Source organism: Canis lupus, chromosome 12 (assembly GCF_003254725.2).
Source record: "Canis lupus dingo isolate Sandy chromosome 12, ASM325472v2, whole genome shotgun sequence".
In the NCBI taxonomy this organism is placed as follows: domain Eukaryota; kingdom Metazoa; phylum Chordata; class Mammalia; order Carnivora; family Canidae; genus Canis; species Canis lupus.
The window spans coordinates 36,830,072-37,333,014 of NC_064254.1; the positions used below are offsets into that span (position 1 = coordinate 36,830,072).

The 502,943-nt window shown below is 37.7% G+C and overlaps 5 protein-coding genes, 1 long non-coding RNA gene and 1 other non-coding gene across 10 annotated transcripts; 2 read left to right on the plus strand and 5 right to left on the minus strand.

Moving 5' to 3' along the window:
- Positions 1-48,449: 48,449 nt before the first annotated feature.
- On the minus strand, positions 48,450-165,944 carry COL12A1 (collagen type XII alpha 1 chain). Its single transcript, XM_049092254.1, has 67 exons — positions 165,707-165,944; positions 162,561-162,674; positions 155,794-155,910; positions 153,619-153,762; positions 153,119-153,178; positions 150,177-150,440; positions 149,856-150,020; positions 149,024-149,197; positions 146,370-146,660; positions 145,384-145,986; positions 143,968-144,240; positions 139,678-139,950; positions 137,775-138,047; positions 128,390-128,662; positions 122,129-122,395; positions 121,471-121,663; positions 120,238-120,359; positions 118,301-118,450; positions 118,100-118,219; positions 117,836-118,000; positions 116,976-117,122; positions 115,271-115,410; positions 114,602-114,731; positions 108,217-108,359; positions 107,633-107,762; positions 105,526-105,662; positions 104,272-104,401; positions 101,578-101,717; positions 101,034-101,166; positions 100,902-100,928; positions 100,016-100,158; positions 97,646-97,775; positions 97,075-97,214; positions 96,522-96,651; positions 95,132-95,274; positions 93,937-94,066; positions 93,133-93,275; positions 91,287-91,416; positions 89,327-89,446; positions 88,058-88,204; positions 87,215-87,331; positions 86,824-86,970; positions 86,228-86,302; positions 84,197-84,336; positions 82,731-82,854; positions 82,412-82,555; positions 80,757-80,921; positions 79,426-79,464; positions 79,190-79,328; positions 76,939-77,081; positions 76,543-76,652; positions 75,128-75,134; positions 72,577-72,719; positions 70,845-70,922; positions 69,503-69,589; positions 68,005-68,058; positions 66,831-66,926; positions 65,579-65,632; positions 64,969-65,022; positions 60,680-60,733; positions 58,987-59,058; positions 55,679-55,714; positions 55,505-55,571; positions 53,968-54,156; positions 52,932-53,000; positions 51,723-51,893; positions 48,450-49,505 (listed from the first exon to the last, which is right to left on the minus strand). Exons 2-67 carry the CDS (start codon positions 162,631-162,633, stop codon positions 49,324-49,326), a joined length of 9,369 nt encoding a protein of 3,122 aa, XP_048948211.1. The 5' UTR covers positions 162,634-162,674; positions 165,707-165,944; the 3' UTR covers positions 48,450-49,323.
- Positions 165,945-197,048: 31,104 nt separating this feature from the next.
- On the minus strand, positions 197,049-197,210 carry LOC112658785 (U1 spliceosomal RNA). The gene has a single exon (XR_003135962.3). It is a non-coding gene; the product is annotated as a U1 spliceosomal RNA (small nuclear RNA).
- Positions 197,211-208,432: 11,222 nt separating this feature from the next.
- On the plus strand, positions 208,433-208,839 carry LOC112658409 (protein transport protein Sec61 subunit gamma-like). The gene has a single exon (XM_035698038.2). The coding sequence runs from the start codon at positions 208,469-208,471 to the stop codon at positions 208,673-208,675; it is 207 nt and encodes a 68-aa protein (XP_035553931.1). The 5' UTR covers positions 208,433-208,468; the 3' UTR covers positions 208,676-208,839.
- Positions 208,840-209,225: 386 nt separating this feature from the next.
- LOC112658567 (cytochrome c oxidase subunit 7A2, mitochondrial) lies at positions 209,226-214,626 on the minus strand. 2 transcript variants are annotated; one of them, XM_049092257.1, is made up of 4 exons: positions 214,468-214,626; positions 212,961-213,050; positions 210,423-210,504; positions 209,226-209,406 (listed from the first exon to the last, which is right to left on the minus strand). In XM_049092257.1, exons 1-4 carry the CDS (start codon positions 214,483-214,485, stop codon positions 209,348-209,350), a joined length of 249 nt encoding a protein of 82 aa, XP_048948214.1. In that variant the 5' UTR covers positions 214,486-214,626; the 3' UTR covers positions 209,226-209,347. The 2 variants fall into 2 exon arrangements, with proteins under 2 accessions (XP_048948214.1, XP_025300578.2); XM_025444793.3 differs by having other exon boundaries at positions 210,420-210,504.
- A 10,434-nt stretch (positions 214,627-225,060) lies between these two features.
- TMEM30A (transmembrane protein 30A) lies at positions 225,061-261,373 on the minus strand. Its single transcript, XM_025444792.3, has 7 exons — positions 260,848-261,373; positions 238,230-238,337; positions 235,840-235,947; positions 233,233-233,320; positions 231,259-231,402; positions 230,416-230,622; positions 225,061-227,752 (listed from the first exon to the last, which is right to left on the minus strand). The coding sequence occupies exons 1-7, from the start codon at positions 261,082-261,084 to the stop codon at positions 227,559-227,561; spliced, it is 1,086 nt and encodes a 361-aa protein (XP_025300577.2). The 5' UTR covers positions 261,085-261,373; the 3' UTR covers positions 225,061-227,558.
- Positions 260,787-270,327, plus strand: LOC112658569 (uncharacterized). The gene is made up of 3 exons (XR_003135795.3): positions 260,787-260,926; positions 265,125-265,178; positions 270,160-270,327. It is a non-coding gene; the product is annotated as an uncharacterized LOC112658569 (long non-coding RNA).
- FILIP1 (filamin A interacting protein 1) lies at positions 268,567-475,524 on the minus strand. Of its 3 annotated transcripts, XM_025444791.3 has the most exons (7): positions 475,405-475,523; positions 372,813-373,094; positions 335,747-335,920; positions 329,425-329,603; positions 288,576-291,381; positions 285,458-285,515; positions 268,567-272,289 (listed from the first exon to the last, which is right to left on the minus strand). In XM_025444791.3, the coding sequence occupies exons 1-7, from the start codon at positions 475,441-475,443 to the stop codon at positions 272,249-272,251; spliced, it is 3,579 nt and encodes a 1,192-aa protein (XP_025300576.3). In that variant the 5' UTR covers positions 475,444-475,523; the 3' UTR covers positions 268,567-272,248. The 3 variants fall into 3 exon arrangements, with proteins under 3 accessions (XP_025300576.3, XP_048948212.1, XP_048948213.1); XM_049092255.1 differs by lacking the exon at positions 268,567-272,289 and having other exon boundaries at positions 284,681-285,515; positions 475,405-475,524; XM_049092256.1 differs by lacking the exons at positions 268,567-272,289; positions 329,425-329,603; positions 335,747-335,920; positions 372,813-373,094; positions 475,405-475,523 and adding an exon at positions 293,016-293,092 and having other exon boundaries at positions 284,681-285,515.
- Between the last annotated feature and the right edge of the window lie 27,419 nt (positions 475,525-502,943).

Here is a 502,943-nt window from a genome sequence, read left to right on the forward strand (position 1 = left end):
GAGTTATGGCAAATGTATCCAAGAGTGGATTTTAATGATAGACTTTGTTTGCAAGAATTCAGACCAAATCACTATTTTTTTTCCTCCATCTGTCTTAGTTCCACTGGTTTGTAGAACAGTTTTGAGCAAAAACTTCTTTGCCCTGTATTTTAGAATAGTTTTCACTGCTTTAAACTTTTGAGTTTGCAGTAAGTTTCTTTTAATTCAATGACATGTTTTAGATTATATTTTATAAAGAGTCCACTACCATCCACTCACATTTCTCAATGTTCAAATGACAGCAAGTAGATATATTGAGATGGAATTAAGAGGTAGAGAAAAGCTTGAGTATTTTCCCTTCTACCAAAGATTATAATGGTTTGGGCCATTTTCATTTCTACAAAAACATGGATTCTAACCTCTCTGCAGTTTATAGTGGCACATCACTAAGTGGGAACTTAGAGAAGAGAACTAGATGAGTCTTCAAGCACTTTCCAAGACACATGACTTGATTTTAAAATAATTTTGTCATCACATCTTCTCCAAACCTCCTAAGAAATAGGTCACCCCAAGAATCAAACTGGGAATGAAATGAAATATGACTTTAATAAGTACATTTTGTTAGTCTCCTCTTTGTGATTATATTTAATTCTATGTCATGTCAGTTTAAAGATCATATGCTTACTCATTTGCTATCACTTATAATTTCAAAAGTGTTATTTTTAGTTGAATTTGTGAATTATTTACTCACATGAACATGCAGAGGTGATCATTTCCAATTTGTATGGTAATCATTAGGACTGCAAATGGAATTCATTTCTTCGTGTTAGCAATGTGGGATTCATACCAAGTAAACCTGAAACACCTCCAGATGTTAAATAAAAAATACTAACCAACATACATTTGTTATGCTGTTAGAATTTCTAGCATAAAACAGTACCATCTACAAAGATCTACATGCTAGTTAAGAAAACAACATTCACATAAACAACATATCCAGAGTTCAGTAGGACATCTGCCCATGAACTCAATGAAACAGATGTGAAATGTCTAGGAAATCAGAAGAAGTAAGACCACCATGGCTAAAACTATAAAGAAGACTATGTGGAAAAGAACACATGGTTTGACCAGGGTCTTAGATAAGTTATAAAATTTAAGAATGAAAAAAAGAATGAGAGACACAGTGTTAGGAAAAGAATACATGTGTGAACAACGTGGTATATACAGATCACTGTGACTACCCCAGCCTGAACAAAATACTGTTCACAACCAGCATTTCCTAAAGTATCTTCCATTGAATGTTAGATCCCAGGAAGGATCTAAGGATAGGTTAGTGAAACAGTCAATCATGTGGTCACCAGAGACCAAATAATTGGTTGTCAATCTTAACCCTCTACCCTCTACTTCTGGAGTATGTAACCTTGAACAAGTTACTTAACTTCCCTTGTAAAATAGGGATACCAAGGTAAATTGGCATGGAATAAGCTAACTATTCAATTAGTATGTTTTCCATAAAACATTGTGTGATCAAATATGCTTAGGAAGAAGTGAGCTATGTAAAAGTTCACAAGTTTATTTAATGCCTGATTTTTCCAGAGACCTTAATATAATAATGTTTCTTGTGAGTCTCAAAACATGCAACGTTTCCAAAATTTATTAGGCTATAGACCCTTTTGATGTGGAACATAATTAAGCTGTATAAGATTTTAGGGAATACTATCTTATCTTGCATAAGGGAAATATACGTTAAATATACACCGACCTTGCACCCTTAGAGTCTGCAGTAACATTACTGACATATGAAACAATTTTTGATTACTATTAACAATAATAACTAATATCTACTGAGCACCATATTTATAATCATCCCAGCAGAAGCTTAATGAAATACACTCTTATTAATGACTCCTTTTTCCACTCAAGGAAACAGACTCAGGAGAGTGACATTATCAGATTCACAGACTTCATAAGTTAACAGAACTCAGATTCATATCAAAGTTCACAGACTTGACCAACCAATGATCATACTGTGCTGAACAGAACAGTTCTGTGCTTCTTTGATTTTATATAGTCTCACCTTCAACTCCCAGGTGGCTTATCGAGAACTTTCTTCCAAAAAACACAAAAAGCAGTCTGGTTGACTATGATTTTATCCATCTCCTTATAGGAATAAGGCCCTTAAGAAATCATATTTCAATACATATACTGCAGTTTTTTGGTGAGTTCACTGTTGGCTTTAGGTCAGCCTTCAAACATCCCATAAGCTCTTGGTTATCCAGCTTATCTTGGAACTTTGAGAAGTGACTACATTTCAGAGCCACGTATATTATGCTCTTTCCTTTTCCTTTTCATTAATTTTATTCTGTTGATAATGTTCTGCTCCACACCATGAAGAATTTCTTTTCTGGGAAATTGTAAATACTGATGGGCAATAATATCAGGGACAGCTCTCAAAGCATGGTCCACCACTGTCCAGTGTATCCCTGAACTTCCCTCTCCAATCCACACTAGGATTAATGAACGACTTGATATGGGCATTTGTAAACTTTTAGAGCAAAAGTTGACAGAGCGGTGTTATGTTTAAATTTAATATTAAGTTTGGGGACTATGCTTTTGTTTTTATTTTTGTTATTAGTTTTATTGACTTTTACAAAGATACCAGTCTGCCAAGATGGGGGAAAAACTAGTCCTCAATCACAAGTAGTTTGAGAACTACCAATTCAGGAGGTGGGAAATAACTTTAGGCAGCAGATTCTTGCCCACACCAGACATCTCACCACAGTATAGCATTCCCCTAAAATGTCAATTTCAGATTTTCTATCTGAAATTAACTACCAAAAAAAAAAATCCACTTTAACTCTAGAATTCTGAACTGAAAATGGGACGTAAAAAGAAACTAAATTTTTTTCTATGTTGTCCTTATTTTCTTTGCACTTTATGTAGCTTACCTACATAGTTTCTATCAAGCCATGTATACTATAGTAATAAGGAATAACATTGAAAACCAAGATAGCTTAGGAAACTTTGTTTTGAAGGTTAAATTTCTTGCCTTATAATGTTGATGTCATGAAGGGATGTCTGACTTTCCCTTTGATGCTGCTGACAAAAATAATATTTTAAATTGATTGAATGATGGAACTACCAGAATGACAGAACCAGTGTGACATTTATTATTTTTCATATCTCTCACTGATGCAGAAGGAAGGGACAGAAGAAGGATGTGGCTGGCAGGTGGTAAAAGAGGGTGTCACTCAAAAGAAGTAGGCTCTGTGAGGAGAGACAATTTGTCACATCACATATAGTTATCACTCAAAAGTGTGCATCAAAGGAACCATAGCCAGAGCAAGCAGATGAAACCAGTCTGGAGAAAGGACAGTCAGAAGTAGTCACCAAGAATATTACATTACCTGTTCCAAGGGGGAAAAAATGCAGTAAAATGTCTAAAGAAATCCCTTCAGGAAAAAAAAAAAAAAATCCCTTCAGGGCAGCTGGGGTGGCTCAGCAGTTTAGCGCCGCCTTCGGCCCAGGGCGTGATCCTGAAGACCCGGAATCGAGTCCCACGTCGGGTTCCCTGCATGGAGCCTGCTTCTCCCTCTGCCTCTCATTCTTTCTCTCTCTCTCTCTCTCTCTCTCTGTGTGTGTGTGTGTGTGTCTCATGAATAAATGAATAAATTCTTAAAAAAAAAAAAAAAAGAAATCCCTTCAGAGTTACCTATGTAAACTCACTGTTCATCACCCCATTTTATTTGAGAATTCAGTGTCCCTCAAGAATGAAAAGACTGTGAACCAAAAAGGCTCCTCCTGTGTTGTTGCAGAAAGATGCTGGAAGCTGAAAGGATTTGAAGAAAGTTATTACTTGCATTTCAGTATTAAAAAATGAAACCTGTTTCTTATTGTTTGATTTTAAAATCTGCTCAACTTTTATTAGGCTGTGAGTGACAGCCTAATAGGTTGCTACTTCATTGCCATGAAAGGGATTGTGTGTGTGTGTGTGTGTATGTGTGTGTGTGTGTGTGTCTGCACATATAATATACATCCTTATGCACAATCCTGTGTATCATCTATGTCTCTACTTTCTCCTATTAGTTTATATGATGATCACGTTACTCTGAGGTAACCACATCCTAAAAATAGCATTCTGGTTTCCTCCCAGTCTAAAACAAAACAAAGGCCACAATCCAGATCTCCAATAAAAAAATAAAATAAATTTTAAAAAGACCCTATGTAAACGATTTCAAATTACGAAGGAATTATAGTTACATTGTATTCATCGGCCAAAAATATATCAAAAGTTTAACCTACATCAGACTTTTCCTTCCTTTTTTTTCATACTTTTCCTTCCTATAGCAGTTGTACATTATACTACTCATTCCAGGAGGTAGTTTTACTTTGAGTCCCCCTGCTCTCTGACAGCTGTGTTTATACAGTGGATGTCTTTGCCAAATTATTTGTTGCCTTTTGCTGTTTAATGTTGCTTTCTTCTTACATGGCATGCACCGAATTAGTCTTATTCATTCCTTTGCTTCTCCCTGTAGCCTGATTTCCCTCACATTTCTGCTTTTTTATTTTTTTGCCATTCTGGTAAGATTTCAAGGGTTGTAAAACAAATAAAATCTACAGTTTAACTCTATGTCACCACATTCTTTCTTTAAGCAAAATCATGCTTGTTAAATGCAAGGAGACATGGATTGGGACATTTAAACCCTACCTTGTTCATGCCTGTATTATTACAGCCCATCCTGGCTCTTCTCCATTGGGTCTACCTGAAGCCTACTACCAAAATGCTCTTTGAAGCATTTCTGTCTACTATGTCACTTTTCCGTGGGGAAATCTATGCTTGCTGACTTTTCCTTCCATTTCTCTAAATTTCTACATTTTTCTGCCTTACCATAACGTCTAGTATAATCTTCTCCTACCCTGCCAGTCCAGCACTGTTTCTACTCCATTGTCCACCATGTGTTTTCCACTTTAGGCAAGCATATCTTGCTGTTAAGCAAATTTGGCAGCAGCATCCTTGCCTCTGGGAGGTTGTTTGTGTTGTTCTCTTGCTGTGGAATGTTCTTTGACTTCCTTATAGTTCAAGAACTGTCTTCCCCTTGAGAATCTTTTGTACTGCCTTAACGCTTAATTTTTCTCTTGTTTACATATTCTCTTAAATCATCAGTCATTTCAAGTACATTTGTCATATCTCCTTAATTAAACTTTAACCCATCAATTTAGCAAAAGGAATTTAGAAAAGGGAAAAAGAAAGGTTGCATAGTGCTCACAAAGATGCCTGTTAACTGAGCAATTTGATTTTTGCTGGTGGAAATCTAAATTGCAACAATGTCAAAGGAAGGTAACTCGGTGAAAACTATTCAAAATTTAAAACCACCTATTGTTTGACACAACAATCCCACTTCTGTATGTCACTTAAAAGAATAAAGTTCTAATATAGAAAGATGCATGTACAGGAATATTCATTGTTGCTCTGTTTTCTGTGACAGAAGCCTATAAACATTCTCAATATCTATAGTAGGAGATTGATTAAATGCACTGTAGTATATTCATGCTATATTATGTACAATCAAATTACATCAAAATAATCTGACCTTAGAAAATATAGTATATTGCTAAGTAAGAAAAACAAGTTAGGGTCAATGGATGCATTTTTATAAAGACAAAGAATAGAAAAACATTCACTAAATTAACTTGGTTTGGAAGGTAGATGGTCACTCATTCTGCTCCCTGATACCTGGTTCTCTCACCCTTTGCACACATGGATGACTGAGTTTCCCAGTATTCTTTTTTTCCCCAGAGGTAGAATTTAGTGATTGATCAGTTGCATATAATACCCAGTGCTCAGTACATCACATGCCCTCCTTAATGCCCATCACCCAGTTACCCCATCCTCCCACTCAGCCCCCTCCAGCAACCTCAGTTCGTTCCCTATAGTTAAGAGTCTCTTATGGTTTGCCTCCCTCTATGTTTTGTCTTATTTTTCCCTTCTTTCTCCTATGTTCATCTGTTTTGTTTCTTAAATTCAACATATGAGTGTTTCTTAAATTCAACCTATGGTATTGACTTTTCTCTGACTGACTTATTTCATGTAGCATAATACCCTCTAGTTCTATCCACATCATTGCAAATGGCAAAATTTCATTCTTTTTGATGGCTGAGTGATATTGCATTGTATCTATATACCACATTCTTTATCCATTCATCTGTCGATAGACATCTGGGCTTTTCCATAGCTTGGCTATTGCGGACTCTGCTGCTATAAACATTGGAGTGCATGTGCCCCTTTGAATCACTATTTTTGTATCCTTTGGATAAGTACCTAGTGGGGCAATTGCTGGGTCATAGAGTAGCTCTATTTTTAACTTTTTGAGGAACCTCTATACTGTTTTTCAGGTGGTGGCACCAGTTTGCATTTCCACCAACAGTGTAAGAGGGTTCCCCTTTCTCACCATCCTCGCCAACATCTATTGTTTCCCAAGTTGTTCATTTTAGCCATTCTGAGAGGTGGGAGGTGGTATCTCATAATGGTTTTGATTTATATTTCCCTGATGCTGAGTGATAGTGAGCATTTTTCACGTGTTTGTTGGCCATTTGCAGAATGGCATTCTTTGGAGAAATGTCTGGTCATATCTTCTGCCCATTTCTTGACTGGATTTTTGGGGTTTGGGGTGTAAATTTCCTAGTATTCTTAAGCTGGCTGTGACCATGTGACTAGCTCTGACCAGTAAATTGTGAGCAGAAGTAAAGAGTTGCATTTCTGGCCAGAGCACTCAATTGCCAGTTAGAAACCTCCATAGCTTCCTTGCATTGCTGCAATGATTATGAAAATACAGTTGACACAAAACCTCCATCCCTTGGTTCTTGAGTGACTACAGAAGTGGAAGTCCAAGACTTTCCCTAACTCATGTTGGACAAAAGGCATATACATAACTTTTCCTGCAGTAAGCTACTGAAATTTTGAAGTTGTTTATACTACAGCATAACCTAATTTATCCTGATTGATAAAACAAGAAAACATTACATGCTTTTTTAATGTTTGTTTTTATGCCATTCAGGTACATAGTTAAAAAAAATTCTAACAGCACTAAAAAGCCATGAAGAAAGACAACTTGCCTAACCTTTACCAAAACTGGGTTCATTCCCCCAGAGGCAACTAATTTCACACTTGTAGCAAATCTTACAGTTGTCAGCTCTGTAACATTAAATAATGTGCTTCTACTGCTATTCCTTGATTTATCCATTTTAAGCATTATTTCCTATTATGGTTAAGTCAGGATTCTTGTATCTTACACTGTACTCCCCACTCCCAACACCACCATTGATGATAAACTTACTTCACCTCTCCCTATTCTCATAATTACATCAAATTTTTGGTTAAAATAATAATCAGTGTTTACAATATTATGACTATGTAAATAACTATTAATAGGAATAACTCAGACTTCCCTTGGTCACTATCCTGAAAACCCTTTCTCTTGTGTTTCCTGGGTCCCCTACTTCTATGTCTTACAAACTTCAGTAGTTTTTAAAGAAAGAAACCAGGACAAAATCTTTTTTGAAAACTTGAACAGTCCAGTACTACAATTTCCAGAGAGGATATAAGTTACCCCCATAATTTTGAAAACAGTAGCTCACAGTTTCTTTGAGCAGTTTATGCATTCTTAGCCCTCGATTGACAAAATGACATTTTATCAACCTAGATTTTTCAACCAGAATCTTCGCTCTTTTTCCTAATACATCTTAATGTGGGTCTTTTGTTTATTCTGTTATTTGATAGGCCCTCTAATCTGAACATTTAGATTTCTTCCAATTTTCTGGTCCTCCATTCTCTTAAGTGAATGTTGTCCTCTAAAGACCTCTTAGAACCTAGATTGAATCTCAATTTTTTCATACCTCTTTATCCCCTCTTTCTGTGTGCCATTCTGCTTTCTAAGACATTTCTTGCTTCTCAATGTTACTCTTCACAGCATCCTATTCTAATACTATGGATGCAGTGGGTTTTCTTGTTTGTTTGATTTTTTATTTATTTATTTATTTATTTATTTATTTATTTATTTATTTATTTATTTATTTATAGACCGAGAGAAAAAGAGAGATGGGGGAAGAGGGAGAGAGAGGGCTCTACATCCAGCATGGATCCCTGCTCAGGGGCATGATCTCATGATCCTGAGATCATGACCTGAGCTGAAATCAAGAATCCCTCACTCAGCTGTCTGAGCCACCCAGACATCCCTACATGCAGTGATTTTTATCTCTCTGAAAATATTAAACTGTACGGTTTGGGTTGTTTTTAATTTTTTCTATTCCTTTCTTTGCATTTACTTTCTTTTTTTTTTTTTTAAGATTGATTGATGATAGACACACAGAGAGAGAGAGACAGAGAGAGAGACAGAGAGGCAGAGACACAAGCAGAGGGAGAAGCAGGCTCCATGCAGGGAGCCCGATGTGGGACTCGATTCCTGGACTCCAGGATCACGCCCGGGGCCAAAGGCAGGCGCCAAACCGCTGAGCCACCCAGGGATTCCTCCCCACCTTTTTTTTATACTGTTCGTTTATTATAGTTTCTATTCAACAAAAGAGACTTTTATTGAATACTTCTTGGTAATCCTTGGATATTAGTTCATGTTTAAGAAAGGCTAATCAAGAATAACTGTATGTTCTCCATTCAGAGGGAGGAGAAGGGAAGGGAATATGAAGGGCGGAGGAAGGGACTGTCAAGGGGTGGGCTTCACCAGGATGGATTTCTAACGAAGTTTCTCCAAATATCAGAAGCCAGAATCCTTTCCGTTTCTTCCGATTCTCCCATGGCCTGCCTGGGAAGTGATTGCCTGAGAACCAGCAGCCAGTTGGGGGCAGCGTGGCTCACCATCCAGTCTATACTGGGCTATAGACTTCACTGGATTCCCAATTGCTATAGACTTCTTCACTGGATTCCCAATTTCAACCCCGCTGCTCACTCCTGCTCATTATCTCCCTAAGTCAAGAACCAATCTGGCCTAATGACTCCAAAGAAATAAATCTTCAGGCCTTGGTATTGGTAGAGAAGGGGCTCAGCAGTGCTCCAGGAGGGAACCAGGATCCGGGAGTTTGCTTCCTGTACAAACTTTCATAGAGCCCTCCTGGTTTTAGCCCCTTTGCAGTACTTGATGCCTCCATCTTCTGACCCGATGCTAAATTCTACGGAGAAACCCAGCTTGCTTTCCTGGCTATCCTTCCCATAGACCCTTCCAGCTGCATCTAACCTTTAAATCCGTTACAAATCTCTAACTTCCAGCTTCCAAAGACTTGTCATCTCCCACCTGCTGTTATCTCCTCCCTCTCTCTCTTCATGCTTTTGGTATTCTATTTTATTCCCTTACCATTCCTTTAGTAGAATCTGGAAGGGGAGCAGATACAAACACTTGTGTGGTTTCTGCTGTATATATCCAGAAGAGAAATATAAAATTTTAAATAAAATGATTAAAAGGAAAATTGTAAGTTGTCTGAGGACAGGCTTCACCCTCCAGGTGACCCACAACACATTTGCCATCGGGGTAGTTACTCCATAAGAACTTCATTATATTGAGAGCAGCTCAGAGATTAAATATTCACCAAAAGTGTACTGGTTTTTCAAACCTGAGAACAAAGGACTTCTCACTTACTGTGATAGGGCCTATTTCCAGAGGCCTTTACAGTAAATTTGACCAGATCTTTCTGCCATTCGTTTTTCTATTTGTTTTCATTTAGGATAAAAAAAGAACATTTTGTTTAGTCTTTTTCTTCTGCAGACATGTGTATGGGTGGGAAATGGAAAAGGGGTTTGGTTACCATTACTCACGTGGGTTTAAGTAGCCTGGGAATCCATGCACATGTCCTGCCAAACCACAGCCTATGACCCACAGAACACAATGCTGACTTTTTTCCATGTATCCAATACCAGATAAGTGTATGATATGTTAAAGATGTTCAAGCTAAACTGTTCTAAAGAACAGCAGTGGAAGGAGAAGGGCACATTTTTTCAACAATCTGTTGTTTGCCCTTTTTACCACGAGCTTGGCCTCTTTAAAGCCTGACACTGAGGAACTCAACAGAGGAATGTGGTTTTAAGTTTGCTGAGTTAATTGTACTATTCTCTACTCACAGTCCTCAGATTTAGATATCAGAGATGCCTGAACCCTTCATCTACATAAACAGACCCAGTTACTGCTTAAGAAGCATATCTGAAAGATGTCTAAGAAGTAGATCTTTCCTCTATATGCCGATTTCACCACAAAATCCTATATATATGATTCTCTTCTTAATGTTCACTAGGAGTTTGTAATTCCTCATTTAAGAAACAGTAGACAACGATCTTTTCAAGAAAATTTATAACAAAGTTCAATCAAAGGAGCATTCTTGGATTTATAATTAAAATTCCAAGAAGAACCACAAATTCAACTGTTTCTGCCCCAGCCCCAATCCCACCCCATCCTATCATAAAAACATCACCATTGAGCAGTAGCAGAGAGAAAGGAAAGGAGAGAAAAAAATTAGACAAGTTTCTATGCTTCGGGTAACTATTTTCTGTTTTCTTTACAATAATCTTAAAGAATATGGAGAATGAGTAAGCTATTTGCTATTAATTGTTTTAACTAGGTTTTATAAAGATCGTATGGAAGGAGAAGGTTTTTTCCATAAAATTTTTTAACTCTTTTGCATTAGGGAAAGTGGAAGCATCTGGCATTTGTTTACTATCTACTTTGTACCAGGTACCTCGCTGCTCATTTATATAGATTATCTCATTTATTCTTTTTTTAAGATTTTTATTTATTTATTTGAGAGGGAGAGTGAAAGAGTACAAGATGGGGGAGGGGCAGAGGGAGAGGGAGAAGCAGACTCCCCACTAAGCAGGGAACCCAGGACCCAAGGAGCCCAGAACACTGGGGCTTGATCCCAGGACTCTGAGATCATCATCATACAAGCCAAAGGCAATTGCTTAACTGCCTGAGCCTCCCAGGTGTTCCTGTCTAACTTATTCTTAACAACAACTGAGTAGGGTTTCCAGGATTACTCAACTGATACAAGCGCTAGGCAAGATTTGAACCCAAGTCTTGTTGGATTTGAATTATGTGGGAGATGGCATTGTATGCAATAAAAACCACAGATTCTAGAACAAAATTGCCTGCATTTGAATCCTGACTTTATGCATTCCTTCCAAATGACCTTAGGTGAATTGTTTCAGTTCTCTGGGCTTTAGCTTCCCATCAATTAAAGGGAGATGACACATTAATAATCTCAGAATGACATTGTGAAAATTAATGAAGATCTGCAAAGTCCTTAAGAACTGTACTTTGCAAATAGTAAGCTTTCACTATATATTAACTATTATTATTATTGCAATATCTTAACCTTCATGAAAATATTTTTCTTATTATTCCTTACATCAATAAAACTAAAATTTCATAAATAATAGAACCAATAAGAGGATATTTTCATGTCCCAAAATTTTACTTCATACATAATAGGAATTGAATTTGCCTAGACATCCAACCAAACTGGAAGTTACAAATAAACTTAGTCATCCTGTTCACTTACACATCCCTGAGGACTTCCAATATCTCTTTCCTAAAATTTCAAGTGTTTTTATTGGATCTTCACACACATATTTTGATATTTTAATATTTGAGGCATAAGAACTAGTTAGGAAGCAGGGTTGGCTGACAGTATGGGTAGAAAGCACTTTTACTTATCCATATTAAGAAAAAAAAAGCTAAATTCTCAAGTATTGAATCTTAGATTTGAGTAAGACCATGGCAGACAAAACAATACAGTGAAGTTAAGCTCATGTTCTTAAATACTCCTTTTTGCTGAATGCTTGACACATTCAAAGTATTTTCCCACACACATTTCAAGAGAATTTTTATATTCCTGACATCATTGTCTGTTATCTGTTTGAATACATCTGGTGTTGGGGAGCTCATAGCTTTGTGGAGGGGAGAATTAAAGAAATTAATATTTGAAATTTGCCACATCAGGTTAAAATCTACAGAGGATTTTCAAGAAAATAAATGTTATGAATTTTGCCCCTCTCTGTGGGTTCTAGCTTTCTTAGAATTGATTAAGTTACTAACCATTTATAGACTTCAGGCTATAAATGGTTTTTCCAACCCATAGAATGAATCTGTTCATAAAGCTCAGGGTCCCATAAGCATTCAGCATAGGCTGTTTTGATGAAATCTCCAGGTTAGTTAGCATGCAGAGAATGGAACAATGTAATCGATGGCATGAAAACTGGGAAAAACAATAGCACTGGTTTTTAAAGGATTTTTTTGTACCAACAAAAAATGTGCTTAGATTTGCATTTATTTCTTAGATTAAAGTAAATAAGATGTGCTGTTACAAAACATCAGATCAAGTATGTTCTGTTCCTTTATTAAGTGGTTTATGTTTTAGGAAAACAGGACAAAACAACATACTACTCAATTGTCATTTTATTTTCATAAATATCTTTTTTGAAGTTTAGAAAAAATATAAAAAATGTATATTATATATGCTTCCTGATAGACTCTGTGTGTGTGTGTGTGTGTGTGTGTGTGTGTGTGTCCAGAAATTGATGTGCCAGCTGGAGGAAGATAAATGTGAACCCAGGGTAGAAAGAGGTTAGACAACAAGTGGAAGTGAATTAGAAAGAGTCAGGGAGTGACTCCTAGCAGTCTCAGTCCGTTAAGCTTCCAACTCTTGATTTTGGCTCAGGTCATGATCTCAGGGTTGTGGAATTGAGCCCCCAGTAGAGCTCCACACTCGGTGCGGAGTCTGCTTGGCATTCTCTCCCTCTCCTCTGCCTCTTCCCCTGCATCCACTCTCTCTCTCTCTCAAATAAATAAATAAATCTTTAAAGGAAAGAGAGAAAGAAAGAAAAAGAAAGAAAGAAAGAAAGAAAGAAAGAAAGAAAGAAAGAAAGAAAAAAAAGAAAGAAAGAAGAAAGGAAGGAAGGAAGGAAGGAAGGAAGGAAGGAAGGAAGGAAGGAAGGAAGAAGAAAGAAAGAAAGAAAGAAAGAAAGAAAGAAAGAAAGAAAGAAAGAAAGTCAGGGATGGTGAATCCTCAAAAAAGATATCATCATTAGAGGCAAATTTGTAAATGGATCCAATATTAAACTCAAATATTATTTGCCCAGGCATCACATCTCCCAAAACAGTACCTCTGAAGAAACCCAGGCCTCAGAAAGATCCTCATGTTCTCTTGCAGTAATATATTCCAAATGCAAATGGGCAACAAAGTCTAGAATTATACTTTGCCTGGGAGAGCGCAAAAGACCCTAGGTAGTTCTGTTGGGTGAAGTTCCCACATTCACATAGTTAAAAAATAGAAAATCATTGTCGAAGCAATTAAATGCTAATCGGTTTAATCTAAAGTATAATCTGTTTCAGATACTTTGTTATAAGCGTATGTAAACAAACTTTGGTAATATAGGCTCAATCATTCATAAATTAGGCATACAATGTTTCTAAGGGGAAAACTTCCCAGCCCGATGCCCAAAATGAATTCTTATTTATCATAAAGCTGTTATATCCAACTGGTAAGGAGAATCAGAAGTATACCATGTACAAATTAGAACTCTAAAGCTTACCCACTTCTTTGTAGTGTATAATTTTAGAATCAGTAATTATGATATTAGTGTGTGTACACACACACACACACACATTTGTTTGTCTCCTACCTGTTCTAAAACAGAAATTACATTATACAAAGTTATATAAAATGAAGAAATATATCTTAAATCATAAATAAATGAGAAAGAAAAAATAGACAAATGAAGCAAAAAGAAAAATTCATGTCACAAATTTCTATGCACTGCTACAAATGGATAACAAAAGTGCATCCAAGATTTCTAGCAAATGATACAATAGTCTTATATCTATAGTATTTTTATGTAGATGATCTCACAATTAGCACTAGGCCTACAATGTAGGTGAGGTAATCCATTACTCCAATGAATATTCTAACAGGCAGGACATCATGGAACATAAAGCATTAAGCCTCACAAAATATAACGTATGCCATGAACAACCCTCAGACTTTTCTGGAAGAGTACAATAGAAGTATCATGCTTTAGGAACCATATGGAATATATGTAAGAACAAAATGATTTGTCAAATGCCTGCTGTATTCTGGGCCTTTTATCTAAATAATTTATTACTGATGAGACTCTACACTGGTCATCACAAGCCTTATTTGGACTATGAAGTAACTAAAGACCTGAGAAATGAAAAAACTGACACAAGATTGCATAGATAGGAAGAATTAGCACTAGGGCATATAATCCAACCTTTGGGCCCAATGCCAGTATTTTTTCCACTGCTGTATCAATCCCTAAATGGTCACCTTCATGACTTGTTTTAGACTTAGGGTCATCATGAACTACTAATAATCCAAAGTGTAAATTGAAAAAGAGCTATAAATTAAATATAAATTCCCTTAGAGTTGTTTTTATTATTCAGATACAATGGATTATCTAGTCTAAGCTTATTTTACACTTGGGATTTAACTTTAATCTAATTATTTTAGTGAAGTTAATAAACATTTGACTTGAAAGACTTGAAATAAATGTTTATAATAAAAATAATAATAACTGTAGTTTAGATCTCTTGCCAAATAGGACATTATATAATTATATGGTCCTGAATATTATACATCAGTTTACATGGATCTCAGCATGATTCTAAGGTTAGATTTTGTACATTTCATACAAATTTTTGATAGTTAAAAAAATAACTAAGTGAGGTTCTTCACTAATGAATTCAGTCTCCTGATGTTCATTTGCCTGACAACAAAGGAAATATGAATTTCAAAAGTAAAGGCTTTGTAATTCACATCAAAATAACTCCAAAACTAAAACATATTTCCTCTACCTCACTAACCAGAGCCATTCAACATATAATAAACACGCAACCATTAACAGATATTATTATTGGCAAAATAACTAAAAAGAATTTAGGGAAGGTTTAGGTTTTGTTGATAGGTTTTCAAAATTCCATCAGTAAAAAATGTAATGAAAGTAATCAAATAAGTCAAAAATGTAAGTAAATATATTGAGACAGATGAAAGTAAATAGCATGTCAAAAACATAGTACAGACTATTCTAAGGGAAAAAAATAATTGCTATGCAGACTACAAAGGCAAAACTGCTGATGGGATAAAAATAAGGAAAAGATACATTATCAAAGAATTTGTATTCCATAATGAAAAGTTGTGGGATCAATTAATGCTACTCTACAATAACTGTAAAATAAATAATATTCTGCTGAAAACTAAACTGGAAGTTTGGGGTTCTTGATTTGATCTACTCTCTCTCACATCTTAAACAGTCCTCAGATGTTACTCCTCATAGAGGAATCATAAAAATTAGGATATAACATTTCCTTCTGACAAATATTTTTAAATGCCCATCTCTCACCAAAGACGCAAAACTACATTTGAAAATTAAGTATGAGACATAGTACTGTTCCTCATGGAACCTTCCATCAAACTACTTCCTGGTGGATGGGGCCATAGATAGAGTGCCCCATTAATGGTGACCCCCTGCATGGAGCAGGCACTTAGAGAAATCATGAAAAGCCTGCACTAAAATGAACTAGAGGTTTTCTTACTCCAAAGCCCTTCTGGTAGGATTGAGGAAACGGGAGCCGAAGTGTTTCAGTGACTCACTGCAGGTTACATAATTACCAAGCACAGAGCCTGAACTTAAACCCATATATCTCAGTTTCTGACCTGGTCTTCTTTCCACTCTAACCTTCTGAGTTCTGGTTCAGTGGAAAAAGCTCTAGATTACAAAACACAAAAAGTTGCCAACTATACTTTGATCATCAGGAATCTAGACTGTAATTCTAGAGACAAGTGAAAGGCCGCAGTGCTCATAGTCATGTATACCATAGTGGTTTTCTATTCCTGCCATAAGAAATTAGCACAAATTTAGTGGCTTAACACAATTTATTATGTATAGTTCTGTAGGTTAGAAGTCCAACACAGGTCTCACTGGGCTAAAATCAAGATGCAAACAGAGCTGCATTACTTCCTGGAAGCTCTGGGAGAAAATCTGTTTCCTTGACTTTTCCAGCCCTAAAGATAGCGTCCATTTCTTGGTTTTTAGTCCTCTTCTCCACTTTTGGTCCCCCAACATTGCATCTCTCTGGCCATTCTTCCATAGTGACATCTCCCTCGTATTCTGACTAGAGCATGGAAAGATTCTCTGCTTTTAACAATTCTTGTGATTCACTGGTCCATCTGGATAATGCAGGATAATCCGCTGAAAGGGGGGGAGAACTTGCTATTAGTCCATCACCAGAGAGCTTTTTAATTTTGTTAGAAGTCTTGAACGAGAGACTCTGGCATCTAGAGACCAGTGCTTACCATCACTCATGGAATTGAAGGTAAAAATCTGAGCTGGGTACGGGGAAAGAAGGATGGGATGACGTGGGGAATAGAGGGAGATGAAGAGCAGTGAGAGAACCCTCCAGCATGCCTGTAAGCATCCTTAAATCCTATTCTATCTCCATAAGGCCATTTTAGCCAAAACTCATCAGATAAAGTCTCCACTCCCCTTTCAGCTATTTTACAGACAGGAAAAGAGTTAATCGTCCATTATTGTTAGAGAACTCGGGATCCCTGGGTGGTGCAGCAGTTTAGCGCCTGCCTTTGGCCCAGGGTGTGATCCTGGAGACCCGGGATCCAGTCCCACGTCTGGCTCCCTGCATGGAGCCTGCTTCTCCCTCTACCTGTGTCTCTGCCTCTTTCTCTATGTGTATCATGAATAAATAAATAAAATCTTAAAAAAAAAAAAAACATATTGTTAGAGAACTCTACCCTGAGTAGAAATTTTCTAATCCCAGAAAAGGGGCTTCTACAATGGGTGACTGAAGCATACAGGAACTTCATTTCTTATCCCAGCCTGTCTCTCCTCTGAGTTGGTACCAATATAAAAAAGAAAGGGACACTCTTTAGTTTTGTCAGATGACCATGTATTTCACATGCCAAAATTGACTGAGGGTCCACAGAGCTACGGCTAAGAAGCCTCTACTCCTGGGCCTCCGTGATTCCCTGACTTTTTTTTTTTTTTTTTTAATTTTTATTTGTTTATGAAAGTCACAGAGAGAGAGAGAGGCAGAGACACAGGCAGAGGGAGAAGCAGGCTCCATGCACCGGGAGCCCAACGTGGGATTCGATCCAGGGTCTCCCAGATCGCGCCCTGGGCCAAAGGCAGGCGCCAAACCGCTGCGCCACCCAGGGATCCCTGATTCCCTGACTTTTATGTTTCTCTCTACTTTCCAGAACTTGCAGAACCCAGATAGCTATACTCACTTGAAATTTCACAAAATGGATAGATTCCAAGCACATTGAAATTTGAGGGCAATTCACAGGTAGGGCAATTCAATCCTCTTTCTCCTCTCTCATTTTGTAGGTAAACAAACTGTAACCCAGAAATTTAAAGTTCGTTCTAGGAGCTGCTCTGCTGTTGGCAAGAGTGCCAGAGCTTGTACTCAAGTATGGGACCAGTGTTCTTTCTAAAGCATAATGCTCTTATGGGCCCACTTCCAAATCTTGGGGATTTTATAATAATGTCTTTATCTTTGTTTCAGTTGAGACTCTTTTGGCTTCAAGAAACAGAAATTGCTCAAACTAAGTCAAGTTGAAAGGCTGAGGGCTCTCACAAATGCGGGGACGGCAGACACTTCCAGGCACCAAAAGAACTTGGGAATAAGGACCTAAAGCCTCGTGCACCCTCATGGGGCCAGTTGTCCCTCCCAATCTAAGCCCCCGTAATACACCCCTACATCCCCTTCCCTCACTTACTCATGCTCTAGGTAAGCACACGGTTTAACAACGTGACCAGCTCCAATGCTTCCCCTGTGATCTCCTCAATGCCAACTGTCTGCTTTTTTTATGTGTCCCTTTTTTCTAAGTTTTACAAAATGAAATCTGGTCAGACAAGATGAGTTATGTATGTGCACAACTCTTTGCTCTAGGAACACACATGATTCAGGTGTTTGCTTTTGGTTCCATCAGTGACTACATCTGAACTAGATCTCTCCTGGCTTGGTGGATGATGACTTGAGCTACAGGGGAAAGAAGAATAAAACAGGAATATTGAATTACATGTCTAGGACAACTTTTACTTGACATATTTTCCACTTGTAGATATGGAGACCAAGTCTTCTTTAAAAATTAGCTTTTGGGGGAATGCCAGGGTGGCTTGACGGTTGAGCATCTGCCTTTGGCTCAGGATGTGATCCCCGGGGGTCCAGGATGGAGTCCAGCATCAGGCTTCTTGCGGGGAGCCTGCTTCTCCCTCTTCCTGTGTCTCTGCCTCTCTCTGTGTGTCTCGCATGAATAAACAAACAAAATTGTTAAAAAATTAATAAATAAAGATTAGCTTTTAGGGACACCTGGGTGGTACAGCTGGTTAAGTGTCGGACTCTTGGTTTCAGCTCAAGTCATGATTTCATGAGTGGTGAGATTGAACTCGCACCCCCAGCCCCCCAGCCCCACCCCTGCAGGCTCCGAGGTCAGTGGGGAGTCTACTTGAGATCCTCTCTCTCCTCCCTCTGCCCCTCCTCCTGTGCTCTCTCTCTCTCTCTCATATATAAAAATAAATCTTTAAAAAAGAAAAGATAAAGATTAGCTTTTGCATTTGCCCAAGTTTATGTTTGTATGCTGAAAGACTGAGTGGGCTTGACTCACGACAGCCTGGTAAGTCCAGACCCCTGGTCAGATACTAGGAACTAGTGGGTTTTATCTGGTCCTCAGGGCCAGAAGAGACATGAGGGTACCCTGAGAAAGCTAAACATTTAGTCCCTCTTTGAACCATGAATATATACATTTCTTTTAAGCCTTTGTTTTGTCCGATGAGAATTGGAGAGTTCTACTAATAAGAAATATATGTTCTCTGCTCATGTTCAAAGTAAGGGATTTGTCACATGCATTTATTTTGTGTGCTTCTGGGCCAGTCAGCATATTGGGAGGCATACGAAAGGGTTTCACTTCAGATAATAAAACAAGTCCATCATCTTGGGAAATAGCTTTATGTCATGTTATTTGGTTTCAGACTAGCAGCTGACAACTTCAGAAGAGGGAAGCTCTCTTGTCTCTTGGTGAAGTGGCTTGGAATTATACCATGAAGTTTGCACAAATTCTTGACAGAGTTGGATAGGCACTGGGAAAACTATTTAAATTTCTACTAGGGCACTGTCTCTATCCACTAGATCAAGACAATTGATATTTCTTTCATCAATTATACAAGTTATTGGAAACCTGAGCTAACTGGTGCCACATTTTTAACTTATTTTAGTGACTTTTAAAAACATCTCCTAATCTGAATCTTGTTCATTGCTGATGACTTGAGTCTATGAAATCTGTTTCCTAACTATAATCAGACCCAAATACTTTTCTTAAATACTATTTGATAAAAAAATACAAGACATACTTTTCATAAAGCACTTGTCTATGAAAAACAGCCTTGGTGCTTCAATTCATGCACATCATTAATTTTTAAAAGATAAATACTCTCCCCCCAAGAAAATGGGAACAAATGTCTTAAGCTGGTTTTTGCCTTGCACGAATCTACAAAGAATCACTTAAGGACTCCAGACAACGGTTTAAGTTGTCAGTCTCATAAAACAACTATTTTAATTAAATACAAAGATTCTCTTTAATCCAACTTCAATCCTCAATTACTTAAGACTTTTTTTTTAAAGGCACTAAAATGGTATTAATAAAGATGTTGACAAACTCATGACCATGGAGAGCAGAAATTAGTTTTCAATGAAAGTGATGGTTACTGTTGCTAATATAATAAATGAGGTCCTATAATTAGTAAGGTCTGGACACTTCCCTCATGTTGTTTAGATTAATTCATAAAGCTCTGCATATGTGGCTTGTTCCACACACACACACCTCAAAAGAATCTGACTGCAGAAGGCAACAAAAAGCATAGAATGATGTCATCAAGATGGCAACATAAGTTGTTTCTGATTTCACTCTCCCTCACAAGAGGAACAAACAACTATACAAGAACAAAACACCACTGAGCAATCCTAGAATACAGGGTGTCTAAAGTGCCCCCTGTACCACAGATGCTGAAACAGACTGTATTAAAAGGGTAAAAGAAATGGCTACAGGTTGACTATTTTGCCTGCCTGCAAAAAAGCTCAGCACCACACAAAGAGGTCTCCCCTGAGCTTCTGATTCCTTCAGTGGAAAAAGGGAACATGGGGAGGATACCCAGCCACCACAGCATTATAGGTTGCTTTGCTGGAGCCCCTACTCTGATCTCATACCACAGGGATTGCACAGGAACTGGTAGGGCTCAATCACTGGGAATCTGACTGGCAGAGGAACAGGAGGAAATTCTGACAACCAGCACAGACAGGTTGGCAGACTGAGTTCATACCTGCAGTGCTCAAGGACTAATCCCAACCAGCAGCTTTGTTCATCGGCAGAATCAGAACAGGGGTTAACTCTGACTGTGGAACTTGACAAGTTACCCATCTGCCTGATTCAGGTCCTCAAATGAGGAACTTTGCTGGCCCTACAGCCCACTTTGCCCATGCTCACGCAAGGAGACAAATCAGCCCCATTCACTACCAAAGAGTGTCTTCCTGCCCCATCTGACCAGAAGAGCCAGTAACAACTCCTAGAACCTCTGTAATTAAGCAGTGCTCAAACCAAGAGGTAAGTGAACAGGGCTGATGGCCTCCAGAGCAAAGCCAGCATCAGGCATGGAGTATTCCCACAGGGAGAGGAGTTCATGAATAGCAAAGTTGAAGACAGCTCCCAGTTTCTCCCAACCAGAGAAATTGGGGACTTAAGAGTAGCATGGAGTGGCCCAGCCCCCTCCCACCCAAGGAAGAAAGCTACAACATAACCCCACGTATTGCAGGATCTGATTTTACATATAAATTTATACACACACACACACACACACACACACACAGGGGATGTGTAGACCTCCATTAGAAAGACAAAAAAGCCTGAATTCTCAAAAGAGAAGAGAAGCTTGGTAAATTTTACTTCATTCAAATGTAAAATGTTTCTGCTATAAAGGGTACACTTTTTCACTGGGAGAAAAATATTTGCAACCCTTATGACCAACCACCAGAAAATATGTATAAATACAAATTGCCAATTAAAAAGGTGAAAGAATAAGTAACAATACAGAAGAGCACATAAGAGTAGCGAATGAGCATATAAAAAGTGCTCGGAAAAAAAAGTGCTCGAGTTCAAAGAAAAAAAGAAAAGACAGCAAGATGCCATTTTTTACTCACCAGAGGAGCAAAAATTAGAATATGATAATCCCCAGTACCAGCAGGGGTTCTCACATAGTGGTAATGAGAATACAAGGTGACATATTTATTGAAAGGGACTTGACATATATAGCAAAACTACAAACGTGTAACTTTTGAGTCAGCAATTCCATATCTAAACTTCTATCCACAGAAGTAAGATGACCAATATTTAAAGGTGAATGTTTATTAATGCTTTCTGCAGCACTATAGTAGTAAAAGCTGTTAACTCGCATCCTGTCAGAAGAGGAGCTGAATAAACTGTCACAAGATCACACTAGAGAATCTGTGGAATACTGTACAACTATTGAAAAGAACATATTTAATCAATAGATAGTGCACTGAAAAGAGATTCATTATATACTCTTCACATAAAAAAGAGAACCAAGTAATGTGTGTAGTATAATATTAAAATGAAGGAAATGATTCATGTCTAAGTCCATTTGTAGCTAAGCAGAAGAAAACATGGGATACACCAAATGACTAACATTAATTTCAAAAAGTTAATTTTTGAGAGGATCTATAGATCAGAAAGAGAAAGGAGATGGCTAATATTTGATTTGCTGTATCATTACTTTAGGAATTTAAAAATACAAATGTATGCTAAAGGCAATATAATGCCATTTTTCGCTGATTTTTTTTAACCTAAAACTTTACCTGCACCTTTGCCTACATATGTCCTGATCATTGTCAGCTGGCCCCTCAAACCAAGTCAGTAATAGGAAAACTGACTGATCTGAGACATGGTGTGATTCAAAGCATTTTACTTTCCAAAACATTGCCCAAGTGTGACCTAACAGAAGCTCTTTGATAATTAAAAGCAAAGAGGAAATTTCAACCAAAATTTCCCTGTGAGTATTTAACAAAGAGAGGAAGAATTGTAACACAGACCCCTTATAGCCTAGCTCTCAGGAACTGTGAAAAGCAATCCATGATCTGAGCTTTCTATTCATTGCAAAAATTGGGGCCTAGGAGCAAGGTATCTCAAACCAGATAGAGATATAGTAAGAATTAGAGAGCCTCCAAAAACTTACAAAACAGAGTCTTGGAGCAACAAGCTTTAACCAGCTTGTATTCAATTAACCTTGCAGATACACAAAACTAACTTGCCTACTGGAAATACAAGGTTGACTTTCCAGTTTTTTTATTGCCCACAGGAATTTTTTGATGAGTTGATTTCAATCTATGGGAACCAAGCTAAGAAGTATTATGGCATGACATCAGAGAAATAAAAAAGATTTAAGATCTGTTGTATTGATCCTTCCGTATCAGTCTAGATACCCACTGGAAAAAGATGGTATGCTCAAATAAAGAAAATATGAGGATGTTAAGAAAGGACTACTTGCAGAGATATGGGCAGAGTATAAGGAAACCACAAGATCCTCTGGGCTAGTCATTCCAGTTACAACTTCTATGCCTGAAGGGGAAGGGGAGGCAGAGGTTATCAAGAGAGATAGCTATGTGGAAGAGAGCAGCTTACAGGAGCTGTGACTCTCAACAGAAGGACATAACTGGACAGTTGAGAATCTAGAAGGAGGGATTCCTCCCCATTGGCCAAATCCAGCTCAAAATCAGAGAGCCAGATGGTCTATAAATGTAATCCCCAAAATCAGCCTGCTCTCTATAGAGCAGGGTGGAGGATGAGGGGCAGTGGCCCTAAAGAGACAAAGGGAAATGCCCAGGACAGCTTACCAGTATGCCTTACCACTCAAGTGTCTGTAGTGGGCCAAGCTCATAATGCTTTAAGGAAGCACGTGGCATCCTCTGCCAACCTCTGTGGAATAGAAACATCTTGTTCAGATGGCAAACCAAATGACACAAACATGCCTTTGGCAGTGAGGTCAAGGACTCAGAGGGATTCATTCTCTGCTAGGGACTGTATCTTTTCCAAGAACAAAAAGGTCATTAACTTTAGACTTAGCTTCTCCTAATTTCCTTGTAGGACCCAATATACTACAGACATATGCATTATCAGGGTCCATATAAATGAGTAAGCCCATTCTCTTGGCTGCTTTCATTACAGCACCTGATATAGAGACAATTAACTGGGAAGGGACACAGAGTTAGGAAAATGGAAGTTCTTAAGATTATTATAGGCCAGGAGAGCATATTTTAAGCATTATTTATTTCCAGTAGGTCAAAGTTGTGTTGCTGGCTGCATGTGAGTAAGTGTTGTGCTGGTCTCCACCTGGGCCTGTAATCAACCCATGTGACTGTGCACACTATTGGCAAATGATCAGCATTATATAAGGGACCTAGACTTCCTGGCCTCTCACTGGAATATTTCAGGAGTAATATCACCTGACATCAGGACTTGTGGCTGTGAGATGATGTATCACTATAAGATTTCAACACACGGTGAGTTCAGGTGCTAACCTGAGAGTGTCACATATATCACTACCTCTGTCATGAAAATTATGCTAGAATTTCTTTTATATTGTCTGCTTGCTAGGGTTTACATCTTCAGATAGATGATAGATTTTTAAAATAGATTGATATACGGATGGATTCTTAACTCCTTTCTGACATTTTCTTCAATTTAGGAAAATAAAAGTTGGCTTATTTTATACTCTAAATAGGTCACACTTTCATCTAAGAATTTCAGGGGAAAATGGGCACTGTATCCTTGCCAAAAAAAGTATTTTGGTAATCAGTTACTTGGTTTAAAAAAAAAAAAAGGTGATCAGAGAAGGATTCACTATTGTGCTTTCACCAAGCAGCATTCCTGCTTATTATGAAATGAGCTCCTGGCCTCCACAGCCCAGTTTGTGAAAATAGACTTCAGACTCAGATGGTTTCACTGGTGAATTCTACGAAAAATTTAAGACAGAAATGATACCAATTCTGCAGTCTTTTCCAGAACATAACAGAAAAAACTTATTAACTCATTTCATAAAGCCAACCTTGTCCTGACACCAAAATATCAAAATATACAGAAATATTAAAGAAAACTAGTGACCAGAACTACAGGTCTCATGGACATAGACCAAGGATCAACCAACTACAGTCTATGAGCTAGCTCTCTGTAAGTAAAGTTTTATTGGAACTTAACTGCATTTATTCATTTGCTATGGCAGAGCCAAACAGTTGAAGATACAACAGAACATACATGGTTCACAAATCAAGAATATTTGCCATATGGCCCCTTACAAAGTTTGTCAGCTCTTGACATAGATTAAAAATTCCTTAACAAAACAACAACAAAGTTGAGTCAACCAATATGTAAATGCATAAACCACATAGTGTCTAAGTCCACACAGGGGGAGATGTAGTAGGGGGTGGATGCCAGAGCCAAAGTCAGGTCAGGAGGGCATCTATGCCTGGAGATAGGGGCTAAAGTTAAAGCAGACAAAGAGAGGGACTGCTCAGAGCTGTGGTGCCTTGCAGTGGGCTGTGGGGACCCAAATATAATGAGGAGGGCATCCACCTCATAGGCAGCAATGGCAATGAGAGAATAGTAACCTACACAGGGGGTGGAAATAATACATAAACATCTAGCAACTTAACTTCTGGTAACAAAAGGTAACTAAACATCCTAAAGGAATGTTCTAAAAAAATTATGAGGCTATGTCAAAAGGTAACAGATCCCGGCTTGAAGGGCTCCTCACTGGCCAAATTGTGGATGATGGAAGCATCAAAATAAATTGTGATATTAATGGATTATAACCTATTGAATAAAAATAGCTATCAATGAGTCCATACATACATACATACATACAAACAAATGAATAAGCTGTTCTTTAAGGTGAAAAGGCCAACTAATAAGTGTAGCAGGAACAACTGAGCTATAAAAATTACCATCTGGCAGCCATCGTAGTAATAATTAATTAATCCAAAAATCATCAGTGGTTATTCAGACTAGAGGCATCAACAAGCTGGAGTTAATTGTTAAATCTTCAGGGTGCAAGTTTTAATTGCACATTCATATAATTTAAATTATATTTATAGAGGTAACAAATACTCAAACTTCACCACTTGGGCTCAAAAGCCTCTCTCGAAGCCACTGCAGTCCTGAGCACACACTCATTTGCTTTAGCTCTGACACCCTGACCCAAACGGATGCTGTTTGTCTCCCTGCACGGATGTCCTCTTCACCTTACTCACCCCAGCCTGCCTCTCTTCCTCCTATGTGGATGCTGACATCATTTCCTTTTGTTGAGATAAAAATGCCACCTGCAATTGTAACTAGACTTGTATTTTTAAGAAGTTAACTTTGCCAAAAACAAAGAAAGCTTTCTTTCCCTATAGTTCCAGCAAATGTTCCGAGGCTGTCTCTGATTGACTCAATTTGGGTCATACAATCTTCCCTTAACCAATCACTGTGGTAGCAAAGAGGCGAGGAATGGGATGGGACATGCTGATTGTAGAGGCCAGGGCCAGGTGCTGACCCCTAGTGCCAGGTTGCTGGGTCAGCCCCTCTGACACTGAATGGACTGAAGATGACATAGAAGTTGATTCTCTTTAGGAAAACCAAGGTGCTAGAACCAGCAGAAGGAAAAATCGAAACAAGGCAAGTAAAAAAAAAACAAAAACAAAAAACCCTGCAGGTGCCCATATATTCAGGAAATAAAGGGAAGTGGACCCACCAGGCAAGTGAGAGCAGCCATTCAGATAACAGAATTAGAACAAGCTAATATCATGGGAAACAAGGAAAGAGAAGTTTCAAGAAAGGAGGAGGCCAAAAGTGTCTTATGCAGCAAACAACAATGAGAATAGTATAAAAAGAAAAAAAGGCCTTTGTATACAACCATCTTCAATGGCCCTGCAAGAGGCACTTGAGCTGAGTCATGGGAATGCAGGCCATGTTCCATGGAATTATGGCTGAAATTGATGGTGAGAAGATGAAAGCAAAGATGTTTTTCAAGAAGTTTGACAGTGAAAGGAAAGAATGAGATAAAGTCTCTAAAATGTGACTTTCTTAAGGGAGAAACCTGAATATATTTATAGGCAGACAGGAAGGAACCACATTTGAGAACCCTGGAAATTTATTCAGATAAAGAGCTTAGAGAGCTAATTGGCTACCATTTGACCTGTCATCCGAATGATGTTACTTTGATATTTTCTAAGACATTATCCTCTGCTATAAACTAAGAATTTGTGAGGGACAGAGGGCATCTTACTTCATCAGTTTACCAAAAAGAGCTGCCATAATAAATTAATTAATAATAAAGAACATATTTTAAGTGTGCTCTATTGAAATAGAAGGCTCAAGATTGACGAACCGCACTTGGAAAGCCTCAGATTTCAAATCTTCACTATCAAGCAAACAGAAGCAGGCAAAACAAACAAAATCTGGCCAAAGCTGTGAAAATCCCACAGAGGGACATGTCCAAATAGTTTAGTCTTTATACTGGAACACCATATGTTTATGAGATAAGCCCTTTAATTCCAGTGAGGATATTTGCTCAATCATTTATTCAAAACATATTTCAGTGCCTACTATGTTTTAACAAAAACACGTGTCTATAATACAGGTTTCCATTAGTGTGGATTAAGAAGCTCTCTTGTTTAATTACTTTTCAGATAACTTCTTTGATTATAAGTATAATCTAAAAATATCAATACTGGCACAGTAATTCAGTTTGGAAATCTTAAATCATTCTCAAGTGAGAACACACTGTGCTTGGGGCAGAAACTGAATCTCCTTGACTCCTATTTTCTCCCTTTTCCTTCCTTGAGGATAAGACTGGTTTGGGAAGATGATTGCCCATCAGAGCAGTGAACATAGCTGTACACTCAAGAGACTTCTTACAAGTCTCCACCTATATAATCCTAATGAAAAGTGAGAATGAGGAACAAGTAAAGAAAAGTCCCTTCATAACAATGTAATACCTCTGTTCGGATTTGTAGGATTTGAGCTTCCATTTAATCAGAACAGGCTAGGAAATTTAAATATGTCTTAAATGCAGCAAAGGACACAAAAATAGAAGCATAATGAGGATAAGCTACTACTGTTCATCTGGTCTACTGACTCTATACAAATATATTGACAAGTCACCTAAAAGAGACTTTATAAGCAAATTCAGTTTCCCCTGTAAACTCAGCAAAGTAGCCATCCCACAAGCAAGAAAGGAACTCTTTAAAAAACAGTCTCATTCTCTCTGCTCCAGTTCATAGCCTCCTCTGTTTCCCAGGCAGTGACTGGGGGAAAGAAATTCCACAGTGTCTGTAAGACCCAGCTATTCCCTGGGGAAAACCAGGGTTGGATAAATGGGCACTTCTGATCATGTCACATTCGGAGTAATGTCTCCCTCATCCTCTCTCCATCACCTTCATGATCATCCTTAAGACAGAAGTTCAGTTTCTCACATTGCCTGCAGGACTCTATCTCCACGATCTGGTTCTTGTTTCCCTCTCCCCACCCAGTCGGGTGCCTTCCCAGTCTTCTCTTCCCTCACTTTATGTTCCTTCACATATTTTTACAAGGGGCTCCATCTGCTAGGAATGACTTTCCTCTAGGAACCTCAAATTGTTTAGTTAGGTTGCAATGTTCTTACCTGAGAAAATAGTAAAATCCCAAAGGTAGTGAATCATTGGTATATCTTGCCACCCACAAAATGAGCTTAAGTTTTAGTTTAGTTTTACTTTGGGGGCATCCCTGATGGCCCAGTGGTTTGGCGCCGCCTTCAGCCCGGGGTGTGATCCTGGAGACCTGGGATGGAGTCCCACGTCAGGATCCCTGCATGGAGCCTGCTTCCCCTCTGCCTGTGTCTCTGCTTCTCTCTTTCTCTGTGTCCGTCATGAATAAATAAATAAAATCTTTAAAAAAATAAAGCTTTACTTTTTGTCTTGTTTAGGGAAGTCTAAACTCTACCATTAGAATCTACTTTGAACTGATAAATCATTAGAATTCACATGAAAACAGGAATAACACCAATGAGACACCAAAAGAAATATTCAACATCATACATATGATGAGTGCAATGTGACTTCCAGCTTAACTGCATTGGGCTATAGTACATATTATATTTGAAGCCACTCTTGCTACCTACCTTTGCTTTCTTACAGCTGACATGCTGAAGGACTTATCAACATCAATGGCTGTCATCAAAAATTTTTAAGTGAAAAGCCCTTTGAAAATCATTACTAAAGCTCATCATTTAAAAGATTGTTGGAAACTATAAATTAAGCTTTTTGAGGCTCTTGGGTATTCAAGAAGTTCACTTCAAATTAACCTCCAAGGTTTTTACCTATAATTTCTATAAAGACTGCAATAGCATCAGAATAACCAGAAATTATTTATAGTTTCCAATTTTATAAACCCATTTACTCTAGTGTTTTATGGAAATAATCATGAGAAGTTCCTTATAATCTATGATAAATATCAAGAGAGAATAATATTTTTAAACTTTTTAAAATTTAAATTCAATTAATTAATATATAATGTATTATTAGTTTCAGAGATAGTGTTCAGTAATTCATCGGACTTATATAATACCCAGTGTTCATTATATCATGTGCTCTCCTTAATGTCCATCATCTAGTTACCCTATCCCTTCACTCTCCTCCCCTCCATCAACCCTCAGTTTGTTTCCTATGATTGAGTCTCTTACAGTTTGTTTCTCTCTCTGATTTCATTTTGTTTTATTTTTTCCTCTCTTCCCCTATGATCCTCTGTTTTGTTTCTTAAATTCCACATATGAGATCTTATGATAATTGTCTTTCTCTGATTGACTTATTTCACTTACCCTAATACCCCTGGTTCCACCCACATCATTGCAAATAGCAAGAATTCTTTTTTTTTCATGGCTAAAGTAGTATTCCAAACAGAATAATATTTTAATCACATCCACAAGAAGAATTGATCCACCAATTCCTTGGAACCTTATGTGCAGATGATGCTGGTTAGGAAAAAAAATACCCCAAATAAAATGAAACATAACTGATAAAAGCTGGAAGAACTTCAAAAAGAAATACATATAGCATTTGGTATAGTAGGGAGCATTCCTTATCTTTGGAGCTGAGGAGACTGATACCTAGAGAAGCTATTTCAATTACAAACATCAATTAAATGATTATTCTCACTTTATTAGAATGCCTATGCTCATCTCGATTCACCTCTTTCCCTTCTCATGATGAATGGATAACAATGAGCAAAATCAAGTGGTGGATAGTATTCCATTTGTTCGTATTTTCAATATTTACCAAATTTGTTAGACACAACCCTTGAGTCTTATAAATGTGTTTATCCAGTGTTTATATGAATATCATATATTTGTGACTCATCATGTTCAATATTTCTTTTGGAGATTTTATTTCCAAATTAAATATTCAATGTAAAGTTCTCAAAATATCACTGCGATAGTTTTCCTTTCTTCTACAGTTTAGTCAATAAGCCAATAAACTATAGCCATCATTCCTCTTTTCGTTGTTGAGCAAAATTTAGCTCTCGATCTCTGTGTGTGTGTCTCTCCAAATATATTCCTTCTCTTCACAATTTCTTCATTTGTTTTTATTCTGCTAACTTTCCCTCCATACTCTCTCATTCATCCCCACATCTGACATTTTGGCAGCTGGCCTTCTGAAAATGTTCTAAGTAGCACATTAGAGCCCTCCAGAAAAGAAGAACTCTGTAAGCCTAATGAATAAATCTGGTTTTATTGAAAATTCTGTCTGCATTTTTAAGATTTTATTTATTTATTCATGAGAGACACAGAGAGAGAGAGAGAGAGAGAGAGAGACAGGCAGAGGGAGAAGCAGGCTCCATGCAGGGAGCCCGATGTGGGACTCCATCCGGGACTCCAGGATCACGCCCTGGGCCAAAGGCAAGCACTAAACCGCTGAGCCACCCAGGGATCCCTGAGCCAGCCAGGAATCCCCTTGTCTGCATTTTAATAAAACTGAAAATAATAGTTATTTTTAAGCTACCTATTTTTGTACTTTCTGAGGACTAGGAATGGAAAGGTAAGATTAAGAGAAGAGTTTCTTAGGGGCATGCAAGTAGAATATGATAAAGTCTAAGAACTGAATGAAGACTGGACCCAGAGTGTGCCTGGAGCCTTCTAAAGCTAGAGTCCACAGGGACGCCGAGACTTTGTGGCTACAATCTTGAGCACATGACGTTAAGCAATGATGGCAACTCGCTGATATCTTGTCAGTGAGTTAATTCTCCTGAATGATAGCATTTGGGAATCAGGGAAAAGCCCACCTTTTCCTACATGACCTCCTCAAAATTCCAGGTCTCCCCAACTCGCTGTGCCAATGGATCAGTTTTTCTTATCTGAAGGAAATCCAGCCTTAGATTATGTGTGGCTTGAGACTGAATTTTCTCTTAGTGTTCCTCCTTTACAAAATAAAATTTCCCCACAGCACCTGATTTCTGTCTGTTTGTTCTTGTATCTGTTTCCACTAACTAAAATTGATGAGGCTTGTCATCTAATCCATCCTGCCACTTTCTCTTTCAGCCATTTATGCTGTGTTTGGTTTAGAGTCAGAGGATAATTTCCTGCTCTTTTTACAGGAGGTGAAATAGAAGCTCAGAAATGCTAAAGCATTGTCCCCAAGGACCACTGAGTCAGTTCACTCATCGCCAACCCACTTCTAATTCCAATCTGGTGTTTTTTTCTTAAATTTTGACACCTTGTGTATCAGTCAGAGTCTTAGAAAAAGAAATTTCCCCGAAAGGGTGCAAAGGATAAGGCTTTAATAAAGCGAAGGTTTACAAAGCTGTGAGAAAGTTAAGAAAATAAACTAAGAATGGTAGAGCAATGGAACTTGCAATAGGGAGGCATTACCACCCCCAGCGATGAAGACATCTGGGGACAAAACATGGATGTTGTTGTCAGAGCTCACTGAGACTTGGGATGAGGAGAGGAAGACTCCCAGCAAGAGGTACCATGTAGTAGGACATAGTTACTGCCAGAGAGGAGACACCAAAATAAGTTGTCTCTCCCTCCCTCTGATTTCCTGCTGGTGCTTCTCATTGCCTAAACCCAAACCTTTAGGCAGCCAGGAAAAGATCTCATGTGATTTCTTCCAAAGGTGTCAGATTCCAGAGGCCAGGATCACAGGATAGATCTAGGGGCTACAGCTGAAGGGTAAGAAAAAGAATAACTTTTTAGGCATATTTGTGAATTGGTAATTCTGATTTTGAAGGTATAATTAATTCATCCCACTAGAGACATGAATCATTCCCATTAGAAAAGTTAGCTTAGTATTTAACTTGAAATTTTATGCTTGTGCAATCTCACTTATAAAAAGAGCACATGATCTCAAACATCCCTAAAAATTGTAAGGCTCTTGTTTTCTGGCCCATCATCCAGAATCAGTAATTCCAGTTGATAAGCATGTGCTTTCTGAAGTGCAGCATGAGCCTCCCTAAGAGAGTCTATGTGGGCCACACGAAAAATTTTAATGCTCTTTCTCACGAGAGGCTGCGTGGAGAAAAGCTAGAGGGAGGTCTGAACATTAACACAAGACATCCCAATTGGCAAACTCACACTTTACCTCAGCATTCAGTCACTGAATCAAATGCAGCCCTGGCTGCACTCTTCCAAGTACTAAAAGCACCATTGCATCTCATCAAAGAGGAATATCCTTTGTTCTTAACTTCTCTACATCCTGTTGGTCTACCACATTCTCTGTCCCATGTCTCTAACAGTGCTTTCTCATTTTTCTACTGCATATATCCCCTAACCAAAAGGACTAAGGAGCTTAATTGTCTGTAATTTGTGTTACTAACAGAATAAGTGTATTGTACTTGTCTCTTCAAATATCCACAAATCTCAGATTCTGATATGATCTTCAACCATTCCCAGGAATAATGTTCCCCCCAGTAATTGAAAATCATGAAACTAGAGTTCTTGGGCCAAACAGGGGAAAGCATTCAGACTGAAGATATCTGGATTATATGTTGATAGCCCAACATTCTCCTCAAGTATTTCCAACAAACCAGACAGAGAAGTTTCCCCTAGTTTTCCATGATTTGATCTAGATTAAGCCTGTCACACATATATCACTGGTAGAGCTATTGGCCTCAATAGTCTTCATAAAAGTAAGACAAAGTGTCTCTTGGCCAGTCCCATCTATACAGAATGGAACCTTTATCTGTAGAATTCAACCCTACAAGAATGTGACAATTCAAGTAGAGCTCTCAGTTGAGCTGTAATCTTAATAAGGCAGGCTTCTGGTTCTTTCAAGATTGCTTTTTTCAGCTTTTTGCAATTCTCATCACCTTCTTTCCATGATGATATCTGGTGCCTTGGGAGGTTCTTCCCCATTTTCCTGATTAAACTTTTTTCCAAAATTGATTTGCCCTAGAATACAGATCACTAATAACAACTTAAAGTGTTCCCCTATGGCAGTCATCCCATATACACATACATACATACACAAAGTAAGATTTGAATATAAGCAATGATCAGGTCGGACATGCAAGGAGCAAGCCAAACACCTGTGGAGACTGAGATAGATCTCCAAAAGAAAAAAGTGTTTGACATCAAATTCCCTAAGTTTCCAACCACCACTCAGCCCTGACCCAACTTTTGGTTACCCATCCTAAAATTCTGAGATCCTCCTGTACCTCTACAAGATCCAGATGCTGGCCTCCTTTTTATTTTTTTTTTACTAGCACAGCTTTATTGAGACACAATTCACCCATTTAAAATGTTTAGTTCCATGGTTTTTACTATATTTAGTAATATTGTCCTTGTGTATGGTGTGGTATATTTTTTGGTATATTCTCAAAAAAGTTGCATCATATTCTCATCATCCAGTGTGTGATGGTTCTGATCTCTCCACATGCCTCCTAACATTTGTTTATCTCTTTCTAATTATAATCATCTTAATGAGTGTAAAGTGATATCCCATTGTGGTTTTGATGTGCATTTCCCTGATGAGTAATGATGTTGAGCACTATTTCATTTGCTTATTGACCATTTTTATACCTTCTTTGGTAAAATGTCTACTGCGATTTTATGCCCATTCTTTAATGGAGTTATATGTCTTTTCATTACTCAGATGTAAGAGTTCTTCCATATACATATATAAGTCCCTTTACTAAATATGTGATCTGCAAATATTTTCTCCAATACTATAGGCTGTCTCCTTGCTTTCTTGATATACCCTTTAAAGCACAAGTTTTAATTTTGATGAACTCCAACATATCTATTTATTTTGTTGCTTTTGTTCACTTCTAAGAAGGTTTTATCTAAAGCAGTATCACAGTGATTTAGTCCAATACTTACTTCAAAAAGGTTTATAATTTTACCTCTTACATTTAGTTCCTATGATCTATTTTGAGTTAATTTTTGTGTATGGTATGAGAAAGGAAACTATTTGCATGTGGATATCCAGGAGTCTCAACACCATTTATTGAAAAGACTGTTCTTTCCCTATTAAATTGTCTTAGTACCCTTGTAGCTTTGTAGTAAGTTTTGAAATCAGGAAGTTTTGGTCCTCCAACTTTATGATTTTTTTTTCAAGATTATTTTCTCTGTTCTAGGTTCCTTGAACTTCATATTAATTTTAGGAGCATCTTGTCAATTTTGTAAAGAAGTCATCTGCAGATTTTGATAAAGATTGTATCTATATCTGATTTTGATAAAGATTGTGTTTAATTTGTAGATCTGAAGAGAATTCCCATCTTAACAATATTAAGTTTTCAAATCCATGAGTATGAGATGTCTCTACTTAATTAGGACTTCTCTAATTTCTCTCAATATTTTCTTTTGCTTTCAGGGTATAAATTTCATATTTCTTTTGTCAAAGTTTTTCCCATTTTATTCTTTTTTGATGCTGTTATCAATGGATTTCTTTTTCATTTTAGTTTTCAGGTTGCTCATTACTAGTATACAAAAACTCAGTTGATTATCATATATTGATCCTGCATCTTGCAAACTTACTCATCTCATTTACCAGATCTCAGAGTTTATAGTAGATTTCTTAGGATTTTCTATGTATAACATCATGCATCTGCAAATAGATAAAATTTTACTTCTTCTTTTCTAATTTGGAAATCTTTTATTTCTTTTTCTTTCCTAAATCCTTTGCCTAAGATCTCTAAAATAATGTGAAGAAAAATGGCAAGAGAGATCATCTTGGGCAGCCCAGGTGGCTCAATGGTTTAGCGCCTCCTTCAGCCCAGGGCCTGATCCTGGGGACCCAGGATGGAGTCCCACGTCGGGCTACTTGCATGGAGCCTGCTTCTCCCTCTGCCTGTGTCTCTGCCTCTCTCTCTCTCTCTCTCTGTCTCTCATAAATAAATAAATAAAATCTTAAAAAAAAAAAAAAGAGTGATCATCTTTGTCTTGTTCCTGATCTTAGGAAACAGATAGATTAAATTCACCACCATTAAGTTTGATTTTAGCTGTGAGGTTTTTGTAAATTCCTTTGTCAAATTGAGGAAGTTTCCTTCTATTCCAAGCTTATTGAGTATCTATATCCTGAAGTAATACTGGGTTTTGTCAAATGCTTTTTCTGGGTCTATGGAAGTGATTGTGTGGTTTGGGGTTCTTTATTCTGTTGATGTGGTTTATTATATCAATTGATTTTCAACTGTTAAACCAAAACTGCATTCCTGAGATAAATCCTTCTTGGTCAAGGCATATAATTCTTTTTATATGCTACTGAATTTGGTTTGCCTGTATTTTGTTAGAGATTTTGGCTTGTATATTCATAAAAAATATTGGTTTACAGTGTTTTGTTTTCCTTTGATATCTTTGTCTGGTTTTGTTATCAGTGTAATACCAGACTCATATAATAAATTGGGGATGTTCTCTTCTATTATTTGGAAGATTTTGTTAAAATTGATATTGGTTTTTCTTTAAATGTTTGGTAGATTTTTCTAGTGAAGACATCTGTGAGTGGGACTTCCTTTGTGGGTAATTTTTTATTATTAATTCAATATCTTCACTTGGGGGCAGCCCGGGTGGCTCAGCGGTTTAGCGCCACCTTCAGTCCAGGGCGTGATCCTGGAGACCCGGGACCAAGTCCCACCGCGGGCTCCCTGAGTGGAGCCTGCTTCTCCCTCTGCCTGTCTGTGCCTCTCTCTCTCTCTCTCTCTGTCTTTCATGAATAAAAAAATAACATCTTTAAAAATATATATGTATATCTTCACTTGGTATAGGTCTATTCAAATTCTTTCTTGAGTCAGTTTGGATAGTTTATATCCTCAAAATTTGTCCATTTCATCTAAATTATCTAATTTGCTGGCATGCAGTTGTTCATATTATTTCTTTTTTTTTTTTTTTAAGATCTTATTTATTTGAGAGAGCGCAAGCAAGAATGCACAAGCTGGGGAAGGGGCAGAGGGAGAGGGAGAAGGAGAGAATCCCAAGCAGACTCTATGCTGAGCTCAAAGCCCAATATGGGGCTTGAGCCCACAACCCTGAGATCACGACCTGAGCCAAAATCAAGACAGCTCCATCCATGTGCCCTATTCTCTATTTTAATGCCTTTACTAATATTTATTATTTTATTTCTTATGCTTGTTTTGGGTTTATTTTGTTTTTCTTTATCTAGTGTTATAAGGTGGAAGATTAGAATATTGATTTGAGATCTTTCCTTTTTTTTTAACATGAGCATCTACAGTTATAGGTTTAGTTTTACCCACATCTCAAATTTTGGCATGTTTTGTCTTCATTAATCTCAAATATTTTCTGATTTCCCTTGTGATTTATTCTTTGGCCAATTGATTATCTATATGTGTTTGATTCCTACATGTTTGTGGATTTCAAAGAATTTTAGTTTACTGGGAATGGGTTTGGGAGTGAGTATTCCAGGTACCTTCTTAGATCCCCAGGAGTGAACTAGTCCCAGCCTAGAAGAATATCTAAAGAGAAGTCTTCTATCTCTTCAAGATAAATCTGGCATTCATGGTTCCATCTCAGGGCACCCCCAATTTCCAGGAGAGTGAGGACTGTGGTTTTCAAAACAGATTTTTTCTTGGGATGCCTGGGTGGTTCAGTTGGTTAAGAATCTGCCTTCAGCTCAGGTCATGATCCCAGGGTCCTGGGATCAAGTCTATAGGACTCCCTGTTCGAGCCTGCTCCTCCCTCTGCCTGAAGATCCCCCTGCTTGTGCTCTCTCTCTCTCTGAAAAATAAATAAGTAAAATCTTTAAAACAAACCAAAAAAAAAAAAAAACCCAGATTTTCTTTCTCTGTATTTTTTTCTTTCAGAATGAATTTCTTTCCTGAGACTTCCTGAGTATATCATAGGAGCTGAAAGAGATAGGAATGAAAGAAACAAAAACAATTGGAAGAAAGAAGAGAGAGCAAATAAACAAGCAAAAGCAAAACCAAGATTTTCTATTTTGCTCGAGTTTGATAAATGTGGCTGATTGGCAAATTACTTTATGCATATCTAGTGACAGAAGACAAAACCCATATAAATTCCCAGTATAATCTAGGGACTACATGATTTGCTTCTTACATCAATACAATCTCATTTTTCATGTACAGTGAAACTTTGTTTTCACCAGCATTATCAGATTCCTGATATATCTGTTCCCTCCTGTTTATGCATATCTGCTTTATCTCCATATATTTTTAAATCCCACTAATTTATAAATCGTTTTTCTTTACAACATACAACATGTTATCAGGGCTTTAAAAAATTGACTGGCAATAGCGTATGTTAAAGTAACATGTATGAGCTCATGTTCTCCATCATTACTTACTATAAATTTAGTTTGTAGGTTGTTAGAAAATAATTTTAATAAACTGGAGAGTATATCATAATGATTCAGAGTTTGGGCTCTGAATCAGATATTCCTGAATTCCAGTCCCAAATTTGTTGTTTACTAGCTCTGTGAACCTGAGTATATTACTTAATATGTTCAAATTTCTGTACATATATCCATTATATCATAGGTTACATATAGCAGTAGATTTGGAATAATAATAGTTGCTAAAAATATTCTTGAGCATTCAGTATGTGGCATGAACTGATCTAAGTGCTCTCCATGTATTAATTCATTTAATGCCTATTGTATGTTTGGCACCATAGTAATACATGATAAAACACCTGCTAAATATTTGCTATTATTAATCATGTTAGTGAATCGATTTAATAATGTTAAATGTTGACAACTATTAAAAATCAGAATTAAAACAAGGGTCTATCACTTTCTATCACAATAAAGACTCCTTTAGCCTTTATAGAATGAAGTCTTTCTACGTCCTATTTGTCTTCCATTGACAAATGGTATAATGAGGCTACATTTTACAAAAGGTATTTGAATTTGCACCATGCCCAACAGTGATAAAAGAGAAGTTTTATTCTCTTTTTTGACTTAGCTCAAGGATAACCTTCTTCAAGAAAATCCCCCAACTGCCCCTCACCCACCCTGCCAATCTGGTTTGGCTGTTATCAAGTTCTCACACTCAATTTTAATAATTTCTTAAATAGATTTCACTGAAGAGTTAGTATACTGGTGCCTAGTCATTTTCAGTGCACTAGTGACCAAAGATTTATTGAGAAGTTGGGCCACCTTTTTAGGAAGTTTCTCCCTATCCACAAGTTCCAGGAAGAGACTTTGGATTTCACATGGAAAGTACTCAGTGGTTATGGCTGCCTGCCTGCAAGAATCAAAACCCCAAACAAAATCCATATGAAGCTTCTGTGTCCAGGATGTCTGAGTGCCCCCTGCCCCTCCCAGCTGCATGCCACAGTATATCAAAGGGTATTTTGACTCCTGGTTGACATATGTTATTATTTTTTATTCAGTTCTAAAAGAGTGGAATGTTGTCAGTATTTGAGGAGATGGCCAAGAGGCATTCATTCTGTTCACAAATAAATTATTAAGCTCTAAATTTGTTGATTTTCTGGACATACATTTTATTCATCTGCAGATCAGAATATTTACACATTGGTTATGTTGGAAGTCCAAGGAATAATTCAATCAACAATTCATTTAATGGCCAGCCCAATTTGAGCAAGCTCTCAAAATATTCAAGAAAAAGTCACCGTAAACAATTAGATTACATTCAGTTTGGATAGTAAATGTAATTAAACCCCTGGTGCCATTGTCTGAATTGATAGGTCTTCTAAGGTATTTCCACTAGTAACAATATCTATCATTTCTTGAACATGTGCTTCACTAACATGATAGTATCTTATTCTTATATCAATTCTAAAGATAGTAATTATCTTCACTTACAGTTCTTTAAATTTAAGATAGATTTCTGCTGAGAAATACGCCATGACAAAGATAATTCTGCTAAGTAGCTGATTAACTTGAGGACAGAAGAGGAATTTCCAGTCAGCCCCAGGTTAGACATAGTGTAAAGAATGCTTTTGAGAAAAGCTACATTTTTTTCTGATACATTCCCTCTGTTATAACAGCTTGCTGGTATCCCACTCATTATAATGAATGACAGAACATCCACATGGAAGTAATCCCTGTATCAAATATTGAAAAAACAATTCTACCCATTTGAGAATTTCCACTAGATTAAAAGTAAATTAGTACATATCATGTGTTTATACATGTGGTATCTCTAATACATCACAAGGGAGATACACTCATTTTATAGATTAGAAAAGTAAAGTTCAGAAAATTTGAGTTACTTTCCCAAAGCAGCTAGTAAATGGCAAAGTCCAGACTCACATCCAGGTCTTCCTAGCTCCAGAGCCTTTCTTTTTCCATGACTGCATTGCCAAGCCCTGGGTGAGTTGCTTTCCCTTCCTATTTTATTCTTAAAATGTAACTCTTGGCTCTACAGCCCAAGAACACAATGTTATTTAAGAAAGACATAATTCCAATACCTTAAAAAATTGTGAAACTCTCCTCATTAACAAATTCTGATAGAGATTAAAAAAAAAAATTGTTCCCAGAGTCTCCCTGTTTCATGCCGCCCTCCTATTTTCCTCCTCCACATTCTTCCATCTGGTTAGGTCAAGGCAGGGAGTGTTAAATTCCTGTGGTGTAAGATCTTTACTAAAACCTTTTACAATAGTTTTCACCATGATCCCTAAGCAGCACCAAGAAATGCAATCACTACATTAAGACCGATTTACTTGGTAGCCAGAGTGGGGAGAAAGACAGCATTTATTTTTAGTGGCCAATGTGCTAGGCATGTTCACATAATTCTCTCCTCTCACTAGATTGAGAAGAATATTGAAAATAAGGACCATAAGTTGTAAAAATGTAAAAGGAGAAATAGGTGTTGAAACTTCAAATAATGGAATGGAAACTGAAAGGAAAAAGAACTTTCATTTGGAAAGTGAGCTGAACAACTCTTGCATGAGCTGGGATAACTACTGGGGAACTCTCTAGTACCTTCTCACAGGATTTGTGTCTGGCCTAACTTTTTTATTTTTTAAAGAAATATTATTTATTTATTTATTTATTTATTTGATAGAGGGTGTGTGAGAGAGAGAGTGTGCGCACAAGTGGGAGATGGAGAAGCAGAGGGAGAAGCAGGCTCCCCACTGAGCAGAGAGCCTGATGCAGGACTCGATCCCAGGATCTGGGATCATGATCTGATCCAAAGGCAGACACTCAACCGACTGAGCCACCCAGGTGCCCCTGGCCTATTTTTCTAATATGGTCAGAAATATAACAAATATTGGTATCAATGTTCCCATAACTCTAGAGGTAGGCATAAGGCCCAAGTTTTCAGAACCCTGGAATCAGAGAGGTAAACCAACTTCTTCAGATAACGTGCAAGAAAGTACCCACACGATACTCAAACCCAGGTCTATCTGAGAGCAAAGTCTGCATTCTTAAATACATCCTGACTTATAGACAGAACTGTGCCAATACCACCACAGGTAAGGACAGTGTAGCATAGGAGAAAGGCATAGAGTGGATGCCTCCTCTCTTTTCTAAATGTATGACTCTTGGCAGTGGTTGAATTTTCTGAAAGTTTTTTCTCATTTGTACAATGGGAATGGTAATACTTTCAAGAGTGCCTAAGTGGAGGCACTTAGCATCATGCCAGACACAGAAGAGCTTACACGTCTGTCTTATTTCCTGTCTTTAAAACATCCATGGAAAATATTTTATAACTTTATTAGAAGTTCTCTTAAAATTAACTTAATATGTCCTTGCACCAATTACATTTTGGGTTCTGTTCTAAGATTAATATTGCTAGTTGAGAAACTAAGGAATGAGAGGCTGAGAAAAACAAAATATACATTATAAGAAAATGTAAAGGTAAATCAAAGCAAAATGTGTAAATTCTCTTTGTTAGTTGACCCTTAAACAAAATGGTTCAGTAGCTTTTGCTTTGAGGTATATAAACAGAAGAAATTTAAATTGATAACTATCTCATATTTGCTTTGATTTGGCAACCCTGGGAAATGTTCTGATTACAGTTATTTCCCACTTTACATGCTTGGTTCATCCCACTTGGGGTAACTTTAGCTACAGTAAAGAGCTCCAATGACTGACAGCAGTTCTCTCAACAAAACATCAATTCTATAACAAACACCATTGTCTAACTATCCTATGAGGTACTGGTCCTCAAGGGAGTGGTTTGGACAAAAGAGTTCTGTTTAATGAAAGAAGATAAAACATCCTTTCTTCTCTGTGGTATTTCCTGAGGACCTGAGGCTTTTTGCATCAATAACTCAGTGAGATTTTGGAACTACCTCTATTTCTCATTTCCAGTTGTCAACCTTGAAGAAAAAGAGAATATGAAATGTTTTCTACAATCTAACCGATTATCTACTCTTTATTATTCACATTGCCTCTAATTCACAAGTATAGGTGTTGGTTCAAAACATCAGGAGCTTCCCGGGTAAAATCTTAAGCTGACCTCTATGCACAGAGGTCGAGGATAGCTAGCAAAGGAGACAGGCAGATCACTCCTGATTGGTAGGCAGCAGATTTCATAAGCAAGGGAACTTATTTCTAAGGTTTGTCTCAGGCAGCCCCAAAACAGGTAGATTTTTGCATTTTAGCATATGTTAAGTCCAGGACAATGTGGTTCACTCCTAGGACCATGGCCAAGGTATCTAAGATGGCGTCAATATTGGGCATAGCTACATGGATGGAGACTAACGCTTGGTGAATTCTTAGAGGTCCACAGTCTTCTGCCATGAGCCATCTGGTTTTTTACCAGCAATGCCAGGCTGTTGAAAGCACAATGGGCAGGGAGGGCAATACCCACTTGGTTCAGTTCTCCTATTTCCTTCTGCCCCCTGGGCAATTTATAGTATTCGATGGTTACTATTCTTACTGGTCCCAAGTTGGCATTTCTCCTTAACACTGGTTTGATTACTATAACCCAGAGGTAGAATTCACCTATACAGGTGTTTAAAGTTTGACCTTGTAAAATATCCATTCCCAATGTTTTCTCTGGTACTGAAGAATAAAAGCCTTATGTTGTTATGGAAGGGAATGTCCAAATTGCATTGTCAAAGGGATCTTCCTAACCATAATTGTAACCGTCGATGGTACGAAGAGGGCCAAAAATCTTCTGAGGGTGACCACGAATTAGAATATATTCAGCTCTAGTATCAATGAGAGCCATCACCTTTTGTTTCTCTGTGGGGTACCAGTGAATAGTGAGCTCATAGTGAAGCCTCTGATTGCCCTGACAGCCCTCGCAGGCAGGCAGTCTTAGCCTGCATCCCGCCCCCGGGGTCTGGGTGACACCCACCACTGATAGGACTGCATCCCTAAGGCCTCTGCTGGAGCTGATGGGGCATAAGGGATAGTAGGGACAGGTGGGACAGGTCTGAACCATTGTTCATTTTCAAAACTTTCCATAGGCTGGCCAAGACATTATTAGGTTCTCAGTCTGTCTTTTCATGTGAGATCTCAGCAGCAATGAGGTCAAGCCACATTTGCTTCTGGGTTACTTTTACCAGATCTTTTACAATTGATAAACTTTTGGCTTTTCAAGCTCCCTCCCTGTCTTGGGATTTTCCCACAGCCATACTGATTCCCAGATTTGTCAGTTTCCTCCAGATAAGCAGTGAATGGCTCAAATCATAAATGTCTTATCCCACAACAAGGCTCAGCATAGATATCAGCATCCATACCAGGTAAGGGGGCCACTGGAGTATCATGCCTTTCATTCCTACAGTGAATGTGACCCAATCAGGGCCTTCAAAGCCAGGGACACAAATGATCTGTCTCACTCCCTAATCCTTAAGAATTTATTGTACCTCCTCTAGAGATTTTCGGGTTCACACATGCCCAGGGAGAAGAGAAACCCCCTTCACTGAGCCGAGCCTCCCTGCAGATTAGAATAATCCAATCTATAAGGTACCGAATGCCTTGAACACCCTAAGCACAGGTACTGTTGGAGGGCATGGTGTGTTGTAAGATTGCTCATTTTCTTTGCTTCCTGCCAAGTCAGAAAAATGCCACTGTCTCCCCTTACACTCCCACCACTCCACCCCGCCCCCAACTGCTACTCCCCACTTCATAGCCACATTATGTCTGGATACTTTCCCCAGCATTTTGCTGGAACTTGGCAGCTGTATCAATAAGCTCAGTGGGAGTGTATTCTCTCACCATGAATGGTTCCTGAACTGAGGGCTGTCCTGCTGACTGGAGTTGTTATTGCCGTGCTTTTGCTTTCTTTTGTACCGGGAGTCATACACCATGGGCTGTTCATCCATTTCACTGTCAATCACTACAACATCCTCCTTTTTGTTCTCAATTTCCCAGGGATTCCACCTCTTTATGTCTCAATCAAGCTCTGTCACCAGTGTTCCACCTTCATCCACAGCACCCTACAACCTCTTAGTTTTGCAGAATGACATGCTAAGGTCGCCAACTTATTATCCTACTCTCTCACTTCATCTGTTAGCCCCCAAACCAACAGAATTGTAAATAACCTCACATCCTCTGATCTCAGCTCTTCTTCCAACTTTCTAGCTCAAGCTTTGGCTCTAACTGGGTATGAGTGTGTAACCGAACTGCCCGTAGTAGAGCCCAGCCACCTATGGAAGCCATGTGTTTTTCTGCTGTAGTTCCCCACCCCCACCACGCACAGTTCTTCCAACAAGTGCATTACACCAGCCAGCATTTACGGAGTATCCCTGCAGTCTCACACTACTGGCCACAACTATTTAACATATGGGCCATCCTTCCCCACATAGAGGTCAATGGTCAACACAGGATTTCCCTCATGGATGCCTCGTTCCCAACACCCATCTGTCCTGGCTGACTCACCAACTGTTGGTTCAAAACCTTGGGAGCTTCCCTGCTGAAATCTGAAACTGTCCCCTATACAAAGAGGACAAGGAGAAAACAAAGAGAGAGGCAGACCACTCCAGATTGGTAGGCGGCAGTTTTAATGAGCAAGAGAACTTACAAGGCTTGTGTTGGTTGTCTACAAGACAAATAGATAATCTAATTCATCCTTTAGAATCTTTAAAAAGTAGGTCTTAACTGGTTTCAGTCATGTGTTCAGTCCAGATATTCCCAACCACACCTTACTCTCTCAAGGCTGTGCCCTTAAAACAACTCCTAGTGTGCAAATGGTGGGTGGAATGTACATTCCAAGGGCAGAGATGGGGAGAGCCTCCAACTGTCCAGGTCCATCCAGCTCCTTGGCCAATGGTGGTCATGTTCTCTTGATGTCCTCCTCCAACAGTAGGATAGTACCATGAAAAGAAGGATAACTATATAACAGCCCAAAGTAAGGAATAATCAAGACTTTTTTTCAATGGTGGCTCCTACAAAGGGGGGTGGGAATCTACTGCCCTGCAACAAAGTAGACATGAAGAAGTTCAATTACACATGAATTATTTGATCTACATACAGTATTTTGATGTTTCCAATAAAATCTAGTGTGTCAAGGAAAATAGTTTCTTCCACCTGTAGTTATTCATTCAATAAATGTTTGTTGAATGCCACCTACATACTAGCACTTTGGTGGCTGCTAGAAACACAAGAGTGAACAAAACAAACATGGTGTCTGCCACACTGCAGGGATCTTGAACTTTGGAAGTGATAAGATAGTTATCCCAAAGTGATTATTTCAGCATCAAATTAAAGGATTAATGGGGGGGAGGGGCCACCTGGGTAGCTCAGTGGTTGAGTGTCTGCCTTTGGCTCAGGTTGTGTTCCCAGGGTCCTAGGATTGAGTCCCACCTCAGGTTCCCTTTGCCTATGTCTCTGCCTCTCTCTGTGTGTCTCTCATGAATAAATAAATAAAATCTTTCTTTTTAAAAAGAAAGGATTAATAGGATGTGACCAAATGAAGATAGCATGTTCCACAAAAGGAAATAACACCTGCAAAGGCTCAAAATACTGGAGGGGCAGAGCAGGAAGTCCAGTATAAATTGGAAAAACTCTAATGAGATAAATGAGGTATCATGATGTCAAAAAGTAGGAAGAGCCAAGTCCTTGATGACTAATGAGTATTGATAAGGTTTCTGAACTAGACACCACTAAAAGATTTTAAGAAATGTAGTGATATGACCAGACTTGTATTTTTAACAATCATTTTGGCTGCTAAGCTGCAAGAAAAATGATTTGGAGGGCAAGAAGAGTGGCTAGAATGAGACCACATAGATTCTAGGGAATCCGGACAAGTCAATGGGGCCTAGAGGGAGAGAATGGCAGTGGGCACACAGAGAGGTGAACTGTTGAAAGATGCTTAGGAGATAGAATCAAAAGGATTTAGTGATTGATGGGATGTACGATGTGAGGGAAAGAAAAGGCAGGTTATTATTGAGTTTCTGAGTTAAGCAGAGAGAGTGTGAGAGAGTATCACTCACAAAGACAAGAAACTTGTAGAAAAAAACTGGTGTGGAAAAAGGGGTGAGGGATTTCACTTTGTTCATACTGAATTCAAAATGCCTGTAAAATGTCCAACTGGAGATGTACCAAGGCAGTTGGATGTATATGCCTAAAGGATCAAAAGAAAGGACTAGGCTAGAAAATACAGTTTTGGCATAAAAAGTATATCCAAAGCCAAAGACAGAAAGTCTAAAAATTTCCCATTCTGGCTGATCATTATGACTAACCTGAAGAATATATTTAAAATATATATATTCTTGGGTCTCCATTTCCAACATGCTGAATCACTCTGGAATCCGAAGACCTATTTGAGGGGGGTCAAGCCTACAGAAAAAGACACCCTTCCAGAGACCATTCTAAATCCCCAAGGGTCTAAAATTGAGTAGTAACAATTGAGTAGTAAGGATGACTCAGATATACGTAGAAGTTCAATCCCCTAGTCCTCACTGATTAGACGTGAGAAGTGAAGGAAGAGGAGTTTAAGGTCATTTTCAAATTTCTAGCCCAAGGAGCTTGATGGTAGGAGGGTGGAGAGACAATGAAGGAAATCAGATTTGGAGATTGTGTCAAAGACTGAGGCCTTAAGTTGACCGCCAGTCAACTAAAGAGTCCTTTCCCCTCTTACATAGCAATAGAGTAGCTGATTTTAGTTTGGCACATGGCCACCCAAAATAAAGGTAGCATTTCACACTTACAGCTAGATATAGCCAAGTGACTAAGTTCTGGATAATTATATGTAATATAAATTTATTGTAAGATATGTTTGCAACTTCTAGAAAGTATATTTAAATGGAAGGGTGGGGTGGTTGCTTGTTTTGTTTTGTTTTGTTTTGTCCTTTCTCCTTCCTGCAGGGGATGAGAGTCAGAGCTCTACTAACAATCTTGGATCACCAGTTTAACTGGGCTGTGGAAACCACAATTAGAAGAGCCACAATGTAGAAAGAGCCTGGGTCTTTGGCTTTTTAAAAATGAGAAATAAAGAAATTGCTAGTTGTTTAGCCTACTGTGATTTTGTGACTTTCTGTTAGTCACAGCTGAATTCTAATCATAATTATATCAAATGCTAATTTTGAGTTGTCTGTAGAACTTCAAGGAGGGATATACTATTGGATGTACTGATACAGAACCAGGTAAGACATCAGCATTGGAGACAGAGTCTGTAAGTGACCACATGTAGGTCATTCCCTGAAAGCAAGTCCATGTGATTTTTTTCCAATAGCCTTCAGCAGCCAAATCTAAGAGTGAAAAAGTTAATAAATGTTCATTTAGACATTCACATTTAAATTCATTTTCTAACCACAACTATAGAGTGATTTGGGGATCAAAGTTACCTTCTATTTAAAAGATTGCCTTTGAAAATAAAAGATTTACCACAACTATTCTTTATATAATTGGCTACTACACTTTATAAGGCACTCAGACCATAACAGGTTAGTATAATCAAAACCCCTTTTATCATGGAGAAATTATGACTAGAACCAAATGAGGATGTAACCTAATGTGCCAAATACAGTACAACATACATAAAAAATAAACACTTAGGAACAATTATATTTACCTTATTTTTACAAAAACTAAATGCAAGCTTGAGCAACCCCATAGGCAGCATAATTCTTAACAGATTCAAAAATAGATGCTCAAAATCTGAGAAAATATACATGTAGCCACCTGTTAAACTTACTAAAAATTGTTAATCCCACTGTACAAAATATTCTAATAAGAATACTCAGAGATTAGTAATCTATGTATGTGCTGTTTTTAAATTTTGAAACATTTCCCATGGTAGACTTCATTAGAAGATGCAATCCCTTCCCACTTTTCAGACTAGTTTTATAAGAGCCCTAGCTTCAAATATAAATTATAGAAAATGAATTTCTTATAACACTTCCAAATTTAAAGAGCTAGAAAGTGTTTTAGGTCGTGCTATGTTTCCTCCAAAGTAAGTCTGAATAAATAAACCAGCACGCACATGTCTTATTCTGTGAGGTTTTACCATTAGCTTTTAAACCTAGGCTACTTTGCCTCTTCTCCCTATCACTTGTCAGTTTTCTCTCAATTGAGTACTACAAAAATAATTTTAACATAAGATTCACCAAACTGAAGGAGACAATACACTATGAAAATAAAAATTACAACATATATCGCAGCTGGATATTAATTTGGTGTTATCTCCCCTGGTTAGAACTGCCTTGGCCACTCCCCCCATCCCTGCAGACTAGAAGGTAGTTAAATCAGTACATCGCCAATTTCAAGAATCCAACAGGCATCTAACCAGTGAGAGAAGATGAATTCCTTTGTGGCTTGAATTCATGTGGTCTTGGGCCTTAGCTGGGTCAGTGACAAGGAATCGAACCTGTCTTCAATCTCCTGATACAGAAGCTCTTCATTAAGGAGCATCAGAAACCCAAATGAATCAGAAACTTAATCAGAATAAACTCCTAGAACTGTAAGGTTTGAAAGCTCCTACTCAGAGAGTAAGCATTCCCAGAAGGGGAGGAGGGAGATCCGGTAATAAAACTGGGTTAAGAACCACAAGACCTAGAGTTTTAGTCTTGTTCTGATACTAATTAGCTAAGTCTGTGTCCTTCTCCCTAAAGCAAAGGATTAAACTGGGATGATCTCAGTGGTCTCTTCTAACTTTAAAAATGTAAGTCCTGGGGATTACAGAATGCTATGACTTTAGCACTATTTGCTTGCAAACTCCTGAGCACAATGCACTCCTTCATTGTCCTTTCCTTTTGATCTTGGCCTACAGGAAGCTTCTTTTTTAAGATTTTACTTATTTATTTAACAGAGAGGGAGAGAGCACAAGCAGGGTGACAGGCAGAAGCAGGCTCCCCACTGAGCCTGACCAGAAGCTCCATCCCAGGACCCTGGGATCATGACCTGAGCCGAAGGCGGATGCTTAACCAACTGCACCACTCAGGTGCCCCTCTGGGAAGTATCTAACTCAGATGGGGTTTTTTTTTTTTTTGCTCTGTAGCAAATTGTTTCTCATTACCTCTCTCCTTCTATTGATATTGGTTCTTTCAGACCAATATTTACCTTGTTTTCTTCGCTATTTAGAATGGAGTTACCGAAGTCATCAATGTGCAAAAGGAAATTTTTACCTTTACGAACTTTTAGGAAATTTTTAAAACTAAATGTAAAAATTTCCATTAAGGAACTTTCCTTTTCGCATCACACATGTTACTGGGTAAAATATGGTATAGGAAAGTGATTAAATCAAAATCATGTGGGTTGTTAAAGATTATTTGGTTGTTTGGGGTCTCCTTGGATACCTCCTTGTTTTTCCACCAACCCACACATCCTCTACATTCCAAATAAAGCCTTTGGAATCTGCTGAGCTTTTTTAAGGCTCTCAACATTCTCTATGACTTCACCATATCATTAAAAATCTAAAGTTATTTAGCATAATTTAATAGTATTAGCAAGATTTGTAACCGTATCCAAGGATATAAACTTGTTTGTTGTGACAACCACCCAAACACTCCTAAAGGCCATTCAAAGAAAAAGCATACCATGTCAAATTTTCAGTAGTTTTATTGAAAAATGCCTCTTTTGTTTCAGAAATAAATAATATAAGGCAGTGAAATTCACAATCTGCAGTTAAAATATAAAAGCAGCAATTCTATGTTCATAGTCTTGCAAACATTTTCCAACTGCTTTTGATAACTAAGAAACATTATGTTCTGAAAAAAGTTCATACTAAATATACAACACAAACATGCAATTCCATCGCTGCAGAATAATCTGCAATTTGGCATAAATGTTAGTGTGTCTAAAACAAGGAGGTTTAAGGCAATATGGAACTGTATCCAGTTGATACAATAATTTCAGCTACATGGCTTAAGGTTTGTGGTTGTTAAAGGAGATGTAAAGAGCATTCTATGCCCTAATGTATAACAGAAGATAGAAGAGGAGGATAAACCATTGCAATGGAGTTGGTTTTATTCCCTCCTTTTCTGTTTGAGGAGGGGAATTACTTGAATCGTGGTGTAACTGAATCCCAAACAAGTATTGGAAAAGATGAACCGCCCTCTCGAAATAGACAGTAGTTCGGGCTTCCAGGACTTACTGCTTAACCTAAGAGTTTCACTGAGGCTGCCCTTTGTGCTAAGGAAAGGCACAAGGCACGTTCTCTCCTTGCAGCTTTTGCGAGCAAAGGATTTTGCAAGCATTTCAAGGGCAAAGGCAAAAAAAAAAAAAAAAAAAAAGTCTACAAGACTGCGTGCAGCGAGCTAGGTTTCCTGCAGAAACAAGGTTCTCTACAGCCAGAAAGCGTACTCTTGGATGAAGCAACGCCGGAAGAAACATCGCAGATGAGACGTGCACCGCTCCGTCTGACCTGTAAAGGAAAATCCCAACACCTCCCCCAGCGTGGCCGCGCTGCGCGGTCTCAGGTTCGCTGCCCGGGGCCGCGGGGCAGGGCGCGCCGCCAGCGCGCGTGGGGAGGGTGCTCGTCGCCAGGCTCGTCGGCGCCGTAGTCCTCGTACTCGTCGGGCGTCCGCTCGGGCTCCACCGGCACGATGAAGGGCTCGCGCTCGGGCAGGTAGGCCCCGCCCTCGGGCACGTACGGCTCTGTCCGATTCAACATTACAGTTATGGCATGATTTGGAAGGCACACAAACAGCAAAAGCTAAATCATCACCCGAGGTGATGGCACTCCAGTCTTAATCTCATCGCTATAAATAGATAAGTTACAATGTTCTGATTACGTCCGTTTGCAGAGAGAATTTGGTGATGATCAAATAATGGAATGACACTTTTTTTTTTTTAACCTTCGCGGATCCAGCAGTAAATACAACCATTGCACAAATATACCTGGGAAGGGTCAGAGGCTGCGCCAAAGAACTGTAAAGGCAGAAACCTAGGCAGGATTTTCGCAAATTCCCAAGTAACTGTTCATGAGTTCACACTCCTCAATTCAAAGAACAATTTGGAAAGATGAGGAGGAAAGGGGAAGTTTTATTGGCTCCTAGAAACTGAACTGTGGAGGTGAGAATCAACTATCACCAGGTGATATACAGTACATGACATTTTCTGTGGCTGACTCTCCCACAGACTGAGTTACAGTCGGTGGGTAAGGAACACCAGTGACTACAGCGAAACAGGAAGGAAAAAAGTGATTATAAAACTTTGGTGTGAAAATTGCAATTACAAAACCCAAATGAGAGTACATGTACAAAAAATAATAATAATAAGACACATGCCCTGAATCAGACACATCGCTAACAAGCAAGAGATGAGGAGATTCCATTCGGTGTTATTCCGGCATAGAGCAAGCAGCAGGCTTTGATGCAGAAGCTTATTGTAGAATTGTTAAGTGATTTTAGTGGATAGGATCACATACAAATCATTTACAAGCCACAATTAGTTTATTATTTACATAAGACATTTCTCTTTAACCAGGTTAATTGTTTTTCTCAAAATGGCATAATCTCCGCTGGTTAGTAGTTTTATTATGTGCCTCTTTCAGAACTGAGGCTCATCATGGTTGTGGGTTTGAACTTTTTTTTAAATAATAGTTTTCTACATTATTACTGAAATGCATCAGGCTTATAAACTAACACCACTGCTTTTGTCTCATTCAAGTTAGTATAAAGAGTCTCCACCCTCCTTTATGATGTCCACCCGGTTCTTTAACCATATCTGTGGTGAAATTTCCATACAGACTCATTTCCTAATAAGCACGTGCGCAAACATCTCAGAAACAGGATTTTCATGTATTCAAACTGTAAGCAGCACTGGCGACTTAGAAAATTTGTTAGCCGGAACCTGAAACAGGTCAAAGATGATAGTTTTTAAAAGTTGAATTACTATGCAAAAAATATATATACACATCCATCTAAGTATGTAATGGTTAAAATATATATATATATATCCATATATTTCCAGTTATTCACACATACCATAAGGCAGAGGTATTTAAAATTTATCTTATAAAGAATTAAATTGTAATTTTGTGAATGAGTTGCATGAGAAATTTGCATTAAAATTCATTATTACTTTTGGTCATATGTAAGTATACACATAAATATATAGATATATAGATATTTAGATATTCAACTACTCATGCACTATTTGCTAGTAGCCAACCATATCAAACAGCAGTATCATTTTTAAAACTTGCAAGATGCTTGAGGGTGCGCTGATGAAAAGGTCACCACTGACCACAGCATGAGTTTCTTATTTCCAGATCAACGTATCTCCCCTGTTCCCACATTCCTCAAAGGCGGGCATAAGAGACCTGGCCTCTATAATTGTCAAACACTAGATGTGCACTACCAATTCTTTGAAAAAATCAAGTCCCAGATTTTATGACCATTAATACTATGGACAGTGTGAGCCAGTAAATTATTTTCAGTTGTCTGCACCATGTTATCAAGTAGTTTGCCTGAACATTAGATTCCCAAAACAATTTTTAGTATGGATTCTTGACATTCTACAATTATATTCAACAAATCCCTGTTTCCAATCTTTAGGTTTAAGGAAAAAAAAAAGCATTTGATAGCATTCTCTGAACTCCCAAAAGAAATTAAGAAGAGGTTTATGATGCGATTTGGCAAATGTAGACATACAGGAAGGAAGAGCAAATAATTACTCACTCCTAACAATGAAGTAATGTTTTACGCTTTGAGAGAAAACAATGTGACTACATAATCGAAACACGTAACTGAAAGAGTCGATATCTTCAAGAAATCCTCAAATCAACCTTCCTTCAATCCTAAGGAACTTCATTTCCATAAAGGTTCTTAATTCAGGTCAATTGGGGTTCCTACACTGGCAACAACATACCTGGATAGCCTTGCCCATTGTATGGGATGCTGGCACACTGGGATGAGTCACAGTATCCAGGAGGACCTGGGGGGCCTCGGATACCTGAGTTTCCAGGACGACCCGGGGGGCCAGGGGGACCTCTTGAACCTGTGGACCCTGGTGGACCCGTTCTGGATTCTCCTTGAGGACCTAGTATGGGGTTAAAACAAAGATTTTCCCTTTTGTTAAATATATCTCCTGAGGCAATCAACAATTCTCAAGACTAGACGATTCACTAGGGTATGGTAAGAAAATATTTCCTTAAAAGATCACTGGTATGAAGCAGTGTGGAACTTTCTTACCAGTCATCATCCATCAAGAGTTAATGATAGATATACAACGACTTTAACGATTTTATCCAAAGAAAATTGGACTTGCCAAGAATTAAGCCAAACTAAAGATATCAATGAGTTCCCTGGATAGCTCCCACTCTTACAGAGATAAAGCTATCTGAAGGAAATGGCTATATTAACCACATGAGACTGCCAGGAAAACATGGGAGTGCCTGCTCCACACCTCCAGACTACGTGAAGTAATATTATTTCTGGATCAAGTTATACTTATTTATGGTTAACATAAATGTAAAGATTTAACCATACTTATTTATGGTTAACATAAATGTAAAGATTTAACCACGAAGGCTGACCTTGGTTACCAGGGTCTCGTGGATCTTAAAATGAAGAAAAACAAAAATCCATTTTCAATCTAGTAAATGAAATGCATAAAACAACTAGATGACTATTATTTCTCTACAAAACATCAATAAAGAAACTATGAATGAAATCTTGCAACATGTCAGGCTTTTAGCGAGGATATATTTTCTGTCTGCTAGCAACTTCTTGAAGAATATGAGAAGAAACAGGAAATAACACCATCTTTAAAGTCTATGTGGCCAAACAAAACAAAGAGGAATTCCATTAAAACAAAAACAGCAACCCTCTGTGTAACTAAAACTCCTACCCTCATATATTAAAGTTCTAGTAACTGCTTAATAGAACGTATTCAAACAGTTTTTTGAACAAAGAGAACATAAAAATGAGGAGGTTATACAAGCTGAACTTCTTGCTAAAATATATTCATGATGGCAGGCATGCCTGGAGCTAACAGGATGAGATGGTGAATCTCTTGAGGTTGTATCCTCTCTCAGTACTTGTGCTGTTTACTTATTTGATGTCCTGGCAAACATACCTGGGGGGCCAGGCAGCCCTCGAGGTCCTGGTGACCCAATACCCCTTTCGCCTTTCTCTCCTGGCAAACCTAAGCAAGGACAAAAAGAGAAAGCACAGGGAGAAAATGATCTGGACACACGTAGTTTTCATCTTAACTGGTAATGCTTAACTCAAGTAATCCACTTCTTTTAGTGAAAGCAGAACCTAATTTTTCACAGAAGTTCACTCCTGAAGCCAAATTCTTTCTAGACATTTGGGTAATTCCAGATTCATAGCCAAGAAACAAATCTGGCTACAAGTCAGGGGAAAAATTATTTGAAGAAAACAAACATGTCTAATATATATATATTTTAGAAACAGTAATTAAGAACAGGATCTTGAATAAATAGTTACAACTCATTGAGAAACATCTTAAAGGTATCTTATCTTTGGTAGCCCCATCATTGCATAGCATCCAAACCATCAGAATTACAGAAGCATCTAAGCCTTCTCCGGAACATGAACTGCTGCTTTAACAAAAGCAAACACCCAGAGTCCTGACACATCTGGAATCAAATAATCTTATTTTTCTTCTTTTCCTACAATGACACTTATCTACCATGAAATTAAAGCCAAACAAACACGTAAAACCAATGCCAGGCCCTGAATAAAGGAACCAAAAGAATTCGGAGCTAAAACTGTAGGGCTCTTTAGTACATTCAGTTGGTGCCCAACTCTTGCCAGTCACAATAATTAATCAGATTTTAACATCTGAGTGATTTTGCCAAAATACAGTTTCTTCCATCAACAATGACAGCAACAATCAGAACATAGCATTATCTTTACTGAGATCTCCTGACAAAATCTTCCTGTGTTCTGTGATATGGATCTTGATGGCCTGGGGCTGCCTAAATAAAAAGACAGGTTCATGGACACACAGCTCTTCTGGGGCTGTCCAAACAAGAATAGTTAAAGCAGTTTGCCAAGTTCAGTCTTCCATGTGCTTTTCAACCTGTCCCAAATCCCACACTTGCAAACTCCTTCCTTTTCCCTGCATAGCAGCCGGAGACACCCACCTCGTTCACCTGGGGGTCCCTGCATCCCTGGAGTGCCGGGGAAGCCTGGTCGCCCCCCAGGTCCTGGTTCTCCTCTGGCTCCTGCGCTGCCAGGGGGGCCTGGGGGGCCTGGTGGGCCTGGTTGGTTGCGACTGGAGTGATAATCATTCGGAATCTGATTCAGCATCTGATTGAATCTGCTCATCTGACCTACAAACAGAAATAAGACTTGTTAATGAGAAACCCAGTAGGAAGGGATGAGATGGTGAAATCTTTTCTCTTAGTGCCTAGTGAAATCCATCTCTATTCCTCCCCCTCCAGGACACATTCTAATTAGAAGCCTAAAAATAAAATAAAACACTCCAGCTGTGCAGGACAAAATGATCCCTGATAAACAGTTGTCTCCACAAAATACTGACCAATAATACTGACAACATTACTATAAACCATAAAAGAGTTGTAAAAGTTTAATATGGCTCTGATATAAAGCCCTGTGGTTTGCCAGAAGATGTCACTCAAAAGAGAACCTTTCTCAAATTAAGGAATTATACCATTTTTGTGTGTACCTAAGAATGATAATCAGGCTGTAGTATAAATTGGAATCGCCTGTGGGAGCCATTGAAAAATACCGATTTCTGGGCCTCATCTCCAAAGATAATGATTCAACAATATGCTTAAGGTGTGGCCCAGGAACCCTCGTTTTCAACAAGTTGATTCTATTGCAGGTGTTCCTCAGGATCACACTTGAAGAAACACTATTAAGACTTCTGAAAGAGGGAAACTCAAGTTTAAGGCCATACTCAGTTCATGGGCACTGAGCTTTATTACATGGTAGGCTTCATTGAATAAGAAGGAAGAATATGTGAAAAATAAGAAGGCAATAAGAAGGTCCCCATTAAAATGTACTTTCTGTGATCAAATTAATCTTGATGGGCTTCCTTCCTTAAAGTCATAGAATAACTTAAAGTTTATAACTTTAAAAATCCAATGTTTGCTGCTTCTACATATACCCAGATGACGATCACTGAAAATCCTAATAAGGAAATTCGAAAGCCCTTTCAAAATATGATTTTGTATCAGATTTAGTATAGGAAAACAGACTATTATTTTACTTTGGATTCTTACTTTATCTAATGATGGTCATTAAAATATCAGTAGTTTTATTGAACCAGATACAAAACTCATAATATATAAAAATACAAAATGAAATGAAATGAAATGAAATGAAATGAAATGAAATGAAATGAAATGAAATAGAAGCATATATCTTAGGGACGCCTAGGTGACTCAGCGGTTAAGTGGCTGCTTTCAGCTCAGGGTGAAGACCTGGGATCGAGTCCCACATCGGGGTCCCTGCATGGAGCCTGCTTCTCCCTCTGCCTGTGTGTGTCTCTGCCTCTCTCTCTGTGTCTCTCATGAATAAATAAATAAAATCTTAAAAAATAAAATAAATTTTAAAAAAGAACCATATATCTTAGAAACTTTATGACTCAAACTCTGCATTTTCCTGCAATAAATTTAAAAACCATTCATACATTAAAAATAAAAGAAATTTTACCACTTATCAATTGTTCACAGACTTGTCTTGCAACTGCTCGCATCATGTTCTGGGAAGCAATGTCTCCCTTGTTAATTAAATCAATGAGAATCATTAGCATATTATTTCTATAGTTTCAGACTTCAATGTTTAACACACAAAATAAATGTGAATCAGATTTTAAGAAATACATACTCTATCGCCTTTCTCTCCTTTCAATCCAGATGGACCCTGAAATGTAGGAATTTCATAGATGAGAAACTGACAAACATGATCTAAAATGATTCATGAAGGCAGGTGACAATGAAAGAGAGCAAGTTCTGCTTTCTAACAGATTAACAAAATGACACAACATATTTATATCCAGGTTACTCACATTTTGCTTGTCTGTAAAAGGGAATCTTTCTGCCTTTTTCTGTCTCTCTCTGTCTCAGAAGCAAATATCCTCCAAATTAGTACTGAGATGTAAATTTTATGATCACACATTTATAAATTATGTACTCTGCAGACATTTATGATGCTGTTCACAATTTAAGCCTGGAACTAAAATATGGATGAGAAATTGCCCTTGATACCTTTCCTTTACATCACCGTGGCTGGGTAGCTCAGCTTCTTATTGTACATCATCCATGAGGTTAATCTTGCTTCAGTTCTAATAAGAACCAGTGGGCTTTTGGTCAGTTTCCTAACTAAATATGTATCTCTAACTTCTTCCAATTAGTGTGTGTGTGTGTGTGTGTGTGTGTGTACATTGAGTATAAAAGGAATCGTGTCTCTCTTACTAAATAATTCAATCCAAATTGAGGTCCCACATCTAAACACAGCCACAGAATATTTGTCCCTACTCTGTCAAGCCTCTCACTGGCCATGAGAGGATCTCGAAAAAGTCTTTTTTTTTTTTTTTTTCTAAAAAAGTCTTCTATAGTGCAAGTTTTTGTCCTTCCATAATGTGTTTCTGGACGGCCAACTGCTATGATGGAAGGAACATCTAAACCATTGACAAACCCGATGCTCAGGTAATACCCCAAACCAAACCACTTTTTACAGTCTCCAGAATTTTGACTGAACTCCAGTATCTTCCTCACTGGTCTTCTTGTTTTCCCATTTTGCCCCTAGGGAGTCTATTTTCCACCCAGAAGCCAGAGTGATATTTTTTAAAGGGAAATGAGATTCCGTCACTCCTTAGCCTCTAAGGGCTTCCCATAACACTTAGTATAAAATAAGAATTCCCTATCATCGGCTAGGTGGTCTACATGATCACCTTGCCCAGCTGTCTGACCTTGTCTATTAGCCCTCTCCCCCTCAACTCGCTCCACTTAGGTATGCCGGCCTCTCTGCTGTTCCTTCACAAACCAGACTCATTCCTCACTAGAGGCTTTTGTTCCTACCTGGAATCTTCTCCCCACAGATCTTCAGACAGCTTCCTCCCTCACTTCACTACAGTGTCAGCTCCTCAGATGCGCTCCCTGACTACCAGGTCTAAAATAGTCACCTTCTCACTATCACAATTATTCCCCAACCCCTGACTCTGTTTCCTTTTTCTTCTTATCACTCAACACCACCAAAAACTGTATTGTTTATTTACACATTTTTGGTTTACATCCCCCAGAATCTCCATGAGGACCAAGACTTTGTCTTGTTCACACAAACTTTTTGTATCCCCAGACCCTGGAACACGGATTAGCACATTTAGGCACTAAACAAGCAGGTGTTGAGTAAATGGTCAGGAACATTCCACAAGCAGTTCCTTAAAACATCACCATACAACATCGTGTATTACAAGTTAACAAGATACCAATTGGTTACAATAGCTAATGACATGAGCTAACAGTGGGAGCCCAGCTCTTTGCTAAGACCGTTACACGCCCATCTGCTAGTTTTAGTTTTAGAAATTAAAGGTAAGACAAGACAAGAAAAGAAGGAGCAATTTTCCACCTTAGAAGGAGGAGGAAAATAAAGGGAGCAAGAGGGTAGGTAAAATCCAAATCAACGTTACCAAATTGTAATAAGAAACTGAAGTTTGGTGCTCCCTTTGCCAAAAATACTAGATTCTTATCAAAACACTATTATTATTTATTTGGAGCCTTCTGTAAGTTGCAATGAATTTTTTCTCCTACATTTATTGCTACTTTGAGATTGTCCCTGGTGTGTGTGTGTGTGTGTGTGTGTGTGTGTGTTTTAATTTACTGCCACTCTGAGATTGTCGTAGTATAGATGATTTATAGAAACCATCTTTACTGCCAGTATCTAGAGATCACATTTCAAGTCAAAGAACCAGAAGTTTCTTTTAGGTTTCTAGCTCCAGTCATCAACTACATCAGGCATATTCTTATGTGGGACTCCATTTCAGTCAGACTCCAATGAAACAGAATTGTGAATGGGTAGAAAAGCTTCATGTGCTTTTAACTGCTCTTGTGAAGTTTCTGCCATGATTCATTGAGGAAAAGAGTAATAAATTCATGTGCTAGAGCACACACAGATTGTAAAGTATATCAGGAATCCTTTCATCTTTATGCTGCTTGCTTAATTTTATGTAAACATAGAAGGCAGGCCATGTCACATAAAGATTCGACCCTAAGTTTCTTTGACATGAAACAGCTTTTAAGCTTGGGTTTATATAACTTGGACAATACTTTAAAAAAAAAAAAAAAAAAAGAGGTCTGTCCAGAGAACAGCCCTGATGGATCTGTGTCATTGCTAATGTTTGGGCTTCATTATCTTCAAGGTAAATTTTTATCTTTTAGAATTCAACTCGGACAAATAAACTGCTGAAAATACTTTCACACTTCATCCGCAAATGAGAAAAAGGCTGTAAAGAAGAATATGATGCTCAACAGTCATTATAAATACTTCTGGATCTGTAATTTTTGGAACTTCAACTTCAGTTTTGGAGAGACTAACCTTAAAACCCCACACGCACATAATGCCATATAACTATTACTCTAACCAAACCATCTGACTGAAAGAAGTTAAACTGTATGTAAGTTGGAGCAGGGGAGTATAAAAAAGTTAAGTAGTGGATTAGAAAAATCCTTTCAATACTAGGACTACTATTCTAGCATCCTCAATGAAAGAGAAATAAGTGAATGTGTGGCTGGCTGACCTTCAGGAAGGTTAGCATCTGCAAACTATGGCCGGAGGCGCCATGCACCACCATCATGTATTTTTTCTATCTTAAGCAGCATACCACTCCTAAATAAAAAGAATCATTCTGCTGACCCAGCCTTGAGTGTTTATACAGTGCAGAAATATGTGTCTTGGCTCAAAATCCCATTCTCCTTTTAAAGAAACCCTATGACCACAATTTTCAACCCAGAATATTATAACTCAGAGAGAAAAACTTTAGAACCAGTACCAAGTTAAATCCGTGGGTTTAGCATAGTTTCAACAAACGCTTCAAACCCATTACGGCAGAGATAACATAAATCGGCCAAAGCCTTGCAGCACCCTCGTTATTTATGACCACAGGAAAATGACTTTCCACACGCAATCTGTCCACTTACTGGTCTGCCATGGTCTCCGGGTTTTCCTGGTTTCCCACTTGGTCCTGTGACTCCTGGGGAGCCTGGGCTTCCCTGCAACACACAAGCCAGGCTGAGAAAGGGAATGAACAATGAAAAAAAAATCCCATCTAAAGTAAACTAACAAACGTGGCCAGCTTTAAAAGCCTTTCACAGAAGCAGCATATGATAGGGAAGAGCAAAACCAAATTTTAAGACAGCATGAAGAAAAAATACCTCAAAAATTCTTACTCTTATGGGGTGTCTAGTTCTAAAATATATTTTAAGACCGTTTGAAAAGAATCTATACATAGGATCAGTTTCACAATTCACAGACTTCGAGTCTAGCAAATTGGTTACAAAATGAATTTGCAGAAAGGAATCCCTGTTTTTTTAGTTTACTTCTATTACAAAACCAGAAAACCCATCCAAAGACAGGAGTGAAAACTTTGGTTGCGGAGTAGCTGGGTTTCTGCTGAATCGGGAGCCACTGTGGCAGTCTTCGCTTGTTTCGGGGAGTCCCTCTCACAGCCTAGAAATTCACTTTTTCTTTGGTGCTTTCTCTACATTTCCACTTTGTTCTATCATGTCAGCACTCTTCATCCCATCCAAACCAAAAGAATTTCTCCCTGTTGCTTTTAACACAGCTTTAAAAATCTCACCCATATTTTTCATAGAATATTTATAATAGCTACTAACCAATATTTTATGTTCTAAAGCCTAAAATTTCCTTAAAATGGAATCATCAAATTTTGTTATACAGTTAATCCTTTACTTTGTCAATTATACAAATATTAAGTAGGCTCTGTGGTAAATAGAGCTTTAAAATGCAGGTTTACTATGCACATAACTTCTCCTCTACCTGAGAACATATCTATTGAGCATAAATAATAAAATTATTTTAACACATGCTCTCAAGTCTTCCTATTCTACCACAAGACATGAAGAGCATCCATCACCTCAAACAAGTTCATTATTATCTCACCTCAGATGCAAGTATATTGATGCCACTTTCCAAATCATTGGCTGAGTATTTTCCCCAAAGATCTTAATTAGAAGATCTACTTAGGGGATCCCTGGGTGGCACAGCAGTTTAGCGCCTGCCTTTGGCCCAGGGCGCGATCCTGGAGACCCGGGATCGAATCCCCTGTTGGGCTCCTGGTGCTTGGAGCCTGCTTCTCCCTCTGCCTATGTCTCTGCCTCTCTCTCTCTCTCTGTGACTATCATAAATAAATACAAATTTAAAAAAAAAAAAACTTTAAAAAAATTTTAAAAAAATAGAAGATCTACTTAGGTGATGACTGATAGTGCTCAGTAATAAATATCCTTAAAATTGAAATATCACAAACCACCGATTCTTAAAATTTTAGAACAGAAAGTAACAAGTAGGTCTTAAAACCCTACCACTCAATGTGGTGTTGAAAGGATGGAGCACCTAACCAGCTAATGGTCAACTCAGTCAGGGATGTTTTTCTGTTTTTCAAATATAATTTGATGAAAAAGAAAGATTCTGCATTCTAACACAACAGTTTTCTGTAGCTCATTTTGATTTTGGAAAATAAAACACTCCCTGGACAGTGTACCCCACAGCACTGATGGAATGTCTCCCAAAGGCCAGGCTACTGGGCTTTTCCCTAGCAGATGGGGGAAGGGTTTGGGTGGGGGGAGACAACAATGGAACTCATTCATTTCTTACCGGTGGCCCAGGGGGGCCCCTGGGTCCCATTGCACCATCTTTTCCAGTAAAGCCCTATTGTAAACATAAAATTAATTATGGATTAGTGAAATAACAACTGAGTGAAAAGGAAAGACGCAAAAGATCTTGCTCAGAGTGAAGGGTCAAGTACACACTTGCAAGTAACCTTCCAATACGAAGACCAATATACCCCCCCCAAAAAAATGCTTTCCAATTTACTTTATGCCTTTTAATGAATAATTTCCATACTTATTCATCTATATAGCTATATAGTAATAAATAAAGTCATTTTAAAAGTCAAACTAATCTTCTCCTAAGATGGTAGACTCCTCTATAAAGATGCTCGCTTTTGCTTTTGTACGAGTGTGAGGAAGCCTAGAGCAAGGCGAACCCTTTCTACTGAAAAGTCAATGTCCACAAACTAGCCCCAAAAGCATCAAAGTGGCAGGAAAAGAAATGTTGCTGACCAGAGCTCATGTATCATATTAGATGAAGGAGAGGCCAACTACCTGATTAAAAACTCCCTCGCTTCCTAAGCAATGGCCAGATAGCCAAGGGCAGGACTACTGGTGTCTCCACTCCTGGGGCATTTCTTCCCACATTCCAACCCCAGAAAAGTGGAAGTTCTCTTAAGTGCCTTCCACTCAAAAGAAAATCCTCAAATCCTCAGCTAATTGTTTTCAGTGTTTATCTTTCCTCATCTCACATGAAAGGTCAGATCCGCATGGGTGTCAGGTTGACTAGGAAGAGAGATGTGCCCCAGGAACACCATGCTTGGCTGTGTGGCCTTGCTCTGTGGCTCTCACGACCTACGTCTGTACGGTGCCAAATGACCTCTAACTAGAATGAGTCACTCTGCTACCCAGTTAGCACTCATTCCAACAGAGAGATCTCTGAAATTCAGCAGAGGATTTCTGAGTCAGGTCTTTTTTATAGTTCTTGCATTCCTCTGTCAAAGGAGATTTTTGTCTCAGTTTCTACAGGGAATAGGAGTGATAATTTCATCCATATTCTTGGATTCTAGCAAAAATCAAGAGCATTTGGATAACTGCCTGCATTAAATATCCATGGTTCCATTGATTTTACAACAGAGGAAGTTTAAATTATTTCTTTAAAATAGTGTTAGAAATATTCCACGGCCACCACCCCCCATTTTTTTTCCAGACACTTAAACAGATAAAGACTGTTTCTGGGAGATCCAGGCCTGCTTAACAAAAAACAGACTCCAAGTTCATCTGATGTTACATCAACACCGCTTCTGAGAGCCACTTGAGAAGCAAAAATGATCTTGGTAGAATTGCTTAGACAGCTTGAATTTCATTTCTTCCACCTAAATTTCTCCAATGTCTATATAGGTCACTCTTTGTTTATTTGTTAGTTTAGGTAAGCATTATATTTCTGAATAATCCTCCTTCAGTCAGCTTAAGAACTTTCTGATCAATCACTTTCTTTCCCCTCCCCCAGCTTTATTGAAGTATAATTGACAAATAAAAGCTGTATATACTTATGGTGCACAACATGGTGTTTTGATATACGTAGAGTCTGTGAAATGATTACCACAACCAAGATAATTGACATATGCATTGCCTCATATAGTTATCATTTTTGAATGCAGTGAGAACATTTAAAGATCTACTCTATTGGCAAATTCCAAGTGTACTATATAGTATTATTAACTACAGTCGTCACGCTATGCATTAGATCTCCCAGGCTCATTCATCCTACATAACAACTGGAACTTTACACCTTTAACCATCTCTCTGTATCCCCCTCATCTCTGCCCATGGCAACCACCATTCTACTTTTTGTCTCCATGAGTTCAACTTTTCTTAGATCCCATACATAAGTGAGATCATGCAATATTTCTCTTTCAGAGCTTGGCTTATTTCACTTACTATAATGTCACCCAGGTTCAAGCTTAATCCATGCTGTTGTGAATGACAGGATTTCCTTCTTTTTTAGAGATTTCCTTCTTTTTTAATGTTTTATATATAAAAATTGTCCATCCATGAACATTTAGGTCTGGTCAACCATTTTATTTTAGAAGAAACATACATCTGAGTTGGGGTGAAGAGGATTTTATTCTGATGTCCACAGAAGGTCTGCCCACCGAGCTATCTGCAGAACTTTCTGCTATAATTTTATTTTATTCTCCTTTATCAAAGCTGGAGTGGTTATTGCTGCTTCCCCCTATGTGAGGCTGGCTGAGAAGACCTATGGTTGTTTTCAAAGATACACATGTATTCAATACCTATAGGTGCAGTTCTTTTGTTTTTTTCTAAAGGTCGCCAAAGCCGTGCCTCATTTTGAAAATCATCTATGCTAAAAACAACCCATGCATCCAATTCCTACCAACTCCATCTTGGTAACAAGTCTTCTTCTTTCCTCACTGTGGTCCTTAGGCTTGGTCTCCTAAGTTTTCTTCTCTTCTCTTCTACCACAGAGTTCAAGTTTCTTTCTTTCCTTTTTTTTTTATTCTAGCCAAGATGCCTATACCAAAGTCTATCTAACTTGACAAAGTTGTTTATGTTCTATCAGCTGTGCACCCTATTTCAGCATTAATGGTAGGAAACAAAGTGGTAGGTAGGTGGATAAGGCTGGGTGGGCTGGGCAGCCTGGGTGGCTCAGTAGTTTGGCGCCTGCCTTAGGCCCAGGGTGTGATCCTAGAGACCCAGGATCAAGTCCCACATCGGGCTCCCTGCATGGAGCCTGCTTCTCCCTTTGCCTCTCTCTCTCTCTCTCTCTCTCTCTCTCTCTCTCATGAATAAATAAACAAAATCTTAAAAAAAAAAAAAAAAAAAAAAAAAGACTAGGTGGGAAACAGCGGAATGATTTCCTGAGAAGTTTTCTCACTCTCAGTCAGGGAGATCTGGGCGGCCTCACCACAAAGTTGGATTCACGGATTAGAGTTTGAGAGCAAAAAAGCAAAAAAGCATAGAACCTTCCCGTTCTGTCATTTTTCAGAGAAGCAGTGATGATGCCAATGGTTGCCTGACCACTTCAGGGAGTGCCTGTTGATGGGACATCACTAGTGACCTACTGTATCTGCAGAAAGCCCACACTGGCTGGACATGATGAGTCCAACAAGACTTCCATAACAAGAACACCAAGTGCATCAGCCCATCATCACTTCTTGATTGCAGTGCCTTTGGTTTTGTTTGCTCACTGAAGAGACTGACTTGTTACCTCTGCAATCTTACTATTGTCTTTTATTGTAAAATAAGAATTCAAAAAAACTGAAGTGCCAGTCTCAAAAGAGTCAGAAGAATGTATTATATAAGTACCCCCTCCAAGTCATAGATTTCTAAAGATCACAGTTTTCTCTCTGACTTCTCTCTCCCCCAAACTCAGAAGTAGGCAAACAAAGTTCACTGGCATATCATCCACCATTTGGTATTATCTGGGCAGATATTTGCTCCAACTGAATTACCTTCCTCTTCTGCCCAATGTCTCAGAGGTATTTAAGTAAGCAAATGAGTGTCTTAGTGACAGCTATTCCAGTGCTAGCTCTCTCAGATCCTGCTGCTAATCACAAGGTTTAACTTGATTAGTCAGAATATAGACTACTCTTGGGCTGTTGTCTGAACCCTAAGATACTGAAAAGTCAATGACACTAACATCTCTTATTAAAGTATTCGTCATTTCCTATGAAACCAAATGTTTCTGTAAGGTAGAATAGAACACAGAAATTATGTTCACTGTGCTTCTCATTACTTATCCTAGAAAAGATAAGGTTTCCTGCACTGATCCCATCATAAATCAAGAGGGACCTGAAAGCTGCCACAAATGAGCAAAATTCCTATTAAGCGCCAGTTGTCTAGCCCATCCTCAAGGTGTAAAAGTGGAATTTGAATTCTACATGTGTTAGGAAAGATGTTCTGACCTCATAGAAAATGCCATGGAAATTTTGACTACTCTCAGAGTTACATAAAAGCTGCCTTATAAAAAAATTTATCTTAGAATTTAAAAGAATTTGTTCGGATTCTTGAATCTCTTTGCAATCAGCTAAAACTCCTCTTAAGAACTTTTTTCTAATAGGATATATTTTTTTTAATTCCCAAAATGAAAATTTCAAGGACCTGCCGAAAGTCCCACCATTTTGTTTCATAGACCTTGAGATTGATCTTGTGTTAGGGGGTCCACTGATACTAGTTTTTCAGCAAACTCCCACAAGATCTGTGAATCCTAAATTTCCAGCCATGCAAACTGAATTGTGGAGGGTTCTTAATTAATAGGCAATAATGTGGTATCATATCCAACATCAATAGAGTCTGCCCCAGAAAACTTACTCTATCTCCTGGAGGTCCCATTGGTCCTGGTGGGCCAGGTAATCCTGGGGTTCCCTACACAAAAGGAAGCAAACAAATGAAAAGCTGTAATATAGTTCCTATATGAGAAAAGATACATCTTATTCTCCCAAATGTTTGAAAAAGTTTTCAAGGGTGGGGGCACCTGGGTGCCTCAGTCAGTTATGATCCCAGAGTCCCCAAGTAGAGCCCCACATGGGGCTCCCTGCTCAGCAGGGAGCCTGCGCCTCTCCCTTCACTCCTCCTCCTGCTTGTGCATTCATGCATGCTCTGGCTCTCTCTCTCTCTCTCAAATAAATTAATAAAGTGTTTTAAAAAATATATCAGGGAGCTCTGAAAAGAAACAGAAACTAGAACAAAGTACAGTGCCAGCCATATAGTACAATCATGATTGTCAATAAGCTGACACCTGAATTGAACAGCACAAACGTGACAACTATAATCACAGAATGAAGTGGTCATTCATGGGAAGCACATAGGCTGGCTTCTGCTTTGCTGCTTCGCCTGGGTTCACCTTTTGGGGCACTTGGGGGACAACTTTTCAAATAGTCCTTGACAAGTGAAAGAAAAGACAACTTCAAGAACAACTCACTGTTCGGCCGGGAAGCCCTGGCTCTCCAGCATCACCTTTCATCCCCTGGCGACCCTAGGGCAGCAATGGGAAAACAGTCCTCAGGCATTTTACAGAGATTAAGTGAAAAGGGAAGACATGAGTCACTTCTGAAATCTCCATCACTTCATAAATCCAATGTAAACACGTTTTGGAAGGTAGATGAATAAATCATTTTTTGGATTGATGCTCACTTTTTAAACTATAAGTGCTGTGTTCTTAAAATATTATAGGATAATTTTACATAATTATGGAATGGTATACCTACTTTAAAAGAACATAGTTTAACATAAGGGATTTTCATGGAAATAAAATTTGAAGGGAAAAAACTATTCTTTTTATTTAATATATTTAATTAGGTGCTAATTTTAATAGAAAGATTGTCAATGCACATTATGTTGTAACATAATTTTGGTTTTTATAACTACGTGCTAGAAGACATTTGTTACAAAGGCAAAGTTGAATTAATTAAAACTGATAAATTTAATTTAATAATAGTAATAAGATAGGTAAAAGCTCCCAAACTCCTTTTGGACATAAGCAGCTAAAAGTAGATTCAGTCAAGCCTTTTGAGCGAGAAAGCCCTATCCCTCCACATGTCTCATTTCTAGCTATATCTGATATCTATTGTTTTCCTCTAAGCGTCAAAAAAATTTTATCTGTCCTCTATTAAGGTATCTTAGACGGGAGTTTAGACTTGATTTTAAGACTATGCAGGTATCAAATTCTTATTTATATACTATATTTTTTTGTTTATTTTAAGGTATAGAAAAAATAGTAGTAGTTAAATAAAATATCAGTCTTAAAGGGTAAAACACCTTTTATAACTTCAGATTCGCATTTGGAACAAAAGGTCAACATTTTATTTAAAAGGTTTTTTTAAGGACGTAATGACCTAGATAAACAATGCAAGCTTGCCTCAAGATTATCAATATTAGCCAAGGCCTACCAAGTCTGAAAGTAATTTCAAAGTTTACAGGATGCTGGAGGATATATGCATTACCTATGACTTTTTAAAGGTCAAGTTAGTGGCAATAATTTTATCTACACATTTATAAGTTATTATATACACTATTTACATATCTGAAATTATAGCCATGGGAAGTTATCTCAACAAAAACCTTATTGAATTCTCAGAAAACATTTGAGTTTGGCAAAATGCAGTAAAATATTCCAGTTTAACTTAATATTAATTCACCATCCTCACTGAAATACAGAAAGCCTTTGAGCTTACTTGTTCTCCAGGAATAGAGAGTCCGTTGGGTCCCTGGGGGCCTGGGGGTCCCTGAGGGCCTGGAGGACCTGTATCTCCACGAGGGCCAGGAGGCCCCTAAAACACATAAGAGAGAAACAACCACAAAGTCATGTAATGACCATCCAGTGCTAATAATACCCAATTAGAAGCCTATCATCATAACTTTAAGACATCAATCACTTCTGTATGCATTTTAGAAATCTACATACCTATAAAAGCACTTATTAATGCCATTCCTTTCCTCCTTCTATTACTCACTAAAGAACATTTGAAAAGGGCAATAAATTCTCAAAAGCACTTAAATTTCAAAAGTCCCATTAGAAGTAGATTCTTAAGAGAAGTAAAACACACTGAATATGATATATTCATGTATTTATATTCATGAATTCATATGAGATCAAAGCTTGAATTTCAGTGGATTTGACTTAGTGTAAGCTAGTCTTGATTTCTCTTTGACTTGGGCTTATTTCTGGGACTAATGCATTTATAAATGAAGCAAGAAAACAGATATTCACTAAGAAGATGCTCTGTGCTGGAACTAGAGCTTCTTTGCAACATATCCAGGTGGAAAATGTGCATACTTGAGAGTCAGGGACCTGAGATAGCATCCCAGCCTCACCCTTTCCTAAGTGGGTTAGCTTATCATTAGTAATATTATGACCAAAAGTACACATTATCTTCATAATAGACCTCCCTAATTAAACTTGAGTTGTTTTATGGAAGACCAGTATGGACCTGGTAGAAAGGTGGCATACGTGGCCACTCAGCTCTTTCTCTGAGACAGGTGAAAAAAAAGCAGCACAACTGCTCCTGAAGCTCTCCAGCTTTCCAGCAAGACTCAGCTCCCTGTGGGTCTTCCAACTGATGTCTGAGTTATGCTCTGTGGCTCCATGTTGCAGCAGAACCCTTAGGTTCTTGGGCAGATTTCCTACATTGTAATTCCTACAGGAGTGAGCTGCCTTGGACAATTCTTTCTCTGGCTGGTCTAATCCATCATTTTGACAACCAGAGACAAGACGTAAGTATTTATATTCCTAAAGCACACTACACTTGCACTAATTTGCTCAAGCTCACATATCCCATTAGTGGAAATTTTAACAATCAGACTTCAACATATACATGGAATTTTAAATGCACTCTAAAATATACTTACAACTGCCCCGCTGATTCCTCTTTCACCTCTGGGACCTTTAGCACCAGGTCCTCCCTAAAATACATAGTAACAACACATTTCAGGGTAAAAATAAGGAAAGTAGGGAGACATTGATTTATAGAAATTACTTCAAGAAGCAGTGTATTCTCCAGGCAATCAATACTTCTTTAGTTACTTACAAAATATTCAAGTGAATATTACATGTCATACAAATATGGGGAAAGAGAATTTTGAACCCTAGTACATTTTAAGTATCTCACTTTTACATTCTGAACTTTTCTTAATCATTAGCAAGTTTTGAAGTCTATTTGAAATTGAGCTTTAACGGAAAAAACAAGCATTACTTAAATACAGTAAGGAGAAAATTCTGTTTTGGAATTATACGAACGCATTCTTCAGAGAAAATAACATGCAAAAAGTAGAGTATCTTGATTCTCTCAGAATTTCAGAATGTATACTTTAATAACAGGAATTCAGAGTTCACTGAACAAAAAGGAAATAAATATGACAGTGACATCCAATAATATTACCTTATAATTAGAGGGGGAAAAATCCTTACTTCTCAAAAACATCTAAGTCATACCCAGGATATAATTTTATGATTACAAATATAAATAAGGTAAGTCACTGTTAATAAAAAATAAATAAATAAATGAAGGTAATTCCAGTGACATTTGATTCTGTACATGAGGAGCTAATTTGTAATTAACCTAAAATCAATTTACATTATTTGCTATGATACAAGTATGATAAAATTTGGTGTTCTGAGAATCTCTGAGCGTTTCCTACATTAATTAGCCATTTTCTTGAAGGAGGCTAGTAGACCTTAGAGGTACCCTTCCACTCCACAAAACCACCAGGTTAGATGCTAGATTGACACAATCAAGGGGTTCCACGCTGATAAATGAAGTCTATCACTGCAATCTACAATGGTGTGCCTTGCGCTTTCTTGGTCTCCCCCTCCCCCATGAATAGACCTGGTCATAGACTTCTTCCTCAAATTATTCCAAACCCCTATATTTTCACCCAGAGTTTATAATATCATCACATATATAAATTTCCCTTCTTGCATGTTATTCTTATGATATGTCTACTATATAAGGTCTATATATCCTAGATTCTAAATAAGTTGTTCTGTATCAGCCTCTCAACCATGGCTCCATTACATACATACAAGAAGCTTTTAGGAGGTGTAAGAAATTTTCAAAATCATATGATTATAGATGGAAACCCAGATTCACATCTGTAAGAGCAAAGCTCCTGAATACTAGCCAGTATCATTCATTCCTACATGAAATGTGTTCAAATGTGTTTAAATTTTATTCTTGGTTTATTCCATTTTTTTGATCTTGAAACATACCATAAAAAAATGGTCTGCAATTTAGCTTGTTCTGTCCTAGAAAATACTGATGGCTGGAAACATTTTATCCACTATATATTGGCAAAACGATCCCTCCAGAGACCTATGGAAAAACTAGGACTATTGCAGTTCCCTTACCGCAGGGCCCGGTGGACCTGGAGGTCCAACGCTGTCCTGTGTACATGTGCAAGCATTTGGAAGAGCAGGGCATTTTGCTTCATCTCTCTGAAATTTTGAAAAAGAATATTTACCTATGAGTTGAGAGCAAAATGACTTCCAATCCTTCACCCCCCACTTACCTTACATACACAAGGAAATCTATTTCTCAACCTGAAGAAATAATTTGTATTTATTATTACAAATAGTCTTATGTTGAATCCTGTTAGAGAAACACTGAGTATTTCAGGTATCAATACCATTTCATTCGGAGTAAAATCTAAAATCCTTTCCATGGGCTACAAGGCCGTACATGTTCTGCAAATTAGCACCACCTTGTCCATCTCACTGCCTACCACTGCCACTCCCATTCATGTTGCTCCAGTCCCACTGACCTACTGAATATTTCTCAGATACTTAGGGCACTTTGTGACCTTAGGGCCTTTGCATGTACAGTCAGTCCCCTCTGACTGGAATGCTGTTTCTCTCTTATCCACATTGTCTGCACCTTCACTTCATCAGGCCTCGCTTACCCCACCTTATCCCTGAGGGCTGATGGGATTTACCTGGTTCTCTATCTCTTCACCCGGATTAGTTCTGCATCATAGAGCTTTCTACTTTGTATTGTAGTATGTATCTACTTGTTAATTCTTTTCTCCGCCACAACACACACACATACACACACACACACAACTTCCACTAAAATATTCACTTTTCACTTCTATAACCCAAACACATAAAATTCTATCTGGCTTATAATAAAGGTGCTCAATAAGGTGCTCATTTATTTGTTGAATAAATAACATACATTCATCATGGATGCATGCAGCTCATTGCTTGCCCAAAGCATCCAATCCATCATCACATTCAACTTTGTAACTATTACCACTTAAATAGATACAATGAGGGAAAACTATCATCTCACAAAGTAATATAGTTATGTCTACCATAAGCCCTAGGTATCCAGGAAAGTAATGGTTTTTATTCTGTACAATCCCGATATTTTACAAGCAGTAGGAGGGCTCTGTAATAAGTAGATCTATCAAACATGCTGACTCAGCAGGACTTTTCTAACTACACACAACCACTCTGGCCGTTAGGGAGAATTTCCAGATGTGGTTTTGTGTATTCCTGGCTTTCGAAGGTAGGGTCACTGGCCTGAGCTGTGGTAGCAGATGAGCATGTGCATAATGTGTGTCCCTTAGCTCCATCCTGGAGACTCAGTTGTTGAGTGATACTTCCTCTCCTTGACCATCTGCAACCACATCCCTTATTCTGGGAGGACTATTATGGCCACGACACAATTCCATTCCCTTTTACTTACCCTAGAGGGAATATCACAGCATCTGTCTCTACTGGTCCACACCGGACTGCAAACAATATCGAAACTCTGGATTTGGAACTGCAAACAACCAACAGCAAAATCAGCTAAAGACGCACGAAAAACATTTTATATTAACCTTTCCACATTTTAACCTTTGTCAATTTCTCACAAAGACTCTCTCAAGGGTTCAGACCCTTGAGAACAACGTGATCCTTACTTCATAAGGAAAGAATATAAAAACCTATGCCTAAGGGAAAGAGAAGTTAAAGCAAAATGCATATGTGAAATTCCCACATCTGATTCACTTCCGTAGCTAAAATAAAATGCTTGATTAGAGCTGTGGTTTTTTTAAAGAGAATATTAATTTCTTTAATTTAGGATTAAGACTTAATTTAATTAAGAATTTGAGGACTATACACATTTAAATCACCTTTTTATAGTCCATCCTTGCAGAAAAATGCTTTAGAAATTCCTTATTTATTCTAAAGCTGATGCTTTTCTTTTCATAAATTCTTACCCGAGGGCTGGTTAGTAATTTTTATGATTACTCTCAGTTTAACTATTTCAATATAGTATATACTATCTTTCTACATTTTAAAAACAAAGCTCCTTTGATGAAAAGGAAAAGATTGCTTGAATATACCCATCATTTTATAAACCTATTATAATTATTCTTTAAAGAGCAAATGCAATCTTCAATAAAAAGTCTATGCATAAGCTTATTGAATCACTGTTGTACACCTAAAAGTAACATAACATTATGTGTTACCTATACTTCAATAAACAAAAAGGAACATGCAAAGTGCTGATAAATCTTAGTAATCATTATCATCACTATTAATTTATAGGATTAAACATACTAACTATTCTATTAATCTCTAAAAAAATTTTAAAAATTAATTAAATTAAAATTCCAGGTGTTAATCACAATTTTAAAGTTTGCAGTAATTATTTCTACATTGTGGAATAAAAATTTCACTTGTGAATCTAAGAGAAGAAAATCCTGTCCAGGGAAGAAAGGAAAATTAAATAAATGCAATTAAAAAATAATAATAATAGAAGCCAAAGATGTTAATCTTGCTTTTAGAACAATATTATGATTGATTGATATTTAATAAGAACTTAATTAGCTTGATAAAGTGAAAATTCTACATTAAAATTTTTCTTACTACATAGCATTGTAAATATGGTTGGCATGCTCCTGCCTCAAGCTTGAGCTACTGCAAATTATGAGTAATATGGTCAGTCAGCTGGCTATCCCACTACACTGATCTTCCTTCTGAGGCAGACTCTTCTGTGAGAGAGCATAGGCTCTAGGACAACAGCCCGTGTCTGTGTCATTAGGTAATAAATGCTTAATGTCTTGATCGCAAAAATTTGTATTAACAATTGCTATCTTTGAAGAACAGAAAATGAGCAATTTTAGATTTCACTGATTATCCTGGCAATTATTTGTGTTGTACTCTCCAACTTGATCCTGTTTCAAGATGACTAAATGATGTTCTCTGGTGCTTTGACATCTTATTTTGTTTCTAGCAGTCAAGCACATTATTATGTTCTGTCAGTAGCATATTTCCTCAATGTAACTTTTTCAATGTTTCAGTCTAAGAAATTTGACAATTTAAAACTCACTGAGAATAACAAAAAAAAAAAAACAACAACTCATTGGTTATTTTTGAAATGCTATTTCAATCTTAACCCCAAGTATCAAGGAAAAAAATATGTTACTTACTGTGGCTGATTTTCTTTCCCCTTTAAGAAGTTTTCCAAGAATTTCATAACCATCAGTTGTAATATTTCCAGCTTCCTTGATATCTTTTTCTATAATTTCATAGCAGTCGATGTAAATCTTAACACTTTTTGAGGTCACTACGACTATGAACCTAAAAAGATCATTTGTTCCCATTACAAAATTTCTACCCAGAAAAAATTTGGCTACCTTCTGCATATGTCAAATCACAGGTTAAAAAATATGTTCTTTATGTTACTCTTAACCCAAATCAAGTCCTAGACTAAAAGTCCAAGCATTAGGCTGCAACATCAATGTCATTTATTAACAGCATCAAATTAAATGAGTCTTCATCCACATATACATGCATAATTTCCTATTTTCCCATGGGTACTCTTCCTGAGATGACTAAAGATGAGTAGTAGATGTGATGACTCCATTAACTATAAAGAACTATTCATATACAAGTTAAGAAATTATCAATATATTATACTCAGTAGAAAGAAGCCTCAAATGTTTTCCACTGATTTTGCTAAATTCCATTTTTAATTTGCTATTCCCTAATCTCAGTCAAAAAGAACTTGCACAGGGATGCCTGAGTGGCTCAGCAGTTGAGCATCTGCCTTTGGCTCAGGGCATGATCCCTGATTCCCGGCGTCGAGTCCCACATTGTGCTCCTTGCATGGAGCCTGCTTCTCCTACCACTGCCTGTGTCTCGGCCTCTCTTTCTGTGTCGCTCATGAATAAATTAATAAAATCTTAAAAAAAAAAAAAAGAACTTGCACATCATACAGATTCCTAACATAGTAAAGAATTAGCACACATCTTCTACAGAGATTCAGTTCTCGTAATCAATAGATACAAGATTCTATTTCCTTATAAGGAAAGAATCTTATGTTGATTTATTTCTTATCTGATATTGAGGACACTCAGCAATTTAAATCTATTAGATAGATGGTTAACAAAACATTTGTATTTCAACAATGTAAGGAATGGCTGCAGGTAATCTTTGAGTTATAGTCATGACATCGTTTCCACTTATCACAGCACAAATACTCAAGTAAGTACTTGATGATTACTATGAAAAGTTTGGCTCTAAGTTAAAAGGAACAGAAATTCTCTTAAACGTTTTGAGTCAATAAGGATAAAGATAATCTCTGGAAATGTCTTTAAACAGTAAATATTTTTCCCATATACAATCACCAGCAAAATGCTAATTTGGTACATCTCTAAGTTGTAAGTCTGAATTACATATGGATTGCTTTTATATAAAAATGATCATAGTTTACTAAAAATAAATTTTAAATTTTTCCAGAACAATCTTCTAATACTGAGTTCAAGAACATTACATATGCATTCCCAAGATATTTATTATCTAATAAGAACTAAAACTTGGGGGGCTTGGGTCACTCAATTGGTTAAGCATCCACTCTCTATCTCAGCTCAGGTCTTAATCTCAGGGTCTTGAGTTCAAGTCCTACATTGGGCTCCACATCCAGCTAAAAATAAAATAACTATTTGTTGGCTCCTGTATGAACAATCTCAGGGCCAAAAATTCACAAAGTATTTGAAAAATCATAGTACCTCCCAAAATTATTTCAAAATCAAAAAGTTTAATTTGTAACAAAACTATTGCAAATGTCAGTCAATAGTACCCATAAAGAAACTCATGCTAAAAACATAGTTTGCTACAATCTCTTCAATATGTTTCATCAATTTCAAAATCATGTATAAAACATTCAGAGTGGACTGTTCCAAGTACTTAGGGCCTATTTTCCAGCTGTGAAACATTTTTGGTCACAGAAAAGTACTAAACAATAGGAACACTCTTATCAACTCATCTCCCTTCCCAAGCTCTGCCATTCCCTAAATCTTTATTTTTCATCTAATCCATTTTTGCTTCTTCTTATAAACTTCTCACTTGGAACAGAAATGGAACAGAGACACAAAAGTTTGTCCTTAAGAGAATCTTTAAGGAGCAACAGCTGTCTTCTATTCCCTATTTAAGTTCTTTTAACCTATCCACCCTCTCTCCCAAGAGCCCCCTGCATGTCATTTTCATTAATTTCCTGCTATCAGGGTACCACTCCATCTTATCCAAAAGACTAAAGAAGTTTAGTTCCCAAATTAGATGGAAAATGAAAGAAAAGTGTTTGAATCTTTGGATCAGTAAAGAATGTAAAAAGACAATAGTGCCTGAACTTGGTTCTTGAACTGATGAGATCAATGAGAATAGGTTAAAAGAATGGGGTAGAGAAATGGAAGACGAAAAAGAGCATAGTGAAAAAGTAGAGGAGAAACTAAAAAAAGAAAGGTCTGATGAAAAAAGAAGGTAGAACTTTGAGGAAACAGAGCTTATCTGAAGGAAAAAGAAGAGGCATTACATAAAACCTAAAAACTTGTGTTCTATTTCTGGTGAGAAGTCCTTATTAATTGATTAATCAATTATGTTTTATCCAACAGAGATCTACATCCAAAGGGACTCCCTTCTTCAAGGCAAGCAAAGAAGGAAATGTCAAACAAATTGTCATGATTTGTAATTAATGACTGTCACTATAGACCTCTGCAAAATACTGCCTTTTTTCCCTTAAGTAAAATGAAGTATTTGATGAAAGTTGAAAATTTAAAAATAATAGTTTTTAAGTGGTTATCAGTTGGTTCACAGAAGACTTAGTCTCTAATATATTCAATGGTATAGAAGGAAAAATAAAATAGTTCTTTTTAGCAAGTACTCAAATATAAGTTTAATGGGTATATCAATGAGCCAAAAAAGTTCATGAGAATTTAGCCAAATTCAACATCTATTATCAGATAAGAAGCAGTTGAGGCTAATATTTGTCAAACTAGAATTTGCTTTCCCAGTGAGGCATTTATTTTACTGTACTTCATCATGGAAATCTGTAAACTGTTAAGTAGATATGCCATTATACTCAGAGACATTTGTTTTTCCTTCATTGTTTTTTTTTTTTTTCTTCTCATTAATGTTCACATTGAAGCCGCTTTGAGCTCCATGAGGAGAGAGTCCCTTGCGATCCTTAGGAAGAATGATTGATCAATAAGAAAAACATTCTGGAAAGAAACCAAGATTCTCAGGAATAGAATCTACAAGAAATCTAGCTAAACTACTCAAGCACAGGAAAGTCTGATTTTCACTTGAGAATCAGACTGAACTGGAAATATTTGTCTTCTGTGCACAGGGACTAATTTTCTGAGTGCCATACTGTTACCCAAATGGTATTCCTCCTGTTAATTCAATCCAATGGATGAAGGAATACCATTAGAAAGTCCATTCCTGAACTAGACAGTTCTTTTCATTTCTAAGCTCTCAACTTTAGTGCTTGTCAGTTAATCATTCTTTAGAAATGTGATATAAAGTTTGTGTTATCCTCCGATGTTGATTATACAAAAAATTAATGAAGATCAACAAGAATAAACAATCCCCTAAGAATGCATCTTAGAACTCCTAATAATTTTAGAGAATTTATGTGTGTTCATTGAAAAGTTAATCTTATAAATATTTATACTAATTATTAATAATCATAACTTTTGGACTAGCATGTTTGTAACTTGTCAACGAATAAGCAAGCAGAAGCAGCTTACTGTGCTCTGTAAAAGAATAATTTTATCAAATAAAATACAATCCACAAAAATTAAGCTTTTGAAATGAAAGGACATAAAGAAAATAAAATGGTAGGTAGAAAAAATAAGCATACAATACTATATATACTACATGACTCACATTTTGAAAAAATATAAGCATTGAAAATGTTGGTACCATTTATCTCTTTATTAGAATTATTGTTTTATTTTAAATATCTTGAAATTAATCAAATTCTCTAAAATAAGATTGTTTTTAAAAGACAGCTATGTTTCTACCAATTTAACATGACATTTTAACAAATAACAAATTGGTTTAAATTTTTAAGTCATATTTTTTCTATAAATAACCAGATAATTTTATGTTTTTACCTTGTGAAAACTTCCATAGAATAATGTCTTCACTTCATCTGTGTCAAATGTAACAGTTTGCACCTCACCTCTTATATCCTTGTTAAAGAATGACAATGTCTTGCTAGAAGCTGTAACCAACACATAATTGTTACTAAATCACAAGCATGGTATGCTTTATGTTGAAAGTATTAACAAATAATTCTTGTTAGAGAGATTTCTAAAATAGTCAATCATTTAGGTTGAGATAAAATGTAATTAGGATATTTACTGATATATTTTTAAAATTTTAAACACAAAAGTATATATCAAGTAAATATATATGTATATAGTCAGAAGGTTATTAAAAAGAAGTAAAGAGAAAACATAATCAAAAATATGTATGCATGTGCCTTAAAATAAGATAACAATCCTTACGATCTGCAATCACTCCAACTTGTGGTTTGTAGTCCCTATCTGTGATTTGCCAAATTGCAAAAGGGTCAGTGGGAGTTTCTGGGAGAAGTCTGAACAATAATATAATCGTGTATGAAGAAGGGAGTCCATTTGGATGTAGATCCCTGTTGGATAAAACATAATTGATTAATTAATTAATTAATAAGGACTTCTCACCAGAAATAGAGAATATTTTAAATCTTTGTACAATAATCTCATTATCAGTAGTATTAGAATCCATTCATAATAATCTGGCTGCATATGAGAAGAGAAAAAATTTGGGAAACATCAAAAGAACAAACACGAGATATCCATTATGTAAGTCCTTAACAGATTATTTACAATCTGCTAAGGGCACAAAAGTCTGAGAAATTGCCCAATGGTCTTTCATCCCATACTGTTAATAACTGTTAATATCCTAATTTTTTCTAAACACAAAGATGATTATAAAATTACATAATTTTATAGAGTGATAAACATTGTATCTATGAATGTAATTTAAAGAGAATGAATCTTACTAAATATACTTCATTTCCAATGTCAGGGGTATGAAATCATAAGTCATATGGTTTAAGGTTTTAATTTCTCCTTCCCTACTTCTAATAGTTTTTACACTTCCAAATTCCTCCCCTGAAATCAAATAAATCACATAATCTCCAGAAGCTTACATGTTCCCCCAAAATAAAACCAGTAATAAATGTTAAGGCCATGTACATGTGCAATCGTTTAGTGATGATAAAGGATGTGATTCAATTAAAAGGAAGTGTTTCTTGGCTCTGAGACTATTAGACTAAAAATGTGATCCCGTGTGTTCTTCCCGAGTTGAGTCAGTCATTGTTTTGGGGGAACCTTTGAAGCAGGATTAATGGTTTGCTGTCTGAGACCATTTAACAATACTTCATTCCTGAAGGTAGCGAAAAGGCTTTAATTATCAACTCTTGGACAGAAAAGAAGTTATTCCTCCACAAATTTTGACAGAAGGCACAGAATGTCTCTTGAGGTTTCACTTCTTGGTAGCACACCACTAGTGCATCTGGAATACAATGCTGCCCTGCTTCTTGCAACATATGTCTGGGCAAGCTGATGTGATGCCTTTTGTACTTGCAAAAACCTACTATTTTCATAATATTCCATGTTAAAAATGATATCTCCTCCATATTAATTCATCTCTCGCCCAGTCCGTTTCCCTCTTTCCTCAGTTAATGAGTGCTTATGAAAAAAAATTTAATTGTACCCATGCTTTTCTTTTAGCTTCTTTCAGCCACAAGTTCTGACTCTTAAGAACACAATAGGCTGTCATAAGTTAAAATGTAGGAATTCTATCTGGTGGTGACTGGAAGTTAAACACTGGGAATTAAGGTTCACTGACAAACCTAAAGCTGCGAACCAACATGGTTAACCATAAAAGAGTTAGGAACTTACAATGTGGTCAAACTACAACAGTATGATCTGTGCTTTCTTAAAAGAAATTAGCTTTGGTTTCAGTCTGGATTTTCCATCAGCTTTCCCAGAGCATTTCAAATTTCAGACATCATTTTCTGACCCTGCCCTAAGTTTCTAAAGGCTTTATTTCTTCTTGTTCTTTTTTCTCTATAAGCTGCCAAACACATATTTTCAACAGTAAAGTGTTTTAATTCTAATGAATTCAAAAATACATATTTTAGTTATGATACCCAGGTGCAAACTTTCATGAAGTAAAATAACAACAGCTAGAGCTGCCCAACAGATTGCCGGAACATTGGCCAATAAAAACTAACCACTGCCTGTCTGATCTTGGACAAGCAAAATGGCCACAATATTTCATCTTCTGGAGATCTGAAACACTAAAAAGAATGCTGACTCTCATTCTACCCTTACTCCATTCAGTCCTTTTGCACCACAGGGAGAAATGTGCAGAATAATTCATTTCCTGTTTAAATAGCCTCCTTTCGAAGAACCCTTAAATCTACAATCCTAGCCTTAAATACTACAAGGTCTATAATCCGTAATACTACAGAACCAAGATAAGATTCTTGGGTCTGAGAATAGCAAGGCTTGAGTCCTAGTCCCTTGTGTGACCTGATGGAGGACATTTAACCCAGCTGTATTTAAGGAAACGAAACTAAATCATCGATAGGAGACCTCTGACAATTGTAAAGTTTCTACATTTTAAGAAGTGGGCAAAAATTCTAAGAACCTCAAAAAAGTGTCAGGTCCATTATAAGAGAAGGAACCTCCTAGTTGTCACACTTACGCTGTAGGCTGGTTCACAAAAGCATTCTTCTGAAGCTTGTAAGCTGAGTAGCTGGGGAAAGACCCTGACTCCAAAGAGACTCCTGGTACAGAAGCAAAATTCTTTTCTGTCAGGTTGTATGCTTCAAGCATCTTAAAACCTTTATATAAAAAAAGGCAAATATTAAAATGAGGTCATTTTAATAATTTTATTGCTTAAATCCTGAAATAAATGTGTCCAAGGGTATAAATGCTTACCTGGTGAGGTGTAGCCATCCAAATAAATGAGAGGACAACCTGCAATGTACAGTGTTCTTTAAGTATCATCAACATGATATACAAATATTATATACACACAAGAGCCAGTCATATCTGGGTGATGGACACTGAAGGGGGCACTTGACGGGATGAGCATTGGATATTATGCTATATGTTGGCAAATTGAACTCCAATAAAAAAAATTTTTTTAAAGAAGCCAGTCATGTACATATATCAAGTAATTTTTCATTCATTTATAAAAAATAACGCCAATCTAACCTTTTATAAGTTATTCTTTGTACACTTCCTTTGTGTAGGAGAAATTCTAAGACTGACTAGTATAATCAATGTTTTCTGAAATTTCTCCAGTACTAGTGGGAATTTTGCAATGTCCTTATGAATAGCAAAGTAGAATTAAAGGATTTTAATAAAGAATTTAATAAATCAAAATAGAATTTAAAAGAATTAAATATTCAGATGTTCTTCAATAGATTAAAGAAATTTTCTCCCAAGGGATTTTAAATTTATACAAAGGCATAATTTGCCAAGTCCAACAGTACTTCCAGACCCATGTCCACCAGCACAGCTCCATTCTGAGCTTTAGCTGTAAGTTCTCAGAGTAAACCACTGATATTTGTTTACTACTGCCACCTCTAACCACAGCTCTGAGTTTTTAGTAATGTTTAATAGGGGGAAACTATAACACTTGTAAAGCATAGCCCTCCATAGGATCGGGGGTCTATACTAGCCACAAAACTGTCTCCATAATATCCCAGGAATCGGCAGAAATGGATGGAGAAGAGGATACACTGATTTGAATAATTAATCTTTGGTCCTTCACTGTATTTTAAAAGCTGAAGTCTTGGCAAAAACAAAAATCTACACCCAAAAAGGCAAATGAGAACCAAATGGAGTGCACACGCAAAAGTCAGTGTTTTCATTGCTTCCTTGAAGCACGGATGTTGACAGAACAAATACCAATTGATTACTAATAGGGAAAACCTTCATCTCACAGAAGTACTTCTATAAATGCATTTCTAAGCTGAAGATTAATTTACTCAAATGTCATAGCATTGGGATGGTGGGAAAAGGATACATTAAAACATTTCATTTCCATACAAGGAATATTACATCATCAAAGCTAAAAGCAGACCTCTGACAAACACACATTTAGCATGATATCAATAGGAACAATGATTCATCAGGTTCCCAAGTGATTTCCCAGAATCTATTTATGCACAGACTTGATCCCATATAGGACAGACAGTTGTCCACTAAGTAGTTATCTTCCAAAACAGGGAAATTCTGGATCCATTTGGACCAGGACTTACTTGAAGTAGCAGTTTCACAGACAAATGTAATGAGGTTGTCCTCAATCTTCTCAAAAGATTCAAAGTCATCAACAATGAACACGTGCCGTTCGCTTGGTTTGCTGGCAATATTGGCAAGCTCATTGTAGTCAACGTCAGCCACTCCAACTACAAAGACACTGAACCCTGCAAAGCAGTGTTAGAGAGCAAATTACAGATCCCCTGTTCCATCCTTTATTGGGTAAGCAATTCAAAATAAAATCCTTTCAGAAATGATGCTATATTTTCTTAGTAGAGTATATGCGGCAAGCCCTTTCCATTGACATAAACTCTCTTTAATAAATATGTACTTTTTCCAGGTCTTCCTGTTTTCTGGCCTAGAAAACTCAATTAATTGGGGTTCCTAAAATAAAATCCTAACAATTAAGAGAAGCACATTTTAACAGCAGAAAGACTTAATGTGGTGCAAGTTTCCTTCCAGAGATCCACAGGCCTGATATGCCCACCCATTCTACAGCTCTCTTGGGCACCATTAACATTTTAAACGTATGCAATTCAGAAACAACTCATTTAAAATTTGAGTTCTTGAAACCAATATTCTTAACAAACTCAGGCTCAAAGGCAGCACTCTGGCCAATTTTAAAATGGAATCAACAATTCCCACTGGCAATAAACTTTCATTTATTTAGGCTAATACAAATAAACAAAGACTTCACTCCAAAAGCTTAATTTGAAAGTAGAAAAAATAGACTATATAAGAAATTAGTTCTCTAATGAGATACGCATAAGGTAACTTGAACAAGTATTGATAACTCCAAACTTAAATCAGCCAAAAGCCCAAAATATGTAGGTGTCTGCTTAAAGTGTATAACATAAAGGCAAAATTTTATTTAAAAAAAAAACAGTGCAGAGAACAATCTGTATTGAGAGAAGACAATATGACTTAGCACTAATCATGACTCATACTTTGGCCAAAGAATCAGTATGTGCAGATGACAAATTCCATATAACAAAGTATTTTGTAATTGAGTGCAGTAGATCATGCACAAAATAGAATTCTCTCCAAAATATGTTAACCTTGGACTCTGCCTGGCAGTTGGGATTCAGGAGTGTAGAGGGTGTGAATGCAAGTCAACTCTACTTCCCTCTCTAGTAATCCTAGAAAATGAACCCAAAGGACAGTGTTGCCAGGAGGTTCTGGAGATATTTGATTTTCGAGGTCTACCCCCAAAGATGTCTTTCTGAGGCCTCACTACACCTCCCTTCAGCAATGTACACTGGATCTGCACTGTCAAAGGACATGCTAAAGTTAAAGTCTTCCCTATGTTTCTCCTTGCACAGGGACTCAGCATCAAAATTCAGGAAGGAAGCCTGCTCTAGGCCCACTCTATTACTGCATTCTGTAGCCTTTCAGCCACTATGGGAAAATGCAGTTTGCTCTTTTATCTACCCCAAGCCACATCTTCAACAAAGATATACACCATGTCCTTTTTGAGTGATTGCTAAACTATCCATGATTAAACATAAACTAACATTTCAGGGGTATGGAGTACAGAGTAAAACAGGAACAATAAAGCCAAATCAGAAGTTGCATCTTTTGCCATCATTCCTGAACATGTAAAATTGTTAAGAAAGGGAGTGTAATCACTAGACTTTAAACTCATGCCTGTGCTTACCTGACTGCTGGATGACCAAAGCTGCCTTCTTGACCTCATCCTGTGACCGGCCATCTGTGACCACAACCAGCACCTTGGGGACATTCTTCCTCATGCCGCTCTCCCAGGTCAAGACCTTCTCCTTGATAAATGTGAGAGCCTTGCCTAGAGAGTGTTGCATGGAACATTTTAGTATCAGTTCAGTGAAAACTACCCAAATGTCATTAGTCACACTCAACAGACAAGAATCTGAATATGAAAATATGATAATACACTCAGTTCCACCTCAGTACAAACGCTTTGGGGAGTGAAGATCTACGTACACTTTGATTAACCGTACCTGTTCTTGTGTTTCCTCCTCTGTATCTAATATTCTGGAGGGCCCCCAGGGCTTGGGCCTTGTCGTTATATGTGTTCAACTTGAACTCAGACTTGACCTCATCACTGTACTGCACAAACGAGACCTGAAAGGAAACATGATTGGTGGTGAGGTTATCACGCCTCTTTTTATATTTTAATTTCCCAGTGGCTCCTCCTGCTGTTTAATGGGGAAAAGAAGTGTCTTGGATCTCACAGACTATTATAAACTCTTTATAGCTAGTATTATAGCACTGACTACTGTCATCTCATTCAATTCTCTCATTTCTAATCTTCAGTGAAATTGTCATTACTATCAACATTGTAAAAATGCTGTGTTCCAATGGTATTGGAAAATACCTAAATCCTTTTTCTAGGATTTAGGAAGGGTTGAGTAAAGCTAGGGAAGAATGAGGTCCCAGGATTAGAAATGAGAACACACCATCTTGAACTCAAATGCTGGCTAAGCAACTGGTTCTCAGCCAACTACTTCTCACTAACTGCATCCACTCTTCATGGTAATATTAAAGCGCTACGTATGTGATAATAATCATCACTCACCACAAAATTAGTAACAGTATGATTTACTGGAAAGAGTACAGGCTTCATAGTAAGAATTCAAGGGGTTCAAATCCTGGCTCTGCCAATTAGAATCTATGTGACACAGGACAAGTTCTCCACATCTCTGGGATTTTGTTTCCATATCAGTAAAATGGAGATGATTATACTTACTTTATAGAGTTGTTTTGAGGGCTGACAATCATGTATATAAAATAGCTGGCACATAGAAGTTAATAAAATACAGTACTTATTTTTTACTTTTTATTAGAAATCTCAATTTCTAAAATGATGAAAAATGGCTTAGCTACTAACAGATTAAATTAAGACTAATTAGCTTCACTTTTTTACTTTTCTCGGGCTGGAAAAGTGTTCACAGGATTATTTGGGGATTTGAAACTTAGTACATTCTATAAAAGAAGTGATTCGCTTATGAAATTATTTGTGGCTTATGTCAAAATCTCTTATTTTCATAATCTAAGATGCCACAATGGCCAAGTATGAAATGCCACACACCCACTCCAGTCACTATTCATCACTTAGTCCTCTAACTTAACAGGGTATGACAATCACAATCCAATGTTCTGTTTCCAGAACATTAGATGACCTTTTATGGAAATGTATCATTGTCGGAAGTCTTAAGCAGGAAGTCAGAGTAGGAATGCCCCAACGTCTCCAAAAAGAGTATCATCTAGGCAAGAGAATACCTAGAGGAGGTTTATTTCTCTATTTGTCATTTACACCCAACTCCTTCACACAAGTGAAAGAAAATAGTAAATAACAGAACTCAAAACATAGTTTATACTGAAAAGCTTTTCTACTCGAAAACAAATATTCAAAGGAAATAGCAAGACACTACGAATGAATAGCCACCTATGAAACAGTACCCACCTGAATTCCAGCAGGGCTAATTTCATCAAAGGCTCCCACAGTATTGAAGATGAATTTTACAACTTTGTTAAAATTATCATCCCCGATACTCCAGGAGGCATCAGTCAAGAATACAATATCTGCCTTGGCCCCTTTGCATACTGGGGGAAAAAAACAAAGAAACCCCAACTCTCGTGAATTTTTTCATTCAAATGAAATTACAAAACTGAGAAATGTAGCCTAACACCCCACTACTCAAAGTGTAGTTCAGCAGCAGCAGCATCTCCTGGGAGCTTCTTAGAAATGCAGAATCCTGGGCACTACCCCAGACCTCCTGAATCAGATTAGCAACAACAAGATACCCAGACAAATTACATGCAAAACAAAGTTTGAGAAGCACTAGTCTAACTGTCCCTCAATTTCTGCTCTAAAATTACTCCATCTAAGCTTAGATCCATAATCCAAACATATGCTCTTTCCTCATGGAACTGTTTTGAGTGGCTTCAAGTAATAGATGAGGATGAAATCAAATGAAAACTAACGATGTTCAGAATTTAAGAAAAGCCATCAAAAAAAAAAAAGCCATCAGTGGATCTGGAGATTTTGTATATAATTATCAACGATTTGGTGCAAATAAGGTGTCTTTTCATTTTAAATTAGGCCACTAGAATTATACAGATGGAGGAAAGGGAAGGAATAATGTCTTTGATTTGAATTTTCACACTTGGAGGGTTAAAAATAATTAAAGTTTTAGTATATAAAAACTTAACATGCGAAATAAACAGCACCAACAGTGAACTGTTATGTCAACTGTGGACTGTGGATGAAAATGATCTGTCAATATAGGCTCATGAACTGTAGGAAATGCACCACTCTGGTGCTGGATATTGATGCTGGAGCAGGCTGTGGGGTAGGTTATATACGGTACTCCATGTATTTTCAGTTCAATTTTGCTGTGAGCCCAAGACTGCTTTAAAAAGTAGAATCTATTAAGAACAAATATTTAACATTTTTAAGCCAAGTTTATTTAACGAATTTCTTTCAATAGTCTAATTTAAAGAAATCCATGATTATTTTACCTTGTAATAATACTATTTGCCCTGCATAATATTATTTTGTCCTATAAGAATACAATTTGTATCTTTAATTTTATTTCATAAGTTTAATAAAGTTGTAGCATTCTAGAACTTCTAAGACAAAAGAAAAATAATTTTAAAATCTGAAATTCTAATTAAATTTAAATTTTAAAATGTTTTTTAGGGATCCCTGGGTGGCACAGCGGTTTAGCGCCTGCCTTTGGCCCAGGGCGCGATCCTGGAGACCCGGGATCGAATCCCACGTCGGGCTCCCGGTGCATGGAGCCTGCTTCTCCCTCTGCCTGTGTCTCTGCCTCTCTCTCTCTCTCTCTCTCTCTCTCTCTCTGTGACTATCATAAATATAAAAAAATAATAATAAATAAAATGTTTTTTAAAAAAAGAAAAAATCTGAAATTCTTTTAGTTAAATGCTGGAAACAGAATGTGAAGAAAGACTAAAACAGTAGCTAATTATCTGATAAAACACTGAAAATTGCCCCAGATTACTGAGAGACCTGTCCCATTAGCTCAGTATATCTTTTTGCCAGTTCACTACAAGTGACAATTATGTCTCAAACTTCAGTGAATGGACATTTTTTAGCTTCGTGCAATGCAGGGCAGAAGCCAGGAATTCCAAAGCCAAAGGCCCCAGGGGTAAGTTGAAGATACAGCCAAAATGGTACACAGTGCCTTTTGAGGCTAGCACCCAGGAGACAGAAGTGCCCACCATGTGACTATGGAATACGGAGAGTATCACTAAACATTAATCTGCAAAATTGAGGAAGCAGAGTTCCAAACAAAGAACTATTGTTTATGACTGATTTCATACACGCCAAATATGCCAAAACAATTACTGGCAATCTTTTTTGTTTTTTTAATCGAAAAACTCTTCAGCAAGAAGAGTACATCAAAAACACCCTGTATTAATTGGCAATAGTGTAGAGGCTCCATAAATCCCTATCAGCAGCTGCACTTACCATCCCGGGCTGGTGGGATTGTAGGAGGGGGAGGAGGTGTGGGTGGCTCCGTAGGGGCTTCTGTTGGTTTTACAGCTAGAATTTAAAAAATGGTAATTAGAAGAATATAACCTGTGCAAATTTCATATCATGGGAAGTACATTTTAAGAGCAATTTCAGTCCTAGATATCAAATCAAGTATCATTGGCCCTCATAGATTATATTATCCAAATTTGGTATCATTACTAATCATTCAAACATGGACTACAGCTGTGAAAAGCAAAACCACGATTCAAAGGATGGATGAAAGGCCTTCAAATAGGATCAAATGAGTAAAAGTCAACAGCGTGCATATTCACCTGCTTACTGCCAGCTAGAACCGTGTCTCCCTCCTGCACCTCTTTCCTTAAAAATAACACCAACTCTGTAACAGGGCCAGCATGGACTTGCCGTAGAAAAAGGTCCTGAACCAACCACAGGCTCCTTCTTCATGAATCTGCCATCATTATAATCATTACTGTGGAGAAGTGCCTACACAGGAGACACTTACATCTCCCACACCTAGAACATTCTATCCTGAAGCTTTACAGAGACTTTCAGATTACTCAAAAACTTACTGGTATGTTCCTTGACAGAGACTCCTGGTCCCTCGAGATTTGGTGTCTGCACAAAAACGGTGACGCCATAATCAGCGTCTGGTGAAAGACCAGTGAAGCAGTGACTGGTTTCTGATCCACGCACTGTAATTTCTTGTCCTCTGGTTCCTGATTATGACAACAAAGGAAAAGGCCAGTGTTACCATCAATTATACTTAAAGATATTTTTATATATCATTTCGTAGAGAGAAGGCATCTCCTTTACTGAAGTTTAAAATGTTGCTACTATGTGCTTCAGTTCTTACTATTTTTCATTTTTTAGGTTTTTTGTTTGTTTTTGTTTTTTGTTTTGTTTTGTTTTTTTGGGGTTTTTTTTTTTTTTTTTTTTTTTTTTTTTTTTTGGCACACATACCATCTGCGGGGCTTAGTTTTAGCCTGTAGGAGGTGGCTGCCCGGTGAGCTGACCATCTAACACAGAATGTATCCCACCCAATCTGGTAGGTTTTCAGATCTGTCACATTTAAATACACTACAAAATAAAGAAAAAAAGAAATAGATTTACTTCACAAATAAAGACAAAAAAGCATACTTTTAATCATAACACAAAACTGAAACTTCCACTGTGGCTGAAAATAAAAGCCTAAATTTTTAGTATGTCTCCTTGTAAGAAACACACAGGAAAGATACATGGAAATGTAGTACAGCTAAAACAGACCCCTTTGCTATCACTAATTTTCAAGGGAAAGAAATTCCACATAGTCCCACTGGACACTACAAATAACAAAGATGTCTCATGTAAAATTTTTCTAAAGCACTATCTTCTAAGTCCTTAAATAGCAATTCGGCACTTGGTGACAACAAAATCTATCTTTGGGCTGAGTCAATAATCATGGCATTTCTGTGAAAACTTTCAATTAAGTCAATGCACTTAGGTAATATATGTTTTAAGATCCTTTATCAAAGAAACTACACAGCATTCCAAAACTAATTTTACAGATAATTCATGGATAAAATCACACTTTTTATCTTTCAAAATTCAAACTATATTTTATGAGAAATAAAAATATCACATATATTTTTGTATACTCAGTTATATTACTTATATGTTTGTTTGGCTGAACAAGAAGAAAGAGCCACTTACTTAATGCTGAGGAAACATGCAAATGTTAAGAAGAAATAAAATTAAAACTGGTTGACTGACCTGGCAATTTGTACTACACTTTTTCTTACAACCATGAAAAGATATGTGACTCACATGTAGTGCCTTGATCCGTCAGGGGGACACTGAGTCCAGAATCATACTGAGCATAAACATTTACATCATAGGTGGTGCTAGGATTGAGATTGTGTAATGTATATGATGTCATTTCTCCAACAAAAGCTTCCATGGGCTCATTGGAACCTTTAATAACAATCACAAGAGAACATAGAAATATTCCACCACTGGTCTCAAATTTTCCTTAAAATCGAGTAACTTACACTCAAATGATAGTATGAACACCACTAATTCCACGGCCTATTATGTACTTGCTCACTGTAGCACATGTTCCACTATATGGCGAATACAAAACTATAAGCAGAGCCTGAATTCCTCAACTCTAATTTGCAAAGTATACATAGCACAGTACCTAGAATGCAGTAGATATGTAATCAATGTTCCTTTAATGAATAAATTCAATCACACAATCAACTACCCTAAACCCTCAAGCCTCTTCTCTAAGTCCCACTTTGGCAGCATGGTGCTTTACACATAGTAGGTACTCAATTAACATTTTTCCAATTTGTTGTAGAGATGACTTAAGAATTTCTGTCTTGGTCCTCATTCCATGAGTTCAGTTACTGAAGGTCCTCAGTTGCCAACACCTTCTTCTCCTTTCAGTTATCTCTCTTAAGGCCCATGTTTCCTTTCTCTTGTCCTCTCTCCCTTATCTTTTCCTAGCTCACACCCTTTTTGGGTGCATGGAAGATACCCTGGCACATTTGATACAAAGAATATTGTTCTTCCATTTTGCTAAGCATACAGACAGAACATAGAAACAAAGATAGCAAATCAGTTAATCAAGGTGATATCCATTTAGGTGTAAATGTCAATGGGAAGTTGAAAACAAGCCTGGCAAGGAATAAACTAACAAGGAATAAACTAAAATGCATATGCCCAAAATGGAATAACACCTTGACATAATGGGAAAATATAGAAATTTATATTGAGTAAATATGCATTATTTCACAATCATAGTAATATACAGAATGTCTGGACACAGATTCCATTTGTGTAATTTTATGAGGCGGGCCAAACTTTTTAATCATGCAATTTAATGAGTCTCATCTACACCCATAGTAACAATGACACTTCAGATTATTGGCTGAGAACATTATTTCCAAGAATATTGCCTCTAGTGAGAGGGGCTTCAACGTGACAACTGAACTACCAAGAGAATCTAATAATGGGGCATGCAATAAAGAGCTCCCTCACAAACAAATAACTCTCTAATGCATTTTTATGACAATAAAGATGTTTCCTTACCCACTGGCTTATACACAATTTTATATCCAAGAACCGGAGAAGGTGAAGGATCCCAGGATACCCTGAATCTTGTATACCATTCATCAGAGATGTGTATGTTTTGAGGTGGAAGCAGTCCCACTGCAAACAAATATTGGCACAGGTTGCTGATCTTTCATTGACACCAAGGAGAGCACAGAATTCTGTGAGTATACTGATACTGTGGTCCCATGAGAACAATTTAATAAAATCCTAAAATGCCCTCATCCAGAAAATAATTTAAGAGTTTTGAAAAGTTCAGCAGAAAGCTTAGTGGTTTTCCAAATTCAAAGAGCAACTCAAGTTGGACTTAGGAACTGATGAATCCCAGGGTTTAAAATGCAGAATTACAGAAACTATAAGAGATCTCATACCATTTTTAGCATGTTATAGATTACAGATGGTTAGAGCCAAAAAGCAATTTAGAAACTGTCTAGTCTAACCACCTTATCACATAAAGAAGATTTGATTTGCCCAAGACCACATAGCTACTTAGTGACTAAAATGATGTTCATTCCCAGCACCCTGTTGTCCTCCCCCAGCATAACTTAGAGCAAATCTTCACGGCTCCAGAGGTACTGCCTCCACCTCCCTTCCCTGTAAACCAATGCTATTAGACAGCATGCTGAGTAGTCACTGAGTTAATATATATATATATATATATATATATATATATATACATATATATATATGAATTCAACTTAAAAACTTTTTTGCAAAAAATAAATAAATAAATAAATAAATAAATAATAATAAAAACTTTTTTGCAAGAGAAACTACAAAAGGCTTTGGCATATCCTGGAAATTTCAAGTCTGGTAAAGATCTTTTATGTATTATTTATATATTATATATTTTGATAAGCACAAAATTCTGAAACATGCTATTTCCCCCAGAAAAGTACCAAAATATATTCTAAAACCCAAGGGAATGTGAAAAATTAAAAGTTGTTAAATTTAAATCATCTTGAATCACTAAATTGAGTCTCCATTGACTCAGTCTTGTAGATAAAGAGTATCAGTAAATATGTAAATTCTTGGCCTGGAGAGACCGCTAAAACAACTCTCGTCATGCTTTTCTCTTGAGAGCTTTCAAATGTCACCTTTCCCATATTTTGTAATGTCAAGATTGTTTAAGCACCAAAAGTTTGGGGAACCGAATGTAGCCAGGAACCTGACATCATTTACATAAGTGGATTTTTGCAAAATGAAGTGGAAAGAGGAATGCCAGTATTGGCCAGTAACAGAACTCAGACCTATAGCCCAGCCTGACTTTCTGCTAAACCATTGGCTTTCAATCTCGGCTGTACACTAGAACATAAGTGGATCCAGGCTATATCTCAGACCAGTTCCACTAGTATCTCTGAGGGTGGTACCCCAGCATAAATACGTTTCAAAGCTCTTCAGATTATTTCAATGAGCAAAAAACTTGGAGAACTTTTGCTCTAAACAATAAGAAATTGACACCAGTGTAAGGTAGAAAGGTGCCCGAACACTGATAATTTTCTGTAAATTACTTGGTACACTAGAAAAAAATGGATAAATTTGTAAAGACAGAAGATGATTGATAATCATCTTGCTTCTTTATTTATGACTTGAGATTCTTTCAGGATAGTGGTTTTTACTGATACTACGTTGACTGAGTTAGCAACTACATCGTTTACTGATACCACACAAAACTGAACCATTATTCAGAGAATATGCAATGGTTTTCCAAAGGAGAAACAAAAATCATCTCAAGCAAAGCAAAATATGCAGATTTTTGTCCCCTTTCTCTCCTTTCAGTGGATGTTTGGAAAGTTAAAATACAAATTCTTTTCCCATATCATTTCGCCAAAATTCAAAATTCAATGTTTAATGTAAATGTTAATGCAGTATTGATATAGTATTTGGGATGCGTTGGTAAACGCAAAACTTAAAGATTATAAAAGGGAAAGATATTTACCGGTTCTTCCATTCCCTATAAGATGGCCTCCATCTCCATCTTCATAAACAGCAATAACAGTAATCTTATATGGAGTATCAGGTTGCAGGGGCTGCAGCATCACATTATTCCTTCTGCCTGGGACCGTGGTCTGTAGGGAAATTACAAATTACCGATCAGCTAGAGAGCTTCCAGATCAAAAGACAACATTGTTTTATATATTTTTATAAACAGACAACATTGTTTTATATATTTCTATAAACAGCAATGGTTTCTTAATGTTTTGTTTCTGGTGCACAATGCTCATGTCAAGGTCTACACTGCCTCTGTGTAGCACAGGAGAATGGTTTGAGAGTCAGAGAGATCTGAGCTTGAATCCTGGTCAGCCATCTACCACCTTTGTGACTTAGTGTCTCTGGAGGAAACTGTGAGGATGACAGCTAAGAACATGCCTGACACCTCGGTGCACATTACTGATTACTGCAGCATGCAGCCCTATGTTTTTCTCCATCTCCCATTTATGTGTTACATTTTCATGCATCCCTGCAAAAAAATGTGCACCATGCAAGCCACTGTGGGCCAGGCATGGTGATAGCTGCTGGGAATGCACTGGTGAGCAAACATGGACTCCGAGCCTACTCTCAGGAATAACAGCCTGGCTAATGCTACTAGGTCGAAAAGATGAAAAACAGGAAATGGGAAATACAGTCAACTACCTCCATGAAGAGGAAGTAAACCAGATAAATCTCTCAATCTCTCTTCCAACCCTATGCTTTACTTCTACAAACGATGTACCTCACTTGTGCCAGTGATTTCCAGCATAAAGTCCCCTGACTACAAATGGTGAACCGGGGGAAGAAATTATATTTTTAATGTTTTCAGAAAATGGGAGGATATTGAGTACTCATTCGTGGAAAGGCTGAATAAACTCTAAGCATGAGCTTCTTTGCTTTGGCAAACTAAATGTGGTAATATTGCTTATCTCATTTTGATGAGAAACTCTAAATGACAATTACATGTGTTTCTGATGAACAGGAAATAGGAGTTTGAATTAGAGTTTAACATATCAAGTTCAAATAGATTAAATATAACATGAGGATAACAAAGGGGGAATGATCCAAGAGGGTTTGTGACAAAATGGTTGTAAACCACAGACCTTAACTGCTTTACCATCAACATTTTGTGTAACATTCTACTGACCTATCACTTCAATTAATCACTATACTTTTTAAAGAGTGGTGAGTTTTTCCATCCATAACAAATGGATATGCCTGGTGAGGGCTATTAGGAAGCTACAAGAAACCTAACTCTGATTCTGGAGAGATAGTGTGACACACAAAAAGTTTGAAGCTAATATGAGACTATGTATATTCCAATACCAAAGTGTAATGAAAAATGTTAAATTTAAAGAAAAGAAACATCAGTTAGCACTTGAATACTTAAGGGGTATCTTGTAGAGAAATTAGATTTAAAGAAAGGATAGGATTTGGATGGTCACATCTTTTGAACATTAGTTTAAGTGGCTCAGAATATTATCATGTCTCACTACGCTTAGTTCCTATGAATAGAATTAGGTGGCTTGAAATATGCATTTCATGCAATAAGACAATTTTTCAATCTGTCTTTAGAACGGAAATGACCCTAAAGACATTGATTCTCTGTAACGTGGGAGGCCACATCAGATACACCTGGATGGTCACAATATCCTGTCAGAGGATGTCATATAAAATGTGACTGTCACACAAGAATCAAGGACTCAACTGTAATCACAGTACACTCCCAAAGAAAAAAGCTAAAAAAGCTTAATTTCATCTTCCAACCAGGTAAGAGATTACAAAACGTCCAACTAGATGAGAACCGGACTCACATATTCATCAATTGGATCGCCAACAGTGGGAGAATAAATGATCCTGTATTGCTGAACCGGCCCATCAGCATGATCCCAGGCTACAGAGAGGCTGTTGGTTGTTTCCCCAAAGACTCTTATATTTCTTGGTCCACTTCGTGGCACTAAATACATCAAAACACAATAAAGTTAGTTGCCAGCCTGTGAGCATGGTGGACATGGGGGAAGCGGGAAGGGCATAAAAGAATTTTACTTGGGTCAGAATAAGGAAGTTACTTGTGGGAGTTTCACATTCGCTAGGATGTTTACTCCCTTATGGTAAAATAAACACTTCCTATGGTTTTAATGTGAAACCATAAATAGTAGAAAGTGCTACACTTTTGGAGCTACGATTACGTGCTAAATTTTCAGTGACATGGAGCTAGGTTTGAACCTAAATATACAGTCTGGGAGAGAAAGGGATTATTTTAAAGTACAATAACCACCTCCGGTTTAATGAAACCTAGAGGCCGAGCCCTCACATTTCTAAAGTGCCCAGTTGGTACAGGGCAGAAGAAGAGAAAAACCCCTCCTTACGTCTCAGGTGAGAAAATGGCTGAATGAAGATCATTCGGCAGAGATGGCAGTCATGGGCCTTTCGCCTGGAATCCAACCGTGGGGATGCCCAGGCAAAAACCCCACGCCCGGACCTACCCTCGCCTGTGCAGAGGTGGAGAAAGCTCTCACCACCTCACTCACCACCCATCTCCCACTTCTCCCTGGCTCAGAGAAGCCCTGCCAAAGGAGTTACAAGGGAATGGGGTGGAGAAAGGATTTCTGCCTCACGCGTTCGGCCCTGGCCAGGGCTGGGATTCCCCTCTCCATCCGAGTAGAGAGCTACGATGTTCACAGAGTAGGGTGTGTCGGGAATCAGCCGCTCCAGGTGCACTGTGCGCGTGTTTCCTGGCACCACAATCTGGAGGGGAAGAAATGCCAGATTCTGCTTGACAACAACTCAAATGCTTATCAAGTCTTTTATTAGTCAACATAGTGACATTTATAATAAAAAGCTGAGCCCGGGCACGTCAGAAGCCAACTACTCTGCTTCCTCATGAGATCTGACAAAGTCATACTGTTAGATGCAATTTATCCTCAGAAATTCCCCCTCCAAAAAAAAGTTAGTTCATACTCACTAAGCTGATCAACATACTAAGCTATCCTTAGTAGCTTCACTTATCTCTCATTTATGTTTACTGTAAGGATTCTCAAATACAACATCCAGGGTTCATGATAGACACACATAAGAGAAGGGATCCCCCATATATGCTAGTAGGGAAGAGATATTGTGTTAAAATAGAGAACCACTCCATAAATGAGGAAGGGTAACATTGTCTGAGTAAATCCTACCACACACAGGGATACACAAATCATTTGTTTATCTTTGTTCACCACCATTGTCCATTTTTATAAAGACATAAATCAGCCTATCAATTTACTTTCCCTTAGATGTTCTGATTCTGATACTATTCTTATTCAAATGAGCAATTTCTGATTCTTACATTATCAATCTACCTATAAAATTGGATGATACTATGAATTGAAAATAAATTGGACTATTTGTAAGAGCCAGTGAAGGCAAACGTTATAGTTTCATAACGAAGACATTTCTATGTTACAACAAAGCTCATATCAACAAGGTTTATCAATAATTTGCATTTACTACTAGGGTTTCTTAACTCAAATAGCTAATTTAGATTTTCCCAAAACTCACTTTTGCTAACTAACCCTATAGGTAGTATATCTGCCTTAAATCATCAGGAGCAACCATTTAAACATTATTCATTGTCATGTTTGCAGGTGGCATTATCACAGGTCAGAAACGAGACACAAACACAAGACGGTGTTCATCAGGAAAGGAAGTTTCCATGAGACTCAGGGCCACACTGACAACTGACTTATTCTGGCCCAGCAGCCATGGCAAGAGATGCAGGGGAATCTATACAATTCTTTCACTGAACTCTAAGAGGACAAAATTGCTTACAGATTCCGAAGGTCTTGTGCCAGCCACAGGAGAATACACGATCCGATACTGCTGCACAGGCCCAGGCGCAGGGTCCCAGCGGACATCTAGGCTATTTGGCGTCGGATTGTACACTTGGACATTCCTTGCCAGCCCTCTCACCACTGAGGAAAGAAAAGCCAATACATATTTTCTTAAATCTTTTTATATATGTCTAGCTTTCGTTATCACTTCCCTAGGACTTACATTCTGTAACAGGATAAAATACTGTCCTCCTTCATTTTTCTAATTATCTACACACAAAAACAGATTAAAACCCTCTAACTCCAAATTTAGTCTAAGTTAGCCAATTATGGCCTTTGTCTATATGGGAGCAAAGTTGTTGCCAATAAAAATAAGCTAGTAAAAGAAGTAGTACTGGGTTGGCCATAAAAAGGACAAGGGATAAGGGACAAGAAACTGGAAAAGAAGCTTTGGTTTTCCAACATAGATAATGGAGAGATAGAGAAAAGTAATTTTATAGTGTCTGCCTTCTAAGTGCAAACTGACAACAGTTATGAAGCCCATTTAATCCAGTCAGCTGGTTTCAATCATTCATTCTTTCATTCATTCCTTCTTCATTCAAGAAATAGCTACTGATGTGTTCTGTGATTAAAAGAAAAGGCAAAAGGAGGGAAAAATAGAAGACATATTCAGTTCTCAATTAACTGCCCCAAATGGGACTTAGAAAAATATACAAATTAAATCCACGTATTAACCCGAAAGTCTACTTGAGCCAATAACATCATCTTTCTAGAGCATTAATCTTTTACCAAAAGAAGCCACCCATACTTGCTTTCTTTTAGCCATCAACAAGTATATCTTTAAAGCCAAAGAAATTATTTATTAGCATGCACAAAAGCCTGTAAGCAATACTACAAAGGACAGTAAAACCACTATAAACTGGTTTCTCTAGATGTTAACAGCAAATGAAAGCACACGGAATTTTGATGGTCAAAAGCACTTCATCAGCAAACCAGAGAAATGTGCAATCAAGTAATGTGATAAACAATTCACACTATGAAAGCCAATTACAAAGCACTGCTTCACACAAATTTATAAAGCACAAAGCAAAGCAAAATGAACTTTTGTCAGAGAAAGAGAATGACTGAAATAGCATACTGATGATCATATGCACATTCATAAATCCTGATGGTATCATTTCAGAAGAAGAATGCCATCATAAATTTGTTACGTCCTACACCAAAATGTTACCAGTTGGTGGTGTTTGGAAGATAAACCATGGGTAATTGTTATATATTTAGTTTATCATTCTGAAATTCCCAAATTCTCTTAATGGGCCTATGTAGCCTTTATAATGAAAAGCAAAATTCATAAAGAAAAGCTATATTTTTCTTCCTTCTCAACTTACATGTCCTTCCAGTATCTGATGTGCGTCCTCCATCACCTTCAGTATAAACAGGAACTACTGTAACGGTGTACGGGGTATCTGGCTGCAGATTCCTAAGAATGGCATAATTGGTATTCCCAGGGATTGGTACCTAAAGATTTTAATAAGCATAAAACACTCAATTGGAACAAATTATAAAAGAAATCATACCTCAAACAATATAAAACTCAAAATATTAACTCAAGACCAAGTCCAGAAGCAAGTTCTGTAATATTGGGGTATAAAGATGTGCTCCATACACACTGTTAGAAGAGGTTATAAAGACTTCTCTAGACCCCTACACTCACTCTAGGATCTCCCTTTGGAACTTCCCGAAATGATTACTTCCCCCCAGCTCAATCCCCAACACACCCAGGCACTAAGGCAACAATATTTTACCCTTTATCAAGTTCTAGTAAATGAATACGAACTTCTTCAGCCCTAAAGCAAATCAGCTAGCATTTTTATCTCGACTTTTAAATCATTCAGCTATAGTTTAAGTAAACATGCATTTTTCACTACAGGACATAATTACCAGTTCCTCTGGACCACCTGCTGTTGGTGCATAGAAGAGCTTGTACTGACGAGGGTTTCCCTCTGCATGGTCCCAGCGAACATTCAAGGTGCTGGTAGAAGGGTCATACACTCTGAGGTTCCTCACAGTATTCAGAGGTTCTGCAATGCACAGAAGGCCACATGACAGTGTGATCATGACAATCCAGCACACTCAAAATGCAAGTTCCTTGATATTTCTCAGGCACCTCGAACATGGCAGGGACCCCATAATGGGCACCCTACAAATATTTGTTGAAGTAGTGAATAAATCAAAGAATGCCTATGGTAATCTGGTACACATATCTCCTCTCCACAAGGTATTTTGGCCACAGAGTTGGGTTTTTTTTTTTTCTTTTTTCATGCTGGAAAGTAAGAACTGTCTTTCTCCATAAACAGAGACAGATAACTCCAAGTAAAGATATGAAGAGCAATTAATATCATTTTTAGATGCATTAAAATTTGATTAGCACAACCATGTCACCCCATTGTTTCCAGGAACAGATGTGATTCTGTGGTAGCTACTAAAGAAGCTAAAGGAGCCTGGTACTTACTGGTCTTGCCTCTTCCTGTCATCCGACCTCCTTCACCATCAGGATACAGGGAGGACACAGTGATCGTGTAAGGGGTGTCGGGCTTCAGTTTCTGTAGGACAACACTGTTCTGCCTTCCCCCTATTGTGGTCTTGAGGAAAACAGGAATAAATGTTAGCCTTGTTCTCTGCATCTCACTGATCTGTTAGAGAAAGCTCTTTCTACAAGGGAGCTGAGACCCTGGCCAAAATCTGGAAACATATACCACAGTGAAGGTTCAAAATATATCTTATGGTATAATTTTAAATGCAAAATATGCACCTTAAATCATAAAAAGCATTCTAAGCCTTAAACCGGTGACCTCAAGAAGATACTTCAACTTGCTTGCCACCAGCACAGCAAAATTTCATCCAAAACACACTTCACAGATCTCTTCCCCAAAAAGGCATTCATCATAAATGAGCTATGAAGGAGCTCTGAGATAGCAAAGAATTGCCTAATATTACAAGCTCTACATCATTTGCTATTATTTTTGCTTTTTTACAGAGGTTTTTGTTTGCTTTAGAAATAACCTTAAAATGACTCAGCAAAAGATCTAAAACTTTGATGTTTCCCTCCCCCCCAAAACTGCCATCCTAACAACTTTAGCTGTGCAAACTATATGACTGGACCCTTTGCCAGACCACACTCAGGCTGGGGTTCCCAGCCATCTCTGTGATACCAGCCTTGTGGTATGAAGCTTTTCAATTTTCTCCAATTACATAGAGTTTGAATTTTTTTATTCATTGCTTATGGCCCTCTAGCTATCTTGTTGAAAGAAAAACTTGTATGATTTGTTAACAATCTACCGAATTCAAATACTTACGTGATACTAATTAAAATCGCATGAAAATGGCCCACTGCCCACAGAGTGCACATCTGGATGGCTGGATGAGTTAGTACAGTCCAGATGTTTCCAGCTTACCGCACATCAATTCTTTGAGTTCCAGAGAAAGCTTCAGTGAAACACTGTACTGATCCTCAATATGAGCAAATTTAAATACAGTGGCTAATTTTACTTAATTGAATATTTGACATTATGAAAGAAGAGTATCAATATCCATATGGGCTATTTAATATTTAACAAATCTGAAGGCTTCCACTTAGCAGAACAAGTCCTATGAGTAAGCAAAGGGGTGTCCACCTACTTCTCCTGTCCAACTCTCCAAATAATTCTAGTATCAGTGATTCATTACTTTATTTCATGGACTAGCAGAAAAATGCAAACATCCCTAAAAATAACAGACCTCGAGGGATTTTCAGCTAATACTTTCCAGAGGGTGAGTTTGTGAGACTCTCAAATTATAACAAACCTCTACGAGACAAGTAAAGAGACTGCAGATGGCAGCTGGAGAGTCACTATCACCAAGAAGGGAAACAAGAAGGACAAGCTTCACCTGCTTTATGGCTTTACCTATATCTGGTCTGGCATAGACAAAAGAAGTTCTGTTTCTGACATGAAAATATCAGTTCCTCAAATGTCTTATTTCCTACAAAAGCCAGTTGACTACAGTTGGTTCTTAGTGTATTATTGATAATCTATTTAATTAGACAAAATTTCTACCCAAAAATACTACCTAAGACGAATTGTATGGAAACCTCAAAAGATGAACTCGAAAGTCAATCAGCTCTTGAGAAGGGAAAGTTTCCAAGTCAGCTAAACCCACTTACTATACAATCAGAAACCTAATAACCACTGCCAGCATCCACCTCTGCTAATATCCCTAGACTAAAACCCATTTGCTGGAGCTCGGCAAGTCAGGTGACTAATTGATAATGATTCATCTCTCTCTTTCTGAGGGTATGTGAGGAAATATTATGGCCCAAAGAATGTCAACAAAATAGTGGACAGGCTATTTATAGTCATACCATCTTTCTCAGAAATCTCCATTTGGAGAAATATAAAAATGATAAAGAGTATGAAATAGGTGAACAGCCACCTAGATCTGGAAACTCCAGATATAAGAGATACCTTACAACATGCAAAAACTGGAAAATTATAATAACAGAAATTTGGCAAACTTTCAGTATTTGATTAAATTAGGGTGAGATGGATTAAAAAATCTAAAGACTAAAAAAACATCTAGAGATCTTCATAGATAATCCACCTTTAAGAGTTTTTAAGGGAAATGTGCATGCATGAGGCACATGCCTGAAGCTGTGGGGCTACCCTACTATGAGAAGCAACTTTCATCTCCCGTGAGTTTCCATAAGGAATGGAGTCAAATAACTCCATTCAGTGTGGTAAATTTTGCATCACTCAAAATAGCATGACTAACTACACATTGGGGGTGAAAGGAATTTGAAGAAATAAGGTAGAATTTGTCCAGGTTTTTTTTTCAACAAAATTACCGTTTGCTCATTGCCTTCTCCTGTTGAAGGCTGGTAAGTGATTCTGTATTTCTGCACACGACCACTGGCGGGATCCCACTTAACAGTCAAGCTGTTAGAAGTTGCGTTGTACACCTGAAGGTTTCGTGGGCCACTTTTTGGAGCTGAAAAAGATTGTTGAGAAACAGGGTAAGGTCATAGAATGAGGCCTCCTCCCAAAATAAGTAAACAGAAAAAAAAAAAAAGAAAAAAAATCAGTAAACTTTTAGGTTTAGGACTAAATTTGACCTTATGATAAATGATGGTCATGGACTCTTAAATGACTCTTTAACAAATGGCAGTAAAGCAAGGTTTTTCAGGGAAGGTTTTTAAAAAAGGTCCCAATAGATGCCTTATAATTTAAAAGCAGAAAACCACTGACTGAAGTAAGTCAATCGGAGAAGGACAAACAGTGTATGTTCTCATTCATTTGGGGAATATAAATAATAGTGAAAGGGAATATAAGGGAAGGGAGAAGAAATGTGTGGGAAATATCAGAAAGGGAGACAGAACATAAAGACTCCTAACTCTGGGAAATGAACTAGGGGTGTTGGGAGGGGAGGAGGGCGGGGGGTGGGGGTGAATGGGTGACGGCACTGAGGGGGACACTTGACGGGATGAGCACTGGGTGTTATTCTGTATGTTAGTAAATTGAACACCACTAAAAAGTTAATTTATTAAAAAAAATAAAATAAAAAAATAAACAGTTCATTTCCTGATTTTCCCCAAAAAAATAAATAAATAAAAGCAGAAAACCTGTTTGCAATGGATTTTGTGGTATTTTACATTCACTCATTTGTTCATTCATTCATTCACTCATTCATTCATTATTTGGTTATTCATACAATTCAGCAAATTTAACTCTTACCTTGTGTTGTTAAGGGTATCAAACGAGCTAAAATTAAAAAAAAAACAGAATTGGGGGAATATTACTAATATAGCTCTATTTTTTAAATTAACTTTAAAATTACAATGTCCTATTTGAAAGTGGAACACCTACGTGTGCGCTCACTGCCAGTCAGGTCATCGCTTTCTGACTCATCAGGATAAATGGCAGTAACAGAAACTTCATAGAGTGTGTTCGGGTTCAGGTTTTCAAACACCAAAGTATTTTCATCTCCATTTAAGATGGTCTGAGTGAAAGAGAAAAAAGAAAAAAATCCACACAAAATTAAGTCACTATGTATACCACACTCTCAATGGCAGTTTATTGATATTATTTAGCCTGATGTTCTTCTAGCTTTGATGCATGCCAGGAGGTCAGATGTCACTATAGGAAAGGATGCTTTTCAGGCAACAGAGGTAATACATATTTCAAACAAAATTTCTTATAATGAAATAAGATGTTTAAAAAAAGAAATAAAGGAAGGAGGGAAGGAGGAAGGGAAGGGGGAAGGGAGGGAAAGAAGGGAGGGAGAGAGGGAGGAAGGGAAGGAAGGGAGGGAGGGAGGGAGGGAGGGAGGGAGGAAGGAAGGAAGGAAGGAAGGAAGGAAGGAAGGAAGGAAGGAAGGAAGGGAGGGAGGGAGGGAGGGAATTAATACTACCTCCATCTTATCTGAGCTTCCATATGGTGCCCAAGTTATTCTGTAGAGGGACACATCTGAAGCTCCATGATCCCAAGTCCCTCGGAAACTCTCTGGTGTTACTTCAGTTATCTTCAGGTTTGTTGGGGCTGGCACAGTGCCTATCATTAGATAAAGCAGGACTAAGTTTCTGAATGTAATCTACAAACAATACAATAAAACCACCCTGTTTTATTTTCATGGACATGAGGAATCAGGCTGAAAACATTGTTTAGAACCAAGTATTTTACCAATTCAGTTCACTTGGAAGATAAGTATAAGAGAAAGCTCCAAAAACTACAAACACTGTATGGATATAATGAGTTACTATTTGCATTCCATGAAAATGGTGATTTTTTTTAAAAAGTACCTCTTAGCAAGACTCTTCTAACCCAGTGGTTCTTAATCACCCTGTGTCTTGAACTTTTTTTTTCAATGTCATATTTGAAAGCTGAACATCTACATGTGAAAACCATGGACTTGTTCACACAACAATACACATAAGCACAAACTTTGGTATTAATTATTAGAGAGTGCATGGGTCATCATGGTCTATGAAATATGATCTAAGTAATCCATGCGTGAGGTTTTCCTATAGAACATTAATGTTAAACACAAGTGAAGCAGGCTGCACTGTGCCCTAGAGTGCTGATGACTGCTGAAACCCAATTAAAAGCCCCTCCATTGGCCAGACACTCTAGTTAATTTGCAGCACAAGGAATCTGGAATGTCTGCCACCCCCTGCCCCCTGGTTCTGAGCTTTCATTGTCAATTATTTCTCTACCCACTACTGACCAAAGCCAACTACACAAAATCCAGAGCCATCAAAAATGTATTTCTAGTAATTACAATGAAAAGGCCCATTGAGATAAAATGAGTACCAACCACTAAGGATGCAATTTGGCTATACCTGAAAGTTATTAGGAAATCTTGAGGATTAAAAACACATATTGAAAGTATTGATTTAGTATACTAAATTAGCTGCTTTCACTAGTCTTTTTTCCTGACTTTTTTTCTCTACTACACCTGTTATGCTTGTGCAAAACTGTATCAATTTTCACGTCCAACACTACCCTTACCAGTAAGAACTGATGCCAAGAAGGGAAGAGGGATCACATGGTAAGAAAGTACCAGATGTAGATTCTGTCCTATGTTAAGGAGCAGGCTGTCACATTTGGCAAGAGGCCCTGATCATGTATAAACAGCTAGGTATGAAAGGAGAAGCTTTTGAGCCTCTAGTGAGGGAGTTACAGGACAGGAAGTAAAAATTCCAGATTTGTATTGATCCCACCAATGGCTTATTAGATGAGGTGGGGCAAGTCATTTAAATTCTCTAGATCTGTGCTGTCTACTCTCAGAGTCACTAGCCATATACAGCCACTGAGTACTTGAAATGTGGTTCGTCCAAATTGAGATATGCCATAAGTATAAAGTTAACACACATTGGATTTCAAATAAATATTATGGAAAAAATCATGTGAAATATCCTAATAATTATTCTACTGATATATGTTGAAATGATAATATTTTTGACATAATGGATTGAATATAATACATTATTAAAATTAGTTTCACCTCCTTTTACTTTTTCAAATGTGGCTACTAGAAAATTTTGAATTATGTAAGTAGCTCCCATTATATTTCTTCGGAACACTGTTGGCTCCAGACCTCAACTTCTTAACCACTATTTGATTAGGAAATTATGTGCTGAGCACTGTGCCAGGCACTGGAGATGCAAAGCTGTGTACAAAGTAAGTGTGTCTCTGCCTTCATCTGGGGTGGGGGGAGCAAAGGGAATGCAGAATAGATAGGAAAAAAACAAGAGGTAATCATAATTGAGTTAAATACTATGCAAGTAAAAAAAAAAAATACTATGCAAGTACCACAAGAAGGAAAGAAACAGACATTTTGTAAGCAGCAACAAGATAGAATGGATGAGGAGGAGCCTAGGTAGGGGGTTGTGCTCCCCTGCCTTTCCACCGTGTAAGCTTCCCCTTCATCTGAAATCTGACAGTGTATAATCTGAGTTTCACTCACCTCACCTTCCCTACACAATCCCATGTATTGTCAATTAAATTAATTTTTATTATTTCTACAGTGAAATCATGAACTAGTAAGAGCAAAGATACTTTTTTTGTTACCTCTGATAGCACTTTACATATAGTAAGATCTAAAAAATATTTGATAAGCAATACAACTTTCCCAGAAAAAATGTCCAACATACATCAGGAATATACTTCCTCCTCATCCTCCCACACACACTCACATGCATGTGCACACCCACACACACACAAAACATACACATACACACACCAGTTAAGTATCTGGAAGATGAATTAATGACAGTGGCTGAAAGAATAACAGTAGGATAAGAATTATCATAAAAGGAATAGACATGTTCAATCACTATATTGTATACCTGAAACTAATGTAACACCATATGTTAACTATACTGGAATCAGAATAAAAAACTTAATTGAAAAATAAAAAAATAAGTAAATAAAAAGAATGGATATGAAGGTAGAAGAGGGAAGAAAATAAGTGAAAAGCAATCTGTGAGCTCAAACATTAAATACTCAAAAAAATAGCACCAAGAAACAAAATGACCAAATAAGTTCAGCTATACAGTCATGTAATGTCATTTCTCAATTATCAGGAAGCATAATCACAACTTACGGGTAGTTTCTTGAGCAGTCACTGGGGGAGACTCCCCCTCATCATATATGGCAGAAACGTCTACTGTGTACAGGGTTTGTGAGAAGAGGTCTCTGAGAGGGGTGCTGGTCCGCGACCTGTCTACCTCCACCTGTAATAGAGCAGTGGAACAATTTTTACAAAGGGTCTGGTTTTAATATCACTGTTGTTTACTGTACCTCTTAGCACAAGAGTGTAAGAATTGTGTTAGAAAAAAATAACAATGTTTTCCAATATGCAGAAGAATCCGGGAACTAGAGATAATTTAAATGCTTCCAAAGTGGAAAATGTATTACTAAAGCTGTATCTGAGCACTGAGGTTCAGTAATTAATGGTTGCCTACAGATTCAAACCACCTAATCATTTTTCACCAAGTCTCTCTGTTTCCCTTTGTATTACTGCCTTATTTCTCTCAGAAATGTTCTCCTGTGCATTATCTCATCTGCTGTGTGCAAGAACCCTGTGAGACCTGCTGGTCACTGTGCCTCTTCTGAAATTGAAACCCAGGATGAAACGAATGTGTGCATATGTATAAATTAGCTTTAGTATAATCCAAACAACCAGCAGAGTCAAGAACTAGGGTCTTGCCAAAACTATTTCTATCTGCCAAAACTGTCTCTGAGATTTTGACATTAATGAGCCCCTAAGCACACATAAGTTTTAAACCTATTCTGTAGTATGAAAGCCCTCAATTTGCTCCCATTTTGAATTAGGTTGTCATGGAAACAGATCTCTGCCTGAACATCATCTCAAAAACACTTGCAACCAATGGCACACTCCTCTAAGAATCTGTTTACCCTTTCTCTCAGTCCTACTCCATTGTCCTACCTTCCTATTATCTGACAAACTCCCCTCTTCTTTCCTGGACCCCTGACTAGCTTTTATTTTTAGACACATTATCATATTTTTTTTAGTAATTCATAGACTGCCAAGCACCATAAAAGACATCTGGACAAGAAGAAAGTACCATCTACATTCTCTAACTCTTTGTCCATGACTTTGGGACGATGACTTTGAGATTCATATCACAGAAGAAAAAATTTCTAAACTAAATACAACACAATCCATTATATTATCAATATTCAAAAATTGCTCTACTAATATAACAAGTCTTCAACCCCATGTTAATACAGTGACAAGTATGCAAAACAGGCTTTTCTCTGTACTTGTTTGGGTACTTTTGTTAAACTTACTAGAAAACAAATATTCCCAACTCCATTCTAACCTTCAACCTACCTCTTTGACATCCTCTTCTGGTGTTTTGTAGCGAACGATGTATTTACGCACTTTTCCAGGTGCAGGTTCCCATAAAACGTTCATGGTACTGTGAGTCACATCTCTGAGTCTCAGATCTCGAGGTTTGGGTAAAGGCACTGGAGATGCATGAGAAATGAGGTCCAGATGTGGCTCTCAACCACAAAGCTCTCAAGCATTCACATAAGCTTTCAAGGTGTTTTGAAGAAAATTTAACAGTGCGCAGCAAAATAACCTTAAACAAATATCCTGATGATCAAAGTACTGTGATTGTACCAGATAGCACTCAATTCCTCTTAAGAAGGATTTTTTCAAATATGATAAGTTGACATTTTTATTACAATTCTAATTTCTCTTTTATACATAAACTTCTTTCTACTCTATTTTCATAAGCTCTTACTCAGCTACAGTAAATCATAATTCACCACCAATGTATAGCTCACGTTTTTTTCTCAGATATTTAAATCAGTTAAGACAGAAAATAAATCGAGGGCAGCCCAGGTGGCTCAGCAGTTTAGCACCACCATCAGGCTCCCTGCATGAAGCCTGCTTCTCCCTCTGCCTGTGTCTCTGCCCCCCCCCTCTCTGTTTCTCATGAATAAATAAATAAAATCTTTTAAAAAAAAGAAAGAAAATAAAATCGAAAGAGTTATGCTCTCTTAAGAATAAAAAATGGGGACACCTGGGTGGCTCAGTGGTTGAGCATCTGCCTTCAGTTTAGGGCGTGATCTCAGGGTCCTGGGATCAAGTCTCACATCAGGCTCCCTGGTGCGGGGGGGCGGGGGCTGCTTCTCCCTCTGCCTATGTCTCTGATTCTCTGTCTCTCATGAATAAGGAAATAAAATTTTTTTAAAGAATAGAAAATTATAGAAAAATAAATGGTTATGAGAGTGAAGAATGAAGATGGGCCAAAATTAAGCACCCAATAAGCTTATAAGAAAATCCACAGAGGCCTAAACGGTTACAAGAAAATCCAAATGAGGGGTGCCTGGGTGGCTCAGTGTGATTGAGCATCTGCCTGTGGCTCAGTCTGTGATCTCGGGGTCCTGGGATCAAGTCCTGCATTGCCCTCACCGCAGGGAGCCTGCTTCTCCCTCTGCCTATATCTCTGCCTCTCTCTCTTTATCTCTCATGAATAAATAAATAAAATCTTTTTTTAAAAAAGGTGATTATTTGTTGTCAATGAATTTATACTGTCCCACTATTCAGGGGCTCCTTCTCTCTTCTGCCTTACCATGTTTTTCAGTCCCTCTTCTCCCTTAAAAATTCCCTCCATCCTCTTAATTTCCTTAGAAATGTGGGCTAACCTCAAATTTAAGCCAATTCATCTATTGCATCATGACCTCAACAAGCCTGAAACAAAAGTTTCAGCCAGAAAAGGCAAAGGCCCTGAGTGTAATCCTTGTCACTTTTCAAGAAAAAGCTCCTAAATGCTAGTAAAACAAACCAAAAACACAGGACTGATCAACAAGCAGGAGAAGTGCAAATCACAAAGTAGTCCACAGGTTCTATGCTGCCTGATATCACCTGGTGGTACATTCCCAATACCGAGCATAGGGCCTGAAGCATAACAGATGATCAATATGTTTTTGGATTGAGTAAACTGATTAACTCACTTAATTGAGACAGACTTTTCTATATGTGCCATTAAGTTCTTACTTCAGTAAGAACTTGGAACATCTTAATATTAAATCTAGTGTCTTCCTCCAAAATTGCACTCACCAACACTCCCTTCTCACCAGCTCTGTACCCTACTTAGTGGATCTACAACATCAGCTTTAAGATGCACCATTATTTTATGTTCTATGCCCTGCTTGACACTTGGCCAAAAGTACATGTAAGACCCCATTGATGGTAAGAAACATTTCAATATCAGCTATATTAAACATGAAAAAAGTACATCCTAGAATCAGTTTAAAATGCTGCTATAAGTCTAGAATTAATTTTAATTCTCAAATTTGACTGCCATAGGAATAACCCTATAACTTATGCATAAATTATCAAATTATTGATAGCATCATTGAGTGAAAGAAAATTGAACATTATGTTTAGAGCAATAAGGAAAGAAGGAACACTGGCAATATCTTACATGTAACTTCCCGAGCCGTGACAGGTTCACTGGTGAGGTCATGCAAAGCAGCCTGGACTGTGACTGCATATTCCGTGTTGGGGGAAAGATCAGTCAGCTGCACGTCATTCACTGTCGGCCCCACACGCATCTGCACATGGACACACCAAAATGAAATAAGACATTCAAATCAAATGTTCTCACTTACTGGGGATAGACAATTACCCCTATTTGTAACTGCTAGGTTATAATACAACTTTTCTTTTTTGTCTCTCCAAAATGAATTTCCTTCTTCATGTTAATATTTTTTTAAATGTGTCATGGGCCTTGAGTCTAATTTTCTATTTTTCTGTTTCACATATAAACTTATAAATGAATTCATAAGTAACTTCAGTTTAATGCGGACTCTTAAAAAGTCTCAGGAAGATGGGGCATTTGGGTGGCTTAAGTCCCGCATCAGGCTCCCCACAGGGAGCCTGCTTCTCTCTCTGTCTATGTCTCTGCCTCTCTCTCTCTGTCTCTCATGAATAAATAAATAAAATCTTAAAAAAAAAAAAAAAACGGTCTCAGGATGACCTAATGATAAAGAAACAAATGTCTCCCACCTCTTTGGGCTTTGTTGGTTCTGTGCCATTGATGGGTTCATAGGACAAGGTATAGCCAGTAGCTCCTCCCACCGGCTGCCACTGCACATGCATGGTGGTAGGGCTAATATCATAAATATTCATGCTGACCACAGGGACCGGTACTGTTGGAATGTAAAGGCAGATATCAGTCTAATTCTTGTCATTCTACTCATTTCTTAATTGTTGTTTCCTACTTAATAACTGATATTTATATATGCCAAATAGAGAATGGGTAAGAAGTCAGTGAGAGTCAATGGAATCTTTCTTCTCTCCTGCAAAATACAATCTCATTGTTCATTGCCATCTCATACTCAGGACTGCAAGTTACAACTATTTCATAGAGGAAGAAAGTTTAAATTTCAACTGGCATTCCAATGAATCTATATGGAAGCCAAAATTCCTGAGATTTCAATCTCTTTTTCTGGAACATCTTTAAGTTGACTCTTTTCAGTCTTCAATCATAGATTTCATACAGAAGTAACCAGCACAGTATTTTAATTAAAAAACAAAATTAAGTTCCAGTTCCCTGGAACTCAGGGGATTCGTGAGCTTTTTGAAGACAGGCTCATGAGGCACAGTAAAAGATTTACAGTCTCTCTTCATTTAATTCCCATATAGCTTTATCCAAAGATTGAGTTTAAAGTTTTAAGGAATTATCAGATTAATCCTGCCTATTATGAAATACATTATTTCCTACTTCTTGTGGTGTAATATGAAGAGCAGTAAGAGAAAGGATGGAGGATGGCTTCAAGATCGCAGCATAAGACTGAAATCATCTCCTCCCATGAATACAATAAGTTTATAGCCACATATAAAATAACATCCTCTGAAGAGGACCTAAGAACTAGATGAGTCGTGCCTCCATAACAAAGATGAAAGAGCTATATCAAGCAGGTAGGAGAGGCAGAAACTCAGCCTTGCCCAGGACCCCACCCCAAGCATGGCAACCCACAACTGGGAAATTTTCAGCAGAAATTTTACAGGCCAGAAGGGAGGATTGTGCATATTCAAAGTGCTGAAAGGAAAAATTTTCTAACCAAGAATTCTCTATCCAGAAAGATTATCATTCAGGATTAAAGGAGAGATTAAAATTTTTCCAGATAAGCAAAAGCTAACGTAGTTAGCTAAACTGACCTTACAAGAAATGTTAAAGGGATTTCTCTACACCAAAAAGAAAAGACAATAATTAATAAGACAAAAATATATGAAAGTAATAATCTCACTGGAAAGGAACAGATAGTAAAAGCAGTAGATCAATCACTGATGATGCAAGTATGAAGGTCAAAAGACAAAAATAGTAAAATTAACTAAAAGAATAATAATTAGCTAAAGGACACACACATAAAAAGACATAAAATATGTCAACAAAAATATAAAACATGGGGATAAAAATGTAAAGGCTTGGAATGTGTTCCAATGTAAGTTGCTATCAACTTAGAAGAGACTGTTATATACATAGGATGCTACATGTGAACCTCACAGTAACTGCAAAGAAAAGCTTATACTAAATATATTTTTTAAAACAATAAGAAAGAATCTAAGCATAACACTAAATAAAACCAACAAACCACAAGGGAAGAGAGAAAGAGGGGAGGAAAGGACAGAGAAGAATTTCAAAACAGCCAGAAAACAACAAAATGGAAATAAGTACATACCTATTGATAATTGCTTCAAATATACATGAACTAAATGTACCAATCAAAAGCCACAGTGTGGCTAAATAGATTTTAAAAAGAAGAACTGTCCATATGTTACCTAACAAAAGACTCACTTCAGAAGTAAGTACCCATACAGACTGTGAAAGGATGGGAAAATTTATTCTATGCACATGGAAATGAAAAGAAACCTGGCCTAACTATACTCATATCTGAAAAAATACACTTTAAGACAAACACTATACTAAAAGACAAAAAAGAGCACCACATAACAATAATGGGATCAATCCAGCCAGAAGATACATTTATAAATAAGTGTTTACTTATAAACACCCAACAAAAGAGCACTAAAATATATAAAACAAATATTTGAAAACCTAAAAATAAATTGAAAACAAAATAAAAATAGTAGGGCACCTTAACACCTCACTTACAGCAATGAGTAGATCATGAGACAGAATATCATTAAGGAAATATTGGCCTCAATTGACACATTAGATCACATGGACATAATGGATATATACGTAATAGATATATACAGAACATTCCATCCAAAAGCCACAGAATGTACATTCTTCTCAAGTGCACATGGATCATTCTCCAAGATAGATTACATGTTGGGCCACAAAATAAGTCTCAATAAATTCAAGAAGATTTAAATCATATCAAGCATCTTCTCTGACAACAATAGCAAGAAATTAGAAATCAATTAAAATAACAAAACTGGAAAAATACAAAAACATGAAAATCAAACAACATACAACTAAACAACCATGGAGCCATTGAAGAAATCAAAGGAGAAGTCAGGAAATACCTAGAGAAAACTGAAAGAAATATAGCATGCCAAAAATCTATGAGATGCAGCAAAAGCAGTTCTCAGATGGAAGTTCATAGCAATATAGGCCTACCTCAAGACTAGCAAGGTCTCAAATAAACAATCTAACCTGAAGAAACTAGAAAAAGAAAAACAAATGAAGCCCAAAGTTAGTAGAAGGAAGGAAATAATAAACATCAGTGGCAGATATGTTAGAGACTAAAATGAAAATAGAAAAGATAAATGAAATGAACAGCTCATTCTTCCAAAAGATAAACAAAATTAATTAAATCTTTAGCTAAAAAAAAGACCCAATAAATAAAACCAGAAATGAAAGAAAAGTTACAACTGACACCACAGAAATACAAAGGATAAGACACTACTACAAACCATAATATACCAACAAACTAGACAACCTAAAAGAAAAGGGTAAATTCTTAGAAATATACGATATTTCAAGACGAATCAGGAAGAAATAGAAAACCTGAATAGACTGATTACTAGCAAGAAGATTGAATCAGTAATCAAAAATCTCCCAATAAACAGAAGTTTAGGACCAAACAGCTTCATTGGTGAACTCTTCCAAACAGCCAATAAGATTTAATACCTATCCTTCTCAAACTATTCCAAAAATTAAAGAGGAGGGAATGCTTCCAAATACATTTTAGAAGGCCAACACTACCCTGATACTAAAACCAAATAAGGATGACACAAAAAGAAAATTATGGGTCAATATCCTTGACAAACATAGATGTAAAAATCCTCAACAAAATATCAGCAAACCAAATTCAACAACACATTAAAAACATCATACATTATGATCAAGTGGGATTTATTCCAGAGATGCAAGAATGGCTCAAATTCACAAATCAATGTGATACATAATAATATTAACAAAATGAAGGATAAAAATCTCCTATCATCTCAATAGATGCAGAAAAAACACTCAATAAAATTCAACGTCCATTTAGATAAAACTCTTAACAAAATGGCTATAGAGGAAATGTACCTCATATAAAGAGGCCATATATGACAAACCCAGATAACATCACTTTCAGTAGGAAAAGGCTATAAGTTCAAAACAAGACAAGGATGCCCACTTTCACCACATATATTCAACATAGTATTGAAAGTCCTAAACATGGCAACTAGGCAAGAAAGAAAAGGTATTCAAATCAGAAAGGAAGAAGTAAAAACTGTCACTATTTGCAAATGATGATACTATATATAGAAAACAGAAAACCCTAAAGACTCCACAAAAAAACTGCTAGACCTAATAAATGAATTCAGCAAAATCACAGGATATAAAATCAATATACAGAGACTTATGGTGTTTCCAAATGCTAATAACAAACTATCAAAAAGACAAATTAAGAAAACAATTTCATTTATGATTGCATCAAAAAGTATAAAATATCTAGAAATTAATTTAACCAAGGAGGTGAAAGATCTGTATTCTGAAAACAATACAACGCTGATAAAAGAAATAGAAGATATTTAAGATACACAAATACATGGAAAGATACACTGTGCTCATAGATCGGAAAAATTAATATTGTTAAAATATCCATAGTATCCACAGAAATCTACAGATTCAATACAATTCTTGTCAAAATTACAATGGCATATTTCACAAAATTAAAACAAATAATGCAAAAATGTGTATGAAACCACAAAAGATCCTAAATAGCCAAAATAATCACAGGGAAAGAACAAAGTTGAAGGTATTACATAACCTGATTTCAAAGTATACTACAAAGATATGTTAATCAAAACAGTATGGCACCAGCACAAGAACACACACACATATCAATGGAACAGAATTGAGAGTCCAGAAATAAACCCACACATATAAGGACAATTAATTTATGACAGAGAAGCCAAGAACATGCAATGGAATAAAAACAGTCTCTTCAATTAGTGGTATTGGGAAACTGGTTGGCCACAGACAAAAGAATGAAACTGGGCCACTATCTTACACCACACACAAAAATTAATTCAAAATGGGTTAAAGACATAAATGTAAGACCCAAAACTGCAAAACTCCTAACATCAAAACATAAATGGTAAGCTCCATGATATCAGTCTTGGTGATGTTTTTGTGGCTCAGACTCCAAAAGCAAGGAAAACAAGAGTAAAAACAGATAAAAGAGACCACATCAAACTACAGAACTTCTACACAGCAAGGGAAACCATGATCAAAACAAAAAGGAAAAAAAAAAAAAAAAAGGCAACCTACTGAATGGGAGAAGATATTTGCAAATCATAACTCCAATAAGGAGTTAATATAGAAAATGTATAAAGAACTGATACAATTTAACAGCAACAAGAACAACAAAACAACTCAGTTAAAAAATGGGCAGAAGATGTAAATAAACATTTTGCCAAAGAATACATACAGATGGCTAACAGGTATATGCAAAGGTTCAACATCACGAATTACTAGGGAAATGCAAATCAAAACTACAATTAGATATCACCTCATACATGTTAGAATGATTCTTATCAAAAAGACTTTAATAAGTGCTGGCAAGGATGTGGAGAAAAGAGAACTGTCACACACTATTGGTAAGGTTGCAAATTGGTGCAGCCACTATAGAAAATGGAGATTCTGCAAAAAAAGATTAAGAATAGCACTATCATATGACTCAGCTATTCTACTACTGGTTATTTATTCAAACACAAAACCACTAATTCAAACATATATGCACCTCTATGTTCATTTCAGCATTATTACAATAGCCAAGATATGGAAATGACCTGCATGTGCATTAATGGATAAATGGATAAAGAAAGGGTGAAATATACACACACGCAATATGAATATAATGAAATATATGTAAAATGGAATACTTCTCAGCCATAAAAAAGAATGAAATCTTGCTATTTGTGATGGGCCTTCGGGGTATCATGCTAAGTGAAATAAGCCAAGAGAAAGACAAAAAAGCATCTGATTTCACTTATATGTGGAGTCTAAAAACAAACAAACAAAAACCAAACAAACGACCAAACGAAACCAAACTCATAGATAGAGAGACCAAATCGGTGGTTACCAGAGAGGATCAGGGTTGGAGGGTGGGTGAAAGGGGTAGAGGATCAAGTGTAGAATGATGGATGGTAATAGACTTGGGGGGGTGATTACTTTGTAGTGTATACTGATGTTGACTTACAATGTTCTAAACCTAAAACGTATATAGTAAAGAGAGAGAGAAGAAATAAAGACTTATGGAACTGAAGAGTAAATATAGTCAACTCTTGCCTTGGAGAGATCAAGCCCACTCCTTTGTCTTATTAATGGCCTCCCTGCCCCTGGAGTCCAGCCAAGAAGATGGGAGAAGGAAAGCATATTTTCGTATGGCCTCAGGAACTTTACCAGGCCTCAGAAACTCTACCAAGAATAGGAGCAAGGAACTTCTCTGCCAAAAGCTCTACTCAAAGTCAAAGCCATTAGAGCTCCTCTAGTAAAGGTCAAGAGGCAAAGGCCAGAAGAAAGGGGTAATCTCATTGACAGCAGGAAGATCTGGTCACCTGCAAAACTGAAATAAGTCACCTCTGCACAGCTGCTCTTCCTAATCTGAGTCCCATTCCCCACATAATATCTTTCTTAAGAAGTGAATAATTCTTATGAAAGGTAAATTATCCCTCTAAGTTATCTATGCCCATGACTACCCATTCCTCCAGTGGCATCTCCTGATGGTAAGAACAGCCAGTAAGAGCAGTCGAGTATTTATTGAGCACCTTTTTCAAAAACACATTCAGTAAATATTTGTTGAATGGTTACTTCATAAAGGAATGATTTGGAAGGCTGCCAAAAATCCCACACAGAATGCCACCTGATTATCTTTAAAAAAAACACAACAGGGAGGAGGTTTTTTTTTTTTTTAATCTGACTTACAGGTTTTTTCTGTGCCCTTCAGAGGTTCACTATATTCATCTTCCACCACAGAATACACATTAACAACATACTCAGTTTCAGGCTTCAGATCTTTCAGTACTGTACTACTTTCCAGTCGGCTCACATAAAACTAGGGGAAAAAAATTTTTTTAATAATTTAAGTTGTAATCGCTTCCCTCTTTTCAACTATAATTACAAAGTAGTAAACTGCCATGAGGTTAGAAATTACATTTCAATGAAGCCATTGTCTTTTGATTTCGGAAATTACCAGATTAATATGAGATATTAGATAATTCATATAATTTGTTCTCCCAGCTGTTGTTTCCTTATTTGTAAAATGAGTGGGTAAAACTAGATCATCTTTAATGTTTCCTTCCAACTCCATGACTTTAGTGTAAGTTCACAAATAAATCAAACAGCTTTTAATTAAAAATCATACTGATGGTCTGCAATTCATAGAAACCATAAGAATTTACACAAAGCTCCTTTCCTTTAATTAAGCTCAAATGGAAGTACTTGCCCAGCAAGGACTAGAAAGCACCACTGCTGACTTAGTTCTGCCCCACTCTCCATCCTTTTTGCTTCATACCCAGCATTTTTCTGAGCCTTAATGCATAGGACTCAATCTCACTATCAAGAAGAAGTGGGTTGGAGGTATTGCCTACTCACTTCTTGACGTTTCCCTCCAGAAACTGGGTAGTATTCCACCTTATACCTATCCACACTGTCAGAAGGAGGTGTCCAGCTCACTCTGAGAGAACGATGGGTTCGTTCAGAAATAACTAAGTTGGAAGGTGCTTCCAAGTCACCTGCACACAGAAATAAAATACATACACTTTTTTCATTATGACAGCAAGGTGATGAAATCTGAAATTAGAATGAAATAGTATTACTTCTCATATTTCAAACTTGTACACACATCCTGATATACTGATATACAGCTTTTCAGTCCAGAGTCTCATTGCTAGTAAGACCTCCCTGAATAGGTTGGGAAAGGATTCTTCTGTCCCAGAAAAGTCAAGCCTGGGCTCATTGTCTTTCATTAAAACTTGATCTCACTCTTCCTTGTGGCATCACCAGTTTACCAGTCTCCTACCTCAAAAACCTCTGAGTCATTCTTGAATACTTCCTTCTTTCTCTAACCTTATACATATAATTAACGAAGAAGGATTTGGGTTCTGACAATTCCATTGTTTCTATTACTGTTGGTACCACCCAAGTTCATCATTCTCGTTATCATTTGATTATTTATATTCATATCTTATCTTCTTCTCTATAGGTTATGCTCTGTGAGGACAGAATTGGTTTCTTATTTATGTTTAGTTCCCCTACTTCAGTAGTAAGTAGGACCTACTTCAGTAGTAAGAGAAGCTAACCACATTCCTCAAGAAAAAAGAAAAACAACCAAGTCTTTTAAACTTTAGGGATACCCTACTGCCTGTGAGTGTGCTCTCTGTGGGTAGATAAAGTGAAATAACCAATGAACAACAGAATGACTACAGAATGGTATCTAGAATTAACATCAATGAAAATAGAAATATTAAGCTCACTATGACCATTAGAAAGATGTCTCCAATAATAATTTAAAGATAATTAATCCAATGACTTCACTGGCATGGCAATCATTCTCATAGAAACTCTTTCAACTGTCTTTGTAAAGCTGGGGAAAGCATTTCCATTCTTAGTACTCTAACCTTTATTATAGTTGGGTCATAACCAAGCCTACAAAATTATCAAGCAATTTTACTGTCTGGGAAATTAGAATGAATACAACTATTACATAGTTGATAAAAAAAATTAAGGAAAATAGATAAAAGATGTTTTCATCCCCACTCAAAGTCCTCTCCAACTAAATAAAACTACAACTCTCTCAGCAAATCCAGAGCCAGAAGCCTACAAATTCTGGCTTCCTGGCTGATCTATTTCTCCAGGGAAAAGGTCAGTCTGTTGTTCAAAATCCAAAAAGAAAATCTGTAAATGTTTGGAGAGAAAAAATTCAAGAATAAAAAGTCAAATAAATGTATCCTCAATACCCAAAGTATATGAACCATTTCTACCACATTATTTATCTTCAAATAAGCTACAGGTCATTTCTAGTTTGCTGCCATCAGAAACAAATTAGAGAAAAAATCAGGAACTAAACTAATGATTCTCAACTAAAGGCATTATTTTCCCCAGCAAACATTTGGCAACTTTAAAGATATTTTTAGTTGTCACAACTCAGGGGATGCTACTGGCATCCAGTGGGCAGAGCCAAGGGATGCTGCTAAACACCTCCCAATACACAAAAGGGTCCCTTTCCTCCATCCCAAAAACAATTATCTGCCCCAAATATCAAGGGCGCTAAGGGTGAGAAACCCTGGGCTAATCTTACCTGGACCTTTGACACTATTACATAAGTTAATAGTGAGGTCATCTACAATCTTAGAGAGTGACTCAAAATCTGCCACGTTGTATGCATGGGTATCATCAGGATCTGTTGCAATCATCTTTAATTCATCCTCATCAGCATTTTTAATACCTTGAGGAAAAAGGATATATTCAAATTAAAAGCATTGGTATTTTCAATGTTAAGTAGAACATATATGTGATTTTCTGCAATAATAAAATGATAATAGTTACAAAATAGAAACAAATAAAAAATATAAACTAGAAACTATTCTGAATTAGCTTCTTCTAAATGCTTCTAACACCAATTTCCCACCAAAAACAGTGTCTCTTGAATGTTTTTTCTGGAAAGTAAAATAATGGCTATCAAAAATAAACATGGCACTGTGGAAAACCAAACAGGAATTTTCCTGAATCCTATTAATAGTACATTTGTCCTCTTAATCATTACTTTCTGCCAAGAAGCCATGTAGATCTATCTCATTACAAGGGGAAAAGAAGAAAATGAGTTAACTTCTTGGCATATCATTTTGATAAGTTATGTGATTGGGAAAATATGTTTGTTTTCTTGTGCTTCAAAAATATTTTTAACTACAAAAATATCCTCTGTTTTTGTTTTTGTTTTTAAGATTTTATTTATTTATTCAAGAGACAGAGAGAGAGAGGCAGAGACATAGGCAGAAGGAGAAGCAGGCTCCCTGCGGGGTGACTGATGCAGGACTCGATCTCAGGACCCCACAATCATGACCTGAGCCAAAGGTAGACACTCAACCACTGAACCACCCAGGTGACCCTATCCTTCACTTTTGTAACCCTAGAGGCACTGCTAGCCCTTTGAGTGCTTACCAATAGCAAACAGCTCCACGCCTTCATCCTTGAGTTTCTTTGAAGGTGCCTCAACATCATCTTGTGATTTTCCATCAGTGATGAGAACACCAATTTTTCGAGCTCGAGGCCTCATGCCAGCTTGGGTTCTGAAGTTTTGTTGCCGAATGAAATTCAAAGCCATGCCTAGTGGGATTTTTAAAAGAGAATCAGTCACATCATTACTCAGTCACAAGTCGTGAGTAAAAGCAAGAGCTAAAAGCACACAACTCCATCTTTACTCACCTGTGAGAGTATTGCCTCCTTTGTATGGTAAGTTTGCCACAGCTTGCAACAAGCTCTTCTTGTCTCTGTGAGCATTTAGCTGCCACTCTGTTCTGGGGTCCCCACTATACTGAGCAAGGGCTAAAAGAACACCATCAGCATTAGCATCTATAAAAGAGCATGATGAAGATGTCTAAAGGTCTTCAAGATTGCCAGACCTACCAATCTGTACTCTTTTGGGACCAATCTCAAAGACTTCCACAATGCGAGAGATGAAACTCCTCACGGTCCTAAAGTTCGCCCGGCCAATGCTCCATGATCCATCCACCAGCAACACAATATCTGCTTCTGCTCTGGTGAGACACTCCATCCCTGACATGGCAATCATGAGACAGTACAGGGTAAGGAGCAAATTCTTATCAGGGTTACTTCCTAGCCATGCGTCTGCCATCCCTGGATGCTCAATATTGCCTAGCTGCTTCATTTCTGTAGTTTAGCTTTGTGATTTGGAGGTCAACTCTGAACATATGTCTGTATGATTTATTAACTTCAAATGACATTCATAAGAATCACCAATTCCTCCAATGATTCTTTCAATGACAAATCTTTTCTTCATCTTTGACTATGTTTCCTGGCCACGGTCATAGACCCTGGAGACTGAAATTAAACCATCAATTGTGTAAACGTGAATGGGCTTACAAGCCCAAGAGCTAAAATAAATGAATGAAAATGTATAGCCATCTAACTATAAGGCATTAATAATTTTAACAAAATTTCAATGTGATCTAAAGATTAGATGCTGCATTTTTCTATAAGATGTAATGGTCATTAGCAGACAAGTATGAAATGAACTAGTAAAATGTGTGAGCTAAGAAAGGTTTTAGTGAGCTAAAAACTTCTTTTAAAATAATTAAGCTTCCGGGTAATTATTACATATCTTACAAAGGATTGGACACATTATTCTTAAAATCAAACCTTTTTGAAGTAAAAATATCTTGTTTTGAAATCTGATAGCTATTGTATTATTGAGTTATTGGCTGCCTAACTTTATCATCTAATAAGTATAACAATCAGGTAAACACAGATGGTGAAGTCTGCACATTTAAAAAACCAAGAAAGAAGGAAGACAATTTAGAAAAAGTATGCAAACAAATATACAAATTGAGAGCTGTAGAGACAATAAGCACAAACACTGATACAAAGCTAGGGTGCTTTGGAAAGAGAGAAAAATCCCAATATCCTCAGTGCACAAGCTACAAAATAAAAATATAAGTCAGTTAATATCATCATAACAAAAACAATAGAACATTCATGCAAAACAGCAGGATTTGACACTTTCATTTATTTTATCCACACCTTATTTTTTAAATGTCCTCTTTCCTAGGAGGTTACATTACCAACTATGACTTTTCCAACTTCTTGCCATGTTAGCATCTGAACTTTATATTGTTTTAAAAAGCTCATTGAAAAAAATTAAATGATGCTCACCACACTATAAAGCTCTCCTTCGCATATAGTACCGTCTATCAAGATTGAGGTCTCCCAGACACCACCTTAAACATCTAAGCCTGTGCAAGCCTTCCCCTACCCTGCCCAGATCTACTCTTTTTTTATCAAATATTGGAAAAATATTTGAAAGTAAATTCTACCCACTACTTCCACCTCAAAGAATGTTCAAAGCTAACTTCACGCATATCAAGGCTATAATTGTGGCAGCAGCAGAAAAATCTAAAGGGTTTAAATTACCATGCTGCTTCCCAAGTCATGCTTGTCCACCTAGTTATATAACCCAATTCTTTTGCTTGCTCGGCCCAGATAAATCATTTCTGCAACTACATTAACACAATAAATTTGCATCTTAGTCTCTAAAAAGAGAGAAAATGTATGTTACCTACCCATTACAAAACCTCATCTTTAAATAATACAGCACTATGTAACCAATGCAATGCTGACAAGACAGGCCTTAAAAAATACTGTCAAAGATATGTTTAGCTGGGTGTTTGAAGATATGTTTTTTAGCATGTAAATTTTTTAAATATATTGTAGTATAAAATGTTTATAGTTGTTTTTCTCTGTGTGATTAACCAAATAGTTCACATTTGAAATAGTTTCATAATATTAAGTTTTCCTAGGGAAATGTAATGAGTTGCATTTCTTACCAGAGGATAAAATTGGCATTACAGTTGTGTCAGAAAGGGTTGTCATTTCTTGTCCAACGAGTGGCGAACTTTCTCCTCCATCAAACATTCCAAAAACATTTACTTTATAGGTGGTACCTGCCCTGAAATGTTAAAATATATAGTCTATATGTATATTGGCTCAAGTGGTAGCATATTTGGCTTTATTAAAGACATTCATCTTGATTTACAAACATTCACTTAAAGCAAGTTATAATGTACTGCTTCCAAGCAATGGGCTTTAAGAAAATAATTTAAATGTTTTATCTTGCAAGGTAACAGAAAGCGTCTGGCACATAGTGGGCTCAGTAAATTTCATCCTCTCTACACTGATAAAAGTTAAGAGTGAGCATTTATATAGATTTCAATATTGTTAAATGAATGATTGAGATAAACAAACTTTCCAAAAGCCAGCACACAGTAGTCCATTCTTCCTACTGTAATGAATGTAGGGTGCTGTTCAAACTCAAACTTCCTTGTTTTCCACTGCACAGCCTGAAGCAAGACCTTTAATCAGCCCACCCTTTCCCAATGCTGCCAGCTGGCACCCACCACAAAGTCCTGTTTCTCTCTCCCATGGCCCACCCTGGAAGAGGATTCATACTCAGCGTCTCAGCGTGAGTCACCTGGACCTTTCCAGAAAGCACAAGAAGCCTCACATCTCCACAGGCCTGGCTAGGGACCAGCTGCTTTTGGTGAAATTGTATAATATGGACATGAATTTTTAAAAAGTAGACTTTATTGGAAAAAATGCCATTCCTGATCACTTAATAACAAAAATCATCAAAACATTATAAAAACTTCTGCTTGGGATCCCTGGGTGGCGCAGCGGTTTGGTGCCTGCCTTTGGCCCAGGGCGCGATCCTGGAAATCCAGGATCGAGTCCCACGTCGGGCTCCCGGTGCATGGAGCCTGCTTCTCCCTCTGCCTGTGTCTCTGCCTCTCTCTCTCTCTCTGTGTGACTATCATAAATAAATAAAAATTAAAAAAAAAAACAAATAAAAAAAAAAAAAAAAAAAAAAAAAAAATAAAAACTTCTGCTAGCCTCTGAATCCTAACCTCAACTTCAGCAAGTCCAAGAATGAGAAGGCAACTTCCACTGATTTTAAACACCTCACTAGCAAACAGACATATAAGTGATTATCTGGGTAAGGCCTACTAATTTACGTAAATTATTCAACCTTCTAACAAAAACTGAATATAGTTCATTCCTACCTAAGTTCCTCCAAAACAACTGTATTGTCATATGGTCCAACCACTAACTCCCCCAGCCTTCTGTCGTCCCCTGTAGGGTGGAAGGTGACTTTATAACCCTTTACTTCCCCAGGGGCAGGCTCCCAGGTCACTCGGAAACTTGACATGGTTGGGTCAGATGTTTTGAGATTTCTGGGTGACTTAAATCGAGAAGCTGTAAAGATAAAAAGATTTTAAAATATTACTCATAAGAGTAAGCTTTGGGTTTTTTATTCCCCTTGCAATAAGAAGTTGAATTAGAAATATCTAAGTGATATTATATATCACTTGTATAGAAATCATCACATACTTAACACTTGAAATTGTATATTCATAAAAATGGTTAAGTCTGGTAGCACAGAATTTACTACCCAATAAAAATCCTGATAATGAAGTGCTACCCAAGTGGACATATAAATAATTCTCACAATTCAGAAGATTAGAATAACGTTAGAACATTACTATGTAGAATCATTTTACCAAGAGCTAGAGTGGTAAAAATAGAATGTTAATTAGGCATCCTTTCAAATTATTCTAACGTATTATAGAATTAGTTTTAGACATTTACAAATCAAGTAGATGTATTAAAGCCTTCCTTTAAAATATTACACCTTCCCCCCGCAAAAAAATTATTTTATACCTGTTGTTCCCGATCCTTGCCTAAGCTTTCCTTCTCCTGTCTTATACATTGGGAGAACTGTAATGTCATATGTAGTCTGGGGTTGAAGTCGCTTTAACACTGTTGAGGTGACTGTGGGTGGCACTTTGGCCACCATTTGTCTCCCACCCCCACGGGGGCGATACACAACCCGGTAGTTGATGACTTTCCCGGGTGCTGGTTTCCAGGTAACTCGCATTGTGTTTTCTGTTTCTTCATCCACTTTCAAGGTTTTTGAATCTTGGGATACTGTGAGATAAAAGGAAAATTACAATGTATACTATATTGAAAGAAAATACACATGTCTACTTTCCTATTTACGTGAAAAGAAATTGTGGTTTGTTACGTAAGTACACGGGGCTCTTGCTTAGCACTATGATCTCTCATAAACTTATGATGGCGTGTGAGCCTAATCTCAGTGAGACCATGGTAAGATGTTTTCTCTTTATCTAGCTAATAACTAAAAAATGGGAGTTCTTATTGCACGGATTTCCTTTTGCATTCTAGAGACTTTAGTAAAGAAAACATCCATTTCCGGAGATGAGCTTTTAGAATTTTTATTGTACTTCCATCTGTAAATAATTCTTGTGGCAATCATGCTGTGGGGGATACTAAAAATTAGTATTGGGGGTCAGATATATTATTTGGGTCTTTTCAGAAAAAGGTACAGTCCATAAATGACCAGCCAGAGTTGACTATCGTTAACACTATTCTTTGTGATTGCCACAGACATGCAAAACTATGAACACAAAAGAAGAGGAAACTCTAACACATAAAAATATCTCAAGGGCTCTAAAGATAAATTGACATACACTGAGTGTTTTAGAAAAAACTATATATAAAAAGTGTTTCATAAATATATAATCAATATTATATACTAAATAATCTTTTACTAACATTTCATAATTATTAATAGCTGAATTAGAAACAGATCACCCAACATCCACAAACAGCGAACATACATCTCTTTTCTTTTACATGATTAGAGTTTATAAGCAAGATCATTTCACTAAGCTAAATAATCTTAGCATTTTCAACACAAAGACACTAAACTGAAGGAAACATTGCAAAGACTCTTGATCTTATGAAAAATTTTCATGTTCATATAGGCAAGGACCACTTGAAATAATTAGAAAATCTGAATAAACTAAGTATGTATATTGAGCAACATTTTTCAAACATTGGACATCAGGCAATGTAGGACAGTGATCCCTGAGAGATAGAAAGAAATGAAAGTGATTGTCCTGGCTTATTGCTTAGAGAGAATTCCCAGCCCCAGTTCAGGAAGAGAGAAACCAGATGGAGCCTGATGATCTCACTTAATTGAGGAGATGGTTTTGTGCATCAGGGGAGTCCAAGGCATCTAGAATTGCAGAGCAGAGTACTGAAGAGGAGATGGTGTAACAGAGGGAAAAGCTCCAAAAATCTGCAAAAGGTCCTCCTGGAGTCTTCAGCTCAGTACTAATCAGTGCATGTGTATGAGGAAACCACCCAAAACTAGGGAAAGAACCACCCAAAAGGAGCAGATGGAACAATTAATTCCTAGAGTTCATGCAGGTCCCCAGTAATGCCCCAGTAATGGGGCAAAGTTATCCCTAAACTAAAGGATCTGCTGGTCTAGTTCTAACACAACTTAAATGAAAGCTTGAGAAAAATTAAACTACTTCCAAGTAACTTGCTTGGAAGTAACTTTGCTTTCCAGAGCAAAGCTTAAGGATATTTATAAGAATGTAAAAATATCTGGCACTCGACAAAGTAAAATTCTCTAAGTCTGGCATCTAATAAATATTACCAAGCATGCAAAGAAGGAAAAAAATACGACTTATGTTATAGACTGAATGATTGTGTCTCCTCAAAATTCACTTGTTAAAGCCTTAACCTCTGTGATAGTATTTGGAGATGGGACCTTGGAGAAGAAACCAGGACTAAATGAGGTCATAAGAGCAGGGTACTAATCTGATGGGAATGAAATCCTTATAAAATGAAGAGGAGACACCAGAGTGTGCTCTCACCACCCCCTCCAGCCCCCCACATGCAGAGAAGAGGAAAGGCCATGTGAGGACATAGTAAGAAGATGGCCTCTGCTAGTCAGGAGCAGAGTTCTCACCAGAAATCAAATTCTGTGAGAACTTTGCTCTTGGACTTCCAGCCTCTAGAAAATAAATTTCTGTTGCTTAAGCCATGAGTTCATGACATTTTGTTATGACTGTTGGAGCTAAGACAACCCGTAAGAAGAAGAAAATTCATATATATAGAAACATAACCAGAAATGGCATATATGACATAATTATTCAAAAGGTGTGAAACTCCAGTGATAATGGTGAAAATTAACAAGACCGGAAACAACAAATGTTGGAGAGGATGTGGAGAAAAGGAAATCCTCTTGCACTGTTGGTGGGAATGTGAGCTGATGCAGCCACTCTGGAAAACTGTGTGGAGGTTCCTCAAAGAGGTAAAAATAGACCTGCCCTACGACCCAGCAATTGCACTGCTGGGGATTTACCCCAAAGATACAGATGCAGTGAAATGGCAGGACACCTGCACCCCAATGTTTATAGCAGCAATGTCCACAATAGCCAAACTATGGAAGGAGCCTCAGTGTCCATCGAAAGATGAATGGATAAAGAAGCTGTGGTCTATGTATACAATGGAATATTCCTCAGCCATTAGAAATGACAAATACCCACCATTTGCTTTGACGTGGATGAAACTGAAGGGTATTATGCTGAGTGAAATAAGTAAATCAGAGAAGGACAATCATCATATGGTCTCATTCATTTGGGGAACATAAAAAATAGTGAAAGGGAATAAAGGGGAAAGGAGAGAAAATGAGCGGGAAATATCAGTGCGGGTGACAGACATGAGAGACTTCTAACTGGGAAACCAACAAGGGGTAGTGGAAAGGGAAGTGGGCGGGGGTTTGGGGTGACTGGGTGACGGGCACCGAGGGGGACACTTGACAGGATGAGCACTGGGTGTTATGCTATATGTTAGTAAATTGAATTCCAATAAAAATATATACAAAAAAATAGGTGTGAAACAACTATGACAACTATATGCCAGAGGCTAGTCATGGTAGAAGAAATATTAGGCATGTTACCTAAAGACACAGAACATACAAGAGACTCTAACAGAACTTCTAGAGATGAAAGATACAATGTCTTAGATGAAAGATACATAAGATGGTATTGACAGCAGATTTGAAATTGCAGAAGGAAAATTAGTGAACCTGTTGATATGATAATATAAACTATCTGAAATTAAACATTGGGAAAAAAGATTGAAAAACTGAACAGCACAATTAGTCTGTTTGAAGTAAGTGTGATAACTTCAAACAGACTAATACATGTACAATTGGCACACTTAAAGAGAGTGGGGTGTGATAAAGTATTTTAAAAAATACAATGGTCTAAATATTTTCAATTTTTTTAAAACTATAAACTCACAGATCCAAGAAACTCAATGAATCCTACGCACAAGAAGCATGAATAAAACTATATCACGACACATCAGCAGCAAACTGCTTCAAATCAGTGATAAAAAGAAAAGCTTAAAAGCAGCTGTGTAAGTTAAAGATGTATTATATAGAGAGGACAAAGATAAAAATGACAAAATAGATAAAGAAATTCAATATACAGTTATGAATTATGTTTCTGGGAGATGCAAAAGTATACGTTAAACTAAGAGTAAATTGGTTGCAATTTTTTATCTTAGGGTTTAAAGACACTAAGAATTCTCGGCAAAGTCCATTACTTTCTATAAATATTAAAATTTATTTAGATTAATTCTCAATTCCCTATTACTATTCTCCAAGTAAGCAAACTATTTTGCTTCTCCTCTTTTTTTTTTTTTAGTCCTCCACATTCCCCTCTTTAATATGGCATTTTTCACTATATACATTAATGAAAATTTGAAACAAACAAAAAGAACTTTAGTCAAACTTCCCTTCCTCCTCCAGCTTTATTGGATAGTTTTAAATTACATTTCTATTTTCTAGGACTTCAGTTGCTTTTTCCATCTGACTTTTAAAAACTGATTACAGCAAATGAAACACAGTTGTCTAAGTGATATAGTATACAAAAATAACATCTTGATTTCTGTGAAAATGCATTTCTCCACAATTCCTGAATAACTCCAAATTATGCTAACTCTGAGCATAGATGTTTACTCTGGGTTTTAGATTTAGACTTTGAAAAAAATGTGTTCTAAACCTTTGCCATCACCTTATGCATATCTAGCATCAACGCTGTGATGAAGTTGTTCCTGTTTAGGCCTTAGCAAACTATTTTGCTTTCCTGGAGAATAGTAATAGAGAATTGAGAATTAATCTAAATAAATGAATATATATACACACACACACACACACACACACACAAAGCATTTTGAAAATAGTATGGGAGAGAATATTATATAGAATAACAATGTGTTTGGATCATTATTACTATCAATTGTCATGAATATTTAATAAGTTTATATGTGTCTAACACTTTCCTAGAAAGGGCTGTGCTAAAATGTTTTCTGACTTCTTGTTTCTACAGCTTAAATTTTTATTCAGCATAACAAGGCATCTCTTGCAGAAAATTTCCAGACCAATTTCTTACAACTCAGAATTGAGAAAAATCAACAGTTAAATCTTACAAGTATTGGTCTAGAAAGAAACCTATGTTTCCCAAAAAATGAGATCCTAAACTTTAAAACAGCCTCAAATTTAAATATGCTAATAACAGTCTAATATTGTATGTCATACCCTTGAAATGCTTCAAGGATCTCAATTATATTCCTGTCTTTTAATTAATTCTTTAGAATAAAAGAATTGAGGTGAAATAAGGTACAACATATCTTACCCTAGTCTTAATGGAAAACTTTGGATTTTAGGGAGAAAAAAATAACATGAGATTTCATTTACTACGATGGAAACCAATCGTGTATATCTGAGAAATATGCCTTATCACATATTTAAATTTCCAATAAGGAGGTTTTTTTAATCTGGTTAATTTTAATGCAAATTTAAACGTAGACACATCCTACTGAGTTTGCCAGTGATTAAAAAAGAGAGAAATGAGTTCTTCAGACTACTCAGATCAAAAGAGTCTAATTTTTTTTAAATTTTTATTTACTTATGATAGGCACACAGTGAGAGAGAGAGAGGCAGAGACACAGGCAGAGGGAGAAGCAGGCTCCATGCACCAGGAGCCCGACGTGGGACTCGATCCCGGGTCCCCAGGATCGCGCCCTGGGCCAAAGGCAGGCGCTAAACCGCTACGCCACCCAGGGATCCCAAAAGAGTCTAATTTAAGGACTACTTAAAATCAGGATATGGGACTTATCTCAGATAAGTGCTAATCACTTCGTTTTCCCCTCCTTTACCAAAAAAATCCCTCAACTTCTCCACTTCTTTCTAAGAAAAGGAAATGCAAAAATGTCCCATTCTTTCCCCTTTTCCTAAAATCTTCCCAGAATAAAGGGAATAAACTTTTCTCCTGTAAATTCTTAGAAATGCCTATGTTTAACACATGGCTTCTTAGGGAAGAGAATTAAGGAATGTTGGCACACTTTTCAACTAGCTGATAATAAATGATGATAGGTCATTCAAAATTATTCACCAGAAAGAATATTAATAACATTAAGATAAATCTGACCCACCAGAAAATTGAGTGGACTTTTGATTTAACCTTACCAAATGCAAGAGGGAGAAAGTAAAGACTCTAGGATTAGTCTTGGGGACATAATAATCATAGCCTCAACAGCCATTCTCATACTCATATATCAATCATCTCTAAGTGCCTAGGCACTATGCTTGGTGCTTTGCACGTTGCTATTTCATTTAATCCTCAAGACAACTCTGAGAGACTGTAATCTATAGACTAAAAGACTCAAGAAGGTTAAGTAATTTGCCCAAAGTCATATAGCTATAAATGTGCCTGCATTCTGTGTCTCCATAGCTCCTGATCTTTTCACTAGTTGAGTTTCTTATCTAGTTGACCATCCTATCAGGAAAAAAAAAAGACAGAGAGTGACAAAGATAGATAGTTGACAGGATTCAATATTTCAAAATGTAATATAATTTTCATACTAGGTGAACTAAACAAACCTGAATTTAAACCACAGTCTTTAAAGGTCTTAATTTTTCATCCCCATTTATCATATAATGAAATATAAAGGCAAGTGGCTAAACTGCCACTTGAGCTAATAGCTATTAGGAAGCATCAACCAACACCCAAACACACTCATGATGTTACTTACATTCAGTTGTGGCTTCTCCGTTCAAAGGTTCTCCTTCTCCACTGCTGTAAACTGCAAAGACTGAAACCTTATATTTGGTCTCTGGCTGAAGATTTTCTATCACGGTATGAATTGCATCTCTGGGAAGACTTTTCTCTCCAGTCTCAATATCATCATAAAGTGATTTCCATGAGACCCTGTAACCTCGAACCATTCCTGGAGCTGATGTCCAATAAGCCCCAATTGATGTGTCTGTGATATCTTTAGTAACCAAATCCTTGGGTGAACCACGTTCTAGAATAGAAATCAAAGGAGAATCATTTTTTAATGTCAACTAGATATGTAAATATTCCTTCAACAGGTGGACATCCAAACTTGCTGGACTCAAACTCAGTTTGTCTAAAGTTGCCCATTTCTTCTTTCTGAGCTGTCTGTCCTATTCTGTCAGTGGAGCAGATTGATGGAATAAAACTTTAGAATATTATCTGATTCCGAACTATCACCTTGGTCCCCAAATGCTCAGTTGGATCATGAGGCCCTTCAGGATAAGGATGACATCCAAATATGAAAGAGTACGCACCTAAAAGAATTTTTCTCCAAGGGAAAAAAATGCATTGAAATCCCCAAATTTTACTCCTTTGCAGTCTACTTTATGACATAGCCAATTGTTCACAATGATCTTTCTTTCTTTACCATCATTTTTTCTCTGTGATGTAATTTAAATAAGTGCAGTTCCAATGTCTGACTTATAATAATTTCAACAATTTCGTATAGCTTGCAAATATTAATTCCAGCAATCATTTTTTGGTGAAAACTCTCTTTGTTCATACAATTTAAAAGTAGAAGTGTAAACTCCAATATAGCTTAACTCTAATGAAACTAAAAACCACCAATTCTTCTGGAAAACTTTAAAGTGATTAGTCATCAAAATAAAACACTTGTTCTAGCTGATCAAAAATATCTGCTACCAAATTTTGGCTCTTTCAATTCAAAAAAGAAAAAAAGTACAACCCAAATGGAAAAATATGGAAACCTCAACTTAATAGGAGGCACAGATGTCTTAAAATAAAACCCTCACTTTCCATAATTTAAATGTAAGATAAATATACAGATCACTTTATATTGGCTACCTTTACTAGGGTTTATGCCACAGCATGACATAAATATAAAACTATCTGCTTCTACAGCATACATTTCACTAGTAATTGTTGTATATTCAAGCAAATGATATATAATACTATTACAAGAATTTTGAAGACTATTGCTTTACTTGAATCAAAGAGTAAAAATGAGTATCTTAAAAATGCTCATAATTAAACAACTAAATTTCAACACAAAGAGTAAAGATAACAATAAGGAAAAGAAGAAATCTGGGTAGACAGGAACTTATCATACTGTAGAATTTAGAGGGAAAAATAAATACAACAGGAGCTGGGCATCCTACCAGACCCCAAGCACAAATGGAAAATTCTAACTTCATTATGAATAACTTTAACTGCTGACAGGACATCTCATCTCTGGAGGGAAATTAGTTACATATTTCACTAAAACCAAGAATACTTATTTTCAAGAACATATTGACTTTTCTCCCTCAGTACTTGAGGCTAATTCTCACTCGAAGGCCTTCTTTCACTGCATGGGCTAATTCTTAAATGGCCATGTATCTTTATATTTTCTCTACTTACGGGAATATAAACAAAATGTTCCTTTGATTTAGTTTGGTTGTTGTTTTTTATGTTTTATTTTGTTTTGATCATTGATATCTCAGCAACTGGTCCCTAAGTTTTAAATGTGCAACAATGTTTCCTTTGCTTGATATACACCTTTTTTTTCACATGTGCCTCTTCTATTTTTTTTTTTTTTTTTTTTTTTTTTTTTTTACATGTGCCTCTTCTAAATTGCCTAAGTTGTGGTTAGGAATTGCAGCCACTGTAAAATCGTTGTACTTAAAAGTGACTGAACTTGAATCCACTAAAAATGGCATTAATGACATTCCAAAAAAGTAGAAGACAAATAAGTTAGCTAGAATGAAGGAATTATCTTCCAAATTAACACTGGAGTAGTTTACAAACAATCATTTCAGCTTCTCGTCTGCTCCAAGGTTGTGTTTCTCAGCCTGTTTTCCTCCCTACTTTGTATAGCACTGAGTTTGTGACATTATTTACTTCCATGACAACAAATATCAATCTCACAAACACAGGCTAATGATTTCACTGTGAGAAAATAATAGGAAAAGAATTGTGGTTGAAGCAAAAATACATTCACAAGGATATTTCTGGGCTACAAACAAAAGGAGCCTAGTTCACTAGACATGCATTCCCATGGATTTTAATCAACTGTTGTAACACTCTCAGAACTTTGTAAAGCTGGAACAAAATACAAGTGAAATTGCAATAAAGACCTTTGCAATGTTTATCGGGGTCCTGAAAAGAGTCTATAAAAGCACTTTTTTTGAAAAATACAAATGAAATATTAACTAAAAAACATTCTCAAGTTGTAACTAATGGCATGACAACACTAATTTCACTGAGCACTGTGTAAATTCTCAATTACAGTAAACAATCCACAAAAAAACTATAGTATCTGCCTGTGACTCCCAAAGGCATTATATACAGACACTGGCATCACAACATGTCACGTCAGTAACAAAGAAATACGGAATCCAAAGAAAGAAGAAAGACACATCAGTCCAGAAGCCAAAATTGAACAGATAAACTGCTTCAACAGGCTTCTCATATGTCATCAGTTTGATAAGAATATTCCTAAGTATTAAATTTATACTGTTGCCAAACATATTGATAAACTTTTTTTCTAATAAAAAAAGTGAGAGGGTTGAGTATCCTAGCTACTGCATTATACCCAAGAATTTTGAGAATATGATGTACTCATGACAAGTATATTTTATCAGACCTATAACCTTTCAAAAATATTTTTTACATGGAATCTTGGCTTAGACAAATATTGGATTAAAAAAAATGAAGCAATTGAGTTTTACCCTGTGATACAATTGGCAGGCTGTCAAGTGGCCAAGCTGGTCTTTTTTTTTTTTTTTTTTTTTTTTTTATTTATGATAGTCACACAGAGAGAGCGAGAGAGGCAGAGACACAGGCAGAGGGAGAAGCAGGCTCCATGCACCGGGAGCCCAATGTGGGATTCGATCCCGGGTCTCCAGGATCGCGCCCTGGGCCAAAGGCAGGCGCTAAACCGCTGCGCCACCCAGGGATCCCCAAGCTGGTCTTAAGACCTAATGTACAACCAGCTGAAAAGGCCACCAGCAGGCTATGTCACTTCCTGGGGCCTGGAGCAAAATAAATAGACCAGATTTGATAGGATACATAGAATCACCTGGGATGCCAAAGAGTGGGCCATGCCAAAATCAATTAAATTGGAATATCTAGAGATATCCCTAAGCACTGATACTTCCTTTAAAAACCTTTTAAATATTATTCTTATTCCCCTACAATTCTTTATTCTTTTCTCATTTCTTTCTTTCCTCTTCTTTCTGCTATTCCTCTCTGAGACCTAAGGAGACATTTATTTGGAAGATGTGATTGGTCAGTGCAGGAAGAAACCTTCACACCTGCTTTCACTCTGAAATGAGCCTCCTTCAAAATAGACAGGCGTGGTAAGGGCAAAATTCATCAAAATTGTTGGGCCCCGTGATGCAGTACAGGGTTGTTCAATGGTTTATACATTGTGTGGACTTATGACCACACACAGCAAATTGCCCTTTAGGTAGTAGAATCTCTCAAGGCTGACCCTTAGAGAACTGAGAAGCTGACGGGATCTTCTCATCACATCCTTTCCACCCCATGACACACATGGGATGTTCACTGCTCTCTCCTCCCCTTCATTCTGATTCCAAAGGAAATGGCTCTCAAGACATGCTTCTTATTCAAGCATTGATCACATTTTCCTGTGAACAAGATTTAATTTAAGCCAGGCATTTACTTTGGTTTAAAATACTGAATTGTAGGTTTTGTCCTCAATCTAAGGAACTTTGGACATCAATAACTACTGGAAGAGATTATTTCGCTTGGTTTGGTTAGAGTGGGTTTGGGAGTCTCTTTTTTAGAAAACATGGGAAGGAAAAGGAAAGAGAGAGGAATAAGAAAGGAAAGATGTCAGAAGACCAGACTCTAGCCTTTCTGCAGGAGGCATTACTGTATGTCAACAGGAGAAGCCATAGAAAGGTCCAGTAAATAGGAACCAAATCTAGTAGTCTTGCCCCTTTGTCATTATGCTTCTCAGAACCTGGATCCAGTTCTGCTCCAGCAAAGGTTCCCTACTTCCTCAAGTTTTCTCTTTTTGCTCTTCCCTAAGACTTACAAATATTTGTTTTATGTGTTTTAGTTTGTTCAGGATTTCACATATGTGGCATTGTTTCCAATAATATTTAGTCTCATGGTACCTGCCATTCTGGTGTATGTGCCTATGCTTTGTATATTACTTTTATTTCTGGTAATAGAATTTCTGGTAGTTGTTTCAAATAAATCCTCTCCTATAATGATGGTAGGCCTTCAACTTTATCCTTCTCAGTAGTTATCCCAGCTACTCTCTTCTCCCCTGTACAGTACCAGTATAAGTTATAAGGAATAACATGTTTTTCTGTCATACATTTAAACACGTAAAATTTATCAATTTTTTGAAATTCTGATACTCAGCATTTCTGCTCTGACTACAAACATATTTAGATATATTCAAAAGACATTTTTTCTCATGCCTACTCGCATGTGTCTCCAACCTACTACTGTGGGAAGTAATTTAGACAGGTGCATTTCTCATGATCCGAACATCCACAAGGGGTTGATTCCTACTTTTTTCCACACATAAGGCCAAAGAACTAATGCCTCATTTAAGTAACTTTCCTACATTCCCTTAGCCCTTTTCCATTTGCTTTCTGAAAAGCAAATCACCATCCAATTCAAATATAATTATAACACAAATTAGCCAATGATGATAACTGAAAAATTAATCATAATGAAATGAAACTGTATAAATTGTTCCAGTCAGCTTTCATTGAGTTTCACATACCACTTTCAAAAATAGAAGTTAAATTGAAAATGTAATGTAAATCCCCTTCTAAATCAATTTGTCTTTTCCGTTAGCGCTCAACTCAAAAGTCATCCAACTTTCCACAGCAGAATACAGAAAACCTGCTTCCACGTTTATGTGGAAACACACTTGATTTACAACCTCAGTGAATTAGAGCCACCATTCTAAAGTACAAAGTTCACTATTGATAAGCTAACAGCTACATTAAGCAATACATAGTTCTTGAAAACCTCTTAACACTTAAATCACCCTTCAACCTCAAAACTTATCTGAGATTTCTTCCATAAATGTTATGTCTCCAATGTGATTTATTTTTTTTTATTTTTTATTTTTTATTTTTTTTTAATTTATTTTTTATTGGTGTTCAATTTACTAACATACAGAATAACACCCAGTGCCCGTCACCCATTCACTCCCACCCCCCGCCCTCCTCCCCTTCTACCACCCCTAGTTCGTTTCCCAGAGTTAGCAGTCTTTACGTTCTGTCTCCCTTTCTGATATTTCCCACACATTTCTTCTCCCTTCCCTTATATTCCCTTTCACTATTATTTATATTCCCCAAATGAATGAGAACATATAATGTTTGTCCTTCTCCGACTGACTTACTTCACTCAGCATAATACCCTCCAGTTCCATCCACGTTGAAGCAAATGGTGGGTATTTGTCATTTCTAATATCCAATGTGATTTAGATATTTCTCTGATGTGCCATTAGTGTGCAGGAAAGGAAATACAAATTGCTGTTTGGTTATTGTGCTAAAGTTCCCTGGAACCCCCAGCATTATTATACCCAGAATACATGATTTTTCAAATTATGAGATAGCAGTAAATCTAGGGAAATATAGAGGTCCTATTTAGTCCGTCTTGGAGAGAGGCCCCATGTTACTCAACATCAAGCGGAGGAGTTCCTATGATGTGCTAAAAACCTCCTTGTAACAAAATGTCAGCTGAGTGAGCTTGGTTTGATATACAGGAAGCTGTCCATGTCTAGGGCATTGGCAGGTTGCTATAGCAACTAAAACAAAGGAAATTTTGAAAAGTCATCTTTTCCATAGCCAAAAACCAACACTCAAAAACAAAAAGAACCGTATTATTCCTAAACTGAAACTTTCATTCATTTGTAGTAAATCTCTGAATTAAAATGAGCATTATTCATTTCAAGTTTATAAGAGCAGATTTTCCTCTCTCTACACATTAACAATGAGAACTGAAAGTTCTAGCAATGCACATTTACTTGTACAACAGTGCTGTAGTAATTACATTAAATCTACTTTAACAACAACAGGTGGGAAAAAAAACAACATAAATCAAGCCTAATAGTTTGTTCTCAGATTCCTCTAAAGTTTGGATCTGAAATAGTAATAAACACTGCCTTTGTGATTCCATTTCATACAGTACTAGAGCAAACCATGAACTTCCCCGATGCCAATGTTAATAAATCTCTCTTCCAGGGACAGGGGAATTTTCTGATCATTGGCTACATTTCAACAAACTAGGAAACAGATTCAAGTTAGGGACAGTTGTAGACCACACTAGATATTTTTTAAATATTTTTTGAATTGAATAGAATTCACTTCAAGCAATCTATAAAATTTCCAACCTACAGAATGCTCTTGCCGGCCGAGCCATGCCTCTGGATGGAAGAAACATTCCTCCAAGGTCTGCTCTTACCACCTTCTCTCCCAAGAGAAAAACAGATTAGAAAAACAGTGGCCCTCAAAAGCAGTTGCCTGGCTCTGTTTCTGGCTTTCCATTCCCTGCATTTACCATCATATCCTATTCCTGTATATGGTATGTGGATTTGGCTGAGTTAATACAATAAAATGAAATGGAATAACCAGGGGCAAAAATCTTCTACTATTTTAATTTAGTCACAACTATGCTTTCACATATTTGTCAAGTTTACCACACATAATGCAATGGGATAAATATGTTCATAAAATCAGGCTGGCAATATTTTATGTAATCCTTCACTGTAGTAAAGAGCTTTGGCGTAAATGGAAAAAATGTATTATTACAACTTAGTTATCAATTAACTATAGTTAATCATCTCACTTCCCTCCTCAAGAAATGGAAAATACTAATTTTTAAGATTTATTTTACTACCCGTGTATCACCCTTAGAGGTAACTTCTGATCAAATAAGTGGGGGGGGGGGGGCACATACTCACACATGCATACCAGTTGGTAGATTTTCTATACTACTTTTACAAAGCTATAAAATCATAAACAATTCTGCTATACACCTGACCCAGGAAAATCACAGCCTAATAGAATGTATGCTGTTAAATTAAAATGTGTACTTTGCTTTCTAAAGATTGTTAATATATTTTCTTAGCAAAAATGCCCAATTTTTAACTCCCAGAATATCTTGACTGAGTATGAATACATTGTTTTAAAATAAGAAAATGCAGAAGAATATCAGAAGGTTAAATGGTACAAGAAGAATAAAACTATTAAAGTATTTCCAAAATATTCCTTATAAGGGAGAAACTTCCACAAACATGGATAATCTACAATCATTCTGGAAAAAACAAAAGCTCAAAAGTTTATCCTTTGAAAAGTCCTATAAACAATCTATGTTGAAAGCCTTTGGGAAGCACATGAGAAAGAGAACTTCAGAAGATCAAAACAGAAAAACAAACTTGTCAGAAATTCTGGATGTTGCTCCAGATACAAAGATCACATGCTTTACTATTTCGGTTAAGTCTCTGTAATTAAGGCAATTTCCATTTTCTACCTCTTACTATTTTCAAAACTTTAGTGTAGCTAATCAATATCTCTGAAATACATACAAAAGCTGTATTTTTAGATATCATCTAAAGTGAATATCATTTCCTCCTGATGATTATACATATACAATTCATGCCTACTCGCATGCATCTCCAACCTACTACTGTGGGAAGTAATTTAGACAGGTGCATTTCTCATAATCCGAACATCAACGAGGAGTTGATTCCTACTTTTTTTCCACACACAAGGCCAAAGAACTAATGCCTCATTTCAGTAACTTTCCTACATTCCCTTAGCCCTTTTCCGTTTCCATATATATATATGATATTTTACAGTTCCCCAGAAGTTTCACTTAGAGTCTCCCATTTGATCTCCACAGTAAATCTGGGATGCAGGGGGACTGATGAGTAAACTGAGGCTCAGAAGGGTTAAGGGACCATTTCAAGGTTACATGATTGAGTACCCAAACCAGGACTCTTCTGGTAATCAGTATTTTACACACTGGTATTTAATCTTTCATTTAAATTCTTTTTTAAAAATAAATTTCATGGACTATTAAAATTAGGCTCTTGATTACTACTAGAGATAGAATTGATTAGAATATTTTTTGTTTATTTTTAATTCTTGACTAAATCTTGTAGTTTTAATGAATATTGCCTAATGTGGGCTTTGTCCTGTTAATTATAATATCTACAATCCCCCAAACTACTGGATCCCCCAAATTTGACAGATATTTTACCAAAAGTCACCGTGACTTCACATCACAAAAGACGCTTTAGATTCATTTTCTTCCTATAATTATGTTAAGTGAAGCATATAAAAGATGGTGATGACAAGAAAGAATCAAGGGCCTGACTTCTCACTTAGGCCCCCAACTATGGTACTGACTCATTATTGTAACCATCCATTGATAATTCTTTTGAACATCAAAACATTCTTACTGCGGTTAGGTTAAATTTGTATTTTCTCTCTCTTACCCAACTTACGTTGCAGTTGTGGTGAGTTAAATGTAAGCCACCATTATATTTCAAAGGATTCTAAGAAATATGAAGCCCTCTGACAATGAGGTCTAGAAACCAAGGACATACCTCCAGTTCTGTTAACTTCAAACTTCTACACAGAACTGAATTTTAGAGGTCATTTAGAAAACAAAGCAGAAACCTGGATCCTCATATTTCTCAAGCTAAATGCTTTTTTACATAATGAATGAGAAGAGACTCAGAGTCTGCAAAGGGTTCCTGTCTGCTCTTAAATAATGAAAGTGGTTTCATTACCCAAATCCTTTTTCATCCCACAGATGTTTGCCAACGTCCTTTGTCACTCTGAATATCACACACCTTTTCTCCACTTACCCAGCCCATGGCATTAAGAACATAGTTGTATGCCCTTATACACTCAGCTCCCCGTACACCTTTTCCTGATCAAATTTCGTTTTTTTTACAGTTGCTTATATTCTACATTTCTGAATAAGAGGCACTTCTTTAGTTACTTACTTTTCAGTACAAGTTTCTTTTAGGAGGAAGGATAGCACATTTCTAGATTTGATTCTCTGCAAACATCTTCATCTTCCTAAATGCAATCACAAACTTAGGGATTTCTAGAAAACATGACAGTAATTACCTTCGAGGGTCATTCCTTCGCCATAAAGGGCATCTCCAGCCCCGGATGCATACAAGGCCGTCACAGATAAGGCGTATTGTGTCCCTTCATTTAATCCTCTCAGCACAGTACTGGTTGTATCTCCTCTCACAGTGACCTCTTGAGTTTCACCCCCTGCCGCTGGTATGTATGTGACGAGATACTGTTTCACTTTCCCTGGTGCTCGAGTCCAAGATAATTTCATAGTTGATGTTGTAGGGTCAGAAACTCTTAAGTCTCTTGGGGTCCCTCTAACTTCATTAAAAAAACAATAACATCAAAATTCATTATTTAATAAAATAATTTGAAAAACATTTTACTGCTTTTCAGTGTGTGTGTGTGTGGATATGTGTGTATGCATGCTGCATCAAATTAATATCCTGAGTGATATTACAGCAATTGTAGACAAGCCAACAGAGCTTCAGCATTTCTAAACTAAGCCTCATGTGTTAGTAGAAACAAAGCAAAAGGTACTCAATTCCTCTTCAGTGTTTACACAGTATCTTCCGTGTTACTATCTTTGACATTAAAAACTATAATCTTCTCCGAAAGTGGAACAAAGCACGATGAATTGAAAATATGCTGATCAGTATCACAATGTAGGTTTTAATACCTCTGAGAAATGAAAAGAAATCCTCAATAAAAAGGATTTGTTGGCCTAATGCTATGAAGTTCTAAATGTAATAGCCAGGAAATACACTGATGTGATAAAAGTGATAAATGATCAAATGCTATCCCTAGAAAAAAGCTTAAGAGAGGAAACAACACTAATGAGGCCTTGTCTTGGGTGAAACTCAGGGGCTATCTATCCCTTTGCAACTATGATGTTTAGCATTTCATAACTTCCCTGGTAGAATGGTCATGTCATGTCTGGGGTGGGGAGGGTCCCAAGGCACCTAAACCTGCGATACTCTCCACTGGACACACAACAGCTAGCCACTTTTACTCTAGAAAACAGAAAGATGAAGAGCCCCTGAAAAGAGTCTTTTTATGGAACAAAAGGCCCTAGACCCCCAACTAGAAAGAGAAAGAGGAAGGCAGTGATTTCCCAAAGAGCAGAGAGGAGGAATAAAGCAGATGGAAAGAGAAAGGGTCTCCGCAGGAAAGGCTATTTAGCTAGGTTCCCCTGGGAGGGTCATAGTGATGCAGGTGGAGCTGGGATGGATATTCCTTATGAGTGTCTGCCTCAGATTCAGCAACATGACTTGGAGCTATTAATGAGGTGAATGACTCATTGATTTCCTTATAAAGAGGGATAATAATATTAACAATTCCCTTGAATCTATGCATGGATTAAATGAGATAAGCTCTTTGAACAAACCTGACAGAAATAAGTCCTCGATAATTGTTCATTATTGCTAATATGTTGCTGTGGTTGTTGTTGTTTTTATTTTTTTTTAACTTACAAGATAGGGAGTAAAATTAAAATTAGGAATGCCTTAGTTTTTCTCAATGAAATAAATATTAAACATTAGTAATTTGCAACAAATATCGGAATGTATCCTGGGAGCCTAACCATCCCACATAAATAAAAAAAGGTTAATATTTTAAAATCTTCCTGAAGTAATAATTAATCTGTTTCAATGGTGCATAGCAGTTTGATTTTTAATCCCTAGTCTTCCTTCAATTTATATGAGAGCATTTAATAATATTATTTTAAAAGAATATTTAGACCGTATAACAGCATTTGAGTTCTATTGACACAAATGCTATCATAAGCAAGTTAAAAATTTGAGTAACTCAAGTCTAAAAGGACTATAATCTAAGATACTCAGATAATTGGGACTAAGTGTCTCATGGCCTGTAGTGTCTGGATAGCTGACTACAGTATCCCTTGAGGTCTAAGATTTGGGTTGTTACCATATGGTCAGCATATTTCCTCTACCTTCTTCAGTGGCTGCATTTCCAGTCAACGGGGAGCCAGGTCCTGAGAAATATTCAGGAATTACAGATACTTCATATTTTGTGTCTGGAGTCAGGTTCTCGAGCGTTATCCTCCTCTGATTGGCAGGGGTGGTAACTTCTTTGCTTTCTCCACTAGCAACTGGTTTATATATAATTCGGTACCTTAAAACTCTCCCTGGAGCTTGAGTCCAGGTGATTTTAAAGCTGTCTGTAGTTTCATCTGTCACTTTTAGGTTTCGAGGTGCTCCTTTTACTGAAATTTTTTTAAAAAAGGTTAATTTTACATTTAAAAAGGCAAAACTAAGCTTTTGATCACTAAATTATAGCATTTCTCTAAACAAATTCAAAAGCAGTTGTTTGTCAAACATCCTGGTACAGTATTCTCTCAGCCAGATATTAACTAGATGCTGCAACAACAAATAGTCCACCAATGTACAGAAAGAAACTATGTATGGTTAATTTTTTAATCAAGTAAAGAGGCACATAATAGTAAACTTTTAAGATCATAAATACCCTATTAAATGGTAAATTCATACTGACATAAAATTCAAGAATAAAAATAATTCATTTCTCGAAATATAGGTAGCCAAAGTTTTCTCTCTAACTAGATTTTCTCAGGAAAGCAGGAAAATAATACCCAGTTCTACCATATTTACCCACTTGAATGAACTGTTTTATCCAGTCAGCTCCATGTTTAACTTTTCTATCTATGTAGTCATTTGACTTGGAAAATAATTAGACCATACATGTGTTGGACCAAATACATCATATTTAATGAATGCTAGCTGGATCTAAATCTTGAGGTCAAATTGCAATGTGGGTAATGTCCATAGACTCACAATCTTAAATGGGATTTTCATTAAGCCTATATGAGAATGTCATTTGGCTTTATAGTTAATAAACATGTTTAAATTACTTATTCATTTAAGGGGCAAATTGTCTGTTTGGCCTACACATTCAAGAAAGATGAGCTAACGGTCTTTTCAATCCACTGGAGTGAAAGCACTGTGCAGTTCATCTGCACTTATCTCACATATAATTAGAAGTTTATCTAAATGGCCAACACATCAGTAGATCACTTCAGGGAGAAGGAAACTGTATCCCTTAAGGCAAGCAATGGGAGTTGGCGGACTGACACTCATGACTCATTTTAGATGGCAAGAAAAAAGACAAAACTAGCCAGAACAAATGAGGCAGATAAACTGATGAGTTTGAATACGGTAGTTCCCTCCAGCCCCCACCCCTGTGTATCCACAGGGGTTACATTCCAGGATGTCCAGAGGATGCCTGAAACCATGAATAGCACTGACCCTGAAATACACTATGTTTTTCCTATACATACCTATAAAGAAGCCTAATTGATAAATTAAACTTATTAAGAGATTAACAACAATACCTAATAAAAATAGAATAATTATAACAATATACTATAACAAACAAACATTATGTGAATATGGTCTCTCTCTTTCTCTCTCTCTCAAAATATTTTATTGTACTGTACTCACCTTTCTCATTATGATGTAATATGATACAATGCCTATGTGATGAGATAAAATGAGGTGAATGACATGGGCATCATAAGCTTTGCGTTAGGCTACCATTGACCTTCTAACAATAGTCAGAAGGAAAACCATCTGCTCCTGGACTGTGGTTGATGGTGGGCAATGGAAACCATGGAAAGTGGCAAATCAAAGGGATCTACTATACTTGTTTTGAAGCTGCATGTGTAATTTTGAGCCTCAGATTACCCAACAGAAAAAAAAATTACAATCTGTAGGATTATTGAGGTTGTTAAAAAAAGATAATCCATGGAAAACAATTACCATAGTACCTGACAAATAAGCTAGAGCTCAGTAATTAGTAGTTTTTGTTTTGTTTTTAGATTTTATTTATTTATCCATGACAGACAGAGAGAAAGGCAGAGGGAGAAGCAGGCTCCACACAAAGAGCCGAATATGGGACTCAATCTCAGGACAACGGGATCATGCCCTGAGCCAAAGTCTGACGCTCAACCGCTGAGCCACCCAGGTGTCCCAGTAATTGGTAGTTTAACAAAGGTACTGAAATCCGAAACATCCTTATTGACTAAAGAAAGTTTAGGTCTCAGATTTCACTCAGACAATAGAATTGGAAATGTATTAGCAAATTTTGTTGTTGAAATGCAATGAGCAAAAACTAGAGCACATATGAATGCAGTTGGCTCTACTCAAAAACCCTCTGGACTTAAATTTCTTCTTGAAACATATATCCATCTGCCATCCCAAAGCGCTGAAGGAATAGGGCCAGGCTCATTAGGCAACAATAGGGGCATGATAGAGAAAGCTTCAGGAAATCAGAAATACTGGGGCGCCTGAGTGGCTCAGTCAGTTAAGCATCTGACTCTTGGTTTCCGCTCAGGTCTGATCTCAGGGGCTTGAGATCAAGCCCTTCATTGGGCTCTGCACTCAGCTGGGAGTCTGCTTGAAGATTCTCTACCTCTGTCCCACCTTCCACTCAAATAGATAAATAAATCTCTCAAATAAATAAATAAATCTTTAAAAAAAAGAAAAAAATCAGAAATATCAAAGTATGGACTTCTAAGTTATTCAACACAAAAATTCTAAGAAAAGAAGTCAACTTAGGCCATTATTTTATTTGCTGGCCTTCAGGTAGAAATATACCCAAACCATGCACAAAAAGAAAAGATCCATCTTACTTAAAAACTTTTTCAGAGAAAAAAAGATTCTCTAGCTTTTATGACCAAGATATACCAATATATGCCTTCTCTGTTAACAAATACTTCTTTGTAACTATCTTAATTTCCTAGTGCATCTGTTTCAGCTTCTTCACCTATCCCCTGTAAAAATAGGAAACAACTGACATGTCTTTTACTATTTGCGATATTTATCTTGAAGAGTAATTGCCTTCTCATAATCAAGTTCCTTGGTATCCTTTTTTTTTTTTAAGATTTTTATTTATTTGTTCATGAGAGACACAGAGAGAGGCAGAGACACAGGCAGAGGGAGAAGCAGGCTCCATGCAAGGAGCCCAATGTGGGACTTGATCCCGGAACTCCAGGATCACGCCCTGAGATAAAGGTAGACGCTCAATGGCTGAGCCACCCAGGCATCCCTCCTTGGTACGCTTTAAATGTCAAATGTATTGAAATGTATCAGAAAATACTCCATTCTATCCGGTAAAGAGGACATATCTAAAAAATTCTGTTTAAAACATTTGGCAAAATTTGTATACTCATGTTCTCAACAGCATTATTTATAATAGCAAAGAGGTGGAAGCAACCTAAGTGTCTGTCCATGGGTGAGTGGATAATCAAAATATGGCATATACATGTAATGGAATATCTTTCAGCCATAAGGAAAAAGGATATTCTGACACATGCTACAACATGAATGAACCTTGAGGACATTATGCTAAGTGAAATAAGCCAGATACAAAAGGTCAAATACAATATGATTCTACTTCTATGAGGTGCCTAGAGTAGTCAAATTCATAGACACAGAAAATAGAATGGTGGCTACCAGGAGCAGTAGGGAGAGTAATAGAAAGTTATTCTTAATGAGTATAGTTTCAGTTTCGCAAGATGAAAAAAGTTTTGGAGACAGATGGTGTAAATGGTAGCATAATAATATGAATGTATTAAATGCCACTGAAATGTATACTTAAAATGGTTGAAATGGTAATTTTATGTTATGTGTTTTTTACTACAATTTTTAAAAAGAAATACATTATGGTACGCCTGAGTGGCTCAGCAGTTGAGCATCTGCCTTCAGTTCAGGGCATGATCCTGGAGTTCCAGGATTGAGTTCCACATCAGGCTCTCTGCATGGAGCCTGCTTCTCCCTCTGCCTATGTTTCTGCCTCTCTCTTTCTGTCTCTCGCATGAATAAATAAATAAAATATTTTAAAATTTTTGATAATATATTTGCCATCAAATCCGTAGATAAAGTAAACAAAGTTCAGAAGTATCTGAACATAACACTGCTGAAATATGGGACAGAAAAATCTGGTTAAGCAGTATTCCGAGTTAATTCCATAATTATTAACAGTTCTTTTATCTCTAAATCTCACATTCATCAAAATAAACCCAAGGTTTTTTGTATAAAAGTTTTTTCACTCTTTAAAAAGATGTATGAATAGCTGTAATTTATAGGTGCTGAATCTTACAAAGGTATTTACCATCTCTATAGAAGAGATGGTTATTTCAAACTGTTACTTGTTTCTACAATTAATTTCCAGTTTTTAGAAAACAGGGTCAGAAACCCCATCTCACCTTCCACAGTGGTCTCCTCTCCAGTTAAGGGAACACTGAAGCCATCCTCATACTCTGCAGTCACATTAACTAAGTACAGGGTCTCTGGCTTCAGGTTGTTGAGAACAACACTGGTACTTGACGCTGGCTCTACCACCGTGACCTCATCATCTCCAGTAGCTTCCTTGTAGGTGATGTGGTATGAGAAAACATTTTCTCCAGCAGGAGACCAGTTAGCTTTGAAACTGTAAGAAGTTGTCTCAGAAAAACTAAGATCCTTTGGAGGCACATAAGCTATTTAAAAAAAAAAAAAGGATAGAGTTAAAAATTGTTAAATCTATAAAGCAAAAATGGACCTAATGACCACGTTTCTGAAATGGCTTATGTTCACTGGGGGAATAGTTAATGAGACAAATACACTGAGCAAGTATTCCACACATGACCACTGAGAGAAGGCCTCTCACCTCCGAGGAGGTCCTGATCATTTGGCTTGACCATTCATAATACTGTTACACTGTTTAAATTACTAATTAAAATGAATTTGAATTGGGTTTCTAAACAAAAAGCAGTAATGGAATGGTCCTGCCCACAACTGGAATATTTAAACAGTAACAGAACTAAAATGAACAGCAATATAATCCTTAGCAATCAGATATTAATTTTTGGTGGTAGACAGATATTTCAAAGTAATGATTAAGGAATTCTTCCTAACAAAAGAATATTCACTAGCTGAATCATAGGAAGAAGCAATGTTCAAGGCACACTGCTCTTCTCAATGAACAAATGATCAAATTGGAAAGACAAGAGTGTAACATTATTAACAAACTAGAGTGGTACCTATGAACTCCAGACAACTAGAAGTGATAGTAAGTGTTATGGCACTAGAACAGTTAAAGAAGACTTGGGTGAAAGAGATAGGACTTTTAACTGAATGTTGACAAATAGAATTTGAACAAATGAAGAAAAGAGTTAGGTAAGGAATTCTAGCTGTGAGGAATGATACCCAAAATTGGTCCAGGGAAGGGAATGCATAAGAAGAATTCAATGGTCTAGGACTATGTTCTCATCACCTTCAATTCAAAGGACTTAGCTCACCATCTAGCACATAGTAAACACTCAACTAGAGGTCACTGAATTGAATACAACAAATAGGTGTGATAAAGCTGGTGCTCAGCCCTGCTTAAGGATCTAGGATCAAAAACATCTCATGACTCATGGTGAATAGCTTTTTCACCAATAAATACATGACCCATACCCAGGAGAAAGTCATATCTCAGAGCTAAATAAACCAAGCTCAATAGATTTCTATAAGACAGAAAAACTGCTTTTTCCTGTATGCAAAAAAGAATTGGAAAAGCATGTTATCCACAATTTTAGAACCAAAATTGAACACTTTGTTCATTAAGAGATCATTTTGGCTCTACAAAGTCTACTAACCTTTTTTCTTTATAGCTGCCAATTCTTGCTCAATTCTAAGGCAGATAGACTGTGTGAGTTCAAAAGATATTCTCTGAAAAGCATCAAAATCTTCCACTGTGAACACATGGGTCTCAGCAGGAGGAGAGGCAATAGCTTCTAACTCTGAGCGAACAGCATCCTTCACACCAACTGCAAAGATTTCCACATCTGAATTCCTTAGTTTTATAGCAGGATCTCTGAAAGCATCTGAAGATTTCCCGTCAGTGATAAGAATCATGACCTTTGGTACGTTGCCTCTTGAACCCTTGCTAGGCACAAATATTTTCTCTCTGACATAAGTCATTGCTTTCCCAGTGTTTGTAGATCCTCCTCTGTAGGGGAAGGTGTTTATTGCTTCAATTATATCTTCCACTTTGGTGAATTTTTTCAAAGTGAACTCAGTATGAGGATCCCGGCTGTACTGGACAAGACTTATCTGTACCCTATTTGGTGAAATCTCAAAACTTTTTACGAGAACTTCCAGAAAGGCTCTAACTTTAACAAAGTTTGCAATCCCGATGCTATAGGAACCATCAACCAAAAACACAATATCGGCTTTTATATCCACACCACGTGAGCATTCTGTTAAAAGAAGAAAAGCCCATTAAAGTTCAACAAATATAAATTAATCATTAAAATACAGATATCTGGTTTTCTTAGTAAGCATGCTTATTTAAAAGAAAACTAATCCAAATATTTTGTTTATTTTTTTTTAAGATTTTATTTATTTATTCATGATAGACATAGAGAGAGAGAGATAGAGAGGCAGAGACACAGGCAGAGGGAGAAGCAGGCACCATGCCTGGATGGAGCCTGACGTGGGACTTGATCCGGGGACTCCAGGATCACGCCCTGGGCCAAAGGCAGGCGCCAAACCACCCAGGGATCCCCCAAATATTTTGTTTAAAACTAAACCTGAACCAGTGAGGCATACTGTCAAATGGATAGACCTATTATTTACTTACCCACTTGAACTTTCATGGGCTGAGTCTTCTCCATTATTGAAACAGGTTCACTGGATGTGAGTCCCTTCATAGCAGAAATACTGATCTGGTATTCTGTGTCTGCTGAGAGGTCACGAACACTGAGTGTGGTGGTCTGAGGCCCCACACTAAGAGCATGCTGTCGGCTTCCAGCGGTCATTGGTGTAAGGAGGACTTTATAACCAGTTACTGAGCTAGGAGATGGACTCCAACTTAGCTTAATATATTTTGATGAGACTTCCGTAGCAACCAAATTTGAAGGAGGTTCAATAACTACAAAGTAACAGCAGAACAGTGATTAAAAACAATGAGATGCAGGGGTGCCTGGCCAGCTCAGTTGGAGGAGCATGTGACTCTTGATCTCAGGGTCATGTTCCAGCCCCACATTGGGTGTAGGTATTAAATAAATAATAAATAAATAATAAATAAATAAATAAACTATTAAAAAAAAACCAGTGAGATGCAACCCTTAGGTTTGGACATTCAATTTTCCTCAAATTAATCATAAATTAATCAAGAAGAGTTGCCTAATCCTAGCTCTCCACTTCTACCCTTACCTATCCAAAACCAAAGAGACTCAGTGCCTGATTTTTAGGCAGGGAGCTGAGAAAATTAGGGGAAATTAAAGTCATTGGAAGAAATTAATAATAAGATGTCTAATGCCTAATTCTCTGAGACCAAGATTTTCATTCTGGTTTGGTATTTTACTCATTGTCTTTATTCTCAGGTACCAAAGTAGGCACTTGATAAATGTTTGTTAAACCAATGACTTACTCAATTCTTTTTCTCTTTTAATATTATGAAGACTAAAATATAATTTTTAAAGGACCCTTTATAATGCATAAAGAAAGATAAAGGATTCAGCAGTTCTTAACAATTCTTATAATTTTAGACGATCTTATTCCTACTTATTTCAAGCCAAGAAAAAAATTTTCAACTATGTTCATAATGCCACCAGGAGTGACACAATGTTTTACAACATGTATACTGGCATGGAAATATCGATCATCTAAAACATTTCTGGTTTTTTTTTTAAGATTTTATTTACTTATTCATGATAGAGAAGAGAGGGAGAGAGAGAGAGAGAGGCAGAGACACAGGCAGAGGGAGAAGCAGGCTCCATGCTGGGAGTCTAACGTGGGACTCAATCCCGGGACTCCAGGACTATGCCCCAGGCCAAAGGCAGGTGCCAAACCGCTGAGCCACCCAGGGATCCCCAACATTTCTATTCTTACGCAATGTAGAATATAATCATGTACTTATCAGAAAACATAAAGTATTTTAAGATATTTCAGATCAAATTTTCACACTTTAACATTTGTCAGTGGGATCAACTTCCCAGAATAAAAAGTTCCATTTTATTTTAATCTCATCCTGCAAGAAGTGGATGATAAAACAGGCACAAGTTTCCTCATGGCCTCCTCAAAAAGGCAATCATATATAGTGCATAAAAATGATGTCTAAAAGTAAGAAGTAGTGGGGGACAGGGGGAAGCAACACATGTACCAACTGGATCTTTGGTCAAACTTTTGAGTGATGCAAAGACACTACAGAGACTACCAATCCCAGGCTGTGCCAGTAAGAAAGAGAGGCCCTGAGAAACAGCATGAACACCTGCAATGCAGCCCCGAGCATCATACAAACAGAGTTCACACAGTGGCAGGACGGACGTTTGGTCTCCCCTCACATGTGCACCAGGGAAGACAGGTAAGCATTAGAAACTTTAAAAGACTAAGTAATGAGAGGTTAATCAGGGAAAGGTGGGGTAAGGAGATCAATTTTGTAATAACACAGAGCAAAAGAATCAGACATTAGGCAGTAAAACAAAGAGAAAACCTTGGAGCCCATGAAGTAATGAGAAGGGGTTCTGAAACAGAATCAGAGCCAGTGAACATTGCCAAAATACTTGGGGTTTGGAGATTAAAGAGTTTATATGACTGAAGATGCAGCTATTTAGAACTTATCTTTAATCACTCGTCAAATCTCAGACTAAGAGGAGAACAACCATGGAAATTGTGACTTCTTAATACCCAAAAGGATGTTTATGAAATGTTTTCTGAAATGTCTTTTCCTTCTTCCAAGTATTTAGAAGCAATAATTGATAAAAATGGGAAAATTTTCCAGATGTGGAAGGATCAAACTGTCTGATCTTGGAAATATTCTTTAAAGTTTTGAGGACATGCAGAGAATGATGATAGAAAACCCTTTTGCTTCACCATTTAATAGAAGTAGTGTTCTTACTAGTTTACGTGGCCGAATGCTAGAAGACATGTCTCCCCAGCCTATCAGTGTTTACATTGGAGTGTAAGATCATCAAAGCCAGTGCCTGAGTAGCCTAATTATGGACACTCAACAGGCATAAGATGGTCATAGAGAGAAAGAACAAGTCAAACTTCCCCCATAGAAGATTTTTAAGAAATATACAATGATATAAATATTTTCCTTCATGTTCCTCTGGGGGAGGGGGAACCATACAAATGGCACCAACCAGTTGAGTTACTGAAAATATGCAACTGCAGAACCACTGGAAGATGTGTTTGAGTAAATACATCTACTCTTAGAGTTCCTGTAAAGCTTTAAGTGCTATCAAATAATGGAAAAGCCTAACACAGGGAAACGCTGAACAATTCCCTCACCTTCTTCTCCACTAACCAATTCACCCAGTTGTTCATCTACACCGGAGCACACCTGGGAGATTATCTCATTCTGAATATCCACAATTGCATCAAAGTTGGCCACATTGAAGACATGGTTTAATGAAGGTGTGGAGGCAATTTGTTTGAGTTCTTTTGCATCTGCAGCTTTAATGCCTTAAAAAACAAAAGGACAGATATATTGAAAAGAAAAATGTGCTGAATTAGAGAAGTTCTTTGTTTTCTCAATCTTCAAAGTGAAGACATTGGTAAATCCCTATTTAGTTATTATCCGGAATTGCTTTGCTTCATAACGAATGTGCGACTGTTCAAATGACAAAGGCATTTTATAATTTCACAGAAAGTGGCCAGCCAAAAAGGAAAATGAATGGTTAGTAAAACAGAGCGGGCTCTCATCCCAACCAGTGCCATCATTTGTCCCTGCCATCTGTAAAGATAATACTTTTTTCTTCCAGAGTCCTGAATGAGCTGGAACCCTCCGAATTCTTCAAGTATTACATAATATAGGAAACACATAAAAAAAAAACTTAATGATAATACAAGGAGGATCTTTATTAGAATCATTGGCCTAGCATTTTTGAAAAGTAGAGGGCTGGCAAAAATATGAATACCACCTCACAACGCATAGGCTAAGGGAGTTAGAGAGATACATAAGCAGAATTTAACTTGAAGATGACATGGTTTAACACTACACTATAAAATGCACCAAACACTTGTAATAGCATCCTTCCTTAAAGAATTCACTTTTCCTCTTTCTAAACATTAAGTATTGAAGGAAGTCTAAAGTGAGAATACTTAACTAAATGTGACCTACCCAAAGAGAAAACTTCAACCCCTATATTTCGAAGCTCTCTTGCTGGAATTTCCACTTCATCCTGGGATTTGCCATCAGTAATAATAATTGCCACTTTAGGAAAGCCAACTCTTGCTCCAGCAGATTCCGTGAAAGTATTTTTAATTAAGTAATCAATGGCATCCCCTGAAGTGAAAAAGAAACATGTTCATTCACTCCTTACCCCACAACTTTGCCAAAATCAAAAACTTTTTGATTAATTTCAAAATTATTTAACATAAGAAAATTGTGCAAACAGGTATTTCATTCATTTTCAACAAGAACAAAACTTGTAAAACATACCCGTCATTGTGTTGCCACCTTTGTATGGAATTTTTTTAATTGCAGCAAGAAGCTCATCTGTTCGGTAGTACTGATTTAAGTTAAATTCGGTCCTGGTATCAGAGCTGTACTGAACAACTCCAACCCTTGTCTTTTCTTCTCCAATGTCAAAAGCAGACACAAGAGCACCAATAAAGTCTAAAATATACTTAAAATTATTTCTTCCCACACTCCATGAGCCATCCACGAGAAACACTAGATCAGTCCAGGCACTGACAGAGCATTCTGAAATACATTTGATATATTTTTAAATGATGTATTCTTAACTCTACCCATCCTTAAAGAACAAATTAACATTGCAAAACTTAAAGAATACAAATTAACATTGTAACAACATTAAGTTCTCTACTTAAGTCATTTTGTTGATCAGAATATATTCACATTGTTCACCTACAACTGACATGCACAAAAGAACATTTTATTAATATACACAGAAGCACTTTCGGTGACTTTATTAAGATGCATTTATGGAACTATATGGCTCTAAATTACTATATACGACATTGAGCAAGAGAGATAAATAGATACATGACCTACTCTCCAAGAGCATATGACCAAAATATTCATGCTATTAACCTATTTTTATAAACGACATCCTTCCTCTTTTCTCCAAGTACAAATTACACAAAACATCTGGGAAACACAAAATGAGTGTGAGCAGTGTCTTCATTACTTGGTATCTTGCAATAAATACAAAACAATTGCTGTCCTATTCAAGCAGATGTAATTAAGTGGAAGAAAAGAGAAAATCTTTTAAAATTCTCCTGCATTTTACAATGTAATTGTCTAAAGTTTGCAGTTGGTTAGTCTAGAGGGTTAATAGAGTCTAACAGAAGCATAGGGGCACCTGGGTGGCTCAGTCGGTTAAGGTTAAGTGTCTGCCTTTGGCTCAGGTCATGATTTGGGGTTCCTAGGATCAAGCGCTGCATTGGGCTCCCTACTCAGCCAGAACCCTGCTTCCCCCTCCCCCTCTGCCCCTCTCCAAATCCACCCCCGCCCCTGCTGAGCTCTCTCTCTCTCTCAAATAAATAAATAAAATCTTTTTTTTAAAAAGAAGCATAAATATGATGCAAGATAGTCAAAATATTTTATTGTCCTAATTATCAGTGTATTTAAGTTTGACAATTTATTTTTTTTTAATTTTTATTTATTTATTATAGTCACAGAGAGAGAGAGAGAGAGAGAGAGAGAGAGGCAGAGACATAGACAGAGGGAGAAGCAGGCTCCATGCACCGGGAGCCCGATGTGGGATTCGATCCCGGGTCTCCAGGATCGCGCCCTGGGCCAAAGGCAGGCGCTAAACCGCTGCGCCACCCAGGGATCCCAAGTTTGACAATTTAAAACCCACTTTTACAAAACAAGGAGTAGAAAAACATTTCAATTCAAATGTAAATAATGCACATTATACCCTTAAATTTTTGAAATATAATGATTGGCTTTTATAAATGAACATCATATCTTTCCTTTTCTCTGCAGTCAGAAGGAAAACAGGCTGATTTTCACGAAAATCTGTATTCAAAAGACAACACTAAGTGAATTTTTTGAAGATGTTTTTATCCTTATAAGTCAGTTGGTGAATAATAAAAGAAGTATTTGGCTAGGAAGAGAAGGAAAGGGTCCTGGAAAATTTTGCAAGCTAAGTATAAGTTGCATGTCTAAATAATTTTTGCACACCATTTAATGGGCCCATTTAAGTCTATTGACTAGTCAATATTTGGTATAATGCTTTGACTTAGAATAAATATCGATGGTTCAAGGAAAATATTAGCATTATAATTGCATACTATAAAGTTCATTTCAGATTATTAGACATTAGAAAGAATGATAAACAGGCATTTGTAGAGGAAAACTCCTGATAAAAGACAGTTTGTATTCAAATCCTTTTATAGTCATCCTGGGTCACAAATCCAACTTTTATAAGGTGGCAAATTAAAATCCAAGAATCCCTGTAAGTGTCCACCCCATAAGTCAGACCAAGCAATAGAAGACATAGGAGGCTAGAAATTACAAAACCTAGTCTGAATAAAATTCCTTTTGTTTGGTTACAAGTGCATCAAGGATCATTGTGTAACTTATTTTGTTTGGGGTTGGGTTCTTACTTACATATTATAAAGAACTTGGTAAACAGTGTTTTTCATACCTTTTTTCTTTTCTAATTTGCCTCTATGACTGTGGGGATGGAATAATAATAGAGGTAGTGCGAGAATGTATTAGAATGACCAGGGACATCGTTTCAAACTGCATAAGACTCCACTCCCATCTCTCATCCCACTGATTCACAGTCGCCACCTCCCAAACATCATCCTTGGAAAATGTGTACTATTCTTTAGATGTGTTAAGACCAACTTATTACCAGAGATGTCTTAAACAGACACTGAAAATGGTGACACTGCCATCAATGAAAGGTATATAAATACCCAGAGATGGGCATAATTAACATATCCATAGATTTAGAAATAGATTTTTATGGCAAGAGTTTCTTCAAGCACAAGGAGTTTCTTCAAACACAAGGAGGGCATCTCTCTTGTGTTCCAGCTTTATATCCCTCATATACCCCTATTTCTATTGGTCTTTGAGAAATGAGTTAAGTCTAGAGATGAGCTGTTTTTCACCTACTCCCAAAATCTTGCAAAAAAAAAAAAAGTGGACACACACCAATTCAGTTTACTCCCAGTAAAATGAATATTTAGTAAATAGAATGAAAAATTGACTAGAAACCCAGAATGTAGGTAGTATAACTGTTTAGTCATATATTACTATTATTTTTCTATATTCCTTCTAGACAACACCTATAGAAATTAACAGGGAATAAAGTCAAAGTATGCGTATAGTTGGAACATTTCCTTTATATTACATTTATGAGTTTTATAAAGCCAAGCAAAAATATTAAGAGAAATACTTACTTTGTATCTCTGGTTTTCCAGGTTTCTTCTCCCCTGGCTTTGTGGGACCACCTGTTTGAACTGAGTCAAAACCCTATTATTACAAAAATAAATGAACTCATACAAATACTTCTTTAAAAAAAATATATATATATATTGTTTTCCACCACTGTCTTTCAAATGTATGATCCATGCCCAGCTGCTCAGAGAATACTTCCAAATAATCAATGCCTTGCAAATAAATTATTGTTAATGATATTTTAGATATATTTCAAAAAGACATTGACATTGTTGCTTAGTAAAGTTTAATATTTTTGATAGTTTTCACTCATAACTTTCCTGCTGCTTCCAGAGACTACGGTTATAAATCGAGAATGAATTAACATCCACTAATGACTAGGATCATAGGAAGGAATAGTTTATACTGATACAAAGTAACTCTGCATAACAGATTAAATCTGAAAGTTGGAGAAATCTTCTGCGAAATAAAAGGCAGAAAAGTACTTTATATGTGTGCTTACTTGTTAATTGTCCTATAACTGGAACACTCTCTTCTACTTCATCATATGAAGTGATTGTTACCACATACTCTATTTCAGGTATAAGGTCTGATAATAAAGTTTCAGTGGTACTAGCTGCAAGGGTAAATTCTTTAGTGGGCCCATCTGGAAATATAGAAAGGAAAATATGAATGCAATAAAATATCTTTCACATATAACGTAACACATTATAATGAAATTCCCAGATATACTCAAAATCTAAAAAATTAAATATATATACATTTCTACAGAACATCTAAACATTATCTTCTTTTATCTTCTAAAACCAAAACTTTGAAATGCAGTAAGTGGACTGGCATAACCTTTACTTATGATAATAATATTCAATATTTGTTCCAGGACTCAAGGATTCCTCTGGAATAAAGATACACCAGAATATCAAGCCCAAATCTCCCATTGTTTCTCAAGGTGAATGGTAGATAGCAAAATTATTTCACAAATAAGACTTAAAACAGAAAATAATTTAACTTTAAATTATGTGCTGGAGGAGAGCGAAGAAAGGGAGGATGAAAATCAACTCAAGAACAAACACCATAGGTTAAAGTTAAGCTATAGTGGGAAGCGGTCTGTGTGGAAGCAATGCATTTTCCATTCTCAAATGGTGGCATACAGTAATGGGTAATCATAGTCCTCTGACATGACTTAACTAGATACCAAGTATTTCAAAACACACTGTCCTGAGTATATACTTATATATTGACAGTTATGTACTCCCTTCTAGATTATGTTCATTAATTCAATTAGGAAACAATAGTTCCTAGGGAGTAAGTGCCTGCTAGGATTTTTAATTATACTAAATTTTCATCAAAACAGAAATAATCAGGAAAGATAACAGGTAGTAAAATAGAACCCTGAGAAACATTCCCAGTTTTTGTGTGGAGCATGCAGAATCAACAAAGGCCCCCACAGGACAAGACACCAGGGCTTTATTGGGTACCAGTTTGGGGAGTACAGGAGTCAGGAATTCCAACATATGGAAACTGATAGAACTATTTTCCAACAGCTTCTTTGCTTTGTGATGAATGAATTAGTTAACTGCAAGTACATTTGGGGAGAAAAGATTCAAAGAAGAAAAAGTAAATTCTTGACCCTTAAGTTCCCAGATCATACTGAAAAATTTCTTCCCAACTCCTTGAGAAATTAGTATTTAAAATCATTAGTATTTTTGGAGGCTATAAATATTTAAACAGAGCTGTAGTGGAAAATTATATTGACATCATCCCTCTCTACTATCGGCCAGATGAGATATCTTCCTACCACCTGACCAGTGCTAGTAGAAATGGTAATTTTCCCATTCCATGTTAAAACTAAAAGTTAATCAACAGAGATTAGTTCTCCACACTTGAGCAACTACATAAACACCAAAGATAACTCCTGAGAACAACCAAAACAAGATGGGGTTTTGTGTTGTGTTTCAAAGATTCTTAGCCTAGGATCTGTGGAATCACCTAGCCAAAGTAAATTCTTGTCTTCCACCATGGCAGCTCACCATTATTCCAGAATAATGCTTCCTGAGTACTGAAATGTGTAGGACATTGGGTAAGGCATAACAACTCACTTCGTCACCTGACACTTTATTTTTTTTTTAATTTTTATTTATTTATGATAGTCACGGGGGGGGGGGGGGGCAGAGACACAGGCAGAGGGAGAAGCAGGCTCCATGCACCGGGAGCCCGATGTGGGATTCGATCCCGGGTCTCCAGGATCGCGCCCTGGGCCAAAGGCAGGCGCCAAACCGCTGCGCCACCCAGGGATCCCACCTGACACTTTAAATATTAAAAAGAATAGAATTCTTTTTAATTCAAGAATATCAAGAAGCGAGAATATCAAGAAGCGAGAATTCTATCTTGTAAAATCAAAGATTACCAGCAATATTCTGATCAGACAAAAAAAAGTCCACTTTTAATAGCACCAGCTTAGCACAGCAAACCATTTTAATAAAGTTCAATACTACAAAAATAGTGAGTACTAGGCTGCAAATCTGGAGACCTGCATTCACCAAATATCTGACAACATCGTCTAAATTCCTAAGGTTTTCTAAATTTCAGCTTTCTCATAATGAAATGGGAGGAGAGAACACTGAGTTCTATCATCTTTGGTGTCTCCATTTTAAAACCCCAACATCTCAAAACTTACCTGTTGTAGGGTCCACTGTTATTCTGTAACCCACAATTGGATCAGCTGGTCTTGCCCATGACATATGAACAGTATTTTCATCTATTATTTTAAAATTCAAGTCTGAAGGTGGGTCAACTGCAAAAGAGAGAGTTGATATCAATTACATTTTCCGATGTCACAAAATGGTCAATTTAATCAATAAAGAATTGTGTTGAGCAAAGCTTACTAAAATTGTCTTTGCATAAATTTGTTTCCAACAAATATAGAAGATATCTTGTTGGATAAGAATAAAATTAAAAGCTGACAAGATATGACAAAACATTAGAGAGTATACATATTACAGAGGACAGCACAAAACACTTTTGATTCTTGAGTTGCTAGGTCATCCAAGAATGGCCAGCAAAATCAAGCATAATAGAAACATATTTGGATACAAATACATACAAATACAATGAAATCACAGATAATAACCACATATGCAAACAATTCACATAACAATTAAAGGGATCGCAATACATGCTGAGAGCATTTTGAATAAGCATGCCAAATCACAACCTGCTTATAACCATAGAAGTTAATTTAGAACATTGACATAGTACTTTTTTTCCCATCATGCAGAAAAGAATCAATGATATTTTTGGTTCATTCTCTGCATCATTGTCTTGCTATTAATTTTTGTTTGATAAATCTCAATCTGTGCAGAGATGAAATACGAAAGTTAATGAAAGGGAGAAATCATGGGAAATTTAGCACTGTTACGTTGCACAAGGAAATATACATTTAAATGTATATTCACATTGACATAGACAATATTCAAAAATAGTAATAGGGGATGTTATAATAATTTATAAATATATAAAAAATATATCCCAGATGTTTATAAAACTATTATTCCGCCTGTTTACACCAATATGCTGTATGTTTGCAAGGTGTAAACCAACACTATTATTTTCTCCTTTGCAGCAGGTATACTCCATACTAGAAGTGGCATTTTAAACTAAAATGCCAGTATGGTCCTTTACAAAACAATGGTTAATTATGAAAAGACAACATCAAACCATATATTCATGGACATTTATTTACAGAACTTAAAGAAAACAGCGAAGAAGGATCAGCGATCTGAAGACATGACTGTGCATAAAAACTTGGAGAAGTCAATGACAGGAATAATTGAAAAGTACAGAAAGAAATAGTTTACATACAAAACTATACAGCTTCATGCATGTGTCAATGAAATGTTGACTTGTTTTTAGTTTCCCACAATGAACGAAAGCCTCCATGTACAATAGTCATTACACAAAGACGTTTCAGAAATATTTTATAATGATATTCTCTCTGCAATGTTCATGCCTCATCATGCAGCATTGTACTGACTCACTGTCAGTGCATGGTCAATGCATTATAAATCACTACACTTGAAGTAGGTCAACAAAGCAAGATGACTTTCAGCCATACTCTCTCTTAATAGAGTATTTAAGTCTGAAAGTATTCCTTGTGAGTCAGATTCTTTGCATCTCTTTTGAGGGATTACAATCTTCTTTTAGGTTTTCACAGAGGTCAATTGAAATACAGTAGTAGCTTTGAAACATGAGTCACACAATTTAACTGGGGTTAGGGATTGATGTAATATTAACAGCACATTTTAATGAAAATAAAACAAATTAAGCAAACATTTGCTTTGATGAACTGCTGCTTCCAACTATAGGAGATGGCTTTTTATTTTCATTGGATATACTAGCAGAGGAATGAATGTTATTTTCTTACTATCCATACACAGGCAGTGAGATTAGACTATTAATCTACATGCATAGCTTAATTATTCCACATTCTGCTGTCTGTAATCATATTGCAATGTTTAGCTGTAGTCATCACTTAGTATAACAAGCATGCAACAAATGTTAATAGAACAAGAGGTATTAAGAATATCATTATAAAATATTGTTCTAGTAGCAATGGCTCAGGACAAATTTAATGCAAAGGCAGACGCAACTGGCCTGAGCATGCTTTTAAAAAAAAAAATCAGTACATGGAAAAACAGTACCACCAACCTTGCAAGGAAATTGACCTGAAGCAGCAGACATTAGGTTAAAACTGCTGAAGGGCAGCAGCGGCCCACCTTGTTGGTTTCCAAATGACCAGGATTCCAGAAAAACTGAAAAATTGACTGTTGGGAAAAGTCTTTAACATTTCAGAGGATTTTAAGGTGTTCATAGAAACTCAGATGTGGTACTTGGGAATCAAAAGAAGGAAAGAATGGCCAACTAGCATGTGTACAACAGAGAGCCCACTCCACTTTTCTTCCTGCCACTTATAGCGTATGTCAAATCTTTCAGGCTGGCCACTCCATGTATAGCATTTTTGTTTGTTTGTTTCATGAAAAAGATAACAAAGCAGGAGTGAGTATGGACCCATGTCAACTTGAATCGATGCAAAACGTAATTCTCATTAATTTTGAAAATCTTTTCTTTTGTATAAAAATCATTCACAACTGCCATTGCATTGTCACAAGCAGTGTCTATGTTCCCTGAAACAATTAAGATGCCAGAATATTTCAATATGACCTATCTATAATGGATTATAATTGCAAGGAGCCATAGTTGCATAGAATGAGAATCTGAACCAAGAGAAGTAGAACTCAAATTATAAAGAAATAATAAAACAATCAGATATATATTCAAAAAACCTGAACCTGAATACTGAAAATGAAATGACTAAAATTTTAAGCACTCATAACTCTAGTAGTTTTAATTTCCCACTTAGGAATAATGCTTTTTCTTGTCAATAAGCTATGCTATGCTATGAAAACTGCATTCTGGTGATACTTTTGTCACATAAATTGGCAGGATCTGGGACTTTCTGAAATGATAATTACAGCTAGCATTTTCTGAGTGTCTACTATACAATAGGCAGAGTACGAGTCACTTTATATAATCTCTTTTTCTTCTCGTAACAATCCCGCATAATGTACCCTGTTACCCCTGTTCCACACATGAGTCAATGAAATTCAGAGTGGTTACCACAGAAAATAAGCATCAAAACTTTGATCCCATAGTCAGACTCCAGAGCATACAATGTAAAGAAGAAACATCTGAGTGAATGACTAACTTTAGAAAGCAATATTTGTACATAAGTGTCTATTAATATATACCTATATATTTTCTACTCTATAAAAAAACATTATTTGATGCCTGTTAAATAATAAATACATGGTATTCAGATATTTCCAGTTCAGATACAGATAGAATTTAACAAATTAACTTTACATGCTTTGTTTAAAACTAAAGTATCTATCTTGGTATATATTTTGTAAAACAATTTTTTTCATTATGGCAACCAAAAGCAAGTCTGCCAACTGTGCAGAGATAATGGATGGATGAAAAGATGGACATATGGGAGAATAGTCTAATAAGTTTTGGTAACTTATAAACTATGTTAAAGATAAAGCAAAACATACTACCAAAATACCATCTTGATGAACTAGTAAGATCTTTTAGTCTGATCTCTGTGATAACAACACTGAAAAGGATACTACTCTAACATCAGAAACTTATAAAAGTATGCAAAGAGTGGTTTTATTCTATGCAATTGGTATTCATTTATATCTTACATCCAAAGCTAGTGTAAGTTGAATGATCTTTGCCATGACATATTCATTTCATTTGTGTTTGCAAGATACCAAAAATAAATAGTGGAAACAAGTAATGGATCAATGTGTTCTTTCATGGTTGACCAGTTTTCAAGCAAGAAAGAAGCACAGTGTAGGTAAACTACCACTAAATCAGGACAAGAAAACCTGGGTTTCATCTGTAACTTGTTCTGAAGTAATCACATTAGTTGACTGAGTTATTCAGGCTATCTTCCTCATTTTCCCATTTGGAAATGAGAAAATCAGAATAGATGATCCACAAGTTTCCCTATAGTCCAAAATTTCTATTATGACACAGTATTAACAGGTAAACATAGACACTGAATTAAAATTAAAACCCTGTTTTTCACAAGACATGTTCATCTTGAATTCTAGAATTTCTATGCTATGGCTAAAAATTACAAACACTGAAGGCAAAAAAAATCATTTCACCCTAATTTCCATAAGACAAAAATACTATATTATAAAAAATAAAGTTCCTTGTCTAAGCAGATAAAAGGAAAATCACAGGAAAGGAAAATCACAAGATGAGGGTGGTACCACTGTAAAAAAAAAAAATGAAGATGCAAAAAGTGTATGCCAAATCCTTTTAATTAGTATCATAAAAGGTACTGTTTTCAACATATAAAAATTAAGTAAATAGAAATTGGTTGGAAAACAGTATAAATATAAGAGTTCAAGCATGATGTTGTAAAAGGGAAAGAGAAGTAACTATTACCATTTTACAACTAAGTTCCAAATGACATAGCAGGAAACAAGGGTGACTGTGGAAAGATTGAAATGCCCCCCAAAATTTCCAAGAAAACTTCTTTCTAGCCATTGTCCCCAGGAAGGTCTTGGCCACAAATTTTGTTAGCCCTTCACAAGTTCTTGGGACCGCTTAGTTGGTAGTTAACACCCAAGCTGTGCCGTCCAATACAGGAGCCACCAGTCACAGGTGGCTCTCAAGCACTTCAAATGGGGCCAGTTCAAAATACACTGCAAGTGGAAAATACATACCCAGTTTCAAAGACTTAGTACAGAATTGTAAAATAGCTCACTAAAAAAATTTTATATTGATTACATGTTGAGGTGATAATACTGTGGATATAGTAGGCTAAGTTAAATATACTATAAAGAATAATTTCTCCTGTTTCTTTTTCCTTTTTTAATGTGGCAACCAGAAAATTTTAAGTTACACATGTGGCTTGCTTTTGTGGCTTATAATATATTTCTACTCGACAGTACCAAACTAGAGAGCTAAGCCCCCCAAAAATGAATCCCATTAAAATAAAATTATTAAATGCTGACCTAAGGAGGTGGGAGACAAGAAAGTCACAGTTTAAGAAAGCCAGAGTAAGAACTATACCAGACTGAAAAGATAAAATGTGAGAAATACGGAAATAATCAATAATATAGACAGTAAAATGTTCTCTCTTTTTTTATTATTTCTGTATAGTTGACACACCATGTTAAAATGTTCTTTTTAAGAGCACTTTGCTAACCAGCCCATTATCCAATTGAGAATTGATTTTTTCCACTTACATCATTTCCAACCTAATTCTTTTCCTAAGAATTCTCAAATCTTTCTGATTTTCAAATAACTATTTTCTTAACGAGCAATAAATGGGCCACTTCAGTGAATTATCTAAAAATATCTTTGGTAGGGCTTCCAGAAGTTCCTCAAATAAAATTCCTTCCTACCAACGACATAGAATTAAAGGCAACCTCATCTGAGTATTACTTCACAGAGGTCACTCTGAAAAGCCTCTACATTCACACAGTATTGCTCAGATAAGAAGAGCAGGAAATTTCTAACTTTTCTAAGCAGGCCACACATTTTGGAACTTCTGTGTTTTCTCCTAATCTGAATTTTTTTTTTTTTTGTACCTGCAGTTCTGAAATGGAAAATCAAACACAACAGAAAGTTTTAAAAAATCTCAATGTTGTCATGAGACAACTCTACTTTCCCACAGCCTCTAAAAAAGTGCGACCCACCCTGGAACTCCCACAGCTGCCCCATGCCTTTCTTTTCTCCCTTAACTCCATCAGGAGCATTTTTTATTGAAGAAAAAAAAAATTTAAGATGTCTGTTATGGTATTACCTGATTTACCTTGCAGAACAATAATTCTAGTTTGTCAGGTCTCTAATGATACTGGAAGCCACACGGCAGCTCTCACTAGGTTACTACACAGAAATAACTTTTTAAATAAACACTGAAGAATTAGGGCATCAAGTGCACACAACAAAAAGGATATAAAGTGAGGTTGAAAATCTAGCAAAGATCCTTCATTTTCTCCAGGTCAGAGTCGTTTTTGCAGACCTGGGGACCACAACACCATGTCCCTGCCCCTGAAGGCCTCCACTCGGGTCCTATGCATAGAGGTAAGAGGGGAGGCCCGGAGACCCTGGCTTGCCCGGCGCCCCTTTGCTTCCTGGGTTGGAAACTTTGGCGCAGACGCACGCAACCTGTCTGCACGGGGCTGGGTCTGAGCCACGTTCCTCTGAGCCCCGCAAACCAAACAGGGACAGCAGCAGTGACCCTGGGCCAGGAGAACACATTCTGGGTCCGGATCTCTGCCTGCCACCCACCCCCTTGGCGGCCTGGCTGCCACCTCATTTGCCTGCACCGTCCGCCTCAACTGCTGAGTCCCCCCACAAAACACACAGAGGCGCAGAGCCGGCACTGTGGCAGTCCTTTATTTCATGCTGTCACCGAGGTCGCAGCCCCGAGCCAGGTGGTGGGGACACCCACGCGAGCGAGCGCGCCCGCGCTCCGGGGCTCCAGGGTAGCAGCACCACGAGGCGGGAGTCCCGTGCGCAGAGCCGGGTGCAGCTGTCGCCCCCTCCCGGACGGCAGGTCCTCTCGGAAGGCAGAGGGGTAGGTGGCAGTGTGGACAGCACACCGCAGGGACAAGCGCAAGGAGACCACACAGCACTGCACGGGATGGATTAAGCAGAATACGAAAGAGCTGGACCTGAGAGCCGGACCACGGACAGACCTCGGAAGGGGGCGTTTCTCGTAGAGGAGAGAAACATCCGGAGAAAACACGAAGTACAGGGAAAACAGAACAAGCAATAGTGGCAAGATTTTTTTTTTTTTTTCCTTTCTAGAATGCTGCATTGTCGCTGAGGGAGGGGGAAGGAGGAGCATTTTACCTTCTGCCTCGATGGAAGACAGGAGCAGGGCCGCGCCCAGGGCGGCAAGCGCTGGGGGAAGCCCGGTCCGCATGCTCGGCCTCCGGCCTCCGGCTCACAGCCGCATGAAGGGATCTGCGGGAGGAAGCGATGACGGTGTCAGAACCGGGTCCGGGCAGGCCTGGGACCAGGTTAGGACTGGAGCCTGGGCCCGGGCCAGGACCCGAGCAGATCTGCCTTAATAACCGCAGGGCCCGGCCTCGCATATAATGGGCCTATTGTGGAGCTGTGGAAGTCAAGTTCATCCACTGCAGTTCAATCATGGCACTAAGAGGGATTTCAAGTTTAAAGAGGGTCCTGTTTTCCCCGAGGTTGGTCCTGCTTAGCATCCCCGGGTGACGGCCTCACTAGGCCCCACATGACTTCATCCTGCCTTGGTGATGGCTAATTCAGAGGTCATTTTATCCCTGACTCAACTAAATGTCTCTTCCAGCTGGGGATTTTATTTGGCCGGCAGCTTTTTCCTAGCTGCTGAACTCTTTAGGTAACTGTACTTTAGTGGTCTCGGGGTAATTTGGAAAAGTATAATAAACCTCTTTTACTCTTTTTTTTTTTTCATTTTGTTCTGCCTACAAATATGCAGCTCTTTAAGGTCTGAAATGGATTATACAGAAATATGTAAGGCCCAAATGAAACCTGATCCTACTGCTAGCAGCTTTCTCCTCACATCTGATAAATCCTTTATCCAAGATGAGGGGAAAACAACTCTAAAATACCTAACAAAAAAAAAAAAAAAAGGACAAGCAATAGAAGAGACAAGACACTCATGTCTGTTTTCCCAAGATATTTTTTTATAAAAATTCTCGGTAATAATTAATATTTTCATTTAACTTATTTTCACTTCACTTATTCCAGAAGATTATAGGTATATATGCTCCATAGGAGAATTGTTCCGTTCTGATTTTTCCTGATTCTGTAACTAGGTTATTAATTCCCTAAAGACAAAGAGTCTTATTCATCTTTTGCGACTCCCAGCACACAGTAGGTGCTTAATCTATGTTAGCAGAAGGGAATCTTCTAAAACATTCTAAGGTCCAATCCAGAGACAAAAGCTACTAGCAATGAACTGAACTGGGAAGCCTGCCAGAGGCAAAACATAAAAAGAGAGTTGACTGTGAAGTACATAAATTATTGTAAGGCAACAGACGAAGCCGCTTGAAAAACGAAGTCCTGCTTGGGAATCCAAAAATGAGCCAAAGGTCGAGCCCTCTTTGAGAAAAGAAACTGACAAGCTCCAACCATGCCCTTCCAAATTATTGGCACAATGTATTAGGGCATCTTTCCTCGGCCTGAGTGTAAATTGCATTTTAAATGTCTGATGAGCAGGCGTGCCAAATTGCCCGGAGCTCCTTTTTATGAAGCCAAGATTAAAATGTTGGCGCTGCTCTGAAGATTCAAGGGCTCCAGCGATTTCTTTCTTCCTAATTAACAGCTGTTTGACATTTCTAACCCTCTTCCACCATCGGTGAAAAGCAGGAGGTGAGACTGGCCCATTGTTCCCATCAGCTGGCCTTAACTTTGCTACAATAATTTCCAAGTCAGTTGGCAGTCGTGCTCGCGAAAAGTTAAAGGCTGACAATCGACCCATCAAAATGCTGCGTGCAGACTTTTTTTTTTTTTTTTTTTGTAAAACTCTGAACTCTTCACAAAAACCTTAACAGCGCAACTGCTTTTGTCTGGGTCTAGAGCGCCACCTATTGGCTGCCTGACTCAGCGGCACGGATGAATCCCGATGCGCCCGGAGCATCGGAACGTAGTTCTCTACCAGCCTGCCAGTCATTCCCTCCATATGTTTCATTAAAAAAAAAAAAGTTTTCTCTCCTTTTAGCCAAACCATTTATGTGAATGCTTAGATCAGTGCTTCATTGAGCATTCTCAGACATAAATGTCTGAAAGCGGCCACCCCTACATGTCCGCAAGGATTTCCTTACATCACCCTCGTGAATGAAGTGAGCCAGTTGCGGGGGGAGGTCTTAAGGGACGGGTCTCCTTCCACCAACGTGCCTCCTCCCCCTCCCCGCTGGAAAAGACCAATTCTTTAACTCCTGGGTCCAGTTAAAAAATAAAATGACACCTCCTCCCACCCCGCGGGGTTCCTCTAGATCCCGAGCGCATCACCTAACCTCCTCTTTTACCCACTGCGACCTTGACCTTACGTAGCCAAGGGCGAGTTTGGCGCTCATTTCCTTTCCTGCACGGTGCCTCCCCAGTACTCCACATATGTGACAGTGGGGTCACAAAGTCCAGGCTGAGGCAGAAGCAGGGGGGAGGGAGGGGGCTCTGGGACGCCTCGAAAGGGTCACCTTTCCCTAAGGACACTCGGTTTGAGGTACCTCTTTTGCTCCCTGGCTTCGCGGCTCGCTCCATAAATGATCCCGGCGCCCCCTGATCTTTATACTATGTAGGATTTGGGATGGAAACTACTTTCAGGGTCCCACGGACCCGGAGTAGAGAGAGCCCCGACCAATGCACTCGGGACGAGGTCGGGAGGGGGGAGCTTTCTCCAGAAGTTGGGAAAGTCGGCCAAGGCTGAGTCCCCGGAGAGCTGGATTCACCCACCATCTCAGATGTTTTGAAAAGCAAAGGAGCCAGAACAGTCGACTAGGAATCTGCCTCAAGATGCCACACACACCCGCGCAGCTCCGATGAGCCGCAGAGCGCTCGGCCGTTCCTCCAAAGAATTCCGCACCCTGCGTCACTAACATACCTTCCCAGCGCCGGGGCTGCACTACAGCACCCCGGGGAAGCTGCGGCCAAGAGACGACGAGGTGGCCGCAGAACCCGGGCACCCTTCGCTGAAATCCGCGGCATCTATGGATGAAGGTCCCCTCCCACCCTGAACAGGGTGCTTCACGCACCCCCAGCCGCCCTGACGTCCGCCGGTCTGAAAAGCTATAGTTCTTTCTCCCCCAAAGACACAATGAATCCCAGAACCCCCAGGACACCCGGCAAATCTCGGGCACGGCTCCACTCTTGCGAGTCCAAACGGTTCTGGCCCGCGATCTTTGAAAGGGCTTGGGGCGAAGCAGGGAACGGACTAGGTGCACGTTCCCCTGGTTACCTCGGCGAGGTGTGCGGAGAGGCACAGGGCTAGAAGCCGGACCAACCTGAGGCGGTGGGCACCGAGGCAGCGGCGGCGGCAGCGGCTTCCCGGCGTCGACCCCCGCCCCGCGCACGCCCGGCGGTCGGCCGCCGCGCTCCTGCAGCACCTGGCGGCGGCCGGGAGGTGCGCGGCCGCAGGGCCGCCCGGGAGGCGCAGAGGCTGGGGATCCCGGGACGAGCGGCGGAGGCTGCCCGCGCGCGGACGCGTCTGCGACGGCTCGCCTGGGCCGAGTGGGAAGAGGCTCCGCGCCGCGGGCTACTTAATAGAGGGCTGTTCCCCGCTCTCAGTTTACTCGGTTACGAAACGCCTGAGAAGGTGGACGGCTGCCACGGGGTGATGTATGCTCCTCCGGCGGTGAAGGAGGTCTACTTTTGGGAACGTGTGCATACTTCCAGCATTCCTTCGGCGTGAGGTGGCGAGCCCCGTAGTAGCAGTGCCCCGCCGGGGAGGGGGAGGGGGAGGGGGGACGGGGACGGGGAGGGGGCGGGGAGGGATGCAGCGACGGGGAGGAGGAAGCGAGGAGGGGGACAGCCGCGGTCGGGTTCGCTGCCAGGGGAAGCCGCGCGCTCCTCTGCTTGGGGCGGGCTGGGGAGCTCGGGTTTCCCTATCCTTGAGATTTTCTTTAATGAATTTATTTTTTTTCTAAATTAAGAACAGTAGGAGGGAGGGAAGCGACTCTTCTATTCAGAACTGCAAAAATGTGTGACCGACCCCCACCCACCCTTGCCCCATCCCCCATCATCACCACCTACACTTCCCTCCGCCACCCCACCCCCCGCTCCCTCTCCGTCCTGGGTGCACTTAAAACCGATTTACAGGGTTTCCATTAACTAACTGTCTGTGCACGCGGCGCGCCTTCTGTCTTTTTCAATCTCGGAGCGGCGATTGGAAACCCGAAGAGCAGCCCGCGCGGGCGCCGCGACCGGATGGCTTTCCCAGTCCTGTCTCGCTTCTCTGATGCTTTGGGACGGAACTGGGAGGCTTAATCTGAGCCAAGAGAGAGGGCGAGGGACGCAGGGAAACAGACCTAGGGATCTTCAGAACAAGAAGCCGCTCGAAACCAAGTTGCAATCACCGTGGAGACCCTGAGCATAACCGGGCCCCCCCGGGGGGGGGGGAGCTTGGACCAAAATCTTTGCCCTTAAAACCCCGCGGGGTCAAGGAGAAGAATGAAGCTAAGTTTCCCCCAACTGCCGAAGAGATGGAGGCTAAATGCGGGCAGACATTCCGCCAGCATCTTCTCCTGCCTACCGCCCCCCCACCGGCTCCACCCCGTTGGCCCCGAGCTGGGAGCCTGGCACTCGGGGTTGCCAAACGGTGCTGGGCGCACGGGAGGAAGCGCGGGGCTCCTACACGGTGGCGTCGGGAAAGCGCCCCGGGAGAGGTTCCGATTCCCCACGTCGGCGCCCTCGGCGCAAGCGCTGCACTTTTGGCCTCTAGACGTGCAGAGGTTAACCCTGCGAGGCTGTGCAACCCGGATGGAGGCGGGGGCTCGCGGGCGAACGCAGGAGCTAGGCTGGAATTGACCTCCCCGAAATAGTAAAAGCAGAGATTTTGTCACTAATGTGAATCTCTCTCCCTATTTGATCTGACGTCTGCAAATCTGGCCTTCCCTCCAACAGGCGCGATACCCTCTGAACTTGCCTTGAGACCGACAAGAACTTGCTGAGCGCCCTCGCTCCCGCCCCACCCCACACCCCCCCCCCGCCACCCCTGCCCCACTCACTGCTGCCTCCAGCGAAAGCCAGAGAAGACTGGGGTGGGGGGGAGAATGGGGGGGATGGGAATCTCCACCTCTGCACATTCCCTGAGTACACACGACCCACTCGAAGTCCAGCTGGGCTGCTCTCACAAAGAGCCCACACACGCGCACAGGGCGCAGCCTCTTCCCCCTTCAAACTCTCACAACCCGGGTTTCTGGCACAAGCCCCCAAGGCGGGAGCGCATCCCGGGCGTGCATAACCCGACGTGCACGACGCAGAGCGAGGTCACGAGCCCTTAACCCCAACCCGGGGAGAGCCGGCCTTCCCGCGGGCCAGCCCTCTACCCGCACCCTCACTCAGATTCCTTCCAACGGACGCCCGTGGGCTGGTGGCGGGCTCAGAGCCGAGGGGCAGAGATGTCCCGGCAGCCGCCCGCTGGACACCGGGTCGCGCTGAGACGCGCCCCGCAGACGCCCTGGCCTGCTAAGTGGCCTGGAGCCGCCAGGGACGCCCTTTGGGAAGCCGCCCCCCACTGTCTAGAAAAAGGAAAATTGCTGCCTTGCACGCCAGCCAAGGTTGCCTGGGGTTTGCATTTCGCCCAGGTGGTGTGTGTGTGTGTGTGTGCGCGCGCGCGCGCCTATGCTTTTCTTTATGTACTTTTGTTGTTTTTAATTTGTGATGGCAAAGTTGTTGAGTGGGGAGCAATGTAACCTGGGCGTTGTTATTACATGTTTTAAAAGAGTTCTCTCCTGTCGCTTTCACTCAGAGCTGCACTTGTATTTCTTAGCGGTCAGTCTCCCGCCAGGGAGCCATGGGGGTACCTCTTTCCTGTTTCTATGGCTTTATGGAGTGGGGAGGGGGCCTCCAAGAGCGCTCACTTTGGGCCACTCTCCAGCCCAGACTGGCGTCCAGAGGACCCCCGTGGCCATCCTCTATTAAGGCATTCTCTTGCTCAAAGACAGATTAAATGCATTAAAATAGTTGCTGCAAAGGTCTGTAACAAAACCACTGGCCTCAAAACACCCTCTGTCCCTCCAAAAAAGGATCTCTGGGCAATGCTTCCAAAGTAGGATGAGAGGAAGAGGCAGAGACACATCCACAAGCTAATCCAAGCACACCCATTCCCAAGGGACAGAAGAGCAACTCAAGGGTGTCCTAAGGGGTTCCTCAGGGGCCTTCCAGTGCGATGTCTGCACGGTTTGCCCGCCCCCCCCACACACACACACACACACGGGGGGCCCTTGTGCAAGCTAGCCTTCTACCATGGTTAAGTGAACAAATGGGTTAAAACACACACACTCACACGCCAAAAAAAAAAAACATGTAAACCCTCTTCCAATCTGCCCCCTTTTGTAGAGCGTCCAGTTCTTGACACCCCTTGGAATCCGTTAATGTTTGCAACAAACTGATATTTATACATTGAGTCAGAGCTGGTTGAATTTATTCAGTTTGGTTGTTTCTATGGCTTTTAGCCCCGAGGCTATCCCCGGGGGTCTCCCTCTCCTCACTCTCCCAGTGTTCTGCTCCCACCTCTTCTCCCTCCGACTCCTGGGTTCCCGGCGGGTCCCGAGCTTCAGATTCCTTGTCCGACAGCGCGATCTAGCGGTCAGCGCGAGCGCCGGCGCCGGAGGGCAAAGGCCCACACTGTAGCGCCACAGAGTTTTAAGTGAGTTTTTGAAAAATGTGTCATTCATCTGATTCCCAGGAATGGCTGAGAGCCGACAAGACTGCAGAACAACTTAGGAGGTGGCGTAAACTTTCTTTGTGGTTAACTAACCGCCTGTGGAAATTCTTGCCTGAAGCCTGCAGCAAGGTTTGGGTCAGGGGTGAACAAAGGAAGAGGTGCTACTTTCAGGAAGGAGTTCAGATTACAGGGTCATCCCTAGTTTATAAAAAGGCAAAAGCGGCCTCCTCGTTGGCTTGCTTGGGGTTAACCTAGCAAGCTTTCCTGGAGCGGGTGAGGGTGCTTCCCCCACAAGTTCTTGCTGAGAGATCTAGTGGGGAAGAGAAGGGGGCCCCAGGCTGAATGTGCATTGTTTGTCCAGTTCTGGGGGCTGTGTGTGGGCTGTACCCGGAGTGGACTCTAAGGGTCCTTGGTAAAGAATGTGTTCACAAGGTAAGAGTGTGAAGAGAAGAGGCAGTACTCTATCTACACTGATTCTCCGGGGTAGAGAGGCAGTGTATCTGAAGAGTCAAGAAGTCACATCAAAAATGGTGTATCTGAATCCTCTCCTTTAGAACCCTGTGCACTAAGTCAAAATGCACTTACTGTGCACCTTCCATGTGCCTGTACAATGACAAGCTCTGAGCTTGTCATTAAGATAATTAAGAGGAAAAAAAAAAGATAATTAAGAGGAGGCCTTGCCCTGGAAATTGTGCCAAAGAAGATCTGGGCCACTTGACACAACTTCACTGGCCCCCTCACAGCTCTGAAGAGTTTATGGCTTCAGAATGGATTAACATTAAAAATGAGAAGCAGTGGACAACTGCCCTCTGTGCTAGCAAAGCTGAAGAATCCAGAGACCAAAGCCATCGCTCAAGGAAGGAGGAGAGAAGGTACTGCACTCCTGCCTTCTTGACAGGTTCTGCTGCTTCAACAAAGAACTATTTCTGTGAAGTCTACAGGCTTTGTGCACACCTCATCCAGACCTCTCACTTGTCCTGAAACAATCTCTCCCTGTCAGAGTGTCAGCAACTTAGAGCAGAAAATGATAACTACATCATATGTATCCTCCTCCCCACGGTGGCTAGCTCAAAGCTCATGTGACCTCAAAAAGTGGTGGTTGCATGGAAAGCTATGAAGCCTAAAAAACAAAATAAAAAAACATCTGCATCCTAATACAGTATTTTCTTAGGATGAACCATTCAAATTTAATACAAGTCCAGTGATGATGGGAACTGATTATTCAGTTGGCTCTGACCTCCTTGAACAAACTGAAAGATACAAGGAAATAAATTCACTTAAGAATTAAGAAAGCAACCCTTTGTTACTTCATTTCCATCAGCTTCAATACTGGTCGAGTCATCCTTACCACCTCGGGGCTTGGAATCTATTTATTTTATAACCATCAAAGTAGCACAAGGTCCGGGATCAGTGAAGACCGCTGCTCTGTGTGTGGACAGTTGGTATGTCCGAACTGATATAAACTTTCAGGTTGCTGGAAACTACAAAAAAATCATAGGAAGTAATCTTTTAAGAATTGGTATTGGCCTTCAAATTCCCTATTAGGAAAGTGAAATTCGACAGTGATGAAATCACAGAAATTTCATTGGCCCCAGTTGGAGCTCCTGTGTAGGATAAAGTGTAACCAGACTAAGGCTTCATTGAGAAAGCATTTTTATACACTTTCTCCTTCATTCAGCTACATTTATGAAGCACAGTCACCCAGGTACTCAAAGCAGACTCAATCCCTGTCTTTGAAATGTTCTTAAATCCAACATGAAATGGGATGCGCCCTCTGGTGGAAAAGAGGGAAAGGATGGCCCTTATCTGATAGACTCCTTTAATCATTGGTCTTTTGAGCGTTCATTCAGCAAACGCTGTTACTCTAATCATGGTCGCTAGAAACTGCTGGGAATTTTTTTTAAGGCAGATCAAAAGAGGTCCTATCCATAAAAAACATAAATGTAGTAACAAAGGCCAGAAATAAACATAAAAGTCCAATGATTCAAGAGAGGTCTGGAGACAGTGTGTAATTGGAAGCTGACAGACCAACATGAAAAGTAATTTGGGGGGAAATCATGGTATACAGAAACAAGACAAATGACATCGCAGGAAGCAATCAACTCAACTCGTGATTCAGAACATTCTGCAGAAAAAAGCAATTTCTCCACAAACCAGTTGCTCTATAAATCAGTCTCTCCCAAACCCATGACAAGAAAAAAAGAGAGGAAAGAGTAGATTGTTACGAAAAAAAATATTTAGGAACCATAGCAACCAAATAATAACAATAATAGTTGTCAAGAACTATTCTAGGATCGGAAATTATATCTTACTTGCAAGCTAACAAGTTAACATACTACAGTTTCACACATGCTGGGAGAACACACAAGGAACCAGACCCAAAGGACTGTGTGGCTGACGGCAAGACCAGCAGCCAGCGTATCATCGTTTGTACGGGTTTTCCAGACCCCAGTTCCCGCAGGCTAGTGCAAAGAAGGCCCGGTGACCCTTCCATACACAGTGGGTTGCATTACGGGAAGAGGACCGGGCTTGGGGACACCATGCCTTTTCTGAGGGCAGTAAGCCTGCCTGACTTTTGCCCTGAAAGGAGGCATTATCTTTGTTACACTAGACAGTAAACAAACTTGCCCTTTGCTCTGCACAGAGAAATTACCTCTGAATTCTCAGGCCGCTGGAAGTGATCCTCAGCAAGTGCCCTGCTCCAAAGACATGCAGAAGCATGAGGGACCCCACGGAGAGATAAGGCAAGGCAGACCTGACAATAAGAACTGCTGCAAGTTCATGGAGGGGAGAAAGCAGGGTATGCCAAAGTGGTCCCTGAAGAATTTCTGGAGGAGGAGGACTTTAAAGGACTAGCAGTTAACATTCCGAGCACAAGATTCAAAACGAGATGTTGAAAAAATAGCAAAGGGACAGGAAATGTCTTGGGCAATAAATAAAGCAGAGCTGTTCTAGCAGAAAGTTTGTGAGCACGATGGAATAGCATTGGATCTTGGAAGTGGCTGAGGTTCTGGAATTTACTCCTTTAAAAATAATAATAACTGAGCAAATAATTGACAGGGTGTATTCCAGACACTGCACGAAACATTTTACATATAGTCAGTCCATGATACTTAATTCTAATCTCTATGCTATAGATAAGGAATTAATGCTCCGAGGACTCAAGTTACTTACTAGTTAATTTTGGAACTCACATCTGTGCTCAGCTCTCTGATATCTGAATTCATGGTCTTTTTTGGTATATTAAAATGAATGCATGTTACACAAAAGAATGATAAAAATCTTGTGTAAAAATGAATTTGGCAGTGGGGTTCACAGTGACTTGCTGAGAAAACAGCCAGCAGGCAAGGTGGGGGCAGCATCCAGGTAAGAGACTCAGAGGGTCCTGTGCTCAGAGCAGTGGCGTGCAAAGAGGAAGCTGACTGGTGTTAGGAAGTCAGGATGGGAAAATGTCTTCAAATGACAGAGCAAAGGGACGCCTTGGTGGCTCAGTGGTTGAGCGTCTGCCTTCAGCTCAGGTCGAGGTCCTGGAATCGAGTTCCACATGAGGCTCACTGCGAAGAGTCTGCTTCTCCCTCTGCCTAGTCTCTGCCTCTCTCTGTGTGGCTCTCATGAATAAATAAATAAAAATCTTTAAAAAAGAAAGGGGGGGTGGTACTGAGCAAAGTCAGATGACTGAAAGAATGATGCGCCATGGGAGAAATTAAGGAAATGCAACAGGCAAGCTAGTTTTAAGAGATGACAAAATGGCCTTACATATGACCAAAATCCTTAGAGGTTTGTTTTCCCCCCTAACCAAGAAAGTGTGGGGGAACTTTCTACTACATTTTATTAATATGTTTATATAAAATATAAATAATATCTCAGATTTCAATACAGATTTTTCTAAAAAGAGAAATCCTTCTCTATTTTTTGCCAGAATTTTGCAAAGTGTGAAAAACTACTGAAGAGTCACATTTGCACTCTGTGTGACAGGCAGTTGGTTATTCAAAGGGAAAACGATGGCATTGTTGTTCCTTGGCTCTCCTGCAAGCACGTTCATGGGTGGCTGAATACATAACACTGCATGTGATGCAAAAAGCATCTGGGAAATGCTTAAACAATTTTCTCCATCCTCCCCCTGTCTATGCTGCCCAAGTGCTAGACTCATCAGGCTGAAAGTACATAAAGTCCTCGCTCATTGTTTAAATTGAGAAAATCATTTCAAACTTTCACACATGGTCTAGGTTTTTTTTAAGTGTACTTTTATTTATTGAATGGCTTCTTTTCTTATATGTTTGGGTTTTTTCTGGGAGGCAATAACTTTGAGCAGAACCACTAACTACCCCCAAAATAAAATATTCTGATCTCCAATGTTAGGAACATTTAAGGCTGTGCTCACAACACAGAAGTAGGAAACTAAGTATTGAGATTATGTTTTCATTGGCACTCTCGAAATGAAGTCTTGTGCCTTTACTATTTTTATTGCTACCTACAAAGATGAAGTTGAAAGGTCTGGTCTTGCATTTTCTAATGGTGGTTGATGCTCATTCCCATTTGTCCACTGGAGCTAAGGTGAAGGTGAAGATTTCAGCAAATAATGGACTTTCACAATATGGCTATTGTGTGGGCTTTGTGATTGGAAATTCCTCCCCCTTTTGCCCCACTGCTCTACCATGGGGCTTGAGGTGACTATAGGAGATCTAAGCCAATGGATCTCAAGCCTACCTTCACAAAATAATCACTCAAGGAGTCTAAAAAAACTCCTGTACTGATGTCTGAGCATCACCCTTGGACCAATGAAATCTGTTCTTCATGGTAGGGCCTGGGCATCTGTACATTTTTGAAGCTGTCAGATAATTCTGATGGCCTGTGAGACTTGACACATGCCTATATAAGACAAGCCCCCTTTGCTATTCATGAAGTCGGTGCTAAAGCAGGCCGAGACCCCAACTACTATTTGGAAGATTAAGGGGAATCATCTAGTACCTGCAGGTCAGGATTGCCAATCACCTGTAGTGCTGGTCCCCAAATCAGTGCTCCAAGGAAGTGTTTAAATTTGGGTTCAGTGTTGCCAGCAGAAGTTAGAAAATTATTTTGACAAAACCAGCAAAATGAGGGACAGTTGACTGGCCAGGGTCATAGGGCTGGTGGTGCCACGGCCAGAACCAAACCCATCCCCACTTGCTTCCCAAGCCTCCACAACTCCTCTTTCATGTGACACTTGGAGAGAATCTGCTTCATTGTTGTCATTGGTTTTAAAGATTAAATCAGGCAAAAACATGGTCCAGTTTCATTTGCCAAAGGACACTCAAAATGATATTTATTTCTTGTTCTTACTAATGTAAAACCAAAGATGAGGAAAAATTTGGTTTATTTCCTCCATTTCCAATGAAAAGACTATAATGTATTTTACTGTATGTGTATTAAACAGGTGAGTTGAATACTTTTAGAGATAGAAATAAAATTGTACGGTAGGCCTCATCTATCTAATGATGTTAGAAATTATCAGAATGATAACAGAACTCTGATGATCTATTATAATGGAAGAAAGAGCAAAGGGGATAATGAGGAAAAACCAGCAGAATGTAAGAGCAATAGGGGTCTTAGAGTCATGTAACCTGCTGTGCCATTTCACATTTACAAAACCTGAGAGCAGAGCAGTTCAGTAGCTTGCTCGATGTCATGTTTCTATCATTGGTGCCAGGACTAGAATCCAGGTGCCAACTGCCTGGTTGGTCTTCTTTCCATTATTCTGCGTACCCTATTCTTGGGCATGTCATTAATTTTGCAAAACATGTTGGAACTCATTGCCTCACTACCTCAAGAACAGCGTTGGACTAGAGCAGTGGAAGCCTGCCACCTGTCACAGTATCTGTGCATCTGAAATCTTTTAAAGTTAAAGCAAAACAAAATTACCACCAATAAGCAGTGATATATGCATCTAGATATGCCTGGCCCACCCAGCACTTACCAGAACAGTAGGCAGAGCTGCTAATAAGGAGACCAGGTGCCTCGGAGCTGTGAGTTCCTGCTCCAGAGCAGGCAAGAAGGGAGGTAGCTTCGGTGCCTACTTGCTGCAGATATTGAAGCAGCACCAGAACAGTTGCACTGTGTTGGACTCGTGTCCTATGACAGGCAGTGTCTGCTTCCTTCCTGAGACCACCTTTGGGAATCCATGAGAACATTGGCACACCCACTTTTAATCTCTCCTCTCCTCTCCTCAAAGTGTCCACAGTTGGAGTTCTATTGCAACCAGAAGGGTTCTAATAGGGTGCCTGGGTGGCGCCGTCAGTTGAGCATCATGGCCATGATCCCAGGGTCCTGGGATTGCGCCCGGCATTGGCCTTCCTGCTCAGTGAAGAGCCTGCTTCGCCCTCTCCCTCTGCTGCTCCTCCTGCTTATGCTCTCTCTGTCAAATAAATGAATAAAATCTGAAGAAAAAGATGAAGGAGGAGGAGGAGGAGGAAGGTTCTGCTGCTAGCAACAGGGGACAGAAACTAAAACAGTCATGGAAGTCAAGAGATGGGCAGTCCACAGCTCAGACCATCACTTGGTCCATGAAGTCCTCAGACATGCAGGTTCTATCATTTTAATACTCCACGGATGAGGCTTTTATTTCAAGGTACTACATGGTCCATGTTCTGATTTAAGGTATGTCATACAAATTTTAGGCAAACGGAAAAAAGAAAAAGCAAAGGACAAAAAGAAAAATGGGGAGCAGGGGTCACACAGTAATCTTTATTGTCTTCGGAGAAAGATTCCCACAAGCTGCTCTTTGATGATTGTGATTATATTTCTTTGGTCAGAACTTAGTCACATGGCCACATCTAGCTGCAAAGGAGGCTTGACAACATAGTTTATTCTGGCCACCCAGGTACCCATCTAAAATTCAGAGGTTCCATTATTATAGAAGAAAGAGAGAAGGGAAAATAGGAAATGATCAGTAGACTCTACCACTCATAATAGCAATGCGGTGGTAAATACCCACTTCTGCAGACATCTGAGCTGGGCTGGGCACTTGGTAGCTAAAAAGTCAGCTCAGCCAATCCCTATCCAAGGTGCCAAATAGTCCTGGTTACTGACATCAGATTTAATAAAACCTTAATCAGAATTTTGACTCCTTCCACTCAGTCTGGAGAAATAGCTGCCAAGAACAGAGGAATCTTCTTTGCACTATTGTCTTCAGAAATTCCTTAACTCCTATTTACTTCTGGCCCTCACACTTAGCCTAATTTTGAGGTTGGCTTTACTTGAAAGCAAAACCATCCTGTGAGCTAGACGGCCTATGGAAACAGCAGGTCCCCAGAGAACAAAGGGGCCATGGAATCATCAGTGATGACATCATGGCATAGACGTGTTTTCCCTAGCGAGTCATTTACTCCATTAAAACTTCATTTCATCTTTCCTATCATAGAGGGCATTGCAAGGATTACATGACATCTTTTTTATAAACAAACATTATGCTGGAACACAAAAAAAGGCAAAACAAATGTAGTTATAAATAGAAAGGGAATATAGGAGAATTTCCAGGAAAATGTAGGCGTTTTATAAATGACTATGTCTGAACTTCTCCTGTGAAAAGATGGTGGAAGAGTCACAGAAGGATCTCTACACCCCCTCAAATGCTGAGAAGGCTCCTAGCATCTCAGATTGATTTGAATTCTACTTCAAGTCCATGGCAAGGTAATTTGAGTAGGCTTTGACATCTCACACAATCACATCTAAATACAATTTTGTCCTCTGGGTCTGAGACAGACTGTGGTAGGAAGAAATTTATGAAAGTACCACAGACTACTATTCTAAAGCATGTAGGGTGTCCTCAAGGAGCAGGAACAGAGATTAAATGAATTTGAGAAAGAGGACCATTGGCAGGGTCATTATAGAGTGAAAGCCAAAAGAAGGTTCAACAGATGAGAATTTTTAGGAGGGAAAGCAGTTTTTTAAAGTAACCAGTTAAAAGACACTCATGAAGCATATGTTGCACTTACCGGCTCATCTCAGTACAATGCCCACAACAATTATTTGAGGCACTATAATTTCCTCAGATCTCAGATGGAAGAGAAAAAAAAAATCTGACATGTAATAAAGGTTACAGGATTTGCTAAAGCCATGTGACTAGAAAGTGGCACAACTTGTTCTCAAACCCCAATCTGCCGCCACAGCTAGCACAGCAGTAGAACAGCTGGCCAGCTCCAGTCTCCTTCCAGCCTGGTTGTTGGCCATTTGCTGTGTGTCTCTTCATCCTGGAACTCTGCTCTTCTAGTCTTTGGCTCGTCCCCAGATTCTCCGTACTCGGAATGGCTCTCCCACTCGACTCGTATCATCCTGATAAATCTTAATGAAGTGATCCTATCAGATCAGCTTCCTGAGGACTTTGAGTTCTAACAAAGTTTTGGGGGGACATGACATGGCAAGGAAGGAATTTCAAGTATTGCTAATTAAAACAGCAGAGGAATTATTTGGGAGGAATGGGTCTTATTCAACATTTTTCTACTCTGGCAACCAGAAAAAGCTAGACATCAGTACATTTATCCATTTATTTTTACACATTTTTAGTAACCTGGTAATATCTGACAACTATAAAACCAGAAAGATACTCATTTTAAAAGCACTTATGAGGAGCACCTGGGTTAAGCATCTGCCTTTCTCTCAGGGTGTGATCCCGGTGTCCTGGGATCAAGCCCCACATTGGGCTCCCTGATCAGCAGAGAGTCTGCTTCTCCCTCTTCCCCTGCCTCTCCCCCTGCTAGTGCTCATGTTCTCTCTCTCTCGCTCTCTCTATATATAAATAAAATCTTTTAAAGGAAATTTTAAAAAATAAAATCGCTGTTAACTGAAAGCCGCAAATACTACTGATAGAAGTAAAAATTGGTACGATTGCTTTGTAGGCTAGTATTTTATTATGAACTTAAACACACACTTACCATACAACCCAGAAATCCCAAACTTATATATTTATCCAAGAGAAATGAAAACCTATATCCATATAAATATCTACATGTGATTTTTTAGCACTGTTATCCCTAATAGTAAAAAAACTGGAAACAATTATAGCATCAAGTGGATAAACATATTTAGACGATGCATAAGATGGGTACTGCTTAGACATGGAAAGGAATAAACTGCTGATAGAGATAACATGGGTGGATCGCACAGGTCATGTCCAGTGAAAAAAGTCAAACACAGAGGAATGCAGACAGACACACACTGGAGATGTTATGGGTTTGGTTCTAGACCAACCACAATCAAGTGAATATTGCAATATAGTGAGTCAACTGAATTTTTTGGTTTCCCAGCATGTATAAAAGTTATCTTTACACTAAACTGTAGTCTATTAAGTGTGCAATAGCATTATGTCTAAAACAACAATGTACGTACCCTAATTTAAAAACTTTATTGCTAAAAATGCTAACCATCATTTGAGCTTTCTGCAAGTCATAATCTTTTTGCTGGTGGAAGGTCTTGCCTTAGTTTTAATGACTGCTGACTGATCGTTGTGGTGGTTGCTGAAGGTGGGAGGAGCTGTGGCAATTTCTTAAAATAAGACAACAACGAAGGTTGCCACCTCTATTAACCTTTCCTTTCATTTGAACACTTTCAGGCCATCATAAGGTTATTAATGGGCCTAATTTCAATATTGTTGTGTCTCAGGGAGTAGGAGGCCTGACAAGAGATAGAGACGGGCAACGGGAAGAAGACACACAATATTTATCAAGTAAGTTCATTGTCTAATGGGGCACAATTTGTGGCACCCTGAAACAAATACAATAGTAACATCAAAGATCACCGACCACAGATCACCTATAACAAATATAATAATAATAGTAAAGTCTGAAATATTGCAGAATCACCAAAATGTGACACAGAGTCATACATGAGCAAATGCTGTGGAAAAATGGTACCAATGGACTTGCTTAACACAGGGTTGCCACAAATCTTCAATTTGTAAAAGCACAATATTTGTGAAGTACAATAAATCAAGTGCAATAAAATGTATGCCCACACATGCTGCATATCATCCTATTTTATTTGTTAATATAGCACTAGCAAAACTGTGGAGACAGAAGTCAAAGCAGTGGTTTCCAAGGGCAGGAGATGCGATAGAGGATTGACTACAGAGGAGCAAATGGAACTTTTAGAGGTGGTGGAAATGGTCTAAATCACAGTTGTGGTGTGGTTACAAGATCATATACATTTGGCAAAGTTCATCAACCTGTACAATTTTAAATGTGAATTTTATTGTATGTGAATTACTCCTCAATAAATTTAACTTTTAAAGTGTATTAAAGAAAAACATGTTTGAGATATTTGGAATCTCAGAGCTAAGAAAAAAAATTTTAGAGAAGAATTTGTTGTAGATTTGCTATAAGACAAGCACTTTACTGAGATCTAGGAATACAGAGATGAAAGACAGTCCATTATTTTAAGGAGTTTATAGTCCAGTGGAGAAGAAGAAGAGCAAACAAAGCTACAACATTGAGTACTAACTGCATTGGTGGAGATAGGCTAGGTGGGCCGGAGCACACAGTGGGGTACCTACACCAGGTTTCTAGAAACAAAGGACTCCCTAAAGAGAGATGATGCTTGAGCTTGAGCCAGGATGCTGTAGGAGTTAGTCAGCCAGATAAGAAAAGGATGTCCTTAACAAAGGAAGTATAAAGTACAAAAACAGAGAGAGAGAGAGAGAGAGAGAGAGAGAGAGATGAGGTTTTCATGGATCAGCTCTAGTCTCGAAAATTTCCAAAATGAAGAAGGTAATGAATGAGTAGGAGAAAAGTTAGACATGTCAGAAAGTATGTTCCATGCAGTGAGATGTATTAAAATGTGAGCTGTTCTTTCCCAAGTAAGTAGTAGATGATCTGGAGAATCCTGAAAACCAAGTCCATAAGATAAAACGAGACGTTATATGCTAAGAACAAGATCTCTTTGCTTTAGCATGGTGACCTATTAATTCTTCAGTGACTCAAGGATCAACACAGACTTTACTGGTCTGTTCCATTTCTAACATTTACTACTTTGTGTCCTATCTACTTACAAAAGAAATTAATGTAATAGCTTGACTTTCAATTTTGTTCTTCGTACAGTTTCATCTTTTAAAAAAAAGGCCTAGCACACAAAAATCTGGCTGGCTGCCATGCTGTATCATCGCAAGACATCCAGAAATCATTTAGCCTGATCTGTTACTTCATGGTACGAAAGTCCCTTCCCAAAGAGGCAGCAAAAACAGTACAATATGATGAGCCACCTAAAGCATACACATAGTCTCATAAAAGAGGTTCCTGCATGTTCCCTCACAATGCTTCTATTTCTGTTCTGTTGGCCAGACCTTAGTCATGAGCCATACCTAACTGGAAGGGAACAAGAAGCACACAGTCTTTATTCCAGTTGGTCATGTGCTAGCTGCTAGAAATGGGAAGAATGGGTAGTGTAGGATAAGCAGGAGTCTCTGAATCAAGGATGAGGTTTCCCTTATCCTTCTGAATACTGGGGCTGTAGAGATCATGCATTTTCTTTTTAAACCATAACCTCGAGAATTTTATTGTCAAAATTTTCCTCAAATTTGGAGCTATTTGTTTTTTCATTCTGTGTAACCCTGGAGCCTCACAGGTTACTTTACTAAGGACAGTGGCTGGCTATAGGGTAAGTGCTAGAGAAATACTATCATCGGTCATTGCCTCTTTACCGTGAAGCCATAGAACTTAGAGCTCCAAAAAAGAAAATTTAGTCTAATCTCTGCCCCCTCTTCCACTCCTCACTCAGATGTTCATTTATGGTCCTGGTAACCTTCCTAAAATAAGGGGATGAATTTGGTAGAATAGTGCCATACAAAAGCAAATAGCATTTAGTAATATATTTATAAAATGAAAAAAAAGTCTTACAGAATTGTGTCTTCTTTTTTTTTTATGATTTTCTTTATTTTTCATGACACACACACACACACAGAGACAGAGAGAGAGAGAGAGATTGGCAGAAGCAGTCCCGATTCAGGGAGCCTGATGTGGGACTCGATCCAGGGACTCCAGGATCATGCCCTGGGCTGAAGGCAGGCGCTAAACCGCTGAGCCACCCAGGGACCACCCCCACCCCCCACCCCCCCCCGCCTTGTGTCTTCTTTTAAAAAGATTTTTTTACTGCATCAAATTCCATCTCTATAGGCCTTCCTTAAAGCTTCCATGGCATGGGATCCCTGGGTGGCGCAGCGGTTTGGCGCCTGCCTTTGGCCCAGGGCGCGATCCTGGAGACCTGGGATCGAGTCCCACGTCGGGCTCCCGGTGCATGGAGCCTGCTTCTCCCTCTGCCTGTGTCTCTGCCTCTCTCTCTCTCTCTCTCTCTCTGTGTGACTATCATAAATAAATAAAAAATTAAAAAAAAAAAAAAAAAAAAAGCTTCCATGGCAGGTAGCTTGTCAAAGATGCCTAGTTGGTCCTGCCCCAATTAACAGCAACTGTTAGTGTGAATTCTTTTCTCACTATGAAGAGCAAAATTTGTGTTCCTGTAGATGATAGTGCCAAAACTTTCCAAACAAAAGGTTCCATTCGTATATATTTATTTTTTTAGTTATTGATTATTGACTTATGATAATCAGTCACCTTTTCTAACAAATCGACATTCTTAGTAACAAAAGTGAACAAAATTACAGTTGCCTTTTCCAGTTTTTATTCCATAGCCATTGAGGACCTTTCTCAAATTTGCACATCAGTATATCAAAGAGAATTGGCTTCTTTTTTATAAGTCAGGCTTTTATTTCCAACAATGTCACTGAAAACTGGGCAAGAGAATATTAAAATTTTTCAGCTCTCTTGTATCTTTTGCTGTGAGCCACAGTTCAAGAAATAACCATTTTGTCATATATACTAGTGTTATATTTTGGTAGATATTTTCCTGATGGCTAAATTTGCAAGACAGACCTGAAAAAACCTAGATAAGATTGTCGATCTATTACTTTTATTTTATTAGAAAGCATCCTGGGTAATTTCCATAGCATCAAAATGACCTGCGGGAAAAAGAGCAATAACTATCTTTTCCCATTAATTGCAGTATAATAACAAATAAATACTAGTGAGGACATTTCCATTAGATTTTCTTTTTTAGAAAATTAAATAAAAACAGCGTTGCAATTTACTTAGGAACAAACTGTTTTGAGAACTGAATTTATAAATAGGCCAAAAGACTAATCACATGAATTATTACACAAAGGAAACAAATTTGCCTCCAAACAACCTTATATAAAGAAGTCAGTTGAAGAGATCTCAGATCTTATTCTTTAGGAAACTAATTCATCCTTTGAGAATTCTGAGCAAAAATAAAATATTTTAAATGTTTCCTTATCCACTAATAAGTGTAAAATATTAATAATGTCTCTAACATTTTTGTCTCATAGCTATCCAGTGAGTCAAATCAATGAGTCAAATTTTATTCCCTCTTTTCCTTCATATACACCTCATTGTCAAAAGAAGTGGCTCCAAGTCCTTTATTCTTTCGAGGTTAGATTCAGACCAGTGAGCAAACTTGACAGCCTGATGATTTAATGTCACCTTCAAACCAGAATCCGTGAGGCATCTGGGTAGTTCAGTGGTTGGGTGTCTGCCTTTGGCTCAGGTCGTGATCCCAGGGTCCTGGGATCAAGTCCCACATCAGGCTTCCCTCAGAAAGCCTGCTTCTCCCTCTGCCTTGTCTCTGTGTCTTTCATGAATAAATGAATAAAGTCTTTAAAAAAAAGAACCAGAATCCGTAAACATTTACTCAACATACAGTGCAGGTGGGATGAAACTGATTACGTATTAATAAAAATTGTATGCCCCTTCCAAAGAAGTGGCGCTGGATATACTTTTGTATTTTGACCTATTTGCAAATGTCTCTTGCAGTTTTTCATCCCTTCCCTTATGAGTGATGAAATGAAGGGACGAAAACTGTACCCTTCATCACCATAAGTCAAATGGCATATGTCTGTCGCATTCAATCACTAGGGCTTTCATAACAAAATACCGCAGGCTGGTGGCTTAAATAATAGAAATGTATTTTCTCATTATTCTAGAGGCTGTAAGTCCAAGATCAAAGTAGTGACAGGCTTGATTTCTCCTGAGGCCTCTCTCTTTGGCTGCACCCAGCTGCCCTCCCGCTGTGTGTTCACATGTGCTTCACCTGGTACAGCGTGTGGCTGCTTCCTCTGCACTGATCTCCTCTTCTTACAAGGACATCAGGCATATTGGGTTAGGGGCTCAGCCTAACAAGCCCACTTTAACTTACTTACCTCTTTAAAGCCCTATTTCCAAAAGAAGGTCACATTCTGCGATTCCTGGGAGGCCTTAAATAGATGAATTTGGGGAAGATGTAACTCAGCCTGTAACAGCTGGCCATCCTAGAATGTTAAAATCAGACAGGGAAGGACTTTATTTCAACCCCTGACAGCCTATGATTACAAAATCCTAAGACGTACTATCTTACAAGGCATTCCACATTTCACTTTGGGATTCCAAATCATTTTCTACACAAGAAAATTTGCAGAAACAGAAGAAATAAAAACAGATTCATGTCCTAACTTCCTTCTACTTGCTAAAGGAGGGTTGGCATTCTGAAAGGGGAAGAAAACAGCAAAATTGTCCCTGTTTTTATTACGTGCAAATTCTCTCTTCAGCTTCCTTTTGTGACTTTTGAAGCTGGAAAACCTCTTGGAAGATATACTAAAAGATTTAAAATTTAGAAGTTTTTTTTAGAAAGATTATTTTATTTATTTGAGAAAGAGAGTGCGAGTGCAAGTGAGGCAGGGAGGATAGGGAGAAGGAGAATCTCAAGCAGACTCCCTGCTGAGCAGGAAACCCACTTGGGGCTTGATCCCAGGACACCTAGATCCTGACCTGAGCAGAAATCAAGAGTCAGACGCTTAACCAACTGAGCCACCCAGGCTCCACTCGAACTTTTTTTTTAATTACTCATTCCTGGGAAGCCACATCATTTCAAATATATATTATGTTTTGAACCACAAATAATAGGATATCATTTTATCAGAAGGGCAATTATTTTCTAACAGTGGCCAGCAGTTCAGGTTGGCAAGTTCAGCACCAAAATGAAGATGAAACTGCAGGGTCCTTGTTCCCCCACCCCTAGGCTTGAGGCCTGGAAGGGAAGTCTTCATCCTCTTGAATCTCTTTTATCCAGGAAGAAAGCTTTGCCCAGAAGAGAAGCAGAATATGCCACCCCAAAATATGATTGTAGGAGTCTAGGACATACCACTTCCAAATATGCCACTTTGGTACATTGATTGTTTAGAGCTGTAGGCACTTTAAAAACAGGGGATGCAGGGAGATGCTTTCTCTGAACTCCCTTTTTTGCCCTAGGGACACATGGTCCAAAAGGAACTCAATTGTCATAAATCTTCTCCTTGGGAGTATCCACAACCAGGGAAGACTGATAAAATTGGACACTACACCCAGACAGACTTTGTTACAAACTATCATACCTCCCCTCTATTCTTCAAAGTGCCCATTAATCTTTCCTAGAAATGATTTCCTCTCCCTCAAGAGGCCTGCATTCCTCCTCTTTCTCTATTAAAATGGTATTTAAGCCTGAATCCTAAACCACCTCAGGGAGTTACTCATTTTTCCCTAGGTATTTTCCATATGCACATGAGGTATACATGTTAATCAACTTCTGTATGTTTTTCTCTGTCATTTATTACAGGGATCTCAGCCAAGAACTCAGAAGGGTGGAGGAAAATGATTTTTCCTCCCCTTTAGTCCCAACCTCCCCTAAGCCATCCCTCATACAGAGAAGTGGAATTTACTCCATTGCTTTTCACACAAATACACAACAGAGATGAGCACAAGCTGGAGAGAAGTGCTTTTTTAACCAATTTTCTCTCAAGGGCAACATCCATTTCAGCAGAAGTGGAGTCTACTTGCATTTCACCAGAATTTTTGAGAACTTAAGTTTATCAGCATTTTTCTGTTTTAGTGCCTTGCTTCAATGATCTATGCTACATTAAAAGTTACCCCCACACATGGCTTAAACATAATATTAATTTATTTTGCTCACTGATTTTGGGCTGAGTGGACTCAGCTAAGCAGTTCTCACTCAATTCTCTGTGCAGGTACCATCAGACAGTGAGGGCTTAGGATCATCATCCTGAAGGCTTCTTCATGCATGACTGACACCTTGGGCCAAAGCCACTCAAACAGCTATAGGCTAGCACAGTTGGGGCTCCTTCTCCATCTTCCTCCCTGGGAAGCCTTCCCCCATGGTGACCTCATGGACATTTCACATGGCAGTGGAGGCTGCATAAGTGAGCATCCTGAGAGAAACTATCAGAAAGCTGTGTGGACTTTTTTAATTGAGCTTTGGAAGTCACACAGTGTCATTTCAGCCACATTGATTCATCAAGGCAGCCACAAACCACCCAGGTTCAAGGGGAGGGAATAGAGACTCTATGTCTTGAAAGGAGAAGACGCAAGAATTGGTGGACATATTTTATTTTATTTTTTTAAGATTTTTATTTATTTATTAATGAGAGACAGACAGAGAGAGAGAGGGGCAGCGACACAGGTAGAGGGAGAAGCAGGTTCCATGCAGGGAGCCTGACTTGGGACTCGATCCTGGGTCTCCAGGATGCGCCCTGGGCGAAGGCGTCACTAAACCGCTGAGCCACCCAGGCTGCCCAGTGGACATATTTTAAATACCTCCACACACCCCTTAAAGTAGACCTTTTGTCATCTACTCAGCTGGACCACCCTTAGTTCTACCTCTGAGTCCACAGAACCTACTTTCATTTACACTTCTACACCTCATTTCTCATCACTCTCCTTGGAGATAATTCCCACTTTCACTCCACATACCCCCTTTCCCAGGATAGACTGTTTAGAAAGAGAGAGTACATGGTCTTTGTGAAAAGGGACCAGGACTTCTGGTTAAGCCCCAGTTATTTTGATAAAACCAAAATCAACCTAAGACAAAGACTCTCATAACCACTGTTTCAAAGTAATAAATTTTAGGCCTTATTTCCTTTCATGATGTTTGGTCTCCAAGGAAGAAACAAAATATACAGATAGCCAACCAGCAGTAGGGAAGGTTCTCCTACACCAGCTGGGCCCAAGACTACCGGCTGTCCAATGGACATAAGCAGAGAAACACAAAGCAGCAGGCCAGTGCAGATGCCTGCCTGCCTGCCCTCCTACCCCTCTGAAGGTGGACTGCTTGTATTTTGCCCACTGAAGCAGAAAGGATGAACATCTGGGATCTCAGCTCCTTCTCCCTTGAAGGATTCTCTGCTCGGTCTCAATCAAGCTGACCCACCTTTCCTTGAAAAAAAAAAAAATTCAAGTGAGAGCCTGGAGTAATGAGTATTCCTCAAAAACAATTTCATCAAGAAAAATTAGATGAAATTTCTGGTGACAGTTTAACCATTTAGAAAGGAAAAGAACCTTATAATTTACACATATTGGTAAGAGCAAAGGAAAGGAATTCAGTGATGCTCAATGTAGGACAGGGAGTTCACTGTGTGGAAATAAATTACTCAAGATGCCAAATATCTTTGATTCAGTTTTAATTTATATTAAAGTTATCATGTTTGTTCATTTGCTTGTTTGCTTTGTTTTAAGCAGGAAACACTGAGGGAAATGTTAGGAAGCTGTTTCTATGAGCACATTTGAGAATGCAAACCACAAGGTTTACAACAGGCTTTGTTTGGATAAAATAGAACTGAGCATATATACATACAGGTTACCATAAAATATAAGTAAAATTTATACTTGTTCTGTATTTTGTCATCACAAAATTGAGTTTCTGCGTAACTCTATGACTAAGATAAGGAAAGAGTTTCCTTATAATCTTCAAAAATTTATCTTACTAGTTTTTAGGACTTCTACTTGTAACCTTGATGTTATAAATATTTGTTTTAGAAACTACGTTTATTAAAGTGTTGCAGGAAACTGTTCACGGAGAGTTACAAACTCTGTTTGCCAAGGAAGGTTGATTTTATCCACCAACCTTGAGCAACTGGTCCACTGATTTCTGACCTTGCTCAGTAGTTTAAAGTGCACACACACACACACACACACACACAAACACACGTCAAAACCCAAACAAACAAAACACACTATGAACAGTTTCTTAAAATTAGGAACACCGCCAAAAGCATTCTTACTTGAAAAGTGTATTATAAAAAAAAAAAGTGTATTATACAAAATAACTTTAACGAGCCAACTTTAAAACACAATGTAGAATCTTGATTTGTGATAACCTTAGCATGGAGCCCTAGTAGAATGCCCTGCCTCTTTGATTTTCTGACATTCCACCTGATAGATGTCAAATTCTGAATAAGGAGCACATTTGGAGGATTTTTGGAGGATCAATCTCAAAGGGAAAAATTGTGCATGAAAACCTCAGAAACATGATAATATAGGGAGTGAAATATGTCACAATTCTATTTTTTGTGTATGTGACAGCATAAAATTTACATCAATATTAAAACTGAATACAAAGGAAATCATGTCTCATGAAGATTCCTAACACCACCCTGGCAGAGGGTGCTCCCCACTTCTAACCCCAAGCACCATAGTTACAATGAAGTTCCAGTTTATGGGTGTTAGGAATATTTGATAAAACAACTGACCTAATGTCTTCACAGATTGAAGAAAAAAGTAAAGAGGAATGTCATTCTGACTTATAAGAGCCTTAGGACATAACGAAAAAATACAGTATATGATCTTTGATAAAAGCCTGACTTGAAAAAAACATATAAAGGACACTTTGGGGTCAGTTGAGGCAAATGAATATAGTCAATATATTAGGAAATAATCATCCATTCATTAGGAGTGATAATGGTACCATGTGATATAAGATTATATGCTGACATATTTTGGACTGAAACTTCATATAGTCTACTATTTTAAATGGTTTAGTGAAAAAACACATAGATGAAGTATGCTTGGCAAGATAACAATTGAGTATAGAAGTGTTGAGTACACTCTTTCTAATTTTCTATATGTCTGAAAATTTTTCAAAATAAAAGTTTTTAAAAGTATGTGGATATTATTCCTATCCCCAAGTTTTTAAAATTCTTAATATAAGAAGGAAAGGTATGTTAAAGTTGGTTTAAGGAGTTGCGACCTGTTAAGTTCAAAAGACAACTAGCAAATATAGACAGAGGGCCCTTCTTCAGTTGTTAAGGCCCTTATTATTGAAACGAAATGGATCTAGAAATTTTGAATCACCCTTAGATTTCTTGTTGGACAGTGCTACGACAACTGTGCTTCCCTCATGAATATCAGACTAAAAAGCAAAGTGTGGTTACCCCAGCAGCCAACCAAGTCTACCAGCAGTCAACACTGTTGGATTCTTAACATGGATGGAGCTAGAAGGTATTATACTAAATGAAATAAGTCAATCAGACAAAGACAAATATATGACTTCACTCATATGTGGAATTGAAGAATTTAAACAAATGAATAAAGGGGATAAAAAAGAGAGAGGCAAACCAAGAAATATACTCTTAACCTTCAGAGAAGAAACAGATGGTTACCAGAGGGAAGGTGAGCAGGTGGGATGGGGAAAATAGGGGATGGGGATCAGAGAGTACGCTTACCATGATGAGCACTGGGTAATGTATGGAATTGTTGAAGCACATATCATTCACCTGAGACTAATAGAACACTGTATGCTAACCATAACTAAAATTAAAAATAAATAAATAAGAAAAAAATCTATCTAAACAAATAAGTGCTGTACTCTCTTTAATGGTATCAGTGTTTCTGTCTCCAAAACTACCTGAAACAATTGGTCAGAATAAGCCTCTGTGTCATGATGTAGCGATAATAACAATGAGTAACCCCATCAATAGTACTAATACTGCCTAACAATTTATCAAGTGCTCAGTGAAAGGCATGATAGATTGGTTTGGAGATTAGACACGATGCTTCAATATGATGACAGATAAGATGTGTCACACACACTGAGCCATGTGATCATCATGAATAGTCTTCCCTTAGGCCAGGTGTTCCACAGAAATTATTAAGTCTTTCCTAGCACTGAATGGGGCAAACTCTCAAGGTTAAGCACTATTAACTAAGTGTACAGGAGCTACACGGGCAGCTGGGACACTCCGCCCTCCTCATGCCTTTTTCTTCCCTAACTCCTGCCTGTCTTGTCTTCATCCTCTGCCTTCCAGAAGAACTTGCTCCAACCCATGCTGGCTGAAGCTGCCTACATGCTCCTTTACTCCAGTTGTGGTATTATACATACCTGTGAGCCTCCACACTGTTCAGGACCAACATGTTGGTATCTCTATTAATTTTTTCACATCTCTACTGATTCTTCAACTTATCCCTCCTGCCTTCACTGGCCTGAGTAGCCAGAAATACTGTGTCATCCTTTTGGTCACCTCCTTTATGCCAAAATGCTCAGGAACAAAAGGGATAAACACAGGCTGAAGAAAGGAGTAGGGTGTCTTCAATCCAGACTCCCCATCCAAATACAAGATTGGGTGAGTCCCTGAGCACCGTGACTTCTCGTAGACACCTGGAGTCACTCAGTTCAGCTCCCAGGGTTATTATGAGGTGGGAACACTCTGCAGAGAAATAACCATGGCTCTGGTAGTTGTGAAATAACCCAGTGTGGGGTTTGTTATGTCTTCCTTATTTAATACTTTGAACTCTACATCAAAACTTTAAAATTGTATTTTTTTAAATATTGTTTCAATGGTTAAGAGCTCAGCATGTACTCAGAGGGTGCTCATAAAAGATTCATTTATTCAACAGATGCTATGTAATAGACTAAAGAAGCATAAGACAGTCAGTCATCTTCAAGGAACTTACAACTGAATAGAGAAAATAATGAATGCAGGGGTGCCTGGGTGGCTCAATTGGTTGAGGCATCAATTCTTAGTTTCAGGTCAGGTCGTAATCTCAAGGTCATGAAATTGAGCCCTGCCAAAGGCTCCATACTCAGAGTGGAGTCTGCCTAATACTCACTCTCCATCTGTTTTTTTCTCTATAGGTTGAGTATATTCTTCTCTATAGGTTAACAGTGTATTTCTTGGTTTGTCTCTCTCTTTTTTACCCCCTTTATTCATTTGTTTTAATTCTTCAATTCCACATATGAGTGAAATCATATATTTGTCTTTGTCTGACTGACTTATTTCACTTAGTATTTCACTCTCCTGGGGCACCTGGGTGGCTCAATCCCTTACGTGGCTGATTTCAGTTCAGCTCATGACCATCCTGGGATGGGGCCCTGCATAGGACTCCTTGCTTGGTGAGGAGTCTGCTTCTCCCTCTCCTTCTGCTCCTCCCTCCCACTCGCACTCTCTCTCTTTCTCTCTCTCAAATAAAAAAAATACATCTTAAAAAAAAGAAAGAAAGAAAAGAATGGATGAATGCAAAGCATACTTGCTATGACATGTACGTGTAGGCAGTGCCACTGGCGTGCAGAAAAGCAGATGACTTCTGACTGGCAAGAGTCTGCTATTTTAAATTTAGGTTTACTAAAATGTTACTTCAGTAGTTTAGTGCAACCTTCAGCCCAGGGGGTGATCCTGAAGACCCGGGATCGAGTCCCCATCAGGTTCCCTGCATGGAGCCTGCTTCTCCCTCTGCTTGTGTCTCTGCCCCCACCCCCTCCCCCCACTCTGTTTCTCATGAATAAATAAAATCTTTAAAAAAAAATTAAAATGTTACTTCATTCTATAGGGATAGGATGAAGTTTTCCTTTTTCTTCCTATCCAATACTGCCACCTGGTGGTGCCATGGCCCCTTTGCAGTGCCTCTCAACTGCCCCCCTCCCACCCTCAAAGGGATACAGAAAAGGAAACAGAAACGTGGCATCAACAAATTGCTATAGAAACTGAATTGATTTGTGAACATTACTTAAGTTGAGCCATTTTAAATGAAGCCCTCATTTCCTTGGTTTTCCTTTCCAGGAAAACTGTGTCCTACCATAAGAGTGTCAAGTACTACGGGTCTTAGCATTTTATCACAGGCTGCACTAGGAAAAGACAATGACCTCCCACCCACCCCACCCCACACCCCACCCCCACCCCCGCACCCCTCACAAAAGGTTATAAAAGAGAAAAGTAGAGATCTTCCACGGACCTCGTGAAAGGACCTATTCCTGTTTCCAGGTTGCAGCTGAGAGCAGCCTCCTTCCAGGGAGAAGAGGAAGCTCACAGTTCCCTGAGTTTGAATCTAATTGGAACATGGTCCCGAAAACATTGAAACCTTGATGCATGTATCAAAAGCTAAAAATCCTGTCATGTCAAAAGTGGAGCTGTTTTCTGTTTTGCAAGAGAAGACAACTTAGGTGCTCTTTTGGGGCAGGCTACTACTTGTTCTGCAGTGACCCCCACGATAGGCCCAGTGACTACTCAAGGAAAAGTAGTGGCTCTAGAATAATGTGAAAGGTTGTCATTGCAGCACACAGAATTAAAGCTTTGAATATTTCTGTCCCATCCACAAAACAAAAATGTCCATTTTTGCTTCCTAAATATGGATTGGGACATTGTGCCTAAAAATCGTTGCTCTTTTTGAGGCACACAAGGGTTTTATTAGGGAGGTGTTAACAGGAGCCTGAAGCTGGCACAGCCATCTTCACCAGAAACTTTGCAAGACTTGGCCTCCAGAAGACCTGCCTCAAGGCCTCACTGAGGAAGTAAGGCCCAGAATACACCTGAGAGCAGGAATTTTGTTTCATGGATGTACTCCCCACAACTTAGAACCTTGTCAGCTTCACAGTTGACATTTCAATGTTTGTCAAAGGAGTATAGGAAGGAAAAGTGCTCCCCATTTCCCCATGCAGACCAGTTCTGCCCTGGGAACAGGGAAGGGCAGGGAATGAAAGACATTAATCTGGGCAGAGCAGTGCCTGGCAGAGGTGATTTCTACTGGTGTTGTTGAAGGAGTTAGACAGGAAGGGCAGGAGGGAGGAATATGGAAAATCATGTTCCTGGTCATATGTGAGGGGCTGAGGACTCAAAAAATAAACTAGGCCACCTTGAGAAATAGCAAGCAGTGCTTCTGTGTGAATAGGCGGGAGCTCAGAATTTTGGTTATTTGGTCATTCTTGTGAACGTGACCTCCACGGGCTCCCAAGCTGGTGTGACCTTTGGCATCATTAGCACAACACAGCACTGGCCACTTCATGGCTCCTGAGCAGCTCTCTTCTGGTCTACGGTTCCCATATTTTAAAATTTGCATAGATATTGGGTTCCATTTTTGAAGGAAAATGCTGCAACTGTACATTATAATCTCTGGTCCTCGATCATCTCCACTGTCAGCTTTCCCATTTCCTCTGATTATTGAAGGTAGAAATCTAAGAATAATGTTGCTGGTCCTCTTTACAAATTCACTCATTCTTCTCTTCCTCTGCTGTCTTCATCCAAAACGTAACTTGTAAGACTTCAGATTATTGTTAATATCTTTACAACACCTCCTGCCACCCTCACCTTACTCTCACCCAACGTGACAATCATTTCCCTCAACATTTTTAAATCTTGCTTAGTCTTACTAGTCTACTAGGATATCCTCCTCATTAGCCATTCTGTCTCAGCTCTGGTTCATCTTCAGTACTATTGCCTAAATCTTCTGAATTTCTCCAATTGTATCTCCTCCTGCCCTCAGGAGAGCCTTCTCAAAAAAAAAAAAAAAAAAAAGTCAAGAAACTCGCAGTGGATTTGGGGATGTCAAAATATCATAAGTTTCAGAATTTCTTTTTTCCTGCCACAAAAATCTTGAGCAGAATATTCTGCATTTCTAGAACTAGCTTATTTTCTCAAACCAAGATATTTTTCATCTTTCTGTTGCTCTAGGAACATTAACAGGAGCTCTTGAAAGAAAAAAAGAACTATACTCTTTTAAGTATGCTTACCCCCGACTCACCCTTAATTGAACACACTAGGTGTACACAGTGTCAAATCTATAATTCTGGAGCACATTTGCCTTCGGCTCAGGGCATGATCCTGGGGTCCTGGGATCGAGACCCACATTGAGCTTCCTGCAGGGAACCTGCTTCTCCCTCTGCCTGTCTCTGCCTCTCTCTTTGTGTCTCTCATGAATAAATAAATAAATTTTTTAAAAAATCTGTATATAATTCTGTATGTTTTTAATACTATGTTTAATTCATGAGAAACTCTTCAGAGTATTAGCTATTTAAACTGAAGCTATTGATTGGCAAGGAGTGAGCCCCAAAGCAAATAGGGTCAATTACGGTGCCTTTCAGATGACACATCCTGGACTAGTCAGAGCCCTTTCTTGAAAATTTTGAACATGGGACAGAAATCATTCTCATTTTCTTTCAGATGTGTTTCTCAAACTTCGTACGTTTAAGACCTAACCCTCAACATGACTGTTTGAAGAGAGGGTCTTTATGGAGGTAACTGAAATTAAATGAAATCATAAAAGCTGGGCCCTGACCCAACAGTACTGATATCCTTACAAGAGGAAGAGACACCGAGTTCTCTGTCTCCAGGCCACGCGTGAGGACACAGGCTACAAAGTGACCATCTACAGGCCAGGGAGGGAGCTTTCACCAGGAGCTGACTTGACCTTCACCTTGACCTGGAACTCCTAGGCTCCAGAACTGTAAGAAAATAAATTTCTGTTGTTTCAGCCACCTAGTCTGTGGTATTTTTCTGTGGCAGCCTGAGCAGGCTAAAACAGGTGGTGACGCTGGAAAGTCCGGATTCACAGAGGACACATTCCTGCCATGCTGAAGAAGGCATTCCAAAAGCATGGATGGAGGGAGTCCTATAAGCACTACTGTGCTCCAGTTATTTACACATAGAGCAAAGATTAGAACATTAACAGAAGCATTTTTCTTTACTCTTTTTTTGTACTTACTATACAAGAATTGGTTTTATACAAAAAAAAAAAATGTTTCCTGAAATGGTATTTTAGAAAATAAATGGTATCTTATTACGTGTTTTATACATATCCATTTTTTCCTTTCTTGGCAGCATGCTTAATAATCATCTATAATAAAAAAAATCTACCAGCAAAAAGCTTGATTTAGAAAACAATGACTGGGATCCCTGGGTGGCGCAGCGGTTTAGCGCCTGCCTTTGGCCCAGGGCGCGATCCTGGAGACCCGGGATCGAGTCCCACATCGGGCTCCCGGTGCATGGGGCCTGCTTCTCCCTCGGCCTCTGTCTCTGCCTCTCTCTCTGTGTGACTATCATAAATAAATTAAAAAAAATTTTTTAAAAAGAATAGATTTAAAAAAAAAAAACAATGATCACAATTGTATTATTTAAGTGAGGCTGCCACCACTTTGAGAAATGAGGCTAGGGTATCTTTTAAGATTTGAGAAACTGACATTTTAAATTGCTCCTGAGAAATGTATCACTTTGTTTTGTTTCATTTGCTTTCACATCTTTCAATCCTTTGAAGGGACGCTGTTCGTTGCTCTTTGTAGAGATCTTTATTGATAAATACAGACAGAGATAAACCAAAAAGACACTCCTAGCTTCTCATCCTTGACAGGGATTTCTGGTCTATTTTTTCTTAGCATGTTCCAACTAAAGTGGAAAGAACCTTTTTAAAAAAATTATTCTTGGGGTGCAATCAGTTTAGGCATCTGACTCTTGGTTTCGGCTCTAACTCATGAGATCGAGCCCTGTGTCAGGCCCCATGCTCAGCTCCGAGTCTGTTCCACACTTTCTCTCCCTTTTCCTCTGCTCCTCTCCCTGCTCAGGCTTGCTCTCTCTCTCTCTCTCTCAAATAAATAAATAAATAACTTTAAAAAATCATTCTGATGATTGTTAGGATAGAATCAAGGTGGAAAAAAATGAGTGTTGTAGGTGCCATGAGTGTTGTAGTCAAGTGCACTAGTTCAGGTAAAATGGCCTAGAGAGATGTGACAAGGCCAGGCAAGAACATCAGCCTTTAGTTAGCCGGAATAATGCCAAGAGAATATTTTTAGCAACCTCCCAGAAGGAAGATGATGGCCTCCCACAAGAGGTCAGTAAAAATCTGCCATAATCTCAGGGATGCCTGAGTGGCTCAGTGGGTTATGCAGCTGCCTTCAGCTCAGGTCATGATACTGGAGGCCTTGGCATTGAGCCCTTTCCCCTTCCCCCTTCCCTCATACTCATTCACTCTCATGTGTTCTCCCTCCCCCCCTCAAATAAACAAATAAAATCTTGAAAAAAAAAAAAAAAAAAAAAAGACCTGACATAATCTCCATAATCTCAGAATTCAAGGAAATAGCCCTCCTTTCAATTCATATTAATAAGACATTTATAATTGGAAACCACTAACCAAATCCAAATTTATTTACACACACACATTATATTGTAGCAGTAAGGCTCAAAAATCCAGTATTATGAGTTCTTCTTCATGTAGCAGACTTCATATATGCTTCAAAATAACCATTTCAATAGTTTTCTATTTTCCAAGCAATCTAATTGTAAACATTTATTTTTTTTTCCTCTGGTGTATCACACTAGGATACAAATTTGGAAACCATCTTGGGTTTTGATTGGTTTTCCTCACTAATGAGATGAATCCTGCAAAATATCCTTGACTTTAAAAGTTTCTGGGTGTTATACTATATGTTGAAATAGAACTTCAATAAAAAATACATATATTTTTAAAAAGTAAGTAGCAGCTATGAAACTATAATTTCAGTAGAGGTAGGTAACTGGAACAGATACGTGGCTAGATTCATGGAAATAGGAGAGAAAAGAGAGAGAATAAAAAGTTACACATCATTAAAATGCAGATTTATCAACCATAACCTAATATTGCTTCAGTGATGCAACAGTGTTCAAAGACAATAAAGTCTGTGGAGGGGAAAAACGAGTAGAGTTGTCCTAGGTATTTTTCTTTCTTCTTTCCTTATCTAGAAAGCAGTATGGTACATAAAGAATCGATTTTGGAATAAGACAGATCTAGATTTAAAGTTGAGTTCATGAGTAATTGCTCTGTGTTTGATTTATTGCTAACTGTACTTCCTCAGCTTCTCATTCTTGCTGATAGTAGTAACAATAACTAGCTGGGATTGGATGCCCATATGTCCATTTATTTTTTAAACTTCTTTTTAGGGTTAGACCAGGTGGCTCAGCGGTTTAGCGCCACCTTTGGCCCAAGGGTGTGATCCTGGGGTCTCTGGTTCGAGTCCCATGTCCTCCCTGCGTGGAGCCTGCTTCTCCCTCTGCCTGTGTCTCTGCCTTTCTCTGTGTGTCTCTTGTGAATAAATAAAATCTTTTTAAAAAATAAAAAACTTCTTTTTAAATCAGTGCTATGGCTATCAGATTATGTTGCATAAGATGAAAACAAAAAAGATCAATCTAGAGACTGTGTGTAGAGACATGGCCATTTGTTGTTAGTCACTGGGGAGGAGATCACAATTGCTGCATTCTCCAGCTTCCTATGTTCCAACAACCTTGGTCTTCTTTTGGCAATTCAACCATGCAAAGGAATTTCCTTTCCCCTGGAATGCCTTTCTCCTGACATTTATCACAGCTGGCTCATTTTTTTTTTTTTTTTTTTTTTTCTGGTCTCAGTTCAATTGAGGCCTTTGCTAGCTCCCACTCCATTTTTCCTAAGAGATCGCACTGTTGATTCCTTTATGGCGCTTCCCCCTATAGACCATTATCAGGTTTATGAATGGGTTCAGTTGTCTATCTCCACTGACTAGAACAAAGGCTTTCGACAAGCAATTGCCGGATGGCTAGACAGCTGGCCAGATGGCTGATGCCAAAAGGGGGTTTAGAGCACAGAAGCAGACGTAGCAGATTGACCTAAAGCGACTTTGCTTGCGTATCACTAGGCGGCTCTTTTCCAAGACACCGAGAACGCTAGAAAAAAAAAAAAAAACAAAAAAAGAAAAGAAAGAAAAAAAGAAACCCTTCCCCATAAAACAAAATATGCGGCGCGGGGATACAGTGAGCGTGGGTTACACGCATGCACATAAACACAAGCACGCACACGTAAAGAAAAACTTCGATCGTAAGCCCTAGAATCGAGAAGTCTTCCTTTGGCCACCGCGTTGCCAGGGGAGAGCGCGAACGCAGTCCCCACTACCACAAATTATGCAGTCGAGTTTCCCACATTTGGGGAAATCGCAGGGGTCAGCGCATCCGGAGTGCAATGGACAAGCCTCGCCCTGGGAAAACCACCTTCGTGATCATGGTGTTTCCCCTGCCAGGTAAGTATGAGTTGCTCGGCCCGCTGCGACCTGCACCCTAGCGCGCGCCTCGCTCCTTACACACGGTCACTTCCTGCCCGCCGCCTCCGCACGGCGGCTCCCCGCGCCGCCCCGGCCGCGACCTCGCCCACCCGCAACACGCCCTGGGGCGCCTTTCCCTGGCCCCACGCGGGACGATTGGGCTCGGGCCGTGGGGACCCGGCAGCCTCTGCGCGCCTGCTCATCTACATACGCCACGCCCCCGGGACGTTACCTCCACCCCCACCCCAGGTCCGTCCCCGGCTCTGGGAACCGGCGGTACCAGTCCGGGGCGGAGACTGGATGCCTGGAGGGCTGGATGGAGGGGTGGGGGGCGAGGACTTGGGACTTGGACGGGGGGCCTAGAAGCCGGGTCTCCGACCTCTGAGCGGTTTAGGGCCTCACTGGAGGGTGGGTGGGGCCGGGGTTTGATCCCCCGTTTCCCTGAGCAAAAAGGAAGTTTCAGTGTGTTTTGTTTTAGCCGGCTCATCCTCACTGGACAGATTATTATGACATTTCGCCGTCCTGAAAGTGTGTCCCGTAGGATTAATGAGGTTGAACCTTGCATAAAATTTAGTTTTTCAGAGAACAGTTTTCCCCTAATCAGGTATTGTGTCTTTTTTTTTTTTTTTCCAAGATTTTATTTATTTGACAGACAGCAAGCACATTGAGGAGAGGGCTAGGGGGAGAGGGAGAAGCAGGCCCCCCACTAAGCAGGGAGCCTGATGTGGGCCTGTATCCAGGAGTCCGGAATCATGACCCCAGCCCAAGGCAGACACTTAACCCACTGAGCCACCCAGGTGCCCCTATTGTGTCTTTCCTGACCCCACTAGTAAATTTTCTAGGTGTCTCTACAGAAGCCTGTATTCAAGGTCAATTAATATGGTTCTCTAGCCTCCTACCTATATTCCTAATGCAAGGTAACCAACCCAAGATCTCATCCAGTTTATACCCGCTCTTGGAGCATGCCCAGAGCCCCTTCTCCTTGTCCTAAGGTAACTTGATGTGAGGGGCTGAATTTTGCTTTTATCTGGTGTTAAGTCTCCACTCAAAGTGAACATGAGAAGTATGTTACATATACACTTGAGCCACACACATGCTCCATCTTTCCTCATGAATAGTCCTGTTTCTCTGCTTTTTTCTTTTTTTTTTCTGCTTTTTTTCATCAGTATGTATGTATGCAGCCTCTATGAGTATAAGAAACTTGTTTTCTCCTCCAGATTTGTGACTTGCTCTCCAGTCTCCTCCTCTGCCTCTCAAATAAGCCCTTTCCTTGCTGCTTACCTGTCTCAGTGATTGGCTCTGTGTGCATCAGGCAGACAGACTTGGGTTCAGTTATACCCCTGCCTTAAGCACTTAAGTACTAAGATTTCCCCAACCAATTTAACAAGGATCACTTTTTCATGGCATCTTCCTGAGTAAGCCTGTCATAAACTACTTCAACATACATGAATAAGGGGATCCCTACTTGGCTTAGTCGGTTAAGTGTCTGCCTTCGGCTCAGGTCTCAATCTCAGGGTACTGGACGTCCGCTTGTCTCTTTCCCTCTCTTTCTGCCCCTCCCTTTTCCCCCCTCCCCATGCTTGTGCCCTCCTTCTCTCAAATAAATAAAATTAAACAAACAAACAGGGACACCTGGGTGGCTCAGTGGTTGAGTGTCTGCCTTCACACTCAGGGTGTGATGCTGGGTCCTGGGATGGAGTCCCACATGGGGCTCCCTGTGGGAAGCCTGCTTCTGCCTCTGCCTGTGTCTCTGCCTCTCTCTCTCTCTCTCTGTCTCTCATGAATAAATAAAATCTTAAAAAAAATACACAAGTAAGCCTAGTAAAACCTAAAGGAGGAGTGCCTATGTGGCTCAGTCAGTTAAGCTGACTCTTGATTTTGGCTCAGGTCATGATCTCAGTGTGGTGGACTCTAGTGCCAAGTTTGATGTGCCCTGGGTATGAAGCTTACTTGAGATTCTGTCTACCTTTCCCTCCGCCCCTCCCTACTTTTCTAAAAAAAAAAAAAAAAAAAAAAAAACCCTAAAACACCCTAAAAGAAAAAAAAAAAGTCAAGATTCTGTTTCTTGAAAACAGAAAACCAGGGCAAAGTGCAAACTTTGTTCACTTAGCAAATTATGCAGTGGTCAAGTACATAATACTGGTAAAACAAAGTATTTTTAGATACTTGAAAAAATATAAGTATACTATTATGTTTTATAGTCGATTCACAATATCTAAAACATTGGGTTTAGTCTGTTCAACTCTTTTTTTTTTTTTTTTTTTTTTTTCTGTTAGTAGGCTCCACACCCAGGATGGAGCCTCATACTAGGCCTGAACTCAGGACTCTGAGATCAGTACCTGAGCTGAGATCAACAGTTGGAAGCCTAAGTAACAGAGGTGCCCCGCTCTCATTTTGCTTTTAGAAAGTGAGCCAAACACAATTTTCTTTAGACTGTAAACTGAGAACTTTTATATCTCTGCTGCTCTGTCCATTGAGAGGTGGAGTCTATTCCTTCCCTTGGAATCTGGATCTAGTGACTAGCTTGACTGGTAGAATGAGGCAGATGTAATGTTCAGGGAATTCTGAGGCTAGGTCAGAAGAAGCTTTACAGCTTCCATCTGGATCTCTGGGAACCCTGTCTGGGAGACTTGAGATACCACGTAAGAAGGCTAATTACTTTGAGGCTGCCATGTTGTGCAGAAGCCCAAGGCTTTGAGGGTAAAGATGCATAGAAAGAGTGCTGCTAGTTCCCAGCTGTTTCAGTCTCAAACTGGGGCCCCAGACACCAGGGAGCAGAGTAATGCCTGCCAAAATTGCATATTTGTGATCAAAATAGAGGACTCTTTTTGTTTCATGGCTCCCAAGTTTTGGGGTGGTGTTTTTGTGCAGCAATAGAAAATGGAATGGGGAGACAGAAACAAGCAAACAAGTAATATGAAGTGGAAGAAAAAAGTGGGTTAAGGAATGGAGAGAAGGGGTTGGGGTTGGGGGGGCTTAAAGTTTTTGATAAGGGAGGCAAGGTAACCTCTCTACTACATAGTCCTGCTTTTCTTTGCTTGCTCATCATCAGCACACAAAACTCCCCAACAGCCACCCCAAAATGGCAGTCTAATTTGGCAATTCCCTGAGTTTATTTGTCCTGTTATAAGTCCTAGGACCACAGCCAACTCCTTAGAACCTCTAATTCTTGGTTTTAAGTTTGTGAGAATCAGTAAATAATGACCGAGCTTTTGTGGAGCAGAATGAACTTGCTATTAGGGGCATATCCCAGAGGAGGGCCATGAGTCCCAGAAAAGAGAAAATGGATTCCCCAACAGATATCTCCTTGACATCACTGTGACTCAGGGAGAGTGCACTACTTCTCAAAAAAGTTGGGTGGAACAATTGAAAACCAGAAAAATCCATGGCATGTGGGTGGTACATTATCCCATAAGAGTTCAAAACAGAGAAATATCCCATGCCGAAGGAGAATCTGAAAAGGCACTGAAAAAAAAAGGTGCAGAGTTGGGGATCCCTGGGTGGCGCAGCGGTTTGGCGCCTGCCTTTGGCCCAGGGCGCGATCCTGGAGACCCGGGATCGAGTCCCACATCGGGCTCCCGGTGCATGGGGCCTGCTTCTCCCTCTGCCTGTGTCTCTGCCTCTTTCTCTCTCTCTCTGTGACTATCATAAATAAATAAAAATCAAAAATAAAAATAAAAAGAAAAGGTGCAGAGTGACTTCTCATTGCTGCAGCGTCTCGTGGCTGAGAGATACCCTAAAAGGTCATTCTGTCTGGTTATTGACTCATCTATTGCTTGCAAATGGATCTTGAAGGATAGGTAGGGTTTGGATAATGGAATTAAAAGTAGGAGAGGGTGCTCCAGGGAACAGCATAAACAGAAGCATGATGGAAGGCATGACACATATTCTTTTTTTTTTTTTCTTCTGGAACATATTCTTGAATCAGGAAATTCGGTTGGGTATGTGTAGGCATATCAGTTTGGCATGATGTATTGAAGCATTGTGGAAGGCCAAGAAATACTGGAAGATAAGGTGAACAGATGAGCAGATCAAGGTGAACTATTAGAACTTTTTAGGTAGGAAATTGTCCAGACTGGAAAGGGTTACTCTGGCAGTAGAGAGTGGCATAAAGGGAGCCAAAGGAAACAAGGCTGTCAAGTAGGAGCCTGTATCCCCAGTAGTTGAGATGAAAGGTGGGGGAGATGGGTGTGCATGAAAGAGGCACTACTAACTGATCCATAGGATTGGGAATTGAGGGCTCCTGGATGCATCCTGCAGGGACAGAGGAAGGGGTCAACCAAGATTCAAGCCTATAGTAGTTATAAGGATGGAGGAAGTGACATGAGCAGAAATCAAGAGTCAACATACCTATTGGCTGAGATATAGAAATGGGGTGGAAGACGCTGACTTGGGTTTGGGCTGTACTGATTTGAACTGCCAGTGGCGCAGCAGTGGAGACTATCTGCCTGGGCAATTGGAAGCCCATTATAGCCCCCAAGGAGAGGGCAAGGACCGGGTTAAACAGGTGGTTATCTGAATGGGATCAGGAAGAGAGACAGGAGCTTGCGAACAGGCCAGTACCGATACAGGGCAGCAAACAGTGTCACAATCAAAAGGCCTCATCTCAAGTTATCATCTACCTCACCTCAAGCATTGGGCGGAGGTGGACAAAGGCAGTCAAAAGCTGGGACTGAGAGGAGGCCAAGAAAAGGTCATTAGGAATTAAGTGGTGACAGCCTAGCAACTCTTCAGTAGACAGGCTGGAGTCAGATCGGGGAGTGAGTAGTGGTGACGGTGAGGCAGCAGGCGGTGAAAAGAAGGTAGAAGGTCTTGAGGCTTGACCGTTGGAGGGACGTCAGGTGCTAGAGTCTGGGGACCTACTGGCCCAGACTGCTGGCTGCAGGTCCCCTCAGCATCTAGATTTCTGCTTCTTCACGTCACAACGTGAGACCCCGCACATAGAGCGCTCCTCTCCAAGACTGCTACTTAGGAGGCTGCTGATTACTATTTTCGGTAATTAGGCAGCTGTTTCCCGGTAAGCAGAAGCCACGCACCAGCGCCCCAAGACGCTAGGAACCCCCCCCCTCAATGGGATGGAGGGAGGGAGGGAGGGAGGGAGGAAGGACGTGGTCTGATAAAACTCCTTCTCTATTCATAATCCAGTCACTCTGATGACCTCTATGACCAACGCCTGCACGCGGCCTCCAACACTTCCCAACTGTGTTGCTGCAGGGGGCCTAATGGTCTGCCTGCTTCTATCCTGGGTCCCCCAAGGCCTATTTCAACACCACAGTCAAGCTAATCCCCTTAAAAACATGTAGATCTGTCTTCTGGAAAACAAAACAAAGCAAACCGCAATGGCTTCCCATTTCCCTCAGAGTAAAAGCCAAAGTCCTTACACCAGCCCCAAGTCCTTACACAGTGTCATCCCTCCTTCCTTACCTCTCTGACTTCCTCTTCACTCTTCAGTGCTAACTGCTATTGCCTTTCCGTTCCTTGAACACGCCTGGCACTTAAGGCATTTGCTCTAGACTGTTCCCTCTTCCTATGCTTTTCCCCCATATATCTGAGTGACTAACTCCCTCATCTTCTAGTCTTTACTTAATATGACCTTCCCAGAAATGCCTGGGTGGCTCGGTGGTTGAGACCTTTGGCTCAGGTCATGATCCTGGCGTCCTGGGATCAGTCCCACAATCGGCTCACCGCAGGGAGCCTACTTCTCCCTCTGCCTATGTCTCTGCCTCTCTCTGTGTCTCTTGTGAATAAATAAAATCTTTTTTTAAAAAATGACCTTCCCATTGAAGTTGATCCTCACATCTTATTTACTACTGCAACCAATCACTCCCCCTCATGCCAGCTCTCCCTGTTGGCCTTTTTCCCATAGACCTTACTACCTTCTAACATATTTTACAATTTATTGTTACATTTTATTAGTCATCTTCTCTGCCACCTCTCACTATAATGTTAATTCTGTTCACCCAGGATTCCCAGGCACATACCATAGTGACTGGCGCATAGGAGGCACTCAGTATCTGTTGACTTGAATTATTAGTCTTGATGTATATATAGAAGAAGGGTCCTGGGTTACAAGTGGATTACAAGATGTTGCTCTCCACCAGGATGCATCCAGCACCCAAGAGGAGGGAGCTAAAGCTAGATGCCCGTGGAATTGTCAGCTGGGGAACTTAGGCAAAAACGATCTCAAAGAGCAGCAAGAGGTTTCTGCAAACCCTGAACTAAACTGCCTATAACAGCATCATAATTCTTGTTCCTATCATTCTTGTATTCTCCATATTCCTGTACATTTGTGTTCCCTCGGGAAATCTTTTTGAAACATTCCCGTTCCCAATAAGAGACCAGTGATGACCATCATTCTTTAATCATCTAAGTACTGTTTGGAGTAAACGGTAGAGATGTGGTTCCATTAGGTGATCCAATAGGCAGGAAAGTCAGGAAACCCTGCCTTGGTCGGTTCCCTGCCGAGAAACCTACCTGAAGTAATTTAAGCAAAAATGGGAAAGTTCAAAAATGGAATGCAGCGGAGCCTAAGAACAGGCTTGGATATGGTTGTGGGCATCAGAAATTAGAACTAGGAACCGAGCTGCTTCCAGCTCTTCTCCTTCGGCGTTGACTTTACCTTTTCAGACAACAGATTGGAAGCGGCGACCCCACGAGTCGGAGCCGGCGCGGGAGCAGGAGTCGGGCGGGAGCAGGCCTGGCGCCGCCGGCCGCAGTGGACAAGCCTCCGCCGAGGGAGCCGCCGCGCGCCTACAGCCTGGAGGCGGGCCTGGGCCACTTGGCGGGCGGGGCCCCGCCGCTACAGGGACACAGGGACACCCTCCCACCTCCCCAGGGTGTGCAACAGCCACCGCCCAAGTATCACCAGGTGCCCTGCCAGTTCCATTGTTGTCGTTGGAGGCTGCCCGGTCTGCAGTCAGGCTTGGCAGGACTCCTTCACCTCCCCGGGCATCTTCGGGGCCATCATCTGGTTCCTACTGGGGTTCATCTGCTGTTTTGCCTTGAGGAGCGAAGATGCCCCAACTGTGTAGCAAACGTTACTCAAAGACAACAACACACCTGGTTTTCCTACGTCCAGCTATCTTTTTCTTTTCTTTTTAAGATTTATTTTATTCATGAGAGAAACAGAGATAGAAATGTAAATGTTGTATAGCATAGCTTTCTTTGAGTTTTCAGGACTGTTGTAAAGTGAGGTGGGAGAGATTTGGTGTGTGTGAGCTGAGATTTTGGGGGCTCAGGGGTCACAGCGTGGAGACGCAGCAGCACTGCTCCCAGGGTTAATGACAACACAGTAAAGCATTGCTTTTACTTTTTGCAGTCTTCACTTTGAGAATGGTAAGAAATAATGTTTTGAAAAACATTATTCATACCACTGTAAAAAAAAAAAACCAAAATACCAGGGAACTGTTAGTTGCCAACTCAATACTGTTTCCCCTACTTATTATATAGAATTCCAATTGCATTTGGCAATCTGTAAAGCTGAGACATTTCCTGGCCTCTCTGAAACCAGGCATGATCATGGGACAAAGCTCTAGCCAAAGACATCTAAGCTGAGGTCTTTGGAGTTTCTAAAGCTCTTTTTAAAGAGCTCACCTATTAGTGTGCTCTTTCACCAACCCTTCTTCTAACAGGGCAACAAAGAAAATGGGCTGGAGCTGCAGCAGTCATCTCACTGGAATGAAAACCACACCCTAAGGAGAACTGAAAGACAGAAGCACCTACCCTGCAGAGCAAATCATGAGCCTGCCCTACCAGCCCTGACCGGCTCATAGTCCCTGCTGTGTCAAGTTGAAGGGATAGGAAATGAAGACATAGCTCCTTTTCCCAGAGAGCTAACAATAGAAGCAGCTAACTTTTATTGCACACTTGGTATGTATTAGAAATCATTCTTAGTGCTTTCCATGCATTAGGATAAAAACATGTGCATGGAGTATTATTCCATTTACACGGAGGAGGATACATGTTTAGCAAGGTTAGCTACCCACGGTAATCCAAGGCTTGAAGCTGGGCCTTCTATCATTTGTATGATTAACTACAATGCTATACTGGTTCCCAGTCTTATCGGTTATAATTCAAATTTGAATTCAAATTCAAAGGGATGAAACTCTTGATGAAGAGAACATAGGGAGCAAAGGGGAGAATGTCAGTTTCCAGCAGAATTTTGGGCACTTATCAGCAGTGTCAAAAATGAGGATGAATGCGCCAAGAAGCAGAGCAATATGGTGGTTGATTAGAATGCTGAGCTGGGATCTCGGCATTAAGTGGAAGAAACAGATGTTAAATAGGTAGGTAGATTATGAATTATAGCAATCAATGTGAAACTGAGTAATGGAACTGGAGACTATACTCATTACTCTTCCAATAAGCTTAACTGTCCAGGGGAGATGGAAGTCTGTAGAGGATTCATATTTGCATATGTTGCTATTAATAGTGTAGTGAAGCTATCCCAGTCAACACTTAATCAAACAACAGAAGTATACTGGAAAGACCAGATAAAACTGGATTTGAAACCTTGTCCTGTCACTTATTTGTAGCTTTGTGTAAATTGCATGCCTTCTTTGAGCTTGTTCCTTCATCTGTAGTTTACATACAACAGCTACAGACTACAAGTGTAATTTTGAGCATAGTACTAATTATAACATTTCCACTTAGATATATCTCCTACGGTATTTATATTAATGGGATAACACATCATCACAGAATTCCTTCTATTTAGTAACAAATACTAATCTCCAAGAGATCATATTGCATGATAAAGAAGATTTGAATGCAGGTTTTGTTTTCTGACCACATTTTCAACACTTTTTATGGACTCTGTTCTATGGACTTTTGGTTAGTCTTTGAAATGCATCAGTAATTATAACAGCTTTCTCACTAAATGCTAAGTATAGGAGATATTTTCACAGGACTGGTCCAGCAACCCTTACTCTGGGATCTTGCCCCATGACCCCTCCCTATCTCCACCCTTGGTTGCAGTAGACTTTTAAAGGGCAAATACTTAAACTCAGTATTTATTTTTAAAAATTTTCAAGTATCTTGCTGAGTGAAGTCAGTCGGAGAAGGACAAACATTATATGTTCTCATCCATGTGGGGAATATAAATAATAGTGAAAGGGAATAGAGGGGAAGGGAGAAGAAATGTGTGGGAAATATCAGAAAGGGAGACAGAACATAAAGACTGCTAACTCTGGGAAATGAACTAGGGATGGTAGAAGGGGAGGAGGGCGGGGGGTGGGAGTGATTAGGTGACGGGCACTGGGGGTTATTCTGTATGTTGGTAAATTGAACACCAATAAAAAAAACAAAATAAAATAAAGACACAGGGAGAGAATGGCCATCTACAAGTCAAGGAGAGAGGCTTGGAGTAGAACCTTGCCTCATAGCCCTCCAGAGAAGCCAAACCTACAGGCACCATGATCAAACATCTGGACTCCAGAACTGTGAGAAAGTCATTTCTCTGTATTAGCCATCCAGCTTGTGGTAGCTTTTTTGGGCAGCCCTAGCAAACTAAACCAGACCTTCATGGGCTCAGGAGGTTCTGACAGGAAGAGAAAATGAAAGTGTTTCTGGATGGAAGTCAGTGTATTCAGTTCATGACTTCTGGACAGAAATAAAAATTAGGACCAAAAGAGAAATATTCATTCAAAAAGTGGAAATTCAAGAAAAAAAAATGGGCAGAACAACAGTGTCAGTATGCCAAGGCTGTTGGGCAGGCCTCTTTCCAACCCTCCTGTGGGGTGTCTCTGAACCCTCAACAAGCACCTGCCATTATTTGGGCACAGCTAACCTAGAAAATTTCAGCAATCTCCATAAAATTAAGACTAAGAAAAGCTGCTTCTTGACACTTATCTGGCCTTCTTAAATAAGAGTCATTAGGACCCAAATAGATTAGCTTTGAACAATGGTAAGGTATTTTTTAATGGGTTTTTCTTTTTCTCCTTGAGTAAAAAGAATGACTGGGTTTTTCAAAAAAATAAAAAATAAAAAAAAATAAAGTATAAAAAAAATTTTTCAAGTATCTTAAGGATTTAATCTTTTACTTTACCCAATCTTACCATGATACCCTAGCGTAAACAGAACATTTCACATGGAAAAATGTTTAATAAATTGTCAGAAATAGTAAAGCACCTCTCACAATATTGAGATGAAGGTTATCAGAGGTATCAGGTTTTTTTTTTTTTTTTTTTTTTTTACTACACAAGTCTCTTTCACATCATGTCATAAAAGCATTTCAAATCACATTTAGGAAAGCTAAATTCTTTGTAAAATGTTGACATATATAGCTTTTTTTCAAAATATAACCAGCAATTGTTTTTTTAGCTCTAAATCACCAAATTGAACCAAATTCCAGCCCAACTTAAGAACTTTCTCAGCATTTAGAAATGTCTGATACTTTACTCCCTTCCAAAGCAGTGTTCTTGGCTGCTATTAGTAGGAAGATTCAGAAGTTGGGCAGATTCCTGCATTTGGTGGCAGGTTAGATAATGTAGCTACCAAGATCCTTTCCCACCTTTGAGATTCAAGGCTGAGACATCTTTTATTAGGTACCTTTTGTGATAGATTTATACTAGAAGTCTCAGTGTTTCAACATGAAGACTATTGGCTTTTTCTAAGTTTATTAATCTGACAGAGAGCAAGCACAAGCAGGGATAGTGGCAGAGGGAGAAGCAGGCTCCCAACCAAAATGGGAGCTGGATGTGGGGCTCAACCCCAGGACCCTGGGATCATGACCTGAGCTGAAGGCAGACACAACTGACTGAGCCACCCAGGCGCCCCGAGAGAAAGAATCATAAGCAGCCTCCATGTCCAGCGCAGAACCCCATGCAGGGCTCAATCTCACAAACCTGAGATCGTGACCTGAGCCGAAATCAAAAGTCAGACACATAACCAACTAAGCCACCCAGGCACCCACAGAAAGTTTATAAACCTCGACTCATCGATTTCCCTTAGAACAAATTCACCTAGACTCTAAATTTCAGTGTTACAAATGTACACCTAACAGAGGAGATGACTAATAAGTTTGACTCCTTAAATTCCTGCAGAAGATAGTTTTCAGAAATGAACTAAGTATTTTAAGGAAAGTTACCCTTTATGTTATAAAGTAATAGAAACCCATTGTTAGTGTGAAAGAACGAGTCCTAAATTATTTTATAGCTTCTCTACTAAAGCCTAATCCTAAACTGTGAAACACATCCAATATTTAAACATATGCTAACCCCAACTGAGAAAGGCGGTGGCAGGCATCATGGATCAGGTAATACAGTTCGTTGAGCGAAGCCGGCAGTTTGTGAAGGACTCCATTCGGCTGGTTAAAAGATGCACTAAACCTGATCGAAAAGAATTCCAGAAGATTGCCATGGCAACAGCAATAGGATTTGCTATAATGGGATTCATTGGCTTTTTTGTGAAATTGATCCATATCCCTATTAATAACATCATTGTTGGAGGCTGAATACCTTTTTAAAAGAGTCTTTCATCTTGGGGATTAGTGAATAATTGATACGGGAAGCTCATGAAGTAAAAATGTGCCTAATATGTTTCGTGTTTTTCTTTGATGTTTTTTTTTTGTCTTCCAAGATGTTTTGTATTTGTAAATTAAAATAATTTCAAAATAAACTTTTTTCCATCATAAAAAAAAAACAAAAACATATGCTAACACAACTGAGAAAGGGGGAAAAAAGAAACTTGAACCCCCAGAGCCAAAAATGACCTGCTTCCACTAACCTCAGGTTCTAGCATATCCCAGGATATAGCACAACAGGGAGGGGAAGGAGTCAAAGAAATATGCTTTCAAGTGTCACATCATTTAAGACTGAAGACCATCCACTGTATAATTCTGATCTGCTCTATTAATTTATTTACAAAATAAAATTTCACAAATATCACAATGGTATTTTATACAACCCTAATGACAAAAGAACCATTTTTTTGCTCCCTACCTAAGATTTACAAGGCTGATCAAAAACTGAAATTATTAGTATAAAATAATAAAATGAGACAAATCATGGTAAAGACTGCTTTATTGGTGGCAGTTAGTATTAAGTCAATAAATATTGAATTTATCGATTACTGGTCCATAGAGAGCTGAATGAAACAACCAACTGCCTGCTGAGATGAATTGAAGTTAATCCTGCTTCTTGGGAAAAGAAGCCACAGCTAGCTGATACATGGCATATGCTGTTCCTGAAAAATAAAAAGAAACAAAAAAAAAAACTTATAAGAAATTCTGATATTTATACGTATAAAACTTGTAAGAGAAGGGAGAAGCAAGTCTGGCATTACGATTACCTTTATGTGAACATAAAAAAGCATTTTGACAGGTGCTGGCAAAATTTAAAATAAATATAGTTTTTAAACACATTTAATCTAGTTTTACTATCAGTTAACTTCTACAGAAAGTGTTAGATATAGCACAATAATGTAGTTGTCAACTTAATAAGATGTAAGAAATTTTTAAATAAAATACTTAAAAATATATATAAAGGTTATTTCCATACCAACCTAAAACTGCATGTGAAATGCTAAGAATGATTCAAATACTGAAAAAGAGGTCAAGAAATGCAAGCACTCCCTTAAGTATATCATCAATGTAAAACCAAGGAAGAGTGATACATTTAAATTATCAAATTTAATGTAATAGCTAATTAAGTGAAAATTTACTAAAACTCATTACCAGAATACCTAGGAAATAGTCATACCAATCAACACAAATTTAGATCTTATGAGAGCCCAAAGGTCACTAGTTAGTTGTCTTCATCCATAAATGCCCCTTCACTGTATACAATCCAAACCAAAAAGGCACTTTGGCATGAGCAGGAGGACTTCGTAATCAGGATTCAAACTGCAGCTTTTCCACATAGAGGCAATATTATCTTTAATTAACATAATTTCTTCATCTTTAAAATAAGGACACATACAGACTTAATAAAAGGGTTACAGAAATCCCTTTATGTAGCATTCTCATCAATAGGACAAGCACACAGTAATCACTCAAATATTGTTTCTCTTCCTCCCCCAGAGAGCAATGATTAAAATTCTTAACTCTGTTCCTAGTATACCAATTTATGATATTCCATTGCTAACACTGAACAATGGACCTGCCCAATTCACAGAAAAAACATCAAAGCACTCTGGGTACAGTAATGAGTGTTGCTCTATGCAGGTTGTGTATAAGTGAAGCACTCCAAATATCCTACCACCAACTGTAAGCATCATAGTGGCTCTATACAGGAGGGCATCAGCTACTCCACCCTTTAGATGCACTGGAATTCCATTATCCTCCTAGATTAAAAAAATAATAATAATTAATACAAGTGTGATTTGTTTTCAACTAAGTTCAAAAGGCTAATCCACTTATATAAAATTAAGTGCCTCCTTAAACTCCTGGAATTAAAATATTGTAAACACCAAAATTTAAAGACTACAATTTTCCTGATTCTGTCTCTACTTCCACTGAAGTATTAAAATAAGAACTCCTAGAAGTCAATATTCTTTCTCTTAAAATTTAATGAGATCCAATACAGATATTCTTTCCAAGGAATATACAAATGTTAAAGCTGTGAAAATACACTGATGGAGCTCATCTCATCAACTAAATTATTAAAAAGATCAGTAATCATCACACCTTAGATCTAATCATAAGAAAGATTAATTTTTTTCCTTAAAGAAAAAAGGGAGAAGGGGTTTTGTTTGTAACCTTAAATTAACTTTAACCTTTAGCCTAGCACGTGGCATATGGTATTTAATACATTTGTTAAATGTATTTCATTTTTACATGTCATACAAACAGCCCCTGACTTAACGGTGGTTCAACTTACGATTTCTCAACTTTACAATGGTGTGAAAGCAATATACATTCAGTAAAAACTGTCCTTTGAATTTTGAATTTCACCTTTTCCCAGGCTAGCAATATGCAGTACAAAGCTCTCTCATGATGCTGGGCAGTGGCAGACAACCACAACTCTCCGTCAGCCACACAATCATGAAGTTAAATAACCAATGAATTACCACCATTCTGTAGCCATAAAACCATTGTTTTTCACTTTCAGTACAATAGTCAAGAATTATGTAAGATATTCAGCATTATAAAATAGGCTTTGTATAAGATGATTTTGCCCAACTGTAAGTTAATGTATGTGTCCTGAGCATATATAAGGTAGGCTAAGCTACATTTAATAGGCTAAGTATATTAAATGAATCTTCAACTTAACAGGTTTTCAACTTATGATGGGTTATTGTTTATGACACAATGATACAACTCAATCGTAAGTCAAGGAAGATCTGTCGTTTTAATCACTTAAAATTTTATTTGGGAAAAACCAGAGATCACCCCAGGAAAATTTAAAAAATCACTAAAAATCGAACTACTTATAAAGGTCAACTACTTTATCCCACCATCCTTTCTTATGTGAAAACCAATATTAACAGTGTAGTACATATCTATAAATACTTTAAAGATTTATTTATTTATTTTAGAGACCGCAAGCACAGCAGGAGGGTAGGGTAAGAGGGAGAGGGAGAGAATCCCAAGCAGACTCCCTGCTGAGCACAGAGCCCTGAGGTCTGACACTAGCTCACTACCCAGGGATCATGACCTGAGCTAAAATCAGTAGTGAGATGCTCAACCCACTGAGCCACCCAGGCATCCCAATACCTGTAGATATTTTTAATGCCTACATTATCTTAACTTCTAATTTATACACACACCTGTTTAATATACAAAATGAGACCCTTATGACATATAAGGGTCTGCTATATATTGTTTTTCACTTAATGCTATCTTAAAAACCATGGTTAGTCCCTTTAACCCCAACTTGTTCCTTTTAATGGCCACACAGCATTCCACTGTGCGAAAATATTCTAAGTGAATTAGCCAGTCTCCTAATAATGGGTATTTAGGTTGTTGGGGGGCTTTTTGTATTAGAATCCTATAATGAGGGATCCCTGGGTGGCACAGCGGTTTAGCACCTGCCTTTGGCCCAGGGTTTGATCCTAGAGTCCTGGATCGAGTCCCATATCAGGCTCCCTGCATGGAGCCTGCTTCTCCCTCTGCCTGTGTCTCTGCCTCTCTCTCTGTGTGTGTCTCTCATGAATAAGTAAATAAAATCTTAAAAAAAAAAATAAATAAATAAATAAAATGAAATCCTATAATGAATGACTTCTTTGCTTTTTTAATATTCTTACGCTACTATTTGTGCAGAAAAGACTTTTTTTTTTCCCCAGAAAAGACTTTTTAAAAGATATCTTTATTTTAGAGAGGGAGAGAGCGTGCTCCCCTCTATATAATTTTCATTTGTCAATCATACCTCCAAACTGGAAAAATATATTTTCTTCTAGTATGTTTTACAGGAGAAGCATTTATACTCTTCCAATACCAATTTACTGTATCCTTTCCCCACTGATACGGAATAGCACCTTTAACATATATTAAATTTCTGCATATATAATTTTTCTTTTTCTGGGCCCTTTCTCTGGTCTATTTATCTATTCTTGTGCAACTACCTCAAAGAGTGCCAACCCAAAGTAACTTCTCCAAAGTATCTTTGACTATACCCTTCCGCTTCCCCAAGGTCCTCTTGTATATAGCAAATGCACAATTAGCTATCAATAGTTTCTTATTCTTTTGCTAATATAGCAGGATCAGTAACAATCAAGCATCTCCAAATGTACTTCTTATCTCCACCTTTTGGTAATTACTATTATTACAATTCATAATTGCCTATGAAATATTTCAGTACCTGAAATAGCTTTTGTTTCTCTGGAACTTTATTTTCAAACTGCCTGCGTGAAGCAGTACTTATGGTCCTCTGGGCAATCTGGCGAAGAGCCTGAAATGAAAAATCCATATATATTAGGCAGTTTTAGGTTTTAATAAAGAAACCTTCAAAACCAACTACTTTCAATCTTTAATATTACAAAAGAGAGAAATTGACAGTTAAAACATATCCGGTTTGTCAGTTAAGAGTCCTAAACCAGCAGCAGGTTTTCCAATTGGTTGTCCATCCTCTACTCCTTATATTAAAATTCTGCAGTATCCAAAGACCATATTCAAGTAGCAATTCGTGCAGATGCTGAGCAAAAAAAAACAAACCCTCATCTGTACCTGAATTGAATGAGTAGCATTATATAATCCTTGAGTAAAACACTGGCATACATATATTACAAAAATAATTACAAAATACACTAAGTTCAAATATTTTCATTTAATACTCTACCAAATTATCAAAAATCTATTAATTGATACCAAAATAAAATAGCATGACTCCTACTTAGTTAAAATGCTTTCTTTATTAGTTTTCCTTAAAAAAAAAAATCTTTAGTAGGGCATAATTCTTTTTTTTTTTTTTTTTAATTTATTTATTTATGATAGTCACACAGAGAGAGAGAGAGAGAGAGGCAGAGACACAGGCAGAGGAAGAAGCAGGCTCCATGCACCGGGAGCCTGACGTGGGATTCGATCCTGGGTCTCCAGGATCGCGCCCTGGGCCAAAGGCAGGCGCCAAACCGCTGCGCCACCCAGGGATCCCATAATTCTTTTTTATCTATCCAAATGAATTAAATAATGAAACAAATATGCACTCAATATTCCAAAATAAATGATACACTGAGAGCCTAAGTAAAACCTTACTGAATAATTACAAAAGAGAACGGTTAGTTACAGTTACATTTTCCTTCTCTTTTTCGAAATTTTGAGAAAGTATTTCACACGCTCAAAGCCGGTGGAGGGGTGAAGGACACTGCAGAACGGCCTGACTGAAGTAACGCTGCACTTCTGCCACGAGTGCTCCTAAAGTCCCATCCAAAAGTGAATGACTTGCTTTTTAAACCGCGTTCTGATGCTCACAAAGCTCAGAAACGTTGAAACTTCTCTCAAATCTTTCTGCCTTAAACTTCCGTGTATCAGAAACCTCCCATTTGAACCTTAGTTTTACTCCTAGCAGACAGAGCTACCGACTTCATCAATGACCGAGAGGTTTAGGGGTGGCCACTGAGAACCCAAGGCTGTCTAACCCACTTCCGGGCACCTTCCCGGCCCCTCCATTCCATCTACCCAGCCTAGCCTGGGGCGGAAGGAACAGATGGAAGGGAGAGTAACGTCTGGCCAACAGGACACGGATCAAGGTGACTTGGGAAGTCGCCTTCTTCCCCTTCTTCCCTCCCAGGAGAAGCTGCTCACTCAAGGCTCTCGGGCCTCCGCTCTCCATCCTCCCGCTGCATATTAACGCAAGCCGAGAAGCTCCTCACCAGCAGATTCCGCAGCATCTTGGCTCAGTTACTACCCACCAACTGCAACAACTGACCACCAAGAACGAAAGTCCCCGCACCGGAACCGGAAATACCTCTGGCCCTCGCGCCAGCGTCAGGGGACAGAAACATTTCCGGGCGGAGGAGGGGCTTGAGCTTCTAACCATAGAGAGCGCAAGATAAGCGAGAGCGGCCTTACAGCCGTGGCCGCTCTAGGAGACTGGGCGCTTCTGTCCCTTCATCTCGTTCCTAACCTGGCCGATGCCTTTCAGGTGGCTGGTCCCTGAAGCTGAGGCCGGGAGAAGCAAACGACTTGTGAGACCAGAGAGGCGAGGAATGACGTGTTATATGTACTTTTTTAGTTAGCTTGGATGAAATTAACGCGAGACCAAGCTATCGTAGAAAATTAGTGTATTTGGAACGAGGAGGCGTTTTTACAACTTAGCCAACTTTGAGCCATTGTTTAGACGTTGGTTGGCCTAAGTTGTGAAGCTGCGTGACATACAGAACAAAAAGGATGACTCCTCTTACGCGATGCAGTTTTGTTCCGCGGATGAGACTGAGGGCGTTATTGTTCCTTGTGCTGAGAATGTGCTGCAGGCCGCGGCGCTCGGATACCAGTTTTTATCTTCTGGTGCCTTTGGATGCTGCAGAACTCCCCATGCAAGAAACTCTACCACGGTGTCCGGCAATTGTGGAAGCTCTTCGCTCGTTCCTCCGTGTCTGGGAAAGTGCTGAAAAGAGGGGGGGAAATGCAACTGTGGGGCAAGAAATGGGATGGCAAACCTGGACTCTGAATTAAGTCTTACTGGCTGAGGCTCAGCGGGGCACTTTCCATGACTGGAGTGGCTAGGCAGAGCCAATTATTGTACAGGTGGCCTGTCAGGGTATCTTTTATCAGGCTTGCCTAAATGTTACGTTCTCTCTCTATTCTCTGTGCCCACCAAGTGTGTATAAATTATAGACATAAAACTATTTACCCCATACTAAATCTTGTCACCTTTTCATGAAGTCTTCTAATCCACTGAGATTTCAAATAGAAAGTGATGATAAGATATATGGGTTCAGCATAGGTGAAATGTGTAGGTAAAAACTAGTAAAGTCAAAATTACTATTCTTGCTGATAGTTTGGGTTAGATCCACCAAGTTATCTGTCCCCAGTTCAGGTTCTCTTCCTCGCCAAGGTTTATAAACAGCCAATTCATCTCTTCCCTAGATAAGGACTGAATGGATCTAGCTTATTCCCCTCTCTGTATTACACACTGTGATCAAATCCTTGAGACAGTTACCAGGTACTGACAGCTGAAGCCTACAAATTTTTAAAAATTAGATAGTCTAAAATATGAACTTGTTAAAGTAGTATGTGCTGTCTTACATTTTCTCCATCTAGACTAGATTGTAAACTGAAGAACAGAGATTATTATTATTTTTTTTACCGATCCCCTAGTACTGCTTAACGGGTTAAAGGTTAGCCAGCAGATGAATTAATGATATATACTGGATAATAAATCTATATACTGAATGAAGGACACTCACTGTTCTGTCCAAAAAGAACCAAAGATTTACATAAAATAGATCCTTAGATGCAGATCCTTATTTGCATGTCACTTAGTACAATTTCCCTCTTTACTAGATCATTCCATCAGCCTATAAGCTTATTCCCATATTAAACAAACAAGCATTTAAGTTACCATCCCATTTCTCTTCAAAATAAAACACAGATCTCTTTATACTTGTATTCTCTTCCTCTCCTAATCTTTTAAATCCCATTTTGGGCCGGCTTTTAGTGTTTTTCCTAGGATCCCTAATGGCTTTTACATTGTTAAACTGTCAATATCAATTTTCATCTTTTCCATCTATCAGCAACATTTAACATAACTGATCACTCCTTCACAATATACTTTAACTTGGAAATAAGCCATAAATACCATACGGTATAACATACAACATATATGTAAAGTTTCAAACGGTCTTAACGGGCTTCCTCTATACTCTAGTCTTTTGATGGTTCTTTCTATTTCAGCAATGTTTTTGGTTTCCTGAAACCTCATCCTCTTAATCTCTAAATCTCAGAGTACCACCCCCTCTTTTTTTTAAACATTCATCCCTCTTGTGATTTCATCCAATGTCATGAAATACCATTTATGTGCCGGCACTCTCCAGCACATAAACTTTCTCTTTAACCCCAGACATCTCTACTTAGATGTCTGACAGGCATCTCAAAATTATGACCAAAACTGAATTCTACTCTCCACTCTTTATTTCCAAGGTTTCTCCTCTGCAATTTCCTTCATTTCAAGCCTCAAACTCTGTTTTGCATCATACCATATAAACTAACCCATTAGAAAAATCTGTTGAATACATACACCTTGAAAATATAATCTGACTCTGACCACTTCTCATTACTGCTACCACCACTGTAGGCCAACCCACCATCTCTTGCTTCCATGACTGCAAAAGCCCTTTTAACTGGCTTCCCTACTTGTACTTTTACACTCAAGTCTATTTTCACATAGCAATGACCCTTTTAAAGATTTAAGTTAGATAATGACTGTTTACAACTGTTTTCTTCACTGCTATAGTTGCAGCATCCGGAACAGTAACTGGTACATAGAAAATGCTCAGCAACTAAGTGGTTAAGTGAATAGCATGTAGCATGAAAGAACTTACTGAGAATAAAAACTCAAAAAACTTTGCTATTCATTGTACTACTTTCAAACATTTTTCAGCCTTGGGATTCCTCACTTATTGTTTCCTTGCTCTTGTTTTGTAAATTGTGATTACCCTGACAGAAAAATATACCTGGAATTTGCCTGGGTGCCTATCAAACTTTATTGGATCTTCTCAATCACACTTGAAATTTGTTTCTAGATCTGTAAATTCATCCTCTGTAGCAAAGTAGTTATTTTCAAAAAATTCCTTTCCAAAACATGTTTGAGGTTCTTTTGTAATAGTGGAAAATTATTATTAGATTACTAGAAATAATTAGAAAGTATTTCATTCAGAGAGTTTTTGAACATTATAACTGGACTGGCAGTATGCTATTTAGATATATGCAAAATGTGTGGTAGGTAATGGTTAATTTAAGCCTTGCAACATAAGTTTGTGTGAAAATACTAAGTAAAAATACTTCACAATTAGGGATGCAAAGTTACCAAATCAGTTATTCAATCTTTCCTTTTAAAAAAACAAACAAGATTACAATCCTCACTTTGATCCTGCCTATAGCATCTATAAATAAAAAGAGGAAAGCCAGAATAGAGTTTTGTGTGATTGGGATATGTGTTTTAATTCTGGAACCATGCTTAATCCACTTCCAGTTTTACAAAAACAATATAGTAAACAGCCTCATGTGAAGTTTAATACACAAAAACTACTAGAGAAAAGATAGCACTTCAATATAGTTTCTTTTTTAAAAAAAGATTTATTTATTTGTTCATGATAGACATAGAGAGAGAGAGAGAGAGAGAGACAGAGACACAGGCAGAGGGAGAAGTGAGCAGGCTCCATGCCGGGTGCCCGACGCGGGACTCAACCCCGGGACTCAACCCTGGGACTCCAGGATGGCGCCCTGGGCCAAAGGCAGGCGCTAAACCGCTGAGCCACCCAGGGATCTCCCTTCAATATAGTTTCTTATTTTGAGTATAACAGTTTGGAATCAAGGAACATTTGGTTATCTCTAAACTGCTCTATTATTAAATAATTTATCAACTGCAAGCCTCAGTCTTTTCCTCATTAAAGTGAAGGAATGGCTTTGGATTAATAATCTTTATCTCTAGCTCTAAAATCCTTGTGGGTGAAAAATAATATATAAAGTATATGAGTGAAAACAAAAACAAAAAATATATGAATTCACCCCTTGTTGAACAATAATTTATTGACTACCTAATATGAATCTAACATTTTATAATATATTAAAAAAACTTTTAAAATCCCTGACCTGTCAAATTAGGAAGGTAATAAACACATACTAGTAAATTATAATGTGGCCATGAATTAATATCAGGTAACTGGTTTAGTAAAACTTGCTCATGGAAAATACAAGGAAGATAGCTGTCATTAGGAAGGTTTTCAAAAGACTAAATCAGTAGAGTCTGGCAGAATTAGAATAAACGAAGTAGTGAGTTTTAGCAGGGTCCAAGAGAATAAATGGAATAAAGATTAAAAGGCATTCTCGATTTAAAGCAAGAACATGACTAACATGGACCTAGAATCAAGCACGATCTACTGCAGGAACTTTAAAACAGATACCTAGGTGTAGTGAAAAGAGAAAAAATATTGTAATTAGCAACTTGAAGTTAGATTCTGAATCTGTCACTTAATAGTGATTATGACTAAAGGCAAGTTTCTTTTTTTTTTTTTTAAAGATTTTATTTATTTATTCATAGAGACACAGAGAGAGAGGCAGAGGGAGAAGCAGGCTCCATGCAGAGAGCCTGACGTGGGACTCGATCCAGGGTCTCCAGGATCATGCCCTGGGCTGCAGGCGGTGCTAAACTGCTGCGCCACCAGGGCTGCCCTAAAGGCAAGTTTCATAATCTATACTTCAGCTCATCTGTAAAATGGAGATAAAAGTATCCAACATCTTTGGGTGGCTGTGAAGATGAAATGATATAATTCAATAAATGTTAATTTTTAAAAGATTTTATTTATTTAAGAAAGAGAGAGCACACATGTTCAGGGGCGGGGAGGGGTACAAGCAGATTCCATGCTGAGTGCGGAACCCCCGCAGAGATCATGATCTAAGCCTAAATCAAGAGTCCACAACTTAACCTACTGAGCCACCCAGGTGCCCCTATAAATGTCAACTTTTATTATGGAAGAACAAGTTGGATAAAGAGAAACAGATCAACAAAATCCAGGCAGATGTGAATGAGGGCCATTTAAAAATTTATGGAGTCAACGGTCCAAATAAGATCTACTTCAAGATCATTCTGGTAGCAGTGAAAGGCTTGACTGAACATAAATCACAAAGGTCTGAAAAGTCCATTAGAAGGCTCTAATAATAATACAAGGAAGAAAGAAAAACCTGATGGTTAGCAACAGAGATATACATACAGGAATGTAGACAGGGAGATGGGTCAGAGAGCCAACTATAAGGAATTGCCTTCAAAAATCAAAGTATAGTGATTTTATTGGATTGGGAAGCTGAAGAAGATATCGAGGTTTCTGACTTAACTGATAAGGTGTTTGATCATACCATTCACTATATCAAGGAACATAAGAGAAACCCAGGTTAGTATGAGATAATTCTTGTTTTGGCCTTCTTAAGCTTGAGAAATCCAAAGACAATCCAAGAAAAGATCTATACTGAACAATCTAGAGCTCAGAAGAGATGTCAAGGCACAAGAAAAGATAAATCAATGTAAAGATGGTAGTAGAAGTGATTAGAACTTTATGATTGCTCAGTGAGCATATGTAAAGTGAGAAAAGGGCCTGGAACATAACCTTAAAGAGTTCTCAATATTTTATGTGGTGAGCATAACCAAGGAATATAAAAGGGAGACAAAGAACAGATAAGTAAGAAGAAAATCAGAAGAATTATTTAAAAAGCCATATGAGTGCTAAGAATGAAAAGGGAAGGAAGATGCCTAACAGAGCAAAACGTTCAAGGGTGAGTTTACTTCTTATGACAAAAAGGAGTGGGAATTGTCATTTTTCTATACTTTCTGCTAAATGTCTGTCATCTATCACCTCCCTTATGCCTCAGAACAAAAATCTGTCAAGTGGGTATTAAAACTCCCACGTTACTACCAGGAAATGGTAAATGATTTAGGAGATAAAATAATGTGAAGGTAGTTTATATAATATAAAAGCCAGGTCAGCCTGCTCCTAAATCCCATACTCTACCTACTGCCCTACTGCCCTACTGCCATCTTTAAGACACAGATGATAGAAAACAGTACAGTGGAATTGTGAGGTGAAATCCTAGCTAAAGCTAAAGATGACAATAAAATGTTATTTTTTTAAGATTTTATTTATTCATGAGACACAAACACACACACACAGGCAGAGGGAGAAGCAAGCTCCATGCAGGGAGCCCGACGCGGGACACGATCCCAGGTCTCCAGGATCACGCCCCTGGCTGCAGGCGGCGCTAAACCGCTGCGCCACCCGGGCTGCCCAAATAGAAGTTATTGTTTTACAAGATTTGTTGTGAAAAGGAAAGACGACACATTCCAGGGATTACTTTAGACTACTAATTCAACTGCAATTTAATAGGTATTTTTTAATTTTTTTTTTTTATTTATTTATGATAGTCACACAGAGAGAAAGAGAGAGAGGCAGAGACACAGGCAGAGGGAGAAGCAGGCTCCGTGCACCAGGAGCCCGACGTGGGATTCGATCCCGGGTCTCCAGGATCGCGCCCTGGGCCAAAGGCAGGCGCCAAACCGCTGCGCCACCCAGGGATCCCTAATAGGTATTTTTTAATAGGTATTTTTAAAGCTATTTTTTCTGTATTTCTGGTTCTTGAAACAAAGTGGCATACAAATCTTGACAGTGAAAAGTTGTACGGTGAATTCAATCTTCTTCAACATTACCCTGGATAAAAAAGTTTGGTCACACACCAACAGAAGAGCTCCCATTAATATCACGGACAGCACGTTTCTTTAAAAATGTTATAAAAGGACGAAAAGGGGGCAGCCTGGGTGGCTCAGCGGTTTAGCGCCGCCTTCAGCCCATGGTGTGATCCTGGAGACATGGGATCGAGTCCCACATCAGGCACCCTGCATGGAGCCTGCTTCTCCCTCTGCCTGTGTCTCTGCCTCTCTCTCTCACGGTCTCTCATAAATCAATTATTAAAAAAAAAAAAAAAAAGGACAGAAAGGGAATGCCTGGGTGGCTGAGCGGATGAGCGTCTGCCCTTGGCTCAGGGTGTGATCCTGGGGTTCCGGGATCGAGTCACACTTGGGGCTTCCTGCATGGAGCCTGCTTCTCCCTCTGCCTGTGTCTCTGCCTCTCTCTCTCTTTGTGTCTCTCATGAATAAATCAATAAAATCTAAAGAAATGGTTTTTTTAGAAAATTTTTTTTAAAAAGCACAAAAAGTTACTTTAAGGCATTTTTTTTGGTTTAAAAAAGTGAATTGGCCCCAAGTTTATCTATTCTCCCTCTCACCTCAGTAAAATGAAAAAGGAATTGAAAAAGTAGGAGGTACTGATAGGCATCATTACCTTAGATGAATCTCAAAGGCATGTTCAATGAAAGAAGTCAGTTTCAAAAGGTTACATATGGTATAATTCCATTTATGACATTCTAGAAGATGAACTATGGGTTTGGAAAAGAAATCAGCAGTTGACAGGGAGTTTGGGTAGGGGAAATGAGTACAAAGGAATGGGACAAGGGAGTTTTGGGGGCTGGTGGTACTGTTCTGCATCCTATGATGATTCCATGAATCTATACATAAGTTAAATGCACAGAAATATACACTACAAGAAAAAAAGTAAAACTTACTGCATGATCATCAGAAACAATTTTTTAAAGACAGGAGCCCAAAAGGATAGAGTTGAGTGGAAAAAAAAACCCAAAAGTGCTTTCAGCAGATTTCTAGAGAACAGCAAATGGGACATGTCCTGTCTGAGCAAGACTGAGGAAGCTGCAACCCAAAGACGCTAAAAGGGGGACACCAGTGAGAAGCATGCTAATTGGTCCATAGCCCCTGAGAAGTTCAGACTTGGATGTTATAGTTACAATAAGCCTGAAAATGACTAATTGGAAATTATATACAACAGAATGATCATCAGATCCTACGACTTCTGCCCTACCCTTCTCATCCAAAAACAATCTCTCACACCTCCCTCATTGTCTCCCACAGGTAGGAGATAATTTTTATCTGGAGAAAGTAATGGAAGACAACCAGGTAGAAGGGATATGCAGAGGAACAGGTATATGGGAATATGTATAAAGTGGAAAATAGAAGGTGAGGTGGAGGACAAGGCAGAAGCAGAGTTAAAAGGCAGGAAAAAACTAGACCCTCCTTGGACTCCTTCATACTGCAAAGACCAAAGAATTCCCTAGAGAAACTGAACAGCCCCAAAGAAAAGGCCTCCAGCCAAATGACTGGCTCCCTGACAATCATTCTCTAATGCAGCACCTCTCAAAACTTGGTCCACCTACAATTGCTGACCGACCAACTCTTACTTGTCTAAGCTTTTTCATCATGAACAAATAATTTGCCAAGTGGCATTTCTGAGTAGCACTGTGTTACTAAAGCCTATCAGTTGTCAAGCACTGGCCAAAGAGCTTTCAATTAGTCTTTTGGGGACCATTCATATATGACAGATTGTCAAGACTACCCAGAAATAGAAAGTCACTTACATGAGCAAAACAAAAAACAACTAAAAATTAAAATAACAGCAACAAAAATCAATGCTGAGTAGGAAAGAAAAGCATATATACCCTCAGAAAAATATTTCACCTGTGAACTGAGATAAATGTATTTCAGAAATAGAATAGAAATAAAGGAAGTCCTAGAAATTAAAATACTTTTTAAATATACAAAAAATCCTACAGAAGATAATGTTGGAAGATCGAAATGAAGAAATCTTCTAAAAAGCACAAAGACAATAGTGTCTAAACAACTAAAAATTAAGTCCAATATCTGATTAAGAATCAGATTTCTCAAAAGCAACAATGAAACCTAGAAGAGGGTGGAGCAATTGCTTCAAAACCCAGAGGGAAAATTATTTTAAACTTAAAATTGTATATGTAGTCAAACTATTAATGAAATGTGAGAATGGAATAAAGGCCTTTTAGACATGTAAGGACTCAGAAGATTTGCCTCTCATATACCACCTCTTGGAAAGCTTTAGGTACTTTAGGGACTGCTCCAGTAAACTAGAGAATAAACCAGAAAACAGATCCAACATAGAAAGGTTACAGGAGGAGGTCATGGATAATGGCTGCGTAACTGGCCAAGAAAACAACCAGAATAGATTGGCATGGAAGGACAGATAGAGAATAGACCTCCCTAATAAAAACAGGGAATCAGATTATCTGATATTTAGGGACAAAAACCCTTCAAGACTATTGATGAGAACATGATGGACTGGACAGAAAAACTGGAGAAAGTTTAAGTTTCCAGAAAGTTATGTGTGAAAAATGAGGCAATTATTAATTCTAGGAAAAATAAAATGATGCAAAATGTAATCATGGTGCATTACTTTGCTCTACAGTCATAACTAAACAATAGCTACTGTATTTACTAAATATAACTATAATAATGGAGAAGAGAAGTTGGTGTGTTAAAAAACTAAATCCTCAGGTAAACATTATCAAGAAGATGATAATTCCTAAAACTGGGGAACCTCGGTGGCTCAGTGGTTAAGCGTCTGCCTTCAGTTCAGGTCATGATCTCAGGGTCTTGGGATCAAGCCCTGAATCTGTCTCTCTGCTCATCAAGGAGCCTGCTTCTCCCTCTCCCCACCACTCCTCCTGCTTGTACTCTCTATCAAATAAATAAAATCTTTTAAAAATACCTAAAACTTAAATCAAGCAATAGTAGAAGAGTCATTTTATTATTAAGATACACTAAAACAAATACTAAAGAAAAGCCAGGAAAAAGCTAAAGTGGGCAGCCCAGGTGGCTCAGTGGTTTAGCACCACCTTCAGCCCAGGGCCTGATCCTGAGACCCAGGATCGAGTCCCATTCTAGGGCTCCCTGCATGGAGCCTGCTTCTCCCTCTGCGTCTCTGTCTCTTTCTCTATGTGTCCCTCATGAATAAATAAATAAAATCTTCAAAAAAAAAAAAAAAAAAAAGGAAAAAGCTAAAGAAAGGACAGGGAAAAAATTTTTTTAAGTGTATACACGTTCTTCTGACAAAACGTAAATTTATACATTTACAAATATATAAAATCAAACAAGGTCACCATGGTCTTGAGTTTAGACATGATATTTATTTTGAAATTTCAAATGACATTAGAGGAAATAGGATTTTTATGTTTACTGAATGGGGCATGGGCTAGAAAAAAAAAAAGAGCTCTAAAAATCTCTTTACTAGGTCATCTAAACTCTACAACCAACATTTATGCATCAAAATTTTTCTTGAAAAAGTACTCCTCACTCCCTCCACCCTCCCTTCAAAATAACCCTGTTCACAAAGAACAAAACTTTTCATCCTAAACAACAAAGGACCATACAACAAATCTAAGAGGCAGTGTTTCCATGAAGACAGGAAGTGAGCAAGGTAACAGTATTGACTAACCCTAGGTCAGCGGTTCTTTCCGGGCCTGGCTTTTCATTTCCTGTATGCCCCACCCTCTTCAATATTTTCATTATCCTTGCTTCTCTACCAGTTCTTCCCTTTCTATTTACTAGATTTGTCCTTGGTCTAATACCAAATTTAGCCTATCTGGCTATAATTCAGGTGACAATCTGAGCACCTCCTGGTAAGAAGAGATGTTTCCCAGTAAAATAGACAGATCTTGCAGTTAATGCTGATCAAGTGATTAAAATATACACATAAAAGCTTTCAAATCTGGCATGAAAATGTTAAAACTCAGGACTTACTGACCTTGAGCTAAAATTTAGTGCTCAACATTAGCAAAGACACTGGGGCATTATTACTTTAGCAAGACACTTAAACATAGCAAGATTAATTTTGTTCATTTTTATTAATACAGAACATACTAACAGAACATTATCTTTGAATATATTCAGGATTACAAATACTGTTACTAACCAATAAACAAAAAATATTCACTTGACTCTCCTCTTGGTTGAGTAATTCTCCATTAGTACAGTTATTTTTCCCATTTTATTTTTAACTGCCTTATGATTTTAATGAAATTTCTTAGCTTTTACTTATTAAATAATTCCTTCAATTGGAAAACTTCATATATCAAAATACTTCCTGAAAGTCAATGCATTCTTCAATGCCTTCTACTTAACCTAAATGCAATAAAACGCAGTATGATTCTCTGAAAGTTGAATATGACATCAATATTTCCAAAAGATAAGCATAAAACCCCTAAGAAACAAATGCCCCCCCCCCCCCACCATGCTTCAGAGGCCTTATGAATGTTCCACATTCTTAATTAGTAACAGGAATCCCTCAGAGCTCAAATGGCAGGGAACTGGAAGGAAATTGGGCCATCAATGAACTTGTAAGATAGATAAAACTCCAAATATATTTTAAGATTCTGTCTTCACCACAGATGAGAAAGTGCTGGAAAGATCTTCAACTTTTCTTTAGCGGCACCTTTGGTCCCCTAATTAGAAAAAGAGATGCAGGATGGCAGTCCTTCTTTACATAAACTCGATCTGGGAAGACTGGCAAAAACCTTTTCCCCTAATGACGTATCCCAGAAAATAAAATGCTATACGCAGGAGGGTCAAATATCAGAATAAATGACATTCTGAAGGACTAACAAAACAAAGGATATTTTTAGACAAAGAATACTCTATGCACTCAGCAATTTCAGAATAATCATACAGAAAGTACCTCATGCAATAATACTCTACCAGTTAAAAGTCATTATGAACTACAAGTTCTTTTAACTGAATTTCATGTTATACAAAACTTATGAAGCATGGCACATTTCTATTAATCATTACATTATTTTTTGTTTTTTTTAAAAAAACATATATTAATCAAAATTGATACATTACCCAGACCTTTTGATTTACAATATAACTGAAGGAAATCATTACAAACTGAATAAACAGCCATTCTTCTTTACAAACATACGAGTCACTTTAGTTAAAAAAAAAAAAAAGCAATTTCAATGCAATTAAGTCATCTCTGATTAAGACATACATTTTCATGCATGTGAAAAAATAGGTTTACATTCAAAATAAGTTCCATAGCAAACAAATTACAGCATTTATTCAATAAGGAATATTAAAATAATTCCAGTTAATAGAAAATAAAATAACTTCAACCATATATATTATAATTTATCATGTGCGTACTGTAAAATCTCCAGAATTTAATTAGAAAATTTAAAGAATTTATTTTTAAAGTATGTTTTAGGAAACAACAACCAAAATAATTGGTACCTTAACTAAAGAGAATGTGCATACACATCCACATTTGACCTATATACAAAAATTGAATGAAATATAGAAGAAATGAAGGTTACTATTTTCTAAAATTTCTGCAATGTAACATTAGTACTTAAATCAAAACTTACCTGCAAAATAAAAACAGCTTGAGGTATTTCCAATGCTGAAGCAAATTTCTGAATGCTAAATACCACAAGAATGAAAACAGTCTCCTTTCAACATTTATATCTGGTTTATAGTTGAGGCAGAAGATGAAGGTCTGCCAAGGAGTTTTCCCATCTCACCTATATTTCTGTATCCCTTAGGAAGTGTAAGCTTCAAGGGAAATGATCACATGTAAAAACATATCAAGTGAGTTGGGGTTCCTGACTGCAACATCTCAACCAAATGGAAAAAGAATTTTAAATTTTCCCACCTGAGGCCCATCTGACCTCTTCAGACATGACCATTAATTACTATGCTAGACAAGGTAAGCATTTTCTTGTCCTTTGAAAATAAAGCTAAACTTGTCAAAGAACTGTACTGAATAAATTGAATACATGAACCACCTCCAAAAAGATGGTACTTTAAGCCTTTACACACGACACATGAAAATGATGAAGTGTTTTATTTAAATTTGGTCTTTCTTCATCGTTTTGTAACTCTAAATCCTGCAAGGTTAGAAAGTCATTATATTCATACATCTTGTAATCCCTTTCTTCACACAATAGGCACACGTATACAGCATCATATGTCAATATAATATTATCAGCACAGCATAAACATTTAAGCAATAGATGCATTTCACATGAAAGAGGCTCTATGCATCATATGGCCTGACCCAACAAAAAGCAAACATTAGAATGCCATTTCAGAAGTTACAGTGTTGATATGATCAATATAGTTAATTTGTTTCATACCCGTCATATATTTCCATAAGACATCCATAAAGAAGAAGCAAAGGACAAAAACTGCTTTAAAAAAAAAAAAAAAAGTTATGTGCCAACTTCAAAAATGACATACTAACCAGACATCAGCATTCGAAAGCTAAGTTGAATAGGACTGGCCTTGATGCACATGCAGTAAATTTGTTTTCAGAATATAAAATTAAATAGTAATGTCAGCAGTATTACTACTGTTTCTATATTTATGATTAATTACTAGCAGTACAACTCCGAGAAGGAAGGAGATGGATCCAATAGCGATGTAAGCAATCCCCAAAAATGGATTTTTTCCTCCCATCCATGAAATAGTGCTTAAGATCATCCGTTTTCGTCCATCAAAAGAATGTACGGGGTAATCTGAAGAGTGTATAGGAAGACTTTTCTATGTCTAGGTACTTGATTTTTAAAATATAACTTAAAAATTAGGCATTTAATTGCTTATAATTCATTGGTATAATTCTATGATACACAGGCACCTTACATTTTCTGAGTCACAAAATATATAATTACCTTGAAGCACTGATTTAGCAAATTAAACGTTAGTAGTAAAAACCAATAATAGTTTACAAGCTAAAGCAGCCAAATTTAAATTAAGGGTTATATGGTTTCTCAGGTACTTGTACTCTCATTACATAGAAGGGGCAAAAGGCCACAAAGAAATGCAATGTGAAACAAATATTTCAGATGAACAGCAATAAAACCCATAGAGAAAGAGGAGATCGACGGACCAGAAGAAAAAGGAAGAATGAAGAGATTGGAAGGTCTCTGTGAGCTCAAAGAGCATGAACAAAGAGTAATTATGAGAATATGAGAGGATTCTGAGCACAAGGTCAAAGGGTATGATACTGAAGTTTTAACTTGCTAATTTGGAGCAATGATAAAACTCATGGTGTGACACAGAGTTGATGGCTGAAACAGAATAGAAGTGAAGGGTGGTCTATTAGAGACTTAATCAATGGAATATTAGTATACTGAATAAACTATTTACATGAACCAATTCTAAGATTTTGGGGAGAATTGGGGCAGAGAAGATAGAACTAAATCCCTACGTGAAAGGTTTGCAACCTTTTCCAAAGCATCTTTTGAATCAAATTTAGGCCCCATCTGTTTCTCTAGCTTCTGCAATTTTCCATCCCTACAGATGGACCCTATTATTCCAAAGGTCTCTCAAATCAATCCTAACCTGAAGCAGGAATGACTGCAGTAAGATTTCCAACTAATAAAAACACTCTGGGGGGACAAAATATCAAATTACCCGTCTAGCCTTTCTCTGTATTCCAACCCCCCAAAATGGGCTTCTGTCTTAATTCTAATATCTAATATCTAGGTTCCAACCTTATACGTAATTTTTGTAATTACCCTTAATACTTTACAGACCCAAATTTCCGTCTTGACAATCTTTAAGAGCCTACATTCCTCCTCACAGTTTTCTTCACAATGCCTAGGATGCAAATACTCTGTCAACTAAGACAAAGTGCTGAGTACTCCAAAAACTTTCCTTTATTATGCTCTAGGCTACAGGCTTGTCTATGTTCTTATATCTTACTAGATCTCCTGGATATTGTGACAGAGTTGCTTTCTACTTTGGCAATAGTCTTAGGATAATGTTCTTTCTAACAGCACCTCAACTGGGTCTGTCTGTCCAAAATTGCTCCCATGTGGGCCTAGTTTCTAAAACTTGGCTACTTTTACCCTGTCACTATCAGGTCATATTCAGTTGCATACTCAGATGCAAAATCAAGAGACTAAGGATCCAAAAAGATATTTCTCTTGAAATTAGGTCATTAATTAATGCATTATTAAACTGAAACTATACACTTATGGCTAATTTGGATTATGAAAACTCAAAACTGCAAAGATCATTAGCAAACATTTGAGAAAATTTTCATTCATGATATATGTAAGCAATGGGCTACAGGTTAAAAAATATAAGGACTTTTTTTTAGAATAAAAGGTAGTGCCCAATATTTCCAGCTAAGGAAGACTTTGTATCCAGGCCAATATGGCTTGGTCTGACTACTTGAGTGAACTAGCTAGGGATGCAGCCTGTAGTAGTGGCTGATGGTAAAGTCATGGCCTTTCAAGTCAATACCTTGATTATAAATCCCAACTCTTCTATTTATTACCTGAACAACCTTGGGAAAGTTACTTAAATGCTCTATGTGCCTGTTTATTGTCTATGACATGGAAATGATACCCATCTCATAATGCTTTAACTAAATAAAACAATGAATGGACAGTACTTAGTATAATGTTGACATACAATTAGAATGAAATAAATGATAGTTATCAGCACTTAAGAGTATACCTGAATTGTTAATGTGGAATAATATAGCTAATGATAAAATGTTTTGGTACTATGAGTGAAACCATTATATTGATGTGAACTAATATCCACTGATTTTTTTTTCCACTGATTTTTAATATCTAAAAATATATATTAAAATAGCCCAGTACTACCAATGCCTATTTAGCATGAGTTATGCTCATTGGCCTTTGAATTATTATTATTATTTTTTAAGATTTTATTTATTTATTCATGAGAGTCACAGAGAGAGAGAGAGAGAGAGAGAGAGAGAGAGAGAGGCAGAGACACAGGCAGAGGGAGAAGCAGGCTCCATGCAGGGAGCCCGATGTGGGACTCGATCCCCAGCCTCCAGGATCACGCCCTGGGCTGAAGGTGGCACTAAGCCACTGAGCCACTCAGGCTGCCCTGGCCTTTGAATTAAACTCAATTACAATCTCCACTGTAGAAATATTTAGCTTCTTAATATACCTAGCACCAACATCTTAAATAATTCTACCAAATAATATGCTTGAATCCTAGTATAAAATATATCAAAATTTAAGACTTCCAGAAGATAAAAATGGAAAAATACTTTCTCACATATACACACATTCTCTTATAAAAATGCAGAGATCAAAACTAAAACAGAGTAGCATATCACATAACTGAGATAAGGGTGAACCACACTCCTTTCAAAGTCTATGAATCTGTGCACAGGGCCAAAAAAGGATACTGTATGTGATATTCAAATAGTATCGTCCAGCTGGTAATGTTGGATGTAAATCACTTTTCCGCTCTATAAGACGATATAACTTACGAAAAGTAGGTAATGCTGCAGTACGCATCCAAACAATAAAATCCTCATTTATGAACCCATTATTATCTGGTTCAGAATCCAGCATGTACACTGGCTTAACCCAGTTTACTGGATTTGTTGTACCTTAAAAAAGAAGGGTAAAAGGAGGGGACAAAATATTCAATTAAGAGTTACACTTAAAATTCACACTCAAAGATACAGAATACACAATCTGAGTATTTTTCCTATTTTCAAAGGTACAAATGCTAAGAAAGTCTTAAAATCTAGAGACGAATCCATTTCTCATCTAACAACAAATAACTACAAAGATTTGATGGCCATCCTCATTAAGAAAATACTAAAAGTATGCTATTGCATATATGCCAAAAAGCAGATGATTTAATGCAAAGATATAATGGTAAAAAACATTACATTGTGAATTTAAGGAGGCACAGAATCAAACTAAATTTTAACTTATAAGTATAATAAAAAATTGGGCCTATTTAAAAGAAGGTTGGCTGCAGGTTTAAAATACAATGCCTGAAATGCTTAAGAGAAAATACTGGAAAAATTCAAAATTAAAAGTACATCTACATTTTCTTTAGAATTTCAGTACATTAGAACATATTTTGCCTAACTTAATATGAAGTTAAGAAAAGTTGCTGTTTTCGTAAAACAAAAGCATAAACATTTTTAAGATTCTAAAGATAGAAAATTTTAGGTACTTCATTAAAACTCCTAGTCTCTATCATTTTTTAAAGAAATATTAGTAAATTTTACCTTTGAATCGTTCTTCTAGACTTTGGTCTCCAGGGGGATTTCTGAATTTTACATTTTTATCAGTCCACCAAGCAATACCTTTCTTTTTCAAAGGAATAGGTGTAGGATAAGATTCATTGCCAACAAGAAACAATTCTAATGTATCTAAACAGAAAAAAGAAGGTATTGTTAAATAGCATCTACTATATTCTATGAGAAATGAGGATTTGGTATCTGCTCCCAAAAGTGGTTATAACAGAGTAGGCAGGCATACATTTGGTCTTGATTTACTTATATGTGATAACTTTGTAATCCTAGGTGGAATTCTCTTTGCTCAATATAGTTAGAGGTCACTTCTCATGTATGGCTAGCTGATACATAATAAGGTCAAATGTTTTAATATTAACCCAAATAAAATAATTTGCAGAATAAACCCGCTTCTCCTCCTATCCTCTAAACACATTCCTGAATAGTTTCTGGCTTATCCACTTCTCTATCTGTACGTCCAATATAGCTACTGTAGGCATTAGCTACATAGCTATAGAGCCACTGAAATTATGGCTGGTCCAAATGAGTATGTTTTGTAAGTATATATTTCAGAAATAAAAAACTCAGTACAAAAAAACAGGATATAAAATATTTCATTCATAAATCTTATACAATGAATATCATTTATATGCTAAAAAGGTAATATCTGGGGCATATTGGGTTCAATAAAATATTAATTTCACTTGTTTCTATTTATTGTTTTTATTTATTTTTTAAAACATTTTTAATTTTTTTTTTCTTAAAATTTTATTTATTTATCCATAGAGGGAAAGAGAGAGGCAGAGACACAGGCAGAGAGAGAAGCAGGCTCCATGCAGGGAGCCTGACGTGGGACTTGATCCAGGGTCTCCAGGATCACACCCCAGGCTGCAGGCGGCGCTAAACTGCTGTGCCACCGGGGCTGCCCTATTTATTATTTTTAATGTGACTATTTGAAAATTTTAACCGTCTCATACTGATAGTTTACATTATATTAATATCAGACAGTGCTGGTCTAAATGACCAAATATATAGCTCCTTTGTATTGGGATAAATATTCAGAATTTGTGAAAAACGCAGTCTGACTTTTATTTTATCATATATGAAATATGAAGGCTAGCACAATGTCTCTGCTTCTTTCCTCCCAGAGAGAGATTCATTCTTAAAATATAATTCTCGGGGCGACTGGGTGGCTCAGTTGGCTTGGCTAAGTATTTGACTTTGGCTCAGGTCATGATCTCAGGGTCCTGGGATCAAGCCCCATGTTGGGCTCCCCATTCAGTGGGGAGTCTGCTTGCCCCCCTCCCTTTCTCTCTGCCCCTCACCCCTACTCATGCTCTTTCTGACTCTCTGGCTGTCTCTCAAATAAATGAATAAAATTTAAAAAAAAATCTCTAAAAATGTCACAAAACATTATAACATCCCATTAAATAACTAATTGATATATTTATTTTAAAACTGCTTGGGGCACCTGGGTGGCTCAGCTGGTTAAGTGTCTGACTCTTGGTTTTGGCTCAGATTATCAGACTGAGCCCAGAGTGGAGCTCTGTGCTTAGCGGGGAGTCTGCTTGAAGATTCTCTCCATCTATCCCTCCCTCTACTTGCATATGCACATGTGTGCACTCTCTTCTCAAATAAATACAACTTTTTAAAAGATTTTATTTATTTATTCATGAGAGATACACAGAGGCAGAAACATAGGCAGAGGAAGAAGCAGGGTCCCTGCAGGGAGCCCAACTGGGACTCAATCCCTGGACTCTGGGATCACAACCTGAGCCAAAGGCAGATGTTCAACCACTGAGCCACCCAGGCATCCCCAATAAATCTTTAAAAATAAAATAAATAAAGTTGCTCAATTTCTCAATTTCATTCATGTTTACTAGACATCAAATTAGAATCAATAAATTATACAAATTTTCCTATTTATGTGTTTATAATCCATGTTTTTGTTTAGTATCTATATCATACCATTAAACATGCTGTTGGCAATAGCTCCACAAGGAGCAATTGGTTTGTCTTCATTTCTTCGATAAGGCTCACATTCCTTACTGGGATTCTGATATTTAGAAGGAAAAGAAGAGACAAATTATTATATGAGCCTCTGGGATAACTACAAGCCAGCCATAATCACTGATTAAAAATTCAATCCCCACATGTACCTCACTTACAATGCATACAGATTAAGTCTGTATTGCAAAGACTATGAATAACAACACATTTAAATACTCAAATTATTTAATGTTACTGTATTACCTTTTTATGTAATCCTTCCTTGCAAATATTTTGTCATATAGGCATATATCGAATTGACTGTTTTATTTTCATATCAACACACAAAAATCATACCACAAAGAGTTTTCTACCCAAGAAAAATTAAGCATTCTATTGTCAATCCAGTTGTGATGTAATAAAAGGAATCTTCAATTTAAAGTAGATTGGAGGCTCTACTTCTACCGATGTACTAAGTAACTTTGATAGTAGATTGTGAAGGATCTTACACACAATGTTTTAAGTAATTTGGACTTAAATCTGTCCATTCTTAAAATCTTTAAAATTTCTGAAAGCCACCTGGTCTTAAAATCATCTATTTTGATCTAGCTCAGGGATCAATAAATGACATACTACAGGCCAAATCCAGCCCACCACCTGTTTTTATAAATAAAATTTTATTGGAACATAGTTACACTACACCCACTCATAAGTACTGTCTATGGGCTACTTTCATTCTACAGTGGTAGAGGGGAGTAGCTGTGTCAGAGACCATATGACCTGCAAAACTGAAGATGATATTTCCTGTCTGGCCTCTATGGAAACAAAATCATCAATTCCTAGTTTAGGCTAAAAGCTCTGCCTACAGCCTGTAAGAAAAGAATCAATCTCTGCTTCTTTTGCCTTTAGCAAAGAGAGGATATATCTAAATAAAAGAATTGTAAATCAACTACCATTTTCCAGGTCTCTGAACATGCCGCATCTATAATCCCAATAAACAAGTTGATAAAGGTCTAAGAATTCTATGTGTCTCACAGGACAGCACCTTCTCTGGATTTGAGTCCCCACATGAACTGCAAAATACTGCAGATCTAACCAGATTAAAAATAGACTTATTAATTTCCTAAGATCCCAAACATTAGGAACTAGCAATAAAATAAGTAGGGACAACCTAGAGCAGATATATGCTTACCAGGAGCATTCTGGTCACAATATAGTCTTAAATGGCATTATAAGAGATTCATTGTTTCTAAGAAATTCTAAATAGCTCCGACTCTGAAGGTTTGTGGCACTGGCAGCAGTAACATAAAAGACCATCAACCACTACTATGAAAAGCTGAATAATAGTCAGGAAACTAAGATCCTCTATCCCAAATCCAGCTGGGCATCAGAAGGGGAGCTTGTTTAAAATAGGTATTTTAGAGCTCCATCCCTGCAGACAGACATGAATTTTTTACACTTAGAAGTCTGGAATCTGGGCAGCCCCGGTGGCACAGCGGTTTAGCGCCGCCTGCAGCCTGGAATGTGGTCCTGGAGACCCAGGATTAAGTCCTGCATCGGGCTTCCTGTGTGGAGCCTGCTTCTCCCTCTGCCTGTGTCTCTGCCTCTCTCTCTCTCTCTGAATAAATAAATAAATAAATCTTAAAAAAAAAAAAAAAAAAAAGAAGTCTGGAATCTGTATTTTCAAAAAGTTCTTCAAACGATTTTTCAGTAACCAATCCTTTGAACTTTATACTTAGGCTTCCCACAAGTTAAAAAATAGACAGCATGTTCAATTCTAAAACACAACCTCAGAAATTAAAAGTAGTTTATTTACATATTCCTACCTGGTATAATAATGAACAAATCCAAACAGACCAATTATATATCCAGGATGCTAGACTCATCAAAATCCGATTACAGATTAATAAAGCAAAAATCTAACGGCACTATAAGAAAGAAGCAGATAGTAGGGCACCTGGGTGGTTCAGTTGGTTAAACGTCTGCCTTCAGCTCAGGTTGTGATCTCAGGGTCCTGAGATAGAGCCCTGAGTTGGGGCCCCTACTCAGTAAGGAGTCTGCTTTTCCCTCTGCCCCTCTCCCCTGCTGATGCTCTCTCTTCTCTCTCAAATAAATAAATAAAATCTTAAAAAAAAAAAAAAAGCAGGTAGTAATAGTAATGTATCCTCTGACTGGAAGAAATCATTCATCTGTGCGAATTCCAGGGGGGGAATTTAACCAAAAATCCTCATTAAATAAACTATAGATGACAAGTAACACTTTAATTTCATCCTAACATTATTAAATTTAACATTTCTTTTTGTCTATTTTTTAAGACTTTATTTGTTTGAGAGAAGAGAGAGAGAGAGAGAGAGAGAGAGAGGAGCACACAAGCTGGTGGGGGAGAAACAGAGGGAGAAGCAGACTCCCACTGAGCAGGGAGCCCGATGCAGGGCTTGATCTCAGGATCCTGAGATCAAAAGCAGCCAAAGCAGATGCTTAACTGACTGACCACCCAGGCAACCCTAAATTTAACATTTCTAACTAAATTATTACCATATATTATTTATATCTACCACATTTTCATATTCCCACCATTTTACTTACAAGTAAAGCACCAGAATCTCCATTTAGCTGACTATCATCTCGAGACTTCACATAACGACGATGGTTTTGATAGAAATTAGACAGTCCATAATACATAAACACATTGCCCTAGAGAAAGAGAAGGGAAACAATTTTCATATGAAACTATTAAGTATGAACTTGTTTTATGCATACACAAAAGCTATGTTAACTTAAAACAAATACTGGAGTGAATCCTACCAATCCTTAACAATCTCAAACAGTACAAATTGCAAATAAGGTTTAAGAAGGTATGTTACAAAAGTCTAAGAATAAACTTAGAAAATATCCTTAAAAACTTCAAAGAAGTACTATCTTCATGAAAAAAAAAAAAAAACCCTCAAGGTATCTATTACCCTATTTTGATCTATTTTCAACTTCAGATGTTCTCCATTCAGATTGGTCTCCACCCAGTCAATTTTTCAATAAGATAATAGTCAAATTTTCATTTATTGCCCAAGTAAATTCTGAACTTGAATTGAGACAATAAATTTCTCAACAGATACTATATTAGTAGTTAATGAGTTAATAATTAGTAAAGTAAGATGAGTCAATATAGAACAATTAAGAAAAATATTTTAACATAGTTGAAGGAGCCAATGTGGAATAACTTGGGAAAGAAGAGTAACCTATATACATTATAATTATTTAGAAGACACCACAAACCCATCTTGTATGACTTAGAGTTTAAGAGGTAGCAAAAACATTAATCTATTTTCTCCTTTCTGGTAGCTACCTCTATAGTCTACAATCATCAATACTCAATAAAAAAAATTCAGTAACATTTTAAGTAGGCTTTATTTAATTTGGTATTTTCACATACACAATTATTTATTTAAAATTTGATTTTCAGGGATGCCTGGGTGGCTCAGTGGTTGAGCATCTGCCTTTGGCTCAAAGCAAGATCCTAGGATTCAGGATCAAGTCCTGCATTGGGCTCCCTGCAGGAAGCCTGATTCTCCCTCTGCCTATGTCTCTGCCTCCCTCTCTGTATCTCTCATGAGTAAATAAATAAATTTGCAGCATAATGCAAATCTTTAAAATAAATGAATGAATGAATGAATAAAATTTGATTTTCAAATGTCAAACTATGCAAACGTTCCTATTCCATATAAAGAAAATGTTTATATAAAAACTAGTTTTGGTATCAAGATATCACAGAAACAAAGAATATGCTAAAAAAAAGAGTATCATCTCAATTAAGAAGCAGTACAGTAAATTTAACTTATAAACTTTAAAAGAAATCCCGTCAATAAATAGAGACAAAAAACTCTGAAAGGGCTGTTAGTCTAATCCAAAGTTTGGTCTTGTGAAGGAACGCAGAGCCCACAAAAGAATACGCCTTTCAGGAAGAGAAGTTCTGAAATAGGTGTTTTTGGATGGAGAATGAAACTACTGAAGCTTCTAATAATTACAAGTCTGTTTTATCTCAATTCTGCCTGCTTTTACAAAAGCAGAACTTAATGCATCTACCTTTACAGTTTTCTTCCTCACCTTGAAAAAGAATGACATTTTTAATGATTTTTTAAATTTATGTGTTATTTCTGCTGAAACAAAGTAAAATAATTAAACTCCTGTCTTCTCCCAAAGTTATATTCATGTTTTTTACAATATTATTCTTTCATCTCAGTACAAGAGCATCTACAACCACTAGATGGCAAACACCTACCAGGGACTACAAAAGCCATAGGGCCTTTAAGAAAATTTTAAGTGTAGAAAAATCTAAGAAGTTCACAAGTATAAAGTAGTTTTGTTTCGTGAAGAATAAAACAATTTTTTAAGCTCAATTTTTAGGTAAAGGAAAGCACAAATTGGTCTTGTCATGACTATTCTGAATCTTTATGTCCTTTAGGAGCTGCTCAATTTCCAGTGACAGCTAAAGATGAACGCAAAAAGACACACAGACAACATACACACACACACACACACAGTGTTCTAACTGCTTATCAAGACATAAAAGATTAATAAGTTTTCACTACATGTTTACATTTACGGTAATTCATATCTGATAGAGAAATAATACAATTAAATAATAAATGACCTAGTAAATTTTCTAAAGTAAACTTACTTTAGTGTTAAAAGTAGGCAAAACTATTTGATATAAATATGATACAACATTGATTTGTACAGTAATAAAATTTTCCAGTGAAAAGATAAAACATTTTAGCTTATAAAATACTAAACTATTAAAATAAATAGATGTATTTAATTACCAGACAGCATAATGCAAAGGCCAAAACAATCTTCTTCAGAAGGATATGGACTTCAATAAATTAAAGTGACTTCTCTACAAAAATGAAATAACTAGAAAAAAATTGTAATAAAATATCAGTATTTTTTAAAGCAGGGCTTATCACATTAGGAATACAAACCTCAAATGACTGTTCCAGGGTGAAGTTAATGGTACAAATACAAGGTGTCACATTTGGAGACAAACATTTATTGCAGGGACTGGAAGGGTCTGTTCCGGTATAATCAATCTGTAAGAGAAAAATGTAATAAGCACTTCCTTGGAGAAAGTGATACAATACACTGTGAAATAACTTGCTATTTAAAGAAAAAAATGAGTCCAATGAAGCAACCCATAGCCCAGAAAAAAAAAAGTTGTTTTTAAGGTAATCTGTTTTGACAATGTAAGGTAATAAAAACTGAAAAGGAGTCCTATGCTATTCTACTGGCTTATCTTTCCAAGTAAATTCCTCTTTCCTTTTTACCAAGAGAAATATATTTATACATAAAATCAGGTATAAAATTCTAACTGCGTGATGTATAAAGATTTAAAGAGCTATATCAAGTCTAAATAATTAAAATACCAACTTGATTCAGAGATCAGTAAATCAGTTATTGCTCTGAAATCTTCCAACCTTTAATACCTTTCAGTCACCTCAGCTTTCCATGGTACATTCTGAAATTAAAAACAAACAAAAACTAGTAGGTATCTCAAGAGCCACCATTTTCTTAAAAACTTGGTGTTACAAAATAAAGAATCTTTCTTGTCTTTGTCCTGATTTCCTGGCAGAGAGCTTCTTAAACTCTTGGAATTTCCCCAATGACAAGAGTGTATTTGTTTTTGATAAGCCCCTTGATTCATACACTAGAGTTTTCGCTAAAGAGAATGCCCAGGATGGGGGCTGGTCACCAGAAAGACTATATGTCACTTAGGCCTTTAGCCCAGCCCAAGGCTCTGGGAAGAGTGGAAAGGCTGGAAATTTAGGTCAAACAAATGGGCCAATATTTCAATCATACCTATGTCAAGAAATGTCAATAAAAACTCTGGAAACGGGATCCCTGGGTGGCGCAGCGGTTTGGCGCCTGTCTTTGGCCCAGGGCGCGATCCTGGAGACCCGGGATCGAGTCCCGTGTCGGGCTCCCGGTGCATGGAGCCTGCTTCTCCCTCTGCCCCCCCCCCCTCTCTCTCTCTCTGATGTGACTATCATAAATAAATAAAAATTAAAAAAAAAAAAACTCTGGAAACAAAAGCACAAGGGTGCTTCCTGGGTGGTTGACCCACTGATGTGCCAGGAAGGTGATGTGCCCTGATTCTACAGGGAGAAGGCACAAAGTTCTATGATCAGGACCCTTCCAGATCTCCATGTGTGTTACAATAAAACTGTAAGCACTAAGCACTTTCTTGAGTCATTCTAGCAAATTATTGAAACTGAGAAGGATCACAAGAATCTCAGATATATAGCCAATTGGTCAGAAGTGCAGATGACCTGGAGACCTCTAAACTTGCAACTGGCATCGGACAGGCAATCTTGACTGTGTGTGGAGGGAAGGGAAGGGGCTTTAGGAAAACCCCGGATTTAGAGCTAGTTGACCAGAAGTGTGGGTAGCCTGGGGACCTAATTTGCAGCTGGTGTCTAAAGTGGTGGCAGTCTTGTTGGGAACCATGTCTTTATGGCTGTAGAATCTGATGCTATTTCAGGGTGATCAGTGTTAGAACTGAATTGCAATACACCAGCTGGCATCAGAAGACCTGGCCTGAGAGCTAATATGAGAGCCTTTATTTTCCATTATAAGAAATTTTTTAAATAGATTTTTATTTTTTTAGAGGTTTTAGGCTCACAACAAAATTGAGTGGAAAAGTACAGAGTTCCCATATACTTCCTGCCCCTCTACATATACAATCTTACCAATTATCAGTATCTCCCCTCTAAGTGGTAGATTTGTTACAACTGATGATCCTACCTGACACTTGAGCATCCAAAGGCCAGAGGTTACAATATGATTCACTCCTGATGTACATTCCATCATTGTATTATACAGGAATTATTTCATTATCTTAAAAGTCCTCTGTACTCTACCTATTCATCCCTCTCTCCCCTAACCACTGGCAACCACTGATCTTTTTACTCTCTCCACAGTTCTGCCTTTGCCAGAATGTTGTATAATTGGAATCACACAGCATGTAACCTTTTCAGATTGGCCTCTTTCACTTAATAATATGCATTTAAGGTTACTCCATGTCTTTTCATGGATGGATAGCACATTTCTTTTTAGCGTTGAACATTATTCCATTTTCTGGATGCAACACAGATTATTTATCCATTCATGTACTAAAGCACATCTTGGTTGCTTCCAAGCTTGGGCAATTATGAGTAAAACTATAAACATCCATGTGCAAGTTTTGTGTGAACCTAAGTTTTCAGCCCATTTGAGTAAATTACAAGGAGCAAGAATGCTGGATTGTATGGTAAGAGGCTGCCAAACTATCTGTACTATTTTGCATTCTCTCCAGCTGTGAATGAGTCCCTGTTGCTCCACATCCTCACCAGCAGGTGCTACTCTTAGTTTTTTGGATTTTCTCCATTCTAATAGGTGTACAGTAGTATCTCATTTTAATTTACAATTCCCTAATGATTTATGTTAAACATCTTTCACATACTACTTGCCATCTGTGTATTAGGGACTAAATGTATCCTCCCAAAACTCAGTGTTGAAGCATTAGTTTTCAATGTGACTATATTTGAAGGTAGGGCCATTGAAGGTAATTAGGTTTACTTTTTTTTAAACCTTTTTTTTCTTTTTAAAGATTTTATTTATTTATTCATAGAGACACAGAGAGAGGCAGAGACACAGGCAGAGGGAGAAGCAGGCTCCATGCAGAGAGCCTGACGTGGGACTTGATCCCAGGTCTCCAGGATCACGCCCTGGGCTGCAGGCGGCGCTAAACCGCTGCGCCACCAGGGCTGCCCGGTAATTAGGTTTAGATGAGGTCATGAAGGTAGTAGCGTCCCCATGATGGGATTAGTGTCCTTCTGAGCAGAGCTCTCTCAACCTGTCAAGAGCTCTGTCTCAACCCAAGAGAACAAAGTGAGAAGGTGGCATTTGCAAGTCCGAAATTGGGTCCTCACCAGGAACTGAATCTACCAGCCCCTTGATCTTAGACTACCCAGACTCCAAAACCATAAGAAATAAATGCCTGTTGTTTAAGCCACTCAGTCTGTGTTTTTTGTTCTGGGTTTTGTTTTATTTTGTTTTGTAGCAGGCCGAGCTAAAACAGAGTTTGGTACTGAAAAGTGGGGTGTTGCTGTAACAAATACCTATGAAGATAGAAGTAGCTTTGGAACTGTGGAAGGGGTAGAGGCTGGAAGAGATAGGAGATAAATGCTAAAAATAATAGACATTAAGGGTAATTTTGGTGAGACCTCAGAAAGAAATGTGGAGTTAGAAAGTTACCATCCTCTTAGAGAATGCATAAATAATCATTAACAGAATACTGGCAGAAATAATAAGATGGTAAAGGCCATTCTGATGAGGTCTTAGGCAGAAATGAGGAACATTTTATTTGGCAATGGAAAAAAAAGTGATCCTTTTATGAAGTGCCAAAGAACTTGGCTAAATGTGTTCTGGCATTTATAGAAGGATGTTTTGTAAGAGATATAATTGGATATTTAGTTAGATTTCAAAGCAAAGTGTTGAAGGAGTGGCCTGGTTCCACCTGACTGCTTATAATAAAATGCAAGGGAAAAATGAATAAAAACAGAAATAATATTAAGCAAAAAGGGACCAAAACTTAAAAGATTTGGGAAACTCAAGTCTATCCATACTGCAAAAAATGAGAAATCTTGCACTAAAGAGATTACTAAGGGTGTGGCTGAACAACCATGAGATAAAGCGATTAGTAGGGATGTGAACCATGCACCTAATAAACAGCCATCCCAGCAGAAATGTTGCCAGTCTAAACTAAAGAGGGAAGAGTTAGGACAAACTGAAGAGGGCTGTGGGACTTCTTAGATCCTACTGACCCATAGAGCAAATTCGCTGCAAATATGTGCTATTCTTCAAGACAAGGGAAGAACCACCCTAAAGATGTTTCAGAGGCCATCAGGGTTACATCCTCAGTTCAAAGATGAGGAAGGGCTCAACAGACCAGATGGCAGCAGCCAAGAAAGAGCCTTGGGGCAAGGCTGTCAGTCCAGTGGGTCCTGAAAGGCAGAGGAGCATCAAACCAAAGAGAGTATACTTTGATGTTCTCCATCAAAGCTTATTTGTTTACTAATGAAACTTTGTTTAGAGAAAATTTTTATTCACTGCAAGTATCTAGAAGTTAGGCACATAACTAAAACAAGCTAAAAAACACAGGTCTGCTAAATGAAGAGAAGCAAAGCATATATAATTTATCACTAGACCTACTGGGCCACAACTTTCCACTCAGGGCCTTATCCCACTTAAAAGCCAAGTTTTACAATTCTGAAGAGATGAAAGACCATTTAGAAGATAGAACTAATTTTAAAATCTATATATTAAACTGTATTAAAATTTTTTTCAATTTTTTCTTTTTTTTTTTTAAATCTCTGCACATTTTCTCTAAGACTAATTTAAGGGACACCTGGGTGGCTCAGTGGGTTAAGTCTGCCTTCAGCTCAGAATCCCGCATTGGGCTCAGGGCTCAGTTGAGGACCCTGCTTCTCCCTCTCCCCTTGCTCTTTCCCCTGCTCATACTCTCTCTCTGTCAGATAAATAAATAAAATCTAAAAAAAAAAAAGACTAATTTAAGGATAAAAAATAAAAGTTGCCAGCTGTGCCTATTACCATATTATATGCCTCTGAACAAAATCCTCTCGAATCACACTCTTTCAAATTAGTTTCTAGGGCAAAGCAGGAAACAAAGATCATTAATTGTGATTAAGCAAGGATATATATTATTTATTTGAACAAAAATAATTAATATGATGGAATGTAAAATCTAATAAATTATACTACAGTGTATTAAAACTGAAAATTTTGGGCAGCCTGGGTGGCTCAGCAGTTTAGCGTCTGCCTTCAGCCCAGGGCATGATCCTGGAGTCCCGAGATCGAGTTCTGCGTTGGGCTCCCGGCATGGAGCCTGTTTCTCCCTCTGCCTGTGTCTCTGCCTCTCTCTCTCTCTCTATGTCTATCATGAATAAATAAATAAAATCTTAAAAAAAAACTGAAAATTTTATTGGAGCCAAGAATAATTGCTGAATATTAAATTACACTTCAATAAAGTCAAAGGATAGCTATAACATTTTCATTACAATCTTTTGATTATAATTTTCAAAATGAACAAAAAATTGCATGTCATTTAATTTCAGGAAAATTTGAGATTTAAAAAATATCATTATTATTAACATATTAAGCCTTAACTACATGCAAGGCATAACATACCGTACAAAAAAAAAAATACAAAAGCAATGATACCTGAACTGTTTACATGTTCCTTTCTATTATACCCATACTGTATTTCATCTGATCCTCACCAAAATCCTATATAGTTATCTCCACTGTATACAAAAAGAACACATTCAGATACCTGCCCACAATCACACTAATAGCAATAACTTGCACTAGGGCTAGAACCAAAAATGTCTGACTTCAAGCCCATGTTCCATCTATTGAACTGCTTTTTTCCCAAGAATCAGCAGTCCCCTTCACCTCTAGAAGACTACTTTATGAAAGATATCACATGAATATAAAGAAAACTACTATAAATGCTAAGTGCCAAACTCAGTGGTAAAGAGGATAGTAAGCACAAGCTAAGCCAATACTTTCTTACTGAGAAGAAAAGAAATTTGAAATGAGCCATTAAAAATAAGAAAAAAGATGAATACAAGTGAAAAAGGAAGCATATAGAGGAGCAAGAAGGTAGAAAGCACAGGTACATTTCAGCACAATGAGCGTGAACATTTTGGATTTATGGACAGTTTTCATGTTGGAAGGAAATAAGGCTAAGGAAGGTAAAATGGAGCCATAACGATACACTGTGTTTTACTGGCTACTGTTTATTGAATGTATACCAAGTGCCAGACATAGTAAGCACTTAATACACATCCTCTCATTAAAAAGTATAATAATCCTGCAAAGTCTGTTTTTTGTTTTCCTTATTTTAACCTAGAAAACTGCTATTTAGGAAAGCTTAGTAATTTTCTCAAGATTACCTGTTAGTAATTATGAGCAAGAATCTGAACCAAGCTCTGCTTTTCTCCAAAATCTATATTCTTTTCACACTACTAGGAAAGAAAGTGGGTACGGATTGTGTTGAGAGAGAAGTAACAGAGGTACAACAAGGCAGCAGGGTATCCTAGAGTACTGAATAATATACTTTAAAGTATTAAAATGCTTTTTGTAAATTAACAGGTAATATATCACTGTAGAAAAATTCCTCTCGAAAATGCTCACCAGATATATGGAGTGAAGGGAAGAAATAAACATCCGTATTTAAATTACAGCTTCTTAAAAGCTGTTGATTGAATTTTAGATTCGGTCACTCTATTTTAAATCTTTTTTGAAGATTAGTTTTTAAAAAATCAAAATTCTAAACTGATAGCTACAGAACACATTTAATCCTTTATATCCTAACCAAATTCTATAGGTCATATGAAATCTGTTGTTCATTTCTATAAATTAGAGAGTCTGAGTGTAACAATAAACAAGAATTTTACTTTTTAAGATTTTATTTATTTGATAGAGCAAGCACGAGAAGGGGATGGGGCAGGGGGAGAGGGACAAGTGGACTCTCCACTCCCCACAACAACGTGGGGCTCAGGGCTCAATCCCAGGACCTGAGATCAGGACGTTAAGCAGAAGTCAGCTGTTCAACCGACTGAATCACCCAGGCACTTCAAGGATTTTACTTTTAATTCAATCAGTTTCAAACTCACATTTGGAAGTGATAAATTAATTAGGTAATAAATAATATAAATTATCTTTATTTTTTTAAAAGATTTTATTTATTTATATATGAGAGACCAGAGAGAGAGAGAGAGAGAGAGAGAGGCAGAGATACAGGCAGAGGGAGAAGGAGGCTCCATGCAGAGAGCCCGACATGGGACTTGATCCCGGGTCTCCAGGATCACACCCTGGGCTGAAGGCGGTGCTAAACTGCTGAGCCACCCGGGCTGCCTATATAAATTATCTTTAAAGAAAGGACGGCAATAGCAAAACTAGCTGCTATTTCCCAAATATCTTCTCCATGCCAGAACTGCTCTTAACCTTTTACAGAGAGGAAACTGAGATTCAGAGGTTAAATGCCCAAACCAAACAGCTGGTATGTGGCCTTATTAGTTTCATGGGGCTGCTATAACAAATCATCATAAACTGGGTGTCTTACAACAGGAGAAATTTAGGGGTGCCTGGGTGGCTCAGTCAGTTATGCGGCTGCCTTCAGTCAGCTCAGGTGGTGATCTCAGGTCCTGGGATGGAGCCCTGTGTCAGGCTTGCTGCTCAGTGGGGAACCTGTTCTCCCTCTCCCCCTCTGTCTGCTGCTCCCTCTGCCACCTCCCTACTGTGCTCTCTCACTCTCAGGCTCTCAAATAAATAAAAATCTTAAAAAAAAAAAATTATTCCTTCACAATTCTGGAGGCTCTATAGAAGTCTGAATTTAAGGTGTCAGCAGGGCTATTCTCCTTCTGAGACTGTGGGTAGATCGCTTCCTTGCCTCCTTCTAACTTCTGGTGTGGCCATCATTCCTTCATGTTCTTTGCTTTCCAGCTGCATCACTCCACCTCTACCTCTATTGCTACATGATTTTCCCTCTGTCTCTGTCTTGACATCACCTTCCTTCTGTGCATGTCTGTCTCTTACAAGGACACTAGTCATATTAGACAGGAACCAACCCAAAAGACCTCATCTTAACTTGATTACATCTTACTCTATTTCCAAATGGAGTCACATTCATAAGTACTAGGAGTAGGATTTCAACACATCTTTTTGGAGAGACAATTCAATCCATACCAGTGATAGAATCATATTTGTCCAACTTCAAAGATGCTGTTCTTTCTATTAGACTGCACTGCTGCTTCTTATGAATAGCATGCATCATATGATAATTTAGAAATAAGGAAGTCAATTTAAAAGCCATTATGTTTTGGGGTTCCCGGATGGCTCAACTGGCTAAGCATCCAACTCTTGATTTCAGATTAAGTCAGGATCTCAGGAGTCCTGAGACTGAGCCAGGCTTCTGGCTCAGCACTCAGCAAAGAGTTTGCTTGTCCCTCTCCTGCTCCTCCCTTGTTCACTCTCTCTAATAAATTAATAAACTTTTTTTTTAAAAAAGCCATTATATTTTAAAATAAAATTGGTGTCAATTGTGAATATTCTGATGTTTTAAATGGTACCAAATCTTCATATTTTTCAACTAAAAGATAGATTAAAATGATTTTGTTACAATAAGTAGATATCATTATGGTCAAAGGCAAGCAGCCCCAAGATGGGCCACTTTGGTATTAACATTATTTTGAGTTAAAAGCAATCAAAACCCAGCAGATTGAGGAAATGCTCTTTGCCTCCCCATCAATTGCCTGTTTTTACCAGGAAGAGCGCTATTAACATTATTTTGAGTTAAAAGCAATCAAAACCCAGCAGATTGAGGAAATGCTCTTTGCCTCCCCGTCAATTGCCTGTTTTTACCAGGAAGAGCGCTATTAACAGAGATTACTCTTTACCTAATTAACTTACCTACATAACAGGGCAACCTTTTCTAAACACCATCATTTACTTATCTGCTAATGGTCTTTTTTCTCCTTTTTATCCTTAGACCCCTACTCCTTTCCTTAGCTCATATATAAGCATCAGGTTGCCTGCCTGGGATTTTTGTGCCTGTGTGGGTTTCCACATTATCAGGTTTGATTTTCTCCTGCTAATCTGTCTCATGTCAATTTGATTCCTAGTTCATCTAGAAGGACCTTGAAAGGTAGCAGAAATTCCTCCTCTCTGATAATATCGTCTCAGGACTATCTTCGTTTTTAGCGTATGAAATGGAATTTATAATATAAATTTTCATACACAAAATTTTATATATGGCATTTAACCCATGTCTACAAACAAAAAAATAAGGTCCAACATAAAGTTTTAGTTTATTCCTTAAAAGTCTTACTAAGGTTATCAAGTTATAAAAATTGCCTACAATAGAACCCATGAAAGCGGTTTTGCTAATTATGCTCCAATCTATATAACAGGTTAGATCAAAGGAAGAGATAAATGAGTAAAGCAGAGCTTTCTATTTTGAGGAAATACATGGTCATTCTACATAGAACACTGTTTTTGTATAGTCCAACTGATATTCAAATATTAGTGGTTTTTATCTTTGTCTCCAATGCCATTTTCTGACAATAACTTCATGCTGCCTCATATCACGTGGCATCCATTATACTGTCCTTCCTAAATCATTGGTCTTGTCTCCACCCCATAGTCCCATGTTTATATTCGTAGATGTTTTCACTTGATTGCATTTCTTCCTTCCTACTTGGTACTCTTACCATCTCTATTTCAAATCTGTAGTGATCTTTTCAAAATTCATCTATACGTATATGATTTTTAAATATTTTTTTGTTGTGCCTCTCTAAAAACTTGACTTTAAAAAAAAACAATAATGATAGTTCATTGAATCTCTTAATCTCACACCCAACTGTTGTCTTTTGAAACCTGTAAAGGTACTGAAGGAGGATTTCAACTACCTCCATTATGACCTCAGTCTATACTTTCTAATTGATTAAGTTCTTTCCAGCTTATCTCTTAACTCAAGCAAAAGACCCTACCCAACCCTATCCTACTCTATGGGCAAAGCATCCCCATGATGGGAACCAAAACTACCCCCTCAAGCAATAAGGACTGCCTGAGTCAGCAAGACCAGCAGGACTGACTCCAAAACAATGACTGACCTTCATTGCCCACCTGCAGGTACCCATTGCCCTTTGTCCCACATTTTCCTTATATAAACCTAAAAGTATTTTCAACACTTTGGAGAGAGCCTTTGGGAAACCAGTCCACTATCTTCCCCGTGTTGGCCACACTAAAATAAATTCTTGTTTCACCACCACTCATCTTTCTGTCTTTGGATTTTTCAGTAGTAACTGGCTGAATGTGACCTATTTAGGACCCCTGGAGCCAGGTGCTCTTGCAGCCCTGTGCCTTAACTACAGTATCACCATTGTCCCAAGCATCCAAGCTCAAAATCCTGACATCAACTTTGGCATTAGTTCCCAAGTTCCTCTAATTCTTCCTTAGCAATATACTTAGTATCCTTGAATTTGACTCCCATTGCTTCCACTACAGATCAAACTTTGAGACCTCATGCTAATTTTTTTAAGTGTGTGTGTGGGGCATATCATATCTTTTTAAAAATTAAGTAAAAAGGGGATCCCTGGGTGGCGCAGCGGTTTGGCGCCTGCCTTTGGCCCAGGGCGCGATCCTGGAGACCCGGGATCGAATCCCACATCGGGCTCCCGGTGCATGGGGCCTGCTTCTCCCTCTGCCTATGTCTCTGCCTCTCTCTCTCTCTCTCTGTGACTATCATAAAAAAAAAAAAAAAAAAAAAAAAAAAAAAAAAAATTAAGTAAAAAAATAAGCTATAAAATTTTTTCAAAACTAAACATAATTGTACATAATGTGAGACCTGAGAACCTAGAAAAACAGCCAACTTAGCATATTGAAGAACAATGTTATTAGATGCTATGATGTCATATAATCATCCTTAAATAAATTTCAATTAGTTTTACAAATTAAACTACAAATCCATGTAACTGGTGGTTGGTCTATAGATTCCAATTTTTCAGAACTGATATGTATACCAGCACTTAAAAAAAAAAATAAACCTCAAAAAAAAAATCTGTTTGTGTGCAGGAGTGGATGATGTATTTTATGCCATATTTTAAATCATGCACCCGCTTTTCCTTTGCTGTAACATTTGCCAATCAACCCGTTTGCTAAATTTTCAGCACTCTGTAAAATACTGTTCAACAGGCAAATTTATTTTGCCTTTAGACATGGACCGATTTCACATACTAATACAAGTTTTCTCTTGTATTCAGATAATCAATAAACCTTCAATAAACTACTTTAAAATTTCTTGATTGTACTCACTCAGTTTAATTAATGTGTTCATTAAAACATCTTAGCCCCTACTAAATACCAAACATTGTGCTATAGGATGGGAATACATTAATAAAAAAATACATTATTCAGGGGATCCCTGGGTGGCTCAGCGGTTTAGCGCCTGCCTTTGGCCCAGGGCGTGATCCTGGAGTCCCGGGATCGAGTCCCGCATTGGGCTCCCTGCATGGAGCCTGCTTCTCCCTCTGCCTGTGTCTCTGCCTCTCTCTCTCTCACTCTCTGTGTGTCTTTCATGAATGAATGAATGAATAGAATCTTAAAAAAAATACATTATTCATACTACAAAAGCATTTACAGACTAGTGAAATAGAAAGTCATGTTAATAATTACAGGTTATAGCATGGTAATGTTATGACAGGCCATAAGCTAGTACTTATGGAACTTGAGAAGCATTTCTATCAGGCAGGCAAAGGGAGGAATCAGGGAACATTTCTCATAGTGTTGACAGTAATGAAATTTGAAACAAATGGCAGAATAAGAAAAGGGACATTTCAGATAGATCTGAATGCATGCCACATTCCAGAAACTCCAGTAGTTTGCTATGGCTAGAGCAAAGGGTAGAAGGGAGTGGTACGAGGTGAGGCCAAAGAAGCAGAAAAGTAGCCTACTGTGAAGAAAATTATATTCCATATGAAGAAAGTTATATTCCACGTGAAGAAAATTACATTTCACATTAAATGTCTGAACATTTCCCTGGATACGGAACGGAACCATAGGAGAAATTTTTAGCAAGAAAATGAAAACATTCAGAGTAGCCTTAGGAAAAAAACAAAAAACCCTGTCAGTAATGTGCAGAAAGACTAAAGAAGATACCAGACTAGAAGCAAAGAAAATAGAATGCTACCTCAATAATTCAAGTAGGAAATGTTGAGAATACAAACTAAGGAAAAGGGCAGGAGAAATGGGGGAAAGATAGATTCAAAAAATATAAAGTAGAATCTAATGAACTTAGTGCCTAGAGATGGTATGATGATAAGTTTAGTTTGACTACCAGGATTTCTGGCGTGACAAAACATGTGGATGATGATGGCATTCACTGTAGGGCAGGTTCATCACTGCTTTTCATGCTGCTAAGGTCAGCTCTCAGTCCTTCCTTTCCGTGAACTATCAGCAGGAGCAAGGGCACTATTGTTCACACACTTTTCCTTAAAACTGGTTTCCAGGATGTCACACTTACCTTGTTTTTCTCCTACTTCACTGGCTGCTCCTTTCCAATCCCCTATGCTGTTTCTCCTTCTCCCCAACTTCCACAAACACTGGAGTGACTCTGGGCTGTCTACATGTTCTTATTTTTCTTTGAACTATACTCTCTTGACTTCATTCCATCTTATGTTTTTATAGATAATCTATGCTGATTAAGCCTCAAAATTTGTAACCCAAGTCTCAACGTTCCCCTCCCAGACTAATATATTGGTGCTTACTCATTATTTCCAACTTGGATGTCTAAAAGACATCTCATCCCAACAAGTCAAAAACAGAACTCCTTTTTCAGCTTCTCACCCCCAAACCCCCACTACTACATCACAACTACTTCTGTAGTCTTTCCCCATCTCGATAAATTATAACTCCAACCTTCCAATGCGGGTCAAAATATATTTTTTTTTCTTAAAAGACTTTATTTATTCATAAGAGACACCCCCCCACACACACACAGAGGCAGAGACATAGACAGAGGGAGAAACAGGCTCCATGCAGGGAGCCCAATGCGAGACTCAATCCTGGGACTCTGGGATCATGCCCTGAGCTGAAGGCAGACACTAAACTGCTAAGCCATCTAGGCATTCCAGGTCAAAGTATCTTAAAGTTAACTTTGATTCTGCAATTTCTCTCTTCCCCCACATGTCCACTACCTGAGAAAATTCTATTACCTCTACTTTCATAATATATTCTAAATCTAACTGCTTTTTACTATAACCATTTTACTGTGGCCACCATCATCTCCTGCTTGACTTATTGCAATAGACAATTATCTGATTTCCCTGTGTATGGGCCAAGGACTAGCTGCTCCATAATGGGCCACTATGGTATTTATATTATTTTGAGTTAAAAAGCCATCAAAACCCAGTAGATTCAGGAAAAGGTCTTTACCTCCCCCATAACTGCCTAAAAATAATTAGGACAGAGGACGTGCTCCAGGAAGAAAGCTATCACCATAGATAACTAATAATACTATGAACTAGATATGGTAGACAGGGAAGAAGTAGCAAGGCCTGTTTGATCAGTCTTCTATGTCCCAGTGTTTCTGAGTGGCCCAGCAAACACTTGTTTACCAAACAAGTACTTACCTTCCTGTGAACTACAGTCCTTCCCTTTTAAGTTCCAGACCCCTATTCTTCTCCTTAATTCATTATGAGTATATACCTAATTTTGTCTGTTTTTGGAACTTTCATGTCTGTGTGGATTTCTCATACGTACGCCATTAAGTTTCTCATGTTAACCTGTCTCAATTCAATTCGATTCTTAGTCCAGCTAGAAGGAATCTGAAGAAGATAGGACTTTCTTGCTTCCCCACACCTGCTTCTACTTTTATCCCCAGGTAATATTCTCCTTATCATGGCCAGGGTGACTCTTATCCATAGGTAAGATCATGTCACCTGTGTGAAACTTTTCAGTGGCCCCCTTAGAATGTCCCAAGTGGGGATACCTGAGTGGCTCAGCAGTTGAGTGTCTGCCTTTGGCTCAGGGCATAATCCCGGGATCTGGGATCCAGTCCCACATTGGGCTCCTTGAGGGAAGCCTGCTTCTCCCTCTGTGTCTCTGCCTCTCTCTCTACCCATGTCTCTCATGAATAAATAAAATCTTAAAAAAAAAAAGGCCCATGTGAAATGCACCCCACTACTTTGCCACTCTAACCTCAGCTTCTACTACTCTTCTCCACTTCTCACTCTACTCCAGCCACACTAACCTCTTTGCTGATCCTCAAACATCCTACTAAATGGACTCTTCAGGACTCTCTTACTCTTTCTTCTGCCTAGAACATCCTTCCTTCAGTTATCAATATGGCTCATCCCCTGACTTCTTTTAGATCTTTATTTAAATACCACTGTATTGAAGCCTTCCCTAACTATTCTACTTAAAACCGTCAACCATTCTTCAACCTTCCTATTCCCTTTCTTTCATTTTTCTTAATAGCACTTTTCACTACTCAACATACTTCAGATATAGTGAATTAAAAAGCAAGTTAATGAAAGATGAGAATGTGTATTATCAACAAGTGTGAACTCTTCAAACAGACTGTGTGGAAAAAGAGAATACACACCAGCACCTACAGGAATCAAAACAAGAGAGAAGAGTGCTAGGATTTGAATTCTAGCTATATGACTAAGCAAACGACTTAATCTGATTCAACATTCCCTTCAAAAAATAAAAAATAAAAACATTACCATTGCGTCAGTATTAAAATTCTTATCACTTAACAGAATTAAGACTTCTCATTTTTGAAGAGGTAAAACTAGAACACACTTATATGCTGAACAGAGAAGGAAAAAAGAGGCTGAAGAAAATAAGAGGAAGGTGATAATATTCAAAATTCTTTCTATTAACCTATTTTTTAAAAAACTTATCAGCAAAGTGATACACCTGGATCTGCTTTTCACAATACAAAACACATAATGTCTTTTACTATGAAATCAAGTTCAACTCAATACTATAATCAATATAAAAATGCAATCTGTTTTTCAGTGTCTAAATTACTAGACTCACGTCTAGATGATTTAGCCCCCATCCAGACAACATATTACTACCAGACAAATCTTTCTATATATAGCCTTATTTTGCAGAGATTCCTCATATCCTCCAATCTCAATTTCTGTGCTACCTTTCTTCCATAGTTTAAAACTCAATTACTAACTACAGATTACCAGAGGTGGAGTAGGCAGGGGGGATGGGTGAAATAGGGGATGGGGATTAAAGAGGAGACTTACCATGATGAACATTGAGTAATGTACAGAATTGTTGAATCACTGTATTGTACTTTCGAAACTACTATAACACTGTATGTTAACTACACTGAAATTCAAATAAAAACCTTAATTTTAAAAAACCTTAATTACCAGCTAAAAATCTTGTTATCAAACTAAAGTCCACATTTCTAGCCTCTAGCCTCTTACAACTGGTGTGGCTTTGATACTAAGTGGGGGTAGTATGTGGCACCTTCCTCAAACCTTCTTTAAAAGGCCTATCTCTTTGTTCTTTATCTCTTCTTTCACACTGCTGCCTGGAAAAGGATGTGACAACAAAACTCTATGCTCCACTCTGGACTATTAGCAACAGATGCAAAACCTAAGAATGGCACAGCAGTAAACTAGATAGAGGGAGGACTCGGTCAAACAGTACCTCCACACTAGCCAGAGACTGTGTTTCTAAGGGATTTTTACATGAGAATGAAAATCTTAATTCCTCATTGTTAAACCCAATCCTAATGGATACACATTGTATCAATCACAGCACTTCCCCAGTTTAATATACTCATTATCAAACACTAAATCGAAACAAGAGATAAGAGTGCTAGGATTTGAATTCTAGTTATGTAGCTAGATTTGAATCTTTGCCCTTACTCTTATTTCTTCTATACACCTTTTGAGTTCCTGTCACTGTATCTTTGCTCTTATTAATCACCTTTCTTGGAATCCATCCAACCTCCCATTTAGAAGTGTTATTCTTCCAGTTTCAGCTCAAAGCCCACTTCCACCACAAAGCTTTCCATGGTTATTAAAGACAAATGTGATCTTATCTTCCTTTGAACTATTAAAGCATATTCTGCTTGTGCCACTCACCTAGCAATGCTTAATTTTCCTTTTAGATATATAATCTCATCTCCCCCCCCCCAAAAAAGATTCTGGGTCCTTAAGGACTCTCCACTTGAGAAAAAAAAAGTTTCTTAAAAAGGCCCTGTCCAGAAACATTTTTCTAACATTCATTATGTCCAGAGCAGCACTTGGCATACAGAATGTATGTGCTCAATGTTAATCAAAACTCTTGATAAATTGGGACGCCTGCGTGGCTGAGCGTCTGCCTTCAGCTCAAGGTGATCCCCGGGGTCCTGGGATGGAGTCCCACATCAGGCTCCCTATGGGGAGCCTGCTTCTCCCTCTGTCTGTGTCTCTACCTCTCTCTCCGTGTCTCTCACGAATAAATAAATAAACTCTTAAAAAAAGGGGGGGGGGGGACGTGCCTGGGTGGTAGTTGAACATCCGCCTTTGACTCAGATTGTGAGTCCCATATCGGGCTCCCTGGGGGGGGCCTGCTTTTCCCTCTGCCTGTGTCTCTGCCTCTCTCTCTCTGTGTGTGTCTATTATAGAGGCAGAGACATAGGCAGAGAGAGAAGCAGGCTCCTTGCAGGGAGCCTGATGTGGGTCTTGATCCTAGGTCTCCAGGATCCTGCCCTGGGCTGAAGGAGGCGCTAAACCGCTGAGCCACCCAGGCTGCCCAAAGAAAACAACTTCTTGATAAATTTAATTCAGTCTGAGTTTTTACCACCAAAACCCACTAAATTCTTTATCAGCTAAAATTCAAGTGTTGCCTGACCTAATGTCCAGATTGTAATAAAATCTATTGGATATAAACACAAAGTTTGTGAACAGGGGAGTGCAGATAACTCTCTCAGATACTAATTTCATATCCTTTGGATATATACCAGTATGGCGCTGTGGGATTGTATGTAGTTCCTTTTTTAATTTTTTGAGGATCTCCATAATAGTTATATCAATTTACATTCCACTAGAGTTCCCTTTTCTCATCCTCACCAGCACTTGTTATCTCTTATCTTTTTGTTAAGAGTGTACCTTATAAGTATTCTCACCAAAGTGTTTATACCAAAAAAATCTTTCTAAAAAAGGTAACTGTGGTGGGTGATGGATGTGTTAATCAGCTTGACTATGGTGATCATTTCACATTGTATACTTACATATATCAAACCATCACACACTGAACACCTTAAAATATACAATTTTTACTTGTCGATTATACACCTCAGTAAAGGTAGGAAAAAAAACTTCATACTAACGATAACAGTCCATAATTTATCCTAGAAAGAAAGAGGTTACTAGGGGGAAGAGGAACTACAGTTCTCTTATTTTTAAAAATTAATGCTTATTTAATGTCAAAGGCATACAAGGCACAGTACAGAATACAATGGTAAACTGCGAACCTGCCCATTACCTTAAATACAAAACACAAAGAACCAGAGGTAAAGCAGAACAGCAGATGTAGATGACTAGATTAGTTTAAAAGTGATATATTTCTCAGCTTTGTTTTGCTACCATTATAACTGTTCCTCTAAAACTGTCATTTCTCCTTAGTACTTCTAAAAATATAATCTATTCCTCAGAAACGAACTGAATTTAATGTACTGGGAAAAGAGGAATTTGAAGGACATGCAGTTTTCACACTGTATAAGAAGGACTGGAAAACTTCCATTTTTGAATGTAAATCTGTCTTAAAGGAAATCAATAGAAGACCTAAACAGGTCACCCAACAAAATGCTGAGTAATAAGGTAAATCATTTTAAGTATTAATTAGATTAAGTTTTTAAAATGGCATTTTAAGTACCCCCTTTGAACTAACAATTCCACACTAAAGAATTTATCTGGAATCCTTTCACCAAAGTAAAAATTTCAAAAGCAATTTTTTAAAGGTTGTTTGAACTTTATCTGGCTCTGACAAAGAAATGAAGAATGGTATCATCTGAGCCAAGAGTAATATAAGTTTAGCTAAGGTATTTTATATTTAATTAAATGTATACAAAGAAGATCAACACAAGCAATTATCAGGGATCATTAAACCTACCTTGAAAGATTATTGAGGATTAGAATGTATAAATTAAAACCTGCTATTTTCGTAACAAATGCTAAATTTGTTAGCATATTTCTTTAAAACTCTAACTCAAGGGCAGGAAATTCTTTTCTGTACAGGGCCAGAAAGTAAACACTCAAGGCTTTGCAAACCAAGAAGCAAACAGATATTATGTTGGTTCTTTATATAACAAGAGAAAACAACTTTACACAAATGTTTATTGATGAAATTCAAAATATAATAATAACACTCACATACAATTTTCTGGTAACACAGGTCTACTAATAAAAATGGAATTATCTTGGGGGGAATAACATTTCACATAATTGGGGTCCAAAGTTAGTGTTCTCTATTATCAAATCAATTTCAAATGTTCATCTATAGAACTATTGCCAGTTCCTGAGCTTTACAACATGGTTTGAGCCAGCCATATTTACTTTGTCATGCCTTGCTCTAAGTACTAAAGTTGCTTGAGAAACAAATTAAAACACACCACGAACCTCTTAATTTCCAACAGTCAGCTTCTAAGCCACCATAATTCATTCGAATATTAAAAATTTAAATTTCTTAACATAAAGTGCCTTATCTTTAACAATCATTTCTACACAGCAATATATTCTTCCTTGACTCTTTGCTATAGTCTAAGTATAAACAAAGAATAATACTAAATGCAGGAGAGATCTAAACCTCTTAAAAATCTTATTATGGGGACGCCTGGTTGGCTCAGGGTTCAGCATCTGCCTTTGGCTCAGGGCATGATCCCAGGTCCTGGGATCGAGTTGCACATCAGGATCCTGGCGGGGAGCATGCTTCTCCTTCTGCCTATGTCTCTGCCAGTCTCTCTCTCTCTCTGTGTGTCTCTCATGAATAAATAAATAATTTTTTTTAAAAAAATGTTTTTTATCAGAAATTAGTGAAACAAAATAATCAGGATTAAATAAGTGAGGGCAGTAAATGACAGTTAAGATAAAAGCAGAGGAGAGTTGGGATTTCTCTATCAAACGTGTTGGGAGGGGGTGTCCTAGTCCACTAAAATTTAATAAAAATGTTTCTTGAACACTTTTCGCGATATTAATTTTTTTTTTTAATTTTTATTTATTTATGATAGTCACACACAGAGAGAGAGAGAGAGAGAGAGAGGCAGAGACACAGGCAGAGGGAGAAGCAGGCTCCATGCACCGGGAGCCCAATGTGGGATTCGATCCCGGGTCTCCAGGATCGCGCCCTGGGCCAAAGGCAGGCGCCTAACCGCTGCGCCACCCAGGGATCCCGCGATATTAATTTGAAGCAAATATTTAGTTTTTAAATTTACTCTGAATATTACTTTGAAAAATGTCCTCATCTGATTCAAACCGTTAATTTAAAACCACATAATTTCACACTGATAAATGCCTTTACAAAAGTTAAGAATACCCTATCACCTTTTCCAAGTTAGCTCTATTCAGGTAATATCTCAGCCTCACTAACAAGGACCCTAGACCAGAAAATCATTATTTTTGTCATAAAAGGATGCGCCACACTCCTACAACTGCCAAGTTAAAGGAAATTCCTTGCTGCTAATATTAATGAAGATATTAAACCTTAGTGTTAAGTGACATATTAAGTATTTAAAATACTTTCTTATGAATGAGAAAATTAACAACTTTAGTTTTCTAATAACTTCACCGAATTAGATGGTGGAAAAATCTAAAAACCAACTAAACAAGATATACACACATAACAGGATAGAGCTGAGGAGATAAATCCTGCCAAATATAAGCATTAAAATGTAAAATTATCTTTTTTATACCTTTTTCAAGAGAGTCCAATGCTCTTTATAAGAGTAATTTTTTAATATAACATTTCTGGGAGAAGGGTAAAGACCCACTGATCTTTCTGTGTCTAAAAACTTTGGATTTCTGATATTAGTACCCTAAGCTATATTACAAAAGCATTCTTATTTGACAAGTCTCCTCTAGCTAGTAATTTGATGTAATACTGGCAATTAAAGTTCTTAAAATTTTCAAAATTGAGGAAAAAAGCTGAAGAGCTGTGAGCAAATTACAGTGTAAAAGTTGGCAAGCACTTCTCATTACCCACTTATTTTTAATAATCCTCAACATATTTTTTTAATTGATTCACTTGAGAGAGAGAGAGCACGCCAGTGAGAGCATGAGCAGGGGGCAGGGTCAGGGGGAGAGGGAGAATCCGATTCCCTGCTAAGCAGGGAGCCCCATGAAGGACTGGAACCTAGGACCCCGGGATCATGAGCCAAAGGCATCCACTTAACAGACTGAGCCACCCAGGGGCCCCAACAGTCAATAGATTTTAACCTCAAGTGGCTAACATAGGGTGGAGAGCTGGCAGAAACAAGCATGTGTGTTTTGGGAAAGTTCTCTAGGTTTTTCTAATATTCCACACCCAACCCAAAACCAATTTTCTACATATTTAACAGCCAAATTTTAAAAAACTGTGACTCTATTTACACAACTGTATTGTCAAGGTTGGTACAAAATTCCTAATAATTCCTAACTTTCATTTCCTCTGGTTCTAAAGGTGATCCAATTCAAATATGCAGCATTTTTTAAAACCCCCATTAAAGATGGAAGTCATAGATTTTTAGAGTTGAACAGCACTTCAGAGATCATCTAGACTGAATTTTTTGATTCTTCTGGGAAAAGAAACTAAAACTCAAAAACATGCCCACGACCACAAACTAGAGAGTAACAGAGTGGAGACCTCAACTCTACTGCCTTGACTCTTCAGTGCCCTTTTAACCAGACCAAGGTGAGGAGACTTCTCAGGCACATGAAATCAGAATTACATACATGAGAACTAGTCAAGAAATTTCCATTTTAACAACTACCTAGTGTGAAGAATCTTATTTATCTCTGAACCCAAAAGTTTTAAAGAAAGTAAATACTTATTTTTATAGTATAATAAATATTAACAAAGTTGAGTTCTGATAATTCAGTAAATTCCCATTATGTAAATTCCAAATTATTGCTACTTTTATCTTAATATCTCAGGCTGAGGTAAAATTATCAAATTTCTAACGTTAAATTATTTTCTTCTACTTAACTACTCACACTGCAGTTAGGATTCCAGTATAGTGTAAGACTGGGAATCAAAACATCTAAGTTTCTGCCTCAATTTTACAATACTCTGCTAGCTTAGTAACAAAATATCAACCTCTCTGACTCCATTTCTCATCTTCTGATCAGTGATTATCACATTGACAGTAACTATTATAAAAACTTCATACCAGTAATCTTACCTATATTGTTTCAAATTCTCACATTTTTGCCTATTATACAGGTGAGGAAACTTAGACATGGAGAGATTAAGTTTTCCAAGACAGTGAGCTAGTTAGTTAGTAGCTGAGCTGGAATTTAACACCAGCTCTGCCTAACACTAACCTAGAGCCCACAGGTCTTTGTGTTACATTATTTTGTTCTTACATGTGTGATCCTAGTGCGGTTGAGTGAGCAAGTACCATATTTGCAGGACTATTCGGGAGATACAAATCATAAAACAAATAAAAACACATGCTGAAGAAACATACTTTAGTACTTTCTCCAGCTATTAAACCAAAAATGAATTTTTAGTAAAAGACTTAAAAACTATGCTATTGATACTATTCTTATTACTATTAACATAAAAGAGCATTGTACAATTAAAAGATATATTGATTTCGGTCTTAGGAGCAATATCATAGATTATACTGTAAAAGAGGTATCTTCATGCCTATTCCAGTAGTTGAAATAAAATTACTCTGAAAGTCCCATTAAATCACATACACACATTTAAAGTATTTAATAAAATTCGGGAAAAACAAAAACAAAAACAGCATAACCTGATAGAACAGAAGAACTCAAGAGAGCCTGATACCAGTTCCTGCCCTTCCAAACACATAAAAATACCCTGTGACGTACAAGAAAAGAAGATGAGCAGATTTTAATACTGGACATCTCTATGAAGTATTTACATTCTAGTATCACCCTACCTTCACCTGTACCTTCAGTACAAATAGATGAAGGTGCTATGATCGCTGCTCCGACACTCAAGATGCTTCTCTAAGTCTGTCATGTCTTCTATCAGCAAAATGTTCAGTAGACAGTGTACAACTAATTCGATGTGTAGTTCTTGTCTCTCTCTTTTTTTTAAATTTAAATTCTAGGAGGGGGGAAACAAAATAAAGCACCTAGGGCGAATGTAGGGCATGATTATTAAACGCAGCCTAAAAGTAACATCAGAATTGAAGATTCTGGTTACCTTTCACTTACTTATCATGCCTTACGACTACAAGTATTTATTAGCCCCAAATGAAAGATACCGTGTACACTTCGGTTATACGTCCTACTATGTGACTTGGTGACACAACTGCTTTACATAAAAATCCACGCCTCTATGACCCAGGCTCCTTTCCCTAACAATGGCCAACGCGTTAATCTCTGTAATCCCCACACGAGTAACGACACTCTGATCAAGTCAATTGTCACGGAGTTACAACCAGACATAGCTTCTGTCTTTTTCACAGTTTTCCCCTCCTCCGTTGGAGGCAACAACCCCGACAGAAGCACAGGAACCGTGCATTAAAGGGGCGTTCTTCACCTGACCCACCCCCTGCACGAAACATTCATTCCATCTGAAACCCTGTAAATCGCAAGAGGAAGCTCAGACAGAACTGCAAAATTCCGGAAACACACAGAAAGAAAAAAGGAGAAACAGAGGAAGAGAGGAAAGAGGCGGGGGAGGGCAGAGCCCGCCGGTCAGCCTCCAGGGAGCTGAGGCTGGACTGGAGCCGACGGAGGACCCCGCTCCCGGGCAGCGCCAACTCCCAACGCCGCTCCCTCCCCTCACCTCGATCTCGCGGATGTTGTTGGAGGTGACGAAGATGCCGATGCCAATGGGGATGAAGATGAGGCCGATGATGAAGAAGGTAGGTAGCACCGTGCCAGCCGTAAGGATGGGCTGCCAAGCCGGCAACCGTTGCTGTTTGAAGGCCGTGTTATCCGGCCTCCGGTTCTTAGCGGTGGCCCCAGGAGCACACGGGGGCCCACCATCCACTTCATCCTTCGCATTATAGTTCATCGCCATCGACCCCCACGGCGCGGCTCCCCTACGCGCAGGTGGACCACCCGGGGGACCCGCCGGCCGACCCTGACAGAAGATGCGCAGGCGCCGCGGCCGCCGCCACCTCCGCTGTAAAGGCGGAAGAGGCGGGACACCCTTCCGCAGACGGCCGCCGACCGGAAGCGGGAGTCGGCTGGGGACGCCAGAGGGAGGGAGAGAGGAAGGAGGGAGAAAACTGAGGGACAGGGGGAGGGGGAAAGGGAGGAGGATGGAAGGGGGAGGGAAGAGGCGGACGCACCCTGATCATCTCCCCTGTGACGACAGAGTGAGGGCCTCAGCCCCTCCCCCGCGCAGAGCGTGGAGCTGCGTTGCGCCTGCGCGTCCCTGGGAGCGTAGAGGTTTCGACGCCTACGCGATAGGTGTGCGTGCTCCAGCCCCGGAAGCTTCGGTTCGCCGTCTCCTGCCTCCTGCTGGGGTCATCATGGCGGCGGCGGTGCTGGGCCGCGGGTCCGGCCGCCTGGCCCAAATCACCCTGGAGCTGCTAGCAGAGAGGTCTTTCTGGGCCTTCGGCGCCAGACAGGTTTTTGCCTTCCCTCGAAGCCCTCTCTGAAGGGAATCGGAGCATTTAAAAGACCACACCAAGGCAGCTTGAGCCTGGTGGGATGGCAGTGCTTGCTTGGGTTATAAAACCGCCACTTTTGGGATCCCTGGGTGGCGCAGCGGTTTGGCGCCTGCCTTTGGCCCAGGGCGCGATCCTGGAGACCCGGGATCGAATCCCGCGTTGGGCTCCCGGTGCATGGAGCCTGCTTCTCCCTCTGCCTGTGTCTCTGCCTCTCTCTCTCTCTGTGACTATCATAAATAAATAAAAATTAAAAAAAAACCGCCACTTTTCTCTAAAAATCAATAAACCTCCACTCAAGGTGGAAAGGTAAACGTTAAGTGAGATGCGTGGTAGGTGACACTTGGGTACTAAAATCAAGAATGAATCGTGCCCATTGGTTAGCCCTATTACCTTTTCCTCAATTAATGGTCATCGTGTTACTTTTTACCTTATTTTCTGTGTCCACGTTTCTCTTTGCACGTTGATTTGAGGAGCCAGTTGTAAGAAGCTGTAGCTCTTTACTACTGTTGATCAAATGCAACAACTTACGGCATCGCTATAAAATGAGATACCATGTGAACACGTAGTATTTGACGACCCAAGGAAATACTACTGATACCTAAAAAGTGGCTAAATGATACCAAAGTGGTCTAGGTACAGAGCGTAAAGCCCACCTGAAAGTAGTAATCTCCATTGACCGGATGGAGGATGATTATTCTCTATTTTTGCGCTTTTACGTATTTTTTCAAAATTTCTGCAATAAGCATATATTTGTAAATTTTTTTTTTTTAATTATGTACCATTCACATTATATTTGGCATCTTTGAAGTCTAGACCAGAGAGTAAATCACATTATCTGAAAACATACCCAAGTTTTCTTTCAGACTTTTGTATTTATGCCTTTTGAAGGTAAACCAAGGAACAGGAAAGGAAAAGAATGTTTGGGCCTCAGATTTAAATTTAAATATATTTTAAAAATGACAAGTCTCAACATGTGAGCCAATTGAATATCTGGCAGACAACTGGCCTGCTTGGTTTTGCTCTTATATGACATCCAGTATCTCTCAAATTCTTAGCATTGTTAACATAGGTGAGTATTTTTTGTTTTGATCTATGCCAAGTTCAACCTAGGGCTCAAATGGAAAACGTTTGTCTATCACAGTTGATGGAGAAGGCGTGGAATAGTTTAGTTTTGCTAAGTTCTGTTAGTAAAAAATGTCTTTAACAATATTGGATATAACGCAAAAATATAAAGCATAAGGCAAGTTTTTTCCTCCTCATTTCTACCTATATTATCACATCCACTAAATGTTACAATTCCTTAAAAGAATATTTCAGGGCAGCCCCGGTGGCCCAGCGGTTTAGCGCTGCCTTGGGCCCAGGGTGTGATCCTGGAGACCCGGGATCAAGTCCCACGTCAGGCTCCCCGCATGGAGCCTGCTTCTCCCTCTGCCTGTGTCCCTGCCTCTCTCTGTGTGTGTGTCTTTCATAAATAAATAAAATCTTTAAAAAAAAAAAAAAAGGTTATTTCAGCATTCTGAATAACTGGTCAGTTATTTTGCCCTCAGATTTTTTTTTTTTTTTTTTTTTTTTTTTTAGTAATCTAAGGGATGGCAATAAGTTTATCTGCTTTTTCTTTAGTTTTTTTTTCTGTTCATAAGAAAGATTAACTTATTGTCTCTTTTTTTGTTACTAGAAACTCCATTTTGACCAGAACAGAGTTGTAGAACTGAAAGCTTCCTTAGATTCTTGTCTAAAACTTACATTTTCAGATGAGAGCCAAATAGATTAAATGACCTTCAGTCTCTTGATGATATCCTTACAGTTCCTTTTCCTCTCTGTACTGTGCCATCATGATATGCTGCTTTTCTGAGCTAATATTTTTTTTCACATCAACATCATTATCTCAAGGGACTCATTATTTTATGATTGTCCTTACCAGGTAGTTGTGGTTTTTTGTTTTTGTTTTCATTTTCATTTAATATGATGAAGTACAAATTCTTCAAAGAAAATGTTGCTCAACATTTCTGGGATAACAAAAGAGAGTCGTTGTTCTCACAACGCATTACCAGTTTATCCACTGGTCATACATTTTTCACTGTTGTTTCCTAGGAGTAACTGGTGTTTGTGTGTATTAATGATACATATAGGTAACATTTATATTGTTCAAATGATTGTTCATTTGCTGATTCCTGATAAAAGAATATATTTGGCTAAATGATATTGATTAATGCCAACTACCAGGTCAACACATAAGTGTGCAGTGAATGCCTGAGCCCAAATATAAAAGTAGATCCAAAATGATAAAGCAGATGCAAATCCCATGATCTGAAGAGATGTATATAAATAACTTTGGGAAAGTAGTTTTATACTGTTTTTTTATTTTGTAGCTCAGTTGTATTCAAGCCACCAAACTAGGTAACCAAAAACATTAAAGAAAAAATATTGAATAACTATTGAGTAGCTTAAAGAATTAAGAAGAGGAAACTGAAACTCATTTTTTTTTAACTGTTTAGCCTTAGTGCCACACATATTTGCTTGTTAGACTCCTTTGAGTATTTGGTGCTGATTAACTTCTCTAGCTTCTAGCCATATTCAAGCCATTTATTCACATGTGTAGCATAACAATATTTAGGAAAGTTGAAGAGACCTAAAAATTGTACCATAGTTTTTACCAGCATGAATTTCAGAAAAAGGTCTTAGGGACTGGAAATGGTTTGAGTTGTATTCAGTGACTTGGTAGTATTTTTGCTTGTTTATTTTTGAAGGAAAAAATTTTTCTATTCAGTTAGGCATGGTAGCTTACTTTAGAGATCTTTGGTAGGATTAAATCATATTCATGTTTAATTATCTAAGAAGATTTTTAGGAAAAGAATGATAGAGAATTTGTATAATAAATTTAATTTGTTATATTTATGGCATCAGAGATTGGTTCCAACTGACTGAAAAATTACTGCGTTTAGAGTTGACTTTTTCCTTTTTTTTATGTTGTGTATTTATTAAACTTTTTCAATTAGGCATGTAAGAAAATCCTTTTGTTCTCACATTGAGAGATTGTCTGATTAGCCTGAGTACATTGGTGTTGTGATGAAAGGTTTTATAAGTTCATAAATAGTAATCATAGTCAGTAGTCAGAAATAACAAGTCAAACAACATATTTTAATGTTTAGTCTCATTAGAGGAAAGAGTAGACAGCCTAAGAATCTTATTTTGGGAAGGAAATAAGGTTTCTTTCATCTTAATTCCATGCTCTCTTTAAACGAAAAAATAGAATTCTAATAAGATTTCAGACTTCATGACTCCCCTGTATAGACTCTCTCAGTAGATTATGTCCCATGTTATATATTTTTCCAATAGGTGCTATCAATTATAGATAAGATCTTGCTTTCAAATATGATGTTGCCATCTCTAAGTTGACATCCAACATTTATTGTATGTATAATAGTGAAATTATTTTTTAAAGGGGACAGGCAGAGGAAGGAAGAAACTTATTACTCCATCTCCAAAATAGATATGGGTAAGTAGATCTTTAAAAATGTTTAACCAGGGTGCATGGTGGCTCAGTCAGTTAAGTATCCAACTCTTGATCTTAGCTCAAGTCTTGATCTCAGGGTCATGAGTTCAAACCCTGCATTGGGCTCCATGCTGGGCATGGAATCTACTTTTTTTTTTTTTTTTTTTTAAATGTTTAACCACTTATAATCATTTGGACTATTTTTATACATGTCTTTTTCTGTTTCTGCAAGTTTTAAATTACAGGAAGTCTGAGGTGTGGCAGGCATTTCATTATTATTTGTTTTTGAAACAGGTCACTACTACCAATGAAGTTATTATTTCTTTAAAATAGCTCTAATGTATTATTGAAGGATGATTTTCACTAAATGAACTTAAATGTGAAAGTCAACGTCTACTGAGCCTGAGGAAGGAAACACTTTTTTTGTCAATGGAACTAAATGTTTATGACAACAAATAACCAAGACTTCCTAGACTTCCCTCTGACCAGTGCTTGGTGAGGGACAAAGCAGGGGTTCAGCAAACTATTCCACAACACTTTTACTTTCACTGAATCTTCTGAGAAGAATAATCTGCATTCACTGTCTTCAATTCCTAACCCATCCAACAACATACTGCTCCCCCACTTCAGACCCCACTTCCACTGAAACTGCCTTGCTAATTCTCATCCTTCAAGATGCAAGACAGTAGCCAATTTGAGGAATCTTTCTTTGTCCTCAGGCTGTGCTAAGAGTTTCTCTCTGAGTTCAAGGCAACTTATGCATACCTCTATCCTTTTTTTTTTTTTTTTAAAGATTTATTTATTTATTCAGAGAGAGCGAGAGAGAGGCAGAGACACAGGCAGAGGGAGAAGCAGGCTCCATGCAGGAAGCCCGATGTGGGACTTGATCCTAGGTCTCCAGGATCATACCCCGGGCTGCAGGCAGCGCTAAACCTCTGCGCCACCAGGGCTACCCTGCATACCTCTATCCTTGCACTTACCATAGTACTGAGAAATATGTTTATGTCTGTCTTTCCTACTAGATGTAAGCTTATCAGGGTCAGAGACTATTTTTGTTTGTCTCTATATTTATAACACCTGGAAAAATGCCAAGGTCTTAAAGATATCTTAGTTGAACTAACCAGACCTACTCTCAACTCACATTTTAGTGGAAGGGACAACTTGCCAACAAACAATTGAGTATAATGAGGTCAGGAACATGTGTGCACAAGGGGTTATAGGAGATGCCACACCTCATCCTCTTTATGATGTCAAAAACTAAACTATGGGGAAATGGGTCCTAGGGTCTGAGTGATATTATGATTCAACATGCAGGAAAGAATAAGATCAAAAATGAAAGAATATGGAGAAAGTTGAACCATTTACAACACTCATTATTAATGATTTGCAAGGCTCCATACCCTGGCTGATCATGTTCTTTTTGTCAAGATCTTATGTTGTTTTCCTGAAAATTAAGATCTCTGATACTCCCCATTCTTGGGGAGATATTTTGTTAGCTCATGTAGTCCATTTGGCCCACTTGTCTACTTACAGCAATGCTGCATGTGGGAACTAGTGCTTGACCTCTTTGTGAAGTGTGAAAATGACTGAACGCACTTTTCTTGTTAAAGTGGTGTAAGCCATCTAGTGGTCTGATAAGATGAGGGACCTCTGTCTGTAGAGTCTGTTTGCCCTTAAGATCCGTGATTATTGAGAGTCTTCCTGTTTAATCCAGATACCCTGCACCTAAAATCTTCAGTGGGCACAGAGGTTTCTACAAGGGAAGGATAAGAAACCAGAACAATTTGATAAGGAAGCTCTGGCATTGAATACCCTAAGATATTCCTCTTAGAGGAGCAACCCTTTGGGGTAAGGAGTCAGTAATTGGGTTCCTACAAAACACCCTGCTGCTTTGACTAAACATATGTCTTGCTGTCAAAGAGGAGAAAGAAATGTGCTCTCTGAGCTGGAAAAGCCAAAAATGAAAACGTGATTATGGTCATGGAAAAAGTCTGTGAAGATTGGTGGAAATGAGATAGGGCAGCTAGAAGGAGAGTGCAAAAAGGCCTCTCCATAGAAGGAATTACATTGCCCTTTGCAAACATTTATCCAGTATCCTATATTCACTCTGAGGAATATGCAAATCCTGTCTTCAAGAAGCTTACAGTCAAACTGGAGAGATAACTTTGTATACCAATGCCCATCAAAATAGGCAGAAAGGGAAAATAGACTCCTGAAGAGAAAGAAAACATAGTTTCTCCTTAAAGACGCTTATCTCAAAGGAATGCTGAAAATAATGACAGTGGAAACTAAAAGAGGACTGATTTAAAAACAAACCAAAACTTACCTGGGAACTTTAGGGAACTGGGTTTCCAACCATTATCTGTGGATCAGGTCGCTATGCCTGGAACCATGCAGTTAGTGAGGGTTGCCTCAGTTGAAGGGAGGCCTCAAAGTCTGACATCTTTTATATGTTCTTTGGGATATCATGAAACAAATTTCAAAAGTAAGTTTTAATATTTTAAAAAAAATGGTGCAGTGTGCCCTATTGCCAACATGCATGGAGCCCAGAGAACTTGCTTCATTTTTTCTGCACACGTAAATAGCCTGGTGCTCATTAAAAGTGAAGCTAGTCCAGGGCTCAAGGGAACAAATCCAAATACAGAAAGCCTGATTCCTTCTCCTGGGAAGTCATGAAATAAACAATGACTTTTGGCCAGTGCTCTTAAACCATGTGAACCCAAGGGGCTCCACTCCAAAGAGAGGCCTCAGAACTGCCTTGTAGGCAAGACCCCTAACATCTACAACCTTCCTGTAGAAAGCATCTGTGTTTAGATATCATCCTTGCCTGCTTTTTTTGATATGTGGATCTTTAGACAATAAACAGGAAAAAGCCATTCCTTTGTCACAAATAAGGCAAAGACAAGTAGAGATTGGCTGTAGATCACCAAATCTGGCACAAAGCTGATAAATAAAAGGCATCAGAGAATAGCCCCACTGTCATCTCTATCCCATTTTGCTGAAAGCATTACCCTAACTGCCTCTCTAGAAGCTGGGCTGTGGCCTGCTGGAAAACCTCAGGAGCATTTGCTCTACTGAGTAACCTACCTTTAGATTGACAGCAGAAAGCAGTAAAGTGATATCTAAATATAGACTGACAATGCATTTGGTGAAGATAAAGGGCTGAGGGAAACCCTATAACCAGTTCTATCTCTTGGTGTTTTGCAGTTTTCATCTTAATAAGGAATCAGACTAGGATGTAACTCGGGAAAAGTAGCTCTCATTTTTCCAGATCTGCTGTACCATTTCTGCTCATTCACAGTGAAGAACACCATATTTTTAAGAAAATAGGAAATGCCGAAATGAAAACTATTTTAAAGCAAACAATTTTAAATAAAAGATGAAAGTTGAATACTTATTTTAAATGATTTTAATTTTATGAATATTATGTTCCAACTCAAAAAAATATTGCACAATGTTTTTATATCACAATTGTTATTTTTCTCACTCTCTAGTGAGATTTTTGATGAACATGGTTGACTTTGGAAATAACACAAAGAGAATGTCTTAATTGGCTAAATAATTTCAATAACCTGTGAAGAACTGAAAGCAAGATATTACATTCATATAAAAGACAAGTAGATACCCATAAATTCCATTGGCTGTAGTGAAAAATAATAAACTTCTCGTACTTAATAAAACTTATGAATGTTGTGAAAATATAATGTAACTCCACAATTTTTCAATGCACTCTTTTGCTTTTGAAAATCCATTAGACTGCAGGACTTCTAAGAATATCTTGATCACACTGTAAGTCTCATATTGGAGAAGCTGACATCTGATATTTTTAAACAAAATCTAAATAAATACAATCAGCACTGTTAAAAGTAACAAAAATCTGTGGATGGTAAGGTAAAATTACCCAAATAATAAAAATGAAAAAACAACAACAAAAAATAAATGTATTATGTCATGGCACCTTAAACACTTAATAATCTGCATTTTGTATTTTTCCTATGTAACAAACAGTTGTTATCGTATAGTTATGGAGTAAATGTTGAAAATTTAAGACACAAAATAAAATATTAGTGTTCACTAAGCAGTTAATTCCGTGAAACTCTCCCAATTTTTATGAATTTATTACAATAGCTTTTATTGTTTTTCCTCTTCACTTTCAATTAGTAATTTTAGCAGGGGGATAGCACTGGAGTCCAAAGGGGATATATGCCTCAGGTGCCAGTTGCGTTTTTTTTAACTTCCACTTTGCATTTTTGTTATTTTTAGAATTGTTGCTCATCAAATTCATGAACATGCCCAATTTTTATTATGTTTTTTATTCATTTCCAGGAAAATTCAACTACAGCATAAAGAGAAAGGACATAAATACATTACATTGTCTGATCCAACATTTATTTACTCTTGCTTTGCAGCTGCTTTTTAGAACCTGTGAATTATATCAATAGTGCTGGTGTCTTTTGTAATGCTTAAGCTAGATGTTCCATGTCATGAATTTTTTTTATGGTTTTCCTAAGAGACAATTAATTCTTCACATTTTGTGAACATTCTAGGCATCTAAAATCTGGAAAATTTATTCACTGTCTTCATCAAACCTTAATATTTTACGAAATACTTGAAAAAAAATCTCTGCAGAGGATACCTCAAAAATATTTATCAAAAAGAAAAGGGTAAAATAATGGATTAGTTCAACTGTTGTACCTTAAACTGGAATCATTTCAGAAAACTATTCAAAACTGATTCCCTTTCATATTGATGATTGGAGATCTAATAAAAGATACATAAATTTTATGAGTCTAGAATGGTGCACATGGAGGCAGTTTTTTTCAACTGGTTATGGATATTGGGATAGAACTGTTTCTGATTTTGTATATCATTAGATAAGGATGTAGCTATTTGGTGTTTTGACTTTTCTGTTAATTTTTAATATTCTTTTATTTCAGAACAATTTATTAATTTTTAAAATTAAGTTTACTTATCTGTCACTCAGGTTCCATTTGGGTTTAAACAGAAGACTTAATCCCAGGATGAGCAGAAAAAAGCTCAACATCCATCTAAGTGACTCTGATTGCACCACCATCCTTACTCTGCATTGCAAGTACCAAATTTCATGATAAATTCAAGAGAAATAAAAACTTCAGATCCAAATATACATAAATCACTTGTAATATTTTAAAGTCAAGAAGTAAAGTCTTATCCTCTAGATTTTTCACTATTCATATAATTTTCCACAAGTTGAGAAAAAGCTATTTGCTTCAAATGCTAATTTGTGATAAATCAGAAGTATAAATGTTCGCAAATAGGGAACTTAACTGTGTGCCAAAAAAGGTAACAATAGAAAATAAAACCCTTTTTACTTGAAAATGTCATTACAGTTCAAAAACATTTTCAGAAAACAGAAAACTCATAGCAACAATTTTTTAAATCTTCACACATACACACTCTAGGTTTCTCAGTCATTAATCAAAAGCCCTGAAGGATATGTGATACATTCACAATCATTCAAACTAGGACAAGCCTACTATAGAATTTCTTTTACTTAAAAAAAAAAAAATCAAGCTAATTTTCCATAAAATATAGTTATTTAATTTATAATACCTACTGAAGATGATTGCTAATTCCACAAAGTATAACTTAAAACCTTCCAAAGTTACATAAGGGAGGAAATCCAATTAATTTTTCTATTCCAGAGACTCGGTGTAGACTCGCTTTTTTACGGGTTTATAACCTGGATACAAGCTGTCAACTGGAGAAATAGGCCAACGGTGTTACTTTTGTGGTTTTTAGTTATCTGTGTGACACTGAGAAGCATTTTCTTTAATACCAGTAAAGTTCCATGATATGTGATTTTTGCATTCAGAAACTGATATGTCAAATCTTCATTTATTTTTGAAGTTATTTTTTTAAAGACCTTGTTGAAAACATGTCCACATTAGCAAAGTCTTTTTAAAAAGCTGTATTATTAGGGTTTCAGTAGACTTTAGATGTACATTTTCATATAAACCTAAATTCCACAGCAGCTCTGACATTGAGATTTGAGTAATGCATGTTGTGCTTTTATCTTTAAAGAATATATTCTGCAACCTACATGCCATTATGAAAATCTATCCAAATCCTGTCTATCAAGAAGAAACATCATTTCTTATGGGATTTCTCTTACCATTTTTTTTTAAGATGCAGATATTACCTTGGGTCAGTTTTTATTTTGGGGGCTTTCATTTGGGCAGATTGTGAGAAATACCTTGTTATCACAGTCCTTATAAGTCTCATATATATAAGCAAATAATGCAAACAAATATAATTGAACTATCAGTTGATGTAGTCCCATATCCTTACTGGTTAAACTTATATATCTTCTTTTATTAATTTGTTCCATATGAAATTCAATTTATCCAGGGGTTTTGGCACAGAACACTAAAAAGGGCAACTTTTAAAATTGGCTTTACATATTTAAAATTAAAGTCTTTAAATCAACGTTATTTTATTACTGTTGAACTATGATCAGAATCACAGCATTGTATAAGCAATAATAAAACCTCCTCTAGAATCTCCTGCTTCTGTTTTATTTCTTGAATTTACCCCAGGAAATATGTAGAGTGTTGTACTTTCTTTTCCTTCAGAAATAAAAGGTTGATGAAGGAAAATAGTGATAGTTTCCTGTTTTGAATGCACCAGTACCAATACTTTGAAGAACTGACAGTGTACTCTACAGATATATGTGCCATAGACTACGAAAAAGGAAACACTTTAGGAAAAAAAATCACATTACAAAGTGTATTATAAAAATAAATTACATAGCATGTGCCCGTGGACCTGAAAGCTTTGCAGAAAGGAAATTTATTTTGACACAAAGATTGAATCGCTCTTGCTACCTATTTTCATATTATCAGCAATGCCATTTTCAGCTTTTACATTATTATATCCTCAAAAAAAAAAAATCACTGGAAGTAGAAAATTATTTCCAGTAGTGATCAGTAGCATGGAGGACCTTAGTGATGATGGAGGGCTGCAGAAATACTACTCATTCAACACGGATTCAGAGGAAGTACACGCACCCCATATGTGCTTGGTTTACCATTTCATCTGGAGTTCATACGTAACTGGTGAATGACGATGCTTTCTATAAAGAAAAGAAAGATACAGCATTTTCAATTAAACTGAAAAATCAGTAGTTTATGAGAGGATCAATACCACATCATTTCACTCAAAGACTGTAGATGTTAAACAACAAAACAAACAAAAAACACATACATGAGCCCAATAGCTTCTCCTGCAATTCTTTACTATTGTTGGGTAATGTCTTAAATTGGCGTATGTGCTTTATCTCTAAAATTTTTAAGTCTTTTAGAAACTATGTTTAATATTCTAATCATATTAGGTAGATTTTACCCAAGCAAAGAACTGAACATAAAAATATTAATTACTACATATATGCCCTGTACTGGAAAACCAGACTATTTCCTAGAAGTAACACTATTTTTCCAGTCATACTCTTTCTAATCTAAACAATATTCGCATATTTTTTATTTCTTTTTTTATGTGTGTGGATTTGAGTTTTAATAAGGAAATATTCAATATCTATTCTTAAGAAGTCACAACACAGATGACTTCACATTTGTCTTGGACTGCTTCTTCTTGCAAAGTTATGTATATGCTTTTAAATCTAAATTCATTCTTATGAAAGTAAAATAAAAAAGATTGGGATAGTACCAACCATGTTATGGGTGTGTGATATTTGTATTTATTTGATTGATTTCACTTTTACCTTAACCTTTATGCCTCTATGGAAATGGATAATTTTGTTTCATTCTCTCAACCAAGGACTACTTATTGAGGCTCTAGAACGTGCCCATCACTGTGCTAGACAGGGAACTATGTGATTAAAATAATAAGAAAGAGTGCTGCCACTGTTGAGATTATAAAGAACAGAGCAAAGAAATAAGCTTCAAATGGTTTCTTCACCAGAAAGATGTATTATGTCCCTGTCAATATATGGCAGTGTTGTGAGTGCAGAAACTAGTATCAGGGTTTATCAATAACATGAAATTTCCGCCTATTATTTTCACTTTAATTTCAATTAACTAGTATTTATATTTTATTTTCAGTTAAGTAGTTAACATATAAGTAAACATTATATAAGCATATTATAGACCTATAGATTTGTGCTAATTATGTACAGTGGACCATCTTTTGTCAGTTTTCTTAATTTGGTTTTATTAACTTTACTTCATGCTGACCACTAGGTGGAGATATTTCCATTCCTTCCCTCGACCTTTTGATTTGAATTTGGGATAAGCAGATAGGAAAGCTAAGTAAAATGAAACACATAAAGGTTTTATATACTTAATAAAATTTAGCTATGAAGGTTTTGTAATGCTTCTAAGACATACATATGATTTTTGACAATACTACAAACCCTTAACATCTCATTTTTCTCATTGGAAAATTGTTACAGCTCTAAATTTTTCAGTGCCTAAAAATGTATCAAAATCTTCAGGCAGAAATTAAAATCACTAATTAAAATATTGTGTAGTTAAAAATCAGGATCTAAGATTCAAATGCCGTTTCCCACTCAACACTTTTTAAAAATTTCTGTAAAGACATAGATCTCAAGTCTCCCTACTAGTTTAAGTATCTTTCCCATTTTCCTCCCTTAAGAAAGCATAGAGAACTTAAATTTAAAAGAGTGAATTCATGGGGTGCCTCAGTGGCTCATTTGGCTACTGTCTGACTCTTAATCTCAGAGTTGTGAGTTCAAGCCCTGTGTTGGGATCCTACTAAAAAAAAAAAAAAAAAAAAAGAGGAAAGAAGGAGTGAAATCCAGAATTGTTCTTATCCTAGATGTAATTCAGAATGGGCATGTATTTGTTTTCCTCACCACAAAATGAGGGTATTAGAGATCATCTCTAAAGTGCCTTGCAGTGCTAACATTTTGTGTTACTACTCTCACCTTGAATGTACAAACCTCTGAATTCCTAGAGTAATTGGGTCTATACATAGAAGAAACAATGTCTTGGTTGAATCATTACATTTTATAATTATAATATGTAAGTTAGCAAACTGATCATCCTACATGATATATATATAGATATATCCTAAATGATATCATATATATATAAATGCTATTAACCAGATTGCATCATTTCTTAAAATTTTTAAAAAGATTTTATTATTTGAGAGAGAGAAGGTGCACAAGCTGAGGGAGGGCATAGGGAGAAGGACAAGCAGACTCTGCTGAGCATGGAGCCTGACATGGGGCTGGATTCCAGGACCCTGAGGTCATGACCAGAGCCGAAGTCAGACGCTTAACTGACTAAGCTACCCAGGTACCCCTAGTCAGATTGGATTATTAAAAAGACTGTCTAAAAAATACTTGACAATGCTAACAGTTTATTTTATTCTACTTTAATAATAAAAGAGGGTGTTTCATATTTATATAAATAAACTTTATTTAAAGGAATACAACTAAGCCCAAGTTGTTTTATAAACGTGGAGACACAGTTCATCTTGTTTCTAGGGATAGTGAGAAAAGATTTATATAATAGAAGATCTATTTTAATTGAAACTTATTAAGCATACTTACTAAATCTATGTTTGCTTATTATCTATGTTTTCTCCAAATCTGTAGACTGACTCAGAAGATAATCACCCCAACAAAACACAAAACCGTGACAGATTAAAAAAATGTTGCTTTAAGCTATTAGATTTTGAAGTGACTCATTATATAGCAAAACTATCTGATGCATACAGAGTTGGTTGTCAGAAAAAAAAAAAAGCTTCAGGAATTATGCCATTACTTATGGTTCTTAAAAAAGGGCAGAGTCGGGGTCCCTGGGTGGCGCAGCGGTTTAGCGCCTGCCTTTGGCCCAGGGCGCGATCCTGGAGAGCTGGGATCGAATCCCACGTCGGGCTCCCGGTGCATGGAGCCTGCTTCTCCTTCTGCCTATGTCTCTGCCTCTCTCTCTCTGTGTGTGTGACTATCATAAATAAATAAAAATTTAAAAAAAAAAAAAGGGCAGAGTCTCCAAGTTTCTCTCAGGCTTTTTTTTTTTTTTTTTTTTTTTTTTTATGGCTGAATACAATGAAATAATGTTATAACTTTTAATGAAGTTACAAAGTCAAAGTAAATCTTATCCCATTTTTTACTCTTTATTTCACCTCAGAATAAGACTCAAATATATGTCATTTGAGGCCTCTAAAGTAACCTGAGGAAAATCAGGTACAATTCTGTAATAACTTTTCTCTTTTTGCAGTTACCATTTTTCTGACATTAGTAATTTGTGGAGTATATAATAGGCAGGTTGAAACCAAGGCCATAATTAATTTCCACCTCTATCAGCAAATTCAAAATAGCAAAGCACTTAAATTTAGAGCCTTCTAATGTGCAAACATTTAATAATATCATTTCTTTTTTCCTAATTGGAAAAAGGAAAAAACTCTAAATCTTAATCAGCATACATACATGGGGACATGGGATTTTCATGTATTTTTTACATTAACAGTTTATCAAAAGCACTTAAACTTTCCTGTATGTTACTCTCAAGTGTTATCTTGATGTTTTCTCCTGAAGAAACTTCAGGTAACACATTAATACATTATTTGTGATCATTATATTATTGAGAAATGATGTTTCACAATAATATGAATTCATTCTTTTAGTACACCAGCTATTAGATAATGTCCACAGAAAGGAAATTTAACATATTATCAATTCCTAATGACACTTGACTTCTGACCTCACTATTCTTTCTCCTTGGGTGGTAATCCAAAACTACTGGCCAGCTAAATGACTTGAGATCCAAAGTTGTATATGCAAGATAGGATTTGGGGGGAAATTTGGGGGAGACTCTCTCAAGTGCTAGAGTGTGGCAACAAATTGAGTCTGATTCCTCCCAGGAGGGCTCCTTGACTGTGGAGTAGGAAAGATGTACTCCCTGGAAAGTCAGTGCCTTCCTCCTAAGCAATACATATGTTTATACTCTGCCAAACTCTCTGCAAAGGACACTTGAGCTCTGAATTTTAAAAATCTATTCTAGTAAATGAGACAAAATCACTCTAATATCCTCTTAAGTTCACACACCGAAGACTAAAAGAGTAGAAGTTCAGTTTATAGTAGGTCTTTGCCTCTGTAAAGTCAGACTGCTTCATTCACAGGAAACTGCATACTAAATTACTATAGAAAACATTTCCTCTTGGATTTTGCATCAGTTTGGCTGGCTTATGACCTGCTTCCCATGTTCCATGGCTCCCTACTCCCCATGGGCCCTGCCTGAAGGGCAATGCACAGGCCTAGGGCTGTGCCGTTCTTCCTCTCCACTAGCTACTAAACCCCAGCTTTAATATGTTGTCCACAGAGTGATTTATTTACCTGCAAAAATGTCCTAGACCTTTTAGAGAGAAGTAGGAATGCCTAGATGTTGTTTACTTTTAAGGTTCTCATTTTAATAAACTGCTTTGGTATTCAGTCCTGTTATTATCACTTTCAGAAATTAATCAGAGTCCTGATAAAACATCTGTTTTAAATAGGAAGTCAAATAAACTTCCTCTGTTGACTTGGACTTGTATTCTTTCTTTTGGATTCAGCTCAGCTAATTAAAAATACTTCCGCTAATCAGTTCTGTCATTTGCTTCAGGAAACTTTTGAACCAGATGATATATACTCTCTTGGGGTTTCTCAACCATTTAATAGTTTATTTGCTTCCTTCCAAAACATTTCCCACTCCATCATCAGCCCAAATCATCCCCTTACCTCTCCAGATTCTAGGAATTACCAATAATCAGTTATGACTGGTAACTTCTTTTTTTAGGCAAGTTAATCCTTATCTCTTAAATACTTTACCATTTCCAGATACAAGCAAATTGGAACTAATTATCCCACATATAACATTAACTATGAATAATTCAATGGTAGAAAAATAGTAAAGTATTTGAGCCAAGATTGCTCGGGTTCTACCTTTTTGGACACAGATGCTAAATGCCTAGGGTTGATCTCAGTCTATGGCTGGTCAAAGAATTGCACGGAAAATAACATTGTATCGAAAGTTGGGAAGGGCCTTGTGCTTTTTAGATAAGGACAACAATATTCATCAAAGTACTGTTATGAAAACCTTAACACACATAGTTTCTATGAGATATCTTGATATCTTCAAATCCTTTGGCAGTATTATTTTGGCTCAGTGTGTGTGGGTGTTTTAGTCTATATATAAATACATACTTTGCTCACCTGAAGCCATTTCCTCATATGAAATAATGAGTAATATACTGAAAACCTGGCATCATCATTAATATGGTGGTTAGACATCTCTAAGCCTCGGGGTTTTCATGTCTTGTTCTTGGTGTTGTTTTTGTTTTCATCTTTAATAATGGGGATAATTATCTTCTTGACCTCTGGTTCAGCTATTACCAGCCCTTGATTTTGCAGTTCTGTCCATCATACATACATAGCAGAAACACAAGTAGAAAGGCCAAAACTACATTTACGAGCTAAGCAATTATTTACTAGTTCATAGGAAAAGTGTTAGGATAGAATGTTTTAAGTTGCTTGCTGAATAGTGAAGCCTATATATCTGAGTCTAAAGAGGAATGCCAGAATCATAAAAGGTTATACAGCTAAATGCTAAACCATAAGCCAAAGTAAGGTGATTTGCCAAAGGTCACACAACTTTGCTCTGGTCTTCTGCTCTTCAGTTCTAGCTCAGGTATCTAGTCCATTGTTCAGCAATTTACTTTCTGTGGATGTTCACTTGAATATCTGTCCTAAATCTGAAACCTGCTTTTTGGTGGTGGTGTTTTAAAACAAGAGCCTCTCCTGACCAATTTGTAAAGATTTTGTTTATTTGGGAGAGACACCATGTGAGCAGGGTAGGAGGGTGCAGAGACACAGCCCAATGCAGGGCTTGATCCAACAACTCTGAGATCATGACTTGAGTCAAAACCAAGAGTTGGATGCTTAACCAACTGAGCCACCTGGGCGCCCCCTGCCCTATTTTAGAAGGTCCTTTATGAACTTGAAGAGCATGATAAATCACTTGAAATTTTCTCTTTACAGAAGTATCTTTCATATTCTTCTGGGAGAGTTAGTGAGGGTGAGGAAAGAGCAATTCATAATTCATTCAAGTATGTTTGTATGTCACAGAAAGCTCTCAGTACCCCTTGGTTCTCCACATATGTGATGGCTTCAGAGATGACAACTCCCTAGTCCAGGATCTCTGGCTGTTCTGCATCCATTGTGGGCCTATAGTGTTTTTGAAGGGAAAGATGTAACTTACACTATCCAGAATGGTGGTATGTGAATTTCCTCTCATTTTACCATCTCTTTATTTCCACATTCCCACACATTAGCTGTCAGGACCCTTCACATCATTCTCAAAGGCTTGCATTGCAGACAAAATGGAGGAAGCAAGAATTGAGAACACCTCCTTCTCCCCCAGCTTCCAGCCATCCTTCAGCTTCTGGTTTTCTTCTACAGTAAGAGCCAAGTTTGTTTTTTACAGTAGCAGATAGGCTTTGAACCTCAGATTAGATTCTGAAATAATGTCTTCTAGTAGAGGCAAGGTTTTTAAAAGAAATTTTGAACAGAGATGGACACAACCACCTGAAGGGAAAGTAGGGAGAAGGGACAAGGTGAAAAAGTCAAGGAAAGGTGGCCTGGCCTGGTATGCAAGGCATTCTGTCTGCCTGTGGGGCAGAAGTCAAGGCAAGGAAGAGGGAAGGGGAGGGATGCTCAAAGAACAAGGATGGAGAGAGCCCAGTCATGAACCATATGGAGGAGTTGGTGCCACGTTCTGTAGGTAATGAGGAACCTTTGGAAGGTTTTCAAATAGAGTAGTGATAGGATCAACTTGAACTTTGGAAAACAAAATGAAAAATGAATCAGAGTTTTGAGGCTAGAAATCTTAAGACCAGTTAGGGGCATATGGGAGTAACCCAGATGAGAAGTAATTAAATCCTCAACTCAGGCAGTAGCAAGGGAAATGGAGATGTGTGTTTAGCTGATAGAGGCATTAGAGGGTTAGACTGAGAGACTTCCTCAATGAGTTGACAGGTGAGGGAGCAGGAGAAGCCTAAAATGGCTACCAGGCTTCTTGCCTGGGTGATTGGGTACATCAGGATACCCCTGCTGAGATGCAAAATAGTAAGAGGAGGAAAAGACTTGAAGAGGGTTGGAGGCAGTGTTGAGAGATATATAGTACAAAGTTGGATATGCATTTGGAGATAGAGGGTTGGTAGCCATCAACATATGGATGATAATCAAAGCCATGGGAGAGCATAAAGTAACCAGAATGAGCATGTAGTATAGGCAACTGGTAGAGAGAGGGGAACAGCCATAGACTGCATGCATAAAATAAGGAGTCATTGAGGGAGACTGATGTAGAGCTGTCAGAGAGGTCAAAGGAAAACCAAAAGAGATGTTTTAGTCCCCCTTATCAGAGATCCAAGCTTTATTTTCTTGGGCGGGCAGTGCGGGAGGCTGGGGGTGGGGTGGGGACTGGCTTAAGCAGTTCTAGGCTTATGCATATGAATGGGCAGCACAGACTAAATGCAGGGCAATAAAAATGTTTGCAGGGGATCCCTGGGTGGCGCAGTGGTTTAGCGCCTGCCTTTGGCCCAGGGTGCGATCCTGGAGACCTGGGATCGAGTCCCACGTCGGGCTCCTGGTGCATGGAGCATGCTTCTCCCTCTGCCTATGTCTCTGTCTCTCTCTCTCTCTCTGTGTGTGTGACTATCATAAATAAATAAAAATTTTTTTAAAAGTTTGCATATTTTACTGTAAGATTCTCCATCTCAATTCCCCTGATCTACTCCCAGAATACAGATAGCCACTCCAAGATGGTTACTGAAGAATTTTTTTCTTTAGAAACTACTGAAAGATAATACAGTTGGCCTTTGATTGATATAAATTTGAACTGTGCAGGTCCACTTATATGTGGATTTTTTTTTCAATAAATACAATCCAGTACAATAAATGTACTTTTATCTGCCTTGTGATTATCTTAATATTTTCTTGTCTCTAACTTACTTTACTATAAGAATACAATATGCAATACATGTAATGTATGAAATATATGTTAATTGACTGTTTATGCAATTAGTAAGGCTGCCAGTCAATTTTAGGCTATTAGTAGTTAAGTTTTGAGGGAGTCAAAAGCTATACTGCACTGGGGGTCAGCGCCATCAACTCCCATGTTGTTCAAGGGTCAAATGAACTTCAATAGATAGATAGATAGACAGACAGGCATATAAGCAAAAGAAGTAGAAGAAATCAAGGAAACAGAGGATTCAACTTAGGCAAAAAAACAATAGGACAATAGCCTTAGCTAGCCTAGAGCATGACCAGTCTTGACTGAGTAGGGAAGCAGAGGGCTAAACAAGGAAAGCCTCCAGGTAAAAATATGAAACTGTTGGGTTTAAGTGTTTGGATAGGTGTTGGCAGATCTATTGGAGCATTTGGAAAAAATAAAGATAGATACATAGAAAACCAAGCAGATGAAAAGTTAAAATATTTATTCTGTTGAAGGGTGCAAAGCAGTATGAGGAAGGAAACACAAACATGGTATACTATTTGGCTCAGAAGAAATTACTATTTTTTTAAATTTTTTTACAATGTGGGTCTCGAACCCACAACCCCAAGACCAAGAGTTGTGAGCTCCACTGACTGAGCCAGCCAGGCACCCTAACAGGGAACAATATTTAAATTTACACTGTAAACATATAAACATATAAATGCTGGCTGATGATTTATCAAAAATTTGTGTTGTAGGGATCCCTGGGTGGCGCAGCGGTTTGGCGCCTGCCTTTGGCCCAGGGTGCGATCCTGGAGACCCGGGATCGAATCCCACGTCGGGCTCCCGGTGCATGGAGCCTGCTTCTCCCTCTGCCTGTGTCTCTGCCTCTCTCTCTCTCTCTCTGTGACTATCATGAATAAATAAATAAAATCTTAAAAAAAAAAAATTTGTGTTGTAATCATACTGAGAGGGTGGGGGAAAGGGAAAGAGGGGACATATGAGACTGCTACATCCTTAACCATCAAAAAATAATGGGAAGGGGCACCTGGGTGACTCCGTTAAGCAACTGCCTTCAGCTCAGGTCATGATCTCATGGTCCTGGGATTGGGCCCCATGGATAGAGCCCCAGGTCAGACTCCCCATTCAGCACAGAGTCCGCTTGTCCCTCTCTCTCCACAACCCCACTATTGCTCTCTCTCTCAAATAAATCTTTTAAAAAATAATGAGAAGACAAAAAATAATTATCTAAAATTGATAAATAAAGAGTGGAGCAAGTATATTATTTAGAAATATGAGGACAAATACCAAGAAACAGCTAAGGGTTAGGAATGATTTTCTCCAGGGAGTCAAACAGAGGGAAAAGGGGTGAGATCAGGGAACAGCTGTTTCCATTTTCTTTTAGTGCTGGCTGATAGTTTAACTCCGTATATGAATGACTTTAATAAAAATTTTAAAAGTAAGTTAAAGAATAAATGGAAATGTGGAAGTGGAGGCAGAAAAGGTCGAGTTTTCTGTCCGTGGCTTAACCAGGCAGGAAGGAGACAGGGCAGCACCTAGAGAGGGCTGCACAGCTAAGGGAGGAATTATGCTCGAATGGAAGAGTCCAGAGCATATTTATATCCTGTGTGCAAGTAGCAGGTAGAAAGGAGAAATTGAAACAGCTGAAGACGGGGACATCAGCAATCATGAGACCCTGGAGAAGGAGGTAGGAGGGAAACACTGACCCTCATCTGGGCTGGGGAAATTTTGGAATGGTGTTCCTGGTTACTGGGAAGCCCCCTCTGTGCCTGTCTCGTTACCTCTTCTTTTCTCTCTGCCCTTCAGCCTCCCACGTAAGTGCGTTCTTCTTATCTAATAACCTTGGGGCTTTTCTGATGATGGAAGTCTCATGCTTTCCTCAGTGTTCCAAATCTATGAGGCAATGAGAAATTCAAATCCTTGTACATCTTATACTCTTGGACATGTTTTTATTTCCCTGGAGCTGCACTCTTCCCACATTACACATCAGAGCCATTCCTTCACTTCTTCCTAGAAGACCTTCAAGTAAGAGATTGAGTAGGACCTACCCTTAATGAATACACTAACATCTCTAGTCTAGTTGCCACCCATTAACTTGCCTTCGTGGAAAACATAATAAAAATGCCAATAGAAACTGAATGACTGTTTAGGCAAGTGACCTAGACCGGAAGGTCATTTTCAAGAAATGATACATACCCTTAGGGTCATGTGCCATGCAGGAACATCTCTCATACCATGTGTGCTGAATGGCCACCTCAGAGTGGGCTGAAATAATCCACCCGTGAAAATTATTCTCTGCAGGGAAGGACCAAGGCCTCCTCTGTAGCTGTGCAGATTATACCCTGCACATCCCCAGGGGGGAGCCCTCACATTGAAATCTGTGGCTTTGGCACTCCCTCCCTCCCTAGGGTGGGACCTGAGCATCAGCTGGACACAGCAGTCTTGGTGAGCGCCCTTTGACTACACAGTACCGTGTTCCAGGACAGGGGAAAGACTCTCACCTTTTAATCCCTTTCACTCTTATAAAAGCACATTAAGCTGCATCGAGAAAACATTATCCTCACAAATAGAAGCTGGAATTGTATGGCATTTACTCCTCTACTTCCTATCCCCAGTGGATTTCACTTCTAATACGTGGTTTAAAACAAAGCTATCCAATACATATAGAGTTGGTTCTAAAATTACAAAGAAAAACTGCCATGGCTGCTCTTTACCATTTCTGAAAAGTGAATATGTGTTGTTCTGCCAAGTTTTCTTAGCAGTTGTACTTTGTAGGTGGCTCTCTTCCAGCATCCAGATGTATAAACATCCTGTACATGCACCGTTCAGCCCCTCGGAGCACTCTCCCTGCAGATGGTATGGACTTCCAGGCAGAAATGACCTAAGCATCGTGTGAGCGGGTAAGAGCAAAAGACAGAAGCAGTGACCAGAGACTATGATAAAAGTTACTGGAGAATGACAAGCAAAGTCAGAAGGAACACGGCATCTCGTTCTTTTGACACTGTGTGTTCACATAGAGTATGTTACACCACAGTAACACTAAATACTCTAAATGCCAAGGAGGCATTTGGAAAAACAGCCAATGTCTTTGTTTTTCAAAGGGATGGATGTGTACTTTACAAAAGGGGAAAATGTCCTTTTAAAAATATACAAGTCGGTGCAGCCTGGGTGGCTCAGCAGTTTAGCACCACCTTCAGCCCTGGGCCTGATCCTGGAGACCCGGGATCAAGTCTCACATTGGACTTCCTGCATGGAGCCTGCTTCTCCCTCTGCCTGTGTCTCTGCCTCTCTCTCTCTCTCACTCATGAATAACAAAAATCTTTAAAAAAAAAAAAAAAAGTAAAAATATACAAGTCAGTATTGGAAAAGAAAGATCTCTTGTTTAAACTTGCTCAAAATCACATTTTATAAAATCTTTTTTTCTCAGTCTCTTTCCTCTACCTTGAAATCCCATTATTATGGCATATCTACTATGGTTATTCAACATCTTTTAATATGTATGCTGAGAACTGATGAGCTATAGGCAATAGAGACCCGATTAAAAAGAATAGGAATTCTGCAAGGCTTCTACCACCATCCAATACAATTGAAGTCCAAGTTCTACAAGAGGTAGGAAATCCGGTGTGGAAAGAACTCAGAGAAGAGCCTCTTTATCATGAAGCCTGATGATTTGATGATAAAAGCTAATCATATATCTTTTAAAAAAGCTATCTTTCCCCGAATATCAAAGACGGGGACTATCCACATAATTTCGGAACCCTCACAATTCAGAAGTGGAAAAAAAAAAACCCTGTAACTTTGTAGTTACCATATTTTTATAAAGTTCACTCAATTGGTTTAAAAATTTAGACAAAGGTGCTGCCTACATGAGACCTCAGATGCTAAGCTGCGGATTATTAGCCTTGAGCTCATTTGTGGTTATTTGACCAGGAAGCTCAATGTCCACTTTAATAACATGGTTACTCTTCTCACAAAGACACCTGGCATTTTGCATTCACAGTTTCATGCTTATTAAAACATGCTTGAAATTAATGAAAACGATATAAATATAAGTAAAACTGACAAGAATAATAATTCACTTCACCACACCACCACACACACACACACACACACACACACACACACACACAGTCATGAGCTGGTTCTATATTTGCAAGTAAAGTCCACACTCAACTGAGGAAAATATTTGAATTCAATTAAGCTATGCATGATGTCATTTTTTTCTTGGCATTAATGTATCACAATTACTTTCTTCTATTTTCTATCCATCCCAACTTCTATTGAGGCTGTAATGGATAGAAGGGCCATTTGGCAGCTCTATTCAAACTGCTCCACAATTTAAATCAATTGCACACTTGAATAGAGCATGAGTTTGACATTAATGGTTCTAAAATTATTGTCTATAAAATTCTGGGAATGTTTTGGAGATGGCCAAACCTCTATAATACACACAGACACACACAAATAAGTAAAACTCTGTTTTTAGGATTCCATATTTCATTTCCATTTTATTTCACATTCAAATTATTTCCTGAAATCATCCCAGAGGCTTTTGTTTTTGCAAAAACTTTTAAGGTCCAGGCCCTGTGATAGCCAGGAGATGATTTTCCTAGCACATGAAGCAAATTCGGGATTTAATAGAAGTAAATGACAACTGTTAGACTATTTCCTATTTCATAATAGAATTTCTGAAAAATCAATTATTGTGGAACAAGGCCTATAAAATTTGATTTACAATTAGAAAATATGAGATCTGGCTTTGAAGAGGATGAGATCCAGTCCCCATATCTTACTGGCAACAAGACTGAAGCTCAGACAGGTTTACCGATGGGTCCACTTTCTAGAAGCAAAAACTGGACTAGAAGTCAGGCCCTGCCTCAGGCCCACCATCCTAAACAAAGCACCCGGCAGGCAGTAGTTCTGCTAGTCAGTTCTTTTCTCTAGCATCAAAACAAACTTACAAAATAGGAAAGACATATGGCTATTAGTTGATTATTTTATAAACAAGATATTTAAAACTTAAGTTAGTACATGTAAAGAGTTGGCACAAACAGAGGAAGGTCCGTTTTCACGGCAGCAGTAGCATCTGCACAACATACCCCCTCAGCCACTGCCCTCAGCCCTTCCCCCCTCCAAGAGAGGTAGCGCTGCCGGCTGCAGATTTCTTCAGCTCTATTTTCATAGACTGAGTCTCAGCTCGAGGCTCGAATTTGGTCAGATTTCCTGCTCCTGGGGCTGCCACTACTGGCTTTCCTGCTTTCATACCTTTTGACATAGGAATGCGGGTGGGTGTAGGTCGCTGAGATGACCCGTCTTGTCCTGACTGTAAGAGAATACAGAGACACAAGAGAGATGTTGGTGAGTTTCTGCCCAGATTTGTCGTCAAGGTGAACATCAGCAGGACAGGAATGTGCACAGAGGACACCTCCCCAGATAAAACTGTAAGAAACTTGGAGTCAGGACCTCACCCACTCTGCCTGCCTCTTCTTTCCTGTCCTGAAACATCTACACCAAACTGCCTTCTCAAGCCCCTGACCTATTTCCTCTGCCCTTCCTGAAGTCACCTCAACTCCGATTTCACAGAGAAAATTCAGCCACCTGGCAGAAACTGAGGCAACTTGACTCCCACCGTCCCCCAAATTATCTCTACTTTCTTTAGATGAAGCTTTACCTTTTAATGATACCAAATTCTTCTCATTTTTCCCTGTCACTGCTGACCATACCTTTTTTCTTGAAGTTCTCCTAAAACTTTCTCGCCATGATACCTTCCTACTGGAGGCTCACCCACTTGCCTCCTGTCTCTGATGACTTTTATCCAATGTCTTGTTGGCTCCTTGTCCTTGTGTGCCTTTCTTCTGTCACCATGCTCCATTCTCAGCTCTCTTTTAATTTCTCACGTTCACCCTGAGAATCATCTCAGTTGTCATCCCATGTGTTGATGAGTCCCAGGACCTTGAGCCTTCAAATGATCTTCTGGAATACACATCTACATTCCCAACTACTTGCCAGACATTTCCACTGTCTCTCAGGCTTCTCAGATATAAACGACTTATCTTCTCACCCTTATAGTAGTCCTCCCATGTTTCTCATCTATCTACCCATAGAGCCACAACAGAAACCCCAGAGCCACCTTCTATACTCAGGTGGTCATGAGATCTTTGACCCTGTCTTCAATATATCTCTGTCCTCATTTTCACTACCAAAGTTCCAGCCTCCCTCTCTACCCTAGAGAATTGCAATAGTATCCCTGCCCTCAGCCTCTGTGCCCTCCAATTTATGCTTTAAACTGTTTTATAAACATATGTTTCTTTTTTTAAAGATCTTATTTATTTATTCATGAGAAACACAGAGAGGCAGAGACCTAGGTAGAGGGAGAAGCAGACTCCCTGTGGGGAGCCCAATGCAGGACTCCATCGTAGGACCCTGGGACCATGACCTAAACCAAAGGCAGACGCTCAACCACTCAGTCATCCAGGTGCCTCTAAACATGTTTCTAACACATAAATAATGTCATTCTTCTATCATAAGTGCTCTTTCAATGGTTCCCTTTGTCTCTTCCAGGAGATTAATTATCAATTTCATAATAAGCCATGCACCTCTCTTCAATAGCTGACCCCAGTTTGCCTCTCTATTTTCTGCTTTTGCATTTTGTCTGGGCACCCAGTGGCTGCAGCACAACGGGAATGTTCACTGTTCCCCAGACAAACATGGCAGGCTCCTTCACCTCGCCATACCTTTGCACGGACTGTTTTCTTTACAGTCCTTCCCTTTTCCTTCTTAAAAAAAAAAAAAAATCTCTCCTTATCCGTGAAAACTTCCTCCTCTAGGAAGCCTTCTCTGGTGGGTTCCTTGGTACATGCCTCTATCATAGAACCACTTAGGAGGTTCCAATCCTGCCTCTCCCACCAAGCAGGGAACTTTTTAAAGTCCTCTTTGCTGCTGGCACTGGGTTTGGTGCAGAGTGTTGCTAAACACTCAAGAAATATTGAATGAACTAGCCTCACTATTCAGTTTCTAAGAGAGGTGTCCTAAACTTTTTGCCATTCTTAACTTTATGGAATCCAATATATCTGAAGTAAGTGGGTCATCCTTTAGGCCTTGTAAATCTTATTTGAAATCTTCTTTGTGTATGGGGCTTAATCAGTAGTCAAAAATGTTGCTAAAGAAAGTAAAGCTATTTTGATCTGCCCCTTAAAATGGGAATAACATGTTTCAGCAAAAAATCTGTTCTAAATTACAACAACTTACACCTCCACCATCTTTTTATAAAAATCATTAGAGAGAAGTAACCATGCACATCACACTATGCTGTGTATTGCTTAAAAAGCAATATTATATTGAACCATTTGAGAAGCTTGAGCAATTCTGAATGCTATTCAGCTCCTTTGAGCCAATAATGAAAAAATTTACTAGTAAAGCAATTAGTAATTCACACCTTTTAAGTCTGTCTTGTGTCTATGTCGGTGCACAGAAAATTTAAACAAATCATATTGAGGATATGGGAAAATGAGCCACAGTTTCTATACTGAAATAAGCATCCTGTATTTAAAAGTGTCTGATACATGCTATAGAATTTGTTCAGAGTCTAAGAATCATAATTTCTAATCTACGGTTTAAATTAAAATCTAAACAGTACATATTCTTCTATAATTTAATTTACCAATTTGTCCAAGTAAATGACAATCACTGGAGGCATTTTTTAAAATAGAATTTATTCATAAGCTCTGGCTTTTATACCTCGGACACACTTTTTGAAAATCATTCATTTAGCCTTCTAGCTGGTTATTAAATAAATATTTATCAAGCTCTTGCTCTCTACAAGGTATTATTAATAAGATATAGTGTTTAGACATATAAACTCATTTTTTTTTACTTTTAAAGAAGTTTTTAATATTAAAATATTTTAATCTTATTTTTGGGATAAAATATTTTGGAATAAAATATGACAGTGGCCATACACAACCACATATTGAGTATTTTAGGGTGTAGTTACATAAGCCAGAAGGCAGTTTTAATTATTCCTGTATATTGGCCATTTCTCTTGGTTTCCATTTTTAAAAACATTTTAAATAAAAAAATTGAACTTTAAACCTAATTATTACCATATGCTGACACTATGAAGAGACTGTCTTTGCCAGAATTTGGGGGGCCTCCATAACTTACATGAAGAAAAGAAAATTTCCCCCCAAATTAGTTCAATTTATTAAAATATTAAGTCACTTTTATTTTCATTTCTTGGTACAGCTTATCCTCTAGGAAACATCCGCCAGTGGACTCAGCTGACCTAAGAGGCATGTGCTTTTGTTTCATTTCAGGCACTGGGTTATTCCCACAACTCACATGGCCCTCCCTTAGCCTACACTTTATAGCGTCTTCTACTCACCACTGACTGGGTTCCTCGAGTAGATGAAGTTGTGACCGGTGTTATGGTGATAGTGCTGGTCACTTTGCTCGCGCCAGGTCTTGACGAGAGATGGTTCCTAGGAGAGCGAAGGACAGTGCCAGTGGAAACCTCTTTTTCAGCTGTCACATTGACAGGTCGGACAGTAATAACTGGACTTGCTCCTTCAGCTGAAGTCCCAGGGGATCGTTTAAACTGAGAACCTAAATGAATGTGAATTTTATTGTCTTCCGTGGTTATGATATTGGCATTGGCATTATATTTCCGTAGTGGAGTTGGAACAGTCTGTTTTTCTGGGGTGACTTTGAGGACAGTCCTTCCCATGGGCATTTCCTGGGATTCTGGAGAGACTCCGATCTCAGCGGGTGCTGCAGATGTAGACACTGTCATTATCTGAATGGGGGATGTGGGCCTGTCGGCAAACATACCTCTTCCACTTTCTGGGGTCTTCTCTCTAGAAAATGTGGTAATCGTGACTGGAGACATGGCTCGTTCTGTGCCAAGAGTAGCATCTCCACTTTTTGATTTTTGAGACATAACATTTGGTGATGGAATAATGGTTATCCTTGGTTTCTGATTCCCTAAGGTAGGAATGACAGTGGTACTAGAAAAAAATTCTTCAGATGTTGGGCTTGTTATTTCCAAAGTTGCCGTACTATTCTCATGGTCTGGTGTCACTCGAATATGCAGAGGCTGGCCTTGTTTTGGTGAAAGGACCAGCTCTCCTGGGTGCCCCGGACTGGAATTTGTCCGAGGCCCTTTCTCTTGAGTGATTGGGGGCCCATTTTCCCTTTTTCTCATCCATGGAATCCAAGACTTTCTCATAGTGAGCTCATTTGCTGCTGGAGGATACCTGTCTAGAACAGAGGATCGTTCCATAGGTTTTTTCAATCCCACCTGTCGAAGATTACTCATGATGTGGTTTTCTTCTTGAAAGGATTTCCGTATAAATACTGCTGGTGTTTCTTCCTCTGCTGCCTCACTGCTGACAGCATCCGTCTGCACTCCAGTCGATGTCACTGGAATATCCACCATTCTTCTTCCATTCACACTGGGTCTAAGAGCTCGGCTATACCGCTTAGAAAGCTCCAACTCTTTGGTCAGATTGAGGACCTCCTGCCCCATGTTTTTGTTCTTATTTTCTTCTTCCAGAAATCTCTGTTGAAGGACAGAATAATCCACTTGGAGTTGAGAAAGCTGATCTTCTTTGTTCATTAATTCATGGATCTTCTCTTTCAGAGCTTGGACTTCGGCTTTCAGGTCTCGACTTTTAGCTTCTTCTAACCGAAACCGGTGTCTCAGCTCCGCTTCCTGACTCACAGCCTCACCTTTCTCGATTGCCTTGTTCTTGGCAATCTGGTGCTTTATCTCCTCCAGTTGTTGAGAGAGAAAATTCGCCTTGTCCTGCTCGGTTCTAAATTTCTGCTCCAGCTGATCATACTCATCCTCCGTCTTCATCAAATCCCCCTCAACCACCTCCAATTGTTGAAGGCGTTTCTTCAGTCTCTCGATTTCAAGTGTTAGTTCCTTAATCTTGTTGTCTTCTGGGCAGGTGAGTTCAGACCCTTTCCGAGACCTCCCTCTGGTTATTTCTCTTTCTACTTCCTCCATCCCGTCAAGTCTCTTCTTTAATAGGTCAACACTGCAGCTTAACTCAGAGGATTTTTCTTCTTCACTTTTCAGTTTACCTATTAACTCATCTCTTTCTTTTGTCAAGTTGTATACCTTTTCCTCCATTTCTGATTTCAGTTTTAAAAGCTTCTTGCTTTCTTCGATTAGTTTTTCGGTGACATCCATAACCTTTCCTTGTTCTACCTTAAAATTTTTGTTGAGTCCATCCACTTTTCTCTCCTCTTGCTTTATTTTTTCCATCATGTTTTTCCTTTCATCAACCAGCATCACAGTAAATGACTTCAACTTTGTGAGGTCATCTTTTAGACTTAATTCGGCCTTTTCCAATCGACTTTCAGAACATTCCAGTTCTTTAACCCTACTCTTGACCACCTCTAGTTCATTCAACAGGTCTTTGGTTAAGTTCTTTTCCTTCTCCAGATTTAAATGTAGCTGGGTACACTCAGATTTACTCTTGCTGAATGCTTCTTCCAATTTCTCCAGTTCGGACATTCTCTTCTGTAACTTCTCGACTTCAAGTTTGAGCTCCCGGCTGTGGTGTTCCTCCTCTTGGAGCTTCTTCCGCAATTCTCTGCACTGGGATTCAGTTTTGGTGATCTCCTCATCTTTACCCTCCATTTCAAGCACACGCTTCCGGAGATTTTCCACTTCTGCCATAAGGCTGGAGTTGCCACATTCCCCTTTGGCAATTTTATCTCTTAACTCCTGCAGTTCTTCCTCTGCCTTTTGGAGGTTTTTGTTGGTCTCCTCCAGCTCCTCAATTCTCTGAGTTAAGCCAACCAGCTTGAGCCTGAGTTGCCTGTTGTGAGACTCTTGGTTAGCCAACTTGGCATTCATCTCTTCATGCTCCTGGGAAAACCTTGAAGCCTTGTGTTCAAAATCCACTTCTAACTTGAGCAGTTTCTGCCTGTCTTCTTTGGATTTGGAAGTGATGGCTTTGAGCTTTTCTTCTTCTTCTCTCAGTTTCTGAGTAAGATCCTGGACTTTCTGGCTTTGCAGGCCAAGTTGCTCAATATGCATTTGCCTTTCATCCACCAGCATGAGTGCAAAGGACTTGAGTTTCACAAGCTCATCTCTTAGTTTATTGAGCCGCTTAGCATTTTCCTTTTCTTTTCGGGCTTGGTAAGCCTTTTCTTGTTCAAGGAGCTTTTTCAACCTAGGAAACAAAATATATTAAAATATTATATTTTACTACTATATTATGTATCATATATGTATATGTATTTATTTTTATACATAAGATTCATCAACAAGTAGGTTTGTCTCAGATATTAAATAAAAATGAAATGCTATTATAATAAATACCTATCAACTGCTGCAATATCGAGGGTTAGCAGTTATTCATGAAACTAATTAGAAGCCAGGATATTGGTTACCCTTAGGGAGGGGTGGTAACCAGAAGTGGGAATGAAGAGGATCAGTTCCTGTACTTTTCAGTACTAGTTTCTGTTTCACGATTTATGTGCTGGTTACAAAGGATTGGTCAGCCTGTTACATTTCAGTAAGCTGAACACTTATGAGTGCCTTTCTGCAGCTATGTTATGCTGCAGTAACATAATCATTGAGTAACACTTAGTAATAATAATGACTATTTAAGTAGCTTTTTCTGTATTCCAGGCATTTATTTTATGTTCATAGCAACCCTATGAGACGTGTACTGCTACTGTCATCCTGATAAGGAATGTGGTGTTCCCCCTGCCCGGGGCCCACAGTAGCTAAGTGGCAGTGCTGGCATTCAAACTCAGGCAGTAGGGCTCTGGAATCCTTGCTCCTCACCTCGGCTAAATCAATGCAATAACTGAATTTTGGGAGAATGCAGAGAATGGGCTGTGTATTGCTGTTAGATCCACTTTAACTAAGAGATGAGAACAATTTAAGAAGTGATAGAAGATTGAAGGAGAGAACTTAATGGGGCAAAGGAGAGAGAGCACGTATGAGAGAGAGACAGAGAGGAATAATCATAGCTAGGAGGACCTGAAAAATGTGATTTCTTGGAAGCCAAATTCCTACCATGGTCATGCTCTAGCTCACAGGATTTAGCTGAGGGTTAGATACAGAACTACTGTAAAACTGTGTGACTCAGTCAAGACAGCCTGCTCATAGCCTTCCATGCAAGCAGACTTGCATTTAAATTTCTACAGGGGGCAGCCCAGGTGGCTCGGTGGTTTAACACAGTCTTCGGCCCGGGGGTGTGATCCTGGAGACCCAGGATCGAGTCCCACGTCAGGCTCCCTGCATGGGGCCTGCTTCTCCCTCTGCCTGTGTCTCTGCCTCTCTCTCTCTCTGTCTCTCATGAATAAATAAATAAAATCTTTAAAAACAAACAAACAAACAAACAAATAAATAAATAAATAAATTTGTCCAGGGAGGTCATTGGGGATGGGAAGAATGGGATGAATTGTAAAGACTTTGCAAAAGATAACTGGCATGGTCTCTGTGACTATTCACTCACTAGCAAAAAGGGAAAGAGAAATAGAAAAAAAAACTACTCTGATGCTTTCAATCTGCATAATTACAAACAATACCTTTAACAGGAATAGGAAAAACTGGTAGAAAAGAGTTTTGGTAGAAAATTGAGGTAACAGCAAGATAGTCAAGTTGAAAAGTGTACCAGGCATAGTTAACAATACTGTACTGTACACTTAAAAAATTTTAAAGATCTAATGTTAAGTGTTCTTTCCATCATGAGATAATTTTTAAGCATACCAGTTAGAAATGTAATACTTTTGATGTAAATCCTAAAATTTTATAGCTCATACATATCTTAATGCTATTACCCTAATGACTCACTGTTATTTACTCCCGTCCAAGCCCTGAGCATCTTTTGCTGATAATTCTGCAACAGCTTCCTAATGAGTCTCCTCAGAAGTTCTGCCACCTGTGAGCTGTATGATCTTGGACAAGATATAAAATATGAGATATCAGTATGTCTCACTTTTTTCACTTACAAATTATCAAAATAATTGATAGGGTTTGTGTGAGATGCATATTAGCTAATATATGGAAAGCCCTTACAACAGTGCCTGGCCCATACTAAGTGTAGTTTTAGCTATTTTTATGTTATAATAATTATTATTTATCTCACCTAAATTCGAATATAATCACAGGTTGTAATGGAACCCTGACCTCCATGCCTTCTTGTTGCTCTAAGAACAGAGGTGAAAAATCCATTACATGGCCTTGCATGATCGGGTTCCTGTGCACCTTGGCAGGTTCATCTGAAGTCAGTCTTTCCCTGTGATCTAAGCTGCTAACATTCCTTGGATATGCTGTGCCTTCTGCCACTATTTCCTCCCTGTTCCTCCTTTCACTCTGGCACACACACCTGAACATATCTAGCTGATTTTTATCCTTCAGGTTTCACTTAAATGTCACTTCCTCCAGAAACCTTCCTGACCAACCTGATTAAGTTAGATCCTCTTATAGACTCTCATCATAATACCTTAAAATCTTCCTTTATGACACTAATCAACTTAAAAGTTTTTTAAAAAATTTTATTTTTAAGTAATCTCTACATCCAATATGGGGCTTGAACTCACAACTCCAAGGTCAAGTCATATGCTCTTCTAACTGAGCCAGCTAGCTGCCCCTCAACTTACAATTTTGTAATACCTGCCTTCCTTTGTTAATACAACTTGCATGAAGATATGTGCCATGTCTGTCTTGTTTGTCCCCTTACACAATGCCTGACACATAGAAAGTGCTCAAAATATAGTGACTGAACAGATAAAGGAAAGAACAAATAAAGCTTGAGCTAGAAATATAGCTCAAGTCATCTTATATAGAGATATGTGAACTGAAGTCTCTCACAATGCTGAATATGAATTTTTGTTGAATGGATATTGTGGTTGTTACAAGGCCAGTAATTTGATATTGACAGTGGCCATTAGACAACAAGTGGCTCTGATTTAGTGAACAGTGGCCTCTCTTGAAGACTGTGGTCATTCTAGTCAATGGTCTCCTAAAGAAGAGGTGTATCTCCTAAGTAGAAACCAGAATGGAGAGAGGGAGCCCTCTCTATGTGGACTGGGAAGGTCTCCCTTCCTATACGTCTATCTTTAGTACTGGATGATCAATAACCTCTAGATATCCTATGAAGTTCCTCTGGGAATATTAGAACCCTAAGTAATATTTTGTAGACCTAAAGTTTTTGTTCTCTCATAGGTTTCAGTGTTCTTTTAGTATGTTTTGTTTGCTTGCTTAATTCTTTTTTAGAAAAGTTTCCAATCTCTGCTACAGAAAAACAAGAGAAAGTATTTTACCCACAGTTGGATCAGAACTCTAATGTTGGGGTAGTGTACATCTGGGGTCTAGTGGGAGGAACAGTAGTAATTAAAGTGAGAGAAGTCTCAAGAAGAAAGAAAGTTATAGGAGATCTTGGGGCTATTTTGTCAACCATCCCTCCTCTCTATACAGAAACTCTTACCATGCTAAAGCTTGGTAATTCTTGGATTTTCATTTCAATAAGGGGGGGCATACCAATCTCCAAAAGAGAAACTACGTAGAGAGAGGAAAAGGAAAGGATGGAGAAAAGACTGTGGGAACCCAGAAATAAGGGGTAAAAATAATGAGGAGAAACTAATGAAGACCTGGCAAGACAGATAAAAGGAGAGAGATATACTAGGAGAGTTCCATGGAGCAACACTGGAGCACCAAAGGAAGGGGGGCATTTGTCTCCATTTGTCTACATCCTTCCCTCCCTAGTCACTTTATCCTTCAACTTTAGGTGGGCTCTTTTCCCTTCTCTTTTATCCTCTAGAAATCCTCATTTTTATATCAAACAAGCATTCAGAAGTATTACCATGTAACTATCCACAATACATAATGACTATGGCATATTACATCTCCTTTTTCAAATAATTTCTCAATAGTTACAATTTCACTTTGTGCTTTAAACAATTAATTTGCTCTACATTACTAGGTCCTGTTGCCATGTAATTATGCTATTTAAGGAGCAGAATAAAAGGGTGTTGGTGCTGTTTGTGCCAACTGGTCTCATCATCTCCTTCCTCTCTTGCCATTCTGCAACCATGCCCTGATTCTAAGCAGATTAGCATAAAAAGGAAACAAACCAGAAGACCAAGACTAAGAAGATGAATCAGTACCTTGATTCTCATCAACAGTTACAGGCAAAGCCCTAAATATCCTGAAATCAAATTTATTCTTGGCAAGTTCTTAATTTTCAACAAGCATTTTATCTTATTTAAAGGATAAAAGGAAGACAAGTAAATGATCTAATAGATTTTCAGAATTCTATTGCCTTTCTTAATAATTATTCTTAAGTATATTCCTCATTTCTCTTTTCATACTGAATAAAATTATATTTTTAATTGCAAATTTATCATTTACAAATGTTCAGAAATTCAATTATTTTAAATCAGAAGACTCTAAAAGCATAGGCCCAAATGTTCTGTGAAATATATATATTTACTTATTTAAAAATGTAGTGATAGAAAGATTATAAACAGTGGCTCAGTCGGTTAAGTGTTTGCCTTCGGCTCAGGTCATGATCCCAGGGTCCTGGGATTGAGCCCCTCATTGGGCTCCCTGCTCAGTGAGGAGCCTGCTTCTCCCTCCCCTTCTGTTTCTCCTCATTACTCCCCCCACTCCCTTCATTCTCATGCTCTCTCTCTCTCCACCAAATAAATAAATAAAATCTTTAATAAATAAAATTACATAAGTAAATAAATAAAAGGCCCTAGAAAGTATTCCGAATGTAGGAGTTATAAACAAATATTATAGGAGAGTGACTTAAAATATAATAGAAAATATAAGATAGATTATTAATCTTAAGGCAGAAAGGTGTGTGAGTAGAGGTAGGAAAGCTAAAGAGAAGAGGGCTAACATTTTCAGCTGCAGTTGGGGAAGCTGGTAGGAAAACATGGTCTGGGGAAGACATGTTTCAAGTACTAGAAAACTTCTAATATCATTTCAAGACGTTCCTAAAAGTCCACTCCAATTATCAATTTTTACTAATCCCTAATTTAAAAAAATAAAGGCTAGAAGGGCCTTCAGTAAAAACAACAACAACAACAACAACAACAAAAACAACTTATTTACCAACTACCTATTGCATCCTAGGCACTGTTAAGTACTTTATTTCATCCCATTTTCACAACACTTTGAGTAAGGCATTAGTGTACCATTTTATAAACAACAAAAGTTATTTGACTAATCAAAGGGACAGAATTGAGAAGGGGTAGGTTTAGATTTTGAACCAGATCTGTTTGACCACAAACAAAATGCTTTTAACAACAATGTCATTCCTCAAATACATACTACTTGAACAGATCAAATTTGCAAGTGTTTTTGTTTGGGTTAACTTCATCTTGCTTGGTTTGGCCTATCCTTCTGCAATTGTCAAGATCTTCCTTGGATTTTGGTTTGTTACCTAGCTGATACAACTTATACCTAGCATTGTGTCAAAGGCAAAATGACTCCAAACATTAATAAAAAGACAAGTCAATTTGCACAGAGTTCTTTATACACTCTCAATATCTCCCTCCTGTTGACATCAATCCATTCAGTAGCATGGACATTGTCATTCACTTAGCTCTAAGCCTACTGGGCTGTATTTCTCTTTCTCTTCTGAGCTCCCAGTCCTCTCCTATGAACCTGTTCCAAGGACATCTTCCCCATGTCAGTCAACTACAACTAAATTCTTATAGATGCTTAGGCCCCAGATCTAGAGTCATCCTTTAGTCCTTTCTTTATCCCACATCTCCATAATTCTTCAGCAAACTTGTCAATTCTACCTTCAAAATAGATGCCAATCCAATTACTTCTCACTTCTATTGCTATCACCCTGGCCCATGACAATAATCATCTCTTATCTGGATTATTGAAATGGCCACCAAGTCTGACTCCCAGCTTTTACCCTCGCTCACCTTCAATCTGTTTTTTGCCCAGAAGTCAGTGTGATTCTTTAAATAAATGGTAAATCAGATCATGTCACTCTTCTGCTCCAAGCCTTCCAATAGTTTCCCATTTGACTGAGTGAAGCCAAATCACTGCAATGACCTAAAAGACCCTACATTATCACCCCCTTTCCCTTACCTCTGTAACTTTACCTTTGAAAACTCTTTCTCTGGGATCCCTGGGTGGCGCAGCGGTTTGGCGCCTGCCTTTGGCCCAGGGCGCGATCCTGGAGACCCGGGATCGAATCCCACATCGGGCTCCCAGTGCATGGAGCCTGCTTCTCCCTCTGCCTGTGTCTCTCTGCCTCTCTCTCTCTCTGTGACTATCATGAATAAATAAATAAAATCTTTAAAAAAAAAAAAAAAAAAAAAAAAAAAAAAGAAAACTCTTTCTCTCATCCTTCACATATTCTAATAGATCCTTCCCTCATATCCTTCAGGACTTTGTACAATTATCACTTTCCCAGGGAAATCTTCTTTGTCCAACTTATTAACTTGTGCATTTCATGACAGAACTTTCTTTTTCCTTTTCCTGCATTTTTTTCTCCAGAGTACTTGTTACCATCTAATACACTATACATTTTATTTATTTTTTAAATTGACTAGATCTCTTCTCTAAGTACCTTGAAAGGAGGATTTTGTGTATTTTATTCACTGCTGTGGCCCTGTAACCAGAACATAGTCCATGATGAGTTCTTTACATACATGTTGAAGATGATCACAGAAGGCCATCCCTTGCTGAAATTCAAATGCACTTGGCCAATTCCTTAACTTCTTTGTGCCTCAGCTTTCTCATCTATAAAATGGAGGGATTGAAAGTACCTCCTTCTTGGGACTGTTGTGAAGACAAAACGAAGTGAAAATGATACCTATAAAGTGCTTAGACAGTGACTATGCCATGGAATGCACTCAATAAATGCTAGCTGTCAGCACTATCAGCAGCACTGAGTAGGGCACTTCTTGTTGACTCATTTAGCAATCATTGACTGAACATTATTAGCTATGTGCTAGGCACTCTGCTGAGAATTTAGAGAAAAAAAAAAAAAAAAACACAGTTCTTGTCCCTAAGACATTTATTTAGTCTCTAAAGAAGAGGGCAATTAAACCAACAACTATAAAAACATGCAAAAGAAGCATACACCTTTGTGAGAACACAGAGAAAAGGCAGTGAAGTTGTACCAGGGGAAGGGAGTCAGGGAGGCTTCCAGGGGTATATGACTCTTGAATCTTAAAGGTTAAATAGGAACTTGGTAAATAGAGAAGGCAATGAAAGGGCCCTCTGCAGCAGAGGTTAGCAAACTATTGTCTGTAGGCCAAATCCAATCAAGGCTGGTATTTTGTACAGCTCTCAAGCTAAGAATGGTTCTTACATTTTTAAAAGGTTGTGAAACATAACAAAGAAGAATATGTAGCAGACACTGTATGTGGTCTGCACAGCCTAAAATCGCAATCTAGTGGAAACAGTATGTAAAACCACAGCATTGAAAATTAGGAGATATTTTCTAGGCACAGCAGGTAGCTCAACTGAAATGAAGGACACCTGTGGGGACACTGGGGACAGAATGAGGCTAGAAGGGAAGGACAAACCAAACAGCACCCCATGGGTGAAGAGGATGAATCTGAACTTTGGATTCAGAATATGAGGAAATTTGACAGCTTTGTAGAGGATTGGAGGAATGTGTCCAGGAAGCCAGAGCTCATTTAGGAAGCTACAAAAGCAGGAGATAAGAAATATCATGGAGTCTAAACTAAGATCATGCAATTGAAAAAAGAATGGAGGAGTTGCCCTGGGTGATTTTTTTAGGATTTGGTGACAGACTGAGTGAAGATGGAAAGGGAGAAATTTGGACAGACTTTCCAGTTTCTAGTCCAGGTTATTATTTTGATATCCATGCTTATCATATTTATCACATATGGGGTAACATAAGAGAAACAGACCTGGAGAGGAAGATCATGATGTTGCAAAAAGACAAACTGACTTTGAGTTTGCTGAGAACTTACAAGATCAATGCTTATTGGTAGGCCTGGAGTTCCTAGAGTTGAATCTAGGCCAGAGATACAGACTGAGAGTCTCCAGTGACTGGTACAACCTAAGAGAGGTAAGTAGGAGGTGTGTAGACCTGAGAAAAAGGAGTAAGGACAGAAAAAAGGCACTGAGATGAGAAAATATAAATGACTTAATGCAAGCACCTGAGCAGGAGAGCCAGAGAAACAAAGGAATCCAGGAAATAGTACATTCCCAGACACCAAAAGGGCAGAGAGAAGCATAAGAAACAGGACATGTCTGCAATGCCAAATACTCTGGAGAGATCAAGTAAGAAAACAGGAAAATGTCCATTGTTTTCATTTAAACTTAAAAAGCTTTTCCCGTTGGATATGTCAATATCCAGTACTTCATTTAAGCAGTTTTAGTGGAGTTTCAGAATAAAATACAGATTAAAGCTTGGCTGAAGAAAAACCAGGAAGAAGAAGAAAAAAAGAAAACACATAGAGACAAATATCTGAGACTAATTACTCGAAATCTTGATTGTAAAAAAGAAGGAGAAACAGGAAAATGTACCCAGGAATCAGGGCAAGATCAACATTTTAACCCTTAAATATATATATGAGATTAGCATGTTCTCACTTAACTTTAAAGCTGTTTTTCCTTATGGAAATAATATTCCAGTTAATAATAATAGAATGCCATTATTAATAAATAAAGAAGTAATTATAAAAAAACACTTCTACAATGCCCAATGAAATAATGGATATAGGCAACATTCATCAATGTCTCCCAAGAGAGATAGCCAACCATTGTATACATATGTAACATACTTCCACCCAAGAAATATTCCTACAAAAAAAAAATGAACCTAAATAATATCAGGCCCCTATAACTACTTACTAGTTTACAGGAAAGACAGGGGCAAGAAACATACAACACAGTGTGACACTGTGATGATGCAATCAGGAAAACCCAAAATGTAAGGGACTACACAGGATAAAATACCATTAAATAAATAAATTGTAAGCAGGAAAAAGAGGGGGAGGAGGGGTTGGTTAAAAGAAATTTAGATGACATATCAACCAATTTTAATATATTTAGATGCTTATTCAAGCTATTTTTAAAATAAGATGATTGGAAAAATTATGTTGTTAAGGAATTCTTACTAAATTTAGGTAGCTTAAGGATAGTTTTAAGAGAATTCATATCCTTTAGAAATATACATTGAAATGTTGATGAATGAAACTATATGTCTGGAAGTTTTATAAAAAACAATCCAGAGCAAAGGAAAAAAAATAATCTGGGGTAGGGGGAGAGAAAAATCCAGAGCAATGGGAATAGATGAAATCAGACTGGTCATGAGTTGATTAAATGTTGAAGCTAAGTGATAGGTATATGGGGATTCTTTACACTATTCTTTTATTCTTATAAATGTTTGAAATTTTCCATAATAAAGGAAATTTGTGATCTTTGTGATCTTTAGCTCCCTCTCACCCCCAAGTCTCAGCTCCTTTGGTATATACGGTCATATTTTTAATTTTCTTTACAGTACCATATATTTCTCATATTTGTCTATGATTATGGGGATTCTTTCATTCATTTCTATATTTATAAAATTAAGCATATTAAAGACTTACTTTTCTTCCTCATTGGGATCTATGTGTGATGCTGAGTCAAACTTATGCTAAAAAAAAGCATCCTCACGCTTTTTGGAATCATGTGGAAATTCTGTTCCACAGATATTTATGAATTTATCTTTCCTTTAAAAGCATAATTTTTGTTGTTATTGGGGGAAAGGGAAAGTGAGAGTTTTTTAACCTTATCCTGGTTATCCCTCCTTAGATAAACAAACACCTTCCCTGGAACAGTTGTCAATCTGTACTCCTAAAGACCCAGGGCCACACCTGACTATAACCATTCTCACTTTTTATCCTTGGAAAGTAAAGCATGTAAGATTTCACAGGTTCTTTTTCCCAAATTTCTTGACACTCTCACTTCTATCATTTTCCAAATTTATCAGCATTAGCCCCTGAGCTGCAATTTTCTCTTTCCTTCCTTTAGATGTAGTCACTTTCCATCATCTTAATCCATTGGACCCCATTTTGAAACACTGATGTCATTTTATTTTATTTATTTATTTTTTTATTTTTATTTTTTATTTTTTTCACTGATGTCATTTTAAAAGTTAATTTCATTTGTTTCTCAGCTGGACCATGCTAATTTCCCATCTCACTATTTCTCTTCCCTTTCACAATTTTTATTCTTTTATTTTTCTTCAATTCTCCCTGTATGTATGCCTTGCTCTCTTTCAAGAGAAAAGGCAGGTTAAAACTAGCAAGGGCATGATAGTAATTAAAGATGAATGAACCTCAAAAGACTCAAGCTTGCATGCAGTTCGAAGTCTTTAATCACATGCATTTTTTCCCAGCTAGAGCATAGAACAGAGCTAAGCAGCTTGGCAACATGATAGGACTGGTTTTACCAAATGACTCAGGAAGAAGTGTCACTTTTTCATAAATTGTTTCAGTTCCTCAAGATGATGTCTATTATAATAATTATGCAACATTAATCTAACTTCCCAATATACTACACAGGGCTTAGATTAGGGTGAGGTGAATAAGGCTGGGCAGTGCAGCTGCAGCCAGATCTCATCCTCATTTGAAATTTTATTCATCATCGTTTTTTTGCATTGATTTTTATTTTAAAAAGTAATGCATTAAAACTATTGTATATTTTGCTTACTGAGTTTTTGGGCATCCTCTTAAATTTTGCACCAAGGTGACACCTTCATTAGCTTCACCCTAGGCCCAGCTCTGAGCTCTGAGTGCTAGATAATCATTTATATATGAATAAATGATTCATAAATGGTAGGACAAAAATTTCTGAGCTTTGTTTTTCTTTTGTGTTTCTTAGTAGTGGGGATGAATCTACAAAAGCCTTCATACATTTTTTCTTTTTTCCTTGTTGTGAAAATCAGAAGTATTGTGGAACATCTGATCTCAAACCTTTTGACCCTGGTCCAGTGTAGTGGGACAGAGACCTTTCTAACCGGCTCACAATAAAAAAGAAATTGGTGATAAAAAATGGAAAAAAAAAAGAAAATCAGTAAACTTTTTGCTAGCAGCTTTCATGAGCTGCTTTTATTTTGTAAGAGAAGACCCTAAAGATATATACATGATCTTATGTTATAAAACCATATTGTATAAACTTTAACATAATCTAGTAATCTCATTACATTTACTTTGATATTATAATCCAAGTAATGCAAACATCATACATACTCCAGACAAGTTATCACAAATGAAGTTTTACTCTTCATCAGGAGGGATTAGGTATAATCTTGCTCTTGAATGGGCACATTGATGACATGCCTTGAAGTCTAGCTTCTGAAAATTATAAACCATGGATATGCATTATGAACCCTCTGTGGGTTAGCCTGACAACCCACAACAAACTAAATTATGAAGTTTAACCAATAACAATTTACCTTTAAAAGGCACAGATGGTAGCAACTAAGAACCATGAAAAGCTCATGGTGGATAACAAATTACTCTTCTTGAAGATTATGGGATTTCCTATTACCAGGTGAACACACGGTTCAGTGTGTTTGCCAGCATTTGGTTGTAGCCAGACTGCAGTGGAAAACACCCTTTTTGTCTTTACGAAAATCTAATAACATGCTAATTTAAATTTATAAATGCCATATTTTAAAATAAGCCCTCCAGTATATTACTAGTAAATTCCTCTTTTTTTTTTTTTAAGATTGTATTTTCTTTTATTTTAAAAGATTGTATTTATTTATTCATGAGAGTCACAGAGAGAGAGACGCAGAGACCCAGGCAGAGGGAGAAGCAGGCTCCATGCAAGGAGCCTGACCTGGGACTCGATCCTGGGACTCCAGGATCACACCCTTTGCTGAAGGCAGCGCTAAACTGCTGAGCCACCTGGGCTGCCCCTAAATTCATCTTAATCACAGTAGAAATTAAAGCCTAGGGAATTATTTGTCATTTGCCCATAAAAACATAGAAATACCTGTTTTCTTCTGATAGTTTACTGCTTGTCAGGAGGCCCATATTTGGGACTCACTACCTGAGAAGGAGCTCCTTGATCATATTCTAGTATGAATCATATAAGCATGATTCATTAATTCACTTAGTATTTCAACAAAGATGCAAAGATGGGTTATATGCCCCACCATTGTCAGACAGTATATTAGATACTTGAAATAAAAAAATAAGTTGCAATGCTATGTAAAAAGTACCATTTATCTTTAAATATAGGCTACTAAGGGACACCTAAGGGTGGGGATGTGACTGGAGGAAGTAGTTCCCAGTATCATTCCTCTCCTTTCAGGGGTGCAGCCCATATGACTACTTTGGGAGAACTAGAGAAGGGTCCCCCTGCTCTCTACAGAACAAATCTCATGCTGGGGTGTCTAGCTTGGTGCTCTGAAAACTGGATTTCAGTCCCCATTCTGTCATTAGTCAGTTGCCCCAGCAAGCTACAATCTGCACAACCACACACAATAGTTCTATGGGCTCTTCTTTTTCATCTTTCAGGTTTCATTCAGTGCACGTCTCCCCCCAAGAGATGCATTCTCTGACCAGCTTATTGCAAATAGTTTCCCCAGCCACTCTTCATCATATCACCCTATTAATTTCTTTCATTGCACTTTTACTATCTGAAATCATCTTATTCATTTGTTTGTTTACTTCAATACTGTCCGTCTGCTCACCTCTCCACAGAGCAAAAGCTCCATAAGAGCAAGGTCCATGGTTGAACACCAGCCCCCTAGCAAAGTGGTGTTCACTTTTGAGTAGGTACACAATCAATACTTGGTCAATGAATGAATAAACAAAGGTTATCTAGATGAAGAATGGGGAAATAGTGTGCCACGTAAAGGGGAAAGTGCACACAAGTGCAAGAAACAGAATCTCACTCAGAACAGCACAGGGTCATTGTTAGAGAACACAGTAGCAGGTAGGAAAATGTCAAGAGGTAAGACTCTAGTAGAAGGCGGAGGTCAGATCATGAAGCAATTTGTATGATATCCTAAGAAGTTGGGTTCCATACTGAGGGTTATATAAAGTTCTGCAAGGACTTCAAGAATAGTGATAATATTAAATTTGTATATTACAATATTCTGATAACAATGTGATTGTATGGATTACAGAGGAGACAAGAGGCAAGGAGATTAGTTATGAAAGTGTTGAGATTTTCCACCCCCCCCCCCCAAAGACTATACTAAGATTACAATTGTAATACAAGAAAAGGAGATTTTAAGAGTAAGTAGGATGTAGAAATATCAGTTTTTCATGCCTGAATATGAAGGTTATGTAGAAAGAATTATGTAAGATTATTTCTGCATTTTGACATGGGTTGACCACATGAATGGCACACTCCTTGGCCATAATGGCCCCATTAGCATCACAATCTAACAACAATTGATCTAAGTGGTACTACATGGAATCTTAGTGAAATAGTTATGATGTACCAATTGCCCAATTTTTCCTCAAGACGACTCACTTTAGCAAAGGGCAAAGCTATCTTTTTAAAAAAAAACGCATCTCACCTGATTCAGCATAAGCAAGATAAATCTCTAGGTCTTTTCTACAATGTAGATTTTTTGAAATGTGGTCTTCTACATCTCAATTTTATTCATCTTTGGAAAATAAATATAATTGTCTAACAAACTTGTGAGAGATGCAAATCAGGGCTTGAACCTCTTGGTAGGGAGTGTTTTTGAATAGGGACATGGACTCACTTTATGGAATCAATGTTATATATAGCTATAGAAAAAATTGTTATTGAAGCTACTAAATTACCAAGCTATTTATTTGTATATAGTGTTATTTAATAACACAAAGTTCTATATATTTTTTTTAAGTTCTATATTTCTAATTGTTATCCTTTGTACTGCCTGTTGTCATTTACTTCTCCAGTTCCACTCTCCACAATTCTCAACTCTGTGAGGCAGATCTAGAGCCATTTTAGTGACAACCCCCTTTTAGCTTCAATTTTGGTTCCATTGATTCTCCTATCACTCCCACTCATGGGAGATTGGAGAATGAGATATTCCTTCCCTCCAGAGTCTTGGATATTTGGCTTCATTCTTCTACTGAGGGCCACAGTCCCTTTGGCAGCCCTCTCTGATACAGTTACTCCTGAGGGTTCTGGGAACTACTCCCTCCCCATAAGTTAGCATAGTAAGAGATACACACTCCTACACTCCAAATGCACCCCCCCCCCCACCAGATACTAGCCCTAGGACCTGGAGTGTCCCTTACTAGCTTCCCACCCACATGTATACAATGTGAAGTTACCCCATTTGATTCATCTGGGTTTTTTGCTGTAACCCTAACCGGATCATACAAAATGTCAATGTTAGGGCTCAGGATCATATCCCTTCTCTACACCTAATGCATTCTTTATAGGACAAATCTGTAGCTTTGGACAGTTCTGTCCTATTATCCCAAGCTACGGATTTTTCCTATAAGGTATGTTTTAGTTGTAGTCCTCCTCTCCCTCAGACCAGAGATGGAGGGGTCTTATCTGCCCCTGTTTTAAAGCTGAACAGCAGGAAGGGCCTTGCGTTGGATTCCAGGATAACAATCCTAAAGCCTAGCTCTCTACCTGTGTCATTTATACTCTAAGGTCTTTAGAGGTAGAAATTTTCTGGTTAGTAAAAGAGAAAGACCACAAATACTGAAACTGAACGAGAATATTTAGGAGAAAAAAAATGATTAACTCCTGACAAAGGACCAAATATGAAGTCACATGGAGAAATCTGTGTAGAAAACTAATCTCTATGTAATTCAATCATGCCAATAATTTTCACTGGCTGAAAACATACATATTTTTTTGAAATTTGTCATTTCAAAGTTAACCCTCAGTGCTCATGGTAGTAGTTCAGAGTATGTACTCTAGAGCCAGACAATCTGGTTTAAACCTAATTCTCCCCCTACCATCTTGGACAAATTTCTTAATTTAGCTCTTTCTCAGTTTCCTTCCTTATAAAAGTGAGATAATAATAGTACCTATTCACAGAAACATTGTCAGAATCACATGAATTATTATATGTAAAAGGCTAAGTTCTCGATAAATGTTAGCTACTATTAATAATAATGCTAAATTGGAGCTTACTGCCAATTTCTATCTTTGCCTTCCAATGAGAATTAATTCTTCAAAGACAATGAGAAGGGAGATGCATTTATGAATGCCATGTAAACATAATCTCATTCTTGAAGTTGATATTGTTGTTGTTTATCTTGTGGGCATGGATGAGTAGTTTCTACCCACAATAATATGCCTTTTATTGTGTTTTCACCTAAGCTGTTCAAAGTACTTCCCAAACACCCTCAAATTGATCAGATGAAATATTTTAAACAGTAGAAAGATGTTATAGAAAGATGTTATGCTTTCTTTTTGATGTTTCTCTTTTTTTCTTTTTAACGATTTTATTTATTTGAGGGAGCAGACCGAGTGAGAGAGCACAAGCAAAGGGAGGGGTGGAGGGAAAGGGAGAAGCAGACTCTATCGGGGCTCCATCCCAGGACCCTGGGATGATGACCTGAGCCAAACAGAAGGCAGACACTTAAACACTTAACTGACTGAGCTACCCAGGTGCCCTCATTGATGTAGTTTTGAAACAATCAGCCAGGTGAATAAATTTACTGAATGATTTTCATAAGGAATGGAAAATGGCATGATCCAAGGAATTTTTATCACCCAAATATGTGGCCTTGGGCTCTTTCTTCCCAGTGGCCCCCTCACCTTCCCCTACTCTAACCCAAAGAGACCTTTCTTATCCCATTTCCAAAGAATGTGTCACCAAGTTTCATCATACCTAATTGTCAGATGCTCATCTAGGCAACACTTGTGCATTATCACAAGCAACTCTCTCCCTCAGAAAGTAAGCTAAATGGGGTGGGGGTGGAGGTGGGGAGGAGAGTCACTTGGGAAGCCAGAGAGTGGGAGGATATTTTGAGGCAGGTGGGTTTTTAGGTCCCTGTAATCACAATGTGAGAGTATCTTCCCTCTTGCTTAAGTAGAGAGGCCTCTTCTCTGTGGGCTGCTCTTGTGGTCACACGGAACTTGAGGGGAGGAGCTGAGAGCATGAGTCAGATTCCCTAAGACTATTCAAACAAATTGAAGACAGTTCACAAAGGTACAAATATACCTCAAATTACTCTATACATGCATTTATAGAGTACTGGACATATTTTAAGTCATATTTTAAGTTTATATATTAGGCTGTTAAGCTTATACATTATGAGAACTCACGATATAAAAACATACCCTTTCATAAAGCCCTTTACTAAGATACTATTAAGCTAATTTGTCTCTTGGGTAAATTTATTTTCATTACCAAGATGAGCTTAAAGTAATATAGACATGAAATAAGTAATAAATTAACATAAGTACATAAATCACCGATAGTACATTCCCATGCATTTTATTTACTCAGAAAAATAACTCTCTCCCTCTTTAAAATGGCATTAGAATTTATTGCCATTGTATCTAAAGGTCTTTTAAAGAGCTCTTAAATATAAATATACATGAAATTTCACTAAATGCTTTTTAAAGTATTATGTCAACATTATTTTATCCAGTTTTGGAACAACTTTAAAGCTAATGCAAAAAATAAGAAGTCAAAACAATAAACAAAACTCCAAAGCCCCACAGCTTAATTTGTATTGATCCTAACTATTGTTAATCTAGAGAAAAAGAAATGTGAGTGCCTTTCTGTTGTGGAAAGGATATTTAGTTTTACAAGTAAACAGAAGTTCATCCATCACATGGAATTAAGAACCCGGGCAGATCAATGTAATGAACCCAAGATTTTCATCTCAGTTGAACTCAAGATTTTCATCACTTTAAACACAGACAAAACATTATTAACAATCAATGTTACACAAAATTAAATCTACAGAAATGAAAACCATACCATCTGCCCTCGTTCAAATTTCTATAAAACGGGTCATGTGAATCTGAAATCATGCTATAAAAATTTGGTTTTGGCCAAGTGAAGTTCTTTTGTGAAATATTCCCACTACCCTCCAGCCCTACTGAGCGCTAAATGAAAGCTATTTATTTTGATACACTCTGCTGAGCTCAGACAATGTTTTTTTGGCGTTTTGAAAAATTACTAAAAGTTGAACTTTTTACACAATTGTTTAACATAGCTCAAACTTTAATCCTATTCCCACTTTGAAATAGAACCTCCTATTTTCTTTATTATCCTTGTTATCACGGCCACACTGTTTCAGAACAAACACGGCTTTCTTTGGATCACTATGCATTCTAATTCATTGCCAACTTTTACAAGCCTTCCCCACATATGCAAAGAGATCTGCAGAAAATCCACATAACAACGACAAATTTTGAAAATCATATTTTTACCTTCAATTAACTTTTGCTCACCAAGCAATTATTCCTTAGAAGATACATTTACAGCACATGGAAAGGCTGTTCTGTTAAAAGCCTTCAAAACACATTAGTACTACTGATGGCAGCAAGATATAAGATTTTTCCATTCTTATACAAACTCCCCAAGTTTCTGTAGGATGAGATTGCTTTTCCCTCTATAGAAAAACAGGAGCATGCCTCATACCACACGGTGCATCCTGGCAGTTCCAGTCAAGGATTCTGAGGTACCAAGGAAAGTCACAATAAGCTGGTCATTTTTAAGGATTGTCACCGTCCACCCTCTGTAAAACCTATAGCGGAGAGCTGAAAGGTTGTCGAGTTTCTACAGCCCTTGTCAGATTAGACAGGCTGTACAAATGTCCAAACCCAGCTTCTGAGATGCTCTTTGCAACAACACTTAGAAATGAGTTGACTGCCACGTAAGCCTATTAACAAATGAAATGCGCCTGGACGAAAGTAACAACTAACGTTGCTTAAATCAAAACAGATTTTGACTTCCTTACCTTAATAGTAGGAAGCATAGTAGCTTTTGTTTTTGTTTTTGTTTTTTACAAGGGGTTACTGAAGTTTGTTCAACAGCAGCAGGCCCTGCTCAACCCCCTACTCCACAGGGAATTAACCGTCACATTCCAGCCCTGTCATCAGAACAATGAAAGGTGAATGTTGTGCAAAACAGCTTGGGACCACTAACTGATGATGTCATTCCTCCCTTATATGGTTCATTATTGTGCAGATTTACTTTGGTCTGTGAAAAGGGGTGGAGCTGCCCAGGACTGGAAGGGGAGGCAGATCTGAAGAAGCCAAGCAAGTGAACAAGATTATGCTCTACCCTGAGGAAAAGGCATGGGGCTGGGGATGAAGTTGGGGAGGAAGAGAAAATATATCTATAAAATGTCAAATGGGCCTCACTCCTAATTTTTCAAACTAGCTAAAGTCTACACAGTTTTGTTCAGCACACACTGGAATTTAAATAAGGATCCCTCTAGAGCCCCGCCAGTGATTCAGCCAATGGAAGGGGATTCACCTTCAACCAAATTGCAGTTAATTTATGTGTCTCTAAACGAAAACACTGTGGTGTGGGCTGCAGAATGCCAAGTAACCTTTAGTTTAAGGGTCATTGTGACTTTAAAAAATGATTTTTTTTTTTTACCTGAATTTATTTCTTCCCTTAAAGTGTTTTCAAGTGGCAAAAAAGTACCCAAAGAAATGGGTAAACAGAGTCAGCCAAATTTCAAGATAAGTCTATATCATCATTCATACAGATATTCTCAAAATCCTCTATCACCTTCAATTAGTTTCCCTTTTCTTTATTTTCCTTGTTTCCTTCCTGAGTTTGTAAGTAATAATTCGGTCAAAAAACCATTAGGTAACAAAAATTCCAGTATAAGTTTTGGTAATATATATGTATAGAATTTGTATATCATCTATGTTAAGAAATTCCATTTTGATTACAGAATAAAAGCATAATATCAGATAGATTAGTCAAATTAACAAGTTAACTTTAAAGTTAGCAGAATTAAATATTTGGAGAGCATTTTTAAGTCCTCAGATATCTTTCACATTATACAAATATAAGCCTTTATGTTATGGCATAGAAAAGAGTATGAAGGAAAAATAAGTTAAAGATAACTGCTTTTCTACAATTCAATCATGTAGATTGATTCGATCTGTCTTTTGTTTGACAATCATGTTCAATCATGTCTTTTGTTTTATGACAAATGTTCAATCATGTCTTTTGTTTTATGAACATGTCTGTCATTATCTTAACAAAGATTTTATTTATTTATTCATGAGAGACACAGAGAAAGAGGCAGAGACATAGGCAGAGGGAGAAGCAGGCTCCCTGTAGGAAGCTCAATGTGAGACTCGATCCCAGGACCCTAGGATCATACCCTGAGTGGAAGGGAGACACTCAACCACTGAGCCACCCCGGTGTCCCTGTCTTCTATCTTATTTAAACTTAGGACAGTGATTAGTGCATGTTTCAAGGTTGCAGCTTTGAATATAGTGTTTTGATTATTGAGTTACTTTGGGGTTTTTTTGCTTGTTTTTTAAGATTTTATTTATTTATTTGAGAGAGAGAGAGAGAGAGAGCATGAGCTAGAGAAGGGACAGATGGAGAGAATCAGACTCCCCATTGAGCAGAGACCCCCTACACGGGGCTCTCCATCCCAGGACCCCTGGGATCATGACCTGAGTCAAAGGCAGATGATTAACTGACTGAGCCACCCAGGTACCCCTCTTGAGTTACTTTGGTAAAAGTTACATAAAACAACATTTATGGTTAAGGTAAAATTACAGATATTGAACCAATTAATTGATGGTTTTGTGTTTTGAGGAGGGAGGAGTTTTTCCAACTATTTTAATATGATTGGGAAAAACCCAAATTGAGGAAGAAACTGCTGCCACCCATGTGTTACGTGCAAGGCCACACTAGTATCGGGGCAGGGGGCTTCTTGGCAATTGAGAGACCCAAGATTGAATCTTGTCTTGGCACCTACTGGGTAGATAACCAGGAGGATGTTTTATAACTCCTCTGGCTTCAGTTTATTCAGCTGTCTAGTAGGATATGGATTTTTTAACTTGCAGGATTATCATGAGAATTAAGTAAGACAACATGAGTCAGGGCCACAGAGTATGCACACAGTGGGCCCACAATAAATACTTTTCTTTTAAAGATTTTATTTATTTATTCATGAGAGACAGAGAGAGGCAGACACATACGCAGAGGGAGAAGCAGGCTTCCTGTGGGGAGCCTGATGCTCATGCCTTGAGCCAAAGGCAAATGCTCAACCACTGAGCCACCCAGGTGTCCCCCAAGATAAATACTTAATGATCTGTTTATGTACAGTTTATTCATCTTGATAATGGTAGGCATCTTGCAAAGCTACAACTTTGTAGTCTAGTTTTGATACAGACAATATAAATTCATGTTTAAAAAAGACAATCCAGGGGTCAGGGCTGGTTATATTAGTCAAGGGGCATCATTAGTCTGCTTCTGGTGATTCGACCTTGAGGTATACCGTCCCAGGAAGCATAGCAAGTCACTATTTAGAGACAAACAATAATAGCAAGAAGAATGTTTTAGTTATGTTTGAAAAATCTTTAAAACAAATAAAATAAAGGTCTATCACAGGTGTGTTTTTCTCTTCCCTGTTTAATATTACTAAATTGCTACATCACAATCAATTTAAAGGGCAGCCTGCGTGGCTCAGCGGTTTAGCGCCGCCTTCAGCCCAGGGTGTGAACCTGGAAAACCTAGGAAGAGTCCCATGTCGGGTTCCCTACATGGAACCTGCTTCTCCCTCTGCCTGTACCTGTGTCTCTTTCTCTCTGTGTCTCTCATGAATAAATAAATAAAATCTTTTTTTAAAAAAATCAATTTAAAGCCCTACTATTAAGACTCACTTAAAATAGCTGATGTTTTAGGGGCACCTGGGTGGCTTAGTCAGTTAAACAGTTGCCTTCTCTGCCTTTGGCTCAGGGCATGATCTCAGGGTCCTGGAATGGACCCCAGGGTAAGGCTCCCTGCTCCCTCTGTCCCCTCCCCCTACTAGTGCTCTCCTCTCTCTCTTTCTATCAAATAAATAAATAAATAAAATCTTTTTTAAAAAAGGAAAAAAAATAGCTGACATTTTCATAATTAGTTAAGATTCCCTGGCTAAATGACATCACTTATTAGGAGCCTCTTGGAACCCAGAAGAGATGATTAAATGGGTCATAGAGCCCTTCTTAGAGTCAAAATAGAAATGTCCTACTATTATATCCTGAAGCACAGGGCACAGGGACCACATCTTTCTGGGTCTTTCTATATTCGAGAAGTATCTTGTATTCTCTTTTTTTAATTTCAGATTTATTGAGATATAAGTGACAAGACAATATGATACTTAAAGTGTCACATCGTTATCTTTTTTTTTTTTTTAGTAGAACCTTGAAGTTCTACTCTCAGTAAATTTCAATTATACAATAGTGTTAACAACTATAGTGGCTATGTATCACATCATTTCCTCAGACCTTTTCATCTTTTCGTTGAGAGTTTGTACCACTTTTCCAGTCTTTCCCTATTTCCCCCACCCCTCTTGCCCCTAGTAACCACTTTCCTATTCTATTAGTTTGACTTTTTTTTTTTTTTTTAAGATTCCACATATAAGTGATACCAAGCAGTATTTGTCTTTCTTTGTCTTTCATTTAGCATAATGCCCTCAAGGTCTATCTGTGTTGTTGCAAATGACAGGCTTTCCTTCTTTCTTATAGTTGAATAGTATTCCAGTGTATATATTTATACCACGAATTTGTTATCCATTCATCCATTGATGGGCATTTAGGTTGTTTCTATATCTTCATTATTCTAAATAATGCTGAAGTGAATATGGGAGCACAGATATCTCTTCAATGTCCTGTTTTATTTTCCTTTGGCTATATACCCAGAAGTAGGATTGCTGTTATATTTTTAATTTTCTAAGGAACTTCCATACTGTTTTTCATAGAGGCTGAACCATTTTACATTTGTACCACACAAGGGTACAAGGGTTCCCTTGTGGCACACAAGGGTTCCCTTCTCTCCATATCCCACCAATAGTTATTATCATGTATCTTTTTTATAACAGCCATTCTAACAGGTGTGAACTGATATCTCATTGTGGTTTTGATCTGCATTTCCTTGCTAATTACTGTATTCATCCATTCTTAATTGGCTGCCCATCAGGGACCAGGCATTGTATTAGATCCTGAGAATGTGGTATAAACAAGATCCCTATTCTGGTGGAGGTCACACTAAAATGATACATACCCTGAGGAAAGGGAGTAGAGTGTTTTCAAAGGAGGTGACTGAGGGCACAGACCTGCTCAATCAAGACCTTCTCTAAGGCATTGACATTTGAAGCTGAAGAATCAAAGGAAACATCCATGCAAAGAACAGAGGCAGCAAGCACAAAGGCCTAAAGTGGACATGAGTGTGGGAGATTCTGGACACAGAAAGAAGGCCAGTGTGACCAAAGCATGGAGAGCAAAAGAAGAGAGTTACAAGGTCCACCTGAATCTGGAATATGTGTTCCAGAGAGAGCTCCGATAGGATACAAGGGCTTCAAAGTGTACCACTATGTCCTTCCTCTACTTGGCATAAGAAAAGTGAAGAATCATTGTTTAATTGGTGAAATTGATACGGAAATGTTGGGGTTCAGGGTGAACAGTCAAGAAAGAATTCTTGAGAAGTCCTTGAGGCAAAAAGGTGGTTTTATTAAAGCCCAGGGACAGGACTTCTGGGTAGAAAGAGCAGCCCTGGGGTCATGAGGAGTGGCCCATTACATACTTTCACATTGGGAAGGGGGTAGGAATAGCGGAAGTCTCTAAGGAATTTTGGAAGCAAGGTTTCCAGGACCTTGAGGGGCTAGCTCTGGTGAGGAAAGGTCATTTAATATTGTCTAATAAAACCCAGTCATGAGACCCTTCAAATATGTATCAGTGGGCCATATGCTTGGAGAATGACTGTTAACATATATCTTGGAAGGATTGAGATAAAGAAAGTTTTCAAAGGAATTTTTATATGTTAAAGAAGACTTACAGGATCCTGGAGGTTGAGATAATGTTAAGCTAAGATTGCCTTTTGCTCTTAGCAAAGTATTAAAATCAAGGCAGCGGAGTTCCTAGAGGAAGGTCACTCTGCCTATTTCAAGGTCATTGCCTATTTCAAGACTTTTAAGCAGTAAGGAAATTTGATTTTTTCTTTTGCTTTTGTTTTCCACATCAAAATGAGTAGTTGAAGATGCAAGGGGGCTTCCATCCTTGTATGGATAGATGTAAGGAACTAGTGAACCCAGTAGCTCAAGGTCTTCAGGAATGTTGCTCGAGACACAGTCCTTCATCTGGTTCCTCAAACTTAGCAGAGGATTCTATCACCTGATTTAACCAGAAATTTAGTTGATCCTGCAGCTAAAATATTGCTGCATTTGCCAAATTGAACCTTTCATGCAGGGAACTTGTCAGTATGTCTATAGGTCAGAGGGCTGAAACTTTACCAAACTTACAAGTAGTGCTTACTAATAACTATATTTGTGGTGAAATTTGTTTGGAGACTTGCTTTCATTGTGATATATCATTTGTCATTAGTTACCAAGATCTTCCAATAAGATCTGACAATTGGAAAAAAGCAAGCTGACCTGGCCCAATTTGCCACAGCATGGTAAGGAGTTGAATTTTATTCTGAAGCATCTGATTTATATGACTAATATGTAGAGAATGAACTTGAGCACAGGGAGAGCAAGAGTGGAAAGAAGATGTCTAAAGGATGCTATTGTGGTAGCCCAGACAAGCAGGGGATGGTGGCTTAGATACAACTTTATGTTGGACTAGGGCAGTGGCAATGGTTCTCAGAAAAAAAATGGACAAATTCCAGATATAATTTGGAAGCAAAATCAATATGACTTACTGGTGGTTATGTTTGGAAGGTTAAGAGAAAGAGAAGGATTAGGATGATTGCTTGCATTTTAGCTTGAATAATTAGATGAAAGTACTGTTAACTGAGATAAGCATAAGAGGAAGAGATTTCACCAGGAGTTCCATTTTAGACACTTTCAGTTTGAGAAGTCTACTAAACATATAAATGGGCTGGTCAAGTATGGACATTCACTCAATTATTATTTACTCAATGAATTAAATAAACATTTTTGTTTAAAGAGGATTAGTAATTTTCTTTGCTATGAATGACATTCAGTCAAACGGAGGCTCTTCCTTTCTCAAACTTTGTAGCATGTGTTAACTAAAATGTATACTCTAATTTAATTTAATGCATGTGGAAAGTATTATTGTGTTTACGAGTTCATAGGCCAAGTCCTAAATTCACTGAATGGGGATCTTCTAAGACAATCAGAACTTCTTAGAGTGCTAGAACCCAGAGACAGTGTCCAGGTTCCCATCATCCTTTGAGCATCTGGTTGCCCCTGAGCAACATGACCTGAGCAAGTGGCTCTGAAAATCAAATCTTCTCACCATTGCTCCTTCTTCAAATTGATCCGGAAAAGAAGAGATAGAACCTGTTTCCCACACATTTTGATAAAGATCTAGTTTAGCATATGGTAAGTGGGAGGTTTCTCAAGTATGGGCGATTACTGGTCTTGCCAATTCAATATGCTTTTATCTCAGGAGGCATTTTTTGCTGCAGAGGAGGTTGTGCTCCAGAACTGTAAGAAGTGAATGCACTGGTAAGCCGGAGTGGGCAAGCAAGGAGAAATCATAGGATATGATAAAAGCACTGCACTGGCATTCCTTGGTTGGGGGGGTGAGGAGAAGAGAACATTCTTCCATGATCTCTCCCTGGAGGTTTAGTAATGGTGTATTAAGACTGGGCAGTAGCTCTGTATACAATTGTGCCTCCTTCCTTGGGAGAAATAAAATCCCAAACTTCTCAAATGTTACAGATTCCAGAAGTCAGACAAATCTGTGAGCCTTAGAGAGCTGAGTAAATCAGAGAATATTGGAGGAAGGATGGTAGGTGTAAATAAGTGGGTAAAGTAAGAACATGTCTATAATTAGAATACAAGATTTGCTGAAATTGTAACAGATGAGAAAGACTGGGTAGACCAAAGCATTGCTCCCTTGTAACAGCACACAGGATGCAGAGCGGCCATAGTCCACCATTTCCAGTTCCCTTCACATTTCAGATCAGATACATGTACTTTCTTGAGCATTTAAGAATAAAATAAATAGAAACTTCTATAGGAAGTAAACTTTTATAGGAAATTGAGAGCTATGCAGAAAATATAAAACACATTCTTGGGGATCCCTGGGTGGCGCAGCGGTTTGGCGCCTGCCTTTGGCCCAGGGCTCGATCCTGGACACGCGGGATCGAATCCCACGTCGGGCTCCCTGGTGCATGGAGCCTGCTTCTCCCTCTGCCTGTGTCTCTGCCTCTCTCTCTCTCTCTCTGTGACTATCGTAAATAAATAAAAATTTAAAAAAATAAATAAATAAAAAATAAAAAAATAAAACACATTCTTAAGGCACAGTGTTTCTGAGCTTAAGAGGAATGGATTGAGATTAAATAAAGTTGACTCTAGTGTGTTTGCAATTGAAGCTCACATTCAGCCCCTGAATAATTTGAATAGTTCCTTGGCTAAGAGTTCACATCCAAGAGCTGAATATGTTATGCACGGAGCATAAAAGACCCAACCTTTGATTAATCTTTTCTGTTCAAACTTTTCACCACCACAAAGTACTTTCCAAACACAAGCATTCTTGGAAAAAGAGTGCATACTCCGTCAAGGAGCCAGAAAGAAGCAATCTCCAAACACTGAAAACACCACCTTCCCAAGTTCCAACTCCCTCTCTGGAGTCCAGGATTTGTAATGCTAATCTGAGTACCTTCTTCCATCCTGGAAAAAAGGGGAAAATATCAAAGTGATGGAGTTGAATATTCACTGTGGTGCTAAGAGAACATATTTTTCCAGCACTTTCCTTTCTTAACTCTTTCTTGGTATACAAATTTGTATGAATTTGCCGGGTATTTAGCATGATGACAAATGCTGCCAATTTCAGGCAACATTCCCAAGGGTTTTCATTCCGGGAGAAAAATCTCACTTATTACTTTACAATACCTGATTTTGTCCACGATACTGTAATAAATTACCAGCTTAGTTAAAAACTCAATCCAAATAGTTTGGATTTTGGGGGTCAAAACACCCAACCATTTGTTAGAAAATTTCACTTTGAATCCAGTTGCTTTTGCAAACTAGATGCAGTTGTTTTTCTCTGGAAACTACACATCTCACTAATGATTCAGTTAGTTCAAAAAAGATCTGAAAGAGACTTGGGTGTTGTGTTTCCAACTTACAGAATGCCTATCAGACTTGATCAATTACCTGGCATTACAATTACCTGATTTACAGTTGATAGTATCAGTGTACTGATCAGAAAAAAATATATTTTTTTAATCTGTCACTATAAAGCACTAGTTATTTACTATACTTTTGCCACTCAGGTAGACTCTGAAGCTGTAATAACTGACCAAAAATTTGCCTGTTAGTACCATTGTAGCTAGCCTAACTATTTGCTATTTCCTAATGATTTTCATTGTGTATTTCTTTTTTTTCTCCTCAAGATTTTATTTAATTATTTGAGGAAGAGAGTGTGAAAGAGACAAGGCTGGGTAGGGAAGCAGGAGGGTTAGAGGGAGAAGTGGACTCTGGGCTGAGCAGGGATCCCTACCCATTTTCCATCCCAGGACCCTGAGCTGAAGGCAGCTGCTTAACCAACTGAACTACCCAGGCTCCCCTTCATGGTTTCTTAGAACTTCCCATCTTCTATACTTCCTGAGGGCTCTCTGATTAATACTGAAAATAGGCATACATTATTTTTCTTTGTTTGTGTATATATGTCAACTTTTTAAATCCAAAAGTTATAAGGTAAATCTGGGTTAGACTTTCTAAATAAGTGAATTTGTGGGTGCCTGGGTGGCTCAGTCAGATAAGCATCTGCCTTTGGCTCAGGTCATGATCCCAGGGTCCTGGGATGGAGCCCCACATTGGGCTCCTTGCTAAGCAGGGAGTCTGCTTCTCCCTCTTCCTCTGCCCCTCCCCCTTGCTCATGTTCTCTCTTTCTAATAGATAAATAAAATCTTTTTTAGAAAATAAAGTCCGTTTTCTCCCATGTTTATGAAAGATAACCTGTACTGCACATAAAAATGACTATAATAAGTATTTTTAGGGGTCCCAACTTTTTCCAACTGATTTGGAATGCCATCTTTAACATATATTAAATTTAAAATTAAATTTCCATATCTACTATAATCTATTACCAAAATTTCTATCCTTCTCATTGATCTATTATTGTACCAATACAATACTATTTTACTTACTGTAATTTTAAAATGAGTGTTTGGTTCTAGAAGGAAACTTTTCTACTACTTTTCATTTTCAAAATTTGTCTATTCTTGCTTGCATATTTTTTACATGAACTTTAGAATCACTTCATTTATTTTTTTAAGATTTTATTTATGTATTCATGAGAGACAGAGAGAGAGAGAGAGAGAGGCAGAGACACAGGTGGAGGGGGGAGAAGCAGGGTCCATGCAGGGAGCCCGACGTGGGACTTGATCCCAGGTCTCCAGGATCACGCCCTGGGCGCAACACAGGTGCTAAACTGCTGAGCCACCTGGGCTGCCCGAATCACTTAATTTAGTTCCCATACTTTAAGAAAAATCTTGATTATATTTGTATTGGGATCACATTAAATTCATGGATTAAAATAAGGAGATATTTGTATGATGTTGGGTCCCCAGTTCTAGAATATAATAAAGTCTTTCCATTGGTCCTAGCCTTTTTCATATCTCCGGGTAGCATTTAAATTTTTTATGTAGATCTTTCACATTCTTTTTTTAAAAAATATTTTATTTATTTATTCATGAGAGACAGAGAAAGAGAGGCAGAGACATAGGCAGAGGGAAAATCAGGCTCCACGCAGGGAGCCTGAAGTGGGACTGGATCCAGGGACCCCGGGATCCTGAGCCACCCAGGTGTCCTGATCTTTCACATTCTTTAAACAGTTTTTTTTTTATTTTTTTTAAATTTATTTATGATAGTCACACACAGAGAGAGAGAGGCAGAGACATAGGCAGGGAGAGAAGCAGGCTCCACGCACCGGGAGCCCGACGTGGGATTCGATCCCAGGTCTCCAGGATCACGCCCTGGGCCAAAGGCAGGCGCTAAACCGCTGCGCCACCCAGGGATCCCGATCTTTCACATTCTTAAGTTTATTTCTAGATAGTTTCTATTTAATGTAGTTTATTTTGTCATTTGGAAATAGGAAAACTATTGATTTTTATGCTATACTTTGTGGTAAGGGCTTTATATTCACTATCTCATGAACTTAAACAACTCTATGAGATAGGTACTCAGTTACATCCACTCTGTAGATGAAAAAAAAAACAAGAATCAGAGGGATTAGTTAACTTGTCCAAGTTTACAGACCAGAAAGTGGCAGAGTGAGAATTTGAAATCAGAGCTATTTGGCTCCAAATAAAATGCAGGAGACTGAGAAAACAACTGTCTCTAGGTCCAGATTTTTGAGGGGCTCTAGCACCCTGTAGCTAGAGTAACCCAGGGAGGAGTTAACCATAATTAAAGAGGTTTGACTTAGATCAGATGATCCTCTGAAGGACACAAACCATTTGCACTCTGGAACCACCACAGTGCCACATGATTTCTCCTTAGCACATGTATGGATTCTTTTACTAATAAAGGAGGTACTAATTGCAAGCCTCAAACTTATTTGTGCAAGAAATACAATTATTTTCATTTTTATGTATCTCTTGTAATCTCTGCTATGGGCTCCCATTACACTTTATCCTAGTTTATTCTGTGTAGGCTCAGCTGAATCTGGTTTCCCTTAAAACATTTAAAGATTCCTCAGGCACATCATGATCTACTGAATTAATTCTACGGCTTCAGGACCCCATTTCCAGAATTGTTATTAAGTTCTATCACTATTAAGAAGTGGGTAAAAGGTCATCTAGTCATCATCCTTCCATATTGGCATTCTCTGAGATGCACACTATGGTCTTTTGTCTCAGGTGTCAATCTGTTCAGATTGCTGATCTAAATGAGTCACAGTTCTACCCTCATGGCCAGCCATCCTTCATCTATTCACATGGCCTTTCAGGAACATAGGGGAAAATCTAGATATTCTATTAGGGTTGCATATCAGACGCCAATATTTACTCCATTTCTCCTACATTATTTATTAGAGGGAGAGCCACAAGTTTTGCCATGCTTTTTGCTATGAACTGAATTGTATCTCCCTAAATTTCATATATTGAAGTCTTACCTCCCAATATGACTATATTTGGAGATGCAGCTTTGGGGAGTTAATGAAGGTTAATAAGTCATAAGGGTAAGGTTCTAATCTAATAGGATTAGAGGCCTTATAAGAAGATCGATCTCTCGGGCAGCCCAGGTGGCTCAGCGGTTTAGTACTGCCTTTGGCCCCGGGTGTGATCCTGGAGACCCGGATCCAGTCCCACATCGGGCTCCCTGAATGGGCCTGCTTCTCTCTCTACCTGTGTCTCTGCCTCTTTCTCTCTGTGGGTCTCTCATGAATAAATAAATAAAATCTTAAAAAAAAAAATTCTCTCTCTTTCCAGGCACATGCACAGAGGAAAGGCCACATGAGCATACAGTGGGAAGGTGGCCATCTACAAGCCAGGAAGGGAGACCTCACCAGAACCCAACCATTCTGGCACCCTATCTCAAATTTCAAATTTTCAGCCTCTAGAACTGTGAGAAAATAGATTCCTATTGTTTAAGCCACCTAGTCTATTAGTTATGACAGCCTCAGCAAACTAAGACACCCTTGGACTCCAATTAGTAATATCCTTACTCTCAAATTATCCATATAACATCTATCTGTGGTTTATATTACTCTTCACCTTCCCTCTCTCCACCCTCTACTCCCCAAAAAAGCTCAGAACAGAGCCTCTTTTGCACTATCTCCTCCCACAAACAACATAGATGGCTTTTGCTTTTTTGCTTCTCCAAGAATCTTATCTAACAGAAAAGAAGAGGGGTGATAAAAACTGGAACCACTTGATGACATATTATTTCTAAGGCTATACCTAGATCTTTGCTTCTGAAATCTAAAGACAAGATTCGCTTTCAGCAGCAGCAACTTTTCTTCAAGACAGTTGTTGCTTGTGGCTGGTTATTCAAATAAGGACAGGAGATAGGATAACAGAAAATATTAGGTTAAAAATCTAATTATCATATTGTAGTAAGTTTTTAAAAAAGATTTTATTTATTTATTCATGAGAGACACACAGAGAGAGACAGAGATGCAGAGATAAAGGCAGAGGGAGCCTGATGTGGGATTCGATCCTTGGACTCCAAGATGACACCCTGAGCCGAAGGCAGACGCTTAGCCGCTGAGCCACCCAGGTTTTTATATCTGAGCATAGGTGAATGAAAGTGTCAAAGCTGTAACAATATTATAATTGAATTACTTGGTCTTTGAGGTTGTAAGGGACACCTCACCCAGACTACCTAGGATGATGGGAGTTATTAGTGAGAATACCCCAAAATAAATTAATGCAGAAAACTCTCTTCACAGCCAAACAGACTTAGACAGAAGTAAAATATTATAATTCATTTTGTGCATATACCTAAAGTTCTAGCAACCCAACAGAAATGAGTGTGACACAATGCTTGTCATCATCTCAAAAGCAGGTGTCCACTGAAACCCCAGTCCTGTGAAATGGCTATTCTTTACTCTTAGAATTTCTCTATCTCTGCTTATTTTTCTTGGCTTCCTCTGTCTTAATGTTCTTCTGTTTCATATGCCTCAAGAAAGTGTTTCAATGGGTTAGTTGGTCCTATTTGATGAGGATCAAATAGAACCCACCATTTGGCAGTGTTCTCATGCCAGCTTACCTTATAGGCTTCAGCCTTCCTAATGTTTAGGCTATCAAATGTTGCAAACCAGCCACATTGGAGAATAAATAGACAAAAGATGAATTTTGCTCACTGCACATTGTTTTATGAATTTGAGTCAACATTGAAAAACTAGAAGATTTTACAAAAATCAGAGTTCTGTCTTTTCCTAAAGAATCAAAATTGGCAACAATGTGGCAAGTGAATTCACAACCTAAAATTGAGTCAATCAGCCTGAGCTGAATTGTGACTTTTCCTGGTAGTCAGAGCATGCTATCTCCAGCCTAGCAGTCCCCACCACTCATGCAATATGTGCTGAAGGGCTGGATCTGCTTCTTTCAGTTACTGTCTGGCATAGGAGGTGTCTGAGTCTGAGACTTTTGTGACCTCTGTCCAGGAGAGTTGATTCTGGTCTAAGTGGTTGTGACCAGCATTGACAGAGTCATGGGACACAAAAGAAAGAATGACAATTATGTGAAAGGAGTTGCCTCTATTTCTCTCAGAAAAGGCCTCTTCAGTGAATCAAGTACTTAAGAGTTTCAGAAACCGGCAATTTCCTGAAAACTTTCTGAAAGAGAACAGTGCAATGATCGTTCAGGCCTAGAGAGACTCTGACAACCTGATCAGCTCCCATTACTGAGCTCCCACTTTTTATTTCTCATATTTAAAATCTAAGTACTGTCCTTCATTCTTTCTTCTCTTAGGACTTTTCTAGAATAAGGGATATCAAATACCAGCACTGAGGCATTCTTATGTGTTAAAAGTCTTGAAAGAGTAAAGTGTGTTTCTTGTGTATTGTTTCTCAAGCCCTCCCTTTGAATGCTTTTCCTTTCTAGTGGTCAGTTTTCTAGTGGCCACCCCTTTATATAATATTAGAATCCTTCCTGGGGTGCCTGCCTGGCTCAGTCGGTCGAGCATGTGACTCTTAATCTCAGGGGTTGTGAGTTCAAGCCCCACATTGGATATAGAGATTACTTAAAAATAAAATCTTTAAAACACACACACACACACACACACACACACACACACGCATATATGAATCTAATTAACTAAATCTCTCAGCTTGCCAGGTTTAGCCCTCAGATCTTGAAAATATTTTCACCATCCTTACCTATAGTAAAATGCAACAGTAATTAACATTCAGATTTAAATATAATCTAATAGGCTTTGAGATTGTACAGAGCCACCCAGATAGCAGCACTATAAGATCCTGAATCATCAAATATGATTTTGTGATATATTTGAACATTTCTAAAGGAAAGTAAAATGCATTTGAGAATATTTTCCATAACAGGAAAAGTAAGTAAATTTACATCCTAATCTTTGATTAATCAGAAAATTTTGTTGACCAGATAACACATTTTCCTAGGTATGTCTGTTAAATTTACATTACTAAGATTAAAAGTCTTAGATCAGAAGCTGCTAACTCAATGACTTTGAGAATGAGGATGCCATGAAGCTTGGGAAGATCACATCTACCTAAGACCTAGCATTTTTTATAGTGGGATCTGGTGAAATGAATCCCAAGAGTATTTTTAATGAGCCTAAGCATACTTAATCCAGGGAGTGCCTACTTCAGGATGAGTGACATGCTCCTGCTTCTACAGGGATGAAAGTAGGTATGTTACTATCCTGGATCTATTAACCTCTTAATAGTTAACCTCCATTAACCTCAACTCTTCTTCTAACTCTAAACTTCCAACCTAGGAAATTGTCTTTTTGAGTTGCCAATTGCCTGGTCTCTTTAAGATGTAACATCACAAAAAACAAAAAAAAGTAATATCACTTCCTTTACACCATTCCAACTTATTCCTATCCTCCAACACAAATACTCAGCTGTGAGCTAGGAGCTAGCTAGCCCCTTTCCTTTCAATTACGTTTGTCCATAGGAAGTAGGATTTGCATATTACAAGGATAAGAGGAATTGGAAGGAGTTTGATCCTGACATTCTTCCAGAAAATCAACTGTAAAACATATTCCTTCTGTGATTGAGTCTCTGAATTCTAATTCTTCTCATTTCTTAAAATGTATTTATTCCCAGAAATTTTTTTTGGCCAGGAGAACACTGATATAGGTGGCATCTGAATCTGCAACAGAATGGATGTGTAGTCCACAAAGTCACTGGCCAACTTTCTAAGTCATCTTTTCCTCCTTCATGCACTGGGGAAATGAAGCATTTACTTTAATCACAAGGTAGGAACTTGGAAGTAGAAAGGTTATTATATTTTACTATAAACTCAGTTCAAACATTGATTCTTCCAGTTAACTGTTAGTAGTAACCTTGGTAGAAGGAATTTATCCTTTCTGCTTCCCCATGTGCCAAAGAGGGATAGTAATTACACATCATATAGTTTTACAAGGATTAAACAGGATGTATATGTGTCCAGCATATTGGGGGAGTCAGTGAAAACTAACTCTACTATCCAACAGCATCTAGCAGGGTGCTAAGCACAGAGAAGGGAGCTCAGTTGTTTTTTGTTAATATGTTCCATCTATTCTCTATGTCTCTCATGAATAAATATATAAAATCTTTAAAAAAAAACCCACCAAAAAAAATGTTACATCTATTGATTACTTTCTGCTTGACTTGATCTTTTTACACATCATCGCAATCTTTTTCTACAAAGTGTTTTATTAGGACTCTCTAAGCTACCAGCGAGGAAAGTCCAATTTATTGCCATATTTTAGAGATAAGGCATTTAAATCTAAAAAAGAAGACTTAATGGGTATTATGCCAGGGAACCAAGTGTGAATTTTTTCCTATAAAGTGGGCTAGGATTATTTCCCAAGACTCCAGGCCACTAGAGAAGCTTTTTGAAAACTTGCCCTGCCTGGTCATTTCCCAGCATAGGCAAGTATAATAGTGCAGCCTGTCCCACAAGCCACCAGGCAAAGCCCATTCCTCTCCATGTTGATCAAAATAGGGCTTGAAAGCTTCCCTTCCATTCAAGCCCCTCTTCCTGCATTCTCTGCTTTGTAAGTTAAGAGATTTCTCTTGAGATGCTGATTTGTACTTAAAAAAAAAAATGAACTTATGCTTGGAAGGCTTGCTGCAATATTATATGATGATGTAATTATTTATGTAGTCGTGGCTGAGCCTATAGAAGCCAAAAGCTTTAAAATCTATATCTGCAGTTATAGATTTAGACAGCACTCCCCCACGTCATTTACACACACAAACACACATACCTCTCAAATATTCTCTTTAAGCTTCAGACCACTTTTTGATGTAATTGTGTTCTATTTTGACATTCTTGAAGCAGCCCGAGTGAAGCTTAAGATTAAAATCACAAGTCTTGCAGTTCAGACAGAGAATAAAGTATAAATGCTGAAGGTGATCTCATGTGCTCAGAATTAAGCCTTTAAAGGTCAAGTTGACTTAAAATATGGACCAAACAATGTAGCATTTAGAAAAGGAGCTTTCTTTACCCATTTTTAACTAACGCAATGAACGATATTTCCAGCTTTATTATTAACAATGCTGGTTAAGCAATGCATTTTTTCCATGCCATTTCCTCTTTTTAATTTGGGAATATGACTATTTGTAAAAATAAATATGCAGTAAATGATGGTAATAAATTATGATCACAGTCTGCTGACTTAGAATAAAGGAAGCCGAGAACAGTATATTGACCATTTCAGGTTCTTAATTTGTGGAATTTTTATGTAAGATGAATTTAACAACTCCTTAAAAGTTAAAAATAATTTCTGCTTCTATTATTTTTATACTTGCAGGGTCTAGGTCAGTGGCAATAACAAGGAGGTAGTTTGGAGGGGGGCTTTAATTAGCCCCTCATAACCATCATCAGTCTCCCATCATAACTGCCTGAAACAGAATCCAACCAAGGTAGAGCATTGTGTATACTATTCAAACTTAGCTCCAAACAAGTCCCCAGGCTGCTTTTTCCAATAGATCCTATCTTGACAGTCTAGAGACACCACTGGTCTGAATATCTCTATTTATATCCTTCCAATAACCATCATTCTGCCTTCTAAGAGTTTATGTCATAGTTTGGCCCTAAGAGCAGGGAGGTGGGGAGCCCACACACAGAGAGAGAAAACAAAAGAGCCATTTTGCACAAGGGACTCATTTGCACAAAAGTGTTAGACCACTGTGCACCATGATCTGAGTTGAGCTACATAATTCTTCTGGGCCTCAATTTCACTACCCATAGAATGCAGGACTTAAAGGGACTGATCTCATAAATCCTTTGCAGTGCTCTGAGCCTCAGATTCCTAGTCTCGAGTATCTGAATTTGGATTGCTTAGCAACTCCTGCTCCTGTATACCTGGGTCCCTTTTGTTATCTTTAACCATTTCTCCACAGGAAATGAAAAACTCTAGCAGGATAATTACAAAGAACCACGCCTAGATGCTACCCCGGTGGGGAAAGTCAGAAAGCCACCTAGCTGGCACCCCTCCATCACCCCACCACCACCAGATGAAAAGCTATCTGGAGTGGAGACCGCCTGAAGAGTTGCACGTTCAGCAGGAGAAGTTGGGTAAGATCGTAGGAAGCAAACCACTCGGCTTATCTTAAGTCTCACTTTCTTCCTTCCTTTACTCATGGTCAACAGTAGAAACAAAGGGAACTGTTTCCGAAGTAAAGTTCTTGGCTTTTTGTTTTCCCCTCACCAAAGGGACTTTTCTGGAGAAGGAGAAGGGAGTGCAAAACAAAGAAGGAAACAAAGGACTTGAACTGGCTTACAGAAGGACTCCCACTCAGGCTTAGAAATGTGGGTTCTGTATACGCAACCCAGCATCCCCTGCAGGAGCCTGAGGTGGTGGTGCTCCCAGGCGACTGGGGGAGGGGAAAGTAAGCCTGGGGGTCAACAAACTGCCAGCTCCCTTAAGTAGATCTAATTATGACTGCTTACTTCAAAAAGAGGATTTAACCCAAAGCAGATTTAGCAGGGTAGTTTCCAAAGGGCAGCAGGAATCCCTGGCCTGACCTTTGAGAAAATCCTCTAGGCTTCACCGCCCTGGGGAACTCAGCAAGCCAGTCATGGTGGACTCCTCAGGTCACAGAGAAATTCAAGGATTCCAACTTAAGTTATCAGGATCAGGGTCCTAGTGGGGGTGTTTGATTTAGTATAAGGGATGTCTGACAGGGCGTGCCCACCGCAGACTGTGCACTGGTGGTCAATCAGAGGACTGATAGGGGAAAAACATTTAAGACAAAAAATATAAAGCACTAAGGCATAACCTGTTAAGTCAAAAATATGATTTCAAAACCTTAAGGGGGTTTGGTATGTAAGTGAGTATCAAAGGTCTCTTAGTGAATTCTTATCTAAGACATGAAAGTTTGCTGAAGCATCCCAGTAGTGCTACAGATCAAAGTATCAAAAGCATGTTAAGATAATTTAAAAAAAATATTTACTTCAATTTTGAGAACCCTCCACACAGTGCTTTGCTCAGGAGAAACGGTTGCTGGAGTTGTTTTAGTAAAATCAGACACTCCAAAAGGGTACAGAGGATTGGAAGTGTTCATCTAGATAGAGTTGATCAACCTGAAGTTAGTAAATAAACACATCTGGAGTAGGCTCATTGTATAATATAAAAGTACTTTGTGAACTATAAAGCTCTTCATCGTGTGTTATGATTTCAATTACTCACACAGAACACAAAAATTAGCAATACAGAAAAAGAAAGAAAAGGAAACAGCGTGGATCTGGATAATACAGTTTCTCCATCTATGCACTTCATGCAACTAATGAATCACTGAACTCTACCTCTGAAACTGATAATACACTATATGTTAATTAATTGAATTTAAATAAAATTTCTTTAAAAATAAAAATAAATAAGCTAACAACTCTGTACGTGAACTAGTGCCACCTTGGGCATTTAGCTTACATGGGAAACTGTAGAAAAGACAAGTGTGTCTGGTTCTATATCAAATAATTTACAACATGATTGGAAAACAATCCACACAGGTGTTCTTCAAAATTATTTGATTTCAGATCTTTTAAGAAGTCACTATCAAACAAGCTATGCTCCTTTACCTGACCACATGCCAACACAGAACACCTAACCAGAGGGCTGTTGTAAATATTCATAATTTACACTGTCAATCAAACTTTGTTTTCAAGATCTGTGCTTGAGGGTGGAAAGTTCATAGAGACTGAGGAAGTGGAGTTTATTCTCACTGCGTGGTTACCCAAAAAATGTCAAATTAGACCATTCATTTGTTCAAACATGAAGCTGATAAACCTGAGTTTACGGGAACAGAAGACAGGTTTAAAGAATTTGAAAGTATTGTACATGACACTCCAGGAAAGAGAACTTTGTTCTCTTTTCCAGAAACTTCTTCTTCCCCAAGGGATGTGCCAAATCCAATAAGTAAAAATTACCAATAGTTTTTAAAATTACCAATATTTTAAAAAATTGAACAAAAACCTGTTCTGCTTCATGCTTTTATTTACTCTTACTATGACAGCTTTTTCTTATAAACAAACTAATCCTGGAAAACCAGATCTCTTTTTTGTAACTATAAATATACAATAAAGCTAGGATTAGTAAAGCTGTTCCCAGGTGGCTCTTAATTTGCAAGTCCTAAACACAGAAGCAGACACACTTGGTAACTCAAAGCATCAGGATTGAATGTCACTGGTTTCAAAGATTGTGGAATACACAGACATAACCATTCAGCTGAGGAAAGAAAAGGGAAAGAACAAGAAAAAAGAAGATGCTGAAAAAACTGGAGTGCATAGAAGAGTTAATTACACAGCTTCTCACGATGGAGTCTACTTCAAATGCGGTGATCCCCAGTCTGAGAGACCCACCTGCCAGGACAGATAACAATGCTCAACATGCAGAGCTTTTTAAAATTTTGTGTTGGTTCTGTTTTTGTTTCTTTTTCACTGAATTTACGTGATCCTTAGAAAGCAGATAGTTCTAGTCATTGAGCAATTTATACAAACCAAATAAACTAAATATCAATTTATACAAGTTTATACGAGCCAAAGATTTTCTGTTGTGAAATTGTGATATTACGAAGGAATAGGATTCATTTTAAATGTTTAAGCTTAATAATTTGTCTTCCTGAATCAGTGGATTTCAACCACTTACTCAGGAAGTAGAAGTAGATTACTTCCCATAGAAGGACATGAGTAGAGAGGCTTTGCAAATGTAGATGCTTCACTGATCATATAGAAGCTCCCTGGGTTGGTTTCCAGCTGTACAGTTACAGTTATTTGGCTTTGAACATCCTACAGGGAATCTGGTGTCCCACTCCTGTGCACCCCCTAAACCTGTTCCCATGGATAATTCCAGGTGAAAGTCTGTCTCACTTTCTACAAGCTGCTGAGATCACAAGCCCCGCGAAAATCAGAGTTGGAACCTGGGCACCTGTCTGCGATGTCGCTGGATGCTAGGTTGATTCTTGACAAGAGGCGCAGAGGCAAAAGGACTGCAGGCATCTCAGTGTGCCTGGTGGCATGTGTGCACATTACCTCTCCCGCTCCTGCTCCAGCAGGTTGGTGAAGTCGTCGCTCTTGTTCATGTAGTCAGTGTGCTTGTGCTTCTCGCTCTCTAACTCGTACACCGTGCGCCTGTGGCACTTCTCTGCCAGCAGCAGCTGCTCTAGCATGCGCCGGTACGTCTCTTTTTGTTTCTCCTCCAGTCTGTCCAGCTGAGTAAACAAACATGAGAGCAAGCTTAATATTTTATTTGATTTGCATATGACTCCAAATATTATATTGGTCTACTGATTTATTATCTGAAGGAGAGAACATTGAGTCTGGTGTTCTCTGTCATCTTCCCCGTTCCATCATTTTGTCTAGGCCAGCTGGCTTTGTAAACTAACCCAAATAAGGCTGTGGTAACTTCTGGCCTTCTAGCCCTTTTTCTGTGAACAGATGGTACAGCTTCTAAACTTTTGAGAGAACAAACTCTTTCACCATTTCCGTGAGATGGCACAAAACCCTATGCTTAGGAAGAAAGAGGATAATAGCCTTCCTGCTCTCAGAAAAATTAAGAGCTCAGCATGTACCTGTACCAAACTTCTCCCCTGAGAAGTCATTACCATCAACACAATCTTTTTTTTTTAAGATTTGCAGTTACATGCACTTCTAGGAAAACTATAGGAGGGATCTACAGTCCTCTCTCTTCAAGATATGCTAAGTTTTAGGGGGATTTCAGAGCTTAACAGGGAACGTGTATCTCAGACTAAAAGAGATGCTGTCAAATATTATTACAGGACCTTTAAAAAATATCTATCTATCTATCTATCTATCTATCTATCTATCTATCTATCTATTTATTTATGAGAGCATGTGAGCATGAGCCCGGCAGTGGGGGTGGGGAGTGGGTGGGGAGAGGAGGGAATGTCAAGCAGTCTCCCTGCTGAGTGTGAAGACTGTCACAGGTCTGGGTCTCACAACCCAGAGATCATGACCTGAGCCCAAAATCAGGAGTCTGATGCTTAACCGACTGAGCCACTCAGTTGCTCCTATTACAGGACTTTTTGTGGTATCTCTCTGGCCAGGTTCTAAGATCTTTAAGGGGTGCCTTGATTATGTGTTTAGTTCCTACTGCCAAGCACAGAACCTGGAACAAAGTAAGTGTTCAGTAAATGTTTGTTAAATTGGACCAAATCTTGCAATATTGACAGTTCCCCATCCTACTCTCCTCTTCAAACTATAGTTTAGGGTTTCTCAACTTCAGTACTATTGACATTTCAGGCCAAATAATTCTTTATTTTGAGTGGCTATTTTGTGTACTGGAAGGTATATAGTAGCATCCTTGGCCTTTGCCCCATAGGTGCCAGTGGTACCACCTTCAACTGTGACAAACCTATTATCAGATGCTGCCAAATGTCCCTTGGAGGGCAAATCACCTCTACCATCACCCCTTGAGAACCTTGTTTTAGTTGAAACGGACATATTTAAAATTCATTCTCAATCCACAACCTATTCCCTGAAATCTAACACAGTAATTCCATGTGGTATCAGCATCAGAGTTTTTCCCCTGGTTCTCCATATTTGTCCCTTAGTCAGATGGATGATCTGAGGTTCCCTCTGTAGTTGTATGGGATCTCCATTGTGAATGGAGGCCCCAAATAAAAGAGATACCATCACCCACATAATCCTCAGCATTTCTGACCAGATCTCCATCCCTTTGTGTAAGAGCTGGTGACCAGACAGACTGGTAGAGAACACCAGGTTAATTGGTGGCTAATAATATTTGATACCATTAGGAATTGACAAATTGTACTTTTATGTGTTCTGATAAATTTCTATAATCTTAAAGGGACAGTTTGTACAAAAGATTTCCTTCATGGGAATATCTTCCTATTATAAAATATTCTCTCCAGGAACTTTCCCATCTTCCTACTATGTGATTTTCATCATATATTATAGAATTTGTCAAGTATTTCTAAAATATCATCATCATCATCAATGTAGAAAGAGCAACTCTTTCCCTTTTTTGATCCTTTCTACTTTATCATGAATGAAGTAGGACCCACTTTCTTTTTGAAAGTATTTGAAAGAGTAGCTTCTGCCTGCTTCTTTTTTTTTTTTTTTAAGATTTTATTTATTTATTCATGATAGTCACACAGAGAGAGACAGAAAGGCAGAGACACAGGCAGAGAGAGAAGCAGGCTCCATGCAGGGAGCCCGACGTGGGATTCGATTCCGGGTCTCCAGGATCGCGCCCCGGGCCAAAGGCAGGCGCCAAACCGCTGCGCCACCCAGGGATTCCTGCCTGCTTCTTCATACCCTCCCCCATTCTTCCCTAAGGAAGGAGGGGTGACTTATTTGAAAGTTGTAACCCAGCAATTGCAGTACTAGGTATTGACCCAAAGCACATGCAAATACTGATTTGAAGGAGCACATGCATCCCAATGTTTATAGCAGCATTATTAACAATAGCCAAACTATGGAAAGAGCCCAAGTGTCCATCAACTATTGAATGGATAAAGATATGGTATATACATACAAAGGAATATTACTCAGTCATCAAAAAGAATGAAATCTTGCCATTTGCAACAATGTAGAGAGAGCTAAAGAATAAAATGGTAAGTGAAATAAGTCAGTCAGAGAAAGACAAAGACCATATGATTTCACTCATATGTAGAATTTAAGAAGCAAAACAAGGGAAAGGAGAAAAAAAAAAAGATAGTTGTATTTGGGATAGGGAACTAATAAGCAGCTCAGCATTTTCATTTCTTAGTTTTTGCTCTGCCTGCCATAAAATGGTCCATTGTGCTCTGAAGGCTCAAACTCCCCTCAAGTGGTTTCTCCAAAGTCTAGAAGGGAAAGCAATAGAAAGCCCGGTGGTATTCATCTATCTATTCAGATCAATAATAAAGCTAATTATTTAACTCATCTATCCAACTCCTGTAGTTACCCCTCAATCTCTTTGAAGAACGCTGGAGAGAAAGATGGGGACATTATTCATAGAGTAGCTAAGATACTCAGAAAAATAGACACTGTGAGGGCATCTGGAGAAATACAGCTTATGTTGATAGTGAGTATTCTAAGGGAGCCCATGGAGAAGGGAGACCTTAGCTTTAGTACGTCCTGTCCATGTGGGGCTTTGGGACTGGTTTGTTCTCAGCAGCTACAGTCCTGAGGCTGGCTCACTGGAGCAGTTGCTGGGGTCTCAGTAAGCAATGTTCCCCTCAACTACACTAGTACAGCTTGACCCCAGCACTGATCACATAATCAGGAAAACAGTCTTTTCTCTCTTAATGCACTGAAAGGATGCTGCTCCACTGGCATGCCACTGTTTTTCACACTAAACTGCAGACCCAGACTTGTGACTGCAGAGGTCACAAATTCCTCTTTAGCAATAAAGTATTAGAGTGTGAGGATTTAGCTTTCAATTTTAAATTTTAGATGTAAAAACCAACATAGGTAGCAAGAAATCAGCTGTATGATACTCTTTTTCTTGTTATTTTGTTTGGAACTACATAGAGCTTCCAGGAGAGAACTTAGGTGGGCTAACCTCTTTCTTGGATCTATGTGGCTTGTCTAGAGGCTCTGAAGACCATCTCCATAACTATGGGCTCTGTAGATTCATTAATCCTGTACACTGTGTCCATGACTTTTGGTTTTTAGGATCCAAACTGTGGTTCAACCATAGAGGAATGGTTGCTTTTATTAATGAATGGTGAAAGTGAAATGGGAACCTACTACTTTAGAAATACAGCTCCCACTTGAACAGAGGTAGAAGGAAAATTAAATGAGATCATCATCTTGCTAAGAGTAACATGGGCGTGGACTATATTGGGTCATTTTGCTTGAGATAAATTGACTGTGGAACCAAAGATTTTCTTGTATTTTTAATATTTAGGCATGTGAGGTTGGTATCATGATAATTGCATGTGTTCTAATAATTCTTTAGACTCTTTGATAAAAGGGGGTCAGGGGGACTTTAGGATGTAGTAGTTAAACTTTGAAAATGCTTAAGATTAAGGTCCCTCTGGCTAAGGCTAAGTAGAATAAAAACTGGGAAGGAAAGAAACTGAAACCTTGATTTCTTAGGAATTTTGCATAAGAATTTTGAACTTTGATAAACTGGACTTTAATTCATAAAGAAGCTCAGGGGGATTTAATATATGCTGCTTGATTTTTCCCCAGATTTTGGAAAGGCAGGGAGTCCACCACATGGGGTTCATTGCTTAACCTCTGGTGAGTTCTATTGGATAACTTCATTGGTCCTAATTTGGTATGGAAATTAAAATAAGCAGTGATTTTTGGGCTTGAGGTGCATGCAGCATGGCATCTAAGAACAAGAGTTAGATTATCCACTCATGGTCCCAGGAGGCTAATTGTATTGTGATTGTATTGGGATCATTTCTCATGAAGTTGGAAGAAGGATTCTGGCTCCTGCTTAATGACAACTTGATTATTAAGTCCAAAAGATCAGGAGACACAAAATTTGTGTCTAATATGGTAGACACAAATGTGTCTAATCCCAATCCTAATATGGTAGAAGATAAATCTTTTCTCCTTCTAGCATTCTATTTCTTCCACAAAGCAGGACCTCACTTTTTGTCAATATTGGGAAAAGTAGCTTCTGTCCTTCTCTCTACCTCCTCACTCACTCCTTCCCAAGTGAGGGATAACTCTTCAGATTGTGAGTTGAGGAGAGAAAGAAACCAAAAAGCATGCCTAGCTAAGCCAGTTCTAAAAAGACCACCCACAGGTTGGGTGTTTTCTGCTCCACTCCTCTGTTCATGAGATAGGAACACTTGGGTTAGGCCTACCTTCTGAAGGTAGGTCAGAAACACTTTTCTGTGTGTACTTTCCATAAAACTCAGAGGGTTAGAAGCAGTGCTTTTGGGTAAGTGTGTGTGCTTTCAGACCTATCTCTCCTTTGAGGTGTCACCCCAAGCTCTAACTTAGGAGAAAAGAATTAGGAAAATCTAAATGATATCAATTATCCAAACTGAGTTCACCAATCTGGGTGATTATCATAATAATATTTAATGAATATTTTGACCTTGTTATGTCTTTTACTCCTTCAACCCCTCCAAGTTTGACACTAGTTAAAGGTGTGAGCAAATATCACGCTCAAATCCCAGCAAATGCTAATGGCTAATACTTATTGAGGATGTGGGATTTACCAGACACTGTGTTAAGAGCCTTACAGGCATTGCTTCATATAATCCTCACAACAAGTTTAGGAGATACACACTGTGATTACTCCCACCTAACAGATAAGGAAATAAGCTTAGAGAGCTGAAGTGACCCGCCCAAAGCCATATGCAGCTAGCTGGTAACCAAGACTCTCCAGACACGAAGGTGGATCCAGCCAGTTGACTGCATCACCTCATAAATCATCTCTTAACATTTTAGACGACAAAGGTGAAAACAAGAGCTCAAGCTTAACCTTTTTGTAGAAATTAGGTAATTACAGGACCATCAATCTGTTGTGAATATCATCTAAAGCAGATCTTATCTGAGATCTGTCAAACTGATCTACAAAGGCTTGACATAAGATAAAAGTTACATTACAATAAATTGCTTCAGAGTTTTCATTTCTGTGTTCTTTTTTTCATTTATGGTACTAATTTCACATCTCTGAATTTTTTTACATAAATTCTGAAGTGAGTATGGTAGATCTAGCAATTGTTTCCCTAAATCAGCCTCAAACTTCTATTACAAAGTGAGAATACTTTTAACATGTAGTATCCTGGGAAATTAATAATGATAGTAAATAGTTCCTAATACAATCTTATATAAAATGATTAAATATAGCCCTATTAGATTTCCTTTCATCTTAAAGAATTGCCCTAAGTATTCCATTGGTATTTTACCTCAGCCATTGCATTGTAGTTACTCACGTGACACCATTTTAATTATGACCGAGTCTATAAGATACTAAAACACAGTACCTTTATAAATATCAATAATAAAATTTCCATCAATATAATATCAATAATCAACTTAAATTTAGGTTATCAATTTGATAATGCTCCTGACAACTCAATGCCAAAACTGATAAGCACTTCAAATTTTTTACACATATCATCTCTTAGAGAAATAAAAGAATAACAAGACTGCAAGAGCTTATAACTAGCATAATCACATGAGAAGTATGGTTCAGGCTTTAAGTATATTTAAGGAAATGCTTCTAAAATTCTTATCATTGAAATGTATCCACTATAATTCATGAATTATTTAATTACACTTTAATTCTATACTAGTGTATCATAAAAATTTTGCCTTTGAAAGAATGTTAAAGCATGTAGAATGGAAGAATGTGAAGCCATCACTCTGAGGTACCCTTAAATAGGGAAACTTGTTGATGTGGTATTTTTACCTCTGAAATTGGTTTCTCATAGACATCTTCTCCTATAGACTTCTCTTGGGCTAGGATGGCATCTCGGTGCAGGACTCGCAGCACTTTCTCTGGCTCTGCAGACCCGTAATGAGCCTCTAGAACCTCAGGCTTGGTTTTCTCTGTCTTCAGCATGTGGATCACATCTTCCCTGGCCTGTGGTAGAGTGCAGCAAGGTCAGACAGTTGACAACATAAATCACATACCAGACTCACAAAATCAACATAAAGCTTATTGAACACATCCCCATCTCTTCGGGGCTATTGGCAAATTCACTGGGTATTTTGTTCTTATTTTTTATCAAAAGCAAATTGGCAAGCAGATAGTCTGCTTCAGGTTGCTAGGAAGCAGGCAAGCAGAAAAAGGATTTGTGCTAATATTAACTACATAAAAATTGCTTTATCTAAGTAGAAGAGATTCTGAGTGCTTTTAATCAAGAGCACCTGGGATACTTACCCCATTTCAGTGCACATGGGGTCAAGGACAATTTAAAGTTTTTTAGTTTTCTATTTATGCTCTCAATGTAGTATTCAAATTGGTTTAAAATAACACCCTGCTCTCCCCATTCTAGTTATAACTCTATGTGTAATTAACAAAAACAGCTTTTATTAGTGAGTTCCTGTTTCTCATCAAGTGATTCATTTTGTACAAAAACACATGGATAGGAACTCACATGGTGCTGGACTGGCCTTTTCAGTCTAAGGTATTCACACCAGAGGTGAAATTTAACTCCTATAACATCCAGACTACCAACCACATGAGTCAAGTTGGTAGGGTCAGGGCTGTTGTTTTGGTTTCTCAGCAAAACTTCAGCACCCTGTCGAGCTCTTGAGAAAACCACATGATTATAGGTTTTATATCAAATTGACTATGGAGGGATCCCTGGGTGGCGCAGCGGTTTGGCGCCTGCCTTTGGCCCAGGGCGCGATCCTGGAGACCCGGGATCGAATCCCACATCAGGCTCCCGGTGCATGGAGCCTGCTTCTCCCTCTGCCTGTGTCTCTGCCTCTCTCTCTGTCTCTCTGTGACTATCACAAATAAATAAAAAAAAAAATTAAAAAAAAAAAAAACAAAAAAAAACAAATTGACTATGGATCTCATCACATAATGCAAATACATCTGGATGTATTTTCTGCTGGTTAGTAGTGATGAATTTTCTAGTTATGATGGAGCTGACATTTGCTAAATGTACTCCCAGATGGTTATAGACTTGTTTTTCCAGTAATGGTGATGGGTATAAAGTATCCTGACTTCATGCGAACGTATACCAAAGAACAAACTTCTGGGCAAGAGTTTCAGCCTATGGCAATACAATAGAGTTTTTCCCTGTGTTATACTAACTATGGGTTTGAAATCATAAACCTGGCTCATTATCATGGTATTCTAAACAAGGGAGCTAACTAGTTAGCCCTAAGACAGGACCATTATAAAGTTCGTCTTTCTTAAGGTTTCCCACTTTTATTGCTCTTTCATTGTCTCCAAATTAATCTAATTCAAGATGGCTAAAGACTAATTTATTATGGAAACATCAATAGACTGGAATTTGCAGATTTTTCCCATGTTGTCTCTGCCACATTTGTATGTGCTCATTTCAAGACAAAAAATGGAAAGTATTAATTTTGAAGAAACTAGTAGTTCAGAATTGGCAAGAATGTTAAAGTCAGAAAATAATTTAATGGAAAGGCATCTGTGTTTCCATGCAGAAAGAACATAAGCATAGATATAGTACCAGGCTATCCTGTACAATATCTTCATGCAGTTTAGAAAAAGGTGCCCACTTCCTCTGGGAGATATAGCCTGAATCAGAGTAGCAGCTGACCTAGCAAGGAAAGAAAGGACTGTATTTCACTCCTATCTATCCCTTTTGCCAGGCACCTTTGTGCAAGGCATTACTCCATTCTGTGGAAAGTGGCCCTAGACTGAAGAACATAAGGTCTGTCATTAGTTAATGGTTTTCAGGCAGATAAGATAAATAAGGAGCTTTTAGAAATGTAAATAGGTAGCTATTTCAGTTTAAAAGTTTAACCTACGCGGTTTAAAAACATGTAAATATTGTTGGTATCTATCTTCGTGACAAAATTGTCTTAATTCTCTTAGAAGAAAACAGTTTCTTTTGTTCCTGCTGATATGAAACAACTTTTTTCTCTAAAAATGTGCTTATGCTTGAGTTGTATAAACTGTGATATGCTACATATACCACACATTTCATTCTTAGTTTAATTACCCTAGACACTAATTACCAAAGAAAAAAGAGGCTATGGTGATATAACACTGCATTATAGATTCAGAACCACACTATTCATCATGAACCTACTAAAAGCTTTTTAATTGCTATGATAATAATCCTGGAAGGAATACAAATGTTGCCTATAAATCACTGCTATTTAAAGTAGTTTAATACAGTAAATCAATCATTATTATTGTGGTGTCTGCTTAATCAATGGGTTAATGAAATGGCTATGTAATAACAATACATTTTTAAACTACTTTAAATATATGATTCAATCTATATAAATAAGATCCTACATTTTGGGGATAAAATGACCTTAATCTCCATTTCAAGAAACTTCTTATTATTTTTTAAGACTTATTTATTTATTGGAGAGAGAACATGCACAGGGGAGAGGCAGAGGTAGATGAAGAGGGAGGGAGAAACTTGAGCAGACTCCATGCTGAGTGCAGAGCCCTTTGTAGGGCTTAATCCTGGACTCTGAGATCATGACCTGAGCCAAAACCAAGAATCTTAACTGACTACACCACCTAGGTACCCCAAAACTTAATTTTTATATAAAAGAATGAAATACAAAAGGTAAGAAGATTCCTGTCCTTAAAAATTACTGTTTTCACACAGAAGCTTTATGAGAAGCAAGTAGTTAAATTCTTAGGGTGCTAGAGCACTGCTAAATAGACCACTGTATTTAAATATATGTAAAAGGACCCAGAGGGAAGAATACTTTGAGGAGGACTCTAGAAAAGGGAAAGGGGTCAGAGAAAGAAGAGATTAAATAATATTGTTCAATTATTTAGTTCTGATGATGAAGGAGAATAAATATGAGATTAGGGTATAAAAACAGACACAGAGGGGTCACATTCTTTTATTCCATCCTACAAGTTCCTCTTTGTGCCAAGGGAGGCATATGGAAGCCAAGAACAAAAATGTCCCTGCAGAACTGTAACTGCACCAGATGGAGCAAGGGGTTGTTTCAACTGGCTGCATAAGGAACTGATTAAAAACATATGGGGGCAGCAGAGAGCTACTTGCAAAGCCCAGGTGAGTGTGTGATTATCTTATAAAGTCAACAGAGGGTATCTGGGCTTTGCTGCGGGCGGGGGGGGGGGGGGGGGGGGGGGGGGGGGCGGGGAATGGGGGGGTAAGCAGAATAAAAGTCAGAAAAGGTGGAGCCACAACAGGTGGCATAGTTCAAAAAAAGAGTTAAATCGAATCATTCACTTAATAAATACTTGGGCACATTTACTTTGGGCAATGCATTGTGCTCAGTATTGGAGATATAATCACATCCTCAGAGATTACAGTCTAGAAGGATATGAACAAATAATTGAAAGGTATTGACATGATAAGCCTTAGGAGGGAGGAGATACAGGGGGCTAAGAACTTCATCTAAAAATACACGTGACTTGAATATAAGCCAAGGAAAAGGCTTCATAGAGTATGTGACCCAAAAATCTCACAGTGAGTACTTGAGTCAGAGAGAGAGGGTAGCTAGGATAAGAGTGTTCTTGGCCAAGGAAAAACTGTAGGCAAAAGCCAAACAGATGTAGATGCATGGGCTGGAAAACATGAGGCTAGAGTGATAAATAATAGGCAACTCAGGAAAAGCCTTATAAATCAGGTGGTAAGTTTCCATTTTCTCATGGAATAGTAAGAAGCCTTGGAATTTTTAAGCAGCAGGACAGTAACATGATCAAGTCTGTATGGTGGAAGATCATTCATTTACTGTGTTAAAAACCTACAGATTTTGAATCAACAGGTATGTTGGTGTAGTCCAGGACATGTGATTTAAAATCTCTGCAAATCCACAGCTAAAATCATACTCAATGGGGAAAAACTGAGAGCTTTACCCAAAAGATCAGAACAAAACAAGATGTCCACTCTCACTACTTTTATTCAACATAGTACTGGAAGTCCTAGCCATAGCAATTGGACAAGAAAAAAAAAAGGGCATTCAAATTGGTAAAGAAGAAGTACAACTTTCACTATTTGTAGATGACATGATGCTATAAACAGAAAACCGTAAGACTCCAACAAAAAAACTACTAGATAGGATAGATAAATTGAATTCAGGACACAAAATCAATATTCATAAATCTGTTCCATTTCTATATACTAATAATGAGTGGCAGAAAGAGAAATTGAGAAAACAATCCCATTTGTAATTGCACCAAAAATAATAAAAGATCTAGGAATAAACTCAACCAAGGAAATGAAAGACCTGTACCCTGAAAACTATAAAACATTGATGAAGAAATTGAAGATGACCCAAGCAAATGGGAAGATATTCCATGCTCATGGACTGGTAGAACAGATGTTGTTAAAATGTCCATACTACTCAAAGAAATCTGCAGATTTAAATGCAGTCCTTATTAAAATACCAACAGCATTTTTCACAAAACTAGAACAAGTAATTCTAAAATTTGTATGGAACCACAAAAGACTCAGAATAGCCAAAGCAATCTTGAAAAAGAAGAACAAAACTGGAGGGATCATAATCCCAAACTTCAATATAGACTACAAACATGTAGTAATTGAAAAAGTACGGTACGGCACAAATTGGACACATAGATCAATGGAACAGAGTAGAGAACCCAGAAATAAATCCATACTTATATGATCAATTAGTCTACAATAAAGAAGGCAAGAATAGGCAATAGGAACAAGAGAATCTCTTCAACAAACAGTGGTGGGAAAACTGGACAGCTATATGTAAAAAAATAAGACTGGGTCACTTTCTTATACACAAAAATAAACTCACAATGGATTAAAGACATAATACATGAGACCTGAGACCATAAAAATTCTAGAAAAGAACACAGGCAGTAATTTCTCTGACATTGGTCCTAATAACATCTTTCTAGATAGGTCTTCTAAGGCAAGGGAAACAAAAGCAAAAAGAAACTATTGGGACTACATCAAAATGAAAAGCTTCTGCCCATTGAAGGAAACAATTAACAAAACTAAAAGGCAACCTACTGAATGGGAGAAAATATTTGCAAATGATATATCCAACAAAAGTCTGGTATCCAAGATAGTCAAAAAACTGATACACCTCAACAACCAAAAACAAATAATCCAATTAAGAAATAGGCAGAAGACATGAATAGACATTTCTCCAAAGAAGACATCCAGATGGCCAATAGACACATAAAAAGATGCTCCACATCATTCACCATCAGGAAAGTGTAAATCAAAACTACAGTGAGGGGGCACCTGGGTGGCTCAGTGGTTGAGCTTCTGCCTTTGGCTCAGGGTGTGATCCAGGGTCCTGGCATCGAGTCCCGCATCAGGCTCCCCTGGGAATCATATATTATCATATATTATCATAATATCATATATTTAAAATAGTTTAAAAATGTATTGTTATTACATAGCCATTTCATTAACCCATTGATTAAGCAGACACCACAATAATAATGATTGATTTACTTTAAATAGCAGTGATTTATAGGCAACATTTGTATTCCTTCCAGGATTATTATCATAGCAATTAAAAAGCTTTTAGTAGGTTCATGATGTCTTCCTCTGCCTATGTCTCTGCCTCTCTCTCTGTGTCTCTCATGAATAGGTAGATAAAATCTTTAAAAAAATATATGGTCCTGGATGACCAACGCATGCCCATTCTGTTATTGCTTTCCTATTCTGGCATTCCATTCAATGTTCTGTATCTATTTAAATAAGGTAACTTATTAGTTTACTTGTCTTTCTTTCTTAGTCTGTGAGCTGCTTTGAGGACAAAGATGTGTCTACGGTGTCTACTAAAAGAATGTCTGTTTATGTGATAAGAACTCAGTAAATATTTGTTTAAATAAGAAAAGTCCAATTAAATGATGTGAAGTCAGAGAGGCATAAACTGGCACTGAAAATCTCAGAACAACCTTAACTACTTAGCCTTGTTTAAAAGATCTAAACAATTATATTTTGTGAACTTCTACCCTTTGATCTGACATTTGTGTCTACAATTTTGGAGTCACTTTGTTCTTCTTAAGTTTATCGCAAAAAGAAAATATGTAAACGGAATAAGGAAAACCAGTACATTCTACCAGAATGTTGCAACAGGAAATGGACTATCTTTAAATCTCATACAAATTGAATTACACTATTTACTCTTGTTAGGTAAATACAAATACCATAAATATATTGGAAGGAAAAAAGCTACATAATTTATGATGATATTAGCTATTCCTACAGAAATTAAAACCATCTTTTCTCCTGAGTTTTAGAATTTAAAGTTAACATGATTAGTAACACAACAACAAGGAGAAGACTCAAACATGGCGAGTTTAAAGGGCCATTGGGCTAAAAATATGTCTTTTGGTTTCTTTGGAGGAATTCCTTTACATAAATATATGGTCAATAGTGCCTTAAAGTCTCTATATCCATGTTTATTAAGGATCACTGCTTTCTAGCATGTCAGGCTGAATATCACCCAAAAGAAATATTTCATTAAAATGTTAAAAGCAGATGCTATTTTCATGTTAATATTTGCTGTTATTATCAACATAATAGCTTGAATTCTTAAAAATAAAATCTTTCAAAATCCCAATGATATTTTTTTGCAGAAATAGAAAAATACATCCTAAAATGCAGAGGGATTTCAAAGGACTCCAAAGAGCCAAAACAACCTTGAAAAAGAACAAAGTTGGAGGTTCCAGATTTTCTGTTTTCAAAACTTACTAGAGAGCTACAGTAATCAAAACAGTGTGATACTGACATAAATACAGACATATAAACCAGTGGAAGAGAACAGAAACACACAAAAAAATCCCCACATATATTGTCAAATGATCTTCAATAAGAATGCCAATACCACTCAATGGGGGAAAGGACAGTTTTTTCAAAAACTGATGTTGGAGAAACTGAATATTCATATGTAAAAGAATGAGGTTGGACCATTATCTTACACCATATGCAAAGATCAATTCAAAATGATCAGAGACCTAAATGGAGAAGCTAAAAGTTTTAAAAGAAATTATAGGGGGAAGCTCCACGATACTGGATTTGACAATGATTTCTTACATGTGACACACCAAAAGCATGGCAACAGCAGAAAAAATAAATCAGTTGAACTACATCAAAATTTAAAACTTCAGTCTCAAAGAACACAATCAACAGCATGAAAAGCAACTCACAGAATAGGAGAAAGTATTTGCAAATAATATATCTGATTATCTATTAAGAGATTAATATCCAGAATATACAAAGAATGCCTACAATGCAACAACAAAAAAATAAAAATTAAAAATTGGACAAAAGGGATGCCTGAGTGGCTCAGCAGTTGAGCTGCCTTCAGCTCAGGGTGTGATCCTGGCTTCCAGCCAGCGGGAACCTGCTTCTCCCTCTGACTATGTCTCTGCCTCTCTCTGTGTGTCTCTCATGAATAAATAAATAAAATCTTAAAAAAAAATTGTACAAAAGACTTAAATGGATATCTCTCTAGTATATGTGCTGCCGAAGCGAGCACTGGATATCTCTCTAATGAAGATATACAAATGGCTACCAAGCACTTGAAAATATGCTCCATGTTACTAGTCATTAGGAAAATGCAAATCAAAACCACAGCCAGACACCACTTCATACCCATTAGTATAGCTATCATCTAAAACACAGGAAATAACAAATACTGACATTGATGTGGAAAAATTTAAACTATTGTGCACTGCTTATGAAAATGTAAAATATTTTACCCACTATAGAAAACACTGTGGTGTTTCCTCAAAAAATTAAAAGTAGATTACCATATGACCCAGCAATTCCATTTCTGGGTACATATTCAAAAGAATTGAAAGCAGGGACACTCATGTTCATAGCAGCATTATTGGCAATAGCCAAGAGGTAAACAACCCAAGTATCCACTGACAGGTGACTGGGTAAGCAAAATGTGGTATTATTCAACCTTTAAAATGAAGGAAATTCTGACACATGCTGCAACATGGATGAAACTTGAAGACATTATGCAAAGTGAAATAAGCCAGTCACAAAAGGACAAATATTATATGATTCCATTTATATGAGGTATTAGAATAGTCAAATTCATAGAGACAGAAGGTAGAATGCTGCTTGTCAGAGTTAGAGGGAAAGAGAGTTATTGTTTAAGGAGTATAGAGTTTCTGTACTGGAGATGGATAGTGATGGTATATAACAAGGTGAATACATTTAATACCAATGAATTGTACACTTAAAAATGGCTAAAATGGTCAATTTCACATTATACATATTTTACCAGAAGTTTAAAAAACTAAAAGTACCTTGTTTCCCCCTGAAATAATTGGAATAAGAAAAGAAAAATCATTCCTAATTCTATATTTAGAGAATACCACTTTAGAGAAAAAAGTAAAATTCCATGTAATAAATTATAAAAGTTCAGTCATATTTTCCTTATGATTAGTTAACTGTATGTCAGAGTCATCCATGGATTGAAACACATTTTCACTACTTATGTGGTTTTCTTCTTTTTTCTTTTTACACACATTGAGATATTAATAGTACCCCAGCTGCTATGTCCCGGATTAGAAATTAGATAAGGTCACAGGTTCCCCCATGCAGTGCTGTGATGCTACAGCTAATAATTTCTTAAATTCCAAAAGACTACAAGCTTTTTGTTCTGTGCTAATAAAGACCTTGGGCAGAGCCTTTAAACTCCCTACCCCTATATATAATCAAGTCCAGCAGATAGGGTCCAGCTTTCTGTGAACAAGTTGAAAATCTGAATTCCTTAAAATATGGGAGAAGCCATTGCTAAGGCACAACATGATTATTTTCTCACTGTGGTTGTTTATCTAGCTCCATAAATTTAATCCCCTCAACAAAAACCAGCTAGATGAGACCTAGGACAGATAAAGCATCTATACTAGATGTGGTACCAGACATCTCTGAATAGACATCTTTGGTACAATTCTGCCTATAAGGTTAAATTTTGTTCACCTCCTTACTTTTTTCTATGATGGTCTCTAGAAGTTATTTTTCAAGCTTGAGCAAAATGTTGTAATCCTGTCTGGAGGATTGACTGGCAGGGTGGCCTTGCCATAGGGCAATTTGCATGAGGAATTAAGGCTCTTCCTGGGAAAGAACTCATCCCAAGGGAGGAAGGGCACCATATTGGTTGAAGGACAATGGAGCAGGGTCAGAGGGGAAGGGTGAGTCTGAGTGCAGCATAGTGTCTGTCACTCAGACTCCCCTCTAGCCTACCCCCTTGATCCATGTCTGAGTCTCAGGGTGAGGGATTGCTGTAAAAGACCTAAATAAAACTAAGAGGAATTGGTAAATTAGAATTCAAGATACCATGCTTCAGTAGTAAGGATGAAGGAAGGAGCCACCCTCTCTATATTTTGCATCATGCTTTCAGTGTAGACATCAGTCTGAGCAGTCTCCAAGTAGACATCAGCTGACATAAACAGAAGAGAAAGCCTTTGGGGCATATGCAGCAGTGCTGGCTGTGCTTTCAGCAGGCACTTGCAGGGGGAGCTATCATTAGCACAGTGGGCCAGAGTCGGAACAAGGGCAAAAAGGCAAATGCCAAATGGTAGCCCAGAGGAGTATGCAGAACCTGTGTGGGTCATCCTCTGAGGACTTCTAGCATATTATGGGAGGAACTTAAGGGGATCTGGCATCTGCACAGAGCAGGTAGGGGCAGAGGTAGGAGAGGGAGAAGATAGCTTAGTTTCTTTGATCTTATTTTTATCCTGTGTCTGGTGAGGGCTGGGAAATATAAGTAAGACTTTTTTCAAAAGAGAAAATATTTCAACCAAACAAGATAAGACTACATCATCTGATAGAATTTATATGGGGGTTTATTTAATCACATAACATAAAGTTCCTTCAGATTTGGTATGGTTTTTTATATATTTATTTCAGCCTCTGACTTCAGTGAATTCTATGTCTATAAAACACACATGACCAACTTAGAACTAGAGTTTAGTTTTTTGAAGAAAAATACAAGTAAATGTCAGCCATTATGAACCTACAGGGAACATTACACTGCACTGGATATTTACTTTTATAAGTAATCAAGAGTTAGTACTTTAAACACTAGAGTTGTTTTATTTTAAGGGTTTGGGAATAGGAGCATCCTCAAGTGAATTATAAAGCCCCTCTGCTCTTAAAAAGAATATAAGGAACATAGTCAATGTCTTTTCAAGAACTCAGGTGGTCATTCTAAATATCAGTTATTCTGGTGCACTGAAAATGTATATTGTTACATGGTTCTTTCATTCTTTCACTTGCTTTTCATCGTTCTCTTTAAATGAGTTCTTGATGTAAACTTAGCCCTAGTGTAATGCTTATTTTTACTGCAACTCAAGAGAAGTGATGTAGTAGAAAGAGCATGCACTTGGGAATCTTGAGTTAGAAATATGCATTATCACTACTACCAGTGTGACTTGAAACAAGTGAGTTAGATTCTCTGAGCTCAGTTTCCTCTTCTATAAAATGGGCATAGCAGTAGCTATGTCACAGATCCTATATGAGCTAATGTAGGAAGGTGCTTGGCAAATGTTAATTATCCTACCCTTCGGGAGCCAAACAGACAAATTGTGGCTCTGCAGTTTACTACAGCCATGTGACCCTTGGCCAGTTAGTTCTGAACTTCAGTTTCCCTGTCTGTATGAGAATGAAATATATGTGAAGTGCCTAACGTAGTGCCTGGAGTGCTATAGGTGCCCAACAAAAGGCAATTTCCTCTTTTCTTTTTCTCATAAAGGTAAATGGCTGATGTGGAACAGCTGCATCTACTGAGTAGCATAACCAAAATCCTTCCCACAAACTGAGTCAGCAAGTCAAAGACTAAGGCAGGGGTTGCCTGGGTGGCTCAGGTGGTTAATTGTCCATCTTCGGCTCAGGTCATGATCCAGGGGTCCTGGGATCGAGTCCTGCATGGGGTTCCCTGCTTAGTGAGGAGCCTGCTTCTCCCTCTCACTCTGCCCTCCTCCTGCTTGTGTGCCTTCACTCTCTTTCTCTCTCTCAAATAAATAAATCTAAAAAAAAAAAAAAAAAAGACTAAGGCAGTTTTCCTCATCTCCATTCCTCTCAATATCCTGTGACTGCACATTCATAACAATATCTGTTATTCCTAAGCCACAAACCTAACAGGCAACTGGCCACCCCATGTTGGCTGGTCCCATGCTTCTGAGCCTTCTGCTTTATTTGTTGATGTAATTTGAAGGAGCAACTTTCTCTCTAATTCAAGAATTTGGACTGCACTGTTTACTCTAGAGTCTGCAGTTCCTTCATCACCATGTCAAAAGATCATATTGCAGCAGAAATGACTTACCATTTTTTAAAACTTTTCTGAGTATTCTATTTAAAACCTGGCATCAGTAAGAATGTTAAATAACACATCTTGTACTAGCACTCATGTAAAAAGCAGGCATTGCCTATAAATGAAGGTGCAACCAAAGTCAAGCCCTCTGATTTTGGAAAATAAAACAAAAATAAGTACCAAAAAAATAGAAATGATAATTTTTAAAAATGGCACCTTTGATGTTTAATAAAGTTCCTGTAAGAGTTCCTACTTGGAATATTCTTTTTTTGAAGAAAGGAGATCCTGAGAAAGCTACAAAACTTCTATAATAGGTATGATTTGCCAAATGCTTTTTATGGGCAATATTTGGCCTTCTAGTGCTATGTCTCAGTTTGAAATGCCAAATCTACTTGTTCAAAGACAATATGTAGTCCATCACATTTGCTCATACAATTGCTTTGCTTTTTCACTGTATTGGATCACAGATGGAACACATTCAAGAAATTTTTAAACAAGAATATTTCATGTGAAGGGCACCTGGGTGGCTCAGTCAGTTGAGCATCTGTCTTTGGCTCAGTCATGATCTCAGGGTCCTGGGACTGAGTCCCACATTAGGCTCCCTGCTCAGCAGTGAGTCTGCTTCTCTCTCTCTCTCTCTCTCTCTGCCCCTCCCCCCTGCTTGTGCTCCCTCTCTCTCTCTGAAACAAATAAATAAAATATTTTTAAATAATAGAACATCTCATGTGTATTATTATTTATTTACATGCTAGCATTCAGGAACTATGTGATACTCTGAAATTTGAGAATGGGCATAACATTTGTAGAACTGACATTTCTGATGTCTGATACTTCCCTAATTATTATACTCACCACTTGGTAATTTCAATGGCTCATTTTTTCCCTCCTCACAAGACTGAGAACTCATGGAGGGCAGAAACCTCTTGGTTTCTTTTGTGTCCCTAGTCCCTAGAACAGTGACTGACACAAGTGTTTGCTCAATAAATGTTTGCTAAATATATGAATGAAGTGTGTGTGTGTGTGTATGCGTGTATGAACTCTATCTGTCCAACAGCAACTTCCTGTGTTTCTCCTTTTCTAAGCATGTACATTTTCTCCTTTGTGAACAGAATAGCATTTTAAAAATCGACCTTTTATCTCTCACTACAGAGAGTTTAGATTCCAAAAGCTACTGGTTTATTACTCTCATTTTGTTCATGAAATCCCTCTAAAATCTCTCCATGATTCGAGTTCCTTCTTGTATACAAGGAACAAAAAATAAGCTACAGGTGATGCTCAATATCAGCAGTAGTTATTTTCTGGAAGTTACCACAAACACTGCATTAGAATACTGAATCATTGCTCTTAGGGGAAATACAGTTAGGCTCCTACAAGCCCCTCATCACAACATTTTCATCAACCAAGTAATATATGACCTTTTTTGTGCATTTTTAAATTTAAAGATGAATGAATATATATACATGGGTAGTTATCTGACTTCTGTATGAGGTAAAGACTTTCTCTGAAATGACAAGGAAAAGCATAAGAGATTCTATGCATAAAAAAATAGCCAATTAAATGGCTAAAAAAAAAAGGAAATATTTCTAACAACAATGACAGATACAGGGTAATTATCCTCAGTTATAAAGTGTTCACATATGTCAGTGAGTAAAATCCCAACTAAGGCTTTTTGTTAGGACAGATTGAGCATAAATATGCTCATTACAATGTTATTTAAAACTGTAAAACTATTGGAAACAACCTAGATATGCAATAAGGAAGTATTTGAGTAGAATATAATACTTCCATATGATAAAAAACATTTTATAAACTTTGAAAATTCTATTTCAAGGGGTGTTGAATGATGTGGGAAATGCTTATAACAAATATGTATTGAAATTTGTATATACACTGTGCTTGTAATTATGTAAAAAATACATGTGAAGAAAAACACTCACCTAAATATTCACAATTGTTCTTTCAAGCTGGCAGAATTATGGGTGATTGATATTTTTCTTTGTAACTTTTCCATATTTCTAAATAAGTGTTTATCAAAAATTTTTAACTTATTTTCCTAGTGAGACCTTTTAGAGTATTTTTTCTAATTGCCATACTTATGAAGTTTCAATATCACAGATAGATCATACATCTGTTTATGCACTGTGGTCTTTTTGAGGATCACAAACCATTATAACATCTAAAATTTATTTTCCTCCCATAAGAATCAGTTTTTCCTTGGGAATAATAGCACTCTTATTGAGAGTGCATGTCCTAAGTGATCTATATTGAACTGGTTTTGCTTTGATTATCAGACAAAATGAAAATTAAAGAAAGTTCTGGAAGAGGTAATTTCAACTCAGAGGAATAAATTTATAGTAGAATTTCTGGTCCTCTGGTATTTGAAATTTTGAAACAATGATCTTTCTCTATCATGCCTAATATTTTTGTGAAAGTAAACATCTATTCCAGCTAATACATTTGGCTTTATGTGCATAATATGAAACTAACATATTTTACAGCGAAAAACAGAGTTGAATACAGTAAATACCAATACTTACATTGCGCCCTGGTATGAACAAAATTCTTTTCAGGTATGTTACTTCTCTTATTTCTGTTCTACAGATGATTAAGATAAGGGTAAAAAAATTAAATGGCTTGCCCATTTAATAAGATAAGAAAGGTAAGATAAAGATAGGATAAGAAACAGAGTTATCCGACTCCAAGATATTTATTCTCTCCATTACAAGTTGCATCTGAAAATACAATATAGGCACAAAGCAAGGGAAGACCCTGGAATTAAACTCTGGGTAATCTCTCCTATACTAACATTCATCTACAAACGGTGCCGCCACCATCTGGTCTCATTTCCCCACTACATAACTTGATTGGCTTGCCATGATCTTGCTAACATTTTTTGAGCATTATCATCTTTTTCGTAACTTCCCTAAAAATGCCACACTTCTAACTTCAGGCCAGAGCACGTGAGGCAGTGAACCCAATCGTATAAACTTACTTCTCTAACTCTCCAAGACCCCTTGCCAAGCCACTGCTGCTGGGAGACAGCCCTAGAGCATGACTTCTTGCAATGCACTTTGAAGTAGATAAAATATGCACTCATGGACATCTGTCTGTTATTTCCTGCACTCACAGCTTTGTTCTTTATTGCCAGAGAATTCTATGGATGATGTCACTTTTCTCTGAAGAGAGCAGGCCATCAGAGCTTTTCACTGACATAATTAATTATCTGTAGCTTGATTCTGGGCCAGAAAATTCTCAAGGCACAGCCCCTCAAAGAATTAACTTTACTGTGCTTGCTATTCTTAAACTTTTAAAGAGACAGGGTACCATATCTTTTTTTTCTTTTCTCAGACACTGATAATGGTATTTTTGTTCAGTGATATCAAGTAACAGAAAGTGAACTGGGGCACTATTCTATGATTTCACAGGGAAGACCTTCGGTTCAATGGGCAGCAAAATCTAAAGGTCGCTACAGATCAAGTATACAAAGCAAAGCTTTTAGGGCTTAGTCTTAAATGCCACAGGAATGCATCTCAATTACTGAATAGACTCTTTGGGGGATCTTGTGAATCTGCAGCCAGAAAAATGAGATCTCAACCAAAGCTAGCCACGTTGAATTATCCACAAGGTGAAAAGATTGTTTACCACCCACCACAGCCTAAAACATCACTTTATGTAAGCTTTACAAGATATGAGAAATTACCAGAATGGTGACCATATATTTTGAGAGTTTCATCTATATCTTTATATAGATCTAGAGTGAATTAGAAAGTTCATCAGAAAATAACACCTTCCACTCTGCTGGGTTTCAAGATTATGTAAATTTAGCCATTACTTACCTCTTAAAAACTGGGGCTTGATGGGGAATAATCAACACTGTAGATGTCATAGAGCAGTGGAGGGGCTCTATTGGAATCAGTGCACTTGAGTTCTGGCCCTGATTTTCAGGCAAGTGATAAGGTAAGATCCAAGAAATGTTTCAACTTTCTCAACTCTTGGTTGAAATAGAAATATCCTAAGACCATACCTTTGAATGTGCATATTAATATTGCCCCCCACAAAGGAATTGTTATTTATGGTCTATTCTGCCTTGATTCTGCATAAACTGCATAAATTGTATTCTCTCTAGATTAATTTAGCTTGGCAAATTATTTCTTTGGACCTACTATTGAATTTGCCAAAGATTTAAAATTATAATAGTTGGACAGCCCAGGTGGCTCAGTGGTTTAGCGCTGACTTAGCCCAGAGTGTGATCCTGGGGACCCGGGATTGAGTCCCGTGTCGGGTTCCCTGCATGGAGCCTGTTTCTCCCTCTGCCTGTGTCTGTGCCTCTCTCTCTCTCTCTCTCTCATGAATAAATAAATAAAATCTTTGGAAAAAAATAAAATTATAATAGTTGATCATAAAAAATCAACATTACAGAATCAACATTAAAGAAAAAGTGAAGGTATATGACACATCCTCCCAAATTTCACTTCCCAGACCTAATTTTATTAATAATTTGAAATGGATCTTCTCAGAATTGTTTTTCTCTGTAGGTATATAAATACAGATGTCAAAACACACACATTCTCTGTCTCTATCTCTCTCTCCATCTCTCTTTCTCCCTAACATTACTGAGCATTTACTATATGCCAGGAAATGTACAAAGTGCTCTGCAAATATTATCTCATTTTAACCTCACAATAACCTTGTCAGATAGCTACTACTTTTTAAAAGAGATTTATTTATTTTAGAGAGAGAGAGATCTCACAAGTGGGAGAGGGGCAGAGGGAGAAGATCTCCAACAGACTCTCCACTGAACACAGAGACCCACAACCCATGAGATTATGACTTGAGCCAAAACCAAGAATCAGGGGATTAACCAACTGAGTCACCTAGGTGCCCCAGGTACTATTACTATTATCATTTTGTAGATGAGGTATCTGAGGCAGGTACAAAGAAGTTTGGTGACTTGCCCAAAGTCACACAACTAAGTGGTGGCATCAGAACACAAATGCAGGCAGTCTAACTCCAGGGCTGGTAATCTTGGGGCACCTGGGTGACTCAGTGGTTGAGCATCCACCTTTGGCTCAAGTCGTGATCCTGTGGTCCTGGGTTCGAGTCCTACAGCAGGCTCCCCTGCAGTGAGCCTACCTCTCCCTCCGTCTATGTCTCTGTCTCTCTCTGTGTCTTTCATGAATAAATAAATAAAATCTTTTTTTAAAAAAAGAGCTGGTAATCTTAATATACTTTATGAATTCTCCATATATATACATATCAGTATGGAATCTCTCAAATATATACCTTTTATTTTTTATTCAAATATAATAGAGAGCTCAAGAAGGACGAAATTCTACTGATGCCAATAAAACTCATTTCATCAGAACTAATAGATATGTCTTGCATATTTACCTTTCAAATCAATATATTCTTTGAGTCTCTCTCTTTTCACATATGCGTCTCTCAGTTGGATTTTTTCCAGTTTGCTCATTTCTTCTTACTTGAATCTATAATCCAAAGTTTAGATCAAATTCCAATATCAGGGAGACCTTGGTGGCTCAGCAGTTAAATGTCTGTCTTCAGCTCAGGGCCATGATCCCAGTCTGGGGATTGAGTCCCACATCCAGCTCCCTGTGACAAGCCTGATTCTTCCTCTGTCTATATCTCTATCTCTCTCTCTGTCTGTGTCTCTCATGAATAAAGAAATAAAATCTTTTTTTTTAAAAATTCTAATACCAAGTGAAAAAATTCCAAGTGAAAGATTATTGTGTTAGACTAGAAGTCTACTACGTTGAATTTGTTTGAAATTAAGATCTCTACTGTAGAAATTAAATAAAATCTTTACCAAATATCCCTTTGCTTTGTCTTCCTCTCTTCTTTAGCTGAAAGTTGAAGAGCCTGCCTACCACTTCTCTTTCCACTGGCACCAGCACACACCTTAGATGGAGCAGTTAGTTACCTCCCTCCTTCTTCCTTTTCTTTTTCCCTCTATTTACTAAATTATTCATGTGTAAAGTTGCTATTCTGCTAGTTGTTTTGAAGGGTCCCACATGAATAGGACATAATCCCACACTTATATTGACTTTATACTAAACTAGAAATGAGATTTGAGGTGATTCCTGTAACTAATTGTTTATCCAGAGAACCTTTTGGAAGGAACGGTGGGAGGAAAGTTCTAGAGCATGGGGTAGCATAGGGAAGTCATAAGGAATGAATAATTTTAATTCTAGATTTTTGACCAACCTAAATGACTCCAAGCCATAGCAGGACTTTTGATTCATAGAATCATAGGAATTTAGAGTGGGAAAGAACTTTAAACCCATGATTTACAGCTAAGGAAACAGATTCAGAGAAGCCATTATTTTCCCCAAGGGGTACAACTAATTGGTTGTTGATTATATATTAGAACTGATTCTCAGACCAGGGATCCCTCCATCACACTAAATCATAGTGAATACATTGCAACAACCTCATGTAGGAATTAATCCATATGCTAATTAATTTTAGAAATGTGAAATAAGCCATTTTTTTTGAGAGGTCATCTTTTAAATTAGCATTTGAATGTCACTGAGCACACTTGAAGGAATCCTGGCATGCTATAAAATCAATGCCCTAAAAAAGAAACTGACATTTCACTGAAATTTGACTTTGTATTCAAATACATTATTTGCCCATTAGCAATAGGAATGTGGTTACTGAGCTCAAAATATTGATTCAATACTTTTCCTTAATTTTCAGGTCAGTGCACATGTAAAGTATTATTTAGAGCATACTTTCTTCCCATGTGCAATTCTCATAGTCAACCAATTTTCCTATAGTCTTCCTGAGGGAAAATGTTAGAAAAACTTCATTTTGTTATAAGCTTAAGCTTATCAACAACTACTACTAATAACTACTCATCATTCAAAGTTGAGAGGACTCCGGTTGAGTATGTTAGATATCATGGTCTTTTTACTTGCAGTCCCCCTCTTGGGATTTTCTTTTTCATTCCTAAGCCTAAGCCTGAGCTTTATCTGACAACCTGACATTGATTCTGATGTTTAAAAACCATGTCTTACTAGCTTGTATAATGTTCTCAGTATATTAGCTTTTTCACAATAAGTGACCAAAAACAACTGGCCAAGATTCATTTTAATAGCTGAGAACTTTCAGGGAAAGAATTTTCTTGATTATGAGAGAGTCAAAACGGTTCATGGTCCCCCTAGTTTATTTCAAACTCCTGCTGCTTTTTTGTAGTACCAAGTTGCCAAACCTTGTTGTTTCAGACAATTGACATGCATTGACCTCTACTGAGTTTTTGTGGTTAGGAACCTTATCTAAGTTGTCGTTATCATGCTTCATCATCCACAAACCAATGGTCAGATGAAAGCATGGCAGACATGACTAAACAGAAGAAGCAGGTGGATGAGATCAGACAACTCGTGCTGCCAGATTTCTCAATGCTGAACTCATTATTTCACATTCAGCAGTGGCCAGTTTTAAAAAATATTATGAGAATTCCCTAAATTTCCTTCCAATTTCTCCACAACCTTCAAGGCCAACAAGCAAGTAGTCTGATGCCTTCTTTCTGCAGCCATTCTTCACACATGCTTAATCCCAAGAGCTAATTTAGCAAGACACAATGGAGCTGCCATGATATGGGTTCACTCCAGCTGAAGTTCCAGTGGTCAGCTCACAGATGGTGTCATATTCATGGAGATCAGCTCTGAAGGCTTGCATCCCAAGGTGACTTAATCACAGCAAAATCATTTGAAGCATCTCTTCCTCACATGCCTGGCCTTGTTTTTTCTAGCCACAGCTTCTCAGGACTCACCAAAGCCATAAATAAAGAAAGCAATCATTTACATCTGCTAAAGTGGAGGCACTTGGAACTTTATGTACCACAAGTAAAATCCACTCCACTCAGGTTTCTGCTCTCACCACTCCACTGAAACCTCTTTTATCATGGCAAACTATGATTTCCCTGTTTGTTAAATGCAGTGGTCAGTTCTCATTCCTCACTTTCCTTGATCCATCAGTAGCATCAGATGCTTTTGATCTTTCTTCACCTTGAAACATTTTTTAGTTTGACTCCAAAACACCCACCTTTGCTAACTTCCCTCCTATCTCTCTAGCTGCTCATTCTCATTCTCCTTTGCTGATTCCTCCTCACTTTCCTGACCTCTGAGTGCTAGAATTCCCTGGGGCTCAGTCCTTGGACTTCTTATCTTTTCTAAATTTATTTTCTTCATGATTTCACCCTGTTTCATGGAATTAAATACCATCTACACAGATGACTCCCAAATTGATAACTCCAGTCCAGACCTTTCCCTGGACTCCAGACTCATATCCAAATCTCTATGGATATCTCTCTGTCCTTGAATGTCTAATAGCATCTCAAAAATAACGTGTAAAACTGCATTGCTGGTCTCCACCTGTCTATGCTGCTCCACCTGCAGTCTTCCCCATCTCAGTAAATGACAACCTCCGTTCTCCTTTGCTGGGCCAAAGAACCCTGGAGACAGCATTAGATAATCTCTGTCTCACATAACCCATACTCAACCTGCCATCAAATACTATCTATGTCCTCCTACAAAATTTGTACAGAATCTGAGCACTTTTCACCACTGTTAGCATGCTAGTCCAAGCCACCATCAGCTTTAGTTTGGATAAAGCTTGTTTGTTAGGTCCCTGTTTCTGGTGGTTCCCATCAACTCAGAAACAAAGAAGTAAATAAAGAACTGCTGACAAAAAAAAAAAAAAAATCACTGAATTTCCTCTATGTACTCAATTATCAATACAATAAAACTAAAACTGAAACTCTATTAGAGTTCATAGGAATGGAACTTTTAAAAAGACACAATGACGTTTTTAAATGTTAGTTATTCTGCAAATATTTGTTAAGTACCTAACATATAGAGATTCTAATTACCATGAACAATGAAAAAGAACCAAAAGAAGACAAATATCTTTAAAAGGAAAAAAAAAGAAAATCACAACCTGATCTTTAAATTCCTTTATTCATTTATTTTTTTTTTTAAGATTTTACTTATTTATTCATGAGAGACACACAGAGAGAGAGAGAGGCAGGAACACAAGCAGAGGGAGAAGCAGGCTCCAAGCAGGGAGCCTGACATGGGACTTGATCCCGGATCACCAGGATTATGCCCTGGGCCGAAGGCAGGCGCCAAACTGCTGAGCCACCCAGGGATCACCTTTAAATTCCTTTAAAGAGGGTTATACTATCTGTTGGCAAATTGAATTTAAATAAATAAATAAAGTCCTTTAAAGATCCTCTGATTATAAAGCCATCTCTTTCAAATAAGAATAGCTGGGGAAATTCAGAAACAGTACAATTAGAGAGGACAGGTCTTTCTACACATGAAAACATATTATAGTGCTCAAGTAATTAGAACAGTGTGGTATTAGCACATGAAATAGGTAGAGAAATCTACATACCAAACCATAACCCAGAAATAGATTTAAATATTATATTACAGAAAAAAGTGACTTTTCAAATCACAAGGGAAAAAGTGAAACATCAATTAATGGCTATTTACCTATTATTTCTCAGTTGTAAAATCATTTATCTTTATTCTACTTTGTGATGTTGCATCTGAAACTCTGCAAATTGCATTTCTTAGACTCCTGTGCTTGTTGCTTCCTATTGAGCTCTGCCAATTGGAGTCACTAGAGGGATATTAAAAGGTGGGAAGAGGAGAATGGGGAGGGCTTTTCTGTTTTGTCCTAGTTCTTTCAGAGCTGTTCCAGTTCCAGCTTCTTCAGACCTTCCAGAACCAGCCCATCAAGTATCTCCCTGGAGAGGTCCCTTCTCTGAACTCCTAAATTCTAGTCATTCTACCTCTTCCCTTTGTTTTCCCAACTCTAAAGGCAGGCAGTTATTGTCTCTGGTTACTAAAGCATTCTCTCTGTACTCTTTTCATTTTCTAGCATCTATATAACCAAATCCCTTTATTAACTCCTTTCCATTTGAAATATCTAGAGTGGTTTCTGTGTGCCTATCTGGACCCTAACTGCTACAATAGCCATCTACAAAAAAAGTAAAGTGACTTGCCTTAAATAGAGATGAATTCTAAATAGGTAAAATAATGGGAAAACTGGAAAGAAAAAAAGGACTTGGAGAAAATTAAAATAAAGTTTTCATAATCTATAAGTGGGAAGGCTCTCTTTTTAAATAATATTTAAATTCAATTAATTAACATATAATGCATGATTGATTTCAGAGGTAAAGGTCAGTGACTCATCAGTCTTCTATAACACCCAGTGCTCATTACATCACGCGCCCTCCTTAATGTCTATCACCCAGTTACCCCAGACCCCCACCGTCCCTCCAGCAACCCACAGTTTATTTCCCATGATTAAAAGTCTCTTATAGTCTGTCTCCCTCTCTGATTTTGTCTTGTTTTATTTTTTTCTTTCTTGGGAAGGGCTTTCTAAATTTGATCCAAATCAGAAGCCATAAAAGAAAAGATTTATGTCTGACTAATAATAGTGGTAAGAAATTTTGCATAGCAAGAAATGCCAAAAGCAAAGTCAAATTAAAAATAATGAGACAGAGGGATCCCTGGGTGGTGCAGCGGTTTGGCGCCTGCCTTTGGCCCAGGGCACAATCCTGGAGACCCAGGATCGAATCCCATGTCGGGTTCCGGTGCATGGAGCCTGCTTCTCCCTCTGCCTGTGTCTCTGCCTCTCTCTCTCTCTCTGTGACTATCATAAATAAATAAAAAAATTAAAAAAAAAAGAATATATAAAAATAATGAGACAGAAAAAAAAATTTAACTTATAGCTTATATCACAAAAAACTAATTTCTTTACTATATAGAGAGCTCTTATTAATTAATAAAAGACCAGAAATATAATAGCAAAAACAGGCAAAGGATAGAAACAGTCTAGTCACAGAAAAAGAAATAAAAATACCTCTAAAAACATTTGAAAAGGTACTCAACCTCAATCAGAAGAAAAATGTAATTTAAAAGTACAAGGAGCTACCCATTTCACCTACAGGATTGTTAAAGAAATTAAAACACCAGATTGGCAAAATGATGATATATTGTGTTGGCAAAAGTGTGAGAAAACAGACCTAGGCAATTTAACAAAATCTGCCACAAATGTATACATCCTTTGACTCAGCAGTTCCACTGCTGGGTAGTGTGAACAAGAAAAATACTCCTACGTATGTGATAAGATGTATGTATAATGTATCCATGCAGCATTGATTGTGAAAGCAAAAGACAGGATACAGTTTAAATACCAACAGGGGACTACACTAAGGTATACTCAACTACCATGCCCTTCATAGCCATTAAAAAGAATGTAAAATTTCTGCATGTTCCAATAGGGAAAGATTTCCAAGGCACATATGATGTCTGAAAAGGGCCAATTGCAGAACAGTGTATGTAATATGTTCTGTTTGTGTAAAAAACAAAAGAAAATATACATACTTACATACATTATGTCTTTTTTTTTTTTTAGTTCTTCAGCCACATATGTGAATCAATTATTCAAATTTTAGGGGCACCTGGGTGGCTTAGTCAGTTGGGCATCTGTCTTTGGCTCAGGTCATGATCTTGGGGTCCTGGGATCGAGTCCCATATTGGCCTCCCGGCTCAGAGGGCATCTGTTTCTCCCTCTGCCCTTCCCCCCTTGCTTGGGTGCTCGTTCTCTCTCTCTCTCTCTCTCTCTCTCGCTCTCCTTCAAATAAATAAATAAATAAATAAATAAATAAATAAATAAAGTCTTTAAAAAAGTTATTCAAATTTCTAAATAAAATATTTTTAACTAGACTTATAATGATCATTGTTTTACAATATATATAAATATTAAACCATGTTGTATATTGGAAATTAAATTATATCTCAACAAAAAAGGAAAGATAATAAAACTGTCGTTTTAAATCCCACACAAATATTTTCAACATAAACTGTTTTCAGTATATAAACTTTACCCTAAGAATTATTTTATGTTTGGCCTGATTTTTGGATTTACTAAATCAGAGCATGACTCCATCCATACTCTTGTCTTATAATTACATGATTCCTGAACGTGTAATTACAATAAGACTCTACCACCTTGGAAGAGATACAAGAATGACACTCTATCAAGATACAAAAATCTCTGAACACCTGGACAGAACGGAAGTCTTCTCCCATAAAGTCCTTGAAAAAAACATGTGAGCAAGTTATAACAAGTAATGGAACAAGCTTTTAAGCATTAGTCTAACAGTAGGTATTTGTATGGAGAATTGCTTTCCTTGCCTAAAGACCTTGATATGGAAACACTTGATGTTCACTTGATACGGAAACAACATTAAAAATAAAGTGGGACAAAAATCAATGAATAAAATCAATGCACTGCTCCCATCGGCCACCCCAGAACATTTGAAATATTAGTTTCTTTCCTTTCAAATCATTTGCATGATACATAATGAAAGAGAAAAATCCCCAGTAAGAAGAGGCTCTCAACACTATTTTCATACAGGAAATGGTCTCAGGACTGCAGACATGTCAGAATAGCAGGACCACAGATGGAGGGCATGCAGTGAAAGATAAGACTAGAGTGGTGAGTGACTGCCAGACCATAAAAGCCTCTCAGAGCAATAGGGTGCCTCTGAGTGTTTTAAGCAGAGGAAAGACTTGATTGATTTGCATTTTAAAAAGCAGACTCTGGCTGTGATATGGAGAATGATGGGTGACAAGACCACAGGAAGGGAACATCAATTAGGGGGCTATAGCAATAAACCACGTGAAAGGTCATAAGGATGCCTGAAGTGAGGCAAAGATGGTGAAGATCATGTCTTTCCAGTTATTTGAGGTCAGGGACCCTATGGCTTATTCTTTACCCTCACATTTCCTCTACTACCTAGCTGGCATTCTATAATCACCTATCATTGATTCCGTTGGCAGTTGAATCAACTATAATATGGTGGTAGATAATCAATAGGAATGACCAGATTGTTGCTCTAATGTTTGCTGCAGGTAGACAACAGTGTGATGTCTGTGAAGATCATTGCATGAGACAGTGAGACTCAGGGGGAAATGGGATCTTACAGCCACCTGCATCTTGTCTCACCAGTGAAGAATGGAAAAAGTCCTTCCCTCTATCCCTTCCCACTTAAGCAATTAGAGCCCTGAGAGAAAGAAAGGAAGTGCAATGTTCAGAGTTTCCTGCCTGCAACTCTTCAGTGACCCCAGAAGCGTCTCCCAGTCAGGATGTGTTTTTTTTGTTTTTTTTTCAGGAAAAATCTTTGTCCGGGTATTTTGCAGTCAGCATACCTGGCACTTCAAGTTGGCATGTTACACCACAATCACCTATAAACAAGTCATGTCAGATATTGCAAAGAAAACAAATGCTCAGTCCTCAAGCTCTGTATGCAACAGTGCACTCAAATGACTGTCCTTTGTAAATGCAAAGCCAGGAATTTAAAGAAAAAAAAGACATGCATTTTGATTTGATTATTTCAGAATGCAGTTCACCTTCCACATTGCTTCAAGGTTAAGAAAAAATATATATTAATTACAAAAAGTATATAAACAGTCAAATGCATGCACACACACATATATAAAGCATATATTATGTATAATATATATCACATATAACATCTATTTATTCACATAGAATTTTTTCTCACCAGTTCAAGACGGCAGGTACTATACTATGCTACCTCAGGGCAGATCCATTTAAGGTTCAAAAACAGTAATACCACTGGTCAAGGGACACTGACTTTCATTGGTACATACTGGTTTTGAGCCCATCAGACTATTTCTACATTTGCTTAGGAACATACAAACCCTTGTTTTATTGCTGGTTTTCCTCACAAATTAGCTATTCCCCACAGAGCCATGAATTTGCAAATGTGCTGTTATTATTACAACTTTAAAAAGGCAGGAGTAGAGCAGTCTGCTAAAATTTGTGCACATTGTTTCTGTTTCCTTTCAGACCCTGGATCAGGAAATGTTTAATGTGGGAGTAAGTATTGTTAGAGATTAATGGCTGCTGTTCGGAAAAGTCGATAAAAGTTCTTTCCTGCCAATACAAACGTATACATCATGGAAGCACAGGACAGTGCCCATGGATAGGATTACATGCTAGCTGAAAAGAGCAAGTGGCAAGGGGCTAGTTTCTTTCGATTATGCACTAATATGACAGGGAAATGATCTCAAAAATTTTCATCAACACCCTGCTTTCCCTTTTAAATACAGACAGTTTGGATAAAAGTATTTTTCTGTTGACAACTGTATGATGTGAGTCTCTTTGAGCCTGTCATGTGTTTCAAGGTTAGTCTGTGACTAGTTGACATAATGCTTATGAAGTCAGATTTCAAATCCCACCTGGGCCAATTTAACTTTGCAAAGAAAAATATTCCACACTGTGTCTGCCCTCTTAACCCCACCTGGCAAACCTGAGGATGCCACAGGTCACAAGAGGTTCAGAACAAACCCTTCTTTACCACTGTACATGGAAAGGTTTCCTGAGGATCGCTGGGGCTAAAACAAGGGAAGATCATGAAGAAAGTGCCAAAAGGGGGTGGGCATTCTTTACCCATGAAATCTTTGCCCAGTGACTTTTAGGAGTGTCCCTGGAATTGCTCAATAGAGGGAAGGGAATAAAAGAGAGGTAAAGGCTAGCCCAGGAATTTGTAAACAATGTCAGGTTGCTAGCAGTTATAAATAGGGCTTGTACAGAAACATCTCAGTAATTTGAACACCATTAATTTAAATTCATCCTGGTCTAGATACACAGTTCTGCATTTTACTCTTAAAAATACATAATAACTATAAAAAATGTTTTATATGGCTTAACAGTATAAATCAGAAAAATACACCTGGAGTACCTGAGTGGCTCAGTGGGTTGAGCGGCCAACTCTTGATTTTGGCTCAGGTCATAATCTTGCGGTCCTGGGGTCGAGCCCCAAGTCAGGCTCTGCTCTAAGCAGGGAGTCTGCTTGAGGATTCTCTGTCTGTCTCTTCCCCTCCCCCTGTTTGCATTCTCTCTCTCTCAAATACGTAATCTTGGGTGCCTGGGTGTCTCAGTCAGTTGGGCGTCTGCCTTCAGCTCAGGTCATGATCCCAGGGTCCTGGGATCCTGTCCCACATCAGGCTCTCTGCAGGGAGCCTGCTTCTCCCTCTGCCTATGTCTCTGCCTCTCTCTGTGCATCTCTCATGAATAAATAAATAAAATCTTAAAAAAAAAAGTAATCTAAAGAAAGAAAGGAAGGAAGGAAGGAAGAGAAAAAGAAAGAAAGAAAAATACACCTAACTTTAAAATTTTACTTTGCTTTTCACTGTTTTCAACCACCAATGAGCAATGGCATTGGCATTAGTTACAACTGGTCATTACAAGTGATTCTATGGTTCAGTTTGTTATAACCTTACCGAGAAGCATGGGGAAAAAAAGCAAGATGCAATGAGGAGATGAGGCAGTCTGCTAAAAAGAATCTAACCATCAATTTGTGATTTAGAGACCAAAAAAAAAAAAAAAAATCACAAGTTGTAAATGTCAAAACTTGTTTTGTATGGAAAAAGTTCTGTTGGCAAATAATAGATGCTTCTTCTCCTTATCTATGGGATAGGTGTCTCTTAAGTGTGAGTTTGTCTTCCATTTGAATTACAAAAGCTATAGCAGTCTATTATATTTCTGGCAGATGATAGGCGCTGGCTTTGGAGTCAGCAAGGCATAACACATCTTACTACGGCATCCTTGGGAGAGTTCACTCAAACCATCAAAGCTTCCATTTACTTATCTAACTTTTTAGGGCTGCTGTGATCATTAAATAAAATAAAGAAGATGAGGCTTTAGAGTAGGCAGCACAGAAGGATGCACAGTCAATATAGATGGGATTATTTTTCTTTGTCATGTCATTGCCACTTATTTGTTTGGGTTTTTTTTTTTCTACTTTGTACTACTGGAAAGTTTTATACATACACCAAAGTAGACAAACGAGTATAATGAACCACCTATCTCCTCACATATTTTGGGGGGTGAGGAGAGGCTGGAAACTTTAAAGGAAATTTCAGACATCTCCTCATTTCACCCAACAATAAAGAGATTATGATGACAGTGTCCTCAGGGTAGGGTACAATCTGATCCCTGGCTGAGAGAGATAGTTCTGCCACTAATATTGGCTTAACACATCCAATGAGAAAATACATAAATTGATGCATGGGGTAAAGTACCATGACGGGTAGAAAATGCAGCCAAAATTTTCACTGTCACCTGACGTTTCCTTTGAATATCCTTACTCTTAGTCACTGTGGTGAACACCATCTATTTTTAATGTGTAGTACTTTTAGAAAAAATTAAGATGGTAGTCCATTTTTTGCTTTATCAAAAAAAAATTCATATTAACCAATTGGAACTACAAAGTAATTTCCAAAAAGCACCTATCAAGTGCTTCATAGATAAAGTCTGTCCTCTAGGAATTTGTTGTATAAAATAACTCTCAACGAGTTTTTGGAGAAGTATTGTTAAAAGTAGTCAAACAGGGGCACCTGGATGGCTCAGTGGTTGAGTGTCTGCATTTGGCTCAGGTCGTGATCCCGGGGTCATGGGATCAAGTCCTGCATCATGCTCCTCACAGGGAGTCTGCTTCTCCCTTTGCCTATTTTTCTGCCTCTCTCTCTCTGTCTCTGTGTCTCTCATGAATTAATTAATAAAATATCTTTAAAAATAGTCAAACAATATAGAAGATGATGGAGATAAATTTACCTCTGTAAGAATATGAGTACCTGAGTAGGGCAGAGGGAGAGAAGGGAAGTAGGTAGGTAATCAGAAGATTTTTAAAAAGGGGTCATAAATATCCCATATCCAGATTCTCTGGGGGACAGAGGCCTTGCTAACAATAATTCCCTGTCTAAAGAGCTCCGGGAGCTTTGATCAGTCTCACTTCTTTTGTGTGGCAAGTTTCCAAGCCCCCTACAAGCTACTGATAAAGGCCATAAGAGAGCTAGTAGTGAGCAGAAGGAGGGAGACTGGTGATGGGTAGGGGAAAGGTAAAGATTGTGCAACTTAGTCAGGGAAGGGGGTAGGATCAAGTCAATAGTACTGGCCCTGATGAAAAAAGGATATTTTTCTCTCTTTGTGAGGGGGAAGAGGAGAAACAGAAGGAAAGGAATAGAAATTTTTGGCATAGAGAGAGGTTGAGAAGACCTTAATCTCCTAAGTAAAATAGAAGATCAAAGTATCTGTGGGGAATAAAGGGAACAAGGATAGGATGGGGATGATGAAAGAAGTGTTTCCCTAACATCGATAAACCTGTTTTAGTGTTCTCTTCCAAAAATAAAACAAAACTAAACAAAAGCCTTCCCTACCCCTTACTATTCCCTCAGACCCAGCCCTGCCATCCTTCTCTATCCACAAACTTCTCAAGAGTAAAGTCTATCCAAGTACTCCTGGACATCAGCAATCTGATATCAACACTCACTGTTCCTTTGAAAATGTACTTTTTAAATGCCAGCTCAATAAATGGTTTGTTCTCAGTTTTCATCCTCCAGTTTTTCAGCAGTACAGAGAACTATAAATGTCTTCTTCCTGAGAGTCTCTCCTCCATTGCATCCACGGTACATTGTGGTTCTCATCTGTCTTCCTTTTTCTTTATCCATGTCCTCTACTCCTCTTTGGCCAGTTCTTTCCTCTCTCCGCACCCTTAATGCAAGGTGTTCTCTAAGGGTCTGTCTTTGGACTTGACTTTTTTCTTTTATTCTGTATCCCTACAGTCACCTCAGATGAGTGCCATATTTGTTTCTCTATATCTGTGCTGTTAATACAGTAGCCACTAGACACATGTGGCTATTTACATTTAAATTATTATTAAATATCATTTAAAATTCATTTCTTCAGACATATTAGCCATACTTCAAATGCCTACAAGCCACATGTGGCTAGTAGCTACCATATAGGACAGTGCCGATAGAGAATATTTCCTTCTTCATAGAAAGTATCTTTGGACACCATAGCTCCAGATCTTACCTCCTCTGTGAGGTAAGATTTTCTACCCTGGCAGTGTTCAACCTGACAACTCTCCTAGAAATCCTTCTAGAATCACAAATTCATTATGCCTCAACTCCTATTCCATTTAACATGTATTTCTCATAATAGTTTTCTGTATAAGCTCTAATTTTACTTTTAAAAGGCCCCATGTAGGGATGCTTGGGTGGCTCAGCAGCTGAGTGTCTGCCTTCGACTTAGGGTGTGATCCAGGCATCCAGAGATTGAATCCCACATCAGGCTCCCTGCAGGGAGCCTGCTTCTCCCTTGCCTATGTCTCTGCCTCATTCTCTTTTTCTCATGAATAAATAAATAAAATCTTAAAAAAATAAATAAAAGGCTCCATGTAATAAGACCACACACTCAAATAACTAAGAAATATTTACATAAGTAAACTGGATATTTAGGTATAGTTTTATCCACTAAAGTAATAGAGATCATTTGCATTAAGAAAAATAAAAACTGGGCAGCCCGGGTGGCTCAGCAGTTTAGCACCGTCTTCAGCCCAGGGTATGATCCTGGAGACCCAGGATCCAGTTCCATGTCGGACTCCCTGCATGGAGCCTGCTTCTCCCTCTGCCTGTGTCTCTGCCTCTCTCTCTCTCTGTGTGTGTGTGTGTGTCTCATGAATAAATAAATAAATAAAAATCTTTAAAAAAAAAAGAAAAGAAAAATAGAAACTACAGCCACGTAGGGGGGAAATTGCTGTCTTCTACAGAGTACCTATATAGTACTTTCCCATGTTTAGAGTGTCATAAAATAATAAATAGATTTATTAATGGGACATTTTCTCTTTATATATTAATATATTTTCCTACAATTCTCAACAAAACCAAGGTTTTCCCCAGAAATGTTAATGAGTGCACTATTCTCACTGTAGAGAAACCAACTTTGTGATTCTATTAGGAACCCTAAAAATATTCTACCTAAACAATGAAAATCAGACACCAATGCTCTTTGCCAAAATACTGACAATACTACTGGACACATGAGTTCTGAAGCATCGTATTCAACAAAGAATAAGATCTGGTCCTGATTTTAATCAGAAAGCAACCTGTCTCTGTTGCCTCCTAAACTTAGCAAAGACATACCATTCTCAGCATGTTGACCATTTTGGTGGTATGAGGTTTCACTGGGCAGCCTCACTCAGGGTGACCTCAGCCTAAGATTCTAAAGATGGAGTGTATTAAGTGCAGGTGAGTCATCAATTTAAAAAGCCATACAGAGTAACTAAAAGCCTCATTCTTTAGAAGTACAGAGATTCCATGGAAGGCCTTACCATGTGACAAATGGAACTCACTTAGGAAAAGAAAAGCCCTCTCTAAAGACAAAGTGATAAATGGTACCCCTGTGGGATAAGCCTATTGTGCTTGGTTGCAGTAGGTAATTCCATCTGAACTGATTATCACATCCCCAATGGAATTATGGCATCTCTTGCTAAAGATGACAGAAAGGCAGAGTCATAGTTTTATAGCAGGATTTTAATTATAAATATTTGGGACCATGACTGTTAACCCAATAGCATTATGTATACTATGATACTTTATATAGTTCAAAGACATTAAAAAATTAACCTTATGACAGCTTCATAGGGTGTGTATATATATATATATACATACACACACACACACACGCTATATTCAGTGCTATAAAATATACATCTTCCTGTTTATACTCCGGCTTCTGAACAAACCAGTGGCAGTGCAAACACATGGCTTCTGCTGATTGAATCCTGAACTTCACTTATTAATGCTCTAATTTGTCCACAATGCTTCAATTTGTCCACAATCACCTTCCTCTAACACTCCCCTCAGCAATGATATGGCATGTACATAATTATCCTTAAGACCACTACTTGAGGGGTACCTGGGTGTCTCAGTTGTTTGAGCAGCTGAGTCTTGATTTTGGCTTAGGTTATGATCTCAGGGTCCTGGGATCAAGTCCCATATCAGGCTCCACACTCAACAGGGAGTCCACTTGAGGATTCTCTCTCTCCCTCTGCCCCCCACCCCCTGCTTGCACACATGTACATATGCATTCTCTCTCTCTCAAGTAAATAAATCTTTAAAAAATAAATAAATGAAAATAATAAAAGCCATCCATTGACTTAAGTTTCCTGCTGGTTACTATCCTTTCTTCTACTTTCTTATCCACAGTTATCCATCCAATAACATCTATATTCGCTAAATGTAGTAATCACAACAACCCCAGAAAGTAGGAAGTATATGTGTTATACAAGAAGTAAACTGAGATCCAAAGTCAACACTATTAAGGTCAACTACCAAACCTTTTAAAGTCTACAACACTCTCCCATTGGACTTGGTATTCACACGGTTCTAGTCTTATACTTTTTAATAGTCTCATGTTTCACTTAAAGCCCAAAAGTAGCAAAAAGCAATATAGTGATTTCAAAGCAGGAGGTCAACAAATATACACTAAGGGCTTACTCTGTGCCAGACAAATAATTTACAGCCAAGCTAAAGAAAAATAAAGCTTGGCTTCTTTGGCTATGTCCAAAACCACCCCCCCCCCAAAATCTAATTAACTTTTACCAAAAAATAAAAATAAAAAAGATCTTCTAAATTCCCAAATTCAGGTTTAGTTCTGCCTCCACCAAATACTTCTCCATTGAAGCAAGACTACTTCTTTTCAACCCACTCTGTTTGAATCTGTTCGTGTTGGTCCCTACAGTCATTTCTACCTGTCCAAAACCTACCAGTTATTCCTGTACCAATTCTTTAGTGAAGCTCTTGCTCATCTCCTGAGATGTTCATAATCTTTCACTCCTTCTGCTCCCATAATTTGTATTGCGACTACCATATAAAATATTCATTTCTGCATATTGTCATTTATCCTACCAGGTCAGAAGCTCTTTATTTATGACTGCTGAGGTAACCAGTGTCTAAAACCATGCTTAGCATGTAGTAGGAGCGCATCACATTTTAGCTATGAGTATTATTATTCATCATCTTGGCATGCTTCAGACCTCTAGCATACTACTGTTTCTTAAATACTGTAAAATCAATTTAGAACTAATTAATTCATGTCCTAAGAATGAATGAGCTCTCTTAGTAAGAAAGGAGAACACCTACAGTAGGTGTAGAGAGATAAAGCATGGAGTTGGTTTGAGACACTCCCTCTCTCTCTCTGCCCCTCCCCCCAAGTAAAAGGGTGAATCTTAAAAAAGAAAAGAGAGAGAGAGGAAATGGCTAGGAACTGAAAAATGAGAGAATAGAGGAAACTTCTGTAAATCCACAGCCATGTTCTCTATTTTGTGAGTATCTTTGAAATATAATATCTGCCAGTCACAGGAGACAAAGGTAGATTTTTCAATTTGTGGATGATGCTGTCTCTGACTCAGCCTGGCAAACAACAAAGCCAAATGCAATGGTGATGCATTATCTAGTTGAATTAGCTAGATTTCTCTGAGTCTTCTTTTGCACAGGCAAAAGAGAATTAACTATAAGGACAAAGGGAAGGGTGCCTGGGTGGCTCAGTGGTTGAGCATCGGCCTTCAGCTCAGGCCTGCCTGATCCTGGGATCCGGGATTGAGTCTCACATTGGGCTCCTTGCAGGGAGCTTGCTTCTCCCTCTCTATGTCTCTCATGAATAAATAAATAAAATTAAAAACAATAAGGACAAAGGGAAAAATGATGAAAACTTTTTAGAGGTTGGTTTTTCTAACATGTATTCAAGTGGATATATCAAGAGAATTTACTATATAAAATAGCTAAATATTTTTTGCATCAAGAATTAATTAGTATTCCATTTTTGAATCATTTTACAAGAATAGCCTTCTGCCAAGTTTTCTGTGTTATAGCTTTTTGATGTGAGTAGCATTTCCTTTGTACGTTTGTCGTTTTTAGTACAGCCAAATCAATTGGCTTCTTTAAAGTGCTATTTTTGGACAAATAAGAGGGAAAATTAATCATGGTACCCAAGTGATAGTCTGGGTATACTATTTCATTATTTTCAGTTTAGTCTGGGAAATATGTAACCAGTTTTTCACCCAGAGAGTAAAAACGTTCCAATTTATTAGAAAGTACTTATTATTGGAAGCAGTCAATGACAGAAGAGTAATAATGGAAACCATCCCAGCTACTTCCATGCAGGCAGTGCTGGCCAGCCATTGTGTTAAAATGAAGAATTGCATCAGCTAAGGTGTGGCTTGAAAAGTCTGGAAGATGTCCCTCTCTGAGACAAAGGTCATGACACCACCAGTTCTAGATAAGACTCCTTAAAATGCAAAAATCCCTGAGAAGGACAACTCCATCTCTAATACATATCCACTAAAGTTGCATTTCAAGAGATCACTGGATAACTGGACTGGCAAGCAAAACAGCAAATTTGCAGATTTTGCAAAGAGCCAATGCTAACAATAAAGGTCATGCTACTTTAATGTTGGCTCAACAAATTCCTATAGATCACACAACAGATTCCAAAGGTGGCAGGCCATTGGTACCAGAAAACACACATAATTTTTTTATAATGTCCAAAACCCTGGAGATGGAGGTAGAGAGAATGGGAGAGATCAAAAACAAGTCTGAGAAAGAGAAAATTGACATGGAAAGCCTGAGTGAACCCCCATCTCCTCCTTTCCCCCCCAAGTCACTTCCAGGTACATCCCCTATAGGCAGACTGGATCTCAGTCTATCTCCCCAATATTACAAGTCCTTTTCTTCTTTGTGTTATTACTTCTTTTAACCAGTAGTTCCAGTCTCCCCAAGGCTAGGCTGCTGCACAACTCCAGGGCACAACCCTCACAAGGTAGTGAATATGCAACCCTCCAAAGTTGTGTAGGGCCTAGCCTGTGGCCATGTGGCACCCCTGCCTTCCACCGTGTTTCTCACTATCCAGATCACATCAAACTTCAAGACTCACATCATACTCCTCTACTGCCTGGATGTGAAAGAATCCTTCCTCAGTTTTTTTAACCTATTAATGGCTTGGCCCTGGAGTTCACACTAGGAGTGAAAGAAATTCTCAAGATGAAGAATAAATACAAAGACCCTGGATCTTACCCTTGAACATCCCCAAGTGTAAAAAATATAATAAGAGGGACATTGAACTGAGAGACAGGGAATTTGGATCTAGAGCAGATGTTAACTAAACATCCCCTGGTTCCCCAGGGCAACCTGGGGAAAGTCACATAATTTGTCAGAGTGTAAGTTTCACATTTGTAATACAAAGAAGGTGAGTAAGACCCCTTCGAGATGCTTGTCGCCCCCAATATTTTATATAACCTTGGAACGCTAGCTCCAGTAAGGGTATTTGAGTAACATACAGCTGCATCATAAAGGGAAGTAATCAGTGGCCTTTGAAGGTCTGGAAGACAACTCACTAAATGTTCATAAATGTCAAGCCAAATGGCATACAGGCCTGAGCTGATGGTAATTTACCTCTCAAGGCATATCCCTGCCTCTCTTCACAGCACTAGATCTTTACATAGATTTTTTTCTAATTTCTGTCTGGCAAACCTGGCACATAGCCGCCACATTTTCACCAGCCCACTCATATTTGCTAATGCCAACTGCCTCCCGCTCTTAGCTACAGCACACACACCCTCTCATGTGACAATGCTAATAAAGGATGGGTTTCTGCTACAAGAACATAGATCTACAGCTCTAAATACAAGAACATTCTCATTTTATTTTTTATATATTTTTTGAACATTCTCATTTTAAACAAACCCAATATGACAAAATCTGCATTTATAAGTATATACACTTATGTGGGTGCATATAAATAAATGGGTGGATGGATGATTTGCTTTGCAAATGAATTCGTCATGAAATTTCTTAAAATACCAGGTCCTTTATTTCTCTTTTCCTTCACTGCCTCCTCCACAAATATCTTACACTTTTTGCTTATTTATTGCTACTCAGGAATGTATCTATTATGTAAGCTAAGGTATCTAGTATTTATAAAGTTTGATGGAAAACAAAATGCAAAAAAAAAAAGAAAGAAAGAAAAGAAGACAAAATGCATTTCTTTAGCATCTTCTGGCTAATTTTCTTCATGTTCTGGGTATGGGGCCTTCTATTTTGCATGCCTCTGCTTTGAAACTGTATCTGGTAACTCCAAGAGTATAAAACTCTCATGAATCTTAAATACCTTCCAGAGTCCACCATGATAGAACAGTCTTCTACAGAAATTAAAATCTAGAAGAGCCATAGGTTTCACACAAGCCACCATGTTTGGAGAAAAGTGAGCTGATGGCATTGCTTTGTGAAAACTTTCATGACAACTGTTGTACCTTCCACTCAGGTTATTATCTGTCAATTGAGGGCAGCTTAACCACCTTTCTGGGATGGTGAAGCTATTTCTAGTAAATGGAAAATTTTATCTTTTGCTGTGAAATGCAAATGTGATTTTTCTCAGCCCATAAATGGTAAGCTCAATCGTGTTTGTTTATTTGTTCAAAATTTGAGCTTTGTATGTTTTCTATTTCTCTCTTCCCCAGGGCTTTCCTTATCTGTATGCACACACAGATGAGAACAGGAACAGATCAGACTAGCCCACCCTAGTTTAGGGTAGATTGCAAATAATATCTCTGATGCTAACAGCACCAAAGGTTTCATCTCACGGGATTGCGATTGTTAGCATTCCTCTTGAGGCTCATGCAAGCTAAGAGCCGAACAAAAACAAAAAGAAGAACAACTTCACTCTTAAGTCATACTCTCTTCTAAAAAAAAAACGTCATTTTTCCCCACTTTCAGAAACACAATTGTCCAGAGCTTAGAAATTCAAAAGAATCCCAACTTTCTCTGGGATCCCTAAGAATGGATACTTAAGGAGGGACCGGGTTTATAGAAGCTACAGAAGGGTGGTGCAGATGGCAATAGAAAGAACACTGGATCAAGAATCAGGAGGCCTAAGATGAGATATGGGCAAACCTTAACTCTTCTGGGCCTCACTTTCCTCCTTACAAAATACAGATAATAAAACCCACATTTTTCCTGATATCGAATGAGATAATAGACTTGAAAATTCTTTGTGACAATATTACAACTTCATAATACAATGTTCTGCTTATTTATGTTCATCTCAACTCCTATGATGGTGTAGACAATTAAAGCTGAAAGTTAAGAAAAAATGAGAAAAGAGTTAAGACTGGTTTAAACAAAGTTTTCTTTATCTTTCCCTCTCTATGTCTTTCTTTCCCTCTATCTTTTTATCTCCCTTTTACTCTACTTTCTAGAAAAAGGCAAAAGTAATCATTAATCTAATCTGTGTTCTAACAATCAATGTTTCTATGGTTTTCAACTGCAGCCAATGGCTAAATTAGATAACCTCACTGCTTACTAAGGACAGAAGCCTGTGTTAAATTATTACCAAAATCACATCATGAAGAAATTTTCTGCTTCTAGAGAAGCTTGAAATTGGAATCACCATCTATCCTTTATTAATTCATTCAATAAATATTTGGTACAAACTTGTGGCAGGGATTTAGAAATTAATAAGAAAAACATAGCCCCTTTCCCCAAGAAGTTCACAATCCAGTGAGACAGACAGATTCATTTAATGAATCTCATTAAATGTGTCTCATTTAATAGCTTAGGAACTAGAAACAAATAGTTGAAAAAATTTGACTCTACCTGCAACTCTCCTTCCATTATACTGAGGAGCTGTATAAGGTCTTCTTTGGATAACTCCAAGGGTTTCTTATTTTTTCGTTCACTTTCTCCAGATGGTTTTAGGTGTCGTTTGACAGTTCCTGAGGCCATGACATCATCCTCCTTTCTATTTGATTTGTTCTTCTTTTTTGCATCTTCTGAGAGACTTTTATCATCAACATTGCTGATGATAGAGGACTTGGGGCAAGAGATATGCCCATTGGATGAACTTTCACCACCCTGGTTTCGGGATCTCATTCCCACCTACAATACATGAAAAAAGATAAAATGTTATTACTACCACTTAAATTATTTGTCTAACTAGTTAGAACTTTTAGAAGCTTCATAGCATCACCAATAAAGAAATACTGAAAGATCAGTTCCAGTTAGCTTCCTTAGAGCTTTAATGAAAGTCATTAAAATCTTCAGGGAAATGCTTTGATGGTCTTCAGGAAAAAGTGAAAATGTGATACTAACATGATAAACATCTCAAACCAAATGATTAAGGTCAACACCAGGAGTCCTAAGCCATGTCTACAGCCTGTACTTCTGATATGATGAGATTAAAAACGGTACTTTACATTTGTGGCCTCCTTCCTCCAAACATCACTCAAGTCTAATAATGAGAAAAACATCAGATGGACCCCAGTTGAAAGATAGCCTACAAAATTGCTGACCAATAATCTTTAAAGTTATCAAGGTCATTGAAAACACAGAAAATCTGAAAAGCTATCACAGCCAAGAGAAACCCAAGGATACATGACAATAGGACAATAGGACAATCCTAGGTGGGATTCTGGAACAGAAAATGGACATTATAAGGAAAAGTCAGGATATATGAATAACGCATATATTGACTTTAGTCAATAATAATGTATCAATATTGATTTATAAATTATAATGTGCTATTCTAATGTAAGATGTTAACTATAGAGGAAACTGTGTGGTATATAGTGGAACACTTGGTATTATGTTTGCAACAATTATGTGAATCAAAAGCTGTTGTAAAATAAAACATTTATTTTCTAAATTAAGTCTATGAGAAAATTCAAACATCTGGGGCACCTGAGTGGCTGTCAGTTAAGCATCTAACTCTTGGTTTTGGCTCAGGTCATGATCTCAGGGTCATTAGGTGGAGTCCCAAATTGGGCTCCAATGCTCAGCATGGAGTCTACCTGAGATTCTCTCCCTGTCCCTCCCCCTCTGCCTTTCTCTTCACTTGAGTGTGTGCTTTCTCTCATTCAAATAAATAAATAAAATATATACAAAAAAAAAAAGAAAGAAGGAAAGAAAAGAAAATTCAAACCTCAAACTCTGCCAGGAACCAGTTGGAAGTCACAAGGTACAGAAAAGTCCACATAGGGTGGAGGGGGCTTCAAACAGAGAGAGAGGAAAAGGGAAACTCGAAGGGAAGAGGGTGGTGTTGTTTTTAGTGATGTGGGATTTTGTTTTTCCATAACCTCTTTTTAAAAATCAGGGAGTTTTTTGGTTTGGTTTTGTCTTATGTCAGTCATTTATAGTAATAATAAGAAGAGCACAAAGAATTGGGGAAAACAGATTTTAAAATAAAAAATTTTTAAAATATTTTGAGGTAAAATAAAGAAAAAAGACAAAGTAGTGGCTAACTTATCCTGTGGGGAACACATTTGGGTCTTTCCATCATGAATGCTTTACTGATTCTGTCAGTCTCTGAGCAGAAGAACTTGACCAACAGCTATGTTACAAACAAACAAACTGAACTCAAAGCCTAGGACTCAAAGTGCAAGAAAGGGAGCTGTAATATCCTGGGGGCTGTACTAGAAAATTTGCCTAAACCTTTAAATATAGTAGCTTAGCACATGGGCTTATTTAAAACTCACAGTATAAATAGTCTTTCCCCTGAACAGCTAAGCAGCAAGATTTTCATTACTCATTCCAGATAAAATACAGAGACTTATTTTCTGAAAGTAAATTTCCTTTATGAACCCAACCATACTTAAGAAACCAAGGAAAGCTTTTGAAAACACTAGGTTTATCATAGAAAAATAAATACAGTGTGATGCTTCCTTTCAGATAGTGCATATTCAATTCTTCCATTTTGAAATCTGAATTCACACTCCTTTTTTTGAACTGAACTCTTATAACCAGATGGACCCTTTTGTATATGTATGAATTTTCCTCAGCACCCCAATTTTAGACAATATAAAGTGAAGAAGTGGTCCTTAACACTGGCACCCAATTTTCTGGTTCACTCAGTGATTAGTACTTGAAAGTTTAGAGCATTTTGTGCTTCCCTGATGAAGAAAGAATAGATGTGCCTTTGTAATAGAAGCTAGAGCACTTCAGAGCAGACCTACTATACTTTATCACAGTTTGTGGGCAAAGAGAGATTAAGCCCCCAGCCAAAAAAAAAAAAAAGAGAGAGAGAGGCCATGAATAGGAGGTTTTGAAAGGGAGCAAAATATGTTTTGGCATATTGATTATTTAAAAATAGTAGACACAGGTGAAGCTCTGAGAGCTGAGTAGAAATTATTCTTTTGTATGAAACATTAAATTTATGTGGGAAATCTCCATTTGAAAGGGTATCTCCTCCACTGTAGCAGGAAGAGAAGAATGACTAAATTTCTAGAAACTCTTCTCTGTAGAGAAGGTAAGGACTTAAATCTGCACAACACTTCACTCTTATTTACTATGCTTATCCTGGTATACTCCCACAACTGACTCCCCACTCCCAACATCTTTTGTCTTTAGTTGAAGATGATAGTAAGGTAATGGCTTGAGCCATTTCTCAGAGTTCCTCTCCTGTGTATGGAGGAGGTACACGTTATTAAACTTCTGTTTCTTTTTCTCCTGATGATTTGTCTTTTTGTTACAGGGGTATCTTAGCCAAGAACCTAGAAAGGTAAAGGGAAAACTATTTTTCCCTTCCAACTACGTTAAATTTAACTCTTGACTTTTACACATCAAAACTAAGACACATGTGCTTCCCAAACTGAATTGTGATTCCCTACAACTCCAAGCCACATGTGAATTCTTTTTACCTGAAATAATTTTCTCTACAAGATCTTAAGGTTCTTTGGGATGGTGCATCAAATACTGATTTGACAACTTCAATTTAGATCATGCATTAATAAAAATTCCAGATAATAGTTAGGTGGTAATGTTTTAAACTTAGTCATTCATGGCCTTAATCATATACAACATTTGTATTTGACTGTAGCATGTGTTTGTCATATTTCCCAGGATTTTTTATATCTTTTATAGGATCTACAGCATTTGAGTATTCCTAAATTAGGAAAATGCCTATCTATGTTATATGCATTTACTTGATCATATTTACAAACATACATAAAGTGACATTTACTTAGTACCACTCTTTTTATATTTAGTATTTTCTAATACTTTCAGTACATGTTTAAGTAAATTTTATTGTAGTATTAATAGCTTTCATAGAATTAAGTGGGGGAATTGTATTAATATGGTTATAGAATTAATTATAGAATTAATTACTTTCACAGAAAAAAACACATAACTTAGAATTATCTAATTATTTTATATTACTAATTAGCTCAAAAGCTTGAGTTTCTATTCTCTTCCATGGTCTTTCACTTTGATAAAAAAATCTCATGTGGTAGACCATGACATTAATTCTCTCTCAGCAAATATTTTTCCTCCATGCCTGGTTTTTCCTTTGATGTGTGCACATGGATTTTAGTCCTTTCCTGGTGATCCAAATAGGATCTACTATCTTTATCTCCACAACAAAGTCAGCAATCAGAATGTTCCATCTTGGCATTGTAAAAGTACTCAGAGATAACAAACTAGCCAATAAATGTTTTAGGAAGGAAGTAGACACCATATATGAAAGTAAAAAAACATAAGTCTCAATAGTGTAATCAAGTGTGCCGTCAATAATGTCCACTCTTTTATTTATTTATAAAGTTTTCTTTTCTTTTTTTAAATTTAAAACCCCAGGATCTGGGACACCTGGGTGGCTCAGTGGTTGAACATCTGCCTTTGGCTCAGGTTGTGATCCCAGGGTCCTGGGATTGAGTCCCCTATCCGGCTCCCTGCACGGAGCCTGCTTCTCCCTCTGTCTTTGTCTCTGCCTCTCTCTCTGTGTCTCTCACTAAATAAATAAATAAATAAATAAATAAATAAATAAATAAATAAATAAAATATTTTTTAAAAATAAAAAAAAAATTAAACCCCAAGATCAGGAGTCACATGCTCTTCTGAATGAGCCAGCCAGGCACCCCAATAATGTCCACTTTAAACTATTTTGGTTTTTTTTGTTTTTTTAAAGATTTTTTATTTATTTTTTAGAGACAGAGAGAGAGAAAGAGAGAAAGAGAGAGAGAGAGAGGCAGAGGTTGAAGCAGGCTCCATGCTGGGAGCCTGACGTGGGACTCGATTCTGGGTCTCCACGATCACACCCCACCCGTGGTTAAGGGAACACTAAACCAACCGCTAAGCCACCGGGGCTGCCCAAACTACTTTATTTTGAAGGGAGAAAATATCAAGACAATAATGACTTCCATGTATCACATTTAGTGACAGTCATACTCTTCCTTATTCTATAGTTCTCACGTAGTTCCTTTTTTTCTTAATTTTTTATTTAAATTCAATTAATTAATATATATTATATTTTTAGTTTCAGAGGTATAATTTAGTGATTGAGTAGTTGCATACAACACCCAGGGTTCATTCCATCAAGTGCCCTCCTTAATGTCCATCACCCAATTCCTCCATCCCCCATCCCAACTCCCCTCCAGCAACCCTGTTTGTTTCCTATAGTTAAGAATCTTTTATGATTTGCCTCCTTTTGATTTCATCTTCTTTTATTTTTTCTTTTCCTCCCCTATGTTCATCTGTTTTGTTTCTTAAATTCCACATATGAGTGAAATCATATGGTATTTGTCTTTATCTGATTGACCTATTTTGCTTAGTATAATACTTTCTAGTTCCATCCAGGTCATTGCAAATGGCAAGATTTCATTCTTTTTGATGGCTGAGTAGTATTCCTTTGTGTATATAAATACCATATCTTCTTATCCATTCATCTGTCAATGGACATCTGGGCTTTTTCCATATTTTGACTATTGTGGACATTACTGCTATAAACATTGGGATTCATGTGCCCCTTCAAATCGCTAGGTTTGTATCCTTTGGATAAATACCTGGTAGTGCAATTACTGGGTCATAGGGTAGCTCTATTTTTAACTTTTTGAGAAACCTCCATGCTGTTTTCCAGAGTGGCTGCATCACATACTGTTTCTTAAGTGATACATAGTGTGCTAAGCATTTTACATATAGCATTTCATTTAAATTAATATTCACATCACCCCTTGAGGTAGGTGCCATTATTCTCAGTTTTACAGATATGGCCACTGAGGTTGAAAAACATTAAATATCCTTTTTTTTTTGGATCACACAACTACTCCTAGTGAATAGAAGAGCTAGGATTTGAACCCAGGTCTAATTCCAAATACCTACTCACTATATGGCTTTCCTCTAAGTTCTTAAATACATGCAAGTTGGAAGGGGTGGGGGAATACTCTGTAATAAATCAGATATGATCCAGGGCAGCCCCAGTGGCTCAGCGGTTTAGTGCCTGCCTTTGGCCCAGGGTATGATCCGGGGGGTCCTGGGATTGAGTCCCACATCGGGCTCCCTGAATAGAGCCTGCTTCTCCATCTGCCTAAGTCTCTGCCTCTCTCTCTGTGTCTCTCATGTATAAATTAAAAAAAAAAAATCTTAAAAAAAAATCAGATGATCCAGAAAAATATGCAAATGCTTACTAAGGTAATGTTTTTCACTTCATACTACAGAGTTGGAGAAATCCTTTCACTTTCCCCCACAGACACATATGCAAAACTCACACAGCAATTGAAATTATGTTGCTAAGTAAATACTTTTGCCAAAATCATTAACCTGCTGCAGAACTTGTAAAATGATGAATCATTTTAAAATTATTCCGAGAAGCAACCTGGCTAAATATTAAGGTACAGGTTATGAAAACAGGATGCAAAGTCTGAACAGGGACCATCTGTGTTAAAAAGTCCTGGAGTTAAACAACAGCAAACATTTAATCAGAATTGGCCAAATCTTGTCCATTGTGTTTACAGGAATATCAGGCAGGTAACAAAAAAGGCAACTAGTACTCTGTAGGCTTCTTTTTTTTTTTTTTTTTTTTTTTGTAGGCTTCTTAATAGTTGATTGCATGGCTCCAAGTTTGGGACATGTAGATAACAAAATTTCTGAAAGAAATAAAAAATGCCTTTGCTTTACCACAGCATTTACCCTTTGAAGAAAGTTCTCTTCAAGAAAAAGGTATAAATAAACTGAAAATTCACATCAGATGTGTAACCATCCCACCTTTTTTAAAAAAAAAAATCCTTATTATAAAAAAAATCCTTATTATTTGGGGCACAAATTCCTCTTTTTAATAAGTATATTATCCTACATAGTTCAAGAAATACATTTACTTTTCCGTTCATAGTAATTAGTCAGCAATAGTTAGCATGGAATGTGCTGACTAGGGTGTGAAGAAAAGAAATACCAAATGTTATTCCAAACCTCCCTCTTTTATCTACAGCCATCCCTCCTCTTCCGGCCCTCCCTCCTCCCTGCATATATTGGGCAACCACCAGAGCATAGCGTCAGATGAATAATATCCTAGGAATCAGAAAATGTTTATCAAGACTTTGAGCCATTTATGCTGAACCAACAAGTATTTCTAGAGTTTTTGAACAAGGGAAAGGAAAAGGACAGAGAAAGAAGTCTACAGCAATGAAATACTCACTCTAGTGTCCACCTTCATTAGCTCCTGCAAATCTTGACCTTGAATCTCCCCTTTCCCTTTTCTCACTCTTGCTCTTGTCTCCTTTCAGATTTATCTTTTCATGGTATGATTCAATGTTGGCCACAATACTCCCCCCATCTCTACCACCAACAGAAACTTTTTCTGCATAAATTAGGTTTTGGAATAGTTCCTATGCTTCTCAAGTATCCAGCCTCTGTTTCTGGTTATTTTAGCTATATACTTTTCCAAGAACTTACCTAGTGCATGGGGTGAGATGTCACAATAATTTTATTTATATAATTTCTATTTTTAAATGACTTTATAGAATTATAAGGAAAAATTATAGTACATAGTAAAAAGGAAAGCACATAATTACAGAAAAGCCTACTTTTTACAGTGCGGCCTGGCAGAAGGCCTGCTGCAAGTGGGGCTTCCAGAACATTAGCATGGAACTGTCCTGGTTTTTTCTGTTGGACTTAAACGATAATACCCAAAGCACCCAAAAGTGAAGGCAAAAGAAAACATCTGTTCTAGTTTTATGTGCATTTTAAAACATAAAAGAATCTACCAGTTTATTTTATATCCATGCCAGATGATTGTCTCTGCATATCTTATTTACTTGGTGAAGTCTAATTATAAAAAGCCCAACTCATAAAATGTTCAAACATTTCTCATGAGATTATCATTCATTCTCAATGGCACAGACCGTTCATAAGTGTTCCTAGGTTTACTCTTAAATTTTCTTTCACTTTCTTCATCCAATTAATGAAGCAAGCTATGTTAAATGATTTTTCACTGCTCATTATCCACACTCATAAAATCTTCAAAATAACCAAGATTTTTGTTTATTTTCATTCTACCAGGACAGATCTATCCAGATCAACTGAAAATTCTTCTAAATAATTCCACAAATGTTAGAATTCAAGAAAGGGGATTCTCTTGGAGTCAATTCCATGATGTCGTAATCAAAAGTTTAAGAAAAACATAACTGCAGCAAAATTAAAAAAATATTATTCTACTCTAGCCCAAAACCGTGGTGAAATATTTTATAAAGTTCTGTTTAATGTTCTTCAAAGAAGATAAAAGCAGACCTGAGAAAAGTTTCCAGAAAAAAAAAAGAATACTGAAAGAACAGATCAGGGAACTGCCATGAAATAATTCTTTTAAAGTAGGGTTCCTGATAAGGAGGGCACGTGATGTGATGAGCACTGGGTATTATACTATATGTTGGCAAGTTGAATTTAAATTTTTAAAGAAGGAGAAAAATAGGATACCTGAGTCTAAATGAATGTACAATTTGAGGATTTTAAAACTTTGAATGTAAAATAGGGTGACGTCTCTTATCAATTGTCAGTTTACCTCTTTATATTCACTTTTAGCATTTATAACAGGGTTTGGAATTTGTTACTGTCTTTTTACTTCCTTCACAGAAGTAAGGCTACTGTTGATTGTATAAAAGAGAAAAGTAACTATCTAGAAATATACTATTTTATAAAGAAACAATGACATAATGACATAATGTTTTCTTCTGGTATTTTCGACCTTAATGACTCACTCTTAAACCTCAAATATATTTTAAATATTTTAATATCTATAATATTTTATTATTGTAATTCTGATGTCACTATTCTACTAAACATATATATAATACATAGTTGTTGATTATAAACTGGTGGATTCTTTTATGTTTTAAGGCCTGAAGTTTAAGTGATTAAGATAACTCTTTAGCTTTCTGGTTACTTTTACTTATATTCTTTCTACTTGGGCACTACAGTTTTTTCAGACATTCTAATAGTACCTGTGGCCTCTAAAAAATGTTACCATTTAGTTTAATCAAAACTGCTAAACATTGGTTTTATTATGTGACAAAGAAAACATCTTAGGAAAATTACCAGAAAACATCTTAGGCTCTGCCTAGCTGGAGCCAGAATTCCTTCCTGTATCCCATCACTCCTGAAAAGGTCCAGCCCCAGAACTATATAAGAATCAGTCATTTCCCTTCACCTAACAATGCAGCCAGAAAGACAAATACCTTAGACTATATCTTAGCAGTCTATATTTGATGAACTATTCTTAGATATTACCTCTATTCACAATAATAATAGCTGACATTTACTAAAGAGCTTATTATGCTCTCAGCATTGGGGTCAGTATCTGACATATATAGTAGCACTTCATGAAATCCTCATACCAATCCATAAAGCAGGGAATAATTATTCCCCTTATAAAGATGAGGAAAATGAGATTTAGAGAGATTTAGACATTTGCCCCAAATAAATGACTGGTGCCTGGGAAAGCCTGAGCTAGAACACAAGTCTGTTTGGATTCTTCATGTGCGAGGAGAAGTCTGGATGGAAACTTTTCCCACCATATCAGAACTACTGCAACACAAATGAATCTGTAGCTACCCTTTTAGGGGACTGAAACAAGTTTAGTCTCAGGGGATAGCATCCAACCAAATAGTCTCAAACAATAATAATTAGTTCAGAATCCTACTGCTTCAGCCGGTATCTTTCTCTAATTTCTACTTGTATGATACCTTATTCTTCTAAGACTACACTCTCTTTTCCCCTACTGCTCCTCTTATGCTGCTGCCTTTCTGTTTCTTGATGCTTGAGATTTTCAGCAAAGCTGAAGAGGAACTTTGCCTTTGCAGGAACTTTGCACTTCTAATTTTTTGAACTGAAAAAGTAACTAAGACTTCAGAAACATGACAATTGTTATACAACAAGACATGAATTTAAAAGATTTTTTAAATTAGGCAAATTAAGAAAAAGTCTAGTTTGCTAGAACTAGTAGTTGCTCAGTAGCTGATTGCTTTAGTAAGCCAATTGTACAAATTTTCTGTTAGAAAAAATCTTTCTGCACTAAATATTCTTCAATAATTTTATTGCGTTTTCAAGAAATGCAAGGCAAATCACAACTGCTGTTCAAGGTTGACAAGATGGGTTAACTTCCATGAGAAGAAAGACACACTGTGGTTTGGATATCACTGCTTCATGCTACCAAGGGAGAAGATGAACTACTGCATGGGTCACCCCATCTGTGTGCTGCCCATGACTTTATGTGTTCTAATTGTCTACACATACATCAATTGCATTCAGGTGTCCTTTAAATGCCTTTTCTTTTCAATCTCTAGACCATTTCTTAACATAAAAGAGCAATTTAAAGTCAGTTGTAATAGAGGGAGTCATGGGTTGTGTCTGTTTTTAAGTCGTCCTGACTTCTGTCTTTTCTAATTATCCCTGAACATCCCTTGGCCTGGGTGAGATCAGAGTATAGGGAGCCTAAACTGAAAACAGAGAACAGTTACTTTATAAACCAAGCAAGAAAAAAGGCAAAAATTCCATGAATGCAACAGAAGCCATGTTATTGTCACAGACGTTTATCTGATATTTAAAGTCTCTTATCAGTCTGATACTGTGTGAAGAGGCTGTGAATTCTAAATCCATCAACAAATCTTCATAAGCTTAGTTGCTATGTGAATGCAAAGCCTGGCACAAAGAGTAAATAGAGCTCTGTGATTAGCTAATTAAGATGCATCAGGAATTTATCTGAAATGTCATGCTACCGTAATACAGAAGTTTCAAACATAGTGTGTAGGCAAGAAGTACATAAGAAAATGGGTCACCCACCTGCACCCCAATGTTTATAGCAGCAATGTCCACAATAGCCAAACTGTGGAAGGAGCCTCGGTGTCCATCGAAAGATGAATGGATAAAGAAGATGTGGTTTATGTATACAATGGAATATTACTCAGCCATTAGAAACGACAAATACCCATCATTTGCTTTGACATGGAACTGGAGGGTATTATGCTGAGTGTAGTAAGTCAATCGGAGAAGGACAAACATTATATGTTCTCATTCATTTGGGGAATATAAATAATAGTGAAAGGGAATATAAGGGAAGGGAGAAGAAATGTGTGGGAAATATCAGAAAGGGAGACAGAACATAAAGACTCCTAACCCTGGGAGACAAACTAGGGGTGGTGGAAGGGGAGGAGGGCGGGGGGTGGGGGTGAATGGGTGACGGGCACTGAGGGAGGCACTTGACGGGATGAGCACTAGGTGTTATTCTGTATGTTGGCAAATTGAACACCAATAAAAAATAAATTAATAAAAAAAAAAGAAAATGGGTCACCATCTTTTGGAATAATTTTTTTCAAACAAATAATGGCCCCAAACTACTTTTTTCTCCACCTTCCAGCCATACTACCTCAGCATATGCCCAACCCTACAGTGGACCTTAAGGTGTCCCATGACATCATACATCCTTAGCATTTGTTTTCCTAATATGCTGAGTTCCCCTGGAGATGTTTGCCATTAACCCTAAGGAATCAAGAAAGCCATGCCCCCACTGCTAACCCCACATTCACTTATTCTGTAAGCCTGGACAAGTTACTTAACCTCTCCGACTGGTAGCTTTCCCATGAGGATAATAATGCCTGTCCCACCCACTGCATATATGTGAAATTATAATGCCTTCTACTCTATATGTATGTGAAAATATTTATTAGCAGTAGTAGAAGGAAGCATTCTATGGCCGATTAAGTACTGAAGTCTTCAACACTCCCATATAGGTACCACCAGAGACAGACACTACTTTCAACTGTGATCATCTAGCCCAGAAGTCAACAACTTTTACTCTAAAGAAGAAAATATTAAATATATGGGGTTTTGCAGGTCATGTGGTCTCCACTGCATCTACCCAATTCTGCCAAAGCCACAGACAATACATGGGTGTGGCCAGATTCAAACCCTAGCCCCTAGTTTGCCAACCCTGATTTAGACTGTGTGACAATTATAATTAGTAGGTGCATTTAAACTGGGAGAAACAGAAATGGTTTCTGCCACTCCCTCCCCCAGTTTACAGTAATGAGAAAAGTGGCTAAAAATACGAGAGAAGAAAAACTTGGAGAAAAAGATAATGTAGTAGCTATGCCATCAGCCCACCTATCCTCTTCTCTTCCAAATAATTTGAAGGAGAGCATGAACGTAAAATGGTTCCTTCACAAAGTTTGAGGAATCTAAGGTGGAAGAACCTGCTATGCTACAGTTTGAGAGTAGGAATCCCCCTGGCCATGGGAATTGCAGACAGACGACAGAGATTTAGCAGCATGTGTTTGTGCAAAGGAGGTCATGGAGACTGATGCCCATGGTATCAGGTAGACAAGGTACGCAAGTGGCTGAACACTGGGCAAGGGTGAAAGATATCTTGGAGAGACAGCTGGCATGCTACTAGAAGAGTTACCAAAGCAGAGCGCTTCAAAGCACTCCATCTAAGGTGGGGATGAAGCAGAAGGTGCAGCTACAGTTCAGGAAATCTGTGAGAGTATGGTAGGCTTCTAAGACAGGGGAGACAGGGCACTTCCCGATAAAGAGTTGAGGCTATGACTTTCACCTGGAGCTGGGCTGGGAGATGACAAGAGGACATATAGGTAAAATTACTTTTTAGTCATGTGATTCATACAGTTGCACGGAGCCCTGCACTCAGTTTAATGCTCTGTTGTTGCTATCTTGAAATCCTTCATTTTTTGAATTAGAGGCCCCACATTTTCCTTATGCACTGGGCCCCCTAAATTATGTGGCCAGTCCTGACGGCAGCAGAGCAGTCAGTCTGAGCCGGATACTGGAGTTGCACCACTAAGCAGGTCATGTTAGCAAACTTCCTTACCTGCCCCCCACAGAGGAAGCACAGTGTTTGTGTGATACCCCTGAAATACAGAGGAAGAGAGCTGAAGAGGAGGGAAAGAAAAGACTGAACTGGAATTCTGGTTTGTTTTAGGACTGAGCTATGTATACTGACTTGACTGAAAAAGAGAAAGGAAAACAAATCACCAGATAAAATTAAATTTACCAGGAAATATCCAGGTTAAGTTCTCTACCTCAAGTGGGTATTGCAGGTAAAAAGTGTAAGAGGTAACTAAAGAGTAAAGTTGAATTCAGTCACAAAGAAATAAAGTATTAGAATTATGTCCTTGGATTTAATGCCATGTCTTAGCTGTGAAATATAACCCTGGGTACAGTTTATAAACCTAAGTGCTACAGGACCTTCAGGCAATATATGTAAACGAGTTTTCCTTTAAATCACATCACCATCACTCCTGCTTTAACTTTGAAATTAAAAGCAAGAAATAAGACTCCTATGTGGGGCTGGAGGCAACCAGAGCTCAGGGATTTTCCAACAATGAAATTTTTGTGCAGAACCTCTGCGAGGAGGTGGATGAGAAGCTTTTGGAAAGAGGGAATGCTACAAGGGTCCTCCGCCCCAAAACTAACCATTGCCTTTCTCTGCCCGCCCTGTATTCCTTCTTTCAGGCACTTTTCCTGTCTTCCCATCTGTGTTCCTCACCTATGCCTTTCACTGAAATTATAAAAAATAAGATCCCAGTGATCGCATTCTGCTGCACAAGTGGCCTTTCGAGACTTGTCTACAGTGTGTCCCCAGCCCAAATATAACCTCTCACCCATCTACTGAACTCTCACTCTTTCAGAATCTCAGGATGGAGTTAAGAAATCAACCTTCCTAAATTTAAATCACATAGTAGAGTCACAACCGTAACTCTATATTCCTCAGTCTTTATGAAACCTAGTGAATCTTTGATTGAAATTAAAACAGAAGTAGCCATTTTTAAGAGGCTAAAAGTAGGACAAAGACAATATTTCTTTAAATCATACCACTAGGCTGTTCTATGTAAAATAAGCTATGGCAGAGGGAAGCCAAGAAGAAATCTGGGAACGTATTTTTTTCCTCCTCTTCCCCTCTGTATGTACTTAATTCCCAACTCCCATTCCCTCCATTACTAAGTACCGATGTCCTCTTTTATGTCTTAAATACAAAATCCCTTTTTGTGGAGAGCCAAGCTGAATCCAGAGTTCCCATAGCAGACATATCTTGGCTCCTAAAACCTGAGGTTGGGGATAAGGAAGCCAGAAGACCAAGGTTATACAGCCTGCCAGAGCTCTAGGAGCAGGTAAAGAAGCTCCCTCTGAAAGCCTAGGGCAATGTTTCCCAAACTTCAGATTGCATCAGAATCACCCACGGGCTTATTAACACACAGGTTGGTTGTTCCCACTCCCAGAATTCCAAATCTATGGGTTTAGGGTGAGGCCTGAGAGTTTGCATTTCTAATAAGTTCCCAAGTGATGATAATGCTGCTGGTCCCAGACTACATGTTGACAACCAATATTCTAGGACAAGGTAGAACTAAGATAGGTCTGGGATATTGCAATGAGGCCTCAAAATATCTTCAGATTTCAACTAGAAACTCTCTGCTCTTCCCATAACTAAACTAGAGATACCAATAATATATATATTTTTTCCAGTCATGCCAAGTAACTATTTAAATTACTGATTACATGCCTACCTACCATCCATCCTCCAACTGGGTCCCTGTTTGAGAGTTTAGATTTGTAGGTCAAAAAAATGATGTCCTACAGGTCAAAATCTCTTTGCAGATACAGGGTGAAAGGAGCAGTTAATTAGACTTTTTTTTTTTAACTATTTATTACTTATTTGCAAATTTTCATTTGTTTTAAGTTTTTATTTAAATTCCAGTTAGCTAACATATAGTGTAATATTAGTTTCATGTGTACAATATAGTGGCTCAACACTTCCATATAACATCTGGTGCTCATCACAACCAGTGCCCTCCTTAATCCCCATCACCTATTTAACCCATCCTCCCATCCACCAGCACTCCCCCGCCCCCATAACCACCAGTTCATTCTCTATAGTTAGGAGTCTGTTTCTTGGTATGCCTCTATCTCTCTTTAAAAAAGAGGCTCATTTGTTTTATTCCTTAAATTTCATATATGAGTGAAATCATGTGGAATTTGCCTTTCTCTGACTGATTTCAATTCGCTTAATAATCTCTAGCTCCATGCACATCATTGAATATGCACCCCAATGTTTATTGCAGCATTACTTACAATAGCCAAATTATGGAAACAGTCCAAATGTCCATTGACTGATGAATGAATAAAGAAGATGTAATATGTACACACACACACACACACACACACACACACAGACACACACACAGTGGAATACTACTCAGCCATCAAAAAGAATTAGACTTTTTTTGGTCAGAATATTTCACAAAATAATCTTGATACACGGATTTTATTGAAAAAAAAATCAGAATATATGGCACAACTGAGCCCATTTTCCCACATAGTTACATTCAGTCAGAGTCAAATCATGGCTGACTCATTTAGTTGGAGGACTTACTTGCCAGCTCACCACTAGTCCTTACCATCCTCCATTACCTCTTGAACACTGAGACCCACGAGTCAATTGCCATATATTTATTACTATGTTTGCACTATGTTTTTCTTCTCTGTACCTAAAGATAAAAACAAAAGCTACATCAAGAGAGTTTCATGTTTCAAGAAAAAAAAGGAGAAAGTATTTAGTAATGACTACTCCTGTGGGCTTTATATGCAAACACTTTGCCAATTTTATTTATTATCTGTCTTCTGAAACCATCTGAGTTTAGGTCCAGTCTGTGCAAGCCTGGATAGCTGGGAGAAATGCATGGGGGAGGGAATAGAGGCAAGAGGTAGACTCTGTAGGCAGGATGGTCAAAGAAACCTCCTGCAAAGAAATTGTCCAAAAGGAAGAAATTGTAGTCTATCACAAGTTTAATCCAAGGACAATGCCACTTTGCAATGAGAGAGGAAATATTGAGCATAGCAGGGAATGTGCTCCTGGGAATGCCTCCACAGACATGCACTCAAAGCTAAGGCTGACAGGGGGTTATAATAAAGGCATAAATGGGAAAAAGAGGTGTGCCAGCAAAGGCTCTGTAAGAAGCTCTGGTCTTGGTTTGAGAAGTGACATGCAGGAAGCAAAGAGAGGATTTGGGAAACTTCTGCATGGTCACTATTGGAACCAACAGGAGTAGCAGAGGCACCAATAGATATTCAAGCCAGCTCAGGGGCAGGACAGTATTTGGAGGCCAATAGACACCCTCTGGGGACCACCTCTTAAATTAACCTAAGGAAGGTGGAGAGAGGGTTCTATATTAATTTAGGTAGGAACTAAGATGAGGAAATGCCTCACTGATCTCTTACTATTAAATCCCTGGCTTCCTCAGCTTGAGAACTATGGGTTATATTTCATTCTGCAAACTTTTTTGTGTACCACTATGCCACATAATAAGAGCATAACCATTCTGGGTACAAGGACACACAAAAAAATAAAACAAGTTCCTTCTCTCAAGAACGTCATAACCCAAAATATTGGTCGCTAATTTTTTTTGACAATTCAATCCATTATTTATAAATGCAATCACTTATCCCAAACATTTGTTTATTTATGAAGTGTTATGTTGATCTCTTCATGTATTAGGCATATTATAGTTATATCCAAAAAATGAATAAAAAAACAAATATTAATAAACTTTGTAAATAAATATAATGGAAGGCCATATCCTAATGACTTCTCATGTGAAAAACTGTCTACAAAATAGGTATTTAAACAGATTTTTAAAATAAGAGGCATTTCAAATAATGCTTTAATAGCAATCTTGGATCTGAAAAATAACTAGATCTGATCCTGAAAAAAAATCATAAAAAAATTGGAAGAGTGCAAAGACAAATGCCTGTGGATTAGGACAGAGGGACAAGCTTTGAGGACTGACCATTTCTCAGATTGCAATACTCTCCTTGGGTCTGAGGGATGAATAGGATCTTTCCAGGCTAAAGGAAGAGTATAAACAAAAATGCATTTCTATTCAGTGGCCTGACGTGGACTTAGAAGTTCAAAATGGAAGCAAGTGCCCCAAAATACTAATTATGTATATAGCAGAACATGATGAATTAATCCAGGCAAGTTGCATCTTGTAATAAGACTGTACTCTGTGTTGGCATGTTCAGCCTTCAGTTTGTCCCTCATATGATACTGTTATTCTTCTACTTCAGGAAAAAAAAAGTGAACGTTGGTGGTTCCTATGGTAACTAAATAGTGGGAGCAAAGGCAGTGGAAGGTCAAGGAATGTTCTATAGTTACACATCAAGCAAGTACAAAATACAGGTTATTTTTAATTTTGGCTATATTCCTATAATTTTAATGTCTAAAAATTAAGATGTACGTAAATAGTAAAGTCTGTTTCTCATGCAGCCATGAGAAAAAATACTTTCTCAGTAACTCAATACTACCTCCTTATTTTGTTGACATTTCATTTTCATCAGTTGTCATTCAAGCCAACCAAAATGCCCAAAGTGAGCATTTTCTAAATGTGTAACCAGGGAGGGCGTCCTTTACCCTTCTTCCCCTTGTTTTCTGTGCTCCTCTGTTCCTAGTATACTAGCATGACTCACCATCCACAGAACACAAATTGAGAATTGCTTTTCTAGGAGTGCTGATGTATTTGCTTTCTCTCATCAGTATTCTCTCATCTAATGACACTTGTGGCCAAAGACAAAGTTTTGCCAGGCAGCTGATGAAGCAGTGGAGGGAGGTGACATAGCTCGTGCACAGAGAGTTTTCCTCCAGACCAGCCACGGCCAGCTGTTCCAGGCAGAGAATGTGCCTGCATTATTGGACTCATGGCCAAGGGAGGTAATGAGCCTGAACTTCCCTGTGTCCTCTCTATACCTCTGCTTTAAGAAAATGTACCCAGTGACTAGCGGGAGCTTAAGAACAAATATAGAACAGAAAAACCAAAAAATTAAAACCTCAGAAGAGAACTACTTTTTAAAAATCTCTCATAAGAACTTATGTAAAAGATACTGACATACACAAATTGTATGAAAATAGAGTTTCTCTTCCAAGAATTGTTAAATAGCTGGATTTTGCTTGAACCAAAGTCCTAGACAGGGAACACACACTTAGAGGTTTTCTATTCCTCCATAGATTTCACTTCGATTATAGAGCAATCATACCCGACATTTGGTAGGCTGTTTAGATTTTACTAAAAGTCCCATTGTTTTCATCAAATCATTTTGTCAATTATATATTTACAAATACCATACCCTACATATGCATGTATCATTGAAAAGGAAAAATTTTTAAAGATTTATTTATTTATTTATTAGAGAGTAAGAAGACAAGCAGGGTGGGAGATTGGGAGGGGCAGAGGCAGAGGGAGAAGCAGACTCTCCATTGAGCAGAGAACCAGACGTGGGGCTCTACCCCAGGACCTGAGATCATGACCCAAGTGGAAGGCAGACACTTAACCAACTGAGCCACTCAGGTACCCTGAAAAGGAAATTTTAGAGTAAACTTTTATCACTTTAAAATATATTGCTCAAAACTAAATTCAAAAACAATATTTAGGGCAGCCCGGGTGGCTCAGCAGTTTAGCACTACCTTCAGCCCGGAGCATGATCCTGGAGACCCAGGATCGAGTCTCACATTGGGCTCCCTGCATGGAGCTTGCTTCTCCCTCTGCCTGTGTCTCCCTGCCTGTGTGTGTGTGTGTGTGTGTGTGTGTGTGTGTGTGTGTGTGTCTTTCTCTCTCTTTCTCTCTCTCTCTGTGTCTCTCATGAATAAATAAATAAAATCTTTGAACAAAACAAAATTCATATTACTGTCATTAATGAAATTATTGTCAGGATTCACTGCATTATTTTCATTCAATATATGCTTATTAAGTGATTTCAAAGTGCCAAGCACTGGGTTAAAAAAAAAAAGAATTGTAGGTGGTTTGTATCATCATGGAACTCACATTCTAGTAAAATTGTTCCAATTTAAAAGGTAAGTCATGGTGAGAGCTGGAGAAATTAGTAAGATCTTCTGCATGTGCTAGATGGTTGGCTGAGTGCATTACTTCCAGGTAAATTCATTTTAAATTTATTATAAAAATATAAATCAATATTCCTATTCCAAAACCAGTTTGACAAAGCTGTTACTAAGCACCTTCCCTACGCAAGATGGCATGGGTTTCATCCACAATGGCTCACAGAGAGTGAATATTTAATATGATTTTTAAAAAAAATTTTAAGTGTTCTGGGGGCACCTGGGTGGTGCGGTCCATTGACGGTCTGCCTCTTGGTTTTGGCTGGGGTTGTGGTGTCAGGGTCATGGGAGGGAGCCTTGCCACCCACTCTGTGCTAAGTGTGAAGTCTGCCTGGGACTCTCTTTCCCTCTCTTTCTTTCTATCCCCCTTGCTGAGCATGCATGTGCTCGCTCGCGCTCTCTCTCTCTCAAATAAATAGATAAATCTTAAAAAAAATTTAAGTACTCTGTATTCTAGCAATTGATTTTTTCAAAGCACAAAATTATATCATACATGCAAGGCCAACTCAGAGGCCTCTATCACTTTGTCCACTGTTCTCCAGAGAACAACGTTAAGTCATTGGGGAGTTCTTTGCTTTTTTTATCTTGAAATATCAATCAATGGATAAGTGATTGTTAGTGGCTAACCAATAGTTAAATCATGTCTGCCTGAATTCAGATGCCACATTTTTTGTGCCTCTGCCATTTCACAGATTGAGAACTTAAAATCATGCCCCCTAGAATATAGTAACCTGGAAGTAAAATTATGGCCTCTCAAACTGCTCCTACCTGTGACTGGGGACCTGCAGATTCTTCTCAAAGATCCTCACTCTTCTAGAAATAGAAGTCCCTATGAGAAAAGAGTGAATAGCTATACTTCTCCCTGCTGTCCTGACAGCTACCAAGAGACTCTGGTATTTCCTTCTCTCTTGCTCTTGCTGCCAGTGGCCTCTACTGCCATCATTGAAGCTGCTGGAGTTATCAAAGGAACAAAGAAGATATCTCAGGAAGTCTAGAAGCCTCCAGGGTTTACCTCCATGCTCAGATGCTAACCAAACTTCCCTCACACTAAAGGCTATGGTGGGGCCAGAATCTCTGATGCTTTTTAAAAGTCTTTGGGACTATAGAAGCCACAGAGTCACAGAAGTCACTGCTGCAAAAAGCCTCCACCTGTAACTGTACCAAAGTTGGTAGCAAGTGTTGCTAAGATTTTATTGGAACCAGGAGATCTAGTGGGATAATTTGGCTGAAAGTGGGAACAAAGGATTATAGATTATCTTAAAGCTCCATTTGCTTAGAAAGCACATTTATGTCATATATTACCAGTTGTTTGGTGGACCTTTTTGCAGTTGCTCATAGAGATTATAGGACAGATAAAGCCCTGCCCCCAAGCTATCTTTTGATGATGACACAGCTGGAGAATTTATCTCTTCCTAATTCATTTTGAGTTGTCATCTCATGCTCACAATATGTCAAAGGTTTGGTGAAGTTTCACTGGACAGTGGCAGAAATCCTTCGGATATAGGTTAAGGACAAAGGGCAGTGATGTGCTGGTAAACTAGCTCTTCAGGAAAAAAAAATCCCTGATTGGTTGGTAGCATTTGCAGATTTCCGTGGCATCAATACCCCCATTGTGGCTAATTTCAAGCCACCAACATGACATCACTGAACACAGAGCTGAGAAGAGATGAGCATAGTTGGCTCCTGCAAGGCATTGCCAGTTGGCTCCAGCACACCACTGAGAAAGGGCCAAGTACTATACAGCGTCAACCTCCTGTTCTTATTTTTTTCCAGAAAAATTCCAGGCAGAATCAGATTGGAGAGATTTCTCTGCATTCTTGAGTAAGATATTATGAAGGCAGAAGTAGGAAAAATGGATATATCAGATAAACCTGATAGCATCACTTGCTTTCTTCACTTACTCTCCATCTGCCTGACAAGAATAAGCACATTCCGCTTAGTCAAGCCTCAGTCCACAGTATTGGATTGTGGCTTCTCAAAGCAGACGGAAAAGCAGGTAGAAGGAGGAAAAAATCAGGAGGAAATAATTTGTCTTCTTAAAGTATGTGACAATAACCTAGGGAGAAAGCACGAGTTTGTATGGACAAACATAAATAGCCTCTGTAAAGAAAACAAGCTGCATTTTGAACTGAAGTCAATAGTTTGTTCTTGTTTTCTTTTCTCTAATTAGAAATAAAGCTTAGTTTATAAGGACATTGGCTTTCTCTTCTTCCTCACGGTCCTCATTTCAGTAATCCTCTTGGCCAGGGGTGCCTCCTGGGAGAGCATGGGTCTGTGGTATTTCGGTAACAGTTACTGATGTGTTGATACAGTCAAGGATCTCTCCTTACTCTCTATGAAGTAATGGCCGCAAACACAGTCCAAAAGATGATGTCAAAGATATATACAAACAAACAATGACCTTGAAGATTTCTAATGCATCTCTAATGGAACAAGCAGAGCAGTGCTCATTGGTTGGTCATGAGCTTCACAATTTGCTGAGAACATATTTGAGCTGGGGAAGAACTGTTGTCAAGAACCAAGAATTAGTCATCAGTAATGTTGGCTAAGAGGATAACTGGACATTCCAAAGAAATTAACTGCTCACTGGACATTTCAAAGAAATTAATTGCTTGCTTTGTGCCTCAGTTTCTCCATCTAAGGCAGGTGACCACTCAATGTTCTTTTTCACAGTCATAAGCTATGAGGCTTCATGAATTAATTTGTTGAAAAGAAAGATTTTAGGTACAAGGCCCTGTGTAGGATGGCAATGTTAGTCATGTTGCATTGTAACAATTCCTGTATTATCTGTTACATTCTATTACTGTGGCACAGTGACAGTCCAAAGACAACCGGTTTTACTGTCACGAACTCCAGAATATGCTTCTTCCAACTGTGCTTAACTGTGTGCCTGCCAGTGGATCCTTTTAGGCAGAGAATAAGAATCAGAGGGGGTTAATGCTGTCACAGGTTATATATAAAGAGTGAAGATATAAAAGATGTAGTATTATGACTTTTGTCATTCACTGAACTAAGGGATAAATCCAACATCTGGACTTCATATTTTGGAGCAAGACTATTCATAGCACATGATAAGCATATTCAGCCCAGGGACTTTGCTTTTCTCTTCTTATTCCCTTATTCCACAGAGCTTTGATTAGAAAGCTTTAGATAAATTTAACCCAAGTAAAAAATAAAAAAGGAAACAGAAACGGATTTCTTGTCTGCATAGCTTTGGTGTGCTTAACTATTTCCCTCATCACACAAGTTCATAAACAGCTTTAGGACAAAAACCACCTAACTCACTTTTGTAACCCCTTCAGCAATTAGTGCACAGAGCTTACACAAAATGTATGTAAGCAGTGCATCTTTGTGTAATTGGATTAAACCAAGTTGGGGAAAAAGCAGTGTCTGAGAAAATGCAACGGACACCAACATATTCTACTTGATCTCCTGGAAAAAGTGGCCCCATTCCAGCTGAAATAAATTGAAGAGTGTGGAAAAAATGTAAGCAGGTCTCTCAAAAGTCTTCAGAAATCATAAAGACCTCTGAATGCTGCTTCTATTCATGGGCTTTTTATTAAGAAGATGGCAAATTTATAGGATTCCCAAATGTAACAGAAATCAAGAGAGCCAAAAAGTGACTAAAAGATTCAGAAACTAGATAAATTTTGAACAACTCCAATAGGAAAGCTCTGCCAGAAATGGGGGTTACAAATAGGCCGCTGACCAACTTTATAGACCAATACTGCATTCTCCTCAAATAACCTCAAATGAAATGTCTCCACATATCTGAATTCTCTCTCTCAGCACATTGACACAGAGGTCCAACATTATAGAAATTCCCCAGATCCTTGAGAGGAGGGAATCTAAGCTACTATGGTAGGCAAATATGGTCATAACTCGAGTTGCAATGCTATGTTCTCTTAAAGTACAGAACAATAGCTACAAAGAGCAAATATAGAAGTCCTTAAAGCATGCAGGAGGATAGATACAGGATAATAAAAAGTAAGCTATTCTTAACACTGTAGAACAATATCTACCCCTTGGAATTAGTCAAGCAGCTCAGATTTCAGAGGGATTTAAAAAAATGGATGATCAATGTATAATAGGATACTATAAAGAAATTAGGAAATATTTATACATAACAGTAGCCTTCAAATATAATGATGTAGAGTGGAACTGCCATATTCTTCCAAAAAAGGTTATTGCAGGCCTGCTATGATCTGAATGTTTGTGTTCTCCCAAAATTCATATGTTGAAATCCTAATGCCCAATGTAATGGTATTAGAGGGTGGGGATTTTGGGAAGTGCTTAGGTCATGAAGGTGGAGACCTCATAGATGGAATAAGTGCTCTTGTAAAAGACCTCACAGTGCTCCCCTAGCCTCTTCCACCACGTGAGGACACAGAGAGAAGCGAGCAGTCTACAATCCAGAAGAGAGCCTTCATCAGAACCCAATCATATTGCTACCATGATCTTAAACTTCTAGTCTCTAGAACTGTGAGAAATAAATTTCTGTTGCTTATAAGCTACCCAGTCAGTGTTACAGCAGCCAAAACATACTAAGACAGGACCCCTGTCCAAGTCAAAACTCTAAGTTAAAGGGACCACACAATTGAACTAGGGTATGGTAACTTCCTCCTAATATTGAAATACAAATTTAGGCCATGGCTAAGTAATTCTCAATTAATTTGTGTCAGCAAATCCTTCCTATTACATATACAAGCCCACAAATATTTCTTGAGAACTTATTGAATGCAAAGCATTATGAATATCCTCCCTCACCTGAGTCAATAGAAAAACACATGCATTTGCAGGGCCATATTGCTATGATGATTTGCTTTTCCTAACAAAGATAAAAAATATATATACAATAATTGCATTAAATAGATGTTATAAATACAAGGAAATAACTTCTGAGTTTTTTTAAGAAATTCATTTTTAAAATATATTGTGGGCTCTTTGGGCAACTTTTTTTGTAAATGTAAAATTATTTCAAAATTAAAGTTCAAAAATACATTGTGGCAAATATGAAAATGAGATACGAGCACTCTGAGTTGATCTTTTAAAATGCTTAACTTTGAGATCCCTGGGTGGCTTAGCAGTTTAGCACCTGCCTTTAGCCAGGGCGTGATGCTGGAGTCCCGGGATTGAGTCCCACATTAGGCTCCCTGCATGGAGCCTGCTTCTCCCTCTGCCATTCTCTCTCTCTCTGTCTATCATGAATAAATAAATAAAATCTTTAAAAATAAAATAAAATGCTTAACTTCAAGTAAGTAAAATCCTAAGAACATAGAAATCTGGGATTCCATCTGCCTTCCCTGACCTTCATGGCAAATCAGCTAGGTTTACTGCCAGGCCCATGATGATACAGAATGTAAAGGAAAAGTTGCAAATGAAAAGAATTTTCACTATGGTTAGGCCTATTGAAGATATTTAACATTTGTTAAACATTTGGTAGCTGTGCAAATCTGCAATAGGGAAATGCTGATATCCATTCACAAAGTGTAATGGCAGGCAAGATCAGACTCTTAAGATCAAGAATCAGGGGTACCTGGGTAGCTCAGTGGTTGAGCATCTGCCTTTGGCTCAGATAGCAATCCCAGGGTCCTGGGATCGAGTCCTGCATTGGGCTCCTCACTGGGAGCCTGCTTCTCCCTCTGCCTGTGTCTCTGCCTCTCTCTCTGTATCTCTCATAAATGAATAGATGAAATCTTAAAAAAAAAAAAACAAAAGATCAAGAATCACAAGACTTCATGAAACCACAAAGGTGAGGGCCCACCAGGAAAACCCCCACCAATTTGTCACTTTAACCTTTAACTCCAATGACTTCTTTTAAGAAATGAGTGTGATTGGGATCCCTGGGTGGCGCAGTGGTTTGGCGCCTGCCTTTGGCCTAGGGCGCAATCCTGGAGACCTGGGATCGAATCCCACATCGGGCTCCTGGTGCATGGAGCCTGCTTCTCCCTCTGCCTGTGTCTCTGCCTCTCTCTCTCTCTCTCTGTGACTATCATAAATAAATAAAATAAATAAATAAATAAAAATAAACAAAATAAACAAAAAAAAAAAGAAATGAGTGTGATTGAAGAGTGAAACTTCCTCCTTTCTCCATCTTCATTTACTGTATATTCCTTTCCAGAACGTTCATCCATATAAATCCATAAATGTCTGCATCATGCAGGATACTTAGCCAGTAGTATCAGTGGAGTAGCCCATCTCAGAGCCCAGAACAGCCCAGCTAATGAAAGGAGGACTAAGGAATTCCCATAAGAGTGTTTGTTTGTTTGTTTGTTTGTTTGTTTGTTTTTTTAACATAGGAAACAAAGAAGGAAGAAAATGTTTCAAGTTAAACTATGGAAGGACTCTATAGCTCTTAGGATCCACAGTTGAAAAATCTTAAAGTCAAAGCAGAAAGTTTCTTCATTATTTAAACAATTATTCCCTAACTCATTTCTCCAATTTTTACATCAAATGAAAAATAAGAATATTAGAAAATTTGTAGTTAGAATTCATTATTCTAACTCATGAAACATCTATTGAGCAAAAACTTAAAACCAACGCAGAGGTTTTCTTTTTTCCTTGGAAATTTTATTCTCTAAATCACACTATTTAAAGCTCCTTATAAACCACTAAGCAAAAGCAATCAGCAGAAACAAAAACAAATATTTATAAATATTTATGCCAAAAGCATTAGCATTACAAGTATCAGTCAATTTTCAATAGAGCATACCAAGGAAGTAAACAATTTTAAAATACCTTTCAAAAATCTATGGTCAGTGTATCCCTGTCAATCACTAGCTCATTTCCTCAACTACACACTTCAATTTTTCTGAACAGATTAAAGATCTGTATTATTTTACTAATAATTATCATTAGCGGGAGTGGGAGATGGTGAAGGCAGAGGGAGAGGGGGAGAGAGAACCCCAAACAGCCTCCATGCCCAGCACAGAGCCAATGTGGGCTCAATCTCACAACTCTGAGATCATGACCTGAGTCAAAATCAAGAATAAGACATGCAATCGACCAAGCCACCCAGGCACCCCAAATAACTGTTTTAGTAACATGTAATCTAACATTTTAAGGAAAAAAAAATGGAAGGAATATATATTGCATATTGATTCCCAGCTATACCATTGAATTGCTGCATGACATTGGGCAGCTCACTTCCCTTCTCTGCCTCACTTGTACTTGATTAGAAGTTGCCAAATATAACCCTTTGGCCACACCCAGTTTTTGAACATACCTTGTTTGCCCAGCATGTTTTAAACACTGGGAAATTCCACATTTAAATCCAGATTTCTGATTTCTCTTCAAAAATTATAAGATTGGCAACACTGGGCCTACATGCCCAAGTGAAAACAAAGGTTGAAACTGAGTAACAGCTGCCCCTTTTGGATAAAGCATTGATTTTTGGTGTTAGGTTACCTGTCTGATTCCTTAGCATCTAAGGTTTTGATAAAATAGATTACCTCTACTTTCTTTCAGCTCTAACATTCTCACATTTAGAGTGAGCTGTATAGCAAAAAGTCTATTTAACCTTTCAAAGCCTCAGCTTTACTTGAGTATGAAGATACTAATAACATCTGACTACCAGTTGAGTTTTGGAGAAACAAAATGAAATACTGAGTGGGGACTGCTCAGCAATGCCATGCATGTAGTAAGTTCTTTTTCTTTTTTTTTTTTTTAAGATTTTATTTATTTATTTATTCATGAGAGAAAAAGAGAGAGAGGGAGAGACATAGGCAGAGGGAGATACAGGCTCCTCACAGAGATGCGAGACTCAATCCCAGGACCCTGGAATCATGCCCTGAGCCAAAGGCAGACGCTCAACCACTGAGCCACCAAGGTGCCCCTCCAATACAATACAATTCTATGAGTGAGTCAATTCTACTTAAATCGAAATTAACAAGCTGATTCTTCTCTTCCAAATGCACCATTAGTACCATCAAAAACTCGACTACGCAAAAAAACAAAACAAAACAAAACAAAAAAAACCTCAACTATTTGACTCTAATTTTCAGATACATTTTGTTAAGTTAGTTAATACTAAACAAATTGGGGATCCCAAATGAGACACAGTCAATTAAATGAAAACAGTGTTCTTTGAGTGTCTTTGGTTCTCATATTCTCCATTCCTGGCTGAACCTGCTTTCCATATTTGATTTGAAGTAAGTTTTGTTTGATCCTACTTATTGCAGTTGCCAGGTCATAGTCTACCATTGGTTATTATTGTTAAATATGCATAACCAATTTAACAGAAAGTTCATGCCGGGCTTACTACTCATTCATATATGGGCCACAAATGAGCCCATATAGGACCCCACAGGAGTTTTTGTCATAGATATCCACATCATTTCAAGTTGCTCTAGTCACTCATACGCAGTAAATCCCCCTGTTACTCACTAGCTCATCTCCTCAGCCACACACCTCATATATTAGACTACTTTATTAATAATGGAACTTAAATGGGCCTGTTCCAATATATGGTTGGCACAGATTTGCCCATACTTGAAATGAAAACTCATTTTTAAAATATGACTTGCACATACCATTACTGTGTATATTTGTAGACAAAAATGTAAGTTCTAGTCCAACAATACTTCAGATAACAAAATAAAAGAAAAATAAAATAATTTGTACACCCCTCAGAGTTTTGTTGGAATCTGTATTCGTATTTATTTAAGTGTTATTTATAATACCTCAGAACTTACAACTGATTAAAGAGAACCAGGCTAGCATACAGGGCATTCCAATGACTTCTAGTCTAGCATAAGGTGACAGCTGTGCCAGATAAGATCAGGATTGCCAGAGAGAAATTACTCTTGTCAATGTAGTATGACTTCTATGCCAACCTGGATTCCCCACCACCCCTCATCATCACTACAACTGCTGTGCCCTCACTGTCAGCCCCTCCACCTCTGAACTCTGCAGAGCTCTCAGGGAAATACATTTAACACAAAAGGGTCTTTGTGTCAATCATCTCCTCAGTATTCTTAAGTCATTTGCTATTATCCAAAAGTAGATTCTACAGTGCTACATGACCTAGACACTGTCAGGCCCCTCCCCTCAAAGAACCAAGCCCAACCCATCTGTGTTCCCTGAACACATCACCCTTTCTGGAGGTCTCTGGACCGCTCTCCTTCTCTTCCCTACCACTAGTCCTGCGGTTCTTTCAAGTGTCAACTCAGGAATTACTTCCTCTTCCCTAGTTCCCTTAGGAAAACTTAGCTGCTTTCTTTACTCTCCTTGAATGTTGCTCATATAACTATGGCAACTACCATGTTTATTTGCCTGTGTGTGAGCTTCTTGAAAGCAGGAACCAAGTTGTTAAATATTTTTATTCCTAGCACCTAATACAGTGCCTGGCATATTGTAGGCAACTAAATATTTGCTAAATATTGGATAAATGGAACTGCTTACTTCCCATAGCCTATATATGTGTAGATTCCATTCTGCAAAGTCATAAGACTGTTCTCATTACCAGTACAAGTAATTAACAGTGTATTTTTGCCCATCTTCTCAATACATTTTGCTTTCTTCATTTATTCCCTTGGGACAGTTCATCTGTTTGTGCTTAATACCTATCAACAACAGCAAGCTATCTGATTCCATCAATGTGGTAAGTCATTATTTTGCTGAATCTTATAAGTACAAAACTTAATAAGTATCATAGTATATTTGTTATGAAACTTAGAGGATGATCATACCACACAGGACTTTTGAGAACTGATTTCAAAGCATTACAATCAGGCTAGTTAGATTACAAAGACAACACTTAAATGAAGAGATTTACTTATAATCACCCAGTTTTCAAAAATCACAAAATTTTTATTTTCTAAAGCTATTGCTATAGTTAGAGTCTTGGGAGAATAAGTCCTCACCTTGTTCTACTCACCATTTAAATCTGGGCTTTTCACAGCTAAAGGCATGTACTCTGCTAACCACTATGGAGAAGTAGTGTTTGCAGCTGCAATCATTATAAAATATAACAAATTCTTACACTTAATGAGCCTAATCCTGAATTCTCTACAGTGATATAACTGTGTCTCTTATTAATTGATTGCTGTGGATGTAACCACTGCCTAGCTTGATAAAATCTCCCTCTTGCATGTTTAGCCCAAAACTTAAATGAGCTAACCTACATTTCATAGTCATTCACAGAGAAAATTGTGGCTGTATAGAATGGTGTGCTCTCTGTGAATGGGACTATGCACCTCAGTGGTTTCAAATCCATGGTGGCTTCTTTAGTGGTAAACATTTAGTTTACCTGGGTTCACACCCTTGACTTTCACTTGGACAAACCTGAAAGCTCCAGCCAGCTAGAACTGCCAGCTTTTGCATAGTTTTCTACCCACAGCCATCAATCTCTCCCTGGCAATAAAAGGAGACTAAACCTTGGTTTGCCCCAGTGTCACCTGGGAAGATGATGAATCTTTCACTGAATGTGAGCCAAGGATGACGTTCCTCAGCAAAGTAAACCCAGTGTACAACGTTGTACCAGTTCTACAGTTTGGAAAGTCAGATTCTTTACACACAATGTGGCACATTTCCTGAACCAGCTAATTGAGCCAGTTGCTTCTAAAAAGCTGGTGCCAAGTGTCTGCCCAATGATTTAAAACACCTTACCTTTTGGTTTTTTAATATTCTATGCTCATTTCCTTGGTTAACATTGGTGTCATATCAAATGAAGTCACCAAACCTCAAGGAAGAGACAACTCGTCTCCAAAAAAGTAGAAAATTTTTCTGAGGAAATGTTTAGTCAAAACTGAAAAAGAAATGATTGATACATAAAGTTGGTATGACTATGTGGTATTAAGAACCTACACATATTTTTAGCTAAAATGTTTCAGTGTAGGTAGGAAGATAGAGAAAGTGGCTATAAACATAAAAAAAGAGGGTTTTAAATTTCTTTAAAGAATTATTTTTTTCCTGCAAGATATATTGGTAATGAAATTTAAACCTAATTCCTTGAAAATTATTTGCAACTTATCTTTTCCTTTGTTTTTAATGGGCAGGAAGCATTTTCAATGAAAACTATAGTTTACCATGTATGTTAGCTTAAGCCAAGAAGGGAATTTTCAAGTCTTGGAATTTTGGATAAACTCAGTGTTACCTAATGGAAACCGCAGGAAGCCCTGGGGTTCCACCAACCATTTGAAGATAAAAGCTCAGTGTTTTCTATTACTAGGTTTATAGATATAAGATTTGCTTTACCAAGTTGAAAGTACTTTAAGCACTCATAGGACAGAATAAAAGATGAAGGCTAGTTCTCTGAGAATAAAGAAGACTGAAGTTTGAAAGGTAATGATGAGAACTACAAAGAGCTGAAGTTATTTCTGCTTTGCAGGTATATGGATTTTTGATTAAGGAAAATTTGGAAGGATCTTTATTGATCAAGATTTTTCTACTGTGCCCTCACTAAACATCCAGATGAGATTACATGTACTAAATCTTCATCTTAAAAACAAACTGTATTTTAAAATCTACGCAGACCCATATATGTCACAAACAGAAATCAGGCCTCTTCTTATTCTTTGAAGATTGAGACTTTGAGGAAGCCAAACAAGGTGTCAACATGGATGAAAGGGAGTTTTCTCAGGATTCTTCATCAGCATTTTTCAAATAGAAAAAAGAAATCATTATAATATCACATTATCTCCAAAGAGAGCTGTTCTCTACAGAGTAACATCTTCCAAAACAGCTGAGGAAAGAATGTCTTTATAATTTTACGTCAAAGATGGCATGCCAGAGACAAAGTAAATTCTCTTTGTATTTGGACTTTCAAATTAATTAACTTTAATCTTGGCTGGTAAATACACAGCCTAAATTTTGTCACACTTTCCTCACAGATCACTAATTCACTGTGGCATCCTTTGTCTGCTGAGCCTGAATACATTCCTAGAATCCTCAACACATCACCCAAACAACCTCTACTAACAGATCAGAGTTCCTATTCACAAGGATATGTGTTTGGCATTTCTGCTCTCATTCTTTTAAAATGAAACATGATCCATTCTTATGTGCTACTGCTACCTAAATGAGATACTAAGTAAATCCTTACAAAAATAGATGTCTATGTAGCATGGTTAAACACAAAGTCAATCAAACCCTAACAAGAGTAGAACAGTGGAGGAAATAAGTTCCAAAAACTTATGCTTATTTGACTGCTATGGCAGAAATTCTGAGACACTTACTTCCAAAACCACTCCACAGAATTAATAGCTATTCCTTCAGCTCTAAAGTTATGAGTGTTTATAAATAACTCATTCAAAATCATCTTTGGGGTGTGGGATTTCACTCAGAGCAATATGATAACCAGTTAGAACCTATTACTCAAAGGTAAAGTACACATAATTCTGGTTACTTAATTGATATATCTGATCATTCTAAAAGAGAATTCATTAGTGAGCTTATTAAACAATCATAAAATATTTTAGAACACCTCTTGAATTCAAGAATTAGTTGATATATTAATGAATTTACTCCATTTTGGGAGTAATATAAGTCCAAATGCTAGTGGACATTTTGTTTTATGTTACAGCTGCAGGATAGGGTTGAAGGATAGGGAGTGAAACAGAACAACATGTTCTAGCACAACTTTTAAGAGAAGAGCCATTGACTTTGCCATGATGTTTATGTTGGAGTATTACTCTGAAAAATTGATGCCATATAATCATTAGAAACAAAATTCAAAAGCAAAGTAGAAAATGGGAATATTTGCAAATACTATGTACAAATGTATCTATTAAATACACACTGAGGGACAGCTGGGTGGCTCAGTGGTTGAGCATCTGCCTTTGGCTCAGGGTGTGATCCCAGAGTTCTGGTATCGAGTCCCACATCAGGGTCCCTTTGAGGAGCCTGATTCTTTCTCTGCCTATGTCTCTGCCTCTGTGTGTGTGTGTCTCTCATGAATAAATAAATTAAAATCTTTAAAATAAATAAATAAATAAATAAATACACACTGATTAAACATTAATATAGCAATCAAAATAGCAATAATTAATGACAACATAGAAAGAGCTCTATAAATCAATACAAAAGACTGATGTGTAAAAAATAGGCAAAGTCCTCAATGGGGGATTTGCAAAGAAGATAAATATATTTTCATGTTAGAGTGGAAATTCATATAACTTCATCTATATACAAAGTGCATTTATAAAACAAAACAAAAATATCATTAACAGAGATAGAATTAGAAAACTGGTAAGAGTTTGGTGAGATGAACACCCTTACACACAACTCGTGTCAGTGTAAATTGACATGAGATAGTACATAAAACAACAAACTCCTCCCTTTCTTTCTGCAAAGTAATATGACAAACTGCATAAAGAGCCTTAAAAAATATTCATTCACTAAGGTCTAATAATCCCAACTTCTGGGACTTTAGCCTTTTTTTTTTTTCTTATTAAGTACTTACTGAAGTTCAATTTGCCAACATATAACACCCAGTGCTCATCTCATCAAGTGCCCTCTTCAGTGCCCCTCACCCAGTTACTCCAAACCCCCCCCACCTCCCCTTCTGCACCCTTTGTTCGTTTCCCAGAGTTAGAAAACTCTCATGGTTTGTATCCCTCTCTAATTTTTCCCACTCAGTTCCCCTCCTTTCCCTTATAATTCCCTTTCACTATTTCTTATATTCCCCATATGAGTGAAACCATATGATGATTGTCCTTCTCCGATTGACTTATTTCACTCATCATAATACCCTCCAGTTCCAACCACATTGAAGCAAATGGTGGGTTTTTGTATGGGACTTTAGCCTTGAGATATAATTAGAAATGAAACCAGAAATTTATTGACAAAGATTTTTATCAAAGTTTTAATAATAATATTGGATTCCAAATTCCAGAACATTGGAAACAACATATATTACCAATAGTGTGGAAATCATTAAATAAATTATGGTTTATTTATTTGATGAGAAATTACATATAAAATAAGAATTAGATATGAAACTATATCTTCAGTCTAATGCTAATTATGTGAATATAGTACATAAATTATTCAAAGAGACAAAACTTAGAAAGTGCACCAAACTATTGGGCAGTTATTTATAGATGGTGAAATTGTGCATGATTTTTTTCTTTACACTTAATTTTTCCCAAGTGGCCTAGAATGAACATGTTATTTTTGCATTAGAATTTGTTTTTAAAAAAGTAATATATGACACCATTCAATATGAAAATGTTATATTATTATGAGGGAAAGGAAAGAGAAAATGAAAGAACTGACAAAGAATGTTGATAACTGAAACTCTGGTCCCCAGTGGTAGGTATAATGTACTATAAAATGTGCACAGTAATTCCCAGCAAGGCATGTGCAAATGACATAGCAGTCTGCCCATCATGCTCAAGCCAAGACTAGTACTCAAAGCAGCTGGTTATCTTGCATTACTCTATGTATTGTTGGGGCTCTTTCCTGTCCTGCTTCTGTTTTTCTTTATAAGTCATCTTCTTGCTCGAAGACTTCTCTCCTCCATGAAATCTCTCTCCATTTCAATGCATCTCTATCCCACTAGAAACCTAGAGTATATATTGTTCATATCTCTCATTTGGCACTTAAATTTCATTGTCCTGTCTTTTGAGTTTTTTCTTATACTGAGATTTTGATGCCCCAATTAGATTTTTAAACTCTACTAGGGAAGGGATAATATTGAAAATTCTTTTGTAGCCCTATTCATTCCTTCAAGAAATATCTATTGAATACACACTATGTCCTAAACATTGTTTGAGGTGCTAGGTATATAGAGGTGAAATTTTTAAAAGAGAAGAGAAAATATCTCTGCCCTCAAGGGCTTATTTGATGCCACATCATATGCACTGCAAATCCACAATAAATGATGACAATGGCAGTGATAGCAAGGAAGACAGAAACAATGACAAAGTACAATGCATTAGATTTCTATTGCTACTATGACAAATTATTATAATTTCATATCTTAAAACAATATTCATTTATTAGCTCACAGTTTCTATGGGTCAGAAATCCGGATACAGTGTAATTCAGTTGGGTTCTAGAGTCTCACAAAAGTAAAGAGAAGGTGTCAGCAGGGTTATATTCCTTACTGGAGGCTCTGGGAAAGAATCTGCTTCCAAACACTTTCAGGTTGTTGGCAGAATTCAGTTTCTTGAAGTTTTAGGACTGGAGTCTCTGTTTCTTTACTGGGTATTAGCTGGGAAGCCCTTACTTCCTAGAGGCCTCTCTTTGGTTCTTGCTCATGGCTCCCTACATCTCAGTACCAGAATTGTACATTAAATCCTTCTCACACTTAGAACCCCCTCCTTCCAGCTGGAGAAAATTTTCATTTTTTAAAGATGCATGGGATTAGATGAGGTCCACCTGAATGATCCAGGATGATCTCCTCATCTGAAGGTCCATAACCGTAATTATACCTGCAAAGTCTCTGTCATGTGACATAACATTTGCAGGAGCCACAAATCAAGGTGTAGACATTTTTGAGGGACCATTCTTCCTACCACAAATAGTAGTAACAAAGAACAACTGCATGAAACACTCCAGACTGAAATTACAGATTCAACTAAAGAAATCTAATTAAATCTCATGAGGTCCCAATGTTTTTTATTCTTATGAGAAACATTTCTACCATAGGCCTCATTTCCTGATGACCAGATCTAAAACACATTGACAATCTTTTGCTTGTCAATGTTTTTAATTAGCAGAAACCATTTTTGCCATGGCTGAGTTTTCTCCTAGTTACCCAAGTTCCATTTTTTGTTGGTTTAACTAATTTATTCTCATCTTTGTTCTAACATCAGTCAGACATTGAGAAACCCAAGAAACAAGAGAGGTTTGTTTTGGGGGTTGGAGGAAGAGAGAGCCAAGCTATGTATTACCTCATAATGCCCTCAATTATGTAAGCTCTCCATGGGACAAGATCAGATCCTGCAGTAAATAGAGCACCTGGGAGGTGGGAGAAGTAGAAAGAAAACTGTCTTGCCTCTTTGGGAATGGAAAGAACAGAGTGGTCAAGAACTAATCCTGTGACACCACAAACAGACTTTCAAGAGATTGTGGAGGGGACAATGCCAAGTTCATTTGACAGACAGCTCTTTTAATGCTTGTACAGTACCACTTATTCATCTGAGGAGGCAAAAGGAAACTCTTTCAACCCCGATCCCAGACACAGAAAGGAGCCCAGGTTTACGCCCCTCCCTGCCAAAGACAGAGTGCCACTCAACCATCTTTGCCTATAAGGCAAACCAGCTGCCCAGGCCCGCTAATGACATCATATCTTGAGGGGTGCAGAAAATAAAATTGTGGGAGCTTCTTCTTAGCATGAAATGTATTCAAAGTTCATTTCCACTGCAATGTCCAAGCACCAGTGTTTCTTGGGAAGAAAAATTACTAAAGAAAAAAAATTGTGTGAATAATATTACATGAGGGGACAATCAAATTAGAAAATGTAGACAAAGGTGTTTTGTAAATTTGAAGTAAAAAGGTTTTTTATTTTTTTAAGCTGGTTGCTATTATTACTCTCAATTCCAACGCCTTTATCTCACCAATGACAAAACTGACTCCAGAACAGCTTGACTTTCTCAAGATCATGTTATTCCCTTGCTCAAAGAACTTTCAAGGGCTGTCTGCTACCCACCAAAAAAAGTTTAAATCTCTTAGATTTTCATTCAAGGCCTTTCTTATCCTAATACAAATTACTTTTCAAATCAAATCACCAATTAACTACTGACGAGCTACTAAGGTCAAGATGCTATTAGGCTCTGTGGGCATAGGCAGCCACAAAAATACATTTTATTTTTTTTTTTTTTTTTTTTTTTTTTTACATTTTATTTTTTAAAACATGTTCTATTTCCCACAGGAACAATAACTATAATAAACTCATCTGCCTACTATACTTCAACCTTACCCTGGATTTTTTTCCACCTTGGCATCTTTATCATGCCATTTCCCACACCTAAAATGCTCTCCACCATCACTACCTCTTTCTTTCAAACTCTTACCTTGAGGCCCTGATGAAATGCTCAGTCTTTTAGGAAGTCTCCCCACACACTACTAAACCAGTGGTTCTCAACCAGGGCAGTTTTCCTCCTCAGGAGCCATTGGCAATGTCTGGAGAAATCTTTGATTATCACAAGAGGTTCTGGCTTCTGTGAGTAAATACCAGAGATGCTCTTAAACATCTTACAATGAACAAAAAAGCCCCAACAACAAAGATTTCTCCAGCCCAAAATGTTAATAATGCTAAGGGTGAGCCACCTGGTGTAAGAAGAAAGTGGAATCTCCTCCTCTGAACTATAACACTAAATGTGTCAGCACTCTTTTGGCATTTCGCATATATTTTATCTTATATTTTTAAGATATTTATAAAATATCTTATATTTTAGACTTTGCACATATTCCTTTCCTAAACAATTTTGAAGTTTGGAAGGAACATGCTATTCAGGTAGGCCCTTCAATGTTTGATTCCAAACCTATAGTAACCATTGAAAAAAATCTCTTGACAAAATATTTTTCTATCCTTCAGTACTAATGAGCTCTCCAGATTAATAGTTAATCACTGTCACATTTTACCAGTTCCAACATCTTCGAGATTCCCTTATTTTTATGCTACATCCTCAAACTCCCTACTTTCATAAAGATAGTAAGCCCCAATGGGAAAAAAAATGCCATAATCCTAAATTGGTCAGATAAGTCTGATTCAGGGGATGCCTGGGTGGCTCAGCAGTTGAGTGTCTGCCTTTGGCTCAGGGTGTGATCCTGGAGTCCCAGGATCAAGTCCCACATCAGGCTCCCTGCATGGAGCCTGCTTCTCCCTCTGCCTATGTCTCTGCCCTCTCTCTCTCTCTCTCTCTCTCTCTCTCTGTGTCTCATGAATAAATAAATAAAATCTTTAAATTCAGGTTGAAAAGGCAACGTGTCATGTTCGGCACAAACACAAAGATGTGTATCTCTGCTTTATCATCTATTTCTCCACATGCACACTTCATGGACTGTTTTCTTTGTATAATTTCTCAAGAGCTTAGAGTAGAAAGGAGAAGGAGTCAGGTACCTGTAGAAATTCTTCCACTTTCAATTATGGTTAACGTGGGGTAACATTTAAGCAGGCCAGGGTTAAAAACTCTGATGCCTCTAGCACTGAAAAGATTATCTTTCACACTATTCCCATATGGGATTCAAAACAATTTCTACCAAGTTATAACTTTCCATATAGTGTTTACTTCCACACTGGTGCTTCTAAACTATGTTTAAGTCTTTCAAACAAAACATTTCTCTTCTCTTCTTTCTCTCTCCCTCTCCCTTCCTCTCTTTTTTCCTCTCTCTCACATCTTAATAGTGCCCTTACCACATGCTTAGTCTTCTGATAGAGAAATCAGCAATGGCTAGAAGAAATTGTCTGACATACTTAGCCTAACGATTTTGAAAAATATTCTTTGTTTAGAACAGATATTTCTAATGAATGCAAAAATAACCAAACATCTCCAAACATCTAATCTGATTAAGGTCTGGCTTATCTCTCTAATTAATCAAAAGAACTTAGGGAAAATAGAACCATATCTTCATTAAAATTTTCACCTAGAACAGTGCTTTTCAGTGGGGTAAAGGAGAAAGTGATTTTGCTCCCCAGATAGTGTTGCCAGATTTAGCAAATAAAAATACAGGATGCTCAGTTAAATCTGAATTTGAAATAAAAAACCAAACAAAAAAAGAGTTTTTTATAAGCACTTCACATAAAATGACTTATTTAATCCCCATGACAACTTTAAGAAGTAGGCATGGAAACCAAGGTTTAGAGAGGTTAAACAGATTACCCCTGACACAAAGCTGGGAAGAGATGGGCCTGAATCCAGGTATGATTCCAGAGCCCAATGGCTTGAACATTCTGATATTTACCAAGTCAGAACATACTCTTCAACATGATCAAAATAAATTTTTAATGCATATATGTCCAATTCAATATTTCAGACATATTTGAAAAGTATTCATTCTTTATCTGATATTCAAATTTAACTGAGTATCCTGTGTTTCATTTGGCAACCTATCCTCTGGGGACATCTGGCAATGTCTAGAAACTTTTTTGGGTGTCAGAACAAGGGAGGATGCTACTGGCATATGTAAAGATCAGGAATTGTGCTAAACATTCCACAATGCATAAAATTATTGGGACCAATATGTCAATAATGTCAAAGTTGAGAAATCCCAATCTAGAATCACCTTTGAGAGCATCTAATCTGCCCTCTTCTTTTAATCAGAGAGGAAAAGAAGGCCCAGGGGAGTTAAGTAGCATGCTCTAAGACTCACAGCTAATTACTTTCAAATTCGGTCAACTTGGAGGCAAACCCAGAAAACTAGTTCCATTTCTGTGTGGCCCAGAAATGTTACCTACTAAAACAGATACACTTCAGCTATCCAAGAGTGTATTCCTTCAGATTTCCCCAATAGAGAACATTAATCAAGCCCCTGGGTGGCCTCTGCCTGGGTGGAAGAGGGGGTATAGAGCTTGAGACAAAATTTTTGTTCAAATATTTTTCCAAATCTTTTTCCCCAACCTTAATTTTATTTATAGGAAAGGAAGGGAAGAGTGAAAATGCTGGCTTGGAATGAGTTCCAATCATGTCTACTCTCCCCAGCTCCCACTTTTTCTTTGACCAACAAAGACACATTGTTGGAGTCTTTAGGAGAGCTGAACTTTCCTTATTCAAGGATCTTCTGACTCCTGAATGTGGGAAAATTGCTTAAATAGAAACCAACCCAAAGAAGTTATTAAGTATTACAAAAGGAAAATGAAGGCATTGATGAAAACTACTAGAGATTATTTGGGGGATGGCCAAATGTCAGAGGCCTGTGAAATAACACGAAGTGGTGTACTGAAAATGTATTCATACGTCAATTCTTGCCACATAAGGTTTGCTTGGAGGCCCCAAAGCAAGCAACATGGCTCATCTAAGTAAAGAGCTAGCCAAGATAATCTAATGACCTAAGAATCTAATGACACTATACACTGTCTCTGATCCTGCTTAGTTTTATTTTAACAGACCAATTTTTATTGCTTCTCTTCTGTGAGTGTCTGCAATGATTCCCTGACACTGCTTACTGAAAATTTTTCTTAAATTATGAGTTGAGGTTTTTAAAATGCAGTTTTTAAAATATTCATTCAGCATGTTATTAATTATTAGTATGAATTTTTGACAGGCCTGGCCTAAGAGGAATAATTGCTTTAACAACATCATCTAACTAAGGAAATATTCATCCTACTAAAATAATTTTTACATGAAATATATAAATGAATTTAGGAAGGGCATGTACTATGCAGATTTTGGGAAAGAGTTTATTCCTTCTCAGTTCCCCCAGCCCCATCATTTAATCACTGTAAAACCTTTCAAAAGAAATATGACTTTGCCATTAACATTATCCTTCCTAGGCCTGGTACAATCAACCTCTGAACCTATTGCTTTTTAAAATCCTCTTGGAACAACAACCTGTCATTGTTATTTATATTAATGTTTACATTCCCTTATGGATACATAAGTTCTAATTGCTTTTTGATCCACTGATTTAACAGGGATGCACTACAATTGCAGCCTCCTAACTGTCAAATAGTTCCTGTCTCTTAATATTTAGGTTACCCACACACTTTGCATTCTCTATTCTGCAAGAGAATTAGAAGATAATTTTCAGAATTCTGAATGCACTTGTGTTTTTGGAAGCTAATTTTTCCAAGTACTTACATTAATCACTTCAAGTAAGTTAAGTAATTATAAGTAATTTCAATCAAATGTTAATTTGAGAAAGGAAATGCTACTGACTCTTGGACTTCTTCATTTTATATGGAAAAGCACTTGGGTCCCAATGCAGCCAGGAGAGATGGCAGTGATTCTATGACTAAGGAGTCCCTAGAATTCCTTCTGCTTTGGACCTTAAAGACAATAGAAAATCTCCTCATCCCACTAAGTTAGAGCATGTCTAGGGAGTTTATGGTTAGAACCACAAGTATTTGTACAGTCTCCACAACTACAACTTTCGCAGGAAGTGTAAGGCATCATCAAGCTATATAGAACCATCCAGATGTCTTTGGGAAGTTTCAGTAAATATATGAAGATTGACAAGAGATGGAGATACTCTCCCAGAATTTACCATCTTTGGAGGATGTCATCCTTCTGCCATTCTAAAGGCATTCAGCTCTTAAACACCTTTATGATGACTTAAAATCATTCTCTATATATTTATATATTTTAAAAAAGAAACAGTGTTGCTTTGAGGAAAATTTATCATGTCCTAAAGCAAATGGCTGAATTTTGTCTAGGACTAATATTAAATATTAAATAATCTCTGTAGTTGAGAGTTATTTTACAAAGTAAACACCTTGGAACTTCAGCTATTTTAGAGGAAAATAAGTATGGACAATGATTTTCATTTTCCACTATGGCCTGATTTAATACCCAAGTTCAAAGCTTCCCTTTTGGAAATGAGAGTTCATCCTCTATTCCTGAAATTCCATTGTGAACCCCATAAAATATCTATGTTTTTAAACATCTCAGCTCAGAAGGTAACCAAGGCAATATGGCCAAAAGACACTATAAAAGACTGAGTTTTTCTGGGTGTTAAAAAAAAAAAAATCTGTTGAACTAGAATGCTTGTTAGTTTTTTCTTTTTTTTTTCCCCCCCAGCTTCAGTGGATATGATTTGTTTATAAGAGAGAGCTAAGACATGCAGATAAAAATAGAACTTGTCCAAATAATTTGATTTAAGAAATATTTAGTATTTTCCAATTTTTCTGTGGCCAGGATTTTGGGTATATAAATACTGTAGGGTTTACTATAATAACCACTACCCTCCATGGACCTCCCTTATCTATCTGATCTTTCACTTTGTGAAAGATCTCTCATCAAATCTCATCAAATCTAATTTCAAGAAATCAGGTTTTTCTTACTCTTTAAATCTGAGTTATGAAGAACCTCAGCCTACAAAAAAGTTATATTGATAAATTAATATTATAACAAAAAAGTTGTAAAAATTAACACATACAGCCCTACTATGTGCTAAGCATTGCTCTAAGCTAAATCATCTTGCATAACAATCAGAACTACCTTACAAAGTAGTACTAATATCATTCCTATTATACAGATGAGGAATGTGAGGCACAGAGAAGTTAACTAACTTATATAATATTGCTCTGCTAAAATGTGAGCCCAGGCAGCTAGCTAGACTCCAGAGTCTATCAGTCTCTCCTGACACCACAGAATATTGATTGATTCGGACATCGAATTTTTCCTTGTGGGGTACTCAGTTGGTTATGAGTCTGCCTTCAGTTCTGGTCATGATCTCAGGGTCCAGGGATTGGGGCCCTCCGTCAGGCTCCCTGCTGAGCCGGGTATCTGTCTCTCCTTCCGCTCTTCCCCAGCTCATGTTCTCTCTCTCTCTCTCTCTCTCTTGCTCTCTCTCTCAAATAAATAAAATCTTTAAAAAGAAAAAGGAGTTTTTCCTTGCTTAAAATTATGTTTACATACATATTTTTAAATGGGATCTTATGCTGTTTTTTACTAATCATATTATGAATATTCTTCCAAATTTTCATAGAGCAAAGAGAAAAAATAAGTGCATTGCTCTCAAAGTACAGAATCATTTGAGAAATTTGTCCTAATCGTGATATAATTTCCTCCAGAAAACTTGCAGCTTAAGACATATGGTACAGTAGGAGAATCATCCCTGAACTAGAAATTGATCCTGGATCAGAGAAACATGAGCAATAATTTCCCTGGACCACTTTTATTCTCAGATTTCCAAATAAGGGTGGTAAATTAGGCAACCTTCATATTCTAGGTACTAAGGGGCCTGCATACACACATTGGAAAACAAACACTCAAGAATATGGAGTACCACTTCAGCAAGTGTGTGCATGTGACACACATGCGCAGTGGAAGAAAAGGACATGGTGTGAGTGATAAGGGGGGACAAGAGAAGGCACTTATAAGAACTTTCAAGTGGGACTTGCGTAAATGCATAGCCAGCCCCCAAGGCTATGATGATATAGGTGAGATTGTTGGCAGTGCCTTTTCCCAGCCTCTACCTCTAGGAAAGTGCATCTTTACCTCTCTGGTTACACTCTTCAGTCTCCTTCTTTGTGCTTCATATTTGGTACAACTATTCTTATCACTTCTCTTTTTTACCAACTGTGAATCCGATGTGGACCCGCCCTTTCTAAGTATCTCAAATCTTTAGGACATGTCTTCAGATATGTTACAGTCAGAGGTGCTGTTTTAAATACTTAAAAATCAGAATGATGCCAGCTGTAGTGCTAAAGCAAGGTTCTAGGCCCCACGGCACTAAATTTGAACACTTTTGTTTCTGGATCATGGAGAAGCACAGAGAATCCCAGGCTAGAGGCCACACAGATGCGATGTCAGAGTCACCAGTCAAATGGAGGTACACTGGCTCGATAAGAACAGGTAACAGCTGTAAACAATCAGTTTGCCCATCCTGGCTTGTACTAACTCAATAGAAATCCTGAGGATAACAAAAATTATTGAAAGTAAGATTAAATCTTAATCAATTAACTCTTATATACACACACATATTTAATGTGTGTGTACATATATGTACATACACATATCAATACACAGATACAGGTATACATAGTTATCTATGCACAGCAGCTACTTCAAGAGATCTCTTTCCTTCCTCACTCTAAAAAATTCTCTCTCAAACTCAATCCAAGCCTACAACCCAGCCTCTTTTTTTACTTTCCTGTTACCCTATTGTCCTCTGGGCTGCAAAGGCAGGTCAGTTCCATACACCTATGCCACCATCACTTTACTTGGCACACCTTTCTAGCATCTCCTCTTCACCACCTCCACCGGGACCACAGTGGCCAAAGATCCATTTAGTTGGAAGTGGGAGAGTCTGGGATCAGGCTAGTGGAAATGAAAGATTATGGCTACCCAGACATTTATGTTTTTATTGTCACATGACTTCATCTGTACAGGAGATCTTCACAGTGGCAGCAAAATAAAAAATGAGCACCTTGTACGTGAGAAATGTCAAGTCGAACTATTTGGCTCTTGGTAGAGAATAAACAAATGAGATTGATGAGGAAAGGACATTACTGAGCAAAGGGCCATAAGGCCAAAGTGTCTGCATTTAGTGTCATGAGCTAGGGCATTTACGCATCTTAGAATCATAGCTGTCAGTACAACTCAGGCTCACTGCTGTGCCCCCTATATGCTTCATATCTCCTTTCTCTAAATTATAATCTTATGGAAAGAAGGAATTTAATTTATTAAGCATAACTACTACTTGGAAGTTAGCATCTCATATACAAAATAATCTTTGAGTTATCTTGTTTCCTTTTAGCCTTATTGGTTACTGAGGTGTGTGTGTGTGTTGGGGTGGGGTAAGGGTGAGCCTAAAGAGAAAGAAAAAGAACTAGTTAATTACACTTACATGCAAACATAGCTAAATATCTTTTTTTAAACATAAATATCCAGTTTGGGATTACTCAATTGAGAAAGCAAATCAGCTGAAAAACAGACTGAATGAGAGTCCCCTACATTAACTCAGATGACTCTCCTGAAACTTACAAAACTTAAAGTTTTCTGGGTATCATTATGACATGGGTCTTGTGCATAACATGGGCCACTACAATATGTTTGACCTGGAAAACAGCCAAAGATAAGAGTCTTAACCAAAGAAAAATATTAGTAAAAGCATTATGGCAGCAGCATAGTTAAACCAAGAATAAGCTATCTAGTGTTTCTTATCTTAGTTTATTTATATTAGTTCCTTTAAAACTTCATGACCCTGAGAGTCAGTGAACTTTTTCCTTATCATTTTATTTCCATATCCAGAGATATTTGTAAATGGTCACATTTATGGAAGAAGGTGCTAATTGAGTTGTTCACATTAGAACTGGTAAGTATTTATTTAACAGGGGTTAAAAGCAAGGTAGAAGGAAAGGAGGGGACAGCTGAAAAAACTGCTCTGCTTCTGTGACGTTTTTTTAAATCCATGTTTTATGAATTAAAACTACGGAAAACTATCACGATGTCTAAATATTTAAAAGGAAATATTATGCTTCACAGAGTCATTCTGGCACAGATGTTGGACTGTTCCATGTCTGCCCTTTGGAATCCAAGAATCATATCCTTGAGGTCATCCTTTCAAGATTATGAAGCCCCACAATTCTGATTAACTTGTTTTTATGAGACCCTGGCCTGGTGCTCAAATACTTATGTTTAATTATTTCATTCTTTTAAATAAACAGCAAGATTTTCTTTCCTATAACTTAAAAAGAAAATTTTTATGCTGCCATGATAAATAAAATACATGTAAAGTACAGTAATTTAGGATATACTGCTAAAGATATTATGGGATCAGGAGAAAAAAAATACCAGCATATATCCTAATGTATTGATATTAACAAAAAAAGCAAAAGTACTTCCTGAAAAATCACAGAAAAACCCTTGCACACTAACTATCCATGCCTGTAGGAAAACATATCCTTTTTTTTTTTTTTTTTAAAGATTTTTATTTATTTATTTATGAGAGAGAGAGGCAGAAGAGACAGGCAGAGAGAGAAGCAGGCTCCCTCTGGGGAGCCTGATGTGCTACTTCATCCCGGGATCCGGCCCTGAGCTGAAGGCAGACAATCACTGAGCTACCTAGGCGTCCCGAAACATATCCTTTTTTGAAGCCAAAATGAATGCCTAAACATTTTGTGAATGTGTCTAAAGCAAAAATTAGAGACATGTCTTTTCCTAGCTCATGCTAAAAACGAAATGATGACATTTTTATTCCACCCCATAGCCAGCCAATTCATACCTTCAGATATACAAAAACTTACAGTTCATTAACAGAGAATATATTTGCTTACCTATCAATAACACCATTTCCATCCCAGATTGTTTTCCCAAATCTGAACTCGCATATCCAATAGGTTACTCAAATTCTTTACCAGACATCTTAAATGCAACATGTCCAAAATTCAATTCTTGATCTTTCCTTTAAACTTCTCATCAACCTTCCCCATTTCCCTTAATGGCATCTCCATCCTTCCAGCTGCTAGCCTGAAAACTTAGAAATCATACCTGACCACACCCTTCCTCCAATGTCTACCATCCAACCCATCCAGAAATCTTATTGTTGCTACTCACAAAATATATCAGGATCTGACCACTTTTCACCACTACCACCCCAGACCCAGCCACCATCTTCCACCTGGATTTTGCAACAACCTCCAAGTGGTCTTCTTGCTTCTGACCTTGTCCTACTATAACGTCTTAATGCAGAAGCAGACTTAGCTTTTTGAAACTTAAGTCAGATCATGTTCTTTCTCTTTTCCAAACTCTTTCAGAATAAAAGTCAAAATTCTTACAATGGTCTCCCAGAGCTCTTCTCCAACTACCCTCCTTGCTTATTCTGACCCAGCCACACATCTTGCTATTCTTTGAACATGACACTCATGCTCCCAACTTAGGCCTGTGCCCCGTTTTTTTATCTGGTTAGGATGCTCTTTGCACAGATATTCACATGGGTTTACTCCCTTTCAAGTCTTTTACTTCTGACCAATCTACTTAAAATGTACCCTAACTGCTCTACCTAAAATTATAATCCTCATTTCCCTACGCACACCCAGCATTCCTGATTCCTCTTACTCTGATTCACATTTTGTTTTTTAATAATTATCTTAAGACTTGTGATATTATTTACTTATTTATGCTTATTATTTACAATAAATATCCCCCTACCTCTGGCATGTAAGCTCCACAAAGGAAGTGTTCTTTGTTTAGTATACCCATATATCCCAAGCACCTGAAATAGTACCTGGCACTTGGTAGGCACTTGATAAATGTCCATTAAATCAGGCAGTGCCAGTGGCCCAGTGGTTTATCACCACCTTCAGCCCGGGGTGTGATCCTGGAGACCTGGGATCGAGTCCCACATCAGGGTCCCTGCATAGAGCCTGCTTCTCCCTCTGCCTGTGTCTCTCTCTCTCTCTCTCTGTGTCTCTCATGAATAAATAAATAAAATCTTTAAAAATTTTTAAAAATAAATAAATATCCATTAAATTAATGAATGGGTGAATGAATTCAGTACTTAACAAATAGTGGAAATTCACTGCTGGTCTTCATATATATATCCATTCATCAATAATTTTATTAGTCATGGAGTACCTATTCTGTACTCAATGTGTATCCATAACTCCATTGTTCCACTAGACAATCTGACAATTAAGATCTAGATCACATTTGATGTACTAATCTACAGAGATAAAACAATTAGGATGGAAAGGACATAAATTAAGAGATTACCTAGTTCAGCATTGTCTAACAGCACATTCTACAATAACAGAAATGGTCTATATCTGTGCTGTCTGGTACAATAACCAGTAGTTACATGGATCGTTGAGCACCTGAAATGCAACTAGTATGACTAAAGAACTGATTTTTATTTTTGTTAATTAAATGAAATATCAGTAGTCACATGTGGCTAGTGGATACTATGCTGGACAAAATAGCTCTAGTTTATCCCTCTGCTTCTAACTAGGCCTTTCCCTAATATACCCAAGGTAGGTTGTTAACTATACTATTTTTTTCCTCATAAAAGATTACTAATGGCTGGTTACCATCTCTTGTTAACTAATCTTTCTGTGGTTCATGAATGTGTCATCTTTTGCAATTATTGTTATTTTGTTAGCTAATGTAAATTTTTATATCACCCAATTTATTAAAAACCTTCAAAAAATAAAATAAATAAATAAATAAATAAATAAATACATAAAAACCTTCAGGGGTCACCTAAATGGCTTAGTCAGTTAAGTGCCTAACTCTTGGTTTCAGCTCAGGTCATAATCTCAAGGTTGTGAGATTGAGCCTCTATTGAGCTCTGCACTCAGCTTAGAGTTTGCTTGAGATTCTCTCTTTCCCTCTCCCTCCCTCCTGCCCCTCTCCCTGCTGGCATTCTCTCTCTCTCTCAAATAAATAAATAAAATCCTTAATAAAAAAAAGAAAGCTTCAGGGGTACCTGGGTGGCTCAGTTGGTTAAACATCTGCCTTCAGCTCAGGTCATGATCCCAAGGTCCTGGGATCAAGCTCTGTGGGGAGTCTGCTTCTCTCTCTCCCTCTGGTCCCCACCCCATGCACACATACACACACACTCTCTCTCTCTCTCAAATAAATAAATAAAATCTTAAAAAAAAAAAAAACCTTCAGAATTTATCCTCTAAATCCAATATCATATTTTGCCTACTTTGCTATTTGCATAATGTAATTTCTGCTACTTTTTAAACTTTATTATATGGTTGTATTGAGGTATAATTGATGTATAATAAACTGCATATTTTAAGTGAGCAATTTGATGAGTATTGACATAAGTATACACTCATGGAACCATCGCCATACATAGTATAATTTAAAGCTCAAATGACCTGAGCCACTGCTGACCCATAGGACATTATTGTGCAAATTAGGGGAAAAAGGAACCTCTCACCCAGCAGAAACTTTTCTCTCCAAGGACACATAGTGTAGTAAACAGTGAGTTCAATTTCAGCTCTACCTATCTCTTCAGTGGTGCCTTCATACACTAACAACATACCCAACCATCAATGGCAGTCCTGAAAACTGGTGTGTTAAATTCATTTTTAAAACATATTCCTGGGGCAGCTCAGGTGGCTCAGTGGTTTAGTGCCGCCTTCAGCCCAGGACCTGATCCTGGAGACCCAGGATCAAGTCCCACATCGGGCTCCCTGCATGAAGCCTGCTTCTCCCTCTGCCTGTGTCTCTGCCTCTCTCTGTGTGTCTCTCTTGAATAAATAAACAAAATCTTTAAAAAAAAACATATTCCTAAGTTTTGAATATTACATTCTGGTTTCTACTTCAAGGTGGTAAAATAGGAATAGACTGTATCTTCCTCTTCTCACTGCATTCCTTAAAATTTTAGAAAGGACTTTTGAATTCATATAACTAGAAAATAATATCAATCTTGGAAGGACTATAAATTTTGAGAAAACAATTGAAGACAAAAAGAAGATGGGATCAGACTGAAGATTTAAAACTGCTGTAGCTCAGGGGCACTTGGTGGCTCAGTCAGTTAAGCATATGACTCTTGATTTCAGCTCAGGTATTAATATCAGGGTTGTGCATTCAAGATCCACATTGGGTTCCATGTCATTAAAAAATAAAATAAGATAAATCACAGCTCAACAAAAGAATAGGAGAGTGCTGTCAAAAATGTGAAGAATGTCTACCAAGGATGAGAGAGATGCTAGGGACAATAGACAAGTGTTACTGTTAGATGACAGCAGCCAGAAAAGACAAGAAGGTGAAACTGAGCACTTGCCCTCTAACAAACTGGATCACATTTTGAGTCAAAGAGCAGCAACATAAATTGATGACTTCATCTGAAAACAATGGGTATTAGAGGTTAGCTCAAAGAAACAAAGGAGCATCCTGGATACCCTGGATGGCTAAAACTACCCAAGAGGAATGAGACATCCCCTCAGTTACCAGAAGCTAGCTTCAAAAGCACCCTGTCCAGTGGCAGCGCTATACCTCCCACATGCTCTTGCAACAGACTAAAATAGAAGTTCCAGCAGCAAATCCTGCCCCTGTCTCTAAGCAGCCAAAGGGATGCAGAGAACAGACAGCCAAACAAGAAGACTCAGCTATAAGAACACTCAGTTGGGAATCACGAAGCACTGGAGAAAGGCCAATAATATTAAGAAGAGATAAAACAGAGTTCTTTGCCTTTAAAAAGTAAAGAATTTATACCTAGGAACCAAAACTAATAAAGAAGTTAGGATAAGACTTTAGAATAACTATAATTCATATCCATAGAGGATATTAAATCCAAAAAAATTATTATTGAAAAATATAACTTAAAATTTTGATCATTGAAATCTAATACTCAATAGCAGATATTCTGTTATTCAAATAACAGAATAATCAAAGAATATATTGCTGAACTAGAATATTAAGCCAAAATTTTTTCTAAAATATATTAAAAAGTGATGAAGGGATATAAAGTATAAAATAAAAGTTATGAATTGTGTAAAAATAAAACCTTTAATCACCAATATAACTGGAGTACCTAAAGAGATATAAGGAGTAATGAAGGAAGGTAACATATACATTAGTCACAATTTAAGGACTAACCAAGTACTGAGTAAGATAAATTTTTAAAACCCACACTTAGACATTATATTAATGTTTCAGAAGACCAAGAACAAAGGAAACAAATCCTAAAATGTGAAGGAAATAAAAACAATGGTCTACAGAGAATTCCTTGACGATGTATGAATGAAATAAAAGAGCAAGGAAAAAAGTTAAGCCCCCAATTTTATACCCAACCCAACTATCATTCAAGATGAAAATGAAACACGAAGGAATGAGTAAGTTTGTCATCTAGAATAACTCTTTGAAATAATTAGCCCCCCAAATATAAAATAAATATGGTAATAAGGAAGTTCTGAGAAGCAACAGGGAAAAAGAAATCCATTAAATTACATTACTAATTCTATTTAAGTCTTGATTTTTTACAACAATGATATGATTTTTTAAATAACAATATAGAACTAAAAGTCCAATCATTTCAACATGGAAGGAAATGGTAATGAAAGGGAATCTTTCAAGTAAAATTGAAACATATAGAAACTTTGTCTTTTTCAATGAATGTAGAAAGAAACTAACTCTGGATTCTAATAGAAAATATATTTTACCTGCATGTGTTAAAAATTGAATAGTAGTTACACAAATACAATTTATAATTTTTGCACCATAAGAAAAAAATAGAATAAAATTAAAACAATCCGACAAAGGCAAAAAAATTTTACATAGTATTCAAATTTATAACCTCCCCTCAAAATTACCAGGCCTACAATACTTCATAAGCAACTCTTATCAATGGTTTTAAAAAACTAAAAATTCATATTTTAAACAAACAAGAATGGGAAAATATGAGAAGCCACCAAGCCATTTAGGTATGTGTTATAAGCTTTCTGAAAATTCAAAATGAGATTGCATAAGGAAAGAAACTTATAAGCCAATCTCATAAACATCAGTGCAAAAATGCTAAATAAAATAAATTCAACGATCTATTTAAAAAAATAATGCATGATGATCGGCAAGGTTATTGAGGGATACAAAGATAAATTTTTCTAATAAGGAACAACCAATGTAATTCACTAACATAATTCATAAGATTCAGGAAAAAATAATTTAAATGATGTCCCAAAAACTTAATTGTAGAGATACATATGTGAGTGTGTATGTCAGTGTGTGTGCATGTATGAAAGCTAACAACAGAGAGAAACTTAATTTGTTAAAAGGTATATACTCCCCCAAATACAGCAAACATGATATTGGAAAGTGTGTTTAAGGTCAGGAAAAAAAAATGAGAATGCCACTGCCACTATTTAATATCAGAGTGGATGTCCTAGTCAATGGAATCAAATTAGTAAGACTATATTAAGTGATATAGAGATTGGAAAGTAGGAGACAACTACTATTAATTTCAGGGAACATGATAATCTACTTAGAAACATAATCAAATGAAGAACTACTACAACTAAGGAGGAAGTTCAGTTAAGATGGCAAAAACAAAATCAGCATAAAAAATCAACAACTTTGCAATACATTGACCTCAATGGTTTTTTAAATGTTACTAGAGTGGGTCACCTGGGTGGCTTAGTTGGTTGAGCATCCAACTCTTGATTTGAGCTCAGGTCATGATGTCAGGTTCCTGGGATCGAGCCCTACCTCAGGCTTCACATTCACTAGGAGTCCTTTGGGGATTTTCTCTCTCCCTCTGCCCCCTCCCTTCTCATACACTCTCTCTCCAGAGTAAATAAATACATCTTTAAAAAAAAGGTAACTGAGGAGAAAATCACATTCCCAACAGTGACAAATATTAAATTACAAAGTCCTTAGGAATAAAATCAGTAGAAGTAAATAAAGTCTCTGTGGAAAAAAATTACAAAACTTAACTGAAAAAAACAAAAAGTGGCCTGATAAAGAAAAAATATGCCACATTCATAGATGGAAAACTCAATACTTTTTGAAATGTAAATTCTTTTTCAAATTAATGTATAATATCAATGTAGTCTTTCTCAAAATACAAATAGAATTTCTTATAAAATTCTAAAATGTATATAGAACATTGGATGAACAATGATAACTAAAGTTATTTTTTTAAAAAGAAATACAAAAAAAGGAACTTGTCCTTATAAACATCAAACATATTATAAATATGTGGTAATTATGACTACGTGATATTAATGCAACAACATGCAAGTAGTTTAAAGAAACAGAATAGAGTCCAGAAACAGACCCACATACAAAGAAATTTTATAGATTGTAATTGTTAAAATCATAGACTTAAAATCCAGACTCTGGGGTTTGTTTTCTTGTTCTACCACTACTTCACTATGTGCCCTTAGGCAAGTTACTCAATATATTTCTTTAAAGATTTTATTTATTTATTGAGAGAGGAAAAATGAGCGAGAGAGAGAGAGTACAAATGGTGGGGAGGGGCAGAAGGAGAGGGAGAAGCAGGCATCCCATTGAGCAGAGAGCCCAACGTGCTGCTGGATCCCAGGACCCTGAGATGATGATCTGTGCCAAAGGTAGGCATTTAACCAACTGAGCCACTCAGGCCCCCATTACTCGATATTTCTATGCCTCATTTTCCCTATTTGTAAAATGAGGAAAAACCATGAATTAACCTAACATTTTTGTTGAGGAAAAATATGCATGTATATACATATGTATACATATATATTCATATATATGAAACATGATAAAAGTGGAATTTCAAATCATTGAGACAAAATGATATAGCATTTCAAATCAGTAAGAACTAGCTAACCATTTGAAAAAATTATTAGATCTTTACCTTATACCTATCACAAAAATTGTAATCAAGACTTAAATTTTTAAATGCTAAGAAATTATTAGAGAAAACATAGACAAATGTGTATAAGATTAGAGTCAGGAAAACCATCTGAAATAATACACAAAAAAAGCATAAGTTCTAAAAGTAATATAATGACTATAACTGACTTTTGACTATATCAAAAGTTAAATACTTGAATGACTAAAGCACTTTAAAAGTTAAAAGACAAGCAACATATATGACAATTAGAATTAACATATCATTTAGAGAAATAAAAAACAATCTAATTGAAAAATGGGCCAAATATATAAACAATAATTCACAGAAGAAATAATAAAAAAATAATCAAGATTTATATAAACTGGTGTTTAACCTCATTTTAAGGGAGGAAACTCAATTTCAGTGAGTACTCAGTGTTCAGGGAATATAGATACAAGTACTTACAAGGTCATTTTGTATAATTCATCATCCTAAAGTTCTACCGTTGATATCTACCACAGAGAGACACTTAAACCTTGTGTCCAAGCAGGCATGGACAATAACCTTCACAGCAGTGTTATTTCTAACAGTGAAAAATTCAAAGCAACCTAAATATTCATACAAACAGGAATGGCTAAATAAATAATTGTTCACCCTTTTTATGGAAGACCATGCTGTAATTTTCTAGAATGAAGTGAACTTGCATATATTAACATGAAAAATTATCTAAGCCATATTTTTAAGTAAAATTATAGATACATTACTTATGTTAAAATATATACGCACAGAGATATCTTTTCTATCCCCATGGAGAAAGGTCTGGAAGTATATTACACATTGTTAATGGTGGCCATTTCTAGCAGAGAGGACTAAGATAGGAAGGCATTGGAGAGGGGAATAATCAAAGAGTACTTCAGTTTAATCTGTTAAATTCTCATTTCTTAATAAGGAGAATCTATTACTGAGGTAATTTTTAATTATTTTTCATGTACAAATTATTTCTAATATATGTCATACATGTGGAAAGTAAGTGATGAAATTATAATAAAGCATGGCATGTAAAGTTGCGTTAAACTAGTGAAACAACAGACTTTTTATAATCTATGATATTTCTTCCTTTAAGCTATTTCTTCCTTTCATTAATCATACTAGGGAATTGAAAGAAACTATACGTTACACCATATCCTTTGCTCTCTGGTCTTAAAAAAAGATGAAAGGTAATCTTGGGTGGACCTATATTTTTTGTGGCTGTTTTATGGGTGAAGTTGGAATTACCCTTCCAGGATGCTGAGACATAAATGCTCTGTAATTTCTTTTTTTGTTGTTTTAAAGATTTTATTTATTAATGAGAGACACACAGAGACAGGCAGAGACAGGAAGAAGGAGAAGCAGGTTCCCTGAGGGGAGCCTGATGTAGGACTCAATCTCAGGACCCTGAGATCATGACCTGAGCCAAAGGCAGATGTTTAACGACTCAGCCTACCCAGGCACCCCAATGCTCTGTAATTTCTAATTACTCCTAACTAAGGATAATTGGAAGATACCCTTCTAATGCAATTATAACATTTGAATGTCAATCTAACAGAATGGTCTTTCTCAAGTCTTAGTTCAATATTCATTGGAAGAAGAGTTTTATAATTAAGAATTATCCATGTTTTAGGATTTTAATTCCCACATCTACTGTTTTGTGATAGAGTGCTGAAGGGCAAATTGAATTGGGCTTTTAGTGTGAAATGTAAAACTGTGAAGGCCAAACATATAAACATTTATTTCTTGATAACCACAAGTGGCCTATGATTAAGACAGAACCTGATAATTTAAGGAAAATTAACTTGTCTAAAGTGAGAACAGAGAATAATTCATGAATGTACTAATTTTTCTTTCTCCTTCCCTGTTAGTCTACATTGGTCTTTAGCTATGACATGTACAAACCAGTGGGAAAACATTAACTATGGTTAATGGACTGAAGGGATTTATTTAAAAAGCAATATTTAAAGAACTAAAAGCATCAAATTATCTCCACGACACATATATTGGTCACAGAGACATAATATAAAGTACATCATAAATCTTACTTCTAAAAACCACATCTCAAGCCCCACAGAGATTGAAAGAAACAACACATTTCAAATCTCAAAGTCTCTTAACTATATTTTTACTTTTCTTTTCTCATTACTTCCCTTAATATTTTTCTACCTTTCTAATTAAAGTCTATACTCTAGAGGGAGGACTGTGGGAATGGTAGAGTATAAGCTTTTTCAGTTGGTAGAGTCTGGATATGAAATCACGTCTCCTTTCAAACTGACTCAACTTGAGAAGATGATGGGTTTGTTTGTTTTTTTTTTAACTTGATAGGGGATCTTGAGGAAGGATGATATCTGTCTGCATTTGCTTTGCTATCCCCACGGTGCCTATTTATGATACAACAACACTGTAGGTCCTTAAAAAGAATGTGTCAACTAAATGAATAATGAAAGAAAAATCCAAATGAAAATGACCAAATATCCAATGGAATTTTAAGAAAAAGAAACTTATCAGAAGCAAAGAAGTGATAAGTAGAAAATTGATTTTTAAAATTAAAATGGAAGCACTGAGTTCATTAAATTACAGTTAAAAGGAAAATAATGGAGCCTCTCTCAAAAGCCATTTCCATTTACAATAAACAAAAGCCAAATATGTAGGTACAAATGGACTCTTAAGTGCTTTCCCTGCCTTAATACAACTGTTTCTCGGAGAAATTTTAATCACTACAAGGGCCTCCAAATGTGAAGGTGATTAAATTTCAGAAAGGTCTTAATAAGGACAAACAAAGGATTTATGGTCCTTTACCTTCTTTTATGTAAGTTAAGAATACAGGAATTGAAGAGCTTGAAGACTGCTGTGTGGAGCAGGGCCTCCAGAAGCTTTCCCAGCGATCGCCCCAAATTTCCCAGTCTTTAACCCCTCTAAAGGTGCCAAGCTCTTTTCGGGTCATTTAACATGCTTCCTTTGCTATATCTAAAGGTATTTTAACCCTCTTGCTTTCACTCCCTTCCCTTAGGAATATAAAGTGTAATTACAAAGATAGGGAAGTATTGGAATGATTGTAGAGAAAGGAAAAATAAAAATACAGCCTAAAGACTGAACTTGGCAATGTGCTATTTCTCCAATCTCTGTTTTCGAGTCAGAGGTGTACATGTGTGTGCACACGTATGGTTACTGGCACACGTATGGTTACTGACAACTCTGGCATGTTTCTGAGTTTACTGACAGATAGGTGAATGGAAAAATTGTCAGTTTTCCAGGTTCAACACTGGCCAACCAGTCTAAGTCCCAAGCCTGCTTGATATATATTTCTGCAATCACTATATTTATAACAATACTGGTTGGTATTTAAGACTGCATAATGCTGCATAGCAAGTAAAAAAAAAAATACCATCTTGGAGAATATATCTGTTCTTCTAAGTTTATTAAAATACCAACAGCCATTCCTATCTTTTTAAAAACAACAATATGTTCTCAGAACATTTTATTACCAACTTCATTACTTAGTAAAGAAGAATTTCATATGACTTATTTACTGAGCATTTGGAATAACTAAACATATTTACATTTATATCTATATCTCAAAAATATTTATTGTTAAAATATTACAGGCACTGCAAGGAAGCTTACCAACTTGGTACTAGAAGAACTGCTTGGGTTTGTAGTTAATTTTAATAAAGTGTTTTTTTCCCCACTAAACCCAAAACAAAATTACTTTTTTCTTAGCAAAACATATTTCTGATAGAGTATTTGACATGATAACTAAATCGTATATGATCTCTATATTTGTCAAAATTTGAAAAATATCCTATCATTTCTATAGTCAACAACAACAAAAAAATGAGCATCCTGGACTTGGTGAAAGGTAAAAATTGCTTTTGAAAAAAAAAATGTGTTATAATTAACCAAACTTACCAAGTGAGAGAAAAATTCAGCTGGTTGTTATGGTAACTTTCAAGTGCTGACATATATATTCTGCAATTTTTGAGGGGCAGTTGGCCACAATTTTGCTCAAAAAGTGAAAAAACTGTGAAGGAGAAAACTTCTCAAAGTAGGACAGTTCAAGTCAGAGCATTAACACCATTTACATGAGATAAACTGAGATAAGCCCACTTTCCCACTGACAGAATAGATATAGCTTCCATTCGTTTCAGGAGAATATTAAGGTAAATGGCTAACAAACACAAAATACTAGAAAAGTTGATATGTTATCTCTCTTCTATGCTTTCTATAGAGGTAAGCTTGGTAGGGATCTGTCATATTCTAAAATACTCAATTCTTAAGTATTTGTATCAAAAGTAGTTGAATTGAATTTCATATTTATTGAGTATTCACTCCACATAGTTTAGCCAATATGTCAAGATTGTGGGGAACACAAAGGAGGTATATCTCTGCCTTCAAGAGCCTTCAGTGAGATAAGAAGACAAAACAGTACATTGAAAATAAGCAAACAAAAAGGTATAAAATAAGTGCTAAACAGAAAATAATTACTTCCCAAAATGTATAGACCAGACAATAAGTGCCCTCATGGAACAAAGAGAACAATGGAGTTAGAAAGTCTCATTTACTAGGAGGAAAGTGTGAGGTACCTGCTTTTGTTTTCTTATTAGACTTTGAATGATGAAAAAGGCTTAAAGAGATACAAATACCAAAAAAGTCTTGTTCTGATACCTTTGTCAGGCAAGTCTCATGTGGTGCCAAGGGCCCACTGGAAACTAAGTTAAAACTATGCATATTTAGTATTTAAAGAAAATATCATTGTTAGAATGTGAGAATATCCTGGTAGGATTTAAAAGAAGACGGAACTCAATTAGAAGAAAAGAAATTGCCTAAAGTGTTCTGTTTCTGTTTCAGGAAGTTCTGAATACCAATAGAGGTCAGACCAGTAAAAGAAATGTGCTACCCAGAATTCTCAACCTGGGGCAATTTCACCCCTCAGGGAATGTTTGGCAATGTCTAAATACATTTTTGGTGGTCACAACTTAAGACTAGGAAGGGCTACTGTTATCTAGTGGATGGACGCTAACGATTCATAAAGATAAACATCCTATAACTCACAGAACAGGTCCCCACAACAAAGAATTATCCAGTACAAAATGTCAATTATGTTGTGGTTGAGAAACCCTGAGTCAGACTACCAAAGCCAGTAAATAGTGAGACTTTCTACCACAATTCACGCAGCAAAATAGGCTAAATAAAGGTGAAAAATGATGTTAAAGTTATAGAGGATGGAATCATAGGAAAATCTAAATTTAGATTATAGCCTTCATGTGTTACTAACGTTATAATTCTAGTATCAAAGAAGGCATTTGAGGGCATTAAAAACAAATACTTTGTCAAAGTTGCATAACCTAAATCTAATCATGAGGAAACATGAGACGGACCCAGAATGAGGAGACATTCTACAAAATAAATGGCCTGTAATTTTCAAAAGTGCCAAGGAAGAACTAGGGGAATGTTCCAGAATTAAGCGAAAGAGTCACAACTAAATGCAGTATGTAATTCAGAAATAAATCCTTTTGCTATAGAAGACATTGCTGAGACAACTGGGAAACTTGAATGAGTCCTGAGGATTAGATGGTAGTAATGTATCAACACCAATCTCCTATCTTGATGTTTATGTCATAGTTATGTAAGAGAATAGCCTTGTTTGTGACAATGCACACACCAAAGAATTAGGGGTGATGGGACATCAGGTTTGAAACTTACCCTCCAATGGTTCAGGAAAAAAAAAAAAAAAACTCCTACTTTTCTGTAAGGTCATGATTATATGAAATTTTTTAAAAAATAAACAAAACAAATATATTTTGGAGAAAGCTAAATGTCCATGCATTTTCTAGCCAAGAAAATTTTTATTTAAAAATAAAGCAATGTATAGCAATTTAAAGACATGGTTTGAGGGCAGCCCTGGTGGCTCAGCGGTTTAGCACCGCCTTTGGCCCAGAGCATGATCCTGGAGTCCTGGGATCGAGTCCCACGTCAGCCTCCCTGCATGGAGCCTGCTTCTCCCTCTGCCTGCCTCTCCTTCTCTCTCTGTGTGTGTCTCTAAATAAAAACTTAAAATAAATAAAAATATAGCTTGATTGCAGCTCAGGTCATGATCTCAGCATTGGGCTCTGCACTCAATGGGGAGACTGCTTGAGATTCTATCTCCCTTTCCCTCTGCTTCTCTCCATTCCCATGCATGTTTTCTCTCTCTCATGCTCTCTCAGATAAATAAATCTTTTTTTAAAAAATTAGAAAATAAAAAATAAAAATACAGCAAATTAGTTTTATTTGGGACAACATATAACAATCCCTCCAAATCTATATGATAACCTTTTAAATCTTTCATGGAAAAAGACAGGTTATACATACATACATATATACAATTTTGGCATTATGACCTCCAGATAAAAACCTTATTGCATTTTGAATTTAAATAAAATATTTCTGGGCAGCCCGGGTGGCTCAGCGGTTTGGTGCCGCTTTCAGCCCAGGGCGTGATCCTGGAGACCCAGGATCAAGTCCCACGTCGGGCTCCCTGCATGGAGCCTGCTTCTCCCTCCTGTGTCGCTGTGTCTGTGCTTCTCTTTCTGTGTGTGTCTCTCATGAATAAATAAATAAAGTCTTTAAAAAATAATAAAATAAAATATTTCTTATCTATTTGGCCATATGAACTAATTCATTAAACCATTTTCAAATGACCAATTCTTTCTTATTAAATATATTATTATTCTCCATTTACCATTCTGCTTAATTGGGCTATTAAATAGAAAAAACACATAGACAATTGCTTCTATAGTTAGGTCCAAATCATACACAGCATAGGAGATTATATGTAACCTTTAGTTTGGTTTGAACCAAATTAAACAAATAAATCAACCACTCTCAATGAGGATACTAAATTGGGTTTAAAAAAAGTAATTTTACACCATCATTATATAGAATATTCAAGAATATTTTAGTAAATTATATTTAATACACAGTGTATACATATTTTAAACATACAGTTTATAATGGCCCTTTAAATACAGCACTTAGGAAAATTTGGGGGAATTTAGCTGAGGTTTTTATGTACCCAAGATTCTGACCTTTTTCTGAGCATACAATATCCCTTATAATCATGGCACTCTCACCACATTCTTCCAATCTCTTAATGTAGAAAAGGTAGGAAATTCAAGAACAGAAAAACAAGTATAAAAAACTGAGAAAAGGGGTACCTGGCTTACTCAGTCCATAGAGCATGCAACTCTTGAGGGTTATGAGTTTAAGCCCCACTTTGGGTATTGGGCTTATTTAAAAAATGAGAAGATAGTCAAGTCAGACCATCTTCCAGTTCCAGAGCATCTAATCTGACCTCCATACTGAGTGGTAATTTGTACTTCAAACTCTGCTCTGTTGTACATCAATCTAGAAGAAATGGCAGGTCCCTCCCCCAAGGTGCATATTTCTCAGAGAATGATTGGGGTTAACAGTTTTAACTGGAAATTGAAAATAAGTTTTGAGATTGAAGATTAATTATTGGTAACAAATTATTGTGTGAATAATAATTTTTATCTATGACATTAATAAATGTATCTTGGTTTCTATAGCTTTCATGTGTATTAATGTTGAAGGATGCTCTATGACTGGCTTAGCAGAAGAAATAACAGAAAGGTTCTCAAAGGAAGAAAAAGAGGAGAGAATGAGAAAGAAAGAAAGCATGGAAAGTTGACTAGAACTCTCTGAAGGAGAAGGCCCTAGTGTGAAGGAGAGGGCAAAACCCACACATATCAAGACCTAAACCCAGATGGAAAGGGAAGAAGAAGAAACAATTCCCATAATTACAGTGAGTATATAAGAAAGCATATAAAGAATGATAAGAAGCAGAGACAAGAGAATATCCTTGGCTTGGATGTTTAAAGAACAGAGGGCTACAAATGGACAATGTGGTGAACTCATTGAATAATGCATTGTTAAATTACTTGATCTAGCAATCACCAATACAAGTTGGAAATAATGTACAATTGTTGCTATTATGCACACTTGCATTCTTTTCTAAAAAAGATTTTATTTATTTATTAATGAGAGACACACAGAGAGGCAGAGACATAGGCAGAGGGAGAAGCAGGCTGCCTGAGGGGAGCCTGATGCAGACCCAATCTCAGGACCCTGGGATCATGACCTGAGCCAAAGGCAGACGCTCAAAAACTGAGCCACCCAGGTATCCCACACTTACATTCTAATTAACAGAATTATATACATAAACCTACCTCAAAGATACTGCAAGTTCCATTCCAGATCACTACAATAAAGCAAGTATCGCTCAATAAAGCAAGTCAAATCAATTATTTGGTTTCCCAGTGCATATAAAAGTTCTGTTTACACTATACTGCTATTAAGTGTACAAGGGCATTATGTCTTTAAAAATGTACATAATTTAAAATATTTTGTTGCTAAAAAATGCTAACCATCATATGAGCTTTTAATGAACCATTATCCCTGATCACAGATCACCATAACAAATATACTAAAAAATAAAAAGGTTTGAAATATTGTGAGAATTACCAAATGTGACATAAAGACATGAAGTGAGCAGATGCTGTTGGGAAAAAAAACCGCACCAATAGACTTGCTTAACATAGGGTTACCACAAACCTTCAATTTCTAAAAAAAAAAAAAAAAAAAAAAAAAAAACAATATCTGTGAAAAACAAAGTGAGCAAGGTGAAGTGCAATAACACATACACCTATTATGTTTGGTCTCATTCCTCTTTATCAGTGGGTATGAAGGAAATAAAGGAAACTCTTTAGTTAAGTCCCATGTATGAAAAAGAATACCTGGAAGTACAATCAAAGTAATGAATGAGCTCCACTGCTCATCTCAGTGCATCTTGCAGGACCAAACAACAAAGGATGATGTAAATAATCAGCTTAGTTTAAAATGTTTAGTGCCTGCCTTCACTCAATGTAACTTTTCAGGAATGACTTCTTCCAAAAAATGACTTCCCAAAAGAAAGAATAAGAATGCTAGCATTCAAGGACATCACTGCTCCCTACCCACTCACAAAATTTCCCTGCTTTCAGACCAGGGGGAAGTAGCTAGGCATTGTTCACAGTATGTCCCACCCTCATGAGACCCCTCAGAGGACACAAGCACACCACACACCATTCTGTAACTAGCCTCCCTCAATCTCCTGGAATGGGAGATAGAATTGATGAGTAGTATGTTGCTGATGTTCTGAAAAGCCCAATATGTGGAGATGCCAGTGGCACGATGAGACAGAGAAATCCTGAGCTCTCATACAACAATTATCCTGGGAAATAATCCAAGATGGGTCATGTTCCAAATTCCAGGAAGATAGGCTACACAATACTGTGCCTCATCTGTGAATTCATATACCTGACTTAATAAACTACCTGACTTTGAGATAGTCAAACTTTCTGAGTCTCTGCTTCACTCTCTCATAAAACCATAATCAAAGGTAAGGAATTCCTTGCTCTCTTCCCCGATTTCATCCACTTGCTACTTGGTCCCTCATCCTCATAATCTAGTCAGAAGTGTGTCAAGAGACACACTTGGTTATCAGTTTAGGTTTTGATAATAACATTTCTCAGGAAATGCACTGCCATCAAGATAGACTCAGCACTTCAATGATAGGCAAAATGGACTATGCAGACTTGTTTCAAAAACTCTTAATGGAGCAAGGTCTCTCCTAGGAAAGCCTATCAAGCACTGAGGAAGAAGTATGTGCACTTTTTTTTTTTTTAAATAAAGGCCTCTAGGTCTGCCAAACTTTTAGAAGTAACTAGACAATATTTGAGAACAATAGGAGGAAGAGAAACAATGCATTCTCAAAAGCATCACATGTGTGTTGACTCTTCTATTTTTCAAAATGGAAGTGACCTTATTTTTCTTCTGATTATAAGGATTTTTACCACATATTGTCTAATTGCTTTTCAGGAAGCTTGCCCTCGTTGATTTTCCCACCAACAGCATATAGCATCTATTTCCTCACATCCTTGCCATACTGGGTATTGGATTCTTTAGAGTTTTGTTTGTTGAAATACTACTACCTTCTTTGAATTTGAATTTGTAATTATCAGTGAGGTTAAATAGTTTTTCACACATTTATTATAAAATGTTTATCGATGTCATTTGTCCCCTTTTCTGTTGTTGTATCTCTTTTGTTTATTCATTTAAAAGAGCTCTTTATATTAAGAATATTTGTCCTTGATTATTTTTGTCAAAAGAATTTTTGTCTAGTTTGCTGTTTGTATTTGGTTCATAAGATAGGTTTTTTTTCTGTGTAAAAGTTTTCAGTTTTTTATAGAATCATATATTTTAGTCTTGTTTTACTGCTTTTTTGTCTTTTAGGAAGATCTCCCCCCCCTTTTATCTATTTATCTTTCAGTATATCAGTTTCCTTTTTTACACATATTTTTGGTACATCTAGTATATTTTGGTATAAGATATGATGTAGAGATTTAATTTCTTTTTTTTCCCCAGTTATTTAAACCTGTGTTGAAAAATCCATATTTTCTCCCCTGATTTGAAATGCCTCTCCTTCCCAACACTAACTTCTTTTATGTAGGTGTCTATTTTTCTGGTCTTTCTATTATTTTCCCTTAATCTCCCCATTGGATATGAACTGATTCTGACACCACTACCAAAGTGTTTCAATGAGTGTGGTTTCAAAATTTATTTTAATATGTGGAAAGGCAATCCTTCCAACTTACACTTCAAAAATTTCCTGGCTATTCACTTATGTTTCTTGCAACAGCAGCAGTTAGGCACTTTAAGTGAAGTGTTGAATATATGTAAGTATTTTTCAAAGTATACAAGTTTGTGAAAGTCCTAACACAAATAATTTTATAGGAAGTAGTCATCACCCCCTTTTAGATACATGAAGAGTGGTCATGTTTTTGAAAGAATACTCAGAGTGTGGTGAGGGTCAAGAATTTTCTAGCCTACAAGATGCATATTTGGCTGGCTCATTATGGCTACTACAGATTTAAGTTTAATAAAAATGAATGTATATAGTGCATCCTCTTCATCACATTATTCTTTAAAAACTTAACATTAGCATGTAACTAAAGAATGTAATTTATGAGCTGTCCACCATTTGTAAAGCTATGTGGACTTGTTGCAACAAATCAGATATTCGAAAGTTTTAATCACATTCATTTCTGCTGCATTCCCTTAGATCTTGTTTGCCAGGCCCTCTCTTGTTTTCAGCCTCAATGAACTATTGAGGCTCTTTCTTACAGCAAGAGTCACTTCAACCCATCTATAATCACTAAACCAATCACTGACCACTCAAAACCAGGAGGGTGTTCCCACAATACCATTTACTCACTAGTCACATGGCAGAAATTGCCATTGTTTTTACCTGCAGCATCTCTTAGAGAGTAGAGATCATATAATATTCACTACTGTATCCCAATCCCTAGCTCAGTGCCTTATACATATGAATCTAAATAAATACTTAGTGAATGGGTAAATGCTACATACTAAATGTGAAGCAGGAGGGACACAAAATACCCTAGCACAGTACTCTCACATTTAGCATATCTTAGTTGTTCTGACATTGCATTACAATTTTGACATCTCATTCCTAGCCTTTAGGACTACTCCTCCAGAATGATCCTGTCCCTGAATCCCACCCCTCTACTCTCCTCCCTGGTCCTGTTAATAACAGGCTTGCCTGAATGCTGGCTCTCAGCCTGTCAGAGACAGCCATGCTCCTACCTGCCTGCCAGGACATTCCATACCCTAATGTTAGACCTTCAGATGTCCACTGCTAACTTGGACCACTCTTTATCATCTAATCCCATACCATTTGGATCCCATGTTCTACCCTGCTTCCAGTTCAGCACCTCTAGTCCCTCTTCCAACTACATACACGGGCCTTGCCTGATTGAGTCCAAAACATGTTTTTCGAGATGAGCAGACTGAATAGATCTCACTCTATAATCAGTTCCTTTCACATAGCCCAAATCCTCTTAAATTCTCACACAGCGCTAGTGTTAGTACTGTGAAAGTCCAACTCCTATAAAAGTGTCTGGGAACAGAAATTAAAGTAATCCAGACATAAATCAAGCTGTAAGATTTTAACCATGCATTCACACTATGTGGAAAAACAAGAACTCTGATTTTTCCTCTAATCTCTCTCTCAAAAGGACAAAATTCTTCACTTTCCGAGAAACCACAAGTCACTTTCATCTGGTTTTCTCCCTTGTCCTCTCCTCTGTTTGAGCTCAGCATTTCACGTGTTCATTTTGGTGAGATTCCATCGCAATACATCACCAGGAACACATGTGTTCCACTGGGACTTTATTCCCTGGAAGATGTGAATGGTGATGTAAATAACAGCATCATTGGAATTTGGGGGAAGTGATGCAGGAAATAAAGCTATGGTGAAATTAAGACAAAATCAAGCAACTATAATCAATATTTCCTTTGGGGAGTAATGTGGGTAGTATTGGTGCTAATAGGGAACTTTAAGGGTATTCATCAGCTGGAGCTGTCAGCAGACACATTTATTAAATGGCAGCTGTTGCTTTACCACTTGTAGGGGAGTGTAATAATCCTAACTCCAAAATAGATTTCTGAGGATGAGAACATTTCCAGCTAATAAACCACAATAAGAGCCTGGTTACTTTTTTTTTTTCCTTTTCATAAGTCTTGCAGTACATGAGTGAAAAGATGAGGGGCAAATATTTGTGATTACACATATCAATAGTTGTCTATATTTTTTTAAGTAATCACTACATCCCATGTGGGGCTCAAACTCACAACCCTGAGATCAAGAATCACATGCTCTACCAACTGAGCAGCCAGGTGCCCCATTATGCCACTATATTTAAAGTAAGAATTATAGTCTGTTATTGGAAATATATCTTGCTAATCACAGCTACAGTCCAGCTTCCACTCAGTTATGTGTTGGTTATTCTCTGTTACTCTAATGGACATTGTAAATGTTTGCTGATTTTTAACTTGTATTATTCTAAAAGCAATATGTAACTAATAGGTTAAAAGAATACTGAAAAGCAGAGAGATAATCACCCATAGTCACTGATTGTTATTCCCATATTTATAGAAAAATTATGTTCAATCCAATCAATGAAAATGTTAGTAATGTTTGCTTTCTCAATTCCAAGATAATTATTTTTTTCAGTTCCATGACATTTAATAGATTCAACTTAACAAACACTTACTAGCACTTATTTTGTGCAATGTGATTCTAAAAATCATCCCAAATCATATCTGAATCTATCATGTAAATTTTTAAAATTTACACATAATATTAATAAGAATAATTATAAACTCTCACTTTTTGTTTAGTTTCTATTGCTTAGAATAATCCATGTTACAGGATCTGCCATTGGTGATTTTCATCTTGGTAAGGTATGATTTAATGAGACAATGCATGTAGATTTTCCCCTAGGTGTAAAAATGCTGCTCTGTAGAATTTCAAACTTACAGAATGAATCAGAAAATTAACTCCATACATGCTGCCTACTATAAATTCTATACATGCTGCCTACTTTAAAAGTCTGCAGGGTCTTGACCCACTGGCCATGGGACCAGTCAGTTCCATGGGACAGACCAGCTTGTTTCCAATGCACCTGCTGGAAGAAGTAAAGTAATTAATCCCTTCCTGTTGTTGCTGATATATGAGAAGTTAAGGGATGGTATGTAAGTCCAGATAGGGGAATCCCAGGGAAATTAGTGAATCCAGCCAAAGCCACAGGACTAGGGGTAAAGTCAAAGGTCTGAACAGGAGACTAGAGTTTGTGGTTAGAATTTTCACTGAGATTCAAAAAACAAATAGATGTGCCCAAAAGTAAGGCAAAAGATATTGTATCAGTCCACAAGGGAAAATAAAGAGAGTGTATAGAAACAAATTCACTGGGGAAATGGAACACCTTGAAACAGTGTCTAAGAGAACAGGTTGCCTCCATTTGGCTCACTTAGTGGGAAAATAGAGAAAGCAAGGACCCAGTCTTTAGTCAAACAGAGATCTCACTTAGTTATCAGAGCATTAAGGCCAGCTGCCACACACCCCTGATGCTGAAAGAGGAAAGCAGCTACCAATCAACACCTTATATTCTCAGTTAGCTCCAGAACATCAAGCAATGAAGAGATTATGAGTACAAACTGAGGAGTCTAATTGCCTGACTCCAATCTCAGATCTGCCACATGCTTGTTGGGGAAACTTAGACAATTCCTTCAGCCTTTTTATCTGTAAAATGTAGAGTATATGAATATCTGCCTTGTGGGGTTACTAGTGCCTAATACATAGAAAGCACTCATTAAATATTAGCTACTTTATTGTTTATAATGATCACGTGGTAAAAAGGGTAATAGACTGGAATTTAACTTCTGACTTCTCTTCATCTTAGTACTATCTTCTTTTAAGTGATGAGGTTGTACTAGATAACTGATTCACAATCCTGAATGCACATTAAAATCTCATAAATGATTCCAAAAGAGATCAATACTTGGACACTGAGTCAGATCAACTTGAATCAGAAGCTCTGGGGCATAGCTCCAGGCATCTGAATTTTTAGAGTGTCTCTGGTGATGCTGATGTACAAGGAGTGTTGAGAACCACAAGACTAGATGATCTGATAATTCCAAGTGAGCTCAGAGTTCAGTTTCCTGCTGGGCATGGATGGCTCCAAGACCTATATAATCATCAACAGTGTGAGACTCAGAGCCCCCATTCCTGCTTGAAATCAGACTAGTTACAGAAGTACCAAGAGAACCAGGAGCTCTTACAGATAACTCTTGTATTAATATGATAAATTCTTAATATCTCCCACTTAAGAAGCCATATCAGTTTTGTTGCCAAGAGAGATTTAGAATAACTGAATGAGAAAAAAGAAAAAAAAAAAAAAAAACTTCCAGAAGCCAACAGTCCTTTGTCTTCAATGGATGGAACATCAGTCCTTTTCCTCCTTGGATACTGTTGCACCTTTTTACATAAAGATAAGAGATGACACAAGGGAAATTCTGAGTTTATTTGTTGGAAGGAAATCAGGAGAGATCATGTGAATAAAACAGAGGGCCTTCATGAAATTTATCACTACCTTTATTTTGGATTAAATAAATCTATGTCACAGAGCAAAGAGTATATTTGCTTCTGGAAGATGTTTAGCCTGGAAGCAATAGGATAAGTCCTGTGTATTGACCAATAATGAGTGTTTATGTGTATGTTGGGGGGGGGGGGGAGTTCAAGGTATTTTTTTGACAAGATACTGTTTTCAATTCATAGAATAAAATTTTTCAGAGGATCAAGATTCATTCTGCTATGTGCTCACTTCACATGAAACATTCATCTTCCTAGGATTTCAGTCCCATCACCTGGGATATTTGATAGAGTATTTATGGACACTAGCATTAAAAAAAAAAGCAAAGCATTATCTGCTCCATCAAAATTTTATTAGAACTTCTCTCCTTTTACTTCAGATAACCCAAAAGTTAAATGCCACACATGTAAACAGAAACTCAAAAATTTTAATTATATCCAAATGATTAGACATTTAGCATCATTAATTGTCATTCTTGGTTAATAAAGATAAAAGAATTAAATAAAATAGTTCATGCTATCCATCTACAGTAGCAAACTCCTGGCTGTAAGTATCAGGTAGTTTTCCTTAAGCAATAGCAAACTCTCTGCTTTTTCCTGAAGAAACAAGTTGCTGCCAGATTGACAACTCTCTACCTAAACAAAATTTTGGGGAGCTTAAGAGAGCTCCTACATGTAATGAGACCCTCTATCCCCTTCTTTATTGCTTCCTCCAACCAATATATATGCACCACACTACCAAAGACTTCTTCAAGAAACACTGTTACCAGCACCTGGAATAAGTATTTTGTAGGACTCCCTCTTGAACCCACTTTAACAAACTGAATTCTAATGTCCAAAGTAGAGATCTACAGAGCATTCTGAATGTTACAACAGAAGGTAAGGTTCAGAGTTGTCAACAGAGGCAACAAGGAGACCAAAAGCCCAATGGTATCAAAGGATTTGGCTATAAGAGCAGCCATAATAACTCATAAGCAAATGCATAAATAAATAAATAAATAAATAAATAAATAAATAAATAAAGCAAATGCTCCATGTTACCCTCTCCCAGGGAATCAACTCAGCAATGTAGAAACCAAGAACCATGGGCACCCGGGTGGCTCAGTCAGTTAAGCATCCAACTCTTGATTTGGGCTCAGGTCATAATCTCTGGGTTGTGAGATCAAGCTCCGTGGGATTCTCTCTCTCCCCCTCTCCTTCTGCCCCTCTCCCTCCAAAAAGAACCATATTGCCCCAACAAAAACTGTCAAAGAATAATAACTTCTACATTCCAGTACCCAAGCTTGGCTCCTTGAACAACTGCCTACATTACAAGAAAGTGGTTGAAAATATAGGCTAACTAAGGTCAAACTGCCTGGGTTTGAATGTTCAACCTACCAGTGGGCATGTTACCATCTACCAGCCTCATTTTTCTAATCCATAAAATAGTGATAAAATTAATGCCTCATTGGGTTATTGTAAGAAATAAATAAAATCATCCAGGTAAAGTACAATGCCTGGCACAGAATAATCTCCAGTATATGCTACCTAGTATTATCATCATCTATAGATACTAAATAATTGTATATAGCTATATAACATATTATATAGGTGATATGTATTATATATAGTTATTATTATATTATGTATTATATCATCTATAAGAATAGGGATTCAGATGCACAGTAATTGGTAGGAACTCCTGGTATGTTGGGCAATGATCTCCAAAATGAACGGCATATAGAAGGTAGGGATATATGACCAAAAGTTGAGAAGCCCCTGAGGAGTGAACTCTACCAATGCAGTTGGCTTCCTTAGGCACCAGAACAAATAACAGGTTGTGACCAAAGCAGTTGGTTTGGGGATGCCCAAACCAGAAGATGCTATCTATCAAGACAACATGTGAAAGTTGAGCTTATGTGTAAGGCCCCTCCCTAATCCAAATACCAGGCTGCCCAAGCATGTATCACTTACTAAACAGTTATTGAAACACAAAGAGCCTTGAATATCTCCAGTGTCACATTTCAAGACTTACAGAATAATTAGGAAAAATCTGAGCTGGCAAAACTCTTCCCAGCTCACCCTGGCAAGCAGACCATCTTTGTTTTCCAGTAGTGTGTGTTGTCGTCACAGTAACTGTGAGGCTCCAAATACAGGCCCAGGCCGTCATTTCCTCATGGACTTAGGCTACCACACTGAAATAGCATTATGAACTCAGCAATGCCTCTTCCTTTCCTGTTTTGTTGTGGTACCTCAAAGAAGCAGGCCCTAAAATGAGTTACTTAAGACATAAGTATATTAAAGAGATATAAAAAAAATCCTTTTATCACTATTACCATATCACCTATGACTCGTGTGTGTGCACACGCACACAAACCTTATTTTTACAAAGATCTTTTAGATAAACAAGGCAAGTTGGCAGTAATTTGATTGTCTTGGTGATGTCAACAGTCTACTGTTTTTAATCAAATTGTCTTTTGGCTTTAAATCTTCAGCAAATCATTTTTTAAAGAATGCATTTGGCCAACTCTGCTGAGTTCATTTCGTGGACTTCCTACACCTTTTCTTTACAAAGATAAGCAGCAGATAATTCATTTCTTCAAAGTAACTTGGGAAGATTGCTGTTACAATTGTTGCAAAAGTTTAAAAAAAAAGACTATATTCAAGGGTAGACATATAAGATCTTTGGCCAGTGAAGTAACAATTATCATGTTCATTTATGTTTTGGTAAAGGAGGTAAGCGACAGAATTTAAGCAAGAAAAGAGAAAAATCCCTGAACCTTAAGAGTTCAATTAAAATCAGATAACTTGAGATAAATCCTGCATTTGCTTTAAAATGCTCTAGTCTGTCCTTCACAAACCTCCGAAACACATAAATCACCCAATATTATGCACATTGACACCATTTCCCAAAAAGGAAAAGCAACACCAACCTTCTTTTGACTTTTCAGTGCTGCTGTGGCTTAAGCAAAGCTCTCAGGGACTGGGGTGCTGGTTAACGTCCTGTTACTTCATTTCTGCTGGGAGTTTCTCATGTTCTGCAATCAGCTGGTTAGCAGCCAGCTAGAGCTGCTCAATTCATGTTTGACTTTTCTTATTCTAAGTTCTTCCATAACTCCTGCCTTGCCTTTGAAATCAAACTGCCTCAGCTATTGCCACAGGAAAAGTAGAACTCTGCCTGTAGCCTCTTCCTTTCTCTGATTAGCCAAAGAGTAGGAATGACCATTTAAGGAAAAAGAAGAAGAGAACCCAATATATTTTCACCCTAAAGCCGTGATAATGTATTCTGTAAAGCCAGGGAAAGTTCTTTTTTATTTTTTTCTTTTCTTCCTTCTTTCTTTCCATAGCAAGGCTTTCATTAAAGAATGACAACTCTAAACCTCAGTTTGCCTTATCTTTTAAAAATTTATCCTTTTGATTGGGAAAAATAAAGCAAATGGTCAGGTCAAAGCCATAACTACCCGGCATAAGGTTTGTTAGCGCTAAAGCTACTAAGAAACTCCCCTGTTTATAAGAGTGCTTGAAATATTTTTGTTAAATTAAATGCATAGTAGTAAGTGCCCTATAATACACATACATCTTTGTGACATAACAGCGTTTTTGTTTGTTTGTTTGTTTGTTTGCCTTGGAATATACTTTCTTATCGTGTTTAAGAAGAATGAATAGGACTAAGGATGATGAGCAAGAATTCATTTCTATTTGGTAAGGTTAAAGCCAGCATGAGATGACCTTTTTTGGTCTTTTCATTTTATCTGTTAATAAAACAAAACAAAACATCTAAAGGAAGAAATAGAGAGTAATAAAATTAGTAGTATATTTTCTATAGAGGAGGAAATCTCCACTGCCGTACATTACCCAATGTTGTAGGCTATAAAAGAGACAGCCAAGCACAATACATAAACACACTTTATCTCCAAGTGCAAATATAGAAACCATAGAACAGTCTATGCTGTGGGTGATTTTTTAGCCTTTTTAGTAATGATTCTATAAGACAGCAGACTGCTGAGTGATAAGAGAGGGTTTGAAACATAAATTCCATACTAAATTATTGGCTGGCGTTCAAACTATGTGTGCTTAGAGTACCCAGCAGCAAAGTATGTCCCAAACAGGATTCCAAATTTAAACAATACATTCTTCTGCCTTTCCTATGATCTATGAACTTGAGTTCACAGGCTATCTGTATCTAAGAATTTTGCGTGCAAGAAAGATTAAAATAAACTGAAAACTCCATTTAGGATGTGATAATAAAGCAATAATAGCTTAAATTTATTGAAAAGTCTACCAGGCAACTGAGTTTTATTAACTCATTTAATCTTCCAAACCACTCTTTGAGGAAGATAGTATTATTATTCTCATTTTACAGATGAGGAAACGGAGGCACAGAGAGTAATTTGCCCAGGGTCACAGTGAGTGGAGATCTGAATCCAGGCCATCTGGCTTGCCTATGCTGCTAGCCTTCCTTGCCTCCTCCTTCATACCAATACCCTTGTTGTATTTTCAACTCAGATTTAAGGAAACAAAATATATTGCATTAGCTTATCTTTCTATTGCTATATATATTAAAAATAATTAATGTATAAACGAATCTATGTTGCAGTATTTCAGATGTCATATTTCTAACAAACTGTTACCAACATCCTCTCTTAAATCTCTCTGCTGAAATAGATCTCAACCTAAGGTTTCCCCCTCACTTCCTAATGATACTTTCCTAAAACCCACATGTATAGAGAAATAAAATAAGACAAACAAACAAAACTAAACAAGCTCTGTAAAATCCTATTTCTTAGGGCACCTGTTTCATCTCCCAAAAAAGAAAAACGCATGAGTTTAGACTGTGTATTTTCCCAACTTTCACTTCTAACAAATGAATTAAAAATATAACTATAGGAAAACCACCACTAAGTGAATATATTGAATATTTCACAAATTTCATTGGGAAAAATCCTATGATTCTCACTAAATACTTTTAGAAGTAACCTCCTTGGCTATCTTAAAATATAAAAAGAATACCTTTCTTTTGGTGGACACAAAAATTGCTTCAAAATCATAATTCATGCTTTATTTCACACAGTAAGGCTATAGGTTTCCTAAGTGGTTAAAAATAAATCTGAGAAATGTCTCTATTTTTAAATATCTAGGGGAAAAAAGAAAGAGGGATCATAATATGGTATATAAATATTTTAATGTTCTGGGCCAGATTGTAATCCATGATGGCCCGCAAATAAAAGGAGCCATGACTTAAATAAACAGAACCAAATTAAATCTGATACCAAAAGATGATAAAAGTTATATGAGTTATAACATTTAGGTGGGTAGATGCATACACAGGACAAGCATGTATATATACAGTCTTTATATATACTTCTTTCTAGTTCATTCTCAAGAGGTACATCATCTCCACAATCAGGTACCTGAGCATAGTTAGAATTACTTGTAACTTTTCCGTGCATATTGAACTATGAAGACGTGCCTTGAGCAATTTTTGAGATAAAAAGTTACACACATAACAGTTGCTCTTCTTGATTTTATACTTACTTACACTTTTTCTCATGCACTCATCAACAAAAATCTAGAGCCAAAAATGTTAGTAGGACAGCCACCGTGTGCATGGCAATAAAAAGCCCTAAAACCAAGTGGTGCTTAGGACAATGCTTTGCACCTAATTGCTTCATTAAATTGTTCTGAATTTAAAGATGTAAACCCTGTCCCCAAATACCTCAATTCTAATAGAGCACCAAACTGTCTAAAAAGGAATCGCTTCTAAAAAGGTATGGTCAGGGAATCATTGTGAAAGTAGAAGCACTGATTGGGCTTTAAAGAGCAGATAAGGTCTCTACACAGGGAAGGAGAGGAAAAGTATTCCAGGCAGGGGGAATGAAACAGGCCGAGGTGTAGCTTTGAAATGTGCCCTGTGCATGTGTTTGGAGAATGGCCCAAAATCTGAAATATCTGAAGCAGAAGGACACTTGTTGAGTAGTGGGAGCTGAAACTGGAAAAGTTAAGTATGTGCCAGATGATGGAAGGTTTTCAAAATACCCAGCTTAGGTGTTTGGCAGCAACCAGGAGTCCCAGAAGATAACTGAAGAGTAGAGACACAAGTAAAGCAATGTTTTAGGAAAATTAACCCTGTGGTCATTGGCAATATAGTTTGGATGGCAATGAGGGGGTCATCGGAGAGCAGCACTGTTACAATCCGGACTGAGAGTGAAGGGAAGAGGCCTCAGTGTGGTAGGATAGATACAGCAATTGAATCTAACAACCTTTATGATGAAGGGGAAAGGGTAGATTGCAAATAACACAGACGTGAATTTGAGTGAACAAGAGAACAGAATCTATATGGTTCACGGTGGGTTTGATTGTTCATATACTGGAGGGAAGCATATGGTCTAACCGCGCTAGTTTTGATTCTCGGAGGTAAATTTACAGCCATGGAGACAATGATAATCAAAAATCGATTCATCAGAAAACATGGCTTTCACCCAGGGCCAAATGCTGTATTCAGTTACTTAACACTGATCTACTGACTCCAAAAGAAATTACATGCCTAGAACTAATGGCATACTTTGGCCTTACACATACATTTGTAAGCCAACAATGTGACCATTCCTAAGATAAAAACAAGAAAAATGTAAAGCATGTAGTTCTGACTTTTCAGAACTTTTTCAAGATGAAGATACTTCATCTCCAGTAAAGTACCAGGAGTTTCATTCCCTGATACCAAGGTTACCAAAGTGCATTTTGCACTGTCCTTGTATACATTCATTATATATGATTAGTTTCATTTACTTCAGAAACTGATCATGCAGTCAGAACTAGGAAGCACTGTACATACTGAAATGTACATACGATTTCATTTTCCTGCACATTTGATATATTAGCTTTAATTGCTTTTTCTTAAAATAGGAACATTTACTGAAAGGGGCTGACACATTCTCATTTGTCAACAACAACCTGTTCAAAACTGGTCTTAGGTAAATTCTTTAAGTTGACAAAACAGACTCAAATAACTCCTTTTAAAATGTGCATCTGTATCTTCTTATATATTACCCTTAGATTATCCATTCAAATTGTCATATTCTTCTAAAGGAACAGGCTTCTTATGCAACTCTAGCCCAACTATAGACACCTGGTATCAGTAACCATATCCTAACATTCAGCCAGAACTTTTGTCAGAATCAATGTGATATCAATCACTAAGCGATTCTGATAAAATTGCATGGCAACGCATGGAAGGGGGAGACAATATACCAACAGATAAAGGAGGGTTTCCTTCACACTATAATATTCACATACATATATATACAACTTTAATACGAAGTTTTTTTTCTAATAAATTCTGTTTCAATTTTAAAAATCAGGATCTGTTTTATCTATACACAAGCAATTACTCCATTTATTTTTTTCTAAATCACAAAAAGACATTCTCCCAAATAGTTTATATTCAACAACTGCGAAAGTAGGGATTTAATAGCAGCTGTATTTTGTGCCTAGTCAGAAGCACTTGGGGTGATTCTAATGTAACCAGGTCAGAACCAGCACAAGGTGTACCAGTGTAATCAGAGAATCAGGCAAAGGGAGAAGCAGATAGCAGCAAGTCTTAAGTACAGCAACACAAATACCATACAGGACTTTCCTCTCATTTACCACACAAGCTGCTCAGCTACTTTCAGTAAATGAACGTTACTTTGCTTCCAGGGAAAAAATCTCTTTCGTTGTTTAGCCATCTTAATTGTGAAAGGAACCATGAAGTTGTCCTTTGCCATATTTCTGTTACCTGCCCAAGAATGATAACTTGGCAGAAATATTTTGATGGCTATTAAAACATTGTAACAAGCTTTGTGTTTAAAAAGGAACTGGTATAATTCCGAGAGAGATGTTACTGATTCTTTAAAAATAATCCACAATGATTATGATAATTCCTTAAATGTGTTATCACATAGTGGAAACAGTAAGAATCAAAGGAAACTGACAACACAGAATCTTAAGGAAGCAGAAATTTCTTAAGAGAGTAAATAGTTATTTATTTTGGTCTTACCTGACGGCAGCTTGTTTAACCAAGGGTATGTCCTTTATGCAGGTAGTTTATCCTTTGAAGAACCCAGTGGCTTGTCCCACAACCCCAGAGAGACTGGAGTCCTGGAAAACTATCCAGCCCAAAAAGAATACAGAGGAAAAAGCTTTTCCCACTTTCTTTCCTAGGACTAGCCAACAGCTGAAGTCATGCAGGAAACTGAGTAGAGGGAAGGGAAAAGCAGCTTCTTCTCCCTGAAATCCCGATCAGCAGAAATTGGAGGCTGTTGTAGATCTCCCACCCAGACTTTTGTTTAAAAGTTTTTTCAACTGTTGCTAGGTGTTGTTGGGTTCTGAGATTAGGTTTCTCGTCTTCTGCTCCCTTCACAACACTGTCGGAGCAATGACTTTGTTGAGGAGCTGAGCTCGCGCGTGCTATATTTAACCAGTGTTCTCAGCAAGTCAAGCCTGTCAACAGCTGAGAAGTTTGGAGCCGGCTTTACTCAGTTCCTCGGCAGCTGGGTTATCAGTGGCTACAGCATTGCTCACCCTGTAAAAGAGTGTAGGGAAACCGGCAGACCCTTTGAAGGACACAGAGGTAATTATTACTTGAAGCTCTTAAAACGGATTGTGATTTGGGACTTTAAATCTGAAGAAGAAAGAGCAGCAGTTGTCTAGAGCAGAGCAATTTACCGATGCAATATTTTTCTCAATTAGGCATTCTCTGATAAACGTTCCTTAATTTAAAAAAAAAAAAAAAAAAAAAAGCCTTTTAAAAATGTACCATGACTGTTGGGAAAATTCACAGAAAGAGGTCATTCTGGACAGTTTTTTACATTGGTGTGTTACTTTCATAGCTAGATGACTTACCCTGTCATATCAGACTTGACCAGCTTGTATATCTGAATGTTACTAAAATCAGGTTAACATAAATGAATACCTGTAATATCACGTTTTTTAATGGAATTAGGGTGGGGTTTTTTGAGCCACCCAGGTGCCCCTAAATTTTTAATTTTAACTTCCATATTATTAACAGTGATAGTTTTGGGTATACAATATAGCAATTAAACAATTTTTTATTTAAAAATTCAATTAATTAATTAATTCAATGCAATTAATTAACATGTAATGTATTAGTGGTCTCGGAGGTAGAGGCCAGTGATTCATCAGTCTTATACCCGGTGCTTATTACATCACATGCCCTCCTTAGTGTCCATCACCCAGTTACCTCATCCCCCACCACACCCCCTCCAGCAACCCTCAGTTTGTTTCCTATGACTAAGAGTCTCTTATGGTTTGTCTTCCTCTCCAATTTCATCTTATTCTATTTTTCCTTCCCTACCCATATGATCCTCTGTCTTTTTTCTTAAATTCCACATATAGGTGAAATCATATGATAATTGTCTTTCTCTGATTATTTCATTTAGCATAATATCCTCTGGTCCATCCACATCATTGCAAATGGCAAGATTTCATTTTTTGATGGCTGAGTATTATTCCATTTTACATATATACCACATCTTCTTTATCCATTCATCTGTCAATGGACATCAGAGCTCTTTCCATAGTTTGGCTATTGTGGGCATCGTTGCTATGAACATTGGGGTGTAGGTGCCCCTTTGGATCACTATATTTGTATCTTTGAGGTAAATACTCAGTAGTGCAGTTGCTGTGTCATAGCTCTATTTTCAACTTTTTGAGGGACCTCCATACTGTTTTCTAGAGTGGCTGCACCAGCTTGCATTTCCACCAACAGTGCAAGAGGGCTCCCCCTTTTTTTGAAGGTTCCCCTTTTTTAAAGGAATAAGGTTAAAAAGGAAAATATTAGCATTCTCATTCAGGTCATTCATTCAAAGTAAGAAGTGGAGAACACTCAGAAAAACCAGGACTTGAAACACCTCTGATTGTTGACAGCCTCACTTCATCATTAACCCTCCAGGCTCCAAAACCAGAGAAGGGTCACTCCTATCCTGAACTCTCACATGAAGGCTGCGTCAAGATATTTTATTTGCTTTATTTTATATCATCAAATAGTATGAATCTGCCAAGAGTAAGACTTATGGGGGGAAAAGTGTGTTTAACTAGTTTTGGGGACTATCTTATTGCATATGTGAAATTAACAGTAAGAGGAACTGAGAGAGATCCCTTTAGCCACAGGTAATAGGAAGGGACACAAACACCCCATTATTAGTTAACACACTAGAATATTGCCCTGACAAAACCTCACCAACACCATTATAAAGGTTGACCCCCTTCCCAAGATCAATTTATCAGTCTAAGGGTACTCTTTTTTTTTTTTTGACATGTAAACTGAAGTTAGGCCAAGCAGACTTATAAAGGCATGGATTTAGTATTTTAAGCATTGCATATCTATGAGAAGTGGCTTATGTACTAGATAACCCTAATGTCTCTCTGGGAAAGGCTACCACTTTTCACAAGACGTAGGTGCACTTGTACATGCATGTGTGTGTGTGCGTGTGTGTGTGTGTCCTTCTTTTTAAAAAAATGACCCTCACTTCCAAGATTAGCTGACCCCTCACACCTCAACCCATTAGAAAACATCTCTGTTCCCCCCATTCCAGTCACCACACTAACAGCATTCATATCTTCCCTTTTATTTACTACTATTCATATATAAAATTGCATTTGTTCACATTCTTAGTCTTTCTGGGTCTGGGCCAAACTCGATTTTAAAAAAGACTTCTATTAAGATGAAAGTGTTCTTCTGTGAAATTAACTGACTCATCTAGAACACTAATGGATCTTTTAGAAACAGTCTATTCACAGTCCCTAAAAAGTGGGTTCTGATAAGAGATGTAAGTGTGTGACTGGACTAGGCCATAGTATAGAATCACCAGGAGAACTTTTTAAAAATTACAAAGGGATGGGGTGTGGAGAAATTATTGTTTGGAAAAGGCACACACCCAATACAACATACCCCACATGTAATAGCACCAAGTTGAGAACTATTTCACTAAAGAGGACTCCAGGAATGTAGCATTTCACTCCTATTAAAAGTTCACTTTCTAGATGTCTCCAATCCAAAATGAAGCAGAGAAGCTTGTAACCCAAGTCAAGATAACTAAGGGGAAATAATCCACTTTGTCTTTATGGGCCTAGGTAATTCCAAAAGGAGCATGATAGTTATTTCTTCTCTAACTATACAATTAGAGTTTTCAGTTTTTGTTTTTTTTCTTAATGAAAACCTAGTCTTCCCAACATTGTTTTCTATAACACTTGGATCAGCGGTCCATTGTTGCTATTAATTTATTTTAAACAATGTGATGACAAGCAACAGCACACAGAGTATTTTATATAATTAGATACTGTTGCTACCTTCAAATTATGTTCTTTAATTATACAAGGCATATGTGCTGTCTAATTCAGTATTCCACAATAATCAGTCTCTCTCTCTCTCTCTCTCTCTCACACACACACACACACACACACACATACATATACATGCATTCTCTATCCCTCTGTATAAAGTGAATTTATTTTGAAAGCTTTCCCCCCTGGGAATGATTATTCAGACAAAAGAATTTCCTACATAATCCACAGAGGAAGTACTGCCATTAAGAGCTATTAGAAATTTGTGTTTTGTACACAGTCAACAAGGAACTGATTTTTCAACACATATTGTTAATATATTACTGTTCAGCTGCATCCTTTTCCCACAGTCTGAAGTGTGAGCATTCTGAGAACATCTGATAAACTTAAAACTAAAGCTGAATTTCCCAATTTCAAGAATGAGTCATGATGAAACTTTTTAATAAGAAGATGGGTTAATAATATCAATGAGAAAAGGAGCAAATAAATTAAGTATGAGAGTTGGGACACTATTTCTACATCCATTTCTAAAACCAACTTTTACTACATTGTTCATTTAATGAGGCATAGGGATTTTTTTTTAAGTTAAAAATTAATCAATTTGGCATTTGCTTCAAAGTGAAGTTAGAAGTAGAGGGTCATAAAAAGAGTTTCCAAACAAATATCTCTTTTATTGTTTATTGCCTGGATCTGAGACTTGAATATAAACTTCCAGGTAGTAGAGAATATTTCCTGTTTATTCCTTACTGAGTAATCAAGCACCATAATAAGTGTTCAATAAATAGGAATGATTGAGCGGGCAAATGAACAATATAAAGATGAAAAAATGTTAAAGCATTTTAGCCAAACCTTATGGGAAATGCTTCTCAGCTCTCTGGACAGAGTTGGGTCATTATTATTTGCATATTAAAAGTTGTAGAAAGAAATTCATAGATTGCGAATTAGTTATTTTGAATTTTGTTAAAATTTCAAAGGAAAGTTAATAGATTTTAGGATGATAGTAAAAATACTTATGTAATGCTATGTGCCAACCACAGTTCTAAGGGCTTACCATATAATTACATACTTAATTCTCACAATAACCCAATGAGACAGGCTATCCCCCATTTTATAGGCAAGAAAACTAAGGCATGGAGATATTAAGTAATTTGATCAAAGTTACATACTAATAAGTAGCAAATCAGAATTTGAACTAGAGTCTGGTTCCTAACAACATAACTGCCTCCTTACACTTAATAGTCACAGTACCCTGTTCTTGGCAGTCACTGAAGGTCAAAAGATATAGGCTTTGCTATACCTTAATAAATATGCTTTGATCAAAAAATACATTTAAAATTCTACAGCTCTGAGGCAGATAGAAAAAAAAATGGCATAACTACATGATCAGCATAGTAAAATAAAAGCTCATTGGAATTGAAGTCCTGTTGAATACCAGAGAAGAGAAAATTGGACTGGAAAGAAGATAATTGCTTTGAGAAAAAAAAGTGTCTATTTTTAAGCAAAGGATATGAGCTGTTCAGTATTCTCTCTAAAACAAACAATGCATGATGTTCTATGATGAATCAGTTCAGTGCCTAATGAAATTCTAAAATTACATTCTAAAAATGTAATTTTGGTCTATGATTTGATAAGCAATTTTTAAATGTTTACGAGCATTCACAACCAAAACTTCTCAAAGATATAACCAACAAGAAAAAACATAAGACAATATGCAGGGGGGTGCAGGAGGAATCACTATACATTAACTAGTTCTTTGATATCAGAATAATATTGTGTTACACTTGCTATAGTCAGGTTTTACAATTTGAAAATACTTGCATTTTCCATTAATCTAGATATACTTATATTTAGATCTTACAAAACTATAAATGAAAAAGTGCTAATACTTTGTACTATCTATATATATTCATAATAAAATAAGTATTTTGTCCTCTTGTTCACTAACAAAACACATATTATGTCACACATACATTTATTCGTAGAATATTCAATTAAATCATTTATTTTCCCAACAGCTTCAGAGAAAAGAGAGTCAAGACTAAGTTTTTAGAAAGTTATAGGATAATAATATTTCTGTATTTACTTGAGCAAAGTAAGCATTTACATGCTTGTATTAGACATTAAAATCCCCACTTCCCTGTTTATGCGGTTGAAATTGGGTGACTAGAACCTAACTCTGAAAGTTATTATAGGATCATATTCTATCAAGATCATAAGCATCCTACTTTGCAATAGAGTCAACTGACATTCTCCTGAGTATATTTCCTTCTTCTTTTCCTATTCCAGAGTCATCCCCCACTCTTGTTCAATGCTCTAATTCTTAGTTGTAATGGATGACTCAATAATTTTCTACAAGGGGATGGGACATTTACTCTCCAAGAAATAGACACGGAGTCGGGAAACCAGTGATTGGGTACAGAACCATAGAGAATAATGCACTTTTCTCCATAGAGCTTATGAGTTTGCATATATACACTAGATAGATAACTCTGAAAAACAGGCTGCCTTAGAAGCACACTGGTTAAGACCTCGGATTCTGAAGTCAAGCAAAGCTAGTTTGAATTCAGACTCCATTACTTATTACCTGTGTGAACTTAGCAAATTACTTTATTTTACCTAAGACTACTTTACCTCTTCTGTAAGGTTAATAAAAGAATTTAAGACTATTTATTATGGCCAAACACTAGAAGTTCTAGCCTAGTGCTTTTTATAATTGAATAGGTATATTGTAATGTAGTCAGACAATGGCATGCTATCTACAGCAATAAGAATGAACAATCCAGAACTGTATATAACAATACAGATAAATCTCAAACAAAATGTTAAGTGAAAGAAGCCAGACCCAAACAAAACACCGTTATGATTCCATACACACCAAGTTCAAAAACAAGCAAAATAAAATTTTGGTGTTAGAAGTCAGAATAGCAGTAACCCTTGGGAGGTGGGGACACAACTGGAAATGGGCACAAGAAAGGCTTCTTCTGTGGCATTGGTAATATTCTATTTCTTCCTGGTTATACCAATGTATTCAATTTGCAAAAACTAATCAGGTTGTGTAATTCATGATTTTTTACATTTACCAAGGTGTTTTTTGTCTGTTATAATATAATTTAAAATTAAAAATAATTTAAAATATATGATATCTAAGTGTCCTTGCCTTCTGAAATATTTACAGATGAAATAATATAGTGTCTTGGATTTACTTGAAAACAACCCTCTGTCAGGACAGGAAGAAAAGTGGACAAGAGAATAATGAAACAAGATTGGCCATAAGGGGGATCCCTGGGTGGCGCAGCGGTTTGGCGCCTGCCTTTGGCCCAGGGCGCGATCCTGGAGACCCGGGATCGAATCCCACATCGGGCTCCCGGTGCATGGAGCCTGCTTCTCCCTCTGCCTACTATGTCTCTGCCTCTCTCTCTCTCTCTCTCTCTCTCTCTCTCTCGCTGTGACTATCATAAATAAATAAAAATTGAAAAAAAAAATTTATAAAAAAAATTAAAAAAAAATAAAAAAAAAAGATTGGCCATAAGTTGACAGCTGTTGAAGCTGGGTAATGGGTGAATCATTACATTACTCTCCTGACTTTCATACAAATTACTTCCATACAATTTCTTCAAAATAGTGCTTATTATAAACGTTAGTTACTATCTTAATTATGAATATTAATATAACTGTCACCTTAAAGTATCTGTACAAATTGAACTCTTTGAATCCAATCAAGTCTTAACATGGAAAATCACATGGAATTCCATTGATGTCATGTGATAATTAAGAAGACAATTGACTTTATAATATTAAAATATAGTATTTGCAACTGAGATGAAAACTGGAAAAAAAAAGAAAAGTAAGGAAACTAGAAAGGACTGCCTGAAGCAAATCAGTCCTAAAACCACTGGGGGAACAGGCTTCATTCTTGCTTTTATCAACAAAACTCATTAACATACTGTTCTCCCTATCTGATAATGAGAGGGAAAAATATCAAGAAACGAAGATGTCTCGGCAGCAAAAGCTGTAGGCCAAAAATTAACAAGTGTTTAGTAACAGGAAATGTCATCACAAGAGTTCAACACTCAGGGTGAAAAGTTCAGGGGGAGAAATGCTCAGAAATACTTGAATTTGGGATCCATTTTACAGCTGGGCACGGCTTGTGTGCTTAATATTTGTATTCTTTACTGCTTTCATCTGAGAACGGGTAATCAACCATCTCCTGGGAGAGGTGCAACATTATAATCAGGGACAGGAAAGTGTTTTGAAATGATGAAATACCTAAAAATTTTGTGCATCGACGTTTTCCTTTTGGTCACCTGCCTTCAGAACTCTGAGGTAAGTTAATCATATGATGAAATGATGAAAAAGGTTCTTTAAAAAGCCTAGTGTTAAGTAAGTATAAAAATGAATGTAGAAATTGGCATCATTAGGAAGAGGAAGATAATAAAAAAGTGAATGAAATGACAAAGCAGTAATTTTTTAAAAAACAAATTGGGGGCAGCCTGGGTGGCTCAGAGATTTAGCGCTGCCTTCAGCCCAGGGCCTGATCCTGGAGACCTGGGATCAAATCCCACATCAGGCTTCCTGCATGGAGCCTGCTTCTCCCTCTGCCTGTGTCTCTGCCTCTCTCTTTCTCTCTCTCTGTGTGTGTGTGTGTGTATGTGTGTGTGTGTGTGTCATGAATAAATATATAAAATCTTTTAAAAAAGACTACTTTCTTTAAAAAAAAAAAAACAACAAATCGACCTCTTTAAGATAATTTCCTTGTTGACTCTTTAGTCATTAAAAATAACCTTACAGAAGAATATTTAATGAATTGGAAAGAAATTCACTGAAAGCTAAGTGAAAACAGCAGTACTAAAATAGCATTAATGAATTGGTATTTCACTGGGTGATATAGATATATAGATATGATATAGACATATGCATAGCATGTGAGAACATATCTATATATTACCATTGAAATACATAAATATATACATATATGTATATACATAAAATGTATATTTATATCTGAAATACATAAACCATAATACTTACAATGGTTACCTTCCAAATGTTTTCTAAATTTTTTAAATTGACATTTTGTTTTTATAGTGGGAAGATAAGATTATTTAAAATTATTTTTCACTGCAACAGCTTTCCAATATTTTGCTGAGGTAGAAACATAAAGACCTGTTTTTCGCATGACTTCCCTTTCTTATTATTGTTCAGGGTTTCAGTGGATTTGTCTCAAATAATATAATAATTAAACAAATGAACACAGCTGAATTTTGTCTGGCGTGAGTCTGGCATTCAGTTTCATTTATTGAATTCCTCTTAATATTTGCTTACAGGAAAAAGAAAAAGGTCATCTTTTCATGATTCTTCAAAATGAACTAGGCTTGCTTTGCTTTTCATGCTTTTTCTACCCTTTCATCTTTACAAATGCCTTAATTCTTCATAACATTACATCATCGCATTTGCTTCTGTAACTTTCTCCTGTGACATTTTCCCTCTGAAGTATAGATTTTGTTTGTGTTCTGCCTGGAAAATCTGCATGGTGCCAGGAGGAAATATTTTCACCTTTAGGGCTTACCTGATGAAAATTTCCAGTCATTGTGTTGCTGTTGACTTCAAGTGATAGGGGACAGGGAAATACTTTTTGCACTTCCCCAGCAATATCTGGAATATGACATCACTAACTGAATATGTCTTATAGTAGAAAGAGCTCTGGGAAAAGGAAACTTTGCTCTGGCCTCAATTAGCAAGACCAATTTTAAAAATGACTTCATCTCTCTGAGACTATTTCTTCAATTGTCAAGTAGAAATAATAGAATTTAATTACACACCCCCCACCACTCTGGACCCTCTACCACCACCACCACCACTACTGCAGCTGCCAGTCACAGTATATAAATGATGGGGAGGCATTGCTGCAAGAGTGGGGATGGAGTGTGAGAGAAAAGAGAAAGCAATAGAGTTCTTGGGGTCCACCACCATCAACTTTCATTATCTAAAATTATTTTTATTACCTAAAATGTGTTACTTGTTATAAGCTTTGTTTCTAATATATACATCACTTTTACAAAACATAACTTATCACTTAGATTTTTATACCTAATTCTAAACTGTTGAAAACACTGTAAAACATGCACAAATAGGAAGGCAGGAGTGTTTATTTTCAAAAATGCTAATTAAATTAGTTGTAGCTTTACTAAAGGGGAAAAAAGTTACAGTTCCAATTTTTGCTCATTTATGCCAACAAAGAGTATTCTAATCTTCTGGGTCTGTGGGCTCTTAGAAAGTCTACCATCTGTAAAGCAGGTGCATTTGAACGTACATTTGAGCAACAGCATTTATCAGAAAATGGATACACGCATTATAGAAGGAATGGACTTAAGCTACACACCAAAATTATAAACTTCCAAATGTTTTCATATTGTAAATAAATAGATGAGAATGAGAGGACGAACTTTGAGGAAGGAGTGGACAGTGAGTGGTGATAGGAGTATAACTCATCCTACTACTGGGTCAGACCTGCAAACAAGAGGGCTAATCCCACACTAGACCCATTTCTTCAAGAAGACATAAATCCTGTGCTTACCTTTGTGAGATTCAATCGAAATTTGCTATAGGATTTGTATAATAAACAAATAGGAAGCACTTCCTCTGTGTAAGGCACTCTGAAGCAATGGTTCTCAAATGAGACCACTTTTGTCTCCCAGAAGACATTGGGCAATGAATGTCTGGAGACACTTTAGTTATTGCAACTGAGGATTCTACTGGCATCCAGTGGGGAGAGGCCAGGGATGCTCCTAAATATCCTACAAGGCACAGGACAGCTGCCCCAAACAAAGAATTATCTGGCCATAGTGTCAATAGTGCCAGGATTGAAAACCCTGCATTAACTAGAGGATTAAAAAACAAATACAGACAAGAACCACCCTCAAGAGCTTAGAGTCTGACAATGAAGAGAAGGCAGATACATAGCAAAATGGACAAAGCAGGAAGAGCTAGAAGAAATATACAGAGAAAAAATTACTTGTAGCTTCCAGGATCAGGAAAAACTTGGAAAAATAATATTGTAAATATCTATCTTAACATTCCTAAAAATAATTTAAAGGTGCTATTTATTTTTGTAATTTCTTGACATCAATAAAGATAAGTTAACCACCACCAAATACTTATAGAAAACATCCTCTCTGTTCTTGAAATTGGACTAAGTTCCCTGGGAAGATAAAGCTGAGTAAAAGAGCCACTATTCTCTACAACTTAGAGTGGAGTTACATCTCCAATTCCACATAAACATTATCAAGATCCATTCCTTCAAATGTGTCATGAATAACAATTATGTACCAAACACTGTGTGGCACAAACAGGCAAGATTTCTGCCCTTGTAGAACTGTCATTTGGGGGAGGAAAAAAAATCAAACCAATGGAAAAAAAAAATCAAACCCACATATACATGATTTTAGTGTGTGACTTCTGTTTTCAAAAATACTGGACAGGGGCACCTAGGTGGTTCAGTTGGTTAAACAGCTGCCTTCAGCTCAGGACATGATCCTAGGGTCCTGAGATCAAGCCCTGCATTGGGCCCCCCACCTTCCTCATTCTCTCTCTCTTGTTTCTCTCAAATAAACTCCTTAAAAAAAAATACTGGACTACATAGTTCAAAAATCCTAAAAACCTCCCCACTAGAAAACATCTAGAAATTCTCACTAAAATATCACAACCATGCTTTTTGAAATCCAGCTGAGCATAATAGAAGCTAAGGAAAACCTCTAAAAGGAAACTGAAAACCAGAACAGTGAGTATAAACTTAAAGTGAGGTCACTGGGTCTGGGGAGCAGAGGGGCAATTAGTCTCTCACTATAACCCCTAGATTTTAGTCATGAGGTAGAAATAGGACATGAAGCCTCAGGTCCCAAAGATTAGGATCTGGAACTGAGACCCCTGAAGAAAGCTAGGACCCTTGGACTTAAAAAAATTACAGGCATAGGAAACTTATCCATATTGGCCTGGTTCTAGATAAGGGAAAAAACAGCCTATGCTAAGAATTCATTACCACAAACCAGATTTTAGTAGACTTGATGAGCAAATGTACATTACTCATGCTGTCTGAAATCCTCAATCCAGGATGTTAATATAAGAAGACCCAGATCGGGGATCCCTGGGTGGCGCAGCGGTTTAGCGTCTGCCTTCCGCCCAGGGCGCGATCCTGGAGACTCAGAATCGAATCCCACGTCGGGCTCCCGGTGCATGGAGCCTGCTTCTCCCTCTGCCTGTGTCTCTGCCTCTCTCTCTCTCTCTCTCTCTCTCTCTGACTATAATAAATAAATAAATAAATAAATAAATAAATAAATAAATAAATGAAGACCCAGATCGGTAATCTCCACAGAATACCTAGCAGTTTATCCACAAAGTCCATCCCTTGTGACCAGCTGTTTCTCTTCATTAAGGCCCTAGGATTATACCTAGCAAATAAAGCTTAGTACAGGTTCTGCCTTCTAGGTTACCAGAGCTAAGTTAGAGACTCTTATAAGAGAAGGCCTATTTGAGGACCTGCCATTCTAAACTGAGACATGAAGGATAAGAAGCCTATACAAACTATAGAGGGGAAGAATAATCCAGTAGAGGGAATAGCATATCCAAAGGCTCTCATGTGAACAGAGCATAGAACCTTCAAGAAACAAAGAAGGTAATGGCTTGGAGAAGTTTAGAATGCTGCAAAGGAGCCCAGTCATGTGCAGCAATGTGTAGTTTCTTAAGTTATTTCCCAAAAGTTTAAAATAAAGAGATATCACACATAGTAATTTCTGGATTTTCAAAAACTTCAAAAGATCTGTCAGCAGTGGCTTGCATTCTTATATGGCAACCTCAGCTAGATCTACCCCCCTCACACAAGGCCTATGACCTCATATTTACCACTGCCCTCACCCACACTTTTTTATTCATTTATGTTGCTGATTTGGCATCTATGGGAGTATGAATTATAGCTCCTAATTTGGGACTTCATAGGTTATGGGTTTTTTTTAAGTTGGATTTTTATTCTAAGACTTTAAGTATTTTAAACAAGGGAATGATATGATCTGATTTATATATACTCCATTCAATGTAAAAAAAAAAAAAGATTGGAGAGAACCAAGAATGAAAAAGAGAATACAAATGAGGAAACTACTGCAGGAAACTGGGTGAAAGATCACAGTGGCTTGAAATAGAGTGCTAGCAATGGAAATAAAGAGAAGCAAATGGATTTAAAGTGTGCTTAAAATCAGAAAACCCAATGTTTGCTCATAGATTAGATACTGAAGGTGAGAGAGAATCAAAATGACTAGTATTATATTATGAAGAGTTTGTGCCTTCTATGGTCAGCTGCTAAAGGGATATTTATTGACAACCCTTAGTGCATGGAGAATTTGTGCTGTGAGGGGCACAAATGAAAGGAACTCTAATGCCTTTTAGGAGCTTGAATTCCATCAGTAGAGGTAGGATTGATGCAAAAAAATACACTTATAAGTTACACAATTTATTAGATAGCTGCAACTATTAGAGTAATAATAATAATAGGTAACATTTATTGAGGGCATATTATATACCCAGTACATGCATCCCATTTAATAGCACCTGGAGTTAAGCATTATTGTCACCCCCATTTTTTCATGGAAAAATAAAAACTCAGGGAAGTTAGGTAACTAGTATAAGATCATACAGTTTGTAATTGGCAGAACTGACATTAGAGGCCAAGCTGACTGACTCCACTGGCCATTTGTTTAATGAGAACCCTAGACTGCTTTCACATACCTTTCATGAGGCCACAAAGTTATCTGTATACTACAACTTAGTTGTGCAAAGAGTAATGTCTGAAACTGCCCTGAGCTTTCTCACAAGCCTCTTTGAGATGGTTAAAGAGAGGGAATTAAACTTTCCTCAAGACTTTAAAACTTAGCTCCATTCAGTCTTTAAAACAGTCTCTTGAGGCAATGTTTTGACCCATCTAGAAAAGAAATGCAGATTTCTCAACCTTCCGCCACGTCCATGTGTATCAGCATATATGCACATACGTACACACCTCTGCTACCCAAGATGGTGTTGAGACGTGTGTACTGGGAACCACTGAAGTTCCCTAGTCTTGGGCCTGATGTCCAGCATCTGGTTGCTGCTTGGCATTCATGACTAAATTTCTTTGCTGGAATCATCCTTGATCTTAGTCTCTTAGCTGACTAAAAACTCACTAGCGTTCCCTAGTTAATGGAACTCCAGCTCAATTCTCAGTGGTGCTAGAGTCCCCATGTCTGTGACATTTCCTACATCCAACCACCTGGTCCAACAGCCCATTTCCTGCTTCTGCTTCAGAACCACTCCTATCTCAGCAGGCTCCATAGCTAGGCTGACAATAAAATTTATCATTCAAAACAAGACACTTGTGGGTGTGACAAGAAGGTATATTATAATTACACCGGAACATAGGGTAAATCAGAACAGTCTCAAACTAGGACATAGGACAGGCTCTCAACCTAGCTGCCTTGCAAGCTCCCCGTCCAGAATTTTCAACAACTCCTGGGTTGTATTTGTGTGACACAGGATGTAGGAGAGATCCAGGAAAGCTAAACATTGCGGGCTCTCCCCAGCCACATTGCACAGTCAAGTTCAGACTATTGGGGTTTAGTCCCATGTTAATCTCAGCCCACAAGGCAATCTCTTTCAGATCCTAAATAGAAATAGCCTCCCACACAGCTATTTAACACACTTGCTCCTCTCCTGGGAAAGCCCAGAGAGGAACACGGCTCAAATGCCATAGGGAAAGAGGTACCTTCTCTTCACTATGGGAAAATTCTGTGATTCAAATTTTCTAGACTTTCCCTTTGGTAAGTTAAATCTAGAGCTGTAGGACACTGAAACAAAACAAAATGCCAAAAACAAACAAACAAAAAAAAAAAACCCACAGAAAACAAAAAACCTTTCTACTCCACAAAGCCTTGCTTTCAACACTATTGTCTTAGTAAAGAAGTCTAGTGTCTGCCCTCCTATCCTCAACCTCTAAGCCTCAAAACTCAGTTTTTGTTGAAAGATTTTATTTATTTATTTATTTATTTATTCATTCATTCATTCATTCATTCATTTATTTTAATTTATTTGACAGAATAAGACAGAGAGCAAGCCCATGTGCAAGCAAGGATGGTGACAGGCAGAGGGAGAGGGAGAAGCAGGCTCCTCTCTGAGCAGAGAGCCCAATACAGGGCTTGATCCTAGCACCCTGGAATCATGACCTGAGCCAAAGGCAGAAGCTTAACCAACCGAGCCACCAGGCACCCAAGACTCAGCTTTAAAAGTAAAAGACAACAGGGGCCCCTGGGCAGTAAAGTCTGTTAAGCATCCAACTCTTGGTTTCAGCTCAGGTCATGATCTCAGGGTCTTGGAATGGAGCCCCATGTCAGGCTCCACACCAGTCTGCTTGTGATTCTCTCTCCTTCTCCTTCTGCCCCTCCCACTCATTCTCTCTCTCTCTCTCTCTTTCTAGAATAAGCGAATAAATCTTTGAAAAGAAAAAAAATAGAAGTAAAAGACTACAAATGAAAAACAATTTAAGGGAGGAGGTGGATATAAAATGCATTGGCTTAATACTTGCAAAATAAAATAACATATAGAAGGCTGTTCGTTCTCAGTCATTTCTGCCTACAGTGAAAGAAGTATTCAAAATTCAAAATTCATTCAAAATTAAGATTCTTAACACAGACTTGATAAGATGAATTAACAAATGCCTTTTTTTTTTAATTTATTTATGATAGGCACACAGTGAGAGAGAGAGAGGCAGAGACACAGGCAGAGGGAGAAGCAGGCCCATGCACCGGGAGCCTGACGTGGGATTCGATCCCGGGTCTCCAGGATCGCGCCCTGGGCCAAAGGCAGGCGCTAAACCACTGCACCACCCAGGGATCCCAACAAATGCCTTTTTATAAGAAACAGTCAGAATGAGAGATCTTCAGAGGTCAAAGTTCAGCTGGTTTTGGACCTTAGATCCTATTCTGAATACTCCATGGTTTTTTGATTTTTAGCTCTGAAAAGCCAAATAGTACTATGTATTAGGTTTCCACTTACGGCTTTGCTTACTCATTTAAGTATCTCAAACCTAAACTGCAAGTCTTAATGTTTTAGAGTGGCATTAAATGGTTTTCCAATATTGATGAGGGATTATTGAGAGGTCCCCAAAGTTTGTTATGTCTCACAAGGGCATTCTAATGGGTTCATTGTTCTATTTATGGAGTTTACTGCCAGGCAGTGGCAACAGTTGCATCTCGTGTATATTGTTACTCTAGTTGATTTTGGGTAACCCTAACTTAAAAACATTCTCTATAATAATGTGCAAGTTCCCAAACATAAGCAGAAAAATACACAAATGCTGAGTAATCAGGGTTACAGAAAGACCAAACAAGAAGAGGCCAGGTGGAGTTTGTCTGGAAAGGTTTTATAATGCCTTTATGATTAATAAACCTAAGGAAAACATCTGAAGCTTCTTTGAAATGTTAAGAATGAACTATTGGAGAACAACTGTGCTTCAAAGAGTAGTAAAATATGTGAGGCAGTATCTCACTAGTGGCAAAAAGGAATCCTATACTCCCAATAAATTATATAGAAAGGAGTAGAGGGTTGAGTTTGATGAGTTTAGAATAAGTTTCTGTTAACTCATCAACTCCAGCTACTCCCTTCTAACCCTAAACCCCTGGATTTCCAAGGTAACTTCTTAGGAATTTGCACAACTAAATATTCCCAGGAATGCACTCCATATTGCATATCCAGAATAGATGGAGCTTAACAAAAGAGAAGTTTATGGAAATCTGGATAGTTTTGTAAAATTTCTTTAGATTTTTCATGTGAATGAAAAGGGGCTTAAGAAGCCAAGTAAAGGAGGAGACTATCTGCTTCATAAATTATAACATTACCAGTATATCCTCACTGAGAATCAGCAGTGAACAAGGCTTGTTCCTAGAAATAAAAAGCTATGTTTGTTCCTTTAAGATATATGTGATAGATATATAATTAGAATGCACACAATTTTAATTAGAACAATATTAAATAGGATTGGGACAAAAATCATAAATATTGTTCCCTGATGCAAGAGCTTATAAGAAAGAGAAATTTTTTGGAAGGGCCTGAGCAAATCAGAGGTGCCGGCAGTTAAATGAAGAGTACACATCCATGAGGTAGAGATTTGCCAATTCCCAAATATTCGTGACTGTAAGGACAGAGATTGTGTAGGTGACTGATTACTGAATATTCTTGAAAAATTGAGACATTGAAGTATACAAATGTACAAAAATATTAGAGAATAAGAATAGTTCTAGTTAAGTATATGGTTGAGTAAAAAAGAGATATGTGTTGAAATCCAAGCCTTTGTCTTTAGCTTTGTGACTCAAATTCAGTGAAAGATACCAAAGAGGCTGGCAGATTCATGTCCTTTCTCCTTCTGTGATTAGTGAGATTTACAAAAAGCTGAATCAAGCCTAAAATAGATAGATACTATACTACCAAAACCTGATAAATAGTGCTGATTGTCCACAGAAAAAAAACCATTCTCCCCCTTTTTTTTTTTTTATTGATAATAACTGTGTTATAGCTGGAAACTATTACCCAGCTAGCTGGTATTTCCCAAACCCCCTTGCTGTTAGATATGGCCTCCTGACAGAGCTCTCCATGTGAAAAGGACATTGGATGCCACTTCCGAGTCTGGGCATGAGATGATGAGGGAGATGATTCCTCCCTACTCTTCCCTTTCCCATTACTGGAACATAGATATGGCACATTCTTGTTTGACCACATAAACAAAGACATTACAGTTGTGGATCATGGAGCAACAAGATAAAAGGAATCTGAATCTCTGAATCTGAGTCCCACAGATCTGATCCACTGAACTCTGGACTATTATGTGAGAAAGAAGTTTCTCAGTCTTTCAACCACTGTATTTTGGATTCTCTCTTTTATAGCAGCTTAGCCTTACATGGACTGTTTCAGAAGAGAGAGCATATTATGAAGGGAAGGGTAAGTGTTCAATTTAAATTAAATTTTTTTCCCATAGCTATCTTTTCCTGGACCCTGGACAAACATTATACCAGTGCAGAAGCCATATCAGTGCCCATCCCATATTCCTTGGACTTTTCGGTATGCTTTGGTGAAAATTCCAACTGCTAGTATCTGCATCCCTGCACCTCAATGCTCTTCTTCCAACTCTGTGTAGGTACAGACTAAAGTGCTAAGGAATTAATATCCTCAGGAGCAGCCCTCAACCGATGACCTCTCAGGAATTGGTGTATTAATATTCTAGCTCCCCTCCGCCCTTGAATGGAATAATTCTAAGGTGTGTATTATGCGTCAGCTTTCCAGAGTTCCTCTACAGAAATAAGCTCCAGGCACCCTTTGTGGTAGCCAGCTTACCCATATACTTTTTATTGCTGGCCTTCCAGTCACTGAGTCAGTTTCTCCACTTCCCTACCATATTCACTGAACTTCCCAAATAAACTAATTTTATTCAAATCATTGCCTTGAAGTCTGCTTCTGGGAGAACACAAATCAAGGTAGCCAGCTACTTCATATTCACCATCCAGACAAAACAATTCTCCAACCATAGTCTTTATTATTAGTTAGCATCATGCTATTTTTATGGATGAAGAAATCAAATTTGTGAGAGTTAGGTAACTTAAGCAAGATCACTGTCAGAATTAGAATTGGCTGGAACCCAGGACTATCTCATTTACAAGTTTTTGCACCTTCCAATATATTAGACTATATTAGACACCAATTAGAAAATATTGATGCAACTTTGAGTAGATGATGATATTGGAAGTTTTATGGTTGGATGATATATTTCAGGGAGATTAGACAAAACAGATCCTACATTAGCCTATGATATTTTGTGCTAAATAAAGCACTTCTGATAACACTTTTTGTTAAACAGATTTTTTAGCCTGAACAGAAAAAAAAAATGTCAGTTTTCAGCTACTTGCTAACACAAATTTATTTAGCCTTTTTAAACTAGTCAAATCCTCACCAGAGCTACTTCACTTAAATAAGTCTGCTTCTTAAAATGGTCTGCATAGATTTTTTCATTTGGGAACCTAGCTCTACTCCCTTCCCTATCAAGACTTGTATAGAGAAAAGGATAGTAGGTGAATACACATCAGTAATTCAGAAGGCTGAGGGCTCAGGAATTTTTCTATTTGATCAATCAATCTACCTATAGAATTAATCGAATTTTAGTTTTACAATATCAGACGTCAGTCAACAAATAAAATTTAGAGATATTGGATGAGACAAAAGTTAGCCTTCCTATACTTTTCCTAACACAAGTACTCATAAAACTAATTCTTTTTTTAAAGATTTTATTTATTTATTTGAGAGAGAGAGAGCACAAGCAGGGGGAGCAGCAGAAGTGGGGGAGAAGCAGGCTCCCCTCAGAGCAGAGAGCCCGCAATGGGGCTCAATCCCAGGACCCTGGGATCATGACCTAAGCCAAAGGCAGACACTTAATCAGTTGAGCTACCCAGGTACCCCTCTTAAGATTAATTCTATATGAAGCAGGCATAGAGAGAAGATAGTCAAAATCTGAGGGAATTAGTTTATTTATCCACTATTGTATTAGCAATTTAATCTGTGCATTCTTTTAGATTTTAGTAGTCTGACAGGAAAAACCCTGCAGAGTTGTCACACACAGGCAATACACCGGATTACTATAATGTAAATTAACATGGACATATTACAAGATCTTAGAGGAAAAAGCTGTTTACTCTTCACCACCACTAGATATAATCTAAACATTACATTCCTGAAAGGATATACAGGATCACTTACATTCAGTCTAGGCAATTCCATTTCTCTCCTGGTTTTAGCTGAACTGTGCAACATGAGTGTAAGCTTTGGTTATTTGAGGTAAATGAACCCTGTGGTTACTCCTGCTTCAACTGAAGCTAATGTCAATATGGACGGGCATGGAGGAGAATACTAAAAGCCCCAAAACACTGATTATCTTCAGAAAATGTAATGAGTCAGATTATTGATGTCAGATTTTTATAGGAAACATTACATCACATAAAGTCTGAAGAAGAATGGGAGCCAGAATAAACAGAGCTATGCATCAAGAAGTCTTAAGTCTCACAGCAGACACAGTTTAGCTAATGTGGTCATATTCATAGAATTTTTATCCAGACAGACTATGGCAGTAAAACAGAAATATGCACATTGGAACATATTTATCTACCTCGTAAAAGTGTACAAAATTTTATATACCAATGTAAATAAAAATTCTTTGCCTGTCTCCAGAAATGTACATGCTTTTCATTTGTCCAATGACTCACACATGAGATTGTATAAAGTTTAATTAAGTAATGAAATGTAAAACATATACATATATATATATATATACACACCAAATGTATTTTATCTTAAAAGTATTTTTGCCTATTTAAAAGAAAATACTTGAAACATCTTAGAGCATATCCTCACTTTAAGCTCTCAAGACTTAAATATCGGGATCCCTGGGTGGCGCAGCGGTTTGGCGCCTGCCTTTGGCCCAGGGCGCGATCCTGGAGACCCGGGATCGAATCCCACGTCGGGCTCCCGGTGCATGGAGCCTGCTTCTCCCTGTGTCTCTGCCTCTCTCTCTATGTGTGACTTTCATAAATAAATAAATAAATAAAATTAAAAAAAAAAAGACTTAAATATCGATGAATTGTTAAATATTACTTCGAGTGCCAGTAACGGGATAGTGGTACTGTGATTGTAATTGTTTCTTTTCTTTTAAGTTCTTGTTTATTGGTGATACAAACAAGTATTTACAGATGGAATGACATGATCTCTTGGGTTTGCTTTACAATGCTTCAAATACTTTGGGAAAAAAAGGTTGGAGGGTATAAATGAAACAACAATGCAGAATGTTGATAATGATTGAAGTTGGAAAATGAGTATAAACGGGCTCATTATACTATTTTCTCTTCTTTTATATGTTTTAAATTTCCATAATGAAACCATAAAACAAGAAAAATATTGCTAACTGAATAAAAATCATGCAGTCTCTTTTTTAAAAGACAAAATTAGGAGCAGTAACAGTGAAATACATCAATTTATATCAGTAGAGATGATATAATTTTGATTGTATGCTTTACAATGATCATATTAGGTACTTCCTGTGAATAGTATTACTTTAGTTTTACCCAAAAGGTTTTAAATACATATAGGAACTACACATTTTTTCTTAAATATGTTCAAAAGCTATCTTAAAGTATTTATAAAAAGCCAACTCTGGGAACAAAAATATGATCTTTTTAGAAAAGTAGAATAATCTCATGTTCATCATTTTCCATATTTTTGGACAGGGCTTGCAAAGTTAGTCAGCCTCTGGGGTGAAAAAGCCTTTCCAAAGAAATCCCAGATAAAGGTGCATCTTAACAGCTCATTAACCCTGTCCACAGTTCCTCTTTGCACAAAAGTTCTGGACATTTTTCTGACAGAAGATTTTTAGGCACTATTTGTTGATAAATATTTTTTCAAGCTGGATGGTCAGTAATATATAACATAAGTGCTGAATCATATCTCTTTTTGTTTGCAGCCAAGCAAGAGAAGTGAAAATATGTATTCATGGCGGGTAAGTAATACAATTTTAGGTCAGTTTAGATAGATTTTAATGAGGTTTGTGGCTCTAGGCATCATTTATATCTGAAGAAAAAAGTTCTTAAAACTAATACATTTGTTTTTCAACATTTGCTTCATTCAGCATCATACACTGCTCTGAACGCAGAATATTCTTACATTGATGAATGGTGCTTGAGTGCCACCTGGTGGCCCACTTCCTCCATACAGCAGAATTTTCCACTGATCCTCAACCTGAGAAAACTCTTGCACCAGTCTGGCACTCCCAAGGGCCAAATTAAAATAAGATATTATTTCCCAGACAGATAAATCATCTATTCAAAGACTGTAGAATACTGAGCCTCATAACACAATAATATCTATAATTCATATTCATACTATGTGTTCCACAAATCCAAATATTCCCAGCCTGAGAAACTGCATTTCCTACACACTCTTCACATTTTATGATGTCTACCTTGTTACTTATAGCTGCAGTCACAGAGGCCTCTAGATCAATGGTTCTCAACCTTGAGTGCCATTAGATTCACATTGAAAGTTAAAAAAAAAAATGATGGGGATCCAAACTCAGACAATCTGATTTAATAGGTCTGGAATGGGGCAACACCTATCAGTAAAGTTTAAAAGCTCTCCAGGTGATTCCAATCTGAGGTTACTTTGTAATGGATTGTTCATTCTTGAAAGGTGAGGATTATTTGTTCCTCATCTCTGAAACAGTACATTGTGTTGGACATATTAAGAACCCAAACTATGTGACAAAGATGAAGCAACTCCAGAGTCTACATAATTGTTTTAAAATAAGGCAAGAACTGGTCCAACTGCAGCATCTTAGATTCACAAGCTCTGCTAAGAGTATGCCACTGTCCCATTCCCCCGAAGACTAACTAGGGGTACAAAAAGCTCCTTTTTCACTCAGTTCCATGCAACGTGATAAAATAATTTAGTATACAAGTATTTTTTAGTAAAGAACTACATTGTGGCAAATCTCTCTATATAAAACAACACATGCAGAAAGTCATGAATTACAAGATTATTTATAATAGAAAAATATTGGAAATAATCCAATGCCTAGGAAGACTAGTTGAATGAATTATAGTGTGGAGTGCCACGCAAACATAAAAAAGAAAAGAATCAGAGAGATATTTATGAATTAATATGGAATGAATTCCACTATATATTGTTAAGTTAACGACATCAAAGTTGGAGAAGTCTATTATATGCTACCAATTGTGTAAGAAAGACAAATACATGTTTGGTTTGGTTTGTTTTTTTGTTTTTTTTTTTGACAAAAAGAAGAAAAGAAGAATAAACAATAACAACAAAATGAAGACATTTATCTTTAGAGGACAAGTGAGAACAGAATAGAAGAAATAAGGACAGTAACAATTCTGTGAGAATGTCATCTTACATAGTTTCAACCATTGAATCAAATAAAATTTTTAGATAATCAAAAAGTAAATTAAATTACAGTTTAAAAAAACATTAAATTGAACATTAACCAAAACCAAAGGATCTAAATGTTTCAAATTATAACATAACCAAACAAAAAAAAAGAATTAATTCAAGTAAGTTTTGAACACATTACTATACATCTTTAGTGGAATGTATTCTATGGACAAAAAGAAAAGATATATTTACTTAGTATTGAACTCCTTATATTGAATTAAAACCCCGAAACTGTACTGTATAGTAAGACACTGTAAATAAGTTAACATATTATTGTTACTATGATCCAAGATTTTCACTGTAAAAAATTTTATACATATATAACAAGCATATATATTAAACAAAAGCAAAATTAAACCTTGAAATGTTAAATCTGAATCGCAATATTGTCCTAATTAATTTATTTTTTAGAGAAGGAGAGCACATACATATGTGAGCTGTGGGGAGGGTTAGAGGGAGGAGAGAAAGAATCTTAAGCAGGCTCTATCTCACAATCCTCATAGCACAACCTGAGTAGAAATCAAGAGTCAGACACTTAACCCACTGAGTCACCCATGTCCTTCATTGAATTGTAATATTTTTAAAACTAAATTAAAATAAAGCAATCTGTAACACACAAAAATAAAATTATATCCAATCAGAGCTACAATCACACAGAAAAGAACTTTTTGAAGTAACTTTTAAAAATAAAATGTTAGGGGATCCCTGAGTGGCGCAGTGGTTTGGCGCCTGCCTTGGCCCAGGGCGCGATCCTGGAGACCCGGGATCGAGTCCCACGTCGGGCTCCCGGCGCATGGAGCCTGCTTCTCCCTCTGCCTGTGTCTCTGCCTCTCTCTCTCTCTCTCTCTCTCTGTGTGTGACTATCATAAAAAAATAAAATAAAAAATAAATAAAAAAATAAAATGTAAGGAGAACCTGGATGATTCAGTTGGTAGAGCTTTCAGCTCTTGATTTCAGCTCTGGTCATGATCTCAGGATCTTGGGATTGTGTTCTACATCCGGATCAGCGCTGAGCATGGAGCCTGCTTAAGATTCTCTCTCTCTCTCTCTCTCTCTCTCTTCCCCCACCCGCCCCTCCCTACCACACACAGACACACACTCTCTCTCTCAAATACTCTTTTAAAAAATTAAAATTTAAAAAAAAAGTATGATTGCATATCTCCACAGAGATAAGAATGAAAAGAACTGCAAAAATTCTAATATGAGCTGTGAATTAGATGATATTATGAAAGTGTTTTCTTAGATATATTAACAATGGTAGAAGAATGTCAGAAAATGCATGTTGATTGTCATGATGCCTTCAACTTATCCTCAAGTGGTTCAGCAAAAAAGTGTATGCATACATACATATATAAATTATTCATAGATAAAATATATATGCTATATATATTTATATACATAATACATATACAATTTAGAGGTAGATATGTGCTCATTATGCTTGTCTTTCAGTTCTTCTACATTTTTAATCTTTCAAAATAAAAACCTGGAAGATAAAAGAGCTATTTGCTAAAAATATTATAAAACTGAAAAATTGTTTAAGGCAAAAAAGAAGTACACAAATACCATGACTTTTAAAAGATAGAGACATCATTCTCTGTTGTGATGATCAGGAAATAATTCATGAAAGGAACTGCATTTTTAAATGTAAAGGTTTTGAGTTAGTGATGGCCTTAGAAATATTCTAACTAGAGACGCCTGGGTGGCTCAGTGGTTTAGCGTCTGCCTTCGGCTCAGGTAGTGATCCTCGGGTCCAGGCATCGAGTTTTGCATCAAGCTCCCCACAGGGAGCCTGCTTCCCCCTCTTCCTATGTCTCTGCCTCTATGTGTCTCTTGTGAATAAATAAAAGTATTTAATTAAAAAAAGAAATATTATAACTAAACTTCCTCAGTTTGTAGATGAGAAAACTGACAAAGGACTCACTAGCTTGTCCAAGTTCAATAAATGTTTAATACATTGCTGAGAAGTCCAAAGCACACAGTCCATAGTAGTTTCCATTAATCCATTTACTGAGCAACTTCTAAATGCTAAGCAGTCCTACTTCCCATTTGAGATGGACCAAGAAGAACATGTTAAATAAGGAAATATATATAGAACTGAATCATTACAAATTTCAAAATAAAATTTTAAATTGATTGGGCAAAGAAGGAGGCAGAATTGCTGGCTTTGAAGATGGAAGGGTTCATGAGACAAGGCATGTGGACAGCTGCAGAAGCTGAGAATACCCTTAGCTGACAGCCAGCTAGGAATGGTGACAACTGCAGTCCACACCTGCAAGGAACTGAACTCTGCTAACAAGCTAAACAAGCAAAGGAAAAGGATTCTCCCCTGGAGCCTCCAGAAAGGAATGCAACCCTAAAGACACCTTGATTTTAGCTCAGTGAGACTCACAGTGGACATTTGACCTACAGAACTGTAAGATAACACATTTGTGTTCTTTAAAAAAAATTGGTTGGGGTGCCTGGGTGACTCAGTTAGTTAAGCATCTGACTCTTGATTTTAGCTCAGGTCATGATCTCAGGGTTGTGAGATCGAGCCCTATGTCAGGCTCCACTCTGGACATGGAGCCTGCTTAAGAGTCTCTCCCTCTCCCTCTACTCCTCTTCCCCACCCCCTCTCTTTCTCTTTAAAAAAAAAAAAAAATTGGTTGGTCAAAAACAGAAGCCAGGGATTTATTAGCTCATATAACGGGAAAGGCCAGGTATGGAGACTGGTGACAGGTCTCAGGTACCACTGGAATAGAACTCAAATTATGTTTACTATTTCTCTTTGTATTTTGGAATATGTATAAGGGTCTCCTTGTTTCTCTTTAGAGACAGATTTCCCTCATGTCACAGAGGATGGATACAGCTATAGAAACTCCAGAACTACTATTCAGTTCAGCAACATCAAAGAAAACAGACCTTTCAGTGTTCATATATATATTGTCACACAGAAGCTTACTGATTGTCCTAGATTGGATCTTGGTTAAAAAAAAAAAAAAAAAAAAAGTCCCTGTTCTGAGGGGCAGAGCACTGTATTTGGCCAGATCTGGCTCACATTAACCCCCTAGTCCACTAGTAAGCTGACATGTAACTAGCCCAACTCAACCCTGCCAACCACATGGAATGAAAGAAGGGCTGATTCTGATTCCCTAAGATGAAGGAGCAAAGGAATGCCAGGCAGACAAAAACAAGGTAATAATACAGTGAGTAAAGCACAGGAACAAATTAGAAAGGTAAAGATGCATACTTTAGGAAGTAGCAAAAGCTTAATTCTCATAAGGGTCTAGGGAATAGTGAGAGAAAGGGCACTGGGGTTGTATTGTGGAAATTAGTGAAATAGTGAAATGACAGGCAGAATAAAGTGCTGCTTAATTAGGTACAAAGTGAAGAGCCCCCAGCTTTAACAGAAAAGAAAAGAAAAGAAAAGAAAAGAAAAGAAAAGAAAAGAAAAGAAAAGAAAAGAAAAGAAAAGAAAAGAAAAGGAAAGGAAAGGAAAGGAAAGAAAAGACAATGGCTTAATTTAATCTGGGATGATCAGTCATCAGTGTATAGCAATGTTTCTCAAAGTATAGTCTTGGCCCAATATCAGAAATCACCTGGGTACTTTTTTAAAAATGCAAAACCCTGGCTCCCACCCAAGTTTACCAAATGAGAATCTCTGAAGGTGGGTCACAGGTAGCTGCATTAGAAATAAGCACCACAGGCATTATTTCTACATTCTAAAAGCCTAAAACAAATAGTGTAAGATTTTAATAGGAAATAGTATTTAACAGTATACATTTCCAAAAAAAAAAAAAAAAAAAAAACAGTATACATTTCCAAAATGTTTTAGATAATTGGAAACCACCTTCTTAATCCTTATGCATTTTATCTATTACTAACTATCAGAGTAATGGGCCAATAATTTAGCTGCTCTGAGCCACAGCTACCCAGGCTGTAAAAAAAAGCAAAATTTGGACTATAATTAATCTCCTTTAACATTATGATGCCATGATTTTTAAATTCTATTTCTTGAAATATTTCTACATCCATATGCAGTTAAGGGTTAATTCAGCAGGCGTGGGTTGTTGCTGCACATTCCAAAAAAAATGGACCGTCTGTTGATGCTCCTGGGAAATAACTTCTGCCTTGGGGTATCCTGTCTGAAGAGCAGTTTTATGTGCCTCAGGGTTTAGGCTATGCTGCAGCAGTTTGGCCTTTGTGGGGTCTGGATCCCCACATAAAAATACTGATTCCCAAAGACTGGAGACTGTAGGCTGAAGAGAGCTCTATGGTTCACTACTTTGCACATGTTGTGACACATGATAGATTGGAGAAAAGGACATCCATCTATGACTACACTGAGAGGCAACACCTCTACAAGCTTGTTCCTGGTTTTCCCTGGACTTTAGCCATGTGTATTTTTCCAGTGCTGATTTCAATCTTCATCCTTTCACTGTAATAAACCATAGCCATGAGTACAACAGCATTTCTGAGTTCTGTGAATCCTTCTAGCAAATCATTAACCCTGAGTTTGTTATTGGAGACCCTCGACACAATCTGCACTTCAGCATTATACTTTCATATTGTGGTTTCCAATTCAGTTAGGCTTAAATGTTGTTTAATACATTTTGTATTAATTTTTCATTCTGCTGCCCTTTGCCCCAATATCTATTAGAAATTTATCCTAAAGAAATCATAATGAAATAAGGAAAACTTTATCTCAATTTAAAAATTTATTATAGTATAATAGAAAATTGAAAACAACCTAAATTTTGAACATTATAGGTATGGTTTAATGAATGATAATAGGTCCATTTGGTGGAATAGTTATTAAAATGCTAAATTAAAGAGCACAACTGTTTCCAAACCATGTGTGCATGTAGACAAAAACTAAAAGAGAACATGGGACAAATAGATGATTTTTTGTAGTATTCAGACATTTTTAAAATGCTAATTATTACTGTAAAAAAACTGTTTTTATAATAAGTATCTATTTTTAAGAGTCAGATTGTGAATTTAATTCTTTGGTTTATGGTACTAACTTAATATTTTTAATATGAACTACTAAAAATCAAGATCACTGACATATAAACTATCCATTACTGAAACATATATTCTAGGTTCTATGTGGAACGCAATTCCCAGCAAAGGATTAGGAAATAAGAGAATGAGCAATGTGGAAACATGTGGTGGAAAGAGTTTGGACGCTAGGGTCACACCCACATCATTGAACACCAGTTTTACTTGCTACTAGCTGTGAGGTCATGAGCAGTCTCCTTCACCTTGCAGAAACTAAGTCTCCTTATTTGTTAACTGAGAATAATGACAATAAATGCTTTATAGAGTTACTACCACAATAAATGAGTAAAACACTTAATGCAGTACCTGTATAAGAAAAAACTAAATAAATTTTCAGTCTGTTTCTTTCTCAATTCTACTCTCAAAGATTAGATGTTAATCTATGTATTTTTAAAGTGCTCTTCTCCCAGGACACCTACTTTCCATATCATATTCATTATGAAGTAATGTAGTCTCATGACATAATGATGACCCAATAGATTTGAAAAGAAATCTTAATTTTTTGATGATTGATTTAAGGGTTGATAAGTACACACATTATTTTTTTTTCACTTAGCTAAGTCATAGATCCAATTTCGAAAATCAAATAATCTCATCTGAACCTGTTACTAATTTTCAAGTCCAAAACTAAAGCAATGTTAGCATAACAAATATGTATCAGAGCCCATTAGTGAACCGAAAACAACAACAAAAATAGAAAAATAATGCAATAAAAATCTTACCACAGCCACTGTCACTGCTTTCCAAAAGCTTCTGGGCATTGTATTTTGCTAAGGAATTCAAAGATGGAAAATTTCAGAAATTGTTTCTCTATTTTTAAGTGCACAACAGAAAATGGTGTTCAAATTGTCTTTCCTTGGTTAGTTCAAAAGCAAAATAAAATGATAGTTCACAAATATTTTCATCCGGGTTGCAATGTTTCATTGTACATCCAGCCTATCTGATATGTTACTTTAATTATGTTTTTGTGGGGGAGGTATTGTCTGTTACCAAAGCATGTTCTTTATTTGGTCAAAGGGGTGATTCAGAGAAAAACAAGTAAGACAATTTTCATTTTCTTACTAGTGGGAGTCAAGTCTGCATTGAAGAAATATTTGTCATGCTCACCACATTTTTGTTATATATTTGTCTCACAGAGCTAGTGTACAACTTCAAAGAAAGAAGAATGGCTGCTGTGTAAAATACTGGAGAAATACTCTCTGCCACCCATCTTCCCTCCTACAGGATAGCCAGGCCAGTGTTTCCAAAACATCTTTCAATTCTGAATCTTGCTCAAAATGTCCTAAAGTTTTTCTTTTGTCTCTTGCCTAGCAATCAGGCTGTCCAGCCCACTCTCAATGATTCCTCTTACCAAAAGCACCGCAATAACAAGGCCAAACTAGTCCACCTCTATACTTTTCTCATCCTGCTACAACTGCTTAAGTAACTTTTATTTAAATCCTAATCACCTCTCAAGACCCAGCTCAAGCCCTTTCTCATTCATAAGACCTTTCCCAGTCCTTGTGGATCACACTTTAGCTTTCTGAATGCCCTTAAGTAGCTTTTGTCTGAACTTTCCTTTTGGTATTTAATGAAATACTCTGTATCCTTGCCATGCCTTTTTATGACCCACCTTCTACCCCAGTTGTTGAAAATACAAAGTGTATATAACACAGAAGCAAAAATGATTATTATATCTGTGGTAGATTGTATTATTGTTTATAATTATTCACTCCTTCCTTTGTGAGTACAATGTTTCCCCACCCCCTTTCACCCCCATGGGCTTTGGGCTTGAACATCTGATGTGCTTTAGCCAATGGAATATTTGCTATGTATCACTTCCAAACAGAAGCTTTTAAAGGAATTATAAGATTCCAAAAGTCTCCTAGCTCCTATGCCCTCTATCATCAGAAAAGCATGTTTGTGCATAAGGCTTTCCTTTAGTTTAGGTCCCAAAATAAGGTGATATATGGAGGAAATTTAGCCTTCAGGCTGGAGAACAATCACTACATCCAACCAGGAGCTGACGATATGAACCTAAAAAATTGGATATTGTAAACTGCTGATAATTTGAGATTGCTTATCCATAGTGAAAGCTAACAGATATAACTAAGAATTTTGTAGGTACTGTGTTCTATATTCACAACATCTCATCTAAACAACACAATAATCCTATGGGCTAACATACCTTAGTATCCCCATTTTACGTATGAGAAAACAAAGATAAGAGAGGTAAAGTAATCCAAAACACACAGTATTGGGGCAGCCCGGGTGGCTCAGCAGTTTAGCGCCGCCTTCAGTCCAGGGCCTGATCCTGGAGACCCCAAATTGAGTCCATGTCGAGCTCCCTGCATGGAGTCCGCTTCTCCCTCTGCCTGTGTCTCTGCTTCTCCCTCTGCCTGTGTCTCTACCTCTCTCTCTCTCTCTCTCTCTCTCTCTCTGTGTCACTCATAAATAAATAAATAAAATCTTTAAAAAAAAACACACACACTACTGTAAAATTTTAGAATTAGACACATCTAGCTTTGAAGTTAGATTCTATCACTTTTTAAAAATAGTATTATAGGCATAATACAATCTTACTGGAATTCAATCATATGTAGATAAAGATAATGCTTAAGTTCTTCTCACTGTACTTCTAAAGGCTGTTGGGAGGATTAAATTTAATCATGTGAATGATCTAATAATTTAATAAATAAGTGAATCTTAATTTATGTCACCTCTAAATTAGGCCCTGAGATAAAACTTGGTATCAGGAATTTAAGAAGCATGTGTGAAAAAAGTGGAAGAAATGAGATGGAGAATGAGAAAATTCGATAAAATGATTAGGTTTCTATTTGGGGAATTGGGCTCAATCCCACTAAGATAGGTATATGTGGACTATGTCTCAGACAGTTAGGTAAATTCCTATCAAGTCCAACCATTTCACAAATAATGACAAACCTGAGACCAAAAAATACAAACAAGCAAAAACAGTAAAGTGAAGTTACTGGAAAGTGAACAAAAAAGTGAACAAGTGGATTCTGGAAGAATCAAAACTTGGAAGAATCAAAACAGACGAGTTTCCCATATTACAGATTTTACCCTGAGAGCAGGCTGAAATTAGCACTACACAGTGTGTCTAAAACTCTAATACAAAACAGTCTTTCTGGCCTGAAGAATCAGAGGATGGAATTTAGAGTAGCCTCTGATCCTGGAAAGTTTGGAGGGTGGGAGCTGAAAAAGAAGTAAACCAGAAAGGAAGAGCCCTGAATTCTGTTTATAAACTCTGATCAAGCCTCTGAACCATACATGAATGGGGCAGACTCCAGTACCTCAGCTAAGGACAAAAGGAATGAACAAAGAATGAGTTGCTGCCCCAGAAAAAGCATTTACAGTTTGAGTTTGACCAAGTTAATTTTCCACTTAAAAACATAATGAACAAAAAAAAAAAACAACATAATGAACAATCTTTAGAGAAATATAGACTCACTACCTAGCTTTCTATAATGTCCAAGATACAATACAAAATTGCTCAATTTATGAAGAATCAGGGAGGTGTGATCATTTTCAAGACACAAGACCATTAACCATGACCAATTCCAAAATGATCTAGACATTTAAATTGAATTTTAAAGAAGATTTTATAATTCTCTTCATTGAAATAAAAGACAATATTCTTGGGCATACGTCTATGAAGGAAAGGGAAACAAAAGCAAAAATGAACTATTGGGACTTCATATAAAGCTTCTGCACAGCAAAGGAAACAGTCAATAAAACTAAAAGATAACCTACAGAATGGGAGAAGATATTTGCAAATGACATATCAGATAAAGGCTAGTATCCAAGATCTATAAAGAACTTTTATTTTTTTTAAGATTTATTTATTTATTTATTCATTCATTCATTCATTCATTCATTCATTCACAAGAAACACAGAGAGAGAGGCAGAGAGAGAAGCAGACTCCCTGCAGGGAGCCCAACATGGGACTCGATCCTGGGTCTCCAGGATGACACCCTGGGCTCAAGGTGGCGCTAAACTGCTGAGCCACCCGGGCTGCCCTATAAAGAACTTTTAAACTCAACAGCAAAGAAACAAACAATCCAATCATGAAATGGGCAAAAGACATGAACAGAAATTTCACCAAAGAAGACGTACACATGGCCAACAAGTACATGAGAAAATGTTCCACATCACTTGCCATCTGGGAAATACAAATCAAAACTACAATGTGATACCACCTCACACTAGTGAGAATGATGAAAATTAACAAGACAGGAAATAACAAATGTTGGAGAGGTGTGGAGAAAGTTGCAACAGTGCAACTCTTGCACTGTTGGTAGGAATGTGAACTGATACAGCCATTCTGGAAAACTGTGTGGAGGTTCCTCAAAGAGTTAAAAATAGAGCTGCCCTATGATCCAGGAATTGCACTACTGGGGATTTACCCCAAAGATACAGATGCAGTGAAATGCCGGAACACCTGCACCCAATGTTTATAGCAGCAATGTCCACAATAGCCAAACTGTGGAAGGAGCCTCAGTGTTCATCAAAAGATGAATGTATAAAGAAGATGTGGTTTATATATACAATGGAATATTACTCAGCCATTAGAAAAGACGAATGCCCACCACTTGCTTCAGTGTGGATGGAACTGGAGGGTATTATGCTGAGTGAAGTAAGTCAATCAGAGAAGGACAAGCATTATATGGTTTCGCTCATATGGGAAATATAAAAAAAGTGAAAGGTAATATAGGGGAAAGGAGAGAAAATGAGTGGGAAAAATCAGAGAGGGTGACAAAACATGAGAGACTCTTAACTCTGGGAAACGAACAAGGGGTAGTGGAAGGGCAGGTGGGCAGGGGGATGGGGTGTCTGAGTGATGGGCACTGAGAGGGGCACTTGACAGGATGAGCACTGGGTGTTATACTATATGTTGGCAAATCGAACTCCAATAAAAAAATAGACATATAAAAAATATATTCTTGGGCACCTGCATGGCTCAATGGTTGAGTGTCTGCCTTTGGCTCAGGTTGTGATCCCAGGATCCTGGGATCGAGCCCTGCATCAGGCCCCCTGCAAGGAGCCTGCTTCTCCCTCTGCCTATGTCTCTGCCTCTCTCTGTGTGTCTCTCAGGAATAAATAAATAAAATCTTTAATAAAAAAAATATTTTAAAGTAGAACCAGAAAGAAAATCATGAACTGACAAAAATGCAATTTTGAAATGATAAATCTCAAGGGTAGGCTTAATATCAAACTGGATATGATAGAAGAAAGAATAAGTGAACTTGAAGATCAATAGAAATTATCCAATCTGAAGGACAAAGATTTTTGTTGTTGTTGTTTTATATTATGAAGTCTTTAAAAACTTTAGAACAATAACATAAGTCTAACATACATGTGTCAGAGTCCCCAAAGGAAAGCATAGAAAGAGAGAAGGAGAAACAAAAATTGAAATATAATGGCCAAAATTCCAAATTTGGTGAAGGACAAAATTTACAGATTCGAGATTCAAAGAATTTTTTTTAAAGATTTATTTATTTATTTATGATAGACAGAGAGAGAGAGAGGCAGAGACACAGGAAGAGGGAGAAGCAGGCTCCATGCCAGGAGCCCGATGCGGGACTCGATCCCAGGACTCCAGGATCGCGCCCTGGGCCAAAGGCAGGCACCAAACCGCTGAGCCAGATTCGAGATTCAAAATACAAAGAGAACCACACCTGGACACATCATAACTAAACTCCTAAAAAACAACAATAAAGAGAAAATCTTAAAGCAGTCAAGGAAAAATGATACATTGCAATAGGGGCAGAACTATTTGACTATGAACAGACTTCTCATCAGAAACTGTAGACATCAGAAGACAGTAAAACAAAGTGGTGATGAAAGAAAAAATACACTGTCAATTCATAATTCTATTTCCAATGAAAATGGCTTTCAAGTATACAGTTTAAAAAGGGGGGGGGGGGGGAATCCTTGGGTGGCTCAGTGGTTTAGCACCTGCCTTTGGCCCAGAGCATGGTCCTGGAGTCCCAGGATCGAATCTCATATCAGACTCCTTGCGTGGAGCCTGCTTCTCCCTCTGCCTATGTCTCTGCTTCTCTCTCTCTCTGTGTGTCTCTCATGAAAAAATAAATAAAAACCCTAAAAAATAAAATAAAATAAAGATATTTTTGCAATAGAAAACCAAAACAACTACAAGAAATGTAAAAAAGGAAAGAAAAAAACTTCTGTGGGCTGAAAAAAGTGAAACCAAGTAGAAACTCAAATCTTCAGAAAGAAAGAACTTTAGAAATGATTACTATGGATGAATATAACAGACTATTATTCTTTTAAAAACTATGACTATTTAAAGAAAATACAATATTGTCTTGGGCAGTTTATAATATATGTAGATGTAAATCATATGACATCTATAGCATAAAGGATGGAAAAGGAGGTCATTAATCTACAAAGTGTATGGTTTCTACACTTTTATGTCAAGCAGTCATGTATATATATTACACACATATATATTTGTATATATATTGCATATATATTACTATATATATAGATAGATTATAAAAAAATAAATGATAGATAAATAGAACAGAGAAATAATAGAGGACACAAACAGAAAATAAATTATAAAATAGCAACCCTAACTCCAACCACATCAATAATTACATTAAATGTTAATGAACTATTGGGGCACCTGGGAGGCTCACTCAGTTAAGTATCTGACTCTTGATCTCAGCTCAGGTCTTGATCTCAGGGTCATGAATTCAAGTCCCCCACATTGGGCTACACCCTGGGCATGAGCCTACTTAAAAAAAATGTTAATGAACTAAATATTCCAATTAAAAGGCACAGATTGTTAGAATGAATAAAGAAGTGACACCCAACAATATGCTGTTTACAAGAGATGCACTTTAAATATAAAGACACAGGTTGAAAGGAATTAGAAAGCAAAGACATGCCATACAAATAATAATCATGAGAAGACTGGAGTGGTTGTATTAACATTAGACAAGACAGACTTCAAAAAGCATTCCACCAGAGAACAAGGAAGGTAGAGTTGCCCCTGCCTTCAGTGGAACAAGCACTTTTGGTACAGAGAAAGCCCTCAGACAGAAAAACAGTGACAGACATAGTGCCAAAAACTGTCTGCTGCTGTAGATGAATGTAGTTGAGCCAAGGGAATGAAAAGAAGCTGCCAGTGGCATTTGCTACAAAGTGAATGAATAAATCGATTAAAAGAGTGGTCTTACAGTCATCGCAATACAATGAGCTCCATAGAGACCACACTGGGGTAAGTGAGAGTCAGACAGGCACTGGATGACTCTGTGCCTTGCTCAGGAAAATAATTAAACATAGGCAGAGGATTTCTTAAGAAGCCAAAACGCAAAATGTCATTATATGCAATCTTTGTGCAAACTCACTGGGAGGAGCCCAAGAAAAAGATGCTTCAGTCAATTTTTCAGTTTTCTTTTTTTTTTTTTTAAGATTTTATTTATTTATTCATGAGAGACACACACAGAGAGAGAAAGAAACATAGGCAGAGGGAGAGGCAGGCTCCCCTGAGGAGCCCCATGTGGGAGTCGATCCGAGGACCCAGGATTTCCACCTGAGCCAAAGGCAGATGCTCAACCACTGAGCCACCCATGTACCCAACTTCTTAGTTTTCTAAAAAGTGCTCAGAGAGGTGGAAGACTATGCTAAACAGAAAGAAAAAGACACAGCAAAGGTGGATAGGGCCCATTATGAAAGACAAATGAAAATTCATATCCACCCTACAGGGGAAAGAAAAAAGTTCAAGGATCTCTGTGCACCCAACAGGCCTCCTTTGGCTTTTTTCTTGTGTTGTTTTGAGTATAACCCCAAAATCAAAGAACATCCTAGCTTATCCACTGGTGACAATGCAAAGAAACTGGGAGAGATGTAGATCAACACTGCCTTACAAAAAGAAGGCTGCTCGGGCGAAGGAAAATTATGAAAAGCAGATTGCTACATACCGAGCTCAAGGAAATCCTGGTGTGACAAAAAACAAAAACAAACAAACAAAACAACAACAACAACAAAAAACAGGAGTTGCTAAGGCTGAAAAAAGCAAGAAAAAGAAGGAAGAGGAGGAAGAAGAGGAAGATGAAGAAGATGCAGATGAAGAAGATGATGATGATGGGTAAGTTGGTTTTTGACAGTTTTTTTTTCTTGTCTACAAAGCATTTAACCCCTCTATACACAACTCATTCCTTTTAAAGAAAAAAATTGAAATGTAAAGCTGCATAAGGTTTGTTTTTAAATTGTCGGTTGTCTTTTTTATATGTAATTAACACACTATCAAATATGTCTTTTTTTTTTAAGATTTTATTTATTTATTCATGAGAGACACAGGGAGAGAGACTGAGACTTAGGCAGAAAGAGAAGCAGCCTCCCTGAAGGAAGCCTGATGTGGGACTCAGACAGTATTTTCAGTAGCTGCTACCTTTGCCTGGGACAATATGGGGGTTGTAAAAATGGCATGGAAATTTTTTTTTAAAGATTTTATTTATTTTGAGCCAAAGGCAGATGCTCAACCACTGAGCCCCTGGCACGGAAATTTAAAGCAGGTTCTTGTTGGTTCACAGTAGAAACTAGTTATGTATGGGGATGGTAGTTTTGTCATGATTAGATGCAGCTTATAGGAAATAATTGTTCTGTTAACTGAATTGTTCTGTTAACTGAATACCAAAAAGTGCAAAAGAATTTTGTAATTGCAAAAAAAAAAGTTGCAGCAATTTTGTTGACATCCTGAATACTTCTAAATAAATATAATTTAATATTAAAAAAAGAATGAAGAAAGCCCGGGTGGCTCAGAGGTTTAGCACTGCCTTCGGCCCAGGGTGGGATCCTGGAGACCCAGGATCGAGTGCCATGTTGGGCTCCCTGCATGGAGCCTGCTTCTCCCTCTGCCTGTGTCTATGCCTCTCTCTTTGTGTCTCTCATGAATAAATAAATAAAATCTTTAAAAAATAATAAAATAAATTAAAAAAGAATGATCTCGGCAAAATAAGATAAACAGAAAACTTTTCTGCTACAAATACTTAGAAACACTAGCAAATGTAACAAATTTTTTTAAATGCATAGTAAGTTTCCCAAAAAGGGACCAGAAATGAAAAATCCATGTGACAGTCAAGTGACCTGATGCCATAGCTACAGGGAAAGGAGTGAAATTTGCAGGTGGACAAGAATAGGTTTTAGAACACAGCAGGTTCTATTTATTTATTTATTTATTTATTTATTTATTTATTTATTTATTTATTTATTTATTTAATTCATGAAAGACAGAGAGAGTGAGGCAGAGACCAAGGCAGAGGGAGAAGCAGACTCCCTGAGGGGAGCCTGATGTAGGACTTGATCCCAGGACTCTGGTATGCTCAACCACTGAGCCACGCAGGGGCTCCAAACACAGCAGGTTCTTCACTCATTGATTGACCAAAAACGTTCAGGTCCCATAGTTACAAGATGGCCCCTTTCTACTAATAGACATTCTTGGCCTCTCATTCATTCTTTAAGGCCCTGTCCAATTGGGAAGAGATTCTGTGCCTTTCAAGTTTCTTTCTCTTATAAGCAATGAAAACTGAATTGGGGGCGGAGAAAAATGAGTGAAGAGATAGAGGGAATTCTTGACTCTTTAAATGAGACTTAAGGCCTTTCTGGATTCAGCACTCAAATAACAGCAATATGACCTATTATTCATCCATCTCGCAACTTTCCTCTGTTGGCTTTCTTCATGGAGATTTATTCCACATCATAGCAAGATGGTAATTAGCATCTCTAAGATTACTGTTTTACTACTCCTTGTCCAACAAATAAGAAAGCTTCTCTTTCACTGTAGACAAACAGAAGTTCTGACTCTGTTTAGTCCAAATGGGTGACATGCCCATTCCTAAATCAATTACCTCAGAGATGCACTATTTTGATGTCCCAGTTAAGTCATATTCCTACTCCTGGAACACAGGCTGGAATCATCTACTTAGGCTGTTGTAGCAGATACTTTGGTACTCTCTTGCCATTCTTCTCATTTCAGCCTCAGCCACAATAGAAACTTGTGCATGCTGAATCCACCTCACCTCAACACTGGCCCCGTGTTTCCCTACTTTTCTGCCCACTGCTTTCTAAAGCTTGAGAAGTTTGCTCAACTCACACACAGGCCCAGGCTAAGAGTGCAGGGAAATTAATGTCCCTAGTGACAACATTCAACCAACTAGAGGTGAGCATAGCAGATAATTATAGATATTACAAACCTCCAGGGCCCCAACCTTCTATCTACTTAGAGACAGGTCAAGCCTTCTCATCTACTCTAAAGAAATTCCCAGGAGTCTTCTACAATTTCCAAGTGGAGTGCCAAAAGACAGCAAAACATGGATTCTAGTTCAGCTCTTTTCTCCTTTTCTTCCTTTTTTTTCAAAAGTAATACAAGTTAAAATTCATCAACTCTATTCTTCCACAAACAACAGCAATCTCTTTTCAGATTCTACCACTCTTAAGCTACTTGCACATCATGTGCTGGCTGCCAAAGTTTCTGTCCTCTCTGTCAGAATCAGCTTTGAGTACAAAAGCTCTACTCAATTTACCTTGATTTCATTACCTTTTGATTAATATCTGCAACCAAAAGGCCTAAAGAAGTATAACATTATCTTTCATTCCAACTTTAATATTAGACCTTTTGTTGTGTAGGATCTGGAGAATGATCATGAGCACAAACAGTATAGGAACTTGTAATGTTTTCTCAACCAGTAGCCAACTTTATTCAAGAATCTCTTCCATCCACCCCAAAAAAGTTCTATACTCCTTTTATTTAATTAAAATCCCTCTGTAAGGAAACATTTCAGCTTCAAAAGTGTTACTCTCCCCCTTTAGCCAGTAAAACGTAAACAGTCTCTTACCAAACATTTTCTTGCATCTTACATTTTCTGGACCATAGCCTAATCCATCGATGCATGAGTATATAAGCTTGTCTAGAATGACATGTCTGTGATGGCAGCTGCTAGATCAAGTCAAGATCCCAAAGAAGTTTCCAGTGAGAATATTCCATCTGCTAACTTAAACAGGCAAACTGCACCAAACTGCACCTCAATTCCAAGTTAATACCAGTATGATTATATCTCATGTCTCAAAAAATTGCCTTGTGCCCTAGTCTTGGCACAGACACAGATAGCACTTCTCTTCTCCAACACTGCCAGATAATTCCCACTAAAGTCATTCCTTAGAGTGAACTTCTACCTCCATGGAGTACAATTCTCAAACAAATCATTACTTAATAGAAAAGCAACACTCTCTGGGTAAAGGGTATTGGGAGATAATAGGCTCCCAGTTATTCTTTTTATTCATTCCAGTTATGGAATGAATAAGTCATGGAAATAAAAAGCATAGCATAAGGAATATAGTCAATGATATTGTAATAGCATAATATGACAGATGGTGGCTACATTTGTGGGGAGCATAGCATAATGTATAAGCTTGTCAAATCACTATGTTGTACGCTTGAAACTAATGTAATGTGTGTCACTCAAATAAAAAGAAAAAAAAAAGAAACATTTTCTGATTCATTGTCCCAGCACATTATAACAAAGGTAAAATCATGACTCTTGTACAAATATGTACAATAAATACATATCAAAATTTTTACTTAGCATATTAGTTAGAGAATGATTAAGATGTTACAACCAGTTCAAAGGAGAAGCCAAAGAGCAGGCACCTATATAAGCAATCAAGAATACTGAAATGACTCCACTAATAGATGCAAAGCTGACTTCTACCAGGAAAAAAAAAAAAACATGTTTTTTCAACTTTATTTTTTAATTATTTTCTGTAATTGGGCTCCACACCCAGTATGGAGCCCAGTGTGGGGCTTGAACTTACAACGCTGAGATCAAGACCTGAGCTGAGATCAAGAGTTGGACTGAGCCACGCAGGTGCCAAAAAAATCCATATTTTTAAATTTTTGTTCAAAGATTTTATTTATTTATTTGAGAGAGGGAGCAGAACAGGGAAAGGAGTAGAAGGACAGGGAAAAGCAGACTCCCTGCTGAGCAGGGCACCTGACATGGGGTTTGATCCCAGGACCCTGGGATCATGATCTGAGCCAAAGGCAGTTAACCAACTGAGCCACCCAGATGCCCCTACATTATTTAAGTTTTTATTTTAATCACCCAGTGCTCATCACAAGGACCCTCCTTAATCCACGTCACCTATTTCACCCACCCCTCTGCCCCCCTGCCCTCTGGTACCTTCAGTTTGTTCTCTATAGTTAAGAGTCTGTTTCTTGGTTTCTCTCTCTCTCTCTCTTTTTCCCCTTTGCTCATTTGTTTTGTTTCTTAAATTCCACATAAGATTGAAATCATATATTTGTCATTCTCTGACTTACATCAGTCACTTAGCATTATACTCTCTAGCTCCATCCATGTTGTTGCAAATGGCAAGATTTCATTCTTTTTATGGCTAAGTAATATTTCATTGTGTACATATGCCACCTCTTCTTTATCCATTCATCAGTTGATGGACATGTGGGCTGCTCCCACATCTTGACTATTGTAAATAATTGCTATAATGCTGCATCATAGGGATGTATGTATCTTTTTGAATTCATGTTTTTTTATTCTTTGGGTAAATCCAGGAGTCTGATGGCTGGATCATAGAATAGTTCTATTTTTAACTTTTTTAAAAAATATTTTATGTATTTATTCATGAGAAACACAGAGAGAGAGAGAAGCAGGCTCCATGCAGGGAGCCCAGTGTGGGACTCAATCCCGGGACTCCAGGATCACACACTGAGCTGGAAGGCAGACGCTCAACCACTGACCCACCCAGGCGTCCCTATTTTTAAAATTTTTAAAAAACCCATAGGGTTTTCCAGAGTGCTTGTACCAGTTTGCATTCCCACCAATAGTGCAAAAGGGTTCTTTTTTCCTTCACATCCTCATCAACATCTGTTGTGTCTTATGGTTTTTATTGTAGCCATTCTTACAGGTGCAAGGTGATAGCTTACTGTAGTTTTGATTTGCATTTCCCTGATGATAAGTGATGATGAGCATTTTTCATGTGTCAGCCATCTACATGTCTTCTTTGGAGAAATGTCTGTTTATGTCTTCTGCCCATTTTTTTGATTGGATCTTTTGGTTTTGGGGTGTTGGATTTTATAAGTTCTTTATATATTTTGGATACTAACCCTTTATCATATATGTCAGTTGCAAACCGTTCTCCCATTCCATAGGCTGTCTTTTAGTTTTGTTGATTATTTCGTTCCTATGCAGAAGCTTTTTATTTTAATGTAGTCCCAATAGTTCTTTTTGCTTTTGTTTCCCTTGCATCAGAGGACCTATCTAGAAAAAAGTTGCTATAGATGATGTCAGAGAAATTGTTGCCTGTGCTCTTCTCTAGGATTTTTATGGTTCCAGGCCTCACATTTAGCTCTTTAGCCCATTTTGAATTTATTTTTGTGTACAATGTAAGAAAATGGTCCAGTTTCATTCTTCTGCATATTGGTATCCAGTATTCCCAACACCACTTGTTGAAGACTGTCTTTTTTTCCATTGGATATTGTCTCCTGCTTTGTTAAAGATTAATTGACCATATAAGTGTGGGTTTATTTCTGGGTTCTCAACTCTGTTCTATTGATCTATGTATCTACCTTTGTGCCAGTCCCATACTGTTTAGTTACTACAACTCGTTTATTTTTAAAAACGTTTTATTTATTTATTCATGAGAGACAGAGAGAGAGAGGCAGAGACACACGCAGAGGGAGAAGCAGGCTCCATGCAGGGATCCCAATGCAGGACTCGATCCTGGGACCCCAGGATCATGCCCTGGGCTGAAGGCAGATGCTCAATCACTGAGCCACCCAGGCATCCCTGGTTACTACAACTTTGTAATAAAACTTGAAGTCTGGAATTGTGATGCTTCCAGCTTTGCTTTGCTTTTTCAAAGTTGCTTTGTCTATTTGGGGTTTCGTACAAATTTTAAGATTGTTTGCTCTAGTTCTATGAAAAATGCTGTTTGTATTTTGATAGAGATTGCACTAAATGTGTAGATTGCAATGGGTAGCATAGACATTTTCACAATATTAATTCTTCCAATCCATGAACATGGAATATTTTTCCATCTCTTTGTGTCTTCCTCAATTTCTTTCAGAAGTGTTCTGTAGTATTTAGGGTATAGATCCTTTACCTCTTTTGTTAGGTTTATTCCTAGATATCTTACGCTTTGGGGTGAAATTGTAAATGGGATTGATTCCTTAATTTCTCTTTTTTCAGTCTCATTGTTAGTGTATAGAAATGCCACTGATTTCTGGGCATTAATTTTGTATCCTGCCACACTGCCAAATTGCTGTATGAATTCTAGCAATCTTGGGGTGGAGTCTTTTGGGTTTTCTAGTACAGTATCATGTCATCTGCAAAGAGGGAGAGTTTGACTTCTTCTTTGCCAATTTGAATGCCTTTAATGTCTTTTTGTTGCCTGATTGCTGAGGCTAGGACTTCTAGCACTATGTTGAACAGCAGTGGTGAGAGTGAACATCCTTGTCATGTTCCTGATCTTAGGGGAAAGGCTCCCATGTTTCCCCATTGAGAATGATATTTGCTGTGGGCTTTTCGTAGATGGCTTTTAGGATGCTGAGGAATGTTCCCTCTATCCCTACACTCTGAAGATTTTGATCAGGAATGGATGCTTTATTTTGTCAAATGCTTTCTCTGCATCTATTGAAAGGATATTATGGTTCTTGTTCTTTCTCTTGTTATGATCTATCACGTTGATTGCTTTACAAGTGTTGAACCAGCCTTGCATCCTGGGGATAAATCCCACTTGGTCATGGTGAATAATCTTCTTAATGTACTATTGGATCCTATTGGCTAGTGTCTTGTTGAGAATTTTTGCATTTGTGTTCATCAGGGATACTGGTCTATAATTCCCCTTTTTGGTGAGGTCTTTATCTGGTTTTGGAATTAAGGTGATGCTAGCCTCATAGAACGAGTTTGAAAGTATTCCATCCTTTTCTATCTTTCGGAACAGCTTTAGTAGAATAGGTATTATTTCTTCTTTAAACGTTTGATAGAATTCCCCTGGGAAGCCATGTGGCCCTGGACTTTCGTGTCTTGGGAGGTTTTTGATGACTGCTTCAATTTCCTCCCTGGTTATCTGCCTGTTCAGGTTTTCTATTTCTTCTTGTTCCAGTTTTGGTAGTTTGTGGTTTTCCAGAAATGTGTCCATTTCTTCTAGATTGCCTAATTTATTGGCGTATAGCTGCTCATAATATGTTTTTAAAATAGTTTGTATTTCCTTGATATTGGTGGTGATCTCTCCTTTTTCATTCATGATTTTATAAATTAAAATCTTTTCTCTTTTGTTTTTAATAAGGCTGGCTAATGGTTTATCTATCTTATTAATTCTTTCAAAGAACCAACTCCTGGTTCTGTTGATCTGTTCCACAGTTCTTGTGGTCTCTATTTCATTGAGGTCTGCTCGAATCTTTATTAACTCTCTTCTTCTCTTATGTGTAGGTTTTATTTGCTGTTCTTTCTCCAGTTCCTTTAGGTACAGGGTTAGCTTGTGTATTTGAGTTTTTTTCCATTTTTTTGAGGGATGCTTGTATTGCGATGCATTTCCCTCTCAGGACTGCTTTTGCTGTATCCCAAAGATTTTGAACAGTTGTATCTTCATTCTCATTAGTTTCCATAAATCTTTTTAATTTTTCTCTAATTTCCTGGTTGACCCTTTCATCTTTTAGCAGGATGGTCTTTAACCTCCACAAGTTTGAATTTCTTCCAAATTTCTTCTTGTGATTGAGTTCTAGTTTCAAAGCATTATGGTCTGAAAATATGCAGGGGACAATCTCAATCTTTTGATATTGGTTAAGACCTGATTTGTGACCCAGTATGTGGTCTATGCTGGAGAAAGTTCCATGTGCATTTGAGAAGAATGTGTATTCAGTAGCATTTGGATGTAAAGTTCTGTAAATATCTGTGAAATCCATCTGGTCCAGTGTATCATTTAAAGCTCTTGTTTCTTTGGAGATGTTACGCTTATAACACCTGTCATTTGTAGAAAGCGCTGTGTTAAAGTTTCCCAGTATAAGTGTATTATTATCTAAGTATGTCTTAACTTTCATTATTAATTGATTGATATACTGGGCAGCTCCCACATTAGGGGCATAAATATTCATGATTGTTAGGTACTCTTGTTGGTAGATCCTTTAAGTATGATATAGTGTACCTCTTCATCTCTTACTACAGTCATTGGGATAAACTTTAATTTATCTGATATGAGGATTGCTACCCCTGCTTTCTTTTGAGGACCATATGAATGGTAAATGGTTCTCCAACCTTTTATTTTCAGGTTGTAGGTGTCCTTAGGTCTAAAATGAGTATCTTGTAGACAGCAAATAGATGGGTTTTGCTTTTTTATCCAGTCTGAAACCCTGCATCTTTTGATGGGCTCATTAAGCCCATTCACGTTCAGAGTTACTTTGAAAGATATGAATTTAGTGTCATCATAATACCTATTCAGTCCCTGTTTTTGTGGCTTATTTCTTTGGGCTTCCTCTTTCTTTTACAGAGTCTCCCTTAATATTTCTTGCAGAGCTGGTTTGGTGGTCACATATTCTTTCAGTTTCTGCCTATCTTGGAAGCTCTTTATCTCTCCATCTATTCTGAATGAGAGCCTTGCTGGATAAAATATTCTTGGCTGCATGTTCTTCTCATTTAGGACCCTGAATATATCCTGCCAGCCCTTTCTGGCCTGTCAGGTCTCTGTGGAGAGGTCTGCTGTTAATCTAATATTTCTCCCCATATAAGTTAGGAATCTCCTGTCTCTTGCTGCTTTAAGGATTTTCTCTTTATCTTTGGAATTTGCAAGTTTCACTATTAAATGTCAAGGTGTTGAACGGTTTTTATTGATTTTAGGGGGCAGATCTCTCTATTTCCTGGATCTGAATGCGTGTTTCCCTCCCCAAGTTAGGGAAGTTCTCAGCTATGATTTGTTCAAATATACTTTCTGGTCCTCTATCCCTTTCAGCACCCTCTGGAACCCCAATTAAATGTAGATTTTTCCTTCTGAGGCTGTCATTTATTTCCCTTAACCTTTCTTCATGGTCTTTTAATTGTTTTTCTCTTTTTTCCTCAGCTTCCTTCCTTGCCATCAACTTGTCTTCTATGTTGCTCACTCCTTCTTCCACCTCATTAACCCTCATCGTGAGGACCTCCAGTTTGGATTGCATCTCATTTAATTGATTTTTAATTTCAGCCTGATTAGATCTAAATTCTGCAGTCATGAAGTTCTTGAATCTTTTATGCTTTTTTCCAGAGCCACCAGTAGCTTTATAATTGTGCTTTTGAATTGGCTTTCGGACATCAAATTATAATCCAAATTCTGTAACTCTGTGGGAGAAAGTATTGTTTCTGATTCTTTTGTAGTGAGTTCTTCTTTCTAGTCATTTTGCTCAGTGCAGAGTGACTAAAAATGAGTTGTACTTGTTAGAAGTGCAAACTCTTCTCTCTGTAGAGTTCTAGCTGTTCTCTCTTTAAACCTTGGGCCGAATTCGTAGGTTTTCAGGATGATTTGAAAGTTATCTAGGTAAGTTAGTAGGGCCGGGTGACTTGGGGACCCTACTTCTCCGCCATCTTGCCCCACCCTCCAGGAATATTTAGTTTAAACAAGCACTTATTTAACTCTATAAGTCAATCAGAACAGAGCTTGTTTAAGAGATTATGTAATCTAATTTATTAATATTCTCAAGAGATAAGAAAACATTTTATGCTCCCCAAAATGAGGAAAAGGCCTTTCCATATTACAAACACTCAGATACAATGGTACATAGATATAGCCATATAGCAAATTTACAGCTTCAGTTCCATGTGGTAATAATAAACACACAAATACAAAAACTCACCAGAGTAGATATCAAAGAGCTATTCTCTTTCCTAGTGAGCACAAAATTCTTACTTGATTTGAACTCATAATAAACAGACACAAAAAAGAGAGAAACAAATCAAATTTCCTATCATCTCTCACCCAATAGAAAAAAATCTATCATGCATTTACAGAGATTAGTATACCATCAGACCAAATTCTTTACCATTGCTGCCATTAGTAGGGAATACTTTGTTGTCACACACAAACCCCAAACAAAACAAAGCATAAAATCTGCAGAGAGGAAAAACCTGGAGAAATAGTCAGTCAAATTAAAACTCTACTATCACTTGGAACTATTCTGGTACCCATGAAAAGCTGTGCCTGGGCTTACATAACCCATGAGGTGCTTGCTTATTCATTCATTCGTTTGTTCGTTCATTTATGAGAAAAGGAGAGAGTATGTGCAAGCAGGGAAGATAGGAAGGGCAGAGGAGGAGGGAAAGGGAGAGAGAATCATGAGTAGACTGTGCTAAGTGTGGATCCCCACACCGGGCTTGATTTCATGACCCTAATTATGACCTGAGCCTAAACCAAGAGTGGAATGCTTAACCAATTGAGATACCCAGGTGCCCTGAGGTGCACTTCTCTAGAAATGCAGTTTACTTGGCTTTGTCACTGGGCATCTCACTAAATAATCACCAAAACTCTTAAGGATGATGTTCAATATAAAATTATGACTATTTTGCAAATAACAGTGAACTCATATCAAAGATTTAACTCATTGATTAATGAGGGAGCCAGAAAGATGTTACAAATGGTTCAAAGAAGAATCTAAAGAACAGACATATATATTTATAGGTCCTACATATAGGCCATCAAAAATGCAGAAATAATTTGGTAATAGATATAAAAATGAGTCTCTTAGGGGAGGTCTCTCCACCAGACAAAACTCATTTTTTATTACTTTCGGGATCCCTGGGTGGCGCAGCGGTTTGGCGCCTGCCTTTGGCCCAGGGCGCGATCCTGGATACGCGGGATCGAATCCCACGTCGGGCTCCCGGTGCATGGAGACTGCTTCTCCCTCTGCCTGTGTCTCTGCCTTTCTCTCTCTCTCTCTCTCTCTCTCTCTCTCTCTGTGACTATCATAAATAAAAAATAAAAATAAAAAAAAGTATTACTTTCAATTTCCTCCAATTTACAGCATTTAAAAGAGCTCTATTAAAGACAATGAATGATAACAGACCACTACAGCATCAGGTAATCTGGAGGGATTCCCTAAAGAATGTCTAGTATTCCATTGAAAAGACACTCAGTAATCTTTTTTCTTTCTTTTTTTCTCCATTTCAAAATCTTTCACAATTTTGCCTGACAATTCACAAAGTACTATTAAGACAAAAAAGAACAAGAAAAAATTTTATGTAATGATGTGGAAAGATATCCACTATTATTAAGTTACAAAAGAAGTAAGGAGCAGAGATGGTCTCATTAAGTAAAAAGGATGTGGGAATAAAGAATATGTATAGTTTGTATACATATGAATAAAATACCTCTAAAGATTTTTAAATACCAACACTATTGATTGGTTCTAGCAAAAGTAAAAGAGTGATAAAGGATCAGTGGTGAGAAACTTTTCAATGTATGTACATATATATCTTTTTTATTTTGTTTTTGTTTTTGTTTTTGTTTTATCTTTTTTTATTTTGAATTTTAAAATGTCAGTTATATTTTCTAGTAAGCTAATTTTTTGAAATAAAAAAATAGGGATCCCTGGGTGGCACAGCGGTTTGGTGCCTGCCTTTGGCCCAAGGTGCGATCCTGAAGGCCCCGGGATCGAATCTCATGTCGGGCTCCTGGTGCATGGAGCCTGCTTCTCCCTCTGCCTGTGTCTCTGCCTCTCTCTCTATGACTATCATAAATAAATAAAAATTTAAATAAATAAGTAAATAAATAAATAGCAAAGAGCCTACATACTTCTATTTTCTAAGTAACCACAAATCTCCCTCTACTTTTTAGAGTCTCTTTTCCTTACCTACTTCCTAATTCTTTATTCTTTATATCTGTTTTTCAGTACATAATGCATAATGTGACTAAATAGTCATATTCTTAGAACTCCTTTTTCATTAAAATTTCACAGCAAAATCCTTGAATCTGATAGTCAAATCTTTTTTTTTTAATTTTTTTTTAAATTTATGATAGTCACAGAGAGAGAGAGAGACAGAGAGACAGAGACACAGGCAGAGGGAGAAGCAGGCTCCATGCACCGGGAGCCCGATGTGGGATTAGATCCCGGGTCTCCAGGATCGCGCCCTGGGCCAAAGGCAGGCACCAAACCGCTGCGCCACTCAGGGATCCCCCTGATGGTCAAATCTTAAGAATAGCTTGATGGCAAAAATGGCAAATTTTATGTTATATATATTTTACCATAATTTTAAGAAAAGAAAAAAAAAGATAAGATGGGCAATGAGGAGGGCACTTGATGGCATGAGCACTGGGTGTTATACTATATGTTGGCAAATTGAATTTAAATTTTAAAAAATGTAAAAGAAAAAAAATACCTTGAGTTTTCTAGGCACCAACATGATTCTTTTCCCTGTAATAAGTCTGGATGAGTCTCTTTATAAGAGGCAATTTTGTCAAACCCAGGATGTGTGAGGAACACTGGCATACAGAGAAGTCGAGGATGGGCTGGAAAGAGAAGCACGTTGTAGCAGATCAATAAATCTTTGTTGAATGAATTAATGAATTATTTCTGATGATCATTTAGCACTGTCTTCGTATTTTAAATGCTTGATCCTCTCATCCAGTATTTATCCTACTTCTCTGATCCATCAGTTGGAGATCAATCTGACATAAGCCTTGAGAGGTAAATCCTCTCAGATTCCACTAGGAGGGATAAATATTCAACTTGTTCCTGTATAGCAGATTAATCTGAGAGACTAACTTACTCCCATCTCCTGCAAAGATTAGAAAAAGTTGCTTGAGCCTCCAGGAATTCTCTCATCGATTCTGTTTTTAGTATATGTGCTGCTGAAGCGAGCACATCTCTCCTAAATTCTGTGTGTACTTCTCGGGGTCATAACCTTTCCTTCTAATTTGGTAGCAAATGCAGCTTGACTTAAAAATATCAAAGGAAGACAAAGAAAGCATTTTCTTTCCTCAGAGACTCCCAAAAAAGCAGTTATATTCTAACAAATTCTTAAAGTACAGAGCAAACAACTTAAAACACATAAATAAACCCCAAAAGATGTCCAAATGCAACAATATTTCAAATAGTACAACTCTGACACCAAGTGGTAAAAAAAAAGTATAAACTCTGACTAAAAATGCTGAGCTGGTATTTGGAATATTTGGTGACCAAATAATTTGCATAGTTATTGCTTGTTACTGTTTAAGACGGATTGTCAATACCATCTTCCAACTAATCATTTTTTTAAAAAGAAAAAAAAAGAACATTAGCATTGCTTCCTAGAGTTGCTATGAGATTTAAATAAGTTAGTAAAAGAAGAAGAAAACCCTAATGCCTGGTGTACAAGTGCTAAATAAATGTTAACCCTGGTTATTGCCTAATTTTATGTCTGCTAGATAATAGGGACACTAAGCAAGCTGTCCTTGTCCACAAGGGGCAGGAGTGAAGAAGGAAAACAAACAAACAAACAAACAAACAAACAAAAAGTGTTAACAGGTCTATGATAAATATGGTTAGTAGACGCAGAGAAAGCACACAGAAGGAAGACTTCAATTCCTATCAAGTGTTTTCTCTATGAATTGCTCCTTCCCCAGATACAGATCTTTAACAGATGTATTAGCAGTCTGTGACCTTAATTACTGGCCATGTACTATTGACCCAAGGTTGGGTCACCCCTGTCCCCACAAAGGGCCCATCAATTCTTTTCTTATAGAAATTTGCACCTGAAATTTTTATATATTCATTAGTCTGTGATGTCTGCTTGAGCAAAGCATGTAAAATGTTGTGTGGTAAGCTTGTCTGTCATTCACACAGAGAAATAGGAAAAGCTTACCTATGGAGAAAAAAAAAAAAAAACCGGAAGTAGAGAGAGGCAGAGATGAGAGAATCCATGTGTCTCCAGAGAAACAGGATTTTCTTTTGAGGAACAAGCTGCCTGGAGTTCTAATGGTTTTCCAACTCTTGGTTCGAGATCAGAAAATGGTCAGAACTGCACCCTGCCCTTGAGTTTTAAGGGATACTTTTATATCTTTGTAATAAATTTACACAATAAAGTTTGTTACTTTCCACTGAAATAATCTTAGTTTAGAAACTGGATAAACTCAGATATTAACTTCTCATCAAATATGTTATTGAATCATTCAAATTTTATTTGTTTAAATATTTGGGTACCACTGTTACATAATTTAATTCTATACTATTGGTCAGATTTTGTTTTTCACTAATCGAGTGACTGTACTTTTGTAGTATGTAAAAATCTATCAATCTTGATTCTTTGTGAGGAAAACAGTTATGTAAAACTATAGACCAAAAAAAGTCATTTGAATTTAAAATTTTACATTGTAATCATTTCATAATATATACGTGTATCAAATCACATTGTACATCTTAAACATACACAATGTTATATCTCAGTTTCATCTTAATAAAGCCAGAAAAAATTTCATGGTAAAAAAAAAAACTTTAAAAAATGAAACAGAATTAAAATTTTTGCAAATATTTAACTTGATCCTTTTCCTGGTTGATTAAATTAACATATAGGCAAAAATGAAGTTTATGTTTCACAAGCACAAATATAGTAAGGTGAAATTGACAGAAAAAAAATTCATCTGGAGTAGAGCAGAGGTCAAGTATGGAAGAGTGTTACATTCCTAGCAACCAGTGCCCCACAGCTTATGCATGTGCACACAGTGGCCTTTACATTTAAGAAGAAATATAAATCAAATTTTGTAAGTAATCTTTAAATCTAGAACACACAGAAAGTTTTAAGAAAGAAATCTAAAATACCATCACCGAAAGATAATTCCTTTATTTTTCTGTTTAAATATAATTTTTACACAGAATACACAAGTTTTTACCTTTGCCTCTTTCCTAATAATTTGTCCACATTTTCCTCATTTAGTAAGCAATCTCAAAAATATCACTTTTGAGGACTGAAAGATGGAAGGTGGTAGGAAAAAGAGAAGTTGACTATATAATAGCCTCATTTAGCTACCCCAAGCACCCCACTTTTAAGATGCTCCCATGCTATCCAAAAACTTTAGAGACACAAGACTCTAGGCCAAGTATGGTACATTTACACACACACACGTTTTATGTCTGTATCCCCCCCACAAAAGCATCTGTCCCTAAATTATGTGTGAATGGTAAAAGAAATGAATATTCTCAACTCAGAATAAAAGATACCTTCAAGATATCTACCCAGGTCCCTCAAACCCTTCACATCTGGGTATGATCAGCTAGAACTGCTATTCCACATTCTTTGTAAGTCCCTAACTTTCCTCAATTCTTCTACCTATCTATTAGGGGGAGTTTTGTTCATTGTCACCTCTGGTTTGCTGTTTGTTTCTGCACTGTTTCTGTTTTGACCAAGAACACTCAGGCATAAAACTCAGCCTTTTACTCAATTCAAAGCACATGCCATCACCACCCACCCCTAAAAAGAAAAAGAGAGAAAACTTGCTTGCAAACTTTTCCTGATTCCAGTAAAATTACTGAGAATTGAGAGACACGTATCTCAGGAAGAATTTTCATAGTACAGTAGTCCCCCCCGCCTTATCCATGGAGGATGCGTTCCAAGATCCTCAATGGATGCCTGAAACCACAGATGGTACTGAATTTGGTACATATTATGTACATATTATACACACATACTATGTTTTTTCCTATACATACATACCTTTAGTGAAGTTTTTTATAAATTATGCACAGTAACAGATTAATAACTAATAATAAATTAGGACAATTATAATAATATACTGTAATAGTTATGTGAATGTATTCTTTCTCTCAAAATATCTTAAGTCTAATTTACGTAAGTAATTTCTACATCCAGTGTGGGACTCAAACTCATGACCCTGAGATCAATAGTCACATGTGCTTCTGACTGAGCCACCCACAGAATCCTTAAAATTCCTGGTTATACTGAACTCATTGTGCTTCTTTTGATGACATGTGATGATAAAATGCCTACATGGTGAGATGAAGTCAGGTGAATGTATTGTGATGCATTACCATGTTGCCTCAGACTACTAACCAACTTGACAATTAGTCAGAAGCAGGATCACCTGTTTCCAGACCAGAGTTGTCAGAAAGCAAAACTGCAGATGAAAGGAAACTACCATGCGAATACAATTCAAACAGCTTGGTGGATATTACTATTCATAAAAGTCTTTTTAAGGTTATACTGGTAACTTTTCACCAGTTGTTTTATTCTTATCATGTCTAGACTTCAGGCCATTCCCTTTCATCTCTATCCTATTTCTCAATATTTTCTTTCCAAATTGTCCCAATGATGGTGGAGAACAAAGGCAAAAGAAATATAGAAAAAACTTAAACTTCCTTAAAACTTATAGCCTATTGACAACTACTTGGGTAGGAAGGGTGACCTTCTTCCAGGAACTCAACAGCCTCAATGTTAATACGTTACCAGAGGCAGGTGCCTGGGTGGCTCAGTCAGTTAAGTGTCTGACACTTGATTTTGGCTTGGGTTCACCATCCCAGGGTTATGAGATTGAGACCATTTTCTGGCCCTGAACTGGGCATGGATCCTGCTTTGGATTCTGTCTCTCCCTCTCCCTCTGCCCCTCCCCCTTGCTCGCATGTACATGTACTCCCTCTCCCTAAAAAAATAAATACTTTGCTAGAGGCAAAAGGCAAACTTAGCTTGACATTAGCCCAGCCTTCATCCAGGATCTTGTAAAAATCCCTTTGGAAACTTCCTTTATCTTGACCCCCCACCCCAAATATATGTTAGCAATCATCCTCCCCACCCCAAATATATGTTAGCAATCATCCTCCAAATATATGACCTACTAATACACATCTGAAGGGTCTCATGACTAAGAGTACTAAACAGAAGTAAATGACCTTTTCCTAACAACAGCTAGCCCCTCAAGGTCCTAGAAATCTTGCTTTTAAATTCCTTAGAGACTTAGGCTATCCCTAACCCTCTCCCAACTTGAAAACATATACTCAGTCACTCCTCGCAACCCCAGTGCAGCTCTTTCTGCCCATGGGTCTATCCACATGCTTTGATAAAATCACCCTTTTTGCACTGAAGACATTTCAAGAATTCTTTCTTGACTATTTGCTCCTGAACCCCAACATTTCACATCACCAAGAGCTCCAAATTGTCCTCCTCTATTATGGAACACTAATCAACAAACCTACAAAGGGATAAGCAGTACAGTAACATCTTTAGTTTAACTGGGTCTAAACTTCTGGTTTAAAGAATGAAGAGTAGGGAGGCCTGGTTGGCGTAGTGGTTTAGCGCTGCCTTCAGCCCAGGGTCTGATCCTGGAGACCCAGGATCAAGTCCCACATTGGGCTCTTTGCATGGAGCCTGCTTCTCCATCTGCTTGTGTCTCTCATAAACAAATAAAATCTTTTTAAAAAATAATAAAGAACGAAGAATAAAGTAGGTAATACCTTCTCCCAGAAAAAAAAGCACCAAGATGAAAAGAAATGCATAACACATCTTTGATGAGACTAGAGACAACTGATATTCAAAACACAATATAGGTGAAAAAGAGGCCAAAACCACAGAAGACAAAGTCAAAAAGAAACAGAATGAAGGTATTTGTTGTTACAAATCTCAGAAATAACAAGCAATGTATACTTCTCACAGGTAAAGGACGCTGTATGAGTCAACGTTCTCCAAAAACACCAGAACCATTTGGATATTATAGATATCTATAGTACATCATATATATGTGTGTGTATATATATATATATATGATGTATTATAAAGAATTAGCTCCTGCAATTATGGAGGCTAGCAATGTTACAAGATTTCCTTCTCCTTCCATGCCCCAGGTTCTTAGACATGCTGCTTCAAGGAATGAAGAGTGGTGTGCAGCAAAGCAAGGTTTATTGAATGATAGTAAAGTGATAATACAAAGTTCCTGGGTAGCCCCGGTGGCGCAGCGGTTCAGCAGCCCAGGGTGTGATCCTGGAGACCCAGGATGGAGTCCCATGTCAGTCTCCCTGCATGGAGCCTGCTTCTCCCTCTGTGTCTCTGTCTCTCATGAATAAATAAATAAAATCTTAAAAAAAAAAAAATACAAAGTTCCTGAAGAGGGAGGAGACCCGAGAGAGTTGTCATGGAGTTTCTAAGTCTAGAGTTTTTTTATAGGCTGGTTGGCAGGCTGTTTTAATTTGATTAACCCTTAATTTGATTAACCTTCCCTGCACCTGTCATCCAATCAGGTTTTTGTCATCTATTTATCACACGGGAAAGGGTGGAGAGCTCCTTGCAGGGTGGTGTTAAATCCTTTTAAGGGTGCTTTCCTCTTAGGGTGGGGTTGGGGGAGGTTCTGTCCCTGTCTGCTTTTCTTCCAACTATCCTTCATCAGCAAGTCTTAAGATCTGCTGGCTAAATCAGCAAGTTGGAGGCCCAAAGAGCTGGTGATTTAGTTTCAACCTGAATCTAAAGATCCAAGAAAGAGGAAAGGTGTTGTAATTCCTGCCCAAAGATCCACAGGCTCCAGACCTAAGAAGATGCTTTAGTTTGATTCCAAAGACAGGCAGGAAAACTTCTCTCTTACTTGGGTGGGGTCAGACGTTTTGCTCAATTCAGGCCTTCCATTGAGTGGATGAGACTCCCTCATATTAGGAGGGCAATTCACTTTAGTCAGAGTCTACCACTTAAATGCTAATATCATCCAAAAACATCCTCACAAAACACCCAGAATAATGTTTGACCAAATATCTGGGCACCTCATGGCCTAGTCAAGTTGACACGTAAAATCAACCATCATAGATACACACTGAAGTATAAAGCTGAAATCCTGTCAAAAAACAAGAGTCATAGCAATGCCTAACCAGTACCAAGATCACTCTTTTTGTTTCCAAAAGCAGAAAAGGAAGTGCTAAATGATGAGTAACACTGGAAAGACCAAATCTGTAAGGAGTCTGCCAGCCCCCCACTCCCCCATCCCCCCCCACGCTGGAAATAGAAGGGAGAGAGGGATAGAGGGAGGGAGGGAGGAAACAAGCAAGGAGAGGAGAGGAGGAAGGAGGGAGGAAGATGAGGGTGTGAAGGGAAGGAAGGAGAGAAAAGGGGAGAAGAGAGGAGAGGAACCGGGAGAAGAGAGAAGAGGAAGAAAGACTAGGTAGGTCTAAGGAAACTGTTTTCAAGCCTGAAATACAGCCCTGAGGCCTTATCCACATAAGCTGCCCCAAGATGGGCCACTTTGGCATGAAGACTTTTTTTTTTTAAGTAAGCTCCACGCCCAGGGCTCAGGACCCTGGGATCAAGACCTGAGCTGGGATCGAGTCAGATGCTTAACCAACTGAGCCACCCAGACACTCTAGCATGAAGATTATTTTGGGTTAAAAAGCAATCAAAGCCCAGTAGATTCAGGATATCTCTTTACCTTCCCTACAACTGCCTAAAAGAATTTAGATAGAGGGATCCCTGGGTGGCGCAGAGGTTTGGCGCCTGCCTTTGGCCCAGGGCGCGATCCTGGAGACTCGGGATCGAATCCCACGTCGGGCTCCCGGTGCATGGAGCCTGCTTATGTCTCTGCCTCTCTCTCTCTATCACCATTGATAACTACATTATGATGTAAAGTAGGTGTGGAAGACGGGGAGGAAGGAACCTAGCAAGTCTGTTTGATCAAAGTCCTCTTTTTGTCACACTGCTTCTAAGTGACCCAACAAACATTTGTTTACCAAATATTTACTCTTTCTCATTCTTCTGAAGTTTGCATTCCTTCCCTTTTGAAGACCCAGACTCTTACCCCTTTCTGAGTTCATTATAACATACCTCATTTTGCCTGACTGTGTTGGAATTTCTGTGTCTATGTGGATTCTCATCAGTAGGTATGTTATTAAATTTGATTTTCTCCTGTTAATCTGCCTCTTGTCAATTTGATTCTTAGTCCAGCTAGAAGGACCTTGAAGGGGACTGGAATTCTTGTTCCCCAGCAGCCTCCAACAAAATCTAGACCTAGAAAATTTCACTTGTATCACAGGTGAAAAATTAAAAAAAAAAAAAAAAAAGGCAGAACATAACTCATTCATGTGGTAGTATATCACAAAGGGAAAAAGTGAGAAAATGAACAGTAAAGAGCAAATAAGGAGTATTCCAAAAATACTGCCAAAGGTCATACGAAAATTATGATAAAACGTTTTGCCAAAGATTTTATTTTATTTTAACCAATGTGAAGCTTGAACTCACAACCCTGAGATCAGAAATCCCATGCTCTGGGCAGCCTGGGTGGCTCAGTGGTTTAGCATCGCCTTCA

What these genes read in the sequence shown, in the direction of transcription:
- COL12A1 (XM_049092254.1), bottom strand. Translation starts at nt 162,633, where the DNA reads ATGCGGACCGGGCTTCCCCCAGCGCTTGCCGCCCTGGGCGCGGCCCTG. An exon ending in GGCAGCTATAAAGAAAAAAG is followed by an intron (nt 144,241 to 145,383) that starts GTTAGTAGACTT and finishes TTTTTTAAATAG; the next exon opens with CTTATGTGCCTCCAAAGGAT. An exon ending in CTCTGTCAAGGAACATACCA is followed by an intron (nt 86,303 to 86,823) that starts GTAAGTTTTTGA and finishes TTTAAATTCTAG; the next exon opens with CTGTAAAACCAACAGAAGCC.
- LOC112658409 (XM_035698038.2), top strand. Translation starts at nt 208,469, where the DNA reads ATGGATCAGGTAATACAGTTCGTTGAGCGAAGCCGGCAGTTTGTGAAG.
- LOC112658567 (XM_025444793.3), bottom strand. An exon ending in AGAAACAAAAGCTATTTCAG is followed by an intron (nt 210,505 to 212,960) that starts GTACTGAAATAT and finishes TTTTTAATCTAG; the next exon opens with GAGGATAATGGAATTCCAGT. An exon ending in TATGATGCTTACAGTTGGTG is followed by an intron (nt 209,407 to 210,419) that starts GTAGGATATTTG and finishes TTTATTTTTCAG; the next exon opens with GAACAGCATATGCCATGTAT.
- TMEM30A (XM_025444792.3), bottom strand. Translation starts at nt 261,084, where the DNA reads ATGGCGATGAACTATAATGCGAAGGATGAAGTGGATGGTGGGCCCCCG. An exon ending in GAGATTCTGGTGCTTTACTT is followed by an intron (nt 233,321 to 235,839) that starts GTAAGTAAAATG and finishes TCTAAATATCAG; the next exon opens with AATCCCAGTAAGGAATGTGA. An exon ending in TGCCAACAGCATGTTTAATG is followed by an intron (nt 231,403 to 233,232) that starts GTATGATATAGA and finishes TTTTCTGTTTAG; the next exon opens with ATACATTAGAATTGTTTCTT.
- FILIP1 (XM_049092255.1), bottom strand. Translation starts at nt 475,443, where the DNA reads ATGCCCAGAAGCTTTTGGAAAGCAGTGACAGTGGCTGTG. An exon ending in AAGCAGTGACAGTGGCTGTG is followed by an intron (nt 373,095 to 475,404) that starts GTAAGATTTTTA and finishes CATGTATTGTAG; the next exon opens with GTGGGAATGAGATCCCGAAA. An exon ending in CTCGAGGAACCCAGTCAGTG is followed by an intron (nt 285,516 to 288,575) that starts GTGAGTAGAAGA and finishes ATTCTCTTACAG; the next exon opens with TCAGGACAAGACGGGTCATC.